This window comes from Dermatophagoides pteronyssinus, unplaced genomic scaffold, assembly GCF_027571235.1.
Source record: "Dermatophagoides pteronyssinus isolate colony J.1.1.1.1 unplaced genomic scaffold, Derpt_VIB-CSIC_2022.12 sq0007, whole genome shotgun sequence".
Taxonomy (NCBI): Eukaryota; Metazoa; Arthropoda; class Arachnida; order Sarcoptiformes; family Pyroglyphidae; genus Dermatophagoides; species Dermatophagoides pteronyssinus.
The window spans coordinates 212,471-749,629 of record NW_027461531.1 but is presented as its reverse complement, the minus strand read 5'-3'; the positions used below and the strand labels follow the sequence as shown (position 1 = coordinate 749,629).

The 537,159-nt window shown below is 29.9% G+C and overlaps 99 protein-coding genes and 6 long non-coding RNA genes across 138 annotated transcripts; 54 read left to right on the top strand and 51 right to left on the bottom strand.

Moving 5' to 3' along the window:
- Positions 1–4,178: 4,178 nt before the first annotated feature.
- LOC113799598 (uncharacterized) lies at positions 4,179–5,911 on the bottom strand. 2 transcript variants are annotated; one of them, XM_075820693.1, is made up of 3 exons: positions 5,726–5,911; positions 5,516–5,582; positions 4,179–5,432 (listed from the first exon to the last, which is right to left on the bottom strand). In XM_075820693.1, the coding sequence occupies exons 2-3, from the start codon at positions 5,558–5,560 to the stop codon at positions 4,302–4,304; spliced, it is 1,176 nt and encodes a 391-aa protein (XP_075676808.1). In that variant the 5' UTR covers positions 5,561–5,582; positions 5,726–5,911; the 3' UTR covers positions 4,179–4,301. The 2 variants fall into 2 exon arrangements, with proteins under 2 accessions (XP_075676808.1, XP_027206062.2); XM_027350261.2 differs by lacking the exon at positions 5,726–5,911 and having other exon boundaries at positions 5,516–5,627.
- Positions 5,912–6,891: 980 nt separating this feature from the next.
- On the bottom strand, positions 6,892–8,313 carry LOC113799597 (uncharacterized). The gene is made up of 2 exons (XM_027350260.2): positions 8,204–8,313; positions 6,892–8,125 (listed from the first exon to the last, which is right to left on the bottom strand). Exons 1-2 carry the CDS (start codon positions 8,288–8,290, stop codon positions 7,037–7,039), a joined length of 1,176 nt encoding a protein of 391 aa, XP_027206061.1. The 5' UTR covers positions 8,291–8,313; the 3' UTR covers positions 6,892–7,036.
- Positions 8,314–8,588: 275 nt separating this feature from the next.
- On the bottom strand, positions 8,589–9,754 carry LOC113799608 (uncharacterized). The gene is made up of 3 exons (XM_027350271.2): positions 9,315–9,754; positions 8,945–9,229; positions 8,589–8,874 (listed from the first exon to the last, which is right to left on the bottom strand). Exons 1-3 carry the CDS (start codon positions 9,587–9,589, stop codon positions 8,613–8,615), a joined length of 822 nt encoding a protein of 273 aa, XP_027206072.2. The 5' UTR covers positions 9,590–9,754; the 3' UTR covers positions 8,589–8,612.
- Positions 9,755–12,005: 2,251 nt separating this feature from the next.
- Positions 12,006–12,821, top strand: LOC113799385 (uncharacterized). Its single transcript, XM_027350004.2, has 2 exons — positions 12,006–12,338; positions 12,430–12,821. Exons 1-2 carry the CDS (start codon positions 12,102–12,104, stop codon positions 12,658–12,660), a joined length of 468 nt encoding a protein of 155 aa, XP_027205805.2. The 5' UTR covers positions 12,006–12,101; the 3' UTR covers positions 12,661–12,821.
- Positions 12,822–13,178: 357 nt separating this feature from the next.
- LOC113799581 (uncharacterized) lies at positions 13,179–14,868 on the top strand. Its single transcript, XM_027350243.2, has 2 exons — positions 13,179–13,441; positions 13,533–14,868. Exons 1-2 carry the CDS (start codon positions 13,205–13,207, stop codon positions 14,748–14,750), a joined length of 1,455 nt encoding a protein of 484 aa, XP_027206044.2. The 5' UTR covers positions 13,179–13,204; the 3' UTR covers positions 14,751–14,868.
- A 475-nt stretch (positions 14,869–15,343) lies between these two features.
- LOC142645152 (uncharacterized) lies at positions 15,344–17,493 on the top strand. Its single transcript, XM_075820692.1, has 2 exons — positions 15,344–15,633; positions 15,761–17,493. The coding sequence occupies exons 1-2, from the start codon at positions 15,397–15,399 to the stop codon at positions 17,003–17,005; spliced, it is 1,482 nt and encodes a 493-aa protein (XP_075676807.1). The 5' UTR covers positions 15,344–15,396; the 3' UTR covers positions 17,006–17,493.
- LOC113799575 (organic cation transporter protein-like) lies at positions 17,035–19,365 on the bottom strand. The gene is made up of 5 exons (XM_027350231.2): positions 18,912–19,365; positions 18,428–18,844; positions 18,048–18,371; positions 17,349–17,976; positions 17,035–17,286 (listed from the first exon to the last, which is right to left on the bottom strand). The coding sequence occupies exons 1-5, from the start codon at positions 19,085–19,087 to the stop codon at positions 17,146–17,148; spliced, it is 1,686 nt and encodes a 561-aa protein (XP_027206032.2). The 5' UTR covers positions 19,088–19,365; the 3' UTR covers positions 17,035–17,145.
- A 669-nt stretch (positions 19,366–20,034) lies between these two features.
- cdi (serine/threonine kinase) lies at positions 20,035–27,039 on the top strand. Of its 2 annotated transcripts, none has more exons than XM_075820679.1 (8): positions 20,035–20,126; positions 24,140–25,385; positions 25,437–25,500; positions 25,556–25,639; positions 25,690–26,137; positions 26,197–26,374; positions 26,428–26,671; positions 26,734–27,039. In XM_075820679.1, exons 2-8 carry the CDS (start codon positions 24,222–24,224, stop codon positions 26,796–26,798), a joined length of 2,247 nt encoding a protein of 748 aa, XP_075676794.1. In that variant the 5' UTR covers positions 20,035–20,126; positions 24,140–24,221; the 3' UTR covers positions 26,799–27,039. The 2 variants fall into 2 exon arrangements, with proteins under 2 accessions (XP_075676794.1, XP_027206020.1); XM_027350219.2 differs by lacking the exon at positions 20,035–20,126 and adding an exon at positions 20,281–20,443.
- On the bottom strand, positions 21,953–23,184 carry LOC113799604 (uncharacterized). Its single transcript, XM_027350267.2, has 2 exons — positions 22,748–23,184; positions 21,953–22,672 (listed from the first exon to the last, which is right to left on the bottom strand). The coding sequence occupies exons 1-2, from the start codon at positions 23,051–23,053 to the stop codon at positions 22,001–22,003; spliced, it is 978 nt and encodes a 325-aa protein (XP_027206068.1). The 5' UTR covers positions 23,054–23,184; the 3' UTR covers positions 21,953–22,000.
- Positions 27,040–27,346: 307 nt separating the features above from the next.
- On the bottom strand, positions 27,347–33,011 carry LOC113799578 (uncharacterized). Of its 8 annotated transcripts, none has more exons than XM_075820691.1 (7): positions 32,796–33,011; positions 29,587–29,799; positions 29,290–29,528; positions 29,132–29,227; positions 28,579–29,074; positions 28,304–28,516; positions 27,347–28,243 (listed from the first exon to the last, which is right to left on the bottom strand). In XM_075820691.1, exons 1-7 carry the CDS (start codon positions 32,850–32,852, stop codon positions 28,139–28,141), a joined length of 1,419 nt encoding a protein of 472 aa, XP_075676806.1. In that variant the 5' UTR covers positions 32,853–33,011; the 3' UTR covers positions 27,347–28,138. The 8 variants fall into 8 exon arrangements, with proteins under 8 accessions (XP_075676806.1, XP_075676804.1, XP_075676805.1 ...); XM_075820689.1 differs by having other exon boundaries at positions 29,587–29,802; positions 32,719–32,829; XM_075820690.1 differs by having other exon boundaries at positions 32,719–32,829.
- Positions 33,012–33,194: 183 nt separating this feature from the next.
- mor (SWI/SNF- related protein mor) lies at positions 33,195–39,286 on the bottom strand. The gene is made up of 5 exons (XM_027350205.2): positions 38,847–39,286; positions 35,449–38,445; positions 34,974–35,379; positions 34,421–34,915; positions 33,195–34,289 (listed from the first exon to the last, which is right to left on the bottom strand). Exons 1-5 carry the CDS (start codon positions 38,967–38,969, stop codon positions 33,901–33,903), a joined length of 4,410 nt encoding a protein of 1,469 aa, XP_027206006.2. The 5' UTR covers positions 38,970–39,286; the 3' UTR covers positions 33,195–33,900.
- A 495-nt stretch (positions 39,287–39,781) lies between these two features.
- Positions 39,782–41,211, top strand: LOC113799609 (putative divalent cation/proton antiporter TMEM165). Its single transcript, XM_027350272.2, has one exon. It carries the CDS (start codon positions 40,185–40,187, stop codon positions 40,983–40,985), a length of 801 nt encoding a protein of 266 aa, XP_027206073.2. The 5' UTR covers positions 39,782–40,184; the 3' UTR covers positions 40,986–41,211.
- A 124-nt stretch (positions 41,212–41,335) lies between these two features.
- Positions 41,336–42,510, top strand: zetaCOP (COPI coat complex subunit zeta). Its single transcript, XM_027350286.2, has 5 exons — positions 41,336–41,586; positions 41,715–41,783; positions 41,847–42,020; positions 42,077–42,210; positions 42,264–42,510. The coding sequence occupies exons 1-5, from the start codon at positions 41,563–41,565 to the stop codon at positions 42,403–42,405; spliced, it is 543 nt and encodes a 180-aa protein (XP_027206087.1). The 5' UTR covers positions 41,336–41,562; the 3' UTR covers positions 42,406–42,510.
- Positions 42,511–42,783: 273 nt separating this feature from the next.
- LOC113799361 (guanine nucleotide-binding protein G(s) subunit alpha-like) lies at positions 42,784–45,123 on the top strand. Its single transcript, XM_027349978.2, has 4 exons — positions 42,784–43,909; positions 43,974–44,197; positions 44,257–44,409; positions 44,468–45,123. Exons 1-4 carry the CDS (start codon positions 43,406–43,408, stop codon positions 44,967–44,969), a joined length of 1,383 nt encoding a protein of 460 aa, XP_027205779.2. The 5' UTR covers positions 42,784–43,405; the 3' UTR covers positions 44,970–45,123.
- ND-19 (NADH dehydrogenase [ubiquinone] 1 alpha subcomplex subunit 8) lies at positions 45,009–45,870 on the bottom strand. The gene is made up of 3 exons (XM_027349979.2): positions 45,627–45,870; positions 45,384–45,559; positions 45,009–45,327 (listed from the first exon to the last, which is right to left on the bottom strand). The coding sequence occupies exons 1-3, from the start codon at positions 45,753–45,755 to the stop codon at positions 45,096–45,098; spliced, it is 537 nt and encodes a 178-aa protein (XP_027205780.2). The 5' UTR covers positions 45,756–45,870; the 3' UTR covers positions 45,009–45,095.
- Positions 45,871–46,320: 450 nt separating this feature from the next.
- Positions 46,321–50,550, top strand: LOC113799443 (sodium/myo-inositol cotransporter-like). Of its 2 annotated transcripts, XM_027350065.2 has the most exons (11): positions 46,321–46,681; positions 46,978–47,049; positions 47,265–47,328; positions 47,518–47,558; positions 47,626–47,685; positions 47,746–47,850; positions 47,917–48,022; positions 48,077–48,680; positions 48,740–48,820; positions 48,879–49,260; positions 49,315–50,550. In XM_027350065.2, the coding sequence occupies exons 1-11, from the start codon at positions 46,529–46,531 to the stop codon at positions 49,783–49,785; spliced, it is 2,139 nt and encodes a 712-aa protein (XP_027205866.2). In that variant the 5' UTR covers positions 46,321–46,528; the 3' UTR covers positions 49,786–50,550. The 2 variants fall into 2 exon arrangements, with proteins under 2 accessions (XP_027205866.2, XP_075676795.1); XM_075820680.1 differs by lacking the exons at positions 46,321–46,681; positions 47,265–47,328.
- A 525-nt stretch (positions 50,551–51,075) lies between these two features.
- On the bottom strand, positions 51,076–55,385 carry LOC113799653 (signal transducer and activator of transcription 5A-like). Its single transcript, XM_027350321.2, has 7 exons — positions 54,736–55,385; positions 53,595–54,007; positions 52,504–53,472; positions 52,320–52,412; positions 51,607–52,232; positions 51,334–51,507; positions 51,076–51,206 (listed from the first exon to the last, which is right to left on the bottom strand). Exons 2-7 carry the CDS (start codon positions 53,949–53,951, stop codon positions 51,158–51,160), a joined length of 2,268 nt encoding a protein of 755 aa, XP_027206122.2. The 5' UTR covers positions 53,952–54,007; positions 54,736–55,385; the 3' UTR covers positions 51,076–51,157.
- A 628-nt stretch (positions 55,386–56,013) lies between these two features.
- LOC113799654 (dnaJ protein homolog 1-like) lies at positions 56,014–57,513 on the top strand. Its single transcript, XM_027350323.2, has one exon. The coding sequence runs from the start codon at positions 56,333–56,335 to the stop codon at positions 57,359–57,361; it is 1,029 nt and encodes a 342-aa protein (XP_027206124.1). The 5' UTR covers positions 56,014–56,332; the 3' UTR covers positions 57,362–57,513.
- A 368-nt stretch (positions 57,514–57,881) lies between these two features.
- Positions 57,882–58,434, top strand: LOC142645155 (protein transport protein Sec61 subunit gamma). Its single transcript, XM_075820698.1, has 3 exons — positions 57,882–58,016; positions 58,099–58,201; positions 58,260–58,434. Exons 1-3 carry the CDS (start codon positions 57,923–57,925, stop codon positions 58,267–58,269), a joined length of 207 nt encoding a protein of 68 aa, XP_075676813.1. The 5' UTR covers positions 57,882–57,922; the 3' UTR covers positions 58,270–58,434.
- Positions 58,349–59,303, bottom strand: LOC113799655 (mannose-P-dolichol utilization defect 1 protein-like). The gene has a single exon (XM_027350324.2). The coding sequence runs from the start codon at positions 59,173–59,175 to the stop codon at positions 58,435–58,437; it is 741 nt and encodes a 246-aa protein (XP_027206125.1). The 5' UTR covers positions 59,176–59,303; the 3' UTR covers positions 58,349–58,434.
- A 124-nt stretch (positions 59,304–59,427) lies between these two features.
- On the bottom strand, positions 59,428–62,250 carry LOC113799410 (uncharacterized). Its single transcript, XM_027350031.2, has 3 exons — positions 61,891–62,250; positions 59,992–61,833; positions 59,428–59,938 (listed from the first exon to the last, which is right to left on the bottom strand). The coding sequence occupies exon 2, from the start codon at positions 61,756–61,758 to the stop codon at positions 60,055–60,057; it is 1,704 nt and encodes a 567-aa protein (XP_027205832.1). The 5' UTR covers positions 61,759–61,833; positions 61,891–62,250; the 3' UTR covers positions 59,428–59,938; positions 59,992–60,054.
- Positions 62,251–63,593: 1,343 nt separating this feature from the next.
- Positions 63,594–67,423, top strand: LOC113799404 (uncharacterized). Its single transcript, XM_027350024.2, has 3 exons — positions 63,594–64,210; positions 64,282–64,641; positions 64,698–67,423. Exons 1-3 carry the CDS (start codon positions 63,984–63,986, stop codon positions 67,090–67,092), a joined length of 2,982 nt encoding a protein of 993 aa, XP_027205825.1. The 5' UTR covers positions 63,594–63,983; the 3' UTR covers positions 67,093–67,423.
- LOC113799412 (pyruvate kinase PKM-like) lies at positions 67,412–69,819 on the bottom strand. Of its 2 annotated transcripts, none has more exons than XM_075820685.1 (5): positions 69,670–69,819; positions 69,116–69,398; positions 68,920–69,054; positions 68,060–68,860; positions 67,412–67,998 (listed from the first exon to the last, which is right to left on the bottom strand). In XM_075820685.1, the coding sequence occupies exons 2-5, from the start codon at positions 69,332–69,334 to the stop codon at positions 67,615–67,617; spliced, it is 1,539 nt and encodes a 512-aa protein (XP_075676800.1). In that variant the 5' UTR covers positions 69,335–69,398; positions 69,670–69,819; the 3' UTR covers positions 67,412–67,614. The 2 variants fall into 2 exon arrangements, with proteins under 2 accessions (XP_075676800.1, XP_027205835.1); XM_027350034.2 differs by lacking the exon at positions 69,670–69,819 and adding an exon at positions 69,475–69,628.
- A 243-nt stretch (positions 69,820–70,062) lies between these two features.
- Positions 70,063–71,263, bottom strand: LOC113799417 (max-like protein X). The gene has a single exon (XM_027350040.2). The coding sequence runs from the start codon at positions 70,845–70,847 to the stop codon at positions 70,143–70,145; it is 705 nt and encodes a 234-aa protein (XP_027205841.1). The 5' UTR covers positions 70,848–71,263; the 3' UTR covers positions 70,063–70,142.
- Positions 71,264–71,677: 414 nt separating this feature from the next.
- Sap-r (prosaposin) lies at positions 71,678–74,341 on the top strand. Its single transcript, XM_027350032.2, has 9 exons — positions 71,678–71,868; positions 71,965–72,127; positions 72,189–72,340; positions 72,420–72,467; positions 72,525–72,746; positions 72,808–73,728; positions 73,794–73,874; positions 73,933–74,043; positions 74,142–74,341. Exons 2-9 carry the CDS (start codon positions 72,079–72,081, stop codon positions 74,187–74,189), a joined length of 1,632 nt encoding a protein of 543 aa, XP_027205833.1. The 5' UTR covers positions 71,678–71,868; positions 71,965–72,078; the 3' UTR covers positions 74,190–74,341.
- Positions 74,276–78,326, bottom strand: Sec24CD (COPII coat complex component secretory 24CD). Its single transcript, XM_027350023.2, has 7 exons — positions 75,799–78,326; positions 75,582–75,742; positions 75,388–75,526; positions 75,022–75,332; positions 74,755–74,964; positions 74,511–74,695; positions 74,276–74,447 (listed from the first exon to the last, which is right to left on the bottom strand). The coding sequence occupies exons 1-7, from the start codon at positions 78,119–78,121 to the stop codon at positions 74,375–74,377; spliced, it is 3,402 nt and encodes a 1,133-aa protein (XP_027205824.2). The 5' UTR covers positions 78,122–78,326; the 3' UTR covers positions 74,276–74,374.
- Positions 78,327–78,702: 376 nt separating this feature from the next.
- Positions 78,703–79,582, top strand: p24-1 (transmembrane emp24 domain-containing protein). Its single transcript, XM_027350041.2, has 2 exons — positions 78,703–79,125; positions 79,183–79,582. Exons 1-2 carry the CDS (start codon positions 78,703–78,705, stop codon positions 79,411–79,413), a joined length of 654 nt encoding a protein of 217 aa, XP_027205842.1. The 3' UTR covers positions 79,414–79,582.
- On the bottom strand, positions 79,556–81,493 carry LOC113799409 (replication protein A 70 kDa DNA-binding subunit-like). Its single transcript, XM_027350030.2, has one exon. The coding sequence runs from the start codon at positions 81,375–81,377 to the stop codon at positions 79,575–79,577; it is 1,803 nt and encodes a 600-aa protein (XP_027205831.2). The 5' UTR covers positions 81,378–81,493; the 3' UTR covers positions 79,556–79,574.
- Positions 81,494–81,560: 67 nt separating this feature from the next.
- mtTFB1 (mitochondrial transcription factor B1) lies at positions 81,561–82,917 on the top strand. The gene is made up of 2 exons (XM_027350038.2): positions 81,561–81,932; positions 82,004–82,917. The coding sequence occupies exons 1-2, from the start codon at positions 81,561–81,563 to the stop codon at positions 82,751–82,753; spliced, it is 1,122 nt and encodes a 373-aa protein (XP_027205839.1). The 3' UTR covers positions 82,754–82,917.
- LOC113799402 (uncharacterized) lies at positions 82,744–89,316 on the bottom strand. The gene is made up of 5 exons (XM_027350020.2): positions 88,489–89,316; positions 87,798–87,831; positions 87,487–87,614; positions 86,357–87,278; positions 82,744–86,278 (listed from the first exon to the last, which is right to left on the bottom strand). The coding sequence occupies exons 1-5, from the start codon at positions 89,253–89,255 to the stop codon at positions 83,591–83,593; spliced, it is 4,539 nt and encodes a 1,512-aa protein (XP_027205821.2). The 5' UTR covers positions 89,256–89,316; the 3' UTR covers positions 82,744–83,590.
- A 2,071-nt stretch (positions 89,317–91,387) lies between these two features.
- On the top strand, positions 91,388–92,739 carry Kr-h2 (transmembrane protein 33-containing Krueppel homolog 2). The gene is made up of 3 exons (XM_027350039.2): positions 91,388–91,666; positions 91,739–92,100; positions 92,155–92,739. The coding sequence occupies exons 1-3, from the start codon at positions 91,569–91,571 to the stop codon at positions 92,481–92,483; spliced, it is 789 nt and encodes a 262-aa protein (XP_027205840.1). The 5' UTR covers positions 91,388–91,568; the 3' UTR covers positions 92,484–92,739.
- Rab8 (RAS oncogene family member Rab8) lies at positions 91,736–94,856 on the bottom strand. The gene is made up of 3 exons (XM_075820697.1): positions 94,080–94,856; positions 93,587–93,993; positions 91,736–93,503 (listed from the first exon to the last, which is right to left on the bottom strand). Exons 1-3 carry the CDS (start codon positions 94,201–94,203, stop codon positions 93,411–93,413), a joined length of 624 nt encoding a protein of 207 aa, XP_075676812.1. The 5' UTR covers positions 94,204–94,856; the 3' UTR covers positions 91,736–93,410.
- Positions 94,857–95,013: 157 nt separating this feature from the next.
- On the bottom strand, positions 95,014–96,458 carry LOC113799414 (uncharacterized). Its single transcript, XM_027350037.2, has one exon. It carries the CDS (start codon positions 96,416–96,418, stop codon positions 95,114–95,116), a length of 1,305 nt encoding a protein of 434 aa, XP_027205838.2. The 5' UTR covers positions 96,419–96,458; the 3' UTR covers positions 95,014–95,113.
- A 112-nt stretch (positions 96,459–96,570) lies between these two features.
- LOC113799407 (uncharacterized) lies at positions 96,571–100,180 on the top strand. The gene is made up of 7 exons (XM_027350028.2): positions 96,571–96,711; positions 96,775–96,817; positions 97,343–97,562; positions 97,735–97,841; positions 97,933–98,225; positions 98,320–99,296; positions 99,434–100,180. The coding sequence occupies exons 1-7, from the start codon at positions 96,634–96,636 to the stop codon at positions 100,053–100,055; spliced, it is 2,340 nt and encodes a 779-aa protein (XP_027205829.2). The 5' UTR covers positions 96,571–96,633; the 3' UTR covers positions 100,056–100,180.
- Positions 99,861–103,897, bottom strand: LOC113799406 (uncharacterized). 4 transcript variants are annotated; one of them, XM_027350027.2, is made up of 8 exons: positions 103,733–103,897; positions 102,266–102,813; positions 102,074–102,203; positions 101,869–101,995; positions 101,613–101,811; positions 101,086–101,534; positions 100,836–101,006; positions 99,861–100,782 (listed from the first exon to the last, which is right to left on the bottom strand). In XM_027350027.2, the coding sequence occupies exons 2-8, from the start codon at positions 102,805–102,807 to the stop codon at positions 100,607–100,609; spliced, it is 1,794 nt and encodes a 597-aa protein (XP_027205828.2). In that variant the 5' UTR covers positions 102,808–102,813; positions 103,733–103,897; the 3' UTR covers positions 99,861–100,606. The 4 variants fall into 4 exon arrangements, with proteins under 4 accessions (XP_027205828.2, XP_075676799.1, XP_075676797.1 ...); XM_075820684.1 differs by having other exon boundaries at positions 103,745–103,897; XM_075820682.1 differs by lacking the exon at positions 103,733–103,897 and adding an exon at positions 103,097–103,218.
- On the top strand, positions 103,344–105,389 carry LOC142644799 (ATP synthase subunit C lysine N-methyltransferase). The gene is made up of 5 exons (XM_075820696.1): positions 103,344–103,397; positions 104,323–104,625; positions 104,712–104,767; positions 104,835–104,916; positions 105,105–105,389. Exons 1-5 carry the CDS (start codon positions 103,359–103,361, stop codon positions 105,327–105,329), a joined length of 705 nt encoding a protein of 234 aa, XP_075676811.1. The 5' UTR covers positions 103,344–103,358; the 3' UTR covers positions 105,330–105,389.
- On the bottom strand, positions 105,047–108,211 carry Esyt2 (extended synaptotagmin-like protein 2). Its single transcript, XM_027350026.2, has 6 exons — positions 107,882–108,211; positions 107,659–107,826; positions 106,174–107,597; positions 105,862–106,113; positions 105,640–105,780; positions 105,047–105,578 (listed from the first exon to the last, which is right to left on the bottom strand). Exons 1-6 carry the CDS (start codon positions 108,209–108,211, stop codon positions 105,383–105,385), a joined length of 2,511 nt encoding a protein of 836 aa, XP_027205827.1. The 3' UTR covers positions 105,047–105,382.
- Positions 108,212–109,080: 869 nt separating this feature from the next.
- LOC113799420 (uncharacterized) lies at positions 109,081–110,035 on the bottom strand. The gene is made up of 3 exons (XM_027350042.2): positions 109,893–110,035; positions 109,680–109,844; positions 109,081–109,610 (listed from the first exon to the last, which is right to left on the bottom strand). Exons 1-3 carry the CDS (start codon positions 109,910–109,912, stop codon positions 109,160–109,162), a joined length of 636 nt encoding a protein of 211 aa, XP_027205843.1. The 5' UTR covers positions 109,913–110,035; the 3' UTR covers positions 109,081–109,159.
- Positions 109,969–112,540, bottom strand: LOC113799413 (uncharacterized). Of its 4 annotated transcripts, none has more exons than XM_027350035.2 (5): positions 112,387–112,540; positions 111,507–111,887; positions 111,153–111,423; positions 110,552–111,075; positions 109,969–110,503 (listed from the first exon to the last, which is right to left on the bottom strand). In XM_027350035.2, exons 2-5 carry the CDS (start codon positions 111,824–111,826, stop codon positions 110,116–110,118), a joined length of 1,503 nt encoding a protein of 500 aa, XP_027205836.1. In that variant the 5' UTR covers positions 111,827–111,887; positions 112,387–112,540; the 3' UTR covers positions 109,969–110,115. The 4 variants fall into 4 exon arrangements, with proteins under 4 accessions (XP_027205836.1, XP_075676801.1, XP_075676802.1 ...); XM_075820686.1 differs by having other exon boundaries at positions 111,507–112,250; positions 112,387–112,531; XM_075820687.1 differs by having other exon boundaries at positions 111,507–111,864; positions 112,387–112,529.
- A 632-nt stretch (positions 112,541–113,172) lies between these two features.
- On the bottom strand, positions 113,173–114,089 carry LOC113799300 (protein O-mannose kinase-like). Its single transcript, XM_027349914.2, is given in 2 exon segments — positions 113,173–113,797; positions 113,799–114,089. Coding segments are annotated over 2 exon segments (882 nt in total). The 3' UTR covers positions 113,173–113,206.
- LOC113799301 (small nuclear ribonucleoprotein G-like) lies at positions 114,053–114,651 on the bottom strand. Its single transcript, XM_027349915.2, has 2 exons — positions 114,397–114,651; positions 114,053–114,332 (listed from the first exon to the last, which is right to left on the bottom strand). Exons 1-2 carry the CDS (start codon positions 114,449–114,451, stop codon positions 114,157–114,159), a joined length of 231 nt encoding a protein of 76 aa, XP_027205716.1. The 5' UTR covers positions 114,452–114,651; the 3' UTR covers positions 114,053–114,156.
- A 289-nt stretch (positions 114,652–114,940) lies between these two features.
- pds5 (cohesin associated factor B pds5) lies at positions 114,941–120,787 on the top strand. The gene is made up of 10 exons (XM_027349913.2): positions 114,941–115,251; positions 115,477–115,559; positions 115,618–115,916; positions 115,978–117,615; positions 117,672–117,912; positions 117,976–118,437; positions 118,488–119,069; positions 119,126–119,535; positions 119,598–120,193; positions 120,250–120,787. Exons 1-10 carry the CDS (start codon positions 115,160–115,162, stop codon positions 120,470–120,472), a joined length of 4,626 nt encoding a protein of 1,541 aa, XP_027205714.2. The 5' UTR covers positions 114,941–115,159; the 3' UTR covers positions 120,473–120,787.
- A 274-nt stretch (positions 120,788–121,061) lies between these two features.
- fra (neogenin protein frazzled) lies at positions 121,062–142,694 on the top strand. Its single transcript, XM_027349954.2, has 6 exons — positions 121,062–122,086; positions 137,682–138,953; positions 140,397–140,423; positions 140,519–141,601; positions 141,669–141,820; positions 141,884–142,694. Exons 1-6 carry the CDS (start codon positions 121,807–121,809, stop codon positions 142,007–142,009), a joined length of 2,940 nt encoding a protein of 979 aa, XP_027205755.2. The 5' UTR covers positions 121,062–121,806; the 3' UTR covers positions 142,010–142,694.
- A 148-nt stretch (positions 142,695–142,842) lies between these two features.
- On the top strand, positions 142,843–144,711 carry RpL4 (ribosomal protein L4). Its single transcript, XM_027349956.2, has 4 exons — positions 142,843–142,991; positions 143,056–143,233; positions 143,417–144,158; positions 144,336–144,711. The coding sequence occupies exons 1-4, from the start codon at positions 142,989–142,991 to the stop codon at positions 144,619–144,621; spliced, it is 1,209 nt and encodes a 402-aa protein (XP_027205757.1). The 5' UTR covers positions 142,843–142,988; the 3' UTR covers positions 144,622–144,711.
- LOC113799340 (uncharacterized) lies at positions 142,905–146,451 on the bottom strand. The gene is made up of 2 exons (XM_027349955.2): positions 145,911–146,451; positions 142,905–145,851 (listed from the first exon to the last, which is right to left on the bottom strand). The coding sequence occupies exons 1-2, from the start codon at positions 146,322–146,324 to the stop codon at positions 144,706–144,708; spliced, it is 1,560 nt and encodes a 519-aa protein (XP_027205756.2). The 5' UTR covers positions 146,325–146,451; the 3' UTR covers positions 142,905–144,705.
- Positions 146,452–146,606: 155 nt separating this feature from the next.
- Positions 146,607–150,445, top strand: pns (DENN domain containing pinstripe). The gene is made up of 3 exons (XM_027349951.2): positions 146,607–146,811; positions 146,871–150,200; positions 150,265–150,445. The coding sequence occupies exons 1-3, from the start codon at positions 146,744–146,746 to the stop codon at positions 150,443–150,445; spliced, it is 3,579 nt and encodes a 1,192-aa protein (XP_027205752.2). The 5' UTR covers positions 146,607–146,743.
- Positions 150,446–150,472: 27 nt separating this feature from the next.
- red (LysM peptidoglycan-binding domain-containing protein red) lies at positions 150,473–152,254 on the bottom strand. The gene is made up of 2 exons (XM_027349957.2): positions 151,544–152,254; positions 150,473–151,477 (listed from the first exon to the last, which is right to left on the bottom strand). The coding sequence occupies exons 1-2, from the start codon at positions 151,769–151,771 to the stop codon at positions 150,800–150,802; spliced, it is 906 nt and encodes a 301-aa protein (XP_027205758.1). The 5' UTR covers positions 151,772–152,254; the 3' UTR covers positions 150,473–150,799.
- A 46-nt stretch (positions 152,255–152,300) lies between these two features.
- MetRS (methionyl-tRNA synthetase 1) lies at positions 152,301–154,542 on the top strand. The gene is made up of 2 exons (XM_075820681.1): positions 152,301–154,147; positions 154,225–154,542. The coding sequence occupies exons 1-2, from the start codon at positions 152,426–152,428 to the stop codon at positions 154,504–154,506; spliced, it is 2,004 nt and encodes a 667-aa protein (XP_075676796.1). The 5' UTR covers positions 152,301–152,425; the 3' UTR covers positions 154,507–154,542.
- A 136-nt stretch (positions 154,543–154,678) lies between these two features.
- On the top strand, positions 154,679–158,609 carry E(Pc) (Enhancer of Polycomb). The gene is made up of 7 exons (XM_075820678.1): positions 154,679–155,467; positions 155,530–156,110; positions 156,176–156,256; positions 156,315–156,411; positions 156,466–156,851; positions 156,912–156,971; positions 157,031–158,609. The coding sequence occupies exons 1-7, from the start codon at positions 155,297–155,299 to the stop codon at positions 157,980–157,982; spliced, it is 2,328 nt and encodes a 775-aa protein (XP_075676793.1). The 5' UTR covers positions 154,679–155,296; the 3' UTR covers positions 157,983–158,609.
- A 130-nt stretch (positions 158,610–158,739) lies between these two features.
- On the top strand, positions 158,740–160,643 carry Cdk4 (Cyclin-dependent kinase 4). Its single transcript, XM_075820695.1, has 5 exons — positions 158,740–158,990; positions 159,382–159,608; positions 159,681–159,822; positions 159,887–160,351; positions 160,413–160,643. Exons 1-5 carry the CDS (start codon positions 158,856–158,858, stop codon positions 160,500–160,502), a joined length of 1,059 nt encoding a protein of 352 aa, XP_075676810.1. The 5' UTR covers positions 158,740–158,855; the 3' UTR covers positions 160,503–160,643.
- A 12-nt stretch (positions 160,644–160,655) lies between these two features.
- Vps16A (vacuolar protein sorting 16) lies at positions 160,656–164,615 on the top strand. The gene is made up of 5 exons (XM_027349952.2): positions 160,656–160,869; positions 160,929–162,595; positions 162,658–163,146; positions 163,258–163,361; positions 163,563–164,615. The coding sequence occupies exons 1-5, from the start codon at positions 160,731–160,733 to the stop codon at positions 163,714–163,716; spliced, it is 2,553 nt and encodes an 850-aa protein (XP_027205753.2). The 5' UTR covers positions 160,656–160,730; the 3' UTR covers positions 163,717–164,615.
- A 4,125-nt stretch (positions 164,616–168,740) lies between these two features.
- Positions 168,741–172,886, top strand: LOC113799434 (uncharacterized). Its single transcript, XM_027350057.2, has 3 exons — positions 168,741–168,882; positions 168,965–169,190; positions 169,252–172,886. The coding sequence occupies exons 2-3, from the start codon at positions 169,058–169,060 to the stop codon at positions 171,672–171,674; spliced, it is 2,556 nt and encodes an 851-aa protein (XP_027205858.2). The 5' UTR covers positions 168,741–168,882; positions 168,965–169,057; the 3' UTR covers positions 171,675–172,886.
- A 191-nt stretch (positions 172,887–173,077) lies between these two features.
- Gad1 (glutamate decarboxylase) lies at positions 173,078–182,721 on the bottom strand. The gene is made up of 10 exons (XM_027350058.2): positions 182,327–182,721; positions 181,501–181,737; positions 176,116–176,206; positions 175,913–176,019; positions 175,725–175,843; positions 175,055–175,306; positions 174,847–174,990; positions 174,583–174,782; positions 174,383–174,530; positions 173,078–174,316 (listed from the first exon to the last, which is right to left on the bottom strand). Exons 1-10 carry the CDS (start codon positions 182,391–182,393, stop codon positions 174,143–174,145), a joined length of 1,539 nt encoding a protein of 512 aa, XP_027205859.2. The 5' UTR covers positions 182,394–182,721; the 3' UTR covers positions 173,078–174,142.
- A 2,518-nt stretch (positions 182,722–185,239) lies between these two features.
- On the top strand, positions 185,240–186,383 carry LOC113799439 (uncharacterized). The gene is made up of 2 exons (XM_027350060.2): positions 185,240–185,651; positions 185,712–186,383. Exons 1-2 carry the CDS (start codon positions 185,453–185,455, stop codon positions 186,146–186,148), a joined length of 636 nt encoding a protein of 211 aa, XP_027205861.2. The 5' UTR covers positions 185,240–185,452; the 3' UTR covers positions 186,149–186,383.
- LOC113799438 (cyclin-dependent kinase 2-like) lies at positions 185,332–187,571 on the bottom strand. The gene is made up of 3 exons (XM_027350059.2): positions 187,278–187,571; positions 187,137–187,214; positions 185,332–187,076 (listed from the first exon to the last, which is right to left on the bottom strand). The coding sequence occupies exons 1-3, from the start codon at positions 187,406–187,408 to the stop codon at positions 186,359–186,361; spliced, it is 927 nt and encodes a 308-aa protein (XP_027205860.1). The 5' UTR covers positions 187,409–187,571; the 3' UTR covers positions 185,332–186,358.
- Positions 187,572–187,742: 171 nt separating this feature from the next.
- Positions 187,743–203,791, bottom strand: chb (CLIP-associating protein). Of its 4 annotated transcripts, none has more exons than XM_027350056.2 (17): positions 203,654–203,791; positions 202,842–203,127; positions 202,436–202,514; positions 202,277–202,380; positions 201,916–202,205; positions 201,445–201,545; positions 192,652–192,767; positions 192,495–192,579; positions 192,100–192,430; positions 191,430–192,034; positions 191,044–191,217; positions 190,340–190,835; positions 190,062–190,281; positions 189,520–189,998; positions 188,481–189,462; positions 188,345–188,413; positions 187,743–188,277 (listed from the first exon to the last, which is right to left on the bottom strand). In XM_027350056.2, the coding sequence occupies exons 2-17, from the start codon at positions 203,031–203,033 to the stop codon at positions 188,098–188,100; spliced, it is 4,503 nt and encodes a 1,500-aa protein (XP_027205857.2). In that variant the 5' UTR covers positions 203,034–203,127; positions 203,654–203,791; the 3' UTR covers positions 187,743–188,097. The 4 variants fall into 4 exon arrangements, with proteins under 4 accessions (XP_027205857.2, XP_075676760.1, XP_075676762.1 ...); XM_075820645.1 differs by lacking the exon at positions 203,654–203,791 and adding an exon at positions 203,217–203,231; XM_075820647.1 differs by lacking the exon at positions 191,044–191,217.
- A 2,223-nt stretch (positions 203,792–206,014) lies between these two features.
- On the top strand, positions 206,015–211,768 carry LOC113799480 (unconventional myosin-Ia-like). Its single transcript, XM_075820648.1, has 20 exons — positions 206,015–207,042; positions 207,109–207,224; positions 207,441–207,514; positions 207,673–207,693; positions 207,779–207,883; positions 207,971–208,017; positions 208,083–208,146; positions 208,223–208,321; positions 208,387–208,499; positions 208,562–208,709; positions 208,779–208,984; positions 209,045–209,116; positions 209,174–209,341; positions 209,404–209,667; positions 209,724–210,254; positions 210,325–210,474; positions 210,528–210,659; positions 210,719–210,961; positions 211,023–211,181; positions 211,278–211,768. Exons 1-20 carry the CDS (start codon positions 206,740–206,742, stop codon positions 211,551–211,553), a joined length of 3,291 nt encoding a protein of 1,096 aa, XP_075676763.1. The 5' UTR covers positions 206,015–206,739; the 3' UTR covers positions 211,554–211,768.
- Positions 211,769–213,072: 1,304 nt separating this feature from the next.
- TrpRS-m (Tryptophanyl-tRNA synthetase, mitochondrial) lies at positions 213,073–214,417 on the top strand. The gene is made up of 3 exons (XM_075820602.1): positions 213,073–213,078; positions 213,156–213,647; positions 213,706–214,417. Exons 1-3 carry the CDS (start codon positions 213,073–213,075, stop codon positions 214,372–214,374), a joined length of 1,167 nt encoding a protein of 388 aa, XP_075676717.1. The 3' UTR covers positions 214,375–214,417.
- Positions 214,418–214,969: 552 nt separating this feature from the next.
- On the top strand, positions 214,970–216,371 carry LOC113799518 (very-long-chain 3-oxoacyl-CoA reductase-B-like). The gene has a single exon (XM_027350161.2). The coding sequence runs from the start codon at positions 215,285–215,287 to the stop codon at positions 216,245–216,247; it is 963 nt and encodes a 320-aa protein (XP_027205962.2). The 5' UTR covers positions 214,970–215,284; the 3' UTR covers positions 216,248–216,371.
- Positions 216,270–216,794, bottom strand: LOC113799539 (U6 snRNA-associated Sm-like protein LSm2). Its single transcript, XM_027350184.2, has one exon. The coding sequence runs from the start codon at positions 216,672–216,674 to the stop codon at positions 216,393–216,395; it is 282 nt and encodes a 93-aa protein (XP_027205985.1). The 5' UTR covers positions 216,675–216,794; the 3' UTR covers positions 216,270–216,392.
- Positions 216,795–216,911: 117 nt separating this feature from the next.
- Positions 216,912–217,973, bottom strand: LOC113799522 (uncharacterized). The gene is made up of 2 exons (XM_027350164.2): positions 217,638–217,973; positions 216,912–217,582 (listed from the first exon to the last, which is right to left on the bottom strand). The coding sequence occupies exons 1-2, from the start codon at positions 217,839–217,841 to the stop codon at positions 216,929–216,931; spliced, it is 858 nt and encodes a 285-aa protein (XP_027205965.2). The 5' UTR covers positions 217,842–217,973; the 3' UTR covers positions 216,912–216,928.
- A 480-nt stretch (positions 217,974–218,453) lies between these two features.
- CenG1A (Centaurin gamma 1A) lies at positions 218,454–224,895 on the top strand. Its single transcript, XM_027350115.2, has 10 exons — positions 218,454–219,005; positions 221,275–221,370; positions 221,477–221,709; positions 221,853–222,129; positions 222,187–222,887; positions 222,954–223,209; positions 223,267–223,626; positions 223,700–223,817; positions 223,873–224,236; positions 224,293–224,895. Exons 1-10 carry the CDS (start codon positions 218,693–218,695, stop codon positions 224,557–224,559), a joined length of 2,985 nt encoding a protein of 994 aa, XP_027205916.2. The 5' UTR covers positions 218,454–218,692; the 3' UTR covers positions 224,560–224,895.
- Positions 224,812–225,846, bottom strand: LOC113799532 (uncharacterized). Its single transcript, XM_027350175.2, has 3 exons — positions 225,587–225,846; positions 225,276–225,515; positions 224,812–225,229 (listed from the first exon to the last, which is right to left on the bottom strand). Exons 1-3 carry the CDS (start codon positions 225,690–225,692, stop codon positions 224,937–224,939), a joined length of 639 nt encoding a protein of 212 aa, XP_027205976.2. The 5' UTR covers positions 225,693–225,846; the 3' UTR covers positions 224,812–224,936.
- Positions 225,847–225,960: 114 nt separating this feature from the next.
- On the bottom strand, positions 225,961–228,872 carry Sc2 (trans-2,3-enoyl-CoA reductase Sc2). The gene is made up of 6 exons (XM_027350162.2): positions 228,741–228,872; positions 227,107–227,333; positions 226,993–227,037; positions 226,718–226,931; positions 226,445–226,667; positions 225,961–226,386 (listed from the first exon to the last, which is right to left on the bottom strand). Exons 2-6 carry the CDS (start codon positions 227,213–227,215, stop codon positions 226,066–226,068), a joined length of 912 nt encoding a protein of 303 aa, XP_027205963.2. The 5' UTR covers positions 227,216–227,333; positions 228,741–228,872; the 3' UTR covers positions 225,961–226,065.
- Positions 228,873–229,012: 140 nt separating this feature from the next.
- On the top strand, positions 229,013–231,804 carry LOC113799513 (dnaJ homolog subfamily B member 1-like). 2 transcript variants are annotated; one of them, XM_027350156.2, is made up of 3 exons: positions 229,013–229,766; positions 230,431–230,891; positions 230,958–231,804. In XM_027350156.2, exons 1-3 carry the CDS (start codon positions 229,379–229,381, stop codon positions 231,192–231,194), a joined length of 1,086 nt encoding a protein of 361 aa, XP_027205957.1. In that variant the 5' UTR covers positions 229,013–229,378; the 3' UTR covers positions 231,195–231,804. The 2 variants fall into 2 exon arrangements, with proteins under 2 accessions (XP_027205957.1, XP_027205956.1); XM_027350155.2 differs by having other exon boundaries at positions 229,015–229,766; positions 230,392–230,891.
- Positions 231,805–233,325: 1,521 nt separating this feature from the next.
- On the top strand, positions 233,326–236,090 carry qless (decaprenyl diphosphate synthase subunit 1 qless). The gene is made up of 4 exons (XM_027350145.2): positions 233,326–233,906; positions 234,477–235,052; positions 235,114–235,521; positions 235,582–236,090. Exons 1-4 carry the CDS (start codon positions 233,754–233,756, stop codon positions 235,720–235,722), a joined length of 1,278 nt encoding a protein of 425 aa, XP_027205946.1. The 5' UTR covers positions 233,326–233,753; the 3' UTR covers positions 235,723–236,090.
- Positions 235,817–238,948, bottom strand: YME1L (ATP-dependent zinc metalloprotease YME1L). 2 transcript variants are annotated; one of them, XM_027350120.2, is made up of 6 exons: positions 238,655–238,948; positions 237,944–238,600; positions 237,743–237,884; positions 236,481–237,628; positions 236,313–236,420; positions 235,817–236,246 (listed from the first exon to the last, which is right to left on the bottom strand). In XM_027350120.2, the coding sequence occupies exons 1-6, from the start codon at positions 238,703–238,705 to the stop codon at positions 236,121–236,123; spliced, it is 2,232 nt and encodes a 743-aa protein (XP_027205921.2). In that variant the 5' UTR covers positions 238,706–238,948; the 3' UTR covers positions 235,817–236,120. The 2 variants fall into 2 exon arrangements, with proteins under 2 accessions (XP_027205921.2, XP_075676764.1); XM_075820649.1 differs by having other exon boundaries at positions 237,755–237,884.
- A 641-nt stretch (positions 238,949–239,589) lies between these two features.
- LOC113799479 (uncharacterized) lies at positions 239,590–245,880 on the top strand. Its single transcript, XM_027350107.2, has 6 exons — positions 239,590–240,695; positions 240,794–242,994; positions 243,057–243,757; positions 243,812–243,899; positions 243,962–244,041; positions 244,101–245,880. Exons 2-6 carry the CDS (start codon positions 240,839–240,841, stop codon positions 245,369–245,371), a joined length of 4,296 nt encoding a protein of 1,431 aa, XP_027205908.2. The 5' UTR covers positions 239,590–240,695; positions 240,794–240,838; the 3' UTR covers positions 245,372–245,880.
- Hat1 (histone acetyltransferase 1) lies at positions 245,873–247,527 on the bottom strand. Its single transcript, XM_027350140.2, has 2 exons — positions 247,373–247,527; positions 245,873–247,309 (listed from the first exon to the last, which is right to left on the bottom strand). Coding segments are annotated over exons 1-2 (1,341 nt in total). The 5' UTR covers positions 247,374–247,527; the 3' UTR covers positions 245,873–245,969.
- Positions 247,528–254,551: 7,024 nt separating this feature from the next.
- Positions 254,552–262,968, top strand: vri (nuclear factor interleukin-3-regulated vrille). The gene is made up of 8 exons (XM_075820650.1): positions 254,552–255,197; positions 256,355–257,067; positions 257,188–257,329; positions 259,479–259,608; positions 260,853–260,958; positions 261,013–261,695; positions 261,749–262,510; positions 262,571–262,968. Exons 2-7 carry the CDS (start codon positions 256,467–256,469, stop codon positions 261,890–261,892), a joined length of 1,806 nt encoding a protein of 601 aa, XP_075676765.1. The 5' UTR covers positions 254,552–255,197; positions 256,355–256,466; the 3' UTR covers positions 261,893–262,510; positions 262,571–262,968.
- A 455-nt stretch (positions 262,969–263,423) lies between these two features.
- zfh1 (Zn finger homeodomain 1) lies at positions 263,424–353,166 on the bottom strand. Of its 4 annotated transcripts, none has more exons than XM_075820642.1 (10): positions 352,789–353,166; positions 282,982–283,683; positions 279,606–280,337; positions 267,431–267,780; positions 267,293–267,361; positions 267,094–267,231; positions 266,073–267,028; positions 264,746–265,920; positions 264,584–264,675; positions 263,424–264,525 (listed from the first exon to the last, which is right to left on the bottom strand). In XM_075820642.1, exons 1-10 carry the CDS (start codon positions 353,045–353,047, stop codon positions 264,424–264,426), a joined length of 4,575 nt encoding a protein of 1,524 aa, XP_075676757.1. In that variant the 5' UTR covers positions 353,048–353,166; the 3' UTR covers positions 263,424–264,423. The 4 variants fall into 4 exon arrangements, with proteins under 4 accessions (XP_075676757.1, XP_027205903.2, XP_075676758.1 ...); XM_027350102.2 differs by lacking the exon at positions 352,789–353,166 and adding an exon at positions 283,940–284,491; XM_075820643.1 differs by lacking the exon at positions 352,789–353,166 and adding an exon at positions 283,918–284,029.
- LOC142645141 (uncharacterized) lies at positions 274,462–275,409 on the top strand. Its single transcript, XR_012846320.1, has 3 exons — positions 274,462–274,966; positions 275,028–275,131; positions 275,184–275,409. It is a non-coding gene; the product is annotated as an uncharacterized LOC142645141 (long non-coding RNA).
- On the top strand, positions 314,538–319,022 carry LOC142645138 (uncharacterized). Of its 2 annotated transcripts, XR_012846318.1 has the most exons (3): positions 314,538–316,624; positions 316,681–317,209; positions 317,319–319,022. It is a non-coding gene; the product is annotated as an uncharacterized LOC142645138 (long non-coding RNA). The 2 variants fall into 2 exon arrangements; XR_012846317.1 differs by having other exon boundaries at positions 314,538–317,209.
- Positions 332,571–333,851, bottom strand: LOC142645142 (uncharacterized). Its single transcript, XR_012846321.1, has 2 exons — positions 333,019–333,851; positions 332,571–332,884 (listed from the first exon to the last, which is right to left on the bottom strand). It is a non-coding gene; the product is annotated as an uncharacterized LOC142645142 (long non-coding RNA).
- Positions 353,167–361,636: 8,470 nt separating the features above from the next.
- On the bottom strand, positions 361,637–363,539 carry LOC113799524 (uncharacterized). The gene is made up of 3 exons (XM_075820709.1): positions 363,061–363,539; positions 362,691–362,990; positions 361,637–362,620 (listed from the first exon to the last, which is right to left on the bottom strand). Exons 1-3 carry the CDS (start codon positions 363,107–363,109, stop codon positions 362,103–362,105), a joined length of 867 nt encoding a protein of 288 aa, XP_075676824.1. The 5' UTR covers positions 363,110–363,539; the 3' UTR covers positions 361,637–362,102.
- Positions 363,540–363,664: 125 nt separating this feature from the next.
- On the bottom strand, positions 363,665–366,135 carry LOC113799386 (alkylglycerol monooxygenase-like). Of its 2 annotated transcripts, XM_075820706.1 has the most exons (7): positions 365,934–366,135; positions 365,640–365,738; positions 365,442–365,497; positions 365,246–365,373; positions 364,801–365,056; positions 364,089–364,741; positions 363,665–364,039 (listed from the first exon to the last, which is right to left on the bottom strand). In XM_075820706.1, the coding sequence occupies exons 1-7, from the start codon at positions 366,004–366,006 to the stop codon at positions 363,793–363,795; spliced, it is 1,512 nt and encodes a 503-aa protein (XP_075676821.1). In that variant the 5' UTR covers positions 366,007–366,135; the 3' UTR covers positions 363,665–363,792. The 2 variants fall into 2 exon arrangements, with proteins under 2 accessions (XP_075676821.1, XP_075676823.1); XM_075820708.1 differs by lacking the exon at positions 365,640–365,738 and having other exon boundaries at positions 363,669–364,039.
- Positions 366,136–366,509: 374 nt separating this feature from the next.
- Positions 366,510–369,404, bottom strand: Mapmodulin (acidic leucine-rich nuclear phosphoprotein 32 mapmodulin). The gene is made up of 6 exons (XM_027350166.2): positions 369,102–369,404; positions 368,907–369,029; positions 368,231–368,494; positions 368,000–368,165; positions 367,770–367,939; positions 366,510–367,653 (listed from the first exon to the last, which is right to left on the bottom strand). Exons 2-6 carry the CDS (start codon positions 368,952–368,954, stop codon positions 367,450–367,452), a joined length of 852 nt encoding a protein of 283 aa, XP_027205967.1. The 5' UTR covers positions 368,955–369,029; positions 369,102–369,404; the 3' UTR covers positions 366,510–367,449.
- A 647-nt stretch (positions 369,405–370,051) lies between these two features.
- LOC113799531 (uncharacterized) lies at positions 370,052–371,051 on the top strand. Its single transcript, XM_027350174.2, has 2 exons — positions 370,052–370,611; positions 370,672–371,051. Exons 1-2 carry the CDS (start codon positions 370,237–370,239, stop codon positions 370,957–370,959), a joined length of 663 nt encoding a protein of 220 aa, XP_027205975.2. The 5' UTR covers positions 370,052–370,236; the 3' UTR covers positions 370,960–371,051.
- beg (malonyl-CoA-acyl carrier protein transacylase beg) lies at positions 371,039–372,281 on the top strand. Its single transcript, XM_027350157.2, has one exon. The coding sequence runs from the start codon at positions 371,111–371,113 to the stop codon at positions 372,230–372,232; it is 1,122 nt and encodes a 373-aa protein (XP_027205958.2). The 5' UTR covers positions 371,039–371,110; the 3' UTR covers positions 372,233–372,281.
- Positions 372,228–379,120, bottom strand: LOC113799488 (coronin-2B-like). Of its 2 annotated transcripts, XM_027350122.2 has the most exons (7): positions 378,980–379,120; positions 378,377–378,490; positions 376,239–376,373; positions 375,837–375,899; positions 373,578–374,561; positions 372,680–373,510; positions 372,228–372,615 (listed from the first exon to the last, which is right to left on the bottom strand). In XM_027350122.2, exons 2-7 carry the CDS (start codon positions 378,413–378,415, stop codon positions 372,490–372,492), a joined length of 2,178 nt encoding a protein of 725 aa, XP_027205923.2. In that variant the 5' UTR covers positions 378,416–378,490; positions 378,980–379,120; the 3' UTR covers positions 372,228–372,489. The 2 variants fall into 2 exon arrangements, with proteins under 2 accessions (XP_027205923.2, XP_027205924.2); XM_027350123.2 differs by lacking the exons at positions 378,377–378,490; positions 378,980–379,120 and adding an exon at positions 376,561–376,715.
- Positions 379,121–379,436: 316 nt separating this feature from the next.
- On the bottom strand, positions 379,437–384,193 carry LOC113799478 (F-BAR domain only protein 2). 2 transcript variants are annotated; one of them, XM_027350104.2, is made up of 10 exons: positions 383,748–384,193; positions 383,508–383,671; positions 383,121–383,440; positions 382,782–383,057; positions 382,245–382,721; positions 381,860–382,081; positions 380,412–381,705; positions 380,027–380,359; positions 379,737–379,969; positions 379,437–379,673 (listed from the first exon to the last, which is right to left on the bottom strand). In XM_027350104.2, exons 1-10 carry the CDS (start codon positions 383,775–383,777, stop codon positions 379,636–379,638), a joined length of 3,387 nt encoding a protein of 1,128 aa, XP_027205905.2. In that variant the 5' UTR covers positions 383,778–384,193; the 3' UTR covers positions 379,437–379,635. The 2 variants fall into 2 exon arrangements, with proteins under 2 accessions (XP_027205905.2, XP_027205907.2); XM_027350106.2 differs by lacking the exon at positions 381,860–382,081 and having other exon boundaries at positions 383,748–384,192.
- A 418-nt stretch (positions 384,194–384,611) lies between these two features.
- On the top strand, positions 384,612–387,197 carry LOC113799493 (L-sorbose 1-dehydrogenase-like). Its single transcript, XM_027350128.2, has 5 exons — positions 384,612–384,988; positions 385,060–385,416; positions 385,475–386,050; positions 386,106–386,504; positions 386,583–387,197. Exons 1-5 carry the CDS (start codon positions 384,682–384,684, stop codon positions 386,789–386,791), a joined length of 1,848 nt encoding a protein of 615 aa, XP_027205929.2. The 5' UTR covers positions 384,612–384,681; the 3' UTR covers positions 386,792–387,197.
- LOC113799533 (uncharacterized) lies at positions 387,160–387,851 on the top strand. Its single transcript, XM_027350177.2, has 2 exons — positions 387,160–387,322; positions 387,376–387,851. Exons 1-2 carry the CDS (start codon positions 387,160–387,162, stop codon positions 387,762–387,764), a joined length of 552 nt encoding a protein of 183 aa, XP_027205978.1. The 3' UTR covers positions 387,765–387,851.
- A 338-nt stretch (positions 387,852–388,189) lies between these two features.
- LOC113799496 (bifunctional purine biosynthesis protein ATIC) lies at positions 388,190–390,296 on the top strand. Its single transcript, XM_027350131.2, has 3 exons — positions 388,190–388,349; positions 388,404–389,611; positions 389,673–390,296. Exons 1-3 carry the CDS (start codon positions 388,334–388,336, stop codon positions 390,222–390,224), a joined length of 1,776 nt encoding a protein of 591 aa, XP_027205932.1. The 5' UTR covers positions 388,190–388,333; the 3' UTR covers positions 390,225–390,296.
- On the bottom strand, positions 390,213–392,310 carry LOC113799492 (protein adenylyltransferase SelO, mitochondrial-like). Its single transcript, XM_027350127.2, has 2 exons — positions 390,704–392,310; positions 390,213–390,637 (listed from the first exon to the last, which is right to left on the bottom strand). Exons 1-2 carry the CDS (start codon positions 392,270–392,272, stop codon positions 390,287–390,289), a joined length of 1,920 nt encoding a protein of 639 aa, XP_027205928.2. The 5' UTR covers positions 392,273–392,310; the 3' UTR covers positions 390,213–390,286.
- A 250-nt stretch (positions 392,311–392,560) lies between these two features.
- On the top strand, positions 392,561–394,844 carry Pop2 (CCR4-NOT transcription complex subunit Pop2). Of its 2 annotated transcripts, XM_027350144.2 has the most exons (3): positions 392,561–392,798; positions 392,858–393,760; positions 393,825–394,844. In XM_027350144.2, the coding sequence occupies exons 2-3, from the start codon at positions 392,933–392,935 to the stop codon at positions 394,311–394,313; spliced, it is 1,317 nt and encodes a 438-aa protein (XP_027205945.2). In that variant the 5' UTR covers positions 392,561–392,798; positions 392,858–392,932; the 3' UTR covers positions 394,314–394,844. The 2 variants fall into 2 exon arrangements, with proteins under 2 accessions (XP_027205945.2, XP_027205944.2); XM_027350143.2 differs by having other exon boundaries at positions 392,561–393,760.
- Positions 394,632–395,853, top strand: LOC113799387 (uncharacterized). The gene is made up of 2 exons (XM_027350006.2): positions 394,632–394,756; positions 394,895–395,853. Exon 2 carries the CDS (start codon positions 394,936–394,938, stop codon positions 395,740–395,742), a length of 807 nt encoding a protein of 268 aa, XP_027205807.2. The 5' UTR covers positions 394,632–394,756; positions 394,895–394,935; the 3' UTR covers positions 395,743–395,853.
- Positions 395,854–395,875: 22 nt separating this feature from the next.
- Acadvl (Acyl-CoA dehydrogenase very long chain) lies at positions 395,876–398,210 on the bottom strand. The gene is made up of 3 exons (XM_027350125.2): positions 396,835–398,210; positions 396,154–396,775; positions 395,876–396,093 (listed from the first exon to the last, which is right to left on the bottom strand). Exons 1-3 carry the CDS (start codon positions 397,998–398,000, stop codon positions 395,944–395,946), a joined length of 1,938 nt encoding a protein of 645 aa, XP_027205926.2. The 5' UTR covers positions 398,001–398,210; the 3' UTR covers positions 395,876–395,943.
- A 266-nt stretch (positions 398,211–398,476) lies between these two features.
- On the top strand, positions 398,477–399,006 carry Sf3b5 (splicing factor 3b subunit 5). Its single transcript, XM_027350185.2, has one exon. It carries the CDS (start codon positions 398,608–398,610, stop codon positions 398,863–398,865), a length of 258 nt encoding a protein of 85 aa, XP_027205986.1. The 5' UTR covers positions 398,477–398,607; the 3' UTR covers positions 398,866–399,006.
- Positions 399,007–399,335: 329 nt separating this feature from the next.
- On the top strand, positions 399,336–400,548 carry LOC113799521 (uncharacterized). The gene is made up of 3 exons (XM_027350163.2): positions 399,336–400,016; positions 400,083–400,189; positions 400,260–400,548. Exons 1-3 carry the CDS (start codon positions 399,423–399,425, stop codon positions 400,468–400,470), a joined length of 912 nt encoding a protein of 303 aa, XP_027205964.2. The 5' UTR covers positions 399,336–399,422; the 3' UTR covers positions 400,471–400,548.
- Positions 400,549–400,661: 113 nt separating this feature from the next.
- On the top strand, positions 400,662–402,794 carry Mtpbeta (mitochondrial trifunctional protein beta subunit). Its single transcript, XM_027350138.2, has 4 exons — positions 400,662–401,041; positions 401,121–401,496; positions 401,555–402,313; positions 402,567–402,794. The coding sequence occupies exons 1-4, from the start codon at positions 400,803–400,805 to the stop codon at positions 402,597–402,599; spliced, it is 1,407 nt and encodes a 468-aa protein (XP_027205939.2). The 5' UTR covers positions 400,662–400,802; the 3' UTR covers positions 402,600–402,794.
- A 3,960-nt stretch (positions 402,795–406,754) lies between these two features.
- LOC113799389 (uncharacterized) lies at positions 406,755–467,936 on the top strand. Its single transcript, XM_075820671.1, has 9 exons — positions 406,755–407,167; positions 413,608–415,740; positions 459,143–459,358; positions 459,448–459,636; positions 462,199–462,314; positions 462,935–463,375; positions 463,436–464,091; positions 465,054–465,370; positions 465,618–467,936. Exons 2-9 carry the CDS (start codon positions 413,910–413,912, stop codon positions 467,351–467,353), a joined length of 5,502 nt encoding a protein of 1,833 aa, XP_075676786.1. The 5' UTR covers positions 406,755–407,167; positions 413,608–413,909; the 3' UTR covers positions 467,354–467,936.
- LOC142645148 (uncharacterized) lies at positions 429,991–431,863 on the bottom strand. Its single transcript, XR_012846324.1, has 2 exons — positions 431,241–431,863; positions 429,991–431,163 (listed from the first exon to the last, which is right to left on the bottom strand). It is a non-coding gene; the product is annotated as an uncharacterized LOC142645148 (long non-coding RNA).
- Positions 434,449–435,691, bottom strand: LOC142645145 (uncharacterized). The gene has a single exon (XM_075820675.1). It carries the CDS (start codon positions 435,617–435,619, stop codon positions 434,555–434,557), a length of 1,065 nt encoding a protein of 354 aa, XP_075676790.1. The 5' UTR covers positions 435,620–435,691; the 3' UTR covers positions 434,449–434,554.
- LOC142645147 (uncharacterized) lies at positions 454,037–455,063 on the top strand. The gene is made up of 2 exons (XR_012846323.1): positions 454,037–454,477; positions 454,533–455,063. It is a non-coding gene; the product is annotated as an uncharacterized LOC142645147 (long non-coding RNA).
- Positions 458,237–459,065, top strand: LOC142645146 (uncharacterized). The gene is made up of 2 exons (XM_075820676.1): positions 458,237–458,465; positions 458,631–459,065. The coding sequence occupies exons 1-2, from the start codon at positions 458,369–458,371 to the stop codon at positions 458,894–458,896; spliced, it is 363 nt and encodes a 120-aa protein (XP_075676791.1). The 5' UTR covers positions 458,237–458,368; the 3' UTR covers positions 458,897–459,065.
- Positions 467,937–470,971: 3,035 nt separating the features above from the next.
- Positions 470,972–472,579, bottom strand: LOC113799526 (uncharacterized). Its single transcript, XM_027350170.2, has 2 exons — positions 472,448–472,579; positions 470,972–472,380 (listed from the first exon to the last, which is right to left on the bottom strand). The coding sequence occupies exon 2, from the start codon at positions 471,912–471,914 to the stop codon at positions 471,102–471,104; it is 813 nt and encodes a 270-aa protein (XP_027205971.2). The 5' UTR covers positions 471,915–472,380; positions 472,448–472,579; the 3' UTR covers positions 470,972–471,101.
- Positions 472,580–473,381: 802 nt separating this feature from the next.
- LOC113799497 (uncharacterized) lies at positions 473,382–479,588 on the bottom strand. 2 transcript variants are annotated; one of them, XM_027350132.2, is made up of 8 exons: positions 479,434–479,588; positions 478,980–479,367; positions 478,199–478,619; positions 477,377–477,992; positions 475,499–476,732; positions 474,563–475,446; positions 474,181–474,504; positions 473,382–474,122 (listed from the first exon to the last, which is right to left on the bottom strand). In XM_027350132.2, exons 3-8 carry the CDS (start codon positions 478,592–478,594, stop codon positions 473,503–473,505), a joined length of 4,074 nt encoding a protein of 1,357 aa, XP_027205933.2. In that variant the 5' UTR covers positions 478,595–478,619; positions 478,980–479,367; positions 479,434–479,588; the 3' UTR covers positions 473,382–473,502. The 2 variants fall into 2 exon arrangements, with proteins under 2 accessions (XP_027205933.2, XP_075676787.1); XM_075820672.1 differs by having other exon boundaries at positions 479,298–479,367.
- Positions 479,589–479,785: 197 nt separating this feature from the next.
- LOC113799527 (3-oxoacyl-[acyl-carrier-protein] reductase FabG-like) lies at positions 479,786–481,108 on the top strand. The gene is made up of 3 exons (XM_027350171.2): positions 479,786–480,424; positions 480,483–480,595; positions 480,653–481,108. Exons 1-3 carry the CDS (start codon positions 479,960–479,962, stop codon positions 480,870–480,872), a joined length of 798 nt encoding a protein of 265 aa, XP_027205972.2. The 5' UTR covers positions 479,786–479,959; the 3' UTR covers positions 480,873–481,108.
- On the bottom strand, positions 481,077–492,240 carry LOC113799482 (uncharacterized). 2 transcript variants are annotated; one of them, XM_075820673.1, is made up of 6 exons: positions 491,398–492,240; positions 484,628–486,236; positions 482,878–484,555; positions 482,750–482,809; positions 482,334–482,688; positions 481,077–482,272 (listed from the first exon to the last, which is right to left on the bottom strand). In XM_075820673.1, the coding sequence occupies exons 2-6, from the start codon at positions 486,164–486,166 to the stop codon at positions 481,945–481,947; spliced, it is 3,960 nt and encodes a 1,319-aa protein (XP_075676788.1). In that variant the 5' UTR covers positions 486,167–486,236; positions 491,398–492,240; the 3' UTR covers positions 481,077–481,944. The 2 variants fall into 2 exon arrangements, with proteins under 2 accessions (XP_075676788.1, XP_075676789.1); XM_075820674.1 differs by lacking the exon at positions 491,398–492,240 and adding an exon at positions 486,300–486,397.
- On the top strand, positions 489,994–491,414 carry LOC142645149 (uncharacterized). The gene is made up of 3 exons (XR_012846325.1): positions 489,994–490,147; positions 490,232–490,347; positions 490,410–491,414. It is a non-coding gene; the product is annotated as an uncharacterized LOC142645149 (long non-coding RNA).
- A 10,064-nt stretch (positions 492,241–502,304) lies between the features above and the next one.
- On the top strand, positions 502,305–504,037 carry LOC113799501 (uncharacterized). The gene is made up of 2 exons (XM_027350139.2): positions 502,305–502,781; positions 502,843–504,037. The coding sequence occupies exons 1-2, from the start codon at positions 502,460–502,462 to the stop codon at positions 503,874–503,876; spliced, it is 1,356 nt and encodes a 451-aa protein (XP_027205940.1). The 5' UTR covers positions 502,305–502,459; the 3' UTR covers positions 503,877–504,037.
- A 557-nt stretch (positions 504,038–504,594) lies between these two features.
- Positions 504,595–506,551, top strand: LOC113799499 (uncharacterized). The gene is made up of 3 exons (XM_027350137.2): positions 504,595–504,826; positions 504,911–506,321; positions 506,375–506,551. Exons 1-3 carry the CDS (start codon positions 504,695–504,697, stop codon positions 506,515–506,517), a joined length of 1,686 nt encoding a protein of 561 aa, XP_027205938.2. The 5' UTR covers positions 504,595–504,694; the 3' UTR covers positions 506,518–506,551.
- Positions 506,541–508,702, bottom strand: LOC113799490 (uncharacterized). The gene is made up of 2 exons (XM_027350124.2): positions 506,735–508,702; positions 506,541–506,677 (listed from the first exon to the last, which is right to left on the bottom strand). Exons 1-2 carry the CDS (start codon positions 508,641–508,643, stop codon positions 506,607–506,609), a joined length of 1,980 nt encoding a protein of 659 aa, XP_027205925.2. The 5' UTR covers positions 508,644–508,702; the 3' UTR covers positions 506,541–506,606.
- Positions 508,703–508,741: 39 nt separating this feature from the next.
- Positions 508,742–532,844, bottom strand: LOC113799472 (uncharacterized). 2 transcript variants are annotated; one of them, XM_027350098.2, is made up of 10 exons: positions 529,338–532,844; positions 514,467–515,569; positions 513,405–514,397; positions 512,995–513,339; positions 512,659–512,931; positions 511,300–512,596; positions 510,666–511,236; positions 510,050–510,601; positions 509,552–509,992; positions 508,742–509,497 (listed from the first exon to the last, which is right to left on the bottom strand). In XM_027350098.2, the coding sequence occupies exons 1-10, from the start codon at positions 532,827–532,829 to the stop codon at positions 509,187–509,189; spliced, it is 9,378 nt and encodes a 3,125-aa protein (XP_027205899.2). In that variant the 5' UTR covers positions 532,830–532,844; the 3' UTR covers positions 508,742–509,186. The 2 variants fall into 2 exon arrangements, with proteins under 2 accessions (XP_027205899.2, XP_027205896.2); XM_027350095.2 differs by having other exon boundaries at positions 509,552–510,601.
- Between the last annotated feature and the right edge of the window lie 4,315 nt (positions 532,845–537,159).

The window sequence follows — 537,159 nt, the reverse complement described above, 5'->3', positions numbered from 1 at the left end:
TCCTTTTTTTTCATTTTGTTAATACCAACAACAACAACAACAGCAACCGAAAGTTGAGCCGACATTTTTTTCTTTTCTAGAATTTTCAAATCAAAATTTTTTTTGAAAAAACTACAAATAGTGAAAGAAAGAATATTCTGAATTATTATTAATAATCATATACAAATATTTTTGTTTTGGAATCCATCAGTATCATTTTTTTTCATTCTTTTGAAACTTTATCATTTCTCAAATCATCATCATCATCATTTAGTTGATGATGATGATGTTGTTGAAATCATTTTTATCCAACCAACCATCATCAATGATTCAAAATGCTTTTTTTCCCATCCATCTAATGATGAGAATTGAAACGATATTATCGATATAGCGCCCATCATAATCATTTCATACATAAATATATCATTATATCATTGCCATAATAATGTTGTTGTTGATGATGATGATGCGAAAAAAATGAAAGATGAATACAATTTGAGTATATAAAAAAAAGAAAAAAATGGAAAGATTAAAGGTGTAAGTCATATTGAAGGTATAGTGGGGAATTTTTTCTCGAGATAAAATGTTCGAGACCGAAAAAAAATCTAGAACATTAACATCATCATGATGAACAGTAAACCAAAAAAAAAAAAATGGTTAAAAATAAATTTTTTTTTTGTTTCTTCTTGGAGACACTACCACCATTTCGTTGGCTGTCAACTGGACAAACATATATTATGGACAACTTTTCCGTTAATGAAATTGGTGGATGTGTGTGTGTGTGTGATGGGGAAATATACCTGACCGGCCATTATGAATGTGACGATTCATGATGATGATGAATCGTTTTGTTTTGTTTTTGTATTCATTAATATATTTTTTCTTGTTTTGCACAAATTGACATTTTCTTTTTTGGTTTTCTTTTAGTTACAAATGATAGATATTTGCTTTGGAAAAAAATGGAACATGTTTTTTTCTTATTATTCATGAATTCATGTGATGATTTTTTTTTCTTTTTTTGATGAATAATTTGTCATGTATGTCTGGGGTGTGTGTATATATACTCATCAATTAAAAATGTCTTCAATATTAATGATGGATATTCCAAATAAACACTAATTTTAGAAATGAATGAATATTTCATCAAAATCATCGAATAAAAATCGATTAATAATAATCAAAAAATAATCAAACTAAAACAAATAATAAATTCATTAATTTCGAAGTAAAAGAAAAAAAATGCTTTACTTTTTTTCAGGTCTAAAATCTCTTGAAAGAATTTCTAAAGTATTTTTTTTTCTCCTCTTCTTTCATTTATCGATACGAAAATAGCTTCAAAAAAAAAAGAAAAAAGAAAAATTCATTCGTCATTTTCGTGATCAAGTTCATTAAAAAATCATTTTTGGAAAAACATTTTCACTATCACCGGAAGACGACATTGTTTTTCATTTAGGAATAAAAAATATGAAGAAGAAGAAGAAGAAGAAAATACTCATCGAAATTTTCGGATAATAGTCGATCGAAAATTTTTTCCTAACTCTATGTTCCAGGAAAAAGCAATCGAAATACAATAGAATTACTATCAAATGATGATGATGATTTTGCTACAAAATACATTAAATTTGAATGGGGGCTATAAAACAATCATCGATTCTATCAACAAAAAAATAGTTTTCTTCATCTTATTCTTTTTTTACTAGTCCTTAAATCGAAAAAAATCGGATTGAGTATACATAATTGACAGAAAGCATTAGATTTGAGTAAATCAATTTTTCCTGTTGAATTGTTAAGATGAAGAAAGTATTGGAAAATTGTCACATTGTCGAATTGGATCGAATTATATATTTTGTACTGTTTTTTTTGTATTTCCCATCTTCATCCAAATAAACGTAACGATTTTTTTGGATCGAATACCATAAAAATATCCCAAATAATGACAATATCTACGTCAAAAAAAAACATTTATTATTATTTAATACTTATTATATTCAATTATTACATTTTTTTTCATGACTAATCAATCTATAAATCAATTCACTTATCATAAGGAATATGAAAAAATAATGTCCATTCTGTTTCTTGTAACATTTTGTTATCGTTTGTGCAGTGTGCATTGATGATGATTTTTGGGTGATTGAAAACATTTAATGTGTCTAAAGCTAAAAATTGTTTCATTTTGATTTGATTGAATTTGATTTGGAAATAACATCTCTTTAACAATGTATGTGTCATAATTGAAATAATGTTACGCAACAAAACAAAAAAAACACCATTTATAAAGATGATGGATTTATGATTGGATTATGTGAATTTTTTTTTTTGTTGTTGTTTTCAAATAATCAATGTTTTTATTTTTCTACTTTACAGCTAATCGATAATTTACTTTTATATTTTCTATCAAATCATGAAGCTTATAAACGTGTTTTATATAATCGATATTTTTTTCTATTTAGTTTAGTTATTGATCAAAAATAATCCCTTGTTTCCTGTAACAAGCAAAATAATAATTTGAAAAAGACAAAATTTTCTCACTGAGGAAAAAAATCAATCAGATTCAAATTTTTTTTGGTGATGAATTTATTTATTTTGAAAAAATTTTTCATATAAATTCTAAACCAAAGTTGTTGTGTATTCGAAATGACCTTTCAACATCAGAATTTTTCTTTTTCACTTTTTATGATTGCGTGATTTATTCGTTTATTCCATAAGTTTAGTCAATTTGTTCATACATTTTTTTTTCTGGTTCTGTATAGAATTTTTTATTGTAACATTTTTTTAATGTCATTGCTTTAGCATTTTTGTATTTAAAAAAAATAACAGGTTCGAATAGAATTCTAGTCACGATTACAGCGATTATTCGTTGGTTTTTTTTCTATTTTGTGGTCATGGATCTGATCTGTTTAGATCTGATCTGGGTGGTGGTGGTGGTGATGATGGAGATGATGATGGCTTACCAAATATTATGTATGTTGATGATTCAGAAATATAATTGAGTCGAAATGTTTTTTTTTCTTTCATTTTGCTAGTTGCTGGCTATAATTTAATGACAAAAAATGGAGAGAAAAAAATTCGATACATTAAACAAACTGACACTGCAGTGTAGATATTCTGATAAATCTTTTTTCTTTTCTTTTTTTTTGGATTATCTTCATTCAATTTGCCAGGTCATATGAATCGACATGATATGGATATGACATTTTTAATCTTTATACATTGATAGTAAAGGTTATTTTATTGAATATGATTTGAATATTTTTCCTTTTGCCAATTTGTTTTTAATTGCATACCACAAGCACTACAGCCCAACCAATTTGATGATTCTTTTGGTTATTTTCAACAAATTTACACATAGAATTAGAATATAGAAAAAAAATTTCGAAGTTTTAGTAGTGTGTAAATTGTGTGTGTCATCAATTAATCATTAAATATATAAATGGGATGGTCATTCATCGAACCGGTGTTATGTGTTCCAAAAAAAAGAAAAAATATAACAAAAAAAAGTGCCCGCACAAAGCTTTGCGTGTCAAATTCAACACAAACTGAAATCTCATAGTCATGCATAAATGATAGTTGATAGATCAAAAAGGCGCCAAACAAACAAACAAACAAACAATCAAAGGACAGAAGAAAAAAAATTATGACCCGATTTTTTTTCTGTTCCTAATATTCCATCCATCGAAAATTTTGATCTAGTTGATCGTTTATTTTTTGTGGATAATATTTTTTTCATATAAAAAAACAACAACAACAATGTATTTATCACGGCCGTTTGTTTGGTTAGTCTTTATTTCATTTTTTTTGTTGTTGTTCTGGTTTCTCATCATCATTATGGAAAATAATAATAATAATATCTTCTTCCCATACTCACACACACACATCCTTTCGTAACAATTTTTTTTTCACTCCAATTTTTAAATTATTCTAGAATTGAATGGTGGAAAAAAATTGAAAATTGAAATTATAATCATGATAATGGGCTAACAATGCTTCATATAATCGCATCCACAAGGCCAAAAAAGTTGACCTTTTTCTGTTTGTCTATGGATTTTATCCATTCACATAACGATCAAATTATTCACGGATTTTTTTCGCTAATCATTCTATTCAATTCAATTCAAATAGTGGCAATGAATGGTCACGAAAGGAAATTCATGTCATCATCATCAAGATTATGAGTTGTTTTTTTTTGTTGGCTTAAAATAATTTAAATTTTTATTTATTTATTGTAATATTAATGGATTTGAAACGTTTTATGATGATTTTTTTATTTTGTTTATATTTTCATTATCTATTAGTTGTAACAACACATTAGTTGATGAATGTTATTTTCTTGGTGAATGAATTCTTGTTTTTGATTTTGATGGTGTTGGTGATTTTGATTTTGATTTTGATTTTGATTTCGATTTTGATTTTGATGATTGACGTTTTGGACTTTTTCGTAAACGATTAATTAGTGATGATGATGATCGATGTATTCTTTCATCAACGATATTCTTAATTCTTATCATTCTTGTTAATTGATGTAAATATCTTCTACCCGATTCGATTGATCGCAAAGTTCGACTATATATTTCTCGAGTATTAAGTGATACAGTTTTCATTGCTAGTAATGCGACTAATATAATTATTCCAATGATAATGATAGCAAACATAATCAATGTATAACGATTCAATATCAATGGTATAATTTTTCCAGGACATGTAAAAAATGTATCATATTTTTCTAATCGTACTGGATATGATTTTTGTTGTGAACTTTCTTGATAAACAATTTCATCAAATGTATAGATGTAATCTTTACCAAATAGATAAAATTTTTCACCAGCAACAAAACCACTAAGTATAGGCCATTTAACTGGAATTTCGCATTTACTTGCATCATTATTTATAAAAATTTCTTTATCATCTGATTGATTTGAATAACAGATGGATCGATATCTATCTTTTTGTTTTATTTTTTTACTTTGTGTTACGGTCGATGCGGAACATTCATAAGTACTAATCTGAAATTCACCATCATAAAGTCTTATTGCATAGAATTTACATGGTTTTGTTGTGGATATTAAAACCTCTTTAATATCAACACTGGCTTCCCACCCATTTATGATTGTTGAGTTGTCTATGTTGTAATTGATGCCACTTAATGGTGAATGCATTGTAGTTGTAAAACATAGCCAGCTACCATCATTGTCAATCACTATGAATGAATTAAAAATTCGAAATTTCAACTGACGGAATCCATGATTCTCTGATAATTTGGGATATTTTTCCGATAATTTTATAGGATCAGTATTTAAATATAAATTCGATGTTTTCAACTGATTACGATCAACTTCAAATACATAGAAATTTTTAGTTAGAATTATCATATTATTTCGGGTCAATCCAACTGTCAATATGTTCAATTTTTCTTTGTCATCATGACCAAAATGATTAAATTCTTGACATATTTTCTATAATTAAGTAATAAATAAATAAAGATAATTTTATTATAATAATGAATTATCTTCAAGTTTTATTTTCAAAAATAACTTACATCAGATTCAAAATTTGAATCGTTTGTCGATTTTCCATTGATCATAATGATTTTGATTACAATAAAACTAATTCCCAGAAAATAGTGGAAAAGCATTTTTTTTGTTTGTAATCATCACATTCAAACAATTTCAGAATCATTCATTTTTATATTAAAAAAAATTAATTTAATTTAATTTTTTTTGATTTAATAATCTTAAAAATATCCTACCATTAATTTCTATTGTTATTGTTTTAACGAATAGAATTTCGCCTCCTTTTTTTTGATGTTTGTAAATTATTGTTTTTGATGTTGGTAAACAAAAATAAAACCAGAATTGACTCAACTTTTTTCATACCCTAAACAAATATTGTATTGTCTTGTTACAAATCTAATTTATGAGACAATCAGAGAAGAAAACAACAACAAAAAATAACAATAACAACCAACATATAGAGAAAATTAAAAATATCTGGATGTTGGATGTAAACGAATTTATAATATTGAAAAAAAACTTTCATCAAATCTAAATGATTTAAAGAGGATTTTTCAATGTTGAATGTTTTTTTTTGATGATATCCATTTCTTCCATTACCAAAAGACCACAAATTGAGCTGTTATTTGGTTTATTATTTAGCAGATCAAATATTTAACTATACGTGAAAACGAGAGGAATGAAATATCGATGAGATGTGAAAGAGCTATGGAAAAAAATATATAATGAAATTCTGAACCGAATTTCAATTTTCATCAAACAAATAGCTAAGGGCAAAATAAAAATAAATAAATGAAAAATTTGGTTACTACTATTGTTGGTTAATTAACTCTTTGTTTTGATTGCTGCAAACACAGAAATAGAAAGAATTAGACTCGATTTAAAACACCATATTAGGAGGGGAATGATGGGAAAAAAATTTAAAAAAATTTCATTCTAAACAAACATTAAAACATTAAATTTCAAATAAAGTTTTTTTTTGTCGTCAACTGGTATTCTTTGTTTTTTTTAAATCATTAGATTCATAATAATTGGAATGGATATTTTTTTTCGATGAAACCATTATCATAAATTCAATGCATGATGCTTAGAGATTTTTTAAGAAAAAGTTTTCGAGGCTAAATGTGTGAGGATAAATTATGTTCATTTGTCCGATTTCAACAAAAAAAAAATTATTTTTCATTTTAATCCGTCGTCTACTATTCACCAATCAATTTATAATTATCAATCTATTCTTTCTTTTCAACATACAGCGGTAAATTTCAAACTTAAATTAGGATTCATAATCATACAGGTAATATAAAATGAAACTTGTGATTTAATAATTTTTCTCAACAAAAACAAAATCGATAAAAATTTTCCCAATTTATCACGCCATCTATTGTTGAAGATTTTATATTAATTTGGATTTTATTGATCGTTTTTAATATTTGTGGAAAATATGAGTTAATATCATGGCCGTTTATTTAAATGGAAAAAAATTGAAAATGAAAATTTTTATTATAATATTTGTGTATATTTTCATCATCTACATAGATATGTACACATCATAGATTGACAATTGTTTTTTTTCTTGATGAAGGAATTCTTGTTTTCGTTTTTAATGTATTTGTTTTTTGACTTTTTCGACTTTTCATTTGTGAACTATTATTTGATGATGATGATGATGATACAGCATTACTGCCGGTTATAACTTTTGTTACCATCTGAAAGAATGATGTTCTTCCTGAATCCGTTGATCGTATGGTTCGATTATCGAATCGACGTTTATTTTTTCCTATTCTCAATAATAAAATCAATATAATTAATCCAATTATGATGATACCAATCATAACCATTGTATAAAAATTAAATAATGGTGGTGAATTTTTTCCAGGGCATGTAAAAAATGAATCATAACTTTGTGACTTTATAGGATATGATTTTTCTGGTGAACTTTGATGATAAACATTCTCATCAAATACATAGATGTAATCCTTACCGAATAAAAAAAATTTTTCACTGGCAACAAAACCTTTAAGTATTGGCCAATGAACTGGAATTTTGCAATCACTTTCTTCAGGATTGAAAAAAATTTTATCATTCGAGTGATCTGAAAAACAAACAGATCGATAACTTTTCCTTTGGTTAATTGATCTACTTTGTGCTATGGTCGAGTCAGAACATTCAAAAGTACCAATCTGAAATTGGCCATTATAACGCCTTATTGAATAGAAATTACATGGTTTTTTTGTGGATATTAAAACCTCTTTATGAACAAAATTAAATTTCCATCCTTCTGAAATTGTTGATTTTTCCAAATTGTAATTGATGCCATTCTCTCGTGCGCTAAATGAAGTTATAAAACATAACCAGCTACCATCACTGTCCACATCTATGAATGCATGAGAAATTTCATATCTTATTCGATTGAAATGATCATTCTTTGATAATTCAGGATATTTTTTCGATAATGATAAAGGTTTAGCATTTAAATATAAATTATTTATCGATGTTTGCATATGATCACGATCAACTTCAAATACATAGAAATTTTCAGTTATAAGTAGCATATGATCTTGAGTTAATCCAACTGCCAATATATTCAATTTGTTTTTCTTTTTATGACCAAAATTATGAAGATCATGACATATTTTCTATGATTAAATAACGATAATTTTATCATAATAATGAATATTTCAATTATTATTCAAGATAGAATTAAATGAACTTACAAGTATTTCATTATCTGAATCTTCTCCATCGATTATAATGATTTTTATTACAATAAAACCGATTCCCAGCAAATAACTGAAAAACATTTTTTAATGTAATCATCACATTCAAATGATTTCAGGCTCATTCAGTTTTATATTTTTAAAAAATTAATTTAATTTAATTTTTTTGATTTAATAATCTCAAAAATAACATACCATCATTATATACTAATTTCTATTGTTATTTTTTTTTAATTAATAAAACTATTAGAATCCATTTATTTTTGTACATGTTATGTTTTTAAATTTTTAAACTGATTAAATGACAATAAAAATTATGTTCAACAATCATAAACTTTACTTTAATTATGTAAATAAATTTATTATTTTTTTTAAATAATTTCTATGTTACATCATCAAAAAAAAATTAAAGAAAACCATCCATTGATTCGATCGTATCAATCATAATGTTCAATATGGAGCCATATTTTTTACGATTTGTTTGTTTAATTTCCAATGGTTTTAGATGATCGCATCGATTTGTAAATTCATTGTAATCACTGCATGCAACCGATATGATATCACCCGAAAGGCCTCGTAAAAAATCTAATGCAATTTGTTTATCATTACGTATACACGGTATTGTATCCATCCATTCATCACCACAACGAACCAATTCAGCATAGTAGCTTAGTAGACAATAATAATATCAATATTAAAATTTAAATTCTTTCTCGCCTATTTTTATTTATTACTTACCAACATACATATTTAATTTTTTCTTTACTGTTTAGACCCGATGGTATTAATGCTGATGTACTGTTCATCATACCCATTATACAATCATCATCTTTGATTCTTGTGTTCAAACAGCTAGCTAATTTCAGTAAATTTTTTAGCTTTTTGTTTGAGGGTTTTTTATTACAAAAATATCGTAGGTTACGTTTCAATGTATATAAAACAATGTTGGCCAATTTTTGTATATCTTGTTCATAACATTCATGAAGATATTCATCAATGAAGCTTACCATAACACGAGTTTCACTGATAAGATGCCAAAAAATGAAACAAAGAAATATGAGATTAAAATAAATTTTATATTATATTACATATAAAACACAATTCTTACTTGCAATAAGGTTTTAATTGTGGTCCATTTTCTGGAAATGGTCTTCCTTTACCACCGAAACCAATCATACGTTCAATATAACGATCTACTTTAGCCATACGTTGTGGTTCTAAACATTGTGGTTTATCCAAAATCCATCGAAATGGTTTAGTTGAATTGCTGTTCTTGCTATGTTTTCGGTGTACACCAGCTGATTCGATTTCATTAATTGTGAAAAAGTTCAATAGTGGGATTGTTATAATAGAACAAATGATAATATTAATTGATGAGTTCATTATTGGATCAACAAGTTAACCCAGAATCAATCTTTAGCAACCATATACATATAAACTTGTCGAAGTTTTTTTTCTGATTTGAATCGTAAATTAAAAACGATATGAATCTTTTTTTTAAATTCACACATAATCTGGCGATTTTCTTGAGTAAAAGAAGAAAATCGATTCGCGATAATTTTAACCTCTTTTTATATACAATGACTAATGCAAAGATCAAAAATGTATAGATAGCGACTCTCTCTCTCCCCCTCTCTTTCAAAAAAAAAAAGAGGAATATCATGTCAATGTCCAATTCATCTTCTATGCTATCTGTCAATCTTATCCATACATATGTATAAATGGATGTCATAAACATGTGACAAACGTATGTATTTGTTAGCGAATCAATTTAAATAAAAATGAAGGCAACTGGATATTTTAAATTATCAATGCCCAATATCATTATTATTATTATTAATATAATCATAATCTTACGATTAACCTTCAACTATTAATGTTGAATTGATAATCTTTTTGAAAATTATTTTTAAAAACACTTTCTGAATCCGTTCACTAATAAAGACGCGTGGCCATCATTCGTTTTTAACAACAACGATGTATGATTCTCCTTTTTCGTTATCAGATCAATGTTTCATCAACATTCCTTTTTATTTTTAATTTATTCCATTTTTTTTGTTGTTCTTCAACCCATCGATATAAATAGAATACATTCTTCATATGATAATTACAATAGCAAAATTATCAAAACGATTCAATTACTGGCTGCCACAAAATGAACGATTGGATTTTATTTGTTTGTTTTTTAAAACAATGTTTTTCATCAATCTTTGTCAAATTCAATCTATTCATTTTAAAACATATTTACGCTTCTGTCGATGGATTAGGGCGTTATTTTTCCATTCCAATTATCCTATTGACAATGTTGACAAAATATTTTTTTTCAAAATCAATTCATGAATTTTTTGTTTTGTTTTGATTTTATTTTTGTTTTTCATTTTATTCATGAAAAGGATTTGATATTTATCGATCGATGGCCATATCATTGACTAATTAATTGAAATTTTGCCATATATTTGTTTAGCTATGTTATCTGTTCAATAGTGAAACAAACTATTATTGTCAGACAATATATTAATTTCATAATTTTGATAGTTGGCTATCCATATACATGATTTGATCGATCGATCGATCAAGGCTTACTTTTAGATTAATAAAAAAAAACATTTTTTATTACGATCAATTGTTGAATTTTTATCTGCTTTTGCGTGAAAGATTCGATATTTAAACGAGTAATCGATAAGATCTGGTCAGCTTACTATGTGAATGATGAATCAATGGATTTTTTTTTTGTAAAATGATTGATTTTATTAATTTTAATAATAAATATTATTGAAAAAAAATATCAATCAAATCTTTTTTCATTATTGTCAAATTTTAATATTATTTGATAAAAAGTTCCATTCGGTTTGTTTTTTATGATTAGATTTTTTTTTGATCATGTTTTGTTCGTCGTTTGGTCATACTATTAGAAGGTGAAATATTTTCTGTTCGTGTCCAAATTTTTACTCGTTTTAATGTATCATTGTTTATCATTCCACCAGTCAATGGATCGATTGGACAATTTGTAAATGATGGCTTTGTCTTGCAAGAAACGGATAGATTGGATTTACTTTGTAATGATTTGATTGTATTGGTTTTTGTTTTAGTTTTTGTTTTTGCTCGATTTGTTCTTATCTTTGATGAAGATCTAGATATTGATATTGATGGTACTACCATACTCAATTCTTGCAAGAATTCATCTACTTGTTCAGCTTGTGTAATCACTTTGGGATCAAGTTGTACCGACATAGTTGTTTTATGTATAGGCATCGATTTTGCTTTCTGCATGATGTAAGGTTTTAGCTGTGTATCTGAATATGATACTGATATATCTTCACAAGATTTTTGAATCTTATCATCCGTAATAATTTGGAATTCTTGTCCTTCTATTTGATTTTTTGTAGGTACAAAAATGAAATCATCCACTTGTTTACGCGATACGAATCGGCGCCAACCTGGTTTTTTAACCAATGGTGATGATTCATTCTTTTTCTGTGTCGAAGATGCAGATGATGATGATGACGACAAACAACACGTATAAGAAGAAGATGAACAAAAACGTTCTTTATCTTTTGTCATCGATGATTTGTTATTTTCGTAAACACTTGGAGGCGAAAACTCCCAGCGTTCTGTTTTGACCCTAGTCACTACCGAAGATGGCGGTGCTGATGATAATGAATTCATGATCGATTCCTCACTAGACGATGATGATGAAAGGTTTGATCCAAGATTTGTAGATTTATGGTCCATAATAAAAAATGACCAAAAATTCAATTATGCTTGAACTTTTTTTATCGTTCAGCATTTATATAAATTCTAATGCTAACAACAATCAGTAAAAATGTTAATATAAATAAATTTCTATTTTAATTACTATGGTCGCCTATTAATCAAGATTAAAATATTGAATGCGATGATTGGTTTTCTATACTTCGCAGTAGTTTTAGAATCGTTTATAGGCAAATCAAAATCGAGTGAACTGGAACGTTTATCAAAGCAACCACCATATAAATCTTATTGTGAATTTCTGAAAAATTGTCCGGATCTTGAACTTTCGGGTTCCACAATGTCTCAAGAAGAATTACGTAAAGAATACTACAAATGTCAATCAGAACATATAGATCGATGGAAAATAACTACTAGCAATTATGTAAGTCATCGATAATATCAGCCATGTGGTTGCTAAATGTTTATAATTCTTAATTAATTAATTCACTATATTAATTTCTAATTTCCCATAGTATACGGAAACCCGAGAATTCTGTTGCTTTGTCAAAACATTGTTGTCTTGCGAAAAACCAATATTAACATTGTGTGATAAAACTTATTCACAATTGAACGAGGACGATACAGAACGTTTTTTTGGAAAATCTTGTAATCAATTTATCTGTGATGAAACCGATACGAATCAGACCCCCTTTTTCGAAATCGGGACAATTCAATGGCCGTTATTGTGCGAAATCCAATTTTGAACTACAAAGAATATATAAAAATGTTACAAGGAGCAGATTCATAGCCACTAATAGTTAAAATAGAATACCAAAACTAGATAAATCAAGTATTCTCATCGTTATTAATAATCAATTTTTTCGTCATTTAGGATTTTTTAAAATTTATATCAAAATAAAAATAACTTAATACAATAATATGACTATATGATTATTTCTCAATGATTATATTAATGATTATACCTTCACAAGATTTATTTTCTTAAACCCTTGAAGGCGAAAATTCCCAACCTTCTGTTTCAACACTGGCCACTACCAAAGATAGATGGGATGATGATGATGATGAATCAATGATTGATTCCTCACTAGACGATGATGAAAATTTGATCCAAGATTTTTAGATTTATGGTCAATAATGAAAAATGACTGAAAATTTAATTGTGTTCGAACTTTTTTCATCGTTCAACAATCATATAAATTCTAATGCTAACAACAATCAGTAAAAATGTTCATAAAAATACATTTCATTTAGAATTACTATGGTCGCCTCTCAATAATAATTATAATAATGATTGACTTTCTATACTACGTAGTAGTTTTAGAATTGTTCATAGGCAAATCAAAATCGAGTAATCTGGAACGTTTATCAAATCCGCCACCATACAAATCTTATTATGAATTTCCAAAAAATTGTCCTGATCTTAAATTTTCGGGTTCAACAATGTCTCAAGAAGAATTACGTAAAGAATACTACAAATGTCAATCAAAACATATAGATCGATGGAAAATAACTACTAGCAATTATGTAAGTCATCGATAATATCAACCATGTGGTTGATAAATGTTTATAATTCTCAATTAATTAATCCACTATATTAATTTCTAATCTCTCATAGTATACGGAAACCAGAGAATTCTGTTGCTTTGTCAAAACAGTGTTGACTTGCGAAAAACCAATATTAACATTGTGTGATAAAACTTATTCACAATTGAACGAGGACGATACAGAACGTTTATTTGGAAAATCTTGTAATCAATTTACCTGTGATGAAACCGATACGAATTTAATGTCTAAGATTTTAAAATGGGTCTTATTTATTGGGGGTGGAATTTTATCTGCACTAATGTTATATTGTGCTGGGCGTTACGGTTATGAAAAAGGGAAAGAATGGTGGGAACTTCGAAACATGGATCCAAAAGTTCGTGAAAAATTAGAAGCCACTAGGCCATTTGTGATCAAACAAACTGAACTCGAATTGTCTCAACTTAAAGCTGCTGCTGATCTTGCTGCACTCGATAATAAATTAAAAACTGAAAATAGCAAATGGAAATTCTATAGAAAATACAAATTTGGTTTTGAAAAGATTTTACGAAATCGAAAATTGAAACAGCAGGCAAAAAAAAATATCGAGCTTGAAATGAAGACGAATCCGGAAGTGTTTTGGAAACCATTAATAAACGAAAATACAAAAATTGGTACTGAAAAATCGTCGCAATTGTTAGAATCGCTCAAGTCAACAGCGTCTGCTTTATGGGACAAAGCGCCCACTCTTGAGAATGCAACTTCGATGGGACGAGACGCATTGATATCGGCACAACCATTGGCAGATAAGTTTATGTCTGGTTCGAAAAGCGCTTTGGAAAAGGTGACACCTTTAGCACAACAAGCTTTAAAAAATTCAAGTTCATATGCTAAGGATGCTGTAATAGAGTATTCAAAGAAAACTCTCCAAACTTCGGCTGAAGCTTTGGTAATCGCATCACCATATGCATTGAGTGGCGCCAAAAAAGCAGGTAGTTTTGGATGGTGGGCGCTCAAAGAAGGGACTAAGAAAATTGCGAACGCTATCATTGAGGGTATAAAATCGCGAAATGAAAATCAGCTCCTTGCTATAGAATATAATGTCGATTCTACACCTACTGCTCCAAAAAATCAGGTCGATTCAACAAGCTTTGTTTCACCAAATCAAATTTTGAACAGCAAAACGGCAACAAATATAATATCTCAAGGACTAAATGTATTGCCCAAGATATTAAATGAAAGCTCAAGTGTACGCATTGTTATGGATGATGCGACACTTGAACGTTTAAATGAACAACTTAGTATGAAGTGAATGGTACCAAATATGAGATAATAGTTTTAGCAAAGAAATCAGTTGTTTCGTCACTTAAGAATATTTTTAAAATTTTTATTAAAATAAAAAATAATTCAATAATAATATCTTCATCAAATTTTTGAGTCGTTTCGTTTTTTGTATACAGGTATACAAAAATGAAATCAGTCACTTGTTTGCGTAATACTGCGTCAACCTGATTTTTGAACCAATAATGATGATTTATTTTTTTTCGGTGTCGAAGCTGCTGATGATGCTGATGGCAACGAACTACATGTATAGAAAGATAAACAAAAGCATTCTTTATCTTTTGTCATCGATGATTAGTTATGTTCGTAAACACTTGAAAGCGGAAACTCCCAGCGTTATAACACTGGTCACTACCGAAGATGATGGTGCTGATAATGATGAATCAATGATCGATTCCTCACTAGACAATGTCGATGAAAGATTAAATCCAAGATTTTTAGATTTATGGTCCATAATAAAAAATGACTGAAAATTTAATTGTGTTCGAACTTTTTTCATCGTTCAACAATCATATAAATTCTAATGCTAACAACAATCAGTAAAAATGTTCATATAAATACATTTCATTTAGAATTACTATGGTCGCCTCTCAATAATAATTAAAATATTGAAAGCGATGATTGCCGTTCTATACTTCGCAGTAGTTTTAGAATCGTTTATAGGCAAATCAAAATCGAGTGAACTGGATCGTTCATCAAAGCCACCACCATACAAATCGTATTGTGAATTTCCAAAAAATTGTCCTGATCTTAAATTTTCGGGTTCAACAATGTCTCAAGAAGAATTACGCAAAGAATACTACAAATGTCAATCAAAACATATAGATCGATGGAAAATAACTACTAGCAATTATGTAAGTCATCGATAATTTCAACCATGTGGTTGCTAAATGTTTATAATGTTTGTTTTTAAAAACTTTCATTAAATGTTTATAATTCTTAATTAATTAATTCACTATATTAATTTCTAATCTCCCATAGTATACGGAAACCCGAGAATTCTGTTGCTTTGTCAAAACAGTGTTGACTTGCGAAAAACCAATATTAACATTGTGTGATAAAACTTATTCACAATTGAACGAGGACGATACAGAACGTTTATTTGGAAAATCTTGTAATCAATTTATCTGTGATGAAACCGATACGAATTTAATATCTGAGATTTTAAAATGGTTCTTATTTATTGGGGGTGGAATTTTATCTGCACTAATGTTATATTGTGCTGGGCGTTACGGTTATAAAAAAGGGAAAGAATGGTGGCAACTTCGAAACATGGATCCAAATGTTCGTGAAAAATTAGAAACCACTAGTCCATTTGTGACAAAACAAACTGAATTCGAATTGTATCAACTAAAAGCTGCTGCTAATCATGCTGCACTCGATAGTAAATTAGAAACTGAAAATAGCAAATGGAAATTCTATAGAAAATACAAATTGCATTTTGAAAAGATTTTACGAAATCGAAAATTGAAACAGCAGGCAAAAAAAAATATCGAGCTTGAAATGAATACGAATCCGGAAGTGTTTTGGGAACCATTAATAAACAAAAGTACAACCTTAAACAAAATTACAACATCTTCGAAAATTGGTACTCCACCAGAAACTGAAAAACCGTCGGAATTGTTAGAATCGATTAAGACAGCAGCGTTCACTTTTTACAACTTTTTCGGTGTCGAGACTGCTGCTGATTCGCAGGCTGATGTTGCTGCACTCGATAGTAAATTGGACACTGAAAATAGCAAATGGAAATTCTATAGAAAATTCAAATTGCGTTTTGAAAAGATTTTTCCAAATCGAAAATTGAAACAGCAGGCAAAAAATAATATCGAACATGAAATGAATACGAATCTGGAACCATTAATAAACGAAAATACAACTTCAAACATTGTTACTCCACCAGAAAAACCGTCGCAATTGTTAGAATCGCTTAAGACAAAAGTGTCCACTTTTTACAACTTTTTCGGTGCCGAAGCTACTGCTGATTCACGGGCACTCGGTAGTAACTTGGAGACTCAAAATAGCATTAATAGCAGCATGTTTTTGGAACCATTAATAAACGAAAGTACAACCTTAAGCAAAATGACAACATCTTTGAATATTGTTACTCCACCAGAAGCTGAAAAACCGTCGCAATTGTTAGAATCGATTAAGACAACAGTGTCCACATTTTACAACTTTTTCGGTGCCGAAGCTACTGCTGATGCTGATGGCAACGCACTAACCTAGGGGAGTTATTATCCAATTGATGCTAAATATTCTTGGTTTAAATGTTTCTATTTTATTCCAACTTGAAAAAATTCAAAATTTCTGAACTTCAGCACTATGAATAATAATCATATTAGAATGCAATGCATGAATGGTAGTCATCAATTTCGTAAGCGTTCTACATCGGCCATTGAATCGGGCAATTTTTTACCTTTGGTTTCGGGCAATATAATTGTGACCATACCAGCTGTCAATGTGAATAAGCCAATGACAAGAAATGGAATAGAGTCTCCATACATATTCTTGATGGTAATATATAATGCTTATTAATAATGAAATTAATCGTTCATTTTTGATCACATACCAATCGAAGAAGATATGGAGCTGTCATTGCCGCTATTCGAGCAGCAAACGAACACAATCCGATACCGGTCGTTCGTAATGGTGTAGGAAATATTTCACCCGAATATACAAAAATTAAAGCAAATGATCCTGTAATGCTCATTTTACCCATAATTGCCGTACTCATTTTGATCCATCCTCCTGTTTTAGCAAACGAAGCACCCATACTGCAAAAACCACCCAAAATTAATATGCCAATTAGATAGTATTTCCTGGTTATATTTCCTACATATCCGGCAATGACGACGGCTGGAAATTCAATTATCATGAGCAATACCATTGATAGATAAATGTTCGAATGAATGTCATGAGCTAGAAATGATAAACCAAAATAAACTAATGCATTTGTGAACCATATGAATAAAAATGCTAAAGTCCATAATCGTATTGTTCGATGCTTGAATAGGTCTTGGATTGAGCCTTTTTTTTCCTCATTTTCTTTGCTCTTTGGAGTAATAAAAACATCGAGCATCTCCTTATTCAATGATGGTGTTTTGCTTCCATTCTTTTTTGCTGCAGCCATCATCTGATCCATAGCTTTCACACGCTGACCTGATGAATATTGCCATCTTATGGATTCGGGCATAATACTTTTGAAAAACATTCAAACTCATTAATAGTGTCTGAAAAAAAGCTTAAGATAATGAATCAATTTTCTTACAATGGATATGCTAGCATGATGAGAGCGGGCAACAGGTTAGAAAATTCAATCAGTCTCCAGCGACGAAGCCACCAGGCGCATATGCAAACGTAGATGGCACCCACTGTAAATGATAAGCTAGACAAGATTCCGAGCCAGAATCTCCATTTACCTCCCAAGCATTCCATAGTGATTGCAAATGCCGATTGATAAATAGCAGCTACACATGTTCCTTTAATGAACATTCCAATACCATATAGCCAAATATTTGGCGTTAATGAACTCATTAAAATACATATGACTGTGAGAGGACTATAAATCCTGAATATAAATCGTCTGCCATATCTGATCGATATAATCATCATAAAGGTAATGAGAAAAACAATCGATACATAACATACTTATCGGCAAGAACTCCATTGCTTACAGCTCCAATCAAATTTCCAAAAAAATATAAAACCTGCAATAATTGTACAATCCATTCATTATCACAATATAGCTGAAAATCTGTAACAAATGTTGACTCAAAGTATCGTTGTTCAAATACATAGTTTGAGCAGGTTTGTATTGTTTTACTGTCGAACAAAGATGGGCTACATGATTCGTTTAATGATTTGGATTCTTGATTAAGAATACCATACGAATGACAATCATCGTATCGATGATCACTATCTGAGGTGATAAGCGAATGATCCATTGTTAATGGTATTGCGAATTTCAGAAAAGATTGATTAAAAAATGATGATCCATATTGTTGTGATGAAGAATCTTCGATTACTATTTTACTTATGTTAGAATCGCAATTCGGAATCAAACATCTAATATGGTAAAGCGTATAGGAAATAAAATTGATCAATCTGTAAAAATGAGCCGAATAAAACTTACCGATGTTGAGGAATGTTCGTTGTGAATACCATTGCAGTGCATAAGGTACCGGCAATAAAAATGGGTAATAATGCCATTAAGAATATCTGCCATTGATAGGGACCAATGTGACCCAAATATTTCACCAACATATCATCTATGGTATGTGGTTCAGATCGTTGATGTTGCTGGATCATTATATTAAATTCACACTCGGTTGTAGCTTATACTAATGGTTATTGATTATAAACACTGATGCTAATATGATAATTATTTCTATCTAAATATTGATATTTCAACACTTCTACCATTCACAATAAGAATATTATAATGAAAAAGCAATTATTGATTCCGAATTGTGTAAAAATTTTATGGTAATGAATACCGATCACTTGTTTTTTTTTGCTGACAAAATAAGCAAAAATAATGTTTGCAAAGAATCATGTCTTAAGATCTAAATCGTCATCGAAATAAAATAAAATAAAAATTATTTGAAAGATTTTTATGATACTTAATAAGTTTAATTAGGATAATAATAATCATCAAATATGATCAATACTATTTATGCATTAAAATTATCATATCATAAAGATTTGCAAATATCAACAAATGATTGAATAAGTAAATCAATTTCAATAATGTTGTATCGGATATTTCAAAGGAAATCATTAATTATCTGAGAACAATTTTTAAACAGTCTGATACTATAAGGAATAAGGATGAGTTTAAATTTTTCCTATCATGTGTTCGTTCATTCATTCATACTATTCGATCAAAGTACCGTTAATTGATGTCGCCTAAATTGTCGACAATTTCCGATTCTGTTTTCAATATCGATATTTTTTTTCAAAAATAAATTTTGTAAATCATTTTTCATTGATTTACAAAATAATTAATCAATTTTTTTAAATTTAGCATATAAAATTCGGTCAAACATTTCCGTATGTTTTTAGAATATCCATAAAATACATACTTCCTTATAGATTCTTTGCCGTTCTTTTTTTTTCAGGATATACTATGCTTGTATATGATAAATGTATGCATGCAGACGATAAATATAGCCCAACAACTATCGGCATCAAAACACGGTAGTGGTTAATATTGATAAACATTGTCTTGAAATGTATTTGTGTATATGTATGTGTATAATGTATATTACACAGAACAACAAATATAACGAGCCAAATATCATGACGCCGAATGGATTCATCACAAACAAGTATTCTGTGTATGTATGTGAGTAAAATTGATGAAAATTTTTTTAAAAAAAAGTAGAATTATTTTTTTTTGTCATTATAATTAAATACATGGTCGTATACAACATGTGAATATTATCATCATGGAAAAATTCTGGTCAATAATCTTGTAATTTTGTTCGTTATTTGTTGATTATTATCATTATTTTATTGATCGACATTTTATGACATTGATTTTTCGTCCGTATATTTATATTTTATTCCAAATTCATAATTTTCAATGTTTTCTTTAATCCTATTTGATTGTCGTATTCATAAATCTTTCATGAGCCTAATTGATCATTCATTAATCAATAGGTAGGTGTGATTTCTTATATCTATATTCAATTCACATTCTAAAAAAAATCAAATCAAATCAAAATTTTGATTACCGAATTTGTTTCTAATAACAGTTTAATATGGCCAACAAAAACATGTCTAGTCATGAAGCACCAAATAAAATATAATCTAATAAAAATGAGATGATTTTTAATCACTTTGTTTCTAATTATTTCCCGCAAAATGGATAATGCTAACAACCTGATTGACAAATGTTTTTTGTTTTGTTTTGAAAATGCATCATGAGAATCATAACAAAAAAAATTGCCAATTTTTTCTCATATTTATAACTGATTTTAATTGTTAAATGTGTATGGGCAAAATCCGTTTTGCAGTGGAAAAATCCCCAAACCCTTTTTTCCAATTATAAAAATATTTTTCTGCCTGCTTTTCCTGTTCTTTTTTTCATCCACCTAAAAATAGAATATTCTTAGTCAGATTTCTTTACTTTTTTTTTGTCTTCCTCGAACCTAAAAAGAAATCTAGTTCAACTTGACTATATAGTTATGGCGGTAATATTTGAGTGCTACTTTTGCATCGGATAGATCCGGCACAAAAAAAAAAAAAAAATATTCTCAGTTCATTGTCTTCAACAATAGTTGTAGTGGCAGCCATAGATGATCGGATATAGCGCATTGATTCTATTTTCGAATTTCGAATTTTAAATTGTTTACATTTTGTTTTTTCATTACAATTATTTATGTACAATTCAAAAGTTGAACAATTTTTTATATTAAAAATAGTAAGGTTCTTTCAACAAAAGAAACAAGGCCTTTATGCTCTTAAAATAATGTCATCGGGAGCTAAAGATGATGATGATGATGATGATATTATTGAAAAGATTGAAAAACGTAAAACGCTATTACAATGGAAATTAATCCTACAATATCTTATGATCAATCTATGTACAATGGCAATAGTTTTAATTGTTGTCACTTATGGAATGGATTTATTTCGCACATTAATCAATCAAGAACCAAAAATTTCAATTAATATTGATGATTTTAATGACACGATCAACACAACTGAAAAACGTTTTGAACCAACAAATCGAACATTAGTTTTGATGATAACCATCATCGCCATGATTATATTCATCATTGTATTTTTGATGGGTATCATAGCTGTAATGATCGATCATCATCGTCATATAATGACTATATTTCTTGGATTAATGGTAGCAAATTTTAGTGGCTGCTTAGCTGTCGGATACATACGCGGTGGTAACCATCGTTGGCATTTCTGGCCCGTATCATTTATTTCTTTCACATTAATATGTCTTTCATCCTCACATATTGCCATTAATTATAAAATTGAACAACTACCGGATTATGATGGTTTTTCTTCATCATTGGAAACACAACCTAATGGAATGCCATTCATTTTAGTTGACAAGAAAAATCGTAAAAAAAATAATCATCGTCATCGTCTATTCGAGACAACTTCATTAGATAGTATTAATAGTGAACAAAGTTTGAATTCAAATCCTTCATCAGTTTAGAAACATTTATTTTTAATTATTAATCAATTAGATCATTATAAATTATTATTATTTATTTTTTGTTGATTGTTAATATTAATGCGAATGCTTTTTGATTCCATTCTTCTGGGCGAAAAATCATCAATAAATGATTGATTAGGATTAGATGATGTTGAATCGATGGTCGATTTGTTCACATTTAGGTTTGAAGATATTGATTTGTTTTTAGGTGATGAAGATGCACGTCTATTGGGTGATCGTTTTTGATTTTTTTTTCGTCCCTTATAATGCCGATGATGTAATGATGATGGTGACGAATTGGATGTACTCGTAATTGAACCATCCGATGTTTCTGATGATGATGATGAGCCTCGTGATAATAAAATTGTCGTCGTCGTTCCTATGTGTTTGATTGTAGATGGTGACATTATTGCCGATGATGATTTAGTCGATAATGTTTGTTTCGATTGAAATTTTTGTTTAGTTATAACTTTTTTCACTAATATCAACATATATGCCGTTGTTAGTAAGCCTAAGAAAGCATCGATAGCAAGCGAAAATTGCCGATACTGATTGACAATCATATAGATAGCAAATGAGTGGGCAATAATAAGTACCAAAAATAATTGCGACCAATCAAGCCTTTCACGTACTATACTCACAATGCCAATTATATAGATTATTATCGAGAATGTACTGAACCCCATTATTAATGCCATTGACATTTTCTATTAATAATTTAAAGAATTATGCCTAAATCATTCAATATACTTCTTTATTAGATTTAAAGAAAATTTGCTTACAATGTTGACATTTTTGATTAGAAATGGTTCATCAGTAAAATTTTGATGATAGTCTTCCCAGCGATCCGTTGCAACCATAGCGATTCTTGTATTCAACAAAATTGTCATAGAGATCACGGCTAATGAACAGATAACAAATAACCATCGAAAAACTCGTAGACAACGATTGTAAGCAGTGATTGATTCTTCTTGTCGCCTACGTGCCGAATATTGATATGGATGATAATTACTAAATTGTTCATTCTGGCCATTGCTTGTACTCGCCAAACTGCGCCTTGAATTTGATGTTCGATGTTTTGATGCCATTCGCGGAAACACAATCACAATAGCCAACTGAATCGGCTATGTATTTTTTTTCAATTCAAATTCGATTAAATTATCCGCTATAATGACATTATTGCCATTAATTTACGAATCGAACAAAATTATTAATGTAATTTTGTGTGATTAATCTTATTGAATCGTGCAAAACTCAACTTTTGTTTTTATTACACAATTTCATTAGAAAAGCATTAATCTGATATCTTTGTTTATCTGTCATCTAATATTAACCAGATGAAGTTTTTAATTTTTGAAAAAACATAGATATAAAAAAATAGAATCATATGACTTGAAATCAAATTTTTAAAAAAACAAATTCCTTTATTTTTTCAAACAAATAATCAATTATAAAATGTCTATCTTCGATTAATGATCAATTGAAATAGAATTTTCAATCTTGGATGTCTTAATTGTTCGAATTGTGATCGATGTTGTTCAAATTTTTGTTGCAATTGTTGGTGAAGATTTAGGCTTTGTTGACCATCATTTCCATCCATAGCAATAGCTATGCCATAACGACCTAAAATATCCGGTATAGTACTGGTTTGCCACTCATTATAATGATAATTTTCACAAAACATTTGCCAACGAAAAGCATTGATATCGGATTCATATTTGCGCATCGATTCAATCACTTTGATACGTTCGTCTTGGTTACGAATTACCATAATTGAAGGCGATTAAAATATTTTTCTTACAAACAGTCTGACAAGCATCCTATCGATGTTGGTTGTTCGTATGTTATAAACACAAATTAAGTTGTTCTAATTATTTCATTATCACCATTTGTTCTAAATTCATATCGTTCATTTTATTGTTGCATCGGTTAACAGTATATAATTTGATACTAAAATTGTTTACAATTTTATATTTAAGATGATGCTCTCAATTTACAATAATGATTATGGAAATTTTTTATTTCCAACCTTATCAGTCATCGTCTCACATTTGTTGTTGTAAAAAATCTATTTGAGTGTTTTAATTGAAATTTAGATTATCTTATAATTTTTAAATAAATGTACCTCGTCTAATAATTAATTTGACTGTTTTTTATATGTCATATTTTTTTAGAACCCTCTTCTTCAACAAATTGAAACAAATGTGACTGCTTAAATTATTCGAAAATCCTGAATAGATTTTTTTTTTGTTCGTTATGACCACCACGACAACAACGAAGGCAACAACAGCGGATGAATGTGATAAACAAGAAGTGCTTTCCGCAAATATAATTCCAGATGCTAGATTTATCAATTTCGATTCATTGTCAAAAACATGTGTTAATAGGCTGCCGTCTGCATCTATAACTGAACATCAAGATGATAATGATGACTTTGTCATTGTTCAACCTCATTGTAAAAATGATGATGATTCATCCAACAAATCTATTTCAAATGAACATGAAGATATTGATCGAGATTATGATGAAGATGAATTGGATGATGCCGATCTTGATGATGACGACGACAATGATGATTATGATGAGCCTTATGATCGACCTTATTATACCGACAAAATTTCCATTTTATCCAATCGATCAAGGTTAGAACAAAAATCAGATCACAATCGATTGGATTACCTAATGTTAGATATCATCAAAAAAGATGATGATCGTGATTCCCTTGTTGGTACTAGTGCTTCGGATGAAGAATTAGATATATCATCTTGCCACAAGAATAATTCAGTTGCAAATAATAAATTCCAATCCTCATCGAAAGAAATGACCGCATGTAGAAAATCTTCGCGATTCAGTCCATTTGATAAGGATAAAATAAACGCTTCGATACCCATTAATCATGAGGTTTATTACAGCAATAAGAAATCAGCAGCAAATTTTACTGAGCAGTGTCACAACGTGTCACCTGAACCATTGCAGCTACCTCCAACTTCTCATTCACCAGATACAATTGAATCATCCGATTGTGATCAGCCTTATCATTTTACCATGGATGCAGCGACAACATATTCAACTAATTCATCGCAAGATAACCTAACTTCATTATCACCTTTACCACCATTACAAGATATGGTTAAATTATCCTTATCATCAATATGCAATCATTCATTATCATTACCAGAATCATCGATACCAATGACTAAAATGAACGTACAAATAACAAATTCGAATTTCGAAAACTGTAAGCATGAATCAAATGAGGACACGATCTCATCATCTGAACATCAACAGCAACGACAATCACCTTTGTATCCTCAATCATCAACGTTGACATCTATTCGTAATGCTGTTTCGCATTTAACCCGTTTAGATGATTTCAATGTTGTCAAACTATCTCAAGGTTTTTTCTCGCAAGTGTTTAAGGTATTTTATCCATTTGCATTTTCAATAACTAATTATCATGCTATTATTCAGGTTACTCATTTACCGACTGGAAAAATTATGGTACTTAAAATGAATAAAAATCCTGGTAATCGAGGTAAAGTATCATTATCCAAAATCGGCTCATTTCAATTTCAATTTTTCTTCCGTAGGAAATGCTTTAAAAGAGATCGAATTGCTTAATAAATTAAATCATCCGAATATAGTGGCCTATATGGGAACAGTTGTCCATGAAGGTAAGTTTCACTAGAAATTTCTCACCAAAATAATTTTTTAATAATAAAAGGTGGATTGCACCCGTTATTGGAATATATTAATGGTGGTACATTGGAACAATTGATACAAAAATACTATTCTTCATCGAAAAGTAATATTGTGGAGGATACACATTCAGATAAAGTCTTGCGAGAAAATGTAATATCTACAAAAGTTCATCGGCTGCTAAATCTCGATAAAACTTTCATTAAATTAATGCAAGATGTTTGCCGCGGTATGGCTTATCTTCATTCACAAAAATATCTGCATCGAGATCTAGCTTCGAAAAATATTTTCATTCGAAAGCATTTTCCAAATGATTCTGGAGAGAAACAATGCAAAACAGAATTTGATGATGAGCGTTTAGAAGCTGTGATTGGTGATTTTGGTTTCGCTACTGCCGAACCAACTTTCGAACAAAAACTCCCAATTGTTGGTTCGCCATATTGGCTTGCTCCTGAATGTCTTAAAAATAAGTGGTCAGTTTCACGATAATGCTTCGAATAATATGAAAATTGCTTGTCTTTTTCTTAATCAGGTACAATCATAAATGTGATATTTTTTCCTATGGTGTAATATGCTGTGAGCTTAATTGGCGTACACCAGCCGATCCGGATTTTCTTCCCCGTATGGATAATTATGCCATTGATTTTTCCAAATTGGAATCGGGTCGTATGGATACGTTTTTATCCAAAATAGCCTTTATGGCATGCCAGGTAACAATTTTCCTTAATTCAGTTGAATATTTTATATCCTGATTACTTCTTAGTACGAACCGGAAAAAAGACCTGAATTCCAAGAACTGCTATCCATATTTAATCATGATGTTCTTGAACTAGCCGCTGAGCAGAAACATCAATTACAAAATTCTAAACGACCAGAAAATGATATTGGCTCGCAATCATCTCGTATTCATTTCAAGCGTTTTAATAGTTTCGATTCAAGTCTTGTTCAATCTCGTCAAAATAGTGCCCGATCAATTTTTGATTCTTCAGAATCTCCAACTGATATCTGTAAGTACATATAATGTGATAAATTTTGGTTGATTTTTTCCTGTCATTTATTATTTATTTAGTTGAACAACATTTACAAAGGAGAAGGTATTCAACATTGAATCGATATAATTCTGCTCATTCATGAATCGCAATAAATGACAATTCTAATCAAAAAAAAGCAAGATGTAAACCCTTTTTTGTTTGTATTTGTTGATTGTATATTTTGTTCTTATTCAAATCTTTCATACTATTGATGATGTTCATTTTTTTCCGATTATTGTGTAATTTCATTTCTTCAATTATTTATTTTACGCTGATCAATTTGATCTTTTTGTTCTAAAATGCATTGAATTCTGATGCAATTAAAATTCTTTTGACATGTTAAATTAGCGCCATTTTTCATTATAAGAAATTCAAAAAGTTTTTATTCAACGCCATCTGTTGTTATTATCATTGAAGTTTCTAAGAGAAATACACAGTCCACGAGCAACGTCACACAAATTTTTGCTCTCTGCGCAGTTGGCCATTATTTATGTTATTCAGATGATCATAACCCATCCTACAGGTGGTCGCCATCTGTTGACAGAAAAAAAACAAAATTTGATCATTTTTTCAAACATTTGTAGAAAAAATTGCGGCAATCAATAAACAGAAAAAAGTTTGGCCAGTGCTTGATAGTGTTTTTTTTAAGGATAATATATTTAAAAATAAATTTTATTTTCATTATATACAAATTTCAAAGATAAGATCAAAATTAATGAGAAGTTGATGACATTTGGCCCAGGAAAAAAAGATTTTTGTGCATTCTCCAACAATGTGATCGTTCGGAATCAATTTCGGTAAATTTAGACCGAAAGAATATTGACTGATTGAAAAACAAATTTTCATTTTAGTTTGAATGATTGGATGGGTCAAATTAATTTGTCTTTTAATAGCCCAAATGGTGGTAGTTCGAAGTAACATCATCAACAACGAACAAGCCCAATAGTGTAGTATCACAATATTTTGTTTCAGAAAGAGATAGATAGAAAATTGGGTATGTTTTGCTACTACGAGGAATATTTCAATTTTTTTACCAAAAACGCTCATAAGGGACTTAAACATTGAATAGAAAGGGATGAAAATTTAATCAATAATATCTTATGTTATTCTTTGTTGATTTGCTTTGATAATGATCAAATGATAGATGATCTGGCGAATTTGTTAATATAAATTAAATCATGAATCTCACTAGTTGAATAAAAATGCATATAAGCACTTTTGCTGAATGAATTCTGCAATAAAATCCTAAGTCAAAAATTATTCAATCCATGAAATATGTAAACCTAGTTTCTTAACTTTCGCATGCGAGTCACTATCGATGACGAAGATATGAAAGAAAAATAAGTTCTTTAAAACAAGATCAAGAAAAAAAATAAACAAAAAATAAATATGGGGAAAGGCCAACATATCCGTCACAGTTTCCATCGCAATGATCATTACGAATCATAAGATTATACAACAACGACAATATCTTGTTCGTGGCGTGATCGATGGTGGTGGCGTGGCCGGTGCAAAATAAGCATGTACTTTCAAGTTAGGTAAGTGATACTATTAGATGAGAAAAATAAGTCATTAGATTTAAAACGTCAATTTCAAATAAATACATACTCGCAGTCGACGGATTCCTGATTTGGTTATCAATTGACAATCATAAAGCTCAATACGTCTTAAATTATAGCAAGATATTAAATGGTCCAATGAACTATCGGTTATCAATGGACAATTGTCCAATTCGAGTACCTGCAAATGTTCGGATGAACCCGAACTAGTTCCAATGTGACGGATTCCTTCATCAGTGATTAATTCACAATGTGAAAGACTCTACAAGAATTTTTTTTCACATTTTCAAAATTATTTTTTGTCATCAAACAAAGTTTGCTCACCAAATTTTGCAGTAAAGGGCATCCATTAGCCAAATGCGAGAGTGAGTTATCGGTAATGAGGATACATTCCTCAAGGTCTAATTTTTCCAAAGAATGACAATTTCTTGCCAAACGTTGAAATCCATTATCAGTTAGCTGATTACAACCAGACACTTCTAATGTAACCAATTGATGACATTGTTGACCCAATGATATTAATGATTGATCGGTCAAATTCGTACAATTGGAAACGCATAAGTAACGTAGATTCAGACAATTTGAAGCTAAATTTTGTATTGCCTCATCAGTAATCTGATGACAGCCATGTAGATTGACTGTACGAAGTAATTTACAATTCTGTGATAAATAGCCGATCGCTTCATCATTGACATTGGTACACATTTTACTAATGAAGGCACTGAGATTATGGCATCCCATGGCCAATTTTTCAATACCATTTTTGGTGATCTTGTCACAATACGATATATTCAAATGTTCCAGATTAACACATCCGACACTATTTGACAACAAAAATATGAGTTAATTCTAACGATTATTTACATAAAAAACTTACCTTAATGCTATTAGTGACAGGTCAGTTATCTCTATACAAGATCCTAAATTAAGACGAAGTAACTCATGACAATAATGACTAAGCTGTACACATGTACTGAAAAATGAAAATTGTGGAAATAATTTAAAAACCATTCTTTTGAATTAAGCATCACTTACGCATCAGTTATTTGTTTGCAATCAAATAAATTTAACGCTTCAATATTGTTACAATTTTGAGCAAATGTTTTCAACGCAGCATCCGTTATGCATTTGCAGCCGCGAAGACTTAATCGCCGTAAAAAACCACCACATCGTTTGGATAGATTCTCTACGACACGGCCTTCGATCTCGGTTTGAAAATCAAATAGATCAACACTTTGCCAATTGCTGCCATCCAAAGCAAGTACATTCCAACTCTGAGTAAGATCAGATTAATAAGTTATCGATTTTCATATGAAAGAATTTTATAATTACCTTAGATACCTGAGCACAACGACACAATGTTATGACATCCAAATAAGAGAAGATGCGTAGCAATAGTTCTTTGGGTAGCTTACGATTAATCAACGATTGATCATAGTCATGATCTTTGTTGTAGGCACCATTCTTTGCCGAATGATTACCATTGACAGACGTGGTCATGTCACCATTAGTAGTTTGGCCACCATTTGTAGCCGATCTGAATATCTGCTATTTTTATCATTGAATTAACGGGAAAAAAACAATCAAAAAATTAGTATATCTTTTCATTAAATTTTATTTCAAAAAAAAAGAAAAGAAAAACAATTAATTGCATACAAATTTTATTGACCAAAATAATCAATCAATAGCAACTATCATAATTCAACTATTCAAAAACGAAAACAAAAAACCAAAACAAATGAACAAAAGCACAGACAGAAAGAAAGATAAAGAATACAACACTAAAGAAAAAAATCATTCAACAACAACAACAAAAAAAAACAAGAAAAATAAACTTATATAAAAGATCATAGATTAATTAGTCAAATATAACAATTTTTAAAAATGAAAAATTCAAATAAAAAAGCTTGGACATTTTTTTGTGACTATCTACAATTAGTTATTTTCTCGTATTACTACAGGAAATACAACAACATGAAAAAAGACGAAACATACTGATGGATTGGCTAATAAATGTTGAGACATTTTGGCTATAGATTAAAATAATCAATTAAAATGAACAGAGAATGAATTTGATTATGAGAAGAGAGTATAATGGAACGAAAGAGAGAAGAGAAATGAGATCCAAAGGAAAATTGTTTATTTATTCTGTTTTGTTTTATTTTTGTGGCTATTAAAGATGGTCGTAAAGAATTTCGAATGAATGATGGTTTATTTTAAAGTGCGGACAATTCTTTCTTTGCTTGTCACTTGTGGTGTGTGCGTGTTTGTATTTAAAATTTTGGAGAAAAAAAAATCAATGACAATTTAAATCTTTTATTATGGAAATGCCTTTGAAAAAAGAGGGGGGATTGAAATAGTAACCAATAACGCAAAAACCAAAAAGTTCCAAAACCCTAAAAAAACAACACAATTTTTTTTTCAATTCAACAAACGACAAATATTCTTCGTTTCAAACATAAAAAACGAAAGAAACAAACGATTGTGGAAAAAAAATTCAACTATTTCAATAGTCGTTGTCGTCGTATATATTCTGAAGTATATTTGGAAGCAATAGATTGAAATTCGGGGGAAAAAAATTCTGAAAATTTTATGATTTTTTTTTCAATTCAACAATTCGTTTATCGTCTTTTTTTTTGGTCGTCGTCGTATTATTGATTTATTTAGTTTTCTTTTTCGTAAACAAACACATCATGATGATGACTATGATGATGTTGTTGTTGTTGTTGTTGATGATGATGATGATGATGATGAGCAAGATGTATATGTAAAATGTGATAGATTCATATAACAACAGGAACAAAAATACACAAACATGAAAAGAAAAATTAGCAGCAATTCATAAAATAAATTTAACATGACAAAAACATGAAGATCATAGCACACACAAACACACAAATATATAAAAACAAATATGAAAACTAAAAATAAAGAATGAGCGAACGAAATGAATTCATAAAAATGGACATTATAATTTGGTTGGATCTATAGAATCAATGAATTTTAGGAATTTCTTAAGTATAAAAAAAAATGAAAGCAGTCAGCCAGATGTCACAAGAATAAAAACAAACAAACGAAAAAAAACGCGCAGACACCAAACAAACAAAAAAAAAGGAAAATAAAAAAGATGATTGTGGAGAAGCGAAAGAAATCAATAACAACAATAACAACAACAACAAAGAGGAAAAGAATGAAATATTAGAATTATATTAGAAATATATTCGAAGCCAATCAAATTCAAACTAAAGGGAAAAAAATGATTAAATTTCCATTTGGAACCTTTATTCGATTGTGTGCCTTCAATGAAGGTCGTTTTGTAGCCATAGGTCCACTATTCGATGATGATGATGTCGATGATGATGATGATGATGATGAATTACTAGAAAGACAAGTCAACGATTTCATCGTTGTTTATTTTTTTCAATTCAGGAAAAAAATTTCCTATTATTAGTTAGTTAATTGATGCATAAAATTTCAATCAAAATTTTCATTGTCATTGTCATCCAAAAAAAATATTGATAAAAAACAAATCTAGTAAATAGAAGATCGATTTGGCGTACAACAATAATAATGATGATGTTATTGGTGATAAAATAATTTTATATCATTGCCCATATCATTTATAAACATTAACATCATGATTACTTCTTTTTGTCATTGATAATAGTGTTGACAATAAGAATAATATTGACGTTGTCATCATGATCATTTAATCATTAAATCATCATCATCATCATCATTTGTTTCGATGAACTGTTAAAATATGATTGTTGATAAATTCAATTTTGTAGACAATATATGAAGAAAACTTTGATTAAAAATCAGTGCACAACAGAAAAAAAACACACACACAAAAAAAATGATCCAAAATGAAAAGGCATAGTTATAGGGAGACTATAGTAGAATCGTCACAAAACACACACACACACACACCTATTAATTCCCTTACACTTTTTTCGAAAGACCAAAAAAATAAAATATAAAATTATAAAATCCTATTTTTCAATAATCGAAAATGATCAATGACAATTGCAAAAAATATTGGGAAAATTTTTTATATAAATAAAGACGAGAAAAATAAAGTCTGTCGGTCAATGAATTGATTGATTGTTGTGGCAGTGAGCAGCAAGACAGGTGAATTTCGAATCAGTTTTTATTTTTGACTTAAGAATCTTCTCGGCCTTCTCCTACTCTTTCAACGTTGATTAGGATAAGATGATGAAGATCTCTTATTATTATGGTTTTTTTCTGCCATGGCTCCACACAATAACTCTCTAACAAACAAACAAACAAATACAAACTATCACCATAAACACTCGTTTTTAGCAGCTGCGACGCAGCAGCAGCGACAACGACGACGACAAAATTTAAAGGCAAAATTCATTTTTTTTAATGTATGAAAATATACGTTTGTTTGGAGCAACAGACAAACGAAAAAAAAATTAATAAAACAAGAAGACAAACCCTGCATGTATTTATGTATTTGGGCAACAAAAAAATAAAAGAATAAAATACCAAACAAATTGAATATATGTTATTACGATTATTATTTGTGAGCATTTCAATGTATAACCAAAAATAAAAAATAATACCGCCATCAATGAAAAATCGAAGACAAAAGAGCCGCCAAAGTTTATGTTGGCCGATGCATACGAAGTTATTGTGTAGAGAGAAAGAAAGTAGTGGCCATCATTTGTTCTCTCGAATCTTTCTCGCTTTTCATATAGAGATATATCATCCACCTGATTATTAGACCAACCAAAAAAAAACCCAAAGATTCTTAAAAATGCGCATCATATACTTTTTTTTCTTTGGGTTTTCATTGATAAAATATTATATAGAATCCTCCGACTAGATGGAGCCAGATTTGAATATGATTGTAGAATTAGCGCGAATTTTTTGAAATTATCCATCATTATCGGTAATAATTACATTAACAATCAATTCTTTGAATTTTCTTTTTAATTCAATAAACAAAATTCATATAGAAATAAACATTATTATCATTATTATGATGATGAATTAGGGTTGAAAATATTTAGCACATTCAAAGGAAAAATATAAAGGATGTTTTGTTGATTTTGTGTGAAAATAAAATCATTTAATTGGTTCAAGAAATGTTAGATAAATTGTGATTTTGTTTTTTTTGCTATATGTAAAGCATGTTTTATCGTTTCAAATGAAATAAGATTAAATCATTTTTGTCAAGAAAACAAAAGGAATCGAATAATTATTATATGAATGATGATTTGTGAATTTGTGTCATTAAAGCTCCTAGCACAATTCTAATTGATAATTAATAATAATAATAATAATAATAAAGAGTAATGTAATGTGCGAAAAAAATTCATTAAATTCAAGATGGATAGTAGAAAATTTTTATAATCTTAAAAATGCGATGAAGGTGAAACGATCATTATGATCGTTATTATATAAATGAATGTGTTATGCTAATATTTTGGCTGAATCGTAGCAATGCCAGGATTCCATTATATACATAAAATAATTATTGTTTCCAATTTCAAAAATAATCAGAATGTACGGATTGGATGCATGTGTGAATCATTACTTCATCGCCATGTAACAGCTATAATTGTTAATTCTTAATGAAAAATAAATACTTGTCTTCATCAAATTCAGATCCAATCACGTGGATGACGGATTTTCACTAGCAGTCGTATTCGTTAGTGGAACTGGTACCGATGAAGATGCAGTGATCACTGTATCATTATTTGATGGTGCCGGTTGTGCTTGAAGCTGATCATTATCAACCACTTGCGGAATTGTTGTCGGAATAACAGCCGGTACTGGAGCGATATGCTGTTGTTGTTCTAAGCTAGAATTGGTTAAAGGATTTGGAGGCTGCGATTCTGTCGTGGTTACTAATGGTGGTTGCTGTGACGAAGACATCGTTACTGGATCTGAACTAGTCGGTATCGGCTGCTGTTGGGGCTGTTGCGATTGTGGTTCTGTAAATGATGATGGAAGTGGTTGTTGTGGATGATGAACCGGAATATTTTGCACTTGATTCGCATCTAATCAAAAACGAAAATTAAATATTTAAATAGTTGTGATTTTTATCTTATCAATTATAAAAAAAGAATTTTTTTCTAAATCAAATTTTGAATAATCTATAATTTCATCAATAATTATAATTTGTATTTACTATTTGGATTTTCAGATGGATAATTCATAGGAACAGCCATTCCTGTTGTAGCCGACGTAGTTGGAGGCGTTACCGCGATCGCATTACTAGCAAGTTGTTGTTGGGGCAGAATCGTTGATAATGGTTGTTGTTGCTGTGATGTTTGAGATTGAGAAATAACCATTTCAGGATTTGTGGTTGATGGTTCTTTAACCTGTTGTTGCGGTAAATCCGATTCGAGTTGTTGTTGTAGTTGCGGAACAGAAGAAATAGTAGACGATGGTAGAGAAGTTACATTAGATTGTTGTGATAAGGTGGTTGGCACCGGATGTTGTGGCTGCTGCTGCTGCTGTGGTATGGTATTTTGTGATTGAGGCATTGTGACTTGCGGATGAGCAGCAGAAATAAACGAGGCCTTTTGCGGTTGTGAATTGGAAATTGGTTGTTGTGGTTGAGATTGTTGAACTGGAATTTCACCAATTGATGGAGGAATTACAACATTGTTACTAGCAACATCTGTAATGAAAAATTGTTAATTATTAAATATTTACTTATGATTTTGATTTTGACATACTAGTTACTGCTACATTAGCAGGTAACGGTTGCGATTGGTGTGACTGTTGTGAGTGCGGCTGTGGAGGTGGAATTTGTGGCTGCTGTTGGGGTGTCATAACCGGATGTTGATGCGATTGCTGCTGTATTCTTGATGGTAGTTGTGGTGGTCGCATCGGTATATTTGGCGTTATCGGTTGAGCTGTATGTGTTGATGGAATTTGAGAGGCAGCAGGCACCTGCGGCATTGGTGTAGCCGGAACAGCTGTCAAATGTTGATGCAATCTATTATCCTGTGATTGATGTTGTTGTTGCTGTTGATAAAACATTTGCTGTGCTTGAGATCTAGCCCGATTCTCGGCAGCTTTTATTTGTTCCATATGGAATTGCTGCCTTTCTTGCATAAGTTGTTGCCGTTGATATTCGAGCTATATAGTGAAGACAAAATAATCAAGTAATTTTTTTGAAAATTTAAAACAATTAAAAAAAATCTTTACCGTTTCTTTTTCACGATCCATGATGGCTTCAAGTTCTTCGAAATGCTTGAGCTTAATTTCCAATTTTTTCATTTGAGTTTCGACCAGCAAAGCGACTAATGATTTTATTTTTCTTTCTTCAATTGCAGCCAAATGTCTAGCTTTAACAGCAGCAGAACCTAATGCAGCAGCAGCTGCAACCGATATTTGCGATTCTTTTATGACGCTCTTTTCTTTTTCAGTTAGTTCTTTTTCTTTTTCTTTATTCTTAGCCCCGGTATCATTTTTCTCAGCAGTATCTGTCACAGCTGTTGATAATTGTTCTGATGATTGCCCTTCTTTTGTTTGCTGTTCACTCGAAGTATCCGATTCTTTAGAAGATTTATCAGTAGCGGCGGATTGCGATGGTGAAGATTCTTCTCGTTGGCCATCCACATCCATTTTTTCCTCTTTATCTTTTTTGTTATTATCTGATGATGAGGTGGAAGAATCTTCTGATGCCGTTTCTTGTTTAATCGCCTGTTGATCAGCTTCACTGCCGTTAGCACCAACTTCATCTTTGTTTTGATTTTCCTTATCTTTTTCAACTGCGGACAATAATTGTTCAGTTTTATCGGTAGATGTTTTATCCGATCGATCTCCATTCGTATCAGCTGATGATGAGGCATCAAGATTTTTACTATGCTGTTCGATCAATGATGGCGGTATTTCATCTTTTAATTTAGCAAATTCATCCATTGCTGCTTTGGCTGCTGAAGCAGCTATTCTTGGATCAACAACTGAAGCCAAAAATGCAACCGTTGACATAATAGGATTGCCCGATTTGGAAAATGGAATCGGATGATAGGAGAGAGGACCAAGGGCATTGTTCGTATCTTCCAGGTATGGATCTTCGATGGGCAGTCGAAGAAAATGTAGTATACATTCATCTTGCGTGCGTGAGCCGATATGCTCACAAACTTTATTCCAATCATCTTTGTATAATTCAAGTGCTTCCAACAACAATAACGTTTCTTGTTCCGTCCATTCTCTCGATAAATTGGCTGCCGCTTTACTTTTGAAATAGGAATTTTTACGAGCATATTGATCTAATTTTAATCCAAAGTTATCGCCAAATCCATTCATATTTTCTGATTCTTTTTTCGATGATGATCCAACACCATTTTCTTTGGGAAGATTCAACATTTGTTGTGTGGCCGATGATGATGAATTTGAAGTTGTTACCTGACCACGAGGCGGATTCAACGGTTGTAAGCCAGATGGTGTATCCACAAGTACATGGAAATGGCTAGTAGATGGTGGTCCCATTGGTGTTGGCCGTGCATCTACGTCTACCTGATAATTAATTAGACCCCATTGTTCGAGGAATGCATGGACTCGCATTATAGCACAAACATCGCCGGCAATATTTCTCCTTACAGCCGTCAATGTTAGATATTCGGTTGGATTTAAACGATAAGTATCAATCATAAAATTTCGATAGGCAATATATACTTCTGGTGTTTTGGATTTGTTACGACCATTGAAAAATTCTGGCAATGCCCGACGTTCTACAGCATGAATACAATTATAATCAAACCATGAAGCATATGAAGGTATAATTATATGATTAGCCTGTTCGGTCACATTATCATCTTGGCTATCATCTTTATCAAAGTTATTACTGCTATAATTATTGATCGAGACTATACCCGAGGTTCCATTCGATTGTTGATAATTACGATTTGAAGATGGTGATGCTGATCGTGATGATGGTTTAGCACCATCGATTGCGTTATTATTTGACGAATTATTTAAATGTTTTGATTGTTGTTGATCTTGTTGATCATATTCATTCGAATCCAAATCTATGATTGTTCCACCTTTGATTGGCATTGATTCATTATCTTTTTGATTACGATTTCCAGCTGAAATAGAATTTCGATTCAAATTGACAACTTGAAAATGAGTTTCGGGTGATGGATTGTCCATGTCTTTTGTAAGATCTTCATCATCTTCGTTCTTGAATTTTTTCTTATTGGAATTTGTCAATGTAACCGGTGCAGGACTACGCGCACTAGATCCTTTACCACGACTACGTTTTTTATCCGATTGTGGTGATGGCGAACGACGGCGTTTACCTTTTTGTATCGAATTCGAACGTTTATCTCGCTTCTCTTCATTATGTAATTCTTCAATCGTATATCGGAAACGTTTTGATATTCGTTTTCCATTACGATCAACATCGACTTCATAATCTTCTTCATTCATCCATTCGTTGTATTCGTCAGTATCAAGTAACCAATTGGCAGAAACTTCATATGGATCATCATCACGATCACGTTCACTTTCCGGTTCAAGATCGACATCAATATTTAGCCATGTATCATAGCTATCGGGTCTTCCAAGACAATGAACAAGAAGAGAACGATCACGTTTCGTAACAATACGAACAAATTCATCACCATTACTATCTGTGTGTTGAGTGGATGCCGCAGTTGGTGGATAAATAACATGTGTTGCTTTATCCAAAGATTCTATACATTTAGCATGATATCTTTTGATAATATCTCGTAATTTTGTTGCCAATACTTTATCAACTTCAGGCAAGATGTACACATTTGGCTCGATTAAGCATTGATTACTTTGTAAAAATTTATACAGTCCAACAAACATTTCAACATTACGATCCATACGAGATGGTGATTGAAGATCAACACGACGCCATTGTTGTTCGAATTTAAATTTGAATACAAATTCAAATATACGACAAAGTTTACCGCCAGGTTTGAAATCTATAAAACATTTATAAGGCAATCTTGTAAACAATTGCTGCTTTGTATTAGTAGGAGCTGATGATGGCGATCCCGTTGCTCCACCACCGGTAATTGGTACAGTCGAACCACCGACAGAATCCCCAACACCACTACCGGCAGATGAAACCAATCCATTTTTGCCTAAGGTATCCTCTTGAAATTGTAATAATTGACAGGCTAGATTTGCCAAACTTTTATTGGTTGGTTGATCGTTTTGAAGAAACTATAAAAAAGAAAAAAAAGAAAATTAATCGATCTTTAATGTGTCGATCAACAACAACTTAATAACTGTCAAAAAAAAATTATTTGTCTGTTATCACTATTGTCATCAATTATCGAGACAGATGTGATGCCGTGTTTGTGTGTGCTTTAGCGATTTGATAGATATGACATAATACATGCATTCATATTTCAAGAAAAGAACTATCATCAACAGATAGAATAATTGGCAAACAACAAAATATAATGTTTGTTCAATCAATTTTAATTAATGTATTTCATAATTAAATATTTAAGATAATTTAACTATAATAACCGGCAATTTGAAAATATTAAATCATCATCAAAAATATGCAAATAAAGATCATTGTGTATTGATGCATTGATAAAATTTGAAAAACATACCTTTTTACAATTCTTCTGTATCCATAATCTTATTGTATCAAATAATTGTAACGTTTCAGATGATTCAAAAAACTTTAAATTTAATCCATTATCTTTTTTCTTAAATTGAACGTTGTTCGCCATTTTTGATGTCAATCTTTATGAATCTGTCTGTGTGTGTATGTGAATATAGGCAAATACACACAGAAACACGGGCGAGAGCATATACACACTCACTCATTCCTTTTGTTTGATCACACCACACACAATAAATGTGTTTTGAGCTACTCAAACTAATAAGATTTGTTCCAGAACTTAAACAATAGATGGTAGTACTTTCGATTATTTGGATATAGAGGATACGTTTTACATATACCACTACGTTTATTATCCGGCAAATTAATTCCAATCAAATTCATGAATGCATGCATGTGAGAAATGATCGCATTTCCCGCCTGTAAAAAATGCCACTCTTACGAAAATTTATAGTGTTTTAAATGTTACCATCATGAATGACGTTCAAAGTTGAATTTGTGTCGAATCGAAAGAACATTTCAATAATTATCTATTTGCTGATCAAATTGATTTTTTAAATATCAATTTGTAAATTACGAATATCAATTCGATTATAGCAGGATAATTTGCATATATCACTTATTTAATATAATAATTTCATTTGTAAACTTTGTTCAATAAATTGATTGATAATCTATGAATGGCATTTGTTTGACTTTATGGGACCAATTTATGATTGATTGATTGATTGATTGATTGATTGATTGATTGATGGATGGATAATTATCAAACAAGATACAAAATATTTTTGGAAATTATCATGCTTGTAAACATTTTGCATACAATCAGAAATCAAATAAAAAAATTGAAACAAAAAATTCCGAAATGAATTCATACATTGGTAGTTTATCAATATAAATGCCGACACTGATGAGATTGACGACGAGTCATAAATGTAAAACATTCGATAATTCTAAAAAAATGGTATATATTGTAAATTATTTGTTTCCAACAACAACAACAACAACTTAAAATATTGATAATAATGGTGATGAATGTTATAATCAGTAAATTATTTTTACTGGCTCATTCAACAATAGCATGATTGTGTGATGAATTTTTTGTTATAGTGGGATTTCTGATTAGATATTGACATCCCAATTACAACCAGACATTCATCCAACAATTTTTTTTTCATTTTTGATTATCATCATTATAATTATTTACTTACATGATTCAAAACGCAATAAAACGAAGAGAGTGAATTTTTCAAAATCGAATTTTCTTTTTAGTGGCCAAACATATTAATTGAAATTGGTATTTGTTTTTCTTCTATCAACAATCATGGTCGCAACATTGATATCCGATGTGTTGTCCAGCACTACTAATTCAACAAGTGGCGATGTATCATTTTGGTCACGGCTGAACGAAGTAAAATTCATCCATGGTTATATTGCATCATTTTCTGTCATTATTGTTTCAGAATTGGGTGATAAAACTTTTTTTATTGCGGCTATAATGGCTATGCGTCATTCAAGATTAAAAGTCTTTGCTGCTGCCATGTTCGCCATATTGATCATGAACACATTGGCTGTGTTGATGGGTATGGCAACAACTGTTATACCACCGGTCGTAATTAAATATGTATCCAGTGGTCTTTTTCTAATATTTGCCATTAAAATGTTTTATGAAGGTTGTAAAATGAGTGATGAAGATACCAAGGAAGAAATGGAGGAAGTTCAAAAAACAATAAATAAAAAAGAACTAGATTCATCTACTGATTATGAAAGTATATCGCATCAAGATCCTGAAACTGGTATTATCATAGCACCTCGTAAACAATCGGTGGCAACAAAAATAAGACGAAAATTAATGCAATACGTATCATTAGTTTTTATCGAAACATTCACTATGACCTTTTTAGCCGAATGGGGTGATAGATCTCAAATATCTACCATTATATTGGCAGCAAGTGATGATATTTATGGTGTATTCTGTGGCGCCTTATCCGGTCATTTTATTTGTACTGGCATTGCCGTACTTGGCGGTCGTATCATATCTCAAATGATTTCAGTCAAAACTGTCACTATACTGGGTGCATTCATTTTCCTTTTATTCGCAATATTAGGCATATTTATTAATTGATTTTAAATATTTGTTAAAGTTGTCATTTTTTTAATTATTATTATCATCATCAGCGGCCAATCACCTATTAATGGATTACTGATTCAACGTTGTTCGATGATCTCATTTCACCCAACAAAGAATTCATAAAGACATTTATTCAGACTTTCTTGTTAACTATATATACTTCATCTGAAATGTTTATTTTTTTATATAAATAAATAAATAACACGAATATTTTCATTGACTCGATCACCAATTTTTCCATTTTGAGAAATTTTTCGTTGAAAAATATTCAAAAAAGTAAAGGTTGTTTCTGTTACTAGATGGCGAGAGTAGGATGAAAATGCCAAGTTTATATGTTGAAATAATCACAACATTGATGATCATTGATGATTGGACAATCGACACGACATCAAATCGTGATAAATTTCTGAAAATATTCAAACTTCATATTGATTTAAATTATAAAAAGTTCACCATTCTTAGTAAACAAAAATTGAACATCGAAACGCTGCAATACAGTGAAGGATTAGATTCATATTTGATTTGAAAACAATACCGTTATTTGTTCGTTGACAACTTAATTCGATTGATCATGACTGTCGAGTCATCATTGTTGGTAAGTTTTGAAGTTAATCATGTTAATGATAAGATAATAATTGTTATTCGGATTTCATCGTCTTTTTATTCACTACACATATGAATTATCTTAATTAATCTTAATCTTAATTATCGGCACAAATGCAGGAACCAAATTTATATTCGGTTAAAGGAATCGCTATACTTGACAATGATGGCAATCGAATTTTTGCCAAAGTACGATTTTTATTTTCATTTTTGACTATTGTTTCTGTTTATTGAAAAAATTTTCTTTTTCAGTATTATGGCGAAACATTTAGCTCGGTCAAAGATCAAAAAGCGTTTGAGAGAAATTTATTCAATAAAACACATCGAGCCAATGGAGAAGTGATCATGTTGGATGGTTTTACTTGTATATATCGCAATTCGGTCGATCTCTTTTTCTACATCATGGGCAATTCTAATGAGAATGGGGTATGAAATGATAAGTTTGATTCACAACAATTATTTCATTTTTCTATTTATTCTAGTTGATTTTGAATAATATCATGAATTGTTTATTCGAATCATTATCGCATATATTGAAGAAAAATGTCGAAAAGAAAACGTTGCTTGAAAATTTTGACATGGTCATTTTAGCATTGGATGAAATTTGTGATGGAGGGTATGAAGTAATTTAATTTTTTCAGTTTATTCATTTTTTTTTCGTATTTTTAGAATCTATCTGGAATCTGATCCAGTGTCCGTTGTTCAAAAAGTTACATCCAATAGAATTGATGATTTACCGTTCAATGAACAAACTGTTGCTCAAGTGTTTCAATCAGCGCGTGAACAGATAAAATGGTCATTACTACGATAATTTGCAAAATAAAAACAATGATTTAATTTTCTGAAATTATTATTCCATTTAACAATGATTATTTCTTTTCCTATATTTTCAATTAAATTTTTTTTATTTCTTCCATCTTTATGAACACGAATTTCATGAAAAAAAACTGTATAATATCATTGAATCGAAACTTTGATTTTATTGCTGTTGACATAACATATGTTGGCGATTGTCGTTGTCATTATCAATTTACTATGTCAGGGATGCAACATCATTTATAATAGTAGAAAATGGATAAATTTGAAATGTAGCAAAAAATGTCGTCGAGGCAATATTAATTATTGCTTACCAGTCCTTAGTACAAATTCTACAATCTTCTGTAGATAAGACACCTGTGTATAAAGCTGGATAAATCTAATTTTGATATGGTGACAATTTTTCTGATCAAGTCGTAGCTCTTTTTTTTCGCTCTTTCTCTCACTACAAATTTCAATTTGTGAAAACTATTATTATTATTTTTTTGAATCAAATCTGGCCAATCGAAACAAAAAAAAAAAAACATTTAAGCTGTCAAATCAAAGTGATCCACTGGCTATCCGGATCTGTGCATCTATGCTTAAAAACAAAAGTGAACACGGTACCTATCAATCTTAATAATAGATGATATAATAATAAGATAAAGTGTTGATCAATTCATCCTTTTCATTGTCTGATTGATTATCATCATTATTTGTCTTATATCTATTATCAACTACATTTTTTTTAAATGTTTGGTTCGATTGGTGATAACAAACAAATGTTTTCAAGTGTATTATATTTTTAGCGTATAAATGTTTATCAGTTGTTGCACAATAACGATACTAACAATATCATTAGATGTATACTTTTGGTAAATGTTTCAGTTAAATGTGACTCACTTATCGAGATTACTTTGGAGGGCCAAAGAATTGTGTGTGCGTGTGTGTGTGTTTTATTTGAATTGTTTGCTACTGTTCACAATCAGTGGAGATCATCATCATAATTGATCGTAATGCTAAATCATCAAACATTGGATAATAATAATATTAATAAGAACGGTAAGCAAAGATTGAATGACGATGGCAACGGAGAACAGCAACCATCAACGCAGGTAGCAGAAAAAATCTGTAATAGCGGTGATCATTATAAACAACAATCATCCGATTCACTATCATTTTCATCTGAAACAACTGGAAAAAGATCATTATTCATTACAGCGTCCGAATCTTTGATCAATCAACTCATCAAGTTCAATCAATCAATAAAAATGATGGGTTGTCTATCCTGTTCCGAATCTAATCCACAAATAGAACAGAGCAGAAAAATTGATAAAGAATTAAAAGAATGGAATCGACATGAGTCAAAGGTTATAAAAATGTTATTGTTGGGCGCTGGTGAAAGTGGAAAAACAACCATTATTAAACAAATGAAAATTCTACACATCAAAGGATTTTCAACTGAAGAACGATTAGAAAAATTGCAAGAAATCAAAGAGAATGTCTTTGAATCGATCAAAGTAAAATATGAATTTTGTCGAATTTGTTTCGAAAAACTCTCAATGTTTCGTTTTTACTAAACAGGAACTAACCAGTAACATGGAATATCTTGTTCCACCAATTGAACTTGCAAATCCGGTGAATCAAGCTAGTCTCGATTTCATAAAAAAATTAGACGCAACTCAAATAAAAACTTATGATTATCCTGATGAATTTTTCGAACACACTAAACGGCTATGGTCTGATTCAGGAATTCAAGCCTGTTATCTACGATCAAATGAATTTTCTCTCATTGATTCCGCCAAATAGTAATTAATACTTTTTATCTATTTTCAACCCTGCATAACTATCATTTTATTCAACAAAGTTTTTTAGATATGATCGACAAAATTCGAGATCCAAATTATGAACCAAGTGACCAAGATATTTTACATAGTCGTAAAAGAACAAGTGAACTACAGAAAATTGACTTCAAAGTTAAAGTTCCCAAACAAAACGGTGGTAAAATGCAACCATTTTGGTAAGACATAGAATTATGATCATAATAGGATTTAATATCGAAATTCATTTAATTTTAGCATGTATGATGTGGGTGGACAACGAGGCGAACGCAAAAAATGGATTCAAGTGTTCGTAGGTATAAAAGCCATTTTATTTGTTGTCGATTCATCTGGATTTGACACAAAAGTTCGTGAAGATGGCAAAACAAACAGACTGGAAGAAAGCCTAGACTTATTCAAAGTTGTTTGGAATAATTCTTATTTAGAAAAATCCGGAATCATTTTGTTCATGAATAAACAGGATATTCTCAAGGAAAAAATTCAACGCGGTCACAGAATAGAGAATTATTTTCCTGAATATAAAGATTATAAACCGACAAAGAATAAAATTAATGAAAAAGAATATGAATATTTGAAGGCAAGGCAATTTATCCTAGATAAATTCCTCGAAGTTACCAAAGATGGTAAACATCGATTTTTCTCTCATTTCACAACGGCAACTGATACAAATAATATCAAAAAAGTATTCAATGATGTGCATTGTATGTTTATGGCCGACAATTTTGATTACATAATCTAGACTCAGTAAATTGCAATATCAGATCAAATAAAATCATCATTCTTGTATAAAATTATAAATCTGTTTCATTTATTACATATTAATGCTGACTAATAACGACTATTCACGCTTATTAAATTCAATTTTTCAACCCAAATTTTCGCTATAAAAAGAAGATCCATCGTTTAATTTCTTAATCTTTTCTTCAAAATCGATAGGTACGCCAACGTTTTGATCTTTGAATTCGGTAGCAAATGACTTCGGTTTAGGTCGTGAAGTTTCATGGACACGAAGTTGTGAAAAATATCCAAACGGTGGTCGTTTGATGCCCATTTTTTGCTCCATACATTTTGCTACTTGTTTTTGCTCTTTTTTGCAACTGAAAAGCAATAAATTTTAAAAAATTGATCTATCAAATTCATAAATCATGCATACTAAATCAATCGACAATCGACATGGGTGAATTCCATGCATTTGGCCATTCGTTCAACTTCTTCACGGCATGTTTGTCCAACTTTACGAAAAAATTCATGTCCACACATGGTCACCGCTTTACCTTCGTTCAGACATTTTCTTGGATCACGTTCTTCCAAACGACAGAGCATATATTCCTTAGAAATAACATATGAAAACATTTATAAACAAATTGGATTAAATATGAAAACAAAATTTATTTACTTTAGATTGTTGATCACAGTATTTTCCAAAATATGGCCCAGATGCAACAAGAACCGGTTGCGAAACATTAACATCTTGTACATCTAATTCTTGAAAACTGGGCAACGATATATCTTCGGTGATGGGCATGTTTTTTTTTGTTTTTGATTGTAATTTATATCAAACAAATTATGATATAAATTTAAATAAAATTCTAAAAATCCTCAAATTTTGTGATGATAAACAAGCGACCTCTCCGAATCAATAATATATCATAATCATCCATATATTACGTTACATTTTTTTAAATTTTAAATTTTGAATTTTTCCCTCCAATTAATTAAAATTAAAATTTGAATCTAAAAAAAGTTTATTATTAATATACCATAGAAAAAAATACGAATTATAAATGATAAATCATATCACAAACAAATTTAATTAAATAAATAAAAAATGTAAATGTAAACAAACGGTAATCATTTTTTGCTTTTCTGCTAGAAATCGATTCAATAAAATTTGACGTCGGTGTTCCCGACTTTTTGAAAATATATGCCTCTTCTACAATTGAAATCTGTTCTGGTTAATGTTTGTCTGTTTAATGATTACCGTGTATCCAAGAATCTTCTATGTAGCGTTTTGGATATGCGTAAAGTTGTCGTCTATTTTGGTCCATTTTTATTTTGTATAAATGTAATACAATTATTGGATTTTTTTCGTTGTTAATTTTCCTTGGTATTCATTTATAAGTCTCGATGAATTGACAGAAATTTTTGTCAGTTTTTTTCCTGGTATTTTTGGAATTTCTAATTCTCAAATTCAAATCCATTATAGATCCATGGCAGTTGTTTTAAGTTGCCTACGGCTTTAGCATTTAATATTCTTTTATTTCGTTCAACGAGTTAGTATTGAAACCAGTATTGATCATGGAGACAACCGAAAGAAGTTCGAATATCGTCATCACAAATATTGACGATCAATATCAACAACAATCTCAGGAAGATATTTCCAAACTAAATTCGTTTGATTATACTGTTGTCGTTCTCTATTTTTTCATGATAATAATTACCGGCTTATTTGTAAGTTTAAAAAAAATTAATTTTTTTTCCAAATTCCATTGAAATATTTTTTAAAAAGTTTTATATACAATCGCTATGAGGGAATTGTTTCTGTTGAAACAAAAATAATTTAAAAATTCTGATAATTTATCAAGTTGAAAAGCTAATATTGATTCATTCATTTTGTCATATATTTATCAATTGATCATCATGAATATTATTTTTAGAATTTTTGTCATTATCAAATATATATGATAATTTGCATAAGTCAAATCCAGAATGATTAATGTTTTTCTAATTGTTTTTTGTTTGTTTAGGCAATGAATAGGACGAATCGTGGTACAATTAGCGGATATTTTCTCGCTGGACGATATATGCAATGGCCATTGGTAAGTTGTATTTTTATTATTAACAAAACAAACAAAAGTATCTGCGGATTGTTTGTATTTCCTCTTCATCAATTTTTAATTGTATAAATCTTGATCATCATGAAATTATAATTCCCGCAAAATGAAAATTTAAATGGATTAGAGAATGTTTTTTTTACCTATTTGTTTATGTGCACAAGAATTGCTAAAACAAAATCTGCTCATTATATTCATAGATTGGAGCATCGGTATTTGCATCAAACATTGGTTCAGAACATTTTATTGGATTGGCTGGCTCAGGTAAATTGGAAGTTTTTCAACAAAACCATCATGGTGATAAATTTTATTTGCAAAAATCCATTGGAATTTCAATTCATTGATTCATTTCTATTCAAATTGATCAATGAATGTTTACTATTATTATCATCATCTACCAGATATGATAAAAATTCTTCAAATATTTCTCTATTTCTTATTATTAAATAATAGGTGCTGCAGCCGGAATCAGTGTAGTTGCATTCGAAATAAACGTAAATAATTTTTGTATGTATTAAAATCTATAATATTTATCATTGTATTCTATCATTGAATTGAAAGGCATTACTTATTCTACAACTATGCGGTTGGATATTCATACCGGTATTCATTGCTAGCAAAGTGAGTTCTTTTTATATCTTGAGTCTCGATGATGTTGAAATCACATTATTTTTCATATAGGTCTGTACATTACCTGGTTATATATCAAAACGTTTCGGTAGTCATCGTATACAAATCTATTTGGCTGTTTTATCGATGCTTTTGTATATTTTCACAAAAATTTCGGTTAGTGTTTAACAGATGCTTGGTTATTAATACAGCTTAAAAAATTTACATTCGAATTAAAAATAGGTGAATTTGTTTTCCGGCGCCATATTCATACAACAAACAATCGGTTGGGATATTTATTGGAGTATATTGTTGTTGTTATCAATCACATCGATCTGTACGATAACCGGTATGATTATGAAATAATTTTATCGATCATTAATTTTTTCACTCTGAAATAAAGGTGGCCTTGGTGCTGTAATGTGGACAGAAACAGCTCAAAGTATTATCATGATTTTTGGTTCCGGTACATTAACCTATTTAGCATTGCAAAAAATTGGCGGTTTTAAAAACTTGTATCATGAATATATGAATTCTCGACCGAGCATCATACCTAACAATATGTCCGAATGTGCAAGTCCGAATCCTCGATCATTTTTGTTGTTACGACCATTGAATGATCCAGATATGCCATGGTTAGGTTTTATTTTTGGTCAAACAACAGCTTCCATCTGGTATTGGTGCACGGATCAAATGATGGTCCAACGATTATTGGCAGCCAAATCCTTATCACATTCACAAGGTGGTGCACTGTTTGCCGGTTATCTCAAATTATTACCTTTCTTTCTGATAATCTTACCTGGCATGATTAGCCGAATTCTCTACACAGATCAAGTAGCTTGTGTTGATCCGGTTGAATGTTTCAAGCATTGTCAAAATCGTCATAGTTGTACAAATGTTGCATATCCACGATTAGTTTTAGGTGTGATGCCATCACCACTTAAAGGATTGATGATGTCTGTCATGTTAGCAGCATTAATGAGCGATCTTAGTTCAGTTTTTAATAGGTTTGTAATGTAATTATTGGTCGAATGAATTGTTTGATTCAAATCATATTTTTGCTCAGTTCAAGCACTTTGTTCACTTGCGATATATGGCCATTATTTCGTAAGAATGCTTCCGTCATGGAATTGATGATTGTTGGAAGGTAATAGATTATTGAGATCAATTTCTTTGATAACTTTTTTGAAATCATTCATCTTAAGAACATTCGTTATTTTTATGATTGTCGTGAGCATTGCCTGGATTCCAATCATACAATCAATGCAAAATGGACAACTATATCTTTACATTCAGGATGTGGCAGCAAATCTAGCACCACCAATAGCTGCAGTTTATATCATGGCAGTCCTATTTAAACGAGTCAATGAATCAGGCGCATTTTGGGCTTTGATGACGGGCCTCATTATAGGCCTTTTACGTATGGGATTAAATCTACATTACATGGAACCAACTTGTGGCCAGTTCGATCTGAGACCGTGGATAGCCAAGGTTCACTATATGTATTATGCTATATTTGTCTTCTGGATTACGGTTGCATTCTGCGTCATCATAAGTTTATGTACTGATCCACCTGAAGACTATTTGGTAAGTTTACAAAATCAAATTTTATCCGTAATCCTCTAGTTTTCTCTTTAATAGCTTATTAGAACAACATATTGGTCACGATTTGATAAAAGAGAACGAACCGATGAACGAGAAGAAGAAATGCAATGGGAAATGTTGGAAACAGATAACAATAGAAATAATAAGAAACAGAATCATAATCACTCAAATCATATTATCGCTATTGACAGTTATTCACAAGAATTACAGACCAAACAACAACCAATAAAATCATCCAATAATAATCCTCTTTGTATTTTACGGCGATTTATTATCTGGTTTTGTGGAATTGAACCCGAATCTCAGAAACAAAATAACAGGAAGAAAAAATCTAACAATGAAAAACATAAGCTAGTATCGATTGAACAGGATGTTCAAGCAAAAAAAATCCTAACATCTGCATTGATCATAATCGTTTGCTTAGCATTATTCATCTTTATTTTCTTTTCCATTCCAAATTGGTGGCAATTTATATTTACTGATTGGAAGATATCAATAAATGAATAATCAGGAATAATCATCAAAGTCCATTCGAAAATTTCCAAACAAAAACACATTACACACTTGTTAGATTTCAAACAACAAAATCAAATAAAAACTAATATAACCACTTTGATTTAGTGATAAATAGTAATAATAACCCATGTGAACAAGTCAAAAAAAAAATGTTTTTTTTTCAACCGTAACACAAAAACCAAATTAAAATCCATCAAAATAGTAAGTATATAACGATTAAGGAAATCAAATGTGATGCAATAATTTTAAATTAATATAAAAAAAATGAAAATACATTTCTAATGAAATCTTTAATCTCCGATTTCAAATTTGATGTTAATAATTTGAAAAAAAATTATTCTTCAATATTATAGAAAAAACAAAATAATGAACAAAAATATATTTTTTTTCACTTGAATCATGCATAATTATTTCAAAAGAATTCCATTTCGAAAAAATTTATTGGATTTTGTTGGTTTAAAAAAAAAAAATTGACAAATTTGTCGCTGTTTAATGATCATAAATTTTATTTTAAATTCATTTTTTTCAACAATATATAATTTTTGTTTTAAAGCAACAATAAAATTTTATTTTCTCATTTCATGTGACATTTGATTATATTTTTTGTGTTTTAATTTTTTTGATGTTGATAGGTTATGTGTGAAAGGAATCGATTGCTTGGGATAAGAAAAAGTTTTTGTTGATTGTTTCAAGGATTTAGGAATTTTTTTTTTTTGAAGGCAAGAAAATAAAAAATAAAAAAATAAAAACAAAGAGCCAGGTAAATGAAATGAGATTGATTTCTTTCAATCATTAAAAATATTTTTTGTTCATATAACAGATAAGAAAAATAAAATAAAATGTATCAAGAAAATTGTTTATGGGATTTTATTATTATTTGTTGTAGTGTAACATATATATTTTTTTTTGCATTTGTAAATATATAACATAAAAACATTATAAATGTATCGATAATGATGAAAGTTAATTTTTAAAATGATAAAAGTTAAATTCAAAAAAAAGAAGAAAATTAAAAAAAATTCTTTCCATAAATATATATCGAGGAGCAAAATAGGTTTGATTTGATTTGATTCAAATGTGATTGTGATTTGGATGATTTTGAAGAGAAAGAAAAAACTTTCGCCTTAAGCATAGGAGGTGTTTTGAAGATATTTTTTTCGAAACGAATAATAATATATAACCTGCTTGAGATTGTGATTGAAATACTCAAAAGGATACAGGATGGGAATTTCTTAATGAATAAATGGATGATTCATTAGCTTTGAACTTGACCAATTTGTGTTTTGTATTATTTTTTTTTTTTTTTTTGATCCGGTCGATGTGGGTATCATTTTTTAATAACGGTTTGAACAGGATTCAACATTTATATCGTATCAATAGGAATATAATTAAACTCGTCATTTGTCATGGATCTATTATAGGATTGAAGAATTTTTTAAATTTGTTTTGGTTTACATTTGGTTTTTTTTTAATGTTGATAAGCGGAAAAACAAGAACAAAAAAGAAAAAGAAAGAGAAGCTTAATGTCCATAAACTTACTCATTTGGATTACGATTCCATTCATATGAGGTTGACATGTTTGTATCGAACGACATGTTGGTCATTGATCCAATTTCATTAAAACTTGTACCCAATGCTGTATCATTGATAATATTATTAACAGAATGTGGATCATTCATGCTTTCATAATTGCCCGATTCTTTATCGGTTTCGCTAAATTTATGAAGAATGATGAAGAAAAAATAATTAAAAATTTATAAAAAACTATCATTAACTATTTGATCAACAAGTCAAAAATCATCAATTTATTACCTAGGAATGCAATTCTTCAATTGTGTGAATACATAGCCATTTGATGCTTGATTCTCAATTTTTGTATAGTATTTCGAAAAAGCGGTATCTTTCGGTATTTCCGGAAATAGATAGACAAATTGATTAAAATCATTTAAACGATCTGCCAATTTTCGAATTTTAAGATCATTACTGACGAATGGTACAAGACATTCAACTTTATTATGAATATTTCGATAAGCTACACTGATGCCGCCCAATTGTGTATCGGAGAATCGGAGTAAAAATGTACCTGGTGCTTTGGTCATCAATAACATTTCTGCACGTTGTCTAGTCAGAAAGCCAATGATCAATCCGTCAGCCCAAAGTTCAGCCAAATGCTCACGTGTCAATTGCAATATGTTGTAAAACCAATCCCAAAACGTAAAATTCTGTTCTGGTAACAAATCTTTAGAAAATTTTGTCCATGGCACCATGATGTTAAAAAAATTTTGCTTATCAACTTCATGACCAGAAATTTTTTCAGCAAGAAAATGCATATTATCTTCGCTTAAATGTCTTCGTGTGTGATCATAGAACTGACGACTTAAAACCTGAGCCAATTCTCCAAGTTTGACTTCAGTCGGCACATTGAATGGTATACGTTTCTATATGAAAAATTGAATCAAAAAATTTCATGCTTTACATAATGAAAACAGCGACAACATTTTTTAATCAAAGATTATTATACGTACCACTTCCGAAAATGCATTATCCCAAATGATTGTTGACAAAGCATGTATCTTCTGATTACCATGCACAATGACTACGACTGGTACTGAAATTGTCTGAAATATCATTAAACAAATAATGAACCAGTTTAGTTTATTATAATTATTTAGATTAGAATTGGAGAAGTTTAAAAAATTAAGAAATTACCGAAATAACAAATTTTATATCGCTCTCGAGAAATATTTCAGTCAAAAATAATAGAGCAAATTTTTCGTCCACAACTTTGTCGATTGAAGCCTTTTTTTCAGCTCGTTTGATGGATTTTAATCGCAAATTTATAAAATTGGCACTCAACGTATTTGTAGCCGAATTATACTCCATCACAGTGGTATTGTTGACTATTTCACCACAACAAGAACTAAGATGAAATTTTTCATGATCAGAGTTCCAAATTTTTGCCTGTTCTTCATTGATAATCTGCACACGTACAACCAAACTGTTCATATGAACGTTTAATTCGCTACCGGCCAACATAGTTACCGTAGCATTAAATTTAGTTTCCTTTTTTATCACCTGTTTCGGTTGATTTTTGACAATAAATGTTTCACTTATCAAATTTTTAAACAATAATGTTGTATGTTTTTTTATTTCGATGAATTGCGCAATGATCATGGCATCTTCTTGTGTCGAATCATTTGATACAAGAGCATCGATAAATTTTAATTGCTGTAAAAGATTGCCCAGATTTGATGCCATCTTTTCAGATAGATTTTTAAGCTGTAAATATGTTTCAGATGAGTCCATTTTACTTTTCTGTTGTTGCTTCCATATATCCAATTCATTGAACAAAAGCAAAGACATTTCTTGCAATTTAACAATGATATCTCGATATTTATTAATCAAATCATTCATATGTGTTTGATATTGTAAATGTAAAGAATTAACATTTTCCATGAAACGCATCTTTATGGCATTATCATTTGGATTATTATTGTTGTTGAATTTTTGGTTATCGAAATTGCTTATCTCTAATTGTTTAATATTGAATGTTTCCTTGAGTGATTTAATATTTTTGAATAATGTTTCGGTTTCTCCAATATTATCTTTAATGACAACATTCATTTGGTTAAGCTTTTGAAAATTATCGAATAAATTCACTTGGGGAAATGGAACCGACTATTTGTTTCAATTATTTCAATATAAAAGAGATAGGAGAGAAAACAGATTCAACAATAAGCAAGTTTTATGAACATCGGATTCAAACAATGAGGAAGAAATTCAGTGTATGTAAAACTTACCTCTTGATTATTACATCGAATAAATTCTTTTTCATATGAAAGACAATCATGTATGTTCTTGATGATTGCATGAATATCGGCATTCGAATTGGTAATCATATTCCAATAATTTACTAGCTTGTAACGATAGGCTACATCATTGGACATTTCAATAAGATTTTTAATCTCTATACTGAACCGTTGTATTAGTTCACATTTCATCATTGTATCATTTTCAACGAAATATTGCCAATTCTGTTGTTCAATCCAATCAGCCAATTGCATTCGAATCTCTATAGGTAGATTTTGATTATATATGGAGAATAATTGCCGCTGTTGATCTTCAGGTAACGATAGGATTCGACTCCAGACGGACATTTTGTACAAAAAATTTTCGGATCGATCAATATGATGAACAAAATGAAAATATAATTCTGGGGTAGAGAGGAGAAAAAATGAAGAAAATTATAGACAAACAAATTATTCTTGAAATTTTATTTCGATATAGCACAAAACATCGGTAGCAATCTTTCTCCTTATTTTTTTTTCTTATGGCTTAAAGTTAATTATTATTATGAGGAAAAATAAAGTTTAACATTTATGACCATCATACGTTATGATGAAAAGTAAAGTTTGGATTTGATTATACAATCGCTTGTATATTTTTCTTTCAATGATTGACCGTTAAACATACATACACACGAACAGGTATCTTAAAATGTACAGGTATTCAAATTAGTATGAAAATTATTCCGTTATTTTCAATGAAGCTAATTAATTTAATTTCTAATCAACTATTTTATACGTTTCAGTATGCATGATGATGGTACACACTATCAATAAATTAGTTTTTATTACAAAAACAAATGATTGAATATAGTTTGAAATAATGATAATGAAGAATGAATTCTCAATTAACATTAAAAACATTCTTTGTAAATTGAGGAAAAAGAAATCGCTAAATTAATTAATTCTAGATGATCAACGATAGAATTAATTCAACCAATTATAAAAACTATTTATTTGCCCAAAAAAAATAAGCTTAGAATGTCACATTAGAAATAAATAGAAAATTACCACTTAGATATTTATTGCATCATTTTAAATTTAATATTTGAGTAAAATTTATAAATTAATAAACAAAAAAAAAAACAATAAATACCTAAAGTATTAGATGAAAAATTATTGTTGAACGCTGTTCTATGTCATTATGTATGATAATTGACAGTTCAATAAAATATTTGATGAACACAAAAATTATTGTAAAGAAAAGAAAAAAACACTGATTGATTCTGCAAATGAATCTATACTGTTGATGAAAATTCCTCAAGAATGGTATGTCAAAAAAAAACTAAACGTATTTTTTGCGACTGAGAAAAAAAGTGAATGTGGAAGTCGAAAATTCGGATAAATTGACGGCAGCAGAATTTTTCAGTTTGTTTTTTCATTGACCACCAGTTTGTTTTTCTTTTTTGACAAGAACAGACATCAACCAGACCAGAATCAATGCCAATTGATGATGATGATCGACATTGTTGATAGCTATATTATCGAACAAACAAGATTGGTTACATCTAACATACACATACAATCCCGTTATATTATATAGATATTAATAGGTATAACTTTCACTAAGAAATATTTCATTCAATTTTCTGGTTCGTTTTGTTGGTTTTCATTTCTTGTTTTCGGTTAGATATATACAAACAAACAAACAAACACACAAATGTAGGGTAAACATAATATTCTTTTGGTCAAATTGTAGAATGCTACTACGATCTATATGATTTATATATGTATCACACACATTAAGATATACGATCTCATCATCAGAAATGTATTTTTTTCTGCTATTTCTATATTTGTTTTATTTGCTTACCCGCGGTTGTATAAGTGTTTGCGTACGCGCATCATTATCATTTTCTTTTTGGAAATGGAGAATGTCATCAAAAAAAAAAAAAATTTCCTATCGGCACAATGAAAACCATAAGTTCAATTTCAGTCAATGTAATTCCAATGAATGTATCCAATGAATCCTATATATTTTTTCCAATGTAGAAGTAGAAATTATGCGCATGCATTCAATGTGTTGAACATTATCATCAAAATCGATAAAAAAACATGAGCATTCGATCATTCTATCAGCACCATCTTTTGTGAGAATATTAATTTCATTGAATTTTGAATTCAACTTCTTTTTTAACACTAAATCTCCACCTCATGTGACCAATTCGACTTTGTAGGCAATAATAGGTAGAAATGGTCGACTATTGATTGTTTTTGGTACTTTTTTTCTATGACAAACCAATAGCTTTGCATAGTAAAAAGGTACTGTATATATGTTTCAAGAAATTTCGACAAAAATCGAGAATGTTCGTTCAAATTCGCTCAAACTCAGACGCTCGCTTTTTTTCGATAAAACTCTATTTCAGTTTGGTGAGGATTGTGCGCCATATATAAATTATCAAAACTTGATCGTAATTCGTGTCATTTTATTAAAACAGTGTTTTAATTTAAGTCTAAAATATACACTTAACGAATCTTTTTTACGAAAATATTTGGTGTTTTGTTTCTGAATTGCAATTCTCATTCTATTCACAAAAAAAATTCCGTATAATTTATCTATTGAATTTATTCCATCAGTTTTCATAAACTTTTTTTTTGATTTTATAAAAATCAAAAGTTCTACACTTTTCATCACTCATTTGGAAAACATCATCAACATTTTATCTACTGTTCATCCGTTATAAATCTCAATCATGGGAAAAGATTATTACGAAATTTTGGGTATTTCTAAAAAAGCGACTGAAGATGAGATTAAAAAAGCCTATCGTAATATGGCTTTAAAATATCATCCGGACAAGAATAAATCGCCTGAAGCTGAAGAAAAATTCAAATTGATCGCCGAAGCTTATGAAGTTTTATCCGATAAAAAGAAACGCGATATCTATGATCAATTTGGTGAAGAAGGTCTTTCCGGTAATGTTCCGCCTGGTAGCTCGGGCATGGGTGGCTTTGCTGGTCCTGGAGGTGGAACGTACAAATTCTCTTATCATGGTGATCCAAGGCAAACATTCGCTCAGTTTTTTGGCACGGATAATCCGTTTGAGATGTTTTTCGGTAATTTGGGCGGTGGTGGTAGTGGAGGTGGTATTAATATCGATCAACATCATGGTATGGATACAGATAATTTTGGTTTCAGCAGTTTTGGCGGCAATGCAGATCGTGTATCAAAAAAACCTTACAAGCAGGATCCACCAATTGAGCATAATCTGAATGTTTCTTTGGAAGAAGTATTGAAAGGATGTTTGAAGAAGATGAAAATCATCCGGAAAGTTCCTGGCGGTAGCGGTACCTATCATAAACAAGATAAAGTTTTGACCATCAATGTTAAGCCGGGATGGAAAGCTGGAACAAAAATTACGTTTCCTCGTGAAGGCGATCAAAATCCTGGTACAATTCCATCAGATATTGTTTTCATCATACAGGATAAGCCGCACAAAGTCTTTAAACGTGAAGGTGCCGATATAGTTTATACGGCCAAAGTATCACTTAAAGATGCTCTCACTGGTTGCCGTATAATGGTGCCGACGCTGGAATCCGAAGAGTTTCCATTACGTATGAATGATATAATCACACCGCAAACTATACGGCGAATTTCCGGACGCGGCCTTCCATATCCAAAAGAGCCAACGAAACGTGGTGATTTAATTGTTAAATTTGATATCCAATTTCCAACATCACTGACTAGCGATCAAAAACGAGCAATTGCTGAATTATTGCCATAAATGGGCAATTTTAGTCAAAATTAAAAAATTAGGCCTCTGTACAGAATAAATTGAATTCACTGTATTTGTAAGACTTTGTCCGCTTTATCCTTGATCCAATTATATTCTTTTTTATAATTATTTTCTGTAAATAAACAAATTGTTCTTTTTCATTGTCCATTTTTCAAAGAATTGGCGTCTCTTTGAACATTTTCATTTAAAATAATGTATTTTTAAGAATTTTTTTTGCAAATTGATTAAACTAATAACCGGAAATTATTCGACCTAAGAAAAAATCGTTTTTAATAAATCGAAAGATTTGATAAAAATACATTAGCATTTCAAGTTTTAAGTGAAATTAAGATTCGAAATTTCGGGAATGTTCCGGAAATTTCTTTTGACTTGGAAAAAAAAATTTCCACGCAGAAATTTTGCTGGCGCATGTATACGTGTTCTCTGTGTATCGAGTTAAATTCAGCGCTGACGTTTACAGTTTGGTTTTTCATTAAAAATTTCTAATTACTTTTGAAGTTTGTCTATAAAAAACAGATAAATCATTTCAATCCATACCAAATTATTAAAATGGATCAGATAATCAGTTTTGTTGAACCGGCAAAAAAATTCACCAAAGATTCAATTCGTTTGGTCAAACGATGTACTAAACCAGATCGTAAAGGTAAGCAAAGCAAACGAATTTTGATTTGTTTGAGTTTATCAAAAAATATTGATCATGATTTACTTTTCGTAATTGAATATAGAATTTCAAAAGATCGCGGTAGCTACCGCTATCGGTTTCGCTATAATGGGCTTCATCGGATTCTTTGTGAAATTGATTCACATTCCAATCAATAATATCATTGTGTAAGTTTTTCTCTTTCTCTATTGCTATTCAAATCAATTGATTAAAATCATTAAACAGGGGATCCTAAGGAATTGAAGAAAAATTCGGTACATTGCCATCTCTAACGTAATGTTTAGAAAAAAAACGTACAAAATGAATAAAGAAAATCGTTTACAAATATTTTATTGCTTTGCATCTTTTTTTTCAATAAAATGCTTATAATTACAACAATAAATTCATATTAATTTCTTAATTATTTATCTTTTTTGGCTAAATTTTTTCGGATAAATTTGTTAGTGTTTTCCCAGTAGTAAAACATTTGCAACACAAGAATCATATTTATAATTGATGAAAGCATGAAACCAAGAATGATCAATTGATCACCAGTTTCTTGAATTGATGTCATTATTCTTGTGGTTGATCCAATAAATATTAGAATGATGGTCAATGCTGAAAGATTACCCGTATGTCCATTACGGAAATTAGACCAAGCTTGAACCAATTTACTTGATATGATTAATGGCAAGGCTGCGGCCTGACCCAGCCATAATAATTGCATGGGAACATGGCCTGACATCAGAACAGCAAATACCGTTGTGAACATCATCATGAACAGGAATGCTTTACCTTTATTAATGTCATAATAGATGATCAAAAAGGCAATTAATGATGTCATGAATAATATGAATAACGCTTCACCCCAAGCACTGAATGGGAAACCGTTTGCATACGAATATGATGATGAAAATGTTAAGGCAAGAATTTCGAGAAGCACGGCCGGAAGACTAACACCTAAACCACTTTTGGCTGCCAATAATTTTAACAATTGAGGCAATTTAACCATAGTCGAACCAAATATAATTCCATAACCGAGCGATTTAATTACGATCAATTTAAAGCATTCTGGTTCGATGATGAATTCTCGTAAAATTCGTTGGCAGCATTTTGATGGATAAAGTACCTCACAAAGACTTTCGATTTGTTCCATGATCATATGAATATGAAATTTCTTTTTTTTTGTACCCGATGAAAATTTTTGCTTAAAAAATTAGATTTGTTTTTATTATCTTCAATAAACTTATGACGACACCGGTTTTAATGAATTACAGTTCTGAATCTCGACAAGAGATGTCGCTATTCTTATTTATTGATTGTCAATTTTGCCTGATACAAAATTGATAAAAAAGTTTGAAATGATTTTGTTTTTCATCGATTTTATCGAATCATTTCCAATATGTAAATAAAATTATATTGAATAGAATTGATATATTATTCAAATCATTATCATCATTGCTAAATATTATACAAACAAAAATGTGCGCATTCTTTGCGGACATATTCAATGTCGACGACAAATCCAGATAATTAAGCACCGCAAAAATGGCGACAAACAAATGATGATGAGTAAATAGAGAAATGCACGAAAAAAATTTCTTGTTTTGTTTCGATCACAATTATTTTTGTTAGTTTTTTTTCATGAAAAAAAATTCACTTTGCAGTGCCAGTTTTCATTTCAACAACAATCAATGAATCAATATAAAGATCGTTGACATTTTTGATTCAATTGATTCGGTTACAAAATTTAATTTATATTACCATATAAAGAATAAAAAAGATGGAATTATCACCAGTTTGAAAGATTTGATCGAATTCCATTGTCGATTAATTAATTAATTACTGATGCGTGATCAAATTCTGATATATCGGACACAAGGTAATTTTTAGTTTTGAGGACATCGATTAATATCCATCGTACTCTGCAACAAATATAAATCAGTATAGAAAAATTATAATACAAGAAATTTCCTACTGTGTTGCTGTGTAGTCTAATTGATTATGGCTTCCATATTTTTAATTAAGTTTTTTTTGCTGTTCATTGAGCCTGATATCCTTGAATCGTTGGATAACCAGAAGCTGCTGATGATGAATTATTGGTCAATGTACTTGCTAGGGGTGGTTGGGTTGTCCAAGCAGCAGATATTGGTATGGCCATTGGTGATGTATTGAATCCAGCGGCAGCACTAGGCGTTTGGCCAGCTGCTACGGCTGCTGCCATTGAAGAATAATATTGATGATGTTGATTATATGGATATTGAAGACCGGTAGGAGTAGTTTGGACGGTGGTATATTGGGTCTGATGATGCGGATGATGATGATGGTGATGATTAGTTGCAGCCGCAACCGATGATGGATGTTGCGATGCAGGTGTCGCTTGTGGATGACCAGCATGAATAGCAGCAGCAGTTTGAAACGCTGTCGGTTGATACCAATAAGACAATTGTTGCTGAGGATGAGTATGATGCCCGTATGGATAAATCAAAGGTGTTGTTGCAGCTGCAGCTGCTAAATTTGCTTGTGCGGCGACTGCTGCTGCTACCGCAGCCGCATTTAAATTCGAAGTGGTTGTCGGCATTCCCATCAATGAGACAGCATCATTTGTCTCTTTACCCCAGGAACATTTGACAGTTTGTCCTAATATTTCTTGATTGTTCATCATAACGATTGCATTTGTAGCTGCTTCTTTACAGGTAAACTTGATGAATGCATAACCTTTTTCTTTGAAGACACGAATCTCTTGAATCGTACCGAAACGACAAAATGTTTTTTGCATCAATTCTTCTGTTAGTCCATTTATTATGCCACCGCAATAAACTGTACAATTAGTAATGCTAGATGAATTGAAAACTTCATCATATTTCATTGTACGATTATTGACATTAGGTCCAATCACCATGTTATTATCATTGCTACTAATACCAACACTACCAATTCCTCCTCCGCTGGAACCTTTTAATGAAGTCATTTTTCTTGTTGCCCAATTTGTGCGTATAGGCCGATGACCTAGCCATTGGCCATTCATTCCAGCAATGGCATTCTCAGCATCTTGCCGCTTAACAAAAGATACAAACCCGTAGCCTTTGGATTTGAATGTATGTGAATCACGAACAACACGACAATCTGATATCTCACCGAAAACTGTGAAAGCTTCTCGTAATTGTTGTGTTTCAATTTCCGGACTAAGATCACCAACGAATATATGAAAATGCTTCGATGTATCGGTTTTTTGGCCACTAGCACCACTGGAATTTGAAGCCCAATTGACTTTCATTTCTCGATCTAAACACAAGCGTTTGTTCATAGTCAAGATGGCTGTCGCTGCGGAAGAATGATCCTCATATTCGATAAAACAATATAGATCGTTTTGATTATCAGTTATCAATTTCAATCCATTGATATGGCCAAAAGGTGCGAATAATGTATGTATAAAAGTTTCATTGATGGATGAATCTAAATTGCCCACGTATAAAGTTTTCGGATTTTCGGCGTTAGCCGTTGTTGTACCAGTGGCTATGGTATTGGCTGCCGTTGTAGTCTGCGACGGTACCAAAATCTGGCCGTTACTATTATTATTAATATTATTGCCGCTTGTTTGATTCATTGATGATAAATTTTGTTGTTGATGATAAAGAGAATTATTGTTGTAATGATGAAAGGACGAATTACCATTGAGCGATTGATTATCAACAATAAATGTTGTGGTCGTATTGTTTTTTATATTTGGATTGGAAGAATCCATTCAATCAAGCAATTCGAAACAAAAAAACAAATACAGACAGTTTTGATCACATTAATCAAATCAGGAAAAAATAACCTGCGAATAAAATATTGTTAGTGAAAAAAAAATCAAAAATAACCAATCAACACTAACCGTATTTCATGAAAACCAAAACTGATTTCGTTCAATAAAAAAAAATCTCGATTTTGTTTTCAATTTTTTCTCAATGCATTTTGAAACCTTTTTTTCGCATACAAAAAGAATAACAAATTAAAATCAATTGAAAAAAAAACAAAATCGAAAAAGAAACAAAAAACTAAACAAAAAATAATAAACAAAAAATTAACAAGAGAATTTTAGTTTCAGAATTTTTGAGTGTCCTGTTTTTTTTCGGTTGATAATCTCTTTCAACAATAGATATTTCAATATTTCATCAAGATCAGAAAAGATAAAAAAAACAGTCATTCACACACACACAAATATACTCATGAGCGAGAGAAAATAACCAAAATCCAGCCATCTAATAACATAAATAGCAAAAATAGCAGTCGTAATTCATTTGAATCAGCTCAATACAAACACAAATACAAACACACTTAAATGCCACACATATACGTTAGGACCGACCAAATCAAAAAAAAAAAAAAAAAAGAACACCAAATACAATACTCTTATGTCGTCTTGTGTTGATCTTTTTGGATTCGACGCTGTCGAATATCTTTTTCTTTTCTTTTTTTTTTTTGAAATTTATCCAATACAATTCGTGGACAAAAAAATTTTACGAAATTAAATAATTCTGTTCAATATATTTTCAAAGAGTTAATAGATGATGATAAAATCATTTTTTTCCCATAAATATAAATAAATGGGTGACATTATGTCACGAATATATATAATTAGCTAATGTGGGTGTGTGTTTGATTCTCGAAGTGTTTAATGATGGATTACCCTATTTTAGAGCATTTTGGATTTTCAAAATATTATGAGCTATAGATTTTGGTTACACAAATTTTTATGAGTATTTTAGGCTATTCTATTGTCACCATCATCACTATATGATTGTGATGGCCGTAATTTTTTTTTATTTTTATTTTCTCAATTATCGTAACTCATGAAAATATACGATTCAAAAAAAAAGAATGAGTCATAGTTTCATGAGACGTTCTGGCTTCTGGTTTTTTTTCTTATTGATTGATTATCAAAAAGAATAATAAATGCTTGATGACGACTTCCATGATCATGACACTCATATCGATTGAAGTTATCAAATTCAATTCAAAATGATTTTAATAATGAACATAGCTTTACTAAAAGAATCGTATTCGACAAAGTAAAGGATACCGGTTGTCATTTTTTTTTGTTGTTGTTATTTTGTTTAGCTTTCATGCATGAAATACATGCGCTGAACGATTATCCATTGGATAATCTTTTCAAATATTTTCCTCCTAAATAAGATCATAGTCCTCTACTACTATATGCAATTAAATAGACCAAACAAGGAATTGATGAGTAAGCGCTATTAGGAACAAAAAAAAAAAAATCGAGGCGGCGGAAGCTCAACTAATTTTAATTATCGAGGTAGTGGTGGTGCCCACACACACATATCGATGAAGAAAACCGCCGCCCGTTTTTCCATTGTATCAATGAATAAATGTATGTTCCAATTGGAACAAGACTATATATAAAAATGTAGAACCGCATAAAACATACGCGTATACAACAATGATGTCTAAATGACTGCTGCATCTGGATTTTTCATTGGATTGTATCCAACGAAATGTTGCTGCAATGATTATGTGATGGCATGATCTACACACAAATATTGCATTTATAATGAAAGATTTTAAAAGAAATTGCTGCTGCAGCCAAAATTGTCGAGTTGAGCTTTTGGCTCGAATTTTGTTGCTGATAGACGTGCTTTTACTTCGTTTGTTGCATTCTCGTATTTGGAAACAAGAAAAGCAAAATAAAAAATTCTGATCACCAATATCGTTGAATCGACCAATGTACTGCAATTATAATAATCATCATATTAATGATTTTAAGTGATAGTTTTATGAATGATTAATGAAAATGAAACGACAACAACAAAATCTGAATCAAAATTTTTGATTTTTAGAAATGTTCATTGAAAAACTTTTGTTTCCAATATTACTTTGATAACGTCATCATCGTTATCGTAAAGCGAATGAAAAATAATTTTATTGATAATCGATGGTGAACGATTCGGGTAATAATCAAAAATAATGGATAGCTGCGTTGTTGCTGATGATGTTCCTGAAACCGAAAATAAGATTCCAGATCAGTCAAACTTTCATAGGATTTTGATCGATCAATCGACTGAAATGGATTTGAACATTACACATCAACAACCAGCATCTTCGAATACCAATACTAGTCAACAAACTCTATCATCATCGATAAATGATGAACTGCATTGGTACCGCGTTATGGATATCTATCATGCTACTTGGTAAAATAATTAATTTTTATAAAATTTCTAAAGATATTTTTATTCTAACCTAACTAATAATATTATTCTAGTGATAACAACATTTGTCGCAAAACAATGAATGCTGATGCAAACCTACAAAATTCAGAAATTTCATTCACTTTAAATTCATCCGGTTCTGATGCTAATGTTAATCCCAATGTTTTAAATAATGTTAGTGATGATCGCAATTCGAAGAATTGCCGTCATCGACATCGCCATCATAAAAATCCACCAAATGAATCTTCATCCACATCCTCTTCATCATCATCACAATTTTTGATCAATAATAATAATACTTTTGATATACATCTAGCTCAGATTGATATAGAAACATTTAAAAGTGAAGATATTCGAAAGATTCCTTTTAATCAACACTCAATGATGAATGCGTCGAACGACGATACTCTAAGGTATTTTTCTGAAAATTATTTCACATTTTCAACAGGATTTTTTTTCTAATTTTTAGAATTGTCGATTCAATCAGTTCCTTTACGAATCATCTTCAACCACCTATACATTCAAAAGATACAGCTCTATCAATAGATAGTCTGGATATAAGTATTGATAATGATGAAATCAATACTGAATTGATTCAAAAATGCGCCGAAAAAAATGACAGAACTAAATATAAGATCGCCATGATCGATTCGCAAATGCACGGATCTACATCAACTAATCCGTTTCAACAATCACCATTGCCGTTGATGATGAATGATTCATCTAATCTTCAATCACCAGGCACATTGGTCAAAATGTTTATACAGAACAAGCAATCTGTCAATTCAGGTGAAAATTCCATGATATCAAGTCTAATATACGATAAGAAAAATAACAACAACATCACGAACAATAATGACGTGCCCTCTAAATTTGATAATTTATTCCGATTGAGTAGCAACAATAATAATCATGGAAATTCTATAGAAAATGAAGGTTTAGATAGTACGACCAACACTAGTTTAAATACAATCGATTCAAATGAATTGCCATTACATGTTCTTGATCTCAGCAAAAAATTGCGATCATTAAATTTAAGTGGTAACAGTAGCAAACAACAACAATCGCCTTTGATGATGAATAATAACAATAATAATAGCAACATCCGATATGTTGGATCGACATCATCCAATACAACATCGTTTGCATCGACAACAACAACTTCCTCATCCGCAGCTACAAATGGTGATGTTTACAGTAAACGCAAACATCAGCATAGACAGCGGATGGTCGCAACAAACCCGTTTCTTAATATCAGTGAAACGGATAGTAGTGGTTGTGCGAAAAAAACTAGATCAATGGCAACACAATTTCCTGATCTATTTCAGGATAAAGAAGTACAGGCATCATTCGATGATGATGAATCGGAAATAATGAAGGAGGCTCCTGTACTCGTTTATTATCCTAATTATTCGTTGCCAGATCTAAGTTTTCTACAGGAAATTTTTCATCCAGAAAATCATGCTGTCTACTTATCACCTGTCAAGCATGAACCAGTCAAAATAGCTACACCCGAAATCAGCAATGTAAAGATGCGAACACATACAAATATGTCATCTAGGCGAAAATGTCGACCAAAATCCTATACCGATTACGAAACATTATTGAATCAAGATCTAAGTCATATAAAAGATTGGGATTCACTTAATTTATTATTACCTGACGATTTTCGTGAATTTATTGAACAGAATAATTTATTAAAATTGAATCAAAATTCATCATCAGAAAAAGATGAAAATCCTGGTCAAAGTGATAGAATAGCTAAAAATATTCCGATTCCAATCAAAACAATGATGCCGAATAATCATAGATTATTTCAAAATGGTGTTCGCATGCGACCACAATCTATGCGTCAAAATATTATGAATCGCAATAAACGATATTCATTACAAGAACATCAATACAATAATTACAATCAGAACGTATATTTCAATGAGGATAAAAATTATAATATAAATCCAACAACAGAACAGCCATACCAATCAAATCGTGGTGAATATGATTTTCATTCATTTATGACCCGTAGTCAAACAATGCCTAATTGTCAAACAATGCCATTCAATACTCCACCACCTTCTTCGATGGTTCCAGGTTTTTCCGGAACTTATTATCCATTACCACATTTACCACCAACTGTTCATCATCATAGTGGTCGACATCAATCTAATCCCATTGCCTGTTACAATGCATGTTGCTGTCATTCGGCTTGCCATTCACCATCGATGGCCACTTCATCATCACAACAATCCTCTCCTCATGCACAAAAGCCACCACCAAATCTTAATTGGGAATTACTTTCATCATCAACTAGTTTTAAGAAATTATTATCATTTTTATCGAAATTGGATGAATATTCATCCACGCATTCCTCATCAGCCGATACAGCTACAATCACTAGCAATAATGAAAAAATTGCTTCGGATGGCCACAGCAACAGACGAAACAACGTTCATAAAACTAAATCTCATTCCCAGCGACAAACCAATATTAACGATGAACCAAATTACCAAAAGTCAGAGAACTTGGAACGAAATCATCATAATAAAATTCTCAATTCCAAAAAACATTCGAATACACGTAGTAATAATAATAGAAAAACTACATCGGCCAATGTACAGACAATGAAAAATTCAAAAATTATATTAAAACGACCAACTACTTTGCATCGACAACATTCATCAGCAGCTTCAACATCATCGACGGCTATACCAGTACCATCACGGCGAATTTCATCAATGATACCAGTGTTGAATAAAAATAGCCAAAATCATCATCAAATATCATCAGGTCAAACGATTACTGGTGGAAGTAACGGTTTTCGACAACAAACTAATTTAAACATGAAAAACATGTCTCGGTTCTAGTCAAACACAAACGAAAATTTTAAAAATGATAATGTATTTCTTTTTCTTTCAAATTCTGTTTTAATCTTTGTTAAAATTACATTCACTCATTTATTAATGCATGTATGAAAACAAAAAACAAATTTCCATATTGTACTTCTGTGCTTATTTCCGGTTTTGTTTGTCACTCATTCTCTTATAGCCTTTTTTTGGGATCTATTTGAAGATATTTTATTGTCAATGATAATTTATTTTTTTAAGTTTTTTTTGAAATTTTTTCTTGATTCTTTTGATTGATATAATCATCATTGATAAAATTCTTATTAAAACAATTATGGAATTGTTTGTGCAATACAGGTTTTTATTCTTATTTTTCTTTTTCAAGCTTTGGAATTTGAGATTGGATTCACAAAAAAAACAAACAAACAAGCTAAGAAATAAATAAATGACTATAAAATAAAAATATCGACTAAAATTCAAACTTTTTTTGAAATCACCCACAAAAGGAATGTTTTAATGGGTAAAAAGAATAATTTTTTTTTCTCACTCAACTTGAGTGATTCGCATTGTTGATCCACTGACTATAATGATCGGATCACCTTGTCGTAATATATTCATTTGTTTGCCTAATTGTATACCTGCCTGAACATCTCTACTGCAATCATCAGGATTCTGTTCAGCTTGAATATATGGTATAATGCCACGATATAATTGTGCCTGTCGAGCTATACGTGCATCACCAATAACAGCAATGATTGGACAACGCGGACGATATTTTGATATGAGATGTGCTAAACGTCCTGTGCTGGTAACAACTATTATGGCAACAATATTCGATTTTAGTGCTGCATCTACTGTTGCTATGGCCAATGCTGTAGCTGTATCCGTTGGTACGGGAGTTTTTGCACAAAGTTCCACAAACAGTTGCTATCAAGATTTGAGTTATTAGGTTCAAAATGAGATTCTAAAAAATTGTTTGTTTGTTTACCTTAGAGTGAATAGCTGTTTCGGCTTCGAGAGTGACGGCTGCCATTGTTGCGACCGTTACAGCTGGATAATCACCTTTAGCTGTTTCACCCGAAAGCATAACGCAATCGCTTCCATCAAGTATAGCATTTGCTACATCCGATACTTCAGCTCGTGTTGGTCGTGGTTTCTTGGTCATACTTTCTAACATTTGCGTTGCACAGATAACAGGTTTGCCCAAAATGTTACATTTGGCTATCATCATCTTTTGGGCGAGAAATACTTTCTCTGCTGGAATTTCAATGCCCATATCGCCACGAGCAACCATGATACCATCACTTTCTCGAATAACATCATCTATTTTTTTCACACCTTCGTGATTTTCCACTTTTGAAATAATTTTAATGTATTCACTATTATGTTCCTTTAGAATTTGTCGAATTTCTTTCACACCATCACCATTACGAATAAACGATGCAAATATCATGTCTACATTATTCTGACAACCCAGAATAAGATCTTGTTTATCTTTTTCCGATACGGCAGGCAAATCCACTAATGCACCGGGAAGATTAACACCTTTTTTCGAGCCCAACATACCACCATTTTCGATTTCGCATTTTAAATAATCACTACCAATTTCTAGTACTCGGAGTGATATGAGACCATCATCAACAAATACATGACTTCCTTTAGAAACAACTTTCACAATGTTCTTGTAATCTAAATATAAATTTTCAACTGAACATTTCTCTTTAAATTCATCGTTTGTTGTCACTTTTATTGTTTTTCCTTTCATTAATTCTATTTCAGCTGAAGGACCCTATTTTCGAATGGATTGTTAATGAAATATGAACATAGATATTTTTTTAAATAACTTACTCCCTCAAGAAGGCCAGTTCGAATTTCCGGACCTTTTGTATCTAAAGCAATAGCAATAGGTAGGTTGGATATGTTTAGCTCTTGACCAACTATTTTAGCTGCTTCTCGAACATTTTTGATGGTGCCAAGATGATACTGTTAAAAATAAAATAAAATTCAAAAAATATTTGAAAATGTTTGTCGTTGTTGTTTGAACCTCGTGTGTTCCATGAGAAAAATTCATTCGCGCGATGGTCATGCCACATTTTATTAGTTCAACCAATTTCGGTACCTCTCGTGTAGCGGGTCCAATCGTGCATACAATACCACTTAGACGAAAATTCATCGGTTTTGAATCAATATCCAAAGCACAAAGATTATCCAGTCGACAATCGGCTTGGATGGCCCGTGTTTGAAAATCCAATACAGGTAACATATTTTTGTTAGGAACACTTGGTTTGATTTGTTTGTTTGATGAGCTCGATTTTTGTGTCGGTTTCCTGTGAATAAATGTAATAAAAAAACATAACAAAAATGACATTAACAAGCAGAATCATTATCAAAAAAAACATTCACTTTATTAGGGAAGTCATGATATTAATTTTCCGAAATATAAGCCGTTTTTGAAAATAAGATTGGTAAACAGAAATTATTCTAACCGATCGACCAATTTTATAGGGGAACATGGCAAGAAATAACGGGCAACAAACAACTATAACAATTCTAATTGCTTTGATTTTATCGAACTTTTGACCATTACGTAATACTTACAGTAGCTTAACAGGAGAGATGAGATTTTTTTTTCTTAGATAATAAGAGGAATTAAGTCATTCGAATGAATGTCACTTTGCCAATATTATGCATCCGAATAATTCGATGATGTTTTTACAACAAAAAAAAAGAATGCAACAGAATCATGAAGGTCAACATTTTGCTCATTTTGAGGATTCTGCGTGAAAAACTGGTGCATCGATTCTGGTAATAACGGTATCAAAATACCATATTCTTATTACGTAACAGAATAGAAAAATATGATTTTTTAAATTCAAAAATGTAAAAATTTCATTTATTAAAAAGCAAATGGCCCTTATGCCATATAATTAGAAGAGCAATAATTGAAAATTTTACAATAATTCATAATGTCTTAAAGATTTTTCGAAAAAATTCAAACAAAAAAATTCTTTATTACAAAAACAAAATTAATAAAATATTGTAATATTAATAATAATAAAAACAATTGACGGTCAATTGATTTGGGTTTTAAGCTGTTCTAAAATCTGCGCCATAATCTGTTGCAGATTTCGAGGTTGACATTGATCCTCCAGCCAACGGATCGTACAGGAAGACAATCGGTTGAAGTTGCCAACATTAACTGAATCATCAAAAGATAAGAAAAGGCTATCACATAAAGTTTTGAATATTTCAAATTTCATTTCGTCTGAAATCATTGAATTTCCATTATTAGCATTATAATTCATCAGATTTGGCGAAATCTGTGATGATGATTGTTGTCTTTGTTGCGAAGTTTGCTGTTGTTGTTGTTGTTGTTGTTGCTGCTGCTGATTATGTTGATGCTGAATAACCATTTGTTCATAATTATTTTTCATTATCTCCAATCCAAGTACTTCTTTCCGCAATATTTGAAGTTCCTTTTCCCGTTTATGTTTTTGTTGTTGTAATGTTTGAATATATTCGATACTTCTTTGAAGAATAGCTGCTTTGCTTAGCTTATATGAGGAAACAGCATCTTGTTGTGTACAGGTAGGCACCAGCAATTGAAGATCTTCATAACCTTTTTTGATTGCATCACGACGTTTTTGTTCCGCTTGGGTATGTGCTTCACGGCGACGTTCCTTATAGCTATTGTTGCTCGATTTTTGATCACTATCATCATCATCGCTGGTGTCCATGGATGTTAGGTCGTTTGGATTGTTGTTTGTTATAGACATTTCATGTGTATAGAATTCTATAGCAATTCAAATTGAATGTGAATTCATTTTCAATCGACACCTTTTTTGACTGATACAATTCGAATGTAAAGATAGTTTTTCATAGTTTTAAAGCTGGCGATATATTGAGATTTTTATTTTGTTGTCACCAATATTAGCAACAACAAGAATGACAACATCCCGAGTTGATACTATATACGCATTCCACCCAGCAGATAAAAAAGATTTAATGGAGTTTTAGCAGCGAAAAAAAAGCAAACGCATCATCATCATCAACAACTACATGATCGCGCTTATCAACATTGCCATTGATACACAATGATGATCATAGCAATGATCAAAACTCTATTAATCAAAACTTTTGTCGATTTTGGTTGTAATTCAAAATCTTCATTGGAACCAATGAAAACAGCAGCTGATGTGATTCAGATATGCATTAAGATGCATTGCACTTTCTCAGTTTACTAAGTTGTTGTTTGTTCGATTGATTGGAATGTTGATTTATTTTTTTACTTCAATTATTTTCAAACAAAATGAGCTAATATGTCTTATGATGGCAAAAACCCGATAATTGTCATGTACGACATTTAATATCTCATATTTCAATGCTTGTTTTTTGTTTATTTATTTGTTTACCAAAAAAATGGCTAAATCAAACAAAACCTTGGTTTTGGTAACGAAAGCAAAACATGATCATAATCTATAGAATTTAGACAATAATTTAGTTGTCCAACGGAGATTGTTATGATTTGAATATTTGATTTGAATTAATGATAACATCGAATGTAATCAATTAGTGATTGAATTATGCGCATCAAATCCTAAACAACAAGGCAGTGGTATACTATAGTGGTGAACATCTAAAATATTATCGAAAATATCATTCGATCTTAAGGATAGTTCAATTATAGTTTCAATTTGAAGTTTTTCTATTTGAGGCAATAAATAAAGTCCATAGGCTAGAACATTTAATATATTCATTCGGATATTTGCGTTACATATTCAAAGTCGTCACTAAAATGTAATCAATTTCAATCTTTTACTTTTGTTTCTATTTCTAGGCTAAATATTTAAACATATTTTTTCTTTCATTTTCTTTTGTTCATTTTCTTTTTAGCGTGATTATTCGATAAGAATAAACACATTTAATAACATAAAATTAAATTAAATTAAGTCGTCATTAATATTGGTATCAATTACTTCAACAATAGATTTCTCGTATTCTCACAGAATGCGATTCATAATTTTAACAATTGTTGCCGTTTGCATTGGTTTAAATCGTAAGCATACGATTTTCTCATTTTCAAAGTTCTATTTTTTTTAAAATAAATCTTTCTATAGAAACCAATGCATTTCGTTCCAATGATGCCTGTAACGCTTGTCAAAAATGGTCAAATTTCATCTCGAATCTCACCCACAATATGAATGACGAATTATATGATTCAATGAGTAAATTATGTTCAGATTATAGCGAACTACCAAAACAAAGTTTTGTATGTAACCATTAGAAATGATAATTTACTATAGTATTATATATAATGATCCCTTTTATTGCATTTGTATGATGGTCAGTGTAACAAAACTGTGCATGCATTCGTTGATTTTTTAAATCAACGATGGGTAAGTAGTTTATGACTGTTTTGGGTTGAACATTTAGCCGATTCATTTGATTTCCAGAATAAGGATAAAATTTGCTACGATATCAAAGCTTGCAAAGATTCTCTTGATGATGGTGTGCGAGAATTCGATGATTTTTTTGTTAATGATGATGTTGATTGCAAATTTTGCATCTATGTCAATGAAAAAATCAAAGAATTAATGACTGGTTCGGCCACAGAAATGGAACTAAAAGTACATTTCGAAGACGCTTGTCATTATCTCAAAAGTTTTGAACAAGAGGTTTGTATGAAATTTTCATATTCGATAATTCTAGTTAATGATTCTCATTTATTCTAACCAGTGTCTTAGCATGGTCGATGAATATATCGATATGTTATTCCAATATATGAAAGAAGATTTCGTTCCTGGAAATCTTTGCAAATCGTTACGCGTTTGTCCAAAGATGACTGGCCCATTGAAAAAAGAAAACTCTATCCGATTGCCATCCGCTTCTGATATGATCAATATAATGCCAGTAAACATGTCGTTAGCTTATCCAAAAGAAACAATTGGTCGTGAAACACCAACTTGCATGATATGCAAAAAAATTGTCAAAATCATTCAACGACAGCTGCAAGACAATGCAACCGATGAGCAGATTATCAATGTCTTGACCGAAGTTTGTGAACTATTCCCTCAAAAAGATCGTGCTAATTGTCAAAAGGTTGTCACTGATTATGCCAATCAGTTGATACAGATTTTGTCACAAGATATCGATTCCGATACTGCATGTTTATTAGCCGGTCTTTGTGGTAATCAAAATTTAAATGATTATCTTAACGGAGCTCTCATTAATGAACAACATCGATTGAATGGAAATGCCCTATGCACAGAATGTGAATTAATTGCTCATTTTATTCAGAACGAAATCTACGATTATCAAACCGAAGAGCAAATCGAAAACTTTATCAAAAATCATCTTTGTGATAAAATGTCGTTTGTCATTACTAAAAGTAATTGTCAGGCATTTGTCGATCAATATGGACCGATCATAATGCAAACGATTGCACAGGATATTTTCAATCCGGATATGTTATGTTTCAAAGAATTAAAATTATGCAAAAGAGCTAAAATTCATGTAATTACACCATTATCGCATGATCGATGTCAGATTTGTAAAGAAGTTGTCAAAGATTTGGCCGATGGATCGTATAATGATCTTGATATTGATCGTATCATTCAACGAGGTTGTTCACGTTTGCCACAATCACATCAAGTAGATGTAAGTTAAAACTTATATTTTCTCTAATTTTACATGGCAATCATTCGATTTCATTTATATCGCAGTGTGCACTTTTAATAAAAACATTCGCTCCATATTTCCTGGACATGTTAGATCGTTATGATAATCCGGAAAAAATATGCGAGGTAATTCTTTCGATAGATATCAATTATAAGCTTACTGAAAATTACCTTTTTTAAATAGTCGGTCGACATTTGTTTAACACCGGGCAAAATTCATATGCTCGGTGGTCATAAATGCACATATGGTCCATCATATTGGTGCCATAGTGTTACACATGCTAATTCCTGTAATGTAAGTCTCGTATTATTTTATTTTTTCAAAAAAAAATCATAACATTTTTTTTATTTTTTCACATTTCATCAAATCTTTTGTTAATCCTAAAAATTTAGGCCTTCAAATATTGCCATCAAAAGGTTTGGAATTCAGACAATAATTAAATATGAGTTGTGTGTACAATGGCCACAAAAAAAAATTCATCTTTGTTGCATCATTTTTCAATATCATAAAATTGATAACAATCAAATTTATAATGCACAATATATTTTTAATTTAGAAAATAAAAAGATCAATCGCTTTTGATATAAATTAATCATTGTTTTTTTTTGCTTTATCTTTATTTGATTCAATTGAGTTGGGCACGAATTTCCTTGTGCAGATGACATAAAAGATCAACATAGCTAAGGCCTTCGAGTTTACTGTTGAGAAAAAAGAATAAAATTATTTAAAATTTGAATTCCATAATATTTCATTTCGTTTACCTATCACCGGCCTGCCTGGTTATGATTTTTTGATCTTCATATAGAAAACTACGGAAAACTGATTCGGTTTTATCAATTCCTTGTCTTATGATAAATATTTTGTATGAACATTTTCGTTCGGTTTCCATCTTTTTGATTAAACGATGCATAAATTGGGATTCACCTGTCAAAAGATTTGGCAATGGCTAAACAAAAAAAAATAGCTCAGTGAAATATGTCATTGCTTTATGATAATCCAACTTACCAATTCTGTTTTGATTTTTGTAGCCGAATCGACATTGGGACCGAAAACACCATTTAAAAATTTAACATTATTGCAACCATTTGTTGTTATGTAAATCATTACATAAAAGCCATTTTCAAGCACATATGATAAGGCAGCTGATGTGAGTTTATAGGCCGAACAACGAATTTGTGAATATTTTAAGGTATCGGTCTCGGATTCACTTTCATACTAGAGTAAAAAGCGTATTATAGACATTGAAATTATTTATAACAAATTTAAACAAACCTCTATTTTATAAAGTTTTGGATATAAAAATACTTGACTCAACGATATGAAAGATCCCAACATTTTAAGTTGGGCATAGGCTTTATCATCTGGATTTGTTTCCGGACCACCATCAATGGCATCACATTTCAATAGACCACATATATACATGGGAAGTATTTTCAGTGCTTCGGGCAAAATTAGTTGACCAAGCGATGTACCGGGTTGTGAACAATGTTTACGATATGCAGTTAATATGTTTATAACACGACCAACAATGGCTTCTTTGGTTTGTTGAATCGTTTTATCTCCGTTTCGAAGTGGATTGACAGCTGTAAAAAGAACGATAATTATGGTCAAACAAAATCATTATCAATGAATACAAACCCATTCGAGCCAAAATATTTATGATTGAATCACAACAAGCATTACGATAAAGATCGCTAATTTGTGTACAAGATGCTAATGCAATATTATGAATACGAACACGCCGTTGTCCAGATAATGATGTATATAATATTGCTGACTAGAATTTTACACAATCAGTAAAAACATTGAAAAAGAAATTTAAATAAACTAACCTGAATAACAACGTGCTCATCTTCGGTCAATTTATCATCATATTTAAATTCTACAGCTATGTTTGTCGTCGTATTGATAGCCGCACATTCAACATCACTTGGAGAACGTGAATAAAAATAACCATAATAATCATTGGGTCGAATACCGGTCGATGTTCGAACTGTGTAATCAAAGAAAAAAATAACACAAATTCAAATATAAAAATAAGATACAAACTTTTTAGAACGCATTCGAATGCAAATGACGAATAAAGTGAATATTTTAGATCTTTTAAAAATGTATCAGAAAAATCATTGTAAAATTTGTAAATGGATCCAGTTCCGCTTAATCGGACCAATTCGCCTAATGTAGCAACGTCCAAAAATCCATTCGGGGGAGGGAAAAGAAATAATTCGACGCCGGTTGCATAATCGGTGACACATTTTTGGCCAAGTTCGATATAGTATTTATTCGTCAATGGGCTAAGGATTGTTTTCTCTTTATCACTGCCCATAAGTTTACGTAATTCATCAACAGTATTTGTCCATTTTTGTTTCAAACGACCAGGTGTATCAGAATCGCTACCATACGTTGGCAATGTACTATGAAATAGATAAATTTTTCCACACGGTATCGTATCATTGGGAGAAGATTGTTGATCGCCACTACCAGTATTCACAACTTTATTAACAATATTCTTATTAATCCAGTTGTTCACATCAACTTGTGTGCTCATCAATGCGGCCTCAATTACAGGTCCTAAAATTGTCTGCATGTCCATTTGTTCATTATCGTATAATTGTGGTAATCGTTCAAAAAATTTTTCAATTTTATCCATATGGATCAATGGATCAACCAAGAAAGTGTTGAGTGGAGCGAATGGTGTTGTTAGGTCACAAATGACATGAGCATGGCCATTATTCACAATATCATAGATCTGTATTTTTGAATTGTACGTAATAAAGCCAAACATGGGTGGCATTGATTCCGGATATCCTAAATCATGAGGAAAATTTTTAATAATTTCAACTAAATTTGCAGCCAATATGTTTAATATTGGTTTAGATGCTTCAGTCAATTCACAAGCAAAAATCAAATGTGGACGACGATTATTCTGCACACCGTTATGGCAATATTCCTCTGTGGCTAGAAATTCATACGATCCAAGACATAATTCAGGTCGTTGCTGTCGGTCTAATCGATGTCCATTGTGATCGAGATTGGCAAAATAAGTTTGCGGAACTTCGGTCACATGATGACAAAGAGAACATTGAAATCGACGACCGCCATCGATAAAACGATTATAAGGATTCATATATGCTTTACAACGATTACAGCGTACAATTTCGCTTGGACTGATAGGCACATAAATTTTCCTATCGACTTCTTGATCATCAAATGGTTTGATCAAAACACCGAATGGAATGTCAGTGGTTTTTATAATATCATCCGATATAGGCACCTGATAGATGGTCGGTCGCATAAATAACGGACTGGCACAGCCACCGTCTTGTATGATTTGATTCTCATTTTCCATTATAGTAGTGACCAATGGAGGAACACTAGCCGGAACTGTTGTCGTGAACAGCACTGGACTATTTGTCTCGTATTTTACTTTATCTTCAAGAATCACTTGTACAACACTAGGCATAGCATCTGGATCAAGTTTATTTTGAGCTTGCTGTGGTTGTTGATTGAATGGACTGGTATTTGGACTCATCGATCCATAGCCAGTAGGACTTGAAGGTGTAGTGCCGTATCGATTGGTTGGCATACCGTATGGAGAACTATATTGATGATTGACAGGAGTCATTGATTGTTGCTGACCACCCATTTGCGGCGGTGGTGGCGGATATGAATTCTGTTGCTGATACATATTTTGCGAAGGTTGTGGATAATTTGGTGGTAGATTTCCGTTTTGTTGCTGTTGGCCATCATAAGCGTTATTGCTTTGATAGCCAGTCGCAGTTGATGTAAGCGGCAAAGAAGGGACAACTGGTTGTTGTTGTTGTTGTTGATTGGTTGTTTTGATCGGATTCTGATTCCAATTTCCAGAAACATTAGCAGCAGGTATTGGTGGTGGTGGTGGTGGTGGCTGTTGCCGAAATTCTTGTTGCTGTGATGGTTGATTATTGTAGTTGAATGAATTTGGAGCCAATGTGGGTTGCTGTTGTATCTGAGAATTTGAATATAAAGGACCACTATTTGACGTGGGATATTGATTAGCATAAGATGAAGATGATGACAATGTAACATTCTGGCCATTCTGAAAATTGGATTTTAATGAATCATTTTGTTGCGATGGTTGACGATTATTCAATGATAGATTTGACATTTGATTGGTAAGCGCTCCATCTTGATCACTTGATTGTGATTTGGATACCATTTCATTCATTTGAGGAGGTGGTGGAGGTCCTGAAGTTGAATTATCAGTAAATTGCTGCTGTTGATATTGTTGATAATATGGTTGATTTGGAGATATTGGTTGTTGATGTTGGGTCCATTGCGGTTGAGGATAATTCATCATCATTGGATTTGTCTGTCGAACTTGTGGATCCATTTTGATTTGTTTTTTTCTAATTCACAAATATTTGTAGCTTGATGAAATTTCGAAATAATAAAAAAAAATCAAACAAGAATATTTTTCATTGATAAAAGAATAATTTTTTTTTGTTATTTGATAAAACACTGTAAATGCCGACGTGGAAAAACATACAAACAAATAACAAAATGCCAGTGTGAGACTTTTGAACAAGTTTGTCTGTAATTTAATAACTTAAAGCCAATAAGGACTCTTTTCTCTTCACCGAGAAATATTTCAGTAAATATGACGTGTTATATTGATTGAAAAATTTTTTCGGAAATCCAAATTTTTCGGATCATTCATTGAGGTCGTTAGCGTGGCAATTTTCTAAAACTTGACGTATTCATACTGTCATCAGCTGAATTAATTGGCAAGCTAAAACTATTCAAAGCAGTAAAAAAAAATCTTTCGTGAATGCCACGTATCTTTTGTGTTGTCACGGCTTAATCTGATTGTCATAAAGTCAATAAAAATAATTTTTGTTTATCATTTTTTTATTCAAAAAATATTGATTTGGTCAGCAAATTAAAGAACAATTTCCTTTATTCCCTCAAAAAATGAAGACTCAATTCGGTCATGGTACTCATATGCTAGTCTGTTGCTGTCATATCCTCGTATTATCAATAATTTGTCGGCTCAGTTTGGCCGTTGAATTGACATTCGAACTACCCGATAATGCAAAGCAATGTTTCCACGAAGATATTCGTCAAGGAATAGAGTCTACAGTTGAATTTCAAGTGGTCACCGGAGGTAAATACGATGTTGATATGAAATTAACCGGGCCACGTGGTGAAGTTTTATACGAAGGCCATAAAAAACAATTCGATACTTTTAAATGGACACCGGCACAAACTGGAACTTATACAATTTGTTTCAGCAATGAATTCTCAACATTCAGTCATAAATTGATTTATTTTGATTTTCAAGTTGGTGAAGAAGCACCTTTACCCGGTATGCAACACGTATCTGTTATGACAAGAGTAAGCATTTAATATCCACTTTTGCCTATGTAAACATTTTCATTCATATTTTTTCAGATTGAACAATCAGCTGCAAATATTCATGAAAATCTCAACACCATTATGGATCACCAGAAACATTACAGGCTTAATGAGGCTAAAGGTCGTAAACGTGCCGAAGAATTAAATACTCGAGTGATGACTTGGTCGTTGTTTGAAACATGTGTCGTACTTATCATCGGTGTTGGACAAGTGATGATTTTGAAGAATTTTTTCACCGAACGACGCTCAGCGATAGCCGCAACATAATCCGTTCAATATATCACAATTATTGCCTGAATAGTTTTTTTTATACATGCAAAATTTAATATTAATCATATCTTCATACATTTATTGTAATTGTAAATACAATATTTTTTTTAAACACCTGAACATATATACAATGGATTAATATATTATATAAACAAATTTTAATCGATATTATTTTTGAGAAATTCAATTGATTTTATGGTATCATAAATGAATTTTTTGTCGGGTAAGATCGATGCTACGGTATGTCGTATACGAGGTTCTTCATCATACAATTCCGTACGGGATATGATTTGAATACTGATCGTACGGAACAATAACTTTTGCGACAATAATTGCCTATAGCAACAAGGATTTTCTTGATATAAATGAGCCAATTCTTCGACGGATTTATCTAATAGTATTTCGCATTGATCATGAAAAGCGACTACCCAAACAGAATCGGACCAGTCGGCAATCTCCATGCTGAGTATCATGCGCCATTTAAATTCGTTGAATGTAAAATTACAATGAATACAATAGTTTATATTATTTTCATCGGATAATTTTTTTGAACAACAAGGGCATGATTTGTAGAAATGATTTTCTGGGCGATTTAGACTTTTAATTTTACAGCGAATGTTCGAATATAGTATTTTTTCAAGCCTGATCTTCTGAACAAAATGGCCGATAAAAGTGAATTGAATTGGCCTATTGATTTTTTGATCTGTAGATGGGCAAAGCGATAAAAACTGTTGCTGTTCTTGTTGGCTCAAAGCTTGATACCAATTCTTCAACAAATCAGTTTCAGGTAAATCAGGTTCAATCAAAGGTAAAGCGAATGTAGAAAGCATTTTGCCTTGATTTTCAATTACAACAGCACCTCTGACAGCGATTACTTGACCAGGTATTCCATTAAAATTTTTCGCATGATCTTCATGCAAAATAAGAATTGTTTTAGTTTTTGAATCATCAACAATGGTCAACTTTCGTTTGTGTACAAATTTCTGGTAACGTGGTTGATACGCGGTTCTTGTATTATCTACTGAATGAATTATTGCAATTACATCGATCACAGAACGTTTATCTAGATTGGCTATAGTTGCAAGTTTCACAAATTTATAACGGATTTTTGGTGGTTTTAGACCAGGTTCTAATGGACATGGATGAATAAAACTGGATTTATTTAAAGAGATATCGTAATCATTGTGAATATTATTAAATTTTTCGTTTGAAGAAAATCTAACTGTTCCTTTTCCAACGAAATAGCATTTATTATTTTGGATAAGATTGTAATAACGATTACATTCTTCGTTGAAACAAGTGATGCGTATCTCACCGCTTTGATCATGAACATCAAAATGAAATATTCGTCCATTGGCGAATGAACGAAGTGATGACTTATTCATTACCCAAGCACGTATTATCCAAGTACGATAAAACGGTGTTAGTACATTAATTGGACAAATCAATTGTGGATCGATTAAGAAATTCAATGATGAATCTTGACTGACAGAATTAGGCTTCACAATAGCAATATTGCTCGAATCTGATTTTGTCGGTAATCCAGAAACTTTAGGTATGGTAGATAAACTTTTCGAATCAGAAGTATCATCCAATTCTTGTGATTCTCTTGAACTTTTAACTAATCTCCGATTAACATTATTGCCATTTTTGATGATAGATAAATTTTCGATCAATAATATCAAAGCATCGTCGTTTTTCGCTGCCAACTGATATTTTTCGATGCGTATGACAGTAAATGGTACGAGCAATTCTTGATGGAATCGTTCGTTCAGTTCATCGTTTATGACGATACAATGCTTCCAAACGATACGACCATCGTATAGGGCTAGACGAATTTTTTTACTTGATGACATTTCTCTGCTGCATAATATTTGCAATACTGGTTGAAAAGTTTCATTACGATTTTCCAGGATGATGTTTAGAATACCCCAACTCAAATATACGTTGTTTTCTGACATTTTCGGTTGTTATTCACTCAAATTCGAAATTAAAATGCGGAAGCAACAAGCAAAAAACCATAATTTGTATTATTAGTAAAATTCTGGAAACTTTTCGTAACTATTTTTCAAATGGCTTCTTTGTTCCCAGAAAAATTTCCATGTGGAAAATAAGAATTAGTTGATTTATAAATTGTTTATTCCATGTCTAAAGAGAAGATAATAGCGAATGGCATCAAGAATGTCCTGCATCCAGCGTTTGTCAGAACACCAACTCAAGTGTCTCCATCCGTACCAGGTAAGGTATCGCTGATACCATCACGTTTACCTCCTTTGCCAACAGTTCGAGATCTAGTCAGAATTTACCGTGTTCGAGCACGTCGAAGTTTGTCACAGAATTTTCTATTGAATAAAAATATCAATGAAAAAATAGTCACATCTGCTGGAATTCAAAATGGAGATCATGTGCTTGAAATCGGTCCTGGGCCTGGTAATATTACACGTCAAATTTTAGAACGTGGACCACAACAGCTGTTTGTATTAGAAAAAGATCGTCGTTTTCTACCAATGCTCGAGGTATTTGAATATCGATAATAATAGAATACTAATAATAAATTCATTGTCTGAAACTTCATCAAAACAAAAAGATGTTGGCCGATGCTACATATCCCGAACAGATGAAAATCATTGTTGGTGATGTGATGGATTATACGTTCGACAATCTATTTCCAGAACATTTACGAAAGGAATGGCACGAAGAATCGCCAGCCATACGGATAATCGGCAATTTGCCTTTTAATGTATCTACACCATTAATAATCAGATGGCTAAGACTGATGTCTGATCATTCGGGTTTTTATCGGATGGGCCGTATTCCACTTACGTTAACGTTTCAACGTGAAGTTGCCGAACGAATGATCGCTCCTGTAATGGATCATCAACGTAGTCGTCTGTCTATAATGTGTCAACATTTATGTAATGTTAAAATTCGTTTTACCATAAAGGGAAAAAGTTTTGTTCCGGCACCAAATGTGGATGTAGCTGTAGTCAAATTTATACCATTGATAGAACCGAAAATCTCCTTACCGTTTAATGTGGTGGAAAAATTTGTACGACATTTGTTCATTTACCGTAACAAACAAATACATAAATGTTTAAAAACATTGTTTCCAAAGGATATGCATGACTTGAACGAAGAATTATTTATAAAATCCGCTATCGAACGTGATTTAAGGCCAACAATGTTGTCCATTGATGAAATCGGTGCAATGTGTCATGTATACAATGAATTCTGTACAGAAAACCCAGGACTATTTGAATTTAATCATCAAGCTAAAAAAACACTTTCAGTAAACCAATTTTTAAATCAACAAGCCACTTGGATAAATGAAGATTAATTAGAATATTTTTTTTAATCGCATCAAATGATAAATTGTAATAATAGTAATAATAATAATTTCGTTACTTGAAAAATTGATCTAATTTTTTAGTTTTTTTCATGTCCATCAATTAAAAAACAATTAAATTAAAATAAAGAAAAAAATTAATTTCTATGTATTCACCACTTTTTTACATCGATATTTGAAAACAAGACAGACATGAATGCCGAGGGAAAAAATTGAATAAAACAAAACGAAAAAAAAAAATTAGACCAGTGAAACATTAATGATGTTGGTTGCATTTAAACGGATATTGTTTTGATAACGAAAAGAAAAAATTCGAACGAAATGATATTGGAATGATTGGATTATTCGTTCTTCGTATTGTTCTTTTTAGTTTTCAATTTTGATTCATTGTTTATGTTATCATTCAAAATGATTTTATGTTTTCAAAGCTATTATCAACGATTCGATCATGAATAATAATTGCATGTGTCAACTATTTGATGAAATTTAGGTGAAAAACGACTAGTAATGTGAGTCTTGATGTAAGAAAGAAAAAATTTGTTACAATTTTATCTGTCATCATGTTGAAAACATCCATCTTTTTGAATGGGCAATGAAACTAAAGATTGATAACAAAAAGTTTGTAATGGTGGTGATGTGGGAGGTTTAAATTGATACTGATAACAGAAAAAATAATAGTAATGAAGATGATGATAATACAACTTTTCTGAGAAAAATTTGTTTAAAAATGACATCTGATTTGTGTGTCGTACAAACATTCGATTAAGATCATTGTATTCAGATGTTGTTTTGGCTTATTATCTGATTAATTATTAGATGATAAGAATTTCAAACAGTAAAATCGTTATCACCACCATAAGTGGCAACAACATTCTGATCGACAAGATCAATATTGGTAAAATCATTATCACAGTCATGGAAAGCATCTAATGTTTGAAATTGTTCAGTATCATCAATGAGGAGATCATCATTGAATACGCCACTAGTACCACAATCACCACCACTATTAACGCCATGAACATTTCCACCGTTATTGTTAATTATTCCATTCGTTTCTTTATTCATTAATGATGGTGATGAACAATCATCAATACTATTTCCATTTGTAGGCAATGAACCACCGCCAACACCAGGTTGAACGCTTGAAACAATCAAATCTTGACCACTTTGAATGACATCTTGATCGTTGTTAGACAATAGGTCATCCAATGTTGATTGCAATATATCGTCATTAATCTGAACCAGATTATTGTTAGCAAGTTGGTTATTGTTGGAAAATTTAAAATTCATATCCGTGCAAATCGGTGTAGCAGGATAAGATTTCGACATATGATTATTAGTCATCATTAGAGAATTTGATGGCTGATTTTGTTGTGGTAATTGTATATTAGGAATGAATTCATTAGTTGATTTGAAACATTCATCAGCACTACCATCAGTTATGATGGAATCAAAAGTATTGGATGCGTCAAACATGTTTGGATGTAACGGCACCGATTGTGATCGATTAAAAAGAGATTTACTTAAAAAATCATCAGTTGTAGGCATCGATAATGACGAATTTGTGAGAAAATCATCATTATTATTGTTTTTATTCACAGTCGATGAACTAGAAAACGTCGATACACCTCCATAAGGATTGGAGAAATGTCGCTGCCTTGAAGAGTTTGTCGACTGTTGTTGGGGATGATGGAAAGATGAATTGATAAACAAGTCAGAGGACAATGAGTGATGATTGTTCGGATGGTTTTTGTTTTGATTAATTGAGAATGTTGGATCAGTTTGTGTGACTACTGATGAGAAATTATGACCGACAAATGGTTGATTTAGGTCATCCGAGAGCAATTTGGATGAGGTATTGTCCGAAAAATTGAATGATGATGATGATGATGGTAAATTATTAGAATTATTCACCAATGATTGTTGACCAAAACAATTGTCACTAATAACCATAGGTGATAATGAATTACTTCGATTATAATTCATAAGGCTTGCTAATTGCGTTCGATTTGTTATTGGACCACCGGGACCTGAACTATGACGGACGCGTACCGCTTGTGCTGATACATTCCGTAAATTATTACACTGGTTTTGATTAATTCTTTGCAGGCTAGTGGTTGGTATCGGTGTCGATTGTGGTGAAATGAACGGCGATGAAGATATCGATGAAACGCCAGAATCAAAATTTTGCAACGATGCAGGAGTTTGTCGTTGACTTGCAGCACCGTATGCACTGTAAGCACTTTGTCCGCTATTATTTCGTGATCTTGGTAATGAAACCGGTGTATTTCTCGGTGATACAAACGGACTATTTGCTTCACTTGATGGTTGTGACGGACCGGCACTGATACTGACACTACCAGTTTGTATATGTTTATGTTGAGATGTAGCTGGTATGGATGTTATATTAGTACCAACATTATTATTTGAAAAGATATTCATCTCTAATGTAGAATTTTCTGGTATAGTTGGTGTATTTCGTGGAGAAATAGGCTGAAATATGAATGCATTACGGCGTGAATTGGGGCTGCACAATTGTTGTTGTGAATTATTAACCAGGTTTGATGATTGATGTTTAGGCATATACTCAGGATCTATATTGGCAGAATTAGTCAATAAATTTTGTAACAAATTTCTATTATTATTTTGCAAGGTTTGATTATTATTATTATTATTGTTGCTATAATAATGCGATGCTGATTGATTTTCCGGAACTACTTTAGCCAGATGATTCTCTAATAGGCGACGAATATGCACAATATTTTCAGAGTTTACATTTTTAATGTTTTGATTTGGTTGCTTATTCTGAGACTGTTGTTGCAGTTGAATATTATCAATAACCGGATCGGATGATATATTGTTTAGATATTCATTCAATGCTTCTGTTTCTAATTCATTTACTTTTAGATCACAAATATCAGTTGCCGTTATTGTCGATAGTTTCGGTTCCATATTATCGCTATTCGTTGTCTTTGTTTCGACATGACGTTTTTTCGATGCAAACATGACGGTAATTTCTTTTTCCACATTATCGATTTGTCGTTTATGATTTTTATCTGTTAATTTAGAATGCGACGTTATATTATTATTGTTATTGTTGTTATCTTCATAGGGTTCGCTTTTAAAAATACTATCATTGACTTTGTTATCGTTATTAACATTGATAGCATTACAATTAATTAATGCTACAGTTGTTGTTGTTGGCATTTCGTTTTTCGTACTATTCAATTGTTCATTGTGAATGAATGCAATAGTCGATGGAACATTACTGGTCATAGGGCGAAATCTGGACATTGAATCAAAATTAACTGGCTTTGATTGTATAGGTTTATATTTAAAACTTTCTATGCTATTTGATGCGTTTATTAATTGCTGTTGCTGTTGTTGATCAATCATAAAACAAGTATGTGATGGAACTGTTTGCAATGTCGATATTGGTAGTGGTTGTTGTTGTTGCTGATTTTGAGGATGTGGGCTAAGTAAAATTTTCACAGTTTTCGCATTACATACAGGCACCTAATAATTGTAAAATGATAAACAGGAAAAAAATTGTTAAACACGAAAAAATTCAACAAATTTTTATTCAATGATTACCATTTTTGGAATATTTGCTGGAACTACTTTAGTTTCGACCGCATTATTTTTTGGAGATTGTAGGGTTGTGAATGAATTTCCGTTAATTGTTGAGTGTATGATAGTACCAGTAGTATTCGCAGTGATAGTTGAGGCAGTATTATTTGTGGAAATTTTACTGCTATTGATTGCGTTAATGTTCGAATTAGTTATGATTTGTTGTTGTGTGGAAAGTGTTTCTGATGAATATTTTTTCTTATCATTCATAATTGATTTAATTTTCAATCCGATTGGACTGAGTGAAATTTTCTGGCCATTTGTAAGTTTATTGGTTGACGTTTCAGTTGAATCATTTATTGATTTTGGTTCAGTTATCGTACTATTCGATGATGGAAAACAATTTCCATTACTTGATAATACCGTATCCAAATCAGATTTTATGTTTTGCGTTTCAATTAGATATCGCGCAAAATCAATACTTGTTTTGAATTTCCGATTGAATGTTTTTTCCACCCATTCTAGTATAATATTCCATACAACATCATTGACCATGACATTGTTTTTTCTTACAGAATTTATTGATGATTCATGACATTCACCATTACCGTTTCTACTATCGTTTGATATTTCTAAGATTGGTAATTCCGGTGCGGTTACAATAATTTTTTTCCTAAGACCACTATAACAATATTTGGAATTACCACGTTGTCCTAAACGGCGAGGTTTAACTTGAGGAAATATATGTTTCATTGCTTTACCAAAATCAGCAACACACAATTTTTCGAAATGATTTGCTTCGCAATATGCTCGATATTCTTCATAAACTTCATGTTTTGGTATCGAAACGGATATATCTTCTTCAAGGTGACTTTGAATCCATGCATATGTTTGTATCACTTCCGAATCGGCTTTCTTTCCAAACGGACTATTGTTCAACGTTTTTCTATATATATCAATTGTACACATGTACATATAAATTAAATCGATCAATCAATCGATCAATCAATCAATCGATCAATTGACGATACAAAGAACGGGATGAAAAAAAATAGATAGATAAATAGAAAGGAAAAGAAATTAATTCAAACCAATGAAATTCAATTCAAAATGATGAGAAAAAGAAAAAAATAAATAAGAAAATAACAACATACTTTTTTCCATTTGAAGACGGTGTTTCATCACCAACATCATTAACACTATTGGGATGATGATTACCACCATCGGGTAATTGTAAATATAAATATAATTTCTCAATATCATTGAACTTTCCAATATCAGCCTATATGAAAGAAAAATTTGAAAAAAAATCGATCATAAATATTTAATGAGTGAAATATTCTATCAAATAATTATCTAATCAATTATCCTATATATAAATATCAGCGTTTTTTTCTAGATTTTTTTTTGCTCCCCCACTTTGAGAAGCGTTGTAAAAAATGAAAATAAAAATGTCAATACTTACAATTATGTCAGCTATTTTATTTTTCGTAGCTTCACTAAACATATTTTTCAATAGATGAAATGGTGTACGAACGGGGTAGTAAGAAGAAAATGAAAAAAAAATCGATGACAAGAAAAAAAAATGCAATTAACAAAAATTATTTATGCAATAAATATTAAGTAAAGAGGAAATATAAATGAAGAATTTGGCCAAAAAATGGAAAATTCTTTAATAGAAATCTCCCCCCACCAAAAAAACGAATAAGAAAAAGAAAACATTCTGAATAAACATTCGAAATTCCTTATTATTATTAACAATTCATGTTCTTCCTTATTCTCAATCTATCAATATAATGATCATCATCATAATAATAATAATGGGGAAGAAAACCTATGAATGTTTATATTTTGAATTTTTCTTATTCCAAAGAAAAAAAAACAAATATTTTTCAAACTAATTGCTAATTATATTCGAATGGAAAAAACAACAACAATAAAATTGTTAAAATCTAAACAGAAAATAGCATATACTTATGATAATCCTCTTATAGCAAGTAACCCGAGTACTCAATTACAACGAAACATTGATGTTTTTTTTAATACATAAGTTGTTTTATATAAATTATTGACAAATTATTTTTGGTAGTTGAAAAGATCGATTAACATCTGATAATAACATAGATCTGTTTATAAGAATTAAATACAAAACGAACCTGATATATTCTTTGAAGCTATTATTTATGATGGGTGTACCGGTTGTTGATTTCAGTTTACCATTTGAAATTCGATTGGATTGATCATCATCTTTTCGAATCGGTTTTGAATTATTATTATCACCATCGGTTAACATTTTCTTTTTCATTTCTAAATCATTATCTTTATCATTATCTTCACCATCTTCCTCTTCTTCTTTGACAACATTTAATCGGTTGGAATTGTTCACTGACGATGTTTGAATGGAATTCGTTGATGTAGTTGGTGTCGTTATAGCTAGATTATGATGACCACCAACCACCTGAATGGTGGAAGACATGGGCAAATTCTGTTGTTGTTGCGTTTTGGATTGGTTATCTAATTTGATTCTTAAAAGATTCTGTGTATTAGGCAGATGAATATAGTTTTGTTGTTGTTGTGAGCTGGCAACTAATAAATGAAGATGATGTTTAGATGATACTGTAGCTGTTGCCGTTTGAGGTGAAGTCTGCAATGGATGTAGTTGTTGTTGTTGATGCCGATGCTGCTGCTGCTGCATCAAAATAGATGATGAAGATTGAGATGTTAATGACAACATCGGTACCATTGTGGTGGTTGTTGTTGATGATGATGTCTGTTGTTTCATAAAAGGTTTCATTAATATAACATTGTTATCATTGCCATCATTATTATTTTGATTATTATACGATGATGTTGATGATGATGATGATGATGATAAAGAAGAAGTTGATTTGGACGTTGTATCGAATATCAATGTAGTCATCATTATAAATTGAAATTTTTCGATACTTTTAACATTTTAGAATTTGATTCCATATTCTGTTAAACTTAATAATACTTAATTATAAAAAATTGATTTTGAAATTTTTCAAAATTAAAAAAAAACAAAAACAAAATCATTTTTTCCATTCAAACAAAAGTAAGACATACAGACTTACACACACACAAAAGGAAGAACATTTATCTAAATTGGATAAACATTTGATCAATTGATAAAGAATATATAAGATTCAAAGAGGTAATTTAATTAATAATAATGATAATAATAACAGCAAAAGAGAAAAAAAAACAATTAAAATCAAAATTATGGATTTATTTTATCATAATCATCATCATTATTATTATTTGAATCAATACACACACACACACAACAGCAGCATCAACAATAAGTGTATGGTATAATAAAATCTAATCACATATCATCATCATCATCATGATGAACAACAGAAAAATAAAAAGAATCAAGAAAAAAAATTGATCAATAAGTGAGTGGTAGAAATATATAAGAAAATCATTTCATCTCCTGTATACATAATATTGTATACAGCAATATACAGGAGAATGAATGAGTGAAAACAAAAAGAGAGAGGTATCTCTTTTATTGGAAACTTTGGGAGATTTTTTTTTTGTTCATTTTTTTCAATGTTGATTGTGGTGTATTGTAGCTCCCATGGGCAAAAAATGAAAGAGATGTGTTTTCTGCCTATATTTGTGTGATGTGATGTATATGGATGTCTATAGACACACAATGTATGGGGGTATTTATAAAAGAAAAGAGGATCCATCCATATATAAACCAGTATACAAACCAAATTTTTTTTTTTAATTTCATCATTTTTTTTCATAATGTATTGGAGTTTTGTAATATATTCAACACAATAACGATGAATGATAATATAAAATGATCGAAAGAAAATTTCCAAGTATTTTGGAGTTGACGTGAGCCGCCCAGAAAAAGGAAAAATTTTCTGCTCAAACACTCATATACACAAAAAATACTTATTATCAAATGGCTGAATCCAGAAAAAAATAACATTCACTAACAAAAGCATATATAAATGAATTGATAATAAATACAGCTGTAGTCATTACAAAATAAATATATATAATGGCTGCATTTTATATAAAAAGTATATATTATTTTATATTCAAAGATGATTTCGTTTTTCATTTTCATCATGAGAAGTAATACGAAAAACAAAAAAGAAAAAAATATTGAATTTTTATGGAATTCCATATGGCATATATACCTTTGTCATTGAAAATGATGATGGTTCAAGTGAGGAAATGTATTATGTATTCACGTTAAAACAACAATCAATTAATTTTTGAGCGCCATATTTGAAAATTTCTTTGGATTTTTTTATTTTGGTCGCGATATTTATTTTTGTTAACTTCTGTGAATGGAACAGAAATTAAATTAGGCTTCCAATCATAAACAATAGTGATGAATAGATGGAATTTCGAATGAAATTCTTATGTTTTATTCCAAATAATTGAAAATAAATATGAATGCAAATCATTTAATTTCTTTTATCTTGATCGATAGAATGAAATTTTAATCAATATATTTTTTTGGGGAAGTTTTTTTTAGTTGCCTGAATGCAAACAATTCACAAAGGAATTACTGTTATTGTTACATGATTATTATTTGGGAGAACAAAATGGTGATGACAGCCTAGTGGTAAAAAAAATCAATAAAGGTGAAGACATACGGAACGATCAATTCAAACACCAACACCAACACTACCACCAACAATAACAATGGCCAACTCTGAGTTTGACATTCACAAATATCTTATTCGAAGTTATTCAAGGAAAAAAAATAGAAAGAAAGAATTTTTTTTACTCAAAGAATTCCGATATAAAAAATGATTGAAAACAAGACACTAATAATCATCAATGAAGGTGATGCCACCAGATGTCGACTAAAAAAGAAATTCTGGTTATATAATAATATTCCATTGGTGTGTGTGTGTGTTTAGAATCGGCATGTCAGTAAAAGATTTGATTACAAAGTTTTTTTTTTTTGGTGATTCGAATATTTTACACATCAACAGGCTTTTTTAGTCGAAATAGTTTTTTTGTGTATGATGATTTGACGCAATAAAAATATAATGTATTTTCATTGCTAACTGATCAAATAACGATTACAATTGCAGGCAGCTTTTTTAATTTATTAATTCCAGTTTTGCATTCAAGTTAAAAAAACACTAGTCATTGTGGAAATATTGTTTTGGATTATTTCGTTTTTTGAATCTTTGAATTGTTATTATTGAAAATATTCCTTGGCTCAATTATGGCTGAAACATCAACTAACCGAGCTTCCACTGCTGATGATAATAATTATGAACAATCAACGGAAACAACTTCGACGGGTATCGGTGCTGTTTTTAGGTAAAATTTGCATTAAATATTAATTTTTTTTTTTGAATATGAAATTTGATTTTTTAATTCATGTTTCCGTAGACATTTGACATCAAAACCGACAACCACTTTATTATTAACCATGCGAGTGGCCACATTAACTTTCACATTTTTATACCTGGTACCATTAACATCAATTTCACCATCAAATCTTTATCAAAAAGCATTGGTATCGAATGCTGCCATATCAGCTTTACGTCTTCATCAACGATTACCACCATTTCGTATTAGCCGTGAATATTTCTACATGCTTTTAGTAGAAGATTCGGCTCATTATCTATTTTATTCACTAATATTCATATCGAATCAACCGATTACATTGGTACTTTTACCGATTGCATTATTCTCTTTCCTACATGCATGTAGCGCTATACTTAATGTCAGTAATGTTGCCGGCATTACCGGTAAGTTTGTAATTTATTCATTTTTATGACCTTGTAACATGAAATTTATATCAGGAGCATCTAAACGCTTTCTTGAAAATATATTACAAAGTCAACGACAAATACTCTTGACCATTGCATTGGCCGAAATCACATTGATGCCGACCATTATATTTGCCATAATAGCTGGTTTGGCCAGCATATTCACTCCGTTTATGTACTATCAATTTGTTGCATTACGTTATTCGTCCCGTCGCAATCCATATAGTCAACAGGCGTTCCATTGGCTACGATTATCATTGCAACATTTCGCAATGTCACCTCGCTGTCCATCAATATTACAAACAATCATTTATCGTGGTATCGAAATTGTTTGTCGATTTGCGCCACAAATCCAGCAATGATAAACACATCCACATTCGATGATGACCGGTGACCAAAGTAAAAAAATACATTCGATTTTAAGATGAACAATCTTTTATTATTCATTAGTTGTCATAGTTGTCTCACTCAAATCTCGATCCATCATTTTTTATGTTAAACTTTGAAAACATAAGCAAAATATACATTTACTCTGGATATTTCTTATTATGCACCACAAAGAAAATTTTACAGAAATTATTACTAATAAAATTCACTGAAATTTAAAAGATTGATAAATTTTTTCAACTTTATTAGAATTATTTTTTTCTTCATATTTCTATTCATCAAATGTGACGAAAACAATATTCATTAATAAAATCAAATGAAAATTTAAATAAAGAAAAAGATGAAAATGGCAAGAAAGCCATACGGTTACACAAATGGAATGGATGCACATCGATCACTATTTTTTTTTTTGTTTGTTTACATTGAAAATGATGATAAAGAAAAACAAATGCTATTATGATGTTAGATTGTTTTTTTTGTTAATGTCGATCAATTTATATGAGTGTATGTATCTGTGTATGAAATAACTTTTTTAAAGAAAAAAAAATTCATATATAAAAATAAGAAAAACCATTGCCCGTCCAAAAGGCCAATTCTCACTCAAGACTTGGGGCTTGGTCGGATGACTGTAGAAAAGAGAAAAAAAATCAAGTAAAGAAAAATTGAACTGTGAAAAGAATTTCTGTACAAGTCCTACAAGAGTTTTGGAAATGAACAAATAAACACACATGCAATAATAATTGGAAAAGGCACAGCAATTAACATAATTAAAATGGATGACATATTAACGATATAACGCATCAGGTCCATTTCTTGTTGGAAAATTGATCGATAGATATCTTTGTTCTGCTAGCATCGAATGAGTTGAAGATGGATAGTCGTCATCAATAATGGTAGCCAAATCAAAGAAGACTACAAAACCATATTTTTGATTGTTTTTTTGCAGGTTCATTAGCCCGTAAATGATGACTTCCACGACTTTGATTGTTCGATTCCTATCAATAGACACACACAATAGAGAGGAAAAAAGATTCGATTTGATTAAAGGTAAAATTGAACTGATTTTAAAAAAACATACCAATTTTCGTTCCATTTTGGCTTTAATATCTTTAGCCAATGTGAAGAATGCTTCCTCAACATTAAAACTAGATTTGGCCGATGTCTCCATAAATTTGATATTATATTCTATCGCTAATTGTTCACCACGTTCGCGTGAAACTTGTCGCCGATCGTGTATATCGCATTTATTGCCTAAAATCATTTTTTCCACATCACTTGAAGCATGTTCCTCTATATTTCTTATCCAATTCTTAATATTATCGAATGATTTTTCATTCGTCACATCATAGACCAACATGATTCCCATAGCACCACGATAATAGGCCGTTGTGATTGTACGGAAACGTTCCTGACCAGCCGTATCCCATATCTGTAGTTTTATTTTTTTACCATCCAGTTCGATGGTACGAATTTTGAAATCAATACCTTTTTTTTGATAATAATAGTATTAGTAATTGGAGATTAACAAGATTAAAACAATAAAAAATAAATATTTTTCAAAAAAATAATACCGATTGTCGAAATGAATGTAGTATTGAATGCATCTTCACTAAAACGAAATAGTATGCATGTTTTGCCAACGCCCGAATCACCAATAAGTAATAATTTAAATAGATAATCATAGGTTTTGGCCATTATCAATCAAATTGATTTAGGTACTTATATATGAACAATGAAGAGATTATGAAAAAAAATTATCTCAAATTCAAAAAGATGTCAACAAACTGAACAGATTTTTGTTAAAAAATTGATGCGTTGTTTTCGATGTATACAAGAATCAATGGCGATACATTGAATCCTTTCAATTCACATTTAGACACATATGTGAAAAGAGGCTGATCCGTTTGGATTGGAATTCAGAAAAATAAATCTACTGTGGGTGAGTCAGATTTAAATTGGTTCGATTTCGTAAATTTCGGATGATTGACTTTTATTTGTTGATAATAATAATGCAATCAAACGATGATGATGATGATGATGATGATAAAAATGATTGATAATAAAGTGATTTTTTTTTGACTGAATTAATGTCGTTAAACAATTTTTGAAGAAAGAAAAATGAGCACCGGTAGAATCGAGATATTAAAATCGTACGTATGTGTATCAATGAAGGGAGGGGTTTATTTGTTACTGATATTTTTTTTTACCTTTTTGTTTATTTGTAAATTTTTTTGTTTTGTTTTGTTTTGGTTAGAACGCTTACATAAACAGTTGATAGAAACCAATGATTTTACAATGAGCACGTCGACGATAATCATTCATTGATGATTAGTCTGTCGTTTAAAATTACTCATGGTGATAATGTATTGCAATATGTAATGCATGCTATTGCTTTACTGCTCGCGCAATGTGTGTTTGCGTGTGTGGCTTGATTATTTATTGCAACGACGATAATAAAAAACAAACAGTATACCGAAAAAGGCTATAGTCACAATATCACAAATATTTCGATTGTAAATGACGACCGATAGAGGTCACGCTAAACTTTTTTTTTCAAAAAATTCTTTTATTTTATTTTATCGAATCACTTCCTCATACTTTAAAATCAAAATAATTCCTGTTCATTATCATAATTTGAAGCAATACCTGAGCGACCTTGTTTGACCGATTCGATTTCAGTTGATCCAGCATCAACAATTAATCCATACCATGAATCATTAGAACACAATTTTTGTTGCTGATTACGTTCAATGATGATCAAATTGCTTTCATTCGATTCAGATTCATTCTCACAATCTTCATCATAAGTGATGTCACAATTTTCGTTCCATTCGATACCACCATATATTAGATTTAAACCACAGGCAATCTGAAATTCTTTCCAAAAAATTACAGGATATAGATAACGAGCAAGTTCGGTTGCCATTTGATATTCACAACGACAAACATTGATAAATACAAAACCAGTTAGCTGAGTGAAATTTCCCAATCTTGATTCAAAATCCGATTGATTCAATGAAATGAAATATGGTAGCTTTTTGGCCCGTTTAGACAAGTATTTAGCATTCTTCAGTGATGACGAGATAGATGATTGAAAATCCTTATAAACAATTCCTATTGATTTATTACTGACAATTTTAAATTTTTCTATTAATGATATACGTTTTCGAAATTCTTTAGCACCGTCTAGCGTTCGTAAATTTTCTTTCATAGGATCAATCATTAACATTTTTCGACAGCTGATGATCATCTCCAAATCTTGACATTCACCGATAAACACAACGACTTCATAATAGTTAAAATTATTTTTGAATCGATATGGATATTGCACTATTGAAAATGCGTCAGTTTCGTCAAATAGATTGGAAACGTTTGGCTCTAGATACCAATTTTCTTGCAGGGGTTTTACGAATTTGGTTATTTCGATTTTGTTGTTAAACAAATCGCATTTTTGAATCTTATTGGCAAGCGGAGTCAAAAATGACGAATGCGTTAGATCAGACATTAATAAAACATTTATATTAGATGAATCACGAAATTCTTGATCTATGCATCCAATAATGTAATCTAATTCATCATCAGAAGGAATAAAAGAGACGAATAACATGGGCAAAGTCTTTGAATATCTTTCCGGACAAAGACAATCACAACCAAAATAGATGGCAGCATCGATCTGGCTATTAGCATCCTGTAAACGGAATGGTAACGTTTCCGGACCAGTTGTACAGGTTACCGTTATAAAAAATCGAATATCTGGAAGATCTTGTAATCGTTTAACGATTTGGTTGGCATATTGATAAAATTTGGGCAAAAAATATAGGCAAACATTTCGAGGTTGAATATGATTAATCCAATCGATACAATGTTCAATGTTGAATCGTTGTTGTTCATGAGTTTTAGTTTTATTCATGGTGATAATTATTTAGGAAAAAAAAATTAAACTTGAAAAAAATGATCGCATGATCTATTTGGATTCAAACATAATAACCATTAAGGTCAAAATAGCATTCCATTCGAATTCGGTGTGAGTATACGAGCTTTTCAGCATTTGAGTTTATTTTTGTCTGAGTCTCTGATGCATAATTGATTTCAGTTTTTGTAGTAAGTATATTTTCAATTATCAAAATGGATCAGAATACTTTCGAAGCAAGTGATTTACTTTCGTTTGATTATGCTGTGGATGATGAACTTAAAGATAATGAAGTAAGTCTTTCCATGATAAAAATGATCTTAAGCTTTATTGTTAATTATGAATTTTTTAAAAAGGACGAAGATGTCAATTGTCTTGATCATGAAAACAAAAACAAAGGTATGTCATGGTGTTTAAGGTGATGTTGCAATTTTTTTAATGTTAGTAAATCGAATGAATAAATCTAATAATTGGAGCATTCTCATTAATAATTTCTGGAGTGATATTAAGTATACATAAAAAGATGATATTGATTTTAGCACAATAAAAAACTCATCTGTTGCGTTTTCATCAAATAATTTGAGAAAATGATGATGATGAAAAAATGAGCAATAATTCTGATCATTGGCAAATTTACACTTAAAATGGTATCGAAATCGTTGCTAGCCATTCAATCAACCAGAATTGATGGACCATATATCTTTTTTGGCTTGTCTCAAAGTCATTTCTCTATTTGGTTTGGTGAAAGTTCCGTAATGATGGATGGATAATGTGTGATGAAAACTTTGCGATCTATTATTTAATTTATTATTGAACATTATTGTAATATTGAACTGGATAAAAACTAACTAATGTTTTCTACAAAAACATACATTTATTTTTTGGTTGGTTGCTGGTGATCATAATAACAATCACAATTATTAGGGAGTGAAAATGGCGTTACAAATGTGAAAAAATCAAAAAAGGACAAAATTCGGAAAGAAAAATCCGTTAATAGCGGCGGCAAAGAAAAAGTATCGAACGTTAAATCATCGACAAATTCGAATTCTAACAATACTAATAAAAGTAGTGGCGGTGGAACAAAATCGAATAAATCATTAAATGTGGTGACTGCAATGGATTCGTCATCGAAAAAAGACAAGAGGTTGGTTAAACTGCCAATGAAAATTTCTTTATTACATACTTAGTTAGTTCGAAATGTGAAACAACCATTTTAAAACTCAATTGCAAACAATGTTAACAACAGCAATAGATATGAAAGATTTTAAAACCTCCGATCATTCTAATATTCATGGTTTATTGTTAAATATTAATAGCTCATCAACATCGGCGGCCATATTGAATTCAAATAGTAGTAATAATGGTAATAATACCAAAAAATCCTCACCAAAAAACGATCAAAAGGATTCGAAAGGTACCGAAGGTAAATTTTTATACAAATTGTTTTTGAATATCTTAAGGCTATATTGACCATTCCAATATGATTGAAATTTTTGATGATGATGATGATAAAGCTGTCAAAAAAAATGAATCTGGGACTGACATGAAGAAAAAGGATTCTATTACATCGAAAACCGTAAAAATTTATGTGAGTGGTATTAAAGAAGCAACGAAAGCTTCGGATCTGCAAAAATTTTTCAAAAAATCGGCTTCAACAAACATTTTGGATGCCAAGATCATACGATTCTCTAAAATTCCGAACGAATGTTTTGGCCTAGTAACTGTAGAGAATGAACCACAAGCCAGTAAATGCATCGAGAATCTGAATCATACCAAATTGAATGGAGTGGTTGTCACATTGTCCAAAGTGAGTGTTATCTTGGATGGAATCGTACAAAAAAAGGAATATTCAGCAATTTTTACATATTTAAATTTTAATATTTTCCACGATCTACATTTAGCAATCACCATTGAAAACACGAATGACAGATTCAAAGGAAAATGACAGCAGTAATAAAGATAAAAAGTTAACAACTACTGAAGCCGTGTCAAAACCTAAAGAATCATCCAACAAGGTGAAATTGGTGGATAATAAAAAAACAGAGAATAAAACTTCTTCGAAACCAACGATCACTACTAATAAGAAATCGGACACAAAGGTATCGATTGAAAAGAAAAAAAGCTCAACGTCGAAAAATGAAAATGATAAACCTTCGGACAAATCGAAAGTAGTAGCAAAAGAAAAATCAAACAAAGAACCAGCCAAAGAATCGTCATCTTCTAAAAGTGTTAAAAAGAATGATTCAAAGAATAAAGATGATAAAAACAAAAAGATTACGAATGATAAAAAATCATCGGATCGTCATCGTCGAAGTCGATCCAAGTCTAAATCACCTCGTAGTCGACAGCCAATTAGACGGCCGATTTCATTAAGTCGAGAATTCATTCGTAAACAACAGCGACTTGCTAGATTCAAAGAAATGCGTGAACGTCAAGAACTCGAACGTATACGACAAGAAAGAATTCGATTCCAAAAAGAAACCGAACGTTTACAGTTGGAACGGCTTCGTTTGGAACGAGAAAAGATTGAATTGATGCGATGGGAACGAGAAAAAATCCGTAAAGAATGCGATGAATTGGCTCTACGAAAACAACAGGTGACAGCCGTAGAACCAATGCAACATGAACCATTGCGAACAAAGCGATATTTGTCATCACCATCAGCATCTCCGCCACCACCTATAACCAATATAAGATCATCTGCATCTAGACGTTTCAATCGTAGTCGTGGCCATAATAGTAGTGCATCTCGTTCTCGATCACCGGAATTCTGCAGCCCTCATCGTGAGTATAATGCTGCTAATCATAATTCATCAATCAAACGTGCACCAAGATCATTTACTGCTTCTTCATCAACAGCACTTGATCATTCATCCAGGTATTTTCGAATTTTATTTGTTCGATCAAACGAACGAACTGACGAAAATTTCCAATTCTTATTCTTTAAATATGTTATTTATTTTTATCTTCTGGTTTGATCTAATCTCGCAAAAATGTTGAATAATCATAAAAAAGATTTGAATCGTCATCAAGGCGCCGTGAATCACCACCAACAAGAAATTTCGGCAAACGAATTAATTATGAGAACGATTCAAATGATTCATATGAAAATAATCATAATCATCATCGTCGTCATTCTACAAGTCATGGCAGCCATCATCATGATCGTGATCGAGATGATCGTAAAGAGCTGTCGCGAAGTAATCGCATGGATTCTCCGATACGTCGTGGAGGTGATAATGAGCACCATCGTTATAGTGCCAGTGGAGATAAAGGCGATATGCTCATCAGTTTACATGCTCATCCTCAATCACAACGCAATCCGTTTGGTGTTCCTTCGGATGGTCAATCTAGAGGAGGTGGATGGCCCAACATTGCCTCGAATCAATGGCAAACTTCAACCCCTAATGATCGTTGGAATAATGGACCATCCAGTTCTACCTTTGTTGAAAGTCAAGTTCCACCGCCACAACAACAGCCTCCTTCACATTCAGTTGGACCAGCCAACTCTTTGAATACATCGATGGTGGCACCTGGACCAGTTCCATCTATGAATGATATCTATTCTAATAATTATTCTGTCATGCCCATACCTGGTATATCACCATCATATCAAATGCATAATCGGCGTTATTGAGATGCTTTGGATTTTTTCTCCAATTTTTTTCAATTTTTTTCCTCAATTTTCATTGACATTTTTTTCAAAATGGAATGAGATCACATTCATTCATTTATTCATATAACGAAAATATTCTTTGCAAAGCATTGTCTTGTTTAATTTCTTTTGTCATGCTTTTTCTATATTTAAGATTTTTATTTCGATCAGGTTAAACGGTAATTCGGCATCAATTTTTTCCTTCAACATGCAAAAATCGATTTACATTCTTCAACCTAGCTGAGGATGTGTTATGTGGTCACTAGTTTCCGTTGGCTACTAAAAAAAATAAAAAATTGTTTTATCAATTTACAATGATTGAAAAAATGTGGCAAAGATAATAAATGAAAACGAGAGATATGGATGGTGATAAGTTCTTCGATGGAGGGCAAAACAAAATAAAATTTATGCGATTGTGTGGTATTTACAACTTATTTTTGATTGCTTCAAGAATTTTTCTACCCATAAAATTGTAAAAGACAATGTAATAAGGCACATTCTTGGCATTGATTACATTTGAACGTTTATCTTCCTCATTCTTGCAAGGCTTCCAGTTGGCGTTTGTGCATTTCGATACGATTTCGGCGAGTACGTCGCACATTTAGCTTTTCCTTTAAACCTTGACTCATTCGTGCTTTATTCATCAATTGATTCTGTTCGAATTCTTGCATCTCCCGAAGGTGTTTCTGATGAATTTGTGTAATCTTGCCTGTTTGATAGGAGAAATCGGATTAATATCTGAATAATATGGAATATTCTTACCGAAAATTTCTTTGTTGCTTGGCATAGGACCCAATTTTTCTCCCGGTAATAATGGCGTTGAGTTGCTGAAATCTGTGGACAAAATTGAATCTTTGGCCGATGTTAAAATTCTATTGTATTGATCATCAACGATAACTGATTCATCAAGCTCGCTATCCACTCCGCTGTCTACTAAAAATGTCCAAATCAGCAAAAAAAACAATCAATGTAAGATTATGAATAAAACAAATTTTAATTATGGATGGCTTGCCTCTTAGATCGAATGGTGAATCATTTTTAATCATTTTATCGGCTACTATCAAACCACCATTTTCATCCTCATGGCTCCATTGTTCTTGTTTTTGTTTGATAAGCATGGCACGTTCGAAACGGAGTTCATGTGCTTTAGCTCGACATTTATCCCTTATGTTCAGCAAATCATTTTTTATCGTTTTGTTCAATACCTCTTTCACCCATTTATGTTGCGTTACCATTTTTGTTCTCAATAATTCTAATGAAGTGATTAACGATTCTAAACGATCCGATGTTAGATCATTAAATAATTTTATAAGTTCTCTTTCAAAATGTTCAAGATCTTCAGTTTTACAATGGGGCAATTGAACATTTTTAAGATTATAGTGCAATGAGATTAGATTATAATGAGCCATTACGAGACTGTTTCGTGCTTCCTTCATACATGTATAATAGAAAACATAATCACTGTTAAGAAAATGGAATTGAAAAAAAAATCAAATAAACAATTATCAAGAAAAGAATTGATTGTGATTATTGTAATACTTTTCGGGCACTTGCTGAAATTGTCGAATCTTTTCTACGCCAATATCCAAACACTTGAGTGCATCAATAATCAAATTATCCGAATTTATCCAACGAATTTTCGCGATTTCAATATAATGACGTTCTTCCATCAATGTATCCAATTCCTTTTCCAATTGTATTTCTTTTTCACTACCATAATTACCTTCAAATACTTGATCTATATCCAATCAATCAATTAAACAAAGTAATTAATAATTAATAAATAGTAACTTACTTAAAACATTGTCACGTTGTTGATATAATTCGTGTAGTTGATCGCAAAGTATTTGTAATTCTTTTAATTCGGATTCATAATCATCCAGATCTTTTTCCAATAATTCAATTTTTAGCTCATAAATTTTCTTTAAAAATGATTCAATAAAAAAATATTATTAAATAAGAAGAAAATTAAAAATGATTCAATAAATCTAAAATTATACCTGTTTATTGAATGATTCTATTAAAAAAGTTTCATTGGGTGATAAATCATGACGACTTAAATTATCGACAATCATATCACCAAAGGTACGTTCATCTGTTAATCTATTATTTGTTTCGTTTGTGCTTAAACTATTTAATATTACGAATAAAATTATTTAAATAAAATAAAATTATGTTATCATCAAACTTACAGATTATTATTTATTTCATCTAATTTTTCATTCAAATTCTGTATCTGTTCTTTCACTTGTTCAACATCATCGGATGTGATTCGATATTTTTCAAAACATTTTGTCTCTTCCATTGTTTGTATGGCACTTTCCAGATTATTGAACAATTGTAATACATTACGTTTATCGACAATCGGTATTCCATTAGTGATACAATCACCGGAGCCATTGGTTGGTGAATCATCCGATGAATTCAATACGAATCGATCAGCTCCATTGCCATCACTAATGTTACTGCCAGTATTACCGATCAATGTATCGATACTTTTTCGGCCGTTGTTTCGTCTTCTATCAATACCACCCCCACTATCACTGGAAATATGATTTGATCTGATTGTTGCTGATGATTGTTGTTCCGTTTGTTTTTGATAATTATGATGCTGACGATAATTTAAATGATGAATTTCGTTGATATTATTAATATTGTTTGTGTCGTTTATCATTGGAGAAGTGGATGATGTGTTGATTATGTTCGAATGATCTGAACTTACACCGCAGCCCATATGGATCTGTTAATAAAAGTTCATGGATGTGTAATAATAGATATGGATCACTTCAGATATTCAATAATTGAACAATCAACATTGTTTAATCATCGAATACATCACAAACAAATTCATGTGCGAACACTTTGGTTCATGTTAGTTCACGGTCATGCCAACTTTTAATAAAAATTGATTCACGGCTGTATTTCAATGAATAAGTGGACGATAACATCGAACTGTTTACATCCATTAATGATTTTGACAATTTAAAAAAATGATTAGATGAAAAATTTAATTTGAAACTAACAAGACAAATTAAAAATCGTTCGATAAATTTCGGATACGATTGTGTTGTTGTTGTTGGAAATTTGGGATTACAACTTGAACTAAATTGTCTATGTACAACTGAAAACTGACTCATAATACAGTTTTGTGGTGTATGGACTCCCGTTATTGAATATTAAAAAAAAATTCTTTGTATCGATTAAACCGCATAAAAACAATCGATCGATAGTTTTTCGCGAATAACAAGAAACGACTCGACATCAAACACTTGTCACTATGGTTTCATGATTTTTATTTTTCGATATTGTTTCAAAGGTGTTTGGGTTGGTGTAATTTGGATACAGTTGGTGGTCTTATTCTATTATTTTTTCATTTTCTAATGTATAAAGTTTGTTTATGCGTTATGTATTTCTCTCACTATCACATAGCAGCAGGTATATCTTCATACAAAAATATATTCATTATACTCGGTCAAAAACACAAATATTCAAATGGAATATTCTTCGTTTTGGTCGAATATCTACACAAAGATACACACACACACAATCTAATTAAATTACAAGAATGAATTCATATCAATTCCTACATTTTTTTTCTATTATATAGCCGCATATACAATAATTTAGATTTCAAAATATTAAAAACTTGACACACTCACGCGATTTAATACTTCTGTGTTCGAGGTTTTTCATATTGTCAATCGATTTCATCATACGCTAACGTGCGCGTCGATCCAAAAAAAAACAAAAATAAAAATTCAATGATGATTATAGAAGTTTTGAATCGATTTTTTTTTCAATCGAAATTTTCGTTCACGTCAAATAAAATGTTTGCTATCACGGCCAATGTTAATTAATTTAATTTTATGTAACTGCTGTACTTGAGGAAAAAAAACTTAATTTGAATTGAAAAAAGACAAACTGATAAACAAAATTCTACATAATAATTATAATTGAGGACTTTAAGTATTTTTTCTTGTACATACATGCATGCTGTGTGTATGCTAAAGCTATTATTTTTTTCTATTAGATACATTTTGCATAAATATTTTTTTTTTTGCAACCAATTATTTTGAAAGAAAATCAAATCAATAGTTAGCAGGAACCGTTGAAGATTCGGGTTAAAAACTGATACGAAAACAATTCCCGCCATGAAACAAATTTTAAATAAAGCATTACATAACGTCATTTATTGATTACTCTAATGTTTGAAAATATTTAATTAAACACATGTTTGATTATTAATTAGTGTGAACAAAATTCAATGGATGCGGACATACGAAATTTGTCGCGGGAGAAAAATCATAAACTTGCCGCTTGGTTAGGTATAGGTGTTTTCGGCGGTCTAGCCACTGCTCTAGTCACTATCTCATGGCCATTTGTAATGCCAGCATTTCGTAAAGTTGTTCTTCCCTATGTTCCAGCTACTGTCGAACAAATCGAAAATGTCTTGAAAGCTTTACAATATCGGCGGCCATTTGAACAACAACAAAAACAGCAATGCAATTCGGATACAAAATTGATCGATTTAGGAAGTGGTGACGGCCGAATCGTATGTATGAAATTTCTTTTTTATTTGGGGTACCAAATTAATTTATGAGTTTTTTCATTAATTATTTATTTTTTTCTGATCTTCAGGTAATTGCATGTGCTCAGCAAGGCTTCCTTTCATATGGCGTCGAACTTAATCCATGGTTTGTTATTATTGGAATTGTTTTCGTTTGAAATTAATGAATATTTTTTTTCATTTTCTATATTTAGGCTGGTTGTTTATTCGAAATTTTGTGCTTATCGTCAAAATGTTCATAAATTAGCTAAATTCCAACGTAAAAATTTATTCAAAGTAAGAATTTTAAATTTTCGATATAAGCATGAACCGGAAATATATAAAATAATATAGTAGTTGAAAGAAACAATGACAAATATACATGACAAATGACTAGTAAAGCAATAATTAACAAAACAATAAAAGCTCTTGAACAAATCAATTTTTTCATTTTAATCTTTTTTTCTTTTCCACTGCGAAAAAAGGTTGATTTGGCCGATTATGATAAAATTATTCTCTTTGGTGTTCAAAGTATGATGCCATTGATTGAGCAAAAAATACGTGATGATTGTAATCGTAAGCAACGATCAACAACTTTAATCGCTTGTAGATTCCCTTTGCCCAATTGGCATCCATACATGACATTCGGTTCCGGTGTCGATCAGGTTTGGCTATACAAATATTACCCATCTTATCATTCAAAAAAATAATTCAAGAGATAATTATAAATAAAAAAATGCACAACAAAAAATTATAATAATTATTATTCATCCGATGATTGTTGCTGTTCCATTTCAAGTTCAAACCATTTAGTAATGGGAAGTTTAACATCCAAATAATCACTAAAATTTATTTCAACATGACCAATGGCTGATTTATTTTTCTTGAACAAACCTTCTAATCGGCTTAGTACGACCAATTTTATTGATTCGAGTTCAATATCAAGGTCAAGTAAAAATCTGTTTGAAAATATTTTTTTGTAAAATTTGAAAATTATTAAAAGAATAAAAATAAAATAACCTTTCTTCATAAACTGGATTGCAAGTATTTTTTATCGTAACTGATTTATTTCGTTTATCCTGTTTTGATTTAAAGCGATCAGGTTGGGTATAAATTTTCACATATGAATCCGGTGGTCTATCATCTTTTTTCGGTAGATTCCTGTATGCATAACAACAAGTACATGTTTTTGGAAAAACGTCTAATCATTGTCAATTGAACAACAACAAAAAAAAACATTACCTAGCTTTATGGGCAATAATCTCCCATTTCGGATCATCATGATTATCTTTTTCATCTAATTTGTTTATAGTTATCTTGAGCATGGGATTATTTGAATGTATTGAACTTAATGTACTCGATGTTGATAATGTCAAACTTGTCGAATCTTCATGACTTGAATAATTGTTATTGTTGTTGTTGTTTTGTATTTGCTGTTGTTGAATCAACGGTTTTATTATGTCTTTGAGTTCTAAATTTTTTAAATTTTCGACACTGAAAAAAAGAAACGAAAAACGTTAAAAAATTTATATCAATATTTTGTCGACAACCTACCTATATTGTTTATAATGTTTCTGTAGCTGCTTTTGGCCGATTTCCATAACATTATGATCAAGACCACTAATTTTAGCAATAGGCTCAACCGTCCCTTTGACAAGATCTTCCATTGCTGGAATTGTATCGGTACGTTCTTCAATGGTTTCATCATTAACCATTCGTACTTTTTTAATTGTCGGTGATGTCAAAAACCAAAGCGAAAAAATACCATGCAATTCAAAACTATAATTATAAGTTTTTATTATTAATGGCTCATTGTGTGTCATATTTTTCGATTGTGTTAATTCTTCCATCTTGATACTTGTATCACCAATCTTTCTGTTACTTTTTGTATCAATTACTTCAATATGAATTTCATCTTCCGGATTAAATTGATCCATAAGAAAATGAAAATTTTCTTCCCATACCGGATTAGCTGTAAATGTTTTTACAATACTTTTCTCTATTTGTTTATTCAATTGAAAAATAACTTGTGAACTTGGCTCTCCAATTGATTTGGCCATCAAAGGTAAGTTTTTCAAACTGTCCAGATAAATCATAAGGCATGCGATTGAACCATGAGGGTGATCTTGAGTATTATTATACTCCGTTTTAAGCAGACGACATTCTCTTAATTGATCAGAAAGATTTTCCATCGAATGTTCCAATTGAAGCCATGTGGCTCGAACATGAATTCTTCCAGTTTTAGCATCTTTAAGATTTACCCAAGCATCAATGATACCGTCTTGCATAATTGATTCAATTGAGAAGGAAATTCGACCAAGAAAATCATCTTTACTTCCTTGATCTTCATCCATTACTTCTAAATCAATACTCTGTGTAGAGAAGAAAGCTAACGTTTCACAGATGAAGTTCCATTTAGGATTAATCGTATTATAGACGGTAGCCGTTTTATATTCTTGATTCCCGATAATAATGTTCACATATGGATCACTCTTGCCTAGACCAAGCATACCAACGTCAGCTTTTTTCAAATGTCGTGCTTCTATTACTTCCAATCGTACAACGCCCAAAGGTTGCGTAAATTTGATCACATGGCCTTTAAGATCACTGACCAGTGGGCAGACGAATTTATTTGGAAGAACCATCATTTTACCAATCTGTTCTTTGATTGCATTACGAAGAAATTCACTGAGACCTGGAAAATCAAGTACATCGGCAACATTGGTAAAATTGAATTCTATGACTGGATTTTTCAAGAAGTAAATCGATACACAGCCGATCAATGGCATATCTTTCATCAATGGTTTTAATTCGATGCGAACAATACCATACAGTTGAAAATCTTTGATGCCAGCGTTAAGGCCCTTTATTCGCACTTGAATATCACAATTTCCTGCATATATCAGTTCAAGGTCGAGAATGATCTCATCTCGAGACGTGTTTTCATCATAACATTTAACACTGCCAAGTCTTAATGGCTAATCGATGAATCATGAGTTATTAATCAATTTTAATTTTAATTAATCAAATTCTACTAACCACACAGCCAAGATCAATTTTTTCAAAACGGAATCCTTTACAATAATCAGGCATAACTTGATCAATGTTTTGTTCGATTTTATTTTTCAGCAAATTTTTCACATATTCACCGAGAAAAGGCCACATTTGTTTAAATATTCGGTTTAACCATTCAGCTCGTTCAGTGTCCTGCATTAGAAAAAATCAACGTTTAGAATCACTGATGATTACTTAGAAGAATTACCGGAAACAGGACCCAACCGGGCAAATCTTGCATCGAATATTTTACAATATTTTTTTCATCTTCAGCGACGGCTCGTTCAAATAGTAATCGTCGTTGTTGTAAAAGGCGATTTTTATCACGAATAATCCACATGAATGCTGTCACAGATAGCCACCAAGTACTCATATTTGTATAACCAATCATATAGCCAAATAACATACATCCGAATAATTTACCAAATTTTTTGGCCATCGGTATTAAATCAAACTCATCATCTTGTTTATTTTTATTATTTTTGCTGTTCTTTTCAGCCTTTGCGGATGAAGCGGATGATGTGTTTTCTTTGGTCATTTTCACGACAATGAAAGAATTTGAATGTTTTGAATCAATGCATCGATCAACTAGTGGATGTCAAATTTAAAATATATTCTGTTTCGATGAAACAAATGTTTACAATGTTCAATCGATACAGAAAAGTATTTATCTTCTGCAGGATTCTTTTCCTGATTTGGAGTTGCTCGTCTTTCTCGAACTCTGTTGAGTGAATTTAAAAACAATATAAATACACACGCATACAGTTTCAGAAAATGATAACCATATAGAAATGAAATATTGCAATATCGTTAGCCGTTGCTAATCACCCAAAAAAAAAAATAATGGCATAAAATAATGTTACTCAAACAAATCACATACAATAATTCCTAATAAGTTATTATCAAATCTTATTCTTTGATAACTTTTTTTTTATATAAACCTTATAATTTATAATAAAATGTAGACTTTTCATCTATTTATCTGAAAAATCCGATTGAGGAGATGAGATCAAATAAAACTCTAGAATTGAGTGCATGTGTTTTTTATGATGATCAAGGATAAATGATAAAAAAATGCAGGTCATACCTGATCGATTAATTGATAGATTTTTGTTCGAATCAAAGGAAATTTTAGTAAATGATTGAAGGGATTTTAAAAAAAATTAAATTATTGTTGTGGGGTTCTTTAAAGATTCTTTAAAGTTTAATTTTGTGCAATTTGTTTTATCAATCTGAATCGATATTTGATAAACACAATATTCGCTATAGACATATAGATATGTTGATGCAAATATTGTTACGCGAGCAAAATCGACTTATAAGATGCTAATTATCCCTAATGAATCATCATCTATTTGAATGGCACTTTGGATAATTTTTTGAATATAAAATGATAAATCTTTAAAATTAATATACAAAATTTTTATTTATTCAATTATTTTCTTTAATTGATTTACAGTTCAAAATTCATTTAATAAGTAAGATATTATGATGGTTTTTCTATTCGTTTGGTCTCTACATCTAATAACAATCGTAATAATTGATCATTCATTTCGGTCGAAATATTCAATGGATTCATGAATTCTGAAATACGCTGAAATTTAAACATCGATCGTAATGTTTCAAGCGTTTGTTTTTCGTTTTCATGTTTCTCCTCCGATTCAGATCCAGATTCAAGTAATTCTTCGCTTTTTATTGAATTGATTAATGAATGCATATCACTGATCAAAGTCAACATTATATTCATGGACTTTTCATTTAATCCAGACAGGTCCGAAAGCTGACCTTGAAGTAATTGCGCGATGAATTTATAAACCTGACAATATTCATTATCAGAATTATGAAATGATTCGGCTTTTATCATCATGATGTCGGCGAATGCTGTATTGAAGAATTCACATTTATAATGCTGTTTCATATTTAACAGGTTAGAAATCCTGTTAATGACAAAAAATATAAAATAAAAACCATGAAATTTATTTTTTTGAAGGGCTAAATCTACTTACAAATCACCTAAACAACCAGCCGTATCAGTCGACTTTCGATAGTTGTTCAATATTCTTTCGATTTTTTCCTTGCCATGATTCGCTAATGCGGATTGATTTAGAAGATCCTCATCAATCGATTCGAACCCGTTAGCTATCAGGAATTTATATAATTCAATTTTATCGCTAAAGTAAAATATGAGATTTAATGTTCAGGTTTGCAATTGACCTTACCTGATATTTAATTCATCCATGTTGATCAAACTCTCGATAACTCAAGCCAATAATAAATAAAATCGAAAACACAAGGTGGCGACACTAAATAAGAAATTTATTTTTATTTTGAAAGAAAACACCGCGCGTGATTATGATAAGATTGGTAGTTTGATGATAGAGAATATAATCCAATTTAAAAAAAATCCAATGATGTCAATTTGATTAATCGATGTTTTTAAAATTAATATCGACGATTATTATAATACCCGCCGCCACCATGGCCGCGTGATATGTCAGACGAGTGATTTAGTCGCGATGACATCGTTCCACTGGTACTACCAATACTGCTTGATAATATCCGAGGTGATGTGTGATGATCATAGCCAGCGGAAGAATTCCATCCACGATTTTCGGTGCTGATACCACTAGCCAATCCAGTGGTCATCCAGGAATCCATTGATGGTTGCTGCCAGCGCTTACTAGTCAAATCTGAATATCGATCTGGTCGACTACCAGTTTCATAGTTATTTCGACTGCCAGAAATCGCACCAAATGATGATCGTGGATTGATTTTTCGTTCCACGGGACTTCTACGGGAATCATACCTACGAACAGAAGTAAAATCGCGTCTGGGATTCTAAGAGTAAATAATTGAAAAAACAAATTCAAATACTCACCTATTATAATCATCATAACGTTTCTCTTCATGATGCACGAATGGGGCTCCATCGTCGAATGTTCCAGCTGCATTGTTGCGTTTGATCATTGAACGAATCCGATTTGGTGGGCTTGCTTCATTTTCGGTACCAACGACGACACTGCTGCCGCCACCACGTTCGAATTCAAATCTTGATTTCCTTTCGATTTTAATATATTCGGCTTTTTCTTGTTCGAAACGCAAACGTTCCATTTTCAATTTTTGTCTTTCGCGATCCAAACGCGATGATGCTTCTCGTTCATGGCTTCGTACATCACGATGAGGGCCGCCCTGGCTACTTGATGATGATAATCGTATAGGTGGTGTCCTTATCAATTTTGATGGCAATGAAGTCCGAGGAGGTCGATGAAATGATCCACGAGTGCTTGGTCGAAAAGAAGGAAGAGGTCGTTTCGGTAATGGTTTGGCTTGAATTTTTCGAGATTCACTGAAGCCTATTTTTTCGACTTTTTTACCGTCACTGTCCTTGTCGACTGGTCTTTCCTATAAAAATATATCATAGAGAAGAGGATTTTTTGTTTTTCATTGATGAACGATGAGCAATAAGATTTAAGATTTACTTTAAACAATTCAATTTTGCTTCCCCGAAATTCAGTTTTGTTCAATTTATCCAGACATCGTTGAGCTTGATCATGTGATTCAAGTTTGACAAAACCAAGTAATGAATTATTGCCGCCACGAATAATCTTGATGGCCAACACTTTTCCATGTTTCGCGAATATCTCTTCCAATTGGGTTGATTTCGTACCAACTGGTACTCCGCTTACCCATAAATAACGTGTTTTAGCAAGATCGACTTTTTTCGATCGTGGTTTTGGATCTCGAGCCGGGCTGTCAATCGAATCGTATTAATTAGGTAAAAATTGATTTTTCTTTTTTTTTGCAAGACAAATATATCTTTAGTAGAAATTCACCTTTTCCTCCTGACAGTACTTGATGATGATGATTTCTTTTTTCTGTCAGTATTTTTAGTTGAAGAATTAGCTGCTTTTTTAGAATCCGACGATGATTGCTTTCGTTCTTCTCGATCATCATCATCCACGATTTCCTCATCTTCTTCATCACCTTGACCAGCACTTTCTATCTCTTCCATCTCATCTTCACTCTGATAATCGTTGGATTCATTGTCAATATCGCTTGGAACATCATTCATAATGAATGAGCGATCATTATTTTTAGTTTTACCATTTTTTCCGCCATTAGAAAATTCTTCATCATCATCATATGAAGCCATCGTTTGTTCTTCTTGCTATGGCTAATGGAAATATTATTCTGAAAGAATATTTTGTTTCGAACTTTTTTGAAAATTATAGAAGATAATAAGAGATTGGTTTATGATTTAGAAAAATTAGTTTGATTTATTATTAATATAAGTAATATTTTTGGTAGAGCTGATCGTTTGACCACCATATAATAATAGTGATGATCTTCATTCATTATATTATCATTTTAGTAACGTGCATCTGAATGTTCTGAATAAATAGAATTTTTTTCTCTGTCTTTCTTTATTCAAGGCAAACATTTTATACTTCAAGAAATTTTTTTGCTTTTTGAAAACTCTGATATGAAATTTTCGGTCATTTTATATTTTCACTGTTCTATAATGGTTTTTTTTAATATTTAAAAATTACGTAGTTGAAGAATCACATTGATTGTTTCTTTTTCAATTCGAAGTGAAAATGGAATCGAATCAAAATGATAATATATAATAAATATAATGATTAGGCAATCGGAATATTTTTTCTGATTTTATTTATTTGAATTTTTTTTTCTTACCAAAGAAAATTGACTTACCTGAACAATAAGGATGATTTGATGAGAGTGAAACACTCAAAATTTTTGCTCGAATTAAAGACGCTGTATGATAAGTAAAATGGTGGGTTGTTTGCATTCTCAGCGACACACACACGTTTCGAGTGAAACAGCTCAATTCAGCTCTTTTGTTATTTTCCGACTATTTACACTTTTCTTAACCACGTGAATCGAATTGGATTAATTGTAAAGAAACGACAATGGTATTTTGATTAACATTGATAATTTGTTTTGCGATGATAATCCATTCTTTTTTAAAAAATATTTTCAAATGAGATATAAGGAAAAAAACAATTATTCAGGATTCTGCCAAAAAAAATGAATTGATATAATTTATAGATTAACCTTACAGATTCAATCTAAAGTTAACTTCGGTTTATCAAAGAAGTTATCGCTAATTGAAGTTACCACTGTATTTTTCAAGAATTTTTAATTTTATTAAATTCGAAATTTCATTTTTTTCTTTATATTGAGAATGCTAAAAAATAAAAGCTCATTTTGTGAAACATGGTGGTATTTGCTTTGCAAGTTTTCGGTTTTTTTTTGAATTTTCTGAAATTGGAATTTTATTGATGTTGTTTGATTTGCTTTTTGAAATTCGATTTGAAAATCGTTGTTTTCATTTAAAAATCGGTTCAAGAGACGATTCTAACATGTGAGCAGAGTGGCGCAGCGGAAGCGTGCTGGGCCCATACATCAAAAGTTTCTTCGAATATTCTACTTTCGAATGCTTGAGATTCGTAACCCAGAGGTCCGTGGATCGAAACCACGCTCTGCTATAATTTTTTTTCAAGAATTTTTTTTATTTATTTAACATTGAGAAAATTAGTTTATAAAATTTTACAATTTCAATTGTTTCGGGACGTTTGTCGGGTTTCAAAGATTTACATTTTTGATGAATCCAATCAAGTAATCGTAGCTGAAAAGATATGCTTTTAGAATTTCTACCATCATTAATAATCCAATGGCAAACATCGGGCACTTTCCAAATATCAGTTTTATGATCATAACCTTCATTGTTTGGATATCGTTGTTCGGGTGCTGAGAATTCTCCGAAAATAGGTCGATGTCCACATTTGATTGATCCATTAATAGTTTGTGGCAAAGCATCCATATCATTAATGATAATCAAACGGTCATCATTTGTTATTAAATATTGTGATAATGTTTTAGTCAGATCATTTGAATCACACATAACCATATAATTCTGATGTAAAAAATGTAAAATTTCAACATATCTAATGCAATATGATAAACGATTGGCAAAATTGGAATTTTGTGCATTTAAAATCTCACGCAAATTGTTCATATCACCATATAAATAGTATGGAGTGAATATTGAATTTCCACATACACCAAGCAATTCGATAATGAAACGATAATTTTCACTTCGAAATTTTTATTAGGTTTTCAATGTTTGCTTGAAAATCTTCTTTGAAATCATTTATTGTTAATGTTGACATAACCAATGGTTGATGATTCCATTCGATTAGCCAGATATTTTTAACCGTTCCTCTAGCCAAAATACGTATTGGATTCATGAATTGAACATCGTTACAATCAAGATAAGAATAACAGCCGAATGTTAAACAAAATTGTGCGGAAAAATATTTAGATTTGATGAAAAAAGTTACATGGAATAAGACGATTACAAAACAAAAAAAGATGAAAAATTTTAATGCCATTTTTATGTGAAGCAAAAGCGTTAGGAATTTACAACAAAAAAAACGAATCTAAGTTTATTATGAAGAACTAGATTCTATCAAGAGATTCAAGTAATACTACTGCGTTTCCTCGGATGACAACCATACCGATAGGTATCTGTTGATTGCGTTTATTGATTTCTACCGCTTCATCAATAACTAGATTCATAAATGGATCAAAACCACGTAGAATGCCGGACACTTGACGGTTACCGTTAAGTTTTACTGAAATTATAAGAATTTTTTGTCAAAATTTTATTTGGAAAAGAAACTTTAATAAAATACTTACATGACAATCGTTTGTCCATATATTTTTTGAGTTCAGGTGGATGTGCTCTGCTCATTTTTTTCGAATAATTATCAAAGTAATTTTTAGAAAAATTGAATTGAATTTGAAAAAAAACTAAAACTAATTCGAATAATGCAATATTGAACAGCAACAAACAAAAGGAGTGTGTTCGGCACAACTTGAAAATATTTATTCATAAATGAGGTAAGGAAAGAAAAATGGCTCCGATTGACGAAAATCGTAAACGATTAGATCAAATTTTTAGATGTTGTTTTGATTCTTTTTCGATCGAATTAAAATTTATAAGTCAATCCGAATTCAAAGGCTTTATATTCATTTTGATTCTAAAAAATAGGTGACAAAAGGATCATAGATTGATTAATTTTTATTTTAAAAAATTTGTCATTAGCATTAGAGGCGCACTCTGTTGTCAAAATAGTTCGAGCACTAACGCTTTTTATGCTATTAAGAGTGGAGCGCGCTAGTTTTTGTGAAAAACAACGCCTCATAGCGACAATTAAAATAACACCGTTTACAATTGGTCTTTCTTTTTCACCCCAAATAGCACTCGCAATTCATCGTTGAATGTGCAAAGCTCGAGTTTTACAATAAAAATCGTTTTTCTATTGAATTTTCTGTGAAATCCAAAATATTAATGGATCAGAATTTAAAACATTCATTGTTTATTTTGATTTGAGAATCATAAAAATATTTAAATCACCTTCATTACGCAATTCTGACACAAACATCAATCACGACGACAATGTCAGCCGCATTACGTAGTTCGGACCTTAAATATCCTCCAGGGTGTCGTGAGATCACAGAAGAATTGCCCACAGATGATCTCATCAGAAGGTAAATTTAATTTTGAATTTGATTTCGAATGTATACGATCATTCGATAATTGATCGAATTCTTTTGATGGAATTGTTGTCGGAAATTATTTTTGTTGCATCAAATCGATTTGTATATAACCGCTTTGATTCAAACTAAATGGCGCCATCTCTTTATTCTTTTAGGGCTCATAATTTCAAAATGATAATTTCAATTTTTTTTAATTTTCAATTTATTTCTGCATAGGCTCAAGGATATTGCCATGGCATTTCAACAAATGTCACAGGAAGAGAATAATAAAATCTACATTCCATTGGCACTATATCTGGGTAATATTCATTTCTGATATGATATTCATAATGACAGTTTAATTTTTATAATTGACAGCCAGTGACTTTTTTCTTGAACATTCATCACGCGATGTTCGATTGTTGGTCGCCTGTTCCATTGCTGATGTATTTCGTGTGTTTGCACCAAATGCTCCATATGATCGAGCAGATATAATCAAAAGAATATTCATGTTTTTCATTCAACAGTTAAAAGGGCTACAAGATCCGAAAGATGCTACATTTAAACGTTATTTCTATCTTCTCGAAAATCTTGCCTGGGTTAAATCATTCAATATTTGTATCGAACTGGAAGATTCTCAACAAATTTTTTGCGAACTATTCTCACTAATGTTCAAGGTAAGTTCATAATTGGCTAGGAAAAAAATACCCTGAATTTGATCATTTTCCCCTTAATTAGATTGTAAATGAGAATCATAGTGAAAAAGTCAAAAATTTTATGTTAGACGTTTTGAAACCGTTGATAATTGAATCGGATACAGTTTCGACGAAATTGTTGCAGATAATCTTGATGCAGATTATCGATCCAAAAAAATCGACTAACAAACAGGCCTATTGGTTAGCATCCCAAATCCTTGATAAGACAAGTAGCACATTGGAACCTTATATATCGTCATTTTTCTCTAAAGCGATAACACGTGGTGTAAACGAAAATGGTGACGTTTCAGACGGTGAAAATGAGGACGAAGAAATGACTGAATTGAAGCAAAAATTTCGCAAGAATAAATCCAATTCAAACCCGATCGAAGTAGCTCAGATATGTGATTTAATTTATGAATTGAATCAAATATGTCCAAATATTGTCAACGGCCTTTTGCCACATATCGAATTCAAATTGAAAACAAACGAAGAAAAAGAGCGTTGTGAATACACTAAACTTCTGGCTCGTCTATTTTCTGATCGTAATTCAGATTTGGCCAAAAATTTTCCCGAAGCTTGGAAACAATTTCTTGGACGTTTTAGGGATATCAGCGTTTCGGTACGAGTTCGCTGCTGTCAATATTCTATGCATTTTCTTGTGCATCATAAAGATTTGCGACAAGATATAACTGAACAGTTGCGACAACGACAGCATGATGCTGATGAAAATGTTCGCTATGAAGTTGTCATGGCTATTGTTAGTGCCGGTAAAAAAGGAATTGAAAATATTAATGAAGATTTGTTAGGTTTCGTCAAAGAACGTACCCTGGACAAAAAATTCAAAATTCGTCGTGAAGCGTTGTTGGGTATGGCGCAGTTATATAAACAATACAATTATCATATATCCACATCGGCTGCTGCACACCAATCAGATCCTGAATCTACAGAAGCTGCACAGGCTTCATTGCGAATGCTGAGCTGGATCAAGAATAAGTGTATGCACAATTATTATCAAGCACAATTGGAAGACAAATTATTGGTCGAACGAATCGTTCACACCTGTTTGGTTCCTTTTTCGTTAAATCTTTCTCAACGGATGAAGGCACTGTACATGTTTTATTGTTCGATTGATGCTCGCGCTTCTCGTGCATTCAATGAACTTCTTCGTCAACAACAAGCTGTTCGTCGACAGATGAAAGATGTTATGGACATTATTTGCCGAACGGAAAAAATTGAAGATAAAGATATGATCTTGAAGCAAAAAGTTTCATTGGTTGCAAAAAATCTCACCGAACCTGTAAAAGCAGAGGAATATATAAATAAATTGTGCCAGAATCTTGAAACAAACGTAACAGCTAAACAACACATGAATATGATCGTTACATCGGCTTCATTTATACAATTGACTGAAGATGGAAAATATGTACCACCAGCATCTTCGGCCACAATCGAAAATTCCGTCCGCGAGATCCTCAAATCTCTTGGATTTCCCGTTCAGACAAATTCATTCTATATGATTATTAAACAACTAATGGAACGAATTGCCCCGATCATGATTGATCATCAAGGATTACTGATGATATTCAACTATGTTTCCGATTCATTGATTGGCGATGGAGAATTGGATGGCCAGATGGGCTTGCATAATTCTGCTATTCGTGGATTACAACTGATTGAAGTAAGTCATATTTATTTGATTTAATGATAGTCTATATTTGTCTCGTTGATTTTCAGATTTTATCGGTCGTTTTTCCTGCTTTATTCTATGGCCGAGATATTTTCAACACTTATCTATTGCCCTTTTTATGGCAATGCGATGGAAATCCTGAAGTTGCCGAAATTGTTTTACAAATTTTGACCAATATAGGTGCAACTGCTTTTTCTGATTCAGATACTATGGAAAATACAATCATTCCTTGGTGGGCAGAAAACGAAGATTTCGTCACTCGTTTAATCGATAAATTTATCCTCAACGGTAATGATTTTTAATAAAATTTAATGAAATTTTTTCAATAATGGCATAAATATTCTGATATAGCTTCGACAACAAAACAAGCCAAATATGCTATCAAATGTTTGAATTCGATCATATTGGATGAGAATGAAAAGATTAAGATTTATGGCGATATTATCGACAAGATCAAAGAGGCCGGTCTTTCTTTAGAATCTACACCATATTTTCGTTTTCATTTAGTTGCACTTGGTATGATCGCTGTAAATGGTGGTCATTTATTTTTTCCGAAAATGTTACGTTCTATTGTTCAGAAATTTATCGTACAAGGATTGTTACTAAAAGATATACGAACAGAATTGGAAATCGAAACACTGCAAAAGTCTGAGGACGAAAAAGATCATAATAATGATCTTAATTCAATTTATGAATTTCTAAGCGATGAAGTTAAAGCTAAACATGAAGGTATCAAATTACTGGTTCGATGGATTTTTGGATTGAAATTAAATTCAATTTTGGTCATACAAGAAAATCAGGCAGATGCAAACAGTAAGTTTTTTTAGCTAAAAAAAAGAATTTTTCTAAAAATCATGAACTAGGTACCTATCAAAAAGCCGCGTCCAATGCTTTTCAATTATTGAAGACGATTATCAAAAATGGTGGCGATTTGAATGAGAATGACCGTGCCGGTACTGTTTTGGAGAAATCATTTCTCAAACTTACGGCTGCATTGGCCATGATAAAGATTGCTTCTAATGATGCACTTTCATCAATTTCTTCGAATAATGAGCCTGTGTTTCAAAAGTCGACATCAACATTGGATATAATGTCCGTTCATCAATGGCATTGTTTGGCAACTGTTTTACTTGATCCCCAGGAATTTGTTCGCGAAAAGTTTCTTAGCAAATTAAATAAAGGCCTTATGTCATTGAATTTGGGGCTTGAATTTTTGGCTTATTTTTCACTGGGTGGAATATTTGAAAATAATGTGTTCAGGAATAAGATGAAAACCTTTTTACATTTGAATATGGTCAAACGGCGTGATATTGTTAAATCACGATTGACCCCAAATTTGAAAAGCGTTGTACCTGAATGTGTCATGCCATTTGTCATACATCTATTGGCTAATATGCCATTCTTCACTCAGCACGATGATATTGATCAATTGGAAAAACTCAAAGGTTTGCATTTATTCAGTTTTTTCTTGCTCATTTCTCATTCTTTTTCGCTAAAACAGAATGTCTTTGGTTTGTTTTGGAACCATTGGTATTGAAAAACGAACTTTATTCGTTTTCATTTTTTAAAAAAACATTCGAAAATATAAAACAGTGCGTAGATCGTGTGACCGCTTCACAGGTGAAAGCATCTAATAATGATCCTAACGTTGTTAAATTGGCCACAATTGTCAATCATAAAATATATGCAGTAGCTGATCTGGCAATGGGCCTAGTCATATGTAAAACGCAAAATTTTCTGCTCAAAGAATTTCCTGTGCCACCTAGTTTGCCAGGAAAATATTTTACCGCCTCTTCTAATGCTGACAATTTAACAAAAAATTATCTGCCCGTTGAAATGCAATTTCAACCACCGAAACGTTGTGGTCTTGAAACAGAAATGTTAGGCCGTTTATCGAAATCATTTTCACAGGTAAGAATAATATAATTCTTTTGCTTTTATTCTTGACTTATTAATCATGAATTTCGAAACAGTCAAATTCTGGTAAAAATAAAAAGAGTGGAAAATCAGCAAAAAATCAACATCAACAACAACATTCTTTGAATAACGATAATCTTATTGATGAGTCAAGTTTGGTCGATCAAAATGATAATTCCAACAATTCATTGATTCAACAACAATCGAATACGACTGGTTCTAGAACACGAAAACAGCAAATTGTAATGTGTTCGGATAATGAAAATGATTCCAATCAATCAGTACCGTCAACAAGTAATGCAGTTAATAATAACGATATAAATGTGACTGCCAGCGTCGATATTGATGATATTGAAAAAGAAAAGTCAGATGACCATACTTTGATCAATGAAAAATCAGAATATGATTTCGATGATGGTGACGATCAACAACAACAGCCACAACAAATTAATCGAACTTCTTCAAACACTGTAGAATCTGTTGGTGATTCTGCCTCCAGTGGAGGACAAAAACGTGGTCGTGGTCGTCCGCCATCCAAACCTGTACCTTCATCAACTGCGGTAGTGAATAAAAACGATACTCCCAATCAAGCATCATCACCTTCAAATCGCGATGGATCACCACCACGCAAATCAGCTCGTATAGCTCACAAGTAAGTTGATGTCACAAAATTTGAGTAAACCTCTGATTTTTGGTTTTGTCGTGCAGATCACCTCGTCGATCCCCATCTCCTGAGCCATCCATCGAATTGTCATTATCTTCCTCTCCTTCAACTGTAACCGTTGCGACAAAATCAAGCGGTCGTCCACCCTCGCCCCAAGCCACATCAACTCCAATTCCTACTCGACAAACAACACGTACAAGCGGCCGTCTGGCCGGGAAAAAAATAGCCCATACATTGCACTTCAAAACAAGTCATCATTATCATTGAATCATTCATTCATCTTTTATTTCATTTTGCTTTTAGCAGGAAATAATTTTTTGGTAGCAAAATATCTTTTCCTGATCCCACCATGGAATGAGCAGCCAATTGATTCATAAATTCTTCTCATCATTATTATAAATATTGCATTTTTGCTCTCTTTTCTCGAATGTGTTAATCAATAATCATCGATTTTTTACCACCATAAAAATTTCCCGGAACGAAAACCTATCACACAATTTTTATTTGACCAATTCAGATAAAATCATTATTATATATTATTTTTTATTTGAAAAGATTAAAAAAATCATAATTTATAACGAATCAAGATTTTATTTTTTCAATTTTTCAACAAAAAAGAAAATTGAAGGATTTAAATTTACGCGCTTTAATTATTTAACCTCGGTTACAATGCCATCTAAATACTGTTGACTGCAAATTAAATAAGCGTATTTGGTATACACTACCCGATTTTCATCAAATTTTTCTTATAAAGAAAAATACCACTACCACAATTCATATTCTCTCTGTGCAGATCCGTTCATTCACCATTTGATAACCATGCTTTCATTGGATGATATTTTGTTGATGATGAGCAGTTCTGCTCCATCTGTGTTTATGAATGAACGGAATATATGCATGAATAAAATGAAAAGATTCAGTTTTTGTTTGCCTTGCGCGCCTCAAGTAATGGCGGTAACCGAATAAACTTGAATTTCAACTTACACAACCAACCAACATCATCGCGGCTGTTTGAAAAATATTATTTCCATTTATATTTTCTTTCTGTTTGCGTCCCTTGTTGTTGTTGTTTTTCATCATGTTAGGTTCGAATGAACATACGACATGACATGACCGACTCTGTCTATTTCAATGTTGGTGCGTGTATAAATGGTGATGAACCTATGAACGTTTTTTTTCGTTGTTTTTTTTGGGGTTTTTTTTTTGGTTCACCAATTTTTATCCCTGAGCTTTCGTTCAGTGAGTCGTCTAGCTTGCTTGGTGGTGGTTCCAAATCTGGTGATGAAAATTGAAAATAAATACAACGATTGTTATGGAATAAAATTGACTAACATTGAATTAATGTGACGGTGTCTGACCCCTATGATGTTGATGTTGATACGGTGTTTGGTTTTGGTCATGACGAATGGTTGACTCATCATCATCATTTTAAACGAAGGGTGCTGAATGCCTGGATGTGTATTATTTTTGGATTTTTATTCTGGGTGCCATTCAAAAAAAATGTGGATAAAAATAATGATTCTTATTGAAAAAACATAGAATAACTATAACGATTCTAAGTTTGGTGATTGCCATATTTAATTTTAAAAAAATTATTCAAAATGGCTTTTCATCGATACAGCCGTTATCATGACCACCACCATCATCATCATCATCATCAACGTTCGAATTTTCGAACGCGAAGAAAATCATTATCTTCCGATGAGAATTATATCAATCCGATCTCATTATCAAGAATGTTCAACTTAGTGCCATCATTTAATCATTCAATTCTTTCATTTATCATCATATTCTATCTTATTCATCTTCAAATTATAGTGATGACACAAACATTGTCATCATCATCATTATCATCATCATTTACATCTGGCCATTCATTATGTAAGTATAATCATTTTCAGCATTCTAATATTCATCTTAATTGTTTATGATGATTTCATTCACTCAAAATAAAAGAATTCTTCTTGTCATTCAATCAATGAATCATTCATATACGAACACAATTGATGTAAGAGTGGTTTTTCTTTGGAATTATCATTTAATTTTTCATTCAGTTCATGTTTTTACTTGTATAAATCATTACAGAGTTAATTTTATTCACGGATGATGATGATGATGAAAGTGGATGAAAGTCAAGAATATTGTGTACAACAACAATCCCATTGAAATGAATGTTTTTCATCCCCTGATTCTTGTCGTTGTCGATTATGCTAACTGGTCATAACATACTTGTTTTTCATTTCATTTTTTTTGCTTATTCAGCAAATTTTCAAAATTTTAAAATAAGGAAAAAAAAAGAAATTCAATTTACATTCAGAACAAACTTTTTTGCTGTTGTCGTTGTCGTTGTCAATTTATAATTTGACATTTCAAAAAAAAGAGAATGTTGTCATCGAAAACAATCTGATATATCGACATCTAATACTACCTTAAAAATATTTCAAATAACTATTACTTATGACTTATATAGATTTTTACTTTTCTGGATTCTGAACTTTTTTTTTCATATTATTTAAGAACATTAATATCTTTCGGAAAGATTTTTTCTTGATAATTTGTATATGTGTGTGTGTGTGTGTCGTTTCCGTTTGTTTCTTTTTTTTTTTTCTGTCGTTTCGTTTCGTTGGTTTCATTAATAGTTAGTTGTACACATCATTCCTATAGAACCTTTTCCATCTTAATCATCATCATCATCATTTAAAGAATGATGATGATGCTTTACTATTATTTGTTTTATTGTGTTATAATATGATGAAACCGAATGTGATTGTGATTTTTTTTCGTTGGCTGCTTATTTTTCATATCCATTCTTCCTGCTTGAAACGAAACACAACAAAAAAATAAATATGAAAGAAATGATACAAGCCTTTCCATTGTGTGTTTGTGTGATCCATTTTCATTAGTAAAATTGTTATTTTTTTTCCTATTTTTGGTACATATTAAAACAAAAGTCAAACAAGAATATTGTATATATTTCTATCTATCTTAAATTTGACATAATCTGGAAGAAAAAATCTGTTTTCATCTTGCTTTCGGTTAGTTAGCTAGTTTTTTTTTGATTTCAAAGTTTACAATCAACAAAATCCAGTAAAATAAATGTATTTTGCTTGCTATAGTTAATAATTTTGGTGTGCTCTCCATCTCTGTGATATGTTTCGAATGATTCAACATTGTTTTTGGAACACATACTTCATTTCACTTCTTCCAAGTGTTGGAATCCTTTTAAAACATAAAAGAAATTATAAATAATAGAGCTAATTTTATGCTAAATTCCATATATAATAATCATAATATTCTTTTCAACTCAAAGATTATTATGAGGCTAATTTTTATTTTTTGCTCGAATAATATTTCTCATTATGGTAATTATTCTTGATCATTTTTTTTCACTTTATATACATTAAGTTCAAAGTTGTCACTGAATTTTAATTTGAAATAGTTGTTGTTGTTGTTGTTGATAATATTCTTGACGGTTAATTTTAATGTAATGCATTAACTCGATTAAAGTTTTTTTCTTTCATTCTAAAATCATGTTGTCCGATGATTTCAACCGTTGATGACAACATTACTATAGTGAGAAATAAAAATTTTCATCACCGAAACTGAAGAATTATGAGAGATTATTATGATAAAAAAAAAGTTTTCTTTATAGAAATAAAACTTGACAATGGATCAAAATTGTTTTGACACTTTTTTTTCATTTCACGTTGAAATTTTCAATTCACCAGGTTTTTTGTTCCACTGCTTTGACTTTGATTTTTTCCTCTTCACCAGTTAATAATATGACTGTGGGAATTTCACCAGATTATATTCATTGTTTTTGATTGACTGATTTTTTGTTGTTGTTGATGTTGATTATTATTATTTCCAGATGCTAATTATCGTTTCCTGAATCTTGAATTAATTTTTTTTTCGGTGATAAAGTACCAAATATACAAATTGAATTCCATTCTGTATATGAATCATTTTGTTTTGTGTGTGTGTGAAAATTTGCTCAAATGGATGCATTTTTTTCGTTATTCTCATATATGATGATAATTATTTCCAAATGAATAATATTCTGACACGTACAGAAAGCAACAACATATGGAAATACTATAATGGGATATCAAGTTTGCTTCAATGATCTTTTTCGTTTGTTTTTTTTTGTTGTTGTTGCTAGAATCGATGATATTCACTGATAACATCTGATGACGCACTGATGTTATTATCATTATCTGTTATCGTTTTTATTTTCAATTCAAATTTAATATCTATTTCGATAGATAGGTCTAGAAACAGGAAACTCAATGGAATGTTTTTCTTCTCTTTCTCTCTTTTTCAAATAGGGTATTCCATTTTTTTCCTCTGTTTATATTCCGTTGTATATTTGTATCATCGTTATGCAAATAAGTTCTAATAAGCTAGAAAATTCTATCCCATTCATTTGTTTCTTGAATTTCATCTATGTTTATTGCTTCTTGTACTTTGTATATTTACATTCTTTATAGAATTTTTACCACTTTTCTGTAGTTTTTTTGGTTCTATTATGTTTTCATCGCTTGATATTATATTCATGTGTTTGCTTATGATGTTTCTTTCAACAATTTTTGTTTGCCATATTTTTCTGTTTATATTGTTTTGATTTCCTTTTTTTTTTATTTGCCAGATATATAATATTTTCGTTATAAATGGTAAATATTTAACAGTTTTTTTTCTATCCAGGAAAACTGGAAACATATTGCTTGTCTAACTTGAAACAAACAAATGAAAGTGCCGTATAATTAATTTCACCTGTTTGTTTGGGGTTTTTCCATGGTTATTTTGTTTTGTATGGTTCATTTGATGAAATTCTTGCGGAAAGAAAGTTTTTTTTCTGGCTATGTAAATTTGCCACCGGTAACATACACCCTTTTTGATGAAATATTCAGTCTGTGTGTGTCTGATTTTATGATTTTCTCCTTTAAACTTATGGAATTCATTTTGTTTAATTATTTTCATAGTCAATCATTCCTTGTTATTTTTTTACAAAAAAAAATAATAATAATCATGACGAATCATGATGACATTTATTCTTCATTTATCATTCATTCTCAAATAGACCTTGTCAAAATTCATTAAAAAATCCATATGGTTTATTGAGATTGCCATAGGCGTCTAGCCGGATTGACCATCCTAAAAAGTATTTTTAATCAATTTTTTTTCAAAGAATAAAATGTTCAATTTTTGCCATATGTATTCAATTCAACGATTCCATCTGCCTCATATTTTGACCAACAATATAATTTTTTGTTTTTTGTTTTCATAGAACAACTCCACCTTTAAGCGACAATTAATGTCCTGTTTTTTTTTCATTCATATCGGTTGGTCCATAAATTTAACTCTATTCATTGATAGTAGACATTTTTAGTTGTTGTTAGTCATCCTGGACAATATTCGAAAGTGATTAGTAGTGTGTAGCCTAGCCAATGGTCAGCCATTTGTTTGAGTTTTCTATTTGAAAACATAGAAAATGTGTTTTTATATTCCTGTATTTATCCATGTATGTCAAAATATAATTAATAAAGTCCTTTTTTTTGTTCCTGAAATGGATCTCATTTCTCGAACCTTGGTCTATGGAATCCGGCATTATTTTTATATATGTTTGAAATTCGACTAAACCAAGCTTTCCCATTCTCTACCGATGAGACAATGTTGATGTATTGTAGTGTGCACAGAATTAGAAATGAATCCTAATAGGATTTTGGTCTTCGTGATGATGATGATGATGATGGTTGGTGGTGTTGGATCGTTCCAAAAAAAAACCAACATACAGCTGCCACCACTACCATTTCACGATAACCTATGACTCGATCCTTGTTATCAGTCACATCTACCAAAAAAAAAAAATTTGAAGAGAAAAAAATGTTCCATGATTGTGGGTGAGGCCAGGCTTGTGTTGTTGAATACACCGCTGACGTAATTTTTTTCGTTTTGATCTTACCCAATTTTTCGATATAATAGCTTTACCCAGCAAAAAAGAAAAAGAAAAATATAAATAAATAAATTCAAACGAGAAAGTTTGATTTTTCTTTTCCTTTTTTTTCTCAACCATGATTATATTCTATTTCACGTTCCATTCATTCATTTCTAGATATAAATTCATAATCATAATATTGTAACCTGTATGTGTAATATAGTTGTAACTCTCATGAGATTTTTTTTCCTCAACAATCGATACACAATGATCAAGTCATTGAATAGTATTGACAGTTTCATTGCTTATTTGCCAATGATGTCAATGATGATGATGATGATGAAGTTGATAGACTCTTTTTTTCAATCTTCGACATTGAAATCAATAGACCAAGTTAGTTCATTGATACTATTATTCATTATTTTGACTTCTCAGTTGATCCTTCATCAACAACAACAACAATATAAAGATATTTGTTGTTTATATTTCGAAATTATTTAATTTAAGAATTTTGCTCTTATGTCTTATGGTCTGCTTCTATTCATTTACTTTATTATACTTATTTTTTTTAATATTCTTGGAAAACAACAACAAAACTTTCGAAACATCTAAACATTTGGATTCATTCATTCAGCCAATCAAATTCTGTTTTTTTATATAAATATTTTTGATTCCCAAATGAACGACCATCGACCAAACAATGAACGACCATATGTTAGAATAGTTGATTTTTTTGCCATTCTTTTTTCTTTAAAATTTTAAAAAGTTTTTAACCGAAACTTAAATTGTCTGGAATTTTTTTTCTTTTTCTTCTTCTCCTGTTTGTTTACTAAAAAAAAGAGAGAATTTTTTGTTTGTTGTGTTCTGGAACAGTGAATGAATTTCTTCTTTATTTCAAAAATAAAAATAAAAAATCGAAATTCACAATTCACGTTATTTTTAGTTTTCTATCATGGTTTTCTTTTTAATCACCCGCCATCATTAATTTGATGTTTTGATTATTTATTATTATTATTTGACTTGTTAATCATTCTTTGTTAAGTTAAGTTCATTTATTTTTGTTAATTTAAAACAAAAATATCACGTAAACAAACAAAAAAATTCTTGGATGAATTGTAAATTGTAGTGAAACAGTAAAATAAACTTCAAAGTTTACTGATATTCCACCTATCATCAATAAAACATTCGATCGATGTGTATTGTGTCAAATACGTGACAATTATAATGGTGTTAAAGATTGTTTCAATCTTGTGTTTGTATTGATGAAGGGGGATTGTTTATAATGAAGAAAAATTTCGACAAAAAAACGAATTTTGTCCATTTCAACGATAGAAAATGGTTCATCATTGAAAAGATAAATCCTTGCTGTTCGGTTCTCTATCATTTTCTTCATCGTCTTATCCTGAAACACATTCATTCAGTTGATTCTTTATCTATAAAACGAAAAACTTTTTTTTTGTTCAAACAGTTTTGGATTATATCAACGGAGAAAATACAGGAAAGCAAAAACTTTTTTTGAACCAACAAAAAATAATTTTATTTTTGCTTGCTGATTTTTGTTGCCTTATAGTTTAATAGTTTTTTTTTGCCTATAAACGAAAGTTTTTTTTTATCATCATTCGTTGGCCATTTTGATTTGGTCTTTCATTTTATTAAATTTTGTTTTTTTCACTTGAAAAAAAACTCTATACATCTGGATTATTTGTAATGGCAGTGAACAAAGAAAGAGATAATAATAATAAAAAAGTTTCCTAATCGATATGATCATTTCACTAGAACTAACTATCATCACAAATATAAAAAATGATTTTGGTCAATAATTTCTAATTGTTTTTCATCATTTGAATGATGTGTGTTTTGGTTTCCAACAGGGCATTTTATGCATTATTAACACACACAAACAAACAAAACAAAAAAACCATCATCACACAAACTCTTTTTGATCTGCCCCTGAATCTACTAAATGATATTCGGGTTTTTTTCCCATCTATTTATTTATTTTCTGGATTTTCATGTTTGTTTGCTTGTAAATGAAAATAATGTCATTACATTGCAATAATTGTCTGGTTTTTTTTCGCTCTCTCTCTCTCTCATTCAATCTGAATTTGAATCCAACAACATGCTGTTTGCGTGTCTGTTTATATATTTCACCAGTTTGTTTGTCTATGTTTATAATTGTGGAAAATGTGAATAAAATGAGATTGAAAGAAAAAAAGAAAGAAATCATTGAATGAAAAACATATTGTACTCTATATTGGTGAATCATTGGGAAAAAAAAATAAAACCAGAAAAAAATTCATTCGGTCAACATGTTATTTTTTTGGTCCGAATCTTTCCCTATGAACAACATTCATTTGATTTACAGGAACATTTAAACAGTTGGTTTCTTTCTCTTGCAATTTTTTTAAATATAAATATTCAGCTGGTCATAATGTTTCGTAGATATTTGAAATACTTTTGATTTGTCATTTTTGATCAAACAAAATTTCTGTGGTTGAAAGAAGAAAAAAAATTTGACACGTGCTTGTCATTCATAACTCGGAATGTTTCATTTCATTCATTTTCTAATCATCATAATTGGTTGTAGTTCAGTGGCTTGAATATTTGTCACGCATATAAAGACAATTCTTTGATTGACCAAATATCAACGAAATGAAAACAAAATGTACAAAAACAACCAAGTCTGTAAGTAATCAGATATATAAAAAAAGACTGACCAATACTTCCAAGTCATTTTTTTTTGGTTGTTTGTTTTGTTTTTATGAATTTGATGATCGAATACAAAGTGCAGGGGAAAAAATGTTTCGTAGTTATGTTCGTACACTCGCACACACACATTTTGAATGAAATGACAATCAAAAATCAATCATTTCTTTCATTTATAATAATTTTATCTTTGCTGAAATTCTTGATACTTTGTTTGGAATTGAAATAAAAGATAAACGTTTTTTCTTCTCAATTTTTTTGTGGTGTTGAAATCTAAGGTTTTTTTTTCGTTACTGATTACCAAATCAATGAACAATGTAACCAGAGAAGAAAAAAAAATATTTTTCTGCTTCATTAATCTATCTCGCCTAAACAGCAATTCGTGTGGAATTACAAAATTTCATTTTATTTTTCAATTTATCTAGTTGTTAATAGATCGAATGAAAGTACAATAATAAAACTGAATTCAATTTCGTTGCACATCAGTGAAAAAAACAGACCGAAAAATGAGAAGCATTTTGGATTTCCGTTTTCGATTTGTTCCTTCATCATCACCATCCTATTACAATCTTGTTATTGAATAGTAAATTCGTTTTCAATTTTATTGAATAATTAGCATCATCAATGTCAATGTTTGATCATTATTATTATTATTATTATTTTCAATCGATCTATGAATTGAACAACAGCAACAACAAAAAAAACATTAGTTTCTATTCGACAATTCGTTATTGTTGATAGTGTCATTAGATAGTTGTTTCGTTTTATATTTGATGATGCCAGAAAAGAAAATCCAAATTTTCCTTAACCCTGCCTTTCATTGCCACAACAACAACATCAATTCTTAGTATAAATTCTAAGGCGATCCATCAAGAGATTTGGGCAAACATTTATTTATTTATAAAATGTGTATATATTTAGTTCATAGTTTGATTATTGGTGACAATATAATTTATGAGTCAACATATAGGAATCACATTCAGTCATTAATAGTTCCATCGATTCATTTGATTCTTTTTCCTGTCTCTCTATGTCAAACTTTCCTCTTGACTATTTATTATTTGTAGTTGGAAATTCTTGGCATTAATTCTTGTATTTTTTTTTCTTTGGTCTCTCGATTCGTACGTGTATTCTTTTGAAACATTTATGGGCTACTTGTTTTCGATGATTAGGGTGGGTGAAGGGATATATTTTTATATTTTTACTTCTTTCAAATCACTTGTCACTATTTAATATGTACATGTGTGACGTTAATTTCAAATATTTTTTTTTCATCTTTTACCAAACTAAATTGATCAATCAAATGGATTTAATTTATGATGAATCGATTGTGGTTGTTGTTGTTGTTGTTGTTATTGGGTTGCCTTTGGGTCTTTTATTTCATGACTAATGATTCATAATTGAATTAATTTTTTTTGTTTTTGTTTTGTTATATTCGAAATGGATGAACCCTTTCTGAATTCATCATGGTAGAATTGATATTAACAACAGTTATTTTTGTTGTCGAATTGATACACAACTAAGCATTGGTTCTTTCCTTGTTCTTTTATGATAATCTTTTGTTGTTGTTGTTTTTTTTTTGATACAAAAACAAAACAACAAACTTTACATTTCCTCACTATCTTTTTGTTTCATTTTGTTTGATACTCTAGCAATGTGTATAGTATAGCTTTGTTAACTCATTCAGTTAAGAGTGGTGAACATTTTTCTTCCCCTAATACTGTCATTTAAATCTGATATATGTCATGCAATGTATGTGTGATGTACTACTGAAGAATACATCTTCATTCTTCATTTCTTTGTCATTGTAATAAGGGTCATGACACATTGCTTTCATCCGAGATCAATGTCATCAGCCTCTCTATCTATATTTACTGAATGTGATATTCTAGCCTATTGTTTTTGTTCGTTTTTTTTTCTTGGAAAGTTTCACTACATTCATTTAAACCATAATATAATGTAATTTGTTGTTGTTGATGATGATGATGGCTTCAAAACTGTTCATTTTATTTAAAAATAAAAATAAAAATTGAAAACTAACATAATAATTCTCATCATCATATGGTTCGAATTCAAGCAATTGTTTCGAAATATTATTATGATGATCATCATCATCATCATTATTTAGTTTTGTTCACAATCCAATATGGGATGTTTTTCTTCGCGTTTTATTATCATTCACTGTCGAGTGAAAATGAATTCAATGTCCCGGTTTTGTTGTTTTTCTATTTTTTGTATTTTTAGTACAAAAAAATGGATAATCTTTTGCTCCATTGTCAACGAATTTTGAAATTCTTTCTTTTTGTATTCTTTTCATTGGCAATAAAATTATTATTATCGATCATTATGATCATCTTAGTAATTTTCTCTTCAAATATATAATAGCCATTTTCATTTTCACTTTTATCCATTATCATGTCTTTATCATCATCATCATCATCATTATTGATTACAATCGATTCTAATGTAGAATTTATCCATCAAAATTTTCGGGCGTGTATGTTTTTGTGTGTCGATAACGATTTCAACAACAATAAAAGATGTTCATGTTGTTCGTATAATCGATTATAATAATATCATTTTATACACAGATCTGGTCAATTTTTTCTTTTTTTTTAATGTAAGAATTTTTGAAATTCTTGAAAAAAAACAGACATTTTAAACTCTTTTCATCTTATTTTATTAATTCTTAAGAAGAAAAAAATCGCTTTTGTTAATCCACCCACAATTTTCAAGATGTTGTATTATTCTTATCGATCTCGTTAAGAATTTTGGAAAAAATTGAAATATAAAAACAAACAACAATTGAATGTTGATGTTGTTCAGAATTTGTTTAACAACATTTCATATACTCATCTGGTTATTTGAATTGTTATTGTTGTTGCTGCTACTAAATCAACAAACAGAAATCGGAATAACTTTTTGAATCTTACAAATGTTGATTTGTGTCCAAAAATATGTTCGATTTCATCAATATATATGTTTTCCATTCACTTTTTTGCTTCATCATCATTATCATCGATTTTGTTTTGCAGTAGTTTTGTTATGACAAAACTAAATATGTTCATTGTTCGTACTATATACAATGATTGTAAAGTATTTCAAATGTTATAAACAATGAAATCATTATGATAATCAATGATGATGAAGAAAGCCAAAAAAAAATCTTTTCACTTTTCAAAGAATTTCTTTTCATTTGAATAGTGTTTGTATATGTTTATGGTCAATTTGATTGTTTATACAGAGAGGAAAAGAAAAGTCAAGAGTCAGAATCAAATGAGAATAAAAATCGAAATCATTTTGATGTCATGTTATAAATTGAATTCTCTTTTTTTCTGGATTCTTTTATGGTGTTTTTTTTGAATAAAAATGTTTTGTTTAAATGATCATTTTGACCGGTATATATTCGAATGAATGAATATAATGTCCGACCAACCGATCCCATTCACAATCCGATTCTTTTGAATTCAATCTAGACACACTTACACACATATGTTATTCAACTTGCCTGGACATAACATTATTTTATTTTCTCTCTTCTCTATCCGAAATTCCATATTGATTACTTTTATCCATGTGTTTTTTTTTTTTGGAATGGAATTTTTTAAATCAAACATTACTCCATATGGATATACATGGTACACATATAGAATATTTATTTGATTTAAGAAGCTTATTTCATCATCTTTTTTTTGTTTTTGTTTTTGTTTTTGTTGTTGAATAAAAATGCATGAAAAATAGAATCTTTCTCATAAAGAAAATTGAATGAAATGGTAATGAAAGTATTTTTTTTCTATTCAATTTTATCTTGGCCATTTCATTTCATTCAATTCTTAAATATAATGTATATACACAACACGGAGAATTTCAAATTAAATCAAATTTGTTGGAAAATTTGTTTTATTTTCCTTATTCCTTCCTTTCCAAATCAATCTCCGTTGTCGGAATTTTGTTTTCCTTCTTTTATTTTCGGTATGTGATCAAGGAATTCGTCGCCATTCATTTTGTTGTTTCAATCAAATTATCTTCTGGTCGACTAACAATGTGTGCTTTGTGTACGTCGTTTGTATAATGAACAAATCCTATTTTTTTTCTATTGTTTCTTGACTTTAATTTTTTTGCTTTCTATTTTTTTTTTTGTTTGTATCCGAATTTTTCAGGGATGATGAACTTTATTTCACTGAATACACGCGCATCCATAGAATATTTGTAAAATGAAATGATGATTTTGTTTTTGTTTTTTTTTCGGTTGTCTGATTAGATTTTCTTTCTTTTCATTTTTTTTGTTCATTTCTTTTCAAACCAATGTTATATGTGCGAAAATGAATGTTTTATTAGCTGAAAAAAAAAGAATGTTGGAGTACAGGGGTTATACAACAACGAAATCAAAATATTTTCATATAATTCATGTTGAGCTTGATCTGGAAAAAAAATTTTTATCGAAAAATTGTGTTTGATTCGATTGTTTTTTCTTGAAAAAAAAGTTGATACATTGTACAACTTTTTCCTTTTTATTCGATCCGATTTGATCAAACAAACCGTATATAACATTGGATGAGATTCGATTTTGAGTTTTTTTTTTTGATTCATATGATTCTAGTTTGTAAGAATACAAAACAACAAAATCGATTTTTTTTCACTCTCCTATTCTGTCTGCAATGAATTTGTCTTTGTTATCGATACTTTTTTTTTTGGATACGAAATGAAATGTTTTTTGTTTTTTGTTTCAACTGTTAATGCTACCCTGCTAATATCAAAATCCTTTATTCCGTTATATAAAGATATATTGTTGTTGTGTTTCGAAACGATAAATTTGATAAAAAAAAAGAGAAAATATCTTCTTTTTTTTGGTTGTTTGTTCGTTTGCATCGACCACAATTTTGTTTGTTGTTTTGTTTGATTGAATTTTTGTTTTGTTTTGTTTCAATTCATCAAATTTAGAAATAAAATAAAATTTTCGAAAGTTTTATGGAAAATTTTTTCAAATACTTATTTTGATTTATTGTTTTTTTCTTCTTCTTAAAGTAGTTGTATTACATCAGATGTGTCGATTGAACGGTTGATAGGATCATATAATAGAGATTTGGAAAAAAATGATTATAGAAAAGTAGCTATTACTGGTGATTGACTAAAGAAATTTCTCCTTCCTGTGTATGAAATGTATGAAGAATCAATTGATTGAAGAAATAAAATGTGCGTTAAAAATAAACCACTATAGCCCGATATCATCATTTAGATATTTATAGACCGACAATTTTTGAAAAAATCTTTCTATTTTTCTGAATGGATTTGTATATAGATTTTGATAAATTTTTAAACAAATGAAGATGAATCTGGTTTTTATTATATGATTTAAAGTATTCTATTTTCCTGTGTATTCATTTTTTTTCATTCTTTAGTTTTATTTATAGAAACTTTAGCAAACATATGAAAAATTCTTTAAGGTTTTTGATTTTGGTTTTGTTTTGTTTTCTTGAATAATGATGTTGTTCATAGCATCATTTTCTTCATCATTTTTTTTGTCCAAATTCATGTCATCATCATCGTTGCTGAACAAAATCATTGTTGTTCACCGTTTTTTTTCTTTTCAAATAACAATTAATTATTAATCAAATCGAACAAATTCAACCATGTGTATATAAACCGGGACCAATATCTTCTTATAGGATAGGAAGCGAATTTTTTTGTTTTTATTTTTATGTTCATGTCAGCATAATTTATTTTTTTTTGCGTTTGTTTTTCTGGTTCAACTAAATAACAATAATATCGTTTCGATGATGCATCAATGAAAAGATGAATGGCCTGTTTAGTCAATGCTTACATGTATGATGATGGCATTTTATTTTTCATTCAAAAAAAAATTTAAATTCACCATAATAATGATTGAACGAATTGTAGGGGCTAGATATGTGGGGTGGAGAAAGAAAAATTTGTTATCTTTTCACCATTTGGTCGATGCCTTTATCTCGGATCTTTCTTTCCTTTTTTTTTGAATAATAAAAAATTTACCCACAATGGTTTTTTTTCCTATTTGTTCCTAACATAATTCAAATATCAGCAGTCAAATTTTTGGTTCAATTTGTTCAAAAAAAAAAATCCCGATACCCAAAGATAAACCAGGAATTATTATTTTTTTTACAGAAAAAAATCCACCACCACCTTTTGTCTGATCGATTGAATTTTAATTACATTAAATTTTTCTTATCGGTGATGATTTTCGTTATTTTTTCCTACTTTTTAGTTATCAAACAATGTAACAGCCAAGTTACAATGAGATTTTTTTTCTGGTTGCTGTTCAAACATACTTGCGTTATTCACAGAATTTGGTTACGATAAATTTTAGCCAACCACAACTTCAGCATGAAAATTGATTACAACCGGCCTTAAAAAAGTCATTTCCTTTTTAGGGGTTTTTTTTATAGCTTAAGTTTTTTTTCAGAATCATTTTCCTCTTAATCGACCATATAATCATCATCATCAAATTTTGGCCAGTTTATTTTTATATATTGAAAATATTAAAACACACACATATACAAACATTTTTATGATGGTGAAAATAAGAATCCTAAAATTTCAAGGATAACATGTAATATTGGAAAAAAACCAATGGCCATGGATCGTTCAAGTTGATGTTCCGTGACCAAATGAAAACGATTCTGTCATTACTATGCCATAATAATGATAATAATAAAAGCAACCGAACAAACAAAACGAAGAATTTATTTATTTCCATTTTCCCATCTAAACAACAATCATCAGGATGGATGTGTAATAGATATTCAATCATTGTATGTGTGTGTTTTTTTTTATTTTATATGAATTATATAAAATGAAAATCAAAAAGAGAATGATGGATAAAAATCAGGGAAAAAATGATAATAAAATTGAATAATTCATAATGAGATGTCTCTCCTTTTTTTTCCAAAATAAATTTTTTTTTTGTTCCCGAGAAAGCAAAATTATTATAAATTGATGGATTTCGAAATGAAATCGAATCGTTTAGCCCGTATATGGCATTTGTATTAACAAACGACATTTGACATTCTTTTATGCCACAATTTATAAATCGTTTGTGTGTAGATGTTTGGTTATTGAATACCATCATTTACCATCAACATCCATTTATTTAGGACCAAATCGAAAACTTTTTCAAATGAAACGGTTCAACGAACAAGCAAAGCTGATACCATTCTTTATTTTTTTCCGTTGTTGATCGATTGATTGAATGAATCGATTTCAAAAAAAAATTTTCCCTCAAATGTTTTGATGATCCTAGTCGTACAATAATGAAAAAAAATATTTATCTTCTTCACGCTTTTTTTTCACTCTTATAAATATGTGATGATGATGGTGATTATAAATTGTGTTAGCCATTCAACCGATCGACCAACCAACCAACCACTGATCGAACAAATGAATGTGAAATAAATTCCGGTCCATCATCATAATGGATTCCAGCAGGTTCAACCGAACAATAATGTAACGTTTTACGTTACCGATTCTTTGTTGTTTATGTTAATGAGATTTTGTTCACAGTTTTTTTTTCGTTGCTTTATGAAACACCCAATAAACAACGATAACAAATGAATGGATTCTTTAATACCACCATGGTGTCCTATTGTGTGTGTGTGTGTGTTTGGAATGAATGAATGAAAAAGTGTGTATTATGATGATGATAATGTGCACATACCTTTCATATTGCTTTTGTTTTGTAACGTTTGCCTGGTAAATTAACAGTTAATTAATTATCTTTATAATATACTGAGTTTCACCGCCACTATAGCCGAATGAAATGAAAAGATAGCGAAAAAAAATGAAAATGACCCGATTATGTGTGAAACTTTTTGGTAGATGATGATGGCGATACTGTCGGTATTATTATTTTTTTTGTCGGAAACCAAAAGTTTCAGGTTCTATTTTTTCGAATTTCATCCATGCGAATAATTATACTTTCAAATGAATTTGCAATGATGATCCATGATTTTTATTTCTTGATGATGATGATGATGTTCACTTAACTGTTAACTCGTTCACTGATGACAATAAATTTATTCAATAAATTGACTCGTACTCCTAGTATACAACGTGTTGAGAATTCTTTTTCTCTTTATCTGGCAATAATTTACTTCTTATTCCTAAGAAAAAAGAAGCAAAAAAAACTCATTTATTCTGATTCTTAATTTCTCAAATCATATTAGTATCTTGTCGTTTTATTTTTGTTCATTTTCATTCACATTCATGCTACAAACATTGAAGTGGCTATGTTTTTTTTTCACTTGAGTTAATCACATATTTCAATTTGAACATATCATCAATCGAAATCTTTCTTCGTCATTAAGAATCCTTTTTATTAAATTCTTTTTTTTTCTATTTTGGGCCATAAATTTCAATGATCAAGATTTTCCAGTGAATAAAATTCACTGCAAACACTATTATTAAGCACGTTTCAGTTTAACTGAAGTGATGTAAATTTTATTCCTGTTTTTCTTTTTCTGCTATGACAGATAAAAAGATGTTTTCATTTACCTCTTATATAAAACTTTTGTTGGTTATTACCATTTTTTTTAATTAAATAACATTAATAACAAAAATACATTAATAATCGAATCATTTCTTTGTCAGATTCGGTTTGTTAATGGAGTTTTGATTCATTCTATTTTGTTTGAATGAACATCATCATTTATCAAAAGAAAAATAGAATAAAAAATTATTCAAGTCAACTATCTAGTTGGTCTATTCATCTTTGATTCTTTCTCAAGCCGTTCTTTTTTTTACTGAATTGTTTCAAATCTAATTGATATTCGTTTTTTTTCTTTTTATTTATTAATTTTATAGATATTGATCAAAATTTTGGTAATGGCGGTGAAAATGAAATGGATTTTGATATGATGTTTGATCCATCATATACGAATAAACCGTTAAATGTAACCGTTCGATCATTGTCAACGACATCTATTTCAATTCATTGGCAATCTCCATTGGAAGAACCACAGGGCTATAAGATAAAATTTCGTTTGAAAGGCAGCAAAAAACAGGAAACTATTGCGCTTGATTCATCCAATTATCATCATGAGCTTAAAAATCTAGAAAAAGCTACTAGTTATCAGATCAAATTAGCTGCAATCTACGGTAATGAAACTGGACCATACACTGAATGGTTTACCGTTGAAACTTTGCAACGAGATCTTGATGAAACACAAGTACCTGATCAACCTGGTTCGTTACGTTTGAAACAAGACCGTAATTCAATACATTTATCTTGGACACCGCCTAAAAATCGAAACATTGTTGTACGTGGCTATACGGTCGGCTGGGGTGAAGGGGTACCCGATCGATGGACATGGCGTGTACAAGGTGATCAACGATCATATACGATCGAAAATGTAACCATTTCAACAGAATATGTAATAAGTTTGCGCGCATATAATCTACGTGGCGAAGGTCAGCCAATATATGAAACGATCAAAATAACTTATGATCTGGATAAAGATGATCAATTTGTAATGCTACCACCGATAGGCTTAAAAACAAAAGTCATCTCATCAACTGCCATCGTTTTAGATTGGACAGATGCTTCTCGCGATACAATCATACATCCTGACAATCGTTGGTATTTGATCCGTTATACAAACAGTATTCATTCAAATTCACCTCGATATCGTTATGCTAATACCACAAAACGAACCTTTTTGGTTGAAGATTTAAAACCAAACACTCAATATGAATTCTCTGTCAAAGTAATCAAAAATAAACGTAATAGTACGTGGAGTATGGCCGTAGTGAATACCACTCACGAAGCTGTACCATCCACCGCTCCCAGAGATTTGACAATCGTTCCATCATCGAATGATGATCCGACCTCAATAAATCTTCATTGGCAACCACCTAAACAGCCAAACGGTCAGATTACTGGATATGTAATATTCTACACGCAGGACAACACACAAGAGGACCGTAATTGGATCGTCAAAGTTATAACCGAAGACAAATTAAATGCAATTTTGACTGGTTTACAATCATCTAGTGTTTATTATTTCAAGATACAGGCACGAAACAACAAAGGCTATGGACCCTTATCTTCCGAAGTTTCATTTCGTACATTACCCGGTAATTTATCATCAATTTTATTTCTTAGTTCATTCACTTTACTTGTTTACATGACTCAACTTTTTGTCATAGTATCGATTTTTATTTTCTTTAGAAATAAGTACCAATCTAAATAATGACAAACACATATAGAATATAAGGCTATTTTAATTTGCTTCGAACATTTTAGCTATCAATGAATGAAATTTTCTTTTCTTTTTTTGTTTATATGTTTGTTATTGTTATGCGTTATATTTAGGACAATAACGACAACAAACAACAACAACAACAACTTATTTACGATTCAATTAATCAATCGTGTGATATGATCTTGCTCTAGATCATTTTCCTTTGTATTCAATTCTAAATTAATTGTCTGATAGTATGAAATAGTAATAATATTACCATTTTCGTTATAGATGATGTTCGCATTTTATTCATATCTCATAGAATCATTCTTGACTTGTTCAATTAATATACATTCGTTTATAGTAGCTTTTTGGTTGTTGTTGTTGTTATTACCCGAATCATCATTCGCATTATGATGATGAAGCGCAAAAAAAAATTCGATTGGATCGATAAGAAATGTATACCAGAATTGGAAAAGGAAAAAACAGGGAAACATTTTATTGTTTCCATATATGAAAAGAGTGAGAAGATGCTTGATGTGTTTCTTTTCGTTTCGGATTTACTCTTTTTTTTTGTCCATTTTTTCTTGCTTCCTAGCTAGAAGGCCATATTTGATTTATGAAGTGCCATGGACCTTTTAATCTAGGTCTTTTCCTGTTCCTTTCTTTCTTTCTTTCTTTTCTTTCAACATATTTATATCTATTTTTTTCATTCGTTATCATTATGAGGATGTTGACACGCTATCGTGTTTTGAAAACAACATTGGTCTTTAAATAATGCATCATTTCAATTCGAATATAGGCTTCACTGCTTTGCATTTTTGTTTTGCCATTAAAATTTTCTTTCATCGAATTGCTTAAATCGATTTCTTTTTTTCAATATCTTAATGACTCATTATTATTATTGAAAGAAAATTTTGACGATAAATTTCTAGAAAACATCCGATGATCATTTAAATTGAGTTTTTTTTTCTTGCCCAAAAAAGGAACATCGATCGATTTTTTTTTGTTGTTATTGTTGATCAAATTGAGATTTCCAATTAATATATTGAATTTTTTTTTGCATTTTATTTTGCTGTTAATTCGAGACAATTTCATTCACATGGATAAAGTAATCTATGCAATGAATTATTCATCATAATTGTTCTTTTTCATATTTTTTTTGTTGCATTCCACTATATGTGTTTGTCCTAATGATTATCTTTTTTTACTATTCCAATAACTTACTTTCATCATTATGGCCATCATTTGTCAATGTTTCTGGAATCTTTATATATTTTGGCTATCAATAATTAATTATTTCAACCATGTGTAAAATGTTTGTTGCATTCTATAGCAACGATGAAAACGGATACAATCAACGGTAAGTTATCTCTTCTTATTTCTGTTTTTTATTCATCATATGTCATATGATTTCTATTGTTTTCATTTTCCTGATCTTTGATCTTCAATTTTCAGGTTCCGTTATTTCAGTTAATCTATTCAGTTTGATCATTATTATCATCTTTATTCTGGTGGTTATATTTCTTGTTGCCATAATGAAAATTTATCTATCTAAAAATAATAAAAATAATGAAACGATGGGAAAAAACCGAAAAGGTTATATACCAACGGCCACTAGTCCTAGTGGTAAGAATACTAATTCTAGGATGAATAATATTCGTAATAATAGTATGGGTGGTATGTTAGAAAAACCCCCTGATCTTTGGATTCATCACAATGAACAATTGGAATTGAAATTGGTAGACAAAAATCATGGTGATAATGATTCAAACGGTGGCAGTGTTGCATTATCAGTCAAAAATAATGTTGAACAACCATTTGCCAAAATCAAAAAGACCAATTCAACGTATGGTATGAATACAGGATTATATGATGACATACATAGCAAAAGTCCATCATCACCTATTGATAATATGGGCATGGCAACCATGCGTCGATCATCATCAATAAGGCCAAAAACATCAACATGTATGGATCATTCGTTATTAAATAGTATGATGAACATGGAGCCTTCAACTGGTCTATCACGTCCACTGTATCCTAAAACAAATCAATTCAATCTTCCACATCCAATGGATACAATGGATTCTGCCAGTGCAATGGCCGCTGCCTTTCATCAACATCATCATCATCATCTGTATGATCCAGTACCAGGTTCTGGTAGCAATCATATTGCATTGACTAATATGCATGAAAATCAGATTGGCCATAGTGTGAATTCATCTAATTCATATATGTCTTCGGGAAACTCTTCATCACCACATTCAGTCATTTCGAACAATACTGTATTGACTAATTCATCTACCGGTACATCGAACATAACAAATAGTTCTACCAGTCCTCCCAACACTTCGATATATTTATCCAATAGCCGTCAGCCACAGAAACCATCATCGATGATGGTCCCTACAGCATCCGGTAATACTGTTTCACATTCGGCGCTTAAAAGTTTTGGCGTACCTACGCCACCACCACCGTTGCCTTCTTTAGTTACCTTGGGAGGCATGCAAAATAATTCACATAATAGCATTTATAACAGTAAGAGTCTTTTCTAATTGCTAATGGTTCAAATAATTGACTTTTTAATTTTGAAAAATTTAAACAGGTTCCCTGTCATCCATGGCTAGTCCAAGTAAAAAATTTCTGCTTACCACGACTAATAATTTAAATACAAATAATAACATATGCGGTAGCAATTCTACATTGGCAAGCAATGGTAAATCGGTTACAAATTTCTCGGATGATCATTCAATTTCGGTAAATATTTCAAATTTTTATTATTTGTTTGTTTACCATATTTTCTGATTTTTCATTCAAAAGGCGAGTTTTAATCAGGATGATTTGCATCAAGAGATGGCCAATCTGGATAACTTGATGAAAGATTTGAATGCCATGAAACCAAATAACAACAATATCATGAATATACATGGAATGGAATCCTGTTGAAGAATATCAATAAATGGTTGTCCACGAAAATCCAATTTATGTTGCAGCATTTCATCTTTGGATCATACAATTTTGTTTTTTTCCTTCCTAATTAATTTTCAACAATTTTTTGTGTTCATTTATTCATTTAATTCAATTCATTGTACAATTTAAGTTCATTTTGTTTTTTTGCTCAGCACTATTTCAGGGCTTTTTTGTTCGTTTATTTTTTATCATCTTTTTGTCATTCAACTTTTTACCCATTTTTTTCAATTACTATGGCTTGTATATAATTGCTTAATCTTTTTTCCTATTTCTATTATCATTTTTTATGTATTGTTATATCTACTCATTTTTTTCACTATTTAATAACATCTTTTTCTTTTTATCAAAACAAAAGATATACAACTACGACTTATACATCATTTTTTTCGTCACGTTCTTCATTGCTATTCGGAAAGGCGTCAAAACGAAAACTTCAAAGATTTGAATACGCCAATATTTATATTTTTCTATTTTTTTGCATTTTCTTTCTTGTTATTAACAAGAAAAATTTTCATTCAATTTTTGCTTGTTTTATACAACATACATAAAAAATCAATACAATCTTGACATTTTTAGCTGTATCATATATATACGCGACGATACTATTTCAAATTTATTTGAATAAAATTAAATCGAACATTTTTTTCTGTCTTGAAATTCAGATGTTAATTGTTTGGTCAATTGTATAAGGATTTATTAAGTTTTTGAAAATTTGAATCAATTGAAATTGATTTAGTTTTTTTTGAACCTCATTTATGAACGGTTTTGGAAAACAAAAAAATAGAGTGTTTGTGAATGCGTGTGCGCATCATGCTTTCAGTCGTGTTGCTGTCAGCTTTAAGCTTAACTTCCCGCAACGCTGTTCTTCCTCTTTTCCTTTTCGCACAACACTCACGTGTAGCCTTTTGGTTGATTTTTTCATTTCTCGTTGTTTTCCTCTGGTTTATCAATTGAAATGGTAAGATATTCGGGCCTAATTGTTGCGTCCAATAAAATTATTTTTTTGTTTTGTAATTTTACAGGCTACAGCAGCCTATCGTCCATTAATTTCTGTTTACAACGAAAAAAACGAAGGCACTGGCACAACAATCAAATTGCCAGCCGTCTTTCGTGCACCGATCCGTACGGACATTGTCAATTATGTTCATACAAACATCCGCAAGAATCGTCGCCAACCTCATGCTGTTTCTAGAGATGCAGGTAAATTTATTTGTCAATATTTTTACTTGAGTAGCTTTTTATGATGATAAAACTTTGGTCCGTGTTTATGAGTAAAATAATGATCAAAATGCCCTCGTGGTTATTGTCTGAGCTTTTTTTAATTTTCATTCACCACATCTTGATTGAATCGTGAATAATCAATGTTTTCTTATCCAATATTAGGTCATCAAACCAGTGCTGAATCTTGGGGTACTGGTCGAGCTGTAGCTCGTATTCCTCGTGTTCGTGGTGGTGGAACCCATCGATCTGGTCAAGCTGCATTCGGAAACATGTGTCGTGGTGGTCGAATGTTTGGTCCTATTCGTGTCTGGCGACGTTGGTATCGAAAAGTTAATCGCAATCAACGTAGATATGCTGTCGTTTCAGCTATTGCGGCATCAGGTGTTCCATCCATCGTCATGAGCAAAGGTCATGTTGTTAATGAGGTGCCTGAATTTCCATTGGTCGTTTCGGATAAAGTCCAAGAATTGAACAAAACCAAACAAGCTGTTGAATTTCTCAAAAAAGTCAATGCCTGGAGTGACATTGAACGTGTTCATCGATCAAAACATTTCCGCGCTGGTAAAGGTAAAATGCGTAACCGTCGCCGCGTTCAACGACTTGGCCCGGTCATTGTTTATGGAACCGATAGCGGATTGACACGAGCTTTCCGTAATATTCCTGGTGTGGAATTGATGAATGTCGAAAAACTTAATCTTTTACGACTGGCACCTGGTGGACACGTTGGTCGCTTTATCATTTGGACTGAAAGCGCCTTCCGCAAATTAGACGAAATTTATGGAACGTGGAAAGCCGAATCAAAACAAAAACGTGATTACACGTTGCCACAACCAAAAATGGCCAATACTGATTTGTCTCGTTTATTGAAATGCGATGAAATTCAAAGCGTTCTTCGACCACGAATGTAAGTATTTTGTTTTATTTATATTCGATTCACCATGATAAATGATGTAACCACTGGGTTTTGAATTTCGAGTATGATAACATTTTTTTACATAGTTCTGATTAATTTTGGATATCAAATTATCATGCATTGTAAAATATATTTATTTATTTAACTTTTTTCTTTTCTGAAAAACAGCACGCAAGTTGTTCGACGTTCTGTGAAGAGGAATCCGCTACGAAACCCGTTGGTCATGCGACGATTGAACCCATATTCATGGATTTTGAAAACACAAGCTCGAGCAAATAATCTACGACGACGACGTGCAAGAGAAATTCTTCGCCGTCGCAAAGCTGGCGAAAAAGTCGACCCAAAAGCTCTGGACAAAGCTACCCAATTGTTGGGCATTAAACTCCGTAAATACAAGGAGTACAAATTGGAAAGATCGAAAAAAGCTGCTGCCGAAAAAGGACAAAAGAAATGAAAATTGAATGAATTTTTTTTGTATTGATAATTTTAAAAAATAATATAAAAATGATTACTAATAAACATCCGTTTTATTTGCCATTCAAAATCCTATCAAACTTTGATTATATTTTTTCACATTATCCAATATCATTGCTTTCATCTCGCTTATCATTTGGCTGTTGTCATTCTCTTTCAACTTATTATTGATAAGCAATATTTGACTCAATTCTTTTTCCAGCGCAACTATTTGCCTATGATTATCATCTTTTTCCATTTTCAATTCTATTTCTTTTGCTTCACTTGCCATTTTATCCTTATCGATTTTTAATGACTGTATCACACCTCGTACGGTTTCTGAATTCTGTTTAACAGTTTTGAGTTTTGATTCGACCTGGGATTTTAATCCAGCGACATCCGAATAGGATTTTATTCCTTCATTTAGCTTAGAGATACGTGCCGATAACGTTTCCTTTTCCAGTTCGGCTTTTTCTTTTGCTTGAGTGTTTTTGTAAATTTCCAATTCGAGTTTTCGTTTCTGTATGATAATTTCGTTCGACATATCATACACACTATTTGTATCGTTACGCATTCGTTTGATAATATTCAAATACTTAAGGTATCGTGATAATTTATTGGTCGTATCATTGATTTCATGATTGATCGTTTCAAGTTCATCAATTAATGTTCGCTTTCGATTATTATAGTCGATCATGAAATCATCAAAGATTTTGTCTTGTTGTCGTAGGTCGGAAAATTTAAGTAATTTATCTCCATCTTTATAAAATTCGATTTCACTTTTGATTTGATTTAGACTTGTATTCAATTGTTCCATTTGATTGGTCAACGAATTAATATAATTATTGTCACGTTTTACTTGGGCAAGAAGATGCTTGCGTTCATTCTCTTCTGAATCTTCTGCATTCAATAATTTATTCTTTTGCTTCTCTAGATTTCTGAGTTTTGTAATTGCTTTAATCAATTCCATTTTCATGATGTTTCCATCCCTAACGGTTTTCTCTTCGATTTCATTCTTTTTCATTCGCCAAAGGCTTATTTCTTGTTCAAGTAGATGACATTCCTTAGTCAACTCATTGTTCATAGTTTGCATAAGATCAAATTCCTTTATCTGTGATTCACTGAACTTGTTTTTAACTATACTAATCAGCTTTTGAACTTCCTTGAGTTTTTCATCGTTTCGTTTGATAACATTCTCAAGATCTCGTAACTTGGCATAATCGTTTTCAAGCTATATCCTCACAAACAAATATTTTTAGTTTAATTGGAAAACTATTGCGCAATACTCACATTAGCAATCAATGCCTCATTTTCATGTTTAATTTCATTGGTATCATCTTTGACGGCTGACATTTCGTCATCGATTCTTGTACGATCGACAAACTCATTGTAGGTCATCAATTCCAAAGTTAGGTCGTTCAATTCACGAGCAAAAGTTTCAGCCTTTTGTCGATACACACCTATTCGAGCTTCTTCTTTTGTCATGATTTCACATTCTCGAAGCAATGAATTGTTTTCCGCATTCAATTCGTTTATTTTCATTCGTAGTAATCCAATAAAATAGCTTTTGTCTTGAATCTGTCTTCGAAGAGCAGTTTTACCTCTTGATGATTTCGGTGCAATCAGACCTGTATTGGTTATATTTTGATGGGCAGAAGTTAAAGGTCTGCTTGTTAAAGGTCTTGCCGATTTTAGAGTCTCCATTTTTTTCAAACTAAATTGAATTTAAACTAACAATATTCAGCGATAATAACACTAAACGAAATCATTAAAATCTATTATGACGATTTTGTTTGATGATGATTGACAATTTTTTATCGGCCAACAGTGGAAAAAGAAAACAAAATTGATCACCATGGTAATTTAATTTCGTAAATTTCAAACGAAAATGAAAATGAACGCGCGCACGGATTGTTTCGTTCTTTATGAGCAGATTTTGCTGGAACTTTTGAAGCAATAAATTGCATGACCAAAATAAAGCTTCGAGATGAAAACAAAGAAATTGTTTGTTTTGCTTCATCAAAAATCATAATTTATAAGATTGCAAAATGTTGCTTGCCATAATATAATTATAATGTTGTCAAGCTAAAACAATTCTGATCCATCTGAACAACATTTGATTAATGGCCACTTCATCGCCAAAAACATCCGAAATGGGTATTCCAGCCAGTCCACGCCGATCAAATCGAAAGTACTATAATTTATGCCTTTTTTGTTCGATTTTTCACTTAAAATTTCTTTAATTCATAGAGGAGAAAGGCTAAAAATGCTATCGCAGGTAACGATTCTCGATGGAACCATGGATGGTAAAATAAACGTCAGTTTGAAAATTGATGATTGCTCATCTGTAGATGATAGTTCGTTAGCGTTATTGGCTATGCCTGACGGCCCTTTCATGAAATCTGATCCCATCAAGCCGACGTTTCATCCATTTGTGATCACTGTTCAAAGTGGCCAAAGAATCTATGGCGGAAGTTATATATTCGGATTGAAACAAATTGCTCGTAGCCATGAAACTGATGAACATAAAGTTGTTTACATTAGTCGAGCTTTAGTTGCATTGACTATTCGACCTTTGGTTGATCAGCTTAAAAAATTATTAGAATGGTGTGTTAATGAAGGTGGTTGTAATCCACGTTGGCTTCGATGTTTGACAAATATTCGACTACCACAAAAAGGTAGATTCGTCATAATTCATTTGCCCGATCTCAAAAGTTTGAAAAACATGGATGATTTCAGTTCATCATTCGACAAAACATTAGAAACCGCTGACACTGTAATTTTGTTCCGACCTCTCAATGTATATCCATTATTTGACTATTCATTTCGCTTACTGTTAACCAAAGTCATTACAATCGAAAATTTACTTTTATTGTTCAGCTGTGCTTTGAATGAATTCCAAGTTTTGATCGTCAGTGACTCATATTATAATCTAATGTTAGTCTCCGAATGTCTGATAACTCTATTGAATCCATTTAAATGGCAACACGTTTATGTACCGATTCTGCCAAGTAAACTTGGTCTCCACTATCTGGATGCACCAACCCCATTTATTATGGGAATCAATTCTCGTTTACGAAATTTTATCAAACCTAAAAGAATGGCTTGTTATTTTGATTGTGATAGTAAAAATCTTGAACTCAATGTAGATTCGAGTGAATTTCATATACCTCCATTTATAGAAGAATTGCGTAATGATTTGACCGATTTGTTTGCTGGTGACACTAGACTCATGTATTCGGATCAGCCAAAAAGTGAAGCATTAAAACGTGTATCGGAACTAGCTCACCGTTATAATGTCGTTGACGATGAATTTACCTGCTTAGATGAAGTGAAACTCAATCAAAGTATTCGTATGCTATTCTTCAACAAAATAAAAAAATGCATCTTGAACAATTATCAACATTACATCATGTGTGTACCTGATTCGAAGGAACAGGTGAAATTCGATACAGTATCCTACCTGTCAGATCAGCCTTTAACTATGCGACCATTTTTGCAGAATTTTGTTGAAACACAGATGTTTGCAACGTTTATTGACGAGGCTGGTAAAGCTTCGTTGAAGAAACAAAAATATGAAGCTGAAGCTATGAACATGGCTGATTCATTCTATTTTACCATTGATGATGATTATGATCAAACTGATTCATTGGATTATTGGCAAAGTCTTATTGATGCCCGATATCAGAGCGCACAAATTGTTAACTTGGTTGAACTCGAAGAACTTAGTTATCAAAATAGCTGTCTATCTGCTGCATCGACTCCATTTTCACCGTTCAAAAAACGAACTCAAACCCCTTCTGTAAATAATCTAAAAATTGTGGCAAAAAATTCAATTATAGCATCACCTTCAAAACAGATTCCAGTTGCATTGACCGGGCCAACCAATTGGAAAGTAGTTGAAACTCTTCTTAAAGAGGTCAGAAATAAAACCAAACGAATTTTACTAGCCAAAATGGGATCGGATGAAGTTGGATCAGCAACAAGTCCAACTATCAATACACAAGAAGACAACACATTAATAGCGACACTTTGTGATCTAATTGAAAGAATATGGTCACATGCTCGCATACAAGACAGTAATATTGACAGTAGTCAGACGAATCGGTGTCCATTTTGGGCCCACATTACAGCTTATTTTCAAGTTTCATTGAATGAAAACAATCTTAAAACAACATCGCCTTTATCGTTGCCTTCAACATCTAATCGATTAAATCATTCCAGTTCGATCGAATATAACGATGATAATTCATCGACCAACGACGACCAGGAAAGTCTAGTCGGTTGGATATCCATTAAAAAGCGAATCGATTCTCTGTCACAGTTATCATTGGACCAAAGTACATTTTTGTCTTCGCAGCGTAAATCAACATCGGCTTTAACAGCTTCGGCATTCTATCGATCGATTCCATCGACATTGTCTTATGATTACAAATCAATTTGTGATATGACCGATATTAAAACTGATGTTGGTAAAAGTCGAGCTTTCATACGATTAGCATTGGAGCGAAAATTATTGAGTAAACATTTGCGAACTTTATTGTTTAATCAAGAATTACTACAATCTTTGTATAAACGCTATGCATTCCTACGATGTGAAGATGAACGGGAACAATTTCTTACACATTTGTTGACTTTGAACGCTGTAGATCTTTCCTGTTTCACCAATACATTCACAACTAGTACATTACCTTATACATTGGTTATTTGTGCAACTTCTTTTACTGGATCAATTTCGATAATTGGATTATCGAATCATACTACAGAACCAATTGTGATTGATAACAAACACGAACATTTTACATTTCGACACAAGAATTTCGGTTATATCTTTACAATGTCTGTATCCATCAAAACCAATCATAAAGTGTTTATTGAAAAGTGTTTCATTCGCAACGATGTTACAAATGCATTGTTCAAATTCGAATGTGGCAAATGGTTGGGAAAGAATATGGAAGATGGTTCAACCGAGCGTATGTTAATTGGTGAACCGGTTACCGGCACAATCAATGATCATATTAAACGTGCCAGTCATTCACGATCATCATCGATCGGTCGCAATTGGTCCCGCAGCGGTGAAACAAATAATTCTAAAGAGGATAGATACTCGATCGAAGATTTGCAATCATCATTGGGAGAATCGATTAATCAGATTATGAAACTATATTTTAGCGAAAAAAATCGCCATCAAAATATTCCCACCGATATACAAAACAAAAACATAAAATCTGTTAATCTATATCACCAAAGAATTTCCAATTCTTTAACATTGAGCAAAATAAGCCGTTGTCAGAAGAATTCGATGAGTAATGTAAATATGATTAGTTTGTTTTTTGGTCCCAAAAAATTTCTATCGATCATCACACAAGTTTTTTATTATGGTTTCAAAAATCGTCGTTCATTTCGTCGGCAAACATTCTTATGGGATTATCTTCTTCGTGTACAATGCGAATTAAAACTATCGAATTCAAAGGATCCCACTCATCATGATTTTATTCGACTAATTGATGACATTTCAAGCAAAGCAGACACCTATGGTAAAGACATGAAATTTCAATTATTCATATTCATATCATTGAGGTATTTGCATCAATTTGTTTTCGTTCATTTTATTTTTTATTTTTTAATCAATTTTTTTTCATAGAGATCATAAACTAACACCATATTTCCTGAAAATACTACTTCGTCCGCAATTGTTACAGATACACTATGAGATGGAATCATTTTTGCGTGATCAAACATTGTTGACTTTTTTGACTCAAATACTCAACACATTCAACGAGATTGAATTAAAATTGGATAAAAATGTTACGAAAAATTTGTGATTTAATCAAACCATTTATACTCATTCATTCGTCGTCAAAATTGAATTGTTTATTATAATTTATAAATTTTTTTAAATTCACAGATCACTCATTTTTTTTGTCAATCACTGAACATTTGAATATATGTCAGCATATTACATTGGTTTTGTTTTTTTTTCATTAAAATATTAGTTTTTATTCAAAAATGTCTAATTTTTCCTATTAAATCAGCGAGTTTTGAATTTTTATAAATATCAACAACAAACTTAGGCATAAATTGTGAGAATTTTGTTACAAATAAGCAATTGAAGAAAAAAAAACAGATGCAGAAGCCAACATAATTGCTTGGCATATGAATGAATGGTAAAATAGAAATCACAACTCAAAAATCTCTTCTTGAGATTTTTCCAAACGTTTTAGTGAGGATTTAATTTTTTTATTACGATTAACAGTAACGTGTGGTACATTATCCTGATGTTGATCAAATATGTTGGAATTGGAATTTGATTTCGATGATGCACGAAACGATGTCGATGATGACAGTATTCGTGAAGGTGGGTTAAATTTTTTTGAATTTATTCGATTCAATTCATTTTCAATCGACATATCACTGGAAACACGTTTTGAAAGATTTTCTACTTGATTTTTTGTTCGAGCTATTGAGCTATCAATCCGTATTAGAAAATCGGCAACACTTTCATCATCTTTATTCAGATGATTTTTATCACTAAAGCTTATGGATTTATTCGTCAATTTCGAATCTTTGTTGGCTTTATTATCACGATTGGCGATTCGAACGCTGTCGAAACTTTGTGAATTTCGATATTCGAATTTTGGACTTGATGAAGATATTGGATGGCTATTAGATGACGGTTGATCATTCGGAATTTGTTTGAATCGATCAAGACTAGATGATGAAGATTGCGATGATGATAGGTCTGATTCGAATTGAATCTTTGTTTCAGTTTCAATAGGTATCAATATGGAAAAACGTGACCGAAGATGATTGTTATCATCTGAAAAAAGTTTATTGAATTTTTTTATATTTTCAATCTACGATATCCGGTATTGAATGCAAAAATTTTTAGAATTAAAAATATTAAAAATTTCAATGCTTACCTTGCATCCATATTTTAATGCAAGACCTTGTAGCGTATCAGTTGGTTCGATATAATGAGTTATGAAGCGATAATTTTGTTGACCAAAGTTACAATTTGTACTACCATATTTAGTATGGGTAGCTATTGCATTTTTGAGAAATTCTGTTTCAGATAGATCATCATGATCATTATGTACATTAAACGGTGTCATTGTATGATTATGATTAGATGAGTAAGGATATGTCATCGTTCAATGAGCTACTTCTGCAATTTGGATGATGGTATATATCGAAGTTAATTGTTTTCAAAAATGGCATTAAGCATTATTGCCCAAAATGTAGCACAATGAATTTTACGTTGTCGGTGAATTCATACTACTGCTACTGTAATGAATGATTGTAAAGCGATGATTAGGATGGTGAGGATGATAAAGATAAATGACAAATAATCGAATAAACTAACAATATTTTTCGCAGTATTTCCATTCGTATTTTTTTGTGTAAAATTATGAATCAAAGTTTTTCGCTTGCAACATATTGGAAAATTTTTCGATTTCGATCACACATTCATTAAATTTCTATTAATATATTCTTGTATGGTAATAAAAATGATATCAAAATTGATAAAATTTAATCACAAGATTGAAAAGTATTCATTATCATTGTTTACTTGTATCTATCTGTGTTGATTAAGCCACATCAAATTCGATGTAATCATCAGTTTATATGTTGCAGGTTATCAATTGTCTTTCTCAATTCTGCCACGGCTTTCCTTGCATCAGCGCATTTTATTGCCTCGTGTTTAGTTGGATATTGCACTTAATCAATCCACTTTTTGCATTCACGTTGTTCACATCGATTAATTTTCCATTTTTTTAATTATTAGTGTTGTATCTGGAAATATGTCGCTAGAGATAAGTAAGGATGAGTTGGCCGAAGCTTCACAGGAATTTTTGCGTGATGATATTGTTCACTGGAAAGAACCTGATATATCTAATCCAAACAAAGTTCCAGTTCCCGGTGAACGTAACACTTTGATCACCAGTGCTTTGCCGTATGTGAATAATGTTCCTCATTTGGGCAATATAATCGGCTGTACTTTAAGCGGTGACGTATTTGCTCGTTACTGTCGAATTCGTGGCGATAATGTTCTTTATATTTGTGGTACTGATGAATATGGTACGGCTACCGAGAATAAAGCTCAGGAAGAAAAATTAAGTCCGAAAGAAATTTGTGATAAATATCATGCTTTACATGATGATGTTTATAAATGGTTCAATATTCGATTTGATCGTTTTGGTCGAACATCGACTGAAACGCAAACGCGGATTGTTCAAGAAATCTTCAAAAAAGTATATGCAAATGGCTATGTAATCAAAGAAGAAATCGAACAATTGTATTGTGAACAATGTCCTAAATTTTTGGCAGATCGTTTCGTAGAAGGTGAGTGCCCGTTTTGTGCCTACGAAGACGCTCGTGGTGATCAATGTGATAAATGTGGAAAATTGATCAATGCAATCGAATTGAAAAAACCTCGCTGCAAAACATGTTCATCACCTCCAGTTATCAAAAGTTCTCGACATTTATTCATAGATTTACCAAAAATTCAGCCGAAATTAGAAAAATGGCTAGATGAAACACTGAAAAAGGAAAATTATTGGTCACAAACTGCAAAAGTAATAACAAATTCATGGATTAAAGAAGGTCTTAAACCACGTTGTATTACACGAGATTTAAAATGGGGTATTCCTGTTCCGCTTGACGGTTATACTGATAAAGTTTTCTACGTTTGGTTTGATGCTCCAATCGGTTACATATCAATTACTGCCGAACTTTGTCCACAATGGGAAAAATGGTGGAAAGACCCTGACAATGTTGAATCATATAATTTTCTTGCTAAAGATAATGTAACGTTCCATGCGATCATTTTTCCTAGTACGTTATTAGCGACTCATGAAAAATGGTCAATGGTATCACATATCCCAGCAGTTGAATATCTTAACTATGAAGATAGCAAATTCTCCAAAAGTCGTAGTATTGGCGTATTTGGGGATTCTGTTCGTGAAACAGGAATTCCATCAGATATTTGGCGATTTTATTTGCTCTACGTACGCCCAGAAAATCAAGATACAACGTTTTGTTGGAATGATTTAATGGCCAAGAACAATACCGAATTGTTGAATAACCTGGGCAATTTCCTAAATAGAGTATTGACATTTTTGTCCAACAATTTTGATGCAACAATTGGTGAAATAAAATTGACCTCATCCGATCAAGAATTGTTGGTTCAATTGAATCGCGAACTGCTAGTCTTTATTGATTCAATGAACAGAGTTCGATTACGAGATGGAATCAAAATCATTCTGAATATTAGCCGAATTGGCAATCAGTACATTCAATCTGAAAAACCTTGGACTTTGATCAAAGATCCGTCTACTCGAGATCGAGCGCATAGTGTTCTTAGTTTGGGCGCCAATATTTGTCTTCTTTTGTCAATTTTGATGGAACCTTACATGCCGGTTACAACTCAACAATTGCAAGAGCAGATTAATTTCAAATGCAATTTATTACCAAAAAATCATCGATTTGTATGCCTACTTAAACCTGGTCATAAAATTGGAAAGGTTTGCTTTTTGTAACCTATTAATCTCTTATTACTATTTTCTTATTCTTTATTTCCTATATATTCGCATTCATACAGCCATCACCATTATTCAAAAAACTTGAACAAAAAGAAATGGACCTATTCCGGAAAAAATTTGGTGGTTCCATTGCCGATAAAGAAAAAGAAGCATCCAATGTTCAGCTAGCTAAACTTTTCGAAAGTATTTCATTAAAAACCGACAAAGAAATTGAACAATTAATTGCCGAACAAGGTGATAAAGTTCGAAAATTAAAGGCGGAAAAAGTAGATAAAAAAATTATCAATGATGAGGTTCAAATACTTCTTAAATTGAAATCTACATTGGCAGAAAAAAAGTAATAACATTGACAATTAATATTAAATTATTCGATTGAATTATGTTTTTTTAAAAAATGAATGTTAATTATCATGACGTAATCTCCATGCATTCAAAGACAATATGATTCATTCATGTAGGTATTTTTTAAAAGATGACGTGTGCCAATTAAAGTCATCGATAAAAACTTGTGTTTATTGTTATTACCTGTAGATGGCATTAGCTGACATTATCATTAACAGAATGATACATATCATACACACGCTAACATATACTTTGCCACTATGAATTGACGCCATATTGATGAGAGTCAAAAGTAAAATAGCGTGTGTGAGTGAGAGCGAAAGGGATTGTTGTATGAGTTTGTGTTGTTGTGATTCTCTCCAATGCTCACTATCAATTGAAATGAGCCACACTGTATTTTGATTATTTTATTCGTCGTTGTTTATTGTCGATTCTCTATAACTCATTCTATTTTGGATACGTTTTTTTCTTTATTTGAAATCGACATTTTTGTCATCCATAATGATTAGATTTTTAACTTGAAATAAAATCGATTATTAAAATTAATAATCGAATTTAAAACAAATCGCCAAAAGTCCGCAGCAGCACACACAGACGGACTTGTGCCCCACGGCACGGTGTGGCATTGTTGGTGTGCGTGTGTGTGTGTCTGTCTGTCTGTGTTTTTGTGTGTACGGGCGCGATTTTTTTTTGTTCGTTTATTTTTTTTTCATTTTGTTTATTCATTTTCATCACCTGTATATATATTATCATCATCATCATCATCATCTATAGAAATCGTTGATAAAAATGTCTCAGAATTTGAATAAACAGCTTTCGTTCAGACCACGGAACATCGACCATTTCAAGCCGATGCAGGTCTTGAAAACGGAAGATGTCCCAGATTTGAATAATTTTGCCACCACCATCAATCGTACAGTACCACAGATGCCAACTGGTATGGAAAAAGAAGAAGAATGTGTAAGTTTTCCATTATTTGTAGTTTTTAAATGAGTATAATTGATGATTGAATCATAATAAAGGAACATCATCTGCAACGGGCTATTTCGGCACAACAAGCTCATGGTAGGGCTGTTGATCATGTGATCCCAACGCCAGAAGTTTTTTCAGTTGAAGACAAAGTTTATGACGAATTCTATCCCCCAACATATAAAATACCTCGCCAATTAATTCATGTTCAGCTGCCATCTTTTGAACAAGATTATCCGGATTATGACCTCGATTCAGAAGATGAAACATGGCTGTCAACGACAAATCTATCCGGCTTACCACATACCAAATTCGAAGAAATGATCGATTGTTTGGAAAGAAATTCCGGTGTTCAAAAAGTGATCGAATTAAATGAAGCTAAATCTTTACTTAGAGGTGTAGATGAATCGTTACAAATTGCTGTTTATGATTATTGGTTGGCCAAAAAACTTAAATTTGGTAAATCATTAATACCGACTGTCAAAACTGAGAAACGAGATGGTACATCGGGTAACAATCCATACATCGCTTTTAGGCGACGTACGGAAAAAATGCAAACAAGAAAAAATCGCAAAAATGATGAATATTCATATGAAAAAATGTTGAAATTGAAGAAAGATATATTCAATGTCTGGTATGATATTTAACCGCCAAATTTCAATCAAAAATTAATTCTTTTAAATTTTATCCTAATTTCAGCAATATAATGTCAATGATAAAAGAGCGAGAAAAAATGAAATATGAACTTGTTAAAAATGATTATGTTATCTTCCAAACGAGGTAAGAATGTTTTTCAATTACTCGCATTGAATTAACTTTTTTTTTGGATTTCAACCAGGTATAAACTGAGGGATTTCAACTCACAAATTTATAATGAATTGGTGGCATCAAGACTTACGAAAGATGTTCTAAGTCGCACATCGAAAACAAAGATGGTGAGAATTTCACTTTGGAATTTCGGTCCTTTAATCTGTATTGTTTTTTTTCAGGGAGACGAACCGGTTGTCCGAAAGAAGCGAACGAAACGATCAAAGAATGATGTTTTATCTACGAGAAATATCAACGAAATGATTCCGTCGGCAGCTGGCGGCGAATACTATTCTTCAGAAGATGAAAATTCTAGTGATTTGATGTACCAAAGTAGTCAAGGGAATAACGAGCCGGATGATGTTGATAATCCAGACGGAATGTTCTCCTTCAAAAGGAAAAAAGGCTGTTATTATCATGCACCGTTGGATCAATATTCTGGTTGGCCATGGGAATCTCTTGAAGAGGGTGGTACAGCAGATAAACGTTTTCGATTTAGTTATACCTCCTTATCCTGTCCAGCTTATCCCGTTGGCCTAACACGGCGGCGTATTGGTCGTGGTGGAAGGTAAAAAAAATTTATATGTTTAGCTGAATGATGAATTCAATGATTGCTTTTGATTTTCAGAATTCATTTCGACAGAATAAAAACACATATTGATTTGGATGATAATGAAGATCCGAAAAGGTATGTAAAATTTTTAGTTTATCAGAGTTAATATATATTATTATTTAAAAAATTGTCAGGATTCATTACAAACCTCTTCCTGGTGAATCGGATATGGAACACGATGCAACTATAGAATTCAATACCAGATATTTTGATGAAGAATGTTCATTGTTTTTGAATAATCAATTGAAACATTATATTGATGATACATCATTGGGAAAGCAGTTATATCAGTACAATGAAAGTGTTTTATCAAATTTCATCGAAAAAAATCACCATCAATGCAACGATAACCGACTCACTATGGAAGCACCGCATCCTCAAAATTTTATGTCAAATAGAACAATCAACAAGCTACCGGGTTTAAAGTCAACCAATGGAAAATTAAAACCAACTGATCATCAAAATTGCCAACAACATCAATGCTCAACACCATCATTTGTGCATCCCATCAATATTGATCTAACTAGTTCATTGTTGAACAATACTGAAAACATCACTAAAGACGATTCAACATCATCTGAAAATTCTGCCGTAAAACGACCACTCGATTTGAATGAATTCAAAGATTCCTCTGACAGGATTAGTAATCAAGTGATCAGCTCATCATTGTTAGATGATTATAATGATGTGTTTCTCGATGTTCTTGACGGTCTCGATAATAATGAAACAGTGATGAACACCGATCAATTAAAACAAAATGTCACATCATCTCCAGTGTCAGTGAATGTTAATAATGGTCCAAATCATTCAACTAATGATTCGAGTAATAAAAGTGATAGAAACAACATTCATAGTAACAAGCATTTTTCGAATGAGCCTTCCAAAACAGCAACAGTAATGACCACCGTAGCCAACACCACGAATATCAAATTTGAATGTCAATCAACACCAGAATATCCAACCGTTTCATCATCTTCACCATCATGTAGATTAAAATTGACAACGACAGCCGTCACCACAACTAATACATCGAACCAAGGTAGCTCAGCTTCGAATAATTTTCATCATTCAACTGATGTTACTTAAAATAATGACAAAACTATGATGAAACCATTAGAAAATTAGAGACATTCCATAAATAAGTAAAAACCAAAGAAGGAAATGTCTTTGATTATTTGCATAGCGTGGATCGGTATTATGTCCACTTTATTTGTATCGTCTATCATATAGATGATATAAAATTTATTCGTCCACAAATTCTTTTGAACGAATTTATGGAGACGTGTTTGATTTGTTCATTCTCCACCTAATTCTCTCATCTAATACTTGTGATATTTATCTACTTTGTAGCAACACTTCTCAATCTCCTCGTCTATTCTTTTTTCTCTCATATACAACTAACTACACGCCCGAGACACACCATATTCATTGGACATTGTTGTTTCAAATATTAATTGATTTATTCGATTAATTTATTATTTGGATTTTTCATTTTTTCTCATTTATTGCCATCATCATCATCATTATCATCATCATATATTGTCTCATTATGACCAAGCTCATTTGTTTTGCAAACCTTCACCGAACGGGAATTTTTTTCTAGTTGGATGGTTTCGGTTCAGGGTTTTTTCTCACGTTGTGTAATATTATCATTGTCATTTATTTGTAATTATAATCGTGTATAATAAAATAAAAGAAATAATTTTTAACAAATTGAAGAGAATATGGGTAAAGAATTTATTTTTTCAGCGAACGCGCGCTAAAATAACATCATTAATCATTAATTATTCTGTTCTATTTCGACTGTAGTGGTTTCAATGCTATTGTGTTCCAAGTAACCATTCATTCTTATTTTAGCACTGTATGCATTTTATAACTTGTTGAATATTTCATTGTTTCGTTTTTTGAATTGTCTAGAATAAATATTGTTTTTTGTTACTACTGCCTTCAAAATAACCGATGGCTAACTTGGAAAAATCAAAAGATGAAAATCAAATCAAATTGAAACAACGAGAACATGTCGTCACTGAAGAAATTTTGTCTACCATTGACCACAACAATAAGACGAATGATGATTATAAAACTGATATAAACGTATGAAATATTGTTGTCATTTAATTAGGATGTGATACAAATTAGAATCGGAACCAGAAAAATGTCAAGTGTAAAGTGATAATTGAATTAGTGTAATTGAGACTGAAAAGCAATTTTTTGTCGTCGATTAAAAATGTGATTAAACTATTTCTTATGTTCCTGTTACTTTTATTCAAGAACATTGTTTTACCGCTTCAGTTCTTTATTAAAAAAATATATTTTTAGACTAACTAGTACAATTTTAAATGACAAGCGTATACATAACAGCGAATGATCATTAACAAATCCAAATTCACTAATTTCTAGGCTATAGTTAGGCTAAGGAATTTGGTTCTGTTACTAATCGTTCTGTGCATGTTCGATAAACATATTACCTTTCTCATCCTAATAGCATAACTCAACGAATGATATGAAAATCAAATACGAACAAATTGCTCTGATTGGTTCCGGGGCCTATGGAACGGTTTATAAAGCCGCAGATCGTCAAAATGAAGGTCGATTTGTTGCTTTGAAAAAAATTCGCATCCCAACGACTGAAATCGGTGTACCAGTAAGCATTGTGCGCGAAATTTCCGTACTCAAACAGTTACAATCTTTTGATCATCCTAATGTTGTCAAGTGAGTTTCATTATCAAGTAATGGCATATTTACGCTCTGTAAAAATTTTAATTTTAATTTTAATCAACAAAGACTTTTGGACATTTGTCATGGTAACAATTTTGAACTTGAGAAACAATTTACCCTGTTCTTGGTATTCGAACACATCGAACAAGATCTATCATCCTATTTACAAAGATGCCCTGCACCTGGTCTTGGTTTAGACAAAATTAAAGTAAGAATTAAGTATGTTGATTGTGTAGTTTTTATTGCAAAATTTTTATTTCCTAATCGATTAGGATCTAATGTTCCAGATTATGACTGGTGTCGATTTTCTTCATTCGAATCGGATTGTTCATCGTGATATAAAACCGGCCAATATATTAATCACTAATCGTGGTCAGGTTAAACTAGCCGATTTTGGCTTGGCACGAATCTACATACAGGCTCAAAGATTGACAGCTGTGGTTGTTACCCTTTGGTATCGTGCTCCCGAAGTTCTACTTACTACAACCTATGGTACCCCAGTTGATATTTGGAGCTGTGGTTGCATATTTGCTGAGCTTTATAACAGAAAACCATTGTTCTGTGGACAATCAGAGACTGATCAATTGTGTAAAATTTTCGACATCATCGGTTCACCTGATCCTAGCGAATGGCCCAATGATTCAGTACTACCATTGAGTAATTTTTCTAATTTCAAACGACGAAATCTTGATAACATCATGAAAGATGTTTGTTCTGATGGCAGAAATCTGTTCAAAGTGAGTTTATTTTTTTATTTTTTTTAATTCAACAAATATTCAACTCGATCACAAATTACAGGAAATGCTCATCTTTAACCATTCAAAACGTATTGGTGCATGCCAAGCCTTGAATCATGATTACTTCAAAGATCTAAGACTGCCAAAATGAGATTCCATTTTTTAATCCATGACGAAAAATTTTTCAACGAAATCTATCATTTTATTACATTTTTTAAATATAATTCATCAATTTCTCTATTTTTTATATACCAATTCAATTTGAAATAAAATTTCCGAAAAATTACTCAAACTTTTGAGGTTTACATTCTGAAAAATTTCCCATAAGCTATTCTGTCAGAAGAATCAATCGGCCCCATAAATAGTATAATCTGTGATCATGGCGTTGCCTACTGCCAATTGGGATTCATTAGGTCAACAAGTTTATAAAAAACAAGAATTCTGTCAATTACAATGGGGTGCAAAAATTTCCTTAGACGAATACGATATTTTTGCCGCTTCCTATGGTGGTCCCATTGGTGAGTGATTCTTAATCTTGCAGAAAAATTATTTGTTTTTCGCTTCTCTTTATGATCAGCTTTATTGCGAAAAGAACTTCCGATGCGAAAAGTCAACTATAGGTTGATTGAAATTTATACGGCAATGGGTGATCAATTGTCTACTTTGACCATAAAAGACGTGGACATCGTCAATATCGGTTGGTCACATAAAGAAGATTTGGTCTGTGTTCATGCTAACGGGTTCATTTCTTTATATGATCTATTCGGACAACATATCAGTACATTGACACTGGAACAAGAAATACGCGATTCGAAGATAGTAGAATGCAAAATTTTTACAACGATCAACAGAACCGGTGTGGCCATAATGACACAGTCGTTAAGTTTTTATCTTTATAATAATCTGTATCATTTGAAACTGCGACGTCTAGCCGAGATTCCATATCTGAATGAACGACCTTTATGCTGGGATATAATATCTTTTGATGCTGACACGAAACTTATCGTTTCGCATCACAAAGAATTGATTATTCTTAAATCACAAGATCTAAGCTGTACTTTCATCAATCCGTTTGATGGTGAACAAAACAAAGAAACTGTCACCTGTATTCGTGTTTCTTTCGATTATAGCCAAATTGTTTTATTTACCGAAACTGGAAAATTATATCTGGCATCAACTGCCAATGATATATCCACCTATTATAGCATGTTTGATACAGAAAGTAAAACTAAACCAAAACAACTGGCATGGTGTGGTAACGATGTGGTTGCTGCTCATTGGGCCAATCTATTATTTCTAGTCGATATGGATCGAAATTGGCTAAAATATCCAACATATGGTCATGTGCATATGATTCAAGAGATTGATTGTATTCGAGTCGTTGATAATTCATTTCAAGAAATAATCACCAAAGTTGATCGAGCTGCTGTTGATATTTTCAAAATTGGCTCAGTTTCGAGCGCTTCAAACTTGTTGGAAGCCAGCAAGCTATTTGATCAACAGAATCACAAAGTGGATGATTATATCCGTTTGATTCAAGAAAAAAATGAAATGGAAATGGCCGTTGATATGTGTCTGGAAACGGCTTGTCATGAATTCGATGTAGCTACACAAAAAATGTTGCTACGTGCAGCTTCATTTGGCAAATGCTTTACATCGAATGTGGACAACAATAAGTTTGTACGAGTTTGCCAAGAATTGCGAATATTGAATGCAATACGAAAACCAGACGTTGGTATACCATTAACTCATTGCCAATTCGAAAAATTAAAAATCGATTCTCTCATTGATCGTCTGACCGAAAGACATTATTTTTTTCTTGCTTTAAAATTGGCCGAATATTTGAAAATAGTGCCGGAAGACGGCAGCATTAAAATATTGACAAGATGGGCATTCTATAAAATTCGACAACAAGATATAGATGAGGAAAAGATAGCCAATCAAATTGCACAAAAAATTTCTCCAAATTCTGGTGTATCGTTTGCTGAAATAGCAAACAAAGCGATCGAATATGGACGAAAAAATTTAGCGATACGATTACTAGATTATGAATTGAAAGCAACTGATCAGGTTCCTTTATTGCTCAAATTGAAAGAATATAGACGAGCATTGCAACGTGCAATTGAAAGTGGCAATACATATCTAATTTATATGGTGGTATTGAGCTTCAAAAAAATTCAAACTTCGGAACAATTTTATCTTGGATTACGTGAATATCCAGTAGCCTATAGTCTTTATCAAAAGGTATCAATCTTTTTCATTTTATTTAATCATTTGATGAATTATAAGTAATTAAATTTCCCTAGTATTGTAAGCAAGCTGATCAAGATCAGCTACAAAATATATACTTTCAAGAGAATGATCTGATTGCCGAAGGTCTTACCTATTTAGAACAATGTTGTCTAACACCGCCATTGTCAATGACGGCCAATGAACGAAAATCCAAAATGAGCCTTGTTAGTTCGGCATTGGATACATTTAAAAAATCTCGAAATGATTTCTTAACCACACATTCAGAGGAATATTCTCGTTTATTGAAATATCAATTGAAATTGGAGGATAAATTTGCATCAGCAACACCGACTGGACTAAAGTTCTTCGATCTTTCCTTACAGGATACGATGCGATTATTATTACAACGTCGTGAATATAAATTAAGTGATGAATTAAGAAAAGAATTTAAAGTGTCTGATAAGCGTTATTATTATCTACGTTTGATTACATTAGCCGAAATTGATGAATGGTCAGAGATTGAACGGCTTTCTAAAGCAAAAAAATCACCAATTGGTTATGAGGTAATGTCTTGGCAATATTTTGTTCACTTTAAACTTGTTATCTAGCTTATTTGATCCGATTGTCTGATCCTGTTATTAACTTTTTGTTCATTTTTTTCGCTTCGATCATAGCCATTTGTTGACGTATGTATTCAACGTCAAAATCGTTATGAAGCACAAAAATATTTGCCGAAAATTCGTGATGAAAATAAGATTAAATATTATATAAAAACTGGGTAAGTTGTTGGTATAAATTCATTGATCCTGACATTAATTTTCATGAAGTATAGTGACAAAGCACTTTGTTATAATCCTGAAAAAAAGTTTTTTTCTTGTGTTTAAATAAAAGCCACTTTTTCAATTAATTCCATTTTTTCAATTTGCTATATTTCCATTTATTTTACTTTTCATTGTTTTATTGTCCTTTTATTCAATAGGAATCTGGAAGATGCAGCCAAATTTGCTTTTGATAAGAAAGATATTGAAGCACTTAATTTCATTCAAACAAAATGTTCATCATCAACCGTTGGTAGCCATCATCGAATGTTACAGGAAAAAATTCGAACAATGATTGATCAAATCAGCAAATAAATGTGAAAAATAAAATAAAAAATTTCGATAAGAATTTATTTTGTCCAGAATTGAATGGAAATTTTTCCAAACTTATCTCAAACAATTCTAAAAGATCAATGATCATATTTTATATGCTATACACGTTATAAAAATAAATTATAATGAAATAATCACAAAGTTTGTTTTATTTTCAAACTTATACTTTTATTGTTTACAAATAAAATAAAATAGAATGAAATTCGCCGCATCAATGACCATCAAATCTATTGTTATGATGATGATAATGATGTTATAGTCATCATAATCGATTGCATACAAACACACATACACTCATATAATATGCTAGTCAGCTATTCGAACTCAATGTCTGTAACGCAAAATCTATTAGCTAATTATTATTAGGACACATCAACGAGCAAGAATCTTGAATGAAACAAAATTCTTCAAAACAAAAACAAAAAAATAAATAAACTTTTGGTTTCCAGCTATAACTATGAATGATATATGTAATATATGACGTAAAATCTATTGTCATTGAATTCATATATATGTTTTGCACTCTGTGTTATCGGTTATTAATATTTGGATAAAATATATTTTTCTTTCCTCTCTTTCTCCCCCCTGTCTGCTGATTACAAAATTTTTATTTATTTTTGTTGTTGGTTTGTTTTGTCTTTTTTTTTCGTTGTTTTTTCTTCGTTTGGCCACCGACAGACAGTCGAAAAAAAAGAAGAAAAACGACATCACAAGGATTCAATCATATTTTTTTCCATAAAGATTTCTTCTATTCGGGAAATTCAATCAGCGACAAAAAAAAAGAAAAATAAAAAATCAGCCAGACATTGATCGATTACAATCATTAATTCGAAATTGTTCCATGCATGCATATCGCCAACTAGACGAACAAAAAAAACAAACTACATGATAAACAAAAACAAAAAAAAACCAAATCCTGCTAAATTTATGATAATAATGGTCGATGGACTCATTTCATTTAATTCACACGCACACACTAAAGCTATTGGTGAAAAAAATTTTCCCGAAAAAAATGAATGATTCGTTTGTAAATTCTAAATGTGATGTCACTGATATTTCATTTTAATACTTCGATGTATTCTTCTTTTAAAAAATAATAAATATTTTTACAAAATTTTCATTTTTTTCTTCATATTCTTGTTTTTCAATTAGATCAGTAGATTTTTAAAAGCAAATGCCGTTACTATTTCAACAACAAGAAAAAACAAACAAAATTTATGATACAATGAAAAAAAACTACCAACCAATTCTGAAATCAAGGTTTTCTTTTTCTTTTTCGGTTATTACTTTGCCATTTTTGCGATCATCATGATCGATTTTTTTTCAGACAGCATTTTGTATTATATAAGCCTCTTTTTTTTCTTATTATTGTTGGTGACTATGAAAGTGGATGCGTACCTAAAAAAAATACTTCATACTTTCACACAGTATACTGGTAACATGCCTAATTCCAATGATTATATCACGGATGATACAAAGACACATACGCACACATAGAATGAAAGAGAGACAGTCTGACTTTTGTTATGTATGGCTAGACATGGATGGGCAATCCAGACAGCCAGACTTTGTCAAGGACGATCATTCCTTTTTCACCAACGCCACCACCCTACTGTTATCAACCATTTTTTCTCTCTATATATATGATGCTGATGATTTCATTCCCCTGTTGTGAATGTTGAAATACGTTTATTATTCTGATTCTGAAACAATACGCATGATCAATCAATTGGTTATTCTTGATGGCACGTTTTCACTGATGTGTTTTGTGTGTCTGTATAAAAATGTTAAAAGTTTAAGAAATGAAGAAGAATTCATTCTGTCTGTCTGTCTGTGTCTGTTTATATTTGTCTTTGTATGGATCATTTTGTATGGTTCTTTGTTGTTGTTGAGTCGATTATAATATAACCCAGCCAAGTTGATTTTCAAATACATTGGAAAAGTTGTAAATATAACTTTGATCGATCCGGGTTGATAATTTTTTTTTAAAAATTTTTTTAAACACCAATAAAATGAATTGAAAGAAACAACATTTTTTTGCAGCCTACAGAATTATAGAAAAGGATTAAAACAAATTGATAGTGATGTTTTGCATTGAATGCTTATCATCATAATGATTATGATGATGGTGATGATGATGCGGGAGATACATCCAATACATACAGCGACAACCAACAACGATGATCATATCAGGCAATCAATGAAGGGGAAAAAAATTCTTAAAATGAACAAAGCAAAAGATAAAAACTGGCTTTTTTTCAATGACGGTTGCTATACACACGGGAAAATTTTCCCGGTATACAATTTGTGCCCGACCGACCGAACCGAACAAAATGGTTTTTTTTCTCTCTATATTTAAAGTGTGATTATCATCACCATATCTGGAGCAAAAGAAAGGAACCTGTCAGACATACGCATATTCACATCATATAGCGGTTTTCCTAGATCGAAATTCTATCCAATTTGTTATATGCAATTCAATCAAAATATGGGGATCAATTCCAATGAATACGACAGAAATGTTGGAATAAAAAAAAATCAAATAGATTTTTCATGTTAAAACATGGAAAAAAGAAATTTCATTGCTTTCTTTTTTTTCAAAAATCATTTCAGGCTTTTCTTGTTGGTTTCTGTTCAATTTTCTTGAAATCTTCAAGGTCTATCACACTGTGATTCAATATGTGTATGGTAAAGCTGTTTGAATGTCCAGCAATGATTTGTTTGTTAGACTGATCATCCTGAAGTAATGAAATGAGATCATACATACAACCGGATCATACGAATGTATAATGGATGATGAACAACAAAGAAGTTATAGTTAGTGTTGGTCGATGTTGCTGTTACTGGGCAGCGACACTTATAATGATAATCATTCGACAGGATTCTTGGTCTGTCCATCTTGTTTTAGTCGTTTTGATTTTCTCTTTGTTTTCTCTTAAATTTTTTTTCCTATTCTAGTTTAGTGAATAAAAAATCTTTTCATTTTATAATATTACATTATGAGAAAGAACCAAACGAACCAAACATCCTGACAACAGACATACACACATAAAAAGCTGACCAGCTGAGTGAAAGCTAAAGATTCGAATCGAATCTTCCCTTTTTTTGAAATCAGAACCACTGCCTTTGAACTATTCTATTCAAATCTATATAGTAGAATGACGCCGAAATTGAATTCAAGCCAAAAAAGAACCATGGTTAAAAGCTAAAATGTTTACACCATTGATATTGTAAGCATACAGTGGTAGAGTATTAATTTACCCAACCAAATATATTCATATTTATACAAAAAAATGTGTCCAATGTCTCGACGAATGTCGGTGTCTGGCTTTATCTTTTTTTTCAGTGCAGACTGTCTGTCTGTCTATGTCTCTTCTGTTGGCTGACTTGAATGAATCGACGAATGAATGAATGGATACACTGCCTATTCGAATGTGAATGAAAGCATCACATCTCTCATAGCATTTTTGATCAATTTGATGGTAAAAGATTCTACTCGATTGTGTATTTATAATGTTTCATGCATGGCATGCTGGTTTATTTATTTTTTATTCAACTTTTAGTTGAATTTCATTCCAATACTTGTTTTATAATTATGGCCAATTTATTCATTCAATGGCTTAATGATGTCTTTCAGTGATTAAAACAAAAATTATACCTACAATCCAGAAAATGATAAATAAAGATGAAAATTTTGTTTTGTTTTTGTTTTTGGTTGGCATTCTGGTTAGATCTGTTACTGTGTGTGTGTCATGAAATGAAAAATATAAAAATATAAAAATGACCATAATAATAACTGAATTTATCATCGTTTGTGTGCAATTCATGAAAATCAATTGAATGTGAACTAAACAAGATGAATTCATGTATGAACAAAGATTTCATAATGATAATTACAATTTTCTTCATCCATCGTATTTTGTGATTTATTATCATCAACTTTTTTTTTGTATTGAAATATTGTTTTTATTTTTATTCTTTTCAATTTGATCAATTCATCAAAAATCTTTTTGTGATCCTGGAGATTTTTTTCTCTCGAAATTTTTATTCAACAATGATTATTTAATTGATCTAATGAAGTAAATTGAATAAAAGAATGAATAAACAAAAAAAAATGGTAATGTCCGATAAAATAAACTTTATATTGTCATCACAAAAAAAAATTTTTTTTTAATCCGATTAATTGTTTGATTCTTCTAATTACACTAATGATCAAGAATATTCTATTGAAAGTACAGAAATAAATTTTCATTTGTAATTTGTAGTTTGATGTAAATGACCTTTGTTTCATTTCTGAAAGATGAGATTAATTTTTTTTTACTTCAATCAAGAATTCATCAATTTTTCATTCGTTCTATAGAACGTCATTTTTGTTAGGACATTGAAAAGTTAATAAATTCGAATTTGGAATTTAAAAAAAAAATAATAAATTTTCAATTTTTCTTGTTTTTTTCTCTTTCCGATTGTAGAAAAAGATGACAAACATACATTTGGATAGGAAACGTTAACACCAATGGGAAGAAAAAAGAAGAATAAACTAAAATTTTATGTATTCAAAAAAATTGACAAAAGCTTTAACACCTACACACTGAATCGATTTTATCGATGATCATTCTGAAAAGACAATTGTGTTTTATTAATGATCATTTTCAACTTATCCATCCTTTATCATCATTAACATTATGTTCTATTTAGTTTGGGCGTTTTATTCAGTCATCTTCTTTTATTACTTTTCAGGTATTTTTTTGTTTGTTTGTTTGTTGTTGATGTAATTATCATTGATAAACGAATAATTAATTAATGAATTAATATCATCATTAAAACTAATAAATAAACTTTATAATTTTCTATACTATTATCAAGGTATCTCAAATGCTTTAAAATGTGCATACTATAAACCCTCTTCAAAATCAACATTGAATAAATTCTTTCCATTTGAAAATTATTACGATAACATTCGACAGCATAATGTCGATGATGTCTTCGGCCAAAAACATTTAGTGAAAAAACCCATTGGTGTCGATCATGAAAGTAGTGATAATGAATACGGTGCGGCAATCATTTCCTGTTCAACCCATTGTTTTGCATTATGGTTTTATGATCCATTTGATTTAGAAAACGTCAATCGATATCGATTGATTACTAGTGGTATGTAATATTATCTTTGATTTTTATTTTTCGCAACCATTCATGATCATTAACATTTTATCCATGTACAAACAACAAATAGGATGTGCAGATGACTTATCTCTGCACGATTTTTTAAATTGTGATCGCCAACAATGCATATTTTCTTTGAAAAACAATGTAACTTCCCTAAATAATGATAATTATACAAGTTTTTGTTGCTGTTCTGGTGATATATGCAACATCGATTACTCTATTCATCTTATCGGAAATGAACTGGTCAATTCTGGGAGATGATTTAATGCTTCTAGATTCAAACTCTTTAGATGGTGAGAAATTCAATTCTTGTTCGATGTTTATCTATTTAACATGCTAATCTTTTTTATTTAGAAAACAATTTTTCTAAGGAGACCACGATTTATTTCATCTTTTTGTCATTTGTTTGTATGGTATTCTTTGTATTCACGATGATTTCGACCAAGTTTGTTAAATCGATCTATGTCAACAAAAAAATGACCAAACAACAAAAAACTACAACTGATTCTTTGCATTTGCTTGAATCGTCAAATACTTATCAAAATCAAAATGCCCATAATCAATATAACCGATCATCAATACAAAAAATTTCCAAAGATTTTCTTCCAGAAAACCTGTGTTTTATTGAAACCATCGGACATGGTAAATATGGAACCATTTGGAAAGGAAAATTCAATGACATGACTGTTGTCATCAAAGTCTGTTCGGATTCAAACCGTAAACATTTATGGACCAATGAATCTCAGATATATTCATTACCATTGATGAATCATGCGAATTTGTCCAACTTTTTTCATAACATCGATCGAATAGCTGATAATGGACAAATTGAACATTGTTTAGTCATTGAATATGGTCATTATGGATCATTGCAAACATATCTGGCTGAGCATACATTCGATTGGACGCGAATGTGTGAATTATTCAAATCATTAGTAAAAGGTCTTGCCTATCTCCATACTGAAATTCATGACGATGGTAAAATCAAACCCAGTATAGCTCACTGTGATCTTTGTTCAGCTAACGTAGTTGTCAAAGCCGACGGAACCTGTATGATCTGTGATTTTCAATTTGCAGTCCGTTTTCTACCAAATTCTAGCTATCGACCATCGTTAACAATTGATGATGAATTGCGATCCGGCTTAACTAGATATCTAGCTCCAGAAATATTGGATGCTTCAATCAATTTACGACCAACAGAATCGTTATTGAAACAAGCAGATGTTTACTCCCTAGGTCTTATATTATGGGAAATTGCAAGCAGATGTACCGATTTATATCAAGGAATCGACGTACCAGCATATAAGCTACCATACGAATATGAAGTTGGTCTCACGCCTACGTTGGATCAGATGCGATTGTTGGTCAATAAGCACAAAGCTCGTCCTCTTTTTCCAGACATTTGGAAAGATTCGAATTTTGCCATTCGATTGTTAAAAGAAACTATTACTGAATGTTGGGATCATGAACCAGAAGCACGACTTACTTCGCTTTGTATTGATGAACGTATCAGTGAATTACCAACATTGTGGAAGCGACACAAAATGGAAACATTATCCAGTTGTTATGTTATTGCAGCTTTATTACAAGAAAATTCGAATAACGTCGATATAGACAACAGGATTAATAATCAAAAAGTATCGATCGAATCTGAAAAAGAAAATCTACATTGGAATTTTGTCTCGAAGAAAAAGAGGCAAACAAAAAGTCAATTAGAAAACAGCAACAATCAATCAATTATCATGCCAAATGAATATTCAAATATATGCTACATAAACAAATTCGAAAATTCCTTACACGATAAATTCAATAATCACCATCATCTTCTACATCATCCTCATCATAAGCATTATTTTCATCATCAACAAAGATCGTTGAACAACACTAAACGCTTACATCATTCTTCGAATTTCGTTGAAAAGAATTTTAATATAAATAATTTGAATCAATCATCCAATAAATTGACATTACCTATACAGCCATATCATGCACGTAATCCGTGCCTAGAACGCAACTTATTGATCAATGAAATTGATGAACATGATAATGAAATTCTTGAACAAGGACTTAAATTCAAAAATCAAACTTCTCATCAATCCGATATCAATTTCGATACTATTATTGACATGAATCTCGATTCCAATGAAATCACACATCACAATGGCCATGATTCAATGGAAAACAGATCATTAATTCGATCATCAACTGCACCTATGCCAATTCCATTCGTACAAAATTATGTCAATTCAGCTGAAACTGTGAATACAGATGGTGATTCTCCGCAGCCAGAATCTATTCGTATCAAAGATGTAAATAAATATCGTGATTCCGCATCACATCAGCATCAACGTTCGTTTAGATTTTTAAAGAATCAAAATCGGTTCTTGAATTTTGTTCGCGGAAAATTTCATTTCCATTCGATCTGGATGATTAACAAAAATAAGCAACGTCCACATCCATTATGTCCATCATCACCATCAACGTTGATAAATGCAACAAGAAATCTAAAGTCACAAGAAGAGTCTCATGATAATTGCGATCAGTCAAAATTATCAGCCAATTTGATCTCATCTGAAACAAAGCATTCTAATTTTTCTGTCACCAATGATTCTTCACAATTCGCAACCATTTCATTAAACTTACCGCAACAAGATCAAGTTAAACCACATTCAATAAGCAACAATACAACGACAATAAACGATGATCCAACAAATACGGGTAGTTCTGACCTATTAAACGGTAGTAGTGATACTTTTGTAAAGATTCAACCATTTTAATCTTCATTCATGAATCTAATTTGATTGTGATTTTCGTTCTAATTCTTCTTCACAATAACAATAATTTTCATGATACATCATTTTTATATGAAAAAATTATATGCACCGTATTGTTCGCCTAAAACACACACACACACGAATATAACCCATTTTGTGTTACAATTTACCCTCTAAAAAAACAAAATAACAAAAAACACTGATGATAAATAGGTTTGTCTAAAGGCATTCGTGTTTGTGAATTTGATTTTCATTCTAAGTCATATATGATAATAATAATTATATTTAGATTGTTTTATTCGTAAATCATCATTTTAAAAAAATTGTGGAATGATTAAAAATTAAAATTCTTATTTTGTTAATTGATATGTTTTGGATTTGAAAAATTAGAAATTCGAACATTCGGATTCGACAACCAGTTGAATGTTATTTTTTTCACTACAGGGAGGCGCCTAAGTCATGCTGTATATGAAGACAGCTGTTTTGAATTTTCTGTCGGTTTTGTTTTTGATTTGATTTTTTGATTATTTGAAAAATTTTCTTTGGTTTTGTGAACCATGAAAACTCCTACAAAACAACAACAAGAAAAAATTGCTCTCCGAGTAAAAATTCGTCAACTATTCGAAGATGGCGTTTCCAAGGTCGAAATTTCTCGCCAACTCGGTATATCGTATCCAACTGTCTATCGCTGGTTAAATCGGGACACAATTCTTGATAAAAACCGGTCAGGCCGACCGACAAAAGTCACAAATTCTGTTAAAAAGATCGTTGAATCTACTTTGCGTGATAATGTCGGGATTGGAACCCGCAAAATAGCCAAATGCCTGAATGCCGAATTCGCAGCTTCAGGGTCGGAACGAACCATTTCTCGCCGAACCATCATGCGACATTTAAAAACAACAGATTTGAAGCAAAAGTGCTCGACTGCAACCAAAAGTAGAAATATCCAAAATTTGAAAGTACCAGAGCGCGCCAATCGTCAAACTAAAAATGATGGTCATAATTAGTCAAATCGCGCCAAAATCGTTTTGTTCATCCTCTTTACATCGCATACATGTACCTTTTGTAAACACAACAAACATCATTATTAATATCATCATTTTTAGTTTACAAACATCATCATAGCATGTAACACAACATGCAGTTTTCTTTCTTTTTTCATAATGTTTTTTGTATTTCCAATTTCCAATAAACTAAGTTTTTGTCCATTGACCACATGGAATCGTGATATAATCTCAAATTCAGTGTCGCCCTCTAATTTCCAAAAATAATGTTTCAAAATTTTTATTCGATTTTGTTTAACATTCAATATCCACAGACAGCGCCACTTTTGCTACAATTCTTTTTTCATTAATTGCACAAATGGAATTTTTTTTTAAATGAAAATTTTAAGAGACAAACATCAATTCAAACACAATTATTATTATTTAATTCAATCAAAATTAATTATCCATTGTTTTGATACTAAATGGAAATTCATTAATTTTTTTGTTTGTTGCTGAAATTATATTAATTATCAATCAGATTATCAAGAGCAAACAGGATCCGAAAAAAGGATCATCATCTAATCACAATAATTCAAAAATAAAATTCAAAAAAAAAAAAGAAAAAAGAACAATACTAATGTTTAGAAAAAACAATTTTCAATTCGCACGGACAAGAAGATTTTTGTTGAAATTCGGGCAAACAATCAATTAAATCAGTGATGATCTTTTGTTTTATCGAATTTAGAGTTTCTGGCGCTGGAATGAGATGAATTTAATTGTTTGTAAAATAAATTCATACAAAATAAAAACAATATTGAATTTGAGTTTTTTTTTGAAAACAAAATTTGGTGGGAAAAAAACAACAACAAACGAAGGTACGGCGGGAATACAAACAGACACATTAGTAAGAGAGAGAGAGATAGAGAATAATTAATTTTTGAATAAGGGTTTTTTGTAGCGTTTCGATGAAAAAAAATGATATGTTTTTTCATATTCTTTGGCACGGTCATTTCATTTTTTGTGGGAAGATTCCAAGAAAAAAAATTTTTTTTGATGAATTGTCATCATTAATTGTTGCTAAGGGTGAATTAACTAAGGATGAGTTGATTAGCGTGTACAATATGATATGTGATTTGTTTTTGTTTTGTTTTGGAAGATTTATCGAAAGAATATTTCGAATTGAACGAATTGGTTCGGATTCGATTTGGAAGACATGACGTGATTTTGTCATTGAATATCATCTTTCGTGATTTTTATTTTGGTTTAGTTTGATTGACATATGCAATCCATGAATATTGCTTTGTGTTGTAATGAATATAATGATGATTACTAAAACTATCGATGAAATGTTGAATGTATAATCGAATATTTTTCACTGCAACACATTTCTATAATAATTGCTAATAGAAGACTTGCGAAAAAAATCAAGGTTCGAATGAGAAATGAGAGCATAAGAGATAATAGTAAACTAGGAATTGAATTGATTTAAAGATCGTGACCAAGACGATCCAATTCGTCAAGCAAAAAATCAACATCTTTTTTCTGAACACCGGAATTTGATATTATATTGCGAAAAAAATTTGGTATATCGCCCAATGGTTGATAGCTAATCATTAATGTTCCTTTGTGCATCATTCGTGCTTTCAAAATGGGTGTAATCTGTAAATCAATGTTTCAACAGATTTAGATTAAATTTTTTTTAAATGTTAATTCCATGATACTTACTCTACCCAATTCTTTGATTCTTTCTTCATTATGAGGAACACCTCGAAGACGGTTTGGAACATACCAAAAGCTTACATTGACACATTCTGGATTTTCTAAAACCATGTGAAATTTATCACCCCTTGCTTTGATGCCTTTTACCATGTAGCTAATAAGAAGAAAAAATGATTAGCAGTTCACAATTTACATAAACAACATACTCGGTCATTTCAAACAGATGATCAATATGACGTTCATATCCTTTATCGCCTTTAGAACGCCACATAAGCCATAATTTAAAAATATCATTATGTCGACCACATTGAATTACTTTATCGCCAGTGTCATAGGTGATATCATAATGTTTATCCTGTTGAAATAGATAATCAGCACACATTTGATTTGTTTCCAGCAACAATCCCTACAATATTTATGATAATTCTAAGTAATTCAACTGAAAATGATATTCACAAAATAAATCATACATCTTGTTTAAAATGAATAGTAGAACATTGAAGCAATGTACCCATCAATTTATGAGGATTCCAAGTAACCGAACGAGCTCTTTCGATTCCATGTAGTTTATGTCTTTGTTTTGATGAAAGCAATAATCCACCGCCCCAGGCTGCCTATCAGTCAAAAAATCAAGTCTGGTAATTATAATTGACGTGAGAAAAAAATAGCGGAACTTACATCAACATGAAGCCAAAGATTATACTTTTCACAAATGTCAGCAATTGGATTGATTGGATCGAATGAACCAAGAACAGTTGTACCACAGGTACAATTGACAAAATATGGCCGGTTTCCCATTTCATATTGAGCTTTTACTAATCTTTCAAGCTCCGATGGAATCATTTTACCTTTTTCATCGCATGGTACTTCAATAACATTATCAGTACCAAATCCGCAAACCGATCCAGCACTTTTGATTGAATAATGACTCTATTTATATTGATTTAAGAAAAAAAAATTCATCATTTAATGTTTTGATGATTGTTATAATAAAAACTTTGAAAATAGAATAATTGTGTTGAAAAATAAGCCCAAACACAATGATATTCTTGAACCGAATAATATATGTGTCTAAACTCATGTTTGAAAATAAATTAAACATGTATGTTTATATTGAAATCTAAATCATTGGAAAAAAATGCTAACGAAGGCAATTTGGCACGTATATATCCTCAAACAATTACGTAATAGTATTTTTCTTGTTTTGTTATTGCCGAAAAATATGCCGAATAACAAGCTGTCGTCCAAACAGACATTATGTCCGTATGTTACAAACACACTCATCATCGAGAGAAAATACACATGAAAAGAGATTCCAGTGAGAAATATGGATTTGAAAATGACTTACATGTTCGGATGTGAAAAGCACCAGCTGTTGGGGTAAAGCATTCAGTCCTTTGGTTTTATATTCTGGAAACATTTGCTGTCGAGATGCGATTACAGCGTATAGATTGGAGATGGCACCTCCTATTTTATTTTATTGTCAAACAGAATAAAAATTCATGTCAAAAAGAAAACTTTGTTGGACAAACAGACCTGGTGCTAAAATGGAATCACCATCATTGAATCCGATGATTTGTCGCATTTTTTTCAACACTTCATGTTCCATTAAGATGAACACCGGAGCTATTTCATAGGTAAACCTATCAAAATCAGAATCAAGAACAAAAAAATTCATGAATGAATGAATGAATTCATGACACATTCCATCGATTTTCAAATCCTGAAAAGAAACTTACATGTTTGTATTAGCTGCAGCTGTCAACCATTCACCGGCCAATGAAACAATATCCAATCCACATGATAGTTGATTGAAATAATGAGGATGAGCTTTATAGAATAAAATGAAAAATACATCATAATCAGAAAAAAAAAGTCAAAATCAATCGAATCGGTATGTCAGTAATAAATTGAATTCCAATAACAAAAATCGTTCACATTGTAGATATGTGTTCGATCTGTATGTATTCTTAATGAAATCCAGAATTATAAAGTAAATCTCTTAAGCCAGAACTTTATTATTGTAAGAGATTTTTTTTATCGCTTCTTTGCTTTTACTTATTTACAAATGACGCGTTTTTGGCATTAACCTTTTTGGGGTAAAAAGTCGAAATCATGTTTCGAACAGGCAAACGATTCTTGTTTCTGTTTGTTAGTATGTCTGTTTGTAATTGTTGTTTACTGATATGATTTAAACAGCTATAGTCCATTGAGAATATATGTGTACACGTGCCAAAATGATGATGATGACGGAAATAAGTGAACCAAATCTATGCATTTTGTTTTGTTTTTTTTTGTTGTTTTCAATAGATTTATCTAAATAGAATGTTTAGATTCTGAGAAATTCATTCAGGAAAAAAAACTGAATTCTTATAAAATCTAATTGAATCATTTCGAATATATAAACAGCAATTTTTGTTTGTTTGTTTGTTCATATTGCTCATAAATTTGATTTTCATCCATTTAATATTATTTATGTGACATTTAAAAGATATTCGCAATCAGAAATCAGTTATTTTTTGTTGTTGTTGTTGTTGTAATCGTTTTTTATTATTTCTTATCGACAAAATTCCATAGCTCGAAAACAAAAATCTTGAATCAAAGCGCAAATCATCAAGGATTTGTCTATTTATCATAAACATTACATTTACGTACACACGTTTGAATCAACTACTATCTATATACATCTTTAATTGAAAATATAATGTTACCCAAAATATACCCTACGATATTATATAGAAAGAAAAATTGTGAACAAAATATTTCCGAAAATGTGGGCTGCTTGTGTTGTTCACAATCATAATGGATTTTGGTTTTTTTTTCTTGTTACTAATTACAATGATGCTATTGTGATTATGTCAACCGCTATACTGTTTGATGATGATGATTTTTTTTTTGTTGTGTCAAACTGTGGAAAAAAATGTCATTTTTATTATTGTTTTTTTTCTCACTTCCCATGTATTCATTATTATTATATGGTTAAAAGAATCTCATCATCAACATAATCAAAAATGAAATACAAACACACACACACACACAAAAAATGAACAGTAAAACATTACGTAAGTTTCTTATCAGCAATGGCAGCTAAACCAAACCATATATAACATTTATTCACTGTTTCTATAATGTCATTTTAACAACAAAAAAGAACTTGTTTTTGGCAATTTCCGGTTCGGTATTTCAACCAGCCATTCAGCTAAATACGTATTATTTGCTTGCTGGAAAATCGTGCCCGGTAGCTATATTGTTGTTGTGGTTTCCTGATAATTTTATATTTTGATGTTTTTATTTCGAATAATCCAATTTTGGAAAAAAAACAACCACAAACATGAATAGATTTTGGTACAAATAAATCTTATCATAATGAACAATCGTCGTTTGAAAAAAAACCATTGAATTCGTTTAGAAAACCTAAACAAAATTTATTTTTCCTGAAAAAAAAGAAACAAAAATATGATTCTGATTCTGAAATGTTTGACACATTTGTTTTGAAAAGAATTTTTTCGTTTGTTTGTTTTGGTTTTGACAATTGTCCTTCAATTAATCTTGATTTGAAATAGAGTAACACTTGCTTTCAATTGTCATTTACAATCATTTTTTTTAAATAATAAAAACAAACAAATTTCAAGTTGTCTAATAGATGAACCTTGGCATTTTTGAAACATTCAAGTAGAATATCAAATCAAATGTCATTCAAAATTTCAATCAATGATCCTTATGATAATAATGATAAAAATTCATCGAAGCGCATATGATATACCTTATTTATGGCACATATAAGAATAATCATAGAATGTTTATGGGTAATCCCTACTTTGAATTGAATTGAAGCAGAAAATTTTCTATATTTTTTCCGAAAAAACAATAACAATTCTAAACGTTGTGTATTCGGGATTTTGTAAAACTCCGAGTTTTTTTTAGAACAGCTATTCAAAATTCAACTTTGTGTTTTTTTCTTTCTGTGTTTTGTTAGATTTTGATGAAATTGGTCTCTGCGTTTTTTGGATCTAAGCTACCGCTACTAATCTTTTCAAAATTAATTGTCGATTATGGTTGAATGTGGAAACATTCTTTCATTCAATGTTTTTAACAATAACAACAACAAAATATGTGATGAGGGGCTAACATCAGAATGAGAATTTTATAAATTCTTTCGGTTCACGTCAAAACGATGAATTACCGAACACACATATTTTACTGTATTCAATTCTCTGGAATTCAATGGCGAAAAAAAAGAAGAAAAATTACAATCTCGATTTTTTTTCTGGTTGGATCATCAGTCAGTTGCAACATAATGATAAAAATAAATGTTATTTGAATCACATATAACCATTATTGCTTTATAGAAAAATATGAATGGAATTCGCATCGTTAAACATAATAGTTTTCAAAGATTTCATACTATGGAAAGAAATATGCATCCAATATTGACTAAAAGAAAAAAAAACAACAACATTGAAGATATTTGGTTCATATATTAATAAAAAACAACCTTTTTTGAAATGTCATTATTGATGATAATTTGTATAAACAAATATATCAGCCACCGAGAGAAAAAAAATAATGTTTCATTTTATAACGAACAAATTAATTACAGATTTTACACATTTTCAGGCTTTTCTTTTCTCCCATAATATTTATAATAATAACGATGCTGAATGAATGGTATCAAGCGTACGTTCATGACACGTTTTTGACATGCAACATAATTCATTTTTTTGTTTCTACCATTTCAAACTGAAATGATTCTCATCAAAACAATTTGAGCGTCATATTGCAGCCATCATCATTCTTCTTTTATTTACAACAAAATAAAATAATCATCTACATTGATGATACGAAATGTTAGTGGTGGTGATGATAATGTTTGATAGTTTTTTTAGGCTAGTGTAAGAATTATTTTATAGTCAATATGAAATAAAATCTCTTTAGGAATGAAATATATAGTTAGATACTTGAGATTCTATAATTCTTTTTTTTATATCAATAATATACTATCATTATAAATAAATATGGTGGGCCAAAATGATTATTCGCTTTGATGAACGTTATTCCATTCCAGTTTTTTTCGGTTTGAAACTCTAGTCATCAAATTTCATATTTTGCACATAGGAAATTTGAACACTTTTTTCCAAAATTATGGACATTCTTATCGAATAAGCAATACAGAATATTAACAAAAAAGAAGTGTGACAGAAAAAAGATTGATGAAACAAAAAACCGACCAAACTTTTGCTTTCTTTTTTTGGTGAAAAAACAACAACAACAACAACAAATCTTAGAATAAGCAATAAGCTGCTTATAGATTTTTTTTGTTGAACTTAATATTTTATTATAGATTTTTTTTTTTGAAAATGTGAATGAAATTGCTTTGAAAAAATAATTTGATTCTATTAATATCTGCTTTTTTTGTTGTAGAAAAAAAATCGATAGTTTACTGTATTATGAAAGAATTTGTTTTGGATCCATTCGAATTCATCAACATTTTTTTTGCAAAAGAAAAAACAAAATTCCATTTTTTTTTGACTCAAATCTCAAACATTTTCACAATTGTCTGAGTTTTTCAAAAATTATATGATACAAACAAAATAATGTTAGGATTTAATGTATAATTATTTTTGTTTTCTTCTGCTCTATAACATGATCCGAAAATTCCATATTGGATTTGTGTTGTATTTTTTCATGTCTGTGTATAAGTCTAGGATAACTTCCGCTTGAAGTGAATCGCTGATTACAACAACAATATTACATTACGATTATATCTCGACTAGATTCTTTTTTTTTTGTTGTTGAATTGTCTATAGAACTTATGATGACATTAAACAAATTGGCTATAATTGAAAATCTTGCTGGCTGGATGATTGGCTGGAATGACGTATATATTACATACGATATATTGATATAAACAAAATAGTTTATAAAAACAATGAAAAATAACGAATAACAGTAAATCTGAAACGAATAGAATAAGGGGAAAAAGCAAGAGAATGCAAAAAAAAATGTCGGCTTTAGTTTACTGTTCTCAAATAACATCAACGAGAGAGAAAAAAAAATAGCAAACAGCTTGGGAAACAAGAACAAGTCAAAAGGAAAATCATTTATATACGAATGGATGAATTTCCGAAACGAAAAGGCGATAGAAATTGAAAAACTATGAACCAAAATGAATACGTTTTTTTTGTGTGTGCGTGTATTGTATGTTTATAACAACGAATAGTATATTCTGGCAATTGCCTATGGTCGATAACCACGGAATTTGTTTTTTTTTTCGTTCTCTTCTAGGTTCGATGAATCGAACCATCCAACAACAAAAGAAAGAAGAAAAAAAAACGAACCAACATTTGGTGAACGTGTGCACAAAATTTAACTTATAATTTAGGGTAGCATCAATCGAAAAAATCTGTGCGCAATTCGGGAGAGAAAGAGAGAGAGAGATGGAGAAAGAATCAGGAGTTACTGTTCTGTTCAATATTTTGTAAGTTTGAGAAATGTAAGCCTAACGAACGCGAAAATTGTTTTCGACACTTGCTGCCATCATTTTCGATGATTTCATACGGGAATGATATTTATTTATTATTATTATTTTTTTCATTCTATCTTTCTTTTGCTGACACATACCATATCATAGCCTTGTTCATATGGCCATATAATTGATCATATATTTAATTTTCACTCGAATGGCCATCAAAATATAAACAATTAAAATGGGAACAAAATTCACCAAAAAAAAAAACCGACATTAACCTTCGATCATAGAATATCGTCGTAAAGAATAAAAAAAAAGCAAAAAATTCACCAATACATAAATTACAAATCATCAAATTCATATTATATTTGTTTAATATTTCCCACATAACATTTCATATTTTATCTTGCTATCCATATGGAGAAAATGACATTTACAGTCCAATGAAACCTATAGAAGCAAAAAAAAAACAATCATTTCATTGGACAGCCTTCGCTAATGATATAGATAAAATGACAAAAACAGAACAAATCGAAAATTATGGATTCCATAATGATGGACTAATTATATTCGTATGGATGTTATGTATGTATCAAATAACAAATGAAAATGAAAAACTCAATAACAAAAGAATATCCACACAAAAAAAACTTACCAGTTCGAACTTGATAGTAAAGTGCTTGTGCACAATCACGGACAATTTGTTCCAGATTTAATGGTTCTTCGCCAATATCAAAATTAAACTTCATTTTCATTTCTTCAGGATCATAATAACGTAATATTGGCTGTGATCGATCATTTGATTCGTCAATAAATTCAAGACAAATATCGATTACTCGTTGTAAAAATTCTCTGGTAGATAATGAAGAATTTTCTTTCATCGGAAAAATATCTAAATATAGAAAAAAAAACAAATAGTGTTACAGAATCATTTTGTTTGTTTTTATCAATAGCATCAGTCACACACAAATCATCGATCGAAGTTAATTTTCAAAGCCATATGTATTATATTGATTAATTTTTGTAACCAAAAAATCATTAGATATTGAGACCAATGTGATATAATAAAAATCATTCTCATTGAATCTAATTGAAATTTATTGTAATAGACATTGACAAACAATAAACTTCCAAAGTTTTTTTTTTGTTTAACAAAAATTTTGTTGATCGAATGACTGGTTTATCATATAAGTATGTAAGATAATAACCATCATTATCATCATCATCATCATCGAAACCAGTCATTCATTAGGTTTACATGAGATATGAAAGCTTGTGTGGCATGGTCCCAAATGGGAATGAATCTGGTATTTGAAACTAATTCGACCGATCTTTTCCGACTTGAAAATTAATCTCAACATGAAATATAAGGTTACAAAAAATGATGTTCACACATCATCAAACTTTATTTGATGATTTTTTTTTATCCAAAAATAATCATTTTGGAAAAAAAATAGAAATAATTAAATAGTAAACCATACCTGAATGATAGATTTTGCTCAGATCGACCGACGAACCAGTCGTATTCGAATCGTTACAGTTTTGCATATTGGATGATATGGTAACAAATTGACAACGATAACAAAAAAATTTCGATGAAATTATGCTTTTGAAATCAACATTTATGATAAATTTCAATAAATTTTACCATAAATATTTGATGTTAAAAATGGTCAACAATTGAATAAATCTATTGACAATGATCAACAATAAAAATAACAAAGATAACAAACAAAAACTAAACAAAAATTTAACAAATTCATCGATGACCGAATAAAAATTCGGTCCTCGATTCGTAACTAGACTATGATTAGTCTTTGGTACGATATTCGCTTGCGAATCTAAGAAATGATTGAATTGAAACACCAAATGAACAGGATATTATATTAGATCCATGATGGTCCATTCATAAACAAAGATCAAAAAAAACAAACTAACGAATGAATTGAATAAATGTTGGAACAAATGAATGCGCATACGCACATTTTGAGGGATGATACAGTTTGATACAAAGCGAATAACAATGTTCGCATCATTCCAGAACATATCCCAGAACTTGTTCAAATACAAAAGAAAATAGCTATATCCTAAACAGCCAATCATATTGTGCCAAGATGATGTCAAGGCACGCCTTCATCATCGTTATTCGAACGACAGAGTTGACGCACAATATTCGAAAAATTGAAAATTTCATTTTGAAGGAAAAAAAACGTAAACGGTTTCAATAGCAGATTTGTTTTCGCAAACGAAATCACTGACTTCCGATCGACTCAAACAGCAAAAAAATGTCGGAAAAAAACTCGACATAATGTTTGACATTAAAACCGAGGCCAATATGGACTTTGTTCCAAAAATAGCATCATGAACATCATCAAAATGATCGCCATCAACATCAACATCATAGTGAAATAATCTGAAAAATCCTCCATCATTATGTTGACCAGAAAATGTGTTTGGCGTTTGGCAATTTAAATGTTTGGAACTAAGATTTAGGCCATTTTATTATTAAATGGCAAAGGGTGATGGCGGCGACCGATTTATTTTTCATATGGTATTTTCAAGGCAGATAAGGCAAAAAAAAAAATTCATAATTCATTTTTTTTCTCATTCAACTTTCACATTTTTTTTTTGGAAAGTTTGGAAACAGCAAAATATCAAAGAAAGAAATGAATCAAAAACAAAATTAAAGACAAAATTCTTTGCAATTTTCATCTTCCAAATGTCAGAATTTTCTGAAATGATGCTTTATTGAAAATGTCAAGTGTAAACTTTGGGTGTTAATGATATAGCTTCTAGTAGTTATATAATTGATATTATCATTAAATTCAATGATATTAAATCGTTCTCTGTAATTAGGATCTTTTATTGGTAACTAAAAAAAAAAGAAAGAAAAGAAATCTTTGTTTCTGGCAACTTAATTTTTTCCAATTTTTTATAATAAAAATTGAAAAATGGAAATCCAATTGCAAATTGATAGATAGTTATGACAGATTGGGACTATCAATTTGTGAATAACTCAATGTGATCATTTTATGCATGTCTTTCTAGTTTCTTCATGGAACTTGATTCATGATTCATCCAAAAAAAAACGTTGATAGATGTTGACAATGGAAAGGCGGTGATCATTGAAACGATTATTCAGATTTTTTTTTCTATTTCACTTACTTTATACTTGTCATAACCTTTAATTAATGACATAATTTGAATGAACAGAAACAGGAAAAACAGGAAAAAACAAACGATTCCATCCTCCTAATCATAAGAATTTTTTTTTTTGGTATGAGATGCCAAATCAAAATGCAGATTAGTATAAATTTGCATGTTAACTTTATTCGTATTTGAATGAAAAATACACTATTGAGACATCGAAAGTGTATTTTCTCTATATCAGATGTTGTTGAAAATTGTTCGGGTAACAACGAAAAAAAAAATCCAAAAACTAAATTCAAAAACTGTTTGAACGTGTAATCACAGGACCGTATTATTATTTACCCAAGATCGTTTACTATGTGAGTTTGTGTGATCAAATATTCAATTCGGTTAAAATAGTGATCGGAAGAAGACGGATCGCTTATTTGGAGTGTGTGGACAATTTAATCCCATTACAAATGACTTCAATAATGACATTGAACAGCTTATTAAACCGTACAATTGATTCTTGAATGGCGCAAGAATTTCTTTTTTTTTTTTGATTCTGTACGCTATTGGTTTTGACGCGGGTTCGACCATTTGTTTCATATATGACAATCAATCTCGCAAAAGTTTATTGTTTGCCTTTTTGACAAATAAAATGAGGGAATATCAAAAATGAATGATCACTGTAATTTGCGGTAACCGATACGATGATCATATTGAATGGAACAGATTTTTTTTCAACTTTGATCAGAAAATTTTTTTTGTTTGATTAAAAAAGTTTAGTTTAAAAAATGGCAATACAGTAGGAATTTCGACAAATTATATGTTATACAATGGTTACGATTAGTAAAGGCCATCTTGAAATGAATTCTCTCTTTGTTCAAAGAGATGTATCATTTTGAAGAGCCATAAACATCTATCATTGTTTGGTTTTTGTTCAATCTCCATCAAATCGAAAATAGCTGTTAATTTAGAAAAGGTTTAAATGACTAGATTAACAAAATCAATTCGAATCATTCTTTTGTATTTTGTCAAATTAGGAAATTCTCTTGATAATTAATTTTACAAACTAATAATGTTTTAGTTTTTAAATATTTTTTCCATTTATTCTATCATCCAATTTGTAAGAATTTCCCAAAAAAAATGAAATAAGATGACAATTGTGCCATCAAGTGGCATTGATGCGAAATAAAATTCGACCGTTGGAAAAATGCAAAAAGGAGGGAGGTGCATCTTTGTTGGTTCGGATTTCGGCTATAAAGCAGATAGACCCAGTGTGATGCGCATATATTATTTTACAGAGGGGAGATTGTGTTTGAGTACGGTGCTACCCGACATTTTTATTCAATCATTTTGAAATTGGACTGGCTTTGTTTCCAAGTGCAGCTCTCGGTTTATCGACTCTATTTTTGAATCCTGAATTTATTCAAATTAAAATTATCACCAATAATTCATATCAAATTCTTAAGAAAATGTCATCAGCCAAAGCACCAATGACTCGAATGCAAGGCCGAAAAATGGCCAGTAATCGATCACAATCGGATGAGATACCGATGAAATTTGCTATGATTAATGTTGCTGTCAGCTTGTTGATTTTTGTGGTCATGACATTTACATTTCTCAAATTTCACAAATCGATTGTCCATCCGCCAAGAATGATCTCAATAACCGGTGAGTACAGGCTTTAAAATGAATCCTAGAATATCTGTCTAATCTAATATTTTAAATTAGATCGTCTGGTGTATACGTTACAAATGCAAACATTCACCATGATTCCAATGTATTTATGCGTACTGAATGTTATCATGAACCGAATTCAAACTGGTGCCATCAATCCATTGAGTGGTCATGATGGTTATATAGAAAAATCGGTTCGAATATTGACCAATACATTCGAACAGACATTTATGAATGTCATTTGTCAACTGTCATTGGCAGTTTATATCCATTCGGAATACATGTATTTCATTCCCTATATTGTCTTTTGTTTCGTTGCTGGTCGAATCCTGTTTCTCATTGGTTACACTATCCATCCGAAATATCGCACATTTGGTTTCTTGTTGTCGCATGGCATCACAACATTGGCATTCTTTCTCACACTTGGTTATGCAACTGGTTTCACCCGAATGTTCCATTCATCAACCAGTCCAGGAAAAACTGAACTTTAAATTTTAATATCTAACCATAGCCATTCATTATAAGTACAAAGGCTATCATCCAAATTTTATTTAATATTTGAAAAAAATAATCATTCATAAACAATATTCAATAGCTTTGAACATATTCATATACTCATTCTTTACTTTAACCAAAGCATTCATCATCATCCATATAAAATTCGATTTGATGCATTTGTTTTTAAAAAAAATTCAATAAAATTAATGACTTTCTAAATTTACATAATCTTTTGGCAAACAATCAGATACATCGTGAAAATATTTATGATTTAATGCTTTCAATGCAGGTATGCGTAAATTTGGATCATATGTTAACAAACGATCTAACAAATCGATAGCATTATCATCAAGATATGGTAACAATTCTTTGAAATTCTGACGTTTCCATTTGGGAAAATTCGGTTTGTAATCGCATAACTTGACAACATCGGGCCACGTCTTTTCATCTGGTGTACCTAAGGTTCGAAATATCCTATATAATTGATCAATTTCACTGTCGCCAGGAAAAAGAGCCTTTTTGTTGGACATTTCAGCAAATATACAGCCAATGCTCCATATATCGACAGAAAAACCATAGTAATTTGTACCAAGAAGAATTTCTGGTGATCGATACCACAATGTGACAACTTCATGCGTATATATTCGCATAGGTATCATAATCGATCGTCCTAGACCAAAATCACCAATTTTGATATAACCATTGATGTCCACCAGAAGATTCTGTGGTTTCATATCTCGATGAATAACTTCATTTGCATGACAATAGTAAATTCCTTGTAACAATTGCCAAACATAACTCTTGATCAATTTAGGTGGAAGACCATTTGTGGTTGTATTGTCAAGTAATTTTTTAAGATCTTGATTTAGGTACTCAAAAACCAGATATAAACTATTATCACATTGGATAACGTCGATGAGACTATAAAATGATAAAAAATTCTAATCAAAATTGCTAATCAATCAATGAATATGAACATACCTAACAACATTTTTATGTTTGAGCGATTTCAGCAACGATATTTCTCGGATGGTAGTCGATGGAACACCTTCAGAATCACTGGCCATTAATAATAAACGATCATTATGAATAAAGAAATGAATAAATAAATAAATTACTCACGAATTCAGCCGAATTTTTTTCAACGCAACAAGGCTATCATTATTTTTATCGATTGCCTTGTACACAATGCCGTATGATCCTTCGCCGATTTTTTCAATTTTCCTATATTTTTCATCGATTGATTGAGGCATCTTTCATTGAGAGAAAAAGAGATTTAAAACAAAGTTTAATCCAGAATTCAAATTTAATAATCATTCAGCAATAAATTTGGAATAAAACAAGCATTGTCATTTTCCCTCCAAAAATCATATCAATTTTAAAAAGCCGCCAAGAGAAAAGAAGTGTGCACACCACTTTTTCAAAGATGTAAACACCTTTTAAATGTATTTTTTTAAAAAGATATGGTGCATAAACAACCAACATACACATTATATGTGATCAGCAAACACAAAGAATGGTGTGCATTTTTTTTTGCATAGTTCATAGCTATTTGTCGCAGATGTAGAAATTAATTTCAAACAGACATAAGTTAAAAGAATTTTTTATTCAACAAAAAAAAATGATAAGGCTTTTCAATAATTATAATCATCGAATAAATGAATGAAGAAAAATGGAAAAAAATAATTTTTTTTACAAAGCAATCATCAACTTGTATTTGTCTGATTGTGTGCATAGTTTTGCAAGCCCAATAAACCACCGAATTGAATGAATGGTATTACAAAATCAATTGGTTAAACATTTTTCATAAAAATTCTTTTAATTTCAAGTCTGTGTATGTTTGTGATGGCACATAAATCATCGTTCTCAAAAATAAATAAAAATGAAAAGCGAGGGTTTATAGATACATAATCATGGAAAATCACGTTTAAATTTTTGACCATCAAAGATTATTTCCGGATGATGTCTGAAATGAGCGATCGATATAAAGTTTTAACAACTTCATTTTGCTACGGCTTAAACTGGTCAAATATGATTGCATCTGTTCACCAACCGAACCATAGATCGCCACCATACAGAATACTGCTGTTTTTCTTACGGCACTTTCTTTGTTATCATAAGCCTATGTGGATGTTTTCAGAGAAAATAAAATCAAAATCAAATATTGATCTGGATTGTGCAAAGCTTACCTGAAGCAATGGTGGCATTAATTCTGGCAATAATTCTAAGACGATTTCTTTGTCGTTTAGCTCAACCAACTATAAGAACGGAAAAAAATCATTCGAATGTTAATTGCAATTAAATTATGATGTGGCAATAACGTACCTTAGTCAACAATTTAATAGCAATGATACTCAATGCACTTTCTTCGTGATTGATATATGATTGTAAAATTTTAAAACTTGTTCTCGGATCAAAGTTATAAATGGCGTAATTGGCCGTTGCTTCAGCATTTTTCACAACTTCTTTATCTTCATCTTTGCAAATGATTTCCATCAATGTTTGTAACGTTGATTCGACCAAATCATCAAATGATGATTTAGCTGTTTTGAACAAAATTTGTCCCATGCATATAATAATCAATGTTTTAGTTCGGGAATTCTTTTCGTTATGCAGTCGTGTTAGTAACGATTGGTAAATATCTTTACATTTTGTTGCAACTTCTTCGGGTGATGAATCTTTTACAAATTGAGTCATTAATGCAAGGTTTTGTTGATAATTTTCATCATCGGATGAAGAAACATTGAAATCGGCAACAAAACTATCAAAGTGTTGATGACCATTGGTGACTGAATGTGGTGAATCGGAAAACCCATTGGCCGTATTATTAGATGAATTGACCATACTAGAATTGAAGCTATTATCCAACAATTTGAAAGACCTGAATGCTAATGTCGAATCATGTTTCAAAGTCGAATTGGGACTTATTCCTGAATCAAGCGATACATTCGATATAGCATCGACACGTCGATGGTTTTCACTATTGTTGCCATTATGATTGCTATTAGCAGGTCCGTTATTGACGAACGGTGATGAACTCGTAGATGATGTCATTTGGTCAGCATCCAAGCTGAAGCTATATTTTTGAATTTCATCCGAAGTTTTTTTCAGCGAATCATAAATATCTGCTGGATTGAGGTGATCATTCGAATCAAAGTAAATTCTATCACCACTAATGTTGTGAGAATGAACACCAGACGCAACATTCTTGATAATATAAGGGGTTTGCATCACATTCGATGCTGGTGATTGACTGAGACGGGTTTTATGTTTATGTTGAATGATCTGCAAGGCTGCATCTTGATAACTGAAATCAAACAATGAAATTTCGCAAATAGATAACATATGCTTGTTTATAACTTACGTTTTACGAAGTTGATTTAGATATAGTGTCATTTCGTTCGAATTTAGATTGTACAAATCGACGATAGTATCCTGAGAAATTTTTCTTAAATCAGAACTTTTTATATCGGCTGTCCATGAAACAATTTTGACCAATGCCGTTTGAATGTCGTGATTGTTGGGACGATCATAAGTGAAATCTGAAGAATCCATCAGGAAAATAAGCTTGGAAAGATATTGTAAAACGGCAATCTTGACTTTAGTATTTAAAGTTTGTGTTTGATCACTCAACAATCGCATGATCACATTGAATTGATGGTCAATAGGGAACGATTCACGTATCAATTCAAATGTCTTAAGGATACGCGTCTGTATGGAACCCAAAGTATCACTACCAGCTTTTAGGAACAATCTTGTCATCAGAATGTAAAGCCAGGAATTCAGGTCATTCTTGTATATGTGAATCAATTCGTTCAGTGTATTAAGAAATAATGAAAATGCCTTAAAAAGTAAATAACATGTTAAAATTTAACACCTAAAATTCAACGCTTACAAATTACTTACTTTAGTATGAGGATCGACCAACATTCTTGTAAAAATGTCTGTAATTCGTTTCAATTGAAAAGAATTTAATCTTTCATCTGTATATCGGAGAAAATTGTTCAGACCAAGTAGACCATCTTTTCTATCGGACCAATGGGTACTGGAAAGATTTTCCAATATCTTACCAATGTCTTCGGCTTTACGAACTCCATAATTTGCAAACGATGTATCAGAACAGATGCTATTTTCATGGATTACGAAAATAGTATATTATAAGAAAATGAATCGGTCAAACATACCTGGAAGCATCACTTTCATCCGATTGTTCATCAAAGAATTTTTTCCTATGCGTCGCATGCATTAGGAAAGCATTTTCGATCATTTGTTCATGTTCGTTTGGCCGTAATATCCTATTGTTATGAGCTAGATCCAGATCGGAACTGGTAAGATGACTTTTCGTTCGACTAGCTGTCGAGCTGGAGCTCAACTTTCTTTCGAATCGTTGTGAATGACTACTATTATTAGTACGGCTGGCTGGACTTTGATCACGACTAGTGATACTAGTTCTTTTTGTTCTCGTCGACGATGGTGTTTGGTAACGAGAATGAGGAATGCTGCTACCGGTGCCAGAGTTACTACAGAATGCATTTAGACGTGATGATGGCGATGCTGAACGACTTCCTGGCTGTGATTTTGATACCTGACGATTTCGTCGGGCCGGTGTTCGCATGGCTGAACCTGCTGTGTTAATACTGCAGCCATCAGTAACATTATCATTCTTTTTAGTATTATGGTCTAACAAGAAAAACAAATAAAAAACGGTGAATTTTGATAAAACAAATTGAGAACAATAACCAATGTAGATTGAATAGCATCAATAGAAATAGAGATAGTTTGAAATTATTTTTCAAAGTAAAAAACATTTTATTTAATGGTATGAGATTGAAAGAGAATGAAAAGAATAAAACGAAACAAAAAGAAACAAAACCAAACAACTACATACGTAAACTATAGACTGAATTAAGCAATGTTTTTGTTGTTATGGGTTGATGTTGTTGATTATTATTATTATTATGATGAAGATGATGATTGGTATAAACATTAGCTTTAGCTCTAGCTCGCCGTTGTGCATCAATATCTATAGCACTAGTTGCTTTTACGGGTGTTCGATTTAAAGCTATAAATTAATAATTTTGATTAGAAATGAAAATAAATTAAAACAAAAATAAAATAAAATATAAAAGCATCAACCAGTATGTGTTAATCTGAATAGATCATCAACATCTATATCGCTTTTTTTGGGATCAAACATGTAAATGCTTGACAGTTAGGTTTTAAATTAAGCATAATTTTCATTTTAAAAAATAAGATAAAAAAGACAATATTTACGTGATGAATTGTTACGTGGTGAAGATGAATGAACAGGAATTGCGGAACGTTTTGCAATCAAATTATTACTAAAATGACGATTGATGCTTTCAATTGATCCATTTGTCGAAACTGAATTAGTTCGATTAGTCAATGGTCGTGAATAAGTTGTAGCTTTATTGAGAGAATTTGTCGAACTCCAATTGGACATTTGTTCACCTTGTAACATTCTTTGTTTGCTAGAATCTAATGAACTAAGCAAATAATCAGATTCGGCCTTGAATTTATCGGCAAATCCCCAGAATGCTTTTCTCGCCAATGCTCGTGCTTCTGGATCAGCATCGCTCATTCCTTTTTTGATTGCTTCACTGAGAGTTCCAACATGTCTCTCTAGACAATTAGGTGGCCATGTATGTAATAGTTGATCAAGAAACTCGCAGCATGCTTTGCGGATTTCTTTTGATTTCGAAGATACATTGTAAGTAATTATTGGAACTAATCGACTTGTATGGGTATGCTGAATGACAAAGCGGATAGCAACCACTGCTGAGCTTGACATAATTTTGGCACTGTTTTGTATCGAATCGATCAAAGATGGAAGCAGTGCTTCGGCAAATCTATCACATCTATAAATGAAAAGCGCAAATGATAAATCGATCAATTAAAATTTTTGTTGTTCAGTGTAACTAACTTGTTTCCGATGCGCTGAGACAAATAGGCGATTGATATACAAGCCTCTCGAACGACCTGCGATCTTAGATCCTTGACTGATGTTTGAAATGGCACTTCGAGAGGTTTAAGATACTGATAAAATTCTTCATAATCGGCTGCGCCAGCAATTAATAGTGAGCGAAATTTTCTTAAACATTCGATACGTTTCTCCCATTCCGTATTTGGATTCGAACATGTATCACGTATTCGATTCAATTCTTGTTCCAAATCTTTGACAGAAAATATCTGTATTCTAGAAACATCTTCGAATGCATTCATAAACATTTCTTCATCAGCAGCACCCGATGATTCTAAACAAAATAAATTGATAAAATGATTTATTCAATTATTTTCATGATAAAAATTAATACATACTTGAATTGCTTGGTGGTAATTTATTGAGGATAGCATTTCTTTTGACCGGCGGTGCCGACGTTGCCCTTTTGAATGAATTGACTTTCTGTTTCGAGCGAAAAAAAAATTCCATCAATATAGATAGCCATATTTAAATGAATATATTTCGAAAACATACCTTGAAATCGACTTCATCATTGTTGGCTGAATCATTACTATTACTATTATTATTATTATTTGTATTAGTAATTGTCGAATTTGGTGAAGATGTTAAATTTGAACGATTTTTTGATACTATAAAAGGTAATAAAATAAAAGCAAAGAAATGTAATATAGAGCATTTAATAATAATTCATATGCACACATATAGCAAAAAAGTTCCAGTTTTGTATGTAAAAAAAAGAAAACAAAATCAATGAAACAAAATCTATGCCAGACAAGGAAACAAGCAACAATCTGTCATTATTACCATAGATTCATCATAATCGATTTAACGAATCAAATAATTTGTTTCCGACAGCTATTAGAAATTTATGTATAATAATTACAATGACAATCATCATTAAAAACCATGTTTGTTTTTTTTTTGTTCTGTTATCAACCAGGTATTTCGTTACAGCTATTCTATCCTATAGTTATAATCGTTTGACACCAAATATTTCTTTCCACTATATAAAATAATATAAAATAATGATACTCATAGGATATATCAACACTACCACCACCACCAATATTGGATAGTTAGGTGCACATGGTTGATTTTTCAACTCGGGTACTAAATAACATGAAAAGTTATTTTTTTCATACAAGACAAAAAAAATCATGCGGGATAAAAATGAACAACAAAAAAAAATCATTCAACAACAAAATGTAATAAATAACCGTCATCATCATCAACTGAGAATCAAATGGAGATCCTCTACTCTCAAGACGATGATAATTTCGGAACCAGTCAACAATGGTGAATAAACAACTCCCAAATTGTTTCACATGTGAATGCTTCAGAAGGTGCTTATTATTATCATCATCATCATCATCATAGTCAAATGCTTTAGTGTCACACAAAACCCCAAGTGAAGCACCCAAATTGACAAAACTTGTAGTCGAAATAAAATGTTGTTCATTCGATCGATCCATTGATGAAATTGATTGAATTCAAAATGATCATACCATTGATTGATAATCAAAACCATAAATTATATGGAAAAAAAGTGAAATGGAATTTTTTTTAAAGGAAAAGAAATTTTTTCGAAATTGAAAAAATGCCAGTCAACGTTTCGAATAGAAAAAAGTTGATTGATCTCATCAAATCCTTTTGCTTCATTCCCAATAATCGATAATAGATTCAAAAAAAAATTAAATATACCTCTTTCGCTTTCTGCATAAAAATCTAAAAATTGTCATTCTAGTCAAATATGATCCTCTCTATTGACTAATTTGTTTAGTATTCAGTAGTAAACAACAATAATTCGATGACTAATTTCATTATACGAATGTCCTTGCATTGAAAATTCAAAAATTATTCATCTTTTTGCTAAAAAAAAAATTCTTTCAATGACAAATTTTTCCTCATTGCGTATAATGTTCCGGGCGAGAAAAAAAACTATTATTTCATAACTAAAAAAATCGTTTAACACATTTGTTTTACAATCGCGATTGACAAGCATGTATATGTGTGTGGGTTCCATATTTTAAAAAGAAAAAAATCAGAGTATGTCATTGTGAACGAAGAAAAAAAAATACAGTTAAACATTGAATTCAGAAAAAAATGACTAGAAATCATTGAACTCGTCATCATATAATGGTAACTTTATCATCATTCATTTTATTTCGGCATTTTTTTTCTTTTAAACATTCAATTCATTTGATTTAATAAATCATATTATGGATGTAATATTGACATTCGTATCCCATAAATGGACAACACACAGCGACAAACAAAACAAAACATTCTTATTGCTGCAGCATTTTTTTTTTTGTTAAAAAATGCAAATTTTGTTGTCGTTTTTTTCTGTGCTCGTAAAAAAAATCAACAAAATTACGATGACAAAATAACAGGTGAAATTATATTGAAAAAACATATGCAAACGTTAACAACAACAACAAAAACAACTATGTGATTGAGAAGCCGAAGGCAATAAAAGATAGAAAGAAGAAAAAATAACAAACGGAACAAAAGAAAATGATGTCAATATATCAAATTATTTCAATGATAATAACACACACACACATACACCATACAATGTAATGTTTTATTTTTCTTCGAAAAAAAACTAAACTTTCACCAGGTCCATCCCAAGAACATATCAATATGAGATGATTAAGATGATGAAAGGAAAAATAAAATTTTAAAGTTTTCCAGAAAAAAAATTTTCATCTTTCAAAAAAAAAGAAAACCCATTATAATGAAAAATTATCTAGAGCATATTCAAATTGATTCGATATGGCGAATAAACAAATGAAAATAAATAAATAAATAAAAAATTGGATGAAAACAGGAAAACCAATTTTTTTTTGTTTCTTTTGTCGGGGAAAAAAAAGAGAAAATCAATCGAAAGGGAGAAACCGATAAATCATCGCAATCATTATCCATGTCGATAATATGTATTATGTGTTTGTGTATGTTTTTCGGTCGGCACCGATCAAAATCTACTACTTTTTTTTCTGGTGGATATGTCACAAGCAATCTATCAATCTAATACAAGTAGATCTATTACAATTGGGATTAAATAAATTCACCCAATAATGATTACAATTGACAACAACAACAACCTGTTAAAGTGAAATTAACCTGACTAAATATTATTTATCAAATAAAAAAAGTGCAAAGTAAAAATTTCCCAAAAAAATATATGGCAAAGATGATAAAAATTTATGTATAATCAATAAGATGCTAATGATAATTGTAAATGATAAATTATGTGTGAGAAAAAAAAAGAAAGAAAATAAAAATGGCGCAACAATAACTACAAGTAGCCAGTGTTTAAGAGAAAAAAAAATCGCAACGTCACCAGCGTCAAGGTTTCCAAATCGAAATGAGATAGTGCCATTAGGACACAACAACAACAACAACAATGTTTTTCAAAATTCAATTTATTTGCCCATATAGGAAAAAAAATTATCATCATCATCATCATCATAACTATCTTTTTCGGTATTAAACAAAAACAACAATTTTTGCAATGACAAAAACAATGGAGAAAAATGGAAAAAAAACACACACAAATTATGAAGAAATGTATGTATTTTATACAGGTAAATAGAAGTAAAAAACAATAGAATGAGGAAAAAAATCCACTACTTGAATAGGCGATAATATTATTTTATGAAATGAAATGAAAAAAAGGGAGAGAAGAAAAAAACACAAAGAGAAAGGGGAAATAAATGACAATGTCAACCAAATGTATTATGATGATCATCGAAACCTTGGGTTTCTTGAATGATTTCATATTGGTTGATGTCATCGTTGTAGGTTTTTTCCCCTCGAAATATTTCTGAGATATAAACCTGAGAAAAAATAGAATGATGTATTCTTTACATTCAAACATCTTCAATGTGTTTCTTTCTTGTGTGCATGAACAAACTATTTATTCTTATTTTTATTCAATTTTTTTTTGCTTCAACCAAAAAAGTTTAACCTTACACCTGAGAACACACCAAGTCAATAACAAAAAAACAAACAAAAAAAACTTGACGTGACAATAAACAATGATAATGTTGATTTGCATAAAGATTTCAATCTATAAAGATGATGATAATGATGAATATCATCAAGTCAAATCTATGTTAATGTCTTTATCAACACATTAATCGTATAATTCTTTTTTTATCATCATCATCATCATCAACTATAACGGTATCAACGGGCATAATGATCATCATTATCATCATCATCACGAATGATTATAAAATTGCTGCAAGTATTTGGCCAATGATTATCATCATAATACTAATAATAAATTATTACAATCAACAACATTACGAATCATCAAGGTAAAAAAAAGACAAACAAATGAAAGATTAAAAAAGGAAAGGTAGAAGAAATTCACAATGGCATAGTTTTAGTTATTTATTCAAAACTAGATCTTCGTATAAAATTATTGCAATACAATAAATATGAATTTGAAAATATAGTGAAGAATTGGAATATTATTCCATGAATTTGATATAGAAATGATATTTCAAGTCTGAAACAGGAAATTTCAATAGAGTAATGGAACCGGCCGGTCGATTATTATTATTATTATTATATTCAACTTTTGGAACAGCCCATTTTTTTGGCTCAAACAGAATTAGAAATAAAAATGAAATAGCCTAGTCCAAATGAGTTTGAGCAATGAACTTGAGTTTGGCATCGATCAAAATGAACGAAAAAAAGATATGCTGCAATGGGAAAATTATCAAAACAATCTGAATATCACGAAACAAAATGACATTGGAAGAATTGAAAAATTCAAATCAAATAATTTAGTTAGAAAATATTTCAACAACAAAAAAAACAGTCGGATTAGTTTTCAATCAATGTCACAATCACATGATTTTAAAATAAGAAAAAAACTTGGAGATGATCCAGAAATCATATGACAAAATAATAAACAATACCTAAAAAATTTGTACGATGATTTGCAGAATGTTGACTAGGACTTGACAGAGTAGATGTTGTCCAGAGATGATCAGAAGAATTATAGTTGTAATAATTGTTATTAGTATTATTATTGTTATTTCTTCTTAATGCACAACTACATTGACGTTCAATTTTTCGACGTTGATTGGACGTCATGCGTAACATTTTATCATACATCTGTATCCAATCCCAATCAGAATCCCAAATAATTGAACCATTTTCTGAGACTAGATTCTTACGATTCATATATGGACTATTGGTTGCAGAATGGCTATAATATTTACGTTTAGTTAATGTTGATGTTGAATTTGACGATGATGATGATGATTCGGGCAGAATTGCCGTATGTATCGATTCATTATTAGTCGATAACATCGAATCAGAAGATGTAGCTGACCAAATTGGTGAATTTGATTTATCATTATCATTATTTGAACTACATAAAGAATCATCACCATTAGTTGTAAAACTGGCAGCTCGATTTTTTATCATTTCATCATCAAAACTGCAATCAGAGGTATCGAATAATGCCGAATCAAGATTTGTATTTTCATTATTATTAGTTGTGTTTGAACTACCGTCATCATCATCATCATCATCATTATTATTGATTATGACGAATGAATCACATAAAGAATCATCACCACCATTATAAATGCAAGCAATAGAATCGTTATTCATATCGACAATCATTTTTCTATCATGATTATTATTAAAATCAAATTATATCATGAAGCCGCAAAAAAATAAATAAATATTTTCTATGTATTTTGTTTGTTGAATCAAAGACAGACACACACAATTGCACAACAGCAACACAAACAAACACTATTGAAAGACTGAATTAAATTTGCCAAATCGGCTGCATATGGGCAAAAACAAAACGTAAAAAAGCTGCCGCATAATATGGCAGTAGTAGATACTGATACTGACAACAACATACATTGGATACACTATCATTATCCTGTATATATATGAATGAAGGATACTGAACCGTTACCGTGTATCAGCTGATGAGATAATGTTGAAAGAGTGCAGACTATTTGGAAAAAAAGCTAACGGCATATGGATAATATATGCGTACACAACTAAATAATAAATAAGAATTTTTTTTTGAAAGAGAAACAAAAATGGGCACTTTGGCGCCAGTGTTATAAATTAAAAATTTCATCATTAAATGCATAATATTATACATGCTACATAACAAGAATATGCCAAGGATTTTTATTAAAAAAAACGTTTATAGCAATCATCATTATTATCATTATCATTATTATTATGATGATGATGACGACAACGATACTTGACATTCAAACATATTTGTTTGCATGAGAAAAAAAAAGATGAAACGATAAAAAATTCGGAAAATTTTTGACACACACATACACAATGAGTATTATACGAATGTCTCGAATAATATTCCAAAAAAAAAAATTATGATACAAACATATCCTGATTCTTTGCGTGACCATATCCAAGATTTTTCAGACAACAACAAAATCTTAACTATTTACACATTTGAAACAATTTCATATTTGTAAATAAAGGACCCCGGTCAATAGAAGAAATTATTCTAATGAAACACCACCAACAACAAAGTCGGATCGAAATTAAATAGATAATGTTGGTAGTGTATACAGATATGACGATGTGAAAAAATCAAGTCTTATCACATCAGCAGGTAATTTATGCATGTGTGTGTGTGTTTGTGTGTACAAGTATTATCATCAACAACAATTGAATGTATGATTGTTCATTTTATAAATAAGTGTCATCATCAAATGGATAATTAAGGTTATTCATATTAATAAAAATATCATTTCATTGAATTGTGTGTGTGTGTATGGCACGCAAGTTTTTTATTGATCGTTTGGGTAGAAAATTATACACCCTCATGAAAAAATTCAACTTTTTCATTATATGACACGAATATAATAAATAAACATTTGAAATAATGATGATGGTAGCAAAAAGAGATTCGATTTGCAACATGAAAAAAAATTGTTCAATAATGAATCAAACAAACATCAAACATAGTTCGGTCAAATTGAAATTTTTTTTTTTATTTTCCCCATTTTCCAATTTAGAAAAGACATTGATCATTATTAATCAACGAAGAAATTACAATCATCGTAAAGAGAGTCAAAGAAAAAAAATTGCAATTATCTAAAAAGAAAAAAAACAAATGTTGGATTCGTTTTTTTATTCATTTTGAAATGTTTCCTCTTCGGCACGATTAAACAATAATTTATTTTTCTTCGAACAGGAGCAATAATTGGTTCAATAATAACCAAGAAAAAAAAACCAGAGGATCCTGTATTCGATCAAGAATCAACATATGTGTGCATCTTTTCTCTTTTTTCAATACACGATTATACAATTAGAAAAAAAGATTCAATATCAAATTTTGAATGAATCAAAACAAAAACCTGGATTTCAATTTCATATGTGATTGATAAAATTTTTTTTCTGGATTCAGATTGAAAAACAATATTTACAGTTAAGATTTTTGTTGATATATTCTATCAATAGCGAATATCAATCGATCGATCAATCAATCAATTGATTGATTTTATTCGAAAAAAAAGACTTTGCTAAATTATTCAAGTAAATCACCTAAATATCTATTAAATTGATTGAACACAATATAAATTAAATATTGATTGATTGGATCAATAATAATAAAGAATAAAATCCAAGGACAATTCAATTCAAATCAATTGTATACCTCAATTATCTGATTGATAACATAATAGTTAGATTTATGAAGCAAAATTACCATTCACAAACAATAATAATAATGATCGATAAAAAAACAAGCAATAATTTAAACAGCACATTCGAACAGGTTGTAATTGTTATTAAAAATCTTTTTTTGGAAAACAAAAAGAGAAGAAAAAAATCGAAAATCAATAAAAAGGCGATGGCAATATAATAATAAAAAACAATAATGGCCACAAAACAAAACAAAAACAAGAACAAAAAACCGACAACAGGTCAAAATATCAAATAAATATAAAATCATTTGAAAGGTAAAAGTAAATCATCACCTGTTGAATATTGCCTGGTTAATCATTCTTTTTTATTGTTCAACCAATGAAAACAAAAAATAAAAACTAAACAAAACATCAACAGAATGAAAATGGACAAAAAAAAAATCTTTTCATTCGAATAAACTCAATCAACCAACGAACAAATGAATGAATGGTTGTCGACAAATTAGAAAAAAAACAACAACTAAGAATAATAACGGCTTCAAATAAATGATTGTTTTGCGAAGAAAAAATGGCAATTTCTATAAACATCACACACACACATAGAGATAAATGAATGAACGAACCCAAAAAAAATAATTTGAATAACATCATCATTATCTATAACCAACAAAGAAAAAAAATACGAAAAAGATAAACGCGTGTCTTTTTTCTTCTCCAAACAGCCAACACCTTTGAGATTATTATCAAATATGAAACAATTATTTGGCCAGAAAAAAAAACCAACCAGTATTTTTTTTATATTCTTTTTCAAAAATGATCAGGTGTATTATGTTCGGTTATGAATCGATGTTTTTTTTCCATCAACGCATCTACGATCATAGTCATAATAATAATTACCACCCGGATATATAAAAAAAAATTCAACTAATTGGATAATTATTTCATCAATATCGTGATTTTAAACTTAGTTCCGAATATCAAAAGCCCAAAAAAAACAAAATCTAAATCTAAATCGAAAAAAATGAATGAAAAATAATCTTTCTTTTTTTTGCCAATATTGATCAGGATAATGATGATGATGATGATGATTAAACATTAAAAATAATTATGAATTGATGATCAAGTCATTAAAGGTAATCGATCAAAATAATAACAGGATTTTCAAATAGTGAAAGCTTAAATTAGACAGACACACATACACACACACACCTGTATGATCATGGTTTAATGGAGCGTAAAACGCCATCTAGATTATTAGATCGAAATACATTAACTGATGATAAATTTAATTAATTAATTAAATAGGACTGATGTCAACTATAGTTAAACTTGTTATGATTATAGTCAATGTCATCAACGTGATAGCAATTTAAATCGAATTCAACAAGGTGCTCTTGACATAAATAGCTGTCAAAATACTATCAAATACATTGAGAAATATAATTAGATAAACCAAATAAAATCCTCATAACAACCATCATTGATGTTATCTATTATTATCATCATCATTTTTATCATAAAGTGTACACACATTTCATTTCATTTATTAGATCGAATGACTGATTTTGTAGTTATTAGAATGTCGAAATCACAAATGAATAGATTATTTTAAAAAATTTTGAAGACATACCTACTGCAGCTTTGCTGCCACAATTATTGTTGTTGCTGATCAATGTAATAGATTCGCCTGCGTTTGCAATTTCTTCAAATTTAGCCAATAATGTTTGTAACCTAAAATGGAAAAGCAAAATATGATAAATATTCAGTTATTTTTTGACATTTCTAAATAGCATCTTGCACGTGCATTATCAACCAACCGGAAAAAAATCATTTCGAAAAAAAACAATAGATATTTTGAATGGATGTAATTTACTATTGTTCGAATTTGAATGAATCTTTGTGAAAATTCTTCATAAAATACAATTCTAACTCATCATAATAACAACAACAACCTGACATATAAATCACTTTGAAGGTTTACGATTCATTCGACCATTACATTCTATTAGTTAAAAACAATGCATAGCTTCTCGTGTTAAAATTGGAATGATGTTTCTCGGAGATGCTTTTTTTGGTCATTATTTGTAGGTTTAATACATACTTTTGTGCGGGCATCTGATTCGAATATTTTCGCATTATTTCGTTACGTAATCGATCGCCAACATGTTTGTATACGGAGACCAATGTTGTCATCGATGTATCACGTACTTGAGAATTTGGATCCGACATTAGATTTATTAATGGTGCAATAAATTTTGACACATATAGTTGGCCGTTAGTCGATCCGAATACACCATAACGTAAAAGACATTCTTGAAAAAATAGACAAATTTCTTCACGAACTTTGTAGTTTTTATGTGAAAATGCTGGCATTAATTTTTCCAATATTATCTATTGATGAATTATAAAAACAAATGAAATTCATAATTGCAAAAAAAACAAGGCAATAAAATTCAACATACCTGAGGTGTCGAAACAAAACTCATCAATTTGATGAGCAAAGTTTTCGCTTGTTCACGTACACATTCTTTTGCATCACCAAGACGATCAATAGACGGTCCGATAACTAATTTAAGTAAAAATCAGAAAAAAATCTACATAAATACAATCAAATTACTTACTTGATGATAAATATGGTTTTAAATTCTCTTTCATACGAATGGCCAAATGTGCCAAGATTTCCAAACCATTTTGAGCAACCTAAAATGAATGAACAAGGAAAAAAAACAGTTATGAAAGATCAAGAATTGTCATAAAGCTTATGAAGCATTGATTGAAGTATGGGTAATTCTAACATAGAATTTATAAATAACCCTTCCTACATAGAGAATGTCAGAAAAATGGGTGTGTGTAATGATGAATCAAAAAAGGATTTGTTTTCAAGTTATTATATTGTGCTGAATAAACATATTTAATGTCGACAAACAGCGACAAATCAAGCAGAAATAAACAAAAAAAAGGTTAATTCTATTAAGAGTGTGTCGTGTTAATTAAAAATAACTTTTTCAGTTTTTTTTAAAGACATACCTTAAAATTACTATTATTTAACCAATGTATTATTGAATCAATAAATGCACCAATATGTTCACATTCTATTGAATTTTCTTCGATGGTTAAATAGTTGAGTAGATCGGTACCGATTTGTAATTTTTTCTTTGTATCTTGGCTCGAAAGTAATGGAAGATAATTGTCGAGCGTTGTGGATGGCATCGAAGCCATTATTTATTGATTGTCGGCGTTTATTGTGTCGAATGTTTGGGTGGAATATTTTTCTGGATAACAGTATTATGATTGTACATGAAAGTTTTTCAATCTAATTTTGGGTTGATAATTAAAAGATTTATTAGATTTTTCAAACAACAATATTTGACAAAAAAAATTCCTGATGATAACAAAACATACACATTGAATTCAATTTGTTCATCAATGAATTATCATCATCATCACAATTGAATATCCACAAGTGCTTTTTATCTCATTTTTATTCCAGATGCGAAGCATTCTATTCGGAGATTCTATTTACCTATGCCAGACACCAGTATAACAACAAAATGACAAAAAAACTTTACGAATCAAAATGAACAATAATCACTGTATGTAAAGTAATGAAAATTATATTGAACAACAACAAAAAAACACCAACAAAAATGATTGTCGACAAGAATTGGTTTTGGAATACTAAAGCACTTGTAGATATTCTTCAATTAGATCAAATAAATCATCTAATGATGATGATGTAATAATGACAATAATTCTTTAAACAAAATAAACATATTGAATTGAACATTGATTTTTATTATCATCAGGAATATTGTTATCAAGAATTTATTTAAAAATACTTTTAGAAAATAAAATAAAATTCTATTCATATGGACAGATGCATAACACCATAGATGTATTAATACTGTTCAATGCTGAGAATTAATGCAGTCAGAAAAAACAAATAATTTTTCTTTTTCTTTGGCTGCTCTATAGCCAGCATACTCTGTTGTTGTTGATGATGGTGGTGGTGGAGAACCGCAGAAAATGATGGGAGCATTCCGAAGAACAAGAGAAAAAGAACGGACAAACAAACGAGCAGCAGCAGCAGTATGAAGAAAGAAATGATGGATTCAATATTGGAAACTCATTCACTAAAAAAAAAAATACTCAAAACGAAAAGGAACTGCTTTTTCAATGCAACACATGCAAACGTTTGTTTTAGCTTGTGTGGTTCTCTCTTTCAAAGAGAAACGATGACATTCATAGACGATAGTACATGATTATCCTTATTTTCTATCGGATATCTTTTTTCCAGATCTTTGTTATTTAGTTATATACCAGAACAACAAAAAAAAAGGTGAAAGAATTATCTTACACACCTTATCATGTCATTGATATATTAAAAACGAAAGAATAATTATAGGGTAGAAAACGTCAAACAAACAGAAAAAAAATGTAGAAAATTCGTAAAACATTAAACCGGCAATTCAATGTGAATCCAACTAACCAACAACAACAACAACAACAGCAGAAGCAGAAAAAAAATATTCAATCAAGCCGGTTAAACATGATAAAATGTGTGAAGATTTTTTTTTTGTTATAGTTTTTTTTGATGATGATGATGATGATGATAAATAAATAAATGAAAAAAAATTATGAACAAATCAAGATGAATGAAATTCAATTCTGAATGCCAAATCATTGTGTGATAATGGGAATATTACAGGTTGACAGGTATTATCATCATCACCATTGTAAAATTATGACTTTTTTATATTTTATTTGATTCAATAAAAATCTTTGGTTGATGGCACATTATTATCATCATTTTGATAATGGATATGGCGGCAAAATGGATGGCTATTATTAAATTATGAATTAGATTTCCAACAACAACAACAACAGCGAAAAAACAAATCAAACTTCAATGAACGGAAACAATAAACAAAATAACAAATGATAAAATCCTCTACGAAAACAAAAACTATGATAAAAAAAAGAAATTCCAAAAAGAAAAATAATATGGATTTGACTTGAAAGGATCAAATTTTTTTACACAAATCACCACACCTTGTTGATAGTGATCCAATCCTGGATTGAATACTATGAATGGCAAGACCATTTAGGGACAACTTTGCAAATCAAGTCAAATTAATTTAAAGTTGTTGTTGTTTTTTTCCGTTGGCCTGATATGATGCTAAACTTGTTTCGCATTTTGTTTTTCGTGCTGTTACTATAGCGAAAAAAAATAACTGTACAAAATCAATGTGTAATACAATATATAGGATTATTTTAGTAAAATCGATTAACATTGATTACAAAATAATCATTGATCATGTTTATGATCATTATTAAACACCAAAGAGTAATTAAAAATTTCAAAATCAAGATCAATGATATATGAACAAAACTGCTTTCGGCAACAGTGACAGCATCCAAAAATAACTATATATTATTCCTGTATGAATCGAATATAGAACCGGATTTCGATCAACCAATCAATCAATCGAATGTATCAAATTTCAAAGATATGATATCAATATCAAGATCAAGCCAATTCTGTAATAATGAAAACGAAAAGAGAGAGAGAGAAAAAAAACAAGAAAATTACAGAAATTCATTTCGCCAACGCAAGGTCAGTTGTATTTTATTTTTCAAAAAAAAATATCGTCAAACAAACCAACGTTTATCGAAAATATATTCAAAGAAAAATTCTGGTCATTATCAAAATTATTTTTAATAATAACTTCACGTGACTCACGAAATATCATTCGACACACACAAACACGCATCCAACGTTTATATTTACATTCACGAAACATTATCAAAACAATTGACAATGTTGTTGTTGTTGTTGTTCAGAAAAAACAAAAATGTAAATTAAGAAAATAAACATGGATACAAACAAACAATCAATTCATTTTGAATAAATGGATAATAATAATTGAATTTAAGTAACAGCAACAAATTGACAGGATTGGTCAATGAAAATGATGGAAATCAAATATATAAAAAAAACACCTGCTGCTTATTTTTTTTTTTATTAATCAAAAACATCCAGCGCATCTCATCTTCAATTTGATAAACTGTTTAATTTTTTGGTCTTCTTCTTTTTTTTGGATTCGAAAAAATGATGAACAAATGAATAACTGTTTTAGAATTATATTTATGAATTACTGAAATAAAATTTTAGTAAAAGCATCATCATTCATCAGCATCTCAATCGGGCTATATACCAGTATGGAATCTCTATATACACAATTGATGATGCGGACATGAGCGAAAAAAAACTAATGCCTAGTGGTTTCCTTTTATTTTTCCTTCTTTTTATTTTTATTTTGCACACATCGTAACCTACTAACCCTGTTGGTTAGTTTAACATATATTCTCTATGTGTGATCGATGTCGGTCGATTGAAATATTATTTTGGAACGTTTAGAATGATGATAAACAAAATATAAGATTTTTCATTGATAAATTAAAGCATACGCGGAACACACACACACACACAAACACAAATGCATTCATATTTTTGTTTTCATTGATTTAATTTGTGAATTTTTCAGAATTCAGAATTCATTTTATTCTTACAAAATTCCTAGTGACTTTCAATATTTTATGCATGTTTTTGTTTATGGTACAAATCAGTGTATGTGTGTGTCGAAGGTTTCTGGAGCAGAAAGAATGAACAGATGAGTTTGGTGGCTAAAGGAAAAGAAAGAGATTTAAATAATTACCACAATCACCGCCAAAATTAATAATATCACTTAATGAATTAATTGCTCAATCTAAACACATTAAATGAATAATTTGTGTGCATTATCATCTTCTTTCAATTTATAAATATCATCAATCTGCCATAATCAAATATGTACAATGAACAATTGTTAACTTAATATTATCATCATCATCATTATCATCATTGAATGATTGATTGATTGAAATGTCGTTAAAGTTGATCAAACTTGGTCAACAATATTCAGATCCATCAAGGATAATCATCGTACCTGAACGAACAACATCATCGAATGGTCGTTATCATCATTCGAATAATCAACAACAACAACAACAACAATGGAATTTAGATTCAACACAACAAGGAACATCGAGCCGTTGTAGTAGTAGTAATAGTTTATTGTTTGGTAATGAAATCGGATATCCCGATGCAACTCGTTTAGATGATTTTCTTCGCAATGATTCTTTTCTACAGAATCTTAAAGTTCGTTTTTTAAATAAAAAAATCTATGTAAGTTTTTTTTGTTGATCAAAAGAATTACTTATAACATCTCTTTTTGATATGTATTTCATTTAGACATGCATTGAATCCACTGTGATAGCCATCAATCCATACGAATCACTGCCATTGTATTCGGCCGAAGTGATTGCTGCCTATGAACATCATAACATATTGTCACTGCCACCACACATGTAAGTTCCGATAAATTTTTTTAAATATTATCGATACAATCCCTATATAAATTCATCAATCAGGACCCTTAATGTTATTGGCATTTTATTCATTCAATACTTTGTCTTGTCAATTATTATGATGATGGAGGTAACCTGTTTTTTTTCTCTCTCTCTCTTCTCTCCAAACGACAAAAAATTCATACAACACATTTTTTCCCCAAAAATATTAAATAGCTATGCATTATGTGAGTTTGTTCTACACTGTCTCAAGGAACGTAACACCGATCAATGTATAATTTGTTCAGGTGGTAAGTTATTTTTTTTGTTTGTTTGACCGATCGCCATTCATGTCCATTCCATTCATTCAAATTCGATTTAATAAACATCTTTTTTTCTTTTACTCTTTTATTTTACTTGAATATAACGTTTTTTTTGTTCATCATCACTTTTTTTTTGTTGGCAATAGTATCCGGATCTGGAAAGACAGGTTCGTTGTTTTTCAGGTTTTCTTTTCTCTCAATTTTTATTCAATATATTTTATCCTTTCAATGTTCAATGTTCAATATAAACAGAATCATTCAAGTTTGCATTGAATTATTTCATCAATGGTTCAAGTGAACGTTGTGAATTAAATCAAATCAAAACCCGATTCAATTCGATTCCAATTGTTCTTGAAGGTTTGTATCAATAACATCAACGACATCTAATGGTTATAACATAAAACTTTTCCTGTCTGATTATGATTATGAATTTTTGAAATTTAGCATTCGGAAATGCCAACACCGAAAACAATATTAATTCGACTCGTTTGGTAAGTTTTGATTAAAATTTTGCATTTGATTTCATACAATTTTAATCTTTTTTGACAATATCCAGTTTTATACTCTTGAAGTTGATTTTGATTTTCTGGGCGATCCATTAGGTGGACAAATAGATGATTGTAAGTGATAAATTATTAGCCAATTGCTGATATATATTCTATGATCAATTTTTGATTTTTCTATTTTAAACGAAAGATTTTATCGAAAAAACTCGTGTTGCTAAACACGAAATCTATGGATACAATTTTCATATATTTTACCAGCTTATTGGAGGTGCTGGACCTAATCTATTAAGTAATAAAAAAATATTCCATTAATGTATTGAATTCAAATTCATTAATTTTAATTATTATTTAAAGAATATCTTAAATTAAAACGAAACATTGAAACTTATCATCTACTTAAAGATCGACCATCAGATCAATATGCTAACAATGGTCAACATCATGTTAATGAATTCCAAAAAACTAAGGTATGTTATAGTTATAGAATCAATGAACATTAGCCAAATCATTGTATTATTTTGATCAATAGTCGACATTACAATTGCTCGGATTCACTGCCAACGAAATTATCGAAATTTTACAAATATTAGCCTTCATATTGAAACTTGGAAATGTTCAATTTTTACGAAAAGCCAATATCGATAGTACGGAAGGTTGTACCATCTTTAATGATTATGGTATTTTTTTAAAATATAAAATGCATTTAGTTGAATAGAATTTATAATAATTGCAAATTTGATTTCTAGAAATTCATGAAATATGTGATATGTTTAATTTGGATTCGGCCATATTTCTTAAATCATTTACTCATAAAATGGTTAAAAATCAATCGGAAATGTTTATCACTGAATTATCGGCTAATTCAGCAACCAAAATACGAAATACTTTGTGTAAAGCTCTGTATTTTCGTTTGTTTACGTGGATCATTGAAAAAATTAATGAATCAATCAAGGTATTTTGATATTCACAACAGACAATAAATAACAACATTTTTTTTGATTACTTTTGACAGACTAAACCATCATTGAATCTAAGTCGAAATAATTTGTCCCTGTACGATTTTTTCGGTTTTGAAAATTATTATGTAAGTTTCAATTAACATTTGAAATTGTCATATGCTAATATGATTTTCATAAAAAAGATTAATTTTTTCGAACAACTACTGGCCAATTATTTGGATGAGAAAATTGTTCAAATTTTCATTGACACGAATTTTCGTCAAAAGCAAGAAGAATATTTGCGCGAAGATATTGGTTGGACGGAATTGAATCTTTCAACAAATGATCCAATCTGTCATTTCATTGATCGAGTAATTATTTTCATTACGTTTGTATAGATTTTTTTGGCTAATTTTTGAATTAATTCTTTTAGCCTCGAACAGGAATATTCTCCATATTGAATATAGCGTCATCAAAATCAATTTATTTTCGTGAAGAAATTTTCATGAAAGAATTGAATGAACAATGTGGTAAAGATTTGCATTACATACAGATCAATAATCCTGTTCATTTGGACAATGATGGTAATGGATATTTCCTTCACAGTCTTCCATATCGCCGTCGCGTTTCTACCGGTGACATTTCAGCTCAATCCGTTCCTCAACTTTGTTTTGGCATTCGTCATTTTAATGAAAATGTTTGTATTGGATAATTAGATGTTCGCTTGTAATAATTTGTTATATTTCCATACAGGCGGTGTATAGTATAAATGGTTTCATTGAAAAAAATGCCGAACATTTAAATAGGAATTGGTCACAATTTTTCTTCGAATCTAATCATCAAATGTTGCAAAAATTATTTCCCGAAGGTAACCCTTTAAAAAAATGCCTAAGAAAGCCAATCACTTTGGCAAATCAATTTTCCATTGCAATCGAATCAATGATTGCCAAACTACATAACAAAGAGATACATTATGTAATGTGCATTAAGCCGAATCGATTGAAGATGCCCAATATATTCGATGATGAATACGTTTATAAACAATTGTCAAGTCATTTCATTATCGAACATGGCGAATTTTTACGTCGTGGTTATGTTTATTGTGAAAAATATAGCCTATTCTTTAAACGTTTTCGAATTCTTTCTCGGTTGACATGGCCTTATTGGAAAGGTTCCGTTGTCAACGGCGTTTTCACCTTTATTCAACACAATAATTTCCTTAAAACTAGCCTAAACGATTTCAAATTTGGAAAGACAAAAGTTTTTATTAAACATTTAAAAACTGTAAGTTATTTTATTTTATTGTTGATTGGAAATTATGGTATTCATAATATTAACCAAAACAAACCAATAGTTTGTTGAACTCGAAGAACTTCGGATCATCAAGCTAGACGAAATAGCAGTGATCATACAGAAAAACGTAAGAAAATGGCTACAGATGAGAAAGTTTTGTCGCATGATTGTTAGCCAAATCAAAATATCCCGATGTTTCAGAAGATGGAAGGTATGGTACAGCAGATCAAAAAGATTGTCATTAAATTCTTATGTTTAAATTAGCGTCGACGTTATCTACTTTGGCTTTATCGACATTTGCCTTCACCATCACCAATCGATCATGGATGGCCTCCTGCACCACGGTCCATGCGACAAACATCTGAAATGCTTCGAAAATTGTACCACAAATGGAGGGTAAGAGATTGTAATAATGATATTTTGGACTTTAATTCATTAGAACAATGCCATTTCAGTGTCAACGGTATCGACGTTTTTTTGATCAAAACAATCGTAATAGAATGCGTGAAAAAGTTACAGCTATGATGTTGTTTAAGAATCGAAAGGCATCATATTTGAGTTCAGTTGCACATCCATTTCGTGGTGATTATATCCGTTTAAGACAAAATGTTAAATGGAAACGATTGTTACCAACATTAGGAGATGTATATGTTGTATTTGCCGATCTGGTCAGCAAAATAACTAAACGATGTGGAAAGGTATCTACTTAAAATATCTCATGATATTTGAAAAATAAACTATTTTCTTAATATTACATAGGAACAGTTCATTCATAAAGTGATGGTTATTACAACTACATCGTTTATCGTATTGGATGGCAAAACCATGCAAATCAATCAAAATGTTCAACTTAGTTCGATATACAAGATATCAACCAGTCCGTATATGGATAATATACTTGTCATACACATCCTAACGGTAAGAAAACAAATCGCGCCACATTTTAGGATTACATTTAACTTGTTGACAGAAAAAAAAATAAAAACATTGTTTTTAAAATTTTATCGACATTAGGATCAACAAGGTATCAATACTCGAGCATTGATATTAGAATCTGTACATCTAATCGAATTGATTACCAAACTATATTTGGTTATTCAAAATACATCAAGCAAAGGACCTATTATAGAAATATCACCCGAATTTCAGATCTACACTGGAAAGGAAACATTGGTCTTGGTATTTAAAAATCATAGTACAACACAATTGGTAACATCATCGTCGACACCATCTTCATCATCGCAAGTAAAAATTCATAGGAAATCAAATCGAATGGAAATTACAATCTAAAATGTAAAATTCGGTTAGCCAATTAAAATCAAGTGCCAATACCGGAATCTTTTCACCTTACAAACAGAATAGAATGAGACAAAACTTTTTTTGTTTTTTTTTGTTGTCGTTGTTGCTCAAAACTATACATAAACAAATAAATAAAATAATCACTGCTCATCACTTAATGGAAAATATATTTAAGATTTTTTGAGAATTGAAAAAAAATTTGTTCAAATTGAAATAATGAAAAAAAAAATTTAATGTCAATTGTTATTGGCCTGTCGTTATTAAATATTTTTTTTTCTTTGTTGAAATCAATTATTACATTACACAATTTGAAAACAAAAAAAACAATTTGAAAATAGCGAAAAAAAAATTATCTTAAATTAAGCTAATACTAGATTTATACAGTTGATGGTCATGATGTTGTGATAGTAGTTTTTGCAGGCCGATTCTATGGTATGATTTCTTTTTGTCCATCAATCTGTGTCCACAGCATAATTCGTTCATGGTTTATTCGAATTTAAGTAGAAAACATGCTTTCTTGAATCATCAAGACGATGGAGACCAAATAATGATACACCAAAACCTGTGATGGTCAGAATTATGGCCGATGGAATGAATACGCGATTTGATGATTTTTTGGTCTATTAGAAAATTGGAAAAAATTTTTATTATAAAAGCTTTTTGAAACAATTTATTTTATCTTACTTGTGTAGCAATCGACGCTCGAAAAGCAACGTTGCCGGCTCGATTAAGAATCATTTGGATGGAGTTTATTATTCGATGGTTTCTATTTGATTCGTGAAAAAAAATTTAGAAAACCTATGAAAACAAATGCTCAAACGAAACGATTTTTTCACTAATTCAAAAAAAAAGAGAAAAAATCGATGTCGATCAAGAATGCCGACTTTCGCACTAAAAAGCTATGTGATTGAAATGGCTAAACGAACAAAAATCTTTTTATATCACGAAAAAAATTAAGAAAAAAGAAAAAATGTTGTTTTTCATTTTTTTTCAACGCTCAATAAAATGTGATGATTGTACTATTTTTATGCATTAAAAAAATATTTTTAACGCACGCGTGCATATTTCTCTCTATTCACATTCACACAAATAAACAACATTTCTACCGAATTAAATGAATGCAATGTAAAAAAAAACAAGAAAAGATATTGCTCATCGACAAATAAAAATGATTGATATTTCAAAGGTCAAGATGACAGATGAAAAGATTCACATATGATTGAAATGTTTGTCGAATGAAATTCATTATTTATATATTCAAATAAATTATGAAATATTGCACACATACCAATTTTTTTTCTTGAGTATAAAGTTTATAGTCCCTTTTGTTTTAAAGATTTTAAATTAAACATCTAACCAGTTTGATCCGAATTTTCGAATACTTTGTATTTTCCAAAATTGACATTAAAGTCACTTCCGTAAAAAAATATGCGATGTTTTTTTCTAAAAGTCCGAGTAAAGTTCGGGAAAGGACAAATGTTTACATTGTTTATGAACAAAGTCGAATCACATGCATGCAAGAATTTTATTCGAATCTTTATTTGAAAATAAATAGCAATATTATTGGAAATTCTTGAAAAAAAATTCATTTAGTCAGACAAATGGTATGGAAACTTTTTATCTCGTCAAAAATCATGGATAACTGTGATAAATTCATTCAAAATTTCATCTTTTCAAATACATTATGACCATCGGATTCTATCCGGAATTCAACCGACCGGTTCGATTCATTTAGGCAATTATTTCGGTGCCATAAAACAATGGGTCGATCTTCAAGAACCTCAACTATTACCCCCTTTGATTGATCTGGGAAGACAAACAGATAATGATAGTATCGAATATAAGCCAAAATATCTGCCACCGATATTCCAGATTGTCGATTTACATTCTTTAACAACGTCAAACAATCCAGATAAATTGCGCGAAAACGTACTTGAAATTACGGCAGTACTGATTGGATGCGGCATCGATCATAATCGCTGTTTACTTTTCAAACAATCTTCTATTCCCTATCATGGATATCTTTGTTGGATCCTTACGACGTTGACTACCTTGCCTCAACTATATCGTTTTCCACAATTCAAAGTTAGTCACAGAATAAAATTCATGATTTTTATTCAATAATCATTTAAATTTTATTTAGGAGAAAAGTGCCAGTTTCAAAGATCCACCAACAGGCCTTTTTCTTTATCCAGTGTTACAAACGGCTGACATTTTATTGTACAAGGGAACACACATACCAGTCGGTGATGATCAATTGGCCCATATCAATTTGACAAAACATTTAAGCGCCAAATTCAACAATACATTTAAAAGAAAAGTTTTTCCAATTCCAACGGAACTTGTATCAAAAAGTGGTGCTGGGAGAATCAAGAGTTTACGAGCGCCTGAACAAAAAATGTCCAAATCAGAGGCGGACAATAAATCTCGCATTGAATTAACCGATACTTCGGACGAAATTGTTAGAAAAATACGCAAAGCTGTTACAGATATGAAATCCGAAATAACATATGATCCTGAAAATCGACCTGGTGTTGCTAACCTTGTACAGATTTATTCTTTGATTAGTGATATGACTATCGAACAGGTTTGTCACCATTTCGATGGCAAATCAACATTTGAATTCAAAGTTGAACTTGGTGATCGATTAGCTGAATATTTGCGGCCAATAAGAATGCGAATTATTGATTGCCGAAATAATCGTGATTATCTAGAAACGGTGCTCAAAGATGGCAGTTTAAATGCCATTAAAATAGCAGAAAAAACCATTAACGAAGTAAAACAAACAGTCGGATTAAATTTTTCCTCATAAAAACTATCAAATATATTCATGAATTAAAGTTCAGAAAACTTCAGCTTAAAACCTATACTGATTTGATGATTATTGGTTACGTATGTACCAATAATATATCGAAAACGGATATCGCCTAATATTAACTATGTCGACGATTTCTTTCGTGGAATTTTGTTGATTGATAGTAAAACATATCTAAAAACAAAGGAAATGACATTGATTTATGCATGAAAATGTCTGTTACATTGAAAATTTTCAAAATGACTACTTATAAGTGTAAGGTTGTTCGATACAACAATCATCGTATATCGTACATTTGGTGCTGTATTGAAACATGGTCATTTTTACGTATACGTTTTGTATTTGACAAAAAATTTTTAAAGAGAAAAACTAAACAGCATCAGTTGTTCAACTGAGCAGTTACAAAAATCAATTTTTTTTTGTTTTGTTAATTTCCTTAATACCAAGCGAATTTAATTGGGAAAAAACTTTAGATTTATAATTCTTTTCAAAATTTTCCCTATCGATTCAGTACAGTCGAATAATAATGATGTGCGTGTGAGCATAATCATTATAACTAATTTGTTGACAAAGAAAAAACAAACGTTGTTCGTTTTGCTACTATTTTATCTGTGACGCCAACAAAATGGTTTGTTAGCGAGAAAAAAAAGACTTTTATCTTGATTATATGAATTTTAATGGTATGATCACTTATGTTACATGCTGTATTTAAACACACGGTCATTATTGTATTGAATGAATAAAAACCAGTCTGATGGTATAATTTGCCGATGAACGTCATCAACATCGTTTTTCTTTTAACTGACCACGATCATTCCATCATTAGCTGATGTTGTTTACTTTTTACAACAGTTACATTCGAAAAAATTTCCTTTTTCATCAATAATCAATTAATATTTCATCAATCATGACATCGTTCTACGAAATGATCGGTTCAATCTCATTGCTCATCTTAATCTTATGGATATTGTTTAAGATAATCAAAGGCATTTGGACATGTTGCCTTGGTTCAGCCTTAGGATTTGGTGTTAAATGGTGTCCAGGACCATCGACATGGGCTGTTGTAACTGGTGCTACTGATGGCATTGGATTGGCATATGCAAAAGAATTTGCTCGTATGGGCTATTCTGTCTGTTTAATCAGTCGTAATCAAGAAAAATTAGATCGTACAAAAGATGAAATCAAAGCAGAAGCGCCCAAATGTTCAGAAATTCGAACTATTGCCGTTGATTTTGTTCAAACTGATATTTATGATAAAATTGAGAAAGAACTTGGTGAATTGGATGATATTCATATCTTGGTCAACAATGTGGGTATTTCATATGAATATCCCGAATATTTTACCAAAATACCTGAAGCAAAAAAATTGATGAATTCTATTGTGAATTGCAACATAATGTCTGTGATGCGTATGGTCGAATTAGTGTTGCCGAAAATGGAACGCCGTGGCCGTGGTGTGGTTATCAATCTGTCATCATATTCGGCTTCATATCCGATGCCTTTGTTGTCGATTTATAATGCATCGAAAATTTTTGTCGATTTCCTATCACGTGCGTTACAAATGGAATATGCTGACAAAGGAATCATCATTCAAAGTGTATTGCCAGCCTATGTATCGACCAAAATGAGTAAAATTCGACGTACATCATTGATGGTACCAAGTCCAAAAACATACGTTCAACATGCCATGAAAACGATTGGAATAGAATCCCGTACTTATGGTTATTGGACTCATAAACTACAAGGTTTCGTCCAGGATTGCATCATCGCCAGCATTTTAGGAGAGAATTTCAATTCAAAGTTGGCTTTTGATTCATTGAAAGATGTACGACGAAGATATTATAAAAAACAAGGAACAAAAATGGAATGACTAGCAATTTAAAATTGGTTGATTTACCGTTTTAAAATTTTAAACATTTATTTTATTTTATTAATAATGAGGATGTATTTAACATGATGATTAAAAAAAAATCCGGTTAAGGAGGTAGCCAATATTTTCCATTGTTTTATTTTATTTATTTAGCCGAAGCTTCTTTACGGGTAGCATCTTGTAACAATGTTACATCGACATCATCGGATGGTAATTGAACATAACGAACGACAGATCCACGGATGAAACAATTTTTCACTGATATCATGTATGGATATTTTTGACTATCCAAAACGGTTATATCAGTCAATTTGAAATTAAGATATTGATCGACAGCATGTAACGTTCCGGCAATGGCCAAATCATTTTTGAGCTCGACGACAACATCTTTGCCGACTAATGTTTTGAAGAATGAAAAAAATAGCATCGTTACAGTTCAAAAAATTACCATATAATATTATTATCTTGATTTTATCAAATATCCACTTTTTATTTAAAATTTTGACAAATTTTTTACATGTGTTCACAACAGCTATCAATCCAGATGATAATTATCATGGAAAATTGAAAGCAGCGCCATCTTTCTATTTAATATAAATCTGTATTTCGAAATTTTGAAAATTTCAATTTATATAATTGTATGAAATTTTTGTATAAAAAAAAATAATTTAAAAAACTTTATTAACGGAAAACAACTTTGTTTCGCCAAAAATTTATATCATTAAAATCGATTTGATCATCATCATCATCATCATCGTCGTCATGATTATTAGAATTATCACTGTTATCTTTCATTTCTAAACTTTCATGATTTTCATGAATCTTTTCGATTTTCTTCTGAATTTCATCCACTTTGACCCATTTTTCAATTTGTTCATCAATTTCTGTGAGCGTTTTTTCCTTTTCTAAATCTTCGAATTCTTCTTCCATCAGATTCTGTGAAACTATTGACTCTTCGGCTATTTCTTTTCGAAACAATTCAAACTGATTTTCTAGCGTTTGATCACGTGGAATTTTTCGAACTTTTTGTTCAACTTGTGGATCATCGAAAAATCCTTTTGGTAATTGTGATGATTCATTTGTTTCCGCTTCAACAGGTTTGGTTTCATTGTCAAAAAAATCTTTTGGTAATGATGAATCCAATATCACGCTTGAAGCTGTAACAGATTTGTTATTTTCAGTATCATCTTTATTGTCAGAGGATTTTTTTATTTTATTCGATGTAATAGTATCAATATTTTCAACAGGTAGAGATCTTTTTAGTGGACCACTCGTTAACGATGGTGATTCTTTCGTCGATGTAGATTTAGATTTTTGCTTCAATTCTTCAACTTTCTATTTAAAAAAATTTGTTAGCCCAAAAAATAATAATAACAAAATAATCAAATACCTTTTTATGTGATTTTCCAATCAAATGTGTTGACCAAAGAAATTCGGTATTGATAATCTGATTACAAATACGACACCAAAGTTGTCCACGATCATCATATCGTGCTAATGGTGAATCAATACGTATATCTTTTTTACTTTGTACTTTTTCTCGCATCAATTGTCGTAATTCTTGTTGTGATAATTTTTTAGATGATGTAGCCATGATTATTTACGAGTAAAATGATAAAATTTAAATATCCAATATAATCAATTTGTAAAAAAAAACAACAAACAGAAAAAACACATGGATTACATCATCTATGAGCTAATCAAAAATCTTGAGAAAAAATTGAGCGCAATATTAAGAGCGAGACAGAGAGAGTGAGACATAGTCCCAACATTGACGAGTATATTGAATCCAATCTATCCAAAAATGAAAACTATATACCAAAGCACACACAAACAACAACAACAACGACAACAATATCAACGATAAAAAAAACAAAACAAACAATAATTATTAAAAATCAAAAAAGAAAATTAATTAATCCAACAATCACTTAAAACTACAATCTTTTTATTAACCGGAAAAAATACCTGTGGATTTCATCTGATTAGTTTTTTTGTTGTTGTAATAATTTAAATCAAAATGAACGAAAAAAAAATCAAAACAAAACAAATTGAATAAACATTCTAGAATTTCAGTGAAGGTAGAATACATGTTGTTCGATATATCCACGATGTGTTTGAGGTTCGATTTTTTTAGAAAAAACCAAGTGATTCTCAGCATGACAACCAATTTTATTATATCGAAATATGAATGATTTCATTCTATTTACAATCTTAATCATCGATATCATTGGAAATTGATTTTGAAAATTATTGTAGTGTTGTTGGCTGTGTGTTTAGGTATTGTCAAATTGATGAATGTTATCGATGCACACCTGCACCTGTGTTGTTGTTGTATGTATGTGTGTGCCAACAACAACGAAGACAAAACTTGAGCCAAGTGAAATCTATCTATCAATTGAGCATTTTTTATGATCCGTTCTCATCACCATTCATTTTTGTTCGATGGAATCATTTATCGACCGAAAAACGATGAGTCGAGAATCATTGAATGAGAATATTCCAGCCACGTCTCAAACACGGCCATCATCAAGTACAAGTATTGTATCATCATCATCATTTGGTGGTTGTGGTCCATCATCTTTAACATCATCAACATGTTATTACAATAATTCCCTGGCTATTAGACAGGAAATCCAACGATTCGAAAGTGTTCATCCATCCATATATGCTATTTATGATCTTCTTGAATTGATTGGCGGTGCTGATGGTCAACTTATTGCCCAACGTGTTCGTGATCATGTTGTATGTATTGAAGGTAAGGAAATCTTTATTTTTTGCTGGTCAAAAAAACAAAAACAATCACTGATTCATTACTATCGAAAGTTTTTGGAATTGTCTTTTTTTTTTGTTGTTGATAATGAAATTATGAAATATGATAATGAATGTTACCAGATGTTCATTGAAAATTATTATTGTTCGTTGTCAACAATTAACAAACCAATTTGTTTGTTTGTTTGTCGTTTAGGAAATTTTTAATGATATGCACGCAATAATGAGCAGGTGACATCGCTAGGTTGCCTAAAAAAAATAAATAAATTTAAAATATTCATTCACAAAGAACAAATTGATCGTCACTCACTATTTTGAGATTGAATTCAAATTATTTGATAATTATATAATGATCAAGCTTGTTCATCACTATCGCTTATCCTATGATAAGGATACCTCTAGGTATACGTTATAACTTGGAACGTTAACGACTTTTTCTCCTCTCTCTCTTTCTCTCCATCCTTATGCATCACACATAAAGTTTCTGGTCCATTTGGCACCCACGTTCAATATCTATTTATCACCTCTACGAATATCTATTGATAACATTATATTTTTATATTTCATTGGATCAATATTTTATAATCATAATTACACATCTGGTATCTGGTATACCAGTGATATATCAATGATTATCAATCCAATGTGTGTGTGTGTGTGTGTCTGAGTTCAATTCCAATTCTTTATCATTATTCGAAAAAATAATAGGCTAGTCATTAATTTACTTTTTTTCTATCATTTGTGAGTTGAATCAAAAAAAAAAGAAAGAAAAGAATTTGACTTCACTAACATAACTCTAACAGTTCCAAAAGTTGTGATTAACCAAATCATTGATGCGTAAATACCATACATCCAAAAAAAAAGAAGGAAACTTAATAATTCGATCCAAATAAAACAAACGACTAATTTCTGATGATCGATTATTATCTTTCATTCATTCATTCATTTTTTTTTAAAACAATTTTCTTTCGATAATAAATGATCATGTCAAATGAAGGATTTGAGAATCTATCGCGTGCCATTTTTCATTGTTATTTTCTCCTGCATACTGTTGATTCGATTGTTTGATGAACAAAAAATAACGCTCTGATTGAGAGTTAATAGAAAACATCAACAAAAAAAACATTTGTCCCAAACCCACGGGTCTATTTTTTTTCGTCGTCGTCGTCTGTTGGTCAAAAATAATGGATAGCGGCATTTCATTTGGAACATATACAGAAAAAATCAACGTGTCAAACATGCCTGTTTTCTGAATGGTCCCGGTTTTCCCCTTTTCAAATTTGGTTATTTGGTCGTAAATAACTGTATGTGATGCATCATCATCATCAAATTATGAAATCCCGATGAAATGTTTCGATCCCTTTTTTTTCCTCTTTTTGAAATGATGATCTTCATCATTATCCAATATCAGTCACTCTCATTACAAATGAAAATTTATTCACCAATATAACTCCAAAATAAAATAAATCATTCGAACCGCGACAACAGTAAACAAGCATGGAATCCGATTTGATTGATTAATTCATGTATCTTTTTGATTGGTGTCACATTACAAAAACAGAAAGAAAATTTTCCCTCAACTTTATATCATAAAATATTGTGAACACCCAAGCAACAAGCGTGAAAATCTTTCAATTCGAAACTAGATCCGATCGTTTTGTGCGAATTATTTTCCTTGGTTTTTCGAATTTTCTTCTATCTACTCTATGTTATATGATCAGTTCGTTTTCTAGCATCAAATCTAACAAATGAACAAACAAACCTAAATGTATCATTCGAATCGAAAGACCATAAATAATTATATGATTCTATGGCATTTTTATATTGCATTCCGGCTAACAATTTGCATCAATGATCATCATGATAATGTCTTTGTATTTGTGTGATTATTGTTGTTTAAATTTCATCATTTTCAATTATCAATTGTGGTAAACAAGGGAAAAAATTTAGTTTCCAGTTTTGATTTGACTTTTGCCATTTTGTTTTTTTTTCAAATGCCACTTTCATCGCCTTTCTCCTTCGATAGGCGATCATTTCGTCTGTCACGACGTTCGAAAAAATGGAAACTTTCTCAACTACAACAACACCAAAATTATGGTTTGTATTTATCGGATCATTTTTAAAATGATCAATTCTAGAATTTTGTTGTTGTATTTTATTGTAAAATTATGGTCCTTTGTTTTGTTTCAATGTTGACAAATTTGTGTTTCATATTTCAACAAATGAATTAAAAAAAGAATCTCTAATCAATTTAGGCAAACGAATGATTGGCGTTGGTTCAATGTTCAACATGCCATTAATTTCACCGGCAACTACATCGACATCAACAAAAAATTTTGATTGCATTCTTTGTATTCATTCATTTTCTTTGCAAAAAACTTTTTTTGGAAATATATTTTTTTTGTTAAGTTATTCCTCATTGATATTTATTTATTTTTTTCAATTTGTTATCAATAGATTCATTTGTTAATAGCCAAGAATGGACGCTAAGTCGTTCAGTTCCAGATTTACGAATTGGTGTTGTTGGCACTTATACTTCAGGAAAATCTGCCCTAGTCCATAGATATCTCACTGGATCATATTTACAAGATGAATCGCCCGAAGGTGGAAGATTTAAAAAAGAAGTTATCATTGATGGTCAAAGTTATCTTTTATTAATTCGAGATGAAGGTGGTCCACCTGAAATGCAGGTTAGTCAAGCTTTTTTTTCAAAATTTATTTTATGTCATTCATCTTTTAAAACCTTTTTTTATGTATACTCAAGCGTCTCTTAAAATCGATTTCACTTTTTTGCCATGAATTAACTGTTGCTAATTTCTCATTTTTTATATAGCTTAGCTGCTGGGTCGACGCTGTCATTTTCGTATTTAGTCTAGAAAATGAAGCTAGTTTTCAATCCATAATGAACTATTACACGCGAATGTTTCACCTAAGATCGAATAATGATATACCAATTCTATTGGTCGGTACCCAAGATGCCATCAGTGATACAAATCCTCGAGTCATCGATGAATCAAGAGCACGAAAATTGGCGCAAGAATTGAAACGTTGTGTCTATTATGAAGCATGTGCCACGTATGGTTCAAATGTGGATAAAATATTTCAAACTGGTAGGTTACAAATTTTTGCTTAATTCAACTTAGAACTTTTTATTTCCTCTACGACAGCTTGTCATCGAATCATACAGAATCGGAACGCAGAAAACATCAATAGTCGTCCAGCAACGCCAGCCAGTCAACCGCTTGTGAATAAAAATTTTTCCACTTTATCACAACAGCAATCATATCAAAATAAAGCACAACCAATTCTAACGGGTGCATCATCTCCACCTCTGACATCAGTCAATCTTAATATAATAAATGGAAAAGTACAACCACAAAATTCATCACCATCATCTGTAGAAACGAATATAACTGAAAATAATCTCGACCATATCAAATCCTCAATTGCATCATCAAGTGTATTACATAATCTTGTAATGAAAAAACCGGCCATCATTGGCGAGAAACCAAAGCTGACTGCATTGTATACTAGTAATCATCCGATGACCGAAAAGAAACCGCAGCGATCAATAGCTGCTGAACCAATCTCATCGAAACGCAATGTATCACTTAAATATAACAATAATAATACTAACAGCAACGATAACGATTTTAAGGTGCCAGATTCACCGACACCTGTGCCTCCATCACCATCTACATCAGTGCATGAAGCAACATTCAAAAATCAACAGGTGTCCACTCAACAGACACCCAATACAAATCGTAAAAATCGACGGAAATCAAATCTTTTCACACCGTTGTCAAACAAAACCAAAAATGATGATAAATATAAAAATGGTGAAGTTGGTAGCGGTCGCACCATTCCGGTAGGTTAAAATTTTTAGAAAATAATCTTTAGAAATACTATTTTTATAAACTGATTGGTTTTGAAGATCAAACAAGGTTACCTCTACAAAAAGAGTAAAAAAACATTGAATAAAGACTGGAAAAAGAAATATGTCACACTGACCACTGATGGCTGTCTCACTTATCATCCAACATTGCATGATTATATGGACGATGTTCATGGTAAAAATATACCTCTCAAACATACGACAGTGAAAATACCGGGGCAAAAACCTCGATGTGGTGCACGGCCACTTTCAGCTAATTCACCCGCTGCTTTCAATAGTGTCGATTCGAATCGAAGTATGTCATTTATATCATTTTATTTTTTATGGTGAAATATAAAATATTTCTTATCAGATTATGGTGAACGTCGAATTCCCAGCACCAATCCTAAATATGACCCCAGTAGTGGTAAAAAACAAAGTCGAAAAATAAAAAATCCAGGTGCAAAAAATGGTGAAATTGGTGACGATAATTCGGATGGCAATGAATTTGTCATTGTATCATTGGACAACAAACAATGGCATTTTAATGCAAGCAATGCAGATGAACGTGAAGAATGGATAGCGGCTATCGAACAACAAATACTGTCTAGTCTTCAGAATTCAGAATATGATAAGTCTAAATTGCATAATGTAAATAGTGTTGATGATTCTGCCATTCACACGATTCGTACCGTACCGGGTAATAAATATTGTGTTGATTGTGAAGCGCCAAGTAAGTAACTTATCATTTTTTAATATGAATAATTTAAACGGGAAAATATGAACCAAAACTTTTTTTCCGATAGATCCAGATTGGGCATCATTAAATCTTGGCTCCCTTATTTGCATCGAATGTTCGGGCATACATCGAAATCTTGGGACACATATATCAAAAGTTCGATCACTTGGACTTGATGTTTGGCCGTAAGTTTATTAAATGTCAATTTTGTTTGACTTATATGATAAATTCTTTTCTCAGGTCTAGTCATGTGTCTGTGATGTTGGGCCTTGGGAATACTGCTGTTAATGAAATCTGGGAATATCAACTGAAAAGTAAAACTAAACCGACACCTACTTCAAGACATGAAGAAAAAGAACGTTTTATTCGAGCTAAATATGAGCGACGTGAATTTCTGGCTCCTCTTGATGATCAAAAAACACCTATTCAAACACAACTTATTAATAGTGTCATGAAAATGGACATAAAACAGATTGTCCATTTACTGGCGCATGCATCTTTTCAGAATTTAAATTTGTCGCAAATTTTTGCGAAAGATAAGAAAACTTTATTGCATTTAGCAGCAAGCCGAGGATGTTTGGAAATAACTCAACTTCTTATTTGGGCAAGTATTTAATACTAAACTTTGAGTTAAATACTAATTCCATATAAATCCTATAGAATAATGTCAATGAGAAAGCAATGGACATAGAAGGCAAGACGGCCCTTTTTTATGCCAAAATTGCTGGTCATAAAGAAATCGAAGAGTTATTGAATCAACAAAATTCCAATTCTAATCAATTTGATGATAATCAATCGAAAACATCATTAGGTACCAAAAATGCTGTGAATAACAATAATCATCAAAACAGTAACAATAATGAAAATATAGCATTGAATTTGAATTATATAGAGAACTTCAACAAACTGCCAGCCAGTATTATTTAAAATAAAATGGGAACACTTTATTCATTCCAGAATCTATTAAACTATTCGATGAATTTTGGCCACGATTAATACCTATTCTGTGATATGGATTTACGGCCATCCATAACCGATAGTTAATGTTCTCAATTCCGTTTTTACCGTTATGATCACGACGATAGTCGTATGAGATTTTAAATTATTATTATCGCTGTAATATATAGTACATATTTCATCTTTTTGTAAAATTATTCACTAACGATCTCATCATCATGATTATTATGCGAAAATAAAATTTTTATTGCATTTATTGAAAATATTTATAAATATTTAAATAAAAATTAGATAATGGTCTTTGTACATATATAAATTGTCGTCGATTTATTAAAATTTTCATCTAATCACAGGTCACATCCCCGATCTCGATGTTTCGTAATCTGCACAGACAATTGATTATTGACATCTTTGAGCAAAGTTTCAAATCTTTGCAATGCATTGATCTTGTCATTGTATTCATCGACTTTTTTCTGCAGACATTGTATGCGTTCAAGTTTTCGTTGACGACATTTCGATGCAGCAATTCGATTTCGAAGTCGTTTCCGTTCCAATTTAGCTTGTTCTTGATCTTGCATGTTGATTGGCTGGAATCCTTTACTGCTTTTGGAGTTATTTTTGCTAGCGGATGATTCAGATTCTATACGAAAATTTAGCTTGAATTCATTATTATTTCAAATACTGACCTTTTTCAAAAAATTTAGAATCATGTTCTTCTATATTGGTTGTGGTCGTATTCGTTTCGATTTCATTATTTGCTATGGTAAAATTGGAATTATTCATATGTGCTTGATTCGACCACATTTCTAACATTCGCTGTTTTTCATCATCAGAATTTCGTGTGAATGTTGGTAATGGTCCTACGGGTGGAATAGTTTTCAGATATTCGGCCATTTGAGGCGTCGACAAAGCTAGTTTGTCTAAATCTACAATGAAGATATAAATAATTGATAAATGTTCCATTTATGCCAAAACATCGGAACAATTATTCACTTACCTGGTGTTGTTAATTGACATGCTTTCTCTTTTTTTGACGACCGAGGCTGATTGAAATCTAATGATAGTTTATTTTTCAAACGCCGTATATCTTCACTGCACGACATGTTCTAATTAAACAATATGAAACCAATGTGAAGATGTTGGTGAAATTGAAATTTTGAAACAATGCTAAAAAATGTGATTAGATTTAACTGATACTATATCATTAGCGTGCATGTCTAAACAACAACAAAAAAAATGATTGAATCCAAACAAGGCAACAACAAGGATCGTAAATTCGTAAAAACATATTTGGGATGACTCATCGCCTATGCAGCTGAAAAATCAATGACCAGTTTATACGTTGTTCGCAATAAACTTACAATGTTTAAATTAATAGTGAAGAGTAAAAAAAGGTTTTTAATAAAATTTTTCATAATTATTATCGTTTGTATGCACTGGTTCAGTTTTGTATTTTCTCAAAATCTTATGAACAAATTAGAGCAAAAACGGAACAATAGCTTTACGACGTCGTGGATAGTTTGGAAATTCTTTTTTGTAATTACGATGTTTGCCCAATGCCCAGATAGCCATCTGATAGAAACCAGCGACGGTGAATATTGCGGCCGGAAGACATTGAGTCATAATGGAAAATGATGCCCATGCATACCATTCATAAGCATAATTTGGACAGGATACATAGTTGAAAAGAAATGTAAAAGGATTCTTTGTCGGCATCGGAATTTTTCTTTCGGTTGTGCCAGGTGGTCGCAAATCACGAAGAGCACAATGTATGGAAAAGTTACCATACTCGTTTAGCTGAAAAAAATCAAAAATTAAGATCAGAATAAATTTTCGTCAATAAAAAAAAATTTACAAGAAACGAAATGAAACCGATGTACACTTGAATGGCACCAAATGATGGTTCAGTGTACAATGGATGATTAACGTAATAGCCAATGAAAAATGCAAAGCCCCAGTAGTAAGTACAATTTTTGAATAGATTCATAATCGGCATGGTTGAATGTGAAAATCGATGTACAAATACTGTCTCATATAAACGTTTGACATAGTGTAATGTCCAACAAAAGGCAGCGATTCTAAACAACAATAGGTTATTCCAGTTCTTTTAACAATTGGATTTGCTTACTTAACAACATAACTCATTGGTAGGTCAGCATTTTGACCATAAATTATATATGGTCGAAAGAATGGAATCATGTAGCAGATCAGTGGACCTGCATATTCGGCCAAAAATACTGTACGCCAACCGATTTGTGGACCCAAATCTTTCAGATAAAGAACACGACCACGATTCAAATTCAAAGAGTCTAGTGTAGCATTATCTTCCAAAGATTTTCCTCCTGCAAAAATATAATATTTGTGATGAGAAATTACATCAAAACATCAAACGAACAAACTTACTGGAATCCAATCGAAGTGATTGACGTTCCGGATACAATGCGCGTTCTATAAATTGTTTAAGGAAAAATGATTGATGAAAATAATGATGACAAAATGACTAATATCAACACATACTTTCGCGATAGATTAATGATTTTATCTCTTTAACTGTTGCTGTCGCTTTTACATCTTTCAATGTCAATATTTTTGTTTCGGAACCCGGCTTGAGTATATCGATTTCCATTTTTTTTAAATTTTAAATAAACGAATTTGATCAGAAAAAAAACTCGACAGTGATTTCAGGGTACACGATTTTTAAATAATGATTGAATAAATTGCTACTCGCTGATTTAGAGGAAAACCTGAATGAAATTTGAATTGAAATACAAGCATTCAGAATCAATAATGAAAATCTAATATATTTAAACAGTAAACTGATGACGACAATGTTTGATCGAATGATGTGAATGTTTTTTTTTATCAATAACTTGCCGTTGGCAAATATTGTCGGTATATATGAGCATATAACAATGATGAGGAAAAAAAACTCAATCACTCGTATGAGCTATATGCATATGCATAATGTGTTATGTTTCAGTGTAAATGTCGTGTTCAGCTTTTTGAACATTGTTGGGCAAACTCGCAAAACAAGATAATCACTCAATAATTTGATTGACATAATTTTTTTTTCATTGAATCATTTTGAATTAATTTCTATGCATTGGAACTATATGCTATTGATATGCATTTCTGTCTATAACTGATAATTTCATAAAAATGTTTCCATTAGAAAAGTTTTTCCTCGTTTTAGTTTAAACTATTAAATCATTGTCAATGTCGTTATTGAATGATGATCATTTGAAAAAAAAATTTAATAGGTGTCAATTTAATAGATTTAAAGTTTTTTTTTCTCAAACAAAAGTCATCGTCCAGATAAGGCTTTTGTTAGGACAACCATAATTAGACTTATTTGTATCGGACATCAAAAAGTTGAACGTTTTGGATTCAACAAAACAAATGGGTTCAAAATATTTTCAGTACCATTTTTGGTCATCATGCATGACAATTCATCTCAAAATAAAGGGAAAGTTGGGCAGGGCAAGGTTGATTTGATTACTGTCATGAATCACTCATCCATCTATCCATAAGTCAATCTAAATTGACTAATTTTTGGAACAGGTGCTTTCATAAAAACACAACTAACTAACATTAGTGGAATTTGTGATGGCCCACAATACATGACATAAGTATAAAGTAGACGTTTATTACATATGATGATGATGATGATGATGATATATTACAATCCATTAATTTAGAGAGAATGAATTTTTCCAACGAACATCATTGTTCAATGGTTTTACGACTTTTTTGGCAGCTGATTTTCATCACATCATCCATGTATTCATAATAAATATTCAATTGCAAATTTGATTCAGATTGAAACAGTCGTTCCGTGATATTCGATCCCATCTTTGGTTAAAACAACAACCTAACTGAAAAAAATTAAGACAAACCGTCTTACTATGATAAATCGAATTGAATAGTTTTTGATTATTGTCATTCGAAATGAATCTTTAATTTCTTTTTTTCATCAAAACGCATGTCTTTTGTCGGTATGTTTTGGTTTTAGTGTTAGTCAACCTACGATTGTAAATTGATATTATTACAAATCGTAACCGAAACGATTCTTATCACCTGGACGTCTTCTTTCATTACAATTGTCTTCTTACTCAGAAAAAAACTTGGTAACTCAACATTTGGATACTTACTTTCGCATGAATTCAATTCAAGGATCGAACAAAAATCGATTCCGTGTATATGTAAAATGAATGCGGCTTTCACTTCAAAATATCATCCATTCTGCAGTTAAAAAGCTCAACCACAACAACTCATATGAATACTAATAAATAGCAGAAGCAAGATATTTCATCATCAAGCATCGTTTGTGGTTGTGATCGTAGTGGTGGCAGTAGGCTCCTTCAATTCCTTTATTTGTTCATCTTTGTCGAAATTTTCGTCGTCTATAGAAAAAAAATGCGTTGTTATTCACATTTATAACCAACATTAACTTCGATTCTTGAATTCTGGATTATTAAATCCCTTCAACTTCTTAGTTCTTTCATTCAATGTCATCAACATAACAGTGAACAACGGCAACAACATCAAATTGCTGTTATTCGCTAAACCAAACAAGCATCTATCGACAAGTATTGAAATATTGTATATGGTTTTTTTTGTGTTTAAAACCGCAGGCTCAATCTTAAAAAAATATCTCATCCCACCTAACTTTGATATTGGTTACTTGTCATCTTTAATTAGCTCGGGTCTAATTGTGTTCCAAAGACAATTGTTTTCGATTTTTATTGAGTAAGAAGATAAGAAAACCATAATATCCCATTTGAATGAAATGGGTAAAGATTATTATAATATTTTACAAATCAATCGTGGAGCTTCAGAAGATGAGATTAAAAAAGCGTATCGCAAATTAGCGCTTAAATATCATCCGGATAAGAATAAATCACCGGAAGCAGAAGAGAAATTCAAATTGATTGCCGAAGCATATGAAGTGTTATCAGATAAGAAAAAACGTGACATATATGATCAATTCGGTGAAGAAGGCCTTCGTAATGATGGCGGTATGAGCTCAAGTGGTTTTAATTCGAATGGAAATGCAGCTAATTTCACCTATACGTTTCATGGTGATCCACGAGCAACATTTGCTCAATTTTTTGGAACAGATAATCCATTCGATTTGTTCTTCAATTTCGGTGGTCTTGGTGGAAATAGTCATTCAGGTTCTTATTTTTCTTCATTTGTTTGCTTCTTTTTTGCTTTTAACCATAGATGTATTTTTGCCGATAATCAGCCAAAACATTAATCCAAATGTTCAAAGTTTCGATAGATTTTTGATACGTAGTATATTTTGTGTGAAAAATCCCAAGCAAATACAGAAATCTTTGCTAATTCAGGATTGCACTAAATTGATGTCACTCATAGATACATGCACACTATATGGAGAATATGAATAGGCTAAATATAATCTCTTCGAGGTAAAACTTTGATGATGAATATTTGAATTCCATACCATTTGTTATTCTTGTAATCTTGAATTTTTTACCATGAACAAACAAGTGACAAACAACAGTGGCAATAAGGATTCTCTCACTCTAAGATATAGGTTGTTATTAATAAAACAAACTCTCTCAAACAGGAGACAACACGCAATGGTTAAATAGAATTAAGATTCCGATAAATATAAGTTAGATATATGATAGTATTGCACATACGTTCGATGACACTGATTTATGATCCTCATTCGATTAATTATGTTTTTTTGTTTGTTTGCTTTTATATTTATCTCTGCTTTTGACTAATGCAAATGCCGATTAATATCGATTTGATTGTTGTTCATTCAAAAAGTTCATCATCACCATCATCATCATCCAACTTCCTTCCTAGGTCCAGGATTTTCTTTTTTCAATGGATTCGAAGATATGGACGATCCATTTTTTTCGTTCGGTGGACCTGGCCGTAGCTCGAATGCATTTCGTTCCCAATCATTTACACATGGTTCACCGGGTAACGAAAGAAAACAGCCTCGTAAACAGGATCCCCCTATCGAACATGATCTGTATCTATCATTAGAAGAGATACTAAATGGTTGCGTTAAAAAGATGAAAATCAGTCGTAAAGTTTTGCAACCGGATGGTAAAACATACAAAAAAGAGGACAAAGTATTAACCATCAATGTGATGCCTGGCTGGAAAGCTGGTACGAAGGTCACTTTTCAACGTGAAGGTGATCACACGTCGTCATCAATTCCAGCCGATATTGTCTTTATCATTCGCGATAAGCCTCATACTCATTTCAAGCGTGATGGTTCAAATATCATCTATACAGCTAAAGTCTATCTACGTGATGTATGTTGATGAATTTGTAAATTGTCTTGTTATTTTTAACCTCATTTTATTCATATTCTCTTACAGGCATTATGTGGGTGTAAGATTAAAGTTCCAACACTTTCTGGCGGTACAATTCCCATACAGATGAAAGATGTGATCAAACCAACTACACAGAAGCGAATACCAGGTGAAGGTCTGCCATTTCAAAAAGATACAAGCAAACGTGGTGATTTGATTGTTAATTTTGACATAAAATTTCCCGATCATCTGAATGAACCTACTAGACAGATACTTTATGATTGTTTACCTGTGAAAAGCTAAAATAAGCAAAAGGTTGATTCATAAAGTGGCCTTTTGATTATCTTATTCATCATCATTATCATTATCATCACCATCATTTTCAGCCTTATCATTGTACACCCAGTTTTTTGTGTATCTAATTTTATCTATTTTGCCATTAACATCTAATACATCTTATTCGAAATAGGTGAATAAAGATTTCAAAATTTGTCATCATCGAATTTCGAAATCTAAAAACACCTTTCTAAACGCCTATTTAATTATTTTAATCTTATAATCATCCAATTATCCCATAAGTACTTTTATTGTTTTTGTTGCTGCCCTTGTTTTGTTATACATTTTGTTGATTTGTATCTTATTTGTCATCATCAATAACAACAAATTGATTGATTATTTGTAATATTATTAGCAAAAAAAAACTACTTAATGAACTGTGATCTGGTTTCATGGACTTTGATTAATATTGAACGGTACATGTGCAACAAGTTTTTGTTTACTCTTAAATAGTATAAAAAGAGTCTTATTGTTTGTTGTTGTTTTCGTTGATCAAGGAAAAAAGTTTTTCCGTCAACAAAGTACCTTGATGGTTTTTAATGTCTATTGGTCAAAATAAAAAAGATTGTTTTTGTCAGTTGCTAATCATTATTTTTTTTAATCTTTGTACAATTTACCTAAACAACCAATATATCTATTTATGGTTTGGATTTTAATCAAATCGAAAATTACTTTGACAATCGAATAGTTTTCCTTGGAATCATAGATTAAAGATATATCTGTTGTTAACTTAAATTTGTCAATCAAACACTTGAAAATCATTTATTTTTTTCAATCTGATTGGATCAAAACAAGAAAATAAGTTTTCCGATAACTATTACTGGATAATACCCTCAATCAATTGAGAGCGTCAACACATAAAAGCATTGAATCAATATGTTTTTCTTGAAAATAAAATTTTGATTATATAATTTTTAATAATGGAATAATACCATTTCTTGTATATATCAGATTAAAACTTTATCAAATCAAAAGTCAAAATTTTGATATCGACATCAAAATCAATGTTTTTCCCATTCTATTGTCATTTAATGATGAGTATTTTGTTCTATTAGTAACCAAGTATCGACCATAGATAAATTTAATATAAATACTGAGAAAACGTCATTGAAAATATAATCATTGAATTGTCAATTCCTATCCTATCAAAATTATAAATTACAAATGCTTAAAAATCGTCGCTATTTATTTGCCACACAGATAATTCTGTGTATGGTGGTCATCATCTTGGTTTTTTCTATACACACAAGTAAAGAAGCACCAACAGCTATACGTTTTGATAGTTTAAATGATCTGAAAAAATATTGCCATTATATTTGTTGGAAACATCCATCGGATGGTGGTGAACTTTGTCATTGTGATTCGGTAAGTATTACAATTTACCATTACAATTTGAATAGTGTCTCATTAAATTTCTTATAGTCACCAATGAAAAAAGCACCTGAACATTTGAAGTGAATTGGTAACTCAAGTCCGACAATTGTAGGACAACGACACAATTGTATTCGAGAAATGCATAATATTTGACAAAATTTTCAAACATCCGTTATCAACAATATATATTGGCATCAAAGTGGCTCATTCGATTGTTAACCAACAGGTTAAAACAAGTCATCATTATTTTCACTTTGATTATTTTTGTTTTTTTAAACAATTTAATTTTAATAAAGATTTGAATTGATTGAAGTTGTGATGAAAGAAAAAAAAGCATCGTTAACTCTCTAAAAACTTGCCTGAATGAACGGCCGAAGAAGGAGAAAAATTATTTTTAACCCTATATTATTATCGTTAAAAATGATGACCATTCAAAATCTCAAACATCATTTCTTTTGATGTACCATTGATATTTGATGATGTTGATAATCTAAATCGGAAAAAAAGAGAAAACTAGCCATTTTTGGCTAACTTTAAATCGTTTAGGTGGTGCTGGTTACTGAGCTACATTTTGTTCCACCACTTGAAAAAGTCATTTTTCCTAAGAAATATTTGAGAGATTATGAATGTAAATGTAAATTGATGGTGGTCGGACCAACGAAATGAATGAAAATAAAATAAAAAACATAAATAACCAGTCCAACCGATGTTGAAAAAAAAGAGACCCGTACATGTTCAACAGTCCAGTAGGTTTTTCCCACTCGAAATCATCGGATCGTTAACTTCAATTCGACGAAAAGATTGACAAACTTTTTGTCGAACAAATGAATGCAATTCTATTCAGTTTTTTTCAAGAATCAAAAGAATCAATCGTGAAAATTTTATTGAAAAACGCCATCTTGCGATTAAATTGTTTTGTTTTGTTTTCATTGCGTTTCGTTCCATTCATATGTTTTGGATTGTTTTTGCGAAACATTTTAGCCGGGTAAAATTGTTTGTTCTGCTATCGAGATAATGTAAATCATAGCCTGTGTTCTAGCAATTCAAAACTTTCTTCAAGTTTGTTCCGAAAGAAATAAAAGTAGCCGAATCGGCTATTTTATTTGAGAATTTTTTTTTATTTTAAAATCAAAAAAAAAATCGTTCATAAGAATGGCAATTTATCATCATCATCATCATGTTCGATCCATGTGGCAAATATTAATCAACAAAAGTGGATGTTTTCGAAACGGCCATCCACATCGCTCATTATCAACGATCACCACTAAACTACCATTACCATTCAAATGTTGGTCCAAACATCCGGTAAGTTACCATTCGATTTCATTTGAATATAAATGATAATCAAAATTGATTTCTCAATACACAACTAACAAATTTAATGAAATTTGAGCATTAATTTCAAAAATGTTTGCCAAAATCATCATGAAAGAAAAAACAAACCAACATTGAACAATTTAGAAATTTCGATTATCATTTTGGCCGATCGACCAAGATATTTTGACTTTTACTTCTTTCGAACAAGTTTTTTTTGACATACATAGTTATGAGCGTTGTTCGTTTCGCCAGATCACCATCCCTTGAATTCAAAATATAATGGTGAAAAAAGTGGTCGAACTGCTTTTTACAATGTCCAACTATTGATCAATGTAATCTTAATGATCACCTGAATTGAATTGACCGGAGGCATTAACCGAACAAAACCAAAAATGTAACAAAAATTTATAGGCTTTAATGAGAATGGATGTTTGATGAAAATTGTGTCGGTCGCCCGATCAATCTGATTAATGGCAAACAAAATTTATTCATTCGATAGCTTAAATATTCATTACATTTGATTCACGAATTCATTTTCGTTCTTTTTAATTGGCTTAGAATTCATTAGCTTCATTGGATGGGCTATTTTATGACCATCATGATTATCATCATCGACATTCAAAGCGAACCTTATTTACTAGTGGGATGCCATTATCATCACAACAGCAACAGCTCGATACTGATCAGCAACAACATTCGGGCAGTAGAAAGATTGATCCATTCAAATTAGCTCAGAATGATCTTGATAACCTATATACGGATATTAAGGAAGAATTAAAGAATGAAATGCCCGAATTGGAGCAAATATCTACATATTATTTCGATGGCCAAGGCAAAGCGATACGACCATTAATAGTTATATTGATTGCACGTGCGATAAACTTTCACATGACTGGTAATTCTGATTTGCTCAATTCACAAAAACGAGTTGCCCTTATTATCGAAATGATACACACTGCCAGCCTAATACACGACGATGTTATCGATTCGGCAGATACTCGTCGTGGTAAGCCATCGGTCAATGTACTGTGGGGTCAAAAGAAATCGATTTTTGCTGGCGATTTTGTCATATCAAAGGGTTCACAAATGTTGGCTCGTCTGAATAATCCTAATGTTATATCGACACTATCTGAGGTAAGTTTTTTTTATATATTCCATTTCGACAATCGAAATGATTCGTCCATATCCAAACCAGGCAATTGTCGACCTAGTTTTGGGTGAATTCATGCAAATGGGATCAAAAAAAGAAGAAAAGGAACGTTTCTCGCATTACATACAGAAAACGTTCAAAAAGACTGCCAGTCTTATTGCTTACACCTGTAAAGCAGTGACCTATCTGGCTACTGCCGATGATGAACTACAGAAAGCAGCTTTTGAATATGGCAAGAATCTTGGCATTGCATTCCAATTGGTTGACGACATGCTAGATTTTGTATCTAGCCAAGCAGAATTAGGGAAACCTGCCGCTAATGATCTGAAACTTGGTCTAGCTACAGCTCCAGTTTTATTTGCATGTGAAAAATTTCCCGAACTAAATGAAATGATTATACGTCGATTTTCCGAACCTGGTGATGTAGAAAAAACATACGATGCTGTAATGAAGGTAAGAATTTGTAAATATTTTTTTGCTTTTAAAATGATTGAAATCATTATCATTCATTAGAGTGATGGTCTAAATCATACAAGAATGTTGGCACAGCAACATGCCGATGAAGCAGCACGACACATTTCCAACCTAAGAGATACTCCAGAAAAACAGGCATTACTGACTTTGTGCGATATGGTTCTCAACCGTAAAAAATAGAAACTCTAATTGCAGTTACAATGATCAAATGATTTAATTCGCCAGACCAAAAAAAACAAACAAACATACTATTAATCAATCAAAATCGTGAAAATTGTGATCAATTAGTTAATTTTATTTTTTTATCATTAACATTATTTTTATTATTGGAGCAACAAAATTTCTATCTTTTTTTTCAGAACATAATCCTTGGTCGAATTCAACTATGCTTGCACACATCCAGCCCGACAAACAAGCATTTAGTTTTTCTATATTTTTTTTTATATCACAAAATTATACAATTTTACAGCTTAAAACACACACACACACACAGGGAAATTATTTGTTTCCATCAGATTATTTGAATGAAAAAATATTGTGATTTGTTTTATTTTTGTGTACTTCTTGATAGATAAGATTTAATTGGCCAACAATTGTTTAATTTCCTCCGCATTCAAAGTTTCATGTTTCAACAGGGCTTCGGCCAATTTCGCATGTTGTTGACTATGCGATTTCAATATGTTTTTGGCTCGATCATATGATTCCTGTTTTTAAAGGTTTATTATTATATAAAAAAGAATAAAATTATATACAATTGGAAAAAAAGTTACCTGAAGAATTCGTTTGATTTCATTGTCAATAAGTTCGGATGTTGAATTGGATAATTCATTGACTACCACCAATGAATTATGTTCCTCATCAAAAGTTCGTAATCCGACCTATCGGATTAGAAAAAAAAATTCAAAGGTTTTACGAAAAATGCATCAGAGGCATCCTACCTTTTCGGACATTCCCAAATCTTTAACCATACTTGTTGCCATTTTGGTTGCTTTTTTCAAATCACTAGATGCACCTGTAGTGATACGTTCTAAACCAAAGATAAGTTCTTCAGCCACACGACCACCCATTAAAGTATCCATAGTAGCCAACATTTGACTTCGTGTTACATGATAGGATTCTTTTTCTGGTATATAGGCTGTATGACCAAGCGATGGACCTCGAGGTATAATGGTAACCTTATGCAGTGGATGTGAATCTTTAGTGTAATAAGAAACAAGAGCATGACCAGCTTCATGATAAGCAGTTATTTTATTTGCTTCTTCGTCAGGAATTCGATTCTTCTTTTCAGGGCCCATCAGAACCTTATCGCGAGAATTTTCTATATATTCCATAGGCACATCACTTAGACCATCAATAACCGCTCTCAATGCAGCTTGATTGATCAGATTCTCAAGATCGGCACCGGTAAAACCAACAGTTCCACGGGCCAACACATCTAAATCGACATCCGAAGCATACTTGATTTTTCCCAAGTACAACTGGATTATCTCTTTGCGCCCTTCAAAATCTGGTAAGGAAACTTGAATCTCGACATCAAAACGTCCGGGTCGAATGAGTGCCTTATCTAAATCGTCACGGCGATTTGTAGCGCCTAATACGATTACACCTTCGTTTTGTCGAAATCCATCCATTTCAGTCAACAACTGATTTATAGTCTGGTTGGCGTATGGATGCAATACAGAATTAGTTCGTTTGGCGCCAACAGAATCTATTTCATCTATAAAAATTACACAAGGTGCTTTTTGTTTGGCTGTTGCAAACAAGTCTCGAACACGTTTGGCACCTTGACCGACAAGTATCTCATCGAATTCTGGACCTGCAGCATGAAAAAAAGGAACACCAGCTTCACCAGCTACCGCACGAGCAAGCAATGTTTTTCCAGTACCAGGAGGTCCAACTAACAAAACACCTTTAGGTAATTTTCCACCAAGTGATGAAAATTTTTCTGGATTCTTGAGGAATTCGACAATTTCTTGAAGTTCTTGTTTAGCTTCATCAACTCCTTTGACATCGTTAAAAGTAACGTCAATTTCTTCCTGTAAAACTTCATTGGTATCGCCGAACAATACTCGACGAAACGTACCACCTATAAATCAAATAAAATGGAATAATTAGAAATCGGGAACAATACAAAAACGAAACAATAAACACAAGAAAAAAATGAAATATTTGCAAACTACAACTAAAAAGAAATAAATACCGAATGTCTCACCCATAAATGATACAAGTATAGCCAGTATAAGAATTATGCCCAATAAATCTCTGAACACATTGAACACACGCAACTTTCGAGATTGTGAATGTTTTGGATCAGCAGCCGAATATCCTTCAGCAAATGCAATCTACGATTATGACAATCGTTAAAGTCTGTAGAATGAAAAATTTATTTGCACGAACCAACCTTGATCCGTTGACGTTCTTCTTCGGTCAATTTTTCATCATTGATTAAGGTTTTAAGCTTTTCAGTTTCAAGTGGAGCATCTTTTTTAAATATAGAGCCAAGTTTCAGATTAAAAGAATTTCGATTGTCCAAATATCGTCGATTAAGAGAGCTGCCGATTCCGGTATAACGTTGTGAGTGTGTTTTTGTATTAAAATTTCGTCTCTGTTGTTGATCATTTAAACAAACAACATTATTGAGGATATCAGCGGTTTGGCTAGCGAAAAGTTTAAATCGATGATTATTTATGCGTAAAGTATCTTTTTTCGAATTGTAAACGATCCTATAAGGCTGTTTGAATGCATTCTGGGAATCGTTGGATGATGATGAAAGCAAATTGGCTATGAAATCAATTTTGAATCGATTACTTTTTGCATTGAATGATGGTCGGAAAAATTTTTCGATCACAAAATTAAATTGCTTTTCATCGATAAGTGTTGCGATGACAGCTGAGGCGCTTGATGTCGACAGTTTATCATTAGCAACCGAAAATGATTCGCTGCTAACTGGTAATTTGTCGCTATTGATGACAACATTTTTCTGCTTTCCAGTGCCTAATGGCGATGTGTATGTTTTGCATTTCAATACCGATGAAATATGTGAAATTGAGGGTAGAACCTAAATAAAATCAAATGAATCAATTCAAGTAATAGGAAGAAATATCAATCATACTTGTGTATTTAGATTCGTTAATGATGGAAATGCAAGATTAATAAAACTCATATTTTATTTATACAATCATCTAATTCGTTTTACAAATCATGAGTGTTGGAACCAAATATGATGAAATGTGCAAATACAAACAACAAAAAAGTTTGTCGTTATCAAAAACTCACTTAGAAGATATGAGGCATTCCTTTTTTGGGATGAAATGGAACAATTCGCTCCTGCATTTACAGATAACCAAAATAAAACTATGTATCAATCGGAATGCGAAAAAAATGAATTAAAATCAAAAACACATGAGGTCAGAATTTATTTCTATCCGAATTCAAACATATTGGGTCTAAATAGCCTCCAATTCATATTATAAACGAAAAATTTCCCTTTTTAAACAATTGAAAATTTTCTAATTTTGAATGCCATTTATCATTTTGTTTTGCTAAATTTTTAGTTGATCTAAGCGAATTATTTTCTCTCATAAAATTATTTAATTAATTTAATTATTTTAGGATTCAAATCATAAAATTTTATATTCTTACCGGCTATATTATCCATTATCAATAACAGATGTCGTTGTATGTTGATTGACTGCTACCACTTACAAAAAAAAAGTCGCCATTCGACTTGATAATGCCATGGCTGTTGCCAACAACAATCATTGACAATTTTATTAGCAATGAACACTCCCTCCAATTTACTCAATAATATGCCACTACCTTTATACATTCTGGCCACCTATTGACAAATTGATAAATTAAAATCTCAAATACGACTGCGCATTTTTTTTACTATATTTCTGTGTTTGTGGAGGCGAATGTGTGTGTGTATTTTGTGTTTGTTACACCATAATAGATGATTATGGCAACATTCATATTAGCTTGAGTAAATGGCGTTTTTTTCTTTTTTCATGCTTTTGTATTTGCAATTGAAAGACTTGTGCTTGATTTTTCCTGTCGCGTCCACCAACCGCCATCATTGTTTATTCAATTTCATAAGTCTAACAGCCCCTTTACATTCAATATTCCCTCCCGTATTATGGGCGATCATCATACTTTTCTCCTCTCTTCTCACCATCATCGTGTTTGTGAGAAACCATCACGATAGTCGAGGATTCTATTTAGCGAATGCTTTATTCGTTGGCTCACTCAAACTCACTTTACTGTGATGCGACGACAAAAGAAAAGAAAAAACTGTAGAACAAGACCAACAACGCCGCTTTAATTTGGCCTATACGTATCGTTTCATTTTGATTCCTTACCGTTCGTTGTATCATTTTCAACCAGATTTTTTTGTTTGTTAATTTGTTATCACCGCCTGTGTGTAAAAACTATCATCACGTTATGTTTAATGGCTCGATTGTTTTTCATTAATTTGGCCAATTTTACTAAAATTTTGTGTAATCTTATTGATTAATTGGGTGATTCCATTGATATTTAATATTCTGTTCATTTTCCATTGCTGTTTGATTACAATTTTGACAACGAATTGTTGCGTTTATTTTGTAATCGTAAACCTCATCATATTATCATTTGTTAATGTAAATAGTAAATTCTTTCCCAACATTCATCCGAGAATAAGATCCGTGTGTGTTAATGTGTTTGTGTTGATGGTTGCCAAAATAATGATTGTGAAGAAACAACAGGACCGTTCCAACATCCAATTGCACCTATTTTTATCGATTAAATGATCAGAATCTTTGACATAGGTTATCTACATCATTCATTTTCTATTTTTACTTTTTCTTACATGAAATTTCATCATAATTCATCGTGTTTCATCATCATCATTTAATTATCACAATTTACAACAAATAACGACTACAATATACAAATTCGATTTTTCCAACAAACAACAAATAATCCAAGTCACTGTCATGTTCTGGGTGCAATAATCTGTGCCCTCTCTTCATCATCATAATGATGATGATGGTGTCAATTGATTTGGAATTCATGATAGAACATGATTGCTGAATTTATATTCATCAATTTCGTCTTATTGTCATTGCTGATGACCATGTTGTCATGTCATATTTTTTTTCGTTATCCATTTGGTAGGTTTCTTCAAATTAATATTTGATCCATTCGAAATACAATTTGAGTAACCCTTTATTTGTTTTTGATTTATATTTTTGTTAAAATTGACCATTAGAATTATATTGATTGATGAATATCGCATCAAATTATCAACATTGCAATGACGTGTTCGAGCGCTATTATACCATTCAATTTTCCTATTCAAAATCACGAATTATTGAATATAAGTACTGTGGATAAAGTAAAAGACAATACGAATACAACGAACACGTCAGCCACATTTATTCATCATCCGCAAACGAAAATATCGTTCGCAAATCAGTCAATCATAAAATTAGATCAATCTAACGAAAGTGCAAGGCTCGGAAATATCAATACGATTTTCGACGCCGACGATTTGGCGGTAACCAACCCCAATAATCAGGAAAGATCTTCGGCATCGAATTCTTCTTCGATCCAAACATTGAGCAATTCAAGCACTAATATGAATAACGGGCTTTCGAACGGTCACGATCATCGACTAAATCTTGATCCAGCAACGACAACAATAACGAATCCATCTACGACGACTACCGGTTTATCGATTATATCATCATCGTCTTCGTCGACATCGACAACAACCTCAAATTCACTCCTTCGTAATCTATCAACGACAGTGTCGATTGATCATTCGTTAGCTACGACAACAACAACCACACCGATAAGAATGGGAATCCTAAGTAGCCCCGACAATGCAAATTTCCTTCTATTTCCACATGCACGTCGTGATGGATCAGATTTTAAAATTTTAGAAAATGGTGATGGTAGTGATGATGTAGACTCAGCAACATCCAGTCATCAAGACTGGACCAGCACTATGGCCTCATCCGTTGATCAATTATCAAATGAAAAAAATGGCTCAAAAATGTCCATTTTAACCAATAGCAGCAATGAAAGTCACATTCTACCTCAGATTACGACCACCATTTCGTTAGCGTCAACGACAGTGAATCATAAAACAATCAATAGTGACGAGTTACGACATGTGAGGACAGACCAAATTTCTCAAGATGTGGAATCGACAAGCACCACCAACAACCGATTAACAATGATTCAAAGCAACAACAACAATAGTCTAGTTCAAAATTCTTGTGATTCTAAAATTGAATGTTCATCGTCATCATTATCTTCAAATCAACCATCACATCAACAATCGATAACATGTTTTCAAAATGTTGTTCTTGATGATGCAATGATGCCCATTGATGATGATCATCATCGTCAGCTATCGGACAAATGTGATGGTGACCATACGATTGAACCGTTAGAGCCCACATTGGCTAGTTTTCTACCTTCTCCACCCTCTTCATCACAGTCATTATTGGGTGGTTTTGACATTAATATTGGAACCATAAGTACCAATGTTTCAAACAGTCATGAGGCATCAACCATAATCGCACAGAAAAAAGAAGAGGAAAAACTAGCACTTGAGAAACAAGAATCAGAAAAACAAAAATCCATTTGCAATGATCTCCTAAGTAAGCAGCAAAATATGCGCAAATTCAACGCTGATATGAAACATCGAATTCGTCGATTACAGTTACAATATACCCATAAAAATTTATCAAAACAAATGAAGCTGTTTGTTGCCGAAAATCAACGACTTAACGGGGTCCATTGTCAACGATTTGAATTGGATTTCTCCAATTTCATGAATCTTGATTATGGCATGACCGGACCAACAACAATGGCGGGAGTTTTATCTTCGGATTGTCATCATCACCATCAATCTCCATTCATGATTTCACAGAATGAGCTAAAAATGAGATCAGATCATTCACTAATACAACCTTCCAAATCAGACATAAAACTAACTTGTGGTAATCAAAATTTTTCAGATTCATCGCTTTTTCAGCCATCAATCAATAATAAGCAAGCCAACCGATTGCAATCTGACCTCATCCTTTCCAATCAGGCATCAAATATTGATGTTCAACAACAGCAAATTCATTTCCAGCCTAAAGAATCTTCTTCGTCTAAATCGAGATCTCCGAGACTGCTTAGAGAGAATCGAGAAAAATTGTTGACGACAATCGATTCTTGGCGTTACAATCTTCGGCATTTGGAATCTAAGTATGATTCGGATGCAACCGAAAGTAGTTCTGGAGGAGAAAGCTGTGATGAATCGGAATCATTCGATGATATTTTTATCGATAAATCGATGACCGGAAGTTCTACTTATTCAACTACGTCGATTCCACCATCGCCTCATTCTTCACTTGCGTGGCCGACAATTTCTCACCAATCTGCTGCTATTGCAAAGCATCAAACTTCAGTGTAAGTTTTTCTTTCAATTTACTGATGCTGAATTGCTTAATATTTCTTATACAATTTGACAGGCGGAATCGTTTGAATTGGAAATGGTACAATGAACGTAGTCAAATAGCATCACAATGGTCTTCGCTGCAAGCACATATATTTGATTTGGAAATCAAATTGCGACAGCAGACAGATCTGTTTCGTCATATTCGAACCACGAAAGGTACAATTAATTTCGGTGACAATGAAGTGGTTCAAAGGCAACTGCCATTGCCTACGATCACAGTTGTCAATCATCAATCAAGTCACCAGAAACAAGATGGGCTGCAGCATCCACATTCTCACCATCATCAGCAGGGTTCATCATCATCATCATCTATTTCGGGAAACAACTCTTCATCATCCTCAACATTGACAGCATCAAAAACATCTATGAATCAAATTGGATCAGAAAGTCAGAAGCTTGAAGATCAGACAATAGAGCCTCAACAAACCAATTCAGAACCTGAGCATTGTATGCGAACAATGCCATTTATAAGTATGAAACGGCGGAAGTTAATATGGGCGGAACCGACTTTGTCAACAGCATCGACAAAAAAGGCAGTCAAATATTCATCAATTCAATGTTCATGCAATATTTATCCATCTCATGTAGCTGCTTGTGTTATCTGTAATGGCCGATATAGTTTTATGCAAAGTATCGATACGGAATTGATGCCATATCAAAAAAGAGTATCGTTACTCGATCCATCTTGTCACCCGACTCTTTGTTTACCTAATGGTAATTACTTGAATTTATTGTTCATTTTCATTAGACTAATCATTATTTTTTTAGATATTCCTCTTGAACTTCAATTTGCAAATTATTTAAAACGTGAAATATTTGATATCAACAAAACAACATCTACGACTAGGAGTAAAAAGTATGATGATTATTTTATTGGTTTTTTTGGAATTGAATTTTTTATCTCATCTTTCATTACAGGAAAAAGACATCTGCTGCATCTAATGAACAACGATTGGAAAAATCGGGTAAAAAATTGTCATTGAATTCATCGTTATTAAGTATGAGCAATTATTTTTGAATCAATTCATATGTATTTAATCATCTCTTTTTATTTCAGAATCTAAAAAACAACAATTGAAGATTAGTAAAAACAAGAAGCGACGGTTAAGCACAGATTCGGTTAAACGTTCCCATCAACGTGATCGCTTATCTAGCGGATGTAGTTCACGCGCTGAGTCACCTGTTCCTTCGCCATCACCATCAGATGCAAGTGTCGGTTCAGTATCCACACCAACAAATATATCTCATTCATCATTAATGGCGCCATTGAATCGTCGACGCCGCAGTGAACAACATGCTTTCGACATTAACAACATTGTTATACCATATAGTATTGCTGCTACCACTCGAGTTGAACGGTTACAATACAAAGAGATTGTGACACCAAAATGGCGTTTGATCGAAGAGTATTCCTTACAAAAACCGGAAAGTGTTAACGTTCCCGAACAAGGAAACAAAAATGTTAATAATGGACAGACAAACAACAATCCGCTAGTCGATGAAGATGTTTCTGATACAGCGTTCCAAATTCGACATTTGAAGTGTGAACAAACCGAGCGTCAACGAATACTCAATTACTATGGTAAAAATCAAAAGAATCAAACAATCCGAAACAAAGGTCCGCAACGTGTACGATTCGAATCCAGCAGTAAATCTGATTCGTTAGACCAGACAAGCCAAGATTCTTTTAACAACAATACAACTACACATAGCAAAAGTAAATATAAATCAAAATCATCTGCTCTGTATAATAATGAATATAGTGATTCATCATCATCAACTCGTAAACGTCAGACATCGTTGTCTAAAAATACAAGTCGAGATGAAGTTTCATTAATGGAATATTGGACCGAACAACAAGAAACGGTTTCGCCATATGAACCAAGAAAGTTTCCCCTTCCAGATTGGCTGTATGAAAAGATGGTCGAAGAAACTAATAAACAACAAAAGGAGATGGAAGAACAACTACAACGTTCATCACGTTCGTCAGCAAAAATGGATGTTGATTATGATGATTCTCTGGATGCTGATGATGATAAAGTTTCGCCTCCAACTATTGAAGATGATGACGATGATGCTGATGAAGAAATCGACGAAGAGGAATTAAATAATGACGACGATGATGATGATGACGACAATGATGTCGATGATGAAGAAGATAATGACGAATTGATCACTCGTACGCCCACTAAAATGTCGCACCAAAATAAGCGAGGACCTGGTCGTAATAGTTCAAGTGTTGGTGGTACCATTAGTCATCATCATAGCAGTGACCTTATGGCTAGTGAAGATGATCCAGAATGGAAACCGCCGCCAAAACTTAGCTAATATCTTCCCTTATTTTTTTGCTAGCTTTCGTTTCTGAAACGATTTTTCCCATACCAACACATCATGTAGATAATCAACTTCACAAATATATTATTCAGATTTATTGAAAAAATAATTCTCATCATCGCCCTTTACATTTCCACTTGCGACCTTTTTGGTCATTTTGACCATCATTGCCAAGGTGAATGCAAAGATTATGTGTAACATAAATACATAGATACACTTTCGCTTAGTTCTTTTTTTCGATTCCTTTCCGTTCTCATTTCTGTATTAGTTTTTTCATATGTGTATGATCTTGATATTTGCATTTTTTGTATAGATTTAATTTTTTTAAAACGGAAAAACTCTAAGCGAAAAAATACCCCACTACCCCTACACACAAAATATCATTTGAACGACTTGTCATACGGTATATACCACACCAATTTTAAATCATGTGGAATTATTATATTTGTTAAAGTTTTTCTTATAAAAATGAAAAAAAAAAAATTCATCAAATCATTTGATAATCGTAACAGTGTAATTTATTAATCACTTGAGAAAAAGGGGATAAGGAGGAATGCAGTATTTAGCACAAACATGTGAACGATAAAAATAATTAGAGTTTTTCTATGATTTGTAAATATTCGGATTCGATTTCTTCATATTGTTTGTTCAAATTTTTGATTCGGTATTCACGTGGTATCTGGTTGGTTTTCATCAATAATTCATAGTTGGTATCATTTATTGCTTTACGTTGATGCAAACGTTCAATATCATTGATCTGTTTTTTATATGGAGCATTTAGCCGTTGTTTGATGCTCAATCTAAATTGGCGATATTGATCAGGATCATTTCGATTTGTCAATTTTAGTTTGAGTATTTCGAAAACTCGTCGAGTTTGCTTAGGATTCAATTTGTATTTATTTTGAGCTTCGACTGCCATTTCATTTGACCAAACGGTATTCGGAGCAAGTGTTTGATACCAGCTTAATTGCATACATAATTTACAGTCAAAAATATCTCTCATTCGTTGGAAATCGTCGGATGGATCTTCCACTGTTATGTCAACGATAGACTTTTCACTATAATTTTTATAAATTGCTGCCAATAATTTACTGCCTAGGCCGATTCTCTGAAATGGTGGTAATATGAGAAATTGCGATATTCGCGGCCGAACATTTTGAGGATAGGCATAATATTGATAAACAGTAGAATATCCAACAAAACAATATTGATATTCATCTGACAAAGGTTTCGATGATGATAACGATTTGCCTGTGCGAGGAAGTTTTTCATAAAGAATAAAAAAATCCCAACGATTATCATCAATATCAATATAAGAAACACCCTCGATAAACCACATCAAAAATGTCTGCATTCGTTCATGATAAGCGACAAAACCGGGTACCAAATTGTTAGCTTTATATAGACAAAAACGTCGCTTCTCGGCTTGTTGATGATCATCAATGGGCTTTGATTCAATTTCAAATTCCTCCATCAATTCACCATATGGTATGAATGATATTTCTTTCGAAAGGTTGGCACTGAATTCATTCAAGTTAAAGCATACTTTCGTCTCGTATTTTGATGAAATTATTCGCAACACATCATCTGGTTCTACACCGTCTGTCTGTTCTTTTGTTAAACGATCAGCATATTTGAGGCCCAGATAAATGTTCAACTTAGCACATGAATAATAAACTTTAACGATGAGATCTTTGTAGCCGAATATATTTTCATTCTCTCCAAAAAACTGATACGACATGTCCGGTTTAAAAGGAGATATTTGACATGATGAAGTTGATTTCTTTGATTCGCCATCATTTTTATCATTCGATCCATTAGTTTCTTCGAAATCATCAATTAGATCATCGATACAGGTGACTAATTTAAATCGAACACATTCATTTGAGTTTGTGACATAATTTTCAAATGCATTGAATTCAAATGAAGACACTGACAATGAAAAACAAAATGATAAAATTTTTATTATACCGGTATTTATTAAAAAAAACCTACTTTTTTAAATTCTTAAAGAAATTGAAAAATTCAGAAAAAGATAAAAATTTGCAACCAATATTAAAATCAAATGATTTAGCTATAAAAACAACGCTAAAACCAAATGCATGCAGCTCACAAAGTGGAGGGAAAACATCCATTGTCACAATATCGGGACAAAATTTTTTTTTTCTTAATTGTTCATAAATGCTATGATAATTAGTTGCTTCAAATGTTGAAGAGATGGCGTTCCTTTCGGAATTGAAAATTACGATCCTTGGACTTGATGTGAATTATAATTTGGTTTTTGTTTCTTCCTGTGAATTGAATCTTTTTTTTTATAATCTCCATAATTTTCAATATCTATTGGTTTAAAATTTTCTTTCAATTCGATGATTATAATTATCTGTTTGACATTTTTTTTCTGTGTCATGTTAATATAGAAATATTGTTTTCAATATTTTTGGCTCAAATGGATGTTGGTTGTAACATTGAATGATAAGAAATATCAAGACAAATTCGATGATGATGAAGATGAAAAAAATTAATGTCATCACTTTAAATAAATAGAAACAAATCATCATTATGGATTTTTTTTTTTTGGTTGTTGTTCATATCCTTGAATCATAACTGGTATCATACTCAGCTTAATTCCATTTTTTTTTTTTTTTTTGTTCAATTCGGTTCAATTTTTGTTTTGTGATTTTTGTGAATATAGAAATTTATAGAGTTATTTGAAGATAAATATTACAAGGTGATTGGAAATGGAAATGATGATGGTAACGTTCATTGATCAATGTTTAATGAAAATTTATTGACATTCCATTATCGTTATCGTTTTTTTTTATATAAAAAAAATATCAGATCTATTTTATTCAAATTTATTTATATTAATCAAATCTACCAACGGTTTTTTTGTTGTTGTTGACATCAGTAGACAAATAAAGGAATTTTTTTTAAATGTTGTGTGTCCATTTCGAGCACGTGTAAAAATGCGTGTGTGCGTGTCATTGAACAACATGATAAATTATTTGATCATTGTGGTTGTGATGGTAATGGTTCATGATGATGATGATGATGGTATTCGATGGTCATGTATGGTATATTTTTTTTACTTACAAATATTTATCTTATTATTATTTACCAAACAAAACAATGATTACGGAGATATACAAATTACAAACCATTAACTAAATTCAAGGATCTTTCCGCTTTTACTTTTTTTTTCTTCTTCTTCTTTTTGATTAAAGAAAGGTCGAAACCATTTGTTCAAAAAATCAATTTTTTTTTCTCATGTTCATGTTCATTGAATTCAATGCTATATATGTTTTTTTTTCAAATATTGATAATAATAATAACGTTATTACAATTTTGGTGAACATATAGAAATATTCGAATCGAAATTTAAAAGAAAAAGAAAAAAGAATATTATATATACAAAATCATCATATAGTCATAATAAATAAATAATGATAATTGTTGTCCTTTAAATAACATAGAAATAAGAAGCAAAAAAATTAACGATTTATACGAATTGTATTGAATGATCTTGAAGTAATTCAATGAGATAGATATAAAGAAAAAAAAATGTTTTGTGCTTATAACTTTATAATAATCTATAAACATTGAATTGTTGGTGGTCATTGATAATGATATATGAAAATTAAAATGAAGAAGAAGAAGAAGAAGGTCGACAATCGGATAAATTGATTCATTCGAATATATATAGAAGGTTTGTTTGTTTTGCAATCTTTTTTTTTGTTGAAAAAAAGCTAATAAAAATTGATAAAAAATTGAATGAATGAAATAAACCACTTGTTGATCATCATCATCATCAGTTTGCCATTGAACCAGACAGAAATTACTATCTGCTGGGGAGAAAAAAATCAATGTTACAATTTTTTTTTAAAGCAAAAAAATGTATTTTGTTTTTCAACCACCCCTCATACACCCAATAATAAAAATTGAACCATTTTTCATTTATGATAATTACATGATCATAATGATTGACAATAACAATGTAAAGTAAAGTAAATTGTTTCATAGATAAAACAAAATAAACATATTTGTTTGGTTTTGTTTTTCATTTTATTCTCGATCGACAATTTATTCTATTCGATTTTTTTTTAAACTATAACTTGTGATGTGCTATAATAATTTAGACTAAAACTTGAAATCCAAAAAAAAAAATTTTTTCTATTATCAAACATTATCAATTGACAATCATCAAATACAATAACATATTTGTTATGATCATTATTAATTATGATAATGTAACAAACAATCACGTAACACTTAAAAAACAAACTGTATGTGTATTTCTATGTGTTTTTTTTTCCAACTTTGTTTTCGGTACATGTTTTTTTTCCTTCTAACATTGATTCTCTGCTGATAATTGATGCTAATAATAGAAAAAAAAGACTAAATACTAGAGACTAAAGACTAAAAGGCATAGACAAACAGATTTATAATCCATCGAAAATCGTTTGTTTAGCTAAATGAAAAAAAATCAGAATACAAAATCTCAATCAGGTATATAGGTTGATCATGATCGATTCTTTTCGTTTTCGTTTTAATTTTTCATTCAATATCTTATACATATGGCTTCCGCGTTCAAGGACCTTTGTTGTTGTTGTTTTTTTTCTGAAAAATTTTTCCTTGATTTCTAATTGAATTTTTATTTTTATTTTGAATTCCTAAATTCGTTTGTGTGGTTTATATACTTTTGATGAAAATGCATTTAATTTTTTCTATTAACGAATTCAAAATTAAAAATTTTTTGTCTTTTTTTTATATTCATTTCCTATCCACTTATAAATAATATTTGATTTCTATTTTTGATGAATGGAAATTTTTATTTTTCTCTCTCTCTTTTTCCTGTTTGTTGTTATTTTTATTACAAGTGGGAGTGTTATAAAGAAAAAATATATTAAATGAATGAATGAATGATGGTAGTTGTGGATATCAAACGTAGAATTGGAAAACGAATTGATGTTGTAAAAATTATTCATCATAATCAATAATCATCATCATCCGTTGGTGTGCATCATCATCATCATCTTGACGCCAAGAAAAAAACGCTGTTGCCGTCGTCGTCGTCGTCGTCTATATAACCTTAACCGACTTAACGATTTTTCCTCCCATGACCTCATTTTGATTTCATTTTCTCTTTTTTCTTCTTTCTTTCTCTCTCTCTCTTTCAATAAAAATTACATTATCTTTCTCTTTTTCAAATTATCATTACATATACACACATGCAACAGTATTTTTTTGTTACATCGTTTTTTTTTTAAATATTTGCTAATAATATTTATACTTTTTTTTCCAAATAAATTGCTGCTAGTAGTTCTGGCAACAACAACAGCAAAACAACTTTTGGTTTCATTTAACAGATTATTATTTGAATCTATGCAAGTTATGTATGATTGAAAACATTATCAACACATCCAACAAGAATAGTGTTTTGAAAAAAAAGAGAAAGTCAATGGTTTTTTCTTTCTTAGATTTCAATTGGTATTATCATTATTTTCTTGGTTTGTAATAAGGCATTTTGACCATCAAAAACATAGTGTTAATCAATGGAATACAGTGAAAAAATTTGTTGTTGTTGTTGTTGTTTGAGAGAATGAAAAAAAACATCATAAATGTCCACGACCATCATCCATGGACATTTTTTTTTTTTTTTTTTTTTTTGTTGAAAATGGATTTGAAAAAGGCCATGTGTGTGTGTGTTTATATCAATGCCATTTCATTCCATAAATTCATTGTCAGCTTTCTCTGACTCTTTCGTTCAGTTTTTTTTTCTCTCTCTTTTTGGATCACAGTTTGAAACAAACAAACAAACAAACAAAAAAAATAGTAGGAAGAGGAAGAAATCAAGTTCGATAACAAACAAAAAAAGAGAAAGAGAAATGGTTGATGATGATAATGATGATGACATGATATTGAAAAAAAAATTCAAAGGCTAAAATAGAAAATGTTATGTACCATATTATATACCATAATAATAATAGTTTTGTTAATGAAATATTTGAAGAAAAAAAAATTGATAATAATGTCATTCGGATGTATCATTATTATTATTGTTGTTATTTTGGCCATTATTGGTCTGTTGTGTTGATGTTTATTATTATCATACATGTATTATTATTTACATGGATTTATATTCATAGATACAAAACGCACACACACACAATTTGGCTGGCTGTATTTATTTTCTTCTTTCTCAATTTCTATCCTGAGACATACATACTGTTAAATTGGAATATCGTCAAAAATAGCAAAGTAGTTTTTAGGAAAAGAAAAAATCCCTTTTTTTTCTGTCGGTTGTTGTTGTTGTTGTTGTATCACGTGCATAATATTGGTGTTGATGCTGTTGTTGTTGATGATGATGATGATGGTAGTGTTGTTGTTGTTGTTGTTATTTTGATTTAGTTCTGTTATGTTGTGAGATTTCCTTTTTTTTCTGTGTTTTGTTTTGTTTTGTTTGTTTCTCCAGCAAAAAAAAAAACACACAATCTAACTCATGACAATCTAGCAATCATCATCATCATCATAATCATTTTCAAAGATGTAAGCGATCGTATTAGTTTCTTATTTATGATCTCTTTTAGAATCGATCCAAAAAAATTTTTTTGTCCAATCCAATCCAATGCTTACGATTTTAATTTTTCTCCATTTACTTCCGGCTTTTTTTTGAAAAGGGTATCTTTCACCAGAAAAAAAAATCTAGGTTAGTCCGTATTTCATGGTCATCTTCATCATCATCATCATAGATAATTTAATGATTTTTTCATCAATTTCATATTAACCGTTTTGTTTTTGTTTTTTTTTGAAATATTTTCCGATAAATTTTATTATTATAAGCTTTATTATATATGTTTTGATCATCATTGTAACAACAACAACAACAACAATAACGACAATAACAACAGAAATTAAAAAAAAAATAAAATGAAATGTTTTTCTGAAATTGGGTGAAACTTCCATGTGTTATTGTATTTTTGATATGTGTGTTTTGTGTGTGTTTATATTATTTGTGCATATTTTGTTTGATATGTTTGTGGTAAATATATAATAATATATATGATTTTCATTTTCAGTTTAAGGTTTTTTTTTCTCTCTGGTGCATTATTGATAATAAATCTTATCCAATCATAGATGATATATAAATGTATTTTATTAAACACCCGATGTTCTTTTCATATTATCATCCATTTATATATGATGATGATGGATAGTCACAATATCACATAATAATTTTTTTTTTTTACTTTCACTCATTTTTTTTCACTCCTCTCTTGTTGTTGATTAAATTTGATCATCAAATTATATACACACCATACAGACACACACCATACACACACACACATTAACTTACACCAAGCAACATCCAAATAATTTAATTATAACGGTGATATTTAGGTCACAGTCACTTAATATACACTCATAAATATACACCGGTGATGGTAAAACAATTTGTTGTTGTTGTTATCGAAAAAAATTTTCAACCAAAAAAAAAAACAAAACAAAACAAAAAAAAATAATAATCAACAAGCATTCTGCTAAAACAAATCAAACATTAATCAACTACAATTAGAATTAGAATCCATATAATTATCAAGAAGAAAAGAAAAATACTCATCAATTGATTATCATCGAAACAACAAGCCATCCAAACAATATTTTTCCATCAACAACAACGATAACATTATACAATCAACCAATTTTCAAGTAAATCTTTTTTTAATCCGACGATAAACAGAAAAAAAATCGATTCCGAATCTGACTTTTTAAAAAAAAATAAAGTAAAATCATCCTATATTTTTTTTTTTGATTTTGGCAAAAAACATCTAAAAAAATGAAACCTACTATTATATGATTTGCGCAATGTTCATCATTCACCGAATTTATAGAATCATATCACATTGTGAATGAATGTATATTTTTTAAATAATAAATAGTGATGAACTTCTGCTACCGCAAACAGAAACAGAACAGAAAAAACAAAACAAAACAAAAACAGAATGAAAGAAAAAGTGAATGAAAATCAAACGAATGATGAAGGATTCTATGTATGTTTTATATTAGGTCGTTTTTTTCACAATATTTAATTTGTTATTTTATAAATGTGTGCTCCTAATCCACTGACACACTTGTAGCGTGCATCCGACCACCAGATGCCCAATATTCAACATTCATTCAAACAAACAAACAAACAACAAAAAAAAACAAGCAAAACAAACGTGACACTCAACCGAATATATTTTTTATTTCTTTCTTGAGAAAGATATAACCATTCATTTCTGATTTTTGTCTATGGTTTTCTATATATAAATGTGAATTATATATTCTTCATCATTAACATCATAACATCATTTCATCATCATCATCATCATTATCATCAACAACATTACATCTTTTATATAGTGAAGCATGCAATTCCGGCTATGATTATTATGTTGATGATGATGATGATGATGACGGGGTGAATCCACGAATCGAAGACGAATATTGTCCTTGATAATATGCAATATCTACAATGTTTTGTTTTTTTGTTTTTTGTTTTTTCACTACTTCATAACACCAGATAACAAGAAAAAATTTGTTTATTTTGTCTTCAAATATTTATGATTCGTTATTATTATTATTATTATTATTATTTTGTCATTCACAATTTATCATAATGATGATTATTAAATGAATGTATTGCGATTCATCTTTGTTCATTCATATCTAAATCTAATCTAATGTATGTAATAAGTAAGAAAAAAAATGATTATCAAATGATAATAAATGTAGATAAAACAAATTTTACAATTTTCTTTCTCTCTATCTCTATCTCTATTTATATAAATTATAAAATCATTTTATTCTGTTTTGATGAATGATCACACACAGCACATGAATTTGATGTTTTTTTTTTGAAAAAATAAAATGAAAAAAAAAATATTGTAAAATTCATTGACGATCGCACGTTTCATAAATGGTAGCCATCACTATAGATTTATTTTTTTAGTTCTTCACCAAAGAAAAATAACCGATTGAATTTTTTTTTAAAAAAAAACCTCTTTATTTTCTCTATTGATGTATTGCGATTATGTTTAAAAAAAATCATTATCAAACATTGTTAATGGAAAATATCCGATATTAATATCATCAATTAATTTCTTTTTTTTCAGATCCTATTCACGTTATCTATCGATGGTTTTTTTTTGTTTATCTAAGTCGTCTGTATCATATATATATGTGTGTGTGTGTGCAATAAATATGACTACCGGTTGATGATTGAATAAGAGAAAAATGTTATTTCTTGTTTTCTTCTACAATATGTGCAATTTTGTCGAGGTATTTTTTTTTCTTCTCTGAATAGCAACAGCAATATCAAAATTTGAAATTCCTGTCCATCACCAATCAAACCAAACAATCAACCATCATTATTGTGTGTGTGTGTGTTTGTATGTGACAATGATTATAATCATTTTCATTAACATTAAATGAATTTATGATTGCAATAATTCATCTCATTTTTTTTCTTCTCTGATATAATAATAAATTATTACATCTCTATTTCATTATTATTTTATATTACGGCATTTCATTTCTCATCAATAAGTATTAATGAATCGATAAATAATTATTGCTTTATAATCATCATCATCGATCAATCAATCAATCAATCAATCAATCAAGATCGATTCCGGGAACAATTCTTTTTTATTTTTATTTACAAAAATTTTACTTTTAATTTCATTTGATCAACATTATTAATATCGTGCAATATTCAATTCTTCAGTATTGATTCTATTTGCGTTTTTTTTCTTCTTCTTCTTTTTCAAAATTCCGGGTATGTTTCACTTTAATAAAAATTATTTTTTTTCACCTAATAATACCGATGATGATGATCTAATTTTATTTTGAATAATCAGAATATGCGAAAAATTTTGTTGCAATGATTTGACCTGTTTTTTCCAAAAAAATAATAAATAATTATCATTATCATCATTACTATATAGTTGAAAGAAAAAATTGTATAAATCTAGAATTTCAGAATAATGATGATAATGCTAAATTCACGTAAAATGTTTGTCGTTGTTGATGATTATGATGTTGTTGATGATGATGATTGCAGAATTTAGTTAAATCTATGATATATGTTGTTGTTGTTGTTGATGTCATTATCACACACCAAAATACATTCTTTGATGATGATGATGATGATGATGACAACAAAATGAAAATTATGCCATATTCTATATATTTTACGTTTTTCTTGTTGTAAGATGCAACAACAACAACAACAAAATAAAAGAAATTTAATAATAATTATAACGACGACGAATTTCTACAAAGTGAAAACAACATTATCCTCATCATCGTGATCGACAACAATCATAACATGTGTATGGTGTTAGATTTTTGTTTTTTACAAAAAAAAAATAGCACGCGCTCGTATTATAATTTTGTATTTTCGAAAAAAAAAATTTGAATGAAAAAAAACCAATCCAAGGTAAACATTTGGAAGCAAAGAAAAAAAAACAACTGAAAAAAAGTGAACTGTTATAGAAAAAAAATTGAAACGATGTGGAATGTGCTTACTTATTGAATAGATTAAATTGCTTAAATAGGAAACAACAATGAATGAATGAATGAATGAATGAATAAAATCAACGACAACCACACCACTTGAAGAAAAAATTTTTTTTTTAGAGAAACAAAAACCAATGATGATCATTATTATTACCATTTATTGGATTGATCATCATCATTATTAATAAATCATTTACCATGTTGGTGACATACCTTTATTATTATTAATAAAATAATTATATTAATTTCAAACGTATACAAATCTTTACGATTGGATTTCATTTGTATTTATTTCATCATTATAAATTTTAAATTATTTAAATTGTTTTCATTTTTATTTGAAAAAATTTCTCTATGATTATTAATTTGTTATCTAATTAATCGGATTTATTATTATTATTTAAAAAAATATAGGATTTTCAAATGCTGATTTTTGTTACAAGATATCTTGATACAATTTTTGAAGAAAAAAAAATTATAATCATCCTTATTATTTCGATTGTCAAAAAAAAAAAAATACTAAAATATGGATACAAATCGAAACAGTAATAATAATAGTCCAGAACCGGAAGATAGTCAACAATCTACTACTATGATTGATGATACCGTTACAACTACAGAAACATCATCAACAATACCAACATCATTTTCATCAATAATTAGTTCGAATAGACAACGAAGTAATTCTGCAATATCATCATTATCATTATTAAAATCGGCTGCTGCTATTTCTGGAAATCGTTCAGGAATCATATCTATCAACAACAATAATAAAAATAATAATAATTCAACAACTATTACATCATCATCATCATCATCGATAATAGCACCAGTCGATCTAAGAATTGCTGCAAACAATCTTTTTGGTGAAACAACTGCAGCACCGACAACAACATTTTCATCATGTTTATCACAATCAAATACAACGACCACCACAAGTAATAATCATCATAACCATCATCATAGTCATCATAGTCATCATAATAATAATCATTTAATAAATATGTCGACGATAGGAAATAATAGTAATAATGTACAGCCACAGCAACAAACATCAATATCAACATCATTGCCAGCAGTATTTGCTAGCTCATTAACAACTGGTGGATTTATAAATTCTTCATTTGGTAATTATAATTTCAAATATCCAAATATTAATATATTTCACATTGATCTTGATTCGTTTGTTTTTTTTGTTGTTTGGATAATAATCTCTTGTTTTTTTTTTTGTTTCCTTTCATTTCAAGGTTCAACCAATCCATTAGCGTCCGTTTCTGCTAATCAAATTTTAGTCACCAATTCACGTAAACAACGAGAATTTATTCCGGATTCGAAAAAAGATGAATCATATTGGGATCGTCGAAAACGTAATAATGAAGCAGCTAAACGGTATGTTTGTTTGTGAAATAAACCCTGAAACGCATACTCCAAACATTGTTTTTTTTGTGGCCAACATAAGTGAATTTTTTTCCCCTCTCAAAACATTCTTATTTCAAAGTTAAACCAATAAAATGACAAGTTTTTTTTTCGGAAAAATCATGATTTCAATGAAATAACAAAAACAACAAAAAACATTACAAGTACAAACAACTATATATAGTAATATTATGTACTTAGAAATAAAATAAATTACATACCAGGATTTGCGACAAATCTTATGTAATTTTCTTGTCGTTTTTTTTTCTTTTGGTTTTCCTTTTTTTCTTATTTTGCCTGTTTGTTAAGTTGTCGGTTCGTTTTTATTTACATCATCATCATCATTATTATATAGTTACCATAGAAATTGCAAAGCATTTGGTTGTTGTTATCCCTCTTTCATTAGTATTGCATGATGATATTATTACATTTTCTATACATATTTAGCGAATTGAAATAGATATCATTCATCAACAACAACAACAACAACAACAACAACAAATAAATTTGTTATCACATGATTCAGATATTTTTTTTTCTGATTATCATCAAGCAACAGCAGCAGCAATAATTTCTTATGTATTACAATATTTGTTTGTTGACCAAAAAAAAAAAAACGAAAAAGAAAGAAAATATATTGCAATGTGATTGTAATATTTGTATAATAATTTATTTTTTTCTCGATTCAGGAAATCAATTTTCTTTTCCATTTTTGTTTTTTTCTTACGAAAAGGATATATCCTATACTCCTACTACTACTACTATTTATTTATAATTGAATCATTTTGATAATGAGGATTCGATTATTTTTATGAATGTTTGTTATGTTAAATAATATATGATGATGATGATGAAAATGTTGATATTTGTTTACTACTGTTGTATGCTACACAAGGCCCAATAGATTAATAAATAATATTTTGGCTTCATTTCATATCTTGTTAATCAATTTAATCGTTTTGATTTTTTTTCTAGGTTAGGTGTATGTGTTTGTGTGTGTGTATAACTTAATTTGTAGTGCTATTCACAATGATATATTTGCCATTTTTCTGGTGCCATAGTCACCGACCTATTTTTTTTTTTTTTTTTGTTGTTGTAACTTTTCATAGATTTTGTCCATCGAATCCTCATTCTCATTTTTCTAGATAAAATAATAATAGCATTATAGAATAATAATAATAATAATAATAATATCGTTTGATCAGTAACAAAAAAAAAAATCAATTTTAGCAAAAAAAACCTGACCTGATTATGATATTTGTCAACTTTAATTTCAATATATACATACATAAATCTGGTGATATTATTCATCTATGATGTAGCATATAATTGTAATTGATGATGTGCTTATGATTGCTTGTTGATCATCATCATATCCAATAAATCATAACCTAAATTGATTTAATAACTCAAATATATACTTAAAAACTCATGATATTATGTTTATCATGATGTTATCAATTTTAAATTTGACATAATTAAAAATCATTGAATATCATTCAAATATTGTTCGGAAAACAAAAAAAAATTTTGCTTGATATAAAAGATTGACATTCATTTGATAATGAAAAAACAATGAATAATTTTAATAAAAAAAACATATAGAATCTAGAATCGGTGATGATTTAAACTCTCTGTTCAATTATCAAAATTGAGAGATTAATAGGAATAATCTTTATTATGATAATGTATAGAACCTTGTGTTTTGGATTCATTCTAATGATCATTTATTCATAATGATTGTAATAGAATATGATTGTAAAAATAACAAACAAAAAAACATTTATTTACAATGCCGTTGTATTAAAAAAAAACATAATAATAATTGTCGTCGACCTCGATGTGTGTAATGTCTTATCGCGCCTACTTTTTTGTTTCTCATCAATCGATGTGTAGTTTTTTTTTGCTTCTCAATAATCAATTCATAAATGTTGAAGGTTTCATTTTTTTATATTCAAAAATTTATCTTAACAAAATCTTGGATACATTCTTAGCAGTAGTTGTAGTTTATTTCTCATTGAAAAAAAATTGATAATTTATTCTGGAAAAGATGGATGACCATTAGTCATGTAATTTATTAAAACCCTTATTTTTTTAAAATTCCATTCTTTCATTTTTTCAGATCTCGAGAAAAACGACGCATTTCTGATCTGGTCCTCGAAACTCGTGTACTTGAATTAACACGTGAGAACAGTATCCTCAAAGCCGAATTATATGCCATAAAAGAAAAATTTGGAATATCTCAAAATCAAGTAAGTAATGTTTCAAAATTACAACAGAAAAAGAAATGTATTTGGCTATAATTTGTAATAATTTATGAGCTAAATATTTGTTTTTGTTAAGAATATTTTTATGATCATTATATTTTATTTTTGGCGTCATTGATTCAAGACAAGGTTGTCACCATGATGTTGATGATGATGATAATGGTGGATCGATAGATAATAGTTGGCCTTTAAAAGAAACGAATGCCATTGATAGAAAAATGATGCACTCAACTGTGCATTGAACATTTGTTGTTGTTGTTGAAGGAAATGTTCATTACCATCACACAATCATCATCATCAACAGCATAGGTGAACGGGATTTTGATCTTGAATGAAAATTTTGCAGCTGTATATCTGAATATATTTTTTTTTCTTTGTCGAAGTTTTTTTTTCTCTTGTTCATGAACAAGCAATAAACAAATGTGATTATTATAAATTTTGTATAGTGGCCATCATTATCAACCACGGCCAAGATTCTAAGTTTTTGTTTTTCTCATAAAAACAACAAAATTTGAAGGAAATCGATGTAACAGTGACAGTGATGATGGTCTTCATCATTTATGAATCGACAATGATGAAACATTATATTAGTTAGAAAGAATAAGTTTTTTTGTTTTGTTGAGAGAGAAATAAAAAGTATTTAAGCGGTTACGATGATTTGAAGATGATAGCGCAAAAATGATTAGCATAGAAAATAATGTATTATTAGAAAAAAATGGCAATGTACGCTTATGGTATATATAAGATAATAATAAATATAAATAATAGCGACGGTTGATTGTTCTCAATAGTATGGAACAATGTTACGTTGCTGAATAATAATAACATTGCTATTCAATGATTCGATGATGTCCTCGAACATTTGTTATTGTGTTTTTTGTTTTGTTTTGTACCATGTTGTATGATGCCACCACCATAAGTTATTTAAATTATATTAACAAGAAAAACAACTTATGACCATGATTACCATTCACCTACACGTACTGAACAGGAAGAAAATTTTGTAAAGGTATTAATGTTCAATAATGAACTTGTGTGTTTGTATTTATCCAATTTGTCCATGTAACATCAAGGCAAAAGATTCGATTAGTAATTATGATGATCAAGGAAAATGCAAAAAACACAAATATTAAACAAAACAGATGAATTACCATTTCATTTCATTGATAATTTAATTTATATTTTATCAATTGTTTATTAATAATTGATTTGTCTCAAATATTTTCTAGCATTTTATCGATCCCGATTCCGTAACGTTGCCGTTGCCTGAAAATGCTACCAAAATTCGTCGATCGCGGCTCTTTTCTTCCATAATAGGTGGCAACCCAGCGAATCGTAAGTTATTGATTGTTTTAATTACCTGATAAATTAAAATTTTTTTTTGTACAGGGTCCGAGTATACCTCAAGTCATCAAGGATCGAGCCAATCTGCAACTGGGCACAATGTATCGACATCATCATTTAATTATTCGTGTTCATTGTCACCAAATTCACAGTCATCATCATCGTCAGAAGTTCATGTATCCACATCTCCCACCTATCATGGTGCGACTGCCAATTCATCACCACCAAATGTTTGTCCACTATTAACTGGACAACAAACTAATGCAGCTGTTTTGGCTGGCCTAACCACACCAATATTGCCTGTTTTAGCAGCTTGTTCATCGAACAAAACAACTTTGCCATTTAAATTAAGGCACAAAGCACAAGGAAATTGCAGCTCAAATAATGTCAACTCAATTGTGAGTCAAATTCGAAACCAAGAATCATCAAATATTGCGGCACAGAATGTGGACAGCGATGCCAGTAGCGATTCATCATCGGTTGCTCAATTGAGCAGTAGCGCTGAATCAAATGGCCTATTTGGTGATCATCATCGGGACAGTGCCGGTTCACCAGATTCTTTTTTAAAGACAGAAAGATTTAAAAGTGAATTACAGAGGCTAGCATCTGAAGTGGCTTCAATTAAAAACGTGGTGCTGAATGCTGTAACTTCGGGTTCGGATATTGGTGGTCATGCATCGAATATTGGCAAATCGAATAATGAAAGGCGCCTTCGATATCATCAAAATGTAAGTCCTATGGAAACTCACTCACCCGTGAACTATAATGAAGATCTCGATAGCAAAGACCTGCTGAAAAATGTAATTCAGTTCCAGAAATTGAACGATATTATCGTATGATCGCGATGATGGATAAATTAAATGAACCACCAGCTCATCTTGTTGTCGATTATTCAGATACAGAAGCAACGTTCCATCCCTCATAATTGTGACTTATTATTGACTGAATACATCAGCTACAAATCGATTCGGTCATCAACGTAAAATTATTTTTTGTTTGTTTATAATCTTTATACATTTGATTTTCTTAAATGTTTATAAAAAAAGATCATTTATCTAATATTTTGATTGATTTATTATTTACCAGTTTTTTTCAAATTAAATCTAATGTTATCCAATTTATGCAATTTTACAATGTTTATGACATTTGTTTTTTTCGAATATCATTCAAATATATTCAATTAACAATTAAAACAATTTCTTTCGGAGTCAATGGATGGCAGCATGTATCCCGAATCAAATAAAAAAGTTCCAAAGAGACAAAATTACCCATTGTTTAAAAGTACAAAATATCTACCGATTTAATAAATGTCAATTGTATTAATCGACTCAATCAATATGTTTAATTGAGAATAAAGAAATCTCATCAAAGAAATTGCAATTATTTCAAAAATGTTGAGATAATTTCAAGTGGAAATCATTCCTGCAGTATATAAGAATGAACCATTATGTTGGTTGTTGTCATTGGAAGATTTGATTTTACAAAATGACTCGTATAACATTCATCTCGTTTTTTGTTTTAGTTGTTGCCGTTTCACTAGCTAGTAAGTTGATATTTTTATCAATTAAATGTCGAATGTTCTAAATGCTTTCTGTTTTGATAGCTTCCGAATCAGGAATCTGTTCATGGTACGATGCACCTAATGGTTGGCTAACAGCCAATGGTGAAACATTTAATCGAAATGCCATGACTGCTGCTCATAAAACTTTACCATTCAATACAAAAGTTCGCGTAACCGTCGGTAATCGAGCTGCTGTAGTTCGAATCAATGATCGCGATGACCCGTTTGTTAAAGGACGAATTTTGGATGTAACACCACATGTAGCAGACATACTTAGTTTGCGACAAAGAGGTGTTGCTCCTTGCAATGTTGTGAGAGCTTGAACCAAAAATTTGAATAAAATGTCACAGATTTTATTCTTGTATCCTTTGTCCATATGGACGTAATAAACAAGAATTTCTCTATAAAAAATATGAATAAATAAATGCATTAAAAAAGTATGCTAGTGCAATATTGATTGAAAAGCACTTCAATTTTATTGTTTTTTTTATCATCATTCAATAAAAATACAAATAATTACTACGGAAAAAAAATATTCGTCAAGATACAAGTTCGATTCGATGGATGGATTCTGATAAACAGACAGATCTTCTTGTTCAATAACATTGTTCCGGCATTATTTATTTTGCCGAAGTGCACCTATGTGTGTGTTTAATTTGTGAGTGAGTGATTGATTGCATGTTCGATTAATCATAAATATAATGTGTAAATGACTAATAGAAAACTATATAAAATGGTTTGAAATGGTTCTATTTATATAATTATAATAATCGTATGGAACAGATAGAAAAAAAAGGTAATCATATCGATTGCAATTTGTTCCCAGCAGAATGGATGGACCTGGGTAGCTATTATCGTTGATGTTTGTTTCTTCTTTTTTTTTGTTGAGGGTAAAATTTGTGTTCGATTTATAAGATGTGAAACAAAACAAATAAATATCGAACAATTTTTCAATTTTTTTGTTTTTGTTTTTAATGAATAATTGCTGAAAATATACAAAAAAAAATTTGACATTTGAAAACATAAAATACGAATTGAAGACTAGTTCTACACTCGAATGGCGAATAGAACGAATTAAATGTTAGAAAGAAAAGAGTGTTTGAACAAATATAATTCAATGAAATATATAAAAATGTATTTTTTTTATCCTTTTGTCGTGTATTTTTTCTGAAAAGTGATACAATTGTAATAGTAACAATGGATTCCATTTTTTTCGAGATTAAAGAATCCTGAGACAAACAAAATTTGAAATTCTTCGATCAACAAAATATATTTGAATGAGTGTTTCATGGATTAATATTGTTGTTTTGTTTTTGTTGTTGTTTTTATTATTGTTATTGTTGATGCACTAATTGCAATATGTTGACATTGATTTTACAAACAATAATTAAAAATGAATAGATAACAGTTCTTATCATCATAAACAACTTAATGATGATTGAAAGTTTTTTTTCTTAGATTGACTGAGTAAATTACAAAGATATATTAATTGCAATCATATTAATCCTCTTGTTTGGCACAAAAAATGAAAAACAATTTTTTTAACATTAAAAAAATTTGATTGTTGAAGTATTTATCAAACTATTTTCAAATAGATATTTTATATGATTGGAGAGAGATGATGAACGTATGATTAATTTGTTACATTTTGACAATATGATGTAGAAACAAAAGTATTGTGTGTTTAAATAAAGATGATGGACCATGATCTGTTGATTTAACCATAATCAACAATTTGAGTTTACTAAGTGTATTAACATCAAATTAATTGGTGATACAGCGCGGAAGATTTGGAAAACAATAACAATTATAAGAAATAGCAAAGTTGATTGTATTTTCGGCTCATTACCATTGTTTATCAAATAAAATTCACAGGGTTAACTAAATATGAATGTTTATTCACGGTACGGTTTACAATAAGAATAACGATGATTCATATGTTGACTATATGAACCCGAATGAGAAAATCGTTTAAGACATTTTGTACATTGAAAGGGCTAAAAATAGAGAAAAGATGATCAGAATAAGAATGAAAAAATAAAATCAAATACAAACCTTTTCACCACTGTGAAGGCGCTTATGTTCGGTCAGATGATGTTTGTGTTTGAAAGCTTTGTTGCATACATCACATTTATGTGGCCGTTGACCTAATCAATCGAATTAATAGATAAACATTAGTGGATCATTTATCAGTATTTTTATTAGCAAAACACTTACCCGAATGCTCATATTTATGTCGAGCCAATGAGCTTGGTTTGCTGAAAGTTTTATCACATTGATCACACGTGAATAATCCTTCACTTTGATTGTTGTCGGGAGAATTTTGATTACTTAATGAACCATTGAGCTTCATCTCTTTTTTTGGTGATGAATTATTTGTCCGCATAATGTTGTTATTTGAATCGTTTGAACTATTGGTGTTTATATCCAATTCAGGAGCGATTCGTTTTCGGCCTCGGATAGATCGCGGACTATTGTTACTACTATTACTACCGGTTTCATTACAGGATTTACCATAGGTTGAATTGTTAAGTAAAACTATACGAAGATTGTCCGCATCAAGATCATGCTGTTGTTGCAGCATTGTCAACGATACATTTGGTTGGACGGCGGTGGTGGCCACTGATGAATTATCTTTATTGTGTGAGCTGTTATTGACATCAAGACAGGTTGGAGCTATAGCACAATTGTTGCCGGTGGATTTGAGACTTAGATTTAATACTTCATCTTCAAGGGAATTTTCAGCTGTAGATGAACCACCACTTGAATTCAATGATTTTGATTTGAAAGAAAGATCTAAAGGTTCATCATGAGTCGAAGAAATTGTGTCAGAATTGTCAAATAAATTGTTGTCAAATAACTTGGCTTGAATTGGTGCATCGGTTTTTTGAAACAACGTTGATGGCTGCGTAATTGAAATCAATGGCTTTTGTGCGTGCTGGTTGCTTGTTGTATTCAAATAAGAGCTAAAACTACTACTAGAATCGTTACAATGACGATTCTGGCCGACAATAAGCGAAGGCGACAGTGATGACGATGACGATGATGAATAGGTTGTGCCATTATTGATGAAATTGTGCTGGCCATAAGAAACAATGGGAGCTACAGAGGAAGTTGTGGACTTAAAAGGTGAAGGAGAAGGAATGCCTGCGGCTAGTGCTGTTGCTGGTACCGCTACTAATGAATTGGACCCGGAATGTGCAGCGGATTGTGTCAAAAGTTGCCCAGATTGTTGTTGGTTGATGTTCATATTGGTAGTTTGGTCAGTGGATGAATAATTCAAACTATTTAGACAACCGGTACCAATGTTCATCGTGCCCAAACTAGAGGTCGTAGTGTTAAGCGAATCATTCATGCTCTGTATCGGACGACCTAGACGTCTATCACGAGCTCTACAGGTGTTGGATATTGGTATTAATGTGCGTTTGCAAACGTGATCATGACAAAATCGTTGTGAATGAAATAAAAAGATAAATTCAAAAAAAATGTGCAAAGGTCAAAAGTGAGTGCTATGACAACAAAGGTCAAACAGAATTTAACATACCGCATATTTTGGAACCAAACTTGAACTACTCGAGGCGCATAGTTAACCTGTTCAGCTAATCGATGAATCTCTTGTTTTTTTGGCCGTTGATTGATTGCGTATTGTGCGCGAAGAATGCGCAAAGTTTCTTCGCTTAAAACAGACCGTACTCTAACCTTTTTACCATCAGCCATAAGCATTTCTTCGTCCAAAGAACTAGAGTCGCGTTGTGATTCTTCATCGCTTTCCATTTTGAGATTGGTACTTTCATTGAGATTTTTGCAATTAAAATCCGATTTTAAATCTGACAAACTTGGACAGTTTTTCGTAGGAGTAGAAGGTGATTTTCGATTGGGATCAATATCTTCGGTAGATTTGCTATTCGAATCTAGATGTGCCATTTTCGTTAGATTAAGAAATGAATTGGATAGGTTTGGATCATTATGAAGATTTGCATTCAAATGAGCTGAAGTGAGTTCGTCTTGCACTTTAGATACAGCAGCAGCTTGAGCGATTTGTAACAAACGTCGTATGGAAGCAATGTCTGCGTTTTCAATAAATTCTTTTTTTAATTGTTTTTCAAATTCTTCAACATTCGATTGGCTACCACTACTGTTGATACTGGCAAGAAAATGTGATGGTAAATTTTTGAAACCTTTATATTCCATTTGTGATTCGAGCAGATAATTAAATAATTCAAGATTTGGTGCTGTAACGTTTAGAAAAGAATTGAGGCCCATCAAATTAGCAGGGAAGCCGTTTGGAAAATAAGTTGTAGAATTATTGAATGTATTAAATGGTGACATGTTTTTGACATTTTGAGAATCCAGCACATTGGGAAAAAACGGTAGATTTTTTTCGGTTTCACTCATAGAATCGTTAAGGCTTAGAATACCATTCGAAATTGCAGTGCCATTTGTTTGATTTGAACGATTAGATGAACGAGAAGTACGTCCAATTTGGTCCGACTTTCGCACCTGTAAAAATACCATGAAAAAATAATTAAATTAAACAAATCAAAAATAATTCTAATTATTATTACTTTTAGATTAACAATTAGGCACTTTTTGCTGGTCATGTGCGATGAATAGGAGCCTGAATGAGAAAATCGTTTACCACAATTAGCACATTCAAATGGCTTTTCTCCACTATGGATGCGTATATGTTCTTTCAAATGATGCTAATATATATGAAAAAAATTATGTTGAAAAAAATTCGATTACATTGTTTAGGAAGCATACCTTGAATTTAAATGCTTTAAAACATTCTTGACATTTGAATTTGCGCAATACTTGGCCATTATCATTTGACTAAAAAAAATTTAATAAAACGATGGGTCAGTTTAGTAAAATAAATTTAAATTCAGTTATGTTACATACGTGAGCAGATTTATTGGCATGTAAAAGCTGATGTCTTTCAAAATCTTCTCGAGTTTCGAAAGTAATCGAACATTTGGTACAGGATTGAGTATCATCGTTAACGCCTTCACCACTACCACCACTGTCATTGGCCAAATCACCATTACCCGAAATGGTAAATGATGGCCTAATCGATGGCATCGCTGATGATGGTGACGTAGCTTTGGAATATTTGCCGGCTGATGAAATAGGCGCCACGGCAGCGTGAATGTTGGTTATATGTTCTTGCAATGAAATTGATGAACGTGGTCCACGGAACAGCTTGCCGCAATGCGTACAGCGTGAAACGTCCAATTGTGTGGGCAAATCGGCTAAAATAATACACAAAAAAAAAGTAAAGTAAAATAAAGGAGGCCAAAAAAAATTGGAATAAATAAATAATAAAATTCGATCAGTTTATTTATTTATATTATGAATTTTAATCGAACTCGAGTGAAAAACAAAACAAAAAAAACAATTTATCAATCTCATCATTCACCATCAGTTGAACGAATCAAGTGAATTGATCTAAGAATGAAAAGCTAGAAAAAAAAGCTTAAATTGTTTGATCATGAAAAGATTCTCTTTTGTGTTGTTCATAATTCAAACTGTCAAATCTGAAACAAATAACCATTCATAAAGCGGAAATAAGAAAAATGAGATCCACTATTATTACTATATTCATGATATTCAGTATTATTCGACAGCCAAAAAACAAAACAAAGCGAGGTAAAACAATTTGTCTTACCGAAAAAAAAAGAAGAAAGAAAAAAGAAAAAAAAGTGAATGTGTTAAATTTATTTTTTAACAAGACAAATGAAGATTTTTGAAAAATAAAAAAATAAAAAAACAATATCGATGTGTATGCTGTAATGCCAAAATGAACAGAGAATATAAAAAAACGAATAAATAAATCCCTGCCATTTTGCCTGCTATTAACCATTCAGATAAAACAAAAAAAAACGTTAAACATAAAACAAATTAGATCATATAAGAATATGAGAAATTAGCATTTCTTTCATAAACATAAATGACCCTATATAAAACTATTGAAAATCTATAATCTAAAATTTTGAAGAAAAAAAATGGGAGAGATAGAGATAGAGAGTTTGGAGAAATGAAACGAAAAAGATAATTTACCATGAAAGAAAAAAACTCATTTTCAAATGGTACAAACGGGATAGATTCGAATAATAATAAAAAAAAAGAATCAATCTCTGATTTATCAGCAATAAAACAGTTTAGTTTTAGTTTACATTTTGATTATCATCACATATACAATTGAATGAATAAAAAACGAATCATTCGTATTTGCAAATATTATTTACAAAATTCAAAAAAAAAAAATGAAATGTATCTATGCTTAATTATAAATAAAGAATATTTTTTTTGAAAAATACCGACTGAAATAGGAAAAAGATGATTCTCAATTCCATTTCACAATTCTATATATATTTAATGAAAGGCAAATATATTTTTATTATCATCATCATCATCATCATCAGCATTTTCTTTTGGACGATCAATTGATTTGACAACAAATAAGAAAGCTTATCTTACATTCACCAGAAACAGTAAACTGAATGAGTAAGTGAAAAAAAGAACATCTTTAAAATGAAATAAAATTCCAAATCTAAGGATCCTGATTACTGAAATCATTTCAAGCTATTCAGAAGCTTTGTTCATTGCTTATGATTGATACCTATTTTTTTTCATTTATATAAAAACTTTAACTGAATCAAAATCAAATAACTTTCAATGGAAGTAATAAGAATTTTTTTTTCTTTTTCTTTATTTCTATTCGACAATTGAAAATAATCAAAGCTATGAAGAAGATGAAGAGGACAGCGAAGCAAACAGAAAAAAAAATCTAAATCGTTTTAATAACGCAACAACGATTAATCTGAATAGAGACCTTTATTTGTATTTGTAAAATAGTAGTAGTAGGAAAAAAAAATACGATCGATGCTAATCCTGGTCATGATCGATTCATGTTATTAATTACAATCATACCGAAGCAATAATGATCATATATATGAAATGTAAAGAAATTAGGTAGCAAATGTTTGGTAAAAAAGAAAAATAAATGATGAAGACTAAAAAAGGCTATTTATAATAGAAAACAATGGATCGATGATTGTTTTTGCAAAAACGTATGTGTGTGTTTATATTATATAATATTTTTTATAAATAAATAAATATAAATGGAGACACACGTGTTGATGACAGCCGTTAGTGGTGGCTACCAAATTTTTTTTAAAAAATTTTTTCCATTCAATAATATAGAATGAAAAACGATATAACAAACAACATCAGGCATCATCATCATCCACTACCAAGTATATGTTTATAACCCCCGAAAAAAAAGACTCGATTAAATATGGAATTTATTCTTCATCATCATTATTAAAGTTAGAAATATGATGATGAAAAAAATAAATTCAATGAAAAATATGTTTAGCATGGAAACAAAACAAAAAAATTATTTAAGAATTGAAATCTGAATATTGTAAGAATGGAATTCAATTTCAATCAATTAAATGCATTTAGAATATTCAACGATTATTCACTGATGGTCATTGTGAAGAAAAAAAATTATGAAATAATGTGTAAATCATCTTTACCATCATCACCAGAAATATACCAGACAAACAAACAAAACAAAAAAACGGTGAACGGGGTGCTGTTATTGACTTTTTGTTGTTGTTGTTGTCACCAAACACAATCGAATGATTTCATTTTTTATAATAAATGAAAATATAACGACAACGAACACAGAACAAAAGAAGAAGGTAAAGAATAGAGTTAGAGTGAGAATTTGGTCACACACATATAAAGTGTAAAGTGAGCGAACAAAACAAAAAAAAAAAAATATAAATAATAGTCGGTCCTGGCAATTCCACAATAGAATCTGGTGAATATAATAATAATAATAATAAAAAGAAATTGTATGAGATCCAGAGCAAAAAAAGGGAGAATTTTTTCAATTTTCAAATGCACACACGCCGTGTTTTTTTATTCGAATACGACAATAATGATGATGATGACGGCCACCGTCGATGATGAGGTGATGATGGCGATCGGCATTATTTAATGTTTTCAACGACGACGACAACGATGAATAGGATGTAAATCAACAAAATAACAATAAGAACGGTAAAAAAGGAGACAATGACCACATAGTTTGCATATAAATGAAAAATATATAACCTAAAATATCAATGAATTAAGCTATATCAGTGAATGAAAAAAAGGAAGGGAAGAAAACAGAAAAATTTTCAACATCAATTCAATATCCAGTATCATCATCATCATCATCGGTGGTGTGCATATATATTGATGAGAGAATGTAAATTTATTCTTTATTTATTTATTTATTTGGCAAGTACACATTACCAAAAGCTAAAAAAAACGGTCCGGTCGATAAAATAAATTGCATTTTTCATTCCTATTCAAACAACAACAATATTGTCACCATCATTATTCTATATTGTAAAAGCTTCAACCGAAAAAAAACAAAATCAAATTATTCATCGGTATAGAGATCATCGGTTTTGTAATTTTGAGCATCACCTGATTTATAGCAATTCAATTTGAATTGAAATAAAAGATAAGTTTTTTTTAATTAAAAACAGCCATCAATTTAATTGAATATGAAAAAAAACAAACAACAAGCCAAAACCAATGATTAATTACAATGTTCATGACAAGAACATATGGTAAATTGACGATTAACAATAATGAAAATGAATTTAAATAAATAAAGGTTGTAAATGGTTGCCCATCATCATTATCATTTACATTATAACTTTATGGTCAATCATGATTGCAAAAACTATATTTGTATTTGTTTTTTTTTTTTTTTGTTTTTATTAATAGAAAATTTGCCGTTCCTTTCGTTTGATATTATTATTATTTCAATTATATCGAGCTTATGAAAACGACAAAAAGAAAGAAAATTCAAAACAAACGGAAATGAACATAAATTAGTCAATTTATAAGATGAATAAATTGATCAAAGAGAGAAAAAAAAACATTCAATCAATATATTAAACAAATGAGTAAAGAAATACGTGTTCCAGGAGAATGATGTTGTGTGTGTGTGTGTGTGTATTTCATCATTTTTCAGGATACATCAATTGAAAACATCATGATGGTAGTGAACAACATCACAAACAGAACAACAAAAAAGGAAGAGAGCATTATTGAAAGGGCAAGTCTATTCAACAAAAAAAAAGCATTGAAAACATCAACAGTAATAAGTTCAATTAAGTATAATTGAAGTAAATTAAATAATAAATATTCCAGATATACACATGTGATGCAAACACACATCAACAATTGATAGAAACGTGCTTAACACAGTTTGTTACCTAAAATGTTCATCATCATCAATATTGTTCAATTGAGAAAGAGAAATGCTTACAACAACAGAAAAAAAAATCATCAATTGAATCTATCATCTTCATCAAGACAACTTGAAACAGGATAACGTATGCACACAAATGATGATGATGATGATGATCAATGTGATCGATTAAATTATATTCAATCAATCAGATCATTCATCATCATCATCATCAGTGTTTGGCCAATGGGGGAAACCATAAGTATTACATGAAATGACATAAACATAACATATTTGGATAAAATGTATGACAGGTGATTAACAAACAAAGAAAATATATTAATCTAATCAATATATGTAATAATCTCCTGAAATTGTCATATATAAAAAAGAAAAGAAAGAATAATCCGAATCTCCAGTAAAGTATCCAGTTCATCTAGATAGGAAAAAATTATCGTAAATTATTGATCCAAAAAAATAAATGAATTGAAAAAAAAAGAATATTGTCCATGACAATGTAATAATAATGTCTAGACATAGAACATTTATTTTCTTTGATATATGATGATCATCATCGTCGTTAATAATAATAATGATAATAAACATCGGAATCAGTATTTGATCATCATACAAAATATATACAGACATTTTGTTTTGTCATTTGATTATGATTATTTGTTTTTTTTTGTCGAAGAAAAATTCAATCATTTGGAACGTGTATGATGATGAATCAAGTTATGGTTGTCAACAGAAACCAAAATAGATACACATTCTTTATCTGTTTTTGTATCCAAAAAATATATTTTGTTTTTGTGTTCATCAATTCACATAGAGTTTTTGTGAAAAGTGAATGCAATGAAATTGCTAAGCAATTGAATTTTTTTTTCTTCTTCTTCTTCGAATTTCACTTTTTCATAAAGTGTGAAAAGTACACCTTTTTAATAATGAATATTTTCGTTTTTTTTTTGGAAATGCCAATGTGGGTGTCAAAACGATTACCGAGAAAAAACTATACTAACACACATAGAAATGAAAACCCGAATCGATTATTATTATATTTGTCAAAAGTAAAAAAAAAGAGGTATATATCATCATCATGATGTAACCAGAGTAACCGAGAATACCAATATGTCAAAATTATAAACACACACACATACACACATTCAATTATTGAATCAAGAATTTGAAAAACTCAGGATCGAAAAAAAAACGCTGTATCGCTGTTTTTTTGCAAACATGTCGATCATTTTATTACAATAAAAATAAATTGAGTTCATATAGAATGTGCGCGTGTAAACATTGAAGAATCTATATTCCTATAGAAAAAAAACGAAACATAAAAGAATGACTAGAATATACCACCGGAATATATATTTTTTTTTACACCTTTCAATCAATCAAAATTTTCTAAAGTGAAAATGGCGAAAATCCAATAATGTTGTCGATGATGATGATGATGATGATGGAAACATTTTCATATAGATATTTAACCAATAAATAAAAAACGACGACGAGAGCAAATCACGTCAGCAAATCAAGTCAATATAAAAAAAAATATAAGCACAAAAAGTAAATAATTGATTAATAAAAAAGCTGATGACGACGATGATGATGATGAAGAAAAAAAAATATTTAAAAGCCGATGACGACGATAACAATGATGAAAAAGAATTTAAAAGGCAGCTGATAGATTGATTGAATTCTTTTTAATATAATCGACAAATCTATATATATGACGACATAATTAGTGATGCCATCGTCGTTTTTTTTTTTGCTTCATTCTGCTGCTGTCGATTTGTTCTTTTTTTCTGTTTGTTTGTTTGTCAATAAATAATAATAATGATAAAAAAATATTCGTTTACTAAACATGTTATTCACATGTGTAAATAACCCTGAAGCAATTCAAACAAAAGTATTCTGGGTTGACAATGAATGAGAAAAAAAATCGGGTGAATGAATGAATGAATCGCTTGCACTTTTTTCTTGCAAATGTTTCAATGAAAAAATTTTTTTTAAAAACAAAATTGATGTGAAAAGAACCACACCTTGTTCAAAGAATAAGAAAATTCTTTGCCAAAAAACGATAGAATTCAATATTCATTCAGTTGGCTTAATGATATATGAGTGTGAGAGAGAGAGGAAAGAAAACAATAATAAAATGGATTATGAAATGGTTTACCAATGGTAATTATTATCTAAGTGAAAATAAGGAAACAAAAAATCCAGTAGATCCATAAAACCATGAATTTAATGAATGAAAAATAAATAAATAAATACAACAGGATGTTTACATCAATATCATCAACATCCAAACTATCAAGCCAGCCAATTAAATTGGATTAAATATTACACACACAGAACTTACCAGAAAAAAAAACAAACACACACCACAAATACCTTTAAGATTATGAAACAGGAAAATTTTTTTTTCTTGGTTATTGGATTATCAACGAAAACAAAAAACAAAACATAACAAACTGGAATTGATGAAACAAAAACGAAAAATTGAAAATAAATGAACAAAAAAAAAAATTTGTAGGTAAAAATTATTTGGAAAATTTTCTCAACAATGTCAGGTTCAAACATGCAAAAAAAACTATCAATAATTTTCAGGTTCTATACCTGAGCGATTTTTTTTCAATACCAAAAAAAAACGCATTAGAAAACGTTTCACATAATTTTTCAAGTTCGAAAACTCTAGAAAACAAAACCAACAAATGACTGTTGAAAAAATGAAATTGAATTTCAATAATCAATTTTCGAAAACGAAAAAATAATAATAATTTCTCAAAGCAAAATTTTTTTTTGTTTTTTTGTTTCTGATTGAATAAGGCGTGCATTACCTTCTTCTAATCAAATGTAGCGATGAAAAGAAGAAGTAGAAAAAAGCGAGTGACAAGAATACTAAAAATTCAATCGAAATTTTCTATTTTTTGAAGAAAAAAAAATTGAAAATTGAAAATCTAAAACAGGAATGGTATTAGTGTGTGAATAGTAGATTCATACTAATTTAATCACAATGATGATGATGATACGAACAAGAATCGAAAACGAAAAAAAAACTATAAACTCGATTATTGTTGGATGGGCTTTTTCTCATTTACTTTTCATTCATTCATTCATTTTTCTGTACACACAGACGTCATTGGCAAAGATTTGGTTGCATTTTGGTGAAAATTAAAATTGAAATGAAAAATAATAATAATAATAATAATTCTTGCCCTGTATTAGAATTTTCTACAGAAACAAAACAAAAAACGTAACCAAAGAAAAAAAAAGGAGAAAAATTGCGAATTGATGAAACTCACGTACTCAGGACTTTTTTGGTTATACCCGTAAGTGTGTTTGTGTGTGTTTTTCGCTTTTGGATCACCCGTGTGCCTAAAGTTTACTTAGAAAATCAAAAGAAATAATGTCACAATGGTGGTGGTGGTGGATGTTCAACTTTATATATATCATTTGGGATTTTCGATTTGGTTGCAAAAATGTTTTCAGTATAAGGAATCGATCGATACCAATCAAGACAATCATCATACAAATATAACTATCCATTTTCAAGAAAAAAAAAGAAATTCAACAACTAAATTGAATAGAAAAACAATTTACAAAATTTTTTCTTTCACTCATAAATGAGACACGTTTTTTCTTACTCAAGTACTATTTGTAATGACAAATGTACCAGGAAAAAAAATGCAAAAACTTTTGCAAAACTAATCCAAGAAACTGTTGATGAAAATTTGAAAAACATTAATCGATTTTTCATTTTTCTTTTTTTGGATAAAACAAAGGTAATAATGAGTTTATGTGAGGAAAAAATGAATTCTTAAATGAATGAAATAAATATTAAGATTTTACTCCCGAATATATTGTTTATACGCACACACTTTCATTGTCGATGATGATGAATCCGTTATCATATCTTAATTCCATTGTAATGTAATGTGCATGAAAGTCTTACGTATTTCATATTATAAAATCAGTGTGTGTGTGTGATAAAGTGATGATGAGGTAAACGTGACTGGAGAGCAAAAAAAACGAAAGAAAAAAGCTGTCGTCTTCAAATTCTCTCCTGGAATTCTCCTGGTCAGGAATACAACGATTATTTTTCTTAGTTGTGAAATAAAACTCGCGTTTCATCGTTCATCAAGCACACACACTGAATCTCACGAACAAAGAATATTATTAGTGTGTGGAGTACCAAATATTAAAAGAATCGACATGGAATTTTTTTTTCCTCATTGTTGTTAACATTGAAACAACCATATAATCATAATATTAATGATTATAAAGCTCCCCTGAAAGATTGAAGAAAAAAAAGAGAAAAATAAAAATAAATGGTAGCCCTCATCATTCTTTTTTTCATTCTTTCTTTCTTTCAAACATCAACATCATTGAATTTACGAAATATATAAAAGTATCAAGGATGTATTATCACAGAAAAGAAGAAGCCAATTTGCAAGTTGAAAGCTCCTTAGAGAATCAAAGATTCATTCATATGATGAAATTGTACGTGTGTGTGTCGTAGCCATTCTTTCAGGTATATATTTTCACATGACATGATAAAATTTTACCAAAGAAAAAAAATAAATGCAAAATGGCAATTAATTTTATTTTTAAGAGGAAGAGAAAAAAATGTCATATTATCTTGGTTAAAGATATGAAATTAAAGGTTTAAAGTATGAAAAATATTCCTACTCATTATATTTTATCCTTTTTTTCCAAAAAGAAAAGCAATTGGTTAATGGATAGATTTCAAGTGTTTTTTTAAAAAAATCAAAAGTACTTTTAGATGAATGAAAGAGTGCGTATGTGGAACACCTGAAATCCTTAAATGGATGTTTTTTTAGGCTCCCAAATGGATTCTTATATCCACTTTTTTTTCGTTGAACAAAAAGGTACCTGAAACTTTTTGTTTCTGTGGAATGGAAAATGGTAATGAATATTTTTCTTTTGAACAGCAAACAACAAACAAAAAAAGTTTTATGCGACAATTTTTCTTTCCAAGTAGTGAAATAAAAAAAATGGTTCATTTTGTATAATAATTTAATGTTGATGCCAGAAAAAAAAACATTATGAATCTTTAAAAAAAAATAGAAAATAATTTCATTTGAAACAAATAGAAAGATTTATTTTGAAATAACACTGGGTGATGTTCAAAAAAAGTGTCAATTTTGATAATAGACTTAATGCCCATTGAGTGGGTGAAACAAAATCACCAACAAACACAGACACACACACAGGTTTCATCTTGAAAATTCGTTTTTGTTTCAAAAAAGTAATAAATTATTCTATTAAAATGAATTCTCATTCATACAGGAATGAAGAGAAAAACAAAAACGAAAAAAAAATCCATTTGCATCATTGAAAAAAATTATAATAAAATTCATTCCATTTCAAAAAAAAAAAAATGATTAGATGCTGAATCAAAATCCTGAAATCTAATAAAAGTCAATATTAATTAGAGAGATTTCTGTCTAACATTTCTGTCCTTTTTTCCAATGATGATGATAAATTTTTCTCATTTCGTTTTATCGCCAACAATATGAATTTTGTTCAACAAAAACCAAGCACGTATGAACATTCCAGAAAAAAAATGTTGGTTACATTTCAAATTTAATCACAATGTATTTGTCCAGAAACAACCAAAAAAAAAGAATCCTTAAACGATTACAACGAATTTGATAAACAAGAATAAAATACTAATCATACTAACAAACATGACAACAACAATAATATTATTATTATTGATTTGCTGAGATCAGCATTAAAAAAAAAGAAACATCAATTGATTCGATGATGTTTTTGTTTTCTCTCTCTCTCCCTAAATACACCTATGGCCAATGCTGTAGTTGTTCGAAACTAAACGTAAATTTTTCTTGTACAGCAATGAGAAGGGTCATTTTCCTTTTTTTTACGCTTCGTAAAAGATCATCAACACCAATTGATCCGAAAATGTTGTTTACGTTGTTGAAAGGAAGGAATGAAGGTTGTCATACCTCTGTGTTTTTATTCATGAATAGTTTATATATATGAATTCTCGATACATGTGTTGCCTTTCTCTTTTTTTTTGCTCTATCCATCTAACCGTGTTTTTTTCCAAAATATGTGCATCATTAAAACAATTGATCTTATTTCTTTTTTGTTTCAACTTGAACACAATTCAAGTTTACAAAACGACAACCATCATCATCATCATATCCCAAAAAAAAGTGTATGTGTGTATGGGTCAGATGTTTTCAATGTTATAAATGTGAAAGCAAGCAAGCTGCTAACATCGATGAATTTGATTCATTTTAATGCCATCATCATTCCAGTAGGATCGTTAATCTAATATGTTCTGTAGAATAGAAAAAAGAGAATTTCAATGTTGTTTTTTTCGGGAAGCGAGAATGAAAGCCTATCAAGGTATGAAATTGATATTGAGAATATTTTTTCGGTTAGAATGGTATAAATAGACAAGCGAAAGTGGAAAAAAAGGTCACCAGAATTTGAAAGCAAATTGAATTCCAATGATGGAATGAATAAACAGAATGAAAAATAGAATACGATGTGAAGAAGAAAAAAAATCGATCTTTAGTGAAAAAAAAATAAATCGAAGTAGTCATTAAATGGCCCTGTTTACACACATTGATCAAGGAACCCAAAAAAAAAAACGAAAATGAAAAAAAAAACAATAGAGCTTTGTGTATGTTGATGACATCCGATCGAAGACAACAGAAAAAAAATATAGAATAAAATAATCAACAACAAAATAAAATACCGAAAATGAATGAAAATGAAGAGAAAGCATCATCATCATCAATAGTAGAGGAGAGAGAAAAAAAAATCATTGAATGGTTTGAACTAGAAATTAAGCGACGAACCTTAATTAGATAATTAAGCATCGAACCATCAGCAATAGCAGCAGCAGCCACAATTCTGATGATGATGATGATGACAATGACACCAATGGATTCACCACCAAATAAATAAATAAAGCTAGGATAGATAGATAGAAAGGCATCAAACCATGAAAATGATTCGATTGGAATCTAAAAATTTTGTTGTTGTTGTTGTTGTGTGTTTGCGTGAAAATTGGCGGCGGCGATGGCGGTTTTGCCTGAATATTATAAAAGATTCATGAAACACATTTATATGTGTATAAAATGTATAGCGAATATAATGATGATTAAATAAAAGCAAAGAGAGAGAGAGAGAAAGGAAAAAAAAAGATAATTAAAATAATTTGGAACCAATGTGAATCATTTAAACAAGTATAGTGACGACGACGACGACGATTAATTTCATCATCATCATCAACTAAAGCTAGAAATACAATACGGAGCAAAAAAAAAAATAAGCGAGAATCAAGTCATCCGGAGAGATATCACCAACTAAAACAAATGATACCTGAATATATTTTTTCACAAAAAAATCCATTAATGAGCCTAAAGAATCACAGAGAAAACAAGAGATAATTTTTTTTTTTTTTTTTTTTGTTGGTAAATTTTAGTATTTCCACCAAGAAACATCCATTATTTTAAAGAAAAAAAAACCAAAATGATTGTTTAAAAGCCTGAAGGTATTCCTCCCCCACAAAATGCAGATCAAGAATATAAAATGAAATAAAAAATAAATTCAAATTTTCAAAGTTTTTCATTTCATTTCATTGCATAGAAATTCAATTCATTTTTTCATTTTTTTCACCGGAAGGGTAACAGTTTTGTGATCCATAAACAATGAATTTGAAATGTAGCTAATATTTTTCAAATTTTTGGAAATCAGGTTATATTGCATTTTTTTTGAAAATGTAAAAATAAAGAAACTTACATTTTGGATGTTGATTTTTACTGTTATTATTGCTGCTACCATTCGAATGATGATTCTGATGATGATAATGTTGATGAGAATTTTGGTTTGAATTAGTTGGTTTGGTCAACATTTGGTTTGATTCATTGATGAGTGTTGTTGTATTGTTATTGGAAGGCATAAAAGATGTACCATTCGATTTGGATAATGTTAATGGTAATGGTGGTGGTGGTGGTTGATGAAGCGATGATAATGATAATGGTCCATCGGTAAGAATTGATGATGATGAAGAATGTTCACGTAGGACGGTTTCAACCGGAATACAATCTAATGGTTGACGTATTGATCCATTTAATGATGATCCAAAGCCATTCGTTTCAGTCAACATATCAACATCAGGTTCAGTATCGACATCAACATCAATCTCATAATCATCATCATCTTCATTATTATTATTATCATTACCACCATGGTGTTGATTATGAACAACATCATCAACAGCCATTGTAGTATCTTCATCCGCATCATCATCATTTTCATCATTAAGATGATGATTATTCGATTTCGATGATTGTCGAATATTTAGATTCTTTATATTTGATTGTTTAGTTTTAGTATCATCATCATCATCATCATTGTTATCGATTGTTTTTGATGTTTCATTAGTTCCATTAGGTATAGAATATTTTAATGGCTTCTGTTCATTCGATAGATCAAAATCAACTTTATCGTCGACGTTCAAATCCGATGATTCTGTTTTGATTTTTATAATATTTATTAGAAAAAAAAGAATTAATTTCATAAGGTATAAAATAGTTTTCTGATAAACATTACGAAAATGAAAATTGGAAAACAAAATGAGAAAATGAACACTAATCATTATTTTGATTTTTTAGCCACCAGCATAAGTTTCTAAGATATTCGATTCGATTCTACAGTAAACATTTGAGTCCCCCTTTGAATGTTAATCTTTGTTCAATAATAGCGATTATTGAATGTGATTACACTATAAACACACACACATACACACAAAGAAAAGGAGATAGTTACGAAACAAATGACTTCATGATAATGATTATTATGATGATGCAAACAGGAGTAAAGATTTTTGTTCTTGGAACTACAACAAATCACATTTGCACCCAAAAAAAAAAATGAAGGAAAAGAAAAGGAAACAATGAAGAAAAAAAACGCTTACAAACTTAATGATATTTTTCTGGTGATAGCGGTGAGTAACCAAATAACAACAACAAATTCCAAAGAAAAGAAAAATCACAGTTTAATAATCAAAGCACATTTAAGAGAGAAAAACAACTGAATTATTCGATGAAACAACTGGGCTAATATCAAATCAACTGAATATATTCTATAGTTTAATAGTTTATACATCAGTTTCTCATTACCATTGGTAAAACGTATTATTATCGTTTTTTTCCTGATTCCTTTTTCATCATTTTTATCATCCCGTTCAATACACAGACAGAAATAAACTCTTTTTCTTATTATTCCATCGTGTGTTCCGCGTTCCGTGTGTTTTGAATTAACGTTTACAACGGTAGAATCAATACTTTTTTCAAATCAAGTAGATCAAAATGAACCATCATCATCATCATCTAAACATCGTCTTACACCATAAATGCAAAAGAATATACCGTTAAACAGGCCAAAAAAATAAAAACATCTGCCTCACTTATCGTTTTTTTTTATACGAAAACATCTTCATATAAGCATATTAGAAGATTAGACATCAACTACATTATCATCATTTGTTTTGGTTTTTGTTGTTGTTGTTATAAAAAAAACTTGTAAAAATTGAAGATAGTCAGTCAGGGAGATTCAGGTATGATGATGATGATGATGGTAAGCTAAAAGCAAAAGAAAAATATTCAATATCGAAAAAAGGCAGATATTTACATAGAATAAAATATCGAAAAAGATTCTGGATAACAAAAAACAACAACAACAACAACAGAATGGAAAATAAATTGAATTATGATATGTAAGGTATAGAAAGATTTTCTTTTCTTTTCCTTTTTTTTCTCATAATAATATAATAATAATATACTATCATATTCCAATAAAATTAGAATTTGGAATCAAAAATGGTTGAATCCTTGGAAAAAAAAGAAGTAAACTTTTGATAACTGAACTGAAAGAAGAGGAATAAAACATTGTTTACGATAAAATGTTTTATGTTTCTTTTTCTACTTTTATACAAAAAAAACCTAATTGATATGTTTCGATGTAGAAAAAAAATAAAGTTAAAAAAAACGTTTGAAATTCATCATCATCATCATTATTATCGATTGTCATTTGGGTATTATTCTATAATATAATGATCCATTTGAAAAAAAGAAAAATCACTAAAATTCCTTGAATATTATACCTCAACCTCAAGTTTTTTCTCTTCTATCCTATTAGTTTAGCAACAAAAAAAAACAACAACAATCTTATATATGTATTGCACACCGTTATATAAAAAAAAACTTAATGATGATGATGATGATGATAGTGTTATGGGATATACATCTTGACTATTATTATTATATGAGGACAAGAACAAGATGATGATGATGATCATCATCATCAATGATTTCAACAATCAAACCTTGCTACCGATTCAAACAAAACCTACATTGAAAGATGATGTAATTTTTTTCCAAGATTGAAACGGGAATATTATAAAAGTATATATATTGAAAAGAACAAGAAAGAAACAAAGAAAGAAAAAAAAATGTGAAGAACATTAACTTATGTTATCCATGTGGTGGATACAAGAAACATTAATGTATGGTTGTTTCCTTCCTCTATCATGATCATGATGATGATGATGATCAACGAACAAAACAACCAGAATTTCAACGAAAAAAAGAAAAAAGTTTCGATTCATGTCTCATCATCATCATCATCATCAATGTACGTATATGGGAATATATGTCTGGTTCACTTATTCAATCCATCATTATCGAGTTTTTTTCAAACAAAACTAAAAAAAAAATCTTTTTTTTTCAAACAACAAAAAAGCAATCCTTTTTTCTCCAGTTGGCCTTCCATAAACATTATTGGGTATGTTTGAAATCAACCATTATCATCCAAGGGTTCGACCATTTGTACATTAGATAAAACGATCTGGAATCATTTTATTTTATCGAATTTCGTTTTTTTTCTACTAACACAATGTTGAAAATGGGAAAAAAAGTAACTTTGATTATTGTCATTTTTTTCCCTATTGTTATTTCACTCAGTATTTCAATCAATCAATAATGGAAAAATGGTTATAACCTTTATTATTCTTTCTTTAAAACCAAAATCTTTTACTCGAAAATCAAATAATGATAGGTGTTTAAAAAAGATGTAAAATCAAAACTAATGAATTATACAATCTGAATAAACTGACCTTTTTTCCGGTAATTTAATTTAAGGGCATCAATTGAATCACAATCAACTTGTTTATCCAATTCATCGCAATTATTATTATTATTATTAGAAGTTTTCACTTTTGTTGTATTGCGATGATCATTATAGAATGATGATTGTTGTATTGGATCACTGTTTAAAGTGGGTATTGGTTCTGTATTCGATGTTCTAACATCAATATCTATATCAGGATTGGTTTCATTGTCATCATCATCATAGGCAACATTTGATAATCGTTCAACTTCGATACAATTCTCTTCGGATTCAGTGTCGGTTGTATCGGCAGAATTATTATTTTCATTCGCAATGATTATTAATTTTGATGTTGCATTATTCTTCATGATTGTTTGTTTTGTTGTTGATGATGAAGATGATGATGAAGAAGTGGAGGAGGAGGAGGATGATGATGAATTAACAGAATGATCATATGTAGGAGATAGTTTTTGTCCAACAGATGGCGGTAAAGTAGAGTTATTTGATTTTATGCATTGGCGGGTATTAGAAAAATCCATCAGGTCGCCATCATCATCATCATTATCATTATAATTGGTAAATTGTTTTGAATGATTATCATCATCATCATCATCAGCATTTTGATTTAGATTAGATTTGGACATTTTATATTCTTTTTCGTCGTTGTCGTCGTCGTTGTTGTTGTTGCTGTTGTATTCTTCAAATTCCACTATAGAATTAAAAACAAAAAACAGAAAAAAAACAGGTTAAATATTGAATAAGATGAAAATGGAATGTTAATGAATTGCAAAATTTAAATGAAGAATCAAGAGAAAAATAATAATAATTCAAATGCAAATCACGTTCAACACTTGATTCTAGTGAATAATGATTTATGTAAAATGAAATTTTCTTTTCTTTTTTCTTTTTCTTTTTTTTTTTTTTTGATGATCAAAACACCTACTGCAAATATTAACAAAACATACAATGCGTTCGAGGTGTTGATGATGATGAAAGATATCGTGAATTATGACTGCCACGATGATGAAGATGATGAGTATGATGACCAGAATTGGTCGTACCGGTTTTAGCACCAGCAGATACGGAAATCTGTTGGTAAATTGTTGGCTCAAACATCACACATTCACCCACACACAGAATGAAAACAACACAGAATAAACAGGTGAAATTTTTTTTAAAAAAACAAACAAATCAAACTAAACGGCAGTGTTAATATTTTTCATTTGATTGAAACATCATTGATGATGTAAATGATAATTAGAATTGGAAAAAAATCAATAAACTAAAAAATAACATTAATAAACATTGAACATTTGATTGTTTTTGTTTAATGAATTAGTTAATGTTTGGATTGTGGATGCTATTTTTGCACATCATTTTTTTTTGTTGAATGTTCGGTTAGAGTTGTTCAATGATCACCGCATGTTTTACGACTGACACTGATCGGACCAAAGACAGCAGCCTAAAAGTTTTTTTTTCATTTTTTTTTCTTCGGTTAGCGGTGTTAACCATGGCCAGGATTAGTTTCGTAGCTGTAATATATTGTGTGTGTGTGTGTGCATGTGTGTCTTGTATGTTTATATCTGCATTTTCGATACAGTTATTCTTGTGTTTCGTTTGCAATGGCAGGCCGGTGCTATGCGTGTTGTGTATAAGTTTTGATGGTACACTACGTTTAGTGCGAATATAAGCAAAACTCACCGCCAATTGAAAACTCAGAGAAGAGATGCCTGCTGAATTGAATGGAATTGGGATTGAAATGAATTGAATTGAATGAATCGAATATATGTTGTGTGTATGGTGCGCCTGTGTATTTGCCGCCAAATGATCCACTACAACGAATATTATGAATCAAATCAAACTGAAAATTGTACCAAAAGAAAAAAACAACGCCTCATCATCATCACATCACATCTACATGTGTGTTTGTGGATGACGTTGGTATACCATTAACTGGTAATCATTATGGTTTTTCAATGTGTAGGTTTTTTTTTGTTAGTGTTGAAATCTTTCCTATCTGATTATCAAGAATCTGAATTGTGATTGTAATGATTATTATGGTCACACACACACAAACATAGAGAAACAGAGAGAAAATGTGAAACTAAAGACGATATTTTTAAGTTTGAAGAAAAACCTTAAATGAATTATGCCTTGTATATTGATTACAACCAACAAACTACATGTGTGTATTTGTATAAGTCAATGTTTTTTTTGGGTATGGTCTTCAGGCCTTCTCAAGAGTTTTATGTTTATTGTTGAAGTAGAAAATTCTTTACTTTTCCGTGTAAATGTGCACCGCCCGAATTCAAATGAATGTGAAAGGAACAAGTTTTTCTTCTTCTGCTAATTAGAACCACATACATGAAATTCATTTTCATTGATTTTTTTCCATTCATATATGAACCACATTTGAAATAAATAAAACTAATGTGTTTGTGTGTGTATTTTTTTTGGATGAAAAACAGATCAATTGATAATTGATTGGACATATGGTAACCTTACAATTTTACATATGTTATACATAATCAATAAAAGATTGATAATGATTAACGAGAAAAACAAAAATTGTCATGTATGATTACCTCTATTTGTTTTTCACAGTTAATATTATATTTTCGAAAAAAAAATTGAAAATAAATGACTTTTTTTTCTGATCTGAAATGATTCCAGATGAAAAAACAACAACAACAACAACAACTTTTAAATAATTTTATGAAAAAGTTGCATAGTAATTAGTATTAAGAAAGAGTTGAAAAGTCAATGATGATGATGATGATTCATATTATATCATTTTATTATTCTACTTATTATTCACATTTCAGTCATTAAACATATAGAAAGCAAGATTGAGAATTTGTTTTGTAATTATATTCAGTTTGTGATGATGATGATTCAATAATATTTAAAAGTATACATAAAAAAAAGGGTAATTCATTTAGTATGATCTGGGAAACAAAAAATTATTAATATCCATATTATATTCATCCCTAGAATATTCGTTTTAGCCTATTATTAACAAATGTCATCACACACACACACTGGCAATTGAAAATTGAATTGGGAAAAAAAAATAAAAGTGACAACAGAATCTCATTGAATCTCTATGTATTGGTGGATAGTTTTTTTTTGCCTATCTATTCATTCATTCATTCATTCATGATGGAGAAGAAAAAGAAAAAAAATGTATAGAGAAATCAGTATATGAATCAATTTGTCGAAACAATCAACGAACTAACTAACTAACTAAATGAATGAATGAATGAATGAATTAAATGAATGTACTTTTTTTTAGTTTCCACACACACACAATCGTACATGCATCGTTTGCCTGTTATAATAATAATAATAATATTCATATTTGTATGAAAAAAAACCTAACGAAAAAAAAAATGAAATGAAACGAAAAGAGAAATATTCATAGACATCCCTTCTTTTACTCTTTTTTTTTTCTTTTTCTTCTATGAATGTCAATCGCCATTAAAAAATCCTATAGTAAAAGTTGGAAATTTTTTTTTTGATTACACCATGGTGATCATTGATGATGATGATGATGATGATGGCAATCAAATGCTAATAATCAGCCATCATAGTTTTCTACGATAAAAATATACCGAATGAATTTTGTGAACCGAAATAGCCAATATAATGTTCAGCCAAAATGAAAAAAAACTGACTTTTTTCACTGATTTGGTTTGCATTATTATTATTATTATTATTAATATTAATCTCAGCATCATCAACAGCAATATGAATAAAATGGCAATCACATTGCCATCATTATTAGAAACGGTAATTAATTACAATACTGACATATACAGATGAACATTATGATTATAATCTTTTTGATGATCCTGAACATAACGGAATTATAGAAAGAAAAGTGTACCAAAAAAAAAACGTTTGTCATTCGAAATCATTCGTATGAAATTTATAAAAAAAAACTGAACGGAAATCACCAAGCTAATCAAGTAGCGAAACTAAAAAAATTTTTTTTCGAAAAAAGAAAGAATTGGAGCGAATCAATTAACACATTGAAAGTATTTGTGTGGATGAGAAGAAAATTTTTTTTTCATGACATCCTGGAACACTTGACACAATTGTTCATTGGATCATTGGATAAAACAAAAATATTTTCATTCGTTACAAATTTGAAAAACAACGAAATGAAATGAAAGTGTGAGCATATCGGATTGAAGAAAAAAATATAACAAATTGTCGTTGACAATTTATAACCATGATGATTATGATGATGATGATAATAATAATAATAATGATGTCATAATGTCATCATTATTATGCCCATAAAGCATCTTTTTTTTGAATAAAATTAACCCCTAGTTCTTTTTCTTTTGCTTGGTTATCCACGGAGAGTGAGTGAGAGAGAGAGAGAGACAAAAACAAAATGAAACAAGTCTACAAACGGAAAAACAAAATGATAATCATAATAATAATAATTCTTCAACATACAATGGATTTGGAATGGAAAAAAAATGAAATTTCATTCATCTACACTTTTTTTTTTTTGCTGGATGAATCGAAGAACGATCAACGATAGAGAGCAATGAGAATATTAAATTATTTTTTTGTTCCATAGAATAAAAAAAATTGAATAGAATGCATAAATAATGTTTTCATTTTATTCAATCATATCCGAAAATTTTTGTTATTATCATCATCATCATCATCATCAACCACAATAAAAGATTTGATTTCATTTGATTCCAAACATTACACACTATAGTGACAAACTATCTGGTTAATTCATATAACCAACAACAAGAGAGAAAAAACCACCACCGACAACAGAATTAGCAACAAAAAATGAGACCATTATCACTATGTGTTTCTTGTGTTTCATTACTTATTTTTCTTTCTTATTTTTTCCATAATCGGATCTATCTATAATGATATCTATTGAATCAAATGTTAATGTTTATCATTAGGCAATATTTCAACGAATAAAAAAAAATTTGTTTCGATGGGTGAAGGGTCGTCGTAGTCAGTGTGTTTGTTGATGTGGAATCGTTTTTTTCTCCCCTCAACTTATCAATCAAATGATGAAATTTTTTTCTGAAAAAAAAGGAAACAAAAATGTCATAATAATTGTCTTTTGGATGGCAATAATGTTTTTTGATTTCATCTTCAATCTTTGTGTTTCAGGAAAAAATATTCCACTGTCAATTAATCCTTTTTTTTGTGGTTGTTGTAATAACAATTTAGAATCCTAAAATGAATAAGGAAGAAAAAAAGGATTCTTAATTCAAGGAAATCAATTTTAATGGCCTTATCATTCATCTGATAATGATAATGATGATGATAAAAATCTAACATAATGATAATGATGACATGATGATCATCATCATTACATATCGGATAGGAGAAACCATTGCTTGAAAATCATGTAAAACAACTGAATAGATTGATAAAATTGATTGAAATTTTAATCAATAAAAAAAATTTCAATTTGTTTATCAAATTGAAACCAAAAAAAACTAGGAATCAAATTCAAAATTTTACAATGTTTCCATTCATCAATGAATTTTGAAAATTTGGTGATAAAAGACTATACTTGCACACGTAATTTGACTAAAATTCGAGTAAATTCCATAAAAATGAACCCAAATTCCAAGAGAATTTCTTAAAAAACAATAAAAAATTGAATTGTAATAATGATTATTGTAGATCTATCAATATTTTTGTATCCAACCATTATTGTTTATATTTTTCATTTAATTTTGTATATTTTTGCTGTTGTTATTCAGTCAGATTTGATTTGTGTTTGACATCAATAATATATTGTATGCAATAATAATGAAAAGAAAATAAAATTTAATAAATCAAATCAAATTAAAAAAAGAACTAAAGAATAAGTAAATTCAATGAAGAAAAAAACATCAACGATACGATGCATAAAATTATCAATTTTTATTTTATTGAAAAGAAAGAAAAAAATTTGAAACAGAACAATTTCAATTATCATTGTGTGATCAACATTATTAACGAAATGGAAATGATGATGATGATGAAAAATATCAGAACGTAAAAAAAGACAAACTCGTGTTCACTCTGTATGCCCATTGTCAAAATTGTCAAACGTGTCGAAATCTGCCTGCCTGTCTGATTCTTCTGCTGCCAATATTTGTTTGAAAATATTATTATTTTTATAATAAAAAATTTGTTGAATGTGACCGAATCGAAATTTTTTTTTTTTTGACTTGTTCATTCAAAATTCATTTATGCTTCAATGGATTCAAAAATATACAGATACTTTGTGTGAATACTGTTTGATTCGATGAAGCAATAGATTTTTTTTTATTTTGCAAATAATGCAACATTCAAAAATTGGAACAAAAAGAAATGCATTGTGTCTGAGAGAGAGAGAGAAAGAGAAATTAAAAATAACGTATATTCAAACAAATGGAAAAAATTATTTTGATTTTTTCACTCAATGTTTTTTTTTTTTGAAAAAACAATCGGTTACACCGAATTTTGATTATTGATTTGTAGAGAATAAATATGGAAACAATTGATGGTGAAAAAAAAGAAGAATGTGTGTGTTTGTTTGTTTGCTTGTGTTCTTTCAAATGTATTCTAATCTGTATATTGATTGACTTATTCCTTGATGTTTCTTCATTTGTCCTGTTTATGAATTTTTCTGTATTTAGCACAAAATATTTTGTCATATTCGTTAACGAATCATATTTTGAATTGAAAATTCGAATCATGATATCTGTATATGGGGAAAAAAATTGTTTGTTTGTTTGTTTGTTGGCTTGTTACGCTCCAGGAAACATTAAATAATATATAAAAAAATCTTGGCGTTTGTGTGTGTGTGTGTGTGTATTTGAATTAATAAATAGAATAATTTGGATCAAAGACAAATGTTTGAGGTCGTCATCATCATCATCATCATTATACAATGAGAATAACAATGGATATTATTATTTTTATACAGTAGTAAATATTCAATCAATTTCTTTCGAACAACAACAAGAAGAAGAAGAAAATCCTATTCTAGAATCCAATGTTTTTTGTTTTGTTTTTGTTTTCGTTGTCGTTTCTGCTGCCTTCGTAAGGATCTTAATCAACTAAATTTATATACAATAAATATTATTCGAGAGAAAAAAAAGATAGAGAGAGACAAGAGAAAGATTGCAATGAACAAACAAACAAATGAAATCAGCCGGGTATATCATATAACCACAAGTACATTTATAAATGAATCAATCTAAGTAAATCTTTGGATCTTTTAGAAGAAAAAAAATTAACCCGAAAAAAAATGTCTCAAAATCCTAAATACTGGTCAACAACCGATCACCGATTCGTATTTTATCATGATAGACAAGATTACAACATACACATAGTGAAAAAGAGAGAGACACGAACATCATGTAGAACAGAAAAGCTAAAGAGATAAAAAGATTTTCGAAAAAAAAACAACAAACCAAAGTCATTAATCTATTCAATAATAATGTTCGGAAGAGAGAGAGAGAGAGAGAGAAAGAGAAAAAAATTACTAATGTAAACGATATCAATGAAAAATACACGAGATACAAATACCTAAAAACAAAAACAAAACAAAAAGTTGTTCTGGATCACCGATGGATCGGAAGAATCTCGAATGAATGAATGAATGACAAAAAAAATGAAGAAGAACGAACAAACAAAACGAAAAAAAAAGAAATATTTATGCACTCTCGAAACATTTATTCAATTAATCTCAGACATTAATCTTATGAATGTGTTTTGTCTGTGTGTGTTATACTAAAATCCCGTATCGTATATAAATTCGTTGTATAATATTGAATCTTTGTAGAAACATGATGTGGAAAAGGGGGATTGAAAATAAAACAATTATATAAAGATAATATCAAATCTATTGGTTCCGGTTTATACGTTGAAAGTTTAGATGATGAATATTTTGCATCAATGAAACAAACAAACAAACAAACAAAAAACAATTGAAACAAAGTGGATTAAATTTTTCATTTTATTTATTATTCATTTTTTTCCCTTTATACTTTGTGCAAATGAGAATGTCATCTCTGTTTTTGTTTTTTTTTTTCGAATGTTGATTTCGACAAATGTTTTCATTCATCTTAACTTATACATATCTGTATATAGTTTGGCCAGACGTACAACAATAACAACATCTTTTATTCTATGATATTTTTATTCGATTATAATTCGATTATGAATGAAAACGAAAAATTCACTCAATATCACTATGTTTGAATCAAAATGACAATTTTTGTTGTTGTTGTTGTTCATTTCATTCGTATAAAATGAATGGTCTCAATTCAACAACAACAAAAAAAAATAACCGAGAATTTCATTTTGTAAAATGAAATTCACAATATTCGTTATTTTGTTTTTATTTCAGAAACCATAACTTATTATTCACAGGAATAATGGATAGATTCAAACTTTGAAAGATGAACAAATTTTTCTATTTTTTATTTTTTCATCACTGATGACAAGGAAAATTATTTCAACATAGATAGAAATAGAGAGAATTGAATTAAATCCATTGAGATAAATATGTAGAAAAGTCACTAGTCATTGTGACAGTAGGGTCATTAGGTTAAGAGTATTTTTGTTGTTGTTGTTTTCATTTTCAATTTTTATTCTTGTTTTCGTTTAGATCCAGCATCCACAGAAGCAGTGAAAAAACGAGAGGAAAAATCTCGACAAACAATCAAGAATGGCCAGAAAAATAACCGATTGAGAAAATCTATTTTTCTTTCTTTCTTTCTTTCATCAGAATCCGAATCAAGTATAATACTAACAAGCAGCTAATTTGATTTAATTTCTGCATGTTTCAATAATACGAATTTTTTTCCCCATCTCTTTCTCTTTTTTGGTCCATTTGGTGGTTGTTGTTTTCAGTGGAAAAGAGAGTCTATGTATGGTCATCATCATCAATGTGATGAGAACATAAAGTCCTGATGATGATGATGATCGAGATGAATCAAATAAAATTGAATTGAAACAAACTCCATATGATTGAGAATGAAAGAAAGAAAGAAAGAAAAAAAGGACAATTTTAAAATTACTTTGATTAGTAAAGTGAATTGTAGGGAATTGATGTTGAAAACAAAAACAACAACAAAGAAGATGAAGAGAAAAATAAAATTGACCATTTTAGCCAATTGAATAGAGAAGAAATTGTGGCAATTTTTTATCCACATTCTTAGATTATTATAGTAACCAGAATGAGAAAAATGAAATAAAAGAAAATGAAAATGAATGACTGTAGAAAATAAAGGCAAATAAATGAGATGTTTTTTTTCTTGTCCACCGAATCGTATGGTTGGTCAAATATTATGAACTGAAAAAACTCTTAATATATAAGAATACGGAGAATAAATCTAACGGGAATCAGTAACGGGGTAAATAAATGATTTTTTGTGTTTTGATTGAAATCATCATAGCCTACAGGATATACTTTTCATCATCAATATGATGATAAATCAATGAAATGAAACAGAAAATCATAAATTGATCAAAATAAAATAAAAAAACGTTAAAGAAAACATCAACAATCTGTCCAGATGTATGTAACTGGAATGCAACAACAATTCTTGTTCATTACTTGAATTTGATTGACATCTTAATCAAAAAAAAACAACAACTATGTTTTCCAATTTTTTTTTCTTAATATTTGTTTTTTTAGTTCTGAAGTTTTCTCAACCACCCTGAAGAACAGAATTTTTATTATTATTATTATTGTAAATCGTAATATTAATCTCGGAAAAGAAAAACATTGAAAGACAAGATGAGATATAATTTTTATTAGATGAAAAAAAACGAACAGTGTACATCATCAATAGGAATCAAGTTGTACAAGTCCAACATCTATATTGTTCGGGGAAAAAAAACAGCATAGCAAACAACAATAAATTTGATGATTTTCACTGTAGTATATCATTTTGGCTCAACGATTAGATTCAACAAAATGAAAACACAAAAAAAAAGATCCGAACAAACAACAATCTGAACAATTCATAAAAATAGCAAGATTAAAGAATAAGAAGACGAACGAAAAAAAAATTCAGACATCGACAATTCGACAATCGAAACAACTATTGAAAAACGATTTTGACCACTGACACATTTGATGATGATGATGATGATGTTGGCGATAAATATGAACATGATGAAGATAAAAGAGAAAAAAAAACTGTATATGCAAGATCAATGATGATGATGATGATGACATTCAGCTGAATCAGTAAGAATCCATGTGTTGTATCCAATATAATATATCTTGTCATTATATAATTTTTTTTCTGTTTTTCTGTTTTTGTTTGTCGTGATAGTCATCATTTTTTTTCTGTTCCCTTCCTTCCCCTTTGTTCTTTATATTATTAAGAATGCCGGTTTAAAGTTGACTAATTTCGAGATCAATGTTTCAGAAATAAACACATACTAAATGAATCATGAAAATAAAAGAATAAAAATGAAAAAAAGAAAACAGATGCAACAGAAACAAAAACAAAAAAACATAAACCCCTTGTTTCGCCAATGATATACAGTGACAAGTGAATTGATGAAGATGGCGGATTTTGCTATTTCTTTCTTTTTTCTTTTTACTCCTGAAAATGGATTGCAAATGAACAGCAGCAGTAGTAGACGCAACCGGCATCAAATACATCCAGAAAGAGACAGAGAGAATTTGCTAAAATCGAAAAAAATCGACCAGAGATCGCCATCATCTATTAATATGAAAAAAAACAGTGAATAAAATCGAACAACAACAAAACAATGATGTTCGAAATTTTTTTTCTTCGAAACATTTGGATTCAGTTAACTATACTTTATATTTTTAGTTGATAATAACGAATTCGAGAGAAAGAAGCAAAAAAGAAAACTGAATCGATCCGTTTGGGACAAACAAAACGGATCGAAAGAATCATTGTGTGTGTGTTCAGTTCGACATTTCAAAAGACAAAAATCGACATTCACATTCACAAAGTTAATTATATTAAAAGTCATCCATTCACACAAACACACACACAAACAAGTACAGTGAGAAAGAGATTGACTATCAATACAATTGATTGTCAACTGTCTATTTTTTCGAGGGTGGTAGGAAGTAAGAGAGAGAGAGAGAGAGAGAGAGAGAGAGAGAGAGAGAGAATCCATAGTTTTTATCTATTATCATCATCATCATAATCAAAGGCCAATTAAAACTGTTTTTTTTCTCTCTATCGATATATAAATGAAACAGAAAACAATGCCCGTTTTTTTTTCTTTTTTGGATATAATTAAACTTTCGAAAATGATATTCGGAAAATATTGTTACAGAATATTCGGCAGCAACAGCAGCAGTGCTATGACTTTTCGATTTACACGGATATATAACACATTGTCATAATTGAATGATATTTACTTGAATATAAGAAACAATAAGGAACAACATATTTTTGGAAAAACCGGCTAAAATTATTTTGTTGAAAAATGAAAAATTTTTTCCCCCTTTTTTTCTTTAAATTAATAATCTAATTTGATCCATCCGAAAAACATCATTGAATCGAAACAACAGCAGTCACAAACTATGAAAAACAGACTGAAATGAATCGACCAATATGAAGTTTTGTTTTGTTTTGTTTTGTTTTGTTTTCTCCCACTCAATATACTAACTATTTTTAAAGACAAGTATGACAATTAAATAAATTGCCTGTATCAGAGAAACACGAAATGAACAAAAAAAAATCAAATCAAAGTTATCGGTTTTTTTTCTCACTGATTCTACTGTTGCCTGTTTGATTATTAGGATTTTGCTTCGATCGAATTCGTGTGTCTATTTTTTTTCCTTGATGATGATGATGATGATGATGATGAAGAAAAAAAAATTCTAATTAATTTTATAATCATACTAATAGCTGCGACTACAAACATCAGCTATTGATATGACTATGGATTGTTTTTTTTCTGCAGATATTTTTTGTCAACGCACAAAAAAAGCAAAAGAAGTAAATGAAGCAGATAAAAATTGCCATCAATGATAAAATGAACAACAACAACAACAACATCATCATCAACGACGACGACGACGAGGAAACAAAGAAATCAAGTCATAATTATTATTATGAAGTTATAATGGCAACAACAACAACAACAACATGCCATCCACATCATAATAATAATCATCATCATCATTCAGGACTTTTGAAAAAAATGAGAATTTCTCAAAAATCAAAAAAAGAGAAAAAAGAACAATACCAAATTAATCATCATCATCATCATCAACAAGAAAAGACAAAATAAGTTGATTCGTTATTTCAATGAAATGAAATGAGAAAAACAATTTTCCTTATTTTTGTTCTCTCTCTCAATAGAATAAAGTGGTAATCATTTATCATTCATAATAAACATCATCATCATCAAAAATTTTTAAAAGCAAAAGCTAATCTGGTAGAAAAAAGCCTGACCATAGAATAAAACCAGTAACGAATGATGATTAACACATTTGATCATTAGGATTGCAAAGAAAAAAGAGAGATGACAATTGCCATATTTTTTTATCGTTTTGGATGAAATGTGTGTGTGTGGGGCCATGGTTACAGAATCAATTATGAATATAAATAAAGAGAGTGAGGAAAAAACTTCAATTCAAGTATCATGATAATGTTTTTTTTCAAATGAAATCAACAACAACAAAAGAGAATAGAAAACCAAAACAAAAAAACACGCGTTAAAGATTAGATAATCAAAATATTTGTTACAAATGAATATTGTCAACAATGCAATGAATAATGATGATTATAATCATTTTATAAACAATAAAAATGGATTTTTTTTACAAAACAACAACGAAAAATTATCATCATCATCATAATCATTTATCATCAAAATGCATCATTTGAAAAAGTATTGAATTTATTTTGTTTCAAGAAAATTTGACTTTGGTTAACTTGTGTATTTCATCGTAGCCATTCATCGTTTTTTTTTTTTTTTTGTTGTTGCTGCTAACATTAAAAAACAACGATAATTACAAAATGTTTTTTTTGTTTCTTTCATAGAATTTTTGGTCACAAAAGGATTCATCATCATCATTATTATCTGATGAAATATTATGTTATGTAATAGGCAAAACAGAACATAAATAAAATCAATGAATGAATGAAAAAAACAAAATCATTAGAAAGCAACGAATTCATTCATTGTCGGCATATAATAACAACAACAACAACAACAAGAGATAAGAAATCGAATGTGATGTTGGTGTTAACGGTGGTGGTGGTGTTGGTCAGCCATCATGCAAGTTAAAAAAATAACCAACGAATCAACGACACATTTATTTCATTTCTAGATTCTTTGGGTCGTCGTCGTCATTCGGCATCATCATTTTGGTTGTAGAATCAAAAAAAAACGAAACAAAATAGAAAATTACAAGAACAAGGCGAAAAAAAATAGGGAAAAAAATTATTAGATCATTTATATTTCTATGTATGTCTATGCTAACATCTATCATTAAACACAGATATCTCTATGTTTGTTTGTGTGTGTGTGTGTAATGAGGGTGCCAATGACACACACGATTCCTTTATTTTGTTTCCATATCCTTTACCGCCCTTATGAACACCCTGTGAAATGAATAAAAGAGAGAGATAGAAAAAAATCGAAAAAAATGGACATACAATAGTTACACAACAAAAAAATATATATAAACACAACAACAAATGTGTAATCATTTCAATTTTGGCTGCTGATGACACATTTAATAGTTGAGAGAATAAAAAAAGACACCCACATACAAACATTTATAATTAGTATATTCTCTCTGATGATACTATTTCATTGTGTCCAAATGAATTTATTATATTAGACCAAAAACGTATATACAAAAGGAAAAAGTTGTCGATATTTTATCGGTGATGGTCAGTGAGAGAAAAAAAAATATGCCTGTACATATCTTAATCTAACCCGAATTGAATTGAATGGAATGAATGAAAAAAATTATTACTATTGAAAATAGTTACAACAACTAAAAAAATCGACAACAATACAGCAGGCATCCAGGAACAAAACAAGTCTACGATGACAATCAATTAGTAACTGTTTTTTTGTTTGTTTGTTTGTTGTGTATATCTATGTGATAATGTTGTTACTATTAAAACTATGATGGCGTAAACCAAACCAGAGCAAGACAACAACAAAAAAAACTTCTATCTTTCTTTCGTTCCGTTTTTTTTCGAACCATTATGAGACAATCAAAGATATAAACCATGATGAGCAACAACAACAACAACAAAAAGTTACGTTATTTTGTACCATTATTATCCCGTGTGCGTGCATGTGTGTTAGTATGTGTTAACTAATTATTGTCCGAATGTGACAATAACAATTAGATGGCCATTCTACCCACATACAAACACAAAATACAAAAGAATCCAAGAATTTAATATTAAAGAATCAAACCAAGATGATGATGATTGTGGTGCTGATGGATGAAATAAAACTACCATTTTTATTTTTATTTTTTGTCCTTGTTTAGCTTGACCACACAATATATCCGAATAAAAACTTGGTGTATGTTTCTAATTGTTTCCATATAAACACCATAATCATTATAATCATCATCATCATCATCATCATCACCGCAATACACGTTTGGTTTTCATTTTATGAAATTCCAAAGTTTATATGTGCGTGTCAAAACTATACTGGACAAAAAAACAAAAAACTATAACTTGTAAAAATTATTGTTATACACGCACGATAGGACAAAAACTTATATTTTTTTGTTTTCTATTGAGGAAACATCATATATATAAATATATTACTGGCTTTTTGTCGTTGTTGTTTAAGTACTTGGCCAGGAAGTAGAAAAATCACACAAACACAAATGTATAAAATTAGCCAATGAAGAGACAATAAAAAGAACAACTACAACAACATTATAATCATTATCATTATTATATGAAGCATAAAAAGCAATTGAATTGAAAAAATAATACGAAGAGAGAAAATAGATTGCCCCAAAGCTATAGCTTTAGATACCGCACACAAAAAAAATGACGAATTTTATTTTTATTCACTATTTTCTCATTGGCCATTCGGATGTCAGTGGTTTTCGTGTATGTAATGAGAATAATGATACAGGGAAAGGCCTTCTACTAACTAATGATCATATAAATAAATGCCACACCTGACAGGAGTCGACAAATTTTTTCTTCACTCTCTTTTTTTTGCTATAGAAAATTTTATGTACAGGTAAGCCGAACAACACGCACACACAAACAAGAATACATACAGGTAAGTAAGGCAAACCCAAACATTCTATAGAGCAAAAACAGCACAAATGTAGATTGAAACTATTGGTTACAAAACATGTATCCACCAAACAACAACAACAACAACAAGGAAAAAATGATAAATTTACTTATTGCAAATATATTATGCGCAATGAAACATTCAAATCAAAACAAAACAGAACAAGCAAACAAACAAAAAAGAAAAGAATAAATAAATGTGAACAAGAGATGCGGCTACAAATCAATTTGAATGTCGATAAAACAAAACAAAACCCCACAAAAAAAAAGTCATTAAACAAAGTAAAAGATAAAAAAAAAGATAGATGTTTTTTCTAGCTGATTTGTGTGTGTGTGTGTGTATGTATGTAAAAGTCAATCGAATGGATCAATGGATGAATGAACAAGAAAATAAGAAAAATGAATCCATTATAAAGATGTATATTTTTTTGCAATATATTCTTCGTTCAAAACAGGACATGATATTTTAAGAATAATAATAATCGGTCAAACAAACAAACAAATAAAAATAGTTCAGAATGAAATTCAATGATGAATAAATGGAAAAGAATATCATAAAAAATATCCATTGATATTATTTATAATAATGATCATTGGCTCATTGCCATTCATTTATTCATTATGTTTTTGGGCAATATCCACATAACAACAATAATTTTGGCTATCAGAATTGTTCTTTGTTTGTTTGTGTTACCCTTCGTTTGAATGACAAACGATAATTCCATTCGTGTGAATATAACGAACAAAATAACTAAGCTTATTCATTCGATTCTACTTGTCGAAAGTTAAGAAGTAGAAATAAATTGATGGACATCCGTTTCATTCATTCTCTATCTTGTGTCATACTGAAAATCAACAATGTAGAAAATGGTCAGAAAAAATATTCTATTTTTTTTCGCTCCCGTATATTCATCTTGATCGTATAATGATTCGCCATCTTGTCATCATCGATGGTAATCACGACAACAACAACAACAACAAAAGACAGGGTAAGAAGAAAAAACTTGAAAAAAAGCTCCGAAAACATCACCGAAGATCATCATCATCATGAAAGTATGATGATATGGATAAGACAAGTGAAAGACATGTGTGTGTGGAATGAATGGGACAGAAACAAAAACCGAACAACAACAACAACAACAAAAACAACTATATGCTTCACTTGATCACATTTACATTAAGCACCAAGATCCCTGGAAAAAAAGTAGAATAAGAAAAACGACAGCATTGGGTAACTTGAACTAAAGATAAAGATAGATGATTTTTGTTTTCATCTTCATCAAACAACTATTTTTTTCTGATATGAAATGTAAATGTATAACTAAACCAACAACAACAACAAAAAAAGTAGCCATACATTTTTTAAAAACCAAACAAACATAGATACACAGTTGAAACGGTAAGCAAATGATACACTGATGATAGTACAAAGTATGTAAAGGCTATTCAGAATTCGAGAATGATATACAAGTGAACAAGAAAAAAAAACGAATAGAATAAATGCATGTCGCATTCGATTACTTATGCCTCATAAACCGACAAACATTCTAACCAGAAAAAAGACAAACCAACCAACCAACCGACGAGAATGATCCATGATTCAAAGATGAAAATCAAACTAAAAATAACAACAACAAAAAAAGTAAGCAACATGCAGAGTTTGAAAATGACATCATCATCATCCTGTGTGAAAGCTCATCTTGTGATCATCATCATCATCATCATCATAAATGAATATATGGATGGGTGAATGATTTGGGTTCTTTGCCTGAATGGCTCGTTACTTGAATGTTTGAATGGTTACAAGATGGATGTGATTCACAGCGCCCAGGATCTCATCATCATCATCATCATCTTCTCCTGTGTTTTGATATCATTTCATGATTTTAAAATAGAATAGACAAAAAACAAACAGGCCATCTAACCACCTAAACCAGTAACGAATGATCGACCGACCGACCGACGACCAACCGATCATAAGTGAATAGAGAAAAAAACAAGCAACCATTTTCATTGTGATTCGGCACATTGACTTTATTCTATTGATCATCATTGCTGTATATATCTTTCTGTATTATCGTTTTTTTCTTTTTTGGTTATATGAATATCAGTCAGTCATTCTGATTTATATATTCTATATTCTGAATGTTTAGTTAGCTTTACCTCTCTTATTATTATCATTTACATTTCTATTTTTTTCCATTTTATGAAAGATCGGTCAAAGAAAAAAAAATATAACAATAGAAACACAATAGGTGGCCATATGTTTGTGTGTGTGTGTGCACACATAGAATCCATTAATGGTAATGTGCCAGAACCTTTCAGAATATCTATTCTTGAGCTGTAAATATGTGGCCATCATCATATAATCATCATCATCATCATCATTGATTAAAACCATATCGTTGCTCTGTTGCTCATTCATATACCATACAAATACACAAACACACACAGTATGGATGCTGTGCATGATCATACGGTATATATCCTGCCAACCAACACACGTCAATATCACATGACCATAAACAAAATTTTTTGTCCATTCATAATTGAAATGGTAGCAGGTATTGATGGATAGATTGAATTTTGATCGTTATCTAACTCTTGATATTAGTTTTAAAAATGAATATTTAAAAAAATAAATCTAAATTCCGATTATCGATTAATCTTGGACAACATACAGAGTTATGGAATGTATATGTGTGAAAACAAACCAAAAAACCTAGCTTCACATGATGAATTCAGGATCAGGATGAAAAACAAAAAATACATAAAAAATAAAACAACAACAACACACAGCAAGAATCAAGAATCAGTCAACTTGAATCATTCATTCATTCATTCACTTGGCCCAAATGAACAAAAACACACACACATACAAATATTGGATCCAAAAGATTCTACCCAAAAAAGAAAAGACTTATGTATTATATTTTGATTCAATGCCATTCTTGAAAATATTATTACAAACAAATACAGTACACACACACACATACTACATTCGCTTCATCGATTACGATTTAGGATTTTTTACAACCAGAAAAAAAAGAAAAGAAAGAAAAAAACCTTGCAAGAATATTCGGTGTGTGTGTGTGTTGGTGTGTAACAAACAACAAATGAACGAATCAACGAATCATTGATGATAAACGAGAGATACAAATAACAGAGAATATTTTTTTTGTTTGTCCAGTTTGGCCATTTAATAATGACAATAATAATTCAGGCATTTGTTGTTGTTGTTCGAACAAAATATGGACAAGACATTCGAAGGTCTATTCGAAACCTAAACTAAACAAAAATATTATATAGTTTACCGTCAAATCTAATGGACAAAGAGATTGAATGAATCGGTTATTCCCAGAATATATTTCGAAATACGAAATATCAAATAGCGAAAAAAAACCAGATGAATTGGTGAAATTGATATAGACGAGAATAGAAAGCCACCTTGGAATATACCTCGCATATACCGTTTTGGCCAACAACAACATCATCATAATGATGGTTTGAAATGACGACGATGTCGACGACGAAGGAGTAGTAAAAAGTTTAATCGATTATTGACGTTCTATGATGATGATGATGACAAAAAAAAGAATAAAGCAGCAGCATCGTACATACATACGACACGATAATAATAGACTTTGTATAATTCAAACACAAACAACAGAATGAAACATGACCATTCTTTATTGTTGTTGTTTTTGTTTTTTTTCCAGGATAAAAATGTACATCATCAAAATGACAAACCAGAAAAAAAAGTATGCCTTGTAATCATCAGCTTTTCTAACATTTTGTTTTATTCTATTCCTTTATACTTTTGTTGTCAACCTCATCATCATCATCAACATTCGTTGATCGTCAATCGTCATTCGTTGTAATCGTTGTTCTACCTCTCTCTGTAACATCTTTGTATTTTTTTCAAACAACAACAATTCTTGTTGTTCAAATGATCATCAGACATTGGCTATTGATTTGATGGATCCTGTTGTCGTTGTTGTTCTATATGAAAATAGACAGAAACAATAGTAAAACGACAAACATAATAATAATAATAATATACGTGTTTGATGTTGGTTGTTGTTCAATATAATCGATATATTTGGGGTAAGAATCAAATCAAACTAATGAATAGAATTTCAAATAACAACATCATAGAGTGTGAAAGTAAATAATATTATTAAAAAACAACAACAAAAACAATCAATGAGAAGAAAGAAAGAAAATCTTGCTGTAAAAGTAAACCCAAATGATCAGAATCATTTAATATATACACTTGGACTTATAGTATAATTAGGTATAATAATACTTGCATCATTTTTCGATTTTTATCAAAAAAATAAATCGAAAATCAAACATTAAATGAACTTTGTTACAACAATGTCCGCCTTTTTTTTTGGATATCCTAACACCTCTCTCTCTTACTAACCAAAAAAGTAAACGGAAATGATTAATCGAATGTAATCGGAAAATAATAATAATATTCGTGTGTGTGTGAATATAGAAATTCAATAACAATAATAATGAAGAAGGAAAAGAAAAAAAAGGCCGAAATAAAAACAAAGTTATTATTATCCATTTTTCAAACCCCTTGTTTCTTTTTTTTCCCCAAATAATAACTAAAAATCATAAAGTCAAATTGAATTTTTTTTTCCATTCTGTATTAGTTTCAATGAAGAAACAAATATAAACAAGTGAAACATGTGGCTCTGACAGGTGTAATATAGTTGGAGGAGAAAAAAAAATCAGTCAATATAAAATCATCATAAGAAAATTTTTGTTTTCTCAATAAAGAAAACGGATGACTTTTTTTTGCGATAGCCGGTCAGATTTTCTGTTTTAACTGCTGCTGCTGCTATAGCAGATTGTTGTTGAGAAGAAGAAAAATGATTCACTAATTCGATTGAATTCAATCTACTTATTTGGTATATGTTTCCGTGCACCTATTGTTTTCTGTTTAGTTCATCATGATGAAATCAACAAACATATCCATCATAATCAATTGGATGGGTGAACAAATATATCTACACAATATATAGACTATGACAATCAAATCGATTTTGGTTTTCGTCATCATACATACACCATATGACCTGATCAAATATAATGAAAATAAAAGGAAACGAAAACATTTAATTTTCCTTGCTGATTCGATAGTAGATCAATAGATTCTTGCCTGATTGCGAGGATTTTTTTTTTTGTAAAATCAAAAGAATTACTGTTTGAAAAATCGGTACTGATGACCACAAAAAATTTCTAGTTTATTTTCTCTGTCTACATGAAAATTGTTTACAATCATCTATATAATTTTTGGTTATAACACTATGATGTTATTGGACAAATAAAATCCAATCGGTGTAATTCCTTGTGTATGAACAATAAATCATGATGAACGAAAAACAAAAAAATATTTACGGTAAAATCTCATTAAGGGTAGCTTAATGTGTAAAATCGAGTTTACCATGGCGAAGAAGAATAAACAAAAAAAAAATCTCAATTTATTTATGTTTAGATGTTGATGTGTATACAACGCATAGATGAATCCCATTTATAAATCCCACAAAAACAACAACAACAACTATGCCCGTCATATACATAAACCATCATTTCGGTATCGTTTTTCTAAGGAATGGAACATGAACATAACAACAACAACAAAAGATGCTTTTGACAGGTGAGCTAAAAATGTGTTATTGAGCTTGGATATTAATTGAATAAAGGCTAACCACAACCAACAACAATATAGCCTTATCTATTAACGATAGACAAGGATCAACCAGAAAAAAAAAGAGAATAAGAGAAAATCTTTTCGTTAGTTGCCGGTTACATTGCATTATACTTATTTTTTTTGGCAATTTTTTTCTATTAATTCGTTAGTTGAGAATAGCAATAATGTTGTATGATGAAATTAAATAGAAAATAACTTAATCATCATCATCATCATCATTGTAATCATCGGTATTGTCGTCGTTTGTCATGGCTATAGAACAAGGTTGGTATTAATAATGCCAAACATTCCATTCGGTATATGTAACGTAATAACATCATCATCGACCACATATATACGACACAATACAAACGGTGTATATATGAAAAAACGAAAAATTTACAAGGACAAATAATATAATCTGGCCAGTGAAGAAGAAGAAAAAGAAAAAGAATCGAAAAGATAGAATTATCGACTCATCATAAACGGATTCTGCGTAAGTTATTTTATGTAGGTAAGGTTTATATTAATAATATTTTTTAAAAAAATATTGATTATGAAAAAGCCAAAGTATCCAGAATTTATATATGAAACAACAACAACAAATATCGAACACAAAGAGAGAATATAAAAAAAAACGTCAAATCAGCCACAAAATCTAATGGATAACAATGGATTTTCGTCATGGTTTTCTATTTATTCATTGAAATTTGGAACAACAACACCTGAGTACCACTAGAATTTGTTATGTGCGTGATCAATGATGCTATGTCAGTATTTTATTTGCTATATATTTTTCTATATTGAATCATGATTCATCATTATCGTCATGATGATGATGAAGAATTATTGCGCCAAAGCACAGATTCAATGATGATGATGATGATGATGACAACCAAAACGAAAATAAATGTGAATGATGAATTTAGTTTCGTTCAATAAAAATATGAAAGTCGATGGCAAAAAAAAAGAGTATCGAATAATTAGATTAGAGGAAAAAAACGAAATGTTATTTTGATCCAATGAGTGGAAAAGAGAGTTGGATGAAAAGAGAACGAAAAGATTTTTTTCGTTCTATGAGCTCAATTTGTAGAATATAAAGGTTCGATCATTTGTAAATCCTAATGAAAATAAAAAAAATGAAAAAGAAAAGGGGTGCAAAAAAAATTCAATTTAAAAGATTATTTTGATTATCATCTACATCATCGTTATTCGATGATATCCAAAACAAGAGCAAAAAAAAAGGTTCCAAATTTGAATCTATTTCAATACGAATAACAGGAGAGTAGAAAAAAAACAGATGATGTAAAGCCAATGTTATTCTTATTATTCAAATCAATATCGTTTTTTGTGATAACAACATACATACACAAGTTTTGTTAATAATTTTTTTAATCAAAATTTTATCATCATTATACGGATTTCTATATTTGGATCAGATTTTTTTTTCGGATATGCAAATTTACATTTTATTTTTAAATGGAAAGCACCAATGGGAGATAAACAACAACTTAAAATGACATTATCATTTTTATATGATATGTGTGTATGTACAGCATTTTTCTTCATTGATAATCATTACGAAATTCCGTTACCTATTCGGAGAAAATATTTTTGAATTTTAATATAGCAACAAGCAAACTTTTTATCCATTTTGTTTGATGGAAAAATTTCTATTTGATTATTTCAATTATAGTGAAAAAAAAACATAACCTTTTGATTGTCAACATAAAAATATGTGAATATTAATTCACCATACCAAAAGAAGAAAAAGATCGTTCATTAAATATTGATAATGAAATTTAAACTGATTAAGTTAAAATGAGCGTAAAGATAGATTGAGAGCAGTGAAAAAAAGATGGAAAATTAGATCAGTTAATAAATGTTTTTGAAGCTGCTGCAGGGGTTGAATTCAGACCTAGAAGCGAAAATTAGACTTGATTATGATGTGTGTGTGTGTGTGTGTGCATTGTGTAAGGATAATAAGGATGAAAAAAATCAAAGAACGATACACAAAAAAAAAATATATCGACAAAATGAACAAAATCAATTCATTTAGAAAATGAAAGAAGAGAATTTCATTTAATATACACGGAATCAAACTTGAGAATGTTGAATCAAACTTGAATCTCTATGGGTTCCGTATTTATATAATATCCATGTGTGTGTTCATAAGTGCATGTGTATGTAGAAATGAAAAAAAAACATCATCATCATTGCCTCAAATCAAATCAAATAATAAAAAAAAGAAAGAAAACCACGGCGATAAATTTTGTTTGAAAATCAACGAACCGCAGGCCAGGACCAAAATCAAAGAATCAAATAGGACCCCGAATAGAGTAAAAATGAAGAGAAAAAAAAAGAGTTAATCAAAGATTCGTCGGTTCGGTCAACTATCATGTTGTTATGTCGTAGTTTTTTTTTGTCATCACCAAGTTAATCAACTCGATCAAGTTTTTTTTTCTGGTTTAGTTGCCACACACAAATTCGATACCAATTCTATTAGATGATCAGGCAATGAATCTATTCAAGTGTAAATTTTGTGGCTTAGGATTTGTTGAATTTACTATTAGTTTGGCAGCCGCTAGCAATTTAATGGTGATGAACATAAACTTATTCTATACTATAGTCAAATATTACATAAGCTCCATCGGTATTTTTGTTCAAATGTGTGAATGTGCACTTTCCTGCATTGCATTTTTTTTCACTGTAAACAGAAAACAAATGGTGATTGGAAGGCTAGAAAGAATTGGAATAGTAAACAGAAACACAAACCAAAAAGTAAAGTAAAGAATAAACAGAGTAAATTAACAATTATATAATGATGATGATAAAACAAGTTGGATACAATTTCCTGAATTTAGTAGCATCACTAACATTTGAAAGCTAAATGCCATTTAACAAAATTAAAAAAAAAATAAAAAGGCATCAACTAAACACTAAACACTAACTAATAAACCTGGTTGGTGTTTAGTGTAGCCAGGCAAAGAATAGATGTGCTAAATCGGTCATTTAATTCTTTTTTTTTCCATTTTGTTCCAACTATATGACACAAATGGACTGAACTAATTACATTCGTAAACCGTTGTTGTTGTTGATAATGAAACGGACAACATAGAAATACAACGGTAACAAACAAATAAACAAAGCAAAGATAGAATGAGGTTCAACAACTAAAATTCCTAGATGACAGTGCACAATATTCGCCAATATGAACACACACACACACATATAAATAAAAAAGCTTAAAGTAGATTAAGTTCCACAGGAAAAAAAATTTGAAGAGACAGACCAACAAAATCCAAATAATTTGATAAACATTGGACAAACAAAACAAAAAAAAATCTTTCCTATCTGACATATATGGCTAAAATGTTTCAAAGTTTGTGTCCATTCAGGTGGCAATTATCCTTGAAACTTATCGAACGAATTTAATCGAAGAACGAATGAAAATGTGTCGAGGTTCTATCATCATCATCATCATCCTACATCAATGACGTTTTTTTTGTCATGTGGATTAATCGTTGTACAAACAAGCCGGACATAATTAAGAAAGTGAATCCAAGATAATAATAAAGAATATAAAAAAAAACTTTATCATTCTATGTTATTGGTATCTTTATTTTTGAAGAGATGGAAAAAGTGGTTGATGTTAATGCTTTCAATGACATATACACATAAAACGCTAAACTAATAAAAACATGATAATCAAAAGACAGGAGAAATTTTTATATCAGAATAAACAAGAGAGATAGAGAAAAAAACGATAGTAAAATATTGTGAAATGGTTTTGGTTGAACAAACACAATTATCAATGGTCATCATCTTTATCATCATCAAATAAAAAAAGAGCTTACTATTGAAAGAATGAGGAAAAAAAAATTCAGCCATTTCAATGATAGTTGTTTGTGAATCAAATTTATCCATCAATAATGATAAAAACTAATCTAATATAGAATATGAATCTGTATAGATTTGTAATCATCATCAAATTTTTCTTCTACCTAAATCGAACGCGTACACATTATTCGTAGTAATTCCAATAAGGAAAGTTTTCCGGGAAAATGGGAGACAAACAAACAAAAAAACAAATTGATTGATCGAAACCAAACAAGGTACAATCAAAATGAAACATTCGAATATCAAAATTAAAGACAATTATCATTGGATATAAATTATACATTTCCCACAACTATACAATTGATTGTTTTTCTTTTCCTATTTTGTTGTTGTTGTTGTTGCTAGCCATTTAATAATATATGAATTCGAATATGATGTAAAAAAACAAAAGAAACAACAACTAAAGAAAATATCTTAGGAATTTATTCATTAATCTTTTCTTAAATTATTCTTTTTTTCTATCGAAAAACAACAACAACAACAAATAGTTTTGTAATGATAATGATAAAACAAAACAAAAAAATAAATAATGAAAGAATAAGAGTCGAAAATATTCGATTAAATTAGGGCCTAATGAAAATGACAAACGAACAATTTGTCGGTTTTTGGTTCAAAATGTCAAATACAACAACAAAAACAACAACAATGATAATAATAACGAGATGTGTATTTTAGATGTATGTATGTTTTTTTTCCTTTGGTGGACATATCAAATGAAAATTGAAAACAAACATAAAGTTCTACATTCCCGATTGAACAAGGAGAAAAAAAAATTAGCCAACAAACTAGCAAGGAAAAAAAGACAAACGATAGTCTCAGGAGGATGAAACAAAATTAAATGAAATAGATGTTAAAGTGCAAGTGAGAGAGAGAGAGAAAGAAAGGTTCACTTAACAACTAATGTTGATTATTTTCAATTGATTCAGGTAGTTTGACTAGTTGAATGAATATCATAAAGATATGAATTTCAATTTTTTTTTACAAATTCAAACTTGTATTTTTTCTTTTATTGTTGTTGTTTTGTCGGTTTGAAAAGCTGTCGTAAGCAATAAATGAATTTTTCTTTTCTTTTCAAAAAAAATCCGATAAATTCTATTGAATAAGCGCCAATCAAATTCAGGAGGATGCACAGTCATCATTATTATTATTATTATTATTTTATTTTTATTGTGGATTGAGTCATTAGATTCACATGGGATATATTTAATTAGAGGATACGTAAAAGTAAATATTATATATGTTGATGAAAAAAAACCACCAAAAATAAGCCTTGTACTAACCAAAAAAAGAGAAAAAGTTGACAATGCAATACATATATAGATCAGAGAATTGACCAATATTAACTTTGAATTGAAAAAAATGGCCCTCAAGCTTATTAATTCAAGAAACTGAATTAACCTTTTGTTTTGTTCAATTTGGTTTGGGTTCAGGACAGGAAAACAATAATCAACGATATATATGAGAAAAAAGTCATCATTTGTTTATATTGGTAAATGTATGATTTCCGATATAGTTAAAGTAAACAATCCTTTTTATAAAAAAATATAGCAAATAAAAACTTTACAATGACTTTTCCTTAGAGAATAGAATATTCTCTTTTTATTTCATTTCAAATGAATGAATGATTCGTCAAAATAATGGATAAATGGGAGAAAAAATTGAAGCATAGAATAAATTCTAATCATTCAGCAACAACAACGACGAAAAACAAAACGTGAGCACTTTGCGGTTCAGCCCAAAAATACGTAAACACCACACCATAAATCGAAAAACACAAATGATCCATTCAAATGGATGGACATTAAAACGAAAAATTACTATTATTATTATGCAGCTATAGAATTTGAAATTTTTTAAAAGAAACCAAAGATGAATCCAATAGATGAAAAGAATTTGTCAATATCAACAAGCTGCTGTCATCATTGTCATTCAAGATTAAGTTGTTTTTCAAAACCGAAAAGGAAAAAAAATTAAAATTCAAGACGAAACGTTTCAATCGTTTTTTTTAAAAAAAAAGAACAAATAAACAAATTAAGGATTTTGAAAATCAAAATTTTGATCATTTTTTTTGCCTGCCATAGATAACAAAATACAGCAATCAATACAGGAATTGCCGTTGAAAATCGATCAGACATACATTTTGATGTGCATAGTTTGTCGAAACATTTTATTTTTTGGTCACATAAATTTCTATCTATTGGTTCAATTTATTTCAAAATATCCATCAATTCAATTGCAAATTATTATGGGTGACCCATTATAACAACAACAACAACAAAAAGAATAACCAATCAAATATTCGTAAAATGGATAGAAAAATTGTCATTTTATATGTGGTATGTGTGTGTGTGTTTGTTAACTTTGTCAACAACAAGAACACAGGACAGATCTAATCACAATTGAGTGAGAAAAAAGCCAAACAATCCATTTTCACCGCCATTTCAACATTGGTTTTTTTTTTGTTTTTTGTTTTTGTTTTTGTTGACCATAATCAAAATGGTGAATTGTGGTTAAAAGAAATAACTGATTTAAAACTGAAAATTGATATTTGGGAAAAAAATAACAGCGAAGAAAAGTAAAAAAAGAATTGTATATATTTTCAATATCGAAATGAAAATTTGATGAAAAAAATGATTTTTTTTCTTTAAGAAAACATTGTGTGATTAAATTGATGTTCCGAATGTGAACTATTTCCAAAAATGAATTCAGAATAGTTTTGTTTTCTGAATTGAAAAGAAATGACAGATAGTTGATGAACATTTTTTCATATGTATGTTGTGTGTGTGTGTGTAGGTTATTCAATCAAAAATTTTTGAATATTAACCCGAAAAAATATATCATCAAGTCGATTTGATCATTTTTTTTTGTCAGGCCATTATATTATGTCCAAATCGTTAAAGAATCCTTTATGATGAAAGTACTACGTACTTATGTATTATATGGTCATCATTGAATTGAATTGAATTGATGATAATGATAATGATGATCAACGATGCAACTCGAAAAATAATCATAATAATTTTTATTTTTTTCCTTAACTGTTGTCCCCTGTCATTGGAATAATATTCCTTTTGTATGGTTTATGGATTTTCATATGTAAGCCAGAGAAAAAAAAAGCAAATCAAAAAGTCATAAAAGAAACAGTATGATATAACGACAACAATGATGATGATGATGATGATGATAATGTAAGAAAATAAAATATGAAAAAAAATAGAAAATAAAATTAATGAAGTTATATCAGTTTGTATACAAAAGATTTCTTACACTTACCAATTTTATTGGTCAATGTTTTCTTTTTCTCTCTTTCAATGACCAATGATATATTTATCCTGATACACACAAATGCACACATCTTTTTTTTTGTTGCAAACTAGCAAATGACTTAATGAGATGTCAACAATATGACATGATGATGATGATTATAATGTTGTCAAATGAATTCAACAAAGGAAGAGAAAAATGAATTTTCTTTTTTTGGTTATATATTTTCAAACATTGAACAATAAATAATTCGTTTAAAAAAGATTCACCCTGGTCATCTACGCTTTATTTTTTATTAAAGATCAATGGCCAAAAGAGAGAGAGAGAGAGTGAAAAAAAGTAACCAACTAAAGAATCAAAGATGGTCATCTTTGTCTATCCTCATCATCATCATCATCATACATAATAAATCAGCGAATATGGATCACAATAGCACTGTTGTTGTTGATGATGATGATGATGATAGTCATAGAGATCATGATGATCATCATCCTAAATCGTCAAAGACTTGATTTTTTTTTGTTGTTGTTGTTGTTCTGATAATGATAATGATGAACATCATTTGTAAAGCAAATCATTTTGATTTTATATTCTATACAAAAAAAAGAGACAAACTTGTTCATTCATTCAATCATCAAAAATAACAAAACTAAGCTTGACCGGATATGACAAACGACAAACATCACAACGATGAATAGATTGTTAGCAAACGAACGAAAAAAAAATCGAAAATTATTGTACGGGTCGGAAATGTATATGTGGACATCAATGGTTGATGATGATGATGATTTTCTTTTCTCTTTCTAAATTCATTCACATAGACAAATTCATTGTTTACCTGTCAATGGCACACACACACACATTCTATAGAATAAATCTCATATATAATTCTGACTTACAAATAATGGTCGAAAAAAATAAGAAATTCTTAGTTTAATGTTTGTGCTGTCGCATCGTATACGAATGAACAAACGACAAACGACAACACAACGGAGACACGGACCAAAAGATTCATTTTGATTCTTTCCAACCATTTCATTTCATTCAATTCTATTCATTCACATTCAATTCAACAGACAACAAACGGTGAAACAAATGAAGCGTTTCGTTTTTTGTTGTTGTTGTTATTGTTATTCTATTTTGTTTTGGTTCATTTTACTTTTTCCAAACATATTTTCAATCTTTATTCTTCTTTTTCTTTTTTTCGCTTGTTTCACATGGATCGAATCAGAATCCAGAATCATGGTATGGTAGATTCATTCGTTTTTTTAATCAGTTGACAATAAAAAGACATGAAAAATCGGTATATACTCTCTCTCTCTCTCTATTTCGCACTCACACTGGCGGTATACACGATATATTGATAAACAAAACAAAAAAAAAGTTAGCCTCGTTTTTTACCATTACATCTCATGGGATGACAATTTCAATCTCTTTTTTGCCTGCAATCTGTTTTCTTCCTGTTGTATTTTTTTTACTGTTGGTCAAAAAAAATCTATTGTGTAAAAAAATGTTTTTTTTTCTTCTTCTATCAATTCTTATATACACCATTAATATTGTTGTTGACCAGTGGTAATGTTTTAAATTATCATAATAGTTTGTCATATATATTGTTTATCTATAGAAAACAAACGATAAACAAATGGACATCAATGATTGGAATCAATTGCGACAAACAAAACGTATATTATTTTGATTGTATGAAAATTTATGATTTCAGTGTGTAGAAAAACAATGTAGAAATATAATTTTGGTTGTTATAAATCTTTAATCAAAAAAAAGATCATCAATTGAATGATGACATTTTTGAGACACGTGTATGATGATGAACAAATATGACAATCATCATAGGAAATCCATAGTAAAACAGTGTATAAAATGGAAAATTTTTTGTTTATAAACTTCCGGAGATTTATCAACAGCAAACAATAATCAATAGCATAAAATCAATTCAAATTCAATATATTTGATAATGAATTTTGAATTCAAATATAGCTAAGGATTGTGAAAGCAAAATAATGAGATTGAGAGAAAAAAAAATGTTTCCATTTCTACGTTTGATTACCGAATCATGAATAGAAATCAGGCAAACAAACAAAAAAATGCTTCCAACGATTGTCATCATTTTATCAATGAACAAATGATTAAAGTCGTTCTTGTAGGGATTCAAAACTTTTACACATAGAAAAGAAAAAATAAATAACAATTCATAATGAAATATTGGTCATCTATAAAAGTTAATGACGAATGATTCGATTAAGTGTGTCCAAGTGAAAAGGAGAATCATTGTGTATGTGAGTGTGTGTTGAAAAATCGAAATCGAGGAGACAACAATCAAGTGGTATACACTGGAAAAAAACTGAACATCTAAGTGGATCAAACAAACAAACAAACACAAATAGCCAATGCAGACACTTAAATGTGATAGAAATCTAAATTCACATACCAGAATGGTCAATTCTTTTAACATAAAATCAAAACACGTGTATATATTGTGAATGTTCGTGAGAGAGAGAAAAAAAATAAGCGAGCAATAAACAATTCATTTGTTTGTTCGTTTAGAATTCATTCGATATGGTTCGAATTCTGGCTGGTCCAAAAATAAATAGAAACATTTTGTTAAAAGTGATGGTGTTTTTTGTGGATGAAAAAGGGGGAAGGAAAGCAAATTATTTCGATTTCTGTTTTTAGCCATGTGCTAAGCACACAAACACTCGTACACAATTCATTAGGTCTAATTTAGCTAAGTGGCCTATCTTTTCTCTTTACTCATTTTTGGGAAATATCTTTCTCTTTTTTTTTCTTTTTCATTGGTCCAGTTTTTTGTTTTGTTTTGTTTCGGTAACATCAAACCGAAACTAACAGGACATGCCAGACAGATCCATCACCAAGAGAAAGAAAAAAGTGAAACGAAAGTCGTCAAGATCCGTTAGAGACAGTAAGAGATGACCATTATCAATTTACTTCCATTTATGCTTTGTGAACACACCAACCAACCAACAAACACACACACAAACAACAAAGCAATAGTTTCAGTTTTGTGCACTTTAATTAAAAGACATTCAATTGTTGTTGTTGTTGTTGTTGGATGTGAACATGGACCATGTCCATTGAAACATCAACAACTGTACATTTTGAACAAGAATTTGATTTGAGTTGATTGACGCCATACACACACATAGAAAGACAGACATACAATTCTAACGTCATTAAGTTTTGTTCAACAATCAATCTACGGAATAAATCATTTGTTAAACCAAAATGATGAGTATTGTGTAAATCACTAAGAAATGAAGACAATGATATTTAAATCTTAATCATTAGTAATCAGTGATTATAAGATGAAATGATAAATATACAAACAAACAAAAAATAAGGAAAGAATAAGCCAAGAATATTGGTTGATATTTGTAAAAAAAACAATCAACTATTTTAACTTGATACGAATGTTTTATATATGTATAGATAGATGTAAACAACAATCAAACAAACAAAAAAAACATGAACACACTATTTTCACACAAACAAAATTAAATAAATGTCGCCAAAAAACACTATCGACTAAATAGACTTTACAATCATTGTTCGTTTTGTTGTTGTTGTTGTTTTTGTTTCGAAAAACAAATCCATTACGAAAATTGTCCTGTGTGATGTTTTTAATACAAACTTGTGTTCCAAATAAAACGGTGTTCGGTATGTAAGCTATAAATTGTGTGTGTTTGTGTGTGTGTTCGAATGTGAATAGAAGAAAATTTTTTACCGTTTATCATTCTCAATTACCGTTACAAATGTTTTGTTGTTGTTGTTGTTTTCGTTTCCCGAAAAAAAATATATTATTCTCATGATTTGTGTAAAACCTCGATGGCCTCGAAAATAATATCTTTATTTTTATAATGAAAAAACAAACAACAACAACACACATGTATTGATAATATAAAAGAATCCCGGTTTGTTTTTTCAATTGTATAATTTTTTTTTCTACACTATACACAATCACCTTCAATGAATATACAGCACAGTATTGTTTGGTGTGTGTGTGTGTGTGGTGATGTACAAAAGAAATTACCGGATTCTGGATTCATAATAAGGAATTTTCTTTTATTTTTTTCTTTTGGCTGAGATTGAAAGGCTACATCCATATATATTCTAGACAACAATAAAGAGCAACAGTATAATATGTGGATATGCATACACACATTAGGTTGATTAAATTGCCCAAACATTTTGCTGTTGTTGTTGTTGTTGTTGTTTTCCATTTTATTTTATTCACTTTATGATGCTGTTATTGTTGACGAGTTTGATTGCTACCGAAATTAAAGCAAAAAGTTTTTTTTTCTCCCGTATACAGTCCAAAAAAAAGAAAAGAACAACGATAAAACTAAATGTTTCAGGATGTTGATGGTGGTGGTGGTGGTGGTGATGATTATAAAATAAATAAAGAAATATGATCAGACAAAGAATTGTGTGTATGGCTAGTGTTTTTTTTCCTCCCTGATTTTAAAAGCAAGAAACAAAACAAAGCAAAAAAATTCTAATCATAATCATGACCAAAGAATTAGATTTGATGTGATGTGATTTGATGATGATGGTGGTGGTGGTGATGCCCTGTTTTTATATGGCACGTGAAGCTTGACACTTGAAGAGAAAGAGAGAGAGGTGATTGTGGTTGATGCCATCATCGAATGTGTTTAAAGTGTGCAAATAAACATCATCAATGACAACCAGAATCCATTTTAGAGAATATAGAAATGGTCGAAAGAAACTTAAACATCATCATCATCACTGCCACAAATATAAAACCGAAAAGAACAGCATAAACACACACACAACTCATCAACGTAAATTAATCAAAAAAAACCGACCACCGAAAATGAAGACTTGAATCAAATCGAGAATAATAATAATATAAACATGCGTCAAAATTCTGAATAAGAGAGGGATAGAGAGAGAGAGAAAGACAAATTAAATTATTCTCTATTTATCAATTCCTAGAACGAAAAAAAAATGAAAAAACGAAAAACAACACTAAAGATAAACAAACAAAAACACCACTCAAATAGGTTTTGTATTTATCAGTTTTTGTTTTGTTTTGTTTTGGATAAAATTCTTTGATTATTTTTATTTATATAAAGGTTTTTACAGGAAAAATCATAACCATAAATTATTATCAATCATCAAGTATATTCTTCTATCTGTATTGATGGATCCTGATTCTAACCATTCATCTAATTACACATCTTTGGTTCATATAAAGTTATCAAAAAATCGAAAAAGGAAAAAATTGTAATTCATTTTTAAAGCAGACCAAAAATATCTACAAGGTCGAATAGATAGCACATTGATTGAAGTAAAAAACACTAGCAACAACAAAAATCAAATCATCATCAACCGAACCAAAAATAAAGAATTTGACAACTCAAATGTCAAATCGAACCAAAAAAAGAAAAAATCACAAACGGAAACAAACAAGCTAAAAGATTCATAACAACAGAAAGGTTTCTCATATTTATGTAATAATAGAATAAATTTTCCCTTCCTTTTTTCGTTTTAGATAGCAATTCTACTATTCGACAAACAAGAAAAGGATGTCTATCAGCAAAAAAAAATGCTAATAATTTATTGAGGTAAATGACAAATGGAATCGATGACAATAACAGCAAAAAAAAAAATAAATAAATAAAATGAAATGAAATGAATCGAATCGAAGTAACATTGAAATGGAACAAATAATGACAGATAGGTCAATGTAGGGAAAATGACAACGGTGGGGAAGAGGTGCTGCAAAATGATCATCATCATCATCTTGCTTGCTCATCATCATAATGATGATGATGATGATGATGAAATTCAACATTAACAGTGAAAAAAAATGAGTAAAAAATGGAAAATGAAATGGCCCGAAATGTCTCTGATGGATCGAATTTTTTCTTGTTTCGGAGCCTATCAAATCGAAAAATCGGATTCCAACAACAACAACAAAAAGAAGAAGAAGAAGAATAAGAACGACCGGACGAAGCAAATAAAATAACAAACGACCGAATGGATATTAATCGTCGAATATATCATAGTGATCTATATGAGTTAGTGAATAATATTTTTAGTGAAAAAAAAATAATAAATTTTACTCTCTTTTTTCTCTCTCTCTCTCTCTCTCTCTCTCTCTCTCTCTCTCTTTCTTTTTTTATCGAGTCTATATTGGCGTTGAAGGACTTTTATCGAAAGAATAGTATTAGGATAATAATAATAATAAGCCAAAATATCACGACCGCATCAAATCAAATCAAATCAAGGAGCTACTGAATGAATGAATGAAATGGAAAACAAAACAGCAAAAGTTATTGCCGAATCAATTGAGAAAGAGAGAGAAAAAAAAGAAAAGGCAAAAGGAAGTCATAAGTGTAGAACGACATGATAGAAATAATGCAATAGATGCGATGAAAAATTCTCATTGCCAATATTGGTTGTCGTCGGGTTATGCAATCGTACATACACATGTATCATCATCATCATCAATCTGTATGTAAGAGAAAGAAATCTCAGGAAAAATAAAAAGCATAACGACATCCTTTTATCATCAAATAGAAAAAAACTGGGCAAACTGAAGAAAAAAAAAGAAAAGAAAATATTCGTCCCATCAATGACATATTGTATATTAACTATGGCCATTACAGGATGTAAAAATAACGATGATGATGATGATGCTTACAATTTGACTATAAAAATTCAATACAATAAATATAATATACATGATATGATTGTTATGATTATGATTGATATTGTCAAATTCAATTCTTATGATTTGATGTTTGCGTATATTTTTGTTTTTCCCAAATGATCAATGATAAAAGGATTCAACCGAACAACAACAACAACAAAATCCAAAATATACACCAGATGCCAATAGCATTCTACATCTATCCTCCTACATAATTTGATAGATAAATTAATAATTAAGCTAGAAAGAAAAATTTTCTAGTTATATTAGAATCAACTCGTTGTCCTAAACTGCTGTTTAGTATCATCAAGTGGTTATGAATAGCTTGAAAAAAATCCATCAAAAAAAAATTTATGCATATATGGACACCACCACACCCTATGTTAATTTAACCAATTTTGAATATATTCATAGGAAAACTGATGCTATCCATTCGTTTCAATTAAACATTTGTATACAAATATAAACTGTGTTGTGTTGTGTTTGTTGGCATAATAAACAAATGCGTACGTTGACGTCTGTGTGGATGTTTATCATTCTAATACAGATACACTGCAAATAATTACGATCAACGAACGAAGACCACAATGACGATGACTACGACGACGACGATGAAAAAAATGTGCTATGTTTTATGTTGAATATAAATGGCCATGAAGAATAGAAGGTTAGCTTGCAGGATCATCAAACAGCTATCATAATTTTTTTTTGGCTGTCATGGTATTGAATAGAAAAAAAATTGGCATCTGAAAATGTCGAAAGTCATTCACACACAAGCAGAAGTTACAAGTTCAACCATCATGTTGATCTGTCGGTAAAAGAAAGATCATAAGGTCGTAAACATGAGGTCGAATTCTGTTTTTTTTTCTTCTTTTTGGATCTAAGCTGGAATTCATCATAGAATAAAAATAAAAGGCTGCCAAATAATCCAAAAATAGCATCTTTCATCAATTTCAAAAGACAAACATTCGCACACACATGCAAGATATACAAGCAAATATATAGAATAAATCAGACAGATCGAGAGAGATACACAGAAAGATTGTAGAGAGATTGGCAGTTACAAATGTTGATGATGATGATGGACAAGGATGATACGGTGACTGAAAGGCCAGTCACTTTACTCGATAAACGAATTAAAAGATTTCAAATAAAATTTATTTTTTTTCTTTCAAACACGATTATTTTCTGTTTTCGTTTTCAAATGAAAACGATTCTGTTTCGTTTTATTTTTTATCCGAGCACGAATCAGTTTATTCTTTCTCTTTTTTTTGGAAAAAAAATAATGAGGATGATGATTATTATATGATCTAAAGACATGCATGATCTATCGATCTTAAGTATGAAAAGAAAAGAAAGTAACGAGCAAAAAAAAATCATGAAATGGGTTGAAAGCATGATCCATAATAAGATTAGGAAATTAAATGCCATTCTTTTTCAAAGCTTAAAATCAGTGCACAAAATTTCGTTTATGAATAATTGATATGAGAAAATCAATGAAAATGTTGCACCGAACGTAGACCAAAAAAAAAGTGTGAAGCAATTGGAGATTCAATGCTTTTCAATGATTTTATTGTCAAAAAAAAAAAAAAATTCCTATCCGATTCATTTAAAATGAACGCAAAAAAGCAATCCTATGGTATATGTGGTTCACCAAAGAGAAAAAAAACACATTGTACTGATCAACGAGATAGGTTTCAAATTTACAAATAATCACCGGAGATTGTACTGGAAAATTTATCATCGAACAGATAGATATAAAAACAAACTGAAAAAAATGAACAGATAAAACGGTGAAGAAGAAAATATATCGTTCGTTCATGAATATATATCGTCATCATTACAATCAATGATAACGATAATGGGAGTTTGCAAACCAGAAAAAAAACAACAACATCCACAGCCACAGCAACAAAAAAAAAAATCCCTGTTCATCATCATCATCATATATCGAATATCGTATCGTTTTTTTTTCATTCCCAACCAGTATATATTCGGTCATCTGAGAAAATTGATCATCATATCTTGTTGCATCCAGAAAAGAGAAGAAAAAAATGAATTACCTCACTTTACTATAATCAAAATCAGGGTACGAAAAAAAAAGTAAAATATCAATGACTTTGAAATATCATCATCATCATCATCATTATTATTGAATAATAATAACCAATAATAATAAATATCTGCAGAGTGTAAAAAACAAACAATAAATAAATAAATAAAAAGAAAAAAAAATGAAATGTATTAACCCAATTAAACATATCAGATTCAAATTGGAAAAAAAGTAAAAAAATTTTTTTGTTTCAAATTTTATTCGTGAATCGATAAGAGAAAAAATGTGAATAAATTGTTTCGAAACCACAAACAAACTATAAACGTAGTAATCATTATCATCATCATCATCATCATGAAGGAATCAAGTGACATAATAATAACACTTGGGAATATAGAAGAACCACAACAAACCAAAAAAAACCGATCATCATTGCAAACTGGTATTTTTCACCATGTGTGTGTGTGTGTGATAATGGTCATCATCATAATCATCATTGATTGGATAGCCAAAATGAAAACCAATCCAAAATGATCGATCCATTCATTGAAATAAAGAATCATGATTCAATTTCGATCCATAAAAACCAAAAAAGGTAATCATTGTGATCGATACAAAAACAGACATCAGAAACAACTTGATCGAAATTCAACGAAAAAAAACAACAACAACAGGAAAGAAATAATCGAAACGATACATTTCCGTTATTTCAAAATGATGACATTTATTTGACATAGAAAATTATGGATCATCATTATGACCAACAAAAAAAAAAAGAAAAGAAACGGATATATTCATGTAACCCGAACGGAGAATTTCTTATTTTTTTTTCTCTCCATATAAGATATTGTTGATATTCGGACCAGAAACCAAAAAAAAAAAAACCCGAAAAAAATATGTATGGCTGTCAATAAAAAAACTTGAAAAAATAAATTATCGATTGATATTTGTTGTTTTGACCTTATTTATGAAATTAATGAAAAAAATGAAGACAAGAGAATGATGAAAAATAAATTGTTAATTTGAATGAAACAATACAAGTATGGTAACAAGCCAAAAAAAAAGATACAAATCAAATGATCATCATCACCATCATCATGATAATATCGCTATATTGATACAATAGAAAATGACAAACAAAATAGAAAAATCAAGATGAGATATATGAGTGAAACAAAAAAAAAAGTTTTGCTCAAATGCTGTCATTAATTCTTCGAAGTAGAAGAAGACGAAACGAATGAAAAGTAGAAAAAAATTCAAGTCCCAGGCAGATATCGAATTGGCGTGTGAAAAAAACTTTTCTCTCTCTCACTGAATTTGACTTTCTTCAAATTGTCATAAAAAAACAAAATCAAAGACACTATAAACAAATATTTTTGTTTTTGCATAAAATCAGAACATTTTTTGTTTTTGTTTTTCTCTCTTTCGATAATTAATTACATACTTTAGCAACGAGTATACAGAAAAAAAACCTGATTTGCCGGGTGTCAAATGAAATCAATAAGATTTTTGGATTTTTTTTTCTTTTCACTATCACTTGTAACAAACATAAAACCAACTTCTAGGTTTCAAATTTTATTTTTTTTACTTCAAAACAAATTACTTGGAATTGAACTAATCGGTATACTGAATACACACACACACACAGGTCTTGTATATAACTGAATGAATAAATATCTGTGTGTCTGTGTGATAGTGATAACCAATTCTGATAGTCAATATTTTTTTTTTTTAAATCAAACAACTGTCATGTCATTGACATTATTTAGATTTTTCTTGAAACAGAAAAAAATTGAAATTTGTTGATTCTTTTTTTTCTGTTTATTATAATTTTAAGCAAAACAAAACAACAGCAAAAAATAGGAAGCAGGGTATTTTTTTGTGCATTTATTTTCCGAACGAAAGAGAAAAAAAAATAAAGATATATAGATATTTTGTCGGTAATTTGTTGTAATATATACAAACAAATCCAAAAACCCTCAGAAAAACATTGTATAAACAATTTTTTTTTTTACAAACGAAATCAACCACCTAAACTATTGAAAAACATCATAATCTTCATTGGCCCAATACACACACATACACCAGATACAGATTTATTACAATTTGGATTTTGAAAGCAATTTAAAAAATCTAGCATTCATTTCGTTTATTTATCATAATAATAATAAAAATCTTTGAATTTTTTTCTGTTTTCTATATAATCATTCATCATCATACGAACAGAAAATATAATTTTAAAAAAAAGAAAGAAAGAAATTTGGAAAACAAATGATGATAAACAAAATATAATATGCAGAAAGTGGCCAATACCACCAGGATCTTTTTTAATCAAAAAGAAAAAAGCAAAGCAAAAATCTTGATCATATTTGTCACCATCAATTCAACCGATAGCATTTCAACATTGGAAAGAATAAGAAGGAAATGTTTTTCTCTTGTCGAAATAAGAAAGATTAGATTTTGTTTTTTTGTATTTCTTTATTTTCTAATAACACAGTAATGATGATGATGATTTTCCAGTGCAACAGCTCAACAATCTTTATATAATAATAATGTGCGTTTTAGTGAATGTCCTGGCAATTTTTTGTTTTTATAATATTAAAAATCATCATCATCATCATCATAATAATAAACAATTTTGAACAACAACAACATGTTATATACAATGTTGTTGTAACATCATTGAAAAAACTATAGAAGCATATGGTGTGCATCAATGATTCGAAATGAAAATCCAAAAAAAAAAATTATTTACGAAAAGATAAAGCAAAGTAAGATAGTGAGAAAAAAAACAAAATTGTCTGAGATTAATGAAACAACGATGACAATTAAGATATAGTTTTTGGTCCTTGAATGATTTTTTTTCTTTTGAAGAGTACAAAAACAAGAGGGTAGTGGATATCCGAAAAAAATGATGCTTGAAATGTAACCAAAAGAAAAATTTTTTTTTCCAGCACTGATTTATGAAGCAAAACAGACATTTGAAACTTATTTTTTTTGATGTAAAATATACATGTGTAAAGCTTGTCATCATGCAGAAACGAATAACGAATTATTTTTTGGCATAAAACTAATGATGATTAGTCTGTTAATGATCAGAATCAGGATTGCTATTGTCATCATCATCAAAAACATCAAGATTATGTATTTCGACCGCATCTTGTCATGGTCTTGATGATCAACAAAAATAGACAGGTCAAATATAATACGACATTTAAAAAAAAAAATAAGAATGGGGATTTAAAACAAAACAAAAAAAAAGTTTAATCAACAAACGAATAGCAAAAGTGAGGTAATGATAGACAAATGAAAAAAAACAAATAACCGGTTAGAAAATTCCGTAACGTCATGAAATCAACAACAATGAGGAAAATGTTCCCCGAATGTGATGATGATGATGATGATCGTGATGACAGCCAGGAGATTGGAGAGTAAAGCATTAAAACAACAATAATATTACCGAAACCATGAAAAAGATTGAAAAAACCAGGCACCAATTTTGTTTGGTTTCATTCATTCATTCATGATGATCAAAACATTCAGTCACATCATCGATACCAAGCAAAAGAGAGTGACAAAAAAGCTAATAAATAATTCATAGGAAAAAAAAAATCCAAATTTTTTCTTTTCTTTTCTTTTTTTTGGTTTTTTTTTACTCTGTGGCCGTGTGTGGGTGTTTAGAGAAAATTGCATGTGTTTTGTTCCATAAAATCTTCGTGCATTCATTTATTCATTCATCCAGAAGCAAATTCCGCGCAAGTGATTTAAAAAAAAGAAAAACAAATTTTGTTGAATAAAATGATGCCTGCAGTGTAAATGTATGCGATCAGACAAGATATATACTTGAAATGAAGAAAAAAAGCATCGTTCAAAAATTTTATTTTCACTGTCATTATCATCATTGTGAAATGGTAGAGTGGGGGGCGAAAAAAATCATTCAAAGGGAGATGAAAAAAATTCCAAAACAATCCAGAAAAAAATGTCAACATTTTTGAACGACAATAACACCTATGTGCACCTCTCTCTTACTCATGACAATGGCTACAATAACGATGACGGCTACTATCATCAACAACAGCAGAATTTATTTCAAAAGACACCTTGTCAAATACATCGGTGACACACACACACACACACACACGACTAGAGAATGCTGTCATTCGCTATCAAGAATACTAATGTCCCCTCTTGATGTCTATCAAAATGTCTACTTTTATCCAATAGTTTTCTATTCATTTTTAACCATTAGTTGTATTCTCTATAGGTCAAGAAAATTTTAAATTAAAATTCCAATCTCATTGTCTCTCTCTCTCTTTCTCGACAGATATTTATTCGTTTGTTGGTTTCACATGTATAAATCACAGTGTGTGTGTGTGTGTGCAGGATATTACGTGAGAGCATCTATGATTTCGTTGTTTGAAAATGAATGAAAAATAAAAAATTTCAATCGGTTTTTCATTTTCGCAGCTATTATTGAATGCCAGTGATTAGGTCAGCCGTTAAATTGTGTAAAAAAAGAAAAGATAATAGATAAATAGTGATGGAAAAAAAAGAAGAATAAGAAACAATAACTGAAAAAATAACCACAGAGTATACAGGAAAAGAAAGCAGTTTTAAAATTATTTACGATTAAATCACACATTGCAATTGTGTGGGTGATAAGCACAAAACGATTAGATTAGATGGATGGTCATTTTATCTTTTGTGGAATATGGATCCATTAATGGAAAGAAGGTGGAAATGAAATTGTTGTTATTATTTTGAAAAAAAGTGAATCGATCGATTGATATTGATGTATTCCTGTGTTATTTTCAGTGGAAAAAAATAACTTATTCAATAATTTGAAATGTTAAATTTAAACCATCAAAATGATAATCATAATGATGTGTAAATAGGAACAGAAGAAAAAAATTTACAATTTCGTTAAAAGAATAGTGTGAAATTCTTTTGGCATATGGCTACTGTGAATTTCATTTTCATCATCATCATCATCAAAAATCATCATAATATGAATGAAATAAAAAGAAGCTACCGGCATGAAAGCGAAAAAAGAGAGAAAAAAAATTGCGAAAATAAGATTATAACAGCTTAAATATTGAAAGTCAATTTAAAACATTACAGAGAAAATGAGCATACATCATCAACATCAACAACAACAAGATTGATCCAATGAAATGGATCACATAGTTTTTCCCTTTATTTTTGGCATCGAATACCCAAAACACACATAGACATATCAATAATCCAACATCAAAGATCCTTTTATTTTGTAACGGGAAAACCTAGAAAAGTAAGAAAACCAAAAAAAAAAAAAAAAAAAATTTAGCATTCAATATGTGTTCACAGTCTTAACTCTCTATGGTCGATCTCTATTCCGTTTTTTTTTTTGGTCTTTGGATCTTTTTTCTCTATCTTTGCATTGGATACCTACTCTACTTGGCCAAAAGCTTTTCGAATAGCATCAAACAACACATATCATCCATATCATCATCACATTGAAAGTGAGTATTTTTTTTTCGTTTTTGTTTTGTTTGAGTACCGTATAAAAATCTAACCGTATGAATTTTTTCTATGTTTGTGTGTATGTGAAATGAAAAACAAATACGGACGCATCAATCAAAATGGGGATGATACTCGATGATGGCAACCAAACATACACACCACACACACACACATTTATAAAAACTGAAAAAGAAATTTTATTTTCAGTAAAGACTAGATAGATGTGATGATGATGATGATGGTGAAGATTGTTTAAAGCTAACAATAACAATAACTAGGGAAACAACAAAAAAAAAGGCAAAGATCGACCATCCCAATCTTTTTTTTTCCTTTTCTGGTTTGGTTTGAGTATCTATGTTGTTCTACTATCTATGATTGTAATGGCGGTGAATGGTGGTGAATAATTGAACCGATCAAATCTCATCTTGGCATTCATCATTCAAACTGACGTTTGTTGTTGTTGTTGATGTTCAAGTTTTTCAACATCGATTCTTCGTGGTTGTCGTCGTCGTCGTCGTTTGATGGTGATCGACGAGAAAATGAAAGACCAAACCGACCGATAGATCAAAGAAAAAAACGATGAATATTGTTGTTGATGGTATTTCAATGCAAAGCACATCCGTCGTATCATTCTAATTTTTTTTGAGTTTCAACTCAATATCATCATCATCATCATATCATCGATTCTCTCCTATCGAATCTCGAAACTTTTAAATCAAAAAGAAAAAATTTTTATTTTTATTTTTCACGAACGCCCGTTAGTCCATCATCATTCATCAAATATTGTTTGGATATTGTTGTTGCTGTTGATGATAGCCCTTCACACGTCTTTTCACTCTTTTGCACTCTCACCAAACACAAATCAAATCATCAAGAACCACTACGTTATTTTATGAAAAATAATTGAACATCCAAAAAATAGAAAAAAAATTGCATAAAATTCACCAAATATTATATAGAATTTGGGAAAAACAAAAAATAGTTCCACAAACAAATTTGGCAAACAAATGAACAAAAAAAGAACGAGAAAAAAGTATTAATAATAATAATAAATCGTTTACCATCCATCTATCTATGTGTAGGGGTGGGAAAAAAAAGTAAATGACAAAAAACCAAATTTGAATTTAATTTTTTCGTTTTGTTTTGTTTTGTTGTTTGCCAAGAATAGTTGATAACAACACATTCCGGAAAAATAGAAAATTTATTAGATATATGAAGAGAGTAAGCAAGAGAGAAGGAGAGAGAGAGAGAGAAGGAGAGAGAGAGAAGAAAATTTTTATAATAGAAAAAAAAGGTATGTACACAACGATGCTAAACGAATAACTATTCATTTTTTTTACTTCCTCTCTCCTGCCTATCTGTTTTCTATATTTGACATTTTGATCGTTATTGGTTTTTTTTCTTCAAATAGGCGACAACAACAATGAATGAATGAATGAATGAATGTGAAAAGTCTTTCGACAAGAGCAACAGACAGATGATAGGAAAGAAGCAAAAAAAAAAAAAACATTTATCATGTTTGTGTGTGTGTGATATGTCGAACCTATTTATCTATCTCTCGATAGTCGAAGAGAGAAAATTCAGAACAAATCGATGTATCATTATCTACTGTTGATATATTATTATTCTTTTATTTGAATGTCAGATTTTTGCTTTGTGAAGAATTTTCAATTGTTCCAGCAAATGATCAAGAGATACCTTTGTTCTTTCCCTAAAAAAACACTATAGTTTAAAAGGTATTTGATTCATACGAAAATAAGACAAATAATGATGATGATGATGATGGTGATGATCATCATCAACATCATCAAAATGAAACCAATCTTGAATCAAACAAATAACCAAATAATGAATAGCTGACGTATAGTAAATTCATAGTGGAAAGATATTGCACACACACACACCAGTCATCATCAATTATTCTTTGTGTCAGGCAAAGAAGAAGAAGAAAAAAAATTCAATCGAATCGTACGGGAATCGTTTTTTTTTCTTTTTACTTTGATGGTAATGGTGCTATAGAATCTTAGAGAATGAGAAAGAAAAAAGACAGGAGACAAGCAATAATAAAAAATAATAATAACGATAACGCAGGCAACATCATCAACGTAGCGACATTCTCATCATAACGATGTTGATGATCACACTGTATTCACTCTGGATTCTCATTCTCCTAACTCAAAATCGATGAATTTTTTTTTTCATCGATGAAAATATTTGGTTAATGTACATATAACACAAACACCTTTGATATTATTGAATTGAATAGTTCGTTTTTCGAAGCTGGGATGAAAAAAAATTGATTCGGCATTTTTATCGTCATTTTTTTTCTCCCTATCAAATAAAAGTCAGGATAGTTAGTTTTTTTCTCCCACATTCAAACATTATAGAATAATAATAAAGCAATCTTTTATCTGGAATTGAGGGGAAAAAAATATCCAATAAAATGAATACTAAAAAAAAAATACCAGTAGATTGTTTTTGTTGTTGTTGTTGTTGTTGCTTTTTGGTTTTCATTCTGATTGGGACATTTATAAGCGTAAAGATAAGCAACAGCAACAAACAAACAAACAAACAAAAATAAAATAAAAATTCAAGCCATTTTCCAATGAAAAATGGTCATTGAGTGAAAAAAAAATTTTTCTCTTCTTCATCATTGCTTGTCCATTGGACGTCATGTGTCCATTTATATGAATGAATGACCACTATGAGTTTTACCGTTATATTTTTTTCCCACTGCATCAATTGATAAAACATGAAAAAAACGTAGAAAAAACTTTTCTCCCTATTCTGTAACGTCAAGATATATACTAATATAATTCTGACTAGATCCATTTTTTTCTGTTTAATTGATTTACAAGATCATTTTTTTTTCTTGTGAAACAGAAATAAAACTTGAATAACATAAGCCAAGGTAATCTATTATATGGAAAATGTGTGTGTCTGTGTTTGTGATAACTGATAAATTAAGTAAACAAAAAGCTATTTTTGGGCAACAAAACTAAATCTTTCAATGTGTATGTGTGTGTGAAAAAAAAGAAGGGTCAGGTATATAAAATATGTATCTGGATGGAAAGTAAAGTAAACTTGAGACTAAAGAATTTTTTTTATTTTCTTGTTTTGCTTTTTTTGATAGCCAAAAAAATGTATCCGAAGTAGATATATAAGAAGATTAAGCTCATCATCATCATTTGAATTGAATCCATATTGATTGGTTATAATAATAAAATCAAATAATGTTATTCAACCAAGACTATTTCGACTAAAAAAACTAGACTATTTTGTGCAAAAAAAAAGAATCATTGAAATTTAGAATCAGGAATTAATAATCACCTTGCTTGTTTTATTTTTGATCTACGATCATGTTAATGACAGAGACAAACATTGCTAACATCCCTATTCGATTCTTACCATTACCTCTATGTATGTTTCTATGCAATGTATTAGACAAACTGGTGTTACGCAAAGAAAATAAATTACAAAAGTATACTGTTAGTGTTCATAGTGAATAAGAGAAAAAAAACGACCTAAAGATCCGTAGGGATTTTTTTTGTTTTTTATTTATTTTTTTATTTGAGTTGCTATCAAATTCATCAAGAGAATACATTCAAAAAAAAAGAAACCAATCAAAATAAACGAATAAATATTTTCCAAAACAGACAACAACAACAACAAAACGAAACATCATTGAATGTGGCCAGCTAATTAATGATTGCAACAAAAAAACAACAACAACAACAACAATGATAATAAGCAAAGAGAAAAAAACCTGGTGAAAATAGATCACAAAAGTCAAATGAAGAAAAGCAAAAAAAAATTTATTGAACTAAAATAGAAATTCTTTTTGTAACGAATGAATCTTATTTATTTCAGATAATCATCATCAGCTACCAGCTTGATATGACAGGCACAATTGCCAATTGCCGGTTATTGTGAATATATTTTGTTTTTTTTCACTGTTGATCACAACTTAATTAGATTGATGTGTATATGGAATTTGAATGACGAATCCGAATGTTTTTCAAGTTTGTTCTATTAACTTTATTATTTTCAAAATGATTTCATTTTGCAAAGACAACAACAAAAAAAACTTTGGCAATATTGGATAAAAGTTTTTTTTACGATTCCTGTTAGTCATCCACATTGTGTGAATAAACAACAACAACAAAAACTCTAGATTTTTTTTTGTAGACACCTATGTTTTGATAAATAAGTGAATGAGCTATGTGTCAATCTATAGATGATCAGGATGGATAGAGATCAATGATTCAATGATGAGATGACATTTCAATTCAAAATAGAAATGAAAAGAAAACAAAACAAAAAATAGACAACACAACAGGGTCACGAATATCAAACAACAACAAAAACTATTGATGATGTCAATGATGATGGTGACATTTTGTCTATCATTGAAATAATCAATGAGAGGGAGAAAAAAACTATAACTAAATCAACAAAGGTTGACATTTATAAATTTTGTTTGGCATTCCATATATATTCCCTTCGGTGACAAGTAATGAAAAAAAATTTTGAGAACTTTTCCTCCAGATAAGCCTGACCAACCGGCCAACAACAAAATGAAAAAGAGTAACTCAATACGCAGGAACTTTCGAAAAAAAATTCATCATCAATTGGCCGGGCTTAATAATGATTTTTTTTTTGGCAGGATTTTGTTTGAATCCTCAACACACACACATTTATATATCAATGGAGAATAAAACTTAATGAGTTTGCAAATAAGATCGACCAATTTGAACACAAACATATGAAATAAAAGAAAAAGAAGAAGAAAAAAAAGTCAGCAAATTTTGATTAGCGGCTTTTCACTCATTTTACTTCGAAAAATAAATATAAGAAAAAGAAAATAAAACGAAAATGACTACTAATGACAAATTAAATCAAAAAAAAACGAAGAAAAAAAATTAAGATGAAGAAAACATCTGGATTCCATATGTGTAAACTAATAACAACAACCGAACAACAAAAACAACCAAAAAGGTGAAATTCCGTATGTGTTTTTTTCCAAAATATTCGTACAATCATTGTGTGTATACATAAAATCAAATGTGATATTACCATGTCCACAAAAAAAAATCATATATGACCTTTCCTGATTTGAAATAATGATCTCTGTAAATGAAATGAAATCAATTTCCATATGATGATTTTATTTTCTTTCAAAAAAGACCTGTGTTTTTTTGGCTATCTATACTTTTAAATTGTAAATGACCATATAAATGTGATTATTTCGTTGAAACAAACAAACAAACGAAAATTGGTAACTCTGTATTGAATGATATTTATATGGAAACGATTTAGAAAATGACAGATATCATTATAGAAAATGTCTGTATGTTGTTCACAAATCTTTACTATGGACAGGAAAATGTATAAACGAAAAAAAGATTCCCACACACAAACACAGATGTTTTAATTAATGATCAACATATAGGAAAAATGAAGAAAAAATTTCGACATTTCTATATACATACACACAGAGAGAGAAAAAAATGAACATAATCTGACTGACATTCTATCAACAGGAAAAGAAGGATGTTGTTCATTTTTGTTTTGTTTTTGTTTTTTTTTCTGTTAAAATAAAGACCTTACTTATATTTATATTTATCGTTCCCATCATATATGGATAAGGTCAACGCCAGTAGAGAAAAACAAAAAAATGATTTTGATCGAAAGATTACTGATTTGTCGAAGACCAATATTCTGGTTTTAAAAAAATCTTTTTTTTCCACCAACAATGACTAATTGATCTATGAGCATTCAGTTAGTCAGTCAATTTAGTTCGACAAAGAATCCGGCAAAATTAAATCAAAAGCAACCATCATCATCGTTTTGCTTATTTTTTTACCATCAATAAATGTAAAAAGGAATGATTCAACATATTTATTACAAGTGTGTGGTATTTGAATATAATGAAAATTTTCATTGTGAATCCATTTCATCAATTAGAAGGTTAGTGTTTAAAAACTATTAAACAAAAAGCCCTAAACAATGAAAGGTCAACACACAGTGAAAAATAAACTGTTTTTTCTTTTATTATTTTGTTATTTTTATTAATCAACAACCAAAAATAAAACATTGATGAACCAAAAAGCTGAGCCAGCCGGACATTGCAATCAAGATTTGTAATCAAACAATCATCATCATCATCATCATGTATGCAAATGGATATATAGCAAAGGAAAGTCTGTGTGTGTGTGTATGTTTGAAAGAAAGACAGAAAAGATGAAAAGAATTATAATGGCAACAAATGTGAAATAATTTGCAATCAAAATCTAACGGGAGAAAGAATGAGAAGAAGAAAAAGAAAAGAAATAACCATGGATTGCAGAAATGAATGATAACGAATTTTTTGAAAGAAAAGAAAGACATGTGTGTGTGTGTGGGTGTCTTATGTCTTATCTTCTATATATAAACAAAAACAAATCACAGAAAAGACATGGCATTTTAAATTTCATCGAAAGTCTCGACTATAATCATGACCAGTCATTCATCAGTTTTTTGTTTTTGATGATTATTTAGTTTAAATGATTAGTATAATCAACGCATGTGTGCATATCCTGTATTTATTTATTTATTCATTCAACAACAATATTCTGACTGATGGATGATAATCCAAAAGTTTTATTTTCATTTTTTTTTGAAATTTAAGATTAGGCAATCACTTTTCTGTCAAATAGTATGACGATGGTGAATGACCAAAAATATGGATGAAAAAAGGATGTTTTTTTTTGCATAAAATACCTATGTATAATTTGATTGAATTTCAAGAATCCATTTTATCAATTTGATGTTTCCTTTATATGTTGCTATCCAATTAATTATGACAGGTCATATTTGAATAGCTTACCAGAACCCCGAAATATATATTGATTAGGATGACACATCTGTTTTGCTATCCTAAAAATACAGGAAAACACATATAAACTAGCTAAACTAAACAAATAAACCCGAAAAAATGTGGGGTTCAACTTTGACTTTACCATCGTCAGCATCATCTAGGTATCATGCTCTCAAATGACTACCACTATTTGATCGAAATAATTCGACCAACATAAACACAAGAGTACCCAATGATTTCTTTGTGTATGTTTACCCAACATGTTTCATTCAATGATCCAAAAGTTTACAATAATAACAACAAAATACCAAAAACAAAGAAGAATTTTCATTTAATTCAGTAGTAGTCAACAATAAAAATGTAAAGCTAGAAAATAATATAAAGCACGTTTGTTGATTCACGTAGTTCAACGTGCAAACGAATGAAATTTTTTTTTGTTTCGTATACGCGCGTATCGAATCAAACGTCCAACCAAAACCAGATCCATATCTGATATGTATTTATGAAGATAATGTTGTTGATGATGTTGATGATGATGTGGCCAAACAACAACCAAAACGATCGACCAACCGACAGACCATTGCTGATTGATTAAATGATGGCTTATACTGTATTATATTATTATTCTTATTATTATTAAAATAAAATAAAATAAAAAAAGGTTAGTTTACAATTGAACTAAAACGTATAAAATTATAATAAAACGAATTGATCCAGACACACACACACATCTTATATAGACAACAATACTGAAACATACATTCATACATTTGAAAAAATAATCTAGAATCTGAACACAGATGTCCATAATGTGTTTGAAATGGTCATGCGGTGGTGTCGATCTTGGTTGATTGTTTAGTATTTGTGTGTGTGTGTAGATACTACAAGGTTAGTTTTAAATGAAATGAAATGCAATGCCAATAATAAAAGTAATAATAATAATAACGGTAAGCTTTTTTTTACAACCTGGTTTGATTTGTTCATCGGATATGTTTGTATGAATTTCAAATGTGGATAGTGAAGGGAGAGAGAGGAAGAATCCAATTAGGATTTGAGATATGGGAAACATTCTCAACTGTAACAAACAATACTTAATAGTATGACCCGATCGAATAATGAGGCCATTCGATTTGTGGCTATGAATCCATCCATCCATCCATTTGGATCAGGTGTAGCGCAATGATATTGTATAAAGAATAAAAGATTATTAATCTGTTTGTCTTTGCTTAGCTCTACCACTAAGGTCGCAAGGGAACACACGTATACATATGAATTGAAATAATGAAAATGATAAGTGCTAAATAAAGGGGGAAAAAGACAAATGCCAGAATCCCTTAGGCGCATATACACCATCAGGAGAAAAAAAACCACTGAACAAGCACAGAATGTGTGTGTGCACATCGATTTATTCCATTCGTCCAGGATAATCGATTTGTGCCTGTGTAGTATTTTATACACAGGAATAATCTTGTATTATTATTGTTAAGAAAAAAAAAGGAAAAAGAAGCAAAACAAAAAATAATGGTAGCCATTTTTCAAATGGCAAATGATGATGCAAACCTATTTAACATTTTTTGTTTTCTCTTCATTTTTTTTTTTTTTTGCTATATTATTTTGTACCCAGTTGTGTGTGCTAAATCTAAAAAAGCACAACCAACAGAATTTGATATATAATAAATCAACAAATGCACACAAACACACAAATACACACCTAGGAATGGCCATTGTATTGTATACCTATCTAAATGTATAGTGAAGGCCAATGATAATGCGTCAAAATAAGAATCAACGTCATCATCATTCATATATGAAAATTCTGTGATACATAACAAAACGAGATGTACAAAGGTATAGGTACACCTCACCAAAAGAAAAAAAAACATTCCCATAGGTAAATAGATCTGACTATGGCTAATGCTATTTGTGTGTGTGGTGAGGATACAATAAGCAGCGGCATCAATATTGTTTGTTTTTTTTTTTTTGTTTCGGATGCATCTCTATATATAGGTTGCATAATGGTAGAAGCTTTCGTTTAAAGAAACCATTTTTTTCTATACACTATACCTTGATACACGTTTTCAATGGCCATAGTTGGATATTAACCACAGATATCTAAACAAAAATAATATTGATGTGTGCATGTAAAGGTGGTTTTTTAAGACCACGACCACCGGCAGACCAGGTGTGTGTATAAAATGATAAGAGGCAGGTTTATTCTATAGTTTCGTAACAAACACCAGGTAATTTATGGGTTGGATAATGGGAAGTCTTCACTACCTGAGAAATAAATACAAATGCACACCTGGAAACATCCTACTATTTATTTTCAAGTTATTATTTTTTTTTGATGTCTGTCATGTCAAAAACATTTTTTAAAAAATATGGAAAGAGAATCTTTATGAAACAGAATGAAAATAATCGAATCATCAAGCATACATACATTGTTGTTCAATGGATAGATTCATAATATATTTGGCTATCCATTATACCCATTTAACAATAAGTGTATGACAAAACCAAAAATACAGTACGTATTCGAGTACGTGTGTGTCACGTGTCATTGTTTCAACAGGAATGATTAATCACTTTAAGCAATATACGAATATGGCTTAAATTGCACAGTAGTATCCTTACATTTTACCGTTTTTTATATATAAAAATATTAGAAAAAAAAGTTCAACTCAAAACCAGAATAGGTAGATCGTACAAAAGTATGGTATACTTATTTTTTTTAGAATACCAGAATATTCTAATTAGTGACGCATGACTTTGTTCAATATACACCACCATCATCAATAGTAAAGATCATAGAATGGAATGGATTCAGTTTTTCGATTTTTTAACATCGATAACATTATAATAATATAGTAGTATAAATATAACGTATTCTCTAATTAAACTCTGAACACAGGAATGGTCTGATAATTTATAGCTTTAGTTTTTACCGAAAAAAAACAGCACCACTTTATGACGAAAATGGTACGTGCAGCACGTGTGTTATATGTGTGTGTGTGTGTGTGCATCATCATCTTCCTCATCACGGCACATTGATTACAGACACAGGCTTTACAAATCTAAATCAGAGATGAATCTGTCCTGATGTTGGATGATGATGATGGTGTGTTGCCATCGATGCTTGAACCCCCTCCGCTGTTAACTAAACGAATTCATTCATCTGGCAGCTAAATGACCAAACCAAAGTCATCATCATCCAAAATTAATGTGTATACTAGCCAACAACAAAAAAAATGGCTAGCAATGCTTTTACATTTTTAGATTGTCAGTTTTAGTTGAAAAGTCAAAAGAAAATCGATAGACAATTCATCTTCATTTGCATAGAACCGTATACAATACTCTTATATGCTCAATAAATTAATAGCTCAGAAGAATATGAGAGAGGAACAAAAAAAAGTCCGAGGTCATTCACGAAAAACCAATCTTGTTCAGAAAGATATATATGTTTTTCAGTCTGGTCGACTAAAAAGAAAAGTGAAGACAAATTCATGGGTCAATTGAAATTTTTTGTTTTTTTTTCGCCAAACATTCTTTTCAAAAAAAAGTGATCAGTCATATTTGAAAATCAACAACATCCTCTTCTGTCATTATAAGATGAAAAAAACATTGAAATTATTGGAAAAGAATTTGATCACGTGCTGATATATATAGAATATAAACTATCAATTTAATAATGATATATGCACACAAACACACACACAGAATAAGAGACAATATCTATGCAATTATATAAAAATCTTTTTAACCAGCAACATCGAAAAAAGAGAATTCGATGTGAAAAACCTATTAATCTGGTAAAATAGTTTAGCCGATAGGGCCATCAATACGTGTCAAGCATAGATAGGATTTGTTTTGTTTTTTTTTCATTATCATTTTCATTATTATAGGTTGTTTTTCATAAATGCTTAAAGCATTAAGCGATTTATGATTATTATTATTATCATCATCATGGCACACACACACCGATGATGATGATGATCAAACGATGAGATGATTCCTGACTATTTTTATATGCTAATACAACTATGATTCAATCGATGAATTTAGGTAATATTTTTTTTTGTTGAATGGATTTATTCAACAACAGCCATTAATCTGGATTACATTCACATACATTATCGACTTAGATATTACGGAGGGGGTGAACCCAAAAAAAAAAGAAAAAAAAAATCTTCATCAGGACAATGAAAGCAATGAGCAAATTAAAATTCCGGATGTGTGATGCATTCGTTTTACTGCATTATTATCAGCATTCAAATATAAAATAGAAACGAAAAGAATTGAATTTCATTCAAACAAACAAAAAAAGAAAGAAATAAGACCAGTAGTTAAACATTGAGAAAAAGAATTTTCTGGATGAGAATAATGCAAACAAACCAACAAAAAATGAATGAATGAATGGAAAATCAATCAATACGTGTACACCAGTTAGTAGAGTTGTGTAGAGAAAGAAATTTTTTGGTAATGAAAATTCAGTTTTCAAATAAAGCAAAAAAAATAGTCAACACTTAGTACCAAAGGCCAAGTCAATATTGATTTTGGTTATCATCTTTCGTATATTTGATTATAATAAATGACAAAGAATGTAAACACCTTGCACGTAACTAAATATGAATATTTAACATTTAAAATGAATAAGCTCATGAATAAATGAATTGTTTGAAGAGAGACAGAGACAAACATTGAAACATTAAATAAATTGTCAACGTCTAATTCTCATTAAAACGTCATTAAATCGAATATTTGTTCTAAATGAGAATGTGAATGTTGAAAAACAAAAACTTTCTGTAAAGATGATGAAACACCTTTATTTTGTTTTCATTGCGATGACAAAAATTCTGCTCTAAAATTGTGAAAACAAAGTCAAATGGATCGACATTTTTCCCAACAACAACAACAAAAATTTTCACATGATCAAACTCAATCTCAACACACAGTTTGAATCTTCAATCAAAATTTGGTTGAATAATTCCGACAAAGAAGAAAAAAAACATTAAAAATTTTTTTTTCAAAAATGAAAAACAATCTAGTCTTTTGATTATAGAAATTGTTGTTTCAATTTATCATTTGTTTCTCTCTTTTTTTTGGAAAGGCAAAAAAAACGAAACATGAAATAATTAGAAACGATAGTTTGAACAAATGAATGAATTAAGAAAACGACAATCAACAGCAACCAGAAAAAAAATACAAAATATTGACCGAAATCGACCGATGATAAAGATATTACCACCCCTGCTATTATCCCCGTTCAATCCCATCATCATCATCAAGAAAAAATACATCTTTTGATCTGAAAAAAAACGAAAGAGAGAGAAAAAGAGAAAAAAAATTACATCGAAAAGGGAGCATCCGCGATTAATTCAATTTGTTATGCAATTAATTTTCATCAACCAAAATAAAAAGAAGATGATGATGAAAAAAATGCTATCCTTATATAATAGTGTTGACAAAACAAAATGGGCAAAATGTAGCTTTAGTGACTTTTCTTACCCATCATCATCATCATCATCATCAGGATAAAATTGTGATAATTGTAAGGATACACACACACACAAACAGTGAAACACGTCAACATTACAAACAAATGTTTCATGCATCATCATTTTCATTTTGAACAGAAAAAAAATGAATGAATGATTCTAAATATGGGGTCCAAATAGAAATTTTTTTTGCCGAATACGAGAGAGAGAGAGAGAAAAGTTCGACCATCATCATCATCATCATGATATCTTAATGACGTCGACAAATATAAATATGATAATTATCAAAATGGAAATACAAAAAAATCCGTACAAAAGATCATCATTGATTGTTGCAATTGTGGCCTCTTTTTTTTTCTTTCTTCCCAAAATGAAACAAGATTCGATCCAAATAAAATTTGAAGAAAAAAAAACACGATTCAAGTCGATAATATCGGGCAACTGGGGAACATAGAATACGAAAGAATCAGCGGAAAAAAAACATTCAATACACACCAAATATTACGAATGTTAAAACATATTAGGATTTACTTATTCAATCGATATTATCATTTTGATGATGATGATAAAGTGAAAATAAAAATCCTAATCTATAAGGTCCAAGAAAATGAAAAACAAAAATGGAATGAGGGTTGGAACAAAAAAAAAAAAAAAAAATATGTCGCTGTGTTTGCAAATCATCATCATCAACAATCAATGAGAAAAAAAAGGGTGACTGCTGTGTTTGTGTGTGAATCAAATCGAAACAAAAAAATATCATTTGCAAAGAAACAGAAATAGAAAATCAGTTCTTTAGAATCTATCTATCTAATTTTTTTTGTTGTTGTTGTTCATCTTTTTTCATCATCTCGAATGCCTATTAATAATAATAATCATCATCATCATCATCCGAAAACAAAATTTTCATCGTCAAACGGTCGGTCGATTTCGTTGTTGTTATCGTTGTCATTTTACTACTATTATCGATGTCATCAGTCGTTGTTTCTTAATTAAATATAGTAACATAACATCATTTCTCTTCTTTCAAAGTATCATCATCATCATCAATTCCCCTCATATAATACCGTCAACGTTGTTGTTGTTGAAATGAATAAACGATATAAATGATGGCCATTCTCCATTCAAAAAAGAAAGAAAGAAAGAAAGAAAGAGAGAAAAAAAATAAATTGAATTAAAAAATCATTCCGGACATGCATTGGATAGACATAAGTAATCATACTATTACCATTTTTTTCCACTCTCTTCTACCATCATGATGATATTTTTTGTGATAGAGATAGAGAGAGAGGGAGAGAAAAAACTTTTATCGAATCAAAAATAAAAAGACCTATGAACGATATAATTCTTTGGTGCGGTTCACTTGCGCCATTCCCTCTCTTTCTCTCGTTTTTTCCCTACTAAAATATCGATGTAAATGTATATTCACGGTCGAAATATCTGCAGAAGAGACCAATCGAAATAAGAAATAGAAAATCTATATGCACAATGATAAACAATTAAACATACAAATCGCCGCCTTGTTTTGTTTTTTGTTGATGTTGTTGTTGGAAGGCTAGACTAGACGAACATTATCTTAATTTTTTTTGATGATATTTGATTATGAATTATAGCAATAATAATATGAAGAAAAGTATAACGCATAGAGATGGAAAAAATGGAAAACGATAAAAAAAAACTTAAATGATTACAGACGTACAGGGCATGAGAAATCAATTCAAGGAAGGAAATTCAATTAGAAACGAATGAAAATTGAAAATCAAGAAATGATTGTTGTTGTCGTTTGTCAACAAACCAAAAAAAAGAGAAAAATGACAATCAATCAATAAAATGTTTTTAGTTTGTTGGTTAAATAAGCTAATCGAAATCTAGAAAAAAAGAAAATTCAACAGAGTTTGTTAATGGTTGACAAGCATTTTTTTCCAATTCATTTCATTTTCAATTTATTCATTATCGTTGATGATTCTCACCTGTCTCCTTCAAACATACATACATTCACACACACAGAATGTTATGACAGTGCAAAAAAAATCACATACACACATTCTACTTTCGCTATATGAAGTAATCATCAGGAAAAACAAAATGTCAAAACATAAAATGAATACAGAACAAAAAAAAATTACGGTTAATTAAAACCAAACAACAATCGAAAAGCAGAAAATTAAATGTCAACGATAAAACTGTGAAAAGTCGACGAGTTTTTCCTTTTTTTTTGGTTGCGGAGAAAAATACAAATCGAATTGAGCAACAACAACATTCAAAATTAATTATGTACACCCACAACAAATGTTGATCTAATCCGTTTTTTTTCAATTTTCATTGCTTCATGTCATTCGTTTATTATCTTCTGACAGGTTTTTTTTCGGAGAAAACTGGCGACCAAAATCAGGTAAAAAAAATCGAAAATAAACAAGACAGTTTTTTTTTGTATTTTGGAATGTACAGACATCAACAAACAAAACAAAAAAGCATTGACAATCATGATTACTGTAAAAAAACATAGCATCCAGGCAAGAAATTGAATAAAAATCCCAAACAAACCCAAACAGTTAGACAGACAAAAAACGTCAAACTGATAATGGTTTTTTATGGTGACTGCAAATGATAATGATAATGATGCCATGTGAATAGGATGTGTGTGTCCAAGTCATATTCTAAATATTAGTTGCTTGTCATCTACGTTCCAACGGGAAAAAATGAAACGAAAACGACAAAAATAGAGAATTTGAAAGAGGTATTGTACACAAAAATATATAATATGACATTACGGTGATAATGATGATGATAATAATAATAATGATTATTATAAAATTGATGATGATGAATAGGTCATTCTTTAGAGAAGGTCTCTTTTTTTTCATTACCCTAAATAAATAAATACATATAGAGATACCGAGGCAGAAAAATATCCATCATATCATCATCAACATGAACTAAAAAAAATAAAATAAAATAAATGAATATTAGTTTAGGAGATAAACAAGGGTATTCATTTCATATTGTTTTGAATCAGTGCAAGTATGTACATTAACTATACGAAGAATATGCGAACATCCATAAACATTTTTAATGAAAGAAGAAAAAAAAATATCATCACCGACCAAAAAAAAAGCCATTGTGTTGATGGAGTAAAGAAAGGAACAAAAAAAACTTTGTACGATGGATGTAAAACACCGGGTTTTTTTTTGTGCAGTTCACTACTACATACAAATTACATTACCGATGATCACCATTATCAAAACATTTATTTCATTTCATTTTTTTTCATTTATTCTGTAGTCATCAAATCATAAGTTTTAGTAATATTTATGTAAGCGTTAGGGTGTTATATGAGGGCAATTAAATATGACCGAATAGAATAGCTATTAGACCATAAATGATCAACAAAAACAAAACAGGAACAACAACAGCAAAAAAAAAATGAAATTCTGTACTTGGTTCAGTGATTATGGTAACAACGGTAAGATATACAGTAAATGTAAGTATAACAAAAGAACAACATTATCAAACAATACATACATTTATTTATGGTCTGATATGATGGTATATACAGTTCTATTTGGAAAATTTTTTTTTTGTTTCATGATATTGTCAATGTCAAATTCATAGAATTCATTCTATGAATGAAACAACAACAGAACAACAAATATCCAGGATGATCAAGATATAAAGATGTAATGGATTGTTTTCGAAGATTTAATAGTCTTTTTTGTGACCGTTATCTATGGAAAAAAAATATGAACATCCACATACACTTATTAGAATATTTGAATATATTTCTACTTCATCAAATAAAACAAAGAAAACAAAACAAAACAATCATGGAATCATTATCAATACACAAAGGTTATTTCAAATAAATCAAAAAAAAAAGTTGTGAATAAAACCGTGTGAAATGTACAAAGGTCAAATAACATATATATGAAAATATGGCAAAAAAAAATTCATGAAAAATATATGCACAGGTGAGTTTTGAAAATGATGATAGTGATGATGATGATGGGAATGATAGATTCGATGATATCACGTTCACATATACATATGAAATACCTTATTTGGAATTATTTTTGTTACCGAAAAGTGGAAAAAAATATTATGATTATTGATGATCATACAACGGAAAACAAAAGTAAAAACAAAAACAATCAAGGTGAACTGGCTGAATTTGAAACAAAATATACAAAAACATTGTTGAACCAAAATGAAAATGTTTTTGTTTTTTTTTCTGTTCAACAATATTTTTTTGTTTGTTTGTGTTATGTTGAATTAGATCAAATAATTCAGCCTTTTTCAAATGAAAATTAAATTCAAATCTAAATTCAACAAGAAAACACAGAACTGGAAACATTGAATCGAGCAACAAAGAAAAAAATTAAAACAAATGTTTTTTATATTTTTTTTTGTTCCTGTTTTATTAAATAAAACATATTAAACAAATGAATAACAAAAATAGGAAAAGAAATTGAACTTATACTAAATAAATCAATAGTCGATTAGAAAGTTGGTTTATTATTATTATTATTTTTCGGTTTTGCTGAAAGAAAAGGATCCAAAGAATGGAACAAAAACAAGGCAACCAAGCCAAAAACAAAGCATTAATTTCGAAATAGTGAGAAACAGACAGCAAAAAAAAACAACATCCAAATGAGAAAACAACTTAAAATAAGAATAAAGTTTCGACGACAAAAAGTGGTGAAAAAAAAAGAAAGAAAACATTGGATTTGATGTACGTAGCTATATGTATTATACAATCCAGAAAAAAAAGTGTTTTAAACCATCCATTTGATATACAAAATATACAAAATACCGTTGATGAATATGAAATAACAGTACCGATAATCGATAATAGTGGAGAGTTACCCGAAAGAAATTTTTGGAAAATTTTTTCCTCTTCATTGAATTTTTTTTCGAAATAAAAAAAACGAACTGCAAACAAGCTGGCCGGTTTTTTTTTTGAATATTGTCGCCAATCGAATGAAACACTAATCAATTTGGTTGTATTCAACTTTTTATTCCCGGTCGGAATGTTTAGCATTCATTTATTTAATTAAATTTTCAATAATAATATTGATTATCAATAAATTTCATTTTGATGATGCAAAAAAAGTTTCATCTCACCAAGCAAAAAAGGTATGTTGAACAGTGTTTTGGAAACAAACGATGATGAATTTTTAAATTTTTAATAGAGAAAATATTGATCCTCATCATGTATTTTATTTCCCAAAAAAAAATTTCCAAATAAAATATCAACAAGGTCAATACATTTTATCATCATCATCATCATCAAATAAAAATATAATTTAGTAGCCCATACATATATCAATAGCCCGAGGAGACAAGGACATCTTTTCCGTATAGTATAGTAGTTCATATATGGCCACCTAAATAAACTAAAGCAAACAACAACAATCTAATGATTGGATCGAAATGAAAATTTGTCCAACAACCAAAAAAAAAAAGAAAATTCATTTATAAATATTGACCATCAATATCGAATATTAGTATACACACGGTAATGGATGGTAGCCCGACCAACAACAACAACAACAACATCAACAACAAAACAGAGATGTCAAGAGTGTTTTTTTCTTCTGTTGGGAAATGGGGAAGTCGAAAGAGAAGAAGATGAAAAAAACCCATCAACCTTTGCAAAGGAAAACAAAACAAAAAAAAGGGGAAGGCAAAAAAAAATGTTGTTTGACCAGAATAACCATACCTCAGTATTATATTTTTCTTCCATTCTTTTAACGGTGGGCTTAATGGACGACATACACACACACACATTAGATTCAATCAATTGAACATTCATTTATGTTTGTGTGTGTGTGTGTTTCGAAACACATACACACACATCTAAACTCAATGAACTATTATGAAGTCTGTAAATTAAATCATTCACCATTTATTCTTACACCCATAATCAACATCAACATCATCATCAATGGAATAACATTGACAGTATGGATTCATTTTGGATGATGATGATGAAAAAAAAATTGTGAACATGTGGAATTGTGTTGGATGTGAAAAATGCGAAACAAAAACAACAACAAAAACCAGACTGGCACGTTCACATGGTTTTTTTCTACATGTGTATAAGTGTGTTTATTCGAAGAATGATGGAACAAAAGAAAAAAAGGTAATTGCCCATCATTCTCTTGATCATCATCATCATCATCGATTGATCGGTTTGATATTTGCAAACGCCCTCGAGGCCATAATTTCTCAAATAGTTGTTTTTTTTCGTGATCCATTTAAAAACCATTGATATTTGGGAAAAAAATGATAACGAAGAATATTAAAAAAAAACTTGAAAATACAAGAAAAATAATGTTTTAATGGAAATATCAATGTATGAATGACTCGAATATTCAAAAAAATGAATTCGGTTATTTCATTCACCTTTCTACAAAGATAATGTGATTTATGTTTTTACACAAATTTCTGGTTGATTATTTGGACATAAAAACTCATGTCTTCAATGAAAGAAATCTAACACCTTGATTTTTTTTATTTGTTCTTATTTTGAAAAAATGTCAAACTATCATCATATCATATCATACATATCGAATAATTCAAGCATCACACACACTCAAAAAAAAGTAATAATATCTATAGATGTTTTTTGAATAAAAATTACGGTAAGTTTCCTCTATTTTTACATACAAACCGAGAGAGAGAGAGAGAGAGAGAGAGAGAGAGAGAGAGAGAGAGAGAGAGAGAGAGAGAGAGAGAGAGAGAGAGAGAAAAAAACACATAACACATATACAAAAAATGCACATGTATTGAATACTAAATAAGATTCATTATTAACATCATCATCATTTGTGCATTCTTTCATTTCAACTTCAAATGGTGCATACACTAAATGCACACTAATATTAGTATAATCATTACCTTTCATCATCATTTAAATTCCATGTATGTATGGTTGTGTGTGTGTGTGTAAAACTAAGAATAACAGGAAAAAAATCAAGAATAGAAAAAAAATCTTGAAAAAAACACTACAGAATGTAATACCTGAATTATTTTTATTGCTGATATTTGCTGATTTTTCAAATGATTCTCCTCTCCCCTATGTGTTTATTCAAATGTGAATGGGGGGAGAGAATGGGAAAAAACAAAAACATTTACTGTGTTTCAAGTTATGTGATCATCGTGATCACAAAACATGATGAGCAATCTGTGTGTTGATTATTTTTCTATTCCTTTTCCCCTTTTAGTATTTCTTTTTATTATTATTATTATCTATTCTTGTCAACCTTACTTCGGTGTTTCTAATGTCGAAAACATATGCATACACACACACACATAATATGCAAATCAGGATTCAGCATTAAAAAAAAGTTGTTTGTAAAGTATAAGTGAACGAAATGAAATTGAAGTTTCATCCAGTTATAATAATTTTTTTTCGTTCATTCATTTAGAAATGAAAAAAAACCTTGGCATCATTTGATGATGAGTTTTGTCTATGTGGATGTGTTTAGCTTTAGTTTTTTTAGCAATGGAAAAAAAGTAGTTATTGAGTGAAATGAGATAAAAAGCAATCAATGATGATGTTTACCGTTTCAGTTTTTTTATCCTATCCTAGTATTGTGCAGTAAAATACAGGACATACACACATACACATTAGGTACAGTTGAACGGCAAAAGGCAATTAAGTAGAAATATCAAAAAAATAACAACAACCAGAAATAAAAGAAACATCTAATAACGATAGTAGCAGTATCAGGAGCGGCAATAAAAAAAGGAGCCATTGAATATCGTATTTATTTCTTCGTTGAATTTTAAATTACTAAAATGATGATGATGATGATGCTGATAGAACCTAAATTTCGATGTTCAGTGTTCAAAGGTTTTTTCTCCCAATTCATGAATGAAATTTTTGTTTTGTTTTAGTTTGTGATTAGTGAGATAAAGCAAAAAAAAAAACCAGGTTAGCATCGTGAATAATCCGTAAAAAGAATCTCATATGAAAAATCGGGGAAAAAAATCGATCTATCTAATTTTTGTATGTCGAACCTTTACAACAAAAAAAAAAAAAAATATTTAGTTTCAATACGCAACCTACTAATCAACTAAAAGAAAATTTTTCCATCATTAAACCGTTATCATCATCGACAACAACAACATTCATATGAAAATGTTCAAGTAATGGATGAGATGATAGGGCAATGACAACTATACGTGAAAAAAAAATGATTTGATCATAATCGTCATCATCATTAGCATCTTTATGATGAAAAACTTTACACAAAACATTCACACACACACACACACACATACACACATAAGATAAACAATACTCGTAGGAAAAAAAATATCACTAAATCTTGTTATAAAGTTAAAATCATTTATTCACTGCGGTGTTTTTATTTTTTTGGATAAATTTTCCAAATGGTTTTACACGAATTTTATTGAGGAATCTATTTTCCTTCTTCTTCTTCATTTTTTTTTGGCAAAAATCCATCAGAAATAAAAGGTGTTTAGTTTTTTTGCTGTTGTTGTTATTACGAGATAGGGAGAAGAGGGTAGAAATGTTATAAGCAAAAAAAAAAGTTTTTTTGGCATCATTTCAATAGTTAAATGAATGAATAAATGTTTACGTGTGTGTGTGTGTGTATGGTGTGATGTGATGTGAGGTGCATCATACCCAAACAAACAAACAATCAAGAATAAAATAAAAGACCATCATTTGAAATGATGTGGTTTTCTTTATCTCTCTCCCATTCAATTTTTTTTTTCTTTTTGATTGTTTGAACCAAAAAAAAAATCTCTATTTTCGATTGTATTATTTTACAATTTCTTTTTTTGGTTGTTGTTTTTATTTCTTGATAAACTACTCTCAGGATAGTCTTTGTTTCCTGGCTATTTACGAATATTTTTTTGTTGTTGTTGTTGTTGAAATTATTCCCCATAGGAATCCTGTACTTTTAATATTTTAGCTACTGGTATTACACATAGACAAATAAACTATTTTGAATCTCAAAAAAAATAAAACGGTTTTATGTTTATGTGTGGATCTAGCCACAACCAATAAGTAATGCATGTTTATAATTATAATGGCTACTAGCCATTGACAATTCAAACAAACAAACAAAAAAAAAGAAACTGGACTAAACTAGATGTTGTTGTTGTTGTTGTTGAATGATAGAAAAACAAAGGCACCAAATAATGCTATGTAAATATAGTCTTCGTTATCTATCGTTTTTTTTTAGTTTCGTTTTTACCTCTCAATCATACTAAAACAACCATAAAGATGTGGTGGTCATCATCTTTTATCTTCAAATATATATCCAGATACTAAAAGTGAATTTAATCGAAACAAATATACCGTATGCAGAAATAAAATGGGAAAAAACAGGAACAAAACTTATTTCTTTTGTTTTTCTTAATATTATTGATTAGTTTTATTTTCTCTTTTCAAACAAAAAAAATCCTATACTTCTACAATATTATCATAACTTTATAATTAGAAATTGCCCAAAAAAAACAAAACAAAAAAATATATGAAGATAAGATGATGATCACAAGGTCTTTGTCATCATTATTATCTTCACAAGAACAAATAATAACATCAACAACAACAACAATGATGATGATGATGATGACCAAATTAAAGATAACAGCAAACCTGTAAAAAAGATAAATAATATTTTCTTCTTACAAACGAGATAATACGATAGAAATATAAATGAATCGATATCTCCAGCAAAAAAACGAGAAAGTAAACATTTTATCTATCCAAATAGACAAACAAAAACAAAGGCTAAGGTCAACAAAAATAGTAAATAAAAAATGGAAAAAATGCAGAAAAAGGAAATTTCTTTCTGTTTTTGTTTTCGATCATTGGAGAAAAAAAACGTCTAGGTAAAATATTACAAATACAAACAAGGTGTGTTTGAAATTTGGGTGATTTCATTTTGAAAATGAAATAAAATTAGTCATTTTTCACTGACAACAACCGAATGAAAAAACATCATCATATCCCAAAGGAAAATAGTAGATATTTCGGTAATGATCTTTCAGGTTATTCATAAGAAATTATCAACAACAACAAAAAGTTTCAAGTTGCCATCATCAAATTAATGATGAAATGAATTATCGAAAAGAAAAATAAAACATCCCATATTTTAAAGACTAAGTTTTTTTTTCTTGGTTTGTTTTGGATTAATGTTGGCAGCATTTGGGAAAGGGGAATGCATAAGCTTATCAAATCGAATCTTCTAACTACCTTATTATTCATCAAACTTGTTTTTTTTACATTCATTATATGATGTAAGTATACTACTATACTCCCCCATCCAAAAACAAAATAACTTATTACATATACAACTTTGGTTACCGGAAAATATCTCTTGGGACAAACAAGAAACTATTTTTTAAGCAATCGATTTATATTAACTGACATTGTATGTAGAGAGTGGGAAAAAAAAGGTAACTAAATAACAAACTAAAAATTTTGTTTGCCCAACTTTTAGTTCATTAAGGTTCAAATATACAACAACAAGTAGAAGAGGGAAAAAAATCTTTCCAAATTTCAGATGCATGAAAAAAAAGTAAAAAAAAGAGAATTTGAATCCACTTAGATCAAGGAGAAAAGATTACGAAACAACCACAGAATATTCATGTCTAATGGAATTCAGTGAAAAAAACAGGATATATTGGATAATTCAAAGATTTTTTTTATCGCTTTCTATTTAGGACAAAAAAATATTCTGTCAATATTGACATTTACGTACGAAGAGTGAAGCAAACAAAAAAAGAGGGGTATCAACAATATTCATCATCAGACGATCATCACCATTATTACCATATGAAAGAGGAGATAGATCCATTGGAGAATACACACGGAACGAGGAAAACCAATAACCATCATCATCATCAATGATGACGATGATGATATGAATGATTTTGATTAATTATTAATCAGCCAAACTAAACACAATATTCCCAGATTCACAAATAGTAAATTGCATCAACAAACAACAAACAAAAAAAAAAACGAAGAGAGAGAGAAAGAAAAAAATAGGTAATAAAATGCACGGTTGCATTTTATTTGATCCATCGTTATATTAATAATTTTATTTTGATGGATGGTTGTTCCCAAAACAAAAAATATCAATATTTCATCCACATCATCATCAAGATTTTGTTCGAGAGAAGGAAGAAAAATTCCAATCATAATTTCATCATCATCATCATAGGTCATAATTTTGAAATTTGACAACAAATGAAAATATTATCAGTATTGAAAAAAATTATCAAAATAGAAAATTCTACCTTAATTTCTTGAAAAAAAATGACTAAATGAACATTTGTCGTTTACGTTCTCTTTTCATTTCATTTTCAAACGGAATTGGTGGCAATCTCTTTTTGGATCGAAATGGAGAGAATGATGAGGAAAAAATTACTTCAGAAACGCCATTATTAACGAAAATTAATGATAACTTTTTTTTACGGATACCAATATAGAATATCTTTTTTTCTTTTTCTTTCTTTTTTTTCTTCATTCTTTTCACTTTGACTTTTTTTTCACTATTCTCTCTATATTGACACGTATATAACATAGGCAAAAGTTTATTGCCATTAATCATCCAATTTAACTCGATTCAAAAGAATCACTGAATGAGAATGAATGAAAGGAAGAGAAAAAAAATATTCTTGAAAAGGTACGACTTTTTTCCCCGTGTTATTTCCTGTGTACTGATTCCCAAAAAATATAATAATAATGGAAAGATATAATTAAATATTTTAGGAGAAAAAAAAGAAAAAGATAAAATAAGCCAAACATATATATACCTCATCGATCTTGAATTCAAGTGTCATCATCATCATCATCATCGTTGTCGACAGCATTAATGAAGAGCAACGAATAAAAGTAAAAACAACAACAACAGTAATTTTCATTTAATCATTGTCATCATCATCATCAAAGAATAAAAATGAAATGAAAAACAAAGAACAAGATATGATCCATCTTTTCTTTTTCCTATCTTTTATATTGTATTTGCTCATCAACCATATTTATATCAATGCTTTGTGTTATATGTACAGGCTTAATTTATTGAACAATGTAAGCGTGCATTGAATATGCAAATGTTTCAGGTATATGTATGTAAAGTATAGAATAATAAAAACGGTAGAAAAAAAATTTGGAACAGATTGACAAATATTTTAGCCGATTGAAAAAAAAGAGAAATATCAAATATCTTTTTCAAATATATATACCTGAACGGTTTTTTTTCATATTCGTTAATATTAAAAAATGTTAGTTGAACGTTTATCACTACTGATCACTTAGCTTTGATTGAATACCGGCGTAACAAACAAACAAAACAAAACAAAAAATGAATGAATGAATCAAAATATATTCGACACACGTTTTATTCATCAACCTCGGTCAAAGGTCATAATCAGAGGGGGTTATATATGACATTTTTTTTCTTCTATTTTCATATTATACAAATATAACCGTACATAAAGCACACTGTACAGTTAAACATCGAATATAATAATCGAAACACAAAACGTGTGTGTACCTTTAGTATTCTTTTTTTTTTGTGATAACCGGGATACCTAATAAGCTCCAGGATCTCACGTCGTCATAAACATGAGACCAAAAAAAAACGTTCACATTTGAATCAATTGAACGGCCAATATTATTTCGGTCGAATCGAAATCATTATCGTCGTCATCATCATCATCAATCGATGAACGAATTCTAACATCAAAGATTGTATACCGATTGAATAACGAATTAATCGGCAACAACGTGAGACCCGATCAAATGAGAGCTATGAATGTGCATGTGTGTTGTCCTGCCATCAACGGTAAAAATTTTTCTTTCCCTTTTTATTGAACAGGATACGGGAATCAAACAAATCGGTAACTCACATAAAACAGATGAACAAACAATAATAAATTTTGAAACTACTACGTCGGCTAGTAAAAAAGAGAAACCGTTATGATGATGATGATGATCCCCACCTGGACATACGTGGCACGTGCGACACATGCATTAAATACGGTTCACGAGAAATTTTTTTTTTCATCTTACATTGACACATGCATTCAAAGGTGATTCACCGTAAGTAGTGAATTATAAAAAGAGATGTATGTGTTATATGTGTGTGTGTCGAGTGGCTCGCGAATCCTAGATCAGATCGGATCAGATCAATCGGGACAAGGCCACTAATAATTTAACAAAAACAAAAATCGTGTCGTTTTTAACGATGTGCTAGAAGATGAAAACAAAAACCTAAACAGGGAACAAAAATAATGGTCCAAACCAATCGGTAACGAATGCATTTTTTGGATCAAATCAGCCAGACCAAATGTACGTGTGTTTATGTCAATGCCACCAGCAATGTCATTGCTAATCAAAACGCATTGTACCGTAAGTGTCGCATCGTATAATACACACGTTTTTCAAATATAATATTTAGATCAAGCTTTGGAAAAAAAGCTGTTTTTTCTATGGAAAATTTTCTATACGATAAAAATGGCAGACAGCTTGCAAGGTCTGCTGTTTATTTTTGAGGATTATTTTGCAACTCGCTCAATTTGTAAGAATCAAATAAATGTCGTTAGTATGTCTGGATTGATTTGGCTTCTGTATATTTGAAATTGTAGATGCTTTTGTATATTTGAATGAATCATACTTCATAAGAACATAGAAATCGGTGATGAAAGGATATTGTAAAGCTTAGACAGCATTAATAAACAATGGTTAGCAATTATATTGGCCAATTATTTCAATATAAAATAAATAAATTTGAAAGTAAAGCATACAGACATACAATTCATTAGTTTCAATGATAATTAACAGAAGCATTAGGTCAAGCCAAGAACGAAAACAACTAAATAACTAAACCATCTGGATCATCATCAATATTTTTTGGCCATTTTTTCAAAATAAAAGTGTCTATCGAAAATAACCAGATACAGGTTTAACATCATTATCAACGACAACGACAACAACATCATTCTATTTTCAATTATAAATAAATGAATGTGGCCGCCATTAAATTATAACACACACACTCTCATTTTGCCAATTTTTTTTCAAAAATAACAAAAAACCAAAGGAAAGAAAAATTCTGAAGAATTTATTTATCTTTCATCTAACCAACCACAAAATTTCATAATGATAACTCCAACGGAAAAATATATATAAAACATTCATATACAAAACTTAGGTAAATTTACAGTTGTTGCCTCGAAAAATTCTTGGAAAATCATGATGATGATGATATAGATTTATGGTATTTCAAGTTTGTGTATTTGATTTTATGTTATTGGCTGATAACACAACCATTTTTTTTGGTTTTGTTTCATCATTAGCTAAAATCATCAACGTATAAACAAAAGGCTAACTACGTCGTTCATCAAAGTCGAGCTAACAAAATCGGAAGAGAGCTAATCAGAGAGAAAAAAAAATCATCAAACAACAACGAACAAACAACTTTTATCGGAAAAAAAGGGGAAAAAGGGAAAAAAATTATCGAATAGAGGTGTGTGTGTGTGTTTGTCTGTGTCTATGCAAATGAATGCGTATGAATCAGAGCAAATAATTAAAATATTACCAATTAAGGTGATGATAAAAATTTGTTTGGTAGGAAAATAATCTATGATTTTTTTTAAATCAAATCTATATGATTAGTCTAATGAAAGACTTTAGTTTGATAATAACCAGAAATCTTGATAGAAAAACACCACCTTTTTTTCTCACTCCCACACGTACACACAAACGTAGTTTTTCGATAGGTTGATCATGTGCGATTTCAAATGATCATTACCATTAATAACTGTAATAATGAACAAAAAAAAACATAAATATTTCCATTGAAACATAGACAAATTTGATCGAGAGAAAAAAAAACACCGACAAAATTCAAAAAAATGACGATCATTGCTTGTTTTTTTTCGATTATAATTATTTTGACTTTCAAAATACAAAAATATTATGCAAAACAAATAACAGACACATTATTATTATTGAAGATTTATCAATATATATTTTATAAACCTACCATTATGCTGTTTTCGTTGGCGAGGATTTGCCTGTTTTCGTCGTTTCGTTGTTGATGTTGATGGCGATGATTTTGATAATGGAGAAACACATTGATAATCTAATGGTTGATTATTCAATGATGGCATCGAAATTGTCGATGATAATGATGTTGAAAATCGAAGACTAGGTGATGATGATAGAAAAGGTGATTGTTGAGGTGATATTGGTTGTTGCAATGAACCAAAAGAATCACAATGTGGAACTTGAGCCATTATCATTCATTTATTATTAATATAAGAATAAAAAAAAATTGAATGAACGTTTTAGATTTTAAAGCAAATTCCTTCGTTGATAAAAACAAAACAAACAGAAAAATGAAATGTAAACATTTTATGGAATCGAAATCACAAACACTAAATCATATTAGGAAAAGAATCACAAACACTTCTACAAACACAGCAAAAACATTTCCAATGAAATTCACAATAAGCAAAAATAAAGATAGTTTTTTTTGTCAATTTTGTATTTAAAAACAAATGAATTCGGAATGATAATTATGATAGGTAAAGATCAAAGATAGATTGATTCCTGATCATCAACATCAAACATGGACATTAATTTAATTGTCATTTGATGGAAAACCATATTTGATGGTGTAGCCGATGTGTAAAATATCATGTTGTTATTGTCGTTACATCGATTGATGCTTCCATTGTTGAATGTTTTTATTTTTGTTAGCCGAAAATATTATCAACATTAAATTTTCGATGTTTTTTTTCCATATTCAAACACCATTCATTTATGATGATGGAAAGAATGGCGATGAAATTGGTGATCAACCGAACAACAATTTAGTTCATAAGTATACCGTTATACAAGGCAATATATTTGACAAAGATTTTTGGGTGTCGAAGATGATGATAATAAATGGTGGTAGTAGTTGTGATATAGTTTGTTTCGTAAACCAATTGCATTCTGACGGAGTAATGAACAACAACTGTTTGAGAAATACGAAGTTTTTTGGTTTTCGGGGCTTACATGTGGGAGGCTTTCACTGACTGCGACATCACACATGTATAAAAACATGACTACTGATGATATCCAAATGTTCAACAAGCGTTCAACAGCCAGACCAGAAAGGAAAATAATACAACTGGATCCACATTAATATCATCATATATATACAGTTATAAACACATAGAAATATGAATGCTTCTGAACTGAAATAATCTTGATGATGATGATGATGATGATCGAGAGTGGTATTGTTAGTTCATAGGAAAAGAAGAGGCAGAACGTTATTATTTTTGATGATGATGATGATGATCGGCGATCCCCACCTATCGTTACCGCTGCCAACATCCAAAACGATGATTACTTTTTTGTTGTTGTTGTTTGCTTGTTGATACATTTTAATATCCATCCAACAATAGAAAAAAAAATATTCATTGAATTTCAACGATGTCAATCAATCAGTTCATCAATTGATTTTTTCAAATAAATAATTCAGGATACGAATTTAACGATATTCATACTTTTGTACCAAAAGGGTCCATCGTTCATTCATTCCATAAACAGTGAAAAATTTTATTTTATTTTTTTCAAAAGGGTGCATGGACCATGGAATACGATTTGGAAAAAATTTCATTTCTTTGTTCTAGCCTAAAAATAACTGCAACAGCATTTTTGTTTTGTTTCAATCATAATTATCAATAATAAAAATTGATATATATCAATCGAATCATTAGAACCAATGATTGTTTCGACCTGTGTTTTGATGATAAATGAAAAATTTCATAAATTTTTCCTCTTTTTTTCAACACTTGTTTAAATGATAAACAAAACGAATAGGGAGATATTATTTTTACAACGAACAAAAAAAAATTTGGACTTTGAAATGATGATGATAATACCTTGATAATGGTGCCATTGTATTTATTTTCATCATTATCATTCGAAAAATAATGTGCGCACCTTTTTTTTTCTTGTTTTTAATTTTGATTAAAAACAAGATATTCAGCAGATTTTCTTATTTTCCCATGATTTTATTTTTTTTTTTTTTTTGTAAATTGAATATTCTCTGTATTTTATGTAATTTAATGGATATGATATTTTTAAAAATCGTTATTTTGCTGCCATCTATCGACAAACGATGGCTGATATTTTTGTTTCCTTTTATTTTCATTTTTTTTCACTTTAAAAAAAATGAATTACACAAAGTTGTTTTTTTTTCATAAGAATCTTAAGAATTGCCTCATCCGACACAAGGATTATTTTATCCATTCTAATTCATTCAATACCTCACAAACAAAACAAAAAAATATGAAAACGATTTAGACCTGGATGTGGTTGAAACTGGAAATATCACGTTTTTCGATTAGTGAATTCGAGAGAAGAAATAAAAAGTCTGGAGAATAAAAGTATGCCTTTTTTTTGTTTTGAAAATGGACCAACCATCACACTGTATACCGATCAAAGAAATTATTTTATTCTTGTGATACGGTAATGCACATTGCATTTTACATTTCAAAAAAAAAAAAAAAAATGGTCGATGTTCTACCGTCACAAACACTTTTAAATTTTCTATTCTTATGCAAATAAACCTGGCTAGAAAAGAAAAAAGTAAGTAGATGACTTGTATACTTTTGGTGTTAAAGTGAACAATCTTTGTTTTTTTTTGTATATAACAGGCTGCCAAACAAATGGGGATGATTGCTTGATTGTTGATGGTGATGGCGACATTTCCAGGATCTCGTATTTCTAAACTGCTGGTTTTGAACGATTCAAAAAACGACAATTTCACAATGTTTATTATAATAATAATAATGTGTTTGCGTGTGTATGTGTGTGTGTGCCCAACACATCTATGTTTCCTACAGAATCTGGAATCAGGAAAGAATTGAATGAGAAAATAAAAACAGTGTTCCAGGAACACAGGAATATAAACAGGAGCTTGTCGTTCACACATATACACACACATTTCCCTCTTCTTCTTCTTTTTTTTCATCTCATTTTTATAAGTTGACTTTTGCAAGAATTGTGTTCGTGAATTGTAATTTTAACCTGAAAATTTAATGGCATTTTGGCGTATCGTACTTCTTCTTTTTGGTAGCCCATTTTTCACAAACGACTACAAGATTTAATTGAATCTACAATAAACTTACAAACATGAAGAAAAATAAATGAATTGAATTGTTTAGAATTGGAAACTATTCAACTACCAAAAACAATTTGATGACATTTTTTTACCATTTCCAAATGACATGTTATATGTTTTGTATCATTGTGACTTGTCTTGAGACAAACAGGTTCCAGAAATTCCATTGCATTTTGAGGAAAAATAATTTAAGTGCGCATACATTGAGATTTTTATTTTGATCGAATAATAATAATAATAATAATAATAAATGAAAACAAAAAGTATAAAGAAAATAACCTTGGAATTCGCTTTTTATCTCGTCCAGGCACTGCATCATAAACAAAATCATCATAAATATAATGGCAATTATATATGCACTATTTTATATTTGACGTTGACACTAATAATGATTATCATTCACAGGAAATTACCGGAAAAAATGTGATCCTATATATTATTATTTTATATATAAACAAAAAGAGAAAAAAAGACAAAATCACAAATAACCTTTGGCTGAATAGTTTAATGAATCAAGTCAATCAATCATCAACCTATACAGTGATTATTATTATATGGATAAATCAAGCCATTTCCTTTTTTGATATGAGGCTCCCGCGAGCATCCATTTACCATATCAGTCGTTTTTTAGTAATGATTATGATTTTGATTCCGTAGAGTGAACCAAAATGAAAAACTTATAAACCAGAAATAATAATAATAACAATAAAAACCTGAAGGCCATCACACAGTAATAATGGAAAGTCAATTACACAATTGAACATCCTGGCTTCTTTTTTTTTCAGGGAAGATTAATCATTTTGACCCGAACAATGGGCATTGATCCAGGCGTTTGAATTGTTTAGATTCGAACCAATTTTTATCAACCAAACCAAGCTGAACACAACTTACCTAATCACCTTCAGGATCAAAATGGCTGATTGTCACATTCAATTCAACCAAGTTTGATTCACTGATTCTTGCTTTTTTTTGGCAGGATTTTTTTTTTTGGAAGTTAATCCTACCAAACTGGTCGATTGATAAAGAAAAGAGAGAGCAAATGAAATTTTTGGCAATCAAGCTCTTATCTTTCGAATACTGGCTGTTACTCAATTTAATTTTTTTTTTGGTTTGTCCATTCGTTGGCTTAATTCATTTCATTTACAGAAACAAGTTTCAAAGTTTCAAATCAAATGACATTTTCACTAAAGGTCTTTTTATACATTTATTCATTTAATTTATTTGAACCAACTAACTTGATTTTCTCTTATCTCTAAGACCGATTAAGGTAAATGCAGAAGGCCAAAAACAAAAATCGATCGGTAGTTCAGTTGTGAACCAAAAAAAAAAAGAAAAAGAAAGAAAAGAGGAGAATCTAGTTGGTGTTCTGGTTGCTTCATTCACATCGAATGGAAAAAAAAGTTTACTTTTTCATTGTTTTCTAAATGCATCGACGATGCTAAGGCAAGAATCAAGAGGAGAAAATGGGTCATAAATCAAAATCTTAAATTAGCGAAAAACCAAAGAATAACAGCAGCAGCAGCAGTGGCCAAGTTGTTTGAGTATTGTTGGTCGGTAATTTTTTTTTCATTTTCAGTAACATTCAACATTTAATAAGTGACTTTTTTTTTGTTCATTTTCAGAATCAGCATCTGTTTATTGAAGACAGGTTCTGTTGTTGGTTGATGAATGTATTATTATCATCAAAAGATCGATACTTTTCTGATTAATCACCATCACCAAAAAAACTTGATTATCGTTATTAGATAATTCAATATTATACCTTCAAACAATGCTTTATGAATTCCATCAAAAATTTAGCCCAAAATTAGTATGGATTGATTGAAAACAACCATCTATAGATTTTTACGAATCATTTCATTATTTTCGTGCTACCTTCGGGCAAGAATTTTCTTTTTGATTCGAATGTGGCCAAAATCAAATTTGAATCAGCAAACGATTCCATTGGAAATTATTAGTATTACAATGGCTGATTAAATTCACTCAGTATCCAATAGGGTAAATTATTTAGGAATAATATATTGGAATAGTAGCCCTACATTCTGTCTAATTAGTGCCATAAACTATTCACTCTTTTTTTTTGATATCAATTCCGAAGAAAGAATGAGTTGAATATATTGTTATAAACAAAATCAACACAACAGAATATCTGATAATTTATAATTGGATCGAGTTTCACAATTTATATATTCTATTTGTGTTGTGTTTTCCTCATTATAAACGATCGATTTGATTTGATAGTCTATTTATCTATCAACTAGCTCAGGTGCGCAAATAATGTTATCGATTCGAAAAAAAAATTATCTATTATTGTTCTTTACAACTTGGTAAAACGTGCAAAATCGGGTAAAACTAATACCGATCGGTTTGGATCGATGCACAATTTCAAGAATTTCTCATTAGCTCCGTTTATATATCAAAGCTGTGTATGTGTGTGTGTGTATTTTCAAGTAAATTCTGTACAAATTAAATTCTGTGCTAAGCACACAAATAGCAATAAAAAAAAGAACGATTCATTTCAGTTATTGAGGGAGAGAGAGAGAGGAAACACAATGTTTGTTTTCCGTGGAACAACCGTAACTACTATTGCCTAATATTAAACTATAGACTTGACTATAGATTTAGCTCATCACATGCACAGACACGCGATCATTTTTTTTGTAATGTCGATCATTCATTGATTTATTCATTTTTTTCTGTTTTGTTTGGCAACCAAAATCATGATCATGAAAATCATCCTGGATCAGGATTCGATCTGTTCAATCACAATAAAGGAAAAAAACCTGTATATATTTACAGTTTACATTATTATAGCGAACAGCCAAACCTAAATAGTCAATTCATTTTGAATAATAATGAAATTCTTTTTATTTGCAAAATCGTTAGGTTTGATTCTTGCAAATAGCATCCAAAACACAAACACACACACATTTTGATTACCATCTGTTAATTACTTGGCTTCTTTGAATGAATGAATGAATGAATGGTATGATCGTAATGAATCTAAACGAATCATCATCATCATTAAAATCGTCTTCCTTCGTTTTATACACAATGTCGATTCTGCATTCATTCATTTATTCATGATTATAATGATGATTACCGTTTTCAATAATAATAATAAGGTATTTTTTTCATTTCCAAACCTGTTACAAATCAAATGTTTTTTTTTATATTTCATTTCTCATTATAGAATTCCATTTCATTGAACATTTTGGATACAATCATTAGACAAATGCTACCTACTTTTTATTTTCATATATGTGTATTTTGATTCAAAATGAATTCTAATAATCTATTAGCGATTTTTTCTTTTTTTTTTAGTTTGCATGAAAGAGTTATAATAGCTTAACGGACGTGTCATGGTAACAGCATTGAAAAATAAACTACTTCCGATTAATTATTAGGAGCCTCCAACACCCCAATCACCAATTAAATTCTGTACAAATCGAATACATTAAGGATAAAGGCAATTCAAAGGCTTTCCCTTTCAACAACAACAAAAAAATTTATTTATCGAAATAGAATCGAAATCGTATACGACATTGATAATTAGACCAATCCTGTTTTCAAATCTTTCCTTATAATTTTCTTTCTTTGACATCAAAAATCATTGCCTGTAAAGTTTTTTTTTCCATCAAAAGGATGATGAAAATTAATAGAGTTTACTATTATTTTCGTTTATTTACGTTAAAGTTTTTTTGAGCTGACAAAATCAACGAAGAAATTACCTCATTCGATTTTTGTTGATAATGATTAACAGGAACATGTCTTATCACATTTGTATACGATAACGAATCTTCTTTTTTTTTGTTGGTACATCCTGCACAGAATGAACCAGATCTAATAATGAAAAAAAAGGGGTAAATAAAGGTTTATATGATATTGTTGACGCTCATTAATCGCCATCGAAACTTTTACTTCTTTGAATGATATTACACCAAATTGAATGCAATGAATAAATGAATAGAATCTAAAGGCAAAAAAAAACAATATAAGATTGAGGGAGTAAAGAATTCTCAATTAGATCACGCTTAATTGCTTTTTGATACTTTTTTTTGGCGCTGGTTCAAAGTTAAAATATAAGCAAACTTTTTTTTTTGCTTTGTTTTTGAATCAACATATACTGTGATAGTGATGTATATAACTTACCTCTCGATAACCATTCAAATTAATGCAAATGATTTATCTTTTGCTTATATATAACATTTACAAATTTATCTTAACTTGTTTTTTATTCGAAATTTTTTTCCACCCATTCCTTTATCATCATCATCATCATCATCATCCTAAGTCGTCCAGGAGTGTAAAAGGATGAAAAAAAAGGTTGATGGCACTTTGATTTTCTGATATATTTTCTTCTATCCATCGCAGCATACGTTTGAATTTGGTAAATTTAATCAATTTTAATTGAATTTTAAAGATTTTTTTGGTTCGACTCTAATCAAATATTCAAATGTATTTTTTTTTTTTTGTTTTTTTGTTTCCTGCTATTCATTCACGGGTAGAAAAACGGAATGATGATGGAAAAAAAATCCAACGAGTTAAACATTCTCATGTGTGTGTGTGTTCGATGTACCGTTAAATTATCGGCATTTTTTTTTTGTTTCACTGTAATCGAAACTGCTGATGTTTTTTTTAAAAAAAAAGAGAGGGGCAAAGGGTTATTATTGTTTTACCGTTTTTTTTACCAGCTTGGTCATTAATTATTTCGATGGATAATGAATGTAACCGAATTGTTGCCTCTGGTAGATTCTTCTTTCTATAACCACCTTTCTCTTGTTTTTTCAACATAAACATCTATCCTCTTTAATTAAACTCAATTTCCCTATATATTATATAAAATGAGAATTTGTCTGTCGTTGCAAACAAATTAAATGAGCATTTAAATTGTACCTTAATTTAGTGAATCAAACAATGAATTGAAAAAAAAAGAAAAAAGAAACATGCATTAAATTGTATATCCGGTCGCATAGGGATTTGTGAATCATTTTTTCTTTTCTTTTCTTTTGGTTTTTGTTTCACTTGAAAGTTATGATATAATAATATTTTTTTTCCCATGCAATGTGAGAAAGGTTTTAGTCATTTATACATTTTATATGTTATTCAATTTCAAATCCGATTCCGGTATCAGTTTGAATGATTTATTTCTACAACAATTCTTTATTTAGTTATTTTTTTCTCTTTCTTCTCCACTAGACAAATACATGATTAGCTTTAATTTTTTTTTGTTTTGTTTTTTATGTTTAGTTTTCTTCCCATCATCAATGTCAAGCATTGTTTGTTGTATAAAATTAATTTACAAAATTATATCATTTCGATAAAATAGAAACAAACAATAATGTCGATTATTTTGATTCGAACATGAAGAATTCATTTTAGATCGGTTGGATTAGTATCTAATCTCGTGTTTTTTTCCCGATGATTATTATTTAAAAAAGACAAACATTCACAAAGATTGTTTTCGATTAGATTGTGATTGAATAATGCTAAAGAATTTTATTTATTTTCCGGAACACAAAAAAAAACATTGGAATAAATAATAATAAATCATAAAGTAATTGAATTTGTGGTTTTTGTCAATTCCAGATTGTTTTATCCAATATATCCAACGATATCCATTGAAAAATAATTCTCAAAAGTATTTTATAGACCAGATTACGCCATCTATTGATGAATAAATAAAAAAAATTTAAAAATTTATGACAAAAAATTAAATGAATTGATGAAATGATTTAATCAAATAAAAGTTTATGACAAAAAAAAATATATGAATTGAGCATCGATAATACCGAATATTGAGTATGTGAATGTTGATATCTTGATATACAATATATATGCAATAATTTTATAATATAAAGAAATTGAAAATAAAATCGAAAGACAGAATTTTGATTGAGAATTGATTGATGTATCTACCATTCTCAAACACAGATATTATACAGAATATAGAATGAAATAAATACCCAGACCAGAGAGGGGAAAATGGAATGAGTAGCAAAAAAAAAGAGTAAAGAAAAAAATTGCCTGTGAATAATATAAGGGTTTCCCATACAAGAGTAAGGATATGTCATTAAATTTTTTGGAAAGTTGATTTATCTGGATGTCGCAGTTTCTTGTGGTTTGACTAAAAGTAGATATGAACTATTATTTTTTATCGATGATTTTTGTTTACATCATGACTTGGAAGCCTCTACCGTACAGAATCCTATCGTCGTTTGTTGTACTTGTTGTTGATCTACAAAAGTATTATTATTATTAGTTGAAGATGATGACTGCAGCGGTGATTCAATGACAACCGAATCGTGATATTCGTTAATAGCATCTTCGTATGGAGGAGGCGGATCATCGTACATGAGTGAATCATATTTTGATGATATTGAATGACTATCTGGTTGCAATAGCGGCGGATTTGTGAGAGGCATATCAGGATCTGATGAATTATTACGAGAATTATTATTCGTTCGTGAACTGCTCGCTAGATTTGAATGATGAAGATCACCATGATGATGATTAGATGCTTGTCGACGTCCGGATGCATATCGTTCAATATGATCAATGCTGACTGATAGCTCGGGTTGACGACGAAAATTATGACAGATAATTCCACAGCCACAGAATATACCTATGCATGCAATGAGTACAATTGCTGTCATCGGAAATAATGGTGTTGACTTTTTTGGTTTTTTCACAACTGTTCAAAATTAGAATTATAAAATTAATGACATTCTGTTTAAGTAAAAACATTACTCTTGAGTACTTACAAAGAATGCACTTTTTCTGTTCAGGATCAAAGATATAACTTTTTTTACATTCACAAATCGGATCCCTTCGATTTGAATCGCAAAACGAGTTTTCATCTTTGGACCTACAAACATTATCATTTTCGCATCGATTACCCGGATATTGCGCTTCAGCACATCGATGATGGCTGACAGGTACATAACCATCTTTGCAACGGCAACGATTATTACTATCACAGTATGCATGTTGGATCGGCCCAAAGATAGAATTCAAGCACATACTGAAATTGCATCGCTGATCCAGATGAGCTGAAGTTAATTCTTTTTTTTCCAAAAACCAAAATAATAATGAATATCAGGAAAAACGGAAAACAATTCAGAATCGACTTACTTATGAATAAACAAATGGAGCTTGAAAGCAACCAAAAATTCAGATTCATTTTGCCTATTCTTTTCGATTCTAGAATTTTATGCAGAAAGCTATAAAGAACAACATAGGTAAGGCAGCTACATGATAATCAAAACAAAAATAAACCCAATCAAATGTGATTGCAATAAATTTGAAATAAAATCGATGTCCTTCGTATCTTGTTTTGATTATCAAATTAATTGATTGATTATTAATGATAATGATTTAGCTTTTTCGAACGATATAAATCTGCTAATGTTTCGTTATGTTTGTTGTTTTAAGTTTACTGTAATCAATGAATGAATGAAATCAGCTGAAATATGTTATGATCAGAATTGTGACCAAATATTTTGTGACCAATATGAATGAGGATTCGATGTATCGAATGGATTCAATTTATTTTTATTGACAAACGCAATCAAGCTTAATATTTGCTACAATTTGTTGAGAATATAATTATGAGTCACACACATCACGGATAGTAAGAGAAAGAAGGGGAGATATTAATCATCAATCAAATACATAAACTTTATCTAACTGTTGTCTGTACCACTAGTATCCATCATAGAAGTATAGTATATCCTTGACTATTCATAAATGCATACCGTTACATTTGGAATTGCCCGTACATAGATGATAGTATATTTTGAAATTCAAAAAAACAGAAAAAATTCCATTTTTAGATACATAATTATAATGGATTAAAAAATCTCTTTAATTTACATGTAATTTAGTTTGTTTGAATTGCAATTTTAAATGTTTAAATAGATTGATAGCCAAACAAAATAATTCATAAAATGTACAGATAATTATGGAAATCAGATAAGTGATACGAAATGTCAAGATGATGGGTGATTGAAAAGATGAATCCATTTCGTTGATGCTAGTCAATGGTATAAGATATTTTTCAAGTAACAAAAATACTGCACAACGAATTCCTTCCATTCGAATGGCTTTTTCTCTATGGGGAAAAAAGTTTAGAAATTCGAAAGGTTATAAAATGAACTTACTTATTTTCCAACCATGAACCCATTGTGGTCAATGTGGCCAATATACAAACAACACCAAGAAATATACGTATCTGTGTAAGTTGATCAGATTTTGTGCTCAATTCATGATAGAAAATGACTATGATGGCTGAATGCCAAACAACATAGATTTTTTTCCACATTGAAATTTTTGGATTCCAATATTCTACCGGTTGTTTGATTTCAGGAATTTCATCAATATAACCAAGTCTTGGTTTTCCGGGTGCCCAACCCGGTCCTTTGAACGGAATGCAAAACTTATTCCATAAACCTTGTGTCTGTTGAATATTATGATACATTGATATCCATGCATGAAATTGTAAATAGAATGGATCATAGCTTTCGACTGGATGTACTAAACCATAAACAGGTGGTTCATTAGGATCTTCTTCTTCATAGGTTCCAAACAATTTATCCCAGAAAATGAATAATGCTCCATAGTTTTTATCAATATATTTACGATTACGAGCATGATGAACACGATGATGTGAAGGACAATTGAAAATTAATTCCAAATAACCTAATGATTTAATAGCTTCCGTATGAATCCACAGCATATATAATTCGGTTAGCTGTAGATGTACAAGAAATGTTTGTGGTGGTATGCCTATTACAGCCATCGGTACATAAGTTATCTAAAGATGTTTCGAATATTTTATTATTTATTTGTCGAATTTTTTTTTGTGTGACTTACCCAAGCAGTGAATGGTTGAAGAACGGCTTGTCGTAAAGCTGCAACAAGTGTAAAATCTTCACCGCTATGATGAGCCTGATGAATGGCCCAGATAAAATTAACTTCATGTGCTAATCTATGTGCCCAATAAAAACCAAAATCAACAAAAATAAAACAATATAACCATGTGGACAATGAATTCCAGGGCAATGTTGTTAAACGAAAATGTTCAAACACATGACAGTAGCAGAATACTTCAAGACTACGAATATGAATCCTGTTGAAACACAATTAGAACAATTGATTATATTTTAGATAATAAAAGTTGAATAAATGATAAAAATCATACAACGTTTGATGACAAATTCATTGTTTTGCGAAAAAGTAATGCAATAAAGATAAGAAACTAATTTCTTAAATGCAAATGTATAAAAAAAAAGTCATCGATAATAGAAAACAAACAAACCTGAAACAATCCTGTACTAAACCACTGGATATTGATGCAATCGAATCATTTAATCGAATGATAGTTTTTCCACGACAGAATCGAATTATATTCTCAATAACAGCAAGAAATATAAAAACATGAAACATCTAAATAAAAAATGTTTAATTCAAAAAATTAATCGATCTTTATATCTTTTATTGGAAAAAACACCTACTTCGGAAACATATCGTGGAACATTCATATCCGGAAACATAGTTTCATATGGATTGGCTAGATAGAAAAAATATCGAGTTTCATTAAACAATTGCCAGAAATTCTGGCTAAACAATTCAAACATTGTGGTTATTGTTGTTGTTGCCATTTTATCATCATCACCATCATCATTGATGAAAAAACAAAAATGAATACAAACATGGGTCATTCCATCCGATGATGGTCACGATAGTATTGTGATCGTTGTCGAGGACGATGATTTTGTCTTTTTGGCGCGGCTGAATATTTTTTTTCTTGACTAAAATCATAAAATTAAAAAAAAAGAAAGAGATTTTCTCTTATTGTTTTTGGAATGACTGCCAAATGAAAAAATGAAAAAAATTTTCTCAAAATGATGAATCCATTTTAACGGAAGATAAGTAAACGAAAAAACAAAAAACAAAAGAGCATCCATGTTCATATTTTTTTTTCTGCAATAAAGATGGCTCATTACATTGAACCATTATTAACACCGTTCTTATATGGCTATTCGGGATGGGATTTATCCGCATCATCATCATCCACATCCCATTGTGTAATTATCATAATTGTCCATATAGACATATGGCCAGATGTAATCTTTTTTTTTAATCATTCACATGTATCCGTCATCATCATCATCATATCACTAATAATAATTTTACTTCGTCGAAAAATGAAAATGAAAAACAAAAAAAAAAAAGCTTGTAAGCTTCTTTTGTATGATTTTTTGTTTTATGGCTAAAACAAGATATGTAAGAAAAAAACTTCATCCAAAAGATGCATCCTAATCATCATTATCATAAAAGCATAGACATTCCATAATATTTATTATCGCAATCTATCAGATGGATGGATAATTTTCATTTGTTTTTTCTTTCATATTTATGATTGATTTTTGTTTTTGTTTGTTTGTTTGTTTGACCACATTCATGATGATTGTCATCATCATTATCATTGATTGAAATCTTTTTTTCGTTTGTTTCAGAAACTTCCAGAAATCATGGTTCAAAACCAAATCAAGGAAGAAATCATAATATCTGATACCGGATTAGAAGATGGAGAACTCATTTTTTTTATTATTATTTAAACTTTTATCTGCATTGACATTTGTATTGATGAAAAAATTTTTTCCAATTTTTTTTTTAGTTGAATGTTTCGTTTTATTTTTGGTAAATGAATTTTATTTTTGCAAAATGTGAATTATGTTATGTAAATGTGGTTTGTTTTTTTTTAAATTTGGAAGCAACAGCAATAGTTATGTGTTTTATGTAATTGTACATGATTTCTTATCCAATATAAGTATGGACACTGTTCATTCTTTAACCACTTGTTTGTTTTTTTGACAAAAAAAAAAAGATTAATAAGATTTTTTTTCAAATAAATTGAAAAATATATAGAATCCAATTAATGTAGATTATTTAAAATATAAAACTTTGACCAACAAATATCGATATGTTTCACAGATTTCAATGTGTGTGTGTTGTATGTATTATGTATGTGTGTTCATGTGAAATCTGCGAACAAAAAAAAAGACATCTTTTTTTCTTCATCTTCATAAATCATGTGTATGTTCACTGTGTGAAACTTATGGTAAATGAAAAATGTGTGATGAAATGTAATGAATGAATAAATGAATGAATGAATGAAAAAAAAACAAACAATAGCCAGATAAAGAAATATGAGAAGTATTAGGATAACTTGAAACGAAATGAATTTTCCAATTTGTAATATTATTGGATAATTTAAGATTAAAATGAAAAAAAAATGAATGGAAAAAAAAATTCATCTGATGTTCTTTCTACGCACGCAAACAAGTGTGTGTGTATGTTCGATTTGATTCGATTTTAAATTAAAAATGGGCGTTTTTTTAGTATGTTTGTTTGTTTGTGTTGTTGTTGATGATGAGATGATGATGATGATGAGGGTGGGACTGAACGAGAAACGATTGTTCGATTTTTACGAAATATGAGTTCGATATATATTCGAATTTATTCGGCTTCCTCTTCCTCCTCTTCATCTTCTTGTCCATCTTCAGGTTCTTTTCTTTTTAGACCTTTTGCTGGTGCTTTCGTTTTGCCACCCGATACATCTGCCGATTGCTGTTCATCATCATCAAAATCATCTTCCTCATCGATATCATCATCATCTTCTTCACTATCTCCCGGATTAAATTCATTATTCTCGTCCTCTTCCTATAAAAATCAAAAAAAAATTATCAGAATAACTCGTAAATTATATAATGTTGCAGAGATTGTGTGAAATTTTTATCATCTTAAACAAACTATGCATATTCAGTATTAATACTTACATCAATTTTATCTCTGGCCAAATAACTTAAACCAATTTCATTATCTTCTTCATCATCATCTTCATCGACTTCTTCATCGTCATCATCATCATCATCATCAGCACCGTCGATGCCTTCGTCATCTTCATCATCATCATCTTCATCTTCAATATCATCGTCATCGTTTTCTTCTGTTTGATAAAATCTCAATAAGTAAAACAAAATATTGAGCAGACATTAAAAATCCTTACCCCCACCATCTTCTTCCTCATCGTCTTCGATTTCTTGATCATTGCGATCATAACCATCTAAAAATTTCAATTCAGGGAGCATATCGAAAACTTTTTTACGATATTCGGGTTGTTCTGTCACTTCACAGTTAAATAGGTCTAAAATTTCCAATTTTTTCAGTTCTTTCTGTAAAGATAAATGGATTAGTTTTTTTTGTTGTAAAATCAAGGCTATAAGCATAAAATACTTACAAGTGGTTCCAAAGTTTCAATATCTTTGATTTTATTACCACACAGATTAAGGTATTGTAGATTGACGCTGCCCTTGAGGTGATTCAAACCATTCGAAATTCTATTGTCAGACAATTCAAGTCGCTTGAGATTGGGCAAATTAGGAAAACCTTTTAGACTAGTCAAGCCAATGTTGATCATGCTAAGACTTTCCAGATTTACAAACGAATCATCCAGACCGACAATGTTTGTGCTTCGACAATTATCGAGATTCAATTCTCTGATCTAAATTTTCGAAAAAAATAAAAAATAAAAATTTAAAAACAAATGGTTTACAATATAAAAACCAGGTGGCGCCAAAATTAAGATTTATCATGCAATCAAACGGCGTATAATTTTTTGGCCGAATTCAAAGGACAGGCGTGTGCATTAGTGTTGCGTTAAATTGAAATTTAGTAAACATGATTAAGATTATCGAGGTTAAAAAAGGCGCAATCAAATTTTGCTTTTGATGGAAACATATTATTCCATCAAGAATATTGATAGAAATCGATAATGAAAGATAAGCTGTCAGCCAATCAGGTTATGAGGATTGATCATTTTGCAGCCATTTTTGGCACGTGATGACAATTTCGTATACATCAAAACGTGGTCGAAAATGGATAGCAATTTGATTTGATTCAATATATTAACTTACTTGATCATGACTTCGGCCACGTTTCTCTAGTTCAATACGTTTTTCCATTTATGTAATTAATAATATTTAATCGAAATTCAACACAGAAGACAACAATATAAGATAGGAATCGATGATGATTATCTGAGAATGACAAATGATGTAATGAAAAATTTAAGGTCAAAAAACGAAAAAAGTGTAATGACCAACACTTACCAATTGAAAATTGAAATGATGATCAAATGGATTTATCTTATATCAACAAAAAAAAACAAAGCAACGAACCAACGTTGATTTGAATTGTTTTGAAACGAAAAAAGATGAATCTGATTGATATTCTCTTTATCTGCTTGATGGTTTGAGATTCTGGATCACACACATACACACGCACACATAAATGACCAATGTATGCGGTGATTAGAAAAAAATTATAAAGATAAATCGAAATCCCGAAATGTAAATCTTGACACACACACTATAATATTTCGCGACAAAGTATAATCGAGAAAGAGAGATGCATTTATTAGCAGCACCAAACATATACATACACAACAACATATACACCATCATTTTTCAAACATAACACCAGAAGAATATATGGGACTTTAGTATGTTTGTCTGTGTGCACATGTGTGTGTAGCATTTTCTAGCAGCAACAATAAATATTGAAGAAGAAAAAGGAAAGAATAAGAGCGGTGATCGTATATAAACTGATTACAGTAGTAGCATGTAAATACTACTGCTAATAAAGTTTCTGCAGTAGCCGGCGCCACAATCGCCACTATTATTTTTTTCATTTTTTTTTCTCTCTATTCGAACCACACATATAATCATGGCCGTAAAATGAAATGCATTCAACGAATGAATAAATTGATGGCGGCCATGGATTAAATTTATATTACGCATGATCAATATATGATCGACATCGATGCGCGCCAACATTTGTTGCTGTGTTGTCTGCTTGTATTTTGAATGCAATATATTGATCATCTCATTGATCATATAATTGAACCGAAAATTGCGCGGTAATTTCGAATTAATGGAAAAAGATAAAATTCGAACACGTTCTATCGCAAGCAACCAGAAAACTTTATGAAATAAAAAAAAATTTTCCAGAAATCATTTTCAATTGAAATTTTTTTAATAAAAAAATTCTATTCGATCCGTTATGTTTGTTCGATATTTTGTTGTCATATCAGAGTCTCGTGTTGTCATGATATGTAGCTTTAGTTATTTGTTTTTGTTGTTTCATTAATGTATAACATGCATAATCACTTGTTGTTGTTGTTGTTGTATCCTTATCATTGATCACAACCAATTTATAAGATCGATTTCTTTTCTTTTTTCTAAAATGGATGAAAAACTGCAAGCTCGCTCAATACAAGCTCGTTGTGTTGGTGATGGTGATGGTGATAATACTACTAATAATAATGATGATGATGATGTTATTAGAAGTCAGCAAGACGATATTAAATCAATAGCTATAATGAGTATCGACGACGAAAATCCTAAACAAAAAGAATTAATTTCGAATAAAATTGTTGCCAATCATTGTTCCAATCTTGATCATTTGTTTCGTACTCAAATGACAATCAATACAATTTACAAACGTATCCAAGATAAATTGGATCGTTTGGATAATAAAATTCTTTTTTCAACTTTCTTATGTTTTATATCGTTATTGTTTATTATAATGGCAATTTTGTCTTATTTTTCAATCAATAAGGTATGTATTTTTCATGATACTTTTCATCCCACCGAAAACTAATTATATCAACTTGTAAAGGAATCTCTTATCGCTGCAATAGTAGCTAGTGCCTTATTTTCGAATATCCTGAATCTAATCACATTGTGTGCCAATCATTGTGGCAACTATTTCATCGTTTATCTTTACTGCATGTTGACCCTGTTGCATATTTTAGTAAATATTTTCATCGCAATCTCATTTCATTGGTTCTTTTTGGCAATATTGTTTCAAATTTTTGCTGTGATTTTGGCAACAGCACATTTACGGCGAATAAAACGGGAACAATTTCCAAGATTTCGTCCCAATTTAGACGATATTGAATATTAATATAAAATCTTTATTTCTTGTTATCCCAAAATTTTTCGGCAATAAAAATTTTTTGATACTTTGAATCGATACTATCGATTCTTTGCGTTTTATCACGTGTGCATGTGTAAACAATTTTTTTTCAAATGAAAATTTTATCCCTTGTGAGAAAATGATCTCAAGAACGGCGAAAGCGTTTCGGTTGACGAAGCGAATAAAAATTTTCTCCATCCGTTACTGTAGCCAGAATTCAACCGATGTGGTAGGAACTAAAAAAAATGTCGAAATTCAATTGAATTCGCAATTACATCTGGTCAAATCACGTTTAAAGATAAATCCAAAAGACACCAGTATCATATTGTTTCCTGGACAGGGTAGTCAATTTGTTGGGATGGGTTCAGCTATTTTTGATGCCCCAAATGTTGAAAAAATGTTTGCAAAAGCCAAAACGATACTTGGATATGATTTATTGAAACTCTGCATCAACGGACCTATGGAAGTTCTAACTAAAACTGAACATTGTCAGCCGGCAATATTTGTCACATCATTAGGAGCTGTTGAATACTTACGACATACTAAAGTAACTGAAGTAGAATCATGTGTTGCAACCGCAGGATTTAGCATCGGTGAGATAACCGCATTAGTATTCGCCAATGCCATGTCATTTGAGGATGGTTTACGTCTTGTTAAACTTCGTGCCTCAGCTATGCAATTGGCTTCAGAAACGGTACCTTCGGCTATGTGTACCGTATTTTTGTATGCTGATGCCCAGATCAAATTAGCCTGTCAAGCTGCCCGGGAATGGTGCAAACGATTACAAATACCTGATGAACATGCAGTGTGTTCAATAGCGAATCACCTGTTTCCCCATTGTAAAGTGATTGCTGGTCACGAAGAAGCTATTAAATTTCTACAGCTAAATGCTAAAGATTTCGGTATCAAGCGAATGCGACGCTTACCAGTCTCTGGTGCTTTTCACACTACGTTAATGAAACCAGCGGAAAAGGTGCTGAAACAAGTGCTAGAAAAAATGAATCTTGAAATTCCTTTAATACCTGTATATTCAAATTATGATGCTAAAATTTATCGTTCTGTGAATGAAATACGTGAAAAATTAGCTTTGCAAATCTGTTCACCAGTCAAATGGGAACAAATTCTTCATCGAATGTATGATCGATCAAATGATACTTCATATCCACAAACATATGAATGTGGTCCAGGAACGGGCCTATTGTCTACACTTGAAATGGTCAATCGTGAGGCTCGTAAATATAGTAAACATGTTAAAGTTTAATATAAGTTTACTTTAATATAGAATTAATAAAATGTCGTTATTTTTTTTATACCCACGAAAATATTTTTATCAAAATGGGTGGACAAGAATGAATCATTAAAATTGTCTACTAAAATCGTAATTTAAAATTTGAACATAAATGATTGAGGATTAAGTTGATTGAAAAGAAATTTTACAAGAATTGCAAAAACTGAAAATGCAAATAAAATAAATGTGTGATTGTAAAGATTTTTGAAATTGATATCTTCAGTCATCAATTAGTCTGTTCGAATGTTAATGTTTTCTAATAAATGTTTCAGTTCTTCGATTTGTTTGTTTTTTTCATTCAATTGCAATTGTAATTTATGTATAATTGCACGCTGTTCTTGAAACGCTCGCCAAAGCTGTCAAAAAAAAAGAAAGATTAAATTAGATGAGAAAACTTTTAGGATTCCTGAACCAACTAACCTCGCGTTCATTTTTCGGATTTGGATTCAGTTCTTCATCGAGATCTTGATCGTTGATGTTCATACAATCAGAGGAGGCATTATTACCATTTTCGAGGTGTCCACAATCACCACCTTCAGTGGTGGTAGAAGTGGTGGTGTTAAAGCTTTCATTACTATTATTCGTATGATTTATGCCTGTGGAAAAGGCCAATTCTTCAGCAATGCTATCATCAGTTGTGTTTGCATCGGCTGCTGCCGAATCATTCGAATCATCATCATCTTGATCATAATCATCATCGTCATCATCATCATCATCATCGTATTTGAGCGTGATCATATTTGGTGTAGCAGATGGCAGGTGATGTTTGACTTGATTTAAACTGACTATATCACACATTGGTTTCGATAATTGTTCAACATCGCGATTAAGATCATCTTTGATCCATGGCAATCGAGATCGTAACGGAACATTTGATGTAGATTTCGTGATTGATTCACGAAAATTTTGTGCCAATGCTGACTCAGATTTCATTGGTTTTGATTGACTGAAATGATTTTTATTAGTTTCAAAATGACCATTTGAATGACTTTTTTGCGGTGTTGAACCATTCACTGTTTGTTGCTGATTGCCCATACAATGTCCATTTTCTCGTAGTTCGTGTTTATGGCCATTCATCAAAGCCTGTCGTTGTTGAGGTTTTTCATCATCAATATAATCTTTTTCCCGATAATCAACTGCATTCGATTTTGATATGAATTCTAATTTACGCTCACCAATGGCCGTTTTGATAACCGGATTAAATGGTTGTTGAATAAAAATCGGTTTGTTAGTTTTTGCACCTGCGCCTGTCTGTAATAAGCATGAAAGAATGTATTTTAGCTATAATATAATCTCTCTCAAAAGTAAATTCATTTACCTTTAGATTAAACAGAACGGGATTGCGATTTTGACCACTAAGCCATTGATCAGCCGTTAATGCTGGTGTAGGAGCAGCAGTATCTGGAAAAACATCTGATTGGAATTGTTCGGATTTTCGTGGTACTATCATTGAGATGGGCTCACAAATAGGTTTAGTTGCATGTAGTTTGTAAAAACGCACAACTTCACATTTGTAAACATCACATCCACGTTTAGGCATCATTCCAAGACTACGTTGTGGAAATCCGGATAGAAATTGTGATAGATAATGACAATAAGGATGTTCATCGGTAGTTTCATAATATCGAATATTGCCATCACCTTTACCGGCAACATAAACCATACGAGTATCATGATCATAATAGGGGAACAAAACTCCAGAAGATGAATCAATATTTTCAATTGTGAGCGGTGAGCTTAGGTCACGTTCCGACCAAACAGCCCATTGACGATCACTGTAGCGAGAAAAACCGACAGTGAATAATCGCTGAGAATCACCCAGATATACGACTTTCGATGCTTTGGTTCCGTGATGACAAAGACCTTCGTTAACAACTTGAGCCGATCTTGGATCGATGATTCGCAATTTTTTATCTTTGCTTGTAGTTGCTATTAGACTTCCATCACGATTAAATGACATTGAATGAATGGTTTCAGTATGACAGGTAATTACTCGACAAGCATCGGCAGTCAATGTATTCCAAACAATCATTAAATGATCAGAACCTGCCGATACAATTATATTATCAGCCGTTGGATGCCATTCAATAAAATTTACTCGACGTTTATGGCCACGCAATTCAATGATAGGTTGTTGCATATTACGACTAAGTAGACCTTCATCTGGTATATACCAAAGCTTAATCGTTGTATCATCTGAACAGGAAGCAATGACATTATCATTGAATGGATTCCATTTGATATCATAGATCTGACCACGATGTCCAGTCACACGACCTGCATGTGAATCAATACGTCCAGCCTAAACAAAAGAAAATAACATTTAGAGCCAAGAAAATTTAGTCGAAAAAAAACTTGTTTAACTTTATTTAATTGTTTTGTTTAAAATAAAAAAAAGTTCAATTTTTAAAATGTTGAATTGATTGAAATTTTTAGTAATTATTTTAAAAGTTTCGACAAACAAATTATCTCAGCGAAAAATTGATTTATTTATGTAAATTGAAAAAATTATTGTCATACATAGTGTCTACAAATAGAAACTTGGTCTGGTCAAATATTCGCTCTAGTCTAGAGTTTGTCTTATGTTGAAAATTAATTCATATCTGACAAACTTGTTAGTAGCTGTCATTACGAAAAAAAAATAATTTCTGTTACTAATTTCGACATTATGAATAAATTTTCTTTTTTAGATTGCATTGACTTGAATAATTGTTGAGACAAATTCAACACCGTTAAAATAACTGTCCAATGGTCAAAAAAAAATTTATTTAGTGTTGTTGTTTAATGTGAATTTTTTTCTAAGAGTGCAGTCAACCCTTTTTCAGTTGATGATGATGATCATCATCAAGCTAATCAACAATCATTTCAATAATGATTTTTAGAAATTCATTGAAAATGTCATTAGTTGGAATGAATTATAATCATTTTTTTTTACTTGTCCAGTATGTATTACATAAGCAATAATAACAAATGAACTATTATTATCATAATGATTACCATTAGCATTGAGAGTATTGAAAAAATATAAGAAGCTTCGATAGGATAAAAAAAACGAATAAAGGGAGCGAACATCAAGTTTTTTTTTCTGATTCATTATGAATAAAATTCCTAGCTAAAATGGCTATATATGTGTGTCTGGTAGACCATTGATTAAACCATGGTCACTATCTTCCGGTGTTCAATTTCCATTTAGATTTATGATTCATTTGAATTCGGGTGTAGTCAATGAAAAAAAATATGAATTACCAGAAACATTGATTACATAAACATTGATTGCGAAGGTAAGAAAAAAACATTACTTGTGAAAACATGACTTTTAGTTTTCTATAGTTATCTATAGACCAAATTTTTATACAATAAAATCAATGCCAATCAACAATGAAAAAAAATCGATTCATCATTATCGTAATTTCATTGATGATTCATTGACATAATGTTAAAAATAATTTAATCCTTCTAGTCTAGTTTTTAAAGGTTTGTGTTCGGAAAAAAAAATCTGTCAACACTATAGAAATTCGGTCATATAAATAGCAAGAATATATTTAAATTCAAAAAAAATAATATCATTGCGTCTTACTTTGTCGATAGGTATGATGATAAAGCTGCCACCGCCACAACTTTCAGTCACGATTGCCAAAAACTATGGTAAATATATGTGTGATAATTTCCCATAATGTTTTGTCATTGATGAATAAATTGAATGAATCAATGAACAAAATGATGCCAAGAAAAAAAAATAGTAAATAAGAATTTTATTAACAAAATCAAGCAGAATGAATACAAAACAAAAATTAAAAAAAAAAAGGTTCACAAAGATTCAAAAATGAGGGCATTGACACAGAAATGAAATGAAATTAAAAAACAATCTGATTCGAAACAAAAATAACTAATCAATTTTTAAATAAAGTTTAGTTCAATTTAATTCGAAACTGATTTTTTTTTGAATTTCGATGGGAATTTTTTTTTCTTCTAAATTTACCTTTGGATTTGCTGCACAAAATGTACTATCGTGTGCATTTTTTGTTATCGGTATATTATCATAACATTGATCTTTACGTGCAACCACACCATAAACATGACGATATTTTGATACACGAACACCTTTGAACAGAGCCTATAGGTAAACATAAAGTTGATTGATTCGGAAGGAAAAAGGAAATGAAAGAAGAAAAAAACGAATTAATCAGATAAATATATTGATCATTGATGACAAAACAGCAAAAAAAATAATCCTACAACAATTTTTATATGGGACAAAAACACCATCATAGCCAAAATGTACAAAAAAAAACAAAACAAACCTTGCTACAATATGACATAATGTTAATTTAGTTCATTCGATGAAAATACGGAATATAAAAACAATTTTTTCTTGTGTGTTTTATTATTAGTGTAGGTGGATCGATTATCAATCAGTAAATAAATCGAAAAACAACAACAACAAAAAATTACAGATCTTTGTTTGAAAATTGAAAACTAGGTGCTGAAATATCACAATTGATTAATTTTAGGTGAATTTTTATCAAAGATTACTAATAAATCATAAAGAAAATTAGAAAAAATTATCACGAATTGAATTAATTTTTTTGTTTGTTTCTAAATTGAATATAAAAACAAAAATATGAATCATTCATTAAATTCCGTTCACTTGTCGTTTGATGTAAAAGTATTGGCTGTCATCAATGCAATCATCAATTATCACAACAAATTAATTGAAAAAAAAGAAATATCGATGATGTTGATGAGGAATAATCAATTTTTGGATGTTATTGCTCAATTAATCTGAATTTAATCATCAAATATTGATTAATCAATATTTGTTCACGAACATTGTCGTAGTTGTGTTATTGTTTTGATGGGATGACAAATGAATGCAAATAAAAATTCATTTTTTTTTTTTTTTAAAAAGTTCAAAAAACTTTTTAAATATTCATCGTTTGAAGAATCAAATTATTGGCCATATTTTTTTTATTAAATAATTCTATATAAGCCAAAGGCAGAATTCACTTTTTGATTGATGATAAATAAATTTGAATATTTTTTCTTTTGCTTCGTAAAAAAATAGATTGCAAACAAATAAAATAATATCACCCAACAATCAATCTAAATCAATGCTTTACAAAGATGCTCACACAAAGCATATAAACACTTGTCAGTCATCAAATAAATGTAATATGGCTTGTTGTTGCTCATTACTTCGGTTCATTTCGTTCATTGATATTGTCGAACCGAAAATACGGATGATGAAATACGGCTGAATTGGATAACACAACTTGGCCAACAAGCAAGCAAAGCAAAAAAAAACTGGTCTCGAATACTCTCTTCAGATGAACTCTTCAAAATAAAATGAATAGCAAAAAAAAAATTCTCTTACAATGCTACAAATTACCTATGATGATGATGATGCCCATTCAATTCAATCTGAATTCAAGAATTGCCGGGTCTGGGCAAATTTATGTGAATCCACTTAACCGTGACAATCATGTGTGTATGTGCGTAATATCCAAAACAAAAGAGACAGAGATATTTGGCCTTTGTATTTATTATGATATCATTTTCTCATTTAAAATCGGTTGGATAATGAGAAAAGAGAAGAAGAAAAAAAACTATGAAATTGTGAATTGCAAGCAATCTACAATTAAATGTATGAAGTGATTTAGTTTCACAGGCGTTGCCATTATAAAACGCCCGTAATTGCATATAATCAAGTATAGTAAGTCGTAGTGGCTTCCAAATGCAATGGATTATTAAATGGCGTGATATCTTTCGTCAATGTTTAGGAATGAGATATCCATTTGGTTAAAAATTATTATATCTACTCTCTCTCTGACCACAAATTTAATGCATAATTGTAGAAATTTCTTTAATCTATTAGACTACACTGTGGAATGGATTGTCATCGTCGAATAAAAAAACAGTTTGTTCCAGAAAACAGACCATAATTATACTATGACTTGTCATTATCATCATTAATAATCATCTAACAATATGAAAATAGACAAACATTTTGACAATGAAAAATGACAAAACTTGTACTTCTTTTTACAAAAACAACATCAAAGTGTAAAAAAAAATTAATCCAAATAACATAAAAAACAATGTTTTTTTTCAATTTACCTTTTCGTTGATATCAATATCATCGATAGTGTCGAACATGGTGATTCTTGAATTGTTGTCAGATAGAGAAGAAGATGAATTTCAATTTGCTGACTTTAAGCCGTTTATAACGATCTATTCAAATGAAAAGAGAAACAACAACAACAAAAATCATTGAAGAATCAGAGCAGAATATATTTATTTTTTTTTCAGATGATAATTCGCCAAGAATTTGTATGCCAATAAAAGTATGTCGATGTACTATAGCCGATTTCCGCATACGGGAGTTAACTGACTTAATTGCTCGTTTCAAATGAACAAAAATAAGATTTGATTTCAATAAAGTATCGTTATAACGGATATATCGATTGATTGATACGATAAAAACAAATTATGACATTTCATATGAAATGAATAAGATGTTTGTTTAGACGAATGATTTTCATAATGATTAGAAATTGCTTTCAAACTAGAAATGTTTCCGAATAATAATTATATACAATGATTCGAAAGGCTTAAACATGAACCACCTACACGACTACATTTACAGCGGCGATGAATGTAATATTGCAATCAAAATTTCAACATTAAACATTGTTGACCATTAAAGACAAAAAACATTACCTTTCTTTATAATTAAATGTTGAACGATGATGATCGAACAAAAAAAAGTGAAAAACAAGAAGGATAACAAGAAATTTTATTTTCAATTCTACAAAATAGACGCCTGTTTTTAGCTCATCCTAATAATCATCAAACAAAAAAATTGCATAGAAACAAATCAAAGAATGGTGAATAAAAATTTGGACTGTTCTAAAACAAAACTATCAGAATCGATTGCAATAAACCGAATAGTTTCAAAGAAAACAAAACAAATCCGCATTCAGACTGCATTGAACGAATATATTCTTCATATCAAACTATATAGAATTTTCCTTTTTTTTTATTTCATTTCAATATTCTGGCGCGGTCGAAACCAAAATGCGAGGTCGCGCTTGTATTGAAAAAAAATCACAAATATTCAAAAAAGACGTAATTTCTTAATTCAAATTTTTTTTGTTTCAGAAAAAATTTTTAATAATTAAAAAATAAATAAATTCATTTATATAAAAAAAATTTTCATCATCATCATTTTTTTGAAATAATAAAATATTACAAACAAACATGCAGGCAAAATAAAGTGAAATAAAATATCACGATGATGCTTGATTTTCCAATAAAATCCAATATAGATCGGTGCCTTTTTTACTAAAAAAAAATAAATTTATCACTAATTATTGCTATTTTGTTATGGTTCCTGGTTCACAATAATAACGACCTTAATTGAGAAAAAAAATGAATTTAATTTTAAAGTAGACCATTTTTATAATCATAAATTTACCAGTGCAAAATTGTCGTTTGACCAATGATAAACGAAATCCGTTGCCAATTAGTTCGAAATCCACACCCGAAAGAATAGTATCAATACATTGAAATTGTACATAGACAGATGATGGACAGGAAGGACCACCATTGGCAATATCGAATTTGGCTTTGATTGAACCAAGGCCAGAATTTTCGGTCGTTTGTGATATTTCCGGATATTTCCATGTTGCTTGTTTAGTAAGTGAATCCCTATTGTTATTGAATAAAATTCAGGTTATAACGCTTTGAAAAAATTGAGCGACAAACCATTTTCCAAACGGCTGCGAAACCATCGAAATAACATTCGAATCGATGTTAGCCGTAAACAGAACATTTCGTAATGGTTGTGGGGCTACTACAAAAGCTGATGGATTATACTTGTAATCAATTTTCAAATTTGTATGGTTTTCATCACATTTCCAATGAGAAACTAATTGTAACGGAGCATTTTTCGCTCCATACTTCGAATGAGCTTGATATTTTATTATATCTAGATTATAGTATCGAGCATTCGGTGATTGATTGTGCAAGCGTTGGATCGTCGATTGTAGATTATTCATATTCATTTCATAAATAATATAATCATCTTTCGTATCAACTCTGTGAAAATTTAAATTAATTATTTCAATATTTTTTAAATAAAACAACTTACTCTACAACAAGATCATTCGAAAGAATAATCTTTTCCAAACGATTCGCGTGCTTTAATTTGAATGTCAATTGAGGTAAATAAGGATTCGAGGTTAGAATCTGTACTATGCCGGCTGAAAAAGCAATCTTAATACAGCCAATTATTGTTATCCTAGAAAGATTTTCATCAACACCTTTGAAACAGGACCCAACGGATTCTTGAAAAGCTAAAGCAACAGGAATTGTATCAGACATTCCAATGGTTAACGGTGATGAATCACGTGATGAACAAAGCGATATCGGTGTCATTCGAAAATCACTAGATAAAGAAATCATACTTTCGGCTCGAGACATCATCCCGTTCATAGTCATAGATGATGTTGATGATGTTTGTGATCTGTATAGTTGATGTTGAGGAAGCGGTGTTGGTTGTTGAGGCTTAAAGACACTGAATGAATTTGTATTGAATGAGGAAGCCGAAGTAGATTTGGCCATTAAACACGATAAGTTCAAAGAGTTTGAAGTCGTTGTCAAAATCGATCCAGATATTGATGATGGCACTGATGCCGAATGGCAATTTGTATCAGAACTTTTAGGCGGCAATGGTAGAACATTGAATGTTGATGAAGTTGGCGTCGTAGTACCGGATGCCTCGATTGGTTCTTCATCACTTGTTTTTAGTACAGTATTGGTTGTTTCCGATAATTCACTAAAAGCAGCATAACGGTCAATTTTGGTAGACGTTATTGGTGTGACCAATGAATCGCTGGTTTGTGCTACTATATTTGACATGACATTCGAATCAATTGACGTTTTCGGTGGGTCTGAAAACAAGTTCAAAAGATTGTTTGTTTTATTCAGACTTGAATTAGCAATTGATGGTGTTGAACGTTCTTGATTCGATGGAGATGGATTAACCGAATCACGTGAACGACGGCTAGTGTTTAATGATGGTGCCAATGTAAGAGCCGCAGCACTAAGCACCAATTGTTGATTGTCGACCGATGATGACGAAGTTACAGCAGACAATGGATTGATTTTAACAAAAATTTTTTTCTCTTTTTCATCCGCATCGGAATCTGAATCGCTACTGGAAAAACTTTCATCTTTCACTGGATCTGGTGGTCGAATTGTATAGCCTTCCGAATCTATCATCAATTCTTTTCGGTGAGTACTATTGATATCGTTTGCTGACATAAAACTTGCATCACCAGTACTGTCCGATTTGATACCAATCTTTGAATTATTATTCAATTCTTCATCTAAATTTTTTTGTTTATTTTTGTTTTTCTTATCTTTCCGACCTCGTAGAAACCCTAGAGAGAATGAAGTATAAGTTAAACTTATAGAATTGAAAATGTCAAAATGTAAGAAAGTCAAGAGAATAAAAAGCCAAAGAATAGATGAAATAAAACTCAAGTTTGTTTCATCTGAAAAGCCTAAAACTAAATTGTTTCTAAATTAATTTACATTTAGGCGTACGACTTAGCGTAAGATGATGATGATGATGATGAATAAGATCAGGAAAACTTTTATGGTGATCTTTTGATGATGATTTTGTATCACAGATCATTGCACTGTTTTGCATATGATGATTTGATTGGGAAACAAAACCTTCTAATGAATTTATTGTTGAATAACATTTTGGATAACTTTTGAGTGAATCGTTGTCATAGGCCAATTTTTCTGGCTCTGATATCATACGACAGGATATAGAAAAAGAGAAAACAAGAAAAAATAGAAAGAACCAAAAAATGAACAAGCAAATAGACCGAAAGAGAAAGAAGTATGGAATACTAATCTCAAGGAAATACAACGGGAAATGTATGAAAAAGAATTTTTAACAAATTCTTACCATCTTTTTTGCTACTACTATTATTATTATTGTTGAAATTATGATTCGAAGAAACGGATATAGACGGCGGCGGTTGAATAGAAGACGATGATGATTGTGATAAATTCAAAGGCAACAAGTGATTATTTATTGAATTCGTCAAATGATGATCAGCAAAATCGGCTATAATACTGTTATTACTATTGTTGTTATTAATTGTATTGTTTTCCTTATTAAGATTATCATTCAAATTGGATGATTGTGTTGATGTTGGAAACAAATCGGCGATGTCATTAGAGTGATAAAATGAGTTGGATGAATTGAATAAACTATTAACGTTTGTGTTGGTAGCAGTAGTCGATTGAATTAAATCTTTTTTGATAGTTCCGGACATCGTTGTAGCAGTTATGGCCGTATTGGAATTCGTAGCCGATTGCTGTTGATTCGAAATTTGATTAGCCGAATTTGTAAGGTTTGCTTCTTCGAAATTTATTACAGCTATATAAAAGTAAGAAGGGTTAGTCATTTTCGATAAGCAAAAACGATATCGTGACCTACCTGGTCGATTTGATCCGGTTGCTTTTGAATTTATAAAAGTTTCCAATAATTTTGTTGTAGACAATTCGGTAAAATTATGCCGAAATTCTTTATAAACTTGACCCATGAGTGCATGGCCACTTTCGAGTATTTCAGAATAAATTGTCAAATAGTTTTTCATTTCATTGATATGACTTTCTTCGATTTTCTGAAATTTCTGACATGAATGACAAAATTTTTTCTCAAAATCCTCTTTGATTTTTCTATATTTTTCAATAAGATTTTGATATTCAACACCTAAACAATAAAACAAATTAGATTTATAATTTGAAATAATATAGATTTTAGTTAAAAACTTACATGCTTTATTTGCTCGGGTTTCGGCTTTTTCAATATCCTTTTGTGATGCATTCTCTTTTCTTAATCGATCAATTTCGACCGTCTTGGAATAATAAAATTCTTTTGCTTTATTCAATGCAGTCACCGTTTCTTTGAGCTCATTGATAGCTTCGATTGTTGAAATTTCTTCGTTTTTTATCTGCTTCTGTTTTCGATGATGTTCATCACTATACTTATTGATCTCTTTGATCAATTGATTTAGACGTTGTAATGTTTCAAGATGAACTGAAGAAAGTTTTTCGGTTGATAATTTCAACATTTGCCATATTGGCTGGAACGTACTGTTGGTGATTTAAAATATGAAATTTGTATGAAACCACAATCAACATTATTTTTGTTACAACTTACCCGAGTTGTGGACTGTTTGCTTTACGAGATAATTTTGTCAGAAAATTATTGTTATATTCTTCGAGAAACGCCCGTGATCGCAACAATTCGGACAATTCTTTCACAGCTGATGAGCCGAATTTTAAATTCTGATAAAGGACATCGAATCCACTTTGTTTATCGCCCTGTTGTCATATGAAAATAATTGTTTATCCGGATAAAATAAGCAAAAAAAAAAATATCTACCAGTATAAAACTTACCCAAAAATGATTTTGAAAATCAACAGTCATTTTGAATTTTTTTTAATGAAATGAAAAATTGAAAATCCTAACAAAAAATTCGCGAAAATTTCAATGCATGGCGATTTTGTTGTTTCAATTAGTTGGTCTCGTTATAATGTCAAAAGCAGATTACTATTTCAAATAATAAAACAAAACATTTATCCCTTAATTTTATTAGGCGTTTTCAACATATCACCAGTCACATAAAGACAAAGAACAACAATATTCAACAAATAAATAGAATTTTCAAAAGGATTTTTCCAACAACAAAAGGGGTTGAATTTTAAAATGTCCAGAATGTTAATGATAGTTATTCAATGAATAATTTCCTGATTTAAATTGATATTTTAGCAAAAATGATAAACAATTTTATTTTATTTTTTCGTGATATATCAAAGCTCACACTGACATAAATACAAAAACATACGGCGAAGATATATCGATCAATTGCGAGCGTCATGACTCGGCCATTGATGGCGATAATAGATTTTATAACGCATGCGTGTCGGCCTCCGGATTCGATTGCGCTTCAACAAAAAAACTAACGGATTGTGTAACTTAAATTTCGAACCGATCTAATATGATTGAAGATAATTGAGGATCTTGATCATTAGGATTTTTTTTCTAGCAAAATCAATTTAAAAATTTTTTCCTAAATTGAATAGTATTTGGATAATGACTAGCCCTGATCATCAACATGATGCCAATGGCGACCATCATTGATTGTTATTTGAATTGTAAATTTGAAAAAAAACAAATTGAAAATGTGCAATAATGGTTGTCTTTTGCATTATGCGGGAAAGGAAAAATAGTATAAATCTCTATATAAACCTGTTGCTTTTGTTCTTGTTAGAGTATTCTGGTACGGTATTGTATACATTCCAGAATTTTTTTTTCACAATCTACAATTACAATGTCTTCACCGTCTTTGACTTATCAATTGTTGACTGTAGCTGTAGTTGTTCTTCAACGGCAAATGATCCATAATAATGTCGGTAGTCGTACCCAATGGAATACTACCTATGATTATATTGTTGTTGGTTCAGGTACAGCCGGATCATTGATTGCAGGTCGACTTTCGGAAAACGCTTCAACAACAGTTTTACTAATAGAAGCTGGCGGTCCAGCATCCGTTATCACTGATATGCCTATTGAATCATGGAATATTGAAACCGGCGAATTTGATTGGGGTTATTATACCGTACCACAGGCTAACGCTGGTTGGTGAACATTTTGGCTATGTTTTTATATTCATTAATATCAATGTCTTTTTGTTCTTTTTTTTGAAAAGGTTTCGCCTTCCGAAACCGTCAGATAATATATCCTCGTGGCAAAGTAGTCGGTGGCTCTCATTCGACTAATTTTGCTATCTATAACCGTGGTAACCGACATGATTTTGATAATTGGGCAAATTATTATGGTTTATCAGAATGGTCATATGAAAATGTGTTGCCTTATTTCCTACGAACCGAAAACAATACAAACAGATTATATGTGGAGGCTACTCCAGCTCTTCATTCTACTACCGGTCAGGTTGAAGTTTCATCACCACCAAATCCGGATCCGATTCTATTTAAATATATGGAAGGTTGGAATCAACAAGGTCTTCCTTATACCGATTTCAATGGACCGAATCAATTGGGAACAAGTAAGTTTATAAGCAAACGATTGTAGCAATTGTAATCTTCTTCTTGCAATACTAAAAGCTTTGATTCAGCAAACAATTTCTACACAAAACTATACACGTCTTTCAACATCGAATGCTTTCATTGTGCCAGCAATCGGCCGTAACAATTTACACGTATTAGTACGAAGTCATTGTACAAGAATTCTATTGCGAAATAATACCAATACTGATCAATTGGAAGCATATGGTATCGAATTCGTTCGCAATAATAGCACTTATCAAGTTTATGCTAATCAGGAAGTAATTCTTTCGGCTGGTGCCATTAATACACCACAGATTATGATGCTGTCAGGTATAGGTCCACGACAACATCTTACCGAAATGGGCATAGAAGTACAAATGGATCTGCCAGTTGGTGAACAACTTCAGGATCATATTCTTATACCAGTCGATTATTTGGTCACCAACGAAAGTCTTATTCAATATGATCGAGACGTGGATAATGTTTTGACAGTGCAAAATTTGTACAATTATTACATTAACAATTCTGGTCCTATCACACAGTTGCCTGTTGTGTTGTCATATCATTCAACAAGAGTAAATGATGTGGCTGATTGGCCAGATGGCGTAATGGCCACTTTAATCGATCAAATTCGTAAGTTTGATGATAATTTATTTAGTATATCATTTTTTTGTCGTTGGATTTTTAGCCGAAAACGTGACAACATTAACTCAGTATATGCAAGATCCAGATGCATGGGCAGAATATTTCCAGCCATTAGCTGGCGATCCTCGTCATTTTTTCGTGTTCTATGCAATGTATCGTCCACGAAGTCGCGGAACTGTTCGTCTTCGATCACAAAATCCATTTGATGCGCCTCTAATTGATCCAAACTATTATGGCGATGTACACGATTTAGCTGTGGCTGTCGATACAATGAGTGCTGGAATGGAAATGATGGAACAACCATTTTTTCGCCAATATGGTCGAATCTATCCACGAGCTATACCTGGATGTCAATTCTGTCCAGATAGACCGTATTACAAATGCTATACTTATTTGGCTTGCTACGCCCAAACTCTTACACTAACTTCCTATCATCCTACTAGTAAGTTATCATTGCAGAATTAATTGGAAAATCTATCCATTTCCATATTTATTTTTATTATTTACTGTTTACCAACAGGCACATGTCGTATGGGTAATTCGAGCGATACTGGAGCTTGTGTTGATGAACATTTAAGGGTTCGTGGGGTGAACAATCTTCGGGTTATCGATGCATCAATCATGCCAAAAGTCAATAATGCCAATACAAATGCTGCGGTCATGATGATTGCCGAATATGGCGTTGATTTTATTCGACAAGATTCTATGAACATGTCGAGGTCATTGTAAAATAGAATATTGAACATGCAGTTTAATCAACCGTGAAACAATAAAAACAATATCCCTCTAAATCGATCGATGATCGATGAAATTGAAAACAATCAATTGAAAATAAATAATAGAAAATTATATTGATATTAACAAAATTAATTATTGTTCATCGACAAATAACATAAAAAACATACAAAACCGGAGCTGTGCATACAGACACACACACACAAACAACAAAAGACATATTGTTTTTATGCAAATAACATATCGATTGCAGCCAAAAAAAACATCAACCTTATGGCTATAAAAGTACCATTAATTCAGGGTTAAAATTGTAATATTATTTTGTTCTCGACGTAATATTGATATGAAAAACCGAATCGATTATGTTGTCAATAAAAACGAAAATATTTTATAATCATTACTATTTCTTGATAATCAATATGGTCATCATGCTGAATTCTGTTCTTACATTTGGTCAATATCAACTGGCATTTGCTGGAAATAATGGTGTTCGTGATGCAATTTTAGCCATCAATGCCTACTGTGGTCCGTAACAAATTTTGATTTTTGAATTTTCAATTATTTTATTTATTATATAGACAATACCTGTACAAATCCTGTCACTCATAATTGGATCGCCCATTGTTTTCAACAAGCAGCTAATCATAATGACCAGATCATGCAAATAATTCGTACCTGTACAGCTCAACGGAATTTCGTCATTAATTGTAATCATTATTCATTGATTCAATTGGAAAGATGTCTTATTCATTCATCATATAATAACCTATTCCTGATACAGCAGCACAATTGGTCAAGACAATGTTTTGTTCGTTCCATCACTGCACGAACAAGAAATTGTCTCCGTTACAATTATCCTCGTCTTCGATCGTATATACCTCAACGACCTATTTATTATCAAAATAATTATCACAACTTTCGAATGAATAATCGCGGACTAGCTGCTGCTTTGAATGTTTATAACTAAACCAAAATGAACGAATATGATCATGTCATTCAAAAACAGTCATTTTTTATTAATAAAAGAAATTTAATTAAAATGTTTGTTTAATAATTTATTCTATCATATAAAAACAAAAAAAAGAAATGTATGATACGAAGCTACTGATTTTCATGGATTTGTTTGTCTTTGATTTTTCAAATCACCCATGATATCATTGATAATCAATTTTTGTTTTTGGGAAAACTATTTCAAGGCATTTGATAGTTTCAAATATTCGTACGATATGAAATAATGGAATGATGGATGAATTATGATAAACTTGTTTTGCTAGTGATCACCTCATTACTAACAATTTTGCCTGATAGCTTGATAATATGATCATAGACTGAAACAAACATACACTGCCACTAACGAAGGTTATAGCATGATATTGGAACGTGAACAGCAATTTTTTAACTTTCGATTGGAAAATATTGATAAATGCAGTACATTCAGTCTATTAACTCTATATATAAACTATAATTCTTGAAAAACCCTCTTAATCATTTCTTAACATTGTACTTTGAAAATATTTTTGCAAAAAATTTTACAAAATGTCTGGAGAATTAGGTGAGTTTTATCTATGAATAATTAATTAATTAATTTCTCATCATCTTTGTTCAGCTGTATTGAGCGTATCGAACAAAACTGGTCTGATCGATTTCGCTAAAAAACTTCATCAAGCTGGATTAAAATTAGTGGCCAGTGGCGGCACAGCGAAAGCGATTCGTGATGCCAATATGGCCGTGACTGATGTATCGGCTATTACTGGTGCACCAGAAATGCTTGGCGGTCGTGTGAAAACATTGCATCCGGCTATTCACGGTGGAATTTTGGCACGAAAAATTGCATCGGACATGCAAGATATGAAAAAACAAAACTATCAATATATAAGTGTTGTTGTATGTAACTTGTATCCATTTGTTCAAACTATTAGCCAGCAAGGAGTATCAGTAGAAGATGCTGTCGAACAAATCGATATTGGTGGTGTAACATTACTTCGAGCTGCAGCCAAAAATTTTGCCCGCGTTGCTATTGTATGCGATCCAGCTGATTATCAAATTGTTGGCGATGAACTGATATCAAACGGTTCGATTTCTGAAGAAACACGAAAAAGATTGGCTGTGAAGGCTTTCAATCATACGGCCGAATATGATGAGGCTATTTCGAATTATTTCCGTAAACAATTCAGCAATGGTATCTCACAGCTGAATCTTCGTTATGGTATGAACCCACATCAAAAACCAGCACAGATTTACACGACCAGTGACCGGTTGCCAGTCACTGTTTTAAATGGAGCACCAGGTTTTATCAACCTTTGCGATGCTTTTAATGCCTACCAATTGGTTCGAGAATTATATCGAGCATTGAATATGCCAGCAGCTGCATCCTTTAAGCACGTTAGTCCTGCAGGAGCTGCCGTAGCCGTTCCTTTGAGCCCTGAACATCTTAAAGTATGCATGGTCGACGATATGGCTGCTGATTTGACGCCGATAGCCACCGCTTATGCTCGGGCCCGTGGTGCTGATCGAATGTCATCATTTGGTGATTTTGCTGCTTTATCACACAAATGCGATGTAGCTACGGCACGAATAATCTCAAGAGAAGTGTCTGATGGTATCGTCGCACCAGATTATGATGAACAAGCATTCGAAATTCTAAAGAAAAAGAAAAATGGTAATTATTGTATTCTAAAAATGGATCCCAATTATGAACCGAATCCGATCGAAACGAGAACCTTGTTCGGCATTCATATGGAACAAAAACGAAACGATGCAGTCATTGATGAAAATATGTTCAGTAATGACAAAATTATTGTTAAATCGGGAGAGGTAAGAAAAACGTTTTCATTTGAATAATTCAGAATGTTTATTCCAATGTTCTACTATGTAGATGACTAAAGAAGCAATGCGTGACCTTATCGTTGCTACGATTGCTGTTAAATACACTCAATCTAACTCCGTCTGTTATGCTCGTGATGGTCAAGTTATTGGTATTGGAGCCGGTCAACAATCACGAATTCATTGTACACGATTAGCAGGAGATAAAGCTGAAAATTGGTGGCTCCGACAACATCCAAAAATCATGAGTGCTCAATTCAAAAAGTCGGTAAAACGAGCCGAAATTTCCAATCTTATTGATGCCTATGTACTTGGTGTTGTTGGTACCGAAATGGATCAACAAACATTCAACAATGCATTCGAAAATCCACCATCATTATTGACTGAGGCTGAACGCAAAGAATGGATTGGCAAAATGAATAACGTAGCCATAAGTTCAGATGCTTTCTTCCCTTTCCGTGACAATATTGATCGTGCTCATCAATCCGGTGTCAAATATATAGCCAGTCCGGGTGGCTCAGTTGGAGATCAGTCTGTAATAGAAGCTTGTAAAGAACATAATCTGACATTGATACACACTAACACTCGACTATTTCATCATTAATTTTTTTAATTAGAAAAAATTATAAAGAATAAAATATATAATAAAAAAAAACAAAATTATTATCACGAGGAACAGGAAACTCGAAGAGTACACATTGAGGATGTAGGACGTTCAGTATAATCATCAAAATCTGGATTTTCATCAAATGGTTTTTCCAATGCATGAAGTAGCCGTCTAGCTTCGTCAAAGTTTTCTTGTTCAGCTTTTTCGATGGCTTTTTGAGCTAAATGATTGCGCAAAACGTATCGAGGATTCACAGAATTCATTAAAGCTCTACGTTCATTATCATACTTGATTAGATCATCTTTGTCAGAAAATTCTTTTGTTTCGAATTCAATTCGTTTGATATAGGCAGAAATCCATTCATTCCAATTTTTACGACATTGTTCTAAATATTCGTGTTCATCTATTTCCTAATTTTAGAAAAATTAAATTAAATTAATCGATTGTAGCAGATAATCATTAAAAATACGAATTACATTCAAATGTTTGTAGCGTTCAAGTTTTTGTAGCATTGATATGACATTTTCATTATCAGAGTGATTCTGAAAATTTTGAAGCAAAATTACATTCATATAAACCATAGGAGAATGAAGAAATCTTTTATAGAATGTTTTGGCTTCTTCAAAACTACTTGTTTGTTCCATTAATTTGTTTTGCAATTGTTCCATACTATTTTCATGCCCATCCAATCCAGGAATGATTAAAATATTTAAATTTCGAAAACAATTGGTGTAATCGCCACCAACAAGATCAAGTGTTTCTAGATATTTTTCAATAAGTTTTTTATCACTTAAAATTTCTTCGTCATTCAAATTTTCGGTAATTTTTTTGAACAGACCCAACTTTTTCCTCATTAAATCAATATATTCATTTGAAAAAGTTTTGTAATAAGAATCTTTTACGATTGTTTTCAACTCAGCGAAAGGGACTAGTGAGTCTAAAACTTCGGCAAATTTCAATAGATTCCATAAACAAATTTCTGGTTGTTTTTTAAAACTATAACGTCCATCAGGATCAGAAGTGTTTGATATATGATCAGGATCGAATCGATCTAGAAAGCCGAATGGACCATAATCGATTGTCAAGCCTAAAATGCTCATGTTATCCGTGTTAAGAACACCATGTACAAATCCAAATGCTTGCCAACGGGCAACAAGTTTAGCAGTTCGCTTAACAACATCACAAAAGAAACTTTTATATTTTTCTACAGGTGATTCACTCGAGCTGAATATATTAGGAAAATAAGATTTGATTGTGAAATCGATCATCGTCTGCAATAATTCACGATTTCCGACACTAGGTCCACAACAACCTGAAGATGGATCTAGTTTGCGAAAAATCTCAAAAGATCCAAACCTTAAAAATGCTGGAGCGATTCTCGAAATCACAGCACAAGGTTCCAACTTTTGATGACCATCATAGAATTGATCACGTACAATTTTTGTATCTGATACTATGCAAGTAGCAGCTCTTGTGGTAGGAATTCCAAGATTATGCATGGCTTCACTACATAAAAATTCACGTAAACTTGATCGTAAAACTTTTCGACCATCAGCATCACGTGAAAACGGAGTTGGTCCAGCACCTTTCAATTGTAATTCCCATCGTTCTTGACGAGAATTGATAACTTCGCCCAAGTAAATTGCTGCACCATCACCAAGTTGTCCAGCGAACACACCAAATTGATGACCACAATAGCAATGTGCTGCTGGTTGAGAACCAGGAATCAGTGTATTTCCGGCAAAACAATTAATAAAATAATCATCGTCATCTATCGAATCGGAATTCAAATCTAACAAACGAAGAGCATCTGATGAATAGCAAACCAATCGAGGATTATCTAAAGGAGTAGGGTTGACTAATGAATAACAAGCATTTTTCACAGTTCGAACATAATTCTCTTCAACATGATCGATGGGCAAACATTTCAATGTTTGATTGTCGAAAATCAAATCATTCAAAGATTTTTTTGCTATTGAAAACATTGTTTGTCGTGTATTATTGATAATGATTAAAGATTGCCATAGTTTGAAACGAGACAACATATTTTGTTCCACAATTAAAAAATTTTAATAGGCCATTATAAGAATTGACAATTGTTAAGCACCCTCATTTCCTCGTTTAATATACTATCTTTTTATGATAAATATATGATATACTATAGTTTACAATTCTTAAAATACGTAAAAAGTATGAAAATATGATCAATATGATTTTAGTGTTTATTTGTGGTGATAGGGTAAAAATTTCTTTTCAAAAACGACGTACAATTTATTTGTGTTGAAATTGAATACCTTTGTTTGACTGTTGTTGTGTGTGCAATGATCTCGAGTGTATTGCGGTGTGCGCGTCTTTGCGTTTTATATGCTGTGTATGTTTGTATTTGTATGATTTGTGTTCTGTCTTCAATGTATCGCATAATGTTTTTGTGATTGCTTTTTTTTGATTATCTGATTGAGAAATATTCCTATCAAAAACAACAACAACGACAAGAGAGATGAGAATTCGAAAAAAACGATATAAACAATTTGACCCAGCATCATTACCGACCAACTAGATTTGTTCAATTTTGTCAGTCATCTTATCCTGGAAATTATTCATTCTCATCTTTCCCCTTCCCACACTTGTAGATTTAGAAAAGAATTATTGCTTGACACTATCAATCATCATCATCACCAACATTAATAGCAACATCAAATTTCAGGATGCCTTCAGCTTATGGCCATACGAACGGACATCATCTGGTCAATACGAATTCAATGGCAGCAGCTTTGACAAACGGACAAACACCTTCTTCAGCGATCACTGCATCATCAACTTCGTCACCACATCGTGTCGGAACGATAAATGCTGGTAGCCATGGTGGTCATCCATCAAATCAATCACAAACACATGGCCAAGCTCAGGCACCACAAACTAATGAAGAAGTTGGTATCCGAGAAGTTTGGGCACATAATCTTGAGGAAGAATTTATTCGAATTCGTAAGATTGTACAGCATTATCCTTTCGTTGCGATGGACACAGAATTTCCAGGAGTTGTGGCCAAACCGATCGGTCAATTTACATCAAATTCTGAATACATGTATCAAATTATGCGTTCAAATATCACATTGTTAAAGATTATACAAATTGGTTTGACTTTCATGAACGCTGAAGGCAAAAAACCTGATGGTTTTTGCACATGGCAGTTTAATTTTCGTTTCAATCTGAACGATGATATGTATGCCCATGAATCGATAGAATTGCTCACCAATTCAGGTATACAATTCAACAAACATGATCAAGACGGTATCGACCCAACCGAATTTGCCGTATTGTTAATTGGTTCTGGTGTGGTTTTGTCGGATCAAATTTCTTGGCTATCGTTCCATTCAGGCTATGATTTTGGTTATTTGCTCAAGATGTTGACCGATCAACAGTTGCCCAAAAAAGAAACAGAATTTTTTGAATTATTGAAAATTTACTTTCCACGAATTTACGATCTAAAATATTTGATGAAAAGCACCAAAGATTTGAAAGGTGGCTTGCAAGAGGTTAGTATGGTGCTTTTTATTGGTTTCTATTTATTTTGAACTAAGTTTTTTTTAAAAAAACTAGGTTGCCGAAGCATTAACTTTGGTTCGTAAAGGTCCTCAACATCAAGCCGGTAGTGATAGTCTATTAACGGGTGAAACATTTTTCAAATTGAAAGAAATGTATTTCGAAAATGATATCGAAGAAAAAAGATATTCAGGTTTTCTTTATGGTCTGGAAACAGCTGAAACCGGCAAAAATGAAACTGATGATGATTTAGCCGCTAGCGGAGTTGGTACGAATTCAACTACTGGCAATCGCAATACGCCCACTACTACTAATACATCATTATCTGTAACAAATACAACAACGAATGGTGCTGCAACTGTAACAGCAAGCGGCAACACATCAAATGGTAGCAATAATAATAATAATAATGGAACAAATGATTCAAGTGGAAATAAAACCGATGATGGTAATGCCTCATCCGATGTTAATAATTCAGAACAATCAGTCAACAGAGATTCGTCAACGGCTATAAACCAGCAAACGCCCACAAGTGTTTCTAGCTGAATTATTTTTTTCTTGTCTCGTATTTTCCTCCTGCCTGCTATTAATTATCGTCAATCATTATTAATTTTCATTAGCCAACCATCATCGTTACCAAAAATAAACAACAATACGAACCTACTGTTTTTGGTTGAAAATAATAAAGCAACAACAAAAAAAATAACTATTTTGAAGTAAAAAAAAATTATTAAAATTTCTTCTTTGTCTACCCCGGTAGAATTTCCCAAACTTCAATTTTTTCTCTTTAGTTTTCGTTTTCACAATTTAATGTTTTTCAATGTAGATTACACAAAATTTTCCAAAATCTTTTCTTAACATCCAAACAACCAAAATCAGAGAGAATTTTTTTCATTTGTAAACTGTTCTCACCATCAACTGCTTAAATCCTCAATTCTGAGGAAAATTTTTGTTTATTTTCATTGTTTTTATATTACAAGAAAAAAAATGTGAGAAAAATTCAATTCACAATTTTCAATCAAAGAATGGCTTTCTAATTGATTAAAAGAAAAAAAAAGCTTATTAATATCAAATCAATGACCAATTGTTTTATTTTTTTTCCTCTGCTTAATTTATATAAATATCAGGACTCAAAAAAAATTTCTTTTCGAATGAATTAATTTCCGATATGTCTAGGCGTCGAAATCGGAAAGACAAAAAGCAACAACGAAAAACAACGAAAAAAAGTCGATATACAAAAAAACGCCAATATGACAGGAAAAAGGATTATGATCAATATGAGTACGATGATACGGATGGTGACTATGATACGGATGAAACAAGCAATTATTATTATGATTATGATTATGATGAAAATTATGATGATCTATTATTGCCTACAATAAAAATTGCACCCGAAGATTATGAACATATATTTTCACGAAAAAGAAATCAACCATCAATGCCACCAATCGATTCCTCAATGCCGACAGTGTTGATTGCACCGTCTGATTATGATCATATTTATAGTCGAGGTCAAAAAGTTAAGACCTATTATCAATCCAAACAGGACGAAGATTTAGGTATGGATTTACCATCGGATGCACCGACTATTTTAATTGCACCGTCCGATTATGAGCATATATTCAATGCAGCCAAAGATAACTCCGATTCATATAAACAACTGTACAGACAAACGAAACTAAACGGCAAGGCGGCCAGAATGTATAAATCCTCACCACCTTTTAAAATTAAGTCGGTCAAAAAATGGCCTAAAAAAATTCCCAAGAAAAAACTTGCTAAACGTAGTAAAAAAATCATAATGAAACGAATGCCACAACGAAGAAAACCACCAGCCCCATTAGAATCCGAATCATCGGACGATGATGACGACGAAGATGATGATGACGAAGAAGATGATGACGACGAAGAAGATGACAGAAACAAAAAAGGATCAAACAAAAATAAGTATTCAAGAAGGTATCGTAAATCATAAAACCTAGACGGATTATCATAAAAACGTTTGAAAGTAAAAAATTTATAATTTATATTTGTTTTATAATCATATCAAGGGTCAAATGAAAAAGAATAGAATAAATAAAATCTTGAAAGAAAAAAATCATCCTTAATTTACAATTCTAACAATAAATTCGAACAAATTTTAATAAAGCAGCAGAAAATATTTCAGTCAAAAATTTTAGGAAGATTCATTTGAATGTAATGGTGATTGATGACCGATGCCTTGGTTTTCAAAAATTTGAACAGCGATATTCCTTATCAATTCATCGTTTTTCAATATGGCTGGTGATCGTAATGCAGAAAGATTTTGATTCACACGCATATTAGCCTGTATTCAATAAAAAATATATAATTAGATCAATAATGAAAAATAATGAAAAATACATACCTCCGAAACAAATAATTTGCATAGCTGTGATTCATATTCAGCAGAAGGAATATTTTTGTTCAACGATAATGTTACTCGTGAAAGCAAAACTAACATTGTATAGATATCGATGACAGAATTAGCCAATCTCAACAATAACATCTGTTCCATGACAATTTGCTTGTTGTATTTGATAAGTAAATGTTCAACTGCCGAACTGAATAGAATAATATTTTTCGATAAAATTTGTGCTTCCGGATGTAACGATGGATGAATTTTTTCCGTCATATCTGGAGCATCAAAACCTGCAGTTCGTTTTAATCGTTTCGAAGCTTCCATAAAAATTAAACCCAAGTTAGCTGTTGGATTTTTCATTGCTTTTTGAATTTCACGTAAATGGCCGCCTGCATATTGTAGACCAGTTAATGCAATAAATAATCGAAGAATTTCGTTGGCACCTTCAAATATTCTAAATATACGTGTATCACGAAGCATCTTCTCGATTCCGGTTTCTTTTATGTATCCCATACCACCGAAAATTTGTAATGCTTCATCACAGACATGCCAGGCAGAATCAGATGCTACAATTTTGCCAACGGCAGCTTCTAATTGAAAATCGGCCATTCCTTTGTCAATGACGCCACTAGAAACACAATTAATTGCGATAAATTAATAAATCAATAAAGAAAGAGGAAAAAATACCTGATCATGTAAGCGTGCGATTGTGTTACGAAATGAGCCAAAGTCATTCGACCGATTTTCTCCTGGATGGCCGTAAAGCTTGATAGTTTGTTACCGAATTGTGTTCGGGTATTGGCATACGTGCTTGCCATTTCGATTGCTTTTTGCATCGTTCCAGATAATGCACAGATCATACCATAACGACCATTGTTCAAAATTTTCATAGCAACTTTGAATCCTTCTCCAACTTCACCAATAATATTTTCGACTGGAATTTTGACATTATCAAACCAAATTTCAGTCGTATTCGAAAATTTGATACCCATTTTTTTCATATTAGGACCATTAGTTAGGCCAGGACCTCTAGGTACCCAAAAAGCGGTTACTTTATCTTTGATTTCACCTTTTTCATTTTTGATTTCAGTCTTGGCAAATACGGTGAAAAAATCGGCAAATCCACCATTACTGATGTAGAGTTTTGAACCATTTAAGATATAATGTTTACCATCTTCACTTAAAACAGCTCGAGTTTTGATTGAACTAGCATCCGAACCGGCAGAAGGTTCAGTCAAGGCAAATGCAGCCATTTTGGTGCCCGTGGCCAAATCAGGAAGATATTTTGCTTTTTGTTCGGGTGTTCCAAACAATACAAGACCTTTATAACCAATACTTTGATGAGCACCTTGTACAATACCGATACCTAAATCATAACGGCCAGCAACTTCGGCAAGGCGAGCATATTGTGTGTTATTACATCCCATACCACCGTATTCAACAGGAACTTGTATGCCAAATGAACCCATATCTCTCATCATTTGCATTACTTCTTCAGGTACTGTTTCAGTATCTTCTAGTTTGACCAGCTCATCCCATTTATCTTCCCACATTTTTGATACAGGATCGACTATCATATCGAGAAAACTGATTTCTTCATTATTTAATACTTGTGGATAAGGAAGAAAAAATTCTGTATTGGCACGACCGGCGAATAAATTCTGTACAAATGAATGTGATTCTGGAATTTTAATTTTATCTAATCTGTCCAGATCAACTTTTGCTTCCATTTTTTTATTGTCGGTTTTTGGCTGAGCATTTGATGATGATGATGTTCGGATGACCATATTTTTGATCAAATGAATATTATCCGAACGTGGTGAATATAATTTTGTTGCAATGGATCGAAACATTTTCGGTTAGGTTTGAACAAAACAAAACAGAAAAATTCTGAAATAACTTGAAAAAAATAGTTGGCAATTGATTTAAATTTGAAACAAAAAAAAATATTAAGATTCGATTTTTTTTTCTTGATCGGAAAACACTTAGATTCTAATCCAAAATACACTTGAAAATTAATTAAACTTTAACGCGTATGAAAGGTCTTTAAACGGGTACACATATAACAATATCATTTTGATTCAATAAACGAAACAAGATCATAGATTGGATAGCATTATTGTTCATTATACCACTACCAATTTTTATTAATATCGTATTTACACGGTTCAACAGAAATTTCGTTCAATGTTTCAAACTCAATATTTATTTAGTATATGTGAATGGTAGACATCAAGCTCGAGTACAAAATGAATATAGCAGTTGCAAATCGTGTATCCAGGATAAGGATCATCCATTAAATCTGTTGAAATATCTACATCAGTCAAAAAACAATGAAATTGTCTGTTTTTTTATCATTCAAATCACATGGTTAAATAAATTCGTGGATTTTTTTTTGTTGTTGATTAAATTTATCATCAATCTTGTTAATCAATCATACAATTTGTAAATTTCATAATCATGACTGATCGTTACAATATTCATTCACAATTAGAACATTTACAATCCAAATATATTGGAACTGGACATGCTGATACGACCAAATTCGAATGGATGGTCAATCAACATCGTGATACTTATGCATCATATTTAGGTCGTCCGGATATGTTGACATTTTTTGCTATCGCTGAAAATGAATCAATTGGTCGTGTTAAATTCAATATGATGGAAAAAATGTTACAACCTTGTGGTATTAATCCGGAAAAGCCTGATGATTGACGTAATGATTCACTGTTTTTTTCAATCAATAATTCAAAAATCTTTCATTATTTTTCTCACCATCATCATCATCATTTCACAGTTTTACTGATTGATAAATTGATTACCCATTAATAAAATTTGTATTTTCTCTTTCCATTATTTTTTTTATTGTTTTTAGAATTGATTAACCAAATGAAAAAAAACTTTGACGTATTTCTTGTGTGTGTGTGAAGAGAAGAAAAAATATAAAACAAAAGTAAGATTTTTATCTTATTTATTTTTTCAATGACATTTCTCCGGAATACTATAATTTGGTTGCATTGCACATTCACAAATGAATGAATAGTTGTTTATCGATGTTGAGGTAGTTCTTTTGTAGTTTTAGTTACTTTTATCGATCAATAAAATTGTCATCACAATGATGAATAAATGAATAAAGATGATCAAGGTTTCGTATATGAAATCGACCGCGAAGAAAAATCTTTTTTTCACTGGCTTGAAATATCCATGCTAAAAGATTAATGAATAGTATTTTCATTTTTGGTGTGACATTGATAGGATAGAAAGGAATCATCATGTTTGTCAATAAAAAAATCAATTTCATTACCCTGTTATTGGTCATGGTACTATGGCCGATATCATTGTTCGAGGCTGCACGTAAGGTTCAACAATCAAATACGCCAATTTCGCAAATCCGTATGAACACTACCGATTCGGATTATGATTTCACTGGTAAAGTTGTTCTTATAACTGGTTCATCTGGTGGTCTTGGTGCTCATTTGGCACAAGAATTCTGTAAACGTGGTGCCAATGTTGTCATCAATGGACGTCGACAATCGAGTGTTCAATCAATGTTACAACAATGTCAAATGTTATCACCAAATCAAGCTGAAATGTTGGCCTATGTAGCCGATGTTACTGTCAAACAACAACTTAAAGCAATGGTGGATGCAACGATTGAAAAATTTGGCAAAATTGATGTTTTAGTTAACAATGCTGGTGGTGGAACTTTTGGTTCTATTTTCGATGAAGATTTAGATGACAAAATGCATCGAATGATGGATTTAAATCTACATCAAGCAGTTATGTTGACACATTATGCTGCACCTCATCTAGAAAAGAACAAAGGTAACATCGTTACTATATCGTCTATTCTAGGACAACAACCGGTAATTGATTATAACAAATCTGCAATGAATTTGGATTAAGTTTGTAATATTTCTCTGTTATCATAGAATCAATATTTCATGCCATATTGTGTGGCTAAAGCAGCAATCGATATGTTTTGTAAATCGATTGCCATCGAATTAGGACCTAAAGGTGTACGTGTGAATTATGTCAGGTAAATATTATTATGAAATGTTTCAAGCACACTGAGCTGATAGTTGATTATGATTAACTTTTCTACATAGCCCGACAGCAATGCGAACAAATTTCCAACAAGCTAGTGGTGCTGGTGAAACTCTTAAAGGTGTATTATCACATTTGGAGGAAACGATTCCATTACGACGAATTGGTCGAATCGAAGATGTTGGTAATGTTGTACTATTCTTAGCTTCGGATAAAAGTTCATTCATTACTGGTGCAAACATTGTTGTCGATGGTGGAAATAGCTTAATCTAAGCTGAATAAAAATATAATCTTATTAAATTTGTATTTCTAAATGAATTTCGAAAAATAAAAATAAAAATTCTATTACAATTCTTAATTAAATTATTCAAATTAAAAAAAAAATTTAGACACGTCATATATGAAAACGAATCATATGTACCTCATCGGCCAAAATAAATTGTGATGATAATTGAGATGCCAAGTGCATTGGGTACAATTGTTCTGTTTTTTTAAGACTACTGTATAATATTGGTTTGATTTGATTTGGATTTTTATTATTTCATCTGGCTTTTTTTCTCCTAAACATCAACATTCACTGAATATAACAACAAATAAACGGAAAAATGTTTTCCTTAATTCGAATCAACAAATCAATAACCTGGCAATTGTCTCAACAATTATTGACTCGAACGGCAACTACGGCTGCAGCTGCACCTGCCGTTAAAACTGGATCATATAAATTTGATAATTCAAAATATGGTAAAGATATTGTCCTTATTGAAGGTGTACGTACACCGTTCACACAAAGTCAAACTGATTACGATAATTTGCTGGCATTTGAACTTCAACGATATGCTCTTGCGTAAGCCTTTTTATAACTTTTAATTGCCGTAAAAATTTCATCTGATTTTTGTTTCAATTTAACAAACAAACAAAAAAAGATCGTTATTGAAGCGAGTCGACATCCCAAAAGACCAAATTGATTATGTTATTTGTGGTACGGTCATCCAGGAACCGAAAACACCGAACGTTGCCCGTGAAGCACTGTTAGCTTGTGGTCTACCCGAAAAAATTCCAGCAAATACTGTTTCACAAGCTTGTGTATCAGCAAATCAAGCAATCACCTCCGGTATTGGTTACATTAATTCCGGTACATATAATGTTGTCATTGCTGGTGGTGTTGAAACCATGTCCGACGTACCAATTCGTCATTCCCGTCCTATGCGTAAAATGTTATTAAACTTGAATAAAGCCAAGACTTTACAACAACGTTTGAAAATTATTTCAAGTTTAAAACTAAATTATTTTGCCCCTGAAGTAAGTTTTTTGTTCTGCTTCCGTATTAATTTAATTCTAATGATTTATTTGATCTTAGTTACCAGCTGTGGCCGAGTTTTTCTCTGGTGAAGTAATGGGTCATTCTAGTGATCGTTTGAGTGCTTCATTCCGGGTTTCACGACAAGAGCAGGATGAATACGCTTTTCGATCTCATTCATCGGCTGACAAAGCTTATAAAGATGGTCTCTTGATCGACATTGAACCAATAGTCGTCCCACAGAAAGGTTTGGTTCGAAAAGATAATGGCGTTCGTGTTACTTCGTTGGAAAAAATGGCTAAATTGAAACCGGCTTTCGTTAAACCACATGGAACGGTGACAGCTGCGAATTCCAGTTATCTTACCGATGGAGCAACCGCATGTTTATTGATGCCTGAAGCAAAAGCTAAAGAATTAGGATTAAAACCGAAAGCATATCTTCGCCAACATTTATACTGTTCAATCGATCCAAAAGATCAACTTCTTTTAGGGCCTGCCTATGTCATTACAAAATTATTGGATCGAGTTGGTTTATCGACAAAAGATATTGATGTTTGGGAATTGCACGAAGCTTTTGCCGGACAAGTATTGGCCAATATGAAAGCATTGGATTCAGAATTTTTTGCCAAAAATTATATTGGTCGTAGCACACCTATTGGAGCACCGGATATGAATAAGCTAAATAATTGGGGTGGTTCATTATCTATTGGTCATCCGTTTGGTGCAACCGGTGTTCGTTTAGTTACAACAGCTGCTAATCGATTACATAAAGAAAATGGCCGTTTGGCTTTTGTCGCTGCTTGTGCTGCTGGTGGTATTGTAAGTTTGTTTTATTTTGTTAAATTTCAATCATTTTTTACGTTATTGACGTCAACCGAAAATTTGAATGAACAAAATGCCGAATTTGTTTTTCATTTCGATGACGCCGAAATCAATTGATTTTCATTCGAATTCTTTTTGTTTTTGAAGAGATATAACAGGACAGACAATTTTCTTAGTTTCTTTTTATAAACTTGTTTCTGTAGTATGTATCTCTAACAAAAAATTTTTTTTTAAAATTTCTTTTTCACAGGGCCATGGTATGATTGTCGAACGATATCCGTGATTGTGATTCGAAAGGAAAAAAGACATTGTGAAGACGATGGCGCCACATATTGTTTATAAAAATGATTACAATTTTTACAGAAAAAATTTATTCAAACAAAAAAAATGAATGAATTAAAATTGAATATTTATGAAAATGTCAGAAAATTTATGCAATTTTTTTTAATAATAATAATAAAAAAATTTTCAAAATCAATTATAGTTTTCATTTTTAATTAATCAATATTTTTTCTTTCTTTGTTTTTTCACTTGAAAAAAAACAAGAATTTGCTTATGACACACACGACCAGCCAACATTGACAACCGATTGGAACAACAAAAAAAAATTAAAATTAATCATAACAGAAGAACAAAGATTACAATCGATATAAATCTGTTGTTGACATATTTATATGGACATAAAAATGTCCATATTGGCCAAAAAAAACAAAAAAATGAAATGAAATGTATTTATGCGGACTTTTCATGAGTTGTGGATCATCGATCGATGCATACACAATAAACATAGTGAAAATTATTATTCTCAATATTGGTTGGTTGGTCGGTTCGGTTACCATGGACAAATTTTTCTTTATTCCATTGATTTTGAATGAATGTTTTTTTTTGTTATTCTTCACAATTTTATTGATGTTGAAAAAATCAATGTTTCAATGATGTGTCTCATTTATCATTTCATTTTCAAAAAAAAATATATTTATTTTTCCCGATTTAGATTTTTTTTTGTTTCTATTTCCGACGATGAAACAATTGAAAATTACCCTTAAGGGTAGAGAATATTCAACACATTTAAGATTTTTTTTTTGGAATTCTTTCACTCAAACAAACAAAACAAACCCTGAAACAGAAGATTTTACATTATCATCACCATTTTTGTTTGTTTTGAAAATAATTGTCAATGTATGACATACAAATCAACGACATACCAAACAGCATGATGTATTCATTTTGTTGTTGTTCAATAATTCCACAATTTCTTGGAACATCGTTCATTCAAAAACGATTCATTTATTTTATTTCATTTTATTTCTTTACTTCAAAACATTATGACATTCCTTTTCATTTAACCGTTGAACGAGATGAATAGCTCGTTTGCAAAATTTTTTTCATTTTCTTTCCAAAAATTTTCATTTTTCTTCCTTCCTTTTTTCCTATAGCAAACAAACAACCGATGTTTGAAATGTTTGGCGAATCAAAACAACCGACAGAGAGAGAGAAAAAAATTTGTCAAATATAAATCATTCATTCATCATCATATTTATTTGTGAAAAACAAAAATCAAAAATCAAAAACTCAATATTGTATTCAACAGAAAAAAAATATTGTTCAACTGTGTTTGTTATTCGAATGTCAAATCTATAGAAAAAGAAAAAATGAAAATAAAACAGAATACAACAGTTATGTAATTCTTGTTTTTTTTTTTTTTTTTGATTTGCAAATTGCAATTCTTGAAGAAAATGAAAAATTTTCCAAATTCCATACAAAAAAAAAATATTCTTTCGAAAAAAATTTGAATCTCTCTCTTGTGCATACAAGTAGGGAAAAATATGTTGATGATGCTAATGGTAGGCGGTCTCTCTCTAGTTTGTAGTTTTTGAAATAGTTTATTGAAAATTTCCCAATTACACAGAATTTCATTGAATTGATTGGATTTTTGTTGTTGTTTTTTTTTACTTTAACAATTATAAGTTTTCTTAAGTAAGTGTATCCATTCAATAACAACAACAACAATTTTCCAAAGATTATTATTATTTTTCGTCTAGATAGAATATAAATGTCTCTCAAAGGACTAAACTAAACTTTAACAGAATACTATTCTATTTCTATTTTGTTTCCTGTTGTTTTACATTCTCTTTTATTTATTTTTTTTTTGAAATTCAATTCGATAAAAGAGAAACAAATATTTTGTCTCAACAACGAATAATTTATACGAAAAAAAATGTAATAATTCATATGAAAAAAAGAAAAGAAATTTCATCAGTTTCATTAATAAAAATGAAAATGAAAATTATTTTTGTTTCATTTTCATACAATGATCATTGAAACCAAAAATGAGAATAAATTATCAATGTTCGTAGACGAAAAAAATTTGACCATGTTTTGAAAGAATTTTTTTCGTGGAAAAGAATGTTTCAATGAATATTGTTTTTTTCTTCTTAAAATATTCAACATTTCAATTTTCATGCAGTAAAATTCATATAGTTGAAGTTAATTTTTGAAAAATCTTAATTAAACAACGTTTTTTTTTTTGTTGGTTGGGTTGTCATTCTTGTCATCTTGATGTTTCTTGTTCGAGTTGGAAACAAAAAGTTGAAAATCTTATTATTAGCCATTTGCATGATGTTGTTCGACATCAAACAAATGTGAGAAAAAAAAATTCTAATAAAATAAATTTATAAAAATCAACCGAGAATGAATTCAAATTAAGAAGAAGAAGAACATTCCGATAACTAGACAGTTCGATTTCAATACAACTCTTGTCTCATTTGGGACAAAGAACTAGAAAAACACAAAACTGAGTGATAGGAAAATGAAAAAGAAAACATGGTTAATTTACAAATATTTGTAAGAACAAGGAAACAAATTACCGTTAATAAGAAAATGTTGAAACATGTGAAAATGTTCTTTTCTGGATATATTTTTATATAACAGGAAAATTTATCACCATATTCATTCATTCATTCATTTGTTGTCACAACACAGACAGACAGACAGAAAAAAAGGGTTCTATCGATTTCACAAAAACAAAACGATGTTTTCACGATGATAACATTGATGACATGATTTTACTTTGTGTTCCAGAAAAATTCTCAATGGTCTATGATTTTCATTTAAGTTTGTCGAATGTTTGCCGCCATGATCATCATCATCATCATCATCAGAATCAAAATGATGTACAAAAAGCTCATTTGATAAAAATTAATTCAATTAACTATGTTGTTATATGGTTTTTCTTTTTCTGTCGTATAATTTGTTCAAATTTTTTTGTTCGTTTGTTTTGTTCATTTTCTTCAATTGTCTCATTCATTGTGTGAAGAATGGAAAAATAAATGGCTAGATGAATGAACAAAAAAGTTGTTGTTGTTGTTGTTGTCTTACTTAAACAATATATAATTCAACCTTAATCGCTTTGAATTTTCGTATTCTTCTATAATGATCACATATGAAAACAATAACAAATGTTGACATTTTGTTGTTGTTGTTGTTTTGTTTGGTTCCACACTCTATTCGTTGTATAAGTTTTACTTTTATAAAGTCAGAGATTTAAGAAAAGATGTGTGCGTGTCGATTCATTCTTATGATGATGATGATGATGACAACAGAAGCCAAGATGATCACATCTTAAGAACTTTGAAGAAAAAGAAGAAGAAGAATAAGTTATTTATTTTGATGTATAGATTGGATCAAGAACCACACAATTTTTTTTCATATTTGTTGTTGGAGGCTAAATCAACAACAATTCATCCGAAAGAAGATTCCAAAATAAGCCAATTAGTTTTGTCTTTTTTTTTGCGTTAGAGGATATAGTTTCATTTATTCAGTATAAAGCTTATCACAATATAATCAACATTATGATGAATTCACATTCATCTAGTTTGAATGATAAACTTATTAGCAATAGCAGAAAAAAAAATTTGGAAATGTAAAGGATGATAATAATAAAAATGTCTATGATGATGATGATGATGATGATGATGAAAATAATTGTTCAGAAATCAGATATTCGGAATGCAATTTGAGAATAAAATACGATTGATTTTCGGGTTGTTCAAACAGGCAGACATCAACAGAATTTGTGTTATTCTGAAGTCAATTTTCAAATGATGATGATGATGATGAATTTTTTTCAGAATCTGATTTTCATTGAATCATTTTCTTTGTTGATCATTTTATTTTTGGAACCAAAAGAAAAAAACATAATACAAGATGATGCTGCTGATGATGATTTTCGAATTATTTCATTTTGTATAGTGGTAACAGTGACAGCAAAAAGGTAGTAGCAGCAGTAACAGTATCGATGTGTTCCAAGAATCAAGAATAGATAACTATTTAATTTGCTGCTAGCAATCGAACTTTTTTTTGCCATTTCGTTGGTTTTTTCCTTTTCGATGGAAAAAAATGGGTTTTTCGGAACTTTCAAAATTTCCTTTTCATTTCGTTCGCAACTAACTTACCAGTTGTATGTATGTTGTCTGTTGTTGTGGAATTTAATGTGAGAATATTTATTCTTGTAATGTTTTATTATTTTCCAGTTCAGTTCATATTGATGAAAATAAAAATGTTTGTCCAACTTGTTACCGGTATTTGTGAACAACAATAACAAATTATGAATTTTTATCAAAAATCCGTTTGGTATGCGTCCATTTTGTGTGTTGTATTAATTCTTTGTTGTTGTTTTTTGTTTTTTATTGACTACGACGATCAAACCTCGAAAATAACTGCCAAAATAAGTGTTTCATTCATATTTGATGATAATTAATCGTCCGTCATACAAAAAAAATATCTTTCGCTCTCTCATTCGATATTTCCGAAAAAAAACATCAATATTTTTTTTTTTTTTGATTTGGTTTGGTTTGTTATTATTATTCGAATCTATTTTTGTTTTGAATGTAGAATATTTGTGAATGTGACTTGTCAATTAATCAATTCTTTCTTTCATAACAATTAAATATTATTAATAATGATCAATTCTTAGTGTTTAACAAAGAAATAGAACAAGGAAAAAGAAAAGAATCTATTGATCTTCGAAATAACAAAATAGCCACCAAAGATTTGTTTGCCATTTTTTTTATATATATTTATCATATCAAAATATCCAGAATTTCAAATACTTTCAAATGTAATATCTTGGTGACAGATATGTGTTTTTTTCATAATTTCAACATTTTCATAATTTTGATTTTATGTTCAAAAAGAAAAAAATTCAATTCAATTTTTCATGTTCAAATATTGAAAATTTTGTTTATATTTGATTTTGTTTCTCTCTCTCTCTTGATTCTATTTATTCAAATTCTTGGAATTCATCTTCTCGTTTTTTATTCTGAATATTAATATTTTTTTCTTTCTTTGTTTGTTCGTATGAGTTATCATCGATGTAAACATATCAAATGTTTACATCAGGAAGTTTTTTCCTTGTTGTTGACAAATTTCGTCATATAACCTTGATCCCAGGTAGCAAAGGAACCATGTGAAAATAAAGGAAAAACAAACATTGACTATGGTTGATGTGGTTGTTTTTTTTGTTCTGTTTCAATTTTTTCCCATTCGAATTGAAATGCTTTAATTATTCGTTATCCAAAGTCTTATTGAAATGTGTGAAAATGTGGATCATTTATTTATTTATTTTATAATTGATCGAAACGTGATCGAAACACAAAATCATCATTTGGTAAAATCTTCTTCGCTTGTAATCTGAATCGTGTGTGTGTGTGTAATTTGGTGAACCAACAAAAAGAAGACCAGCCTATCCAACACAAAGGCTGATCGATGTGTATCAATAATTGTTTGTTGTTTGTTTTTTTTCTCGAGTATTATATATGTAATTATTTTGTCATTTCATAAATTGAAGAAAAAAAAACATTGATTTTCAAATCAAAAGAAACAAAAAAAATCCATTTCTACATTGATCGATATACGATTTATACGATTCAATCAATTTGTTTTCAATCAATATATTCATATGTATTCAATTTCCGATTAGAAATTCATAGATAAATAAATAAATTTAATTTTCATTTTCATTTCTCAAAAATGAAATGACATTATTTATATGAATAGTTCCGATAGGAACTAAACGAAAAAATTCTTGCTAATTTTCCTAATGGATTTTTTTCTTTTCGTTCGTTCGTTTTGGTTTTTTTTTTACATACAAACACAATCATGATAAACAAAATAAAACAAAAAATCGAATCATTTTAAAACATCAGGAATTGTTTTCTGTTTTTTTTCTCTCTCTCTCTCTCTCTTCCTCCCTCCATATATCTTTTCAATTCTCAATATTCAAGATTGTATTCAACATTTCATAGTTTGGCCTTTTATTTTCCATCTTTTTTCCTATTTATCTATTCGTTTTTTTTGTGGGGGTGGTAGTGGTAGGAGGGGAAGGAAAGAGAGGTGGTATTATAATCTCATTGAATGAATAAAAAGTGATTTGAAATCTACAATCGTATTACAATATAACATTGATCGATGAAATCAAGATTTGTTGAATCAAGAAGAAGAAGATGAAGATGATGAAAATAGAATCGTTCTGCATAATCATGTTGGTTTGTTGTTGTCTTTGTTGTTTTTGGTTATTCGATTGTGATAGAATAAAATCCATTAAAATCATTGAACCAAAAGTTGAATGATTTTTTCTTCATGATTTAATGGTATTTGAAAGGTTTGTTTGTTTTTTGGATCAAAAGAAAAAAATGAAAACAAAGTATTGTTTTTCCTTCAAACAACACCCATCATATCTTTATCATTGAATTTTCTTTCAAATTTGCACTAATCATATCATCATCATTGATAGATGGATAATGTTTTTGGATTGAACATGATGTTTTTCATTGATTTTTTCCTTGTCGTTTCAAATGATGTTATAGTGAAGAGTTTTTCAATTTTCAGTAAAATATGATCAAACTTTTTTTTTCCTTTTCCTAATTAATTCATGATAACATTAGCGGTCATGTTTGTTTGTTTTGTTTTGTTGGTTGGAAATTTTAAAGTTCAATTTAAACTTTTATCAGTCAGTTTTATTTCCGTGCTCATCATTATTCAATTAATTATTCGTTGTTTGTTTGTTTGTTTGTTTTTTTTGCAGAATAAAATTTCCTACCAATGGCCAATAGACAATAGAGGTCAATGTATTTGGTTCATCAATTGATACATACAAGTGAACACATATAATGAATGGCCAAAAGAAAAAAAATGAAATGAAATGAAAGGATGTCCAGAATTCAAAACAATTCTCTATTGGGATTTAGAATTCTCTTTAGAATTGAAACTAAAAAAGATAGAGGTGTGTGTGTTGCATTTGTTGTACTTGTTTTTTGTTGTTGTCACCACCATACATCATAAGTTTATGTCAAAAAAAAGATGAATGAATAAATAAACTTACACAGAGAGAATTCTTGATGTATTTCTATCAATCTGATTTCACATAGGTCATTGTTTTTTTGTCATTGATTTTGTTGTTGTTTTTTCATTTCAGGAAATACCTATTTTCTTTTTGGACGGAAAAAACTTTTCAAACATTATTTCTTATTATTAGTATTTTCATTCAAGTGAAAAAAAGAAGTTATACAACTGAATTCTTTTTGTTTTTGTTTTTGATTTTGATTTTTTCATTCATTCATTCTACTCACATAAATGTCTCTGGTTGTTGTGATACAAGTGTTAGTTTCTTTTCTTTTTTTTCTTCTTCATTTTGAAACATTAGTAAATTTTTTTTTGTAAGTTTTTACACAATTCTTCAATGCAAGCTGTTTGGCAATATATGTCGGGGTTTGGATTGATATAACTTTATTCCGGAACAAAAACAAACAAACAAACAAACTAAGAACTTGAATTAGAGAAAAAAAAGTCAGCAAGAAGTTGTAAACAAAAAAAAAGTTTATTTAGATTCCTTTGACGATATTCTCAATGTTTTTCCGGGCTGGTTAGCCTGGTTGGTTGGTTGGTTGGTTGAATCAGAATTTTTTTTTATATATTCTCATTTTCATTTGCGGTTGTTGTTGTTTACCCATTAAAAAAAAATAATGAAAATCAAATGACTATAATATAATTCTGTGAGTGGTACTTTTTTTGGTTTGGTTTGGTTCCCGAGAAGACGAAAAGAAAAGAAAAAAAATGATTGCAGGGACAATAATCTTTTTATTTTCTTTCTCCATATCATTATTATTATCATATTTTTTTTCTTCTTTGGCCATTTTTTTCCATCAATGATAATTATTTTATGGTCACTACAAACTTTTTTTCTGGTCGATCATATTAGATCCATTTTTGATCCTTGAATGGCCATTAAGATTCATTCTTGTTGTTGGCTTGTGTGCGTGTGTATAGTAGTTTTCTTTCTCAATTCCATTTTGATGATGATGATCATCATCATATCGACCAAAACAGCAGCATACTGTAAACATCCATTTGATTTGATTCTTTTGTTGTTCGTTTTTTCTTGGTTCGACATTTGGTGGTCACCAAATATCATTGATAATCAAACCAAACACACAGAGAAAAAAAATAACGAAAATAAACCAACCAGAAAAGAGAGAGAGAGAGAGAAAAAATTTCATTGATAAAGATGAAATGAGATAGATATCTTTAGATATAATTAAATGAATCGTATTTTTTTCTTATTCTTCTCGATTTTCTTATTCGATTTGGTTAACGATTATGTGTCCATTTTGTTTATTCTATATATGGTAACATTACAATGGCAAAATATTATGACAAGATTTTCTTGTTCCCTGATTAATTATTCGATCGACAAAAACAACAACAATATTCCCTGTACTGATAAACTATTTTATTTTAATGATTTTTAATACGATATTTAATCATTTGATTTCACGGAAAAATTATCGATTAATACAAGTGCTATTTCTTCTTCTTCTTCTTCTTCTTCTTCGAAAAGAGAAAGTAAAGAAAATGAAAGGGTTAAAATCATTGATTAAGATTCCAGTATTCTACGTTGCTTATTTAATTTATCGTTTTTTTCACTATAGTTTTCCCTTGAAAATTCGAAAAAGAATATTCTTTCCTTCCTTTCAGTTTTTTTCCGATATCTGATTTTTTTTCTAAACGCTTGAAGCGTTTATCTTATATGCTTTTTTTTAGTCGATATGCTGTACAGACTGTCTACATTAGAACTGATCGTTCATTTTATATTCTTCAATCTTAAATGAATTCTATAAAAAATGCGAAAGTGAAAGTGAATATCAAGTAAAGAAGAAAACACAGACAAGAACATTGAAAATTAAATTTTCAACGAATTTATAGGCTCATTCATTCTATTCTATTCATATCGTTTATTCAATGTTTTCTTTGAAAAATTTTTTGCTAGTTTCTTCTTTATTTTCGATTATCATGTCCAGTATTTTATTCTCTCCGTTTTTGTTTTGCTTGATTTAATCTTAACCAAACACAGTATTCCAAAAAAAAGAAATCCAAAAACAAACATAGAGTGAGACGGAGAGAGAGAAAAGTTTCTTATCAAGTTTTTTTTAAAGAAAAAGCAAATTTCATTTCATTTTTTTAATCTTGATTTTCATTTTTTTCACCATGATCAACCATGGAACCAAAGAATTTCCACTAAATAAAACTGGAAATGAATATTTTTGTCTGTTGAAGTGAAGACAAAAAAAATTAGCATAAATAATATATTCGTCGCTCATCATCATCAACAACAATAACATTAACCAGTCAGTAGCCAAAGTTTTATTCTCGTTTTTTTTTTTTTTGTTGTTATTGTCGATTCGGGTTGATGTTAAATGAAATAAATGTAGTCATTATATGTTTTTACAATTTTTTGGGAGAAAAAAAATGACAACAGAATTTATCATTTTTTTTCTGTTTTCGACAAAGAATTTTTTCGTTCCAGATATGAAGTGCTTCGTACAAAAATGAAATTGATGATTTCTGATTTTTAGAGATTATTTTTTCTCTGATCAAACAATGATGATTTACAAACAGTTTTTTTCTCCCAATCCGATTCTAAATGCAATGGAAAAATTTGTCACGAAACTTTCTCACAAATCTTTCATTCATCAATAATCTCTTATTGTGAACATTGAATTCCAATAAAAGTAATTGTAATATTAACTTTGTTTCACTTTTTTGTCAATACCATATTTCTAATGTTACCATCATTTTGTCCATCATTATTGATGTTTTTTTTTGTTTCTTTTCTTCATAAGTGTATCTTTATCTTTATTGACATTGTCATAAATAAAATACTTGTATCAATTCTTGATGGGGAAGAATAGTTCATTTTTTTTTCTACCCGATGATGGATCGATCTTTTTTTTGTTGTTGTTGTTGTTGTTATATTTGACATTCTCTTTCTGGTTGTCATCAAAATCACGCATATAAAATTTCCATCAAATGTTTGATAGAAAAAAAAATGAAATGGAATAAAATTTTCATTTTCCACTTTTTTTTAATGGAAAAAATGCATAGGATTATTGAATTGATTATGACAAAATGAATCATCATATTCCACTCTACCATCATTTCCCCTGTATTCTCTTTTTTTGCTTTTTGCAAAAATTTTGTAAAATTTTTCCTACGGGTATTTCCAAAGTAACTCACAGACAGCCACACAGGTGACCATATTGAACAAAACAAAAAATTCAATTTAAAATGGACCAAATGATAAAATACCATAATGAAATACATGCAAATTAATATTGTTAAAATTTCCAATAGCCATTGGTTAAAATATTTTTTCAGAAAAAAAAATTCAAATTCTTTGTTCTTTTTTTTTCCTTCTGTTTTGCATCGAAATGAATTGAATTTTATCATCATTTGGATAGGCTAAAAGGTTTTTTTTTTCATCCGATCAAGTTAATGAATAATTCAATAGAATTTAACACAAACACACACACACACAACAGACCCAAAACAAACGTTTACTTTACTTTTTTTTTTTGCTGTTGCTTGTTTAGTTTTGGGTTTTGTTTTGTTTTCTTGTGTGTTAAAAGATCAAGTTTTTAAAAGTTTATGTTTTTAGGGTTCATTCCCAATTTTTTTGTTTTTGTTTTTTGTTTACGTAATCATTGGATGATGTAAAACCGAAAACAAGTATCGAATTCTTTACTTTCTCTTTTTTTATAGTTTTTCAAAAAAAATTTAAAAAAACTTTTCAATTTTCATAGCCTATAATAATAGGAAGACTAGAAAAAACAATAAGTTCATGAGAATATTGTTTGTGTGTGTGTGGTATATGAATTTTTAATACTTTTTTTGTTTGTTTGTTTCATTCATTTTATTCATTCATATCTTAATCCATTTTTTAAAAAAAAATATAGATTTTCAATGGCAATTTATCGACAAATTTAAAAAAAAAAATTGATTGATTGATTGATTTGCGATCAAATTCTATTAGCAAAAATGTACCAAAATGTCAGATGAAAGTAAATGACATTCGCTTTTCAGAACCAACAACCAACGAAAAAATTGAATTCATTTTTGTCTTTAAATTGAAAAAAAAGAACAGGATCCGCACAACATCGTAAAAGATTTATAATTATTTCTCCTGTTTTTTTCCGAATACAACGAATTTGTGAAAGCAACAAAACTAAATTGAAAAAAGCAAAAACAAATACTTAAAATGAAAACAAAAAAGAAACGGCAACAACAACAACAACAACGAAAAAATTCAATGTTATTGACCAATTCCATTTGTCATTGTCACAAAACTATGGCAATAAATAATGAAAAAAATTCTGGCCTATCATTGTGCCATTTAATTGATTCGAATGATAATAATAACGATTATCAACAACAACAACAACAACAAAAACAACAACAGAATCAAAGCCTCAATTCAATGAATTATTATCATTATAAAGAAAACTTTTTCCATAATAATATTATTGTACATGATAAGGATGATAATGATGATGATCATCATCAGTTACAGCACTCAAATTTAAAACAACAATTTATCTTGTCATCATCATCATCATCATTCATTTCCGATGATTTCTTCCGATTTCCGTCCATTCATCGACAACAACAACAACAACAACAACAATATTCATTATTTTTTATTGATTTAAAATTTGCAATTTTAAATAATTATTTAACTTTACTAAATAATTATTCAGTTTTTTATCAAAAATTTCAACATTCATTAACGAATATGAGGCCAAAACCATTTCGATTGATTCAATATCAATATTTATTATTATCATTGTTAGTTGTGTTTTATTGTTTTGGTTTGGTTTTTTCAACATCATCATCATCATCATCCACTTTAACATCAATTACTAATCATCAAAGATTTCAAAGTGATAATAATAATATATCTTTATCGACAACTTCAGTTTCGTCGTTACAAATTGATAATAATAATAATAATGTTTTATCACCATCCTCATCTACAATTATTTTGTCAAATCATATCAATACAACAACAACAGTGATTCCCAATCTAATGATGATGTTCAATTCATCAACATCCGATACAAATGTATATTTAAGTAAAGAAAATGTTGATTTTGGTTGGTCACAACAGATAGAAAATCCATCGATCAAAACATCAAAACGTAATGATTTATCTGATTCAATCGATATCGATCTAGTTGGTCTTGATCCTATCAATAGTGATGATTTAACTGTTAATATCGATGATGATGATGATGATATAATGGTTATTGTTGATAGTGATGATGTGCCTAAATTTGAATCATCATCATCATCATCATCAAATCAACCGATTCGTCGACAGGTAAAATCTTCATCCGAAGAAGATTTTGATGATGATAATGGACAAAATCAACAACATCAACAACAACAGCAACATTCATTCATAAATGATAATGTTGATTATGTAATGCATAGTCCACGAACAGTACAAACAAAATATGGTGCATTACAAGGTATTGTCATTACATTTGTTCGTTACAATGATGATGACGATGATAGTGATAATGAAAAATCTACAAGTACTTCTTCCACATCATCACCGTCAGCCAATCAAAATCACAATAATTCATCATCATCTTCATCGATACCAACACCAATTATAACATTAACACCAGTTGAAGCCTTTCTAGGCGTACCATATGCTACACCACCATCAGGTAATTTACGTTTTATGCCACCAGTAGCACCTGTTCATTGGCGTGGTGTACGTCAAGCTAATCATCTATCACCAGTCTGTCCACAATCATTACCATTTTCATCAATGAATTTATCATCATCATCAACAATCGATTCATCTGAGCTTCAACAAAAATTACATATTTCACCACGTCATTATGAACGTCTACAAAGACAGATTCCATTTTTAAGTAATCAAAGTGAAGATTGTCTTTATCTAAATATTTATGTCCCGTTTGAACAATATTATCAACATCGTCTTTATCAACGACAACGACAACAACAACAGCAACAACAAAATCGAAAATTAAAATCAACATCAACATCATCGTTTGGTAATTGTTTTTTTTTAAATTGTCATTTAGTAAAACTTGTAGTTTTCAATTAATCATAAATTAAAAAGTTTTATTTAAAAAAAATAAAAATTATAATTAGTTAAAATTAATTAAAATTGTAACGATTTTTATTTATTTTTTGGTTGATCATGAAAATTTTTGACAAAATAATTGCAAAGGATTAGGATTGCATCTACCACATTTTGGTTTCTTGTCAAATACTGTCTGGACCCATTTTTCTCCCCATTTATTCGTGATAAAAAGGAAGGAAAAATTCTTTAAATAAAAATGGAAAACGAACAAAAAAAATCACTCTCTCTTCATCCATATTATTTATGATAATAATGAAGAAATATTCACATGTCTGCATATTGTTCATATAAAGATTTCCTTTTTTTTAATGCTCAATCTTTACATAAAAAATATTATAGATGGAACAAAAAAAATAAAATAACATTTGCCTCGTTATACTAATCCTTTTTTTCCAATCTTAGTCTTTCATTTTATTTTTTTCTATGGGGTTACAATCAAGTGTGTGTATGGCAGAAAATTAATGCTAAAATCTTATTTTGATAAGGGATTTTTTTGCTGTTGTCTTGCCCTCACTCCAAATCATCTTGATCATAATTCTTTTCTTCGTTGGACAATTTAATGGACCTTTGTTTTTAATTATCATCATATGATGATGATGATATTTATATTCATAAGCTAATAATTATTATGGTGAAGAGAAAAATTGCTTCTAAATATGGATTTTTTTTTATTCTTTCGGATTAAGTATTTATCGATTCGTTTGGCAACCACTGATAACTATTATGAATAAATAAATAAGTCAATTTCAATGCAAAGAAAAAACAAACAGTAATTTTCTGCTTCCTTGCCGAATTTTCTCCCGATATTTAATCCATGCTATCCATCAAGAAATGAATAAGATTTCGTTTATTTCTGATTTATAATCATCATCATCATCACCATCATTATTATTGTTATTATTATGATCATCATCATCATCATTGAAACCACATGTCTTGTTGAATAGAAATTCTGGTTGATAACCGTTCAAATTCATTTTTTTTTCTCTCGATATAGTTGGATGGAAAATTTGATTTGAATATAATTTGATTATTTATTTACGATATATGGATTGATTCATTCATTGAAATGTTGATGTTTTCACTTTTCTATTTTATCGAAAGATTTCTTATTCATTCGTTTTTATTATCCACATTTTTTAAAGTTTGTCAATCAAAAATGGAAAAATTTATTCACTAGATGTGTGTGTGCCATTGTGGATGTTTTATTTTTCTTCTCGTCTCGACAAGAAAAATGAACTCCGAAAAAAATTCTCAATTTCATTTTTTTTCTAAATTGATCCAATGGGAATTTTGTTTGTTTGTTTGTTTATTGTAATCATCATTTCAAGAAAGTTTTCAAATTTTTGTTTGATTAGTTTTTTGTTGTTTGTTTTTTTCCTGGTTCTGTAAGAACCATTAATCGTTGTTGTTGTTGTATGCATTCGAGCATCATATGTTTTGTTGATGACCAAATGATACATTTTTGAATATTTTCTTTTTTCTAACGAAAAAATTCATACCGTTAATCTTTTTGTTGTTCCACACTAATTCTGTGAAATGATCCAGATGTTTTGTTGTTGTTGCAGTTGGAAAGTTTAAATTTTTTTTCTTCTAAACTATCGTCTGGTCATTCCCTATGATATGATGTTTTTTTTGCTGCTGCTGCTGCTGCTACAATGAATAATTTTTCGATGACATAATTTTTTCGCTTGAATTTGTCAAACAACAACAACAACCATAAACATTTTGTTTCGATTCAGTTTTTGGCTGTCATTCAATTATGATGTTATTCTTTTGCGAAAACAAAATGAATCAAAAAAAAATGATTCATTTTCACGCTAAAATTCCATTCATGACATTGATATATTTTTTCTGGTTCATGTTTTTTTTTTGTTGTTGTTGTTTGGAATTTAATTATAATTAGTGATGTTGATGATGATGATGATCAGATGGAAAAAAAGGAACTTTGTTCATTATAATTTTTGATTACAAAATGTTTTGATGAATGGAAAAAAAATATGCACGACATTTTTGTCTAACAATTTCTTCACATCGTTTTTGCTGTTGTTGTTAGTTGATCAAATATGAAATATTCATTGAAATCTTCTTACCCAAATGAATGAATAAAACAAACAACCACATTTATTTTCAAATACATAATAATGATTATTGTGAATACGAGGAGAGAAAACAAAAGGTTCAGAAGTTTATTTTTTCTTCTGCAAAAAAATCATGTCCGTTTGCTTTTTTTCTTTGCTTTCTTTTTTTATTCAAGTTTCCTTTAAATTTATTCAATTAAATATAAATTGATGATTCGAATATGAAGAAAAAGAAAGAATTTTTGCCATTTGAACACGAACATTGTCAAGACATTATCATCATCATCGGTGTAGCCAGGAAAACAACAACAAAATTCAACTACCACATTATTATTTACTTAGAATAAAAAAATGATTATTTGTATGTTGTTTGCATCAAATTTTCGTTGCAGTCTTTGACTTTGTAGAAAAAAAAATAACGATGATAATGATGATCCTCTTTTCTCTGTTGATGCTATGATGATGATGATGATGTACATCCGTATTTCTTTCATAAAATGAACAAAATGTTTGCAAGTTTTTTTTCAATGAATATAAATATAAATCTTACTTCTTCTTCTTCTTCTTCTTGTTGTTGTTCTATGTAAAATACATTTTTTTTTCTTCGTCTAAATTGGCATCATCAATAACTGTGTTTAGTGAACGACAACAACAACAACAACAAAAAAATAATAACTGCAGCCGAACTTGTCAAAATAGCCTGGAAAAATTCAAAAATATTGGATGGCGCTAACATCAATGTCATATGGTAAAAACAAGTAAAAACGCGCCAAAAACTTGATGTCACATCATATAAAAGGCCACAAACATTCCACTTCGACCTCACCTTTTTCACATGCATACACATACAAAACACGTATCATGTCAGGTCATGCTATCAACAACAACATACATTATTATTGTTTTCAACAACAACAACAACACAATTTTCTATCGACTTTGTATTTTTTAAATTAATTATTAACTTCAAATAAATGAAACCTTTTACAATTAAAGTTTTCGTGCATTTCGATCAGAAAGCCTTTTCAAACAAGGTTTTTGTCCAATTCGATTAGAATCCACCATTGTGTCTTTTCCATTTATCATCGTCGAACGCAAGACTCAAACGTCTCGTTCAGCTTCAACATCGAACGCAAGATTCGTATATCTCGTTCAAATCGTTATTGGTACAACGTTGGTCGTAATCCTCGTTTATCTATATTTGGAAAACACATACGTGCAGTCAAACATCGTTTTGTAACAACTATCATTGTTTCATTGGTTTGCGCCGAGCATCATCCATTGTTTATATCAACTATCATCGTTTCATTGGTTTGCGTCAAGCATCTTCCATTATCGTTTCATTGGTTTGCGTCGAGCATCATCCTTTGTTACATCAATTATCGTTTCATTGGGTTGCGTCAAGCATCGTCCATTGTCTACATCAATTATCGTTTCATCGGTTTGCGTCAAGCATCTTCCATTATCGTTTCATTGGTTTGCGCCGAGCATCATCCATTGTCTATATCAACTATCGTCGTTTCATTGGCTTGCGTCAAGCATCGTCCATTATCGTTTCATTGGTGTGCGTCAAGCATCGTCCATTGTTTACATAGATTATCGTTTCATTGGTTTGCGTCAAGCATCACCCATTGTTTATATCCATTATCGTTTCATTGGTTTGCGTCAAGCAACATCCATTGTTTACTATCATTATCGTTTCATTGGTTTGCGTCAAGCAACATCCATTGTTTACTATCATTATCGTTTCATTGGTTTGCGTCAAGCATCGTCCATTGTCTACATCAATTATCGTTTCATTGGTTTGCGTCGAGCATCATCCATTGTTTACATTAATCATCGTGTCATTGGTGGGCGTCAATAATCGTTCATTTGCAGTAATCATCGTCTAATTGTTAACATCAATTATCGTTCATCGTTTGTAACAACAATTATCGTTTCATTGGTTTGCGTCGAGCATCATCCATTGTTTATATCAACTATCATTGTTTCATTGGTTTGCGTCAAGCATCATCCGTTGTTTACATTAGTCATCATCTAATTGTTTACATCAATCATCGTGTCATTGGTGGGCGTCAATTATCGTTCATCATTTTCAGTAACCATCGTCTAATTGGTAACATCAATTATCGTTTCATCATTCGTAACAAATATCGTCTTACTGTTTTATATCATGTCGGACGATCCAGATATTCAATTTTCGGTCGACGATCTTGTGGCACAACGAAAAATATATCGTACAAAAATCACAAAAATGTTCAATCAGCTAAGCGTACTTGGCACTATGCCTGAAATAGATACAGCATCATCGCTATATTCGGACTACGAAGATATCATCCTTGAACTAGAAGAACATAATGTTATTGATGACAATGTTCACATGGACAAACTGAACCAAATATTGAAATTCATTAATCTATACGTTCAAATCGATGATCAAACATCTCAAAATATTTCATCTTCAATTTTATTCAATCAATGCCAACAAGCAATCAATGAGTTGAACAAAATGACAACCACATTTTCTGCAGCTTTTGGTCTTATTTGCAAATTACAGGCAAAACTAGATTCATCTAGCTTAGCACCATCAACACCAATATCAATGAATCCGGAAGCCAACGTGGGCTCCAACCGATCATCCACACCATTATCTGGTTCAACAGCAAATGCGAATTTAAATCGTTCACCAACGCCAGATAATATTGCAAACAATAGTATTGTAGTCGCAAACAGATCCATGCAAAATATTCAACCATTATTGCGGCTATCACCAATATCAACAAGTCAATCACCACCGATCAACAACGTTCTAAACCATGGTCATCCAATGAAAGTCAAAGCTGAAGATATGCCTAAATTCAACGGTTCAGCTATTCAATGGCCAGAATTCAAAGATGCTGCCCTTGAATTAATTGTCAACAATACATTGATTCCAACGGCAAACTCTAAATTTCGACGTTTATTCAGTGCATTACCGTTAGAAGCACAGACTCGAATAAGGAATCAACGTGAAAATCCGAATTTCGCAACTATATTCAACATTCTCGATAAATTTTATGGTTCACCGGCGATCATTATTAAGGAATTAACAAGTAAAATATATTCATTACCGTATCTGCGCTTGGATGCTGGGCCGAGCTTGTATGCCAAATACTACGATTTATTGTTGAACGTCCGGTCGATAAAACTAAATGAAGGCGATGCACGAACGATCCTCAGCCACGTGTTGAACAAAATGGATGTCGAACACAGACGACGAGCTTTTCAACAAACTGACAATTCCAACGAGCAGGAATATATAACATTGGCAAACGTGGAAGAGTATTTTCGAAAGATTACCACCACCGATATTTTAATCAACCAAGTGACGACTAGCAACGTCAACAACAAAATCAATCGACCACTAGAGTCGCATAAAACACTTGTCACTTCATCATCAAACGATTCAAATCTAACGTGTATTTTTTGTCAACAACATCATCGCCACAGCTTGTGTCCAACATCAGTCGATGAGAAATTTGAAGTGCTGAAAAAGAGAGAAGATGTTTCAAATGTACAAACAAGAATCACGGATCACGTGAATGCAACAGAACCTACAGCTGTCATAAGTGCAAAGGAAATCACATTACATTTCTTTGTCGCACCAATCAAAGTACCACACCATCGACATCATCATCATCATCTGTCGGTACATCACAATCATCATCTTCATCGAATCCATCATCAGAGACAATTATTGAAAATCAATCGGTCAATACAGCATTAGCAAAAACCGGCGGATCATCTCAATATCTACAAACGTTGACTACCAAAATTAACAACATCAAAACCCGAGTCATTTTCGACGGAGGTTCCGAATTATCGTTCATCTCAAACAAGTTGGTGAAGTTATTGAATTTACCAAAGTTCAAATCTGTACCCATTCGAATCAACGGGTATGGTGGTCATCATGGACGTCTCATCGGTCATCATTTCACTATCATCAAATTACCAGATCGAGATGGCAACATCACTGAAATTAAATTAATCAATCGACGATACAGTACGTCATATCAAATTCAACGTATTACCGACAATGATTCAAAGCTACGTTAATAAAGTATTCAATATCGACTTTATCGATGAAAATATTCCAACAGATATACTTTTCGGCAACAGCGACATCAATCGTCTTAAAGTTCTTGCAATGGATAAGAATTTCGGCTCTTTAATAATTGGAAAAACATCTCTCGGTTATATCGTTCATGGTCAGACCGATGATGCTAAATCAATGGTGGTCGGGTGTCTTACCGAAAACCATGATCTCCCTATTGAGTCAATGATACAAATCAACAAAACCATCCTTGTTTCTGATTCAAAAGTAAATGTTCAACGATTGACTAATGATATCAACAAATATCCTCAATGTGTTGCCGTGCATCTTTATAATATTCGAAATAAAATCGATGCAATTCATTGGGTAGCCGGTAAAAGAAACCCGAGTGATTTTCTAACTCGAGGTGCAAGCCCTGAACAATTGATGGATATTCAGGTGCTCAATATTGAATTATTGCAAGAAATCTATAGTGAAACAAATCAATGTTCATCACCTTTAATCAACATATCAAACAAAATACAAAGTGATATCATCATTAATCAATCGCTCACTTATGAAAAATGGATTGAATTGGCAAAGCAACATATCTGTCAAATAACGGATCAATCTTTAGATCCATTAACAATGCTCATTCGTTTGAATCAACAATATTTCATAGACGAAATCAACAAATTTCCTAACGTTTATTTGGACGACAATTGTGTAATTCGGTGCAATACAAGATTGGATAATTCAGATCTTGATTTTGATTGCAAAAATCCAATCTTCATTCCCAAAAGTTCGTTTTTAGAAGCATTGGTGACTAAAATTCATCAGAACATTGGCCATGGATCATTATATCGAACAATGTGCGAATTCCGGGAAACATACTTTACTCCAAAGCTTCGACAAATGGTAAAAAAGTTAATAAACAAATGTACAATATGTCAAATCAACAAAGCCAAACCGTGGGAAGCATTAATTAAATCTACAAAACGTGCATTATACGGAATTGTATGGCGAAAAGAATTAAATAGTGAAAATTTCAGAACAATATTGTACGAATTAGCTGTCCATCTTTGCAAAAAATCGGGCCTCTACCCATTCGAGGGGGGAGGAATTGCAGCCGAACTTGTCAAAATAGCCTGGAAAAATTCAAAAATATTGGATGGCGCTAACATCAATGTCATATGGTAAAAACAAGTAAAAACGCGCCAAAAACTTGATGTCACATCATATAAAAGGCCACAAACATTCCACTTCGACCTCACCTTTTTCACATGCATACACATACAAAACACGTATCATGTCAGGTCATGCTATCAACAACAACATACATTATTATTGTTTTCAACAACAACAACAACACAATTTTCTATCGACTTTGTATTTTTTAAATTAATTATTAACTTCAAATAAATGAAACCTTTTACAATTAAAGTTTTCGTGCATTTCGATCAGAAAGCCTTTTCAAACAAGGTTTTTGTCCAATAACATCAAATAACATCCAAAGAAAAATGTTTCATTTTTTTCAAGTAGAAAAAAAAACAAGATTCGGGTATATAGATTGTAACAACAACAACAACAAAAAATGAACAAGCAAAAATAAAGTCGAAAAAAAAACAAATTTCCGTTTTTAGTTTTTTTTTACAGAATAAAAGAAGCTTGTTTCTGATCTGGATTGGGTGTATGTAGGAGTGGGTGTGTGAAAATAGTTGGATGTTTCAGTTTTTCTTTTATTGCCCGATTTAAAAAACATTTTTGAAAAATTGTCATTGAATTTTATGTTTCAATTTCCGTCCTTTTTTTTAGTTGACTCTTTTTCTTTTTTTTAATTGGCCAAACAAAATAGATTGGAAAGAATTTTCTTATTTTCCCAACAAAACAGAATACAAAATTTCAATTCATTAAGAATTGTAACCAAACCAAACATTGAATTACTGAGAATATTTGCTTTTTAAAATTGTTGTTGTTGGCTGTTTTTTTTTCTTCGGATACTTTTTTTTGTGTGTGAGAAAGAGAGGATTATAATTTTGTTTGATCAGTTTTTTCTACCAAGTTTTTTTTGTTTTGTTTTGCTGTTGTTGGCATCCATTCGTGAAATATTGTTTTTTTTTCTTCGTTTTCGTTTCATCTTTTTTTTCTATTCAATCGTTTGAAAAATCGTCTTATTTTTTGTGTCGGCAAAACCGAAACCAAAAATTTATTGAGAATGCCTCGAGCATTGTTTATTTTTATTTATTCGGTTGAAAAATATATGCTAACTATTCATATATTTTTCATAATATTCTTTGTTTGTCATCAGTATCGTTAAAAGTCGTTAACTTTGCAAAAAAAACAAAACAAAGATTCATCATCATTGTTGTAGATTTCAATGGTCATTTTTTCCTTCTCGAAAAAAATTGAATTGAAGATTTTAATTTGAATGAATGAAAGAATCGTAATTGGAAAATTGGCTTGAATTTTCAAAACAAAAAAATGCATTACAGTGAAGCGCACATTTTTCGTCTCTTTTTTCATTGGAAGCATTATGAATGATCAAAAAAAACTGAATTTTTTTTCACAGGAAAAAATCCATTTCAAGTGTATATCCAAACGATAATCAAAGCGAAAAAACATTTCTCATTTTCATAAATAGTTGAATAAATGTTTTTTTGTTTTTAAAATGAAAAACAAAAAAAAAAAAAATCTCTTACAAAAAAGCAAATAATATTCCAAGTAAAGAAGAAGAAGAAGAAAAACCTAATCGAGCGAATAAAGTCCAATTAGTTTGCTTGTTTTTTTAAAAAAAACAAAATTCTATAATCTTATACAAATATCTGAATGAATGTTTGTGAATAATATCCGATTTGCTTGATTTTTATTTTCACGAATTTTGTTTGGTTACCAAAAAAATAAAACAAGTAAAAATTGACACAATTAATCATTGATCAACAATTTTATACTAGATTCTCCCTTTTTGTTTAGTTTTTTTAATAGTTTCTTTTTTTTCAGCTTTTGTTTTTCACCATAGTCGATATCTTGATCAGAAAATACTTTTTTCACACCATTTTTTTTCCTGATATCTTGAGAATTTTTGTACGCATAATTCTTATTTTCTGGTTTCAGTTCGTTATTCATTCAACAGGAAAAAAGTTTTTCTTTTTATTGGAAGTTAAATTTTTCATTTTTTTCTCTCTATTCAGTTTCGCTCTGTTTGTTTGTTCAGAAAGCTTGATTACGAGATTTGAAACTTTTTTTCAAGTATATCGATGACAAACACGATAATAATAAAAGTGAAATGGAAAAAAATATTCAAATCTAAATTCAATTTTTTGTTTTTTCGTTTGTTCATTGAAAAATTGGATATTTTGGATTGAATTCTTTTGATTCGATTCCAAAAATAAATTGATAGGATAAAAGAAAAGCCTGGCAGCCATCGTGATAAACAGGTTTATTTAGTAACCAGAAATGTTTCTACGAAACTTTTTTTTTCACTGGGAAATATTTTCCTACGAGAAAAAAGTCAACTAAAATGATTTTTTCTTTCCTGAAACATAATTATTATCTGGATCTGTATGAAATTCATTCATTTTTTTTTCTACCAACGCTTTTCATTTGAAAAAAAAATTCTGTCAATGATCATCTTCAGTACAGAAATTGTTTAACAACAACAACAACAACAATAATAATAATGATGACTGATCAAAAATGAACATTATTCATTTATTTCCTATTTCACACAACCCTTTTTTCATGTTGTTGTTGTTGAATGAATTGTTTTTTCCCATTCAATTCAAACATTATATCGTTGAGCAAACATATTTGACGAAAAAAAAAGTTGTTGAAGCCAACAACAACAACAATAACTTTATAACAGAAAGAACAAAAAAAAACGGAACGGGAAAAAACTTTTGATTAAATGATGAATTAAACTAATAATTCAAATAATTAGGTTTTTTTTGTTGTTGTTCGTTGTATGGTTATGAACCATTCATTGTTCACTCATTGTTTTTAATGAAGAATTTCAGCTTTTTTTTTTGTTCAATTGTTTCCAAACAACAATTGTTGTTGAGCAATGTTATTCTATTGTTTTTGCAAGACAAAAAAAATAAAATAATGAAATGTAGATTCATTGGAAATGTGTTTGAATTGAAATTATTATTATTTCTCTTATTATCTCTCTCTTTCTCACAAATATCCATTGTGTATATGAGAATTCTTTATACAGAATTTTTTTTTAACAAACAAACGGAAAATTCATTAATGATTGATTTTTTTTCTTTCTCTCTCATTCATTCATTCATTTGTTTATAGTTTTTGACTTTCAATTCATATTTCATAAACATGATGATGATGGTGATAATCAATTTTTTTCTTTCCTGATTATGAATATTCTGAATGAATTCTATATATTTAAATAAATGAACTGAATTCATTTAAATATTTATTTATTTATTTTTTTCTGTTGAAAAACCAAGGTAATCGAAATGTCATGTTTATAGAAAGAAAACATTGAAAAAGCAAAAAAAAAAATCAATTCAATTTCCATTCAATTTGATTGATTCCATTCATTTCATTTCATTTAACTTCTTTAACATTTTTTTTCAGCCTTCTCTATCTACAGATAAATTTTATCTACAGATATATTTCGGGTGAACAAAAAAAAACCTTTACCATCCATCCATCCATCCACTCAACACTTACGAATATATAAGAATGTGTTTGTTATCAAACATTTTATTCGATTTTTTTTTCTTTTATTTTGACGATCATATCAAAGACGTTTTGTTGTTGTTTGATTCCAAACGAGTCATTGAACACCGATTCCGATGTATGAAAAGAGAGAAAAAAGAGAATGATAGATGCAAAAATGATTCCTGTATTAATGTCTATGTGATTTGAATTGTCGATCGAGTTCCATTTTAACTTTTTTTTGTTCAGTTTTTTCCTTCTTCTTGTACATCTCCCCACCTCTCTGATTCTTGAATTTATCATCATCATTTTGGGGGGTATTTTGTTGTCATTTTCATTCAAAATCAACTCTGGTTTTTATTTTGGTTTGGTTTTTCAAAAATTCCATTCTTTCGTTTTTTGTTGTTGTTGTTGTTTGATTGAGCTTTCAATATATCATGCTATACTTTTTTTATAGAACGCCTTTTTATATAACCGCAAAATCTTTTTTTTTGTGCACTATTTTAACTGACTGATAAACAAAAATGATGATGATGATGGTGATGTTGAAAATGAAGAATTCAACGTCAAATTCAAAAATGTCGTTCAATCATTCTGTTCATGTTTTTTTTCCATTTTGTTGTTGTTGTTGTTTTCAATGCAGAACAATTGTCTCATTGATTCTCTCATGGAACAATGTCAAATACACACACACACACACACACACGCATACATACTGAATTATATCAAGCGTTAAAATACCCACAAGGAATGATTGAAATTCAATGCAAAAAAATATTGATATAAAGACAACTACTATTGACGTTTATGATGTGCATGCAAATTGTTATTAACATGAAAAATATTCAACATTTAAAAAACAAAACAAAAATAGAATATTTATTTGTTTTTTTTCAGAAAAAATATGAAAATAAATCTTACAAATGAAAATATTTGCCTGCCATAAACAAACCTAAATAATATATACGCCTACAATAAAACAGGAAAAAAAAACTTTAAAATCCTTCTGTGATTTGTGATTCTTTTATTTGTTTGTTTACCCCACACTTGATTCATTGAACTACAGTATTTTTTTTTCATTTGAAAGAATTCATTTTTTTTACCACTAAATCAATAAAATAACCATCGAATAGAGTAGATAATGATGATGATCATCGTCGTCGTCGTCGTTTGCCAATATTCACATTTTTTTTGCCCTTATTTTACACACAAAAAAAAACCCAGAATAAATAAATGCTTAAGAAAATTCTTTGTTCTTTGTCCGATTTTTTCTTTTCACACATTTTTTTCCAACACTCAAATAATAATAACGTAGAATCGATTTAAACACACACACACACACACAGAATGAAAGTAATCTATGGAAAATATGCTTTAGTTTTTCAAAAAACAGATATGTGTACGGCCTGTATTTTTTTGATATTGGTTTTCGATTGAAATTCATGAACGGATTTTTTGTTTTTGTTGTTGATTATGATGCCCGTTTTTTTTCTTAGTTTTTCTTTCATAATAATAATAATAATCCTGCATTATTGGACGATATGGTTCATGGATATTGCCATTGGAAGAAAATGTAGTTTAGTTTGGTTTGGTTTGGTTTTGTTGTTCATTTAATGTTGAACATTAAATTCTTGATAATATTTTTTTTTGTTGTTGTTTTGTTTCATATAATACAAAAATGGCAAGAATTTTTCTGCCAATCGAAGTATGGTGATCAGGAAAATTTCTGTTTTAAAAATTTTTTCGCAGTTTGAATTTCAATTTTTATCCACAACATTCACTTATCGATTTATTTGTTTGGTTTTTCCAATGAATTTTTTGTGTCCATTGTTTTGCAATGATTTTTGTTTTGTTTTTTCCACTCTTGATTTCATTTCAAAATGAATTGAGAAAAACATTTTTTTGTTCAAATTTTTCATCTTGCAAGAAAATTATGCGGAGAAATCAATCAACAACGTGATGATTGCAAACTGAATTTATTTATATTTTTTCGGAGTATTGCTTGTTTGTTGGATTTTTGTAAACTGAATGTGTTTTATTTTTTCTGGGATGCATATTATTATTTTTTGGCTAGTTACCAATATGCAAAAAAAAGAATATTCTTGATCTAAAAAATGGGAAATTTTTTCTGCTGCCCTCTCTGCATTCTCTATGGGGTCATATTAATGTCTAATGATGATGATGATAATAATGATGATAATCAAACCATAGGCATGCAGAATATTTGCTGTGTGCTGGATAACATTGATGACATTACCATCCATATACACATATAAAGAAATTAACTTAATGTTTTTTTTTCTTCTTTGCTTGTTTTTTTTTCGCCATATGAAAATATACAGAGACCAGAAAAAAACACATAAATGTTGTTTTCTGGTATTTTTTTTCTCTTGGTTCATTCATTCATTCACAAAAACAGCCAAAATGGATTTTTTTTTCATTTTTTTCAGGCCCTCTCTTTGTCTTTCTTCATAATGCATGTTTATAAGTGTCACGAAATGAAATGACATCATTTTTTTGTTTCTTGCAACTATGGAATTTGTTTTTTCTGTTGTTTTTGAATGTCTAATTTAGCCAGAATTTTGTTGTTGTTGTTGTTGTTTGATTTCGATTTGTAAATTTAGGAAAATCTTTATTTCTTATCATCTTCATATCCAAGGATAATGATGATGAAGTGGAAAATAAAAACATTTCTTTTCTTTCAGTTGTTTTTTGCTGTTGTTGTCTGTTGTTCCGCCTTTATAGCAAATTTCATTCTGTAAATTTCATCTTTTTTAGCTTTCGTAAAATAATTATCTAAAAAAAGAAAAGAAAATAGGTTATGATTGAGGGTTGTTTTTTTCCTGAAAAAACAAAATGATTCAAATCAATTTTATTCTCACACAAATCTTTAAAGCTCACGAATTTAAATGATTGATCGAATAATGGATGAAATGGGGGAAAAAAACATATTTATTCCTATTGTCGCGTCCTATACATTCGTTCATTCATTTGTTCGTATTTTTCTTTTCCAATCACTGTCATTGTGAATTTGGGGGGTGGGTGGATAGATAGAGAAAAAACATTGTCAACATTATATTATTATTATTGTCAAACAAAATGACAAACCTTATGATGAGGATTTTTTTTTCTGGATAAGCTGATTGAACTTTGAACAACAACAACAAAAATTTCGAATGTTTTGTTGGAATTAATTTTTCATTTTTCAATTTCTTTTTTTTTTTGAATTTTTTTTCAATAGGAAGATTTCCTGATCCTGTTTTTTCTCTCTCTCTCTCTAAAACCAATCGAATTTTGATTTTGGTAAACGTTGTTTTTGTTCTTGCTGTTGTTTGAATGAAAAACTTGGCCAAAAACTCATCCATCATTCGTTGTTTGATATAAAGAAAAAAAAACTTTAATTGCTTTCGAGTAGGTTAACCTCCTCATCCTGTTCATACTCCTACTCATTGCCTATTTCGATTCAACATTCGAATTCTATTTCTACATCATTTCATTGTTGTTGTTGTTTTTGTTGCTTGAAAAAAAATCTAATTACATTTTGGATTGATGATGATGATATATTTTTCAAAAAAAAAACGGTATCCCTTTATTTTTTTGTTGTTTGTATTTGATCAGGATCGGTGATTTTTTGTTTTCTTTGAAAAAAATTCACATTTTTCAATATATTTCGTTTTGTTTTGTTTTTGCTTCTTAACAAAATCAAATTGTTCATTATTGCATGGGTGGATATGATGTTTGTTGATAATTTTTTTGTTTTGTTTTGACTTGAATTTTTTTTGAAAATTACTTTCATTATTTTTCATTTAAATTAAATTGTTTTGTTTTGTCGATATTGCTTGATCAAATATTTGATCATTTTTTTTTGTTTTGTTTTCATTTCTTCCATCTCTTTGTTTGACGATCAAATCCTGGTGACTATAGCCATGGTCAAATAATAGTTGATTATGATGGTGGTGGTGGTGGTGATGGGTGATGCGGGAAAATGATTTTAATTTTGAGAAAAACAAAATAAAAAAAAATTTCCGAAAAATTTCGCTTCAATGATTTTTCATTTTTGTTTCATCCCAATAGAATGCTGCTGCATTGATTTTTTTTCACATGAAACGAACAAAAAAAACGGCCCATTAGATTTTTTGGTTGTTGTTCCGTTTTTCGTTCATTTTCAATTTCATTTTCAAACGTACAATACAACCATTCATTTCATCAACCATCATCATCATCATCATCATCTTTAACAATTTTCGCGGCTGGACAGCTTACAATCACTTTCCTGTTTTGTTTGTTCCTAAATTGGGTAGTAGTGGTTCTATAGGATTCTCTATGATGGTAAACAACAACAACAAAAATCAAAAATCAATCTCGAATCACGAATGACCAGGAAAGAAAGAAAAACACGCACAATACAATTATGAGCAATGTTGCTGTTGGTGGTGGTGGTGGTGAAAATTTCGGAACCAAACAAAAAATAAACGATACAAGTTAATGATCCATGTCCGGTCTATGGCAAAAAAAAAAATTATTAGCAGAATGAGTTATCATTATTATTATAATCTATTTGGCTGACATATAACTAACCATTTTTCGGTTGATGCATCCATTTCCCCTCGTGTTAAAATTCTGGATGTTTTTTTTTGTTGTTGCTTGTTGTAACTATGTTTCTGTGAACCAAGAGCCAAGTCAAAAACAAAATTCAATAATTGTCACTTTGTTGGTTGGTTTTTTGTCGGCCAAAAGAGAAAAAAAATCGATCCAAATGAATTATGAATTTGCAGCAATTCAATTCAATATTTCATTTCTTCAAAAACCATTTTGGGTTTTTTTTCATTTTAAAATTCAATTTTAAAAAAACTTTATTCGATTATTTTTTTTTGAAAAACCTGTTGATAATTTATGAATTTTGCCACTTTTTTGTTTTGTTTATCTAATTTCAAATTCAATTTATTGCGTTTTTTTTGTTGTTGCTTAAAAAAGTTTCATCTTAGCTCAATTCATGGGAATTTTTTTCTTCACCATCATCATTTTCGATTCTCGGAAAATTTCCCAAATTAGATTCGGTTTAAAATATGATAATGCTGTGTTGCTTTCATTATAATTCCAATTTTCAAGTGTAGAACCAAAAGAAAAAGATGTGAAATAAGAGAGAATTGGAATTTTTTTTTATCGTTCAAAAGATGGATTTTCTGTCATAAATGATGACGATGATTAATCCTATCCTATGAGATTACCAAGATGGTGATGGAAAAAAAATTCATCTTCATCCTAATGATGATGATGATGATCATTTTTTTCTGATCCAAAAATTTTTTTTATGGCCCGAGAATATGTCTCTGGAGATATTTACACACACAGAATTATTCAATTGTCATGATGCTTTTGAATATTTTCTGTTGTTCCGGTTGTCTTTTTTTTAACTCTTTTTGTTTTTCCCTATTTAAATATGATTCCCTAAACTATGATGATGAAAAATTGTTGTTGTTGTTTTTGTTGTTGAAAGAATGGGTTAAATTATCCGATCCACTTCCATAACGCTTTGTCGGTTTATTTTTATTTTTTTTTTCTCAGTTTTTCACATCGATAATGCTTGCCGCCGACCACATACTTCAAATATTCGAAAATGAAACAAAAAATTTCAAGAGTCGTTATGGTGTTTTTTTTTACCGCTTTAATAATATTCCTGATAACAACCAATACGAACACATACGAATGATGTTGTATAAATAAATAAAATTTTCCAGTATATAAATTTTTAATTTTGATAACCACCACCACCGACCAAAATATTATTACAACAACCAAACAACAACAAGGTACATCTAAACTAATATCTACTTGTAAAAAATTTCTTTTTTCATCAAGTATCATCATTTATCACATTGTAAACATTTTGTAGCCATGTTATGTTATGTTCGTGTGTTTGTAATAGGAAAATGCTAAAGAATTTTGTCATACATTTCTGTGAGAAAATTCAATACGATTGATTTTTCTCGAACTTCGAACTTTTTCCTTCTTATTTTGATTTTTCTTTTTTTTTTACTTTTACTTTTTAGCTAATATTTCTTTCTTTATTTTTTTCAATTGCATTTTTATTGTGTCTCTGTGTGTGTATGTTGAATGTGATAATTAATTCACTCATCACTCTTTTCTCATCATCATCATCATCATCATCATAAGAATATTCTTCTTCAATAGAAAACAAATTCTTTCCTAAAGTAACAAAGTTTTTTTTTGTTATTTCATTTCATTTCATTTCATTTCATTCATTCCTTTCCATTTCGTTTGATATGGTTCTTTTTCGTTTCTTTCTCATTTTAGCTTTTTTTCGTTTTTCGTTTTCGCCTGCAAACGAAGACTTTAATTTTGATTATAATTAATTAAGGCCATCAACATTGTTGATATGTTTTCCCGGTAATTTTCTCTTTTTCTCATCTTCTTTTTTTCCTGGCAATTTTTGCCTGTCATATTAGATTGTTGTTGTTTGTTTGTTTGTCAAGATTATTTCTTTTACCCAAAATAAAATAAAAAACGAAAAACGAAATTGCTAATGTGGATTTTCATTAGATAAAATAGAAATGTAAGGGGGATGTGTGGCCTTTGTATTTAATTTCTATTCTTTTATGGATACACCTTTATCGTTTTTTTGCTTTATTTCTTTTCAACAAAATATAAGTTCTTGTTGTTGTTGTTAATAAGCAAACAGTAAAGAAAAAATGTGTGGGTGTTTCTTCTTACTTCTTTTTGTTTTCATTATTCCAATTGTAATGAAAATTTTGAATGAATTTTATCCTTCCCCCCAAAAAAAACAAATGAAGAAATATACATTTTAAGATACCCAATTCAAGATTATGATTGGACCAATGAAAAAGATTTCGAGAACAAAAAACCACTTTATCGTGTTTGTTCATGGTTCACTTGCCTATAAATGATGTTGATGATGATGATGATGAAAGCATAGAATGTAACGATGACCAACCAATTCTTTTTTTTTTTGTCGTTAAGTTAAAATGGATTTTTATTTTTAAAGTTTTTTTTCTGTATTTGATTCTGAATCACGGTGTTGTTTTTTTCTCTTTGTTGGTTCTTTTCACCCCTCATCTTATCCCTATCCCTCTCAATGTTATTATTGGCTGTTTTTCACTTTCTATTTCCAGATTTGGAAGGGGGGTATTTTTAAACTAGACTTGACGAATGAAAAGAATAAATAAAATAGAACGGAAGTACCAGGATCTAGAAAGTGAGAGAATGAATGAATGAATGTACAGCAAGAATCATTCTTGGTCTTTAAGTTTTTCTTTTCTTTTCATTCAATTCTTATTGTTGATGTTTTCTTTCTATCATCATCATCATCATCACAGTTACCCACATCATTTCAGAATTGAAATAAAATAAATGAAACAAAACAAAACAAAACAAAAATATCATAACATTGCTTTTTTTTATGAAAACAAAAACAAAAGTATTGAGCCAATCTGATGATGAAAACTGTAGAATTATTATTATATCACAAAATGTCAATGTGAATTGGGATAAAATAAACTAAATAATAATAATGCTGCTATAATGCTAATGACGCTAAAGTCTAAGGCAATTAATTTTCTTGTTTTCTTTTTCAATAGCCATTTTTTTCTCTTTTGGTTTCATTTAAGATTTGTTTGTTTGTTTTTTTTTTGCTGTTGTCATAATAATGATGATCGTAATCGTTATCATCAATCTTGAATGATTATGATGAAAAAAGAAGATAATCATTTAGAAAATCTTGGAATTTAAAAGTTTTCTATTTCATTCGGAAGAAAAAATGAATCATTTAATTGAATATATTCTTGGATATTTATTCATCAGTTGAAAAAAACATTTTAATCTAACAACATACGAGTCTATCTATTTTGTCTATTTTAAAATATTTTTGTTTTAAATCGTTTGGTAATTACTTGTGATGTTTTTACTCGTGTAATTTTCGGTTTTGTTGTTGTTGTTTGTTTACTTTTTGTTGTTATTAAACTATGATTGTTATCGTTTAGGATGTTTAATTTAGTTTTAGTCATTCGTAATTGACGATATTTTGTTTTAGTTGTTTTTGTCTTTGGTAATCGAAAATCTATTTTACTACTTGGTTGTAATTTTGGATCATTATTTGCTTGTTTACCTGTATTACGTCGTAAATTATATGAATGATGATGAACATTACTTTTTGAAGTAATAATCGATGTTAGATTCATTTCATCATCATCATCATCATTAATAATTTCATTTTGAATTTGATCAAATAATGATTCATCAAATGCCATTGAAAATCTTGATTTAGCAATCGGAATTCTTGTTTTAATTTTTTTCTTAATTGTCAGATTTTTTTTACCAATATTCATTTTTGAATGTTTTTCCTTTTTTTGAATGTTTGTTTCTTGTTTAGGATTAATAATTTTTTCCAATGATTTTTTCGATTGTGATAATGCTGATCGTTTAGTAGTTATATTTAATATATTTGATAACGATGAAATTCGTTCATCACCATCATTATTTTCGGTTTCATTATTTTTATTACGTTTCAACCATTCACGTCTAATACGTCCCTGTATATGTGGTGATAATAATAAAAATGAATGTAATGTCATTCGACCATCATTAATTGATTGTATTATTTGTTCATCTTTTCTTGTTGCTGTTGTTTGATTTGTTATTGTTGTTGATGGAACAATATGTGCACCACGTTGATGTTTACATCGACAACAAATATGACGACTTGGTGTATCCGTTTCAGTTGTCGGTAAAAATGACATTGATAACAATGATGATGATGTTGATGATTTATGTTTACCGAGATTACTAATAATACTACTATTGCTGGACAAACCTTTCCTTTCAATCATTGCTCGTAATGTTGTTGTTGTTGGTTCAGGTGTTTTTTTCACCCGAATTGATGATTCTATTTTTCTTAATATTCGAGTTTTTGTTTGAATCATAATTTTTTTAACTAATAATAACAATAACCGAATCGAATCGAATTCAAGAAATGAATTTATAAGTTCGTTTTGGAATTGAATTTTTAAAAACATTTTTTTTATCTTTGTTGAAGAAAAAAGTTTATTAAATCAAACGAAAAACGAATTTAATTAAGCTTTTCTTTTTTCCTTATTTTCAATTAAAATTGTTGTTGTTGTTGTTTTTTTTCGTAATCAAATTTATTTTATTTCCTTGCAGGAAAAAAAATGCAAGGTCATCGTTTCAACAACAAAACCATACTAATGATTCTGAATTTGTTCAAAATTGTGCAATGATAATGATGACACAATAAAAACAAAATGGTCGACAAAACAACAACAACAACAAAATTGAGATCAAAGATTAATATTTTTGGAAAAGATATGATTGTGGTTCTTGTTTTCAGCAAAATTCTAATGATTCTCTTTTGGTCCGCTGTTTTTTTCCAGCTTGAATTTTCTATGAAAACGTGACATCATCATTATCATCATCATTATCGTCTATATCGTTTTTCCAATCAATTTTTTTTCTTTCATTTTTAAACATTGATGGTTTTTTTCTTATTTATTTATTCATTCATTTTTGAATTCATTTTTTTTATTATATGGAATCAATCATTTTGACTATCGTCGCATATACCACCCACCCACACATACTGAATGAAAAAAAAATCACTTTACAATATCACTTTGTTTATTACCATCATGGTTTTTTATTTCATTTCTTTATCTTTTCATTTGTTTTTTCATCTGGTTAACGGCCTCGAATCTTCGAATATCATCATCATCATATAAAAATGAAAATAAATAATAAATTAATCAACAAAAGATTTATTTACCAAATGAGGAAACCAACAAAAAATGAAAATTATTGATGGGGTGAAGGGAATTTTTGTTTTGTTTTGCAATTTCAGTTATTGTTATTGTCCATTGAATTGAGAACATTTTCATGAAGATTTATTTCATTGCCATAAATCTTCAAAACCATCGACCCTGGTTGTCATTATCATCATCATCATCAAGTATGATTGTTATCACGTAATATTTATTTTTTTTGGGGCTTTAATGAATGATATGATGATCATATATTTCGACGTTCTCGCTCCCTCTTATTTTTCCTATCTATCCATTTTGAATTCCCATGACAACAAACGAAAACTGATGAAATAATTTTTCATAAAGGAGTATTTTTTTGTTGATTTTTCCATTCAGATTGCAGATTTGTTTTGATCTTCCAAAAAAGTCAACTTCACTGCATTGAATTTTTGGCCAGGTTTGTTTATCTGTTTTTGGATTTTATAGTTGAAAATTTTCATTTTCATCCTGTATTGATGGAACCAGACACAGCAACAACAACAACAAAATTTCATCATAATCATCATTTATTATTATTATTATTTTAATGATGAAACTTATGGTTTTTCGCTCTGTCTCTCTTTCCCCATTGTCCATTATCACTTACTTATGTGTCATTAACTTTGGCTGTTTTGTTTAATGTTTTGTTTTATATTATTATATTCTTTTAAATGAATCCTGGAAACACTACAAGAAAAATTTTTTTTCGAAATTATCAAAACAAGTTTTTTTTTCTATGGTGATGATGAAATCGTGCAATGTTGATGATAATGTCCATCGTTTTTTTTTGAAGTAATATGGTGGGGAAATGCTGGAATTAAAAATTGAAATTTTGTTTCATTTTTTGTTTCAGGGATGATTTTTAATTCCTTTTCTTTTGACATCTTGGTTCATGTTTTTTTTCCATTGCGTACTTCCTAATAACTTACTTGTGTGTTTGATGAAGTTAGTATTTTTAGAATTTTGTTTTGAAAATTGATTTTCACTGTTTGTTTTGTTTCATTTGACTTTTTTTTGTTCTTGTTGATTTTATAGAATTTTTCCTTCAAAAGAAAAATCGAAACAAATTGTTGTTGTTTTTATATTAAATTACTGAGAAAATAAAACAATCCTTGAAATGATGACAGATTGACCAACAACAACAACAACAACAAAAAATGAAGAAATTACTATCATCATCGTTTGTTTCAGTTAACAACAATTAAATTGTCATCAAAACATTTCAAAAGTGGATGTTGTTCCATACAAAAAATGATGAAAAGTTAAGCGATAGAGTGTTTTTGTGTGTGTGAAAAACTTTTCATTGGAAAACACACTTTTGGATGATGAATAAATGTATATGATAGAAAAACTTTTGGATCTCTAACTCATCATCATCATTATCATTGAATTTAATAGAAAAATGTTAATAGTTTTTTAAATTTATTTGTTCAATCTATCATAGAGAGAATAACATTAATATTTTTGATCGTTATGATGATCATTACATTATCATTGTCCATATACCATTACTTTTTTTTTTGTGGATGTTATTCAATGGTTTCTCATTAACCACTTTATAATGATGATGATGATATTTTGCAAGAAAAAAATTCCTTGTAAAATTTTGACCTACCAACTAAACATTTGATGAATATGAATAATAATGATTATGATGATGGTGATGATAACGATGTGATAATAAAACCACCACCATTGAAACATTATTATTATGATATTAATAAATTAAAAAACAGGAAAAGATTGTGAATTTTCATTTATGAGGTATATATTTTGCTCATAATAAATGAAAAAGATTCTTTTTGATTTTTCGATAATAAGAATATATTCGCTTTTCGTTTACCTTGATCACTTGTGATGTGTTAATTTTTTTCTACGTCTTCTTCCTACATCATGTATGATTAATGTTGTCAAAAGGATTTGTTGAAAAATGATTCCTATTTTTCTTATTCCCCTTATATAAGATTGTCAAAATATTATTTTGGACGGATATTTATTTGAAATTATTAATCATAATCAAAATTTAATCTATTTGTTTTTTTCTCATGTTTTTTTTCTCGATTGATAATTATTTTGATTTGAAAAAAGGGGGGTAAAAATTCTAAATCATTAATGGTAAATTATCAGTTTCATTATCATCATCCACTATTATCTTAACATGAAAGGATTGTCTGTTTTCTCTCACTCTTCATTTTCATAAACATTTTTCAAATAATGTTCATGATATACTGATAAAAAGATGATTTTACATTGATTGTTTGCAAAAATATATTCTTAAGATACGTTGATGATCATAGCTTTTTATTGGTTTTTTTTTGTTGTCGAATGGTTTTTCTCACTCCTGTTGTATATATGTGTATTGAGAATCATTTATCATTGGAATTATCTTGTTTTTCTTTCTTGTTGTTCATCTTCCAACAAAGTTCTTTCGCATATGATATATCGAATATTTTCTTTATTTTTTTACCCACATGGTATTAACTTTTTTTTAATGCTGAATATAGCTGCTGATGTTAAGCATCTTTTTTTTCATCTATCCTTATTTCTTCATTTGCTATTATTTAAGTTGTTGTTAGCCAATAAGTGTTTGTTTTTCCTGTTTAATATATTGTCAATGATATTGGTCAATAATATTTTTCTTCTCCATTTTTTTCATCCATAACTTATTTGTCATAAAGTTTTTTTGTTCTTCTTTCAAATTCTTTGATTCGTTTGTTTCGCTTGAAAAAAAATTTCATTGTTTTTATTCTTGGTGGTGGATAGATGAGGAAAAGAAAATATAAATCATTTTACTTATAACATTATTTGTATGGCATCTAAGGTTTTTTTAAGGAGAGTGGGTACAACAACGAATGCTGATCATCATCATCAGTATTGTTTAAATGTTTTTTAGTGAAACTTTTTTTGTTTGATGATTTACTATCAATTTGGAAAGTAACGATTAGAAGGATATTCTATATATTGTTTGTGTCAATTCGATTATGATTCACATGTTTTGTCTTTTTTACTTTCTTGTTTTTGTTTATTGCAAACATGATTCTATTTGAATTCATTTTCAAAAAATTCAACAAATATTATTACAAATAAAAATCATATGAATGAATTATCGGCATTTGTTTTTTTTTACTACTGCATATCATTTCCATTTATATTCTGCCAATCACTTATTCGCTCTTTGGTCAAATAAAAAATCCAGAACCAGTAGAAAAAAATACAATCACAGATGGCCTGACACAATATTGAATGACAATAACAATTTTCTCCTTGCACACACACTTGTTTCCTTTTTCATTCTATGTTGTCTGTATCAATATTTCATTTACTTTCACTTTTCCAATATTGAAACATTTGCTGCTCATCTTCTTGTTTCTTCTGTTTTTTTTATTAATTTGGTCAATGTGCATCACATCATCATCATTATTATTATACTTCATGAATGCAATGGATATTTTTATATTTATTATCATGGGAAATGTATTCAAGAATCGAATCATTGACCGTTTATAACTTGAATAATAATAAAAAAATTTCCCTACCCCAAAAAAAAACTTATTCAATAAACACTATGGAAAAAAAATCTGTCTTTTAGTGTTTACGATAGATGAAATAAATTTGTTTGAATCCAACAGCAAAAAATTTCTTTTCTTTTTTTGTATTCAAAATTTGAAACTTAACTTAAACATCATCACTGGTGGATGTGTATAAATCAAAGTTTTCTTTCTCGACCATTGCGTTTTTCGTTGTTCAATGTTTCTTTTTTTTCTTTTGATTTAAATAGTTATAATAAAGTAGTGGACAACCAATGATGATGATGGTTATGATGATGATGATGATCATCATCATCATAAATCTTGACCATTTACATTGTCATTATTAATGGATTCAATAATGATATTCTGTCATGTGAATAACATTTTTTTTAGTAACAAATATTCATAATTCAAATATTATTATTATTATTTTTTCACTCAATTTAAACATCAATAAATATACATTCAGACGAGAAAAAGGAAAAAATTTCATAAATTTAATAATTTTAAACATCTTTTTGCTTCGTACCTTGTTTTTTTCTGCTTTGAGATTTTATAAATTATTGAGAAATTGAAACAGAAAACAGAAAAAACCGAATAGAACAATAACCGTTACTTTTTTTAAAAAAAATCTAAGCAAAGTCATTTTTCATTTCATTTTCAATAATGATAATAAAGCAAAACAAATAGGAAATCCGTATCCTGTTTATTTAATTTCAATGCCTTAGTTTTCTCTATTGAATGCCGAACATTGATATTTTCTTTTTCTTCATCTTTTTTTTGGCAAGAAAATAATTTCAAATAAATCAATCAACACTATAGTTACAAGTGACAATAACCAATCAGATATAAATGAATGAATGAATGAATGAATGAATTCTGAATTGAACCAATATCAGAAGCATTAATGATAAATATTTGCCTGTGAAAAATTGACAAGAACACGGATCAATAAGATACGGTTGGTTTTTTTTCTTTTTTTTTGTTCAGCGGTGGACACGCAAACCGAATTTCCAATCACTTTTTTTTTCGCCTTTTTTTTCCCACATAACAAAGATGCCAAATTTTGTGTGTGTGTTCATTGCCTTTGAGACTATTCTATTCTATTCTATCTATCTTGCGACATTCTTTCCACCATAATAATCGGTTATATAATAATCATTCCTGTTGGTGTGATGTGTGTATTGCACGACTGCAAAAAAAAAAGGAAATTACATTGTGTCATAACCTAAAATGTATTTTATATTTTCTTCTTTTTTTGAAAAAAATGTCAAAAAATTTATATTTTTTTTCTCGCTATCATACTATTTTGAAAAAAAACGGTTAGTTTCATTTTTTGCTGGCTGGCTGGCTGGCTAACGATGATGAGTTCGCATAGAGCCGCAAAATAACCAGAATAAAAAGAGATTAATCATTCTTTTTCTTTGATATTTTAGGTTTTTTTTTCTCTTTTGCTTCGATAAAAGAAAAAAACAAAATGTCATCGGCGCACAACCAAGAAGGGAAAAAACAGAATAACAACAACGACAACGTAATTTAAAAGATTGTTTTCAATGTTTTTTTGTCGGGTTGCAGATATTGAAAAGCATGGCTAAAGAAAATAATAAAATTGTATTGAAATTCGTTACGAAAACGAATTTCAGCTTTGAACTTAAATACATTGATCCAATATCTATTCTATTTTTTTCTCAAAGCTATAAATAACATTAAAAGAAAATTGGTTGTACGGTCAAATTTTAATCAATTGGATTGAAAAATTTTTCTTACTGTTTTCCCTTTTGCTTTTGTTTTTTTTTCTTGTTTTTTCACTTTATTGATCATCATCAACATCAACAACAATCTTACAACATTTAAGTATCGTCGATCCTATACGATAAACATGAAATAAAGATGCAAAGTCAATGAGCCAAAGAACATTTTTTTTTTAACATCTACTTCCCACACATACACATACACACACAGAATCTCACTGTGTGTCCTGGCCCAATGGGATAGTCATTTGTGTTTCAATTTCTTGATTATTAAAGTTACTGTTGTTGTTGTTGTTGTCGCTGTTATTATTATTATCTTTACTCCCACATCATCGCCCTGCTGTGAATTTAATTCGTTGATGATCCACAATCGTTTCCAAAACAAAACAAAAAAAACCCAAGCGAAAAAAGAAAACCTCATTTCACTTGATTTAAACATCCAATATATCCAGTAGTAATCATAAAAGAAAGAAAAAACATTGTAAAATCATGTCCATATTGATGATGATGATGATCATCATCATCATAATCATTGTAGTTTATGTTTTGTTGATCGATTTGTCGAAAATGTCGATATTTCTATACTTATTTACTCTTAGTTATTGATTATGATGACCAGCACAATAATGTTATTATTTATTATGATGATCATATTGACCATATTGATTGAAAGTAAAAGTTTATCGAAAATCTTTTTCTCTTTATCTTTATATACTGATTGTTTTATTTCATTTTTTTTTTGTTTAGAAAATCCCATCGAGATAATCAAATTAATAATAATCTATATATGTTTAGTTATATGATTATCATTGGGTCATAATTTTTTTTGTTTGTTTGTAAAATGCCATCATCATTATCAATCAGTTTTGATAACCCAAAAAAAAGAAAAATTTTGTTATTACCTGATTTGAAGCTATTTAAGGGTGTTGTTTTACCAAAAACACATTGAAATGAATCTTTTCATTTTTGTTCATTGATTCGGGTCATATATACTCTTTGGATCTGGGTTTTGTTGATGTGAACAGAAAACTTCTTCTATTATAAGCTTAAAACTGAAATTTAATCTTGAAAATTGAATTTTCAATTTCTCATACTCATACAATGTGTAACCACTATTATATAAACAGAACAAAATTTCTTTTTTCAATTTGATAATCAACACATTCCATCATTGTGTGTTTAGTGTATGATTTATTTTTGTCTTCTGTTTTGTTTTGTCTCGGCTACAAAAACAGAATCTTTTTTTGCTCAAATGTTTGTCTTATGATGATTCTCTTTTTTTCTCTCTGTTTTCGTAGTGATATATAAGATTCATTTCTTCAAATGAAATTATGCAAATTTTTCTTTTCTCTGTAGGGTAAAAAAGATCTTACTTTCTTTCCTAGAATAAAGTTGATTTTTTTTCTAAAAATTCAAAGTTTATGTGTATAGGTTTCTTTCCGGCTGTTGTGTATTAAGACTTTGTTGGTTTTGTTTTCTTTTCAACAAACACAAATCTTTAAAGTTTTTATTCAATTTTTTTCCTCCAAAAAAATGACGATTCCAATGAATTTGAATCGTCATTTTTCTTAATTGAAATACAATTTTTTTTCCATCCACCATCCAAATATAATATTATCATCCATCTTGGCTTTTCATAATTCAATTTCATCATTTTTTGGTTACGAATTTTTGTTTTCTCATTTGATTTACTACACACAGAAAAATGAAACGTAAAATAGTTCGATTTTTGCCAAAAACCATAACATTTTTGGGTTTTAACGTCATCCACAAAATGTTATGGTTTTTTCCTCAATATTTTATGGAAAACTGAAATCGTGAAATATTAGGATTTTTTCCAGAATATTTCATGATTTTTGGCCAATCTTATACTCAGCCCAAACATTTCATGGATTTTTGTTTTGCCCAAACATTTCATGGATTTTTTGTTTTGTCCCAATATTTCATGATTTTTTTGCTAGCCTCAATATTTCATGGATTTTTTGTTAGCCTCAATATTTCATGAAAAATTTCTGGACTTAGAAAATTTTTTTCATTTTTGGATTAATCAAAATTTCATAATAAAATATGTACAATTTGACACTCGGCCAAACATATCGCGTTTGCAATGAATTTGCGAAGTTGGATCTACAAAAAATGATTGATTTGAAACCACGTTTCAATGAGAATGGAATCCTATCCTATCCTATCTTCCGGACAGAATAATCATACAGACAAAATGGATGTTTCCTAAGCAAATTTTTTCAATAGGGCTAAAGAAGAAGGTATTGGATTGGATCTTCCTTCATTTGTCTAAGATGAGTTCCTAATATCTAATTTGGTTAAAAAATATGAAGGGGTCAGATGTGGCAATTTGATCATGAAGCCAAAACTAGTGGCTGTTGTCCACGCTGGCTTCGTAAACAACTTATAACCTAAAATTGCTTTTGAATATCAGATTGGATTCATGATCGATTCATGAAAAGATTTGGTAAATCGATGTTTGTTCGATTGAGCCATAACAATTGAACTTGAAATTTGAAACAATTCGCTAACATTCGAAACATTGTTAATAATTCAATTAAACAATTGAAATAATTCGAATCCAGCATTTTTGTTTTTAAACGAAGTTTTTGTTTTTCGTTTGCCATTTGACTATTTTTCGAATCAGAAAATATTATTTTGTGTAACGGCTCAAAGCATGGAAAAACAATAGAAAGCGTTGTGGCTGGATAAGGAAATCTCCAACGGTCGAACGAGAAATCGGAAGCGATATGGAACTCAAGCAAGCATCAGTGGTGAACTGAGGGCAACCAAGGAAGATTCATCCATTCATGATAAATTATTAGAAATCACATAGCCATGATTTGAGCGATAATCTGGAAAATAAAGCAAACAAATCGGAGAATTTAAATCTATCCTTGGCCAATAATCTTAATTTTTATCATTTAATTCACTGATTAACTTGTTTACTTTTTGTTTATGAATTTAAAAATGATCTTTATGCCACCTTAGTCGGCTAAATTTATCTTTCTTTTCTCTTTTATTTCGCATTTTTTTGTAAATAAAAATATTTTTAACCAGAATATTTCATGATTTTTGTCCAAAAATATTCAGTCTTTTCCAGAATATTTCATGGATTTTTCCAAGAAATATTAGGTCTTTTCCAGAATATTTCATGATTTTTGGCCACAAATATTTGAGTTTTTGCCTCAATATTTCATGGATTTTGCCCAGAAATACAAAAAGAAAGAAAACCATAACATTTTGTGGATGACGTTAAAACCCAAAAATGTTATGAATTTTGCCGTATATTTTACGACTTTATTTTTCTGTGTGTACGTTAGTGTGAAAATAGGTCGATTTTTTTTCTCTTCTTATTCAACATTTGTCACTTTTTTTTCTATTTTATTTTCAGAAAAATCTGGTATCGATTTTTTCTTTTGTTTTTCTTTTTGTTTCACCATTCCATTTTCAATGTTTGCAGATCGACCGTTCCGAATCCTTTTTTTATTTGCATTTTCAGCATCGTATCATCACCACATAGCTTTCATTTTCTTTCTTTTCTTCAATTGTCGATTTTCATTTCATCTACGAATGTTCATATGAACGAAAAAAAATGCCAATTTTCACAAGGATTTCGTATTTCGATCGTCTTATAGTCATCATCAACGACGACGACAATGACAAAAATTCTATCCTTCATTTAAAAAAAAAGAGGAACTGAATCAGAATACTGCTGCTGTGATTTTTATAATTTTTTTCTTTCTTTCATTGAATTGTTCATGTTTTGTATTATATTAATATTGCAATGGATCAGAGAGAGAGAGAGAGAGAATAAAAAGATGAAATTTTTGTTTTACATCCAAAATATAGTGCTTTTCATTTTTTTTTTTGTCGTGAATATTTCACTTCATCAACCCAATACTACTAATCAGCATAATAATAATAAAGAAATTGACATTTATCTGATTTTTTTTCCATTTGTGTTCATTTCATTCATTTTCCATTTGGTTCATTCATTCATTTGTTCGTTTGTTCTTGTTTTTTTTTCGGAATTTATGTTTGTCTGTTGTAGTTTTTCTCTAATGGCGGCTGAATTCTTTATTCATTTTTATTGATTTTTCTTTCTTTCTTTTGACGATTCGAGAATTAAATCCAAAACTAATATCCAAACCAAAATCCCAATGATATTGTGTGAATAATATATCGTTCAAATGATGGATACGACAAAAAAAAATTAAAAAAATTTGAAAAAATGTAAATTCTTTAAGAATAAGAATTCGATTGAGAATCAATCAATATCATAGTCATTTTTTTTTTTTTTCGGATGTCATGGTTCTTCACTATTTTTTTCTGGAGAAAACATAAACGAAAATGATGAACAAAAACAAAACAGGCGAAAAGAAAAAAACATTGATTTTGACATTCATTTGCTTGTTGGTTTGATATATCGATTTCATATTATTAAATTATATGGATTTTTTTTCTCTCTCTCTACAATTTTTGACAATTCTTTTCTAAATTGAACAACAACAACAATTCTTTGTCTCATTTATTCATTGTAAATATTTATTCGTTTCTGGGCAAACATTTTATTATTATTATATGAATATATTTGCATAATAAATAAGAAAGAAAAAGAAGAAAAAGAAAAAAAACAATCGTTAAAAAAAAGATAAATGAATATATCACAGTTATTATATAAGAATTTGATGTTGAAAATAATAAAACATTATTAACATTGTTGAACAATTTGATTCACAAATTACTGTTATGTTTTGTTTTGTTTGTTTTTTCTTCTTTTGTTGTACGTCTGTGTAAATTACTAATGTAAATTTGATTACAAAATAATGAAATCGATTCATATTAAAAGAATCGATGGCCATTTTAACCATACCTTTTTTGTTTGTTTGTTTGTATTTTAATGATGTGTTTATAGTTTTTTAATAGTCGCCTATTTGTTTTCTGTAATAATGATGATGATGATTATAAATCATCATTGAAATAAAAATTGAAATTACAAATCAATGGTTGATGATGGTTGTTATATCGATTTTGTTTGTTTGTTTGTTTGTCAATATTCAATTCATGAATTTTACTTTCACACCATTGTATTGTATATGCAGTCAATGTATTGTTATTCTTGTTGTTTTTTTTGTTTTCTTTATACTCACGCGATTCATTTTGCCGATAATGAAACAAGTTGATTTTTGTTTTTTATCTTCTTCTTCTTCTTCATTGTTGTATTTCTAAACAACATCCGATATATATCGGGTGTTTCTTTTTTATTCATTCTTGCTTCCATTTCATTAGATACACTCTCCTTTGTCATTTTTTTTATATTCCTGCGTCTATAATTGTAACAGTGTTAAAAAATTTCACTGTACTACATTCCGGAATCATTGTGCAATTATTTTCAGAGAAAGACAAGGAAGAAGAAGAAGAAGAAAAAAATACAAAGTTTCAAAATGATGTGAAAAGAAATATATTTAATCACGTCAGGTTTTTTTTCGGGATTTTTCAAAGTGAAAAAAAAACTAATTTGTTCAATCTATTCAATGTTCTTGATTGCTTTGTTTACTGTTTTCCATGGAAAATGTTCTTTTTCTTCTTCTTTTTTAGTCGGAAACAATGAGAACAACAACGACGAAACAACGAATTTTCACTATTTTTTCGAAATGAATATCCGAATCGAAATAAAATTCAAAGAAATAAATAAATAATTTTATTTATCCATTTTTTTTGGATCAATTTTTTTCACATTTATTTCAATGATAACTAGCTTATATTTGTTTAAAAAAAAAAATAAAAATATCATATTCAAAACTTGATTTTGATTGTATTTTTTTTTCTTTCTCCGTTCATAAACCAAATGTGAATTACATTGATTGTTTTTTATAGGTGTTTGTCTTTGTTTGTTTGTAATAAAATGGATTTTCCATAGAAATCATAAATTTTTATATTTACATAAATAAGTGATGAAAACATTTTTTCCGTTTAAATCGCTGGATTGAATTCGATTTTTTTCCGCTTTCCGTTTCCCTGTATATGCACAACAAACATTCATCAGTCGATTTCATTTTTAACCGGCTCGTTTCATTTTTTTTCATATTCCATTGTAAATTGGATCGAAAAAAAGAGAGAGAGCGAGCGGGAAAAAATGAATTGAAATCAACCACCATTGAACATTGATGCACAACACAGAACAGTAAAAAGCCAATCTTTCTTTCGTTCTTCTTTTCGTTCCCTTTCTCTTGAAAGATAATTCAAAAAAAAACCAATGCAAAGCAACAAGAATCATAAGAGAGAAAAAAAAATCGAAGAGAGAGAGGGAGAGAAAGATGAAAAAATCGATCAAAATCAAATTTACATTTCGTTTTTTTTCTTCTTTCTGGCTTTTGGTTTTTTTCTTCGGTTTGATTTAACTATGGTTTTCTGAGCGAGATAAAATGAATTTTTTTTCTTCTCTTCCACCATGCTGCGTATCTTATATCATGAATCTTTTTTTTTGGGTATAGAGATGCCCTCTACCATAACTTTAAGATAAACAACAAGACAAAACACACCCGCACACCCACCATATTCAATGGATTATTCAACACAACATAAAACATGAAACAACGTTTTTTCTTGGATATTTTTCTTCTTTTTTTCGCCCATTCAATCGTCAATAAATGAAAAAAAGCAGATAAAAAGAGAAAGCATGTTTTCTTGTAACAGAACAGAAAAAATCAACTAAAAGATTCAAAAAAAAAAGAAAGAAAATTCAGAAATTCTTCTTTTTTTCCTACTTGAATTCTATTATGATTATTGATTTGATTATCAACACAGCTTACAACAACCAACGACGACAAAGACTACAACGATGATGGCAAAAATCTCTTGATCAAAAGTGAATCCAACTTTACTTATTTTATTTTCCGTAGAAAAAATATGAGAAAATTGATTCGAATATTCTTTCTTTCTTTTTCGTTCACATGTGTGTTTATCATGTATTTATTTTTTCTTACTAAAACACACACCAAACATAAATGAAATAAAGGTAGAAATGGATTCATTATCAAGCCAAAATCACTAAATAAAAAAAAATCATAACGATCATTTTTTGTTACCATATAAAAACAATATGGAATTGCCCATTTCCAAAGATTATTGATACGAGTATTTTTTTATTATTATTTGTTTTTTATCGTTTCTTTTTTTTTGTTTTGTTTTGTTATTAACTTGTCTGATGAAATTGTGATTGCTGGAATATGATCATTTTATTATCCACTGTATTTTTTTTATGTCTTACACTGCATATATGATACCAAAAAAAACGATTATGTGACCAACATATTGTGCAATGTCTATGAAAGTTTTCGCTCTTTTTGGTTTTTGGCTATTTTATGTTTTGGAATTTTTGTTTCATTGGTGATAGAATCAAAACAATTGAAATGAACCAAAAAAAACTTTATTATTATTATTTTCAATGAAGATAAACACAGTAAAAGTTTGTTTGTTTGTTTTTGTATTCTAACCCTAAAGTTTTGATTTCAAGAATTGATGAAACAACAACAACAACAACCAAAAAATTGATCAAATACAATCAGGAATGTCAATAAATTTGAATTTTTTTTCTCTCGAAATCATCATCTTTCAAGAAAACTTTAAACTTTCTTGAAAAATCAATTGAAAAAAAAACTTTACCCATTGATATTTATTGATTCGATACGTTTTTGTTGTTTGAATCATGAAAAATTTTGCTATTTTCTTTCTTGCTGACACCTTTGTTATGAAAATTGTCAATAAAATAAAATACCAAATATCGATTGAAACATCCATTCCTAAATATAGAACCAAGAAAAAAAGTTTCAATTTTCTTTTCAATTGCAAATTAACGCTAATGGATTCTCCAAAAAAAACATTTCTGGTTTACATTAAAGGTTTTCTAACTAATTTCGTAAACCTGTTGAAATTAGTAATTTAGAATATGATGATCATATTTGAATCAGCACTTTTTTCTCATTCTGGTTACAAACCAATTTTCGTAATCAGCATAATTATCAACAACAAAACAACAAAACAAAACAACAACAAATTATCGAAATGAATTAAGCAAAAGAAAAAAAAATGCTTTGCTTATCAAAATTCATGTAACCAATGAATATTGTTAAATTGATGTTATTTTTTTTTAAGATCGAATTTCATTTGTAGCATACAAATTTCTTTTTTTTTTTCTGATTTTGTTCCACAATTTCAGCAATCACGAATTTCACAATTTTGTTTTAATCACTGTTTTTTTGTCTATTTTTTTCGATTCCAGATTCATATCAATTCGACATCATTCATATTTCCAAAATAACTAATTAGAGAAATAGAGAAACTTAATATTTCGCCTAATAAAAATCAATGAAACGAAACAAAATAAAAAACAAAACACATCATTCACTAGATATATGGTTGGTTCGGTTACTTGAATTGTTTTTTTTTTCTTCAAATTTTGGTTTTTTTTTGTCTGTCCAATCATTTGTTCACTTGTTCAATATTTCTTTGTTTTATATTTTCGCTGATTCGGAATCTTCAACTTTTGTTTTGTTTTGTTTTGTTTTTGGTCCATCTTTTTTTTTCTATTCTTTTTGATTATTATTTCAAAAAAAAAAGAAATCATAGTGTCATGAACAACGAAGAAAAAATTGGCGACAACAACAACAACAACAGTGACAAATAATCATAATAAATTGACTTAGAGTGTCAATTTGATTAGTCAATCGCCTTGATTCCGGAGAAAATATGGTCACGATGAAATCGAGAAATAGAAAAAAATAATAATAATTTGTGATTTAACTCCATAGATGAAGTAACAAACAAAAACAAAAAAAAAAAATCATAGAATCGTAAAGCTAGCGTCAACAAAAAAAATAAAATATTTATGAAACCAGATGAAACAAGAAAAGAAAAACTTGAAAGTAATCAATTTCCTTATAACACATTGTTTTTCTTGCCCTCTTTTTTTCAATTAGAAACCATAGAGAATATCTTGTTATGATGAAACAACAACAAACAAACAAAACAAAAATCGATAATAATTCCAATTGTTAAAGAATAAAAAAAAATTTGAAATTTTCATTCAACGTTTCATTCATTTTCTGTATGATAATTTCTTTACGTTTTTTTCCTAATAATAACAATAATGTGTACCGTTTTGGACATCGATTTATTTATTTTTCTGGGTTTTTTTTTTGTTGAACTGTCATGATTGATGATTTAGGCGAATTTTGTGCTGGTTTTGAAAATGGTCTGAGAACTTTTTTTATTCCATTTTTGGACCATAGAAATCGAATATTCGGCTGATAAATGGAATAATGGTTGTCCTGTCCTATTTTTCTGTTTCCATCTCTTCATTTCTCTTGCATCAGATTGAAACATTTTATCTGATTATTAAATGTAACAATGTTTGTCGGTTGTGTGTGTGTGTATCTGGTATATACGCATCAAAGGAAAATTGGAAATTAATTTGAACAAAAAAAAACAAAAACAAAATTCGGTTTGTTTGCTAGTTGTCCACCAAATTCATTCATTCATTCATTCAGCTATTGAAATTACCTTAACCAAAAAAAAAAAAAAAATAAATAAAAAAATAACATCAAATACAGAATGAATGACTCATTTCAATTCATCATTTTTTTTGTTTCGGATAGCGTGTTATTTTTTTCGCTATTCATCCACATTCAATATATATTCAAATTATCATTTTCTTTGATCGTTTGATATTTTTCATTTTTTTTTTTTGATATTCAAAGACAAAAAGTTTCGATTAAATTGGAAATTGTCTGTCCAAAATTTTTTACAATATCGTTATTTGCCAATCACAAAATAGAAAGAATTTTTTCTTTTGATCTGAAAATAATAGCCATAGAAAAAAAATGGACAGAAATTTCTTTTTCTGTTGTCTTTTTTTTTTGATCAAAAAAAATTTGATGCTTACTTACATAACGAATGATTTACATATTCGATTGAATGGTGAAATTTTCATGTATCTTGTTACGCACAAACACAATAAAAGAAAAAGTAAACGAAAATCGAATTGTAAAATTGAATTAAATTTAAGTTCTATTGACATACACCCACACACACACACACACACACATCTGATTGTTTAGCATTGTACTTTGTTCTGATAAAATCTTTTTTACAAATAATCAAAAGACCGGTGAAAGAATAGAAATCGACGACATCAAATAGATCAAATACAGAATATATATTCTCCGTATGTATTGTATTGTGTTTTTCTTGTTGTTGAAAGAGATCAAGCCCCTAGGAATATCGCATATTCAGTTTTTTTGTTTTGATTTCGAAAATCACAGTCGAAAAAAAAGTTTTCATGTTTGACCATTCTATGTTTGTTTTCTTTTTTTTTTGAATTCTCCCGTATTGTATTGTATTCTTTCATTATTATTATTTCTAAACTAGCATCATCATATTCATACACGGAAGCAAAACAAACGCCAGAAAAAAATAAGTAAAGAAAGCCGAATGAATGAAGAATGAATATGACAATAAGTCGTTTCGGTTCGTTTGATTTGTCGTTTTTTTTTTTTTTTGGTTCACATTTTCATTTGTTGTTGTTCATTTAGGTTTTTTTTTATTCATTCAGTTCCTGGTTATTATATAAACCAGAAGAAAGAACCTTATTTCATTTTTTTTTGTTTGCTTATTTGTTTTGGCCATACAGATAAAAAAAATAAACAAAACAAAACAGAATGTCAGTAGATTATCGTTTCACATCATGCAAAGCAACAAAAACAAAAAGAAAATCCTATTTTCCGAAATTTTCTATGTAAATATTATATTCATTCAAAAAAAAAAAAAATGAAAAAAGAAAAGAAAAGAAAATGGAATTATATCTTTGGACACATGTCAGGTTTTTGTTTTCACCACTAACCAGAATTCATATTCATGCAAAAAATATCATCTTTTACCCTCCCCCTTGCAAACATCCACAATAAACACAATAGTATAAATCAGAATCGAAAAGTTTTCTTTTGTTTTGTTTTTTGGATTGAGAAATTCTCATTATTGAAAATGAAAAAACAAATAATATTCTGTTGCGTCTGCTTATTTGATTTATTTCCTTTTGAAAATTCTTTTTTGGTTTTGGTTCATTTGGTAAAGCAATGAATTGAAAATAAAAAACTTTAAATTATATAATTTGATATTAATACAACCACACACACTCATTTGGATCACATACAACAAAAAAAAATCTGATTCCCTTAGGCTGAGTGTGGAAACAAAAAGTTTTTGTTTTTGTTTTATAATTCATTTTATAATTTACAATGATGATTGATCTTTGGTCTCTTTTGTTTTTTCTCTATTTCATTCATTATTGATTACATTTGCTGATGAGGATTTTTTTCCCCAAAAAAAGGATTTTCATTTGTGTTTTTTTTTTTGTTGTATTGTTGTTGTTTTCAACCATTCAATAGAAAAGAGCTAAAAGGAAAAACAAAGCCCATAGAATTCAAACGTTTTCATTATCATGTTTTTTTTTCATTTGTTTACCAAATCATTTGTGTGTTTGTAATTGTGCATGTTTGCATGTTTTATTTATTTGGTCCCTCTCTCTTGTCTCTTTCCTCTCATTTATTTTTCACCAATTGGTTTTAAATCATCATTTTTCACATGGATAAACATTTTTAATTGGAATGAAACAAGATTAAAATCAAACAAATGCAAACAAACAAATGCAAAGAAGAAGAAACGAAAAAAAAAACATTTCAATCCAAAACTTGAATTAAAATCGATTCTGTTCTGTTTGTTATTTTTTTTCTGATTTCGATCGTTTCATGTTTTTTTTCAAGCATTTTTCCTTCTTATATCTAAAATCTTTTCCTCCCAAAAAAAAAAATGTTCATAAAATATGTTCATTCTTGACATTCATCATTTCCAAGGAAATTGAAAGCAAAATGATTCATTAGAACCAAAAAAAAAAAATCAGTAGCATTTTTATGCAAAAATAAGATTTTTTTTGTTTTTGTTTCTGATATTTTATCGATGGTAAAAAATGTTATGAATAATTACTTATTACTCTTTTTCAATCTATTCCTTTCAGAAAAAAAATAAAACATTTTCATTTCTTTTGATTTTTTTCATAATGATTATTATGAAAACAAAAAGTACGTTGAAACACTCAAACATACAACCATTAATATCTATAATGATGGTGATGATTTTACATTTTTTTTCTCTATCTCCCTCCATCCATTTATGCTTTTTGGCTACAAAATATCATGTTTTTTGCTTTCCCAAGCAGAAATTTTTTAAAAAATTGCGTGCTATTTTCTGCTTAAGCAAGAAAAAAGCACGCAATAAGAAAAAAATAGGCACAAAATGGTCAAAATGGCTTTTGCGGTTGAAAAATTGCTAAATATTTTCTAAAAATTGCTATTTTCAATCGTCAAGTTAAAATTTTTCTGAGTCATAATTTGTCATCGTTTATATTTGTTCGATTTTCGAAAAAACTTAAAGTTTTTGCTTAACATATATTGAAACTCATTCATTTGTTATGGGCTCAGTTCCACGTGTTGTTCTTTGTTCAACATTATTACAATGTCCAATTTATATCAGGACATGGGGATTTTGCCAAATATCCTAATCGTATTGGAATCAAGATTTCACCGAACAGTGAATGTGGAGACAAACAAACATCCACCCATTCGAATTTCCGTATTGTTCAATGTGTAAATTTATATTATAAAAATACAATTTTTAATTATTTAACTTTATTCATTCCAGTTTCATTGAAAGATAACGCTCATTGCTAAATAATAATAAAAATTTTTTGTAGCTCCCAAGTTTTTGCAAGAAACATCATCAAACAATAGATTTCGATGAGTTTTGAAAATCCCAAAGATATTATTGAAGAACTCGAAATGCCTAGGTTAAGATTCCAATCTGCTTGAGAGTTGCTGAAAGATTTGGAGACAATCAAATTTAAAGGTTCAATCCCTGGTTTGTTTTCTCGCCTTTATCAATTATATGCTGAGTTTACTTCCCGAAAATATCAAAAAAAAAGATGAAAACTTGTGGATTCAGCCAGAACTGAAGAAGATGCAGTCCCTTCTCAAGAAAAAGATATATTGGCAAAGAACACAGTATGCTGGGTAACCAATAATTATAATCATTCTTTTTTGGTAAAACTGTGCTGTTTACAATCAATTAATATTTGTTTAACATTTGCTCCCGGCAATCGGGAAAGCAACAAAAATCAATCATTCATGAATTAATTTTTTAAATAAAAATCTCAAATCTTTATGTATCTAAGAATTATATATGATTCCAATGTAATATGGATTTACGGAAGATAAAAATGTTTTCGGAAATTCTTTTCATTTCTATGGAAAAGTTTCCTGGCAAAAGTGCGGCGCGAATATACGGAATATGAGAATATTTTGGGGAATTTATTGGGAAAGTTCCCTGACAAAAGTTCCGATTTTACATGCTAAAAACGCACTATTTTTTTTGCCTTTGGTGACTAAAAACTGTCTATTTTACTGCTAAAATATATCGATTTTAGCACATTTTGAGCTTGCAAAAAGTTAGTGTTTTAGCACGAAAATAGGCAGTATTTAGCATGAAAATTTCTGCTTGGGAAAACAATCGTCGTGAACATCGATCGACGAATATATTGATGTCGTTCGTCCATCTATTTTCCCATTAATTTCTGCAGTTGTGTGTGTGTTTAGATGTTTGCTTTTCTCTTATTGCTTTTAGCCGTTTCAGATTTCATTTTGGGTGATTTTGTTTTGTTTCAATTGATGGCCAAAACTAACAAAAAAAACAAAACTATGCAATCAAAAACCATTTGATTTGATTGTTTTCAATTTGTCTCAATCGTTTCATTCTATCATTCATTCTTTTCCATATATATCGATATTATTTTTTCGGTAACGTTTCTTCGCAATAAATAATTGATGAATTTGTTTTTTCGTTTTGTTTTTGTTCTGCAAAAAAGCATTTTTCCTTCTGTTTTTTTCGGGATCTTTGTTGGTTTTTGTTTCCAACCATTTTATGTGTTTGCAGTTAGAAAAACAAAAAAAAAAATGAATGAATTCACATCGTTAAGTTATTTATTACCCGTTCATCATATCATATTTTACTTTGCATCATTCATTCAATACACCAAACAACCATTATTTTGGTTATAGTGGTGTTGGTGGTGGTGGTTTTGGATCAAAACAATTAAAATCATTCGGAGGAAAAAACAAAACAAAACAAACAAACCAAAGAATCTTTTTGAATTGTTAAAAGAAAATTGTTGTTGTTTTCTTATGTTTACTCATTATTCACATCATTGTGTTTGCTGGATGAAAATGATTAATGAATTTTACTGAATTTTCTTTTAGCTTTTTCTCATTCTCATCTTTGATGATGGTTACTGTCAGGGCCGGATTTTGGGGTGTGCGAGATGTGCGACCGCACAGGGCCCCGCGCTTCGAAAGGCCCCGCGCTTCGAAAATTTTTTTTTTGCAAAAAAAAGTGGAATTTAAACAATAACAACGAATTGATTCAAAAAAATTCCATAAACTTGATTAGCAAAACGCCTATAAAATCATCAAAAGCGAAGCCCAAAAAATTCAACCAGTTAAAAGCGAGGCCCAAAAAAATTCTTCATTTCAGAATTGAAATTTGGATTTGCTAAATGAAGATATTTTCCATTTCAGATTTGAAATTTGGCATTGTTAAATGAAGATTCTCTTCATGTTACATTTCAAATTTGAATTTTTTTAGGCCCCTCATCATTACTTAAAAAAAGGCCTCGCATGTAAAATTTGCACAGGGCCCCGCGTTTCCTCGGACCGGCCCTGGTTACTGTATTCAAGGGCTTCATTTTTTTCCCACCCCCATCCATAATAACATTTGTCTTTTACAATTTTTCGATTTAAATAATTTACAAATGTAAATTTAAAATTGATTTCATTTTTCACATGTTATCGTTTTGTTAAAGCGATCGATTCTGTTCTCTTTTATGCCGAAACAAAAAAAAAATTCATTTTTTTTTTCTTGTTGCTACGCTGACTTTCTCATTATATTCCAGTTTTTTTCATTCATTTTCACTTTCACATAACATCATGATCTTTGCTGTTGAACAATTTTTTTTCTTTGCAAAGCCAAGTTCTCAACTTTTTTCTTTTTCAAATTTAATCGGATTAAATTTTTTTTTTATAATTTGAACCTATGTTGCAGATGGAAAAAAATATAGTCATCATCATTGATCAAATGAAGAAAAAAATTGCAACAACCATAATTATCAACATGGAATCATAGATTAATTATTAAGTTTTGCAAGAATTTTTTTTTCATTCAATCAGTTCATTGATTTTTCCCCACTTTTTTTTTTAGTTTCATTGTTTCAAATTGAATTCTTCAACATCTTCATACACACTATAACAAAACTGAACATAGTGAATATAATCTTGAAGATTTATTATTTTTTTTTTTTATTTGCATGAAAAAGACAGAATATGAATTTCTAATTATATATCTTGCCAATAATTTTTTTTTTATTATTCACGATTCTGAACACAATGGAAAATTGATTTGTTAGAAAATTTTTTTTTACTTAAAATTCAAAACCATTCGTCGGAAATAGTAGCAGTAGTAGTGTATGTTTGAATAGACAATTTTTTACGAAAAGAATAACCAAAAAAAAAAAAAAAAACTGTGAAATGAAATTAATTTTGCCATGATGAAGGACGACAAAGATGATGATGATTATCATATAGTAAAATCATCAAAAAACAAGAAAATTTTTCGATTCCATGACAATTTTCTTGAATTGAATTCCAAACGCCGAATTTTCTCTCTTTTTCGTCTTTTGCAAAATCACGTATTCATTATTCATTGATTGAATATGATGAATTTCCGGGAATATGAAAGAACAAAAGTGAAAAGAAACTTTCATTTTTTATAACGTGTTTCAAATGACGATAATGATGATGCATAGAACCGGACGGAAATTCAATTAAAATATCCATTAAAACAAAATTCTGTTTTTTTTCCCACTGTTTTATTCAATCGGATAAAAACCACTGTACCTGATGTTTGATGTTTGATAATGCATCATACATACCTGGCAATTTATCCATCTTTTTTTTTCTTTTATCAATCCATCGACTATATAGAAAAGAAATATTTTATAATGGTGTTTTCTTTTGAATTCAAACAGATTCCAACAAAAAAAATTCCAAAGAAATAAATTTATCATTCCCAAATATCAAAAAGGTCCAGGTCAATCCAAAACAAACAAACAATAAATCATAGTTGTTTTTTGTTGAATCTCATCTTACTATGAATATAATGTATCTTTCTATAGAGCGAGAGAAAGAGAATTATTCATTTATATTTTTCTTCGTAAAGATCAAATATCGCAATGTTTTTTTTGTTTGTTTGTTTGTTATTCATTCAAAAATCTTTTCATAAACAATGTTAATGTTATTTTTGTTATATGGTCATCTGTGTTTGAGAGTGTAGTTTTTTTTGTTTGTTTGTATCTATAGATTCATTGAATATTAGAAAAAAAACTTTGTCGTATTTTCACTTTTCTTTTCAAATTCGTAAATCAATACAATATGAATGAAATTTCAGATACAGAATCATTACATGAAAATGATTTATTATTATCGAATGGTGATGATGATGATGATTCAACGAAAAAATTCAATAATGGTATTAATGTACATAATTTAGGTAAAGATTTTTTCATGCTACTTTTATTGTCAACTTTTCATGGGGGACGTGATTCATTAACATCAACAACTAAATATAATTGGCAACATCATTATTCTAATCAACAAAATTATCAAAAACCTTTTGAATCGAAATTTCAATCAGATTATGATCTAGAACGATTGATATTGTTCAATGATGGCGATGATTATGATGATCAACATCAAAATAATGTTGAAATTGATTATTCCTGGAATCATATGGTAGCCAATCATGGTCATCACCATTGTCAACATCATCATAATCAACGAAAACAACAGCAAAAATCATCAAAATTAATGACCATTTTGAAGCAAATTTTTAAATATATTTCATTGATAATAATTTTTACAATGATTATTTATTTGTTTTATTATTTACTATCTACTTAATGTAAACATTGTTTATCTATTTTTTTTCAAATGTGGTTTACATATATTTTCTTTCGGATTTGTAATACCTATGCATATTTATTTAATTTATTTTGGATATGATCATTTAGTTCATAATTTTTATTAAAAATAAAACATTAAACTATTCCATATATGGAAATGATATGAAGTTTTAAATTTTGATTTTGAAATGTGGATTTTATTTAATTTTTGGGTTTTGTTTGATTGTTTGTTTGTTGTTTACAGAATCAAATACATTGAATCATCATCATCAATATCAAAAAAGTACTGGAAATCAGAATGGTAAAAATCAACAACAGCAACAACAACGCTATCCAGTGATTGTATTCATTTCGGGTGAATCATATCAAACCGGTACCGGTAATTCATTTGATGCATCAATTTGGTCAAGCTATGGAAATGTTATTGTTGTTACATTAAATTATCGTCTTGGTGTACTTGGTTAGTTTTACAAAAAAAAAAAAAAAAATAGAATACAATCGATTTGTTTTTTTTAATAATGATTTTTATTTTCTATTTTGAATTATCAGGATTCTTACCAGCTTTAGTTGATGGTACAATTCGTGGAAATTATGGTTTAATGGATCAAGTAGCTGCATTACATTGGATACAGGAAAATATTGCTGAATTTGGTGGTGAACCAACAAATGTTACCCTAATAGGACATGGTTTTGGTGCCTCTTGTGTACATCTATTAATGTTATCACCAATGGCTAAAGGTAAACTTTGTGTTTGGAATATTCATTTCATTCAAACCGAAATCATTTTCTCTTCATTCAAAACCTAGTTACACCTATCTTTATGATTATATTTTATATTGAAAAAAAAGAATATCATTTTGTTTTGTTTTGTTCAACATTTGCATTTGATGATTATCCTTGATTCATTTTATTCATTCTCCGGTTACCAATTCACATAAATTATAACACTTTTTTTCATATCATATATGTAAATGGTCAAGTTATCATTCGTAACAATTTTCGATTAAAATGATAAGAATGATAATGAATGAATGAAATGTATTGAAACAAGGGAAACTTCTTTTTTCTCCATTATGAAAATTGCCATTCCGTATGTTTTTTTCTTTTTTGCTTTCGAAATCGTAATCAATGTTTGTTACCTTCTCAATAAAAATTCATCATTGCATAATCTCATTCTATTCCATTTGATTCAATGAATTTTGATCGATAATAAAAAATTAATGAAGATTATATTGAATCTTTGAAAAATAAATAAATAATGTTTTCCATTTGTTTGAATACAAATAATTAGTTAGTCATTCTGGTTTATTTTTCACCAAAAATTTCATTATAAATAGAATGGATGTATTCATGTCGTTCTCGATAAACAATGATAATGATTACGATGAAACAAACAAAACAAAACAAAAGGTTCAATTTGAAAAACAAATCAAAAAAAAAAAAATGTTTGATACATTATTCTGGGTTGATTTAGCAAATTAACACTGTTGAAAAAAAAACTGAAGAACGATAGATTAATCTACAAAAAATAAATTCTTTTTGTGGAAAACCTCAGAAGATTGATATAGACACTGCATTCATTCATTATTATACAATACTCAATCAATTTTCGACACTTGAACAAAAAAAAACAGCTTACTCTCACACACACACACACTTAATTTATGGCTTGTGTATTTATTTATTGTTTGATTTGATTTTAAATTAGTTTCCTACATTATTCTTTAAGAATTATGATTGTAATTCACGTTAAAAACCATCATACACGAACGAACGAAACGAAAATTCTCAATAAACTCAATTATTGAGATTTTTTCTTTTCTTTCAGTTCATCAATCGCTCATTTCTAGGTTTTTTTCTACTTTATTCTTGTCTAATTTTTTTTTTTGAAACATCCAACAATATTTCGTTCATCATTAACGAAAAAAAGTGTTGAATTTTTTTTTATTATAATCGTTATTTTTTTCTCACTTGAAACTATGTTTATATCTGAAACAAAAAAGGAAGAAATTAATGTTGATTTGGTCGATAAACAACGATAAACAATTTTCGAAAAAAAATAATGTTAATCATCATGTCCAAACATGTGACATTAATTATTCACTATTTTTTTTCTCTAAAAAAATTCCTATGAATGATGTATATATGTCATATGAGATAGAATTGAATATTTCGACGTGAATGCATTTGTATTCTTTTCCTTGTTATTCATTCATTCATTCATTCAAAAAATAAATCGATCCATTCTTCATTCATTCATTCATTTGTTTGTTTGTTATTTTGACAATTATCTTCTACAAACATTTGATTATAATCATCATCATTTGTTTGTTGTCCAGTTTCGATTAAATCAATGTAGAAAAAAAAATCTATTTTCTGTCCATTTTTTCTTTTCATCCGAAAATGCAAAATGATGAAAATCTTCTTGGCTTGTTTCTACACACACACACACACGTCATTGATGTTATTATTTTTTTTCATTTCATTTTCAGTTGTTATTCACAAAAAAAGCCTATAATCATCATCATCATCATCATCACAAGAATATCATTAATCTATCCAGAATATCCAGTAATATGTCTGTGTGTTTAAATGATGATGATGATGATGATGAATAATGAAAATTGTTTTCATAAGTTTATTCAAGAGCCAGAATAAAAAAATTCTTGTTGATCGTTTTGTTTCATATGTTTTCGTTGTTGTTGTTGTTGAATTGTATAATGATGGTAACAACCCTTATCACATAAATATTCATAATGTTTTCATATGTAGTAGTAGTTCGATTAAATGTTCAACTTGACAACCATATTATATTACGGAACATATAAACGCACAGACAGACAAACCATTTATGTCATCCATATTGTGTCTCGACTGACTTTTTTTTGGGATTGTTTCTAGAAACACAAACACAAACACACACACCTTAGTTAATAACTTTTTAAATCAGTTGTTGTTGTTAATGATTAACATGTGTTTTTTACCTGCTTCCTATTTTTTCCTTCATTCGGTTTGCAATTGAATCCAAAAAATGATTGCAAAAAATGCTAAATATTTTATGAAATTCATTTTTATTCATGAAACATGATATATATTGATTGAAATTTTCAAAAAAAAAAAAAAAAAAATGTTTTTCCTATTTCACATGCAATGAATAAATATTACTTTATATTTATAATTTTATTTTTTTCAAATTTAAATTCAATTTTCAAACCAAAATAAAATATTTCAAATTTCATTTTTGACTTGGTTTCCATTTTCATCCATTTTTTTTTTATTGTCACATTTTTTTCTGTTTAGGTCTATTCAATCGAGTTGCTTTATTAAGTGGATCGGCATTAGCACCATCTGCAATTGCTCGTGAATCCGAAAACAATGCACGATTATTGGCCAAACAATTGAATTGTCCAGTCTATGTAAGTGTTTATTTTAATATCTCTATTTCTTTTTTTTTCTTCCCTCCTTCCATAACATTCCCCCGCATCCATTCACATTTATCGCTCTTTACGATTAAATGTTGTTATCGTACACGTCTTTTTTATTATTATTATTTTCTTCTGGTTTCTGGTCACATCGCAAACAAAACGAAAAAACGAAAAATTGTAAAACTAATGTCTCACTATTTTTTGTTCGATCTGGTCAGCTGTCGATCGTTCAAGATTCCAAGTAATGAATCGATCTTTTCTTATTCTGTATATGTGTGTGTGTGTGTGTGTGTATTTGTTGTTGTTGAATTCACTAACCAACAACAACAACAACAACAAAAAAAAAGAATCAAAAAAATCGAAAAAAAACGACACACACACACATTTCGATAAGATGGCAATCATTTCATTTCTATTTTGTGTATAAAAAGAATTTTTTTTTTTTTTGTGGATCGAATGAGTAACGGTCTGACACCCAATTTATTTCCACTTATTCATTAATGTCTCCATTTTGTTGTTTCTAATTTCTTTTTCGTTTTTTTTCATTTTCTGCTTTATTTGCTTTTATTTTTGTTGTTATTTTTTTTTGAATGAATCAATAATTGTTAAAGGATAATACTCAATCGGTCGATTGTTTGAAAAGGAAATCATTCGATGAGATTCTTAAAGCAATGGATCACATTCACATATCACGTTATCTTTCACCATTTGGTCCAATAATCGATGGTATTGTTGTTGTTGAAGAACCACGTATAATGATGGAATCTATGGTTTATGGACCATTATCATCATCATCATCATCATCGAAAATTGCCTCATCATCATCATCATCAAATTATGTTTTTCTCAAGAATAGTGCCTCATCTTCATCAATTTCATCGGATTTATTTGCTGCCAATCATTATCATGGTGATATATTATTTGGTGTTACAAGAGTACAATGTCCATTAGATGTGTTTACTGGTTATGAAGAACGTTATGGAATTAATGTTGAACGTCGAAATCAGATTCTAAGAACTTTAATACGTAATCTTTTTGATTTTCATCAGCAGGTAATTTTCTTTGGGTAAATTTGAATTCATTAATCATTTTTTTTGTTGGATATTAAATAGACTATTTTCTGGACATTGATTAATGAATACACTGATTGGAGTCGACCAAGTGAACATCCTATTAATCTATTGGATTCTACTATTGATATATTGGGCCATTCATTGGTTCTTGCTCCATTAATTGAAACCGTTGAGCTTTATGCCAAATCAATGCCTGATCGTTTTCCATATAATACAAAAAACAACAAAGATGCTACATTCGATTTTGCATATCATTCACATGACCATCATCAACAACAGGATTCAAAATCCGGAAAGATTTTTTTCTATGTTTTTCAAAATAATCCAAAATCAATATCATTCGAATCTTTATCATCAACTTCATCATCATTTTTAGGATCTATTGATGGTATATCAATGATGACAAGCGGTCAATTACAATCAATTGATCAACGACTTGGATCAATGCTTAATGATGAATTGGATTATATGTTTGGTGCACCAATTGCTCAACACGTAACTGGTCATTCGATCGGACATTTTCAAAATAATTGGAACGTATCCGATATAAATGGCCGTCGACAAGATCTATTCGATAATAATATAATGGCTAATAATAATGATAATTTGTTATCAACAACGACAGCTGTTATAGCCGAACAAATTCATCTTAGCCAAATGATGATAACATATTTCAGTAATTTTGCTAAATATGGGTAAGTGTGAATAATACTAATAATACTAATGATGATGATGAAAATACAGTCATCTCTCAACTACTCACTAAATGAATTTTTTTAATCTATGGATTTTGTTTTGGCTTGGAATATGCAAATTTTCTCATGTCAATATAATAAATATGATAATCAAACCACTAGCTTTTGCAAATAAATTATTCATTCTTGAAAACCTTTTGATTATCATTTACTCAAAGGTGGACAAAGCTAATAAGTATTTCACAACATTAAATCATTGAATAGACTAATACTTCTGTATTCTTGATTGAAGAAAAGAATATTTTTCACAAATCGATCATTGATTGATTGATTTTTGAAATTCTGGTTAGACTTTATTTTCGAACCAAAAAAAAATGAAACTGTTTTTGACATAAACTTTATCAGATTTTTTTATATTGTTAAATAAAGTTTTTCGTTGATAACAATGTGGTAACAGCCGCAACAATTATAAACTGAATCTAATTTTTGTGGTCAATTTCGTAACCGCACTTACGCACACCCCGAAAAGAAAAACAATCATCATCAATCATTCAGCTATAGTAGATTAATTTTTTCAAGTTTTTTTGTAAGGCCAAACTTAATCTAAACATCATTGTAATCAGTTCAATGTTGACAAATACAAAGTTTTTAATCAAAATTATCATTATTCATAATAATAATAATAATGATACATATTAACTGAATTGTTGTTTTTTCAGTTTAATTAAACAAAAACAAAAATTTCTGATCACGAAAAAACATATGATCCATTTTATCTCTGGATATTTTTCTTTTTCGTTTGATCGGCGAAAGGCTTGGTTATTTAATAATAAACACATAACTTATGATGAACCAAAAATTTTCTTATAGATCTTCTTTCTTCTCGTTGTTGTTGTTGCTGTCTTATCATTGAATTTATTATTTATTATTATTTTTTCTTTTGTTCGTTCGTTTGTTCATAGGAATCCAAACCATCCTGATGATTCTGATATTAATAATAATAATAATAATAATATTAACACTAACAACAACAACAACAATGGAAATTATTATGGTAAAAAAAATCAACCACATTCTCACCAGCTTCATAATCATCATCATAGCACTAATAATAATTTGGAAGATTCTTCACCATCATTATCATCATCATCGTCTTCGTCGATAAGAAATGAAAATAATAATAATAATAATAATAAATTCCGGACATCATCAACCATACAACCATATCTTCTTAATTGGCCTCAATATACCGTTGGTCAACAACGTTTTTTACTTTTAGGTTAGTTTATAAGTAAACAATGGAAAACAATTTTCACAATATATAATGATATTTATATTCTTTTGGAAATTTTTACCGAAAAAAAATATAGAGATATTAAATAATAATCATAATTATGTAATACTATAAACATGTATAGAATGAATGAATTTCTATTGTGCTTCATTTATGATATCACTGATTTTCCTATTTTCCTATTTTCTTTCTTCTTTTTTTTTGAATGATAAAAATTTTCATCATTATTTAGGATCCAAACCACGTTTACGTGATCATTATCAATCGCATCGTTTAAGCTATTGGCTTAATTTGATACCACATCTATTACAAGATCAATATCGTCATTTACTTAATCGAAAACAATATACGGGAATCACCACCACCACTAACAACAACAATAACAATAACAATCATCATATGCATGTTCATCATTCTGATCAAGATATTAGTATAATTCCCGATTCATTAGATTTAGATATGGATTCAGAATTTGGTTCACAGGATAATATTGGACTACGTTATATTCGTCATCATTTATTGGATAATTTTGATGATCCAAATTCCTATGATGGTCATGTTCGTCAATTAACATTAGAGCATAATATTCATGGTAAAAATGGTCAACAATTAAATTCTGTTGGTGGAACTGGTGTTCAATCTACAATGAAAAAATTTCCCGGTAATTGGCTTCGTAGTTCACCAGGATCATTATTTCGTATGAATGCCGACCAGTCTTCCAATGATAGTGATTTTGCATTTGTTGATGGACAATTTCAAATGAAAAGTGCTTCTGGACAGCAACATACAGCTTTTAAGGATAATTTACAGCAACCAGATATTGATGATAATACGACTACAACAAGTAAACGTCATAGTAGTGGTGGTGATTCAGGAACTGATAATAGTCATAATCTTCTTCAAGCAACAATTGCTGTTGGTTGTTCATTGTTAGCATTGAATTTACTTGTATTTGCTGGTGTTTACTATAATCTTCAAAGACAAAATAATTCTACTTCTGTATCATCGACACAGGATTCAATTGTAGATTCAACAAGTTGTACGAAATTTATTCCTGCTAACAAAATGGATGATTCAATCAGGAGTGGTGGTGTTGGTCATCATTCATCTCACAATCAGCCTCACCATCATCATCATCATCAACAGCAACAACAATCTACTTGTTTTTCTAATCCAATGGGAATGTTATGCGCAAATAATTCAAATTATTATGGCAATAATGTTAATACAGTTTCAGAAAATTTAATCGATTCAAATACAGGTGCACAACATATTATTCATCATGTACATTATGCTGATCAACAAATATCAACAGCCGAATCATCACTAAATAATGATATTCATTCACATCATCATCATATTACACAACAACCACAACAACAATCCTGTCCAGTAATGGAAACATCTGATATGATAAATTGTTCGCTATTAAATGATCATCATGGATCTATTTGTCAATCACCAGCATCTAATCATCAACAACAACATCATCATCTTCTTCAAACGCAGCCAGAACATGCTCAATATTTTCCATTACATAGTTTTTCATCATCTAGCGGTGGTGGTGGTATAGGAAGTGGAACAGCAAGTAATCCAAGTAATACAACCGATACAACAGATACCGATCCATCTTTATTACAACAATCAATATCATCATCATCAAAACAGAATTCTTCCATAAATCGTACGATTCGTTTTAATCTTTCACCACCAATATCTTATAATCTTGATGATGATGATGATGATAATGTTGGTGATCATGATCATCAACAATTATCTTCAACAACTTTATTAGTGCCTTCAACAACAACAACATCATCATCAACAGCAAATGATTGTATTAATATGAATGATAATAATGATTTAATTATTTTACAATCAAATAATTATTCAATCGATCAACAACAACAATCATCATCATCATTAAATAGTCAAAATTCTTCGACATTAAAACGAATGAAAATTTAAATTGTTTTCAAAATTAAATGTAATTTGTTTCTGTTTGTTTTTTTTGATTAAACTTAAATTATCTATTCTAATGATATTAAACAAGTATATTTGAATTTTTCCTTTATTTTGATTATTAAAATAAATGAATTTTATCGAAATAAGTTTGGTGTCAAAGAAAATCATTTGTTTTTTCTTTTGTTATTTTTTCCATTCGCTCAAACCAAAATAAACGAAAAATAAGTGATCGAATATTTTGCGGCAGAATAATTTGTCAAAACGCGAAAAAAGCCAAAGAAGAAAAACACATCAAACCAATCAAAAGACCATAGACCAAAACTCATCCATCATCAAAACAAACAAAGAATGCGTTTGTTGAAAAATTTTTCATTTTTTTTTGTTTTGATTCTCGTCAATCTTATTTTTCAACATCAATTCTATCTAATCTGTGTGTGTGTTATTCCAATAGTTTTTGATCTGTTATCATTCATTTTCATTTTCAAAACTGTTGTGACAAAAACTTTTATATTTTTTTTCTTTTGTATAATACGTGTAAAAACTTTATCTTATTCTGTGTTGTATGCACCACCAACAACAAGAACAATTTCTTCAACATCAACAATTGTTGTTGAAGAATAGACAAGTAAAAAAAAACTTTTTGATCAAGAAACGATTTACGCCCAATCACCATAACAATAATAATAATGTTAATCGTAGCGGCAACGGATTCTCCAAATCAACAACAAAACAAAAAAAAGTGTCATCCCATTTATCTATTTTTCATATTTTGTTCATTTCTTGTTTGTCACATAATATTACTAGTTGGTCGTTTTGTTTTGTTATGTTGAATTCGGCGAACTGTTTAATCTTCCCATTTATGATTGGATGAAAATGTTGATTTTATATATTTGGTCTACGATCAATGAATGAATCCAAAATGACCCAAACCAAATAGAAAAAAAAGGTCTTGAGAACGCCCATCCCTTTCCATTACAATCATCATTGACTTTCATTGTTTAAGAATGGGAGAAAAAAAAATCTTTTAAAACCATTTTGCCACCACTGTTTAACAAAAGAAAAAAAAAGATCAAAACGTTTTTTGTCGTTGTTGTTGGCTGACGAGAAATGGATCCAATTTGTCTTAATTTATGTCAAACATTTAAACGTCATTTTCTTTGTTCATATTGTCTTGTCGTTGTCGTTTATTATTCGGCGCTTCTTTTATTTCGATTCATTTCATCGTTAAATTCTTTTTTGCTGGGCAATAAAAACGAACAATATAAACAAATCAAGTGTTTTCTTTCTTCTTCTTCTATAGGGCTTAAAAGAGATAACCCAATTGTATATGGATAAAAATTGTGGTCACAAAAATTCTAACATGGTCGATGAAGGAGAAAAGAATTGGGAAAAAAAATCATTCATTGATGATGATGATCATCATCATCATCATCACATCTCATTCGACAATGATGGATTTTATTTTGATAAATACAAATTGTTGTCGTTGTTTCTGTTTGTTTTTAGCACACATTCACTATTTAAAGTTTTTTTTCAGCTTTTGTTTTCGTGATTAAACATTTTTTTAGGACAGATTTTCTTTTCTTCTTGTTTTTTTTTTGGATCAGTGATTAAGATCCAGTTGTATATATAACTTTTGATATTTGAATTGAAAGAATTCATCGTTTGTTTTTCTGTTTTTTTTTGGCTGTTGATGAAATCGTAACTCATAAATCATTTTTTTTCTTTCGTGGAGAGATAAGGCGTTAAAAACTTTTTTTTTTTGGGTTGTTTGCGTGAACGATAACTGGCCAACAACAACAAATTCATTCATTTCAATTTCAAGTCAAAATGAAATCGATCATCAAGTTGGTCATAACTATTTTTGGAATTGGACAATAATTCAATTCAAGTGTAAACAATTTGCTGTCATAAACAAAAAGTCATAACAGATTATGAATTTTCGTTTGGAATTTTTTTTTCTTTGAAATGTTTTTTTTATTGTTTTTTCATTTATATATTTTCATCTTTTTAATCTTGAACACAATTGATAATTAATTTAGCAAGTAAATTAATTTGAAAACGATGAAAACGAGTTTGACGTTCGTGCGTTCAAGAATGTTTGCAAAATATTTAATTACGTTTGTGTTGTTGATTTATTGATCAATAATAATATTTTTTAATGATAATTTTGGAAGAATTATATTGATTTGATCATCATCATCAATCAATCAGTCATTCACCAAAACAACAATGGTGTTTTTCCAATAATATCCTTCAAATTTAATTTATTGTTTTGTCGACGATTCAAATTCATATTTGAAATATCAAATGTGCTGCCATCGGGGAAAAAAATAGTAAAATCCTATGAATTTGATGATCAAAATACTTCCATCTATCGATGATAATTCAAATGAGAAATGAAATTTTTTTCCGAATTTTTTTTTGTTGTTGATGATTTACAATTTAATCATTCAGTATGAATAACTTTTTATTTCTCAATTTCAAAGTTGACCACAACGCGATTATCGTTTGCGTCATGATAATCCCAAGCCACCATATTGATTTTAAAAAAACTTATTGAAACAGTGTGGCCATCACATCCGTCGAACAAATCAAAAAAGAAAAAAAAATTGATCATCATTAAAATATAAATGACAATGTCATCAAAAAAAAAACGATATTTAGCATCATCAATGTATAATAAAAACGCAAACAAACATCAACATCGATCAAAATCAAAATCGAAAAAAAATTTGTTTAAAAAAACCTTCATAATAAATTGAAAATAATACCAAATATCCTGATAATTATCAAAAAAAAAATATTGTTTTCGTTTGATGACACTGATTCTTTTTTTTCCCCAAATACATTCATAATCGATGATGTTTGTTTTTTTTCCAAATCAATGTATATAATTTTATTACCTATTTCTCTCACATTGTAAAAAAATGCAAATGAGAAATTGTTATGATCAGACGTTTGATGATTGAATTGATCAAAATGATGATGCATTTTAATCAAATTTTTGTTAACAAAATGATGATGCATTCAGTAGCATTTACAATTATTGAATTCATTAATTGATTTTTTGCAGGGTAAAAAAAATGATAACTAAAAGTGTGTTTTAAGTTTTGATTTCAAGGTTATTGTACGAAATACGTAGGAAAAATTTATAAACAAAAAAAACTTTATTCGGAAACAATGATGAGAAAAAATGAAAACAAGACAAACAAGAAAATAAATGTTGAATTGATAGCAATCATCATCATCATCATCGTAAAATGCTATTAATGTATAAACGGCCAAATGTCACGACAATTTATGAAAAATTGACAACAATATCATCTATGAACAATATGCTCAAAACCGGTTCAATTGTCAATTGTGGAATCCAATGTTTTTTCATTTGTCCTTTTTCATCATCGTCATATCATTCTATGAATCAAACAAAATAACAACAACAATGATAATAATGAAAAGTATCAATATGTTAAATGAAGAAGAAATTTGTGATGATAATATAAATGGCAGCCATTAATAATTGATCAGTTTGGATGCTAACCACGCTATAGAATTCATGAAATCATTTGGAAGGTCATCGAATTGAATCAATCAATTTCATATTGAAATTCTATTGAATGATGGAAAAAAATTTTTTATTAAAATCAAGAAGAAAAAAAATCATATAGGATTGTAATCATTTGAGCCAGAAAAAATAATTTAAAATTAGAAAAGAGTCAGGTTTGATGATTATTAATTTTTGTTGTTGTTATTGTTGATCATAACCGATTCGACCTAATGTTGAAAGTCGAAATCGTTGTGAATCGTTTGGAAATCGTTTAAAATTTGGTGCGAAATTTTTTACTGAATTCGTTGAATGGAAATCATGATCCAAAAGATTATGTTCGATATTAGAATAATATGGATGATAAATGTAGTCATCTCGTCGTTTGTTTTCATCACCATAAAGTTTATGAATCATTTTCTTTTTATTTTGGCCATTGTTTATCATAGCAATCAATTTTAAATCAAGCATTTGTTTTGGTGCCACTCCATTCAGATTACTATTGATCACTGAATTTGTAACCAAATCAACTGGAACCAATTGATTGTTCAATAATACGAATGGTTGACCATTTTTAACACGTGACCATCTTGTTGACATGATACGTTGGCGAAGAACATTCGGGTCGATTTGTTGCTGACCATTATTAGGCATCGATAATAGCCATTTCATAGAAGTCAATTGAAAACGATTCATTAGATTTCTAATGTCTAAAGGTGGAGCTAATTGATTCTTTGAAATTTGTGATTTTCTATTTGAATCAATTTGATTATCCGAATCGATTAGATTGTTTTCAGGTTCTGTATTTATAAAACGTTTTGTTTTGATGTAGGATTTGGGCACCATTCTTGTATGAACAATTCTTAATGGTTTGATGACATAATTATCATTATCAGTACGATAAAATGATGATGATGCTTGTGCCATTGTCCATGAACAAAATAATGATTGAAAAACAATCACAAATATCGTAAATATAAAACGATAATTATTTAAATTATGATGGTCAAGTAGCATCTTGAATTGTTGTTATTAACGATTATTAACCAATTTCAAGAGTAACTTTTTTTTGCAAAATAAAACAAAACTGATATTTAGTTGATTGGAAGATTCCGTTTCGATTGATTCTAATCGGATTGTAGTTGAAACAAGCAGTGTTGATATACAGCAACCACAATTGGCTGCTATTGAATTAAGTTGGTCGAAAGATATATTCACGTATTTTAAAGTAACATTGCTTATTTTCTCAATATTTGTTTCTTAGTTTTCTGTTATAACTTTCCAACAAACAAACAAAAAAAAAGATTCATCATGTTGTATTATGGATGATAATACTATTTGCCATAATGGCGACATACACAACACAAAACACGTTTGTTGTTGAGTAAATTGTTGGCTGAAATTTGTCGGAGGATACACACTGATGATGATGATGATGATACAATGATGATGATTTCATCACCACATAATCACTTTTAAACACCTGAAACATTCATGAATACATTCATTCTATAAATACTATTATGAGAGAAAATAGACATACATATTACCTTCATATATTTTATTCTTGAATTCATCCATGCATGCACATAATAAAAGTGAATATTGAATGAAACAAAAACAAAACAAAAAAACTTGAATGAATTGTTTCATCAAATCATTTTATATGTTTGGTTGGTTTGAAGAAAAAAAAACTCTTTCTGTATGTAGAATGAATGGTAATAAATCGAATGAAATATCTGATGATTGACCAATTTTGTTTTTCAAGATTAAGATGATCTAATTTTCGATCAAAAAAAAAGTTCAAATCACAATAATAATACAAATAAACATAATTTTGATACATTTATTATTGACATTGAAAATAATAATAATAATAATGGATCTTCATAACTGGATTATGTAAGATGCTTAAGGCTTATAAACATTGATCGGGTAAACATATATATTATGTTTATGTTTGAATTGAATCTGATCATATTAAATGAACAATAACACCAATAACAAATTAGTTGTATATCGATAAAATTTAGGCTAAAAATGATCACACAAAAAAAAACTATTGACAAATTGCTTGAAGCATATATAGTAAATGAACGGGATGAGAAATGAAACTAAAAATGCTGACTGATTGACTTTTCTAAGTTACATATTAGTCTTTTTTGTTGTTTCACAATTTATTGTTCGTAATGAAAATTATTCAATTACAATTCCCTACAATGTATGTCAAGAGTGAAGAGTTATAAAATTGAAAAAAAAGAGAAACTATCATGAATGAGCTATTGATCAAATCTGTAATTATGATAAATTAAATTTTTATTGTTTTTATTGTTGAAAACAACTATATACCCGATATGGTAGACATAAATGATAGAAAATGTTACTTTTTCGAAAAAAAAATCAAATTTCACATAACATAACGTTAAGCTTGAAGTTAACCGATAATATTAACACGTGCTACCACATTATTAATTACAAAAATAATCGGTTGGAAAATATCACAATTTATTGATTTAAAAACAATGATTATAAGATTTATAACAGGAAAAAATTATTTTTTAAAAAATGTTAAAAACTTTAAAATGGGAAAGGTTGTTGTGGTAAATTAAATAGTTGTTGGCTGAGATGATTGGTGCGTATTTTCAACAGTATTGACCGGATTCAGATCAATGTCTTCATCTACTTTATTATTGACTTTTCCGTTAGTAGTTATGGGCATTATAAATGCACAAATTTTCAATGGATTCGATGGTAATGATAATATGAAACGAGATGATATAGGAGTCAATATGTTAATTAATGGATTCAGTGGTAGATTTGATTTTGAATTACAATTATTATCTGAATTTAATGATGTTTTTTGAGCATTCGAATTCGAAATATTGTCGATTTTTGTATCGGTGATTATGTGGTTATGCTCATTTTGTTCGAATAATTTATCTTGATAATTAGCTGATGATATTTTCGCATCAATGTCGACATCATTCGGCATTTTGTTTGGTAATGATAAATCATAACGATTTTGATACTTTTCAAATACTGTATTGAGGCCTGGCCAAGAAATATGCCGTTTGCGATGATTGATTCTAAGACGATTATCACGACGTTCACGACGCCAACTTGAGCGATAAGATCTTCGTTTGGGCAATCTACCACCCAATGATGCATCAGTTTTTGGTGGAAAACGACCGTAAAAATAAACGAGAAATAAGAAAAATGCAAATCCTATTTCAGAAGAAATATGGTAAAAAAAATTAAATCAGAATAAAAGAAATTTACTTACCGGCTAGAATTGGGATCAAGCTGGCCATTTTATAGACCCATGGATATCCAAAATAACGTGCATATATTATTAGGTCTTCTTGAATATAAGTACGATTTGTTTGTGGATCGATCATTCGACTGCGATTTTCATAAGACCAATCAATTAGACCATCTCCTCGATGTAAAATATCGATTGATTTTTGATCAGTAATGCTACATACACGATTTGTAATAGTTTCTACATATTGACCGTAATTGGATGGATAATAAATAACTTGATTTTTCCACATGTTCAAGTCTAACATCATTACAAATACGATGATTCCATAGTTGAACCATTTGCCTGATTGGAAAAAAAATTATATGAAAAAGAATCACCATTGTCAAAAATAATTTCATACCAGTGATTTTAATTTCAACGGGTGGAAATTTGAGTGATTTACGAAAAAAATTTAATGTATATGAAGGCTGTAGAAGACCGGGTAGTTTTATATTGAGATCACAGACAAAATGAGGAAAATCCCAATCTTGCATAACAATAAGCAGATCCATGACTAAAATAGCCGAAGCGAGAAATGCACGAGAAAATTCTGTTGTTGAGAATAGGCCATAAGTTATACAATCCCAACAGATAACTTCAGTCAAAATGATTGTTATGACTGAAGCTGCAATGACTAGCGATCCTGACCAGAATACCAGAATACGAATGTTAGCATGTTTATACCAAAATTCCCGAAGACCAATAGCCCATTTAGGATATAGGTTATCTTGTAACATCATATCGGTGATCATCCAGGCAGTGAAAAAATCACCACACCATGTTCCACATGCAGCTATTTTCATGAACAATGCATATGTGATACCCATTTTCGATGTTATCAAATAACTATGAAAAGCCGGATGAAACATCAATAACAATGCATTGTATATTTGTGAAGCAAAATAACATGATAACACAGATGAAATTAACATTATCATCCATGTTCCACTTTCTTCACGAAACATCTTTAGTCGAAGTATTCGCCGCAAAACTATATGATGTAGGAAGAATTTACCGATAAATAAACCAAGTATAATAGCTGAAATGGACATAGATGCTTTGATGAATCGCCACTCGAATTCGGGTGGATATTTGGTAAACAATAATGATATTACATTTCCTAACACGGGTATGGAACATTCCATTAATGAATGACTCAATGGATCCTCAGCAAAGATAAGAAAATTGCAAAAGATGACAAAATAGGCAACAAATAAGCGAGAATATGGATGTTGAAAATAATATCTGATTCGGAAAAATGATTAGATATCGAATAGATTGAAAAATTGTTTTTTACCTGAAATCTTTACGCATATGTACGGAGTATATCGATCCACTATCATTCATGTTCATGGCATTTGATTTGATCATTTCAGGACAATGGCATGTTATCGGATAGCTTGGATCTAAGCTACCATACCAAATGTTACATTTGTGACAGAATTGTGGCCGATCCATATCATCATCTTCGTCGTTTGTCATCATGAGAAATGTTGATGAATCTTGGAACAACGATTCGTCAGATGATGGTCCTATCAAATCTAATGTAATAGCATCTATAGTGTTTTCATTGATGATCGGCCTATAGGCAACATTATTGGTTGGTCGTTGGCTTGCTAATTGATATACTCTTCTATCAGTTGACAAATGATTATCAATACTGATCAAAGGTATTGATGATGTACCATGTAACAAATTAGAGCATTCTTTGTCCGCTATACTATCATCATTAAAATAACTCAATGGCTTATGGCAATTTAAACAAACTCGATACGTTATGGGCTGAATTTCATTTGATGAACAATCACAATATGATGATGTTGTTGTTGTCGATTTTGAGGATTGGCTGTTGGATACATAACTTCGTATATTGTTGCTGTGGTAACCATCGTCAACATCATCATTAATATGGCTATCGATAGAAGAAAATGTACAATTATCACAGTCACTGATATCATCTAATGATCGCAAACGTAGAGTTGAATCTTTCGATAGGCCTAACGAAATTTGTTGATCAATTGAGTCATTTAAGTTAGTTTGATTATCGACAAACAAATCGGCAGCTGAACGTTTTGGATCAAAAAGAATTTGTTCCGATTCTGTTGGAGTCGTAATCTGTACAGATTTTTGGCCATTTTCGGTTTTAATATCATAGGTTGAATCGATTGTTTCGTTTTGACAAGTACATTCAATATTACAATTATCATCGTCATGGTCGGTATCAAAACTATTATTATTGTCATTATTACAGTCTTCGTTGATTTCGTTTGATTCATTTTGTTTAATTAAACATTTTGTAATATTTGATTTTTCTGAATTTTCGTTAATAGTCTGAATGGGTTGATTATGATAAAAATTACTATCTTCATTATTTTCATTCAAATCAACAAAAACAATTGAATTAGATCCTTTATTATTATAACATTGACTAGTTGATTGGAATTGATTGTTTTGATGATGATGATGATTATGATGATCAACCATAATTTCACAATGTTGTTTTTGTTGATGTAATCGTTGTTCATGTAAATCTATCAGTTATTGAAAAAAAAATAATGAAAATTACGGATTAATGAATATAAAAATAAAAATTTATAAAAATCTGTGTTATTTTTCCATTGAAATCTAGATGGCGATAATATCAAAATTATTGAAAAAAATTTTTGTTTCTAAAAATTTTTATATTCATTCAATAGTTAACTTAAAAAAAATCAGATAGAATTTATTTTCTGATTCTTCCGGAGTTGCTTCGAACAGAAAATTTACATTACATTGTATACAAAGCAACAGATTGAAGAATGTTGTTGTTGATTTTTCTTTTTTGGCAATAATGTTTCTCACAATGTTTTTCAATTTCATTGCCACATTTCTAACCTGGCACGAGGGATAGCTATGATTTTTTTTTCGTTGCCATCTTAAACAAAAAGTAGATAAATAAGTTTAATTCTATATATATAAGATATACTGAATAATATTCAACAAGTTCAATGCAACCTGATTTTTTTTTCTTTTGTTTTGAATGTTGCCTATGTGAAATGAAATGGAAAAATAAAAATTTAAAAAAAAAACTAGATCGACAATGAATGTCAAAATAACATGTGAGCCATGTTCAATGTCAATTTAAATTTAAATTTAAATTAAAGCAGGAAATGTTCTTCGTAATGAGCGAGTTTACTTTTTGGAAAAGTTTTCCGATGACCGTCAAAATATATTGACGTAGATTTAGATGATTTTAAAATTGATAATGGTTGTTTTGTAGATTTAGCTGTTTGATAGTTGTTGGATGATCGATGTGAATGATTTCGCAGGAAAATTGATTGCAATTGAAAACGTGATGTTAAATTATAAATAACATTATCATCATCGACTTTAATTGTGGTGATCGGATCGAATGCGACTGACTTGGTTAAAGTCGATGTATTCAAACTAGGCAACGATACATGATAATTTTTCGGTAAATTTGAATCATTCAAAGTTGTTGATGAAGAATGACATTCAATTGTTCTGATTATTTTTTCATTCGAATCACAATCGAAAGAATTATTGATGATGTTTGAAGAATCAAAGACAGGTTCAGTTGAAGTTGGTTGAGTTACAAGCAATGTAGCATCATCGGATACAGTTCGATCACGTGAAAATCGTTTACGTTTTTGATTGACAATTTTTAAATTATTGTTGATGTAATTAGTAGAATGATGATCGCTGTCATCGATTAATATTTGTCGAGAACCAAAGTGATCATTCGTTTTCCTTTCTGTATGTTGAACTTGATCGAGTTTATCAGAAATTTTCTATTACGAGAAAAAAAATGATGATGTTAATTTTTTTGAAATTCAACAAAAAAAACTGGGTGTTGACGTAGTTATAATAATACGATAAATGATAAATCTTTCATTACTTTCAATCATCTTTCCGGTGACGATGATGATGACAGTGATGATACAAATTGTAAATTGAATTTGACAGTTTAACAAAAAAATAATAATAATAATCCTACCTGATGCACTTTTTGTTGAACTAGTTTATGTACAGTCTTGATATTTTGATCATTATCATCAATAGGCGTTTGAAGATGATTTGATGTTACGTGCATTTGATTGGTCACATCAAATTTGCTGCCATCATTAGTATGTTCATACAATTGTTGTTTTAATTTTACACCGTCATCCTGTTGCTTGTTTAAATCGTATGGTGGTTTTTGTTGGTGTTGTTGTCTATCATCATCATCATCATCGTCAATAGTGTTGATGGCCATTTTTTTCGACTGAACAAATGTTCCAATTCGTTTATTATGATCTATAAGTTGATAATTATTACCATGATCTAGTATTGGATAATCATATTCATATGATGATGAATGTTGTTGGTGTCGATGATGATGTTGATTTTCCATAGTGATTCGCCGGAAAAACTTATTGCTTTAAATGTTATTTAGTAAATGAACACACAAACATTTTGATCATGATCAATCAGTAAATTCAAAAAAAAAAAAATTGATGAGAACAGAACAAACTATACAGATTGATCATTTTGATTGACAAGGAAAAATTATTTTAAATATAAATGTAGTTGAAATAAAAATTAATTTTCACTATATGTTTACTGTTTCGATGATGTTTTCAAATTGAATTATATACATTCGAAAGAATCAGTCAATGTAAAAAAAAATTCTCATCATCATCATCATTGGAAAAAAATGTTTATTTTTTTCTCATTCATCAAAAGTTATTCTTTCTGAAGAATTTGAAGTTAAATATAGAATCTTTTTTTTTCCTCACCTGATAACAAGCTATTTGAATGGGAAAAATCTTTCCGAAAACAAAAACAAACAAACAAAATTCTTGATGATTACATCGAAATTTTCATAAATCTATCTGGTTATATATTTAAATCATTTTGTCAAAAAAAATTCATTTTCCCCAATCATTATGCAATGAGGGAAAAAACATGGTTAAATTTACGATGACGATAATCAAATATAGCAGCAACAACAACAACCACAACAGGTTGGCGTCATTCAACAGATTACAAATGTAATGACGACGATCATGATTGTGGAAAAAAAATTTAACGACAAAAAAAATCGCACTCGTTACCCCAAACACAAATTAACATTATAACAAAAAGGATGTTGATTTCTTTCAGTTCATTCAAACGAGAATCATTCTGAAAGAAAAAATGTAAACAAAACAAAATAAATGAATGAAACAAAATGACAATATTCATATATACTTCTCTTGTCTCTTGCTTTATTCACCATTTTTAAAAACATTTTTTTTCCGGAAAAAACTGATGATGAAATTTGGCTGCAATCTGAAGAAAACAACAACGATAAAAGGAAGTTAAAAGTAAACGTAAATTGTGATCGAATGTTAGAACAATGTATGTTTGTTGCATTCATTTTTCCCTATGTACTAACAATAGGACTATTTTAACAAAGATAGTAGTCACATATATTGTGTTAATATAACTCCTCCTTATCGAACGATATTGGTTTTATGAAACAAAAAAAAATTACCTTATCAGATCATGATTTTTTGTTTTGTTGGTATTGTTTTGATGAAAATCAAAAATTTATAAAACATTAATAAGGATAACAATCAATGATATCCTTGTTCAGATAAAAAATCAATGATAATTTTTTTTTTTTTTTATTTTGATTTTTGATAAGCGAGTATACTCACACGTTCTAACACATTTCAATGAATGCATCATATACGAACACATTTTTCTGGTTTTTTATTCATCATACATATAGATGTCACAAACATATGATTTTGATGGTAAAGTAGCTATCGTTACTGGATCATCATCTGGTCTAGGCGAAGCTATTGTTTGTATGTTAGCTAAATATGGTTGCCGTGTCACTGTACATGGTCGTTCCGAAGAGAATGTTAATCGTGTGGCCGCTAAATGTCATGAATTATCACCAAAAAAATATACTCCAAACATATGTATCGGAGATCTTATGGATGATCAAGTCATTGAAAAAATTGTCCAAACAACAGTCGAATCATTTGGCCAAATTGATTTCCTTATCAATAATGCCGGTGGTCATTATCAAGCTGATTTTAGTAATCCGAATGAAGTTTTAAAAAGTTATGATTTTACATTTGGATTGAATGTTCGATCAACATTGTATTTAACTTCATTGGCCATACCGTATTTGGAAAAATCAAAAGGTGTCATTGTAATCATATCATCGATTGGATCCTTTTCCTCTGTAAGTTTTTGGTTCTTGTTATGCTGTTATTCTCAATGAATTTATTCATTTTAATTAGTTTAATAATGAAAAGACAATAATTTATGAAATGTCTAAAGCTGCATTGGATCATATGGTTCATGGTATGGCATTAAGTTATGGCCGTCGTGGAATTCGAATTAATACTATCAAGTAAATATTAAATGTGAAAAATTGTCTTTCAATTTTTTTTTATTTTTTCATTATTAGTCCAGGACCGTTTAAGACTGCCATCTATCGAAATTATAGTGATCAAAATGAATATGAAAAAGAATTGAAATCATATGAACAAATATCTCCATTAGGACGTTATGGTGAACCAGAAGAATTAGCCAATCTTGTTATCTATTTAGTTTCAACAAATTCATCATATATAACTGGAACAAATATCGTTATCGATGGTGGCTCTTCAATCCCAAGATTTATTTGATTAATATCAATCAATATGAAAATTTTTTATTCATCGCTAAATAACTACTGTTCATTGTCAATTGTTTTTGACACCCGAATTATTTTAATCACAATTTGATTCCATATCGATTTTTCTCTCCACAATCAATATCAACACAAAAAAAACATTGAAAATTTCTATTCAATGGAAAACAACAACAAAAAAATCAATGTCAACAAAATCTCACTAAAAATAATTGTTTTATTCTTTATTCTTTTTTTGTTTGTTTGATTGTTATTGCGATTGATAATCGATAAACAATGATAAATAAATAAGAGGAAAAAAACAACAACAACAACAACAAATTGACAAAATCCAGATGCTATTTGTGTGAATGTGTGTGTGGGTGTAATATAGATCAAATTCTTTGCGAATAAATAAGAGGCGAGATAATTATTTTGTTTTTGTTATTTTTGATAAATTTAGAAGAGGAAGAAAAAAAAATGACCAAGTGTATGATGATGATGGTGTGAGTGGATATAGATTTATACATTAAAAAACAAACTATATAAAGAGGAAAATGTGAAAAGAAGAAAAACAATATTGATCACCACTGTTTTATAATAATCACCGTAAAAAAATTGTTTTCTTTCTTACTTTTTTTTTAAAAAAAAAGATCAATAATATTGATCGATTAGTTCACTAAATGAGAAGAAGAATAAGAAGAAAAAAAATATATTGTCAATCAATCGATCGATTTACAATCGATTCTGTTTTTTTTTTTTTTTTTTGATTATGGATAAAAAAGGCTTAAATAATTAATGTGCAATAATAGAACGGGAAACAAAACAAGTGTTCCAATTATCAAAATATATGTGTTTGTGTGTGTGTGTGAGTGGGAAGCCAAACAGCAAAACCGGAAAAAAAATCTATATATTAAAATGTTTGTCGATATTATTTAAAAGTTATTTATTGCCATCTTTTTTTTATAAATAAAAATGATTGTCATCGGTTCATTGATTGAATAGAAATGATGGTTGTAATGAAAAGTATGTTCGTTCGTTCGTTCGTTAAGTTGGATGATTATCGATTTTTTTGGTTGACTTTCCTACTATTTACAAGCAACTTTTACATCGATGAACAAATTATTACAATCTGCTGGTGGTTTTAATGTAAGAAATCCTCTTGAAATTACGGCTAATATAAATCGTCGTCGAGGTGATCGTCTAGCTAATTCACTACAAACATTAATCACATTATCATTAACATTTGAACAATATTGTAGTTCAAGATTTTGTAAACGATGCATTCGTGATAATGCTTTACAAATTTCTTCATCAATTATAACACGATGAAGTTTAAGATGTTGTAAATGAGGTAATGTTGCAATCGATTTCCATACACTATGCGAACAATTTGTACAAATTCTATGTCCATATCTGTATGAAATAAATTGATTAAAGGTTGATTCGATTCAATTTTTTTCAGAAAAAAACTTACCTTCTTGCCAAATGATCACAACGAAATTCGATAGCATATAATACTAATTTTCTTAATTGTGGCATATGTTCATGAATTGCACGAACCGATTCTTCAGTAATCGAAGCATATTGTATAGTTAAACTACGTACAGATGACCATCCTAATTGAATAAATTTTCGAAATGGTTGATCAACATTACCCGAAACGAATTGTAAATTCAATTCGTTTAGATTATTAAATAATAAACTAGCCGGTGTAGCAACATCAATATCAAAATTATGAATTCGTAGATATAATGATTGTAAATTGCAAAAATTTGAACCAATAGTCGATATGACCGAATCCATAAGATCAGGTGGTACATCAACTCGACCTATAAAAGGAAAAAATCAATAAAATAAATTGATAAAATTTGTAATGATAAAAATGATTACCCAAAGATATAACTTTTTCAGCATAGTTTCGATATGCCAACAACGTTACACATTCAAGACCTTTAAAAAAAATTGATGATCAAATGATAAAAAATAATCCTCAGACTTATTACTGGATAATCACTTACCAATTCCATGTTCACAATTGATATAAATTTTTTTAATCGTATGTTTGATGACAGATAAATAGGAAAGAATATCGATTTCATTGTTGATTCTTAATTCTTCAAGAATAGTAGAATATTTGAGTAAAATATCAATAACAATTGAATCTACTGATGATAAACTTCCCAATGAAAGACAACGAATTTGTGATCCAAGTTTTTTAGCAAAAGCTTTCCATTGAAGTAGATGACTTTGTCGAATTTCATGACGAATCTGTTCCTCTTCAACGTATGCTTGAACATGATCTCTTTTATTATTATCCATTTGGCTGACCAATGAATCGAATACCATTTGATTGGAATGACCCTGTGTTTGAACATTTGTTACAAGATTCATACTACTTCGATGACTATTCGAATTGATTTCGCTACTATTCAAATCGGCAATCTGATTTCCGGTCATCATACTAGCACCACTTCCACCACTACTACTTCCACCACTTTGACTTGTCGTTGTTGTTGTTGTTATTGTAGTATTAAAACGAGGACTAGTTCCATCTGAATCTGTTTGTATACTTGAAATGTTTGGTGCTAAATTTGGTGATAAATGAATTTGTTGACGATTACCATTGGTTTTTGGATAGCTATTGGTAGCAACACTAGATTCATCGTTTAACGTAAATAAACTATCATTACTATTGATAGTATCATTTATAACGTTGATTGACATGAGTTGATCTTCAGAACGCATTACTGAATTGTTAACACGAATTTGATTGTTTTGTGATGAACGATGTTTAGACCATTCTCGACGACGTTGAGTAGCTGATGTTATTGATGTTGTTGATGGTTTTGATTGAAGTTTTTGCTGTTGTTGTTGAGAAGATAATGATTGTGATTGAGCAGGATGAAAAGTTATTGTTGGTGATTGTGATCCATTTTGCGGTGATGGAGTTTTATTATTCTGTTGTTTGTTGTTGTTGTTATTCATCTGAGTTTTACGTATTATGTTTTCTAATGAGACACGCATATCATCGTGAGGAAAGTATACGGCAGTAGTTTTCTCGTGAATGGCCGCTGCAACTGAATTCATTGGTATAGCCGTTGATGCAGTGTTTGTTGTCATCGAAATATTTAAATTCGGTGTTGTACGGTTCATCGTAGATTGAATCAATGGTGACATTTCATTCGTGCGTCTACCAGTGGCTGCAGTTGTACGACCTGAATTGTTTGTTCCTGATGATGATATTGGTGATGATTTTGTTTGATTAACAGGAGTTTTACATCGAGATGCTACGGTCGAATGATTTGTACTGGAAGGGCTACTGACTCCCGTACTGGAACGATGTTGCACCAAATTCGATACACTAGATGCAGTTGACTTTTTCGACAAAACTGATGCGTTTGAATATCGTTTTCCAGCTATATCACTGCTGGTCTCTTTACGATGATGCTTCTTTTTCAATGAATGACGTGTGGAAAGTTTACGCATTAGGCCACCAAAAACGGCTAGCTGTTCGGATGCAAATGCACCTACAGCCGAACTGATTGTCTCTTGATCACCATGATGTCCATTATTCACAGCTTCGATTAGATTTTTATTCTTATCAAGAAATCCATTTGGAAGTTCATCACCATCTTCTTCAAGGCGAATGTCATTTAAATGAAGACATTCAATCTTATCACTATGATTCATTATAATCTAGATTTAGTAACGTAAAAAAAGTCATTAAAAATTCAAAAACAGAATACATAGTTTTATAGTCAAACATACCTGTAAAGTTTCATCATCCAAATAACAATGAGAAAAATTGATACATCTCAGTTGACTACATAATGTGAGCAAATAACGAATAGTTGTTTTTGGATAAATAATATAACCGATTTGATCTCTTGGAAAACGTTTGGAAGGAGGAAGATCCCAGCTTGGAAAATGAGCACATTGACAATTGCACTTAACTGAATGTTCACCGATTTTTAATGATGCAGATGCTTGTAATGAAACTCTTATCAAACGTTGCCATCGATGGCAAACACGTTCATAATATAGTTTTTCTTGTAATGTTAAAAAATCAAATATTGCCAAAAAACATTCATCACTTAAATCCATCATTTTGATTTGCTGTCGTTTTTGTTTACGGCTACCACGACGGCTACCGTTTCGGCTGGATGTACCATCCGTTTTATAATTTGTGCTGCTTGTGTCGAAAAAATTGAATCGTCGATTCAATACACGTAATGATGAAGCTCGTTTCTGTTGGCCATTAATATTGGACGATGAAGGCGATGGTGATAGTCCATGTTGTTGAACCATTTTACACATTAATGGATCGACAACGATGTTTCCACTATTTTTTGGTGATCCGGAATTATTATTGGCCGATATGTTTCGGGCTTTTTGACAACAACAACACTTGTTCATGGATGTACCACTTTTAGAATTACTATTTGAACCGATGGCTACTGCGTGTGGACAATGTGATGCAGATCGTTGTCGTTGAATCATTTCATCTAAATATCGTTGAAGATCTAATCTTAATTTAGATCGTAAATTATATGATGCCAAAGTTGGTGATTGTATAATTGAATTATTACTATCTGGATGATGAGAAAAACGATGATTAAAATGATGTGATGGACAATGATGATTATTATTACTATATGATGATGTATGTGATGGTGATGATTGTGTTGATGCTTGATGTTCGATTAATCGATAATGGATTCGACGTTGATTCTTTAATTTCGTGTTCGTGCCTGTTGTCGACGTAGTCGTTGGCAAAAATAAAGACTTTTTTGTGCTATAATCACCACTGTCGCCGCCACAGCTACTGTTTTCGACTAAAGATTTTTTTCGATCGTGTTGGTTTGTTGACGGTGTTGATATCGATTCCTGTTGATAATGGTGACAATGGTTTTGCGATTCTTGTCGCCAAGGTAACAAGTTTGTTGGTCGATTTTGACATTCGTTTTCAATTCTGTTAACTTGTTCGTTATATGATGACAATGAAGATGAAGGTGAAAATTTTTTACTTTTTGCTAATGAATTACCAACAGTTGAACAGGTTAGTTGTTGTTGATGTTGATTTAATTCTAATTCTTCATTGACCGGACTGATTGTTGGACTGGTCGTTGTTGTTGTTGTCGTCTGTTTTTTTCTTCGACGAACAGCCGAAAAAATTGAATAAAAACAACTAAAAAATTGACAATGATTTAATAATTGAATGAATCGATTTTGATGATAATGTTGTTGTTGTTGTTGTTGATAATAATCATTTGAATTGTTGCAACAACAACAACATCGATTGCCCATTTCATTTCGATTTGTTTTAACAAATCAATAAATATTGTTGTTGTTCCAGGATTTTTTTTTTGGATATTTTCTATTGAAAAAATAAAACATTATAAATAACACCATTATTAATTTAAATGAAAGAATAATTAACTTAGTTGTTTTTCAAAATAGTTGTTTGATGAGAGAGAAAAAAAATTGAAAATTTGAACAACCAGAATAACTTATATCTATCGATTAATTAGTAAATAGCTAATGAACGATAAAGTAAAAATAATTGACTGTGAAAATAGAAATTCTGTTTTCCACTATTTTAACATACATTGAAAATTCTCACTTTCTTTTTGTTTTTTTTTTCTAAAAAAACATGCCCAGATGAACAACCAAGATGAAGATAATGATAAAATCGATGTTCAAACAGTTCAAACTAATGGCGCCACCGTTATCATCAGAATGTGACAGAATTTTTTTTGAATAAACAACAAACAAAGAAAGAAATAACAAACTTTTTTAGATTGTTTTCATCATGGATCAAAAGTACCAAAAAAAAAAAAAAAAAAAATTCAAGACTCAAAGTGATGACAAGATCTACAAGATTCTAGTTTTTTCCATTTTTTTTATTATTATTAGGTTTCATTGTTTTGTTTTTTTTGTTTCTATAAACTGGTAATTGTATATCCTATAAGTGTGTGTTTAGTGTATATAACCCAAATCAACAACCAACAATGATGATGAAAAACAAACCAGTTTTTGGTTTAAAAAAAAGAAAAGATCGATTATTTTCATTGATCTGTTTTATGAGTAGGATATTGTTGAATAATATGAATTCATATGTCTAACCGTATTTCTGAAAATTTTCATTCCATAAATTTTCCTTTCTAATCTTCAAAGACAATCCACGAATAAGAACGAAACAAATAAAAAAAAAGACAACAATATTGTTGATCGACCAGTCAGCCAACCAACCAACCCAGCCAAGCGAACCAAAAAAGAAATAAAGTAAATTCATAGTTGTTATGGTTGTTTTGGTTCTCATCATCATCATCATCATCATAATTTTTTGGTCTTGAGCACAATTTAATTCATTTTCGTTGTTGTTGTTGTTGTTACGATCGATTCTTGTTGTACGTTTTTTTTTCTTCTTTGGTTTTGTTAATATTTTTTCAAATATTTACCATCATCATCATCATATTTCATTACGATTTTCATCATCATCTTTCGCAAGAATTTTCACCACGAAATTTCTTGTTGTTGTTGTTGATTGACGCCTACGATGATAAATAAAAATTCGAATGAATCAAAAAAGAAAAGAAAAAATGATTAGTAGGTAGTTGTGTGTGTAGGCAAGCGGAATTCATTTTAACCAACCAAGAATTGGAAAAGAAAAATTTTCCAAGAATAAAATATAAATAATGGAAACGAACGCCAAAATGACAAGTAACAATCATAAATGTGTGTGTGTTTTGGATGAAAGAAATATGGTTCAAACAGAAAAATCGAAATATTAAAACAACAAAATTGAATATAGTTAAAAATCCATTTCTTTATTCCGTTTTTCAAAAAAAAATGAAATGAAAAACAACCAGAAGAATAAAAACTGTTCATTATAATTTGCGAAGAATTCTTTGGCCCAAAATGAAAATGAAAAATACTTAGTAAATGTGTTTGAGGGTTTTTTTTCACTGGTTCAACCACCGACACACACTCACTAAATCTAAATCGCCTTGTTGTTTTGTTTTGTTTACTGTTTCATTTTGGAATTACTGTTTTGTGCTTTTTTTTTGTGTATTTGTTGCTAAGGTTTTTATTTTCTTTTACTTTTTTTTCAATGATGATCATAAATGTAATAAAAAAAAATATTAGTATGAAACTCTATGTGGAATCTATGTAGAATTTTTTTTTGGAACCATAAACAACAACAACAACAAAATTATTATTATTATTTTATAAACATGACGTCATTATAAAATAATTATTAATAACAAAAAAAAACTATATCATCATCATCAGTTTGACACCAATTGTTGTTTTATTTTCACTTGTTTCATATTCATATTTGACGCTTTCAATATTTGTTTGGTGTGGAAAGGTTACTGTATTCTATTTCATTTTTGTTTCTTCTTCGGTTTTGAGGTTGAAACTTTATTCATTCATTCATTCATTTTTTGTTTCCGTTTTTGTTTTGTTTTGTTTTGTTTCATTTGTTTGCTTGAAAACTATGATTCATTTTACTTTAAAAACACTTCTATAATCACTAGACCGATAAAATAGAATTTCTATTATAAAATACAGAATAAAGGTGTTTTCGATGATGGTGGTGGTGGTGGTGTTAAACAAACAAATTAAAAATCATCAACAATTCATCAACAACTCATAAATAAATGAAGTAACTAAACAGGAGATGGAACAAAGATAATTATGGAACAACAGAAAAAAAACAATTGTCAACATAGATAACTACCGGCAGGATCACACACTTATATTAAACATCAAAAAAAATTCTATGGAATGATATTCACACACACACACACATTACAATGATATTCACATTGTATGGAAAGAGAAAAATGATTAAAATCCATTTTTTCAAAAAACAACAACAACAACAACATAAACACATTGCAATCATTCATTTTGTTTTTTTTCTTCAGATATTAATGAAAAATATTCGCACGAAAATTGTATATTTTTTCTTTCTCATTAGTGTTGTTGTTGTTGTTGTTGTAATAATTTCCGTTTCCTATCAACATATTTACATAAACACGTATCACATTCACACACACCAGTTATGGATCAATGAATTGAAAACAAAAAACAAGTCTGTTCTGTTTAGAGTTTATTGCTTGTCATAAATTAATTTCCCCATTTCATCCAAACAATGTTTTTTTTTACGAATCTACAGAATATTCTATAGGTGAACACTAATAATCTATTAGGAAAAAGACTGAAATTCTTTTTTTTTGAAATTCTGTTTTCTCTCTCGTTCTGTCGTAACATAAATAGTTTGATAATTGTTATATGGAATAAGAATCGAAAATTTTTGAACGGAAATGAATTTTTTTCTCATTGCCTTTTCTGTTTTTTTTTTTTTTTTTTGATTAATAACCTAAACAAGAAACAGTTTTTTTTCATTTCTCCGTTGGCGAATGGAAAAACTTTTCTTTACAGACATTTTGAAGATAAATGAATGAATGAATGAAATGAAACAGCTTGTATATTGGTTCATCATTGTGTCTAAGGTTGAAAGAATATTGCGTTGGTAAAATTCATTTCTGGTTGTGAACAAGAGAAAAAAACAACAATAACGACGACAAACAGAATACAAACGCTTAGGTAAACATCATAAAAAAATTCATATTTTTGGTTCTTTAGTCTACGTTTTTTTTGTGAAACAAGAATTTTGAGGAGGAAAACCAAATAAATAAAATTAACGATCATTTTGTAATCAAATAAATGACGAACAAAAAAAGCCATAAATGAATCAAACAAACAAACAAACGTAACCACAGAATTTATCTCGTTTTCTCATTTGTTTATTTGATACTTTTCAAACCAAAAAACAACATTCAGAATTTTATCGATAAGCAAAGAATAATAATCAAAAACAAAAAAAATAATCAAAAATCAATAAATCTTCTTCAAAATTGATATTAATAGCAAATGGAGATCAAGGATACCCCCTAAAAAAAGAATCATCAATGATTTTGATATGATCATCATCCATTGTTCGTAATCGAATGAATGACGATGATCATTATCGAGTTCGATTAATAACGTCATCAATGAATATGCTAAAAATATCTTTAATATTCCAATCAAATATCGTGAAAAAATATAAAGTTGTAAAGGTTATTTTTATTTTTAGAATCAAAAAAATTTGTTTTTTTTTCTCTCTCTTTTGTTATTCATTTGTTTTAATCATATGATATTACCTGGTGCATTTCGTTCCACTTTTCAATTATAATTCTTTTAATTTCTTTGCGTAAAATTTCAGAAAAAAAGGTACGTTTTTTTCTTTGTTTTGTTTACGTTATATGAATACGTACATATTTTTGAATAAACAATCAATGAATATATTTTTTTCAGGATAAACGAAAGATCATCATTCGAACAAGGCTGACGAAGAATCTAGCGAATAATAATAAATGCAAAAAAACAACCACTAATAATTTAACGATTTTATGATAGTTTTCTTGTTTTATGTATGTTTCTTTATATTTTAACGTTCATAAACCGTAATTCTTCTTTTTCTTTTTCTATATAGAATTCTTGCGAAAAAATAAAAAATAAAACTTTCAACATTGATGATTGTTTTTCGTTCTATGGCTTGTTTTGTTTTTTATTATTATTTTCCATGACTGATGATGATTATGATGATGATGATAATGATGATGGTTACCAGGAATCACAAATTAAACAACAACTTGAAAAAATATACTTTTTTTAAAAACAAAACAAAAAAACAGAAGAAATACGATTTAGATTTTACACTTACTTCGATTCAATTCAAAGTTTTTTTCTTTCTCCTTCTTTATTTTAACCCACTTCAAATATACAATGTAATTTTTATATTCATTTTACATTGAAAGCGAAAAATGTTTTGGCTCACATTTTAGTTTCAAATTTATTCCAAATCGAAACAAAATTGAAAAAAATAACACCTTTCGATAGAAATTAGGTAATAGGAAACAAAAAAAAGGTTATCTCAAACTTTATACTGACAGAATATCAGGCCAAAATAATTCAATAGCGAAAATGTTCGTTTTTTTGTTGTTGTCAAGGTAGTGAATGAATCGGTGAATGGGTAAAGAAGTGAAAATTAATGAAATTGAATGAAAGAAAGAAAAAAAAAATCCGTTTTGTGAATTTCACTAAAAAAAATTTCGTTTGTGTTTGCTCCGGTATGGTGAGAAATAAAATGGCTTGACATCCATGCAGTCATCATAAACATGGGTTGTCTGTAATTGACATTCAATTATATAATACACATGCATCATTTAATTATAATTTTGTTTCTGGTTGAATTTTGCCGAAAACCTCAAAATTTTCATTTTCTATAAAAATTTTCATTCAGAAATTCACGAGAAATTCAGCTTAAAAGCCAGAAAGAAACATAGAGAATTCTGAAGTAAAGAAATGAACACAAAAAAATGAATTTGCCCTTAGAATTAATTTCAGGATGTTTTGTTGCTGTTGTTGAATAACTAGGTAATCCGAATTCAGTAGAAAAAAAAACTTTGAATCAAACTTACCTATGAGAAATTGTGATTGTGTAATTTTTTTGTGAAGAAGAAAATGAATATAGAATCATAAATGAATGAATCGAGCATATGATGATTTTCTTTTCTTTTTTTTATTGGAAGAACACATTCAAACACCATCTATTACAAGTGCACATTTAAATAACATCACATTTTGAAATGATTTTTTTTCATTTTCGTTAAGAGAGAAAAACACATTGAGAATCGATCACATTTCATTACCATAAAAGAAAAAAAAACTGAATGGTTATGTGTTAATGATGATTTAAACGGGGGACAGGAAAAATTATCAAATTTTTTTTCTTCTTCATCATCATCATCATTTCACATTGTCATTTTACACAAAATTGAATGATGGAAATTCATAATGTTTTTTTTTTTGTTGAAATTTCAATTTCAAACATCCTAATGAAAATGATGGTTAAAATTGAATTGAATTTGACATTTTCGAATAAAACACACACACACCAAACACATTAACACAGAGAAATATTGCTAGAAAATAGGTGGAAAATCAAACATTTTGATTTCAAATTTCGGTTGTCACTTTATTTTTCATTTACCCGAATAAATTGAATCATAACCGACAATTTATTTTTCAAATTTATTTTTTTTCTGCAAAAAACAACAGGAAAAAATCTATAGAAATAAGATGGATAGATTTAAAAGAAAATCAATGATGATGATGATGATTCGCGCGCTTTAACCAAGCCAACCATCTTGATTGGATGGATGGTATTCAATAGAATGGAATAATTTTTTTTTCTTTGCAACAATCCGAAGAAAAATATTTTATCCATGTTGAGGTTTGCGATGTACATTGCGCAAAAACCGAGAGAAGAAGAAGAAGAAAAAAAATGATTCTAAATGGGGCGGATGGAATATTATTATTATTTTTTTTTTTTGTTGAAAATAAAATTTTCATTCGTTTTCATCTTTGCTATGCGCAAACCCAACTTTGGATTGTAGAAGTGCAACAAAACAAAACAAAAAACTTTTTCCATAGACGACGAAGAAGAATTGAATCTTTGAATTGAGTGAACGCAAGTCCTTCAATACTATAGGTAACATAACCATCGTTATTATCATCATCATCATCATCATAGTCAGATTGGTTTTTGTTTGATTTTTTTTTCGTTTGGGTTCTTATTATTTCTATACAAACAAACAATACAATACACCCCATATTAGATTGAAATACAAATAATAATAATAAAAAACAGTGAAAAAAAATCATTATTCCAACGTAGAATAAAAGTTTCTTTCTTTTTTTTCCCCAATTGTGTTCTTGATTCTTTACTCATTAAATTTGATGTAACATTTTTTTTTTAAATATATAGAAATTGTATATTTAAAATCAAACATTTTTTATTTTGGTTAAAACCCTCAGTATCCATAGTAATACCATTTTTGATTATGTATAGTCATCATATTTTGTTTTCCTCTGAATTCAATTCTTGTTTATTTGTTTGAAGTTTGAAGTTTTTTTTTTGGTGAAATATTATGTATCAAAACAAAACAAAGTCCATCAAATCAATATGATATAATGATGATGAATTGTTGTTGTTGTTGTCAGTGGCAATTTTTTTTCAGTGGGGGAAAATCCATTGTAGCTTATTGTTTTAAATAGTTTTGTTGAATGCAATGATAAGGATAAGTTTATGTTTATTCATTACACAGTTTTTTTCTGTGTGACATCAATTTCAATGGAATTTATTATTTATTAAAAACCCTGAAGCAATAAATAAACAAACAAATATAAATTGATAAAAGTTTTTCTTCCTTTTTTTCAATATAATATATCCAAAAGATTATGGATAAAAAAGGACATTTTATTTCCGAAAAAAAAACCTGTCATGGTCATTCATGTCGAGTTATTTTCTATTAACAAATACAAAAGACAATCAATTTTAAATGCAGCAGATTCTTTTTCAATTTAGCAATTAAATTAGAAAAATAAAAATAAATAACGATAACTTTTTAATCTATTCTATGTTATGTTTTGTTTGTTTTTGTATCAATGAACTCTCCATTTTTCAATATTTTCATCAAGCATCGATGAGTGTCCAGTGAAATTCCACATGTAGATGTCAAACAAGATTCATTGATCCAAATTAATTGATTTCAGTAAAGCAAAAAGCGAAAAAAAATAACTTATGATAATCAATTTTTTTATCGCCTATCGCTGGTTGCAACCAAAAACAAAACAAAACAAAAAAAAAAGACATTGAATAATCTTTTCCCAAGTAAATAATATATGTTTTTTCCTTGTTCATTGAATGATTTTTTTTGTTTTGTTTTGTCAAAAACGAATGTCACAAGCAGCTCACACACACACACACAAACACACGAATCAAAACAGGACAATATTTTATTTTCAATCAAAAAGAATAAGAAGAAAAAAAGAGAAAAATTCTTATTGACTTTTGATTTCAAAGTTGTTGTTGTATACGGCAAAGATGTTTAGAGTATGATGCTATACATTGACAAAAAAAAATCTGATTGTTATTACAAAAAAAATAAAACTCTAAATGAATGAATTTCGATTTGATTTTCTCTATTCGTTTTTTCCTGTAATATTTTCTAGTTTTGTCTAAATAAATTGAAAAAACGAATCAAATTATTGAACGACAAAGCTTTCTCTTTCTCTCTCTCTTTCGGTAACGACAAAGCAAAACAATTCACAATTCAACTCGTTCAATTTTAAAGAGAAAAAAATTATTTCTTTTCAATGGCGCTAAATCAATGAAACGAGAAAAAATAAAAATTTCTTCAAATTTTCTTCAAAAATCATAAAGTATTTAAAGATCATAAATATCCGAGAAAAAAAATATTTTGTTCATAGAAAAACAAATAACAAATCTGTTCGCAAACAAATAAATAAATAACAAATCGATGTTAAAAAAAGCAAGAGAATTTTGTCGAATGAAATGTGAGATTCATTGCAGAACACCAGAGAAAGTTGACACACAAATTGAAAATCAATTTCATTGAAAACATATATATCTTATAATTGATTATTGATGACGACAATCGTACCAAAACAAAAAAGATTTGTACATTTGTATTTGGCTTAAGACAGAGAGAGAAAGATTTGTCTAATTAATGATTATTCAATCATTCAAAAATCATTGATTTTCTTCATTTGATATACAATATTGTATTACAATCAGATTATTAGTTTATAATATCAATATATGATCGATTATCGTCAATCTCGAAAACAAAATATATACATTCAAGTAAATAAAAATATCTTTATATTGACATGCTGATGGTGTGTGTGTACAAAGAAAAAAAAATTTGTCACCAAATTTGTCCAGTTTGGTTAGTATTAAACGAAAGAAATAAGTAAAATAATAGAAATATTTACAGTTAATCAATCATATCGAATGTATTCGAAACAAATCATTTTGTCATCATCTTTTCTATTCCAGAATCAAACAAATTAATATTTTTAGTGTGTATAGAAAATTTCTAAACAAAAACAAAAAGTCAATTTATCATCGTCATTATAGATATCAAGGTGTATTGTTAGCAACAACAACAAAAAACTTTTTGAAACTGTAATAATTCATTTACAAAATAAAAAAAATAAGAAAGAAACCAAAGTTTGAATGAATTTTCATTACAAAAAAATCGAAAATTCCGAACAATGAATAAAAGCAAAAGAGAGATCGATAATAAAATTATAAATTTAAAAGCCAAAAAAAACTAATCATTAAATTAAAAGTGGAAAAATTTCTACTAAATTAATCATTATGATAATGTGAAATGTTTGTTTCTGTTTGAAAACTTATTATTATTATTATTGTCGATTCAAGAAATGACTGTTTATTCCATTCGATATTTGACGATTTTTTGATTATATCCTGATGGTATGTGCTTTTCATACGAAAAATGATAAGAAAACAAAGGAAACAAGGAAAAAAATGGCCAATGATTCTAAAAACTTAACTAAAAACAATCTGAAACATTATTTTGATACGAAATTATTGGTCACGTTCAATACAATTCATTTATTGTATGGATGTTTTGTTATGTTTTTTTTTCTCGTTTTGTTATGAAAATCATTTGTTGAAATGTTTTATAAGCCAAAGTTACTGTTATTGTTGTTGTTGTTTTCTATCATCAGACTGATAGCCTTTTAATTCTGGAACTACTAATCAACACAAATTTATATGGTCTATTAAGTTTTGGTTCTATTTTTTTGTTTGGTTCATTTGATCAATCCAAATAAACAGATATATTATGTAAGTGCCTAACAGTCAAATATAAACTAACGAAAACAAATATAAAAAGTTTCGGCGACAATAATAATAATAATAATAAGCGAAAGAATTTCCCACAATTAGGAATTTCGATCTATGCGATCGTGCATTATGGCCATTCAGAATCCAAAAGAGAGAAAGAGAAAACAAATTCAAAGTTTTTGATTTCCACAAAAATTCATGATTTTTTGGATAAAAACCAGATAAAAATCTTGAATGAAAATTCTTTTTGCAGTCCATCAATTTAGTTAACACTTGGTACTTGATAATTTGAACTCAAATTCATTATTTTGGTGATGATTTAGCATTTGCAAGCAAATTATTGAAGTATTCATTGAAGTTATTATTCTCAATAATATATTTCGCACCAACATATGGATTCGAACCGAAGAAGAAAACAAAAATTCAATCAACACATGAACATCTTTTTGCCAAACAAACATCAAGATTGAAGTAGAGTTTTGATTTTTTTTCTCGATTTTGATTACATTTCATTAAGTCAAACAGTAGATATAATGTAGAAATGTATGGATATTGGATCATCAACAACAACAACAACAATAACGATAACTTTATATTTAATGATGATGATGATGATGAAAGATGATCATTAATTGCTAAATTGTTTTCCACTTTCGTTCATTAAACTATAAACAGCAACAACAACAACAATTTTTATAATTACAATTAATATAATCAATTATTTATGATAATAATAATTATCATTATTCGTAATTATAATTCATAATAATAATAATAATGATTTTTTGCTTGCATTTATGGTTGAATTTTTTTTATTTTTATTTTAGAACGAATAATAATAAAATTTATTGAGAATAATAATAAGAAGAGAATCTATTTTTAGATTAGATAAAGATAAAGAATATTGTTTCAAAGAACCAACCAAAATAATGTTTGCTGTTGTTTTTTTTATTCTTCTTTGATATCTTCTTTTTTTTTTGTTTTTGGTTTTAATGATGATGGCCTTGATTTAAGACTAAAACTAAATCATTATGATTATTGGGAAAAAAACCGATCAAATTTGAGATTATATGCATTTCGGTGCAAAAAAACATCGGTGTTTTTTTCATTGTTGTTGGTGGTGGTGCAAAGAGTGCATGTATTTGATTTGCTCATTAATTTTGTTGAGGATTTTTGTTTTATATTGGAATCAATTATTTGATCGAAAATATTGTGTCAGTGAATTGAAGAAAAAAAAACCTTGAAATTTTTTCTAACCAGAATTTGGTCAACTGCTGAAATCTGCTGAAACAAAAAACCACTGGGGAATTTTTCTTCAAACGTACAGTTTTTTATTGATAATCATGATGATTAACAACTACAGTAATTAAGATTGTTTTACTTAGTTAGTAAAAATCAGTAAAAATTAAATTTTGACTTTTTATAAGAAAAATCAAAATTCAGTATGATTTGTATCATAATAAAAAATAATTACAAGATGACATTATGAATCATTTATATCATTACAAATAATTATAAATGATTATTAGGTGAGGATTTTCATTATCAAAACAAAAACAAAAATCCCATTTCTGTTAATTATAATTGAAACAAGAGGCTCATGTCTTATGAACATCATCATCATTATTTAATGATAATGTTTAGAAAGGATTAAAATTCATCCAAGTTCTTAGTAATGATGAAATGAATGAAAAGAAAAAAGAAACGCAGTAAAATTAACAATCATCGTTAAATTAAGAAAAAACTATGTTAACAACGAAAATCTTCGAATCGCATCATCGATGATGTACGTGTTTGTTTCGAATAATTATTTTGGAAATTGAATTCTTTTCTGTTTATTTTCTCTTTCTGTAAATGTCTAAATAAATGTTTTCATTTTCAAAAACATAATATCATCATTGTCATTAATATTGTAATCATTGTCTATTTTCATCCAAAAAAAAATCAACCTTTAATTAAAAAGTTCATTTCAAATTTATCAACATTTTTTTTCTGCTTTCATTTGATGGCATAGAATCCATCCAACAAATCTGTTTGAATAAAAGTAATGGAAGAAAAAATAAAATAAAATTCTATCATGGTTCAGCAAACATTAGATGTATATTCATAAAGAAGAACAAAATGAATGAATGAATGAATGAATGAATGAAAGAATCATCTTTAGTTAAATGAATCCTTTCATATTTTTTTTTCGTTGTTGTTGTTAACATTTCGATTTACCGTTTGACATTTTCCATTATAGTTTTTTGTTATTTTAATGCTAAATAATATTTAAAAAGGTAAGAATGAAGATGCTATGATGTCTTATGATTCATATTATTAATGTTATTATTTAAAAAAATTTCATTCATTTTTTTGATTCGACTCAATCATTGAAACAATTATTATTATTATTTTCAGTCCAGATTCTTTTTTATAATCATTGTTGTTGAATATAATTGGGGAAAGAAAAGAAAAATGTAGACTTTGAATAGTGAACAAACATTGATGATGATCATTTTTGGGCAAAGCAATGAAAAAAAACTTTAATTATCTTTAATTTCCATTATCAGTGTCCATTTGATGATTTTTCTTTTTTTTTATCTCAAATTATGTTTTGATGAACGAAAATTGCGTGTTTATTTCGATTTGTTTTTTTTTGAAAATTTGTTGTTGATCATTCCCTGGGTGTATGTCATACGGTCAATATATTGACGTCGTTGAACGACAAACAGTAGTACCGATAACAACAACAACAACAAATACTCAAAACAAGGAAGGGAAAAAAAGAGAAATTAATGAAAAAAAGGCTCCAGAATTCAATGGATTCGATTAATTTTAATTTTTTTTTTTGCTGAACAAAATGATCAAGTCAGTCAATTCAGTCATCAGCAGTCGAATGATCAGCACACAAGGATGTTTTTGTTTTCTCGGTTGTTGGCCGGTCTATTTTGTCTGTTTGTTTGTCATTTCGGTTGTCGGTTCCTGTGTTTAGATTATTAAAGTCCGACAACACCAAAAACAAAAAATGTGAATGATGTGTGTGTGTGTGTCCATGTTAATGTTTATATGTTTCACTAATATAATTTATGAATGACGAAATTTTTTGACACACTAATGGCTTTTAGTTTTGGATTGCCAGTTTTTTTCCCATTTTGGTTGCTTGGTCTTCTCATTCGGTCTTTCTACTGTCTTTTTCATCGGTGTTTGTCCTCAACAATATGCTTGTTGTTATATTTTTTTTATTTTAATTCAATCAAATTGAGTTTATCATGAAATGAGAATGGAGAAATAACCAAAAGAGAAATAGGAAAAATTGTTTTCGTTTTTTTTGTTTCAATATTTTCCCATCCAAACATACCACAATACCAAAGTAAAGTCCCAAATTCCAATTATTATCATATAAAAATTATCATTATCATCATCATAATAATAACGAAAATGACGATGGATAAAATGATAATAATAATAATAATAATAATAATCATTCTAGCCGAAAGATCTAGGCTTTTAATCTTCAAACAATAAAAGTGGACGTGCTTATCTTGCTTGCTTTGTCGTTTATTTTCATTCTCTTTTCATTTCAACACCTAATTGATTATTTATCTCCATAAGAGATATTGGTTTTTGTTTTTGTTTTTGTTTTGTGTGTGACAAATAAACAAAAGAAAATTCCCAAATGATATAACCCGTCGATTTGAAAGAAAGATTTTCATTATCGAAAATAAATGCCATCATGATCATGATGATGATGAGATTCTCATCAGAAATTTGATCTTTTCAATTTTCCTTTGGTGTGTGTGTATGTGTGTGTTTAGACTATTTTATCATTGATAGCATAATTTCATTGGAAAATTAAATGATAAAAATTGAACAAAACGAAAAAAAATAGAAAGAAATTATTATTCTATGGTGATGATGATCAGATTTTCAAATTAATATTCAATAAATGTGTGATGAAAGGAAAATATTTTTGAAATTTATCAAGTTTTTTTTCGTTGTTGGTGCTGGTCGTGAAAGTTTTTGAAATATTTGAATTTAATTTAATGGAAATCAAAATTTGAAATTCTTGTTTTTCGGATGGAAAATGATGATGCAATCACAAGATGATGATGATGATTATGTAATCATTTAGAAATGACAAATGTCAATGGATGATAGGAAGGCAACTTGAGAATATTTAGAAACCTGATCATCATCATAAGAAGAATAAGAAGATACAATATCTCTACATAAATAAATATACAATGTCATATTGCAAATATCACATTATTTATCACTGTGTTAGAAGAATATATGTCTATTTTAATTATGATTTTATCAACAACAAAAAAACGAAATGAAAATAAATAAATCATTAATTGAACGAATGAAACAGCTAGGAAATATTATTCTACAAAAAAATCATAAATGTTTTATTTTATTTCATTTTTTCTTTTTGGTTAATGAAATCACCTGGTGTCATATATTCAATAATGAAAGAATGAAGAATGGAAAAGAAAAAAATTCATGTTTAAAATACAACATACATTACTAATTTATTATTATTATTCAAAATAGAAGAAAGAAATAAAATTGTGTATAAATTGATATTGATCAAATTATTATTGTATAAAATTCGACGTATATTTAAAATCGTATGATTTTTTTTCTTACTTTTCCATTCATTTATTCAGTATGTATATATGTTTCTTCAAGTTAATGAACAAGAACAAAAATATGATAATTTTATTCTTATTATTATTCCTTTTTTTATATTCCGTTTTGTTTATGTAAATTTTTTATTGTATTCAAATCTATCCCGAGAAGGCTGTATACATTCGGTATATTTGATAAAAGTGAATGATAAAGTGAGAAAAATAAAAAGAAAAAAATCAACGAGAATATATGATTACAGATAAAATGAATTATGCAATCATCATCATCATCATCATCATTTTTTCGCACATCGATTCTAGTCGATGTAAGCGATTTCTGTTTTTCTTTGTATTCTTCAGTCACACGCTTGTACAACAACAACAACAACAACAAACAAATGTGATAAATCTTTTTTTTTTAAAAAACTTTCAATCTTGATCAATGTATTTTTTTGTTCTGATATAATTCGTATCATTTCGATAACTATGACTGATGAATGAAAAAATAAATAGTTGTAAACAATTTTACGCAATTTTAAATGCAAAGAAAGAAATGAAACAAAAAAAATCATTGGATGTAAAGTTGATTTTTGTTTTGTTTTTTTTTGTCTAGTGATTCTATAACACGGATAAAAATCTTTTCAGAATTTTTTCAACAACAAAAAAAATTTTCACTAAAAAGTATGCATTTCCTTCTCCCGAGATTTTTTTTCTTGGTTCTTATTTTGTTGTCACTTCTTTCTTTTTCTTTTTTTTTGTGAAAAAACTATTCGACTAGAATTAATATTTTTCTCTTTATAAAAGTAAAAAAAAAGTTTATTTTATTTTTCCACGTATAAATAAATATATTCTATACACACACACATTTGTATTCAATATGTTTTGTTGGATGGCTGGTTGGTTGGTTGAATGAATGAATCAAAACTGATGACAATGAATGAAAAAAAAACCTGACGAAAAATATAATGGGATTCAGAGTTAAACGGAAACTAAAAATTCAAACAACCGAACCGAATCGAATAAGAAAATATTGAAGTTCCCTGGTTGTTTTTGTTGTTATTGTTTACTATCAAATACAATGATGGTCCCTGATGGCACTTGATATCTTTATTTTTATAAAGAATCTTAGTTTCTTTCTATGTCTTGCTACTTAAAGCAATAGGTATATTATGGATTCAAACATTTTTTTTTGTTTCATAACATTCAAACAGAAAAACAAAAGACAGAACTATCGTTAACAGAATTTTCTTTCTCGAACATCTATGAATAGGAATTTTTATTTTCTACAAAAATCAACATTAAATATAACTGAAAGGCTTTTAGGAGGAAAAAATCGTGGCCAGAATTGAATATCGATTGACCCGTTTTTAGTCATTTCACTTGATAGAATCGGCATAAATGAATGTGGTTAGTGTTTGTTCAGGCAGATGATTCAATTTAAACTTTTTTTGTTTCTCCCCATTTCACTTACATGCTTAGCTGATTGATGATTAAATCATTGAAACAAAAATGACAAAAAAAAAAAATAATAACGATTGGTTGATCGATTAAGGAAAAAAAGTTGTAAATATGTTGTTTGAAATGATTTTCTCACCTTTTATTTATAACGACAACAACAAAAAAAATCTTAAATGTCAACCAATCAATCAGATGTCAAATCGATAATTTTGACGGAAATCGAATGAAATTCTATTCATAGAAAGGTCCATCTAGCGGCTGTAAATGTAATCATAATATTTTGTTATGACATTTCGTTAATTTGTAAAGAAAATGCCAAATAAATTTCCAATTGATTAGTGTTTGACAATTTCTTACTGAAATTGAAATATATGAAAAAAAATAGAAATTCATATCAAAGATGTGAAACGAAGCAAACTTTGATTTTTTTTTCTGTTGAAAGAAGAATGAAATAATCAAAGCCAACGTCAACCGTTATTTGTATATGATAGTTGATCGTAATAAGGAATCGGTGCCAAAATGATTTTGGCGTAAACTTTTAGAAAAAGTTAAATATAGAAGCATATTCATGTAATGAATGAATAATAATCACAATCGACTGCAATAGTCTGGCAAAAAATTTTGACTTTTGGGGAGAGGTCTGGTTTCACATATAACACATAAAAGTTCGTGTTACTGTTGAATAGTTGATTCCAATCAGTGGAAAATAAAATCTTAATCAAGAAAATGTCCAACGAATTACAAACGATTAAAATTAGTCTTAGTGACCGTGAACGCAATTTTTGTGAAGATGATCAACATCGTGCCGGATCGAATCTTAAAGATTTAATTCTATTCACAAAAGAAAATGAACTTGATGAACAAAAACCATTGAACGAAAATGAATTCGCAAAACTTTCAGCGGTCAATACTCTATGTCTTGAGCTTGGTGGCCTTAAATTATCATCATCGGCTATAAAAATGATTGGCGATTGTGGTATGCAAAAACTTCAATGTTTACGTATTTATGATTGTTTGGGCATCAATGATGAAGCGGTCAAATTGTTCGGTAAGTTTCTTTTAAAATAATAATTCACTTCATATTTATATTTTAATTTATTAAATCAAAGGTCAAAGATTTGGTAAAAATATTGCACATCTTGAAATGTTGGGCAATACTGAGGTAACAAATGTCGGTTTGAAAGCATTAATTGAATCAATTGGTAATCTTGAAGTTTTACATCTGGACAATGCTATTGGATTGTTGTCTGAACGCAATGGTACAATCACCAATTTGCGTCATGTTTGGTCACGAATAAATGGTGATGAATTGGACAAGCTATCACAATTTACAGTCAAATATGCACCTTATTTACGACATTTGGACATCACAATGGCCAACACTAAAGAAAAAACACCAGAATTTATCAAAATTTTGGAAAATTTGACCGGTTTAACCAAACTATCGATAACTTGTACTGCAAATGTTGCCATTGAAAAAGAATTGGCACAATTGTTAACTAAATTAGCCACAAATTTAACTAACGTAAATATTTGCGTTTGGATGGGCGATGGAGATGTGCTTATAGATGCGATTGGAAAACTTTCAAAACTTGAACAATTAACATTGAATGGTCGATCACCAATGCGTCATATCGATTTTCGTATCAACAAAACCCTTGCACCAATGGCAAATATGAAAAATTTGAAAAATTTACGATTAATTCTTAAAAATCATTCGAAAACATTGTTGGATAAATTTGCTTCCAATTTACCCAATTTAGAGACTCTTGAATTAGAAGGCTTAGACATTGATGATCAAGCATTGACTAATTTGGCCGGTTTGAACAATCTTTCATTTTTGGATATTGTTTCACCCGAAATAACTGATATTGGAATGAGTACGTTAGTTACTAAACTACCGAATCTAACATTTTTACGTGTCAATGATTTTGGTACGGATAAAATCTGGAATAAAACATTGGATGCAATAGTAGGAGAAGCAAGCCGACGACAACAAGTGCCAATCGAAATCGTATTCACTGAAACATGTAAACTAGATCTAGAATCACGACGTAATAGTTTACCGAAAAATTTAACAGTTTCCAAACGAAATTCTACACATTTGTTATCATTTCCTGGATCAACTCCTCGAGGTTTCTAATATATTTTACAAATTGATTTGATTTTTTTTTTGCTTGTCTTGTTAATGAAATTTTTAAATAAGAAATAATTTTGGTACAATTGTACTTGATGTAATGTAATGTAAGCATTCGAAATAAAAATTATTCGATCATATGAATGATCGGAAAGGAATTGAATAAATCAATTTAGTTCAAATATGTACATTAATCGCAATGATAATGATATATGATAAGAACTTGAGGGTTTTTTCGATATAGATTATGGCCTATGTGGTAATATTTTCAAAGCTGAGATTCTCCCAAATCAATCACAATAAGCTGCTAAAATGATTGAATTATTGGAATTGGATTCTGGATCATTGTAGCGTAGCGTGTAGGGTAAAAGTAATTCTAATTGTACTTCATTATCAATGCTGAAAATAAACATTGATTAGTTGATCAAGAAATTCAAATCTATGTCACACCATAATGGAATCGAAAGGATTTTGTTCGTAAAAAAACTTTGATAGTGACGTCAAGTCCAATAAGTACAATTTTTTTTAATCAGTTACAGTGAAAAAATCTATATTTTTATAAAAAATATCATCATAGTCGGCATATAATTAAGTGATCAAATTTCATTTTCGTTTTATCAAAAAAAATGAATGCTAAATATTTGACTTGGAAAAAACTCATTTTAAATGACACCATCAAAATGATTGATAAATTGAAATAATTATTGATTTCGAGCAAAAAAAAAAATGGAAACAGTTTATATAAATTCAAATTATTTTATTCGCCAAATTATTTTTTGTTGAAAAAAAAACATTTTAATCAAAATTAAAGTTTTAACATCAAAATGCCAGCCGAAGAAGTTAAAGAGCAGTACATTGTTAAATCAACACGCGATCCAATCAAGATTCCTGAATTGACCTTGAGTGAATATTTATATCAGAAAATTAGTGCCCAAGATCCCGAACGAATAGCTTTAGTAAGTAAATCAATTTTTTTTTCTTAAATTACAAAATCTGCAAGCAAATAGAGTCATTAATTTCTTATTCTCAAATACTTTCAGATCGATTCACAGGATGGAACAAAATTAACTTATGAACAATTAAATCGAAAAATTCAACAATATGGTCAAGGATTTTTGAATTCAGGAATCACTAAAACAGATTCGGTACTTTTTTTCGCTGATAACAATCTTGAATATTTCTACTCACAATTTGCACTCATTTATTTGGGTGTTGTTTTTGTGCCCGCAAGCCCGGGCGATGGAGCCTATGAATTGGCCAATAAACTACGTGATTCAAATGCATCCATATTAATCATTGATCGTTATCATGTAGAGACAGTTTTGTTTCTAGCTCTTGAGAATGAAAAATATGCATCTGTTATTAAAAAATTGAAAAAAATAATCATTTTTGATCCAGATGAGAATATGGAAATGATTCAGAAATTAAAACAACATCCAAAAACTCCTGAACAAATAATATCGATAAAACAAATTTCCGAAAACCAAAGCGATCATTTGGAAAGAATTCCTTATTTTGAAACTAGTAAAGACGATTGTTTGTTTATTGTATACACATCGGGCACAACCGGATTGCCAAAAGGAGTAATTCATACACATTTTACAATGGTGTCATTTATTGAACTATATAAGCCAGTCATTTGCCCTGCAATTTACTCATTTTGGTTACCGATGGGACATATTTCCGGATCGATAGTTAGTTGTTACAATCTATGCTATGGAATGACATTGGTACTTGAAGCTGATTATAATCTTGAAAATTTACTCTCTTCAGTGGAAAAATATAAGATTACACAGTTGGTTATGTCACCAAGTCATTCGACTGATTTGGCACGTGAAAATTTTCATTTGAAATACAATCTTGAATCATTACGTATGATATCATATGGTGGTTCAAAAGTTCCTCAAAAACATATCGACGAAATTCAACAAAAATACAATGTAATGATGTTCAATATGTATGGTTCAAGCGAAATGATGGGCCCAACTTGCATGTGCTTTGATGGCACTGATCCGCCAGGAACAGTCGGTCGCCCGATTTCCAATTGCGAAATAAAGATAGTTGATTTGAAAACAGGTCAAAATTTGCCGCCAAATTCGAATGGTGAACTTTGTTGTCGAGGGCCACAAAGATTTGTTGGCTATTTAAATAATGAAGAGGCTACTGCCAAATCAATTGATTCTAATGGCTGGTATCATAGTGGTGATTTAGCCTATTTTGATGAGCAAGGTAATTTATTTATCATGGATCGAATCAAAGAGATGACTAAATTTCGCTTTTGGAGCGTATCGCCAATCGAAGTTGAAGAATTTTTATCAGGACATCCTGCGGTTGATGCTGTATGTGTTGTTGGTGTGAAACATCAAATAGAAGGACAATGGTTACGAGCATATGTTGAAATCCGTCCAGGTCATCAAATTACCGAACAAGAATTGATCAAATATGCCAAAGGTAAGTTTTTATCGTATAACAAAATCAACAATGATTGACATAAATTGTTACAGATAATTTGGGCTTTAATAAACAACTTCGAGCTGGTGTTAAATTTGTCAAACAATTGGGACGAACATCGATCGGTAAAGTTGATCGTAAACTTTGCCGTAAATGGATTGAACATGAGCTATTGACCGATCCGGTTGAAGATTGAAAATTAAAGTAAAATTTTTCGGATATTTTTAAAATTCGATTATTATTATATTGTTTAATAATATGAAATTACGGAAAGTTTATGAAATATCAACTTTGTTGGTTTGATTCGTCCAGAACTGTTGAAGGCCGAGATTGTTGATGATCCTGGACATTTTTTTCTGTAAAAATTGGTTTAGATAATTTTACTGATGTTACAATTATTGAAGATTATTCACCTGTAAAACTGGATTCCTTTTTCGTTATGGTTTGTGCATTAGAACTTTTTTCGCAATCGTTGCTGGACGATTTTGATTCGGATTCGGATTCGGATTCTTCTTCCAAATGAATAGCACCTGTTGAAACTAAACCGGATGAGAAACGCAATAGTTCTGGTGATTTAGGCGGCTTGCCATAATCATCATTATCATCTTTGGTGATACTTTTTTGTTTTTCGAAAATCTTTTCATTTTCTTCTTTTTTCATTGTTGAAGATTGTGGTTGTTGTTTGTTTTTGCTTAGAATCGATTCGATTCCATTTGTTTTCCTATCAACTTTAATATCTTTTTGAATCATTGATTTCCTTAAAGGCGAAGGTGTTGGCCGTGATAAAGATAACATTTGCTTACTGATTGAAAATGACGAAATTGTTTTACCGACATTTTTAGCTTTGAGTCTGCTTGCGGATGATTGTAATGTCGATTTTGTTGGTGTTGTTGAAAGTTTTGATGATGATAAATGAATATCATTTTGTAAATTTTTATTTTTTAAACCTTCGGAATTTAGCTGAACTTTTGATAATGATATAGCTTTAGATTTGATAATTGAATCATTAGTTGTAATAAGCATTTTCATTGAATTCAGTTTGCTGCTGTCATCTTTATCGTTAATTTTTTTCAATGATCGAATTTTATAGGATGTATCAGGATTTTCTAATGAATTCAGCTCTTTTTTTGCGACCACATTGCCTGTTGATGATTTGATAGGTTTTTGAATTTTTGAAATGATCATTTCGGATTTTTCATTCATTTTAATTAGTGGAGATATTTCGTCTTGTGATTGTTTAGCCGATTTCGAATCAAACAATTCAGACATTGTTCTTGGTTTTATCAATGTTCTCATCAAAACTACATCCATTTTTTCCAATTTTTTCAATTGAATTTCTATCGAATCCTTGGCTTTTTCTAATTGAGATTCAGTACTAGATGACGTTTCGGAATCGTAACTTTTTTCGTTTGAATTTTTTGCAACCGGAATATCATTTTGTTCACTTGTTGCAACTGGAATATTATTCTGTTCGCTTTTTGCGACTGAAATATTATCCTGTCCGCTTTTTGCGACTGGAATATTATCCTGATCACTTTTTGCAACTGGAATATCCTGTTCACTTTTTTCTAAGGTCGGTTTGACGTTCTCATCGTTATGCTTGGCATCGCTTTCTACTTGAATCAATATGTTAACCGACTGCTGACTGTTTTCCTCTATTTGTTTTGATTTCTGTTCAAGACTTTGCTTGTTTAAAATTGATTTCGATATACTTTTGATTTGAAGAGATTTTCGTCGACTTGGCTTCGATTTTTTTGATTTTGACCGTTTCAGTACTTTTGGAGATTTTGTCAATAAATTTAACCAACTAGAATTGATAAGCTTAATTAAGCCACGTGGTGTTCGGCTGCGAGGTGTCGGTATGACTTTTGATTGTACAGGTTGCGGTTGTTGTTGTTGTTGTTGTTGTGGACGTTGAAATTGAAGTTTTTGCTGCTGTTCTTGTTGCAGCTGAAGTTGAATAACAGAATGGGCAATATGATCTGTCATACAACATGTCTGTATTTTTTTCTCTTTTCGTGCTTTACGCATTATTCTTTGATGTTTAGAACATACGAATAATTTGAATATATTTTTACTGACAAGATCTGCGATTAGCTTTATTTGTGATCGCGATAATCTAACATCGATACTGTCTAATTTTGATCTCGACCTCGATTTCGATCTTGAAGATGATCGTGATTGTTCACGACTACTTGGACGCATAGCTGCCGATAATGTCATTGATTTTTTAGGTCCAGATTTAAATTTACCAATGAGTGAATTCAATCTGAGCTTGACAGATTTTGATTTTGATCGTTTTTTTCGATTTGAATCGGACATTAAAATAACGATATCATTAATAAATCAAAATTAAAACTATGAACAAAATCATTAATTATGATTAATAACTTTGAATTTATAATAAAAATTTAAAATAATTCAATTTTTGAATAAAATTATTTTATTAATTAAATTAATTTGATAAGAAGCCGAAAAAATCGATTATTATAATGACAAAGAAAAAAATATTGAACAATAATGCAACGGTTAATTAATGACAAAAAAAAATTGGAATGAATGAATAAATCAAATTTAAAAGGTGATGATGAGCAAACATTAAATATTCTGTGCGTTATATGCAATTCAAAAGTTAATTTGACTTTTGTATACACAATTGTACAATGGCAATACAAATTTGTCGATATCAATGAAATGTTAAATAAATACAATGAAATCAAATCATGTTAATATCGGTGAAAATTAAAAAAAAATGTATAATGTTAGTAAATAAAAATAATGTGATAAAATCAATGGTAAGTTTCGTTAGAAAATTGTCTTTGATAAATGAGAATATCACAACTAAGAATTGGCTTTGCATCGGATCTATTGAATTGTTTGTTCGGTCGTTGTCGTTGAAATTGATGTTGGTGTTGATGTCGTTATCGATTTTGGCTTAGGATGTATCGAAATTGTGGTCGTATTGGTTGTGTTTGAGGAATAAGTTGGTGAAGGTTCACAAACAGTAGTCGACGCCGTCGTTGTCACAGCATTCGGATTCGAATTGAAAAACCATTCGGTCAATTTTCGAAGTTGTTGAGATGCCGTTTGTGATTCCATATGTAATCGTTGATTTTCTTCTCGTAATTTAGATATTGTATCATTGAGCACGTCTTTTTCGAGTGATAATTTTCGAACTGTTGAAAGAAAATTTTCAGTAATCAATTTCGAATTTGAATTGAAATGCCTACCTTCATCCGTTAGATGTTGTGGAGGGACAACTTGATGTACGGAAGCTGAACCAGCGCTAAGATTAGTGTTACTACTATTTGTATCACAATTAGTAATCGATGATGATGAATCTGTATTGTTAGTCATTGTTGATGACCGAGCTTGTTGCTGTAGATATGAATGATGATCCATTGATGAATGCATGGAAGGCCATACAATGTCACCAATCGGATCACCAGCCGAATGAATCGAACCAGTTAGCAATGATTGATAAAGGCTATTACAATCATACGATTGACTCATCATTGAATTATTTGATACTGCCGTGTTTGTAGGTGCAATAACATTGATTATTTCATCATTTACACATTCAACTTGTTGCTGTTGTTGAGGCTGATTATTAGCCGTAGATGAGCTTGTAATTGAAGCTCCATTTGAGGCATCCACACGAACAGGTTGAGCTGTGAGCAAATAGCAATCATTATTTTCAGATGTTGCTGTCACTGATGTTAGATTACTTGAACTAGATGAATTTTTCAAATCTGTAGTGGATTCTTTACCATATGGTCCGGTTCGCACTAACATTGTGTGTTGTTGTTGTGGTTGCTGTCCAGAAATGACTGGTACTGTTATATGGCTAGCATTGACATGAATTGTTGTCTGTGCATTCGAACCTGACGATGTTCGACTTTGAGAAGAATATTGCGACGAAGTTGAATATCTGCAATTCGATGTTGGCCCGATTGGTGCATATGAACTATATGTCGATTCTGTGTCATGTTTTGGTCCTGTCGAATAACGATAATGTTGTTGTTGGCAGTTGTGAATAGGAGTGTTTGAAGTCGTAATACTATATTGACCTCCACCAATTGTCTGTGGTCGACGAGAGCTTGTCTCATGACAATGGCCATAATAAGTTTTAGCTGCATCGTCAGACATATCATTGGTCTGATGTCCAATTCCCACAACAAGAGGGGTAAAATCATTTAAATCGCTTTTGGCTGATGGTGAATCCATTGGTGAAACATTTTGATTGTAATCATCCATCGTGATCAATCTAATCAAATTATCTATAAATTCGAAAAAGATTAATCAATCATTAATTTTAATATCTCTAAACATGAAATATCATACCTTTCAACGTAGAAGGTTGAGTCGTAATCGCTGTTTGTGAATGTACAGAACGATTATTATTTGCTAACAATGTCCGATATGGTTGTTGATGATTAAAAAGAGAAGTTGAAGTCGTTGAAGGAGATGAAGAAAGATTTTGACCAGATGATGCGATTTTGATTGGCGATTGTTGTTGATACAATTGATTTAAGCTTGTTGCGGATTTTGCAGAATATAACTGATGCTGCTGCTGAGACAGTTGACCATGTTGAATTGAAAAGCTATTATTATAAGATTGTTGATTACTATTGCTTGTTGCTACAGTATTCGGTGAATAATAGCTTGAATTTGTAGACGATGGAGATGATGCATTAGGAACATTACTTTCGATTTGTTGATTTATTGAATTATTCTGAGTAATATGAATCGTTTTCACTCCAGAATTCGGACCAGATAATGATGTTGTCGATGATGCAGAAGTTTGCAATGGTAAAAATGACGAAGAAACAATCATCGAAGATGAAGATTTTAATGGTGTATTTGTTAGACTTTTTGTTACATTTTCGTAATCGCTCGGAGGAGTTTGCTGAGACTATTTTTACAAACAAAACAAATAAATTCGATTATGAAATATTTGACAAATTCATTGCTTTACCTTTTGTTTGTGTTGAAGTTGAAGGGCTTTTGGCCACGGGCAATTACATCGAGGATGAAGACGAGCAAAATCATATGGAGTAAATGTTAGACACATGATCAATGAAGAATTGACCAGCTCTTGCAATTCATCCATTGCCATAGCAGCGAAACTTATCTTGTCGATTTCAAGGACTTTGCATCCTGGAACTAAATGATAAATAGAAAGTGTTTGATCGAAAATTTCTTCAATGATGCCGGTTGACATTTTCATTTGAAAACCGAATTCACCGCCACATGTTCCAACTGGTTCAATATTGGACAATGAATGTGGTGGTGAAGATTTACGATGTTCTGGCGTATTGGAAGCGGATTTTGAGGTAATAGATCGTGTTGCTGATGATTTACGTTTGATAACAATGGCTCTTAATTCAGATTTACAGGTGATCAATTCGAGTACACGAATCAACATCAAAAATGGATCATTATTTCGTTGATTAGCTATATTTTGATGCTGATGTTTGGATGATAATTTTCCATTCACCAAACTAGGTTCATTCTGATTTTGTTTTAAAGCTGGATTTATTGGACGTTGCATTAGTTGAATGCATTCACCTTGATGATAATACAATCGAAGTTCACGACTGGAATCGTTTAGCATTGAGCAATGATTGGCTGAAGGTTCAGAATCAACTGATTTTGATTTTTTATCACCAAATAGCTTGTTTATGGAACTACCACCTGAGTTTGAAGTTGATGCTGTTTGACGAATATTTGATATGACGCAGTTTGCAGATGATGTAGCAAAAACACCACGAGAATCGGTCCAGCCAATTATCGAAGTAACAGGGGCAGCCCAGATAACTTCCATTGTAGCCGCTTCTATGACCAGAATTGCTTCATTTGACAAAAGAAGTTGCACTTCGACATCACGATTAGCATAGTAATCATGGACATATAATCTTGAAGGAACTGAAGAACCTGCGCATCGCTCAGAAAAAAGAATTGCACCATTTAACGTAGGAGGATCTCTAATACCGTTAAGAATATGGCCAACATAAGGCAGTTGATTCAATGAATTTCCATCAATAAGTTCGGATTTACTTCGATGTTTTGACGATGAATGATCATTGCCTGATGATGAATTATTTGTTGCACTTAGAGTCCATAATTTTTTGAACGAATTCAACGAATTAGAACTTAGACTTGAATCGACATGGGCAACCGTTTGTGTTAATGAATGTTTCTGACACATTTCTGTCAGATATTCATGTCGAGTTCGTTTGGCCATTTCGGCAAATTTATTGACCGAATGACATCTAAATTAAAGAAAAAATAATTATACATGATCGCCATCATAAAAAACATTATGCACACTTACGCATTTTCAGCATTTATGATTTTAGTTAGAATAAATTCTCTTAACTCTTGACGTGTATAATAAGGTTTGACTGGTGGTCCGAACAATGGAACCAGCTTATGACGTGCTATTGCTACTCGAAAATACTTTCCATTTTGGAATGGTTTGACAATAATGAAGACTTGTTGAAATTTGGATCTGATCAAAGCTGGTGTAAAAGGAGAACCATTGAAATTTTCATGCAAAAACACTATGGTCACAATGTCATTTCCTATGTGACGCTTTCGAGGAAGTCTGTTGTCAAAAAAAATGGTTGATCATTTTGAAAATTTTTACTTTTCTTCAAAAAAAACTTACTGTTGTCTATTTGTGCTGTTGAAAGGAAGCTCCGTACAAACATGAAACATGATTTCAGTATGGCCGAATTTGGCAGTCCAAGAATATTCACCCGTAGTATCGTTCTGTACATCAAGACCTGCTTTGTATCCTTTGAATTCTTTTAAGCGAATACGACTGGATATCAGGCCAAGAAAATCATAAAATGAGCTTCTCGTCGATGAAGAATAGTCAAGTATGTTATTGTAGAATTCCTCTTCACTATGTTGATTACCATATGCATAGAGTACGCCAATCTTATATTCGGTATTTTGAGACATTTCATCAATCTTGAGCAATTGTGATATGACAGTAGGTGAACCGAGTCTAAATAATGGGATAAATGATAGTTAGGAATGATGAACTTTTCAGCTAGAATTTAGAAAAATTACCTGAAATTGGCAACATTGACACTTTTGGGCACAACCAATGATAATACATCACGAACACTATTTATATTGAAATGATCGGAATTCGATGATCGCCGGGAACTACTATTACTAGCATCTAATGAACCGCTGCCTGGCATACCTGTAGGCAAACAGATCGATGGAAGAGTAGCAATAGTTCCGCGCAAAGGTATCAGACTCGTTGTACGAACAATCACCCTCCATCTGATAGTAACATTGGAAGAATTTGAATTCGATGAGGAGGATGAAGAATGATTCGATGAAGAAGATGATGATATTGCTGAATTGTTTGATGTTTTTACACGTTCTTTACGAAGCGAAACAATGATTGGTCCGTATTTATCATTGATTTGTAACCAATTTTGATGTTCAAAATCACGAAAATGTGTCCTATAGTAACTAGTACCATAGTCCATCTCAAGTAAATTACAGACTTCGGCTGTTGAACCGAATGGACATCGGGAATGTGAACCCGGTTGAAGAGATGGTTGAAATGTTGAAGATTGTGAACACGAACCACCACCGACCAGATTTGTCATGCCTGGATACGTTGATGACAACGATGAAGATGATAATGATCCGAAACCATCATCAAGATCTTGAAAATCTAGATCGCTCAATTTTTTAGCACCAGAATGCGTATGATTTAATGGTAATGTACCACTGGTGTTAGCACCACCATAAAGATCAGACATAACCGAATGCTGCGTGTACGCAACAAACGGTGATGCATCACTGAATATATTGATTCGTTTAGAATAAGATGGAGGATGAAATTGTCTTGGTACATCAATCGATGAGGAATTTTTATTTGACAAGGATGAGGATTCGGTGGTATTTCGTAATAGATACGATGAGGATGAATCAAATGACACTTCTTCATGTTGCTGCTGTTGTAACATTGATGAAGGAATCTCTTCTTTGAAACCATTATTCCATGTTAATTCGATGGAGTATTGACGCTCGCATCCAATTCTAGCAAATGTTAAAATAATTTTTAAAAATGAAACATTTCAAAACAATTTAAATGCAGGAAAAACTCACTCGTTAAGAAAATTGGGACTAGGTGCGAGTAATTCATTACCAATATCGGTCTGATTCAAAGGAACAGGAAATTGACTATAATGATGTTTGGTCAACGATTGGTATAATTGTGGCCGAGAATTTGCAGTAGTAGGTTGATGTGATGATGATGACATGGAAGAGGTACAGGATGAATATGAGGAAGTGGATGATAATGTTGATGATTCGAACGTTGTGACTGTTTGATTTGAATTCGGATTGACCGTTACTGTTGTTGTTGAATTGTTTCCATTGTTGGTAGGTGTCGTTCCTCTCGTCAAATCTAACAGCGAAGAACATGGTCCTTCAAGATTCGAAATAGAATTGTCAACAAATAGCCTATGCAGATTAATCGAAGATAACAAATCGTAAAAAGTGAAATATTTTCGAAATAGAATTTCATTTGAAGGCATGACCGGTTCAAGAACAATCGTCGCTGTTAAAGATTGATTTATCGAATTATTATCAGGATTGGCTGAATCGACCGATATTGATTTGATTGTCAATCTTGTTTCATGTCCGTTGACCATTTTATATTGTTGTTGACGATGTTGATCAAGTCTACCAGTCGTTTCATATGTAAGATGATGATTATCGATAGAATTTGATTCAGGATCATTCGAACCGGACAATATAGAATCTGCACGTATGGTGACTGTATTGAGTGATGAATTTGATGAAATTGTTGATGATGTTGAACCACCACCAACATTGTTCGTTGTATTTTGATCGAGATTATTATGTGTTGAGGCATTATTGTTGTTGTTGTTGTTGTTATTGTTCGATGAAGAAGATGAAAATCCAAATGTAGGTATTTTCGCTTTAGATGATGAAGTGAATAATTTGAAAAAATTACTCGCTGCACTTCCACCACCGCCACCCGTTCCTCCGGTTGAACCAGAAGATGAATTTGTTGTTGATGATGATGAATTAGATTTCAATAAACTACCATGATGACGACCACCAATACTGGAAACGGCTGCAATTTTATTATTATTATTATTATTCGAAGTAGTATTTGTCGTCGTACTATTCGAAGAGGATTTCCTTTCAATCACCGAAACTTTTTGCGATTCTTTTAGGCACTAAAATGAAAAAAAAATAAAGGAAAAAGGAAATTAAATAGAAAGATTAGTATATGAGTTTAAAGAATTGAAAATGATGCGACAAATATAAAATATTGATTATATTCATACAAAAAAAAAAACATTCGAAAAGCACTTGTATTTTTTCTATCCTGTCTTTTTTTTCAAAATTTACAACAAAAGAAATTAGACTATATATTTATAAATGAAATATTTTGTTCATTACATTAAACATTGGATAAACTTGATGATATAAATAATAAAGACAGGATGTATTTCCCATCAATTGTTGTTGTTGTTGATCATAATCATTAATGTTATGTACAAATATTGATTGATTATTTTGGCCAATTTTATTTGGTTTTTTTTCATATGATAATAGTTTTTGTTGTTTTTGTTGATGATTTTCATTACAACAATCATTATGAAATTTATTTGATTTAAAATTCCCTGATTCAGATGTTGAAATAGTCGCTATAGTTGATTTAATGGAATTTTGGCTATAATAATTTGGATAACATGATTCACGATGATGATAATGATAATGTGGATGATGATGTTTATGTGTATTTGTTGTTGTTGTTGATAAAGATTTTTCATCAAAATCATTAACATTGATTGAACATCGACGACTACAACAACTATAATATCCATCGAATAGATTAAGCCAACAATGGCAACAAAAATCATCATAATTACAACAGGATTTTTTCGTTTTCAATTTACGATTCATTGTTGTTGTCGTCGTCATCATTGACGATGATGATGATGCTTGTACCATTGTCAATGGATCGATAGTCATTGAACACATTTTTTTTAAATTAAAAATTTTCAATCAAATATTCATAGAAAATGAAATGGCACTCTGGTATGTGATGATTATTTTTATCAATGATTTACTGTGATCACAATGTTGATGACGATCAATCTGAACTATATAGGTTCGTCGAACCTTTTTATGATGACCGCTTTTCGGTATTTTTTTTCTTCTATTATCGGATGAGCGCACTTAATTTTCTCGGTCATCGGTCTTTTTTTTTGGTTGAAATAAAGAAGAAGAACAAAAAGCAAGCAGAAAAACAGAAACTTAATTCAATGGAGTCAATATCTCAGGTGTCAATGACAAATTATTTTTAAACACACACACAAAGATTTTTCCCGAAAACAGTACACACTGGATATCTTTACAATGTTTTTCGACTGTTATTAGGATTTTTTGATTAAGAAAAAAAAATTCAATTCAATACAATCTTCCTACGCATTGAATTCATTCATTGCTTGATTCACAAGTAATAATGATATTCTTTTTGGCATTGGTTTTATGTTTGTGTGTGTGAAAATCATGAGCAATAAAAATAGAAACCCAAAAAAAAAGTTATTTCACAAAAAAATCCCTATTCTATATGTATCGAACGAAGATTATTTATTCATGATATTGATGACCTATTGATAAAGGGTGTGATGATGATGATCGATTTATAATCAAAGGAAAAAAGAAACTTTTTTTTCAAGAAAAAATTAATCGAATCAGAATGATAGACAATAGTATAGGTCACTGCTGTCACTTTAAATATACAACAAAAAAAAACATTAATAACAAAAAAAAACAAGAATCAATTAAACTAGATCGATAGATCAATATGATTTTTGATTCACAAAACAATCACATAATAATAATGTTCACTTGAAAAATCGAAAAAGAGTCGAATAATAATGAAATTGTTCATTTAATCTATATATATTCATCACTTGTTGCAGTAGTTCATCATCATCATCATCATCAAACAGTCAAGTGGCAATTCAAAATTGAATGAATGAATAAATGGTAGAAAAAAAAATCTCAAATGTTCAAAATGTTGTGATTGAAAGATTTCTGTTGTTGTTGTTGTTGTACTAGTGTAGTGTCTAATGTGTAATTGATAACTCTCTCATTCACTCATTCACACGCGTACATGAATTTTGCCGAAACAAAAAAAATGGGCGCCATTCATTTTCATTAAAATGAATTGTTGGCGAATGAAAAAAAACAACGAAGAATCAAAATGATTGCAAGAGATTTTTTTTACGAAGAAGAAAAAAAAATCAACAATTATACAATGAGACAAATTGTGTGTGTTCAGAAGAAGAAAAAAAAACAACATTAAATAACGATGATAATGAACAAAACGAAAAAAAAACGAGAACAACGATTATGATTATTCGAATGAATAGTAATAAATGATAAAGATAAACAAACGTTAAAATTGGACCAATAAAAGAATGTCATAACAACACAAGTTTTGGATATATTATGAAGTTGAAGAAAAATCCCAATTTCAAATTTTTTTTCAAATTTTTTAAATTTTCTCAGTGACAAACAAAGTGATAAAATTTCAGTTTGTTTCAACAACAGGATTTAAATCAATTGTTTTTTTAAAAAAAGTTTTAAAATTTTTCTCTTTTTTTCTGGTCAAAAAAAAAAAAACACAATCGATATGGGGGGAGGATATATCCAATAAATTTGACAAATAACAGATAGATATTGGCAACGGATGTTCACATCCTATAAGGATAAATATGATCAGATGTTTGTTTGTTGTTGTTGTTGTTATTGATAATGTTCTTGTTCAAATGTGGTATGCAAAAAAAAAATTTTCGACATCCACAAGTATCATCATCATCATGGAAAGCAAAAAAAAAGAGAAATGCAGTAAGTGATTGAAAGAGTATTCAAAACAAACACAGGCAACAACAACAACAACAATAAAAAAAATAGTTCTAGGTTGAAAAAAATATTGAAAAAAAAAAATTTTAAAATCAGATTTGAATTTGTTGCTGTTATCATCCCCATCATCATCATAAAGTGTTAAACATTTATGAACAAGAATTTAGATTAGATTTTAAATTGCAAAAAGAAACAAAACAAAATCATTTTTTCTTCCCCGTACAAAAACTGCAACAGGTTTTGCAATTTTTTTTTCGGGTGATTAAATCATTTAAGTTTACAAATTTAATGGGTTTTTCTTCCAATCTCAATGTTCATGAATTTGAATGGACATCATCACTATCATTATCATCGACATCACCAATGATGGTGACCATTTTTGAAAGACACAGAGAAACACATGTCATTTCAACAAATTAACTGGAATTCTTTTCAAAAAAAAAAAAAAAAACATTATTATTCAAATCAATTAGAATATCTTTGAACAAAAAACTTCATTTACAAATAGAGAATGATGGTGGTGGACATAGAGAAAGAAAGAGAAAAAAATAGAGCTATTGCGTGCAAACATTTAGATCACCATCAACATGAAATTTATATCTTTTTTTTGTTACGAAAGGCTGCTGTCATACAGGAAAAACAAGAAGAAACAAAAAAAAAATTACATGACTAACATTATAACTGAAATAAACGATTTAAACAAAACAAAACAAGACATTTGATGATGATTATAAACAATGGATTTTTTTTTTTGGTTTCAACTACAAACACATAAATATAACGGCCACCTTATCATTATCGACATCATCAAGATGACGAAAAAAGAAAAGAAAACTGAAAAATATTATCATTCTGATGATAGATGTTTGACAACAACAACAAAAACAACAACGATAAAAATGGATTCATTATGTGTTTATAAATATAAAAATGATGATAGGATTGGTTTGATTGTTGATATTAGAAAAAAAAATCCCAAAAGAAAGAAAGAAATACAGATAGAGATCGATGAATGAATGAATGAAATGAAATAAAAAAAATATCTTACCATCCACATGGTCATATTGAATGAATGAAAAAATATATTGTTTGTTGATATATATCGCGGTTGATTACATTCAATAGTAATAGTAAAGATAGAATTTTTTTTCTATCTATCTATTTGCTCACGTGTTCACACAGATAATAATAATAATGGTTTAAAGTTGAACAAAAGTTTGTTCGGATAAATAAATATGATGAAATGCATTTGATGATGATGAAAATAAACAAACAAACAAACCGAAAAAACCGAATCGAACTGAACAAAGTCAAAAAAATGATGATGACAAAAATTATCAAGACGGAAATGGGCAAGGTAACAGAACAACAACAACAACAATATATTTATTTATCCAAATAGGAAAAAAACGAAATAATCATGATGATGATGATGATGATGATCAAAACAAACAAACAAATATAGCAAAAAAAGATTTTCATCTCTTTATTTTTTTTTCTAGATAGATTTTCTATATACAGATATATTTTGTGTTTAGATTATAAAACACAAATGATAACGATGAATGAATGAATGAATGAATGAAATGGCAGAAATAAAATTGCAACCAAACAGCATCATCATACTATGATGATGATGATCAAGAAGAAGATGATGATGAGAATATACCTGGCCGTTTTTTTTTCTCGTCAAAAGCAACAGATATAGCGAGAGAAAAAAGAGGCCAGAGAGCATATGACCAATATGTTTAAAAATGAAATGAAATGAACATAAAACGATCAGGTAGCTAGGTAACAAACCAGCCAACCAACCAACCAACCAACAAAAACTATCAAACGAATAAAATGGCAAAACCAAACTTTTTTTTTGTTTTGTTTTGTTTTCCTATGTGTATTTTATGATGAACATATCGAAATACCATGATGATGATGATGATGATAACTACTATATGCACCAATGGATTTGCAGGTGAATTTTGTGTGTGTGTTTTTGAACCACTACAACTGAAAAGAAGAAGAAAAATTCAGGTTTTCTGTTGTTGAGAATGATAATACCCTCTACTCAACGGAAAAAAATATTATTATTTTCATTATTTTGACCATATGTTGTGAATTCTTCTTCTTCTTCGTTAACCTATCATCATCATCATCAGGATGATGAGCTAGATAGGAGGACAACACACACAACATCCGACTGACATCCGACCAACCAACCAACCAAAAAAAAACTGACAAATGATTTTCGTTGATGACTGAAAGCAAGCAATGAAAAGCCTTAAAAATTATTTGAAATTTTAAACAAAACAAACAAAAAATTTGTTCATTCAAGCTTTTGACACCGATTATTATCTTGATTTTAGTTGGTTCAAGTCAGTCAAATAAAAAAGAAAAGAAGGGATAGGTCAATTTCCACGTGTTCTGACACAACTGGTGGCACGTGATATTGTAATTATTCAAAAAAGTAACCGTTTTTTTCTGATGGTTAATTCGTTGAAAATTGGTCATCATTAGACAGCATCCGATAGGGAAAAATCCGGATATAAATTTGTGCATGTAAAGACTGTGGACAGATTTTCCGACGAAACAAAAACAACAACAAAAACTATAGTAAAATTGCATCCAAAAAATGACATACATTGCCATTGGATATTTTTGAATGTGTGCACAACAGACAGACAGAAAAAAAAATAACCATATTGGACTGGGCACATTATTATCAACATGAACAAGACGAAATTGGTTTCAAATTACACCAAAAAAAAAAAAAAAAATGACATATAATCCCGACATTATCATCATAATCATCATTTCAAGAAAGTATTGCATCTCAAAATAAATAACCGATCCATCAATCTTCAATAATCCATGAATATTATCATCAAAGCTAAGAAAAATTATTGATAAATCAAGGAAAAGAAAAAAAATCAAGGAAAAGAATGATGATGATGATGATGATGAGATGCTCGTAAATGTTAAGTATGGTAAAAAAAAATATAACAATGTGAAATTTGTATTTTCCTAACAAAACAACAAAAAAAAATCATTAATAACATAGATAGTTTCATATTACAATTGAAATGAAACAAAAAATGTCATATCAGATTAAATGTGTCTTGTATGCAAAAAAAATTATTCTCATCATTATCATTTGGTGGGTTGAAGCTAAACATCATTTAACTTACCTGTAAATCACAATTAATTTTTTTTGTCCACTGTACCACTGTACCATCATCATCACTGTCATTATAAACAGATAACAACATAGAGGTAATAACTTCCGACAGGGTGGGAAAAAAAATGTAGAAAAATTATCTGTTTCTTAACGAATATTTAACATTTAATTTTTTTTTCTCTGAAAAACAAGGAAACAGGAGCGTTAATTTTACATTCGACATTTGAATTTACATAAGATTTTTTTTCTTCTTGTTGTTGTTGTTTTTGAAATTTAAAAATAGAAATTAATGTCACCCAAAACCTACCTAAATCATACACCTGACAAATATAATGTCATAATAGTCACACTAACGAATTATCATTTTTTTTGCCATGAAAACAAAAAACAACTAAGGAAGACAATTTGATAGCCAAATTCAAAGACATTATTTTTATCATCATCATAATGAATACCTATGAAAATAACCAAAAGTAGGAACAAAAAGAATCACAAAACAAATCATAAGTCAAATGGCAATTGTCATTTATATAGTCACACTATATAAACAGGTAACATCAGGTAAAAGAAATAAAGAAAAACTAAATATGATGATCATCGTTAAAAATCCATCATCATCATCATCATCATTATCTGAATCCGATTTGATCATAGTTTCTAAATTTATTTTTTTTTTTTTTTTGACCATTCAAAATTGGAAAATTTTTCCAAGCAAAAAATATATATTTTGCTTGTTTGTCATTTCTTTTTTGTTGGAAAAAAAAGAAATCAAGGGAAATCATTGAAATTTGTGCATAAATCTGATCATTTCAGTAATAAGTACCAAATTGTACATTTGAATTTTGTAATTAAGCAAAATAAATTAAATTTTATCTTTTTGAACATTAATTAAACGGTGTAGTTTTTTTGCATTGTGACAAAATGCAATGGTACAAGCTTTACCCGAATGAAAATAGATTTTTTTTTCTATTTCCGATTTATAATTCTTGTTTATGATTTTTCAAATAATAATTACCTGAAACAAAATTGAAAATTTTCCAAAAAAAAAACAAATTCAATTATTTCCCAGCAATAATTTTCCACTGATAAAAGAGAAAGATTTTGAAAAAAAATTTAAATTAAAATTTCGTTTTTATCTTCGCTTGGCTTGAATGAAATTTGATAAACGATGAAAATGAAATGAAATGAAATAGCACTTCTGGGATCATCATCATCATTCGTTATTGTTATTGGGTTTTTTTCTACTGGGTTCTGGAATATTTTTTTTAATTGTATGAATTCAAAGAAAATAAACTTTAAAATTGAAATTCAATTTTATCGAGCTACATTTTTTCTGTTCCAGTGTTTACATTTTTAACGTAGAATGACATTTATTTCAATGTTGTTTTTTGAAAAAAAAAACAATTAACCTCTTCGTTTACACACACAAAATTCGTATTTCAAATTGAAGGAAACAAGAAAATTATTATCATTATTATTATGAGCAAAGGAGAAAAAAACGACATCAAACAATTAATAAAAAATGACAACATTTTGAAGCAAAATAAAAATCATCATCATCATAATAAGCTCAATGAAGATTTTGTTTCACGACAACAACAACAACAACAACAACGACGAGAGTGAAATGAACTTTTCTTAATGTCGATGATTATTATGAAGTAAAAGAGATAGGGAGAAAAAATCAACGAAATTCAGGTCCAATTATCTTGATATATATTCACGAGTAAGTAAAGAAAGTTTTCGTTTTCAGATATATACAAAATAATTGATATATTTACAGAAAAACTTAAACAAAATGAAAAAAAAAGATGGATAAGAAGATTTTCCTAAACATCCTTATTATGATTATTATATCACACAGGCTACTAGGCTTTTATTTGATACTAGCTATAGGTAGACATACGATTCTCAAAAGAGGGGAAACAAAGGTAAAAATCTCAAGGTTTTTGTAATTTTTTTTTTAAAAAAGAAAAACTTTTCGAAAATTATTTATCAGAAAAAATAGACTTTTAATATAATGATGATGATGATTCTCTTTTTCACCTGCATAAAATAATTTCTATTTTTTAGTTGTTTGTGAATAAATTTCAAGGTTATTATTCCCTATAGTCGTCAAACAGACACACACACACACACACAGACAAATAATAATCTTTTCTTTCAAGTCATTATGAATAAATGAATGAATGAAAAAAAACACCTGAAAAATAAATAAATGTGATTAAGAATAAATGAAAAGATGAAAAAAATGGATTTTTAACATTTTACAATAAACCAATAGGAAATTTTTTAAAAAATTGAAACAATCCAACAGGATGATATCGAAAACAAAACAAAAACAACGATAATGATGATGTCATAATCCAAAAACGGAAATATGACCCGAATATTGTTTTCACCTTTTAAGCTTCACGAAAAAAAACGAAAACAATCGACATTATTTTGGCTGAAAAAACTAAAAGTTCATGATTTTACAATCATCATCATCATCGTGGGGAAATCTCAACAATTTTGTCTTGTCGTGAAATCTATCATCATTATCATCATCATCAACATCGAGAGTCAAAAAAGCAAAAAAAAAATTTAGAGCATCAATGGATGTTTGTTTGTGTGTGTTGTTCCTTGTTTCATTTTGTTATCAAAACTGAAACATTTTTTTGAGAAAAACGATCACGATAAACGAGGCGCCATCTGACGTTTGGAATCAAAACCGAAAAAATTTCGGATGTTTTTTTCCATTTAAAATCAAATATGAATAGAGATTTTTAACAAACGAAAAAAAATGCTTATGTAAATCCGTACATCTGGTTGGGCGTAATTTTTTATTTTCAAACAAAGGAAATAGGATAATAAAAAAAGAAATTAGTGAAAAAAACAAAGGTGTGTGTGTGTGTGTTTGTGTTCGTGTGTTGGTTAATGATTAGCCAATGACACAATCAATGAACGAACAAACAAACAGAAAAAGAATCAAATGTACAAAACTTTCAATTTTGGTTTACAAAAAAAACATGAGTTAGCCTAACCTAACCGGAAGCAACAAACAACAACAAAATGAAAGCAAAATTGTTTACCAACGAACAAAAAAAAAAATGAAAAGAAATGTCAAGAGCGTAAAAAAACGAAGGAAGAAAAACGGCGACCAACAAAAAACTACAGGAAATGTTCAATTATAATGTTGTTCATTTGACCATATACCTTTTCCCCTTTGATTAACAACAAACAACAAAATTGTCATTTTCGTTGTTCATCAGCCTAATTTAGGAATGGGAAGAAAAATTTAAATTTTTTATATTTGAAAAATTAGTTAAAAATTTTTGAATTTTTTTTTTTTTGAAAAAAGTAAATCAAATTCGGGCATCTGTCGGATTCAATTGTTGATGAACAACTGCAGCGAGAACAACAACAATAGCTTGACATTGTGACATGATGTGTGTGTGTTGTTTTTCATTCATAATGATGACGATGACTTTTGATGATACACATATAACACATAACAAACAAAAACAAAAAAAAATTATATAATCATCATTAGTTTTGAAGTTTAATGATGTTGATTGTCACGATTTACCGATTTGAGTCAAAACAACAACAACAAAAATTTTTAGAAAAAAAATTGATGGCATCGGGTGCCATGCATCAAAACAATAGCATCTAGGGACTACAACAACAACGAAAACAAAAAGTCCATCATTTGGATCGATTCATTCGTTTGCATTCATTATACATAAAACTTATTCCCAATTGTCATACCTGATCGAAATAAAAAATATTTTTTCATTTGTATAATGTATTCGTGTGTAATGATAATGAAAATTTTGAAGAAAAAAAAATCATCATCAGATGAACACAAGATCAATTAATGAAAAGGTTTATTCATTCAATATTTTTTTTTTATGTTTACAATGTTCAAACAATCATTACGTTAAAATAATCATCATCATCAGTTTTTTTTTTGTGATCCTTGACACAATTCATTGGAATTTTTGTTTGTAAATTTGAAACGATATAAAAATAGTTTAACAAACAAAAATCAAACCTATAACTCGAAAACAACAACAACAACAACAACAAGGAAAAATAATTATCATTTTGGAGCAAACATTTTTTTGGTGATGTTTGTTTGTTTCAAATCATCAGCGGATTATAATTAGCAAAAAAAAATTGGATGTCATAATGTGGATTATATGCATCAAGACAATCCACATCTGCAATAATCCATATGTTTGTTTTGCTTGCTTTGTTTTCGGTCAATTTCAAATTAAACATCAATAAGAAAATAATCGATTTTTAATTAATACAGCAAAAATGAATCAAATGAATATCGATCAAAATGTTAAATAATCAAAAGGGGGAAAAAAATAATTAAAAGTTTTTTTCCTGCAAAATCAATATTTCTTAATGAAATTTAGGCTTCCTTAGAGAAATGAAATGAAACCACCAATTTCAATTTACAATCACTTGAAACTTACAACTTGAAATCGTGTGTCAAGGTTTGGGATGGATCCAGCCAAACAAAAATTATCGATTCGATTCATTTTAATTTTGAAATTGATTTTTCAAAAGAAAAAAAACGAAACAACAATTTGATTTGACAGTGTAAAATGGATAGGAACCACACCTACCCCATGATCGATTAATTCATTTTAAACGAACAAACAACAATCATTCGATAATCAATCAATCAATCATTTTCAAAATCAAATTAAAGTTAAATAAAGTTATAATTCATTGATCAATGTTGGTGTTATGTTTTTTTCTTCTTCACTTTAATTAGTTCAGTATCATCATCATCGATAATCATATAATGTGATCAAAATGGCAAAGATGAATTGCTTTTTTTGTTGTTGTTGTTACTGAACAAAAAAAAAAATATTGATAATCATTTTGGAATGACAACAGAATACGGAAATGCTTCGCTATTTTTGCGAAAAAAAAAAGATCAATATTGTTAAGTTTGTTTGTTTGAAACATTTCGGTTTACAAAATTAAGTTGAATCACGATTTTTCTTTCAAAAAAGCAAAAAGCAAAATTTTAAAAATATCATACCCAAACGAATGTTTCCATTTGTACCGAATCCATTTCGGTAGGTTATTATGATGAAAATTAACAGCAAATTGTATCATTTGATTTTGTTTTGTTTTCACCATGGATCAAGCCAAAAAATGTTGAATTTCATTATCATTTTTCATCACAATAAGATTCATTCATTAGATTTTACTTTTTTTTTGGCCACAAAACAAAACAAAATTGACATTCATTGAGCAAAATGAACAAAGAAAGAGAGAAAGAGAGGATCTTGAACATCTTAAATCACATTACATCACACATAAGATCATAATCACAACAAAAGATAAAGAAACACATGGTGTGTGTGTTTAGTAACACGATTGGAATGCAATGGAATTTTAGTTTTGTTTTGTTTTGTCTTTTCCATTATTTTTTCGCTGAGAAAAATAAAGATATCACCACATTATATATGAGATCAACAACAAACAAAAACAAATGAATAAAAATGATGTTAACGCTGATGATGATGATGAAACAATACACGAGGTGCGTCAAAAAAATAAAAAATTAAAACAGAAAAAAGGACAAGATTGAATAAATGAATAAATATTGAATGATGATGATGATGATGATGATAAAAACATCAACACAAATGGGATTGGTTTTATTTTATTTCATTTTTGGGTTACAAATGATGTTTGGGTCCTTAACATACTTTTATATACAACAAGAAGGATGCAAAAGAATAAAAAGAAGAATGCTCCCTTATGGATTTTTTTGTTTTATCGTTTCAAATAATATAATGTCATCATCGATTTAAATGAAAAATATAAGGTAAAATAATCATTTCATTTTCTATCTCTGGAGAGATAGTCTCTGTGTTTGAGTGTGTGTATGAGTCAAACAGAATTTCTTTTTTGTTTTTGATTTTATTGTTGAATTTTGAAATTCTTGTTTCAGCCGAAAAAATAGAATACTTTGTGTGCGGTTAGTGTGATATACCCGAATTATGGTTGTATGTTTTTGGTGCTCAAACTCAAACTCGAACACAAACAAAAACAACGACGACGACGACGAAAAACGTTATCGTCATATGGTATATAACCGATGAAAAAAAGCTACTTCTACACACAAGCTATATTGGTGAAAAAAATAAAGATAGGATTCTCCCAGAAAGTTATTTATCGAACCAGAAGAAGAAAAAAAATCAACAAACGACAAAAAAGAGACGAAGCAAAATAAACGAATAGCGCCCATATCATATCCATTCAATACAATTTTACATCTATTTTGCTGTTTGCTGAATGAAAATAATGATGATAATGTTATAAATTGAAATTGGCTTATATCCACACATCAAACACACACACAAATATCTATTGAATGAATAAGATAGGCGCGAATGTATAACACGGGAGTATGCGCTTCGATCATCATCAACATCGTAATATTCCTATACACTGAAGAATATTTAATGAATATTTGGATGCCAAATTCTATAAACTATTTTGAAAAATACAACAACAACAACCTTTATTATTGTCAAATGTTTTTCTGGTTGTTGTTGTTGGTCGATTATTATTGTGCTTTTTGTTCGGACACACACACACATTAATTAAATTGAAATAAACAAATGAAAATGATGGTTGATAATTCTTTGACTTGAAAATTAATTAAGATTAAGAAATCAATAAATGTAAATCAATCATTTATTTAAACAGAAAAAAAATGAATTAATTAATTAAAACTATAAGATTATGTTGTCAAAACTGGTAGCGATCATGATAATGATTATGATAATGATAATGATGATGGTGGTTATTGGCCTTTATGTCATCCATTTTACTTTTCGTTCATTATTATTTATTATTATTCAAAAAATATATCCAACCAACTAAAAGTGACTAAATAAGGAATATAAAAAAAATGGTGGAAAGAAAAAACTTTCATCGCCATGTGTATCTTTTTCTTTTTCGGTTAATTATATGCCAAAGAGCGAGAGAGAAAGCATATAGCTATTTAAAATGCATTATTAAATTAACATAAACGGTGAAAAATAGATCAGGATAAACAAAAAAATATAAATATAAATATTTTTCCTATGCAAGGTTTGCAAAAAAAACTTTTGCTGTTGCTGTTTGATCATTCTGTGATGCTTAATATTCAAAAAAGTAATCCATTATATATTCCGATACACACAATATATATTCATTATTGGCATTTTTATAGATTGTCATCAACAACGAAAAAAACAATAAAAAGTATATAGAAGGCAAAAAAATTTTCTGATTGATTATCAATCGATCGATCGATCGATCGAGCATAATTCAAATATTCAACAACATCATGATGGTTAATAAATAAAAACTTAATCACTTTATTTGATCAATTGTCAATTCTCATTCTTTGTTTAAATAATGTTATAAATAACACACACAAGCAGTGAATTATATTATAGGAATACCAAATGAAAAAAAAATCAATTTCTATTTTCATTCATTCATTCATTCATCACGATGACAATAATGATAATCTTCTTGTGACAAAACAGAAATTATCATAGTATGAACGTCATCATTGGCATAATCAATATTTTTATTTTTTTTTTTGTTCAAATTCATTTCACACACGCATCAAAAGTTTTTTTTTGTTTCATCAAAAACTAATCAATCATCAAATTTTTGTTTGCCATACATATTAAAAACTATATAATCCGATTTAGTTATCAAAATAAAAGGATGAAAATATTTAGAATTACTAGAGATTACTAATTAGTATTTTTTTTTCTCTAGAAATATGATGCTAAAATGAATTAAATTTTTTTTTAAAAACCAAGTGCTTATCAAATAGAATTGTTTTTTTTTTGAATGAAAACACCTACCTGAAGATCAATTGATGATACTGAACCAAAAAATTTATTCTTTTTCGATTCAAAAAGATTAGTAGAATTTGCGAAAAAACTTCTTGATAAACTATTAATTATTGGTGGTTGATTATTCGTTATTTTACGTTGTTGTTGTTGTTGTACATTTGAAGAATAAATTGATTGCTGTGTTGGATATTGAATCATCGATGTTGACATTGTTGTTGTCGATGTTGTAGCTGTTGTTGTGATCAAAGAAACGATAGGAAATCTTTGTGTATATCGTTGATTACATGATGATGATGATGATGTGGTTGTTGTTGCTGTTGTTGATGATGTTGTTGTTGATATCACTGAACAAGGTGTTATCACTGTTAATCCACCATTTGTTTTTTCATTTGGATTTGAATTATATTTTGTTGAAATTTGTTGCGATTGAATCATTGTCGTTGATTGTTGTTGATTTTGAGACAATTTTCCAACATTAGTAACATAATGTTGATTATTATTAGTGTTATTGTTGTTGGTGACAACATTTGGAGGAACAATCACAGTACCATATTGATGATAAAGATGATTGTGATCAGGCACATGAATTGTTTGTTGATTATGATTACCAACAATAACATTACCGGTTGTAGCATTGTGGCCGGATGTTAACAATGAATTTGATGAACGTGAGATGTTCATACTATTCGAATTATTGGCATGTCGTTGATTTAATGAAACATTTGATAAATGATTGGATACGGGTGAATAATGTTGTGGATGGCCAAATATAGTTGATTGAGGTAAATTGTTGTTGTTGTTGTTAATTTGATTATGAGAATTTGTTGGGTATGTTTGTATCGGTACTGGCTGTAAATTTGATGAAGCTGTTGATGGATTTGAACTATTCGATCTTGATAATAATGGTTTTTGAGGTGTAGTCGGTGCTGATGTACTACTATTGCCAACAGCTAATGTTCGTTTAAGCTGTGGCTGAGAAGTTTGAATTGTTCCACCACCATTATGATCAGTACTATGGACAATATGTTGAGCAACTTTGGCTTGTTGATATGAATAGGCATGCTGTAGACCAGAAGAAATTGATGTTGGTGATGACGATGAATTATAATGTGATTCCAATGTACCAGAAGGATTGTTGATGGCAGCATTCGTTGAATTCATCACTTTTGTAGATGAAGATGACGATGATGAAGATGATGGTAATAATACTGGAGCACCAATCACATTTCTACTAGTTGTCAAACGACGATCTATCGTAGCCAAAGCGGCAAAACCATTCGTCGTAGTCGTTGCCGACGTTGAAGTTGAAGATGTTGAAGACGGCATCAAAGATAGCGATAAATTTGTTGATGATAATGCAGGTAAAAGGTTATGACCTGAATGAATATTCGATTTAGGTAATAAATGATAGCCTTTATTTTTTTGATGATGGCTAAGTGATAAGGAAGAATTTGAACGCAGCAACGAAGATGAAGAATTCAAATGATTTAGATGATGTGAATGAACAAAATGATTACGGTGATTGCTTATAGTGGAACTATTTATCGATGAATTTTGATAATGATTTGATTGGCGAGAACCATTATCGGCTATATTCACTGTCGATGATAAAGTTGATGATGCAGGTGGTGGTATAGAAAGATCACGTAATGATTCAAATTCTTTGGTAAGTCGTCGTTGTATTTGTGTGTTTGTTGTAGGTAATGTCAGCAAATTTTGATTCGATTCCAATTGTTGAACATTGACAAGACTTTGTGAATTTGATAATTTTTGTTGCTGTAATTGTTGCTGGCCATTAAAATGATTATTATATGTTGATGTATCATAGATTGTTTCGTTTGTACGATTCGAACAACTGGAAGAGCTACCTGGACCAGGTGAATGATGTGATTGAAATCGTTGTTGTTGAGCTAATTTATTATAAAATTCTTGAGATCGATATCGAAGTAATTCTGTATAGGTTTCTGAATCTTTTTGTTGTTGTTGCTGTTGTTGTTGTTGTTTGCTTAATTCGGGATGGCGTTGAGGTTCTGATTGAGTATTTGTTGTATTCACTGAGATCGTTGTCGCCGACGTTGGTGCGATATATGAAGATGATGATGAAAAGGTAGGAGGTGAATAATGGTGGGCAACAGCTGTGATTGAGGGAGTGGTGGTGGTGGTGGTAGGGGAATGATGATGATGATGATTTAAATCGTAAACTGAAACGGAAGACGTGGCTGATGTATTTGTTTGCAACCGATTGTTGCTCAATAAATATATTGATTTTTTATCACGATTATCAACATCTAAATCGACTTTTTTCGTCATCAATAGTAATGATAAGGCTGATAAATGGCTATCATTATTATCATAATTATAATGATGATTGTAATTACCATTCGTATATTGACCATATTGATTGTTATCGAATAATAAGGGCGTATTATCATCAATGGTAACATAATGACCATTAATGATTGTTGTGGGCAAAGTTTGTATACTATTATTGGTGCTGATTGTTTTATTCGAATCGATAATAGATGATAAACAATGATTATTATTATCTGAATTGGAAATAAAAACAGGATAATGATTATTCGTTGATTCAACAACAATGATTTTGGATTTATTTGAATCACTGTTGGTGGTTGTCAAAACTTTATCATTATTGGAAAAACCATAAATATTTTGTTGTTGTTGTTGATGATGATGATGATTGCCAATGTCATCAATCAATGGTGTTGACAATTTGGTTGGATTCGGACAAATCAAACCATTAGATTGATTTGATTTTAAACAAGATTTTCGTGTGAAATTTGAATTCGAATCATTGAATGATTGATCAGAATTAAAAGAAGTTATTGTTTTCGAATATTGACAACCATCAATATTGTTTTTAATTGAATTTTGTCGTGTATATGGATCAAAGTAACCGTTTTGGTTGAATTGATGGGAAATATTTAATCGATCATAATGACAATTATAACTATTATTATTATCAATGTTATTATTATGTTGTTTATGATGATAATGATTTCTTGTATGATGATGATGGTTCAAAGTCGATGATGTTGATGGCGATGAAATTGATATCGAATCTAATGATGAATTTGTAGATAATGTTGATGATCGACGAAACAATGCCACCGCATTTGATGTTGTTGTTGATGATAACGAAGACGATATTGAATGTTGTGCTATGTGATTTGAAATTTTGGCCAATTTTTCATTATTATTAAATACTTTATTCGATCTACCATTATTACCATCATTTCGATAATATTGATCATTGTAATGTCCACCATTCTGGACAACATTGATAATATTGGGAAATTGTTGTTGTTGTTGTTGTTGATTATTTGATATTTTTATCAAATGATTATCATTAGAAATCAAACGATTATTTAGATTTTCTGTATAATTATTAACAACAATATGATTATCTTTTTGTTCAAGATTATTATTATTATTATGGCTATTATTATTATTATTATTATGCTTCAAACCGATGCTTAACATTAACAATGAATTTTCTTTCATAATAATGATAACAATGATGATGAAGTTTTCGAATAGTAGATTCGTCTTTTTTTAGATGAATGAAATAAAAAACGAAATAAAAATTGGAACAAAATTGAAAAAAAAATCGTAGCTCTTTTATTCGAAATCAAGCAAAAAAAATTGTCATCAAAATAAATCGGATGGATGGATGGATGAAGTGAACGAAGAGAAGAAAAAAACGAGAAAATAAATGGGAAAAAAACAATGGTTGAAATTTTCATAATTTTTTCGACTTTTCTTACCTTTTTTTAAAAAAATTATTATTTGATGCCAATTGATATATTTTCGTCTTCGGATTCAGCAATCTTCATTTGTTTTTTCCAATCGAAACAAAACAAAACAAAAGTCTATTTGAAAAGAAAATTAAGAAAATTTTTTTTTAGATTTATAATGATATGCATTTGGTAAAACAAAATAAAAGATTTCATCGAATTCGGTCATCGCAATGGCTTTTGGATTGCCAAAAAAAAGTCTTATCATTCATCTCAAAAAAGGGGATATATTTTGGCTTTGTCTTTTTGAAACAAATCAATAAAATGGGCTGGAGAATCAAGATGGATCGAATCTCTCTGGTATTCAACGCAGAAAAAAAAATTTACTGCACTAAAAGATTGAAAAGATTTAATTACAGAAACAAAATACGAATTTCTCAAATTTACTGATGATTAATTTCAGCAAGACGAATAATAGTCAATCATTTCTATAATTACGACATATACATTGATAATTAAAATCCTTTCAATTATCATCATCATCATCATCATGAGATTAAATGATGAAGAAATATTGTTCAAGCAAAAAAAAAAAAAATTCTTGGAAATCCTATTTAAAAGTATTTTAAATAAAAATTGAGCCCAGATTTTTTATATCATTAATTTTTAGATGGCATCCCATTACTTATAGATAAGTGAAATACCAAATATGAATGGGTATAGAATTATTATTATTATTAATACATCAGCAACAGTATTGGTACAACCAGATTCATGAAAAATTGACCAAATAATGAAAAAAATAGCAGGGCAAACAAAAAAAAAAAAATGAAAATTTCGCAATGTATCCAATTAAGGAAAGAAAAAACATTCTATATATTCTCTAGATTCTTCCATTTATTTTTTGGATGAATAAATGGAAAAAAATGAATAAAACTTAGATTCAGAAATTCACATACCAATTTGAAAATGAAAAGTGAAGCCGAAAAATTTAGCAACGATTGATTTATGATTGAACAAATAAACCCAGTTGTTTGTCATCAACAAGCAGCAAATTAGAGTTAAGTCAAGATTAAGAACAAAAAAAAAATGATTGCCAAAAAGCCAAATGGAACAAAACATTTAACTCAAATAATGAATATGGGGAAAAATTTGACGACATTCAAAAACCGAAAAACAATCATGAAATGATCAATGGAGAAAAAAAAAGTCCAGTGATATTTTTTTCTTCCTTCGTCGTTGTTCAACATTGTTTTTTCTCTTTCATTATTTTTTCCCTAAGAAAATTTTGAAATAACCAGGAATAAAAAAATGTGAGAAAAAGAGAAACGAAAGAGAAAAAATATAACAGCAACAAGTCATCATTTTCAAAGAGATTTTCCTTCAAGTATTTTTCTGGATGAAAGATAATGAAGAAAAATATCAACTAATAATGATAATTTTCCTATTAAAACTTTTTTTCAAAATTTTGTTTGTAAATAAAAAAAAATTAATTGGATTAATTTCATAATCATAGTGTTTTTTTTCGTTTCATTGGAAGAATTTTCGGCCATCATCATTTGGATACCACTTCAGGGTTAACCTTCGTTTTCAAATCTCTTTTTCTCTGGAGAAATACCGGATTATTCATCATTTTTTTTTCTTTTCATTTAAAATTCCTTTTTCAACCTAGGGAATCAAAATTCTAATCAGATTTGAATAAGAGCAGAAAAAAATCAGCATCGAAAATAAGAACAAGGTCATGGAAAAATTGATCATTTCCGATCAATTTGATTTTCATTCATTCATTTATTATGTTCTTAAGAATTTTCTATACAACAAAAACATACAGTTATTATTCTAGCGGTTTTACCTTAAAAATAGCCAAAAAACATCATCACTTTCCATAAATGGTCATAATGTTTCACCATAGCTGATGAGACAACAACAACAAAAAAAAAATCTCAAGTAGATTCAAATGGACTTTTCTGTTTTCCAAAATCTTAAATACAAACAAATTGAATAACCGGATCAATATGTTTCATTGAATATAATGCTATTGAATGATGATCCTTTTTTTTCCCCTTATTTATTTGCCTTTCATTTTCGATAAGCTTCTTATATTCTTTTACCTGTGAAAAACCAAAACAACATGCAAAAAATCTAGCGAACACGTGATTTAGTTTTTGAAAAATCTAATAGTTTATTCATGATTCGCTTCTAGACACCGAATGACTTAAAAAATAGTTTAGAACAATTAAGAACAAAAGTTTGAATAGAACAAAAGTTCGAATAGAACAAAGATTTAAGTTCGGAACATCGAACTTGATTTTAGAATGTTTTGCTTCATGACACTCCCGGCGCGGAAAGGGAATATCAGTTCGTTGTCATCTAATAAAACGATTAGCCATAAATTACATCTGAAAATACGATCGTAAGACACTAAATCATGAATACCAGTTCTTTTAAATTTAAATCGAAAAACTTTCAAACGAATCGGCCAAATTCCATTTGTTTCCAAAACATCAACGTTTGTCGGTTGTTGTCGTCCGTATGCAATTACGAATGCACCAGGTGGAAAAAATATCCATTCAAATTTTCGGTTATCCAATTTGCTAAAAATTTCATTATCGTAAATCATTTTCTTTCGGTTACGATAAAATCGGTAGATCAAAATCATTCTTTTCATTGATGTATTACCTAGAGGTAATAGCTTATCCACAAAAATCATCAAATCATACGTCAATTTTTCCAAAAATAAACGAAAAACCAAAGACGAATTTTTCGGTATCCATATAGGACAATAATTAGGATCCCGAGTTTTAATTTCAATAATATCATCAATAATAATTGGTAATTTAATTTTATCAACATCATGACCATGTTGAGCCAATTTGAAAATTAAATTCCACCGGTAAATTGCTGTGTTTCCAATAGGTAACAATTTTTCAACAAAATCTTCAACTTGATCAGCAAATTCAAAATCTTTTGTACTCAATGACGATATTCGATGAGTTTTGAATAAATTTGAATCTTTAAAATCAAAACAATTCGCATCAACAACAAATTTAAAATTTTTCAAACAATAATTTGAATCAATAATTCTACTACGATCAGCTAATTCGAGATTCTTGAAAGACGAGCCATGACGATGTAAATTCATCATCGAATCTGACCAAATCGTTACTTTGTTCGGAAAATGAAATTTGACATCAGCAAAAGCATGAACGTCACCACCAGTAACAAGATTACGATTCATCTTCAATTTCTTCAATTCTTCCACACAGTCTAAAAGAGACAACGCTCCATTAATATTATGATCAGACAATCGTTCATCCCAATCATTGGTCAAAACTTCACGATTCCAAGAACTTAATTTCAATTTTCGTAAATCAAGGTATTCATACGGATCGAAAAAACGTCCAATCACTTGATCAAATCGTCGCTTGAACTCAATAACATCATCTTTATCTCTATCGTTGTTCAAATCATCATTGTCGAAATTCAAATCTTTTTCTAATTCCGGTTCCATCAACTCTTCTACAGGTGTAGATGATTGTTCATTTTGAATTCAACAATATCTTTTTCTTTCTTCAAGTTCAAAGTTTGATTTTCGTTATCAATTTGGTGGATTAGATTCAATTCATTTTTAATTTCTAAAATCGCATCTTGATGAACATCGAATTTTTCACATATTTTTTCCAAATATCTGGCGATGACATTTGTTGACCGATCAAATTATTAACAATACGGGCTGGTTCATTTGTCATTGTTTTCAATAATATCGATTTTTTCAATTCTTCATTAAATGAAATATTGTATATTAACAAATTTTCGACCATACCTTTGTAAACTTTCCAATTTGAAAATTCGCCATCAAACATCGGTAATTGATCAACCCTTATTTTTGTGATCGAAAAATCCAAAGATAGCTTTTCCTTTTGTTGAACAATATCTTTATTCTTCACAGATCGGTTGTTAACTTCCGGTAAATCAAAACGTTTCAAAAAATCATTAACACGACCATCATATAAAATCATCATTTTCAATAAAGCATCCGGTACATCTTCATCAGGTTCCAATAATTCAACCAATTG

Bases quoted from the DNA above. Each gene is read 5' to 3' on its own strand.
- LOC113799598 (XM_027350261.2), bottom strand. From the start codon at position 5,611: ATGCTTTTCCACTATTTTCTGGGAATTAGTTTTATTGTAATCAAAATC. The intron at 5,433-5,515 runs GTAAGTTATTTT...ACTTAATTATAG, and splicing joins ATTCAAATTTTGAATCTGAT to AAAATATGTCAAGAATTTAA.
- LOC113799597 (XM_027350260.2), bottom strand. From the start codon at position 8,290: ATGTTTTTCAGTTATTTGCTGGGAATCGGTTTTATTGTAATAAAAATC. The intron at 8,126-8,203 runs GTAAGTTCATTT...ATTTAATCATAG, and splicing joins ATTCAGATAATGAAATACTT to AAAATATGTCATGATCTTCA.
- LOC113799608 (XM_027350271.2), bottom strand. From the start codon at position 9,589: ATGAACTCATCAATTAATATTATCATTTGTTCTATTATAACAATCCCA. The intron at 9,230-9,314 runs GTAAGAATTGTG...GCATCTTATCAG, and splicing joins CAATTAAAACCTTATTGCAA to TGAAACTCGTGTTATGGTAA. The intron at 8,875-8,944 runs GTAAGTAATAAA...TTGTCTACTAAG, and splicing joins AAAATTAAATATGTATGTTG to CTACTATGCTGAATTGGTTC.
- LOC113799385 (XM_027350004.2), top strand. From the start codon at position 12,102: ATGATTGGTTTTCTATACTTCGCAGTAGTTTTAGAATCGTTTATAGGC. The intron at 12,339-12,429 runs GTAAGTCATCGA...AATTTCCCATAG, and splicing joins AAATAACTACTAGCAATTAT to TATACGGAAACCCGAGAATT.
- LOC113799581 (XM_027350243.2), top strand. From the start codon at position 13,205: ATGATTGACTTTCTATACTACGTAGTAGTTTTAGAATTGTTCATAGGC. The intron at 13,442-13,532 runs GTAAGTCATCGA...AATCTCTCATAG, and splicing joins AAATAACTACTAGCAATTAT to TATACGGAAACCAGAGAATT.
- LOC142645152 (XM_075820692.1), top strand. From the start codon at position 15,397: ATGATTGCCGTTCTATACTTCGCAGTAGTTTTAGAATCGTTTATAGGC. The intron at 15,634-15,760 runs GTAAGTCATCGA...AATCTCCCATAG, and splicing joins AAATAACTACTAGCAATTAT to TATACGGAAACCCGAGAATT.
- LOC113799575 (XM_027350231.2), bottom strand. From the start codon at position 19,087: ATGATCCAGCAACATCAACGATCTGAACCACATACCATAGATGATATG. The intron at 18,845-18,911 runs GTAAGTTTTATT...TTACCATATTAG, and splicing joins ACGAACATTCCTCAACATCG to ATGTTTGATTCCGAATTGCG. The intron at 18,372-18,427 runs GTATGTTATGTA...TATATCGATCAG, and splicing joins AATGGAGTTCTTGCCGATAA to ATATGGCAGACGATTTATAT.
- LOC113799604 (XM_027350267.2), bottom strand. From the start codon at position 23,053: ATGGCATCAAAACATCGAACATCAAATTCAAGGCGCAGTTTGGCGAGT. The intron at 22,673-22,747 runs GTAAGCAAATTT...AATTATTAATAG, and splicing joins TAATCAAAAATGTCAACATT to AAAATGTCAATGGCATTAAT.
- cdi (XM_075820679.1), top strand. From the start codon at position 24,222: ATGACCACCACGACAACAACGAAGGCAACAACAGCGGATGAATGTGAT. The intron at 25,386-25,436 runs GTATTTTATCCA...GCTATTATTCAG, and splicing joins TTTTCTCGCAAGTGTTTAAG to GTTACTCATTTACCGACTGG. The intron at 26,138-26,196 runs GTCAGTTTCACG...TTTCTTAATCAG, and splicing joins GAATGTCTTAAAAATAAGTG to GTACAATCATAAATGTGATA.
- LOC113799578 (XM_027350234.2), bottom strand. From the start codon at position 31,659: ATGAAATCGTTGACTTGTCTTTCTAGTAATTCATCATCATCATCATCA. The intron at 29,803-31,533 runs GTTCCAAATGGA...TGATAAAAATAG, and splicing joins AGGCACACAATCGAATAAAG to CAGATATTCAGATCGGCTAC. The intron at 28,244-28,303 runs GTATGTATTTAT...CTCATCTAATAG, and splicing joins CAGGAATCCGTCGACTGCGA to TATCACTTACCTAACTTGAA.
- mor (XM_027350205.2), bottom strand. From the start codon at position 38,969: ATGGCGAACAACGTTCAATTTAAGAAAAAAGATAATGGATTAAATTTA. The intron at 35,380-35,448 runs GTAAAGATTTTT...TTCACTATATAG, and splicing joins TGGATCGTGAAAAAGAAACG to CTCGAATATCAACGGCAACA. The intron at 34,290-34,420 runs GTAAATACAAAT...GTTTTTGATTAG, and splicing joins TCCATCTGAAAATCCAAATA to ATGCGAATCAAGTGCAAAAT.
- LOC113799609 (XM_027350272.2), top strand. From the start codon at position 40,185: ATGGTCGCAACATTGATATCCGATGTGTTGTCCAGCACTACTAATTCA.
- zetaCOP (XM_027350286.2), top strand. From the start codon at position 41,563: ATGACTGTCGAGTCATCATTGTTG. The intron at 41,784-41,846 runs GTACGATTTTTA...TTTCTTTTTCAG, and splicing joins GCAATCGAATTTTTGCCAAA to TATTATGGCGAAACATTTAG. The intron at 42,021-42,076 runs GTATGAAATGAT...TATTTATTCTAG, and splicing joins GCAATTCTAATGAGAATGGG to TTGATTTTGAATAATATCAT.
- LOC113799361 (XM_027349978.2), top strand. From the start codon at position 43,406: ATGCTAAATCATCAAACATTGGATAATAATAATATTAATAAGAACGGT. The intron at 43,910-43,973 runs GTAAAATATGAA...TTTACTAAACAG, and splicing joins ATGTCTTTGAATCGATCAAA to GAACTAACCAGTAACATGGA. The intron at 44,410-44,467 runs GTAAGACATAGA...ATTTAATTTTAG, and splicing joins GGTAAAATGCAACCATTTTG to CATGTATGATGTGGGTGGAC.
- ND-19 (XM_027349979.2), bottom strand. From the start codon at position 45,755: ATGCCCATCACCGAAGATATATCGTTGCCCAGTTTTCAAGAATTAGAT. The intron at 45,560-45,626 runs GTAAATAAATTT...GTTATTTCTAAG, and splicing joins ACTGTGATCAACAATCTAAA to GAATATATGCTCTGTCGTTT. The intron at 45,328-45,383 runs GTATGCATGATT...ATTGCTTTTCAG, and splicing joins GTCGATTGTCGATTGATTTA to TTGCAAAAAAGAGCAAAAAC.
- LOC113799443 (XM_027350065.2), top strand. From the start codon at position 46,529: ATGGAGACAACCGAAAGAAGTTCGAATATCGTCATCACAAATATTGAC. The intron at 47,329-47,517 runs GTAAATTGGAAG...ATTAAATAATAG, and splicing joins TATTGGATTGGCTGGCTCAG to GTGCTGCAGCCGGAATCAGT. The intron at 48,023-48,076 runs GTATGATTATGA...TCTGAAATAAAG, and splicing joins ATCGATCTGTACGATAACCG to GTGGCCTTGGTGCTGTAATG.
- LOC113799653 (XM_027350321.2), bottom strand. From the start codon at position 53,951: ATGTCCGTCTGGAGTCGAATCCTATCGTTACCTGAAGATCAACAGCGG. The intron at 52,413-52,503 runs GTAATTTCTTAA...ATGATATTTCAG, and splicing joins ATATAAAATTTGTTATTTCG to ACAATTTCAGTACCAGTCGT. The intron at 51,508-51,606 runs GTAATAAATTGA...TCATAAATTTAG, and splicing joins TTGAAGAATTGCATTCCTAG to CGAAACCGATAAAGAATCGG.
- LOC113799654 (XM_027350323.2), top strand. From the start codon at position 56,333: ATGGGAAAAGATTATTACGAAATTTTGGGTATTTCTAAAAAAGCGACT.
- LOC142645155 (XM_075820698.1), top strand. From the start codon at position 57,923: ATGGATCAGATAATCAGTTTTGTTGAACCGGCAAAAAAATTCACCAAA. The intron at 58,017-58,098 runs GTAAGCAAAGCA...AATTGAATATAG, and splicing joins TACTAAACCAGATCGTAAAG to AATTTCAAAAGATCGCGGTA.
- LOC113799655 (XM_027350324.2), bottom strand. From the start codon at position 59,175: ATGATCATGGAACAAATCGAAAGTCTTTGTGAGGTACTTTATCCATCA.
- LOC113799410 (XM_027350031.2), bottom strand. From the start codon at position 61,758: ATGGATTCTTCCAATCCAAATATAAAAAACAATACGACCACAACATTT.
- LOC113799404 (XM_027350024.2), top strand. From the start codon at position 63,984: ATGGATAGCTGCGTTGTTGCTGATGATGTTCCTGAAACCGAAAATAAG. The intron at 64,211-64,281 runs GTAAAATAATTA...ATATTATTCTAG, and splicing joins GATATCTATCATGCTACTTG to TGATAACAACATTTGTCGCA. The intron at 64,642-64,697 runs GTATTTTTCTGA...TCTAATTTTTAG, and splicing joins TCGAACGACGATACTCTAAG to AATTGTCGATTCAATCAGTT.
- LOC113799412 (XM_027350034.2), bottom strand. From the start codon at position 69,584: ATGTTCCCCTATAAAATTGGTCGATCGGTTAGAATAATTTCTGTTTAC. The intron at 69,055-69,115 runs GTTCAAACAACA...TATTTTTAACAG, and splicing joins TTTCTCATGGAACACACGAG to TATCATCTTGGCACCATCAA. The intron at 68,861-68,919 runs GTAAGTTATTTA...ATTCGAAAATAG, and splicing joins GAACTGGCCTTCTTGAGGGA to GGTCCTTCAGCTGAAATAGA.
- LOC113799417 (XM_027350040.2), bottom strand. From the start codon at position 70,847: ATGTCTATAACAAACAACAATCCAAACGACCTAACATCCATGGACACC.
- Sap-r (XM_027350032.2), top strand. From the start codon at position 72,079: ATGCGATTCATAATTTTAACAATTGTTGCCGTTTGCATTGGTTTAAAT. The intron at 72,468-72,524 runs GTAAGTAGTTTA...TTTGATTTCCAG, and splicing joins ATTTTTTAAATCAACGATGG to AATAAGGATAAAATTTGCTA. The intron at 73,875-73,932 runs GTAATTCTTTCG...TTTTTTAAATAG, and splicing joins ATCCGGAAAAAATATGCGAG to TCGGTCGACATTTGTTTAAC.
- Sec24CD (XM_027350023.2), bottom strand. From the start codon at position 78,121: ATGGATCCACAAGTTCGACAGACAAATCCAATGATGATGAATTATCCT. The intron at 75,333-75,387 runs GTTTGTATTCAT...TTCTTTTTACAG, and splicing joins AAATATTTTGGCTCGAATGG to CTGTCAATCCACTTCGAAAC. The intron at 74,965-75,021 runs GTTTGTTTAAAT...TTTTTACTCTAG, and splicing joins CAAAACTTTATAAAATAGAG to TATGAAAGTGAATCCGAGAC.
- p24-1 (XM_027350041.2), top strand. From the start codon at position 78,703: ATGAAGACTCAATTCGGTCATGGTACTCATATGCTAGTCTGTTGCTGT. The intron at 79,126-79,182 runs GTAAGCATTTAA...ATATTTTTTCAG, and splicing joins ACGTATCTGTTATGACAAGA to ATTGAACAATCAGCTGCAAA.
- LOC113799409 (XM_027350030.2), bottom strand. From the start codon at position 81,377: ATGTCAGAAAACAACGTATATTTGAGTTGGGGTATTCTAAACATCATC.
- mtTFB1 (XM_027350038.2), top strand. From the start codon at position 81,561: ATGTCTAAAGAGAAGATAATAGCGAATGGCATCAAGAATGTCCTGCAT. The intron at 81,933-82,003 runs GTATTTGAATAT...CAAAACAAAAAG, and splicing joins GTTTTCTACCAATGCTCGAG to ATGTTGGCCGATGCTACATA.
- LOC113799402 (XM_027350020.2), bottom strand. From the start codon at position 89,255: ATGATGACTACATTGATATTCGATACAACGTCCAAATCAACTTCTTCT. The intron at 87,615-87,797 runs GTAAGTATTGAC...TCTTTCATATAG, and splicing joins ATAAAATAGCTGACATAATT to GCTGATATTGGAAAGTTCAA. The intron at 87,279-87,486 runs GTATGTTGTTAT...TGATATATATAG, and splicing joins CCGTCTTCAAATGGAAAAAA to AAAAACGTTGAACAATAGTC.
- Kr-h2 (XM_027350039.2), top strand. From the start codon at position 91,569: ATGGCTGAAACATCAACTAACCGAGCTTCCACTGCTGATGATAATAAT. The intron at 91,667-91,738 runs GTAAAATTTGCA...ATGTTTCCGTAG, and splicing joins GGTATCGGTGCTGTTTTTAG to ACATTTGACATCAAAACCGA. The intron at 92,101-92,154 runs GTAAGTTTGTAA...AATTTATATCAG, and splicing joins TAATGTTGCCGGCATTACCG to GAGCATCTAAACGCTTTCTT.
- Rab8 (XM_075820697.1), bottom strand. From the start codon at position 94,203: ATGGCCAAAACCTATGATTATCTATTTAAATTATTACTTATTGGTGAT. The intron at 93,994-94,079 runs GTATTATTTTTT...ATCAAAAAAAAG, and splicing joins TACATTCATTTCGACAATCG to GTATTGATTTCAAAATTCGT. The intron at 93,504-93,586 runs GTATGTTTTTTT...GTCTATTGATAG, and splicing joins CCAAAATGGAACGAAAATTG to GAATCGAACAATCAAAGTCG.
- LOC113799414 (XM_027350037.2), bottom strand. From the start codon at position 96,418: ATGAATAAAACTAAAACTCATGAACAACAACGATTCAACATTGAACAT.
- LOC113799407 (XM_027350028.2), top strand. From the start codon at position 96,634: ATGGATCAGAATACTTTCGAAGCAAGTGATTTACTTTCGTTTGATTAT. The intron at 96,712-96,774 runs GTAAGTCTTTCC...TTTTTTAAAAAG, and splicing joins ATGAACTTAAAGATAATGAA to GACGAAGATGTCAATTGTCT. The intron at 96,818-97,342 runs GTATGTCATGGT...CACAATTATTAG, and splicing joins TCATGAAAACAAAAACAAAG to GGAGTGAAAATGGCGTTACA.
- LOC113799406 (XM_075820682.1), bottom strand. From the start codon at position 103,210: ATGAGTCAGTTTTCAGTTGTACATAGACAATTTAGTTCAAGTTGTAAT. The intron at 102,814-103,096 runs GTTAGTTTCAAA...TTTTATTAACAG, and splicing joins AACGATTTTTAATTTGTCTT to ATCCATATGGGCTGCGGTGT. The intron at 101,996-102,073 runs GTATAATTTTAG...TCATTTTTAAAG, and splicing joins TAGAATCATTCAATAAACAG to AAAATTTATGAGCTAAAAAT.
- LOC142644799 (XM_075820696.1), top strand. From the start codon at position 103,359: ATGATTTTTATTTTTCGATATTGTTTCAAAGGTGTTTGG. The intron at 103,398-104,322 runs GTTGGTGTAATT...ATTATTAATTAG, and splicing joins ATTGTTTCAAAGGTGTTTGG to TGTGAACAAAATTCAATGGA. The intron at 104,768-104,834 runs GTTTGTTATTAT...TTCTATATTTAG, and splicing joins GGCGTCGAACTTAATCCATG to GCTGGTTGTTTATTCGAAAT.
- Esyt2 (XM_027350026.2), bottom strand. From the start codon at position 108,211: ATGACCAAAGAAAACACATCATCCGCTTCATCCGCAAAGGCTGAAAAG. The intron at 107,827-107,881 runs GTAATTCTTCTA...TTTCTAATGCAG, and splicing joins CCGGTTGGGTCCTGTTTCCG to GACACTGAACGAGCTGAATG. The intron at 105,579-105,639 runs GTTATTTTATTT...ATTTTCAAACAG, and splicing joins AATCCAGTTTATGAAGAAAG to ATTTTTACTTGACCTTGATA.
- LOC113799420 (XM_027350042.2), bottom strand. From the start codon at position 109,912: ATGGATGAATTAAATATCAG. The intron at 109,845-109,892 runs GTAAGGTCAATT...ATTTTACTTTAG, and splicing joins ATGGATGAATTAAATATCAG to CGATAAAATTGAATTATATA. The intron at 109,611-109,679 runs GTAAGTAGATTT...TGTCATTAACAG, and splicing joins GCTGGTTGTTTAGGTGATTT to GATTTCTAACCTGTTAAATA.
- LOC113799413 (XM_027350035.2), bottom strand. From the start codon at position 111,826: ATGGCTTCATATGATGATGATGAAGAATTTTCTAATGGCGGAAAAAAT. The intron at 111,424-111,506 runs GTGAATTTCTAC...TTCGATTGACAG, and splicing joins AGTACTGTCAGGAGGAAAAG to CCCGGCTCGAGATCCAAAAC. The intron at 110,504-110,551 runs GTGAGTATTTGA...TTAGAATCCCAG, and splicing joins CGTTATGATGATTATAATAG to ACGCGATTTTACTTCTGTTC.
- LOC113799301 (XM_027349915.2), bottom strand. From the start codon at position 114,451: ATGAGCAGAGCACATCCACCTGAACTCAAAAAATATATGGACAAACGA. The intron at 114,333-114,396 runs GTAAGTATTTTA...TTATAATTTCAG, and splicing joins TATGGACAAACGATTGTCAT to TAAAACTTAACGGTAACCGT.
- pds5 (XM_027349913.2), top strand. From the start codon at position 115,160: ATGTCAGCCGCATTACGTAGTTCGGACCTTAAATATCCTCCAGGGTGT. The intron at 115,917-115,977 runs GTAAGTTCATAA...CCCCTTAATTAG, and splicing joins TATTCTCACTAATGTTCAAG to ATTGTAAATGAGAATCATAG. The intron at 118,438-118,487 runs GTAAGTTTTTTT...ATCATGAACTAG, and splicing joins AAATCAGGCAGATGCAAACA to GTACCTATCAAAAAGCCGCG.
- fra (XM_027349954.2), top strand. From the start codon at position 121,807: ATGGCTTTTCATCGATACAGCCGTTATCATGACCACCACCATCATCAT. The intron at 122,087-137,681 runs GTAAGTATAATC...TTAATTTTATAG, and splicing joins TACATCTGGCCATTCATTAT to ATATTGATCAAAATTTTGGT. The intron at 140,424-140,518 runs GTAAGTTATCTC...TTCAATTTTCAG, and splicing joins GAAAACGGATACAATCAACG to GTTCCGTTATTTCAGTTAAT.
- RpL4 (XM_027349956.2), top strand. The intron at 143,234-143,416 runs GTAAATTTATTT...ATCCAATATTAG, and splicing joins TGCTGTTTCTAGAGATGCAG to GTCATCAAACCAGTGCTGAA. The intron at 144,159-144,335 runs GTAAGTATTTTG...TCTGAAAAACAG, and splicing joins AGCGTTCTTCGACCACGAAT to CACGCAAGTTGTTCGACGTT.
- LOC113799340 (XM_027349955.2), bottom strand. From the start codon at position 146,324: ATGGAGACTCTAAAATCGGCAAGACCTTTAACAAGCAGACCTTTAACT. The intron at 145,852-145,910 runs GTGAGTATTGCG...GTGAGGATATAG, and splicing joins ATGAGGCATTGATTGCTAAT to CTTGAAAACGATTATGCCAA.
- pns (XM_027349951.2), top strand. From the start codon at position 146,744: ATGGCCACTTCATCGCCAAAAACATCCGAAATGGGTATTCCAGCCAGT. The intron at 146,812-146,870 runs GTACTATAATTT...TTTAATTCATAG, and splicing joins CCACGCCGATCAAATCGAAA to AGGAGAAAGGCTAAAAATGC. The intron at 150,201-150,264 runs GTATTTGCATCA...TTTTTTTCATAG, and splicing joins TTCATATTCATATCATTGAG to AGATCATAAACTAACACCAT.
- red (XM_027349957.2), bottom strand. From the start codon at position 151,771: ATGACATATCCTTACTCATCTAATCATAATCATACAATGACACCGTTT. The intron at 151,478-151,543 runs GTAAGCATTGAA...CGGATATCGTAG, and splicing joins CATTAAAATATGGATGCAAG to ATTGAAAATATAAAAAAATT.
- MetRS (XM_075820681.1), top strand. From the start codon at position 152,426: ATGTCGCTAGAGATAAGTAAGGATGAGTTGGCCGAAGCTTCACAGGAA. The intron at 154,148-154,224 runs GTTTGCTTTTTG...GCATTCATACAG, and splicing joins CTGGTCATAAAATTGGAAAG to CCATCACCATTATTCAAAAA.
- Cdk4 (XM_075820695.1), top strand. From the start codon at position 158,856: ATGGCTAACTTGGAAAAATCAAAAGATGAAAATCAAATCAAATTGAAA. The intron at 159,609-159,680 runs GTGAGTTTCATT...TAATCAACAAAG, and splicing joins GATCATCCTAATGTTGTCAA to ACTTTTGGACATTTGTCATG. The intron at 159,823-159,886 runs GTAAGAATTAAG...CTAATCGATTAG, and splicing joins TTGGTTTAGACAAAATTAAA to GATCTAATGTTCCAGATTAT.
- Vps16A (XM_027349952.2), top strand. From the start codon at position 160,731: ATGGCGTTGCCTACTGCCAATTGGGATTCATTAGGTCAACAAGTTTAT. The intron at 162,596-162,657 runs GTATCAATCTTT...AAATTTCCCTAG, and splicing joins CCTATAGTCTTTATCAAAAG to TATTGTAAGCAAGCTGATCA. The intron at 163,147-163,257 runs GTAATGTCTTGG...CTTCGATCATAG, and splicing joins AATCACCAATTGGTTATGAG to CCATTTGTTGACGTATGTAT.
- LOC113799434 (XM_027350057.2), top strand. From the start codon at position 169,058: ATGATAATTATACAAGTTTTTGTTGCTGTTCTGGTGATATATGCAACA. The intron at 169,191-169,251 runs GTGAGAAATTCA...TTTTTTATTTAG, and splicing joins AGATTCAAACTCTTTAGATG to AAAACAATTTTTCTAAGGAG.
- Gad1 (XM_027350058.2), bottom strand. From the start codon at position 182,393: ATGCAAAACTGTAACGATTCGAATACGACTGGTTCGTCGGTCGATCTG. The intron at 181,738-182,326 runs GTATGGTTTACT...TTCTATATTTAG, and splicing joins GAGCAAAATCTATCATTCAG to ATATTTTTCCGATGAAAGAA. The intron at 174,991-175,054 runs GTAAGTTCCGCT...TTTGACTGATAG, and splicing joins ATCTTTGGCTTCATGTTGAT to GCAGCCTGGGGCGGTGGATT.
- LOC113799439 (XM_027350060.2), top strand. From the start codon at position 185,453: ATGTCATCAGCCAAAGCACCAATGACTCGAATGCAAGGCCGAAAAATG. The intron at 185,652-185,711 runs GTGAGTACAGGC...ATTTTAAATTAG, and splicing joins AAGAATGATCTCAATAACCG to ATCGTCTGGTGTATACGTTA.
- LOC113799438 (XM_027350059.2), bottom strand. From the start codon at position 187,408: ATGCCTCAATCAATCGATGAAAAATATAGGAAAATTGAAAAAATCGGC. The intron at 187,215-187,277 runs GTGAGTAATTTA...ATTAATGGCCAG, and splicing joins AAAAAAATTCGGCTGAATTC to TGATTCTGAAGGTGTTCCAT. The intron at 187,077-187,136 runs GTATGTTCATAT...ATCATTTTATAG, and splicing joins AAACATAAAAATGTTGTTAG to TCTCATCGACGTTATCCAAT.
- chb (XM_027350056.2), bottom strand. From the start codon at position 203,033: ATGGCTTCGATGCCATCCACAACGCTCGACAATTATCTTCCATTACTT. The intron at 202,515-202,841 runs GTATGTCTTTAA...CATTCATTTTAG, and splicing joins TAAATAATAGTAATTTTAAG to GTTGCTCAAAATGGTTTGGA. The intron at 188,278-188,344 runs GTAAGCTTTGCA...ACATCCACATAG, and splicing joins TAATGCCACCATTGCTTCAG to GCTTATGATAACAAAGAAAG.
- LOC113799480 (XM_075820648.1), top strand. From the start codon at position 206,740: ATGTCGTTAAAGTTGATCAAACTTGGTCAACAATATTCAGATCCATCA. The intron at 207,694-207,778 runs GTTCGTTGTTTT...CAATATAAACAG, and splicing joins ATCCGGATCTGGAAAGACAG to AATCATTCAAGTTTGCATTG. The intron at 210,962-211,022 runs GTATCTACTTAA...AATATTACATAG, and splicing joins TAACTAAACGATGTGGAAAG to GAACAGTTCATTCATAAAGT.
- TrpRS-m (XM_075820602.1), top strand. The intron at 213,648-213,705 runs GTTAGTCACAGA...AATTTTATTTAG, and splicing joins ATCGTTTTCCACAATTCAAA to GAGAAAAGTGCCAGTTTCAA.
- LOC113799518 (XM_027350161.2), top strand. From the start codon at position 215,285: ATGACATCGTTCTACGAAATGATCGGTTCAATCTCATTGCTCATCTTA.
- LOC113799539 (XM_027350184.2), bottom strand. From the start codon at position 216,674: ATGCTATTTTTTTCATTCTTCAAAACATTAGTCGGCAAAGATGTTGTC.
- LOC113799522 (XM_027350164.2), bottom strand. From the start codon at position 217,841: ATGGCTACATCATCTAAAAAATTATCACAACAAGAATTACGACAATTG. The intron at 217,583-217,637 runs GTATTTGATTAT...TTTTTTAAATAG, and splicing joins TTGGAAAATCACATAAAAAG to AAAGTTGAAGAATTGAAGCA.
- CenG1A (XM_027350115.2), top strand. From the start codon at position 218,693: ATGGAATCATTTATCGACCGAAAAACGATGAGTCGAGAATCATTGAAT. The intron at 223,210-223,266 runs GTATGTCATTTA...ATTTCTTATCAG, and splicing joins TAGTGTCGATTCGAATCGAA to ATTATGGTGAACGTCGAATT. The intron at 224,237-224,292 runs GCAAGTATTTAA...TAAATCCTATAG, and splicing joins TAACTCAACTTCTTATTTGG to AATAATGTCAATGAGAAAGC.
- LOC113799532 (XM_027350175.2), bottom strand. From the start codon at position 225,692: ATGTCGTGCAGTGAAGATATACGGCGTTTGAAAAATAAACTATCATTA. The intron at 225,516-225,586 runs GTAAGTGAATAA...TCTTCATTGTAG, and splicing joins ATGTCAATTAACAACACCAG to ATTTAGACAAACTAGCTTTG. The intron at 225,230-225,275 runs GTCAGTATTTGA...ATTTTCGTATAG, and splicing joins TTCTAAATTTTTTGAAAAAG to AATCTGAATCATCCGCTAGC.
- Sc2 (XM_027350162.2), bottom strand. From the start codon at position 227,215: ATGGAAATCGATATACTCAAGCCGGGTTCCGAAACAAAAATATTGACA. The intron at 226,668-226,717 runs GTAAGCAAATCC...ATTGTTGTTTAG, and splicing joins CCAATGAGTTATGTTGTTAA to AATCGCTGCCTTTTGTTGGA. The intron at 226,387-226,444 runs GTAAATTTTTTT...GATTTTTTTCAG, and splicing joins TCGGTTTCATTTCGTTTCTT to CTAAACGAGTATGGTAACTT.
- LOC113799513 (XM_027350155.2), top strand. From the start codon at position 229,379: ATGGGTAAAGATTATTATAATATTTTACAAATCAATCGTGGAGCTTCA. The intron at 229,767-230,391 runs GTTCTTATTTTT...TCATTCAAAAAG, and splicing joins TGGTGGAAATAGTCATTCAG to TTCATCATCACCATCATCAT. The intron at 230,892-230,957 runs GTATGTTGATGA...ATTCTCTTACAG, and splicing joins CTAAAGTCTATCTACGTGAT to GCATTATGTGGGTGTAAGAT.
- qless (XM_027350145.2), top strand. From the start codon at position 233,754: ATGGCAATTTATCATCATCATCATCATGTTCGATCCATGTGGCAAATA. The intron at 233,907-234,476 runs GTAAGTTACCAT...TAATTGGCTTAG, and splicing joins AATGTTGGTCCAAACATCCG to AATTCATTAGCTTCATTGGA. The intron at 235,522-235,581 runs GTAAGAATTTGT...ATCATTCATTAG, and splicing joins CATACGATGCTGTAATGAAG to AGTGATGGTCTAAATCATAC.
- YME1L (XM_027350120.2), bottom strand. From the start codon at position 238,705: ATGAGTTTTATTAATCTTGCATTTCCATCATTAACGAATCTAAATACA. The intron at 237,885-237,943 runs GTTGGTTCGTGC...TCATAATCGTAG, and splicing joins AAGAACGTCAACGGATCAAG to ATTGCATTTGCTGAAGGATA. The intron at 237,629-237,742 runs GTATTTATTTCT...TTTGATTTATAG, and splicing joins ATTTATGGGTGAGACATTCG to GTGGTACGTTTCGTCGAGTA.
- LOC113799479 (XM_027350107.2), top strand. From the start codon at position 240,839: ATGACGTGTTCGAGCGCTATTATACCATTCAATTTTCCTATTCAAAAT. The intron at 243,758-243,811 runs GTAATTACTTGA...TTATTTTTTTAG, and splicing joins GACTCTTTGTTTACCTAATG to ATATTCCTCTTGAACTTCAA. The intron at 244,042-244,100 runs GTATGAGCAATT...TTTTTATTTCAG, and splicing joins ATTGAATTCATCGTTATTAA to AATCTAAAAAACAACAATTG.
- vri (XM_075820650.1), top strand. From the start codon at position 256,467: ATGGATACAAATCGAAACAGTAATAATAATAGTCCAGAACCGGAAGAT. The intron at 257,330-259,478 runs GTATGTTTGTTT...TCATTTTTTCAG, and splicing joins AATAATGAAGCAGCTAAACG to ATCTCGAGAAAAACGACGCA. The intron at 259,609-260,852 runs GTAAGTAATGTT...AATATTTTCTAG, and splicing joins TTGGAATATCTCAAAATCAA to CATTTTATCGATCCCGATTC.
- zfh1 (XM_075820642.1), bottom strand. From the start codon at position 353,047: ATGATAATGGCTCAAGTTCCACATTGTGATTCTTTTGGTTCATTGCAA. The intron at 283,684-352,788 runs GTAGGTTTATAA...TTAATTCTATAG, and splicing joins CCAACGAAAACAGCATAATG to TGGAATTTGAAGAATACAAC. The intron at 267,029-267,093 runs GTAATAATAATT...GTATTTTTACAG, and splicing joins GCCTAATTGTTAATCTAAAA to GTGCGAAAGTCGGACCAAAT.
- LOC113799524 (XM_075820709.1), bottom strand. From the start codon at position 363,109: ATGAATCTGAATTTTTGGTTGCTTTCAAGCTCCATTTGTTTATTCATA. The intron at 362,991-363,060 runs GTAAGTCGATTC...TGGAAAAAAAAG, and splicing joins CTCCATTTGTTTATTCATAA to AATTAACTTCAGCTCATCTG. The intron at 362,621-362,690 runs GTAAGTACTCAA...AATTTTGAACAG, and splicing joins ACAGAAAAAGTGCATTCTTT to TTGTGAAAAAACCAAAAAAG.
- LOC113799386 (XM_075820706.1), bottom strand. From the start codon at position 366,006: ATGTGGATGATGATGATGCGGATAAATCCCATCCCGAATAGCCATATA. The intron at 365,374-365,441 runs GTAGGTGTTTTT...TTTTTTATTTAG, and splicing joins TTCCACGATATGTTTCCGAA to ATGTTTCATGTTTTTATATT. The intron at 365,057-365,245 runs GTTTGTTTGTTT...GTGTTTCAACAG, and splicing joins TTAGTACAGGATTGTTTCAG to GATTCATATTCGTAGTCTTG.
- Mapmodulin (XM_027350166.2), bottom strand. From the start codon at position 368,954: ATGGAAAAACGTATTGAACTAGAGAAACGTGGCCGAAGTCATGATCAA. The intron at 368,166-368,230 runs GTAAGTATTTTA...TTATCTTTACAG, and splicing joins TTGAAACTTTGGAACCACTT to AAAGAACTGAAAAAATTGGA. The intron at 367,654-367,769 runs GTAAGTATTAAT...TGATTTTTATAG, and splicing joins TGGCCAGAGATAAAATTGAT to GAAGAGGACGAGAATAATGA.
- LOC113799531 (XM_027350174.2), top strand. From the start codon at position 370,237: ATGGATGAAAAACTGCAAGCTCGCTCAATACAAGCTCGTTGTGTTGGT. The intron at 370,612-370,671 runs GTATGTATTTTT...CAACTTGTAAAG, and splicing joins CTTATTTTTCAATCAATAAG to GAATCTCTTATCGCTGCAAT.
- beg (XM_027350157.2), top strand. From the start codon at position 371,111: ATGATCTCAAGAACGGCGAAAGCGTTTCGGTTGACGAAGCGAATAAAA.
- LOC113799488 (XM_027350122.2), bottom strand. From the start codon at position 378,415: ATGTTCGACACTATCGATGATATTGATATCAACGAAAAG. The intron at 374,562-375,836 runs GTAAGACGCAAT...TCTTTTGTTTAG, and splicing joins TCATCATACCTATCGACAAA to GCTGGACGTATTGATTCACA. The intron at 373,511-373,577 runs GTAAATGAATTT...TGCTTATTACAG, and splicing joins CCGTTCTGTTTAATCTAAAG to ACAGGCGCAGGTGCAAAAAC.
- LOC113799478 (XM_027350104.2), bottom strand. From the start codon at position 383,777: ATGACTGTTGATTTTCAAAATCATTTTTGG. The intron at 383,058-383,120 runs GTAAGTTTTTAA...TTTATTGTTTAG, and splicing joins AACCCGAGCAAATAAAGCAT to GTGTTGAATATCAAAATCTT. The intron at 380,360-380,411 runs GTAAGTTGTTTT...AAATTTTCACAG, and splicing joins TCGAATGATCTTGTTGTAGA to AGTTGATACGAAAGATGATT.
- LOC113799493 (XM_027350128.2), top strand. From the start codon at position 384,682: ATGTCTTCACCGTCTTTGACTTATCAATTGTTGACTGTAGCTGTAGTT. The intron at 386,051-386,105 runs GTAAGTTTGATG...TTGGATTTTTAG, and splicing joins CACTTTAATCGATCAAATTC to CCGAAAACGTGACAACATTA. The intron at 386,505-386,582 runs GTAAGTTATCAT...GTTTACCAACAG, and splicing joins AACTTCCTATCATCCTACTA to GCACATGTCGTATGGGTAAT.
- LOC113799533 (XM_027350177.2), top strand. From the start codon at position 387,160: ATGTTGTCAATAAAAACGAAAATATTTTATAATCATTACTATTTCTTG. The intron at 387,323-387,375 runs GTCCGTAACAAA...TTTATTATATAG, and splicing joins AGCCATCAATGCCTACTGTG to ACAATACCTGTACAAATCCT.
- LOC113799496 (XM_027350131.2), top strand. The intron at 389,612-389,672 runs GTAAGAAAAACG...TCTACTATGTAG, and splicing joins TTATTGTTAAATCGGGAGAG to ATGACTAAAGAAGCAATGCG.
- LOC113799492 (XM_027350127.2), bottom strand. From the start codon at position 392,272: ATGTTGTCTCGTTTCAAACTATGGCAATCTTTAATCATTATCAATAAT. The intron at 390,638-390,703 runs GTAATTCGTATT...TTCTAAAATTAG, and splicing joins AACGCTACAAACATTTGAAT to GAAATAGATGAACACGAATA.
- Pop2 (XM_027350144.2), top strand. From the start codon at position 392,933: ATGCCTTCAGCTTATGGCCATACGAACGGACATCATCTGGTCAATACG. The intron at 393,761-393,824 runs GTTAGTATGGTG...TAAAAAAACTAG, and splicing joins TGAAAGGTGGCTTGCAAGAG to GTTGCCGAAGCATTAACTTT.
- LOC113799387 (XM_027350006.2), top strand. From the start codon at position 394,936: ATGTCTAGGCGTCGAAATCGGAAAGACAAAAAGCAACAACGAAAAACA.
- Acadvl (XM_027350125.2), bottom strand. From the start codon at position 398,000: ATGTTTCGATCCATTGCAACAAAATTATATTCACCACGTTCGGATAAT. The intron at 396,776-396,834 runs GTATTTTTTCCT...TTGTGTTTCTAG, and splicing joins TCGCACGCTTACATGATCAG to TGGCGTCATTGACAAAGGAA. The intron at 396,094-396,153 runs GTATGTATTTTT...TATTGAATACAG, and splicing joins GCAAATTATTTGTTTCGGAG to GCTAATATGCGTGTGAATCA.
- Sf3b5 (XM_027350185.2), top strand. From the start codon at position 398,608: ATGACTGATCGTTACAATATTCATTCACAATTAGAACATTTACAATCC.
- LOC113799521 (XM_027350163.2), top strand. From the start codon at position 399,423: ATGTTTGTCAATAAAAAAATCAATTTCATTACCCTGTTATTGGTCATG. The intron at 400,017-400,082 runs GTAATTGATTAT...CTGTTATCATAG, and splicing joins CTATTCTAGGACAACAACCG to AATCAATATTTCATGCCATA. The intron at 400,190-400,259 runs GTAAATATTATT...TTTTCTACATAG, and splicing joins GTACGTGTGAATTATGTCAG to CCCGACAGCAATGCGAACAA.
- Mtpbeta (XM_027350138.2), top strand. From the start codon at position 400,803: ATGTTTTCCTTAATTCGAATCAACAAATCAATAACCTGGCAATTGTCT. The intron at 401,042-401,120 runs GTAAGCCTTTTT...AAACAAAAAAAG, and splicing joins CTTCAACGATATGCTCTTGC to ATCGTTATTGAAGCGAGTCG. The intron at 401,497-401,554 runs GTAAGTTTTTTG...ATTTGATCTTAG, and splicing joins TAAATTATTTTGCCCCTGAA to TTACCAGCTGTGGCCGAGTT.
- LOC113799389 (XM_075820671.1), top strand. From the start codon at position 413,910: ATGAAAACAAAAAAGAAACGGCAACAACAACAACAACAACGAAAAAAT. The intron at 463,376-463,435 runs GTAATTTTCTTT...GATATTAAATAG, and splicing joins TTTTTGATTTTCATCAGCAG to ACTATTTTCTGGACATTGAT. The intron at 465,371-465,617 runs GTTAGTTTATAA...ATCATTATTTAG, and splicing joins ACAACGTTTTTTACTTTTAG to GATCCAAACCACGTTTACGT.
- LOC142645145 (XM_075820675.1), bottom strand. From the start codon at position 435,619: ATGATTCAAACAAAAACTCGAATATTAAGAAAAATAGAATCATCAATT.
- LOC142645146 (XM_075820676.1), top strand. From the start codon at position 458,369: ATGAATGAAATTTCAGATACAGAATCATTACATGAAAATGATTTATTA. The intron at 458,466-458,630 runs GTATTAATGTAC...AATTTCAATCAG, and splicing joins AACGAAAAAATTCAATAATG to ATTATGATCTAGAACGATTG.
- LOC113799526 (XM_027350170.2), bottom strand. From the start codon at position 471,914: ATGCTACTTGACCATCATAATTTAAATAATTATCGTTTTATATTTACG.
- LOC113799497 (XM_027350132.2), bottom strand. From the start codon at position 478,594: ATGGAAAATCAACATCATCATCGACACCAACAACATTCATCATCATAT. The intron at 477,993-478,198 runs GTAGGATTATTA...TTCTCGTAATAG, and splicing joins TTCAACAAAAAGTGCATCAG to AAAATTTCTGATAAACTCGA. The intron at 474,505-474,562 runs GTATGAAATTAT...TTTTCCAATCAG, and splicing joins CGTTGAAATTAAAATCACTG to GCAAATGGTTCAACTATGGA.
- LOC113799527 (XM_027350171.2), top strand. From the start codon at position 479,960: ATGTCACAAACATATGATTTTGATGGTAAAGTAGCTATCGTTACTGGA. The intron at 480,425-480,482 runs GTAAGTTTTTGG...CATTTTAATTAG, and splicing joins CGATTGGATCCTTTTCCTCT to TTTAATAATGAAAAGACAAT. The intron at 480,596-480,652 runs GTAAATATTAAA...TTTCATTATTAG, and splicing joins ATTCGAATTAATACTATCAA to TCCAGGACCGTTTAAGACTG.
- LOC113799482 (XM_075820673.1), bottom strand. From the start codon at position 486,166: ATGGGCAATCGATGTTGTTGTTGTTGCAACAATTCAAATGATTATTAT. The intron at 482,689-482,749 runs GTAATCATTTTT...TTCCTTTTATAG, and splicing joins TGAAAAAGTTATATCTTTGG to GTCGAGTTGATGTACCACCT. The intron at 482,273-482,333 runs GTAAGTTTTTTT...TATTTCATACAG, and splicing joins TGTGATCATTTGGCAAGAAG to ATATGGACATAGAATTTGTA.
- LOC113799501 (XM_027350139.2), top strand. From the start codon at position 502,460: ATGTCCAACGAATTACAAACGATTAAAATTAGTCTTAGTGACCGTGAA. The intron at 502,782-502,842 runs GTAAGTTTCTTT...ATTAAATCAAAG, and splicing joins TGAAGCGGTCAAATTGTTCG to GTCAAAGATTTGGTAAAAAT.
- LOC113799499 (XM_027350137.2), top strand. From the start codon at position 504,695: ATGCCAGCCGAAGAAGTTAAAGAGCAGTACATTGTTAAATCAACACGC. The intron at 504,827-504,910 runs GTAAGTAAATCA...AAATACTTTCAG, and splicing joins ATCCCGAACGAATAGCTTTA to ATCGATTCACAGGATGGAAC. The intron at 506,322-506,374 runs GTAAGTTTTTAT...AAATTGTTACAG, and splicing joins ATTGATCAAATATGCCAAAG to ATAATTTGGGCTTTAATAAA.
- LOC113799490 (XM_027350124.2), bottom strand. From the start codon at position 508,643: ATGTCCGATTCAAATCGAAAAAAACGATCAAAATCAAAATCTGTCAAG. The intron at 506,678-506,734 runs GTGAATAATCTT...CAATTTTTACAG, and splicing joins AAAGGAATCCAGTTTTACAG to AAAAAAATGTCCAGGATCAT.
- LOC113799472 (XM_027350095.2), bottom strand. From the start codon at position 532,829: ATGTTAAGCATCGGTTTGAAGCATAATAATAATAATAATAATAGCCAT. The intron at 514,398-514,466 runs GTGAGTTTTTCC...AACATTTGCTAG, and splicing joins AGTCCCAATTTTCTTAACGA to AATTGGATGCGAGCGTCAAT. The intron at 513,340-513,404 runs GTAATTTTTCTA...CCCATTATTTAG, and splicing joins GTCAATGTTGCCAATTTCAG to ACTCGGTTCACCTACTGTCA.